We start from the raw sequence: 525288 nt of genomic DNA, 5'->3' as shown, positions 1-525288 counted from the left end.
ATGTGTCGCGTGTGTAGGGAAAGACGACTAAATAAGGGATTTTTTCTTTTTATTTCAAGGTTTTCCACAGTACGTCAGTCGTCGTTTGCAGTGATGCAACTTCCTCTTTCCTAGAATGCCCTTCCTTTCTTGAACAAAATTCAAGGCAACATTTCGTTGGCGGGTTCTTTTTATTCGGTTATTTTTGTTTTGTCAGACGCGATAGACAGAAATTTCAGCCTATTTTCAGGTTTTCTAGGTACTTCCATTTTCTCGTGAGAATGCGCATTTTTATTCGGACGGATTTCCGATCATCCGCTCATTGTTTGAAATAGAGGACAAAATAAGATTTTGTTTTACCCCAGTTTAGCTGTTGATTTCAAACACAAATCAATTTGCAGATGAAACTAAAATTCTTAACGGTTCTTTAAAAATGTGTTGGTATTTTTCTTCTTTCCGTATTTTTAGAAAAAAGTGAAGAACTACCTGTAGCGGAAAAAGAGAAAGAGCTACAAGAAAATGAAAAAGAGGAGGAAGAGGAGGAGGAGGAGGAGGAGTCGATAGTGTCGCAACAACCGGGATGCGGAAGGAGGTACTTGCCTTTCTTTGCTCATCTGCAAAAGGATCTGAAACAATTGCCGGAGGTGTCGGCCGTGGTTGGTGAAGATGAACCGACCACGCCCGGACCGTTGCGCTACGTTTCTGTCATCCAAAGGACGCCGCTCTTCCGGCCGCGTGAACCCGAAGCCGAGAAGAAACGGGAAGTGCCCCAGCCGTCGCCCAAACCGAAAAAGGAGCCACACAATGACGAAAAAACGGAAGAAGAAGATGAAATTGGTGAAGAGGATGATGCGGCGTTGCCAGTTCAAGAGGCGCCCATCGATTACCACGTGCCCAGAGCTAAATCACCTGACGCTATGGACGAGGCAGAAAGAACTCGAGGGGATGTGCGAGAAACGGCAGCATCCGCCAGGCGTCGGGCTCGAGAAGCGGCCGATAACGGAGCCATCGACATGCGATGCGTCCGTCCGCGGCTTTCCGCTTCGCCGAGGCGCCGCGGAGGCAATCACCACGACGGCAAACCGATGGATGGAGATAACGGCTGCGGAGGAGGTGGCAATGGCGGCGGAGGCGGCAACAATGGCGGAGGCGGTGGTGGATACAATAACAACAACGGCGGAGGCAGATCTTACCAAATGGGTGGATCTGGCGGAGGCGGAGGCATGTCGGGATTTGGCGGTGGGAGCGACTCGGGTAACGGCGGTGGCAATGACAACCACCTGCCCTATGGCGATGGATCGCTGCCGCTGGACGGTTGCGGCAATGAGTTTGATTACACCCGGCTGGAACAGCTGGGACCGCTTCCGTCCCTCAACGATGTCCTTCCATCCATGAGATCCTTTCATCCGAGCCTCTACGCTCGGCTGCAAGAGCCGCCCCGCTACGCCAATCCGCCTGATTTAGATCGCCCGCCTGGGGGTGGCGGCGGAGGAGGACCCGGAAGTAACAGCGACCTTGAAGCCACCTTGACGTCGCTGACGTCGCTAACTAATTTGAACCCGTTCAATGGCAATCTCAACCTGTACGGAAACTACTCGCAAAATGCTTACAATTTCACCAATTCCGGACATGGTGGACCCGTCACTGCCGCCCACACGCCCAATTCCGGTGGCGGACCGAGTCCTTGCGGAGGAACTCAAGCGGATTTGTTTGAGTTGGCCAACGATCCCGACATGTGCGCCGATGATCAGAACTCGTTCTGTCCGGATGTCGACCAGATTACCGGATTGCAATTGAGTTTCCCCGTCGAGTCGGGAGTTCACGTCATTCCCGAACACCACCTGGCAACGCCGCAGCAGCAACAACAAGACCGATTGTATCATCACCAACAACAGCAGCAGCAGCAGCAACAACAACAACACGATCAACAACATTCTCGAGTTTACGCAACGTCACCTGGCGGTTATTCATCGGTTTCTCAGAGCCACCGTCGCGGTGGATCGCCCACCGATTCTGACGGCCTCAGCGGCCTGGTCAATTTCAGCCCGTCTGCGCTTTTGACGCCCCTCTCCATCGATCAATCGCCTTTGATGGACGTTCAATTTGGTTCGTCTCAGATGTCACCTTGTTCCATCAATTCCTCCTCTTCGCCGGTACCTCATTGCGAGTCGTCCGCCGGCGGATTACTCAACCGAAGCCTTCACGCTCACACGCCGGCTCCTCAACACCACCAGCAACAACAACAACAGCAGACGAATAACAACAATTCAGTCATGTCCGTCGATCAGTCGGACAACGAGTCCGTCTCTAACTTGCAAGTCCGTGTCTCTGTTCTCCAGCAGCGGGTAAATATTGGACATTTTCTTGCTTAATTTTGTTTGTTTTTTTTTTTTGTTTTTTCAAGATTATTAACGTTTTACTTTTAGGACATTTCCGTACAGCTGGGATTACCTAATGACGCCCCCATTGAATTTGTTAATGGCGGTCATGGAATTAAAAATCCACTGGTGCACGATAATGACGGAAAAGATTCTACCCGCGATGGATTCGAATCCGATTCCTCGTCGAGGACTCAAATTCGCATGAAATCGTCGAAGAGAGGCAGCGGTGGTCGAGACGGTGCTATTTCGGCCTGTTCGTCTTCGACGGCTGCCGACGGAATGAACACCGGAGCCGATCCCGACGACCCCAACAAATTCACCTGCCGACTTTGCTCCAAGAGTTTCACGTTGCAGAGGCTGTTGAATCGACACATGAAATGCCATTCAGATGTCAAGCGCTACCTGTGCACGTTCTGCGGCAAGGGATTCAACGACACCTTCGATTTGAAACGACACACCCGAACGCATACAGGTAAATTAGAATATTCTCATTTGTAGATGGAAAAACGGGACGAAATTCTTAATAAAACTCTCTTGTTCCAATAGGTGTCCGACCTTACAAATGCGCTCTGTGCGAAAAATCCTTTACGCAGAGGTGTTCGCTCGAGTCGCATTGTCTCAAGGTGCACGGTGTCGCCCATCAATACCAATACAAAGAACGAAGAGCGAAGGTAAAAATCATTTGACCTGCAATGCAAACACACACACACAAAAACGCATATTTGATTATCCCTTGAATTTAGGTATACGTTTGTGAAGAGTGTGGTCACACAACGAACGAACCTGAGGTGCACTACGTTCACCTGAAAGAGCTCCATCCTTACAGTCCGGCGTTGCTCAAGTTCTACGACAAGAGGCATTTTAAGTTCACCAACAACAACTTTACCAACATGTTGCTCCAAGTTCGATCCTAACAACAAAACAACAATTTCATAATCGTAATCAACCGTATATAATATCCTCTCCTCCTGTTATGTTTTACACTCTTTTTACACGACAGCAACACACACAACATATAACACGAAATTTATGAGCAAATTGGTATATAGTGATTTTTTATTTGCTCGGTAAAAATTGATGGTTTTCTACTTTTTATTTGAACGGTGGGGGGAAAAGAAGAAAAAAACTTTAAAATTAGAAAGGTACTACATGTTATATTATACACTATATAGCAGACGCACAAACGTTTGTTCCTGTCTTTCCTTGTAGGTTATCATATGGGTGTGTGCGTGTGTGTGTGTTTTGACTGTTTGGAAGAAGGGCGGAGGGCGTACAGAAAACATTGACTCAAACACGCACACATACGACACTGATTTTTACCTTTTGGGTTCTACGTATAGTTTCATTTGCGATTCAAGCACTAAGCAGAAAGATAAAAAAAAAAATCTTTAAAAGGTCCTTCCAATAGTGAAAAAAAAAAATATATATATATATGGGGGAAGCAGGTTAACTTAAACAACGAACACTTGAAACACGCAATTACACATTCACGCATACAAAAACTAAAGTTAATATTTTCCATTTCAAAAAAAATCTCTTATTGGGACCGCATATTTTCGGTGTGTTAAAAGCAAGATGAGAAAAAAAAACCTTTCTAAAGGAATTCAGGGGGCTCATGGCTATTTTTCCGTTTTCTTTTTTTTTTTTTCAGTTTCAGTTTGTGTGTTTGTATTTTTGTTTTACACATATCTCCTGTCTCTTTTTCTCCGTCTCTCTAGTGGCTGTCGAGCGATTTTTTTTCTTTCAATTTGATGACACAGGTATAATGTTATGTATTTGAGGTGCGACTATATCTTTATTTGTGTGGTCTTTCACTACCCCCTACCCCCATCATCACGTTGAAGGAAAGTTAATTGAAATTCGTGTTACAAAAAAGCGTGAAAAAAACGAAAATTCGGATCCTTTTTTTATTTTATTTCGTGGACATTGTTTATTTCGGTTGTGGGGTTTGACTAGGCCGTCGTGGTGTGGCGGTTCGGGGGTGTGCATTCATGTTTTGTACCGTGTATGTGCTGCTGGGGTTTTTATATAGGGTCAGTGGAATTCGATTCTACCATTTTATGCAACCAAATAATTTATATATTTTCCTCGCTCTTCTCCGCCTGGATAAAAATCTTTCTCTGTTTTAGTTGATTTCCTTTCGTATTTCGTTATCTTCGTAGTTACACACACCGACCCTCCAAAATCTTTTATCACCACTGTTCTGAAAAATCTTAGTTCTTCCCATACACTTTATTCTAAATGATCGCTCTGATGATTTATCTTTGCATTTTTTTTTTGGAAAAAAAAAGCTGTCACAATCATGTACGTCTCGTCATATTCTTTCGAATAATAAACACATATATCTAAATATGACCGGCACATGCTGCCGTGCGTAAATCGTAGATTTGAAGGAACATTATGGTACTTAAATTAAAAAAAAAAACAGTAATTGCAATGTCGGCAACGACTTGGTCCACCCAATGCTTTGTAGCATGAACACGAAAGGGACACGGTGTAATCCCACAAAGCTTACACGATGCCTAGGTAAATCTAGGAAATAGGTACAATCACTCGAAATTGAATATTCTTCTGTTCGGAACTAGGCGTGCCAGATACGATACAACTGGTCTTACCTTCTTGCCTGACATTGGCAAAAGTTGAGTCAAAGGAAAACGATATTTAGTTCCATTCAGGACAAACCAAGACGTATTTCTACGTCACATAGAAGAGGATAGAATATAAGATACCTTTAGTATTGCGTTTCTTTTTCCTATTAGTCTAAAACAGATGCCATCACCTTTGATAAAGCAGGGCGAATCATAGACGGTAGTTTATCACAGTGCCGTCTGGCTGCCGGGGGGAAATAGACAATTTTGACGTTTAGCTCCTCCCGGTTGCCGGGGGGAAATAGATTTTACCATATCTCCTAAATAAGACGTTGTCATTTAATTTGCTAGATTGCCTTGTAAATCTCTCTGCACGTCAGCTGTTTCCCATACCATCATTTCCCCCGTCCTTACGAACAGTCTGATCTCAATTGTCAGTTGCCAGAAAGATCTAGATCCTCGAGCACATCCAAGGCAATTGCCAACTCTCCTAAGTTTCACATATCTAAAGCCGGGTGAAACGTGAAAGACGGAAAGTCTCTGCTGCTGAAGTAATTTGCCACAAATTTATAATGGGAGGTAATACGTCGTCCTCGGTCAACGCAGAAAGTAACACAACCGTTGAGAAAGACGAAGATGTTGCTGTTGTTTTAGTGCCAGAAATTGATAAGCTTTTCGACCGAGATCCGTACTTGAAACTGCACGAAGATGAAATACGACGCAGGTATATATTCAGATTTATTTTATTCCTCAGGTCAATTCCAATTCTATTTTATTTTCAGATATGGTGCTTTTGACAACTTGAGAAACGAAATAAATGGTTCAGAAGGAGGTATTGCCACATTCACTTCAGCTTACAAGTCATTTGGTATCCATATTAATCAAGATAATAGTGTATCATGCAAAGAGTGGGCACCTGGAGCTTGTCAGCTATACCTGTATGGAGATTTCAGTATGCTAAATTTAGAAAAAAATCATATCCCTTTTAATCTTTGTAACTGATGTAAATGCTGAATCTCTGCAGATGGTTGGGAAAAGAAAAGAAATCCATATCAGAAACTTGATTTTGGGAAATGGGAATTAAAGATTCCTGCCAACCCAGATGGTACCTGTCCAATTAAGCATGGTTCAAAACTGAAGGTTTGTTTAAAATGAACTAGTGTGTTTCTATTTTTGGTTTAAAATTTAATAATTGAGTATGTTGTAAAACCTTTAGATTGTAGTTGAAAGTGAGGATGGGTCATTGTTGGACAGATTATCTCCATGGGCAACCTATGTTGTTAAGCCACCAGTTGAAGAAGGCTTTACTTACCAACAAGTTGTTTGGCATCCACCACAGGTATGATTAAACCAGCATCCATCTTGTAGTTGTTTAATTCAAAGAACACACTAAGCAATGAAAGTATGAATTTTTCTCAGAAATACGAATTCCAGCATTCACGTCCAAAACGGCCTGGCAGCCTTAGAATCTATGAATGCCATGTGGGAATCGCGACTACAGAAGGAAAAGTTGGTTCGTACGTGGAGTTTAGAGAAAACGTTATTCCACGCATCGTGAAGCTTGGTATAGTATATGTTATTGTTAATAGTTTCATCCTATATTTCACGATTTTGGAAAGAATTGCAACCTTTCTTATATTTCGAAGGGTACAACGCTCTTCAGCTAATGGCCATCATGGAGCATGCGTACTATGGTAGCTTTGGTTACCAAGTTACCAGTTTTTATGCGGTGTCCAGGTATGTACCTTTTTGCTCCTATTTCTTTGATGCCACTCTTTAAACTATGTCAACTCAATTTCTAGCCGATACGGAAACCCAGAAGAACTCAAAGAGCTAATAGATGTGGCACATTCTCATGGTCTCGTCGTTCTCTTGGACGTCGTCCACTCGCATGCTTCAAAAAATGTGTTAGACGGACTTAATCAATTTGATGGTACAGATTCGTGTTTTTTTCACGGAGGTGCACGTGGTGAACATACTCTTTGGGATAGTCGGCTTTTTAACTATTCAAGGTAATTCTCTTTTTGTCTATCAAGAGAAAGATGTGTCTAGATTCTCTTTTGCTACCAGTTGGGAAGTGCTACGCTTTTTACTCTCCAATCTCAGATGGTATATGGAAGAGTACCTATTCGATGGATTTAGGTATGTCCGGTGGTTCGCGTTTCTGTACTAAAATGGTTACACGAATCTCTTTAAGGTTTGACGGCGTCACATCTATGCTGTATCACTCAAGAGGAATCGGTCAGGGTTTTAGTGGCGATTACAATGAATATTTTGGACTCAATACAGACACAGAGGCTTTGTGTTATCTCACCTTGGCTAATCATATGCTCCACGAAATGTATCCGGATGTCATAACTGTGGCTGAGGTATGTGCTTTCCTTACAGTCTAGAATCATCACTAAATAAGGAATTTCAAAAATAATTTGTTTCTACCTTTTCTATTTTTTGAGGATGTGTCTGGCATGCCTGCTCTATGTAGGCCGGTGAGTGAAGGTGGTGGCGGATTCGATTACCGGTTGGGGATGGCTATTCCGGATAAATGGATCCAGCTGTTGAAGGAACTCAAAGATGAAGACTGGAACGTCGGAAACCTTGTCCACACTTTGACCAATAGAAGGTGGATGGAAAAAACCATCGCCTATGCCGAGTCTCATGATCAGGTAAAGAACGAAGTAAAAATGAAATAGTTTTCAACTAGCTAGCTCTTTTACTCTGTCAATACATATAGGCCTTAGTGGGGGATAAAACAGTTGCATTTTGGTTAATGGACAAAGAAATGTATACCCATATGTCGGTGTTGTCGGATTCGTCACCAGTGATAGATCGTGGCATTGCTTTACACAAAATGATTCGACTCATCACACACGCTCTAGGTGGAGAAGGTTATCTTAATTTTATTGGTAAGTTTCCCTTTCTTGTAAAATTTATTTGTATCTTAGAACATCGCTTCAGCATCTTTGAAATAAATCAGGAAATGAATTTGGTCATCCGGAATGGTTGGATTTTCCTCGCGTTGGAAACAACGAATCTTACCACTATGCCCGGAGACAATGGAACCTTGTTGATGATGAATTACTCAAGTATCGTTACCTAAATGATTTTGATGCTGCCATGAACCATTTAGAGGAACAGTATGGATGGCTACAAAAAGATCCAGTAAGTGGTATACTTGATCAACTTAACTTCTTGCACCTTTCAAACGTAACCTTGTTTACGTAGGGGTATGTGAGCACAAAGCATGAGGGAGACAAGGTTATCTCATTCGATCGTGCTGGATTGGTATTTGTGTTCAACTTTAACCCCACGCAAAGTTTCACCGACTACCGCGTTGGCGTACCGGCCGCTGGAAAATATCGCCTTGTGCTGGACTCTGATGACCATAAATTTGGAGGCCACGGGCGGTTAGACCACAACACAAACTATTTTTCTTTTGAAGAACCGTTTGGAGGTCGTCCTTATTCAACAATGGTATTTCACTTTTCGGTTAATTGAGATCATCAAAAAGAAAATTAATCATTTGTAGGTGTACGCTCCATGTCGCACGTCGTTTGTGTTGGCCCCTATGGATTAACATGTGCTCGGGACTTCAGAGTAGGAAGATTCTCACACGGTCAGTGAAGTGTTTTGCATGAGTTTTTATGATTACGTACTCCACTTGGCGTGAGCGGGTTTTGTTGAAAGTTTTGGGTGTTTGGTTTAAATTAACAGTGTTATATCGCATGAAATTGGATGCTAATTTGTACCTGCTTGTTATCCTTGTTTGATAGAAATAATTATCCTAGAGTTTATCGAATTCTACATTTAGTTTAAAATATATTCTTTCGATTCAAAATTGAACGAAAAATCACAAAAATTGAATTTATTTTTACGTCAGGCTTACAGGTTTTTAAATAAATGAAAAAAATGGATAAGTAAATTTTTTGCTTTATAAGCACTTCTCTTCCGTTTATTTAAAAAACGACTAGTATGACCAGAAAACAAATGTTTTTCTTGAAGTCGGCGTTAGTTTTTGATTAATCTGTATGATTTTCATCAAATTCCAAGAGATGTCTTCCCACGCGTCGTGGCGAGCCAGCACTGCGACTCCGTTTTTTACGTTTATTTTGAAAACTATAAGCCTCACGTTAAAAAGAACTTGCGTACCGTGATTGTAGTTTAATTACAAATCGAAATCATGCATTTTTAAGTAAATCTAAAATTTAGCCAAAAATGAAAAAGTGGGAAGGCTATATATACCCTTCTAATTTTCGTCAAAACCTGAAAAAATCGACATCTCTTAGAATTCAATAAAAACACACACGTTGTACTCAAAATTAAACGCCGATTCCGACTAGAAGATTTTTTTTTCCCCATTAATTATGTCGTTTTGGAATAAAATGCAACCGTAGTAGTTATAGCGCAAATGCCATAGTGCTGGCGCGCCAGCAACGCTTTAGTCATTTATTTCAAAAACCAGCTGGTTTGATGAGAAAACTAAAAATTTTCCCGCATGGCGCACAACTTTGTTATGGTTTTTTATGTTTATTTTTGAAACTTTAGGACCTACGACAAAACAAAGTCAATTTTCATGTTCAGCGTTCAATTGCGAATCTAAATCATGTATTTTTCACTAGATCTAGATTTTTGCGAAAAATGAAAAAGTGGGAAGGCTATACAGTGCCGGTCCAGTTATAGAACCGCCTAGCTATGGAACCGGCTCGGTTATCGAACCGATTTTTCTTTGCCGTGTTTCAGCGCCACCGTTGGCCGTATTATGAACTATTTCGATTTTCTATGGCGGAACCCTTCTCATTTTTCTCAAAATCTGCAAAATACGAAATCTCTTGAAATTGGTTGAAAATCGCAAAGTATATTCTTGATTGAATGCTCGTCTTGGGGTAATGATTTGTTTTCTCGTTAAATCAGCCGTTTTTGAAATGTAATATATAATTGTGCCGTATCAAGCTAGCGCTGTAGCGTGCTGGCGCACAACTTGGTTACGGTTTTTTATGTTTATTTTGATAACTTTAGAACCTACGACAAAACAAAGTCAATTTTTGTGATCAGCGTTCAATTGCGAATCTAAATCATGTATTTTTTACTAGATCTAGATTTTTGCGAAAAATGAAAAAGTGGGAAGGCTAAACCCTTCTCATTTTTCTCAAAATCTGCAAAATACGAAATCTCTTGAAATTGGTTGAAAATCGCAAAGTATATTCTTGATTGAATGCTCGTCTTGAGGTAATGTTTTTTACTTTCTCGTTAAATCATCCGTTTTTGAAATGTAATATATAATTGTGCCGTATCAAGCTAGCGCTGTAGCGTGCTGGCGCACAACTTGGTTACGGTTTTTTATGTTTATTTTGATAACTTTAGGACCTACGACAAAACAAAGTCAATTTTCGTGATCAGCGTTCAATTGCGAATCTAAATCATGTATTTTTCACTAGATCTAGATTTTTGCGAAAAATGAAAAAGTGGGAAGGCTATACCCTTCTCATTTTTCTCAAAATCTGCAAAATACGAAATCTCTTGAAATTGGTTGAAAATCGCAAAGTATATTCTTGATTGAATGCTCGTCTTGGGGTAATGATTTGTTTTCTCGTTAAATCAGCCGTTTTTGAAATGTAATATATAATTGTGCCGTATCAAGCTAGCGCTGTAGCGTGCTGGCGCACAACTTGGTTACGGTTTTTTAGGTTTATTTTGATAACTTTAGGACCTACGACAAAACAAAGTCAATTTTCGTGATCAGCGTTCAATTGCGAATCTAAATCATGTATTTTTCACTAGATCTAGTTTTTTGCGAAAAATGAAAAAGTGGGAAGGCTATACCCTTCTCATTTTTCTCAAAATCTGCAAAATACGAAATCTCTTGAAATTGGTTGAAAATCGCAAAGTATATTCTTGATTGAATGATCGTCTTGGGGTAATGATTTGTTTTCTCGTTAAATCAGCCGTTTTTGAAATGTAATATATAATTGTGCCGTATCAAGCTAGCGCTGTAGCGTGCTGGCGCACAACTTGGTTACGGTTTTTTATGTTTATTTTGATAACTTTAGGACCTACGACAAAACAAAGTCAATTTTCGTGATCAGCGTTCAATTGCGAATCTAAATCATGTATTTTTCACTAGATCTAGATTTTTGCGAAAAATGAAAAAGTGGGAAGGCTATACCCTTCTCATTTTTCTCAAAATCTGCAAAATACGAAATCTCTTGAAATTGGTTGAAAATCGCAAAGTATATTCTTGATTGAATGCTCGTCTTGGGGTAATGATTTGTTTTCTCGTTAAATCAGCCGTTTTTGAAATGTAATATATAATTGTGCCGTATCAAGCTAGCGCTGTAGCATGCTGGCGCACAACTTGGTTACGGTTTTTAATGTTTATTTTTGCTAATTTAACAAGGAAACCATTTACTTAATCGAAATTAGTGGTCAGTTTTGAATATACTGTGTGATTTTTTCTCCAACGCTATCGAAAACTTCGAGAACAGCGGGAGCCGTTGAGTGTAATCTTAGCATATACGGTTGCCGCGATTCAAGAGCAACTTCAGCCCAACCCTATCGGAAACTTCACGAACGGAGTGAGGACGCCCTAGTCCGGGAGCGGCAGCACAATAACCCACAAAACGTATAAAACAAATCTGAACTAGCGCTCGGCCCCGCGCCAATCGGGGAACTTTTTAGTCGATTGGGTGCGGGGATGATCTTTATCGGTTCGGTGATTTCGGTGATCGGTGCGGTGATATCGGTGATCGGTGCCTTCCCCGATTATAGTGATCTAAATTGGCAGTTGCCCTGCGGCCAACAAGAACAAAATGTGACCCTAATCACGTGATTCTCGTTGGCCTATCAGAACGCAAGGTCACTGGTAAAACTAACCTCCTATGGCTGAAGCGGTGCTATCGGTGCAGCACCGATTATAGCACAGTTCCGCACCGAGCTTCCCCGATTAGAATGTCATCGGGGCTGAGCCCTAATCTGAACGACTCTCAAACCTGTGTTTTATCCCTATTACAGCAACGCCATCTATTGAGAGAAATATCGTAAAAATCGGTATCGGTGATGTACTGTACACATGAGCCCATCTAGACAGAATCCCTATCGGGAAATTACAAGGCTACATGCAAGGCTGAAACTGGGAAAGTGACGGGATGGACTGAGCATTATGTCACTCTTAAGCGACGGTCGAAGTTGGTCCTTAATAAAGTCTAAATGGGGTTTTATGTACACGTTTCATGTTCAAATGCTTGTTGAACTGCCTGATGTAGTCTCCCTATTAAAATCCAACAGGGTTCCAAATTGAGTGATCGCGTTAGGCGAAATATTACACAGTCCTTATTTTAAAGCTGAATGGTCTTCACTCTAGCCCCACGTAAAGTAAAACTGAACATTTGAACTTCTGATCAATCGGCAAACTGTTAGTAAACAAACATAATTGTTCAACAAATAAATGGATCGATTAATATAACATGGTATGGGGAATAGAATATGCTGTGTTCCTAATTAAAGTTCTGGTTAGCCCTTCAACGACCTCATTTTAGATTTTACCATTCAACGCATTGTTTTGTCATTGAACTCTCTCTTTTTCGGAAGACAAAAATTCGTCTGCAATTACCAGCAGACTTTGAAATATGGCAAACAGCAAGGCGAGAGAACGACTGCTAGAATAAGGTATTGGTTCCATTTTTACCAACCAATACTGTGTTGACTGTTGAGCCTCAAAGAGGAAACATATATATTTTTTTCCAAAAATGGGCTACAACTTGATGAATAGCTTTCGCTTCCCTTGTCTGAACTGTTTGAACGGTCTGGTGCGCACGAGCCCAGCACGTCGTACAAATTTAGTCCCGAAGATGTTTGTCATTTTGTTTTGTTCGTATATGTACAAAATTATACACACATTTCACGAGGGTTACCAGCCACTCCAACCTGCCGACAGTTTCAAAAGGTTCGACCAGGTGTTCGGCTGTTTCTGCAATTGAGGAAAACTTTGTCGATTTCATATTTGTTTTCATCTTGAGCAAGATTCAAGCCAACTCTGCTGATAGTTTTCTTGTTTTATCGAACTCCCTGAAATTTGCATTATTTGGCGTTCAGTCACGGTCTTATTTTCTACGCAACAGAGACGATATCGACAACTAATGGAAGTCCACTGGAACGCTGTTTTAATGTTGGTGAGCTTGGCCATGGCTGAAAGCGAACAAGGTAATGTAACTTTGGAGTCAACACATGTAGACTCAACAATTCTTGTACGATGTTATAACGACATGAAAAATCCCAGTCCTTAATCGTTGCCATTCAACCAAACTAAACTCTACACGGCGACCATTAATGAAATTTCCATTCAGCCAAGACAGAAATGTAGGCTGTTTGTAAATGCATTCCCAGTAAGGTCAAAACTTGAAATAAATTTTTGTTGTTGTTTGTGTTAAAGACGAAGCAATTCAGTGCATCTGTACGACACGAATTTGCCAGGAGATGGCCGAGCCTGTCTGTACCACTTCCGGTTTATGTTATTCTCAGTACCTGGATCGCAGGGATGGAACTAATCCGGTCACCAAAGGCTGCGTCAAGTAATAACCCATCAGTTACAAAGCATTAAATATTTTTCTTTTTTTTTTTTGGCCGTAATAAATCCGCTGAATTTACTACTAGCCTGAAGACACCTCTTCTGTGCGAAAACCGTCCACCAAAGGGCACGTCATCGCTGCGTGTTAGATGGCCCATTTTGCTCTGCTGTCGGACTCAAATGTGCAATAAAGAGGATTTGCGACTACAAGAGCTAACTCAAACTGATCGCACCGGACAACCTGGTAAGCACGAACTTCAAAATCTGATATAAGTGATCATATATAACTGCTGAGAGTAATCGTTTTGGATGCCCATTTTTACTTAAATTTAAATCTAAAGAAGGAGTCAGCGAGAGGGAAACTGGCGATAATATCGGTGAAGGCGCCATTCACGTTCCAACCGATAAAACCAGCCATGGCGTATTGACGTTTAGTAACAACAATAATAACAGCCATAATAATAACTCACTCTCCAATCCAACTGTTATGATCGTTTTCTGCGTTGGTATGGTCGTTTTATTGGTCATCGGTATCACGGGGTGTTGCGTTCTTCAGAGGCAACAGGTCTACTGATGGGCGATCTTCCACTATCAGCCGCTAGATGTCATGTACTCTCTTTCTTTTTCTTTTTTCATCCTTTATGGACAGACAGCGAAATTTCAGTTTTCTTTTAATCTTTTCTCGTCTTCCTTTTTTTTTTTATTGTGTAACAATGTGTACACAACGCATTCCTTTGCCCAAACATGTCGACTAACTAAAACGACGACTCGATTCCCATACCCCCCTTCGGCTGGTTGTATAACGGCGCTTATCAATTTCACAATAGAAAATAAACAATAAAACCAAAACTGTAAGAAAAAATTCACAATTCACGAGTTTTTGTTTTATTGCGTCATTATTAAAATAAACAAGTTGCCCCAGAATCTATTTGAATAAAAAGAGAGCCACGCAATTCAATTAACATTTCAACGAGAAGATAATGATGATTGACCGAACCAATTCAACTAGCCCCTGTCATCATCATCAACGAAGTGATGTTGAGCGTAGACAAGCAAGGATTTAAAATGGGAGGGAAAAAAAATAGATAACGAAAAGGAAAAAAAAAAAAGGAAATTAAAATGAGAACGATGAAAATTCTGTTGAATGTTTGGTTTTCCACCTGTCAGAGAATGTAACACATTGAGCCCTGATGAGGATCAACCTCGTAGGGAAATCAGGCGGAAAGGAAAAGAAGAAGAAGAAGAAGAAGAAGAAGATAAAAAAGAACCCAACGGTGGGAAGAGAGAGAAAAATAAAGAGACAAGAGACCCAAAGAAGGAGGAAACCTGTCGATAAAGATCGCCCAAGAAAAGGGCAAGAATGTCGAGAGCTTCTTCTTTAATGTCCCCCATCCTAGTGTGTCCCTCGTCCTCGAAGACAAAAACCTGTCAGCAAATATCCACAAGAAGAAGAAAAGAAAGCCTTCTCGTGCGACTCCTCCTCCCTGCTCTCTGATCGATAACATCTATCGACAGACTTATTTGACGACGTAGAATGTTAAATTATCATCTCTTTCCTCTACTCCCTCTTTCTGGCTTGTCTCTCCAATGACGGCCATCAGAAGCAGTTTCTGTAGCTCGCATTTAAATCTTGCCCAACTGGAAACAAAAAATACATAAAAATCTCGAAACTGGACGGCAGCCATTATTTGCGTTGCGACACCCAGTGCTCCACATTAAAACACGGCAATAGCGTCCATTAAGAACAGGTACAATTCGACATACCTATGGCGGTAAGAATGCCCAATTCTATTTGTTTTTCTTTCAAATAGTTTTTCTTATCGGACATTTTCCTTTTAGGAAAAAGGATTTACTCGACGAATTAATGCACGATCCAACGTGAAAAAAAAAGTAAAATAAATTCAACGGAGTGGAGAATATCACAAGGTCGCGCGTATTACATTTATAGATAAATGTAGCGAACGAAATAGTTGGGGACACACATACAGACTCCCGAAAAAAAAAAGCAGAAAGAAAAACAAACGGTCAGATGACAAAAGAAAAGGAAGAGAACAAAAAAAAGAAGGGGAAATATTTGGTCTGGAAAAATAAAAAACAATAACATGACTTTGCTTTTAGTGACCGCTGAAAGGGGCCATCCTCTAAAAAAAAACACAAAAAACTAAAACCAAACAAACTCCAACAAATAAAAATGAAAGAAAAACATCCAATCCGGAATAAATACTCTGGACACACACAGCAATAAGAGGCAGACAGAAAAAAGCGATATGATCGATAACCTCCAGGCATCAGGACAGCATTGCCACGAAAAATGTTTTTAATGAGAAGCTATTCTTCGTTCAATCGCAAACGCGAGTGGTGTGCATTTGGAGACTTGAAAAGGGGGCATTCGATATAAGCACCTGTCTAATTACTACAATAATTATGACAGCTGGAAGACAAGCTAATGGCTCACAATTCACGTCTTGCTTAACAGAATTGCCATACAATCAATGCGTCGATAAGATATAAATCCATTATTCGGCTGTGTTATGAGTGAGTGTTTAGTACGATCGCTGAGTTCTACATTATTTGAAAAGTTTACATCTATCATCATTTTTGTTTTTGATTGATCGAAGAGCCATAGGTCAGCTGAGTTGCATAGAGATGCATCATCATTACCATCCGGCGTGTCGGACGATCGGGTTTTGTTTTGTTTTTTCAAAATCAATGAAATAAGCGACGAGGCTCTACACGATAGCGTGGATCATTGAACGATTGACGCGTCAACGAAACAGAAATGACCGACCTTTCACTAGTCACGTTTTATCTTTAAATTCAAACTCAATTTAAGAAGAAAAAATTGTAATAAAATTAAAATTTTTTTTCAAGGTTAAAGAAAGCCATAAAAATGTTTGATAACTAGACAAGACAATTCCATCAGAGGGCAGCGAGAAAATGACTCGAAATTGGTGTGCTGTGGTTCTCTCTACTATGTAATCATGGCCAAAAAGGCGGTGGAGGAAGGGTCTATTCAAAAAAACAAAAAAAACGAACGCATCCGCAAGAAAAGAAAAAAAAAAAAATACTCCCCCCTTGAAGTCATGGAAGGGAAACATTATATGTAGTCTATGTAGTACACACTCTGTGAGCACATATGCCTTTTCTATAGAGATAATACGGAGAACGTTCAACAACATACGCAGTCGGAAAGATCGGATGGAGGGGAGAGAATAAACGCCGGGCCGCCCAACCATCGAAAAGTATAGGTCTGCTTATTTTATTATTATTTTTTTTTTTATTCTTGCTGCTCTTTTCATATGTAGAGACGATGGGACTTTAAATACAGGGTACGCAAACAGCGACGTTTCATTTAGAATTTAAAAAAAAAAGACAGAGGCATTATAATAGCACGGGAAAAAAAATATATACATAAAAAAAAGAAAAAAGAATATGTTGTTGTTGTTGTTCCCACCATTTCCTCTCTTTCTTGCGTAAAGAATTGGGAGAGCTAAGATAAAAGGACTACGAAATGGGGCCTAATAACAGGGCACGCACACACGCACAGACTGTGTATAGAAGCGTTCGAATTTCGTCCGGGCAACGCATACCGTCAAATTAAATTTCAACAAAAATACGAACAACAAAAACAAAATTCAATGTCCATTTTTTTTCTACAGTAAGATCAATTTTTTAAACGAAAATTTTTGATTCGCACCTGACGCAATCTCCCTTTGTTTTCGATTTTAGAATGACTCACGCAATGGACGTCGCATATGCACCGCGGCAGCCGTGATGAATAACGATCGCCTCTTTTTCCGCCTCAAAAAAAAAAAAGGAAAAAAAGAAACGACACAAATTGTAAAGTGAAATGCGCTGCTTTTTTTTTTTCGCTGCCAGACGTGTATATTATATCCTTCCTCTCCTCCTAACTCGATAGGATTGTCGCCACTGCGCTGTCGCCGCCGCGCCGCCACACGCAAGGAGAAGAAAAAAAACCGCCGCCGCTCAACTACCAAACAAAAAGGGAAAAAGAAAAAGAAAAAAAAAAGTAGTTTTGATTACACCGTCGCGACCGTGACAACAACTATCTCTCCTTCCTTCCTCGTATAGTGCTGCTGGGTCCCCCAACAAATACCCGCCCCTCTTTTTCTTTTTTCTTATCTGTCCTCTTTTCTCTAATTTTCTTTTAAGAGGGAACACATAAAAAAAAAAAAGAGCCAGACTGCATAAAGTGGATTTTAATTTACCAAAAAAAAAAAAAAGATACAACAACTTCGGGGTAGAGGGAAGGAATTCAATTCCGGCGACGTTAGCAAACCCATCCGATTGCTGTACAACTTTGTTCCATAGTTTTATTTTCAGGAGGTCTCTCTTCCTACTGGTTTTTGTGTGTGTGTGTGTGTGTCTTTGTCTTTCTTTCCTTCAAAATAAGAAAAAAGCAAAGTCTTAAATCTGTCTATAATAAAACAAGGATATATTAGAATGAGAGGCTCTTCTATCTCTCCATGGGGAGAGAGAGAAAACAGAGACAGACCAGAAATGTTTCTAACCGAGACATAGAGACACACACAAAAAAATAGACTAGACTAGTCTCAGTATAGTGATATTATAGACACACACACACACAAAAAAGATGTGGTGGCGACAGTTGACCTTTTTTTTTTTTACTGGAACATCCCCCCTGTTGATTTCCTTGTTTTCTAGGGAGCCCATAGAGTTGAAGGGTGGTCAATCCCTCTTCTATATATGCATAGTCTAATTTCTATCGGATCTGATCCCCCCCTTTCTTTAGTCTACATGGACAGAGAGAGAACAATATCCGCCTGGGTAGATGATGGGCTTATCAATGTCTAATGGCCGACTATATGGGTGTAGGCGCCATACTGGCAAACGCAATATCTCTTGTATATATTCCCCAGTCACAGGGGTTTTTGTTTTTTCCTTTCTTTAACCGATGACTCGACGCAGTTCCCCCCCTCCTTTGACATTTGATCTGCTTTTCAGTTATAATCCTTTTGCCTATTACTTTGCGTTGTAACCTAACCTGGCTACTATGTAAGCCGCTTAGACACGTATACGTGTGTGTCTATTATTACAAGTCTTACAACAACAAAAAAAACCTTTGTAACCGAAACGAAATGAATCGTTAAAAAAAAAAACACATTTAAAATTGAATGTGCCAGAAAATGCAATTGAAATTAAAGTCGGAGTGCTTGCAAGAGAATAGAAAAAGGGAAGTAAAAATAGAAGGTAATAAAATTTAAAAAAGAAAACGATAGTAGGGCGTGATGAACTTAAAGCACTTGGATATTCAAGTCTCGCGCGCTGCCAGAGTGCAGCAATTAGGAGGAAAAAGGAAGAAGGGAGAGTTAAACAAAAACAAAAGCCGTCTACATCACCTCTTTGTTTTTTTTTCGTTTTCTATTTAACATTAACAGAAAAAAAAATAAAATAAAAAGTTTGGTTCGGTTTTCACGGCAAAGAGATAAGAGACCACACGATTCAGGAAAGAAGAAAAAAGGAGACCCAACCGGTAAAAGCCCCCCCTTTTTTTTAAAAATCCAATTTCTGTTTTGTGTGTCTATAAGTATATATTAGATATATTCATTTTTTAGGGCGAGACAAGAAAAAAAAATATATCTATACTTTGTTGTTGTTGTTGTTGTTGTTTCCTTATTCAAAATGAGTCGCCGCCGCCGTCACACATCAGCCAAATGGTGAAAACATCGAAACACTTTTAACTCGCATCAACCGGCTGGGACCCTCTCAGCGCCTTAGCCACATCAAAGTAGATGGGCCTTTTCTTTTCTCTCTCTCTCTATTTCTGTTGTGTGTGTGTTTAGAGTCGTCGTAGGTTCTTCTATATGAATGTGTGTGTGTATAATAAAGTGAATGATTTCTAACCAAGAAGCGACCCTCTTGTCCCTATCTTTACTTCTTAAGGGTCTTGTATATCTAGAAATAATTTATGAAAAATAGGGGGGAAATTGAAAATCCTGTCCCTCCTTTCAGCCCGTATCAGTTGGACTGATCGCTATACGCACTCGCCGCCATCATCATCGTCCAGCCCAAACTTTGGAATTCCTCATAAAAACAAAAGGGAAAAACAAAAAAACACGGCCATTATTTTATTTATTTAAAGAAAAAATAAGAAAAGAAATAGTCGGATTATTGATTCTTTTTTTTTATTTTTATATGTCCCCCCCCCCCCTCGTCATCCTTGGAGCTTTATACTGGTTTTTATACATGTATAACAAGCGAGTGTGTTGAAGGTTGGTATCGACGGGCGGTTTCGAATTTTGAATATCGAAATTGTTTGGAAGAGATTTTCTTCCTTCTTTCTATTACAAAAAAGGAGTTGCGTGGACAGCAGGAGCCGAACACACAGCAGCTGTCTTATATATGCAAACAAGACCGGCTTTTTCCTTTATTTTTGTGTGTGTTTCCCTTACATTTGATGGAGCGCTCTATATAGTGGTTCTATTAGTCAGCGGGTGGCTTTCAAAAAACTCCAAAAAAAAGGTAAAAAGAAGAAGAAGAAGAACCTGTCGATAATTCTGGATGACCGAAAATGATGGGTTCACGGCTTTACTTTTACTTGGAAAAACAAACATGTAGAGAGAGAGAGGCAACCTTTTATTCTTGTTTGGAATCTATTTAATGTCTGTGTACACGGAGGACAAAGACTAATTCAAACGAGGGTTTCTTTCTTTTCTTTCTTTATTTGTGGATATGCGGTGAGATACAAGTTGTGTATACGTTTCGTATTTGATGAAGCAAGTCGGTTTTTGGGTGGCGTCATTAAAGCGAACCTACAAAGTGCATCAGCATTTGTTGACTGTTTATACTTAATCTCGAATGTTTAAAAAAAAAACCCGGTTTCTTTTCTGGCTAATGTTATTTTCCCTTCCCTTGTTTTTCCCCCATTTGCGCAATTTCCTACATTTTCTTTGATGGTTTTTAAGAGCGCAACTCGCCCGGCGGTCCGTATACGGGACCGTTCGTTTCTTTATACGATTTCACTGTATTTTTTTTTATTATTATTTCTAATATCTCATCGTATCGTTTGTAAGAGTGGGAATGTTACGACAACAAACCATCCGGTTCTAATAAAATAATAATAACAATAAAAAATAAAAAAAGAAGCGCGGATTTTTTGTTGTTTTTTTCATTATCAATCAAAATACAAAAAAAAAAAAAAAAAAAATATACAGCCCAAAACTAGGAAGAGAAAGAATATAAAAAATATAATTTTTTTTTACCCATGGCGACTTCTTTTTTTTTTTAAATAATGGAGATGCCTTTATTTTTTTATTAGCACTTGTTGCGTGTGTGTAAATATAAAGGAACTGTCTACACAACAATAACAAGGCGCAAAGAAAAGAAGAAAGAAAGAAAAAATAGAAAGCTATTTATAAGTATAAATAAAAAGAGTACAACAACAATAAGAAGGAAAAAAGACATCCTTATTATTCCCATTATCATTTCAGATTTCTTTCACGACTTTATACTCGTTCTCTACATTTTTATCGAGTTTCTAAGGAAATACGTTGTTAACGACGCCGTGAGTTCGAGGAAAAGGAACCAAATTGGACGCCAGAGGGCGGATCTATTTGTAATCCTTTGGCAATCAACCGATTCCGCTACAAAATATTAAAAAACCAACTTTAAAGGAAACGAAAAAAATACAAACAAAAAAACGCCTATATGTACATAGCACTTTTCCTTCTTCAAATGTCCCTGTTTGTCTTCGTTTCGCCTATCAAAATCGCATTAAATGAGAAAGCCAAGGGCGAGAAAGGTACACATATTCAATGTCATCTCTCTCCGATGTCCGTGCGAGTAATCAGACGATCACTGTTCACGCAGAAAACGGAAGAAATTCATTAGACGCAGTCGGATGACTCGTTGAAATGCCGCCCTCCCTCAAACATATCTACGCAGTGTTCTATTACGTCTATATGCACCGCTACCGCAAAAGAAGAATGAAAATTGAGAAGGAGAAACGAATACCATTTCCTTCTATGTGTTGGTTTACGTTATTTGATTTTAGTGGAATTGTTTTCTTATCAAAAGAAAAAAAAAAAAAAAAAAAACAAAAAAGGGGGAGACAAAGAAGGAAAAATTCCCGACTGTCAAATTGACGTGCCTCGAGGCACGGGTTGCCCACCGGTCGCACACACGCAAGAAAAATAGATGGACACAACGTACACAAGGCTCATAATATAACCTAACCATCAGTAGCGTGTTTTACCTTCACATTCTGCGGGCCATTGGGATTTTTTTGCCCTCCCCCCCCTAAACTATTCCCCATTTGTTTTTCCTTCTCTGTATACGAACGAAACAGACGTGATAAAAAAAAAAAAGAAAAACTGTGCGTCTATTTACTTCAAAATAGACTCGAGATTTTGTTGTCTTTTTCTGTTTGTAAATTTTGAACAATTTTTCTTTGTTCATGGCAGAAGGGACATACGGTGGATACGGTTGGGATATGTAGGTGAGTTGTTACGTTTTTAAGAAGAGAAACAGAAAATAAACGGGCCGGATCGAATCGGAACGCTTGGGCACGCGCGTTGATTGAAATATTACGAAAAGAAAGAAAATCAGGGTTATCCTGTTGACTTGGATTACCTCATTGTCAATACTGTAACGCAATAGGCGCCTTTCCACGTAAACAACAACAACAAGAAACGAAATATTTTTAAAAATAAGCCAGTGATTGATTCTTATTGATTTCAACGAATTAAGTGCTTGTTTTACTTGCCCTTTTTCCCGAGATTCAATTCTCTCTGTTTTTGTCGAACGAGGGTCTGAAAACGGCAGCTCCAAACGTAACAATAAAAGGGAAAAAGATAACGACATCGTCTGACGATGATTGCGCTTTGTTCACAGTTCCGTCACTGCGGCGACCATATGTGACAGTGACATTTATCAGTCAGCCGAATGTAAAATCAAAATATGAAAAAATAAAATGGCAGGTTTCATTTTGACTTTTATGGGCAGTCAGTTGACGTCAAATTTCAATCAAATAGACCGCGACTTTTCCTTTTCCCGCGTTTGTAATTTGAACTCCCCTTTTCTTTTAGGGATGTGTTACCGCCCGTGAATGCGACGTACATTTTTCACGACTAGAACAGAAACGAGAGCCCGGCGAAACAAAGGCAAACACACACACACAAAATGAGAAGCTTTTTCGGTATATCGTCAGAAAAAAGAAAAAAAAAGGCGGCTGTCAAATTTGGATGACAGCGGACGACATAACACATTGTGTGTACTGAACAACAGGTAGTAGTTGCCTTTTGAAAAAATCGAACTATGCCCTTATAAGAGCACAAGGCCCCATCACATATTTGGGAGGGGTCATTACTTAATATACAAACAAACGAAAAAGGACATATTCAAAATGAGACGGATGTCTTTTCCTCCATGAATTCAATTGAATAAAATTTCTATTAACACAGAGAAAACCAGCCAAAGGACATTTCTAATTCAAAGGTAAACAACAAGAATTGACGTCTAATTGTTCTCCGAATAATAAAAAAAACTAAACAAAACACACACAAAACAAGTTTACCCACAAAGGAAAGAAGGGGCAGAATCAAAATAAAATAAGTGAGTCGCCGACTTTGATGTGCCTTTCATTTGTCTAGTCGTCCGTTGTCTGGCCATCTATTTATTTCGTTTTTACTCGTACATTTATAGCCATTGCATGGACCCAAAAAGTTGGATACATTTCTTCTTCTTGTCTTTGTTTTTCACCCCAAAAAATCTCGCTGCCCACCATTTAAGACGCACAAAATACGGTAGGAAGAAGAAGAAAAAAACAAATACACATTGAAACAAGAGTCCTAAAAAAGAACCCCACCAAAAGAACGAGCCGAAGGCTTCATTTATTATCGTTAAAAGGCGAGCGGGACTTTGGAAAGAGGGGAGTATAGCTCTCTCTCTCTCTCTCTTTTAAAATAAAAAAAAAAGTCTGCGATATCTTTTTATTTATATATTTTTTCGCTGTGGCGCCAGTAAAGAAGCAAAATGCAGCAGCTCCGGAGACAGAAAAGAGTACCAGGTGCAGAGAAAGAAGAGTCTGGAGGGCCCCCAACACGAACGATAGAGCCACAGACGACAGAGGAAAAGAGATAGAGACGGGCAAAAATAAGAAGGGCCAGCCCCCACTAATTACACCGAGAGAGAGAGAGAGAGAGAGACGAGTCCCCCGGACCAAGACAGTCGGCGCCAGTGCTATAAGTTGTATGTTCTGTACTATATAGCATAGGATAGTAGTTGTACTACCCCGGTACTATACACCGCCGCTGAACCACACAGGCAAACTTTTTCTCGAGTTCCTGATTGGTCTGGCGCTCGTAAAAAAAAAGGAAATAAAAAAAAAAAAAAGGCCCCCACAGTTGAGTGGTTGCGTCCGCCCCTCTATCCTTGTGCCCCTTATCGAAGAGACAGAGAAAAGAGCCCCCAAGAAAAAAAAAAAAAATACTGGCGGCTGGCTCCGACCTGCCGCCGCCGCCGCCGCTCTCTCCTTGTATACTGTGTCCGTCTGCCTGTTGCCCGTTTAAAAGCGGCTGCTATATTGGGCCATGTTTAGTGTGTGCCTGTGAGCCCAATGCGTGTGTGTATACATAGTGGATGTGTATATATATACACGTATTCTTCCTTCTCCGGGTGTATACTCTCTATTACCCCCTGCTGTCTGTTGTGGCTCATTCTTCTTCTTCTTGTTAGTTTTTCCCTTCCTCCTCTTAGATCTAAAGCCACCCCGTTCGAACCCCCCTCCGCCTCATCCACCACCACCCACTAGGCTACAATAGAAATACATCGGTGGAACCCGCTCCAGACTTCAGTTGACATCCGTCCTCTGGACTGAACAGACGTGTGTTTAGCAAATCCATTTTCAATTCTCGTCCTTAACAAACAAACACATAATTTTTTTTTTGTTTCTTTCGAGTTCCGTGTGTTTGGTTTGTGTTACGGATCCGCTTATACTGTCTTGGATTAAATCATCGCGCAGCTAACAGAGAGAAAATTCTAAGTGTTGTGTGTTTTTACGTGCCCTGTTTTTTTTTTATTGTTGAAAAGAAACAAAACAAACCAAACAAAAAATGTCGGTCGTGTTGTTGTTGTTGATCGTGGCCGCCGTTTCCGATTCCGCCGTTATCGATAGCGACAGTCCGTCGCCGGCCAGACAACGCCTCGTTTCATCACAAGCCATCGTCGAATCCGATTATTCATCAGAAATGTATTCGCAAAAAAGGCCAATGGAAACGATCGACGATCTGATGAACGCCCTCGCTCAAGTCACCAAATCCAAAGGTAAATACAATTATAAGATAAGACATCACACAGATAATCTGCGTGTTAGCTACCGTTGGCATTTGTTATTATCCCGACGCTCTACTTCCAGCCATATGTTTGAAAATTTTATGTTATCAGTGCGACTAGTTCTATAGTCGTGTGTGCTATTTGCTATCTTTTGCCTGCCCTGACGTGTGCGTCTGTGTGATTGTATATCAAGAAAAGAGAAAAGTAACACACGGCGGGGTGCGGTGGCGACAATGTGTCGCCCAGATGTCTCTTATTCAACAAGTCAACTATGTACATGTCTCTCTCTTTTTTTGTGTGTGTGTGGAGTTTGTGCAATTCGACACTAACGCGCACAGACACACACAGTTGGAATAACAGACATCCTCAAGCTCTCGACACCTCCCTCTTTTGTTTTTGTTTAAGGGGGAAACAGAAATGTTTTAGAACTTCTTTCCTAAACTGGGGAAGAAAGATAACGCATTAAAATGAAATTCTTTAATTTTTTTTTTCTCCCATTCTCGCCTGTTGTCTAGACGAGTTGAGGTGTCACTGCAATCTGCCCGTGTGTGTCACGACCGGCTACATGTGCAAGTCGGCCATGGGAACGTGTTTCTCAGAAATCGTCGACCGTAGCGACCTGTCGAGATCACGACACGGCTGCCTCGAACTTTTGAGCAGGTAAAATAAATTTAAATAAAACCCCCCCAAAAAATGCCATTGAAATATTAAAAAAAACAACCGAAATTCATTTGTTCTTTTTTTTTTGTGTAGCGATCATCAAGTGTGTCACAGCAGTCAATCTCACAACAATGGCCGTCACGCTGCCGGCCATCGTCACCTTCATCCCCAACGACCTCTGGTCCTTTGCTGTCAGGACGATCTGTGCAATTACGGAGCTCAACAGGTCCAATTGCGGCTGGATTCAGCCGTCCAGACCGGCAACCGCAACGATTCTTCCTCATCTTCCTCAACAGGTGAGTTTTAGTTTTTTTTTTTCTTTTTGTGGAATGCAATTAAAAAAAAAAAAAAAAAAAGGGGGGAAACGGAAGAAACTTCGGCAATATTGCGAGTAGGCAAACAACAACAATTTTCAAACCGATCGGTTACGCACTTGTCTCTTTTTAGCCAACGGGCGCGGATGCGGTTACACGGTTTCACGTTTTTTTTTTTTTGTAAGAAAGTTGAACAAACAAACTGAACGTCCACACACAGTAAAAGGCGAACAATAGCGAGAAAAAAAAAGAATAGAGGTTGTTTTGTTGTTGTTGAAGGTAGGAAAAACAACAAAAAAAAAGAGGCCAATTAAAGCCGCCAGGGGGTTTATAGCTCCACGGTTATATGACCAGAATGTTGTGTGTATATAGAAGAACAACGACAACAACAGCTTGTAATTTTTTTTTTTAAGAAAGAAAAGAAATGTGACGTAAAAATGAAGCGAGTAAATACCAAAAAAAAAAAAACAAACAAACATTTCATTTTGCTTTTTTTGCTCGGAGCGCCATCTTTCACAAGAGCGGCGCTTTGTGTTACGTGATTTTTTTCATCTTTCGCCATAAAGCAACGGGCCACATCATCGATGAGTTTGTCTCTTCAAGCAACAACAATAGGAGGGTACGATTCAGTGGGACGGATGATATTCTCCCCCCTTCCTTACAATCTCCGATTTAGCCCTAGGCTCTACCTTTTAGTATAAAATTCAATATGCTCAATATTTTCTTCTTAGGGATTTTCCTTCTTCTTTAGACAATAAAAGAAGAAGAGAGAGGATAAAAGGTATTCCAGAGAGAGGATTTTGTTTTCCAATGGCGTGCTCGCATACCATTTGGTTAAAAAGGAAGGGAGATTCTTCTTTGGCTGATTTTCTTGCTTCCCACTGAATTCAAACAGGTCAATTGATGGTCGAAAAGACAAAAGAGAAAATGGGTTTTTTTTTCTGTGTGTTCTTCTTCTTGTTCGACTGGGGGGGTTCGCATTTTTTAGCCTCGGGTTAAAACAAAAAGGAAAAAAATCTTTGACTAAGAAGGGCCCACAAGATAAAAAGAAAAAAGTCCCACCACTGTTTAAGAGAGCGAGAGGAAATTTACGAGTCACTGTCGAAACTTGAACCCTCTGGTAAAAAAAAAAAAAGAAAGAAACTTGTTAAATACTCAACATGTTAAGGTTCTTTATTTTTAGATTTCTTCCAGTTCTGCTTCCAACGTATTGGAATGTAACATTACTTTACCAATAGGGCGGAATTGCGATTTCATTATTTAAATCGAAAGCCAAAGTCGATTTGGGCTACGACTTTTAATTATTATTTATTTATTTTTTTAATTCGGGAATAATTGGAATGTTGTTTCTTTATTTTATACGAGAAATTGAAATTTTAAAAAACCGCCCGTCGTGCCGTTTTTTTTTTAAGGGTTAAAATGTCGAACACGGTAGGCCGGCGGGATTATTTTCGTTTGTTGATATTCCCCCCCCCCCTTTTTTTTCAATGATGAAGACTACCCCTCTTAACTGAACCGTATAGAATCTAAAAATAAATACAAATAATCAAACACATCGTAGGAGGGGGTAGGGCAGGTGATTTGCAATGGAAATGGCGCTCACGGCCATTCTTCCAAATAAAAAGACGTTAGTTATTCAGGTCGGGTTGCGTGGTCTCTTCCCCCCCTTCTTCACCAATTCTTTTATTATTTTTTTTTCCAATTTTGTTTTCTTCTTTATTTAAAAAAAAATAAAAATAAATAAAAAAACGCCGATGTGACCGATGATAACATAGGTAAAAAGAAAAGAGTGGGAGGTTCTCCTGCGCCTTGTGTACAGGTAGAAAGGCCCTTTTCAGTTTAGCCCGAGGCGCCGGAGCTTCCAATCACACGAGATGGTAGTGTTTCTTTTTTGTTTTCTTTCTTCTCCCTCTTTCCACGATGCAACCAGCTAAGAAAGAGAGGTTTTTTTTTTTATCTTCTCTCCTATAAAAATAATGTACCACAAAAAAAAAAAATTGGGAAAAAAACCTTTTTCGTGTTTTTAATACCTTTACCAGAGTTACACCACACCCACTAGACTATCTAGGCCTACACTTTTCGGTTAGGGAAAACGTCCTTAAAAAAAAAAAAAAACGACTCTGCTCAACATTCCTCCTGACTAGCGACCCTCTATCATTAGAGTGGGCGTTCCAAAAAAAAAAAGAGCAAAAGAAGTTCCTTTTTTTTTCTGTGTGTGTGTGTGTAAAAACCTTGTAGAAGAGAAACAAAAAAACGTTCGCTTATTCTTTTGTTCTTTTATGTTTTCTGTCGGTGTCTAAACCAAAAAAAATATTTAAAAAAAACGGAAAATTAACGTGTGATTATTATTATTTTTTTTTGTTCTAGGCGTTCAAGAACCGAGAACGGTCGCCATGGAAACCCGATTGTTTGGAGACGGACAAGCAGTTGGAAACGGAGGACACGATCTGTGGCTCAAAGCGGCTACTATCGCAGTGCCTATCGCTGGCGGATGCATCCTCGTCTTGCTCGTCTTGTTGGCCATCCGCATGCTGAGGAGAGATCGGGAAAACAACAACGACGTGCTGATGGGAAACAATTACACGGTTCCTACCAACCGGAACGATTTCCAGATCCGCAGCGTCTGGGGTAAGAGCCGGCAGATCCAGCACGAACCAGCCTACCATCACGTTCCGCAACACCAACAGCAACAACAACAACAACAGCGATCCGGTCAGTGGAAGGATTGCCAGCTGTCGATGGCTCAGCAACAGCAACAACAACAATATCGCCAGCATCAACAACACCAGCACCGCCATCATCCGCATCAAGTGGCGCCACTTTTGCACGCTCCGCACAACATCGTTTACATGCCGACCGTGCAGAAAATCATTCCGCCCAAGCGGATCATGTGGAACAAGAGCTGCATGTTGGCTAAAAATCCAGGCCTTCAACATCTTTGAAAAAAATTATAAGTCCACCACTAGATGGCTCTTCTCCAAACAAAAAAGTCAATATTTCAACAACAAAAACAAAACATTATTTACGATGATTGATTGATTGATAAAGCGTTTAAAATTAAAAAAAAGGGAAGCGATCCGGAATATCATAACATCGAAAGAACATCAATCAAAATAATAAATGCCCCATCAAATTATGTTCCTGTAAATAATAATGATTTTGACGGGCACTTTTGGGGGTGCTGGGAAATTTTAAACGAAAATGTTTTGCTACAGAAATCGTGCGCTCTTCAATTCATCATTCATAAATATGTTTCCCTCCCACACATACTGTCACGCTTGTACATATGAAAAACAAAAACAAAAAAAACCTATCGTGATTTTATTGTCTAACCCAAAAGTCTAGACAATACAAGAAATTAATTATTCATAATTGCTTTTCTTTTTCATTAGTTTTATCGTGATTATTTTTTTCACGTCACAACTGGCGGCGGCGACGTTCAAACAAACACGAAATGGAAAAGAAAAGAAAAAACGGATTCCTAATTACTCGTCTAAGTCTAGACGACGACTCGATCTCGTGATTACGAAAAAAACAACAAAACAAAACAAAAAACATTTCTTGTTAAACTGGCACAGCGTCAGAACAACCGGAATGATCCAGCTCTTGTTGCGGCGGCTATTCGAGTCCGTTTGCAGAGCGGAGGTTACACCCTTAAGGTTTCCGATCGTTAAAATAATTCCGTGCCGACACTGCCAATAATAATAAAAAAAAAAAAAAACCAGGATCGCATTGCCGTTGGAGTTAAAAGAATAAAAAAAGAGATTGAATTTCAGATTTGGGCTTTTTGACCGTGACGCATCCGCTGTAGGACAAATACGACGAGATGAGAATGTAGAGCAATAGTTTTTCGCTACACGCCGAACGAATATGTAATTAATGTATATAGTCTTTGAATTATTATTGAAAGGCACTCGGTTGTAAAATTATCAATTTTGAATGAACAGATCAAGAGACATACTGAATCGAAATCATTTTGCAAGGAGGGCGGATAAGTAGAGAGGCGAGCATACTTTGTGACACAACAGAAACGACAGACTTGGTTTTGCTTTCTCCTTGAAAATACATAAACAAAGAAAGGAAGAAAAATAAACACGGTAGTTTAAATAGAAAAAAACAAACAAAAATACAATCGAATTTGACATGACATTGCGTGTGTTACATATGTGTGTAAATGAGTTTCTTCTTTTTTTTTTTGTTTTTGTTTTCCTGTTTCAAAATTTTTTTTGTTCGTTCAAATTTTTAATCTCGTTTTTTTTTAATCCATTTAGTTCTCTCCATTTGTTTGCGGATGACGACGTGGCTAATTTTTATGTCAATATGTGGCAAAAAAATCTCGTACAAGATCGATTGAAACCCTTTCTAGTCCACGCATTCACGTCACACATTGAATAAGCGCAAAAAAAAATAAAGAAATAATAATAAAGAAAAAAAAAACAAAAACGGCAACGTCTCAATTAGGTAGTGCCGTATTTTTGTTTCAAGGAAGACAAAATTCTCTCCTGCCCGTCATCACGCAATAATACAATAATCCAAAACAGGTGAGAGGATTCTTTCTCGACAGGGAGACACGAGAGATATATAGGTAGAGAGCAACAGCGAGTAACATGGCACTGAGCAAAGGCACCCCACAAACACAGCACAAAAAAAAAAATGAAATTATTTCATTTGTATATACGTATAGTTAATTATTATGTAGAGACAGATGAAAGAAAAACGACAGAAAAAGGCAAAAAAAAAAAAAGGCGATTTTTCTCTTGAATTGCATATTTTAAAAAAAGAAAAAGAAAACTAATAATAAATTAATGTTTAAAAAATGGTAGCGAATAACAGAAATAGGAACGTGACGGTAAACGGGCCTTCCCTTAAACAAAAACGAGTAATTTTTTTGGTTTCATTTCACTCGCTAGAGGAAACCGTAATACGATAAGGTTTTTTCGTACGATTAAGTAGACAGCGATGTACGATTATAAGACTTTCAGATGGTATAAAGAGATAGACGTAGAGAGTATTGCACGCTGCATAATAACGTCGGATGTTTTCTTCTTTTTGGCCTCGACTTTCCTTTTTTTTTTCTTCCATTTTTTTTGTTTGTTTTGTTTTGAAATGGGACGAATAATCACACGAAATCAAACAGGGAATGAAACGACCTCACCATTTTTCTTCTTCTCCCTTTTCTTTTTTCTTTTTCTTTTTCATTTTTTTTCTTTCAAACCATAATGGCGTCATCGTCAAGATCGACTTCCAGCGGTTGGTAACTGGACATGACGCTGCCGTCAGTCTGGGGGTCGACGTCGACACGGGCGCCAGACAGTCGACGACCAAGGCTCTTCTTGATAGCAGCGCCACTTTTACCGTTGGCCAGTAATGGATTGCCGCCATTGAACAAATCGTGCCGACGTTGCGGCTGGATCGACTCGACTGTTGGATCGACCACTAGCGCCGGGCTAGAAAGCGTCGACTTGAGCCGTTGAAGTGCTTTCAGAGCCGTGATCCTTTTCGGCTGGCCTTGGTGGGGATCGCTTGCGGCGCTGCCACCGGTCGACGGTAAATCAACTGCCGGGATGGACAGCGTTTGAACGATTTTCGATCGCTGTAAATTGCTTTTGCGAACGGGCGGCAGCCGGCCGTCCACAATCACCAACGCCGGGCTCGGCTGTTCGGGCACGACGGGCACGACCGTGGTCGTTAAATTCATTGAATGCGGCTGCGGCAGTTGCATCAACCTGGCTTGCTCTTCGATGGCCTTCCGGCCGGCCGTCAATCGTTTCTCCCAGTCGGGAGTGAGCGGCTGCTTTGCGATGGGCGGCAGCGGCGGCACGTCTTTGGCCGACCGCTCACCGCCAATCGTGATGACGACTTTGTTGGCGTCGAAACGCCGTCTGGCGGCAATGGACGAAGCGGCGCCGTCCTCGTCATTGGCCGTCGGCGCCGCAGGTGGTGCTGCTGCTAGTGGTGGCGCTGATTCAGTTGGCGCGGCCGTTTTGATGGGACATGAGGAGGATGAGTAGGTGGAGGAGGAGGATGAGGTGGACACGGATAGACAACCGGACACTGGCAAGACTGGACAAACAAACAAGGCTCATCAAACGTTTTTTCCCATTCTCCTTCTTCTTCTTCTTTTTTTTTTATTTTTAAGAATTAAAAAATAAAAATTGCCAAAACCAAAACCCAAAAACGGCGCCTCGTCTATTTAACGAGAGAGAAAAAAGCCTTTCACATTCAAAATAAAAAAAAAAAAAAAGCCAAAGCCTTAAAAGAAGGAAACGAGGGAGAGTGTCGGTCAACAAAAACAAAACGAGTCGGATAGTTAGGAGACAGCGGAAGCAATGTGCCAGAAAGACAAGAGGAGAGACGGACAAGAGAGCTGAATCGGATGGCCTTGGATGGTAGAAGGAGTATGGAAGAGGTGGTGGGCTATCTAGTACAAAAAATGTGCCCCCATCTCAGTCGACTGACAGCTGACGTTGGGCAGCTTTGGAACGCAGCGGTAATGGCGAGACGAAAGGCAGCGACGCGCGTTTCGGGTAGGAGGCGTCGATAAACTCCAAATCGTCCTCCTCCTCCTCATAGTCTGTGATGACCACATCAAGTCCAGGACACAACCAAAATAAAAAAGGGGAAAAATAAAAAACCCCACCCCGAAAGAGAAAAAAAAAAAAAAGGTTTAGAAAGAAAGAAAAAAGAAAGAATAAGCCACAAAGGGAATGATAACAATGGGAAGATATTTAAACCCCGCAAGGCAGAAAAACACGTTGTGAACGTTTTTTTTTTTTGTCGTGAAAAAAAAAAACACGTAATTGTGTTGTTGCAAGGACGGGTAAAAAAAAAGGAAAAGAAAATGTAAGAAAAAAAAAAAAAGGGTGATGAGTCAATATCCGGGAGAGAGCTAAACTAGCTGATCAAACAAGAATCCAAATCAATCCATCGGCAATCAAAGCGAGAAAATAAAAAGAAAGAACCGACAGGTAAAATAAAAACAAACAAAAAGCACACACACCAATAAAGCAAGCAATAACCCGACACCGTGCTGTGGGGCTTTTTAAGCACTTCAAAACATCCGGGGGAGATTAAGTTTTGTTATTAGGTTTCTTGTTGGACGCTGACCAACACCCATTAGTCACGCGCGCAAAACAAAACATACAAAAACATGCGCGCTCGTTCGCTCGGTTAGATACACACCACTTGAAAAAAGCGTAGCAGTTTATCGACTCACTGCGATGCAAAAAAACAACAACAAAACAAACGAAAATGGGGCCTTTCTCACTAGCAAATGATGGTATGGCCATTACCAATGAATGTCGTGTGCGCGTGTGTGTGTACGAGACGAAACCAAATTTGTCTATTACGAGAGACAGACGAGCGAGGGAAGACTTTTGTGAGTCTACAAGTCAGCAGCTTGATTGCGTGAAGTTGAAGCGCGCAGAAGAAGAAAAAAAAAAAAGCAAAAAAAAAGAGAGAAAACAAAAGTGTCAACATAAAACAGCCAGCAAAGAAACAACCGTCAAAGCCATCAGACGAAAAACAAAAGAAATCGTTAGAGAGCTGTTGTTCTCTTTTCGTTCAACCAGCCCCAATAAGGACAATAACGTCCTCTCTTCTTTCTATACGAATGAAGTGAAAACGACTCATTTGAAAGGGTTTGTCCTACCTTTTGGTCGCGAATCAGAGCGTGATTGACTGCTGGCCGGAAGGTCATCGACGCTGCCACCGATGGGACTGTCCTGATCGTCCAAATCGCCGTCTGTGGACAGAAGATCGTCGTCGCTAGGGGTGCGAGCGAGCGACGGCAACGTAGCGGCCAGAGCGGCCTTCTCTTCGCGCAACTCTTCCAAATGCTGCTGGATTAGGCGCTCTTCGGTGACGTGGTCTCGGGCCGAGAGAGACGACAGCGAAGAGGAGGACGAAGAGGCCGGAGCCGAAACGGTCGGGAAGATGCGTTGGTGCTGATTTTTGGCTACGGCAGCCGCACCGTCGGGCGTTGAGGGGTCCGACTGGGGCAACACCCACGTTCCGACGCCAGTGGACGACGGGAACATTTTGGACGAGCGCAACGTGCCGAGACGGGCGACGTAAGCGAGGCAGACGGAATCGAGCGAGTCAATGTCTGCCAGAGTTTCGGTGACGCGGCGCAACTGTTCCGTCAAGATCGTCTCCACCACTGACGTTTGCTTGCTGACATTCGACAGCGAGTCCTGCGCTTGCTGGATCTTGGACGTGCGCAGGATGCACGGCGCGAAGACGATGGATAGCGCGTTGGGGCCCATCCGGTTCGACTTCTCGTTCAGGGCTACCCGAGTCAAATGGAAAACGAGCCGCTCCAGCAAATCGAAATGATGCGGAGGCAGCTCTTGAACGAGTGCCATCAACGAAGAGATGCGTTCTTTAGTGTCAACGATGTCGGCGGCGCGTAGAAAGTCGTCGTAACGCTCGTAGGTCAACAACGGCTGCGGCAATTCGCGCAGAAAGGCTTTGAGGACGGCCGTCAGGACGTGAATGGGTTGCTCTTGCAAATCGACTATGCTGGCCGCCCCTTCTTTGCTGGAAGCGCATTCCTCTTCCAACAGTTTTTTGAGTTGCTGGACCCGGGACGAAACGCCCGATTTGCGGTACAGCCCTTCCGTGTACAAGCCGACCAGTTCAATGGTGGAGATGAGCCTCTCGATGATGGGCGGAAGACGCTGCTGAGAGCCGCTGGCGGCGCCACTAGACGCAACCAATTTGTCCAGAGTGACGCCGAAAAGGCTTCCAGGCGACTCGGTCGATGGGTTGGGCAAGCCCGACATGCTGATGGTTGCCGACATTGATGAAGCTCCACTGGAACCGGCTCCAGCCGAAGGTGTGGCTGCTGACGCCGTACACGCCGTGGTGATTCGGGTGTAACATTTCTTGTGACACGTGAATTTGCAGCTCTGACACACCAGTCCTTTCTCCTTTAGCCACGTGAACGAGGAGCAGACTTCGCAGGCCGTCGGGATGGTAATGACGCTGTTAAGCGTGGTGAATTCATGGCCCATGTATCGAAGCAATCCATCGTCCTGAGCCTTGGCCCGTTTCGTCTCTCTGCCCCGTTGATTCTTGTCGGTCGTCGGTTTCTTCCACCGTTCCTTTCTCCTTTTGCCACCTAACATCGTCAATCAATCATTACGCAATTGAATTTGTGTGCGTGAGGGTTAACTTTTCAATCTCAGATTGGGTCGAGTACCTTTGGCTCTGTTTTCCTTATCGTCAGTCCTCTGTTGAACTACAAATTCATTGAGATAGCCGCGAAACGCATTAACCACCAGCGTTTTGGGGAATTTCGTGTCGTCACGCGACACCGACTCGACAATTTTGCTAAAATTGGCAATGAGGTCGCGGTACGTTAATCGAATAGCCGGATTTTCCTCTTCTCCACCGTGGCAAGAGGCAACTCCATAAGCCGATATAAGCGAACCTAGTCGTCCATGACAGTGTCTATTCATTGGAAATTCAAAGGCGAAAGCCAATCACAGCAAATACCTCTCAGTTCCCGCAATGCCGAGAGGAAGACGCGGTCAGCGTCGCCTCGCGTGTCGTCCACCAGGTTCTGAATTTTGCGGCCGATAAATTCGTCCAGCCTGTGTAACTGTTGGCCGCCGTTAACCACTTCTTGGGTCGAATCGGTAAATTCACTCGTGCCCGTCAAATTCCATTTGCTACTCTCGTTGCCAGCCGAAGGAATGACACCCGCAGAGCTGTCCACCGTTTCACGGCTTCCTTTGCGGCCCTTCTGGACAGGATCCGGATCCGGATGGGTCGGACTTGCCGAAGGACGGGCGCATTCAAGGACTGTGGGTGGCAAGGCCTAGAATAAAAATAAATGAACCCTTTTCCCTGTAGAATGTTCGACTACTGTTGATTTACCTGCGACGATGTCATGCCTTGCTGGACGCATTTAGCGTGAAACACCAAGTGACACGACGTGCATTTGTAGCCGTGGGTGAAGAAGGAGCTCATGGTCTTGGAACAGAGTGAACACGCCTCGTTCTTGGCTAGCTTACTCATCCGTGTCAGCTTGTGGACTTGACTCAAACTGGAACGGACAGTAGCCGTAGACGAGGAGTTGGAAGACGTCACCGACACAGCCACTGATGCTTGGCTAGAGTCCCTATCTTGACGTCTTGCCAGAGGAGATGCTGTCATTCCGGCAGCTGTTCCCACTGCTCTTTCACGCAGACTGTCCCGACTGCCTCTCCAAGAGCCGTCCACACTGACACTTCGGCCGCCATCTTTGCTGCCTCGCCTGTCCAAAAAAGAAAAAAACAAAAACAAATCATGAAAATCCGAATGTTTTTGCACTTTGGTTTCATCGTCAAACGACCTTGCTATTGGTAAATGGCTGGTAACGGCGTGACTGTAGGTCCAGCAATGACTTTGGTGTAGGTGACCATGTGAGTGACCGTAGCCGTAAATGGACGATGAGGCCGCTTCGATATCGCGACTGTAACGTCGACATAGCACCGGATTGGGGCACGTGGGCGAATGGGATTCATCTGAAATGCTGTTGGCCCGGCTTCGGATGGCCAGCCTTTCTGCGATTATCCTGCGCCGCTCTTCACGTCTCGCTTCGCGTTCCCTCGCATACCTCATGTCGTACTCTAGATCAGAGGCGGAGTTGAGTGTCGACGTGGATCGCGACGCTGAGACCAATGTACTTTCAGAGTCGCTGTCGCGATCTTCGCTACCCTGAACGGCCATTTGGCGGAGTGAATCGCTCTTCTCCCGTTTGGCGCCACCGCCCATCAGCGTCTTCAAATGTTTTTTGGCTTTGTGCAGGGCGCTGCTTTTTTCAGTGCGGCCACTTTCGCCAGAGCCACGGAGCAGTTCTTCGATGGAACCGATACGAGGCGAATGGCCGACTGATCCAGCCACTCCGGCCACGTTGGCTGCCGCCGTGACTATGGATGGTTTACCTTTTTTCGATTTGAGATCATCTCGCTTTTCGTCCATCGACTGGAGCGGGAAATTCAGCGCGCAGGACAATATTCCCGACGCAAGCTCAGCATAAATCAGTTCCGACTCGCTATCCTCCTGTATACCGCTACTCCTAGCGAGGAAAACGCGAATTACATCATGACCACATGAAATGAAAACAAAACGTCTTTCTAAATCTTACTCCTCCGAACTGAGTTGTTCGATAAGATCTTTTGTTTCTTTATCCAGCTCTTCCTGCGACGATCCTTTGGATAGAAAAGCTTCGTCGGTGCTCTTGCCGGAATGGGCGTCTCCCTGCTGTTTCATTTGTTCGAATCGCCTTCGAGCCAGATTGCCTCTTGCCCGACATTGGAAACTTACGACTGAACAGCGGAGATTCGTGTACCAATGCCGGACTCGATATCCGCGCCAGACTTTCTGGATGAAAGTGGCGGCCATGTGACGAACGCGCAAGTTCATGACATGACGTTGTGCGTTGATCATACGAACATACGACTAGAGTTAGAAAAAAGGAAAAAAAAAAGGGCGTTTAGTATAAGCCATCAAAAGTGGATGTCCATCTAGTTACCTGGATGCGGACAACGGCCCTGCGAAGGGAAAGGAAATTACGCCGTTCCAGACAAGTGCGGAACCACCGCTGAATGGTGACAATACTGGCCAAAATGGCTTGATGCAATCGGTAATCGAGTTTGGCTTTCTCCGACTCGCGCAAAAAGATCTTTTGATGGCCGATCTGATAGTGTTCCGGATTGAGATTCATCCGACACAAGAAATCGTGCACATCCGATTGCGAACTGCAATAAAAATAATAAAGCATGAATTAATTGGAGAAACCTAGACTAATTTACAGGCAAGGGAGAAAATAATAACCTCAACAATCCCCGAGGTAACAGGATTCGGTAATGGTGAATGAATTCTTCGAAAGTTAAACGAACGTTGAAACCAGCTTGGCGGATGCGAACTGTTTCAAGCATGCCCGTGTAACGAAGTTGACGGAGGACGATTTCCTCGTCGAATTGGTTGGGACCCTGTGAACGACAGAATGTTATGATCCGACATCCGACATCCGAGATGAATGATAATAGCTACAATACCTTGAGTCGGTTGCTCTTGATGCAACGGACAAAGAACGGATTGGCCGTGTTCAGGGCTACCATGAGGCTCTGAAGCGAATGCTGGAACTGTGCACCGACCGTCTGTGCCTTTTTGACGTTTTTGTGAACAACAAGGAGGCTCTCGCCTCGGATCGACTGGTGGCTACTGGCCGAAGAAATTGTGACTGTTGTCGAACCCGACGGCGTAATGGTCAATCTTTCGTGCGAAGAAGAAACGCTGGCGATTACGGACGAATTCAAAGACGAACTACTGTGGCCTAACCGGCCGGCTAACGTTTTAACCGTTTCCAAATTGCGCCAATTTTTCGAAGGCCGGCTTCGTGCTTTGGATACTCTATTTTTGCGTCCACTATCGCCAATTTTCCCCTTGCCCGTCAAGCTATCCGGACCTGAGGCATGTGTTTCTAATTTTAAACAATCGACAAATAAATGAATCGGTTAGTTGAGACGACACGTCATAAATTAACAGAGATTTGAAACTCATAACTCACCGCGATGCCGTTTGCCGGACTCTATGAAGGCAAAGTAAGCCCGAATAAAGGCGCGTAAAATAGCCCAGCGGAAGACAGCTACCGGATCGCCACCGACCAATTCACGAACGAACGCATACTGGCTCGATTTGAGTACGGCAACGATATCGGCCTTCATCAGGTCTAGATTCTTCTCGCGGAATTCATTTGACTGGTACTTGACCTTGCCAGCGTAGTGTCGAACGATGAAGGCAGCCTCGCGCTTCTGAGGCACTTCGTAGTATTCGTTATCCTTGTTGACTGAATTGAACTTTTGCAACAGCGTCTCGTTGGTGGCGCCGGGGAAACTGGCATGGGAGAGAGAAAGCGGATTGGAAATTGAAATACTGGTATCGTAAATCCTCTAACAGAGAGTCAGCGAGGGAGGTAAATCAACAACGAATGGGTTAGCCGTGTCACGAACAGTCACGTACACCACAAAAAATAAACTTGAAAAAAAAAAAAAAAATTATAATAATAATCACATACTTGCACTGATCATCCAGTATGCAAAGAAGTCCGTTGGGCTTGGATTCATAAAGCTGTAGACAGCCCGTGTTGTCAACAAACTGGATATTGACCCAGTGGATGCCTTCGCGTTTGTATTCTTCCTGTTCGTACTTGAAAACGTGCTGGTTAAAGTAGTACTGTAGATGCTCGTTGGCGTAGTTGATGCAAAATTGCTCGAAACTGTAACGGATAAAGACAATAGAAAAAGAATCGGGTCAGTGCGCGTCCGTGGCTTTTTTCCGGGACTATTCGTTGCTTCCAGACTCGGCTTATTGATAAAACTGTCGGCGTGCTAGTTCCTTCTATCTCGATAATCTGTACCTATTCATGTGACCGAAGTCTTCGAAACCGAAAATGTCGAGTACACCAATCGAGTAGGCACGTTGCATTTTGTCTGCATCCTTTTTGGCAAGGAGGGCGTGATTCAATTGCATAACGATCCAATCAAACAGCGAGCCATAAAGGCACTTTGCCATTGCGTCTCGCGCTGCAATCGCCTAGAGTATTTGCGGAAATAAAATAAAACACGACAATGAAAACCAAAAGAAAAAAAAAAACAAAAAAAAAAAAACGACACAAAAATTTCTGAATTCTTTTTTTATACCTCCGGCATGCGGTAGTTGATGACGAGCGTTTCTCCGGAAGCTCTGGCCCGTTTGGAGATGAGCGCTTGGTGCAGTATCTCCTCTTTGACTCTCAAAAGCTGGGCAATTGTAGCCACGACGGCCGTGTTTTTAACCGTCACAGACTCATCGTGATTGTAGGTCGATTTCTTTGGCTGGAACTCGAGATTGCCAATGTGAAGGACGGCCGATAAGACTGCGAAAATTCGCCGTTGGGTTTCGGTACAGAATCCCACAAACTCCATCGATTGCTTGAGTCGTGACAACTCGTAACACTCATCGCCTTCATCCAGATTATGGTAATCGCTCTGTCGGATATTAAGATAAAATTGAGATCGTTTCAAACGACTGGATTCAACATCATTAAAATGGGCAAATGTCAACCGGCCATACCTGATTCAAGTATCTATAAGCTTCGGGGGGTAGTAAATGAAGAGCCTGTTTTTCCTGTGCAGACGACCCGACAAGCAAGTGATAAAAGACGTGGTAATTTCTCTCATTTTTCGCTTGAAAGCAAATTCTTGTCTTTTCCAGCAAATACTTTTGCACGAGCGCCCTGTCAAAGAAGAAGAAGAAGAAGACACAATGAACAAGAAGAAAGGATATTTCCGTCATTACGTTTTGATTAATTACCCGTGAACTTGTCCATTCTCGCGATAGTTGACTTGGATAAACTTGCCGAAGCGGCTCGAGTTGTTGTTGTGCGATGTCTTGGCGTTGCCAAAAGCCTAAAAACAGCAGTAAACGGACGCCGATGAACACACACACACAAAAAAAAAAAAAAAGAAACAAAAATAGACATTAGACAGGGTACTACTATACATAGGAGGAGTATGTAAAAACAAAGAAACGTTCCACAGAGGGTTAACGGAGAAAAGAAAAAAAACAAGAGAGTGAAGATGGCGCCGCTTCAGCGTTTATGGACGGCTGTAAGATAGAAACACAGAAAAGGGAGAGACAAGAAAAAAAAAAAAAAATAAAATAAAAAGAGACAGGGTGAGACTGTAAAAGTCGATCGCGTCGCGCGCGGTCTAATTTGAGCCGAAGTCGGACAGAGTCCATTTGGTCGTGACTGAACGATCGACAGATTCCTTTCGCAACCGTTGGAAGAAGAAAAACCCGCCCCTCGATCACCCAAGCTTGAAGGAACGCAAAAGCGCGCACACACACACTTTGGATCTAATCCAAAATGGATGAAACATCGGAGGCATGAGAAAAAGAATAAATAAATTTGTAAAAATAAACGAAGAAGACGAAATATAAAATATAGGCTCTCGCCACAATGACCGATGTCACAGTTCGGTTGAATAAGAGTCGGAGAATTCTAGTTAAGAATTGTGTCAGGTTCCAGTTTGCGAGGCGTTTGTAGGCCAACACGTGATCGTTGCAATCCAATCACATTCAGTCGCATTTTTTAATTCTTTTAATCAAACAATCTCAACTAACTAAAAGACAATGACAAGTGGAAAGCCATTCACTCTGTCAGTTTTGTTTTGGTTTCTGCATGCCAATTGTTCCAAGTTCTTCCAATGTGCCGGCAGAAACTCGTTTGGTTTCCGAAAAAAACAGGTCATAACGTCAAGACATTCATCTAAAATTCCAAACACGGGGTGTAGATGTGGTGGTGGGGAGTTTGAGAAGAACATTTGTACATGTCGCTCAGTCCGATCGTCCAGACACGAGCAAGGTGTAAGAATTCATGCCAAAGTGCTTCTAGTGCTGCTGGAGCCCCTTGGAGAGAAGAGGCCCGTTTGGCATCTTATTTTTTGTGTGTGTGTCTTGTTGTTGCTTATTTTTCTACGCACTATACTTGAGACTCCAGCCGGCATTTTCTCGAACTGTTCCAGTCAGAAATAGCTAACTAATTGGCGTTGATGATTAAAACGATTTACAAGAAAAAACCTTCGAGTCCCAATTATCCGGACGACATAGTATTTGACTGGCAACCAAAAAAAAAGGAGAAAATGAAAAATGATGGGACTTCTTACTTCAAGGACGGGACCGGCACTCAATATGGTCTGTTCTACGCCACAACCTTGGCTTCCCTTTTGCGATAACGCCGTCAAGTGATGAAGCAGGAAGTTGGTCGACTCCGTTTTGCCCGAACCGGATTCACCTATCGCGTTTTCGTAGCACGACAACGACAACACAACAAAAAATACAACAGTAAAAATCAAGTATTTAACAATATCCTCAAAATGAAAAACAATTGAAACGGATAAGGATCCATTAACATCCTCCTTTGATTTGGTTTTTGAATAATACAGCTACTCGTTTTCTTAACAAATTTCTGTCGAGTCACGAGAAAAGATGGCCAAAACAAAAGAACAACAGCTACGCTTCTACGAATGGTGATTGTCTAATCGAAGAAGTGGATAAGGTCGAGAAATGATTACCGCTGATGACGATGCATTGGGGTTTTCGATCGCGCATCATGGCGTTGTACGCGGCGTCGGCGACGGCAAAGATGTGGGGTGGCAACTCGCCGAGTCGGCGATTTTGATACAATTTGACGTATTTCGGATTGTAAATAGGGTAAAACTTGAAGGGATTGACGGCGATGAGGATCGACCCGACATAGGTGTAGATGTGGCCGGCCTGAAAACGGGCGCGAAGGTTGTCCATCAAAGTCTCTTCGTTCAAGTCGGGCAACTGGCACAGGTCGGGGTATTCACGATCCCGCGGCTGGTACAAGAAGCGATAAAAGTAGTCTCGGATCACTTGAGGGTCCGCGTTGAGCGCTTCCGACCAGAGCGTGTCGTTGAGTTTCTCGCGCAGGTAAAATCGATATTCCGACTGTTGCGATTCATCCGCATCGGCTCTTTCGATTGGACGGGTTTCACTCGTCCTACGATCATTCCCAATTCAGTTTGTTTGAACAAAAAGAAACAATTGTGCAAACACCATCTACCCATTCTGTGTTGATTGATTGTTTACCTGGACACGGAGCGCTGCAGAAGCTTTCGGTGGGCAGCCAAAGCGGCCAGAGCGGAGGCTGTCTCCTGGGCGGGCGACGACACTTTTGGCCAGAGAAGCATAAGGGCGACAGGCAGTTCCTGAGATGCCAGTCTCCTTTCCTTGCATTCCTGGCCGATGGCATTGCCCACCACTTCGGCCAGCTCATAAGACTCGACGGGCAAGGGAAGCTGCAACTTGTCGACGATGCAGCACACCATCTCGTCGGCCGTCGTACCTTTGAGGGCTTCGATGGAAAGCGCCTCGAATTCGGGTGACAAGGCACCCACAAACACCTGCGCCCAAAACAGAACAACGTAAGGAAACACAATAAAACAAAAATTTAAAAAAACCGAACAGTGGTGGTGGTCAATCAACACACATTCACGTTTCCGTTTTGGGTTATACACGCGTGAGTGTGTTCCAGCTGTTGCACGCAAGGGGCCCCATCCGTCACGGCAACGGCCGCCAATGACCGACAACGGAGTTAGGCAAAAAGAAAGAAAAAAAGAGGAACGGGCAAGATGTCAAGAACATGACAACGAGTGAACGTAACATTTCCTCGACACGCATCATCATCCGATGAGACTTATGGTGGGGAGTAAAGAGAAAATTTGTTTGACTTCGTCCGAAACTGTCAATTTTTGTTTTGTTTTTCTGGATAGTTTTCTGCCCAATGAAGAAAGAGAAAACATCAATAAATACCTGTACAATGTATCGCGATTCTGGTTCCATGATGTTGATGATGATGGCGGCGATGGTGACGTAACTTCATCACGCGCCCACAGATTCCAGCCGCATAAATCCAGCTCTCTCAGTTCGGTTTAACCGATTGAAAGACGATCCGGCGACTAGAGTCCGGTTCGTTTCAAACGTAGCGTCACTATCGAAAACCTACAGAATATATTTTTAAAAATTGTTATCATTTCTTTTCTTTATCAATTTAGATTAAATGTTTGAATTCGTGATAACTGAAATGGGCAATCATTCGATAAGCTTCAAGGGCAAAACAATGAACGGCCAATACATGAAATAATCAATACCGTTCCAGAGTTGCATTTCCTTATTTCAAAGAAGAAGAACAACAAAAATGTTTAACGGTTTCTCTTTTTTCTTCTCAACTCCATCCTGTCAAGCGGAACGAGAAATAATTTCGAAACCTTTTAATTCTTTTTCTTCTTTCAGATTTTTATATTATCATTTGAAATTTCCGGTCAGCCATCTGTCACCGTTGGCGGCTGGTCATAACAAGGCGTGAACGCGAGTCAGATAAGATTCAATGGACGTCCTGCCCAGTTGCGTCCAGTTGTATAACTGTTTGTGTTTGTCTGGCGTGTACGTGTTCTCCTTTGTCTTTAACACATGATCGAAAAAAAAAAAAAATGGACGTTTCTATTGGCTTGCTTTTATTTTTCTCTATTGCTTTTCACGAAATCCTTTTTGTTGTAGCTGTTTTTGTTTGTTCTTCCGGCCCCTGACGAATGTTGGCTTGGACCTCTTTCTCGTATCCGTCAGCCAAAAAGATGACAATTTTTCCGACGCAATCCGGAATGCAGTGCGATTCTCTACACACCACGACCGTCACGAAAAGGAGAGCCACCACGTTGGCGAATTACATGTTGGCCAAAATGCAAAAGTGATCCATCAAAGAGTTGGTTGCACAACGTGTCAGCTCTTTTCTACGACATTATCCGGGATTGGTGTGTGTTTCTCTCTGTCTCCATCTATCTATCTATCTATCTTCTTCCCTTTCTAGAGCAACACTCAAGCCCAGAAGACGAAAAACACTTACGTGAAATGAGCAGACGGGATGTTGTTGACCAAGACTTATTTAATGCACGGCATCAGGGTCGACCCCGAATCTGTGACTTTGAGTTTAAACATCCAATTGTCTTTTGATATTCCTCGTCCCTCGTCGCAGGCACAAAGAGGACAAGAGGGGGTCGATACTATTCCGGCAATGTGGATTATTTTTAGCCCGCTTTATCTTTTCTGCCTCTCGAGTCGACGAATAGGAACGTCGTAGTGGTGGTAGTAGTACGTGTTCCTGTTGTTTAGCCCACCACCGACGATACAATACACACCGGAGAAAATGCGTACAAAAAAGAAAATCCACTCAATTCAAAAAATCACTTCTTACGTTAGCCGCACGGAAAGTTTACATCCGTAACGATAGAAACGATTCACAAGATAGCGCATTACACCCCCCTCCCCCAAACACACACACACGCCAGTAGTCTTCATCAGATTCTTTCCCAATCGGCCTGCAACCATCAACTATTACAGTACGCCACACGCACGGGTAAATGGCTGCGTCCGGCCCAGAGGCTCGTCCCGCACTAAGAAATTCTTCGGGATCGGCTGGCAATCGGCCCTATACCGGCCAAAAGGGGAGGAGGAGGAGGGCGAGCGACGAAGACGGACGCCAAGTCCAGTCATGCGCGTCATGGGAGAGAGATCCCTTCCGAACGTAAGCCTCTGTCGAGCGAGAAAAGCAGAACCGCACACGTACACACACAGTCTGACAGTGGCTACACTAGAAAATCAGGCGCTCCAGTAGAGGGGCCGTAATAATAACAACAACAACAAAACAAAAAAGAAGCGACTCGTAACGCACAGTAGCTGCGCACAGCCAATTAACTGCGCTAATGTCTTCGAAGACAACGTCGTGCTGGGGCTGTGCCGGAGGTTGACTGACAAAACATCTCTATCGTAGAACAATACACATAGAGAGTGATGTGCAGTGTGCTAGTCGGGACCACCCGGTACGGGAAAGAACAAAACAGACACAAAACACGTTGTTGTCATCGCTTAAAATCTATCCCTCACCTCCCCCATACGATAAACTGTACGCAAGACGCCCAGCAACGACGTAAGACGACGATCCTATCTCTCTCTCTTTTTCTCATTTCACGCTCGGCCGAGTGTGGCAATTGAATTTAGCCATTCCTTGTTTGTTTCTTTCTTCTCCAAATCCCAGGATTGAATTTGGTAGTCAAACAAGAGCAGGATGCTAACTCTGCCAATATACAATTGGATGAAAAGAGAATGAAGAATGCTTCACTTGAACGAGGAACGTCTTGACGGTTGAGGGCAACCGGCTCCTTGCTTCTCTTTCGCCTCTCCCTCCGCCTCGAAATGCAGTCCCGTTGGCGCGAGACCAGACGCGTGCCAATTAAAACATCCTTCGTCTCTCTCACTGTTCTTGCTCCTGCAACTGTTGTAGGTTATGATAGTCGCAACATGAGCGGGACAGCGTCACATCTCGTCAGCGTCAAATTCAACCGACAGCCACAAAAGCGGGAAAGAAAAAATCTAACCAACCAACCCGTGGAGGTAGAACGAAACACACTGTTCGGTCACGCTCGAACGAGCAAACGGCAAACTAGTCAGGTGTTTCAAATGGCGTTGTTTCTTTTTCCTTTTCTTATCGGTATTCTTTCGCTTTAAAAAAAATAAACTTTTCATTTTTTTAATATCAACACTACAGATGATATTGCAATCATTGAGTAAACGCCGTTCGTAAGAGAAAATGTCGGTATTAATGAAAACATGCAAAAATTCGATTGAAACGAGGCAAATGCTTTGGCCGACGACCAACGAAACAATGCACGCTCTCTTCTTTGGCTTCGGCGTTTGACGTAGTGTATAGCTCGTTTGTTAAGACGCAGAAAGAGGAATGTAGTTTAAAAGAAAAGAAAAAAAAATCGGTGACAGAAGGAAGAAGAAAAAGGAATAGAAGAGAAACGAAAAACCGCGTCCCAACACCAGGTGTTGGCTGACAAAACTTCTTTTTTAGAACCGTCGAGAAAGAGGTGACCATGATTTTCTTCGACAGCGCAACAGTTGGCTAAGAATGAGGGAGAGAGTCTGTCCGGCTGGACCGTTTTCTTCCTTGCGCTTCGTTGCATCTTCCCACATCTCCCTCCCCCTGCGCTTTCCACATAGAGATATGGCGGTATAGAAGCAGCAGTCACAACTATGCACCCAAAACGCACGCTAACGGTTTGAGATCCAAATGAGGACTTCCTCTATTTCATCGCAGAGACAAAAAGGCTATGCTGAAGTGAAGCCGGAAAACCATTCAACACATTACACATCAAGCTGGAACGGAATAAGAGAACCGGCCGGCTGGAACGCCCCCACACACACTTCACTCATCTACATGCCTATGTGATGAAACGTTGCGTTCGTTTCTCTTGCGAAACGCAACAGCTTCTAAGGAGTTTGTTATTATTTACCTGTTTGGAACGGCTGTTTTTTCTCTGCCGCTATTTTACTACAGAGGGTTTCAAGGAGAGAAAAAGAAAAGAGAAGCAGCTTGCAGCCTCTTTAAAGCTCTAAGCTAGTAGCTTATACTCGTACGTACAAGATGTTTTGCCTGGCTCCAGCCAATGCTTACGTCTCAAGGCCAACAACAATAAACTCACCACTTCTCTCTCTCTCTCTCTCCTATCACATCTTTTTTCTTATACTCCTGTCGGCGGGCAAGGCCCAAAAGAATTGTGCGTGCAAGAAGCCTGAGCGATTCAACAGCAGATCAAAAACGTTTGCATATGCAACTACCATTTCTACTTGTGCTTCAAGTTCTCCTCGGACACGCATTTGTGCTCATCCGGGGCGAACGGATCATTACACCTGCCCTAAGACAGCATGCGGCTGCTGCCAGCAAGCCTCAGCATAATATGTGTGTTAGAAAACTTGCATGGGTTTTTGTTAGTATAAAAATGCCTTTATCTCGACGTTAAGGACATGGTAGACTAGAGGAAGGTGAGTTGCAGCCATATGGGTGGACCTATGAGTAAGAGAGAGCCATTGCAATATCAAGACACTTGGGCGCTCAACCATTGCCACCGGTTTCCCAGATCATTGAAAAATGTCAACAAGAGAGGAAAAAACATGCACAAACTAGATGCATGAGGATGGCAGTAGCCTTCCCAGCCATTCACTATTCTTTTGGCTAGACAGTATCAGTATGTGAGCAAATAAAGCCAAACCAGAAGTCAGCACGAGCTGACTAATGTAGTTACGTAAGCTTCTAGGAACCTACTACTAAATAAGCAAGAAGATTCAAGATGTGATTTTTGACAAGAGAATGACATACCAACTTGGAAAGATGATGGGCTGTCATAGCTGGGATATCCTTGCTGTCTGTTGATAGGTTTTGGCCATGAATAAAGTCAGCAAATTCAGTCTCACAGTGAGTCAGGCTTGATGGCTGATGGTATTCGCAGCAGACACAATGGGTTGCTGTGCACAAGGCAACACCAGTTGGTTTATTTCGCGTTCTTTTTTCAATTTTTTTGAAATCCCAACCTGTTGGTGATGATGTGGCCCATGTGCGTTCTAACCCCACACACTTGCAACATCCAGCCGACCAGATGAGACCTCCATTAAAACATCATCGGCCTCGTTGATCCAGTTAAAAAAATAATAAACAAGAAAAATAACGTTTTAAAAACTAAAATAAAGGAGGGGTTGTTCACTGTACACCAGGCACCCGCATATACACTCAGATATATATACATACACACACACACACACACAAACGTCAATGTTAGGAGAGCGTTTGTGACGTGTGTTCCCTCGACTCTGTTCTGTTTCGGGTTTGGTATCTGTTCGGGAGTGACTGTTCCGAGTGTTTCCCTCCCTCTTCTGTAGGCAGGGTTTCCTCTTTTTTTTCTTTTTTCTTTTTTTTACAACGTTGCCATCCTTTTTGAAACACGAATCGACGTGCTCTGACGTCTGACGGTCTGAGATCAGACGAACTGACGGTTGCAGTTGGTCTAAAATAAAGAATTATTATTATCTTTTTTATTGTCAGTTTTGTTCGCGTATTATATACTACAGTCAAATGTTTTTGTACTATGTAACCTTCTAACGACTTGTCAAATTCTTAGCAACATATTTTCGATAGTTTTAGTGTTATTGATCCTTTTTAATAGATGACGTTTGCACTGGTGAGGCGGTGACAACTGATTTATCGGAACCCCAACTGTATAAGTCTTTAGCGTTTATGTTGTGGCCCATTTCATTTCATCGGGTCCTTTCCATCTTTTCAACAGCTCGTTTCTTACTTTTTTTAAAAGTTTTCTTACAACTCGCGAGTTGGGAAGAAAAAAACACAAACAAATACGAAAACCAGGTTTTCGGGCGCCCCGATGCTGATACTGGTTTCATTCATTGAAGTTGAATAAAGGCGGGAAATCTTTGAAAAGAATCAGGTTGGACTGTTGATAACTGTTTTAAATTACGATACCACGTCGTAAAAGAAACTCCCCAGAAAAACCACATGCAAATCACTTCAACAAATCCTGCCATACGTGCGTCAGTGGTAAAACCACATACCGATAGGTACGTACCCGGAGGTCAATAACACGAACGTCATGTCGAGCAAGAAAGCAATCCAGGATCTACTCATAACGCACGGGGAATTTGTCAACAACTTTTAACCAAAATCTACGACAAATATTTCGCAAGCATTTGAAAGGAAAGACGAAATTTTATTAAAATGCGTTGACTCAAACATTCAACTAACAAAGAGCAACAACTTTTTGTTGCATTTCGGTAAGTATAGGTAATATAAAAACTGTTAAAAGTTTTTCCTAAAAACAAAGGAAGCAAAAGGAAAACATGTGTCCTGTCATTTCAGCAGTAAATCTCGTGGCGCGAAGAGGAAGCAGCCTCGAGTGAACACTTAGCTGCTCGTTCCGGGACGCCGGACAGTATGGACGCGAGCCGGAGATTGCCTTAAAGCCATTGATGTTGTTGGTTCCTGGTGCTTTGCTGCTCAATCCAAGAGAAAATAAATAAATAATAATAATTTAAAAAAAAAAAAAAGTAGCTATACTTTTATTTAGCTATTCCTTTTTATTTAATGGTTTTGATCATTATCTTAGAACCGTTGGAACAGCTCAATCAGTTGACTGGAAGATGACGACCGAAACGACTTTGGAGGCTTGACTCTTTGCTGGTTGAAGGCCATCGTCGTCACTGAAAATCGATTGCTTTGACAAGACATTCTTTTTAGATGAATAAGTCGTGACTTCTCGGGAGAGTCTAACGTCAACAACCCGAGTGTTGATTCCTCGACAGAGTGCCCAAAACGGCCACAAAACCCATCGGGGGTGATGTCTTGCAGCGAGCGCGTGCTTAGTCTACTGCGACGCTAGTTCCGATCGTTTTTAGTCGAGAAAAACACAGGACAGTATTTATCAACAGACAAGACTTCCAGGTGCAACTCGTTTTCTAGAAAGAACAAGATGGAAGAGAGAGAACTTCAAAGCTATTCCCGTCCGACGAGTATGGGTGTGTTGCTCCACGTGCGCCCTCTTGCTGCTGGCCCTGCTACAACCGATGCCGATTCGTCACTGGGCACGAGAAACACGCACTCACACACACACACACAGAGAAGACTGGCGTAGTACTTTTGAAAAGCGTAAGAAAAAACTTGACCGGAATTCCGTGCGGAGACGAATGCCAAAAATAGCCAAGCTCCTCACGCAAACAGTTCTCTACCGTAGTGTATAGATGCACTTGGAGGAATTTGAAATATTTATTTTTTTATTTTTTTTTGTAACAATAAAAAAAAAAAGGGGGATCAAAGGAAAATAAGAAAAAAATGGACGGCTAACTGGCCAATAATTCAATTAAAAATCCAGAGCATTCGCAACCGAGTCGAAAATGCTTCAAACTATTTTTATATCGTAATTGAAATGAATTCGAACCCCCAAAAAATGTGAAATGTATTTTGAAGTTGGCAACAAACGACGAGAGCTCCGTACACAAAAGGAAGAAGCATACGTAACAAACACCGGCTGTTTAGTACAAATGTAAGAGGAGAGAGAAATTGGTGGGGAGGCTGATTGGCTGGTTTGGATCGGATCTGGAAAAAAAAAAAAAAAGGGACACGGAACAAACAAATTTGTTAACAAGATGAAAAGAAAATCAAACAAGAGCAAATGGTGAATGTCCGTGTGTGTAAATTTGTAATGTACGATTTTTGTGAAGAGAAATCACGTTCCTGTAGATTTTCTTGAAATTTTCTTAAATGTCGATTTGTGTTTGCTCGTTCCGAATCAAAAAGTTGAAAATATTTTGGCGAATTTTTTTAAAAACACGCAACAAAAAAAAAGAAAAACAGATGCAACAAACACACATGACACGCAATGTCAATCATTATCGGTACGAAAATGGTTCTTTGATGTTGCGATTTCTTTCTGGTTCTGATTACACGTGAAACAAAATGGGGAAAAAAAAAAAAAAAATGGTGGCGGGTGGGAGTTTTCAGTGAAGAGTTAAATCATCCATAACAAGACAGGTGCCGTTGGGTGGTGCCAGTGGTGGGAGTAAGGTTGTCCAAACACAATCGAAAAATGCTTATTTTATTCTTTTGTTTTTTGTTTTTCCAGTCATATTGTTTCGTTTTTCAAAAGCTTCCTTTTCCTTGGCTATTCTCGCGAACACTGGAAAAATAAGAAAAAACAAGAAAGACATTAGACACACTGGACTAGTGGAGTGGGAACAAACGGTGCCAATGGCAGCGGTCGCGATAAGTAACTGGACAACTAATAATAATAAAAAAAAAAAAAAGGGATAAATGGAGTTGGGCGGCCATCGTGAAGAATGCAACTGTCTTGGTAGGTGAACTAGAGATTTTTTGTTACCGGTCTTTATGCCGAACAACAAAATCACTAGTCTTCCATACCACAACAGCCCGTAGGCCAATAGAATACGCAATCACGTTTTATGTCTTGCGCGCTATTTACCGCCATTCCGGTAACACCAAAAATACTACTGCCCTCTCTATAGCAGCAATAACAGTGCGTGTGAGGGTAGTTAAACCACGCCACACATGACAACTACACACACACACACACACACACACAAAAATAAATAAAAGAAAACACGTTAAAGTGGTCACCTCTGTTGCAACAAATATTGCGCCTTCCATATCTGATGCGACGAGCCTGAAATGGTGATAATCCGTTCAGTGGAGCCCGGGCGAGGCTCGTCAATGGTGATGCTGGCGCCAGAGTCGCCGCGAATTTTACGGATCCGCGCTCCGCCTTTGCCGATGATCGCACCAGCCAACTGAAACCGACAATTTTCGTCAGCACAACATTACGTTTTCAATCGTAAAAAGCAAACTCACGTCTTTCGGAATGGAAACTTGGGTAGTTTCGGTATGGCCGCGATCATCTTCACGGAAAATCCTGTCGTCGTGGTACATCCTACAGCAGAGAGATGCAAACGAGTTTCAAAACTGGCGAATGAACTGATCAATTGAAATGGGATTACCCGCCGGGACCGCCGGGTCCGCCACGGACCGGTTGGCCGACGCCCATCAACGACGGCGGTGGCAAGTCACGTTCATAACTGCCAGCTCTGTAACGATGTCTGGGCGGCGATAGAGGCCGAGGCACATCGCGAACTAAAGTCGGAATCTTTAGCTCCCTTTCGGGCCCTCGAGGACCCCCTGGATTGCCGCGCATGCCTCCCCCACCACCAGCCCCCATACCAACGAGGACACCGCCTTCTCCATAACCGCCGTATTCCTGAGCGAACGATTCGTCATAATTGTACGGGTTGTACTGATCGATTGGGCCCTTCACTTGCGACTGATTATCCGCAAGGTAAAACATGAAAAATGAAACAAAACAAAAAATGTTAGAACTGAAAATGTTATAAAAAAAAAACCTGACGTTTCATTACCTCTTTGACGAGCGCGATGATCTGCTTGATGCACTCGCCACAATCACTCGGTTTGCCCAAAATTTGAACAATGCGATCGGTGCTTCTCGGACAGCAAACAGAATAGACCGTGATCCTTGTTCCTGTCGACTATCGGCAACACACACACACACACACACACACACACACAGAGACAAAAAGGAGAACATTAAATGACGATCAGATCGCGGTGAATACTACGAGAGAACTGAATCGCTAGTGCGACTAACGTACGCACCTGGAACGAGACAAACTAAAAGACAGAGATACTTTGTATACAGCTGGCAGCTGCCCTTTCTGCTATCTACCCTCTTTAACCCTCATACTCGTCACTGTGTGTAACATTCGCCTTTGTTTTTTTTCTCCCTTCTTCCGTCCTACAAACCCCCACTCCTCCTCGTTTCAAAGACACGCACCTGGCCAGATCCTCCCCCCCACTTTTCCGGCTTTCCTGGTACAAGAAAAAACATGACCCCCTTAAATATTTCGTCTCTAAATAAAAAAAAAAAACACGTAACCATGAGCACAGTTTAACAGAGGCAACCAACTTCCTCCTATTAAGAAACGAAAAAAAAAAAAAAACTACATTAAAAGCATTTTCAATATCCAAATGATTGAATCCGCAGCAGGGTTGCCGATAATTAAAAAAAAAAACAAATTCAAGTTCGGCTGGATTCGCAGGTAGTCCAAACGCCCTCCACTCTCAACCGCCACAGTTAATTCAATAAGGACCGAGCGTTGCCTCTACCACCTGCCAGACGTCTGGGACACATCTGTCGAGCCCTCATTATTATTTATCGCACTCGTCAACCTAGCGTTCAGTTATTCTAGTCAGACACGTAAGGTCTGCCAAACGTCGTGAACTACTACCCGCTCGCAAGGACACATTAATACTGGGCTTCATCAAAAAAAGAGAAAAGAAACATAAATAAATACTCGTTTAAATACCTCACGGAGTTCTTTCACTTTGGCACCGCCACGTCCGATAATGCAACCAATTTGGCTCTGATGGACCAAAAGACGGGCATCCGAATCGCCAACACGACCGGTCCGTTCTCCTCGAATCTTGGAAACCTTAAGTTGTCAAAATCAATGGCATTCCAAAGAGGGGCAAGAGTGAAGGCAAAACGAAACGTTGAACGATACCTCTTCGAGCGATGGCAAAACATTCTGAAGAACGTTGATGACAGCGTCCAAATTGCCCTGGATAGTCAGTATCCTGTCGTTTGTTTGTTTGTTTGTTTTCCGTGACGGGGACAACGGCAGAGTTGGTGGATTGGAAGATTGGTGGATTGGGGTTGAACAAAGAAAAGACAAATCAGTCATCCAGTCTGGCAAAGATTGTCTACGCTATTCATGTCTTATCGATTTATATCAATTTTTGTCTATTCTATTGAATGTTTCTCTTGACCGATCGATGAAAATAAGCCAAATGAGAAGTTAAATAAAATAAAATAATATAAAATAAAATGGGAGGTGGGGGGGACGGAGTAAGGAAGGAAACAGGAGATGATGATGAACGTAAGGAACAAAAGGCACAAACACAACAACAACTAAAAAAAAAAAACGCACACTTTTTTTTTTTCATTGGGGGGATATGGATTTGTCCGGATGTTGGGGAAGGAGCCAAATCAAAACGAAAGACAAGGACCCATGCAAAACCGGGTTAGTAGCATGTGAAAGGAAGAATTTGTTGTTGTTGTTGTAAACACAGTAGGGGAGGGGGAGGAAGAAATTAAGGACGAGGTGGTGGTTGGAAACCTCCGTCCTTTCTTGTCTTATGAAAATGATGAAAGAGTTTGTCTCAGAGATTCAAGAAGTTTTGAGCTACTCTACAACGAAAACTACCGAAACCCTGGCACCCAGTCCCGAGAGAAACAGATCAGAGAGAAACGTGTGAAAAAGAAATTTCAGCTGACATTTTTAAATACAAATGGATAGGAAAAGTATAACATTAAAAAAAAAAAAATGTTTTTAAATGGGACAACAAAAATTGAAATTTTTTTCTTTTCTTCTAGAAATTAAATGTCACGTTTATAAAAAAAAAAAAGAAAGAGAAAAGGTTGTGATTTGGTCAAATGAAATTGGGTCTCTGAAAAGTTTACTTTTAAGTTGTTGTTTTTTTTGTTTTGTTTTGTCTTTGGCGGAAGTGCCGGACGGTCAGGAAGGAGGAAAAAGGTGAATTGAGATGAGGAGGAAAAGGAGGAGGGGAGAAAAAAAAATGAGGATGAAATAACAAACGGAGGACAAGAGATTTCACATTGAATTACAAGTATTTAGAAAATAAGAACACTTAATCAAGACAATTAACGTTTTCCTTTTCTTTTAAATCTTAAAAGAAATTTAGGCGGAATAACTTTTTTCGTCTTCACAATTTACAATTTGACAAGAACAAAGTTTTTTTTTTTTTTTTTTTGTTTTGATGTGTTTTGCTTTTTGGTGGCGAAAATTTACCTTTCTGGGCCTGGGCAATCGGGAAGTAATATAGTGGCGTGGTTCTGTGGATTGGTGGAATTCATTATGTTTCATGGCAACATAGTTTCGATTTTTGAAAGATTTTTTTTTTTTTTTTTTAGATCGATTTTTTGTTTTTTTTTCGGGAAACCAAGTGAACAAAGAAAACCATCCGGCAATTTTTGTTTCATTCATTTTTTTGTTTTGTTTTTGGCGGAATTGGAGAATGGAAGGCCCCGGAGAATGTAGCCGTACATTTCGTTTAAAAAAAAAAAAAAAAAAAATCACGTTTTTTTTTTTTTTTTCGGTTAGGCATTCCGCGCGCGCATTTCGAATGTTGGGCGGACAAGGACCGGGACGGAATCAGGCGGAATTTGTTGGCGGAGAGAGTGAGCGGAGAAGGGCGAGCGAGCGATCGAGCGAGAGAGAGAGAGAAGAGAAAAAAAAAATCACGCGGATGAGAAACAACGAATTGTGACAAGACATCATTCACCACTCAACAGCAGCAGCAGCAGCAGAATATTAAAAAAAAAATAATAATAATAATAATCCACACACCAAAATTCACCATTGAAAATGCAAACAATCGATTCGTCTACCAACTATTTTTTTATTTTGTTTCCCCTTTACCGAAAATGACTTCATTTTTTTCCCCCTTACTATCGTCTAACCTTTCAGAGTGTAGTATAACAATAACAATTAAGTACTCATGGTTCACATTTCATTACGTCCCCATATCCGGCAGAATAAAGGAAGAAGAAAAAAAAGGAACCCACTGCAGCAAATATTTTATTGACTAAGCTTTTCTTCTTTAAAAAAGAGTTTTCTTCTTGTTTGGCTCTTTCTGCAGTGGCTATAAGCTTTGCTCATTAGAAAGTCAAAAACTTGTGTCCTCTTTTTTTCTCCCCCCTGACTTCTCGCCCCTTACAGCAGAAAAAATAAATCGAATCTCGTCTAAATCGCTGGGTTCGATAAATATGCAACGTAGCAGACACACACACACACACAAACGGAGCCCAAGAAGATAAATACATTTACGAGTAATCCAATCATTCTGAGCCGTAGAAAAAAATAAAACTTGTCCCCTTTTAACTTTTCCAGTAGAAGACGAACTAAAAAAAAAAGTTACCCAAAACAAACTTGACGTATAATAAAATCTCGTCAAAAACGTTTACCCATTTTCTCAAATCAATTCGTTTACAAAGAATTACACGCAATGAAAAAAAAAATTACTAAACTATGGGGGTAAGAACCATCAGCTCGCCTGGTGGTGGATTGACATTACTGACGTCTGTGTGTGTGTAAGAGAGAAAAACTTAATTTAAAAAAATAAATAAATAATAAATAATAACTACTACCCCCACTATTACTACTATTACCACTACACAACACAACGGGGGGCCAAAAAAAAAAAAAAAAAAAAAAAATGAATAGATCGTTTTTTGTGTGTGTGTGTTGTAGAGCAAGGACAGAATCGCGTGATCTCGAGTGGCGGTTACGCCCTGCCACGGTCGATAACTCTCCCCACGTAATGACTATACCCCATTAACCTGATGAACTTATTGCTAGGTACGAAAACGAGATCTTATCCACTCGAAAAAAAGATGAATGTTAGCAATAAAACATAAATAAATAATACTAGCCACATCATAATGCTACACGATATCAGCAAGACCATAAAAAAAATTAAAAAAAAATATTTTAGATTGCAAACCACTAAAACAAAATATATCTGCGCTGCTGAGAGTGAAGAAAGAAAAAAAAAATTTGAATTTTGTTTTTTTTTAATGGGTTGGGTTTTGACTCACCTCGGTGCGCAACTTGGAGATGTTGCTACCACCCTTGCCGATAATGGATCCAGCAACCTACGTTCATTTTTTGTGTTTAATTTTTATTATTAAAAAATTTAGCATTAAACGATTAGAAAATTCCATTTTCAAATCCTTGACGTTTAAGAATGTTGTTCTGTTTTTTTTTTCTTTCTGATTTACCTTGCTGTAAACGAGAAGACGAAGCTCCGTGTCGCCCATGGGGCGGAGGCGTTTGGCCGCCGGCCCTGTCTCGCCGTCAGAATTACGCTTCATACCTTGAGAAAAATATTTAAAAAAAAAAAGAAAAAAAAAGACAGAAATAAATAAATTTTGTTTTCTGTTGAAAAGAAATATAATCGAAAATGTCAAGATGTCAGCCAAGAGCAGAAATTGAGAGAGACGGGGGAAATTTTTTTTTTTTCCTTCAAATTAAACAAACACAAAGCGCTTTACAGTCCATTGCATTATGCATCCTGTGCTGTGTATCACCGCATTTATTTTCACTTCATTTTTAGTTTTTTTTTTTAAGGTAACAAGAGGCGGACCTTCAAGAGAGAGCGGACCGAGGCGTTCTTATTGATTTTTTTGCCACCCCTCTCTCTCTAAACCCCCCTCCTCCTCGCTTCGCTCCTAGAGAGGAAGGGGAAAAGCACAAGAGACGGGATCGGGAGCGCGCGGGCTTTGGCACTACGACGACTGTAAGTCTTCAAACTCTGTGTACGTTTACTTGTCTCTCCGACTGTGCAACGACGAGCAGATTTAGAAAAAGAAGAAGGGGGAGACACGACTCACCAACATCATCAGCGCAGATTGATGAAGGCCCGAGACAGAGAATAGGTTCAATGATTGTAAACAAATCACACTTTAGGAAAAAGAAAAAAGAAAATAAGGAGAGTTTAAACAAATAAAATAAATCAATCTAAGTAGCTACACGCACGCAAATAAAAGGCGAGAAATAGAAACGGAGATGGACTGCGAAGAGAAGAGATGGCGGGCGGGAATAAGGTCAATCACGGCGAGTGAGTGGCGCGATACTACCAGAAGACCCGTCAGAGCCGACGCCGTTACTCTCTAACCCCTCACCTACCCCACCCCGCCCCCCTTCTCCTTCCCTACTCCGCTTCAAAGAGCGTCGTCGCGTAACGTCGACGCGGCTGCGCGCTTCTCCATTTTCTTTCCTTCACTCTTCCACCCTTTTCCTCTTTTTTATTTTCAACCAGTTTCTCTTCGGTTTCATCCAGCTCGTCTCTTTACACGTTCGCTTTCTCCTTTTCTCCACCCTTTCGGTCAATCGATTCAAACAATTTCTTTCTTTTTTTCGCCATCAAATGCCCTCGGACTGTTCACACACACACACAAAAAAAGGACTGGGCGGCTGAAAATGATTCAACATCACGAAGGTAAAGCAAATGCGCAAAAAAAAAGTAAAAAGGAAATAATCTTTTTAACAAAAATAATAATAGAAGAAAGAAAGAAGATCTACAAAGCATAATCAAAGAAATCGTGTTGGGGAATCGCATTTCAAAATCCCGTTTCGTTAATGAGGCACGTATCAATCAGGTGACTGTTACGACTGCTACCGTTGCCACACCATTCTCTAGACGAGAGATGCCGGTCGACGGTATACTTCACGACACACAACAAGTTTAGATTAAAAAAAACACAAAAAAAAAAAAAACAAAAGAAGAACGAACTACTTACAAAGGAACTAAACTTTCCGTTTTAATAACAGCAGAGACACAACAACCTTTTGCTGAGAGAGAAACAAGAATGGCAAACGATGAAGGCGAGTGACGAGAGGTGTACTCCGGGCCAGCGGGTAGAAAAACGATCGATAAACAGATGGGGGGGAAAAAAAAAATAAGCTTTTTTTTTGTGGGTGGGTGGGGGGGGGAGAAGGTAAAAAAAAAAAAATTAAACAAACTTGATGTTTTCTAAGGGTTCTGTCAAGCCTAGGGGGACAAAAAGCCAATCAAAGTGGGCACGGAACTCGGATTGCTCTTGTACAGAGACGAAAAGGTGAAGTAAGGCAATAATATACTAACCAGTGTAGCAAAGATTGGCTCCGGTTGGTTGGTAACGAGAGAGGGATAGGGAAGAAAAAAGAAAAAGAAAAAAAAAAAATAGGGAGCAACACGAAGCTTCCCAAATAAAAATAAACGAGCACACGGATCTCGTGACGGACCTAGACGACCAATGATCTGACGACCATGATCAAACGAACGACTCGGAGCGTGCGACCAGCTCTTGCGGAGCCCATGCGGCTAACCTGCCGGCACGAGCAAGACTGGTCCGGAAATCAGAAGCACCTGGCCTCTTTGAATGAATTTCAGTGGGTGGCGGGCGGCCCGGCAAGCAGATGAAAGTGGGCGGTGAGGACACAAGCATCTCCCAACTTCCCGATACCTCGTCAATAATCCATCAGTTGTGCAACCAGGGCGAGAATAAGGAGAACCCCCTCCAAAACACACGCGACAACGAGGGGACCATGAAATAGTAAAAGGATCCGGCTGTCCAGCCGTCCCGGGAAAGCAAAAAAGCAAAACAAAAAAACCAAAAAAAAAAAAAGCCACACGACATGCCAATGGCCAGCCCCGTTTGTGCTTCCTCCGCTTCTTCCTATAGGCGTTGCCATAGTAACGCACCTAACAAAACAAACGCCAGACAAGACTAACCCAAACAAGAGCCGTTGCCAGGGGTAACCAACACCACAAACACATCCAACCCATAGGGGATGGAAAATTCAACGTCAAATAATCATCAGTATGCCCAGATTTTATTTTTTTCAGACAGCATTTCAGGTGAAGAGGGTTTCCGAATCTCACCCATTTTACCCGTCACGAAACAGAACCCTCAAACAAAACAAAAAACAGACTAACACGCTACTAAGAGCATAATCCCAAGTCAACCGACGGAAATGTCAACGTCGATCAAAATCATGAATACATAAAAGATTCAATCACGGATTCAATCAGGAAAATAACAAAAGAGCAGTTTCCATGGCAATCAGCAGCTCTCTTCGCAGCCTACATCCACAACGTTTTAAAATATTTAAAGCACATTGCCAAAGAGGGCCCCAGTCGAATTGGGCGGATAGAAACTAAAATAATAATAATAATAATAATATAAAAAAAAAAGGGCATTCTATCCAACTGTCGTCTCCGAGGCAACCGGTCAATTGTCACAACAGACAAGAGGAAAAGAGACGGACAAGAACAGTAACAAAGACAAGCGTTTCTTTCTTGTTTTCAAATCACGAAACACGCCCTCTCGTGTATACTTCGACAAAAAAACGAAGCAGCAGCAGCATCGACTCGTCATTCAAATGTAATCGCAATTCAATCAAAACAAAAAATGCGTTGGCATTCGCCAGATGTGAAATGTACATTTCTCCAAATTCAATCGACTAATGTGCAAGTGAAATCGTTAAGGGAAGAAAATTGCCTAAAGCATCTGGACGCAGCCAAGAGAAAAGCCAGGAAAAAAAAGAATTCTACGTTGACGCTAATGACGTCGGTCCCGTTCTAGTCGTGAGTCAGATCATTTGTCAAATGAGAAGGTTCAAAAGTGACATTTCCAACCATCGTGTTTAACGTCACTGCAACAATACGAGTCATCAATCCCGATTCCTCTTCTATTCTTAAGAAAGAAACTCAAAGTTTTCATCTTTTTCCCCCGGAAAATTCCAAACTTTTAGTTAGTTGGATCCTTCGCTACGCGTCCCTACTACACCCCTCTAATAAAGGTATACATCCAATGTATAATACAGTAAAAAAAAAAAGAGAGAGAGAGAATCGAGTCCAGCTCCGTTATTCGATGCACAGCAGGAGAGAAAATATCCCATCCAACAGACGATCAACAACATTACAGAAATAGATTTTTTTCCCCTGAAGCTTTCAGTTACTCGGATGGACTGGTCAGCTTGAATGTTTCCCTTTTGGGAGGAAAAAAATTTCAAACTGGATTTTTTTTTTAAATTTCCCACGAAAAAGAAGGGCAAATAAAGTATCCGAATTGTATACAGTGTCTAGACGGTAAATCATTCCATGTAATGTTGTGGTAAAGATCTGCTTCTCGACCAAAAAAAAAACCAAAACAAAACAAAATAACCCAAACAGTTTGATACAAAAGATTGTTATCTTTGATGGTGGACTAAGGGGGGGTGGGGGGAATGTCTTTAGTCGTGTCAAGGAAAAAGTGTTTGACGAAGATCCCCATGTCCATGTCATCCTTGGCTTCCAACCAAATTTCACTTTCGATGACTTTTCAGAGTCGTTTTTAAAAATAAGTTTCCCCTCCCTGTGACTTGCAGCACCAGGCCAGCAACGAACCTACAGCTCACAGTTCCGTCAAAGTCAATCCAATCAAGAACTGTACGCTATAGCGGTTACTACACCAAGCGGGACCACCCCCGAAAAAAATTAAAAATAAAATTGGGTAAAAGATGACTCAATCACTTGTTACAAGCCGGTACCCAACTGCCGTGAAAAGCCATCAATCAAAGTATTTCAGGTACAACAAATTTATTCCGTCATCTCTTTTCGGATCTGTCGTCAATGCGGCGTGCCGTTGCCATCACGGAATCCTCACACGATCACGGGGATTTACCAGGATTTTTTTTTTTTTTCCTTCGCAAGTGAATAGTGACGCGAGGGAGGAGTAGAAACGTATCTGAAAACTCGTTGGATGTTTGCCGGAGCGAACTAACTAATTGGATGAATAGAAAAAGCAAAAGGGGAAAAAAAAAAAGGGCATCCCACTGAAAACTGATAAGCTTCTTTCCACAAATTCCGCTTCAAAGCGGATTACAGACATAACCGTCGACGACCGATTAATCAATACGCGATAGGCCCTCAGGTGGCGGACATTCCTATCACTTCATCAAAATGTCAACAAAACATTCCTGGTGCATGGAAACCGTCCCAAACCTGGACACAAATGAACAGCTTGGAGAGCGCTCCGCTGTGAAGCAGACGAAGAAGTCGAAGCAGGAGGCTGGGAGATGACTAAAATGTGCAGTTGTTGGGAAGGTGATCCGCTTCCGGAAATCACAGTAGGAACGTCCGGCCTTCGCAACGGAGGCGGCGGCACGTTCAGCGACATCAACGACGGTAACGGATGAATTACCGTCGCCGAAACAGATTCTTCCTGGTTTGTGCCGGATGTCGGCGGAGAATTGCTGGATTCGAGATCCAACATTTGACACTAGAAACTGATTAATGCTCGATTTTTTTTTAGGAGGATTGCGCAACTGAAACCATCGACGTCTCAAGGCGAACTGCTTTCACCCGGCCCTACGACGCCAGACGACTCTTCATTTTTCTTTTTCTTTTTCTTCTTACATTCGACTTCGTTCTCTGAGCTCTTAAAGTCAACGGAATACTACGTCAGCTGACTTGGAAGAGCCCATTAGCACGCGGTGCTAAACTTGGCCTTTTCCCTCAATAGCGGGAGGGAAGCGAGGGGAAACGTTGTGATAACAGAGTAGCAAAAACATAGTGAGACGTACGTGTTGCTTGATGTTTAGAAAAGAAAAAAGTTCTTCGTCTTTCAACTACCGTGTGTGTGTGTGTGTGTGTGTGTGTGTGTGTGTGTGTGTGTATCTGTTGTCTGTTGTATATGTGTTACCTAGACGAAAATGTTGATGAAACCGGGATGATTTACTGAATTTCTCGCGTAAGCCCTATTAAATATATATCTTTTTTTAGCAAGAAACTTTTTGAAAGGAGAACCAATTTCAATGCCTTCAAACCATCCATCAAGAGAATGACAGGAACCTGGAGGCTGGATTTCTGTTAACTGGCATACGGATGCTATAGGGGACTGGGCAAAACTGTTGGTAACAAATGAACTAGATTAAACCAGAAAGCGTAACAGAAATGATGATTTGAAATGATTTCTAGAGTATTCCTAATCAAAATGCAAAGATACCTATGGCCTAACCTGAAGGTAAACACAGGTTTTAAATATTACAGGCCTACCACCTGTTATTCAATGCTGCATCAAACAACAACGGCCATAGAGAAACACTAATAAAAGTGTTAATTCTAAATTAATGCCTTCGAGTAGTCATGAATCTTCTCCAGGATGCTAATTCAGATACTGACTGTCTACCAATAAACCAACAAAAAACCCCATCACCAAACAAACTGGGGTTTGCCTCAGAACTTTGGCTATGTCTGACTATGAACCATCAATAATGCAATCAGACAGCTTCAGATTGTCGTTGAAAAGCATGTTCATAAAAAATGGAGGCAGGATTGCGTATGATTAAACAAAGACTTTATCGATTCGCATGGGAACTGGATAGTTAGGAAGGAAACGTCGGCCAATGGGGATGGGGGTGAGTTTGACCAACTAGAAACACATAAATTTAAAATATAACTTACCAAACGGCTGAATGTGAATCAAAGTTGACATTTGCCCGTGCCCCTACTGAATAGACGGGCGACTATGACTGGTAAATATCTTTGAATAAGCAGAAAAGTTTTTCTCGCTTTTGGCTTGCAGCTCCTAGCTAAAAATACGGGCTTGGCGTCGATATGCCGACGAAGCGGTTAAAGCCTCTTCTAGGTTTTCTTTACAGCGCGCGCACTGCGGCCGCCGGCCGGCCTTGTTCTTGAGATCTTGACTTCTTGAGTTCTTGTTCTTGTTCTCTGTCGTTCGTTTGTTCCGTTCGGTTGGTTTCGGTACTTCGGTTCTTGAGCTTGTGACGGGATTTCTACGGGGGAAAAAAGAAAAAGAAAAACGAAAAACGTTTATTAAAGTAGGCTCCACCCTAGGCTTCTAACTTATCCCTTATTTTTAAAATATATTTTTAGCTGATCGAGTATGTTTGCCTTGGCTTTGAATGTTGTCAAAAAGCAGCCCACACACAATATTTAGATCACTTCTTTTTGGCGAAGATGTTTCGTATATTTTTTAAGGCTGGAAAAACATTCTCCACCTCAACAACTGACTAACCTCTGCAGCTAACAATATGCAGCTATCAAAGCATCGTCTATCATTTATTTCCGTACAAAAAAATAATCACATATTTTCTGAGTATCAATCACATCAAAGTGTGTCTTCTTTCTACATGATATTAAATCATCTCACATTAGATTTGTGTAATCTGATCAATCCTCAAACGGTATGCAATAAATCTACTATAACATAGCACAATAGCCATAAAATATTTCGGCGTCTCAAGACTGTCACGAGTTATTTTTTCACAACAAATACTTAAGTGTAATTTTAGTTATTGTCCCAGTGCATTTTAGCTTGCTTGTTTTAATATTTAAATGCCCTCTTGTCGTGGGCTGAACCATGAATATAAAACGAGTTTCATTGTTTGTTGTGACGGACGGGCAACCAAGAAGAATATCGACCGTTGTCAACGAATTTTTTTGTTGTTGTTCTGCTACTAGCCACTGTCCTTTGAGACACAAGACAGATGTGTTTTCACCTGCAACACACACGCATCGTTTATGAGGTTTCACGGAAATCCGGAAAGAGAAAACCCCTGTCACTCCTACCTCACCCCTCCACATCAGACATGTCACACTTTCATAGGACTAAATTTGTATGTCTTTCCCTAGTTTCGTTGGCATTAATGATAATTGACTGAACTGTGCAAAACAAACACATTATTCTATAAGCAAAATGACAAGAACGCCCTCCGAAGATGCAATAAATAATATTAGTTTCTCATAATCGAATGCCAAACTTTTTGATGGGATTGGCTAATCAGGCTACAGAACTGATAGATTCAAACATCTTTATTCAGATGCAATATCTTTGCACTGCAAATTGCCTTCAAAACACTGGCGCACTCAATTTTTCTTTCAATACGTCCGCCAATTTCGTACGTTCAATTTCCTCTTCGTGACGAGACACGACGTGACGCAGTTTGACCACTCCTTTTTCCAATTCTGACTGACCAATAATGATTGCCCAGGGAATACCTTGCTCCTCACAAGTCTGCAACTGCCCGAGCAATTTTGGATTGGCCTTATAAGACATTTCCGTCTGCAAATATACGAAAAAGTGAATTACATCACACGGAGTTGAATAAAGAAATCTTCTTACCTTTATTCCAATATCCCAAAGTTCAGTGCAAATTTTCATCCTGTCCTCCAACAGATTCTTTTGCGCGGCTGCAACGTAAACTTGGGTCTCGACGGTTCGCATTTTGAGGTTAACCTCACGATTCTCCAGAATAGCAAGGATTCTCTCAATGCCTATGGAAACTCCGACACAAGGGACAGCTTTTGCTTTAGGATCAAACAATGCTACTAAATTGTCGTAACGACCGCCACCCGCAATAGAGCCGACGCCTTCCTCTGGATTTTGGTCTTTTTGTATAAAAAGGAAAAAAAAAAAAATGCTTTAGAAGATCAGTTCATTTATGTTAATTTTTTAAAACAAAATACTTGTTAACACAGCCTCGTAGATAATTCCAGTGTAGTAGTCCAATCCACGGGCCAAACTCATGTCAAATTTGACACGCTTTTTTACGCCGTAAAGCTCAGCATATCGGAAAAACAACTTCAGTGCCTCAAGACCCTCTACTGCTGATTTGGAAGAACACAACTTCGTATCGGCCAAAAGTTGCTCAACTAAATCATCTTGGCCAGAGCGAAGAACATACTGACCAATTTGATCAGCCTTTTCAGGATCTAAGCCTTTTTCGTCCGTCATCTCCCGACGAACGTCTTCCCAAGGAGACTAAATGAGACGAAATTATTTCACCTCTGGAATTTATGAACGTAAAAACAGAAACGCACCTTGTCAAGTTTATCGACTGAGGAACATATAGCCCGAAATTGGGTCTCAGGAACACCGCAAGCTTCAAACAGTCCATCCAAGATTTTACGATGATTGATTTTGACTACATGTTCACTTAGATCAAGCGAATCAAGTATTTCAGTTACAACTCTAACACATTCGACATCGGGAATCATAGGGTCAGTCGGACCAGCAATATCAAAATCCTTGAAGAAGTAAAATTACAATAAGTACATTTTAGAGGAGAAAACGATTTTGTCAAAGTCATCTTACACATTGGAAAAACTCCCTGAATCGTCCTTTGGTCATGGCAGGATTGTCTCTTCTGTACACCTTACCGAGTTGGTACCGTTTGATGGATCCAACTTTATTCATGGCCAAAAAGCGGGCAAACGGCACGGTCAAGTCATACCGAAGAGAAAGAAGCTCCCCTCCTTGGTCTGCTAGGTCATAAATCAGCTTAGAGTCTTCACCATATTTTCCAGTAAGCACTTCCTTCAGTTCAAAAACTGGTGTATCCAAAGTCTCTGCACCGTGGCGTTTGAAGCATGCAATGATTTTGTCAAAAGCTTGCTGTCTGATCACCATCTGCCGTGGGTTGAAGTCACGAGTTCCTTTAGCTGTCTTAAGGACGAACTTGCCACCAGCCTTTTCATCCTTGTCAGTTCCTTGCTGAGCTTTCAGTGCTAGCAGTTTGGAGACTTCCTCTGTGATCTTGGAAGAAAGGCAGCGGAATTGTTTATGATAAGCACCACACATCAAATTGACAAGTCTCATTTTCAATCACACTTTTCAGACTGAAAGAAAATAAAGAAACGAAACTATGCAACTGACGACGTTTAACCAACCACCAAACGAGCGTGGAAGATCCGAAGATGAGAATTTGTCGAAAAAAGAACTCTCTTTAATTTTACAAAGTGATGGATCAGCAAGGGAAATTTATTTATACCTTGTCAATACCGGCTTTTTCCGCCTTGAGTTTTCGAACGATCTCCCCTTGCTCCTTTATTTGGTCGGCAATACTTTTACCGGCATCTGCCATGATTGAATTGTTGATTAACTAATAGCTTAATGATTCGGAGTTATTCTAAAAATGTCTAGATGGGTAAAAATTGAACGGTAATTTCACAAAATCGTGCAACTCACGCGGAGTACTTGCATCAGCTGGCAGAGACTAGGTCCATCTATTAAACAAGTAACCAAACTTTTAAGAATATACTGCCTGCTAGAAGAGCGGGAAAAAATCAAACAATTCTTGCTTTTTAGTGCTTGAACTTTACTAACCTCAGACAGTTGATTCAAGTTTTAAATTTAAATAGAATATCAACTACTAGTTGCAAGACGAGGCGCTAAACATGTGTAGCTAATACTGTCGTTGCTCGTAGGGTCCGCCTGTACTGTTGATAGCAAGAAAAACACGGAATAAAAGCTGCAACACCCTAATGCATGCAAGAAAAGCCATTTGAATTGTTATAATAATACACCTTATTTTGTAAATTGTCTCGAAAATTTTCCGAAAGTAACCAGAAGTAGCCAATATCTCCGGAGATAGTGATCCCATAACAAAAACGTTAAACAAATTTATTTTGAGCTGACACATGGAGTTGACCCCAAATTTGACGAGGTTCACGAAAATGTGAATCTTTTTCTGATAGACCTACAAATAAGGAGTTATTTGGCATTTTAAAACCGGAAGTAAACCCGGAAGTTGAAATTCCGGAAATCTAAAAAATGGGCTTTGTTCTCCTTTAAATGGTTAACAAGATACTGATAGTAGTAAAAGTCAACTATTGTTAATTAAAGTTATGCGGTGTTTTAAAAGTTCTAAAAGTACAATTTCATTTCTGACACCGAAATAGACTTGAATCGGAAAAAATCATACATTTAACACGATTAAACCCGTGACTTACTTTGTAATTTAGTGAAAACCTGCAACCAAAATAAAAATGATAGTACTTGTCAAAACAATGTTTCGGGTTCTACTAATATCTGGGCTGGATGGAGCTAGACGCATCCACTCCACTCTTTCAATTGTTCGTCTGCTGACGAACTGTCGCGCATGCGTAGCAGTACCTATACCAGGTATTCATTTTAAGTGCTCGATTACTGGTACAAACGAATATCTCGCAGTGCAAATGTTGGTATGAGCAAGTCGTGTATTACAGCAATCACGATTAACATAACTTTATTTATATACGTATATATAGTAATATATCATTAGCTACATCAAAATAAATGCAAGGTATGAAGTTCTTTGATCGATTATCTTAGTGATGTAAAAAAAGAGAAACAACCATTTCCCGATTGAGAGAGTTGTATCCTAAAAATAGCAAACTAGATTTAAATGTGACGGAAGCAACTTCATCTACCAAGGACCGAAGAATACGATTAAAGATTAAACTTGATTAGGAGATTACAAACTGGACCAAAGAGAGAAAGCTATTATTCTCAACAAAAGAACGTGACGACTAAATATTGACTCAGCAAATTTTATGAGAGACTAACAACGGCACAAAAACGACCACTGTCCACTCAAAGCCACGCAAAGAAAAAATACTTAACAACCATACACTGACAATTCAACTTTACGTTTAAATTTCTTTCGCTTAAATTCGTTTCAAAAGCGTGAGATAACGGGAAGTGCTTGACGCTAATTCATGAAAAATAAGGCAATCAATTGAATCGTTGGCTACTAGTTCTCTTTAAAATTTACCAATATTTGTAAGGAATTTTTTAAAAAAAGGAACGGTATCCCTGTAGAGACAAATAGTAGATTATGAACAGAGTTGGGCTGAGACACTCAATGCCAAATTTGCGTTTCTCGCTATTGCATTTGGGCAGCTTTCAGATCTTCAAGGATCGATTCCCGATCAAGGGCAGCTTTTTTGCGAATAAAAAAACAATCGGCGCAAAACCACTGGGTATTTGCCAATCCGTAGGAAGTACACCCAGTTGATTTGCACGGTTTACGGATGCTTTCATAATGAGATAGTAGTCGAGACGTAGGCTGTTGTGCCACTTTCTCAACAGCGGGAGAAGCCCGTGGTGCCTCGGCATCCACTAATGAATGTCCCCTACTTTTAATATTTGATGGCTGTGCTCTGGGTGGACGAATCGGCTGCGACTGCCTTTCTTGTTCTTCAGGATGGTTCGGCCCCAAATCCATTATTTCTTTAGTAAGTTTGATTGACCCGTTTCGATCGTTAACTTTTGTAACAGTTTGTAAGCTTTGCGTCATTGTTTGTCCAACTGGTTCTAACACGTTAGGAATCGAATGCTTGAATTTGTCGCAAATACTAGGACTTATCTTCTCGAAAACTATCTTTTCTTCCTTTTTGGGAGAAGGAGATGTGCTACTGGACGAAACAGCATCACCATAGAAGGTGGAATTTGATAGATAGAGCGTCCCATTTTGACCACTCGGTGGTCTCCGTGCCGGAATACTGGAGGCGTCGGCGTAAGACTGACTGTCTGACTGGGCATAGAAAACTGATTTTCCTATACCATAAAGTGCATTTTGATTGCCATTAGTAGATTTGTTGGTAGCTACTTTCAGATTCTTGGCCCGTTCTTCCTCTTGTTCAAGTTGTTTTGCATAACAAGCAGTGCACATGTAGCTCGTAAGGGCAGTTCCAAACATGGAGCAGTTGGGATTAATGCAAGGGCTAGGTCCCTCTTGGATGGCCATTTCGGCCAGAGTGTGTTGCTTCCGGCGCTGCCAGACTAGCGTTTGGCGCTGACGTTCAGCCTGTTGTTGTTCAAACCGTTGGCGAGCCGATTGTAAATAGTTTGTGATCATCTGTTCCAGGCACGGATGGTGTTTCTCGGTGTGTAGACGGGCACAAAGTATGAAATCAGGACATTCCCACTGTACATTATTGAGCCGGGCTGAAGATGGTTGCGGATGCTTAACTGTGAAATTATCAATCAAATTTCTTCTGATTTTGCGACCAACAGAACGTCCAAGACTGCCAAATTGCTTGGCCACACTATGAAGCTGTTTCCCTGGTGCCTTGTAACCAGGCGGGCCGAGTCGACCATTGAACTCCCCATCACTATTCCATCCTTCGGTGTCGTATGCGGGACGACTGAGAGTGCCGTTGGTTTTGGTATCATTTTTGACTTTGGGAGTTTTGGAACTGGTATTTTTAATGACTGCCGGACACAGAATGTCGACTAAATCGAGAAATTGGTTCAGCAACGCAAGACGATCTTCGTGCGTGAAGGCAACCCTTTGAACAACTGCTTCATTGAACTCGTCCCGATTCCAAACGCATCCCTCGCCCGGATCCACCTCAAACTGAATAGGTAATAATTCACGATCGACATCCACCAGAGGAATGACTACGATTTAAAAAAAATTATCTGATAAGCGAAAAGTTTAAAACACTATTGACCAAAGCTGAATGATTAACTAGAATTTACCGGCGGGGGGGTCGAGAGCTTGTTCACACGTTGTTGGCGAAAATTTCTTTTGGGGCGTCATGGCAACCAAAGCTGAAAAATGGGCTGCATCATAGGCCAAAATTAAAGGAGACCGACTGCATTCGCTAGGTTCAATTTCTAGAGGAAGATAGATGCCACCAAAAGGGATAGGCGCTAAAGCTTCTCCATTGACGTCCTAGAAATGAAACAAATTGAAGAGAAAAAAATAAATACAAAAATATGCCAAACCACTAAGCGATGGAGACTCCGGTACATAACAAGAAACAGCTGGTATCTCAGCTGAAAATACGCGTGCATAAAGTAATATTCGAATCTGTTTAACGCCTACCTTTAAAACAGTGTCCGCGATGACAAAAATAGGCCGCTTTAGAACATGGGCTAATGCTAGAACATGTATTTCTTCCAGTGACTCGTAAGTTTTCGAGGTGCTGAAGGATTCACCGCGGCCATCGACTTCTGTTTCACTTGCACTAGGCGTTGATGAACCCGACGTCCGCGGTTGAGAGCTGGCCAATTTCAGAATATTATCCCATTCACGTCGCCATTCATCCTCATTTAGGCGCAAATCCAATCCCGCCTTTCAAATATGCAGCCACAATGTTTTACTGTAATGTCAAAACTAATTTTATATGGGTGAAATTACTTGTAGATTCGATCGAGCATTCTGCCATCTCCATCTTCGCCACAATGCATGGCGACATGTTCCCATAGTCAAAAAGTTATACAAGGCTTTTCTTAGGATAAGGAGACGATCGTGGAATCCCCACATGCCTGTGATCAACAGAGTCAGATTGTTCTGAAACAGAATGAAAATTGTGGAAATACCTAGTGATGCGGCGTGAAGCAGGCAATTGCCATCTCCCGTCGTTGATAGCGGCCAAAGCTTTTCGCAGCCTTCCCCTAAACATGTCCACCAGTTTAAGCGAACAGCCTCCTGCAATGACACAGCCATGGATGTGTCAATCAACTCATTTTCAAGGAAAGCCCGGAATTCATCTATTTAGGGAGAAGTTTAAGTCAAGCATTACATTTACATTTCTAATTTACAACTCACCAGACTGGGTGGAAAGATCTGGGAGAGTAAAGGTGCAGTCATTTGTCTCTAAGGCATTGAATTGGCTGCTTAAAGAACTAGGCTCTTCCACTTCAGAAAGTGAAGCACACAACTCATTGCGGATTTGAGAGATAACACATGCATTTTCTGCTGTACGAGATATTCCACGAGACAGCTTTTTGGCTAAAGTGTTTTTCAAAGATTTAGTCACTGTCAATGAAAACACAAAGAGAACATTACCTTCTTCATCACAAACATCAATTGCTGAGGTTTTGGTTAAGATGGGTTTAATGGTTCCAACATTAGTAGGCACGCTTGTAGAAGAAACTGACAGATTAGTGGTTCCATTTCCAAAGGAAACAGGTATAACCACTGGATTAACAGGCATTACCTAAAATATAAAATATAAATCTACTAATTAAGCACCTATCAATGCATAATAAATGAAAAAAAAATCACATATTTTGAGGTTCCTATGCAAACAAATAAATTAAAATTAGGTTGTGTCACAGTTTCCTTTCTAGGCTGGTTACTATCAATGCATTTCCTGTACGATGTTAGTAATAGTTTCGGGCCACTTGTCACAACCAGATAGGATAATGCGTACGAGTGAACGACACACACCTGAGCTTACGTTGTTTCAGAAATGTATCCTGTTTCTCGTTCCCCAGCGTAGGTAACGGAAATAAAGAAAACTTACACACAAGCAAACACAGTATCGAAATAAGCGTGCATTTCTCACACATAACTGTATCCTGAAAATTAGTTGATTGTCTGCGCTATTTCGGCCCTCAACTATAGATTGAGTGACCCAATTTTCCCTTTCACTAGTCAAACAATCGTAAGTTACATATTCGTAGTGTTGTGTATATGTAACACGGTAAAATCTATTTCCCCCCGGCAGCCGGTGGGCGCTAGTGTCAAAATTGTCTATTTCCCCCCGGCAGCAAAAAGGGCGCTGTGCCCTTTGCGAAGCCTGTGCTGCACAGACAGACCAATTAAATGTGTATTTAAAACCTAATCTGTATTACTTAAAATCCTAATCAAATGTATTTTACTATTAAGAAACACAAATAAATTTGACTCACAGTTGTTATCTTAGTACTGGGTACTGCTTTTTATTGAAATTAAAATATCAGGTGAAATAAAATTAAATAACAAGCAAGCAAGCGACTTGTTACATAATTTTATTTTTTACTGGTCGTTTTCTTTTACTTGAAGCAGCGGTCAGTGTTGACTCTGCTTGAAGTAACAACTACTGTACTGTATTTTCCCGTAGTATCCACCTGATTGTGTTCACTGATTCAGGTGTGCAATAGCTATTTAAACACCAACGCCCCTACTGGCCGGGGGGAAATAGACAGTTTTGTCACTAGCGCCCCCCGGCAGCCGGGGGGAAATAGCACATTTTGACATTAGCGCCCCCCGGCTGCCGGGGGGAAATAGGCGTGACCATGTAACACTACTACTAGACCCATAGACTGTTCTGTTACTACCTATTACTATATTTTGACGGTGCAATGGAAATCCAGAACGAAACCTTTTGTTTTCTCTCGCTAGATGTCTTCATAGAGTAAAATCATTAAATAAGTAACGGATATTTTGTGAAACTTATGAGTGGGTCGACGGACAGATACGATGAGGTGATCGACGGACAAAGACGATGATCCGGTCGAAAGATAGAGCCAGCGAGTGGGTCAACGGGCAGAGTCAGGGAGCGTATTGACGGACAGAAAGAGTGAATGAGTCGACGGGCTGAGACGGCGAGTGGGCAGACGAGCAGAGTCAGAGAGCGCTTCGATAGGCAGAAAGACGAGTGGGAAGATGGGCAAAACAATCGCGTAGGCTGACGGACAGGTACAAATCATGAAGAGACAACCACATTAAATATACGCTAGCGTCATCAACCTGACGACCCTAGACGGGCCCTAAGTTAATAGCCGTTACATGAGTAAAGATTTCCTGAAAATTTTATTCTAAACCCTAAGACTCATAATATTGTATGGGCGTTTTAAATTCAAGTAGTTGGGGAGCTTGGATTCTGAAAGTATGGAAGATACACGATAGAACATTTAATAATCATCACATGAAACTTATTTCTTTCAGTTAGCTTTTGAGCTTTTTTCTCGTTAAAAGCTAGACGAATTCGTCGAATGCAATTGGATGGATTGCACAGTCGACTGACTGCTGTTCGACGTTGAATTTGTTCTTCCCATTACGTTGTAATGACCAGTGTTTGGCGCTAGTCTGGCCCTCAAGTCGCTCCAGTCAAAGTGAAAGTTCTCGGACAGACGCTGATATATCTGTGTAACAAAGCGAAAACAGGTGTAAGACATTAAATTTCAGGGTGCGTATCAGCAGTAGATAACTATAAAAACTTTTACAAACCGGATGATTGACAATTTGTCGATGTAAGTCAGTGCGGACTTGTTTGTTGAGAAAACAAAATGAGATGAAAATAAAAAATCCTTGCAACGAGTTCAAGATTGTAAAGATGTAGGCAAAAACGATGCCTTGGCCTGGTTCTTGGCCGAAGAATAGGAAACCGAACAACCAGGTAATGCCCAGAATAAATGTCAAAGAGACAGTACCCAAGACCCATCGATAGTTGTCTGTATTTCCAGACGCGTTATGCCTTGTTTTGAAGGTAATCATGAGAGCCACCATTAGGAACACGCTGTTTACCTGCAATGGTAACGAATAGAGGACAATTTTTTGCATATTTTCGGAATTGGTCCATTTAGACAAAAAAAAAAAGGCATACCAATATTACTGCTAATACTGGTGCAGCAAAGGCCCATATTGCACCGTTTTCGTAACTCAGCCAGCAACTGGAAAAGGAAAAAAGAAAAATAATGCGTACACAAAAAATGTAATAAGCCGCGGTTGCAGGCAGTTTAGAATTCAATTACTATGAAGAGTTCTTGTAAGCTTCGGTACTAGTTGCTGCCAAGGTGATTGCCACAACCAAGACGGGCGATCCATAACCGATTATGTAGTACTGCCAGAGTTTTAATCCGTTTCCCGGGAAAACCTTCGATGTCGAAAAAATACTTTATCAATATAAGGTTCCATATAAGAGATTTAGTCCTAATTACTTTAACAAGAAGCAAATACATGTAAAGACCCTCAATAAACATCCAACCGAATGCACACAAGAAAAACAGATGCAGGAAGACGCCGATTGATAGACAGAGATCCGGATTATATGTTGCATCAACACCAGCCAGCAAGAGAATTTCGGCAATCAATAAGTTCCAGCATAAATTTCGATGAATGGTAAAACGGAAATCGCGTTGTAGAGTTCGCACCCAGTAAAAAACTACGATAGCCATTGCCAAGCAAACAATTGAAATGCTCTCGCCAACAACGGTAATGTAGTCTAAAGCAAGTATAGTCTGAATAACAGTCAAAATTTCAGATTGGATTAATATCTACAATTTCAACTATGACGATCCTTTGAATCTAATACTGAGTTTTGGAAAATGCCGTTAATATCCATCAGAACAGCAAAATTGGTCAGGTGATCGCACTGGCATCTAGTTGATTCATCTGTTAAAACAATCAAGTTGATTTTCTGCCAAGTGACTGATGATGAGCGAATGATAGCTCACCGTTAGCATAGATCACTTCACATCCATCAAACGACCAATCTTGCAACGAAGCGTTCCAATAGGCACACGTTGCACTCGTCGCATTAACTTCATAAAGATTCCGATTCAACGTGCTGAGCAAAATTTCGACCTTGCCATCAACGAATTGGATAGATCCGTTAGATTCACCAATTGTTGCACCCATCGTCTTCGACACCACTACTTGTCTTATCGGCACAGGAACTGTTTGATTCTCTTCGAACAATAGCCTGCCAGTATAAAAGAGCGGAAAGCAAATGGATGTTTATTACAATGAAAAATGTTGGTCAATTGTTTACTCCACTCACGCCAAAGTGTCGCCATACAGAAGATCCTGGAATGCTGAATAAGTTGCAAACGAGAGACTGGTATTTGTATCGTTGGTTGCATAAAGATACCCGGCCGGAAGGATCAGTTGGTCATTATTTCCTACCATGTAAGTGTAAGTTTCGTTATTGTAGTTTTCTTCTGCTATGTTCTCCACTTGTATGGCTGTAACGATAGAACCGAAACATTAGAAATCTTAATAACGACATGATGTAATTTTGTGTTTACCTAAGTTCTGAGAACTTTCTCCCATGTACAAATAAATGTTGTCGAGAAGATTTTCAGCTAAAAGAACTAAGGTGTCGTCCACGTTCATTTGTATCTGATTGATAACTTCAGTACGAGTATCGATTTCCAAACCCCAAAACGATGAGGTACTGTTCATCATCACATCGTTGAGGTCGATGACAGAGTTCGTGAAATTTTTGCTTGTAGCTTCTCGTGAAACGGGGTCCGGATTTTCAGTAATTAGCTCGCTTTGTCTATTGATGGCTAACACGACTGTCTGCTGTAGCTGAATAACATTGCCTGAAGCTAACTCATTTGTTTTAACTACACTGGTAAGGGAATTCAGTGAACTGCTGGGATTGTCGCCATTGACAATCTCATTGTTGGCTTGGTTGATGGAATCTTCAACAACCGGGTTAGAGCATTTGCTAAACCAAAACGACGAAAAACAAAATAAAATAAAAAACAGAATGTATGGCATTTTTAAAATAATTTACCTGAGGTCAGGACTTGATGACACCCATTGACCATCGGAACCACAAATCCAACTTGCTTCACCTTTGAAATTTGATGGACAATTTTTGATAACTTGGGTATCAGCTATTGTTTCCTCCCAACAAAAATCTGGTGGGTATCCGGCTACGCCACATCTGGCCGGACAGAAAAGTTGTTCGTATTCGAAATTCTCCGATGGAAAGCTCGGCGATAAGACACACAATCCACGGACTTTTTTCGTCTTTGTACCAGTATAGCAGTCAGCCTGTGGATTAATTCCGTCGTCAGGCAACAAAAAGTCGTAAACCGCGCACTGGAACGCGTTGGTATATTCCATAAAGTGCTGCGGCGTTCGCTGTTCTCCGGTCCAAATATACCATTTGAACCAGATGGGGATAGCTGTTGATGCTGTGATATTCGATGGAATAGAGTTGTCCAAACGACGTAAAATGGAAGCAAAGTCGATTTGAATAGTGAAATGAGCCAAATCACCGCCAAGCTGAAGACAATACGATCGAGCGTTTTGCCATCCAAGGTTTGTTGGTGTCAGCTATACTTTGTGTTAACATTATTGAGTTAAAACTTTTAAAGGTAAATTTTTTTTCTTGTTATAAATCTTCTATTTACCCTGTAGCAAGAATCTCCCGCTAACGTGGACAGAGAAGAATTGCCACAACCGAATTGTGCTCCGTTACGTGTGCCTCTCTCCCATTCAAAAACGAAATTCGACGGGAGTGAAGGTGAAGTTGTCGGTGTCCCGGTATGAGAAAGAATCAGCGATGAATCGAATCGACAATCCTTTTGCTTATATTGGCACCTAGTTAAAATGTGGTAAACGGTAAGGTGAAAAATTCTTGTTATACGGAAAAGTCTCGTCCTACCAGAAACGCACTAGAGCCAATACATTTGGAAGCAACTGGGAAATCCCATTGCATTTATATTCGTCTTTGATACTTGCCCTGGATAAACAGAGAAAAAAAAAATGAATTATCGATACCGAAAAAAAAAAACTGTTATGCAATTTTTCGTATTGTTCACCTTCCTGACGAGCACTGGATAATGGTATCGTCTTCGGCAGGGCATCTCCACATTTCGGCGTAAACAATGGTGGACGAGTTGGGCGACGATGAGGCCGGAATAATTACGGAGTTGCTAGTCGAACTAAACGTTGTGCAATTCAACTGAACTGAAGACATAATAAAGTGTAAAAAATTTTGATATTAAAGCATTTTTAAAAAATGACATTTAATCAGTTATCCTAATTCTGAGTGAGAGTTAACAGCGAACCTTGGTAAAACGGTACGTTGGAAAAGGAACACACGAGATTATATTATAACACCCCGAGATAGCATTTTGAATTGCCAGTTAACAATAATAGATAAAATAGTGACAGGTAGACCCCTATCGTGTAATTGATGTGTTTGCATTACCGTACTGCTAGGGGGGGGTTGATTGCCGCTGCTTTTTCTCACCCACTATCATCTCTAGGATAATTTACTTTGACCATGTCCCCCACACCCCAAAAAAAAACACAAAAAAAAAACCAACAAACAAAAACAAAAACAAAAACAAAAATGGTGCTGCGTTAAGGGGCTAATTAAAAGTTGAAATTACCGGAAAATGTGGTATCAAACTGGTATGGTTTACAGCTCCCTGAATTCCCAGATAGACATCTACATTGGAACTGCTGGTTAGCAGCCAATTCCAGCGGATAGGATGAATTGATGGATTTAGTAACAACAAGGCACTCGGCTTCCGCTGTACATAATGTTTCCGGACTTTTGCAGGTGATTGGCTCTGTCCATGTACAAGAACCGTCAGTAGCAACGCAACTAGATGCTCTGACTTGGTAATAACATCCTGGAATTGAAAGAATACTTCCTTAGTAAAAAAACAACGTTACGGTCTAGCCAGAATCATTTGGTTCAAGCCTGGTTAGCAAATTTCGTAACCTTGAAACAAATTAAAAGGAAAGTTACCTATCTTGTGAAAGAACACAAACACTACGAAAATTATAGCTCGGTTCATAACGGCTATTTGTTCGTAAACTCCGATGTCCTTCTTCACCTGAACACTGCTGTTTGCGAACTAGGCATTGTGACAAGGATTCAACGGTCGATAGGCAGAAGAAGGATATCAATCGTGTGTATTTATGGACCGACAATCAACTTAATTTTTATCAATTTTTATGAGTCTGTTATCACGTTTAACGACGCTAGAAAAATTGTCAGTCGAATAAATTACCACGTCAAGAATGGTATGAGATATCTGAATTATCAGTCCCACATGTATCATATGGCTTATTTATTGGCCACGAATAAAAGTACAAGACGGCAATTTAAAGAATAGTTGCAGCAAAATTATTAACCATGGAAAAATAGGAAAGAAATCTGTTTACTATTTAACTGATGCTTAAAACATTTGAAAACCAGCCTTATGAGAAATCTGTGGAAAGCCCCACGTGCCCATGATACGCAAAATGTTTTCTTCTTACTAACTAATATAAGAAGAGGACATGTGTGCTTACCCCGACTTTCTAAAGGTCTCCAGCTTTACATTACTACTCCACAGGAAGGGCTGAATGTCCATTTTGTCTTCATTTAAAATAAATTCCATGAGTTTGCCGATATCTTGGTGCTTTACATTTCCTTGATTCATGACTTCTTGGAAGAGGACTTGAGACTTGAGAACACGCGTGCCACTTGCTAAGATTCCGTCGTCTGCATCTTCATGGCAACAGGTTGGTAAACCTTTTCCTTAACTACTCGAAAATTGTACAAATTTTACTTCTCTATAAATGTTAAGGAAGAAAGCTTTTTTAAAAAAACCTTAGATTTGTTCTCGTAAATGGATTTTTTTTAAATTTTAAATGCAGACATTATTAGCAACGTAACATGCATGGTTAATGATTTGTCTTTAAAAGCATCTATGAATCACTCAAAAGCATATTTCTTAAGTGGAAAAGGAAATCGATCCAACTGAGACCCAAAATCTCAAATTTGCCGAGCAGTAGGCCAAAAATTTACAAAATGGCAACTAGACAAAAGGATCAAGCTTTAAAAATCCAAACTTGATTGTAGCCTACGACCTACTTGTAGTTCTCTAGAAGTAAATAAGATTGCGATGGGATATAGAACACTGGAGACGACTATGAAAAAAATTGAATAAACTGATATCTTGCACACAGAGTCTACTTTCATTTGTATGGGATTTCAGACTAACGGTTGCTTTCGTAATTTGCTTGCAATAATTCATTAACCCATTTTTTCGGCATTTCATAGCAAGGCTGTAATCGTTCTTTGCTTCTATCACGTACGCTCGCTTAATTCTGTTACACATTCAAAATGATTAAAAATTCCTTTGTAATAAAGATACCTGATATCATAGAAACACGAGTTTACCATTTCTCGTCAAAGAAAGCAACTTGTTTTTGTTTTTTTAAATTCCACTTGAAAAATCTGCTTTCATCCAAAACACATCGAGTTTGATCTCTAAAAATACTGAATAAAAAGAAATTTTAATTTTAAAGCAAAAAAAAGGTCTTCGCTTTGGTTCATTTAATTGCAAAAAATGCGGTACAAGCAGAGCGGATTGTGGAAGAGATTTAAAGCATTACAAACAACATAGGAAATTAGGAATACGTAATACACACATATTCTTGGAAATGACATACACATGAAAAGGTAAAAAAAAAATTATGATGAAAATCCTGTGTAAATGGACAATGCGCTTCAGATACTGAATGACTGAGCAGCACATGGGAAAACATAGCAGCATCAATACCGACCTAAGAAAAATAAATTGGCAAATCGGTAAAGGTGTTTTTCCCTTGGCACTTTTTTGTGATTTCCTTTCCAGTACCTTATGACAGTCTGTGCGAAAACGGACTAGATTCAAGGCTGACCGTCGCTGTAACTGTGTTTCTCTGGCGTACGTCGTATGTGCCCGTTTTGTTCTGTGATGGAATGGTGTGCAAGTCGCTTAAGGTAACGTTAAAGTAAAGCGCCACTCGTTGGAGTCTCTGTGCGATAAAATGTTTCCAAAAAGATAAACGAAAATAAGTTCAAATTCACCGACAATCAGGGAAATAAAGGAACTGAAAAAGAAAAACCTGGCTAGTGACGAATTGTCTCTGTAAATCTTTGCGGACTTTTTTGTTGAGGACACAGAACGTGATGAAGATGAACAATCCTTGCAGAGAATTCAAGACGGTGAAGATGTAGGCAAATATCATGCTACTTTGGCCAAAGAACAAAAAGCCAAAGAACCAAGTAATGCCCAGAATAAAAGTCAACGAGATGGTGCCGAAAATCCATCGAAAATTATGCTTCTTCTCTTTCTTTTCGTCAAAGTTACGTCTTGATTTAAAACTGACAGAGAGAGCTATCGTCAAGAAGGCTAGATTCATCTGAAAAGTTTGGCCAAATAGCCAATGAATTAAAAGTTGATAATATCAGCGATAAACAGAACGCATACCAACAAAATAGCAGCCACTGGTCCCGCAAAGGCCCATATCGCTCCGTTTTCATAACTAAGCCAGCAACTGGAGAGAAATTGATATTTCGTAAGAGCTAGATCTAAAATGGGAGTCTATCTCATCATACTAAGTGGAATTGGAGTAAGCCTGGGTATTAGTTGCTGCCAGAGTGATTGCCACTACTAAGACGGGAAATCCATAGCCGATGGCGTAATATTGCCAACGTTTTAAACCGCTTCCGTCAAAAACCTGGGACAACCAAGCCATAAGAATCGTGGAACGGATTGCCTTATTATGTAGAAAACAATTACCTTGGTGATAAGAAAGTACATGTAGAGGCCCTCGATAAACATCCAGCTGAAAGCGCACAAGAAAAATAGATGCAGGAAAACGCCGATGGATAAACAGACATCCCGATTGGATGTAGCGTCAATCCCAGCCAGCAGGAGAATCTCGGCAATCAACAGGTTAATGCACAAGTTCCGATGAATCATGAAACGGAAATCTCGGCGTAGGGTTCGCACCCAGTAGAATATGATCAGAGCCAATGTCAGACAAGCAATGGAAATGCTTTCACCAATAATGGTGATGTAATCTAAGGCAGGTACAGTCTTAAAAAGAAACCAATTCCATTAAGTATTCGATGAATCCATTAGATTTTCTGTACCTTGTTTCGAAAGACGCCGTTGATGTCCATGACCACAGCAAAGTTTGTCAAATGGTTACATCTGCACCGAGTGCTCGATTTGTCTATGGAGAAGTTCGAAACTGGATTAATACATTTTCGCTTGTAAATGAAGATTTTCGATTTTACCATTAGTTTCTACCACTTCGCATCCATCAAAGGACCAATCTTGCGTTGAAACGTTCCAATAGGCACACCTTGCGCTTGTCCGATCGACTTCATAGAGATTGAGATTTAGTGTGCTGAGCAAAATTTCGACTTTGCCGTCGACGAAGTGGATATGTCCGTTCGGTTCGCCCAGTGTAGCACCCATCACCTTCGATACCACGACTTGCTTTATTGGGTCAGAGTTGGTTCGATTCTCCTCAAACAATTGGCTAACATAGGATTGGATACAAATGAATGCCAAGTCATCGTTTGGTGAAGAAGGGTGGCACTTACGCCAATGTGTCGCCATAGAGAAGATTTTGAAATGCGGGATACGTTGTGAAAGAAAGACGAGTTTTTGGATCGTTGGTCGCATAAGGAAATCCTGCCGGAAGGATCAATTGGTCTTTAAATCCTGATACGTAAACATACGTTTCGTTGTTGTAGTCCGATTTCGGTTTGTTTTCCACCTGTACGGCTGTAGCCAATTTAGGATCCAAATTGATTAAAAGGCGCAATTTAAAAATAATGATTTTTAATTTAATATTACCGATATTTTCATAATCATTATTTTTGTATATTTTTTCAAGAAGATTGCTAGCCAAGAGGAATAACGTGTCGTCCATGTTCTTTTGTACTTGATCGATAGCCTCGCTACGGGCATTTGATTCCAAACCCCAGAATGCCAATTCATTTCCCAGCAACACATTATTGACGTCAGTAACGGAACTGGTAAAATTTTTGCTAATGCTATCTTTCGAATTCGGATCTGAATTGGCAGCCAAGAGTTGGGTTTGTTTGTCGATAGCTAAACGGACCGTCTGGTCCAGTTGAATAATGTCGCCCGAAGCTAACTCGTTTTGCTTAAGTACACTAGAGAGGGTACCCAATGCTTGGCTAGGATCTCCACCGTTTTCCATCTCTTTGTTTGCTTGACTGATGGATTCTTCAATCACAGAATTTGTGCAATTGCTAAAAGACAAGTAACATTAATTAGTATTTCTGAACTTGTCTTTGTTTTTGCGTATTTTACCTTAGATCAGGAGTTGGAGTCATCCACTGACCAGCAAGATTACACGTCCAGCTAGCGTTCCCTGTTAACCCGTTGGGACAATCCTGATACACTTTTGTATCGGCATCTCCTTCCCAGCAGACGTTTGATGGATATCCAGAGACACCGCATTTAATCGGGCAGGAAATCGGTTCATAATTGAAATTATCTTCTATCAGCCCTGGAGGTAGAACACACAGTCCACGAACTTTCTTCGTTTTTGTACCGGTTTTGCATCTCGAATGCGGATTAGGCCCAACGCCAGGCTGGACCTCGTACACGGCGCATTGAAATCCGTCCAGGTACTGTCTAAAATGCTGCGGTGTTCGCTGTTCGTTGTCCCAGGTATAAAATTTGAACCAGGTAGGAATAGCTGAGGAGGCTGTGATTTCCGACGGAATAGAATTGTCCAAGCTACGCAAGATGGATGCAAAGTCGATAGAGCTCGTAAAATGAGCCAAATCACCGCCAAGCTGAAGACAATACGACCGCGCCTCTTTCCATTCGAGGTTTACTGGTGTCAGCTATACTTCGTGTTTACCATTACAGAATTAGAAGAATTAATCTCCAGTGAAAACGATAGAAGTAAATTACCCTGTAACAAGAATCGTGTTCGAAAACCGATTGAAAAGAACGGTCACACGCGAAGGCTTCGCTGTCGATCGCTACACTTTCATATTCAAAGACGTAGTGCTTAGGTAGCGCAAGAGTCACGTTTGATTGACCAACGTGGGACATGATGAGAGACGAATCAAATTGGCAATCTGAAGTTTTAAACTGACACCTAATTTCAATCATTTTCATTTTTAAAAGCTTAAAATATCACAAACACTTTGTGGAAATTGTCCTACCAGAATCGTACGAGAGCGAAAACATTTGGGAGCAGCTGAGCGACATTCTGGCATCCATATTCCATGCCAATTTTCGATCTTGGATAAAACAAAAAAAAAGTTCTGAATGCTGGGATTATTGTATAATAGATACTATACCTTCCCGAAGGGCATTGGATGACAGCATTGTCGCCAATGGGGCAGCTCCACATCTCGGCATAAAAAATACTTAACGATTCGGTGCTGTTGCCCAGGAGCGGAATCGTCACAAATGCGTTCACAGGATTGTGCAACTCACAGTTCCAGGAGTCTGAGGGAAAAAAAGTAAAATGTATTAGTTTGTCATTAGTATGATTGAGAAATGATTCAAAGATATACAGGGCCCCTTATTTTTAAAAACTACGTTCTATAATTATTACGAAAGAAGCAGAATGTTGTAAGGTCACCGCTAAACAACATGGATTGTTTTCTTATCAAGTCTTTTCTTTTATGATAACAAAAGTAATGAAACAAATGTCCAGCGAGAAATGTGAAACCATGTGCAATTATGGGCACCGCAGTGCGAAAACCTAGGAGTAAAAGAAACCGAAAGATAATGAATATTTAAATGCTAATATACTTTCATATTCGTAAGGATGGCTGTCGTCCGTCTCGGCCAAGAGACTTCGACACTGGAATTGTCGATTGAAGCTGGCGGATAACTCCAGCCCATATGATGAGTTGATGGATTTAGTCACAACCAAACAGTCATTTCCATCTGGGCAGTAAGATTCCGAATTGTTGCAAGCGCTGGGCGCTGTCCACGCACAATCGGTTACGCAATTGGAGGCTCTGACCTGGCAATTGGTTGCTATCGGATTGAATTACAAAGTTAATTGATAACATTTTGTATTATTCCTGTTTAAATAAACTTGTATTGTCCTACGAAATCAACTTACTCGTCCAGTAGAGAACAACAAGCAGCGTGAGAACTGTATTCATTCTCTGCGTGACACGATAGTCCTTTATCACCCGCGTTCGGCTATGCACTATGTTACACTATCTTCTTAACCGGGGCATTTCCTGCGCGACTAAAGTCTTCTGTCTACGTTAGCTGTAATCAGCAAAGATCAGACGCATTTTATCGTGAGGTACGTAAAGAAAGAGAAAAAGCAATTTAAATGATAATACTTTTGAGGTTATTTGAACTAGACCGACGCCAAATGTCAGGTAGCTTTCCTTGGAATATATCATTCGAGGTTTCTCTCGTGTGGCGCAATCGATCGGCATCCTATGACGAATCGAATTTCATTTGACGTAATCGAAGAACCACAATTTTATTTCGATTTAAAACATACCTCTATAGGATGAACGAGTTTTTCACTGCTGGTTGGCTTTTCCTTGGAATGTAATGGTCAACCCATTTTCTTTACTGTCCAGAAAATTCCATTTAGTTAGGAAAAATATAAAATTACACGAGGAAAGTTATACGTGTACATACCAAAATGATCTTTGATGCTCCTTGCACGTGATTTTTCCCTCAATACGTTCTCTTCAGCAAGTTTCGAATGTCCGAACAAAAGCAATTTGCCGGAGTCACAGTTCTGTCCCTTGATCTTTTCTACATCTAAAAACAGCAGCACTGCTCTCTTTGTGTGTGTAAATTTGACCTACTTCTTGCTGAACTGCTGTTCGTTTTGGACAACATCAATCACTGCGACTTGTACGTGTGCCTACATGTTACCGCACTGGTTAAATAAATTGTTTTATGTGCATAATTGCGTCTTTTGTTTTGCATTCTTTTCTCTAGTGTCTCAGGCACGAGACGACAAGAGATTAACGATGTCATCACGTGGATTTAACCGTCAGCGGATGTCAACAATCCGCACAAGAGAAATGATGACGTTTTTTGTTTTTGTGTTTCTTGGTTACCGGCCGTAATGAGTTTCTACAAACCGTGCCTGGTAACCCTAATAAAAAATATATACTGTAAAAAAATTGTTTTACGTATGAAAATCGCTCGATCACGTGTCTGAAACGCATCTGTAAAAAACGATAAAGTCAATGGCCGACGTGAGTGGTTCGGTAGTCGTTTTTCACTTGTTCGTCATTTTCACTTTTTCTGCGTGAATACTTAAAAATAAAAGTGCTCTTGTAATAGGATTGCGATGTCATATCTTGTCCTTCTCTTTCCTTTATAATCATTTTAAAAGAGGTTGGTAATAAATTGAATCGACCTGATTCTTCCCCTTTTTGTCGTCCATCGATTATTCTTTGCTGCCTACTTTGATGACTCGCTTTCCTCGCAATTTACAAATGGAATTACAAATGATGTACCCCGTCTCTCGTTAAAACAATAAAAAAATGTCATTTGCGTTCCACAAAATGGACTTCGGGCTGCAAGGCAGATTGTAAAAAGTTTTATAGATCAAACCGCTACACTATTAAGGCGATGATTTTATGATGTCACGTAAGATTGCGTGTCTCTTCACAGGCTAATAATATAAGCCAATAAGAATCCTTCGTTCTCACCGTCGAGGTGACGATGCTAGACCTCGAAAAGAGTAATAGAAAGGAATGTTGCCGAGGACAGCAAAAAAAAAGGCAGATACCAGAGACGCAGCTGCCTGGTTGAACGCGAATTATGAATCGCAAAGCGCGACATCGTTGCTCCGTACAATTGAAAAGTAGGTCATTGGGTCGCAGAGTGTGTCACGAAAAGGCAAACGGATCCCTCCCATTTTCGTCTAGACAAAATTAGATTCACCAACCGTACGAATTGTTTTGCACAGTTGACAACGTCAAGACCAATGCTGCTTATTTCTAGTGCCAATCAGTCACGGTACGTTTCGGCTAAAGCCAAGACGAGAAACGAACAACTTGGAGGGCCGTCACAAGAAGTTCTTTGTTCATATCGTGACCTTCTCCGCGTTCGTTTGATCATCAGTCAGGCTAGAACCCATACAAACAGTTGCTAACGTAAGCCATCTATACGGAATAGTCTCAATATACAGGGAGACAGCTGAGATAAATACAGGAGATATTACAGTTTCCGTTTGAAATAGACTCGCACTACACGCCATCGCTAGGCATTTTCGCAAAATTGCAGTGACTATTTTTGGATTCTATTTCCTGCCACACCAACGCGGGGTATCACCATTCACTGAGAAGCTGATAGACTATCATTTCTACCAGTGAAAACACCCACTCGCATAGACGTTTGAACGGAATGTTCTTCCTTGTTACGCGTTCAATTACAAGGCCGTGCCTTTGGTTTGACAATTTAATTTCCTCACTTTTAAATTAAATCGAATTCGAAGATTGCATCAGCCAAAGGTAGACGCTGCGCCCGCTCGCAACGTTCTTTTCGCTAATTCGATGTTGTTCTTAATTCTTTCTTGATTTTCTAATCGGGGAATTATGAACGCTCATTCGCCATAGCTGGATGAAAAAGGGATACACGAGGATATACTTGGAATCCATCTACAATTGATTGATCATAATCAGTGATTTGCAGTAAATCCGAGAAGATTCTGCTATTCTTTGAATTTTGCGGGAGTGAAAGACGTGAGTTCTCTTTGTGTTTCCATGTTACTGTTAGCCTACACGAAGAGCCGTTAAGAATCTGAGAAAACTTTGACCTTTTCGGTTAGAGATAGGCGATACATGAAATAATAACGCGTATTCAGCATCTGCAGCGGCAAGGTACTGACACGTGCCGTGAAATGTTCTTTGTTTTGCGCAGAAGAATCTTCGGCAAACAATAAAGAAATCCCCCCCGTTAGTGGCACACATTTTTTTTGCACGCAACTATCGAAAAGTGGTGTTACATAAAAAGTTTAAACAATATGTCGTGAATTTATACAGGAAATTGCAATCTACAACGTACAAAAGGCAGCTGCCGTTTAATTGAAAAACACCCCACAGTCTTGAAAGCTTCCAATCGAGTTTTGCATTTTACAAGATAGAGATCGATCCTTCTCACGTGCAAACGTGAACGAATCTCACGTGTTTACTTAAGATATCATGCTCTTCCCTCAATCGATCGGCCTAATCCAATATGCACAGCCAATAGCATGCGTGATTGTATACCCCAACTGATCAATTATTATCATTTGCACACACACAAAAAAACGAATCTTCATAAAGACGACTAACGAAAGCTAAATAATTGAATCTGCTACACACAGTGCCACATAGTTTGATTGGCCAACTTCAAGCGAGAAGTTCTCGTAGACGTTCAGGAAAACTTGAAACAAGTGAAATATCAAACAAGTGCCATCTCAGAAAATGAACTTTTACTTTTGCGGTAATGCGGTGTAAAGGACAAGACCAACAAAGGAAGAATCTATAAGTAAACCAGGGCGCCATACTCTCGCGTTTCATCAATGAACTTTGCAAACAACGCACGCCCATCGCTCACGTTTTGCCAATGCATCACGGGAAAACCAAACAAACAACACAAAATAAAAACAAAAAATTAACAAGGGCACGAGCATCGACAGAAAACTGTTAGTGTCTTTTTCCTTCCCATACGGCACAAGTTTCCCCTTCAAGCGGAAATAAACCAAGATCAAACACGCCTAATGCAATGTGGAATAAAAAAGGCAGAAAGGGAGAAATATTTTAATTTAGGAAGAAAAAATAATCAGCCACTACCATGAGACTATGCGTCTTTAATGCAATAACATTGGCAAGCATTTAAAAGTTTCGGTTGTTTCCCGGTAAAAGCGCGAACGTGATTGCACGTATAGTCGAACGAGAGTGATGCCTCACGTGCATGGCTGAATATGTAACTTCGTCTTTTCTTTCGTCTTTTCCATCATTTCTCCGAAAGAAGTCGAGCCCATAAAAATCTAATATACCGATCAAGTGATACCTAAAGATGAGGCCATGCGGAAAAGATAACATAGTTTTCCAAATTTAATATTCTATTGCTTTTGTCTAGCGCAAAACCGCTCGTGCACTTTAAGCGGAATAAAAGAACAAAAAGCAAGTTCAATGTCTAATCAAGAATTCCAGCTGTGGCCATAAAACATAAAACTTAAGTTTTTATTGTTTTATTAGCTAGCCTTTTGTACAGCCCAATAGAGAGCCAACATATATCAGTCTCCCGGACAACATCGAATTGGCAATCAGATATGACAGCGGGCTTAATTAGAGGCTAGCTATAGAAGCGGTTGCTATGCCTATCTATTCCCCGCGTGTATAGACTGACGTGCGGATACCATCGCCAGGCTTGCACGTTCCAAGAGAATGATATGAGCATTGTATAGAATAATATGGGAGTCATATTACCAAAAATTAATTAGTAAAGGTAATATTGATATCATTTACATTCAGCAGATATTCAACCAGCAGCACGTAGTCTGATGCACATAATCGGCGTTGTGTCGCAATCAGCCGAGAAAAAACACGCGAGTATGTCACGAGTTCACTATGCTTCCCTGACTACGGTAAATTTGATTCCAATTATACACAAATCTAGCCGACATACAACAAATATTGTAAGGTCTTTGTCTGGATCTGCACAAAGAAATCGTGACGTCCACACAAACAAAATTGATATCACCGAAGGGCTTTGCACGTTCGAATAGAACACGTACACCAAAAGATCCAACGTCAATGGATTTACAGGTGGCTGATGTAATTGACTTTATCAGATGCGTCTATCAATCTCAGCAACAAGCAATTAGAAGAGCCACGAGGCTCGACGGAGGAACAATTGATGGGAAAGCATGTCCCGGTCACGTGGGCAAGATCACCTGTATACCACGGTCGTCGATCCCGTTTATAAAGTCAACCCACGCAATCTCGCATTGACATATTAACGACTCCCCGATGTATCGTAGAAGACGCTGTTTAGACAGACCCATAGGGCGAGCTGTTTATAGTTCCTAAACCGAAAGCAGTTGGTCGCCCTATCATCTACAAGATCCTTGCCAAATAATAATAATAATTAAAAGAAAAGGATTTCCCCCTTTGGATTCGCTTTTTATTGCACGAGGGACCAACTGACAGCCACGTACTCGGAACCCCCCCACCGATCTTTCTTCTGTTTCGCTAAAAAATAGGAAAAAAAAACAAAACAACAACTGACAAAGTTTATTTAGCGGCAGAGGATGTGTGGCATTGGAAGTTGTTTCTGCTGGTCGTCTAGATAGACGTAGAATGTACTATCCCCGTGTTTTGACTCTGGCTACACGGCCAGACGGAACGGCGAGGGCAGACCAGCAGCGCATCCGCTCCCAATTGGATTTATTTTGGCGACGACTTCTTAGCGTCGTCTTTGCGCTTGCGCACTTGATTTGTTTTTTTTTTATTCCACCATTTGCGAAGGCCGAGACTTGATATACACCAATGTGTCCGCTCGCTTTGACATCAGTTCAGAATTGTGTCTCTAAGAGAAGAATCGCCAGTGTCTTGCAGCGCTGATTAACTAAAACACAAGTTTCAAAGCCCATCCAAAACGGATATTTGATTTCCCTTCTTTTTCTTCGCAACACAAGAATTTCAAAACTGTCAACGTCGTCAGGTAAGAAACTGTTGTTAACCAACCGCATTCAACTTTTACGTACGGTAGAGAAAAACAGATAAATTTGATAAATTTTTGAAGATCGTTTTCTGTCCACCAATTGGCGCCATTTCATTTGCGGCTGTCAAATGAAAGAAATGGCGGAATGAAACGATCAAGGCTAGACATAAATCTAAATAAAAAAAAAAAAAATTCTCTTTTGGTCGACGGATGTGGCGATGTGTATAGTAATAGCGCAGCTGTTAGTCTCCTAATGTTGCTCACACCATACGACAGTCCGGATGCTCCACCGGGTATATATATAGAGAGAGAGAACTAGAAACAGAGGAGCAAAAAAAAAAAAAAGATATCGAGGAATGCCAAATGGTTGTTTTATGTAATTGCAACGAACTCAGAGCATAACGTTCCCATCTCAAATCGATAGTTAAAAAAAAAGCGAGAAAAACGTCTGGAAGAAAAGCGCACGATTTCTTTCTTCGTTAATGCGACTTGTTTTGAAATGGAGAGCCAAAGAAAAGCGCGACAGTGATGAAAGGTGGGTGGCGACGCTGTCCGCTGTAGTTCGGGCGTAGCAAAGAAACAAAAAATCAAACCCATCATCCGCCTACTGGGGCCACAGACTTCAAAAGTCAATAAGAGAAAACGTGAAGAAAGAAACAACACAAACGGTTGTCGTTACACAACTGATGTAGGTCACACCGCAATGGTCAACTCTGAAAAGAAGAGACAACAACACGGATAGAAGCAAAAATAATTTTGTCAAGCGAAAAAGCCGACAATAAAAACAAAAAAGATACAAAAAACGGGGAGGCTGGGCGAAAATCGAAGTCTTCCCGCAATAGACAAGGACGGCCATGGTTTGCTGACGTCAGGCAACTAAATATCCGCAAGCAATCAGGCCAGCTAATTAGCCCCGTTTTTTCGATGCTTATCCTTAGTTGCTATCTTTACACAAAGAGGAAATGAGAAGGACTCTCTCCATATTCTTTTTTGTTTAAAATTATTTAATGCTGATGGGGGGGTAAATAGCACAAAGAAAATTGAATTTCCTTTTATCAGCTTCTATCACTGTTGCTTTAATCCCGTAACGATTTTCAAAATGTTTTTTTTTTTTCTTTTCTGTACGTGTAATTAGGTTCTACAAGAGCCAGGCCATACCGTCATCATGAAAAACGGGATTCAATACCAAGTCAAAGTAACGATCATCGGAGCCCGCCAAGTGGGGAAATCAGGTATGTTGCTTTTTATATCGTTGTTTTTCTTCTTCACGTCAATAACTGCTGTTTCTGCCAATTTCATTTTTAAAAATAAACATTTCTAAATTGTTTTTTTTTTTTTTTAATTATTGATTCGCTTCGCTTGGAAACGTGCCCAGCTCTAACGGTTCGCTACCTAACGCGGCGTTACATCGGTGAATACAAATCGCACACAGGTAAAAATTCAAAACAAGAACATGTTGATTGTATGTGTGCGTAATCCTATTGCATCTCTTTTTTAACCGCGTTTCTAGATTTATCATATCGGCAAGTTTTCTGCATAGACGGATCGAGCGTCGAAGTTGAAATCGTCGACGTCTCTAATCATCCGGTAAGATAACGAAATAGAACACGTCCGCCCCCCCTTTTTTTTTTGTGTTGAAAATAGTTGTGTCATATTAAGAATCCAACGTGATTATCCTTGTACAGATGAAGAATAATTTGCTATGGCAACCGAAAAAAGAAACGACTGTTTTGATGGAAACCATAGCAACAGCAACTATCAATAGAAATGTGCGGTTAAATCCAAAAAGCCAAAGTATTTCAATATAGATCCGGGAAGAGCTTAATAAAATAAACAAATTAATTGTAAACAAAAAAGGAAACAAAAAAAAGGGTATCAAAATGAAAAAAACGGAAATGCCATTGAACTTCACGTAAATATTTACACATCGAGCTGTAGATGGGCTCTCCAGTTTCAATAATCAAACGTTATTGTAATCTTTAGAGGAAGTGAGCGTTCAAACAACGTAATAAAATACAATGCAAAAAAAAAGGAAAGAAAACGAAATAATAAAAAAGGGTCTGTGTCATCAGTCAGCATGAACTGCGTGCGGATCTTGTGCGTTTTTTATTGTTTGCAACTGACCACTCTTTGACTTAGCCCATTTGTTATTCTAAAATCTGTTGTGTTTTTCTTTCTTTTTTAACCTTGGGACCAAACAAATGAAAACACAGGAGGATACGAGCGTGCCGACGACACGAGCCAAAAACAGCGACGCCTGCGTCGTTGTCTACTCGATTTCCGACAGGACAAGCTTTGAAGCAGCACACGAAGCTCTTATCGCCCTGCAGACAAACAACTCGACCAGTTGCCAGCGAAAATCTTTTGAGGACGACAACAAAGAAGAACACGAAATCAATCTATCCCCGCTGTCCGTACCTGTCGTCTTGTTGGCCAATAAAAAAGATCTCGGACATCTAAGACAGGTTAGTTATGCGAACTGGAATGCGAGTCAAATCGGACGAAAAACACAGTGTCAGATGGACACGCGTCTCGAGCAGACTGTTGAGACGGGCAAAAATGCATCAACAGCAGGACTCTGACGGTGTTGACAGAGTCCGTGTTCAAAAATAGAAATGTCGGTTTCGTGAGTGCAATGAACGAAAAAACCGGACGAGTATCGAAAATGACGTATGGATTTTTTCCCCTTCCTCTTCTACAGGTTAATGCGGCAGAGGGAAGGGAGCTGGCCAAACGGTTTTCATGCGTTTTCTGCGAAGTTTCAGCGGCAGATCCGGCCGAAAGCGAACCGGAAGATTTGGCCGACATTTTCAATCAATTGATCAAGGAAGCGCGGAGTTTCAAAATCAGGCAACAGGATGCCAATAACAACGCGAATAACAACAACGGAAGCAGTCATAACAGCCGACAGCGGAAGCGTTCCGTCTACATCATCAATCGAATGCTCGGTTCGCTGATGGGTCGTAATTCGATGCCACCTGAACTACCTTCTTCTCGCAAGGGAGGCACTTCTCAAATGGCATCTTCCATGCCAAACGTGGCAGGTTCGTTCCGATCTGTTTTCAAAAAACGGTCCGTCTAATATCCATCGCTCCCTAGTTGCCATTATATTATAAGAGATTTCACGCAAAAATACTCTCTTTACCTGATGTCTATATCACAAATTTGTACGTGCAAAAACAAAAATGGATTCGACATTTATTTTGAAATTGAATCAAAGTGAAAAATTGTATGGCAATGGCTGTTATTGAATTGGATTCTCGATATCAAGAGATTTCGCTGTTTTTACTTCTACACGCAAAATTTGATAAAATTAATCCAAAATGTGTTTCTTATTTTATGTAAAAAAAAAGTAGAGTGACGGAGAAATTGTGTAAAAATATTTTGATTTCCCAACTTCAAAATTCTTTATTTTGATCAAACAAATGGCTCAGAAAATTTGATATGTTTGAATATGTGATAATATCGGTTGTTATGTTTGTCACAATTATTGGTCGATTGTGTTTGCGCGTGAAAGAATTTAACAGTTTCTTCCCTGTGATGTTGAACGAATGAAAATGAAAGAATCTCACAATGACGACTCAATAGCGCGCAAATCATTTTACAAACATCTCCATCGCCGTGGGCGGACACACAGAGAGCCAACTCGTGTCCCACTTTGAGCGGAATATAAAAACTTCAGAAAAACGAAAACAAATATTCAGTAAAAACAACTGAAAATAAAAAGAAAAGACAACAGTTGGAACCGTCACTTGGCGAAACGCGCGAAAGGATTTATTATGTCCGTTCGGGTGAGTAATGGCCCAGCGCACAGACGATAATAACAAACCACATCTGCGAAAGATTTGCGAATACTTTTCTTTCCATTCGCGCCACTTCTTCAAAATAATAAAAGAGGTAAAATTGGCTAGACACTTGCCCAGAAATACCAAAAGCTTGTCGACAAGGAAAACCCAGAAAATGACGACACAGATAAGCGCCGTTACGGCGAAAATGTTGTAGAGAGGCCCAGCGTGAATTCCGCTGCCATCGCTTGTTTTCCAACTCTCCTTTTATTTCTCTCTCTAAGCGTTTGGTTGATATGCTAATAGAGGTAGACAAGGACGCGCAACCATTTCCTGGGTATAGTACCTTATGGTATTCTCTGAATTTGATTTTTACAAGGGAAAACAGACACGATGCCTAGTCATTCTTTATTGTTGTTTCTCCTGTTCGGAGGTGCGGCCAGTCGCCGTTATAACGAGATGCAACTTGACTTCATCGTCTACTCAGCCAAAGGCACACAAAGAAAAAGAAAGAGCGAGCTGAAATCCCAAGTCAAACGCAGTTGTGCATTACAGTGGGTGGGGATGGACAACAACGCGACGGACAAAAAAAAATCCAGCAGTCAAGAGAATCAAAAGGCAAAAATGCGACTCGACGAGAAGATCAGCAGCGTCGCGTTCGGTCGATTAACTAAAATCGATGCAGACAAAAATGTGCCACGAATAAGAGTGTGTGTCCTAGGATCAGCGGCCGTCGGAAAAACGGGTAAATTCCATTGCCTTGCGAGGGTTAGAATGACATTTATTCCAATTAAAAAAAAAAATGGGGCTTTTATCTTAATCAAAATGTTGTTTAATAATCACGACACCGCATTCGTTCGCAACCTACGCTTGGTTTCTTTGTGTTGCCTAGCAACGCGGATGCGACGCTCATCACCTGCAGACTAACACTCCTTCGCAAAGCTGCTATTATCTCTTATTCATCCGACTGAAAGGTCAATTTTCGCGACACCCACCACTTCTTCGCAAAAAAAAAAATGGGCACGTTCGTGCAACGGCAACACCATTAAAAATCTATATCTATTTTTGCACTGTTTACGTTGCAGCTGTTGTGGTTCGTTATTTGACCAATCGATTCATCGGAGAATACTGCACGGGAAAAGGTATACACAAACCAAATTTCTTTTGACTTTTGCGTTTTATCTTTAAAACCTGTTGACCCCAACGATACGTTCCCCAAAAGAAATGGCAAAATGAGAGAGTTGGAATAAGAAATTAACATCGACGAACGGCGATGCCTACGCGATACGAAAAGAAAAAAGTACGGCGAGTAGAAATGAAAATAATCGATCCGTTCAATGCACATTTCCCGGAAGAGTGTGATGGAAATGGGAGGGTAAAAGGTCTAGTCATTTCTCTCCCTCTTTTTATTCCTCTCGTACAACTCAACTGGAACTAACAAAGCAGACGGCCAACTTTGAACGCTCACGTTGAGCTCCACGTGAGCCACATGTTCCCCTTGTACACGTTAACAATTTAAGAAGATCATCCGTGTGCCTAAACCCACATCGGGTTAAAAGCACGTATCGCATATAGACACAACGTATTGATTTTTAAAACATATTGTTGTCAGATTTGCTCTACAAGAAAACAATCAAAATCGATGGGTTTCCTTCGCAGATTGAAATCGCAGATACTTCAAACGCTTCGGTAAGATGAGTCATCAATTATCGATTTTCTTCTACAAGGGGCGGTTTCCCGGTGTGCAAACTACTATTAACCAACCGAATTGTGGCACTGCTCGCAAAAAGGGACAAAGGATGATGTAACATACTGGCAAACTGCCTTGCTTTTGGGGGCGAAAACTAGGCTAGTTAACCGACATCGATGACAAAGAATACAGAGTAATTGAACGCATTCGCACGACACGACGATCGACAGATTTTTTTATGACTGAATTGCTGGGTGAAACAAAAATAATGCCAAGGGCGAGCATACTTACTACTGCGATAAAATCTGAAAATTCTCTGAAATCAAATCTTGTTGCGAATATGCAATAATAAGCAAGTCACTGTTATCGACCTTGACATAAATATTTACGGATGACTGATCGTCACAAGATAACACAAGTGCGAGTCCTTCAAAAAAAAAAAGAACAATAACGCAGTAATAGTTACTGAGTAGTCGGCGTCCATCCTAAAAAAAAAAAAATTAAATTCCATTAATTCAAAAGCGGTCTATTCTTATTTCCAAGGCGGATTTTTCTTTCCCAACGGTTCATGTTTCATGGGCAGACGCATGTATAGTTGTCTATTCTATCGGAAATAGCTCGAGTTTCGAGGCCGCAGCTACGATGCTTGAAAAAATACAGAGTCTCAAAATGCCTTTTTATCTACCGGTACTTTTGTTGGCGAATCAAAAAGATCTCGAACATCTTCGTCAGGTAATCTAAACTCATAGAAATTTCAACAATTATTTCTAAATAACGCGTTCTACTCGCATGAAGGTTAGAGTCGAGGATGGCCAAGCGTTGGCGGTACAAAACAATTGCCACTTTGCTGAGCTTTCGGCAGCTGAAGACGTCGAGGGAGTGGAACTCACGATGACGGCGTTGTTTCGAGAGGTGCGGACGCTCAAGTCACAACGAACAGCCGTTCGCCAGAAAAAACCTTCCCTAATGCACGTCACAAAGTTATTTAGCTCATTGATTGGCCGTTCCTCTGGCTCTTCCTTCAGTGAAGCGGACGGAGAAAAGCCCAAACTAAAAAGTAGTTCAACTGCATCGTCGCTTCACACGAGCGACGAAAGTGAAAGCAAAGTGAATACGCCAACAGAGAAGGAGGTCAAATCGAATAAAGGAATAAAAAAACGACCTTCTTTCTCTCTATAATTGCTTACGTCTACCTCTGTCACCCACAACCAACCGGCGTCCGACCAGACGGTTAAATTCCACGCATCGGACAAATTACTAATGGCATTCCTTTTCAATCGTCAGTTGCTCTAACGAGATGATCTCTTTTTACCCGATATATATTTTGTTTACACAGTCTCATTGGAAGGCTGCCAGAAGTGTAGCCTCCAACCTCATTGCATGTTTGACGCCAATGACAGTATTGAATATAATTTTAATAAACAGAAACAAAGAATATCCGCTACAGCTTGACCCACTACTAAAGTAATGAAATCTAACCTTATTGGAGGAATTTTGCATGATGGCTGAAATGGTCTTCCAGGTAAGTTGCTATGAAGTAGTAACTATGGTCGTATCCTGCCTGCTTCCGTAGAATTATTGGCATACCGGCTTTAGCACATGATTCGACTAAGTTATCGGGAAGAAGCTGGCCGTCCTTTAGAAACTGATCTTCCTCTCCCTAAGAATTATTTGTAAAATAATTATCCTGACTTTCGCTACACAAAAATAGACAGAAAAATTAGGTTGGATGTACCTGGTCAACAAAAATCTGAAGTGGGGCGCCTTGATAGTTGGCAACCAAACACGTGGCATCCCACTCCTCCCACAGGGTTTTGTCAGCACCCAGATAGCCTGAGAACGCTTTTTCACCCCATGGACATTTGACTGGGTTGCAAATCGGTGCAAACGCCGATACACTTTTGTAGAGCCCCGGGTTCTTCAGAGCACATATCAGAGCACCATGTCCTCCCATGCTGTTCCCATTCAAAAGTTCAATAATTTGTGTTTTTACTAATTATATTGCTTTTTATACCTATGGCCCATGATAGACATTAGGCTCAAATCAGCAGGAAAGTTTGCAGAAATCAGTAGTGGCAACTCTTTGGTGATATATGAAAACATACGATAATTTGTCTTCCATTTTTCTTCTTTGGCATCAACATAGAAGCCAGCACCGGTACCAAAGTCCCAGCTATCCTCTTCACCCTCAATACCACAACCCCCTACAACCAGGTAAAATGTGAATATGAATAAAACATAAAGAACAAACTATGCACCCACTTGGACTGGTATCGGGACAGACAATGATAAACTGATGATTTGCCGCCAGTTTTTGACCTCCAGCCTTTTGCATGAAATTTTGCTCATTGCATGTCAGCCCCGAAAGCCAATAAATAACTGGCAGCTTGACATTGACATCTTCTGCCTTTGGAGGTAAGTACACAGCAAAGTTCATCTTGCACTTGAGTTCCTCACTATGGAAAAACAGTCAAAACATACTACTGTAAAATGTGAAAACACCTTCACAACAAATCTATGATTACCTTTCATGTGAGAAGACTTTTTGAAAACCTCCAAAGCATTTATTTGAAGATACTTGAGTAATTCCGGCCATGCTTTTCAATATAGTGGTTCTGCAACAATGTCCACGTGCCTCCCGCGATAAAGTTATCAATGCCGTGGCCGGTAGAATAAGATTTGACGAAAAAAGACTAAAATTTTCAAGTAATAAATATCTTGCAATTGAAAATAAAAACGCAACGCTGCAGCGTTGTCTTTTTTCAAAATTAGGATTCATATTTTGTTGTTGCGTCTGCTCCAGCTGGTTAACTGCTGACAGTTGTTATTTTCCTATTATTTGTACTTCAGTGTGGTTTTCATGATACATAATTGATGGTGTATCCTATTTTGAAAAATGAATAGACCCACGGTATTACCACCGAGCAGTACTAATGATAATGGAGGAGATGAGTTGGAAAATCAGTTCATACTGAGATTACCAGCAAGCCTACCAGTAAGCACTTGGACACATTAAGAAAAGTACTTGCCAGCTAAATTTCTTTGTATTCCTTCATATTAGGAATGTGCAGAAGGTCTGAGGCAAACCCTGAGGACAGGTGTGATGAATCTGAAAGACCGACTGAGTATAAGGTTGGATAACGACATGAGAAAAGGATTGGTTCAGTTTGATTCATGGGTCATGTCTACCAAGGTATTATTCCAAGAAGATTTTGCACTAGGTGTTTATGACTAAGTATATGTGTGCATTTGCTGTTTATTTCAGGTTTTAGATCTACCTTGTGTCATGGAATCTCAAAAAACTATAGACAACAAAACCTTTTATAAAACTGCAGATGTCAGCCAGGTGAGTTATTACTTATTAAAAGGTTTTTGGAAGGAAAAACCCTTGATGTTACTTTATGTATATTTTTTAATTCTTTAGATTTTAATTTGCAAAGAGGGTGAACAACAGTCAAGTAGTGAAGAAGAAACTCCTGTTAAACCAAAGAAAAAAGATCCCCATAAAGTTGATAAAAAATTCCTAATGCCACATGGCATAGCTCCTCCAATGAAAAATGTTAGAAAAAGGAGATTCAGAAAAACATTAAAAAAGAAATACGTGGAGGCTCCAGAAATTGAGAAAGAAGTTAGGCGCTTGCTACGTGTTGATAACGAGGCAGTTAGCGTACGATGGGAACTAATCACAGAAGAAGATGAATCTAAAGTAAAGGCCGCCAACGAGGCCGGTTTGGGAGACGGTGCTGCTATGACCGTTCCACTTGCGTCGGGTACCTTTGTCAGCACTCAAAATCGCGGCTTGGGTATGATCTGTTTTTAACATCTCACTTTTTATATGGGAAATTTATGCTTTTTTATTTTTAGCTGAGCATGATATTTTCGGTGAAGCGTTGAGTGACTCCGATGAAGAACACGGAAGTAAAATAAATATCATGGAGTCTGACTATGAGAATAGCGATGAATCCCGGGGGTCGGGATCGGAATTCTATGCTGGAAGCAACAGGGTATGGACCAAGCGAAATACAGTAATTCATATTAATGTTTTTCGCCTTCCTTGTTTAGGGGTCTAATTCCATGGTAACCCAGTTTAGTGGAGACATGTTTCGTGACGATAGCAGTTCATCTAATTTATCTCCACAGAAAAAAGTTGTCGACACACAAAAAGGCAAGTAAATTTTTTTGTTTGTTTGTTTGCCGTCTAATCTTTATTTCTCGTTACTGTTAGACGATTTGCAAAAAATGGCTGACAAGCTAAGAGATGAGATCCGTGAAATCAAAAACTTGAGACAAGCTCAAGAAAATGAGCTTGCTACTATCGAGAACGCCGCTTTAAAACAAAGATTCCAAATGGCTCTTTCAAAACTTGTAGCACAAGAACAAGAAAAAAAAGAAGAGGTGATCGTATTGCTGTTTATTAATCAACCAGCGATTTTGACCAGTATATTCATTCTAGTATGACCAAGTCATGTCCATGCTGTGATGAACACCTTTGGAGGAAAATCGTGGTAACCCAAGTTTCAAGTTTAGGCATGTCGATGGATTCATCTGCTTTCAGGATGTCTGCAGGGGGTACTATGATTCCTCTTTTGGCATCTTCCATGACGGACTGTCGAATGTCGTTAAGCTGTGCCGCCAATACACGAGCACTATTTTTTTCTTTGTGTTCGCGTATGTACTGACTTATTTGTTTTCTTAGAGCTTTGTCGATATTGTGAACGACATTATGATTGTTGCATAATTTGCTTTGCTCGGCTACGAGTTTCTTCTCTTCGAGCCTCTTGATTGTTGAGACAGGATTACTGATAGCTTCCTGTATGCGGACCCATATCTTGCTCATCATTGATGGATTATTTAAGTCGGCTGAGTCGATTGTCAGCGAGTTTTCCCATGATTCACACGGTAATTCAAGTCTGGTATCCATCTGAACAATTACACAGTCGGGAACACGATTGCTTTGTGGGCGATTGCTGTTTTGGAATAAGGCGTTAGCGACTTCGCACCTTACGTAGATTTGAAGGTAACCCGTGTTGAACTTAGCAGCTAGCTGATGATATTCATACCGCATGCTTCGATAATAGTTGTTATCGTCCACAATCATCACGTTCTTTTGGGACGAATTAGGTGTTGCCAAAATAGATTCCACGGTTTCTTTCATCTCGCGACGATAATGTTTTGTCAATTCACTAGTTGAAGAAAGAGCAATTTTGGCCTGCTCTTCTAAACTCACAATGTTATCATAAGCTGCACACTTCACAACACAATCATTTTCAGACAAAAAACTACATAATTTGTTTGCTAACCAGCTCTTTCCACTAGCAGGCAAGCCTAATAGGACCACAATGCAAAAATTTTGGTTCATTTTTGTTGTCACTTTTTACCTAATGATGCAATTTTAAGGTTGAGGCTGTGAAGAGGTGTCTTGGGTTTCATCTTTTGAGTCAGATGGTGTAAAGTTATCAGGTTGTGTATAGTTGCTTGTCTCTACAGATTCTGGAACATTTTCAGTAGCTGGGGGATTTAGTTTCTCCATTTCTTCTATTCGTTTTTGCACAATAAGGGGCTGAACTTCCATGTACACAGACATGACCTTATGGTTAACCCGAATGTTTTTATTTGAACATAGTTCAACACAACGATCCTAGAATTTAAAGAGCATGATCAATGAGAATGTCTGTAATAAAGCAAATCCTTACCTCATCCTCCGTCAATTCTCTAGTCTGAAATGTGTTCACGCATCTGGTAAAACAGGTCTCTGACATTGTGTTGAATACTAGGAGAAAGTCTTTGAACTACCGAGAGAAAAATGGTTAGCATTCACCCATTTCTGTTTATGTGAACCCGGTTACAAACTTACATTTCTAAGCGCATCCATTATTTTTTCCACAAAACCTTTTTGGTTTCTAAAATCTTAGACACACGAATGAAGTCGGGCTGGACACGTGAACAGAAAAGAAGCCTCTTCTTGGTTAAAATAAAAGAAATATAAAAATTTTTTTTAAGTTTGAAGTCTTTGAACTTTGAAGATTGAAGTGAACTGGTTTGAAAAATAAAACAAAAATTAAGAAGTCTAAGAAGTCACCGTGATTTAGATAAAATGTACAGCCTAATTTGATTCGCTAAACATAAGTTTTAAAAACGCTAAACAAGGTTTTTGTTTTCCACAAATGTCAATGAAAAATCATGGTTCATGACTTTATGGGGTCAGTATATAATTTGATTAATTTTATTAAAGGAGAGGTACAATGTCTAAACAGCCATATCCATCGGGATCTTTGGATGCGGATCATACCCTTCAAGTACAAAATCTTCGGCTTTAAAATCGTCAATATCAGGCACTTGACGCGTGATTTTAAGAATGGGAAATGGTCGCGGCTCTCGTTCCAACTGCTTTTTGAGTGCACTTATGTGATTACTGTAAACATGAGCATCTCCAAGCGTATGAATGAATTCTCCGGGCTTCAGCAAGAAAACAAACAAAACAATAATAACTTTTAAATTACGACATTACTAACCGAAGAATGAAATTCCTTACATTTAGACCAGTGACGTGAGCTATCATGCATGTCAGCAAAGAATAGCTGGCTATGTTAAAGGGAACACCTAAACCCATATCAGCAGATCTTTGATACATTTGGCAAGACAGTTCACCATTTGCTACATAGAACTGGGCCAAGCAATGGCACGGTGGTAACGCCATTAGTGGTAATGCCGTTGGATTCCAAGCTGTAAGAATCATGCGTCGATCGTCAGGATTTGTACGTATCGTTTCTATCAAATTTTTCAGTTGATCAACCCCTTGACCACTTCAAAAATGCAATATATAATCTAAAACATCAGTTTAAAAACATTAGTTCTTTCCAACAGACCTGTAATCACTGTACATATTGTCATATTTAGCCCCAAAATGCCGCCATTGAAAGCCATAGATTGGACCCAAGTCTCCTGTTGGTAAAAGAGTCCAGTAATTATTCCCAAAACATCAATAATAGGTAAAAATTGCACCTTCTTCTCTATCCTTCAAGCCTAATGAATCAAGAAACTCCCTTGAGCTGTTTCCATCCCATATACGGACATCCTTTTGTTGAAGTTCTTTAGCATTTGTTGAACCCCTGACAAACCAAAGAAGTTCTTCCATCAAGCCTCTCCAGAAGACTCGTTTAGTTGTCAACAAGGGAAATTTTCCTGTTAGAGCACCACATAAACTATCATTGCATGCGATTAAAATGAAGTTTAGACATACCATGTCGCAAACTGAATCGCATTTGTGCTCCAAAAATTGATCTTGTTCCAGTGCCTGTCCGATCTCCTTTGACATTTCCGTTTTGAATAAGGTTTCTAATGAGGTTTAAATACTGGTGTTCCTCGTGCTTCAATAAAAATTTCCAATTTAATTCCATGAAAGGTGTAATAATAATAATCTAATGCAAACCTCGGCCATCGTTTAAACTGTTGTGAATGGAGATAAATAAAAAACCGCCTACTTCAAACAACCGCCTTTTCCAGTTACTGCAAATTGCATACTGGAGTATCCAGTATGGAGGTATGCAGGTACCCTCTTGCGGGGATTACTATACAAAAAAACGGGGGTTTTGGGTCGGGGCGGTCGGGGCGAAAGAGTTTTCCGCCCGGTGGGAGCGCCTCTTGCGGGTGTGTTGTTTCACTTCACTCAGAAAACAAACAAAAACTCATTTGTCAACAGATGGCAGTCCCACCGGGCGGAAAATCACTCATACGCCCCGACCATGCCCCGACCCAAAACCTTCGTTTTTTTGTATAGTAATCCCCGCAAGAGGGTACCCCTTTTCTGAAAGAAAAAATAGCCATAGTGGAGCAACCAGAGGTCTATGACTCTGCCAGAACGCCAAAAATTTGCAATTTCAAATTCCAATCTCAATGAAGTAAAAGAGCTAGTGTATTGCAAACCCCCCCACACAAACTTTTGGCGGAATACTAACATGGGATAGAAGAAAATATATATAGGACAAAGACGGAAAATTTCAGTAGCCAGTACAGTACACAGCACGAATAAAACGAGGACTGAATTCGCGTTTGCTTCACTTTTCTTTCTGTATGTATAAGACAAAAAGGGATGGGAATATTGAAATGGCCGGAGCGCACTGTGTGACTAGACATCTAAATCAAATAAAAACAACCACTAAACCTTTTGAAAATCACCCCAGGAAATTGATCTTGCATACGCGAAAAATAAACAAACGGGAGGGAAGAGAGCTAGTTCTATATATGTACGGCTAAAGTGAAAGCGAAAGTCAGTAGAAGCTACAACCTTCACATGATGGGAGGGAATCGATTGATGTCTCGTCGGAATGTACGAGGGAGTGAAAAAGAGACAAAGAAAGGAAAGATTGGAGGGGGGGGGGCATAGGAGGGCAGACCGTTGGCCGGAAATCTTCTGAGACTGAGACAAAACCTGTCGTCAAAATTCGGAGCGAAATAAACAGAATTTCAGGCGCATCGACTTGGCATCCAAGAAAAACCACGCAAGTGTTATAGCGAGGCACATTTAATGAGCTCAACAACGGAATTCGCAAGCAAATGGCATCTCTTCCACTCCGGTTCCTTCTTCTCAGTAGCGTTGCTGATACTCGTGGTGCCATTTATTGAAATCCACGTTTAGGACCACAATAGACCCTGTTGCCAAGCCTGCCAACAAGTACCTGCAACAAAAATGATGCAAATCATTTCAATTAATGCGGATTCTAATAAACGGATTTCAGGGTAATTTTTTGCATACTTGTTATCATGAGACAACGCCAAAGACCGGACGGGACTATCAAAGGCCGGATAGGCATAAAGTAGAGCTAGTGTAAAGAGTCGCCAGACTTCAACGATACCCCGTTCACCAGCTGTCACCAGATATTCACCATCTCGTGTCAACGCCACGCACTATTTAAAAATAGAAATATATTAAAACCGGTGAGTCACGCGACCGCCAATTCTCTTTGACTCACGTGGATGTTATCCGAATGATTGACGTGCCGCATCGTTTTGCCATTGACCGTGTAGGTTACAATGTTGCCTTTCTGGTAATGGACGGCAGCCAAGGCCTCCCGCGACAGCACAATATTCTGCGGACTGCCGTAAAATTCACGAGGTTCCAGCGACCGCAGTAGGTCTCCAAATGTCGTGTGAACCAAAACCAATCCACCTACATCCACAGCAACAAAATAAATAAATAAATAAAATTTTGGGGTTTCAAAATGTTTTCATTCTTTTCGCAAATGTCACAAGAAAAAAAACTAACCCTGACTACCGCTGACGACAAGGCCCATTTCGGCTGATACAGCTACACTGGTAATGGCAGATTCGTGGCCCGTCAGGGCAGCTCTTGGGGTCGGGCAATCGGCCGATTCCCCCAACGATAGTTTGAGTTCGCGCGTTCCAATGCCACAGTAATACGGTACAATCCTCCGAGCCTTGACGACATAACATTTTGATTAAATTAAAATTTGGCTCATCTAGAAAAAAAATATGCAAACGTATTCGTCGCGTTTACCTGATGCGATGTAGCAATCAGATGTAATGTTGCACTCGGAGCGGCTCAGGCACGTCACAATACCAAAATGACCGTATACGATTTGCGCAATTTTGGCTAGAAAAAAAACGAGGGGAAATGAATGAGGTTCTGAACACTTTTGGAATAAAATGTAAGTACCAGTGTCGGTGGTGAAGACACGGAAGCTGTTGTCCCAGAACCCGCAAGCCATCAAGAATCGACTGTCCACCGTTGTAATGAAACAGTTGGAGCGCATCCGCACTTTTTGGCTGAAATTGTCTCCTAGATGACGACGAGCCAGGAAGCCGCTCTGGCTAGTCACGGTAGCTTTTAATGTAACATTACAAAAATTACGGTTAGGGTACTGGGCAAGATTCAATCGATTTCAATGTGGACATCGCCGATTAACTTACACAGGACGGGGTCCATCGAGAGGGGCAAATTGGCGAGGACGGCTTGGGTATTGTCAACGTAACCCGAACTGTTACCTGAAGCTAGACAATTAATAATTTAAGAAGACTGCAATAGAAAACGCAGTATACTCTTATATAGTAAAACTAATTGGTAAACAACTTTATACCGGCATAGGCAGGATTCCACCTGTTGAGAGCGAACTGCAAATTGGCGTGGACGGAGACGACAGACGGCAGAGGTAACTGGGGATACGTATTGGCAGATAAGTGGACAACAGCTGCGTTGGACAGGAATTTCATCGACATGCACACATCCTCTGTCACCGAGCTGAACATTAGTGGAGACTGGATAGCATTTGTAAAGACAAGCAAAAAGGTTCGTGAAATTCGTGTAGAGAAAACGTTGCCATTTAATGGTATACCAAATGCATGGCTGAACTGCGGGGCGGATGTGGCTCCATCAGCAACTGGGAGGGAGTTTGACCAAAGCTTCGAATTTGGTTCTCAATGGCCTACGAAATACCACAGGAAAGACATTCCAATAATTAGCAAATGCTGGAATACTCATCAGTAGCACAGACAGACCTCTCGTGTCACAGGATCGGACACACTTTCCAGGTCGACGCTGCCTTCGTACGTTAAATAATAGAAGACATTAGTTGCTCGCACTGCTTCAGGACCTAAAAACAGAAAAAAAAAAATTAAAAATACAATAAAAGTTGAAAAACTGGTCACGAGATGGCGCGAGAGCAGCTCTGAAAGGCATTTTTATTTCGAAAGACTAGGAGGACCGGAGAGAGGCCCTCTTTCTAATTGACCACGCGCCAAATATCCGGTCGGAAGCGGAAAAGTAGAGGGGAACGAGTCGACTCAGCGACGGCGGATAAATCTGGCGGGCGTCGCGACGCGGGCTCGTCTCACGGGAGATGTTGAGACTCTTGAGAGTTTCAAGCGGCGACAGCCCCAAAATCGAAACCATATGCGCCTCCCCTCTAAGCCCTTTCACTACTACTACTACTACTACCAAACTAATAACACTAGACACGGTAGCAGTACGTACACGCAAATACAAACAAATAAAGAAAGAAAAACAAGAAAATGGTTACTCATTCCTCGCATACCTTTTTGTTTGTAACCAAAGATAAGATCGATCCATTGATGCAATTGACACGACACAATTTCCGATTCGAGGGCCTAACGGAAACGACAAGAAAAACTCATTATTGTCAACTTGATTAACTCGACTGGTTGAAATGAACTGACACACCATTCGATGGATGCGAATGAATTCCTCTGGACTACTGGCCCAGCGGGGTAGAATCACGTCGGAAACGGTCACGTTATCCTCCGTTTGCCCCATTTGGTATTGGTTGGCATTGACCAATAACTCGGGCAGGTAAAACAGTTCGGGAATCAGCTCCTGCAATTCACCAAACGCGCCCAGCGATCAAACAGGAGTGAAACGATTAATGAACAGTAAAACGAAAACTGACTGTGAACGATATTTTCAATCCAAAAATTGTGTTTTTTTAAATGCGTACCTTGACATCCGAAGTGTCTCGTTGGCAGTTGCGCCAAGCCATGGCCATCGAAGTGAACAACCGGTTGGGATAGTCGAATTTGCCACCTTGCAGGTTCAAAAACAGGGTCGTGTAAGGCTCCTGTTAAAAGAGATAAGACAATTTATTATTCTAAATCAGCACGCCATTTTTCATTGTAATTGCGTGGTTCAACAACAAAAAAAAAAAAGTCAACTCACGAGTCGCAAGAGCCAATTCAAAGCAAAGGCGGATGTAGAGTAATGCGTGCCGTAGTGGAAGGGCGGGATGCTGTCGTGCTCCCAGTTGGCGTGTCGCTCTTCAAAGTATTGCTTCCGGCTCGGATTCAAAGCACCGATGGGCTAATAGAGAAACAAAAACAAGTCAAACCCCCATGCACATATGGTAAGCGTATAGAATTATCAAACGTTGCCATATATATAAATAGAAAGAAAATATTTATGTGCATACCTTTGACAGGTCTCGATAGTTACTGGGTAGGCTCAGATCCAACTCGTTGGAATCGTAGTTGGTCAAAACCCAGGGAAAGACCGGATACTGGCTCAAATCGTTGTAAGTCCGCCCTACATCCATCCGCAGACAGTCGAAAAAGAAACAAAAAAAAAAATAAAAAAACGTTTTTCACATCAAAATCGTTCGCTCGCACAACAAGGGGGCGGAGCAGAAGGGAGGGAATGGACGTGTGTGTACACGTAGGCCCCCCATTCATTTAGGCGGAGTTTTTTTTTTTAGTTTTTAAATGTTGAATGAATAATAATCAAACAAAACGTTTTGGGATGTGTTGACTTGCACCTGGGTGGTGGTGGTTAGCGGAGGAAATGCACCTCCTCCCCCAATTTTTGCCTCTCTCTTCCCCGTGATGGAAGAAACGTTCCCTTTTTCTTTCCCTTTTTCTCAAGAAAAAAGAGAATTTTCTCCGACATGCGCATGACGGATGAGTGCGTCTTGTTCTTCGACATTCATTTCGATGAATGAGCAACAAGTCAAACATATTACATCCCGCATAGCGCGTACAACAGAACACAACCGAGGGCCACACGCAACTTTTCTTCTTGGCCCGTACCGGAGGCTTCTTAAAACTCTCTTTGCTCTTTTTTTTTTATTTTTTGTTAAGAAAGGGAAAATTAAAAACACCTTTTTGTTTCGTCGATGAGAGCAGGGCGAGCGCAATTGCTCAACATGTATAAACATTGGTAAGAGAATGGCTCCATGGCACCGCGCCCCGTACAATGTCTACATACTGCATACAGAATTGACCTTATGGGGTTATAGTTACTACTACTGGATGATGGATGTCTTTTTGGGGGTATTAGACACACGAATAGAAGATTTTTTTAAACCAAGAGAAACACAAGAGGAAAAAGATGGATGGCATTTGCCTCTGTTAACGGGATTGACATGATGGACTGTTGATTTGATCAGAGAGGTACATGGCTGCATGCCGAAGGGCGTCGACATTAACATAAGGAAATTGAATGTTGGATAAACACGCAGTCGGGAGTCTGTTCATGTGTGTGTAAACACGCGTGCTCTTCTCAGACTCGCACGGAATGGCGAATAATGATTATCGTTTCATACGAAAACGATTTGAAAAAACAAAAACTGAATCTTTTAAATATTTTCTTTGCGCAATTTCATTTCTTCTCTTCCGCAATGACGGAGGGAAAATTTTAAAAAAGGCAAATTCTATTTTATCTAATGCAATTTTCCCTTTTTCTTAAAAAAAAAACAAAAAAAAAACGGATGTCGCTTGATTCAATCCAGTTGTCGTGAGGGGGGCAACCGCTGTTGCTCGTGGGTCTTTTGAAAATGAAACACCACGGAAGAGACGGCGCCGTCTGGAGAGAAGGAGATGTGGAAAGTGAAAAAGAAACATTTAAATGTCTTCTTCCGTATCCATGGCTTCTTTTCACACACACAAAAAAAAAAAAAAAAAAAAGGGAAAAAACTGGGCAACTGTTCCGCTGCACGAAACGACCCGCAGCTTCTAAAAACAACCCCCTCGCGCGCACACACACACACACAAAGATGAATGGCCGCTGAGATATTGTGCACGTTTTGTATGTGTGTTTGTGCGTGTTGGGCAACAAACGTCGAAATGACGAAGAACTTTTTTTTTTTTTTTGGTCATCTGGAAAATGTCCCCAACTCATGTCCCAACTTTTGTGCCCTGGACGCTGGACTCTTATTCGTGAGAAAAAAAAAGAAGGAAAACTCTACTCAATGCCTTCCCATTTTGACATCGTTAAGTTTTATGGAGGTTGGATTCTATTCCATTGTTAGAAATGCAAATAAAATAAAGAAAAAGAAAAAAAATTAAAGCTGGTTATTTTCTTTCTTTCCTCTGGCATTCGAAGAGAAAGGCGACTCTTGCGCGTGAATGTTCCGCCTATTCAGAGCTGGATGGATATTGGTGCGGACAGTGGCGGGCCAGTTGTCTGATTGGAGGCGACGTCTCCAAGACACCGTAAAGTTCTCTTCTCTTAAAAACTCGCCTCCCCGTCTTTTTTTTTTTTTCTTTCTTGCGGCTTCTTGTTGCCAACTTAAAAGTCGACGGCTAAAAATATATCGAGATCCACACGCACACACATCCACAACATGTCGCCCCTCTCAGAAAATATTCTCTTAAATGTCGTTCTTGTTTTATTTCATCTCCCGTTTCGGAATGGGAAAAAAAAAATAAATTCCGACCTCGCATTCGGGCGGAATAAAAACCCCCCAAAAGAATTTTTTTTTTTCTTTTTCTTTTCCCGTAAGTTGACGAGGGCAGACGACGTTTATAAAGAAAAAAAAACACAATACTGGATAATAAAAAAAGTAAATTTTCTTTTACCTGCGATGGTGTTGAGAAACATGAGATACTCAAAGTTGGAGATCTCCCTGCGCTGCCATTTCTGTGTCATGTTGGACGAGCGCATCAGCTGGCGAGAGGACATCATCGATGCTCGCCTACCGATTGATTTCCAATTTATTCCAATGTTCAACACTTAACGAAGCCATAAAAATAGAGAATTTAAAAAAAAACAACTTACCTTGATTGCGGGATGCCGTATTTAACACCAACGCCGACGGGTGGCAGTACTTTGATGATCCTTTTAACGGTGGCTTGGTCGGGAAAGGCGAACAGGATCGAAGCTGCGTATGTTAAATAACGAGGAAAAAATACAAAAAAAAAAGAATGGTAATAAAAATAAATTTTTTTTTTTAAAAGAGATTTCGGTTGAGAAGGATGGATGACAGGTCGAGAACTTACTGCGGCTGGCTAAAAAGATCTCGATGGCCACATTCTGTAGTAGATAACGGCGGGTGAAGATGGCTCGTATCTCCGTGAAATACCATTTTCCATGAAGATTATCGCAGTACTTTAATACCTACAACACACACACACACAAAAAGAGAAAAGAAGAAACAGATGACACACAATGTCGTCATTCCCTTTTTTTTTTCTCGAGGTAATCGAAAACCGAAATCTTTTTGAGTTCTTAAAGCAGAAAGAGAAACATCAACTGTTGTTGTTAGCAAAGAAGAAGAAGAATCCTTAAAAAGAGAATCCAAAGAGACAACTTAAGACTTTTCTTTTTCCCTTTTTTTTCAGATGGAGGGGAGAGGCCCAAAGAAAGAAAAAAATAATAATAAAAATAACAAAAAACACACGCCAGATTGTCACCACCCACTTCACTATTACTCTCTTTCTCTCCTCATGTCGAGAGTAAAAGCAAAGCATCCTACAAATCCGCTGAAAAGATAACACAGAAAGAATGCAATACACGCAGTTCTACAAAAGCCAGAGACTCTCTCTCTCTTACACACGAGATCGAATTACCTCTTGCACAGCTCCCTCTCCCTAGTCTCTCTCTTTTTTTTCTTCTTCACCCAAATGGACCTGATTACTTTGGCTTACTTCCCTCTTATTGCATCGCAGGAGGGTTAGAAAAAAAGACAGCCGGCCTTTAAAAAACAAAACACACACGACAGCTACAGTTGCCACTATTTCCATTAAAAAAAAAAAAGAATATATATCACAATTCATTTTTATTTAAACACAATTGTGATTCCCGACTCTCTTTGTCCGCAAATGGGGAGATACCGGAAGATTTCGCGTTTCGAGTATCACAGAACTCGTCTCGTATGGCACTCGATAGTCCATCAGCAGTTCCCTATTTTTTAATGATGATCCAGTAGCGATGACCTAACGGATTATTGGAGCATCTCGGATGTCTAGTCACGTGTTTTCAGCCTTTTCGAAGTGATTACACGCGCCACACGCCGAATATTCAGAGTGTGCTTACGCATCACACAGCAAATGTCTTCCGTAATGATCGGGTTGTCGAGCAGAAAAAGGTAGGCCACGCCTTAATGGAATGGACGAGGGTTGGTGTGTACAAGAGAAAATACTTTTTGTGGGAAAAAAAAAAGAGATGCACACGCGCCAAGTGCATCGAACGATTTTGGCTGTGCGCGGAATCGCTAATGAGACCCTCGAGGTCGACATAATCCATGCGGTGCAATCTTCGTGTGATTAACGGGGAAACTAATCGAGAATTGATGTGTTTCAAAGCAGTAGATCGAGAAGTGAATTCCGAAAGCATTTAACACAACGTTGAGTTTCCATTTCAAATGATTTTTCGTTTTATAGGCCTGTTAAAAGGCTGATAAGAATGCTCATTATCACCTTAGCGTATTCATAAACACGTACGCAAACCAATTGCTGGCGGCTGCTTTCGGAAGATTAAGGATACACTGATGAAACATTACAATGTTTACGTGGGCACAACGATCGAATCGAATGTATAATTCAGTATTCTTTTAGGCCGAAGTAGATATGACACGAATTGCGATCAAAATGGCGGACATTTTGACACTGAAATTGGAACAGTCCAATGAAAAATGTTTCTCAGGACTAAAAGAAAACGGATGACTTCCTTCTTTTAAGAACACAAAAAAATAAAATACGCTGCGCACCTTGTGTTCCGTGCCACGAAAGAAAATGGCGGCGATGAAACAACATGACGGAACAGAACATCGAAATAATCCCACGATATTTTTTTTTTTTCGTATCGTGTTTTACATATTATGATAAGCTAGCGTCTTTATTTTCTTTTTCTTTTTTCCCTTTCTCTCTTTTCCCTGCCCGCCGATTGGATAATGACCGACCGGTGGCGTTGCATGGCAGCGGCGCCGTGACTGCGTGAAACGGTCGATGGTGGATCCCGGCGTGATGCATCAAGTGAGTGATGTCAGAGCCACATCCCCCCAATCCGCGCCGACCCCTAAAGCCTGCCTGCCAACAATATCTATTTCCCTTTTGCTATAGAGTACAGTACTAGACTTTGATGGATTCAATCGAATTTCCCAGAATGAATAAATACAAACTAGAAAACATCAAAATAGGCGAGGAAAGAAATTGAAAAAAATTAAAAAACAAATTCTTATCATCGATCCCACGTCTTAAAAAAAAAAAAATTACCTACACACATTGTAAGTTGTAAACATTCATTGCCTTTCACCCTCCCCACCTTTATTTCCCCCCATTTTTGTAATGATTCCAATGGCTTCATCATCTTTGGTACTACCACCCGCTCACTACTGTAGTATTACTACCCGCTGATGCGTATAGAATTGAGACTAGGGTGGAATAAAAAATCGAGAAAGAAAAAGAGGCAGATGGGCCAGCCCACCGGCAGTGGTTCAGATCAAAGAGAGGAGGGGGGGACAAAGATGTAGCGCTGTAGTAGACAAACATTTTTCACCAAATGTTTGAATAATCAGCGAGAGAGTGTTTTGGTGGGCCATTTGCTATAACAAACATAAAGAGAAGGGGGCGAAAGAGAGGCCGGTCGGTCAAGTGTGTTGCCCTTATATACACTTGTACACATCCCCAGCATTGCAGTAGTGACACTAATGGGAGATGTATGACACGATAAAAAAAAAAAAACCTGCTCCCCTCCACTCATTCTTTTGTTGCCGGCGTAATCAAGTTAAAAACACTCCATGAAGAAGATCAGACGGCAGCAACAAGATGATTGCATTAGAAATTCGATACGAGCAACGCAAATGTCTTTGAATTGAAAATAACACATAAAAAAACCAGTTCAATCGCAATTTTCGTAGAGATTAAAAATAATTTCTTGTTTTTGTTTCACAATTCCGTGAGTCACACGAACTTGCATTAGATGCGCACACCAACGGGAGTGCCACAGGGAGGGAGGGACTAAATTGGATTATGGAAAGAGCTATGGATGGTTGCTATGGTTACGCCGTCGAGACGGTCATACATCTTACCGGTCCCTTTTTTTTTTTTCATCTTCTCCCACGTCAAAGAGGGGGAGGACGACAGAGGCATTACTGATGCATTAAGCTCCATCTAACCAACTTACTTCCGCTCAAGAACTCCGGACTATCGTATACAATTTTACGTGTACGGCCCATTCCGTGCGCAACTCGTTCCACACGCAACGGACTGGCCGAATCAGTCAAAAACGGCTACATATCTGTATACAGTACACTATACTAATCAACCACATTTTCTATGTCTTTATCTATTCTGATTGTTAGGCAATCTTTTTACAGGCCGCGTCCTGCACGGCAGAGACACAATTTAAGAAAAAAAATGATAATTGCAGCTGTTACAGATGCCTTTCCGCTTTTCTTTCGGCGTGGAATAATAATAACCCTCGAATATGAAAAGAAAAATGGGTGACAAACGAGGCAAAATGGGCCAGTTGAAAAATCGTGTGGCTTAAAAACAAAAAACATGGTCGGTATTAAATGCTGGGCGCATAAACGGTATTTAAACACTAAACACAATCACACGGTCATAACTCGCATTTTGAAACCGCGAACGCGTTTTCTAATGGTAACTAACCCAAAAGTTCCAAAAATATAAAAAAATATGTTGTTTGCCTTTGTCATTAGCCACGCCGACTGATAGACAAGACAACACACAAACAAAAACAGGAACGCACATTTGCATACGGAATCAGTCGGCACCGTACGAGAAAACAAACAAAACAAAACGAGTCGTAAAAACAGAAAGAATCCTACCGAAAAGTATAAGGGAATAATTATTTCTAGAGGATCCGGTGCCGACATCAACCGCAAAACTCGGTAAGAAAAAAAGATAAAATACAATCAGCCGAAAAAGCCGCCCAGAAATGAAACCCAACAACCAAAGACAGAAACAAATATTACATACGCTTTACATGTAGATCTTGTAGCAAGACGGTCGTTACGATAAATCAATAGGGGGGTTGTATCCACAGAGTGAAACTTCCCATCATATGTATAAATATCCCATCTCTCCCAACAAAATTTTTCCTCTTTTCGCTACATCCCCGACAAGAAAACATAAAGAACCGCCATCAAAAAACGTAAGAAACTTCTTTTTTTTTTTTTCTTTTTTATAACACACACACGCAGAGTTCTCTCGATGTATGTGGAGGTATATAAAGAACGGTATATGTGTTCTAATATACGACGACGAAGAAGAAGAAGCAGCAGCAGCTCCTGGGTATGTGGAGGAGGGATGCGGATAACATTTTCTCCCGGTCGATAAAACCAACAACCAACGCGATTGGTCCGTTCCCGGCAGCAAAACGAACAGCCCAAGTTCAACCCACACACACACACGCGTCACTTACAAACACAAAGCAAACCAGGTCCGGATGCTCTTTTCCAGCCCGGAGATGGCGGACGTGAAGCCCCGCCCCGACCGCCAAAAGCCTATGCAGCTGGGAACTAATGAGAATCGAGTAGAGGCGGAGCCAAACGATTTTTCTTTTGCCCAGGTCTTTTTTGTTTTGGTTTCCTCTCTCTCTTTTTCTCTCTGTCTTTCGTAAAAGGGGAAGGCATTGAAGAAAAAGAAAAGGGAAGAAACAATGGAGAGATTCTTCGTGAGCGGCCAGTGATGCGCCGAACGTGGTGAGCAGTGGTCCTAACCAAAGTCTCTGCCGGTTTGCATTTCAGCCTGCCCTTGTCATCTTTCCCAGATCGAATTTCTTTGATTTCTATCGCGACCATGATTCATCTAACCGATTGATTAAAACCACCCATTAGTCGGTCAAAGGCGTTTTTTTCCTGGATACACACACGAAAAACCAAACAAGGAGGCCTGTTGTTCCACTCGTTGAATTTTGGTTTTGTTTAGACGTCAAGTGTTTCAAACGAAGATGTTGGTCCCTTCGGATATGATGGCGGCCCAGTCAAAAATGCTGTACCAGTTGAACAAGTATTACGGCGAACGGGTTCAAACGCGCAAAGGTCAGATCGCGAAAACGTTGCGCGAGGTGTGCAAAGTGGTGCAAGACGTGCTCAAAGAAGTGGAGGTCCAGGAGCCGAGATTCATCTCGTCTTTGGCCGAGTGCAACGGCCGATTCGAGGGCCTCGAAGTCGTTTCACCGGGCGAATTCGAAGTCGTCCTCTATCTCAATCAAATGGGCGTCTTCAATTTCGTGGACGACGGCACTCTGCCCGGCTGCGCCGTCCTCAAATTGAGCGACGGAAGGAAGAGATCCATGTCGTTATGGGTGGAATTCATCACCGCTTCCGGATACTTGTCGGCCAGAAAGATCCGGTCGCGGTTCCAGACGCTGGTGGCGCAGGCCTGCGACAAGTCGGCCTACCGCGACATCGTCAAAATGGTGGCCGACACGACCGAAGTCAAACTGCGGATTCGCGAGCGCTTCGTCGTGCAAATCACGCCCGCCTTCAAATGTTCGGGAGTGTGGCCCAGATCGGCGGCTCACTGGCCTATTCCGCACATGCCGTGGCCTCATCCAGGCCTCGTGGCCGACGTCAAAACCGAAGGATTCGACCTGCTGTCCAAAGAGACGCCGGCAATGACTGGCAAACAATCGGCCATGGAAGGCGACGCCTGGGTCCTCAGTTTCATCGAAGCCGAGAATCGACTCTTGGTCGGCGGATGCCGCCGTAAATGTCTCAGCATTCTAAAGACGCTCAGAGACAGGCATCTCGACATCCCAGCCAACCCAGTCACAACTTACATCATGAAGGTAAACGAAAATGAAAGAAAACCCAAAACTCATCCCAATCAATCAAATGTTATCTACCCCGAAAGCCGTCGGAATCGAATCGTTTTAATCACGGCCGATTTAAAAAAGAAATGTTTCTGATTTCCCCCCCCACCTTCTTTTTTTTTTTCTCTATATATCGACAGACGCTGTTGCTTTACGAGTGTGAAAAACATCCAAGAGAAATGGAATGGGACGAATCCTGCCTCGGTGACAGGATCAACGGCATTTTATTGCAATTGATTTCGTGTTTGCAATGCAGACGCTGTCCGCATTACTTCCTGCCATCGCTGGATCTGTTCCGCGGCAAACCGCCCGCTTCGCTCGAAAGTGCGGCCAAACAGGCCTGGCGCCTAACTCGCGAACTCCTCACTAATTCACGTTCATTAGAGAAGCTTTGAAAAACCACCAAACAAAAAGAGGACCCCTCGGTATGGATGACGAACAAAACCAAACAAATGAAGGCGGGGATTGTAATCATATTCTATGTTTAAACAAAAAAATAAAAAATAGATTCTGTTTCTTGTAGATTAGGATTAATTGATCGATTTCAAAAGAAAAAGAGTGTCGCAATTCACGGTGCTAAAAAAAGAAAAATGTTAGAACTAGACGCTCGTCTTGCTCCCAGTTTGTAATGCCCTATAGATTTGATGATTATTAAACAAGACCAAAGTTCACACGAATCGTCTTGCGCAAGAAATGATCGTTGCTTTTCAATTTCAGCTGCTTTGTTTCTTGTTTTTTGGTTTTTTTTTGCTCTTTTGGTTATTGACGTGCCGCACACAACAAAGAGAAATAACGGACGTTTTACCCGGTGTAAAAAAAGAGAGAGATCCCCCCAAAAAAAAACCGCAACAAAAGTTTCCTATTTATTTTGCTATTATTATTTTCCTTGTGTGTCAATCAAAAAAACAGAAAAATTGAATCCTATATTATCACTTTTAGCTTGGCAATATGGGCCCGTTGCTGTAAAAATATTCAATGTGTACAAGAAACTTGTTTCGACTCTGTTTTTTGTTTTTTGTCTCTTCTTTTTTGTTGTTGAAAAACTTGAAATTTCACTAGACCAAATAATTTAAAGAATTCTTTTTGAAATATTTAACACGCTTTACGCCTTTTTTTTTTTTTATGGTTGTCATGTGCACATGAATGTCTTCCGCTTTAAATTCTTCGCAATTCCGACTGTTCGGGAAACATTTTAGTGGCCGGTATTGAAGAAATTAAAATAATCAAACAACAATCACGCACGAAATAAACGCTTTTAAAAATGAATTCCCATTTCATCTCCCCCCCCCACCCCCGTTCTCTCTCACCTTCCAACACCTGAGCAATTTCCCATACGGTTCGCAAACGAAGGCGACTAAAATGGCCGCTACGGGGCCACTCCTCTTTTTCTTTTTTGCTGTTGTTGTTGTTGAAAGATTGGAGTACACGTAGACAACAACAACAATGGCGACCCCCGGCAGTACATTTTTCGGTGAGTATTGATCAGGTAACAAAAGAGGATGATCTCATCAGTCTATAGAGGCCTACATAGCCCTCCATTTCAGATGAAAAGAGCGACCACATGACACAACTACACCCACGTAGACACGAAACTCAACGAGGAGGGTATAGAGCACCACAAAGAGGCCTACGCATTCCACGGGTCCAGGGTATCATCTATAACTATACAGACTACTACATTCAGTCCTAGATATCTTATTATACACACAGTCGGCACGACAAACAGATCATCGTTGACGATCAGGAAAAAAAAAAAGTGAATCATCGTAGCGTATGAGGGCCGCCGCCCTTCTCCTATTGTCGGCCCTGGACAGGACAGACACACACAACGCTCATTTCTCGATTCAGTGAACATTCAAACATATCCCCTCCATTCTCTTTTACTTTATGCGGATGGCCTTTTTTTTTTACGAATTGCGGTGGGTCGGCCACCAGCTGGATCCATCTACAACCCATATATTTCTTTTATTTTTCCTCCCCCTCACTTTTGCTCGTCTGTTAGTGTTCAAAACTCCATCAGGAAAGAAAAAAAAAATGTAGAGTGCGTTTATATACGAACAGTGGAAAGAGGGAGAACGAAAGAGGGAGAAAATAAAAAGGGGTGCGATGGAGTGTGAAATGCGGAAGCGAAATCGGGACTCTTGTTGTCTCTTTCCAAGATTGAATCATCGATATTAAATGTGTCTCTCTCTTCCACGCCGAAAATGCGTTTTCAAATGTTTGCAGCAACACAACGGCAATAAGAAAAGGTTCGCGCCGCCGCAAACGGACGTGGTACCCGACACATTCCGACACGTCAATCACGAAGCTCCCCCCCCCCCTCTTCTTACCACACAGCTATTATTCATCATTGCCTTCCTTTTAAGAGAACTTTGGGAATGAGACCCCCCCTGACATCCATCCTCGGCCCCCCCCCTCTCAAACAAACAAACCACTTAATTCATATTACTTTTCATGAAAGAAAACAATTTTCTGGGGGGTTCCGACATGGTCAAACATTTTGCTCTTTCACAGAGGGTCTTTTTAAAAATAAAAAAAAAAAGGAGAGGAAGGAAACAGCACGGGCTGATTGAGCCGTCGTCATCGTCGTCCTTGTGTACGAGTGGGCGTGTTGTAGGAGGGGCATCAAGCTTTACATGCCTATTACTGTGTTTTTACTTGACGACCCATCCAGCAAATTATATCGTAACATTTATAGGAAAGAAAACAAACAAAAATGTAAGGCCGTGCAAAAAATTTTTTTTTTGGGGGGGGGGGGGGTAAAAATATTCGGCCCTCAACAGCGCAGCGGCTGGCGGGTCACGTGACCGGGCCATTCCGTTTTTCTCACGGTAATTAAACGAATCCTGTGGCTCCCTCGCGGATGAAATGCGTTTGGATCACGCCAAAAAGGAGGTTCAATACGAATCGTCGTGTGAGCGAATCAACAAGACGAAGATCATCATCATGATCACAAAACGTTTCCTCGCTGACGTCATCATAAATCTTTTTGAAGCTTCAAACAACGAGAGAGAAAGAGAAGAGGGGGGCTTCGCTGGAGTTGTTAATGGATACCTGTCGACAAGGGTCCGTCCCCCCTATTCCCTCCCAGCTCTGTGTATACAGAGCCTTTTAAGAGAGAACCTCCTCATCTTTCTCCTGGTTCAACATGATCGTCTTCCCGCCCTCCCGTCGGAAAGGAAAATGTGAATAATACAGAGAGAACTATACACAACAAGGAGAATTCAATATGTGTGGCAAATCACGTCAACAAGACAGCGCAAGGCTGCGACAAGACAAAAACCCCTGTCATCATCAACCAGCTCCTTTGCGTTCCTCTTTTCTTGTTTGAAAATTGAAACAAAACAACAACAACAACAAAAAAAAAAAAATGAAAAAGAAATACGAGGGCAGCGGCTACGTGTCGTACTTACAAATGAGCCACCGCCGCAAAGGGCGCCAAATTCGAAATTCAAATCAAAACAAGAGATTGAGTTAAACGATCAACTGAACTACGATGACCCCAGTTTCTTTTTGTTTCAATCTGCTCAAATAAAACAAAAAATGATTCGCGTACATAGACGGACATTTTATTTTTATTAATTTTTGAAGAAACAAAAATAAAAGATGGTCAAAGAGATGGTGGTACTAGTGTGTCACCTACACAGGGCAGCACACATATGAACACACTTTTGTCTCTCTCTCTCTCTCTCTGTCTTTTTATCGCTGTTAACAATCACGCCGGGCACACTCTGACACACAGTCAAGTCGGGGGCCAAAAAGGCGCAAGGAGACCGAAACACAAACCAAACACATTCCGTTTCTGCCCGTCCATCTTGGCGTGTGAAAGATGTGAGGGGTAGCAATTTTTCTTTTGGCCTTCTCTACTACGTCTCTTGTCATAAGTTGCCCTTCTCATTTGCGTGGCAAAAACAAGAGCTCTGTTTTTTTCTTTTTTAGAAGGCCAGTAAAGCAAAGAAAAAAGGTAACGAGACGGACGATCACAAATCAAAGATAGGGGCGTGGCGCTTGTTTTAATTCATGCACGCTGATTGAATCCGGCATAATAAATATTGATACTGTCTATTGTATATTAGATGGCCTTTTGGGTTGCCAATTAATATTGAATTAATACACACTGAAAAGAAGATGGCAGACACCGAATGCCTGCCAGCTCATAGTTTTCTGTTTTTTTTTTTTTAGACGCGGCCATTATTATTTTCTCTGCCTTTATTTACATCGTAAACAAGAAGCTCTTTCAAAAAAAAAAAAATTTTTTCTTCTTTCTATCTCTCTCTCACGGCCGGTAATAAATTCAAGTCCTGCGTGAGATAGACGAGAAAGAAAAAACAAAAAAGAAGAAGAAGAAGAAGAGTCGAAAAGAATAAGATAATGTCAGCCTGATGGGGGACTCAAGGAGTCGAGTGGAAGAAAGCAGAAGAAAAGCAGGAAGGGAGGGGACACAAGACAAAAGGCGAGTGTCAGGTGAACTGATAGTCGCGCAAAAGGATCTTTCCCCATCACACCGAAAAAAGGAAAGAAACCAACCGAAACACAACGCCGAAAAAAAACAAAAACAAGACGAAACGCGCTCGTATACCAAACGGGAATATCATATGGAAATTTTCGGCTAAAAAACCATGGGGACTTGTGTGACAAGGCCACGAAACTTCTATTTTTCTCCCCTATTTGTGCGTGCGCTATGTGATAGCGTTATGCTATATACACCCCCAACGTGACGATCACAATCGTCATTCACGCACAGCCACCATCTGCAGAACCGGCGCTTCGTGTACACATGTCACAGTTGTGTGACCGACCGCTCCACTCGACCTTCTCCTATAGCGGATGACACTGTGTTCGATTACAAGAGACGCCTCTCCTTCTTTTTCTTATCCTCTTTTGTTTTCTATTTTTTTCTATTTTTCAAATTGAAAATTCAGAAAGAAAAGAAAAAGAAAAAATCCCTTCTTTTTCTTTAAGAAACGAGCGGACCAACGTGTTGTGTCAGAGATGAATCGCCCACGTCTCACAGAAGCAGCCTAGCAAGTTTTGTTTTTTTTCTTTTTTCGTTGTTTGTTTCAGCTTCTAAACAGAGCTCACCTTTCTCTTCACTCTTACTCTTTATTAGTTGACATCAATAACCGTCCAACGCTTTATTTTTTGGCTTTTTATTTTCGTCTCGTGCGCCTCCATGTTTCTCTTCCCTGCTCAGCTCCGAAAGCTCTGACGACGATGAATCGATATATCTTCTTATCTGCCTTTATATACACGTACATATAATACTCTTCTGCTGCTGCGACAGACAGGTAAAATCGTCCCACCTTCCTTTTCCACCACCACCACCACCACCCCCCCTTTTTTTTTTTTTACTAGGCCTCGTGAAGAAGAAAGAATAACCCCCATCTTTTCGCCTCGTGTTCTATAGAACAAGACTGTGCAACACTGACTCGTTCTGACATCACCAAGAGAGCCAGGAGATTATTTCCCGATTGTTTAAGTCAATCAATATTAGGCACTGTCCTTCCGTCTTCCTTCCACGTGCTTGGGTCTCCCATTTTTTTTTCTTTCTTGAATTAACAGCCGAAAATTGGGCATCAGGCATCTTGTGTATTCTAAGAGGTAAAATCTATCGCTCACCTATTCGTCCACCTCATCCGAAAAAAAAAATCCCCTTCAAAACTTGTGAACCATTTATTTAATAAAATAAAGGATTCCCCTCTTCTATTCTCCTGGAATAAAATGCGGATGGTCGGTCGGCGGGTTCAGGTTTTCTCATTAAAAACATCTGATCGACCGACGGATAGAAAAACTATCCGCGTACCAGATGAAAAAAAAAACTTGCCGCTCTTCTTTCTTTCCTCATCTCTTTTTGCCCGTTTCTACCTTTTCTGTTTTTTTTTGTTTTTTTTAACCGTGTGGCCAGCGATAATATTCAATCAAACGGCCAAAATAAAAGCAAATAAAATAGGCCTGTACGCAAATTCAAACATGGAAACAAACGAAACAAAAAAATGGGGAAAACACAAAGATGTTTTTTTTGTGGGGGTGGGGGGACTCTTGTGTAACGTCACATAAGATTGTAATCTAATGCGAGGGGGGGAGACTAATAGAAAGTCGTTTTCTATTGCTGTCTCAGTGTCTCATGTTCGAAATGTTGGTTTTTTTTAACTTTTGGCACAGAGCAACGAGTCGTGTAAGACATAACTCAATCTCAAATGGCTCCTCCTCGTCTCTTCCTTGCAGTCGGGGGAAAACTCATTACGCAGGTAAAAGTGCAACTTCTTGTTTCACCTTCGTCTACTTCTCTCCTCCGCCTGTCTGTCGTTCTCTTCCCGTCTTTTTACCAAAAAAATAAAACAGATTTTCTTCGCCATCAAAATAAATGCTACTCAAGATTGCGCAGCGAAGAGAAGGCCGACTATGGGACACACCGTTCTGTGCGCCCCAACCAGCCAAAGAAGAAGATAATGATCGATTCTATGAGGTCAACCCCCTGCTGGATAGCCAACCAGGGGGTAAAATAAACACGGAACTTTCCTTCCTTTCTTATATATCTCAAAGAGAAGGGGGGGGGGATACTTATAGGCCTATAGGTTATAGTGGAAGAGAAGCAGTACGCTACACACGATGGACCCTTCTTTCATGTCCAACTTTTTCTTTCTGGAAAAAAAAAATAAAAAATAAAACGAATAGCAAGAGGCACGAGAGATAGCGAGGGGGTCATCATCATCCCACTCTTGCAGAAGAAGAATGTTGAGGGCTATCTTTCTTCCTCTTACGACACAGGGCACGGACCCGAAAAGATCGAATTTCCTTTAAGAGAAAAGAAAGAAAAAAAAAAACAATATGTTCGTCAATCGCGCGCGCGATCCGCTGCCGCCGATGGAAAAAAAAAACCCCCCGTGACCCGTAAAGTCCCAGGGAGTCCCTTTGATCGCGGGATTCGATGAAATCTTCACCCAAGAAATAAAAAAAAAAAAAAACGATGCCGCCGCCACAACACGAAAAAAAAAAATCCGCGCCCAAAATAGTCGATTGAAAAAAAAAAAAGTTACGTTGAGTCGAGCCGGTCGTCGGGGTGGTGACGCCGACCTCGGCAGGGGGGGACGCGCCGGGCAGACTCGAGCTCTGCTGGGCACTGGTTTCAACCGCCGCCACTGATCCTACTCTACTCCGCCGCCTCCTTTGGACGAATTTCCCCTTTGTTTTTGTTTTGTTTTTGTTTTTTTAAATACGACGTTAAAAAGAGATTGTATTTTATTGTTTTCTTATCAATCGATTGCATTTTTTTGTTCTTCCCCCTTTTTATCGACCACAACGAGTGTTTTTTGTACGTAGATAAACTGGGTAAACTTGCGTAACAAACGGAGGAATACAAATAAAAAGGGGCGGAAAAAACACAAAAATAAAGAGGGAAATACCTAACTAGTCGTACAGGTAATATTTTAGCTTTTATCTCTAGTTGACTTGGATATTATAGGCCTCTTCGTATTTCGTGTGTTGAATGCGATTCCTCTTCCCACGGACAAACAGTCGAAGACCATAACACTTCGAATGGCCTGATACCTATCTTTTTTTTTTCTTCTAAGTTTCCAGGAAAGGGGAGAGGCTAACTCGAAAAAAAAAATAATAAAATAAAAGGTATGAAAAAAAAAAAAGAGTCAACGACTAAACGCAAAGGTGGTCGCTATTTTTTTTTTTTCTTTTCTCAGAGACAAAAAAAAACTTGAAACTTCTCCAAAAAAAGAAAAAGACAGCAGACGAAGAAGAAGCAAAAAAAAAAAAAAAAAACCAAGCTGTCATCATGTCAACTGGATTGGATCATCTTTACCCACCGTAGGTAAACCAGTTGTTGGTGCTTTTTGGAAGGCAAGCGCCCCCGAGAATCAGTCGTCTGTCTGGTCAACTTTAGTGGCAGACACACACAATAAGACAAAAACAAATGAAGACGTATAGGAGATGGAGTTGGAAAGCAACAAGTCGCTGTCCAATCATCGTGGGGCCACAGTTCCACTATACTCTTTATGTATAATAATAAAGCCCAGTCAGTTTTGGAACATCCTTAACGGATGACCATCTGGCTGCTTCCTGGGTAGTCTCTCTCTCTCTCCAACTCCACAACAAGAAAATGAACGCTGACTGAACTCCCCCCAGCCCCCCCAAAAAAAAAAAAAAACTGTCCGGGATCGAATTAACAAACAAGGCCAGCAGCACCTGAAGGAGAGAAATGCTGGCAAAATGGCAGTTGCAAGCGCTGCGTGAAGCGCGAGCGCGCACAAGTGTCGTGACGACATTCCGCGCTTCCTTTTACAGAGCGACGTTATGTTTGTCTTTTTTCTTTCTATATTTTCCTTATTTATCTATTCCGTGGGACGATCAAAGCCAACACCATATAAAAGATGCCACGTCCAGAGCACACACACACACACACACAAAGAGTGTGCAGCGACAGGTTTTTTTCGTTTGGCATCGCCAACCAAATGGTGTGTGTGTGTGCCTTGACTGTTATATTTCCTATAGGTGCTGCTGCTGCTGCTTATTCACATGTATTTTCGAATTCTGTCGATGTCGCTTTGGCTCCTTCGGTTATCACGTTCGATGCTTTGCTCCTTTCTCACTGTCTTATTTTTTGTTGTTGTTTTTTTTCTAGGACCTTTTTAGCCACCCTGCCCTCCCTCACCATTCCTTGCACTGCTTCTTCCCGCCAAACACCAGCGGTGCCTATCAATATCGCATCCACCTAGACTTTACAAGAGAGACGCGACTCGCATACGTAAACAGATCTAAAAGTCTCTCTCTTCGATTGGGTGAGCCAAGGAAGGCTTTCAGTTTGTTTTAACAGCTCCTCTTTTCACTCCCCACCACATCACCTTTGTTTTGTTTTTGTTTTTACCGATTATAGTCGATCCCTTTTGGCTCGTCTGCACACACACAAAAGACAGGACTTTTTCTTCTTCCCTTTTTTTTTTTCTGTTTGTTCTTTTCTCGATAGTTAAATCTCGAGAAAAGGCAATCAGAAATCAATACACACGAAAAATCAACCTTGTTTTCGGGAATCGATAAATAATTCCCAAACCTCAAAAACAGAAACAAAAGTTGGACGGCATTTGAAAGAATAACAGAAAACGATGGACGTTTAACGACTGTGGGAGATTTAACATCGAACGCTGTTTCTTCCTACTCCGTCATAACGAACGGACTGCATACATTAAAACTGAAATTCTATTTAAATGAACAGGGGCGAGGGGGGAGAGAAAACGAAGGGTAGATCTGTACAAACAAGGACCATGTCACCGCCATCAACATGCAAAACGATCCCATGGTGTTTATTCATAACCCGGCGAGGGACAACGAAGAGTTTGAGGTTTAAAAAATGAGAAGGAAAGCGCGTGGCGGAAGCGGTCCAGCCGTCCGGCAATCGATCATAATAGTCTCATTTAGAAATTCAAAAAAAAAACAAAAAAAAACAACCTGACTCTCTTCCGGCGTAGGTAAAAAAAACACCGGGAGCGTGAAAAATGAGCCGGCAGTAAAATCAAGGAGATACAAAAGCAAAAAAAAAAAAAGGAAAAGGGCCATGAATTTTTTTTGAACGACTTGCCGCACTCTATCGACGCAACAGTGAAGCCTCTTTCTTCGGCTGTTGCCATAAAAAATAAAAAATAAAAGGAAACCCTCTCTCGTAATAATCACAGTAGAGGGTTGTCAAGAGGTCAAGATGCTTCTTTCATTTCTTACTATCTATACACACACAAAAAAGAGACCGGCTATTTTGTTTTATTTTGCTGCCGTTTCACGGTGGAAAACCGAAGCAGGAAGAACCACAACAACATCACACACACACACACAAAAAAGAGGAATTGTTAAAGTGTTTACATTCCCAAGGCGGAGCCCGAAATCTTCCGTGTAAATCATCAACCGACAAGCTTTTGGCAATTTGTGAACGCATAAATCAGCATCTCTTTTTTTTTTTTTTAACCCCTGCTTTACATACATCGACCACGGGATCGCTATGCAGATGAAGCTCCTCTTTTTTCCAGGTTTTTTAAGTTCTTCTTTTCGAGTGGATTTGGGGTTTTGGAGGGTTTTCAATTTTTAGGGTCTGTGGTAGGCTTCCCTCGGGTTGTAATCGCTTATTTCCCTTCCATTTTTATTTACTTTTTGTTTGTTTCTTTCAACAAAAAAGAAAAAGAAACAAAAAAATCTATTTTCTTTTCATTTCTTGGCTGTATGGGGTTACCTTTCCCACACGCTAATCGATCATTAGGCTATTAAATACCGAGCGCCCTGTCCTTCATTAAAAGCTGATCCGTATCACACTCGACTTGTCTCGTGTTATTTTCGTCCCCCCCCCCAAATTTTTTTTTTTCTTTTTAAAGAAATATATTTTCTACGGCCACCCAATCTGACGTTTATCCTCCAGCGACTAATCATCGCAACGCATGGAAGATTCTCATCTATCTCGATGAGTCGTTCAACAAAGAGAGAGAACGCAAAGATGATGATCGTCATTATCATGTACAAATCGCTTGCCACGACCATAACAAATAAAACGTTATCCGCGTCACTACCACCCAAGACTCATCAATCCGCTCGTCTAACAGTTTCAAACAAAAAAGAAATGAGACCCACTCAAGAGTCTCACCCCAGGATGCGATTCATCAACAAGAAAAAAGATTCAAATTATTTCCAAAGACCCTTGACCCAACCCCCCCAACAACGTGCAGAAACGATCAAATAAAGAAAAAAAAAGAAAAGAAAAACAGGTGGTGCGTTTTCCTACCTCTTGGTCGTGTTTCTGGAATTCAGCATCTTCCTCGTCGACTTCAAAGTAGAGCTCAGCTGACGTGATGGACAGCGTACCGGGCGCTACGATACCCGGTGCGATGAGTTTGGCACGACTACTCAAATTGACGGGACCTGAATCACACGCACATGCAAATAGTTAACCATTTATTATTTTTTTTTTCACGATTTGTTAGTTAGTGGCGAGATGATTGATATTCGTCTAGATTCATTACCGGTCAGTTCAGCATCCAGTTCTCGATCTTCAGCCAAAAGCTCAGCATCGTCCAGCAAATCAGACGACTGGAGCGGCGCCAAATTCGGTTTGCTTTTGGCTATTTGGGCGTGGAGAGCTTCTTCAGCCTGACGGGATGGACGAATTATAATTTAGAACCAACAGAATGTTAATCAAAGTTGAACACAAATTCTCACCTGTAATACGGTCGCCTCGGAGGCGCCGTGTTCTAGGGCAGCTTTTAACGTGGCTTCTGGATGACTGGAACCTAGCGGATTGCGAATCATGCGCTTCCGCCGACGCGAGTCATCTTCCCAGGCGTCCAGCCGCCAAAATTCAAGAGGTGTCGAACTAGTGGCATCGTCGTTAGGCGACGATGGCGCCCAGGCACCTTGTTTCGATACGATGATATTCGTAATACGGTCAACCAATCGCAACGCCGACGAAGCGTCGCGGCGACGAGCGGCACTAATGATGTGATCACAGACCCCCTCTTCTTCGCGACGTTCCAGCAAAGTCTGAGCGCATTGTGTCTGTGAACAAATAGGTTAGAAAAACATCCGAATTCTTGCGGAATAAATAGAGCACGCACCTCAAAATCCGCATGCTTGACAACGTCTTCGGCCCGCATTCGGTTTAGAATAAATTCGGCTTCATTAGCGACGCGGACAATGTGATCCTTCATTGCGTGAGAGAGCAGTCTACGAGAAAGCAATGAGATTAAAGATTTTTCCAGGTCCAACAAAGTTCACATTCTTTTCGTCTTGAATGGCCAATTACCGTCCTTCGTTGATTAACTCGATGAAAGCGAGTCCCGCGTTCTTCTGCAATGAGTTTTGCCATTCTTGTGAGCACAACAACATCACCAACTCCACCACCGACTGACTTTGCTTGAACGTTATCAGTCCTGCATTTTAAATACAATTGATACAATAGGTCTTGACAGGTTATTAACGGCTTTGGCTAGCAAAAACAGACCTTTGCCTTCCAGCAGCAGTTCTTGCCCGTGAGATCCCAGCAACGTTTTGGATAAGAAGGGAGCAAAATCGACCATAATTTCACGCAAGAGCGGGCAGACTGATCCCAAAGCTGCTTCTAGTTGTTGCGTTAGCGAAGCTTCTCTCGATACCAACGAACTGCTGTTTAGCGCTGGAACGTTAAACGGCCTCAAAACTGAAAAGAAATGAATTAAAAAATTGATTTACATTTCACCTATTTACACAATTAAAATTACCTGATTCTACAGACGAGCCTCCTGCTTGATGGTTACCTCGAGCCCCTAAAGCCTGAGCACTCATTGGTCCGGTTGCTGCGGTCAAAAGAAGAAAACGATTAAAAATCTTAATAATCTTGCAACAATGATCATGACGATGAAATCAAATATTACTTGATCTCTGTTGATCTTCCCTCTGTTCATCGAGATTTACATCAGTCCAGGACGTTTCGTCTTCGTTTACAACCGATGCGGTCCTCGACGTGTCAGCCGGACCGAGTTTTCCGCTCCGGATGGACACGCCGTCTCCTTCATTCTGTCGATAGAAAGGAATCAGACAATTGAAATTACTGATTAGAAGGTTCCTGTGCACAAGCGAAATGTTCTGCTTGCCTTGGAAGCAGGAGAATTAGTTGTCGTATTGTCTCGATTATTGGATATAAGTGGGTTAGAAGCAGAAGTCGTAGATTTGGTAGAAGGTTTCTAATGGTGAAATGCCGAAGCAGTGTTAGCAAGCAATCAAACAAAATACTTGGCCTGTTAAATTCACTCGAAAACAAACCTCAGATTTAAAACTGGACTCAGACCGGCGTTCGCTAATGACGGAAGAATTCATTTCGTCTATTTCAACAACTTCCTCTTCGCCACTCCTTCCGTCGTCGGCTGCGTGTTCTTCATCCGGCGTCAGGATACCGTTTCCATTATGACCTGCAGAAAACCGAAAAAGACATCCATTCAGAATAACAACATCGATACAAAGTAAAATATTCTAGTTATCCCATCAACACCGTACACGTCAAAAAGAAAAATGGATAAATATCAAATTCATAAAGAAAAATAAAGAAGATTGGCATTCGCTAGGAGGGCATGCGATTCCCTCTTCCTACAGAGCATGCGTTGATTTAAAAGACGCATTGTCGGAAAGAAAAAATACCCATGGCGATGGACTGTTGCCATGGAAGCGGCTCTGGTCCGTACACGTGGTTCTTGACACGTACTGACATCTGCGGGTGCTGATGATTCGGCACAGACTGTTGATGATGATGATGATGAGACGTTCTGCCGTGGGCGTGCATCCATTCACGGCTTGAACCCCGCGCTTGACACGGAGCTGACGATGAGTTATATTCTTGATTATCACATTTATCATTAAAAAGGAATTGCTAACCATTGTTTTTTTCTGTTTGATTCTCAGAAAAACAAAAGGCGAAAAAAATAAAAGTGGATCAAACATGAAAGTCTTACCCGGTTCGTGAAGGGCGCCTGGACTGTTGAATCCGGTAGAAGGCGGTTCGAGAATGTCGCGATATTTGGACACCATCAGAACAGACACGAAATAAACGATGGCCAAAGAAAGAAACTGGGCTTGTTTTGTCTCCTCCACATCGCGGTAGATGACAGCTCTTAATCGATTCACATCCAAATCTTGCAGCAATCGTTCAACGTCGCGGATTGGACCACCGTAGGTAGGAATGTCTTCGCCATCCTAAATAATTACAACAACAATAAAAACTAGTATTGGAAAAAAAAAAAAGTTCAGCCACTGTCCGGCAACAGCCACTCACCGCCGATTGGGCGTGAAGTTTGAAGTGACTGTGAGCTCCCTTAATGAGTGAAACCAAATGGGACGCCCTGGGCGACAAACTCGACTCCTCATTACAGCGGAGCCAGCTCCCCAACCGAGTGCGTTCCTTGCACTCCAAACAATTGCGGACGGCACAAGTGCACACCTTCAACCGTGAATCAGACAAATGATTACTCTCTCTCTCCTTTTAGTGCAAATTAATTTAACATTGTGTTTTGCTGTCGGGATTACCAAACGCAGGCACTGACGGAGTACTCCTCCTGTGGCCATATTCTTTTCAGATTCGAGTTCTGACAAGTTGATGGAAGAGGCAAAGACAAGAAGGTCGGCCATGGCTGAGAGGCGCTGCAGGAAGCTGACGGCGACTTCAACCGGAAGACCTTGCGTCGGTTCGACAATATCCAGCTCGCTCTAAATAGAAATTCAAACCGTTAGAGAAAAATTGAAAAGTTTTGTACTAAGATGAAGCGAGTCATTACGTGAGGAGAAGTAGCTGAAGCCAATAAAGGCAGTAATCCACCGCAAGCGATAATCAAATTATCAGACAATTGCGATATCAAATGGACGGCGTTAACGACGAAGATGGCACTTTCTCCGCTGTTGACGAATTCCAGCACCGATTTGGTACTGTGACTGGAAATTAAGGAAACTCAAGTTAATAACGGCTTCCTCACTCCGAAAAATATCAAAGGATTTTTACTTTCGCCAGGTGTGCAGGTCAGCTTCAATGGATCCGAGCAAATCGGATAGCAATCGCTGATGAACGTACGACCAACGGAATTCCGGAATACGGAATGGAGGACGGGAAGGGCCTGGACTGAACGTCTGCGAAGTTTTACCGCGACCCCCTTCTAGTTGGCGAATAGAAAACAAATGGATAAATCTATAATCGCAAAGAATTACACCACCGTACCTTTTTTATTGGTTTTTTTCGGGGTAGGCTCACGCGATTTCTCTGGTGACAAATGCCTTTCTTTATCATCGTCTTTCGGAAGGCTATCACTTGCAACGGCTCCATCATCCATGGATGCAGCGCCGGATTGGACTTGTGCAGATTCAGACACAGCTGGTTGATCTGGGATACGTGCACTGTTGGATTCGATAGAACTCGGCATACTCTCTCCTTCTGCTTCTTCTTCCAGTTGTAAATCCAGCGCTCCCGATACGGTCTGTAACGGTTTATGTTCCACAGTTTCTGGCTTAATTTTCTGCTCTTCCATCGATTCCGGTTCTGGCTTTTCTTCGTTACCGTCTGCTTCATCAGCCGACTGCGTCGCTGGGGAGTTTATTCTTTCGTGGTCTTGTTTTTCTTCTATTTCGAAGGAAACTGAGGGTTCCAGTTCTTTGCTTTCATCATCCGATTTGTCGTTTTTCAAAGTTTCCAAATCTATTTTTTCATCCGATGGGGAAACGACGGAAGGTCCACGGTCTTTGTCTTCATTTTCAGATCCACCGCTTAACTCTTCAGATTTAATTGGGCTATCACGATTCGCAGACATTTCCACGGCAACGTCGACATCGTCTTCTTCGGTAACTTCATGAACTACGAACTCATCTGCTCCTTCTTCAATATCGTGCTGAATTTCATTGATTTCTTGATCCGCGCCACCGGATCCCACTTTTTCAGTGGAAGACTCTACAAGAGAATCGTGGCTGTGCGCATCGCCTTCGGTGCCTTCCGCTTGAACAGGCATAACAATTTCCTTTTTCTGCTCCGTTGATTCGACGGCGGCGACAACTTGCTCGTCCACAGACACCGGAACTTGTTCAGCAGGAGGTTGATTGGGAAGCTTCCCTTCTTCTGCTTGGAAACCTTTTTCACTTTTCGATGATAAAGTGACGTGCTCGTCATAGTCAATCGTCGGATCGGCTAGGCCAGCGTCGTCAGCCAATTCCACTATAGGCGCTGGCGACATAACATCAGGATCAGAGGTGACCTTGGTTGCTAGAGCTGCAGATTCCCTTTGTCCCGAAATGGTGCTCACAGGCCGCTGTTGACGGAGATTAGGATCCGTTATGTGGTCACTTCGATGACGCTCATAATGGGCGTACATGTCGGCGAATTGCAGCTTGAATTCTTCGAAAGAAACTTTCGAATGGACAATGGCCAAAGTATCGACCCAGACGCGCCAGCCACCGTATTCGTATTTGATGGCGTGATGCAGCAGTGTGCGGAAGAGCGAATAAACCATATCGGACACGAGGTGTTCTTCGGCAGTTCGAGGTACAATGTAGGCCATTGAAATGAGCCATTCCTGCCACACGGACATCTGCAATACTGTCCGACGATTTTCCCGATTATTGTTGCATAAAAACGCCATGTCCGTTAGAAAGATCTTTTTGATTTCCATCAACGACTCGGACGGTTTCGATTGTCGGATCAAAGTGGCCATCACTTTTAAAATCATTGGATTTTCTAATCTTACGTGAGACTCTGGTTCCGAATGGCGTACGCGCAGAATTTGCTGCGTCACCTGCAATAAAGAATGATGCATTAATTTAAGATGAGTTTATACAGAAAAAATTAAAAATGTAGACATTCAACTGACTTGTTCGGTGAGGATTTCATAAAGGACATTGTAGGTAGCAAGCGAGAGGCAATCTTCGTGAATAGAGAGCCTGTCGGCTAACAGCATGTGTAAATTGTGCGGCGTCATGACGTCGTACTTGCGCTTGTGCGTCGAGCGAGCCAAAAAGAAGCCGAGGATTTTCAATGCCATCAGCCTAGTTGACTGGCTAGGAGAACCCACCAGTTTGAAGACGGCCCTTACGCCCTGTTTAGCATCGAAAGCCGGTACCATGGCGGCTGGAAATTCAGCCAACAGGGCCGTTAACAATTGCAATACATCCTGGATGTTCTCATCCTCGTTCATTGTCGTCAAGTAGTTGAGGATACTCTGAAGTTCATCCTCTTTGCTTCCATCTCCCATCATAGTCAGTTGTTTCAAAAAGAGCAGAATCAGCGCCCGGATAGTCAGCACGTCCTTTTGCGATGGCCGGATTCCATCCAAGCCTTTTGGCGTGATGCCAGAGGCTGATCGCGGGTTGACGACCCAATAATAATACTTGAGCGTGTGGACTGTTTGAAGTACCGTCGAGACCCTCCGGACCGTCGTATAAATGTGCGTATCGTGGACGAAGTCGGTGGCCAGATAGGAATAAAGGCGTGTCTGTACCTCGGTGGTAGCGTAAATCCATAACGATGGATTAAAAAGAACGTGATCGAGCAACTGTTTCAGAAGAATATCAGCATTAGGTGATGGTGAGGTGACCAAGAATTTCGTCAAGTTCAAAAAGGCATTGAGGACGTCCAGCGTCAGGTGGTTGCGTGACAAACGCTGCAGCAGGTGGCTGACCACTAGGAATCCGCGGTTCTGCATCATTTGTTGCTGAACAGTTGGCGAACTCTCGATCAGCTCGCAAAGAAACGCCACCAGTTTACTGCAAACTGTGTAATCCCGTTCGTCTTGACTTTCCGTCCCATTCTCTTTGACGTCACCAGCGACGGAGCTCTCAACAGCCAAGTCCAGCTGCGTAAAGAGCGGGAAAAGGAGTTGGACGCCACCGATAGAGTTCAGCGTGTTATGAACCGAATTAGTGATGACGGCCTGGACACCGGAAAGCATGAGAGCGTGAGGGGTGTGGACGAAATAAGATGGATTGCCTTTCGGAGCAGACTGTAAACAAAGCTGCCCGTCAGTAGCAACCGCGTTGTACATAAAGACAATGGCACTGGCCAACTTGCCGTCGTACAAGACGCGGCGGTGGTTATCTGGCAGGTGGACCGGGGTCTCGTTCTCGAAACGAAATTGGCTCTTGTAGCCTGGACCGAGCCGGTGCATAGCGCAGACTTGGTGGGCAGAGAGGGCCTCGCTAAAGAGGTAAACAGCTGCCATTTGGCCACAGAAAAGGCGTTCGTCGTCCAACTCTGGAGTGGCACCAATGTGGCATTTGTCCCAAGCTTCTCCTGTCGAGATGGACCACGTCATTTCAGTGGATGACGCGAGCTGGCCGTTCACAAAACACTTGATCTCGCTCTTGGTCCAACGGTTGTAAATGTAGACCACCGCCAACATGTACCATCGGCGTGGCTGAAATTCGTATTGGACGCAATGCTGAAATCCTTTTCCCTTGACCTTGGTTGATGTTAAAACGAGACAGCTCCCGACAAAATGAGCTGAGTAACCCAATCCTTTACTAGTCCGGAAGCAGTACAGATATGGTTTCTCCCGTTCGATGTTCACGGCATTGACAGGATCTAACCGAAACCAGGTGGTGAATGTGAAGCCGTTTTCCTGCGGCCATTTAGCCATAGGTGGCAACACAAGGGCCGATCCTGTAATGATTCCCAAAAGAAAAACCAATCATAAATCGAACCAACAAGAATTGTCAATTCATTATAGTCAGACCTTTGTTTCCAGGGAATGTTATGAAAACTTCCGGTCCACTTCGCAACGGCATTTGCCTAAGAACGTGAAGTAACTTGACAGAATGACGCGGCCAGCGACCGTTCTCAGCTCGCATGGCCCGAAATAGTAATTTCAATTCGGTTACTCGGATGCTGTAGCTGCTCAACACGCCCAATACCTCGACGAGGAGATCTGCCAACGTCAGACAAGAAAAATACTGAGCTGGTAACGAGCAAATGAAACTTTTGATTTATTGCGTACCAGCGACGATTGGCTCAGCCGTTTTCAGACGTGACAAAACGGGTTGGATGAGACCGACTTCTGTGCAAGCCTGCAAGTTACGGACACTCTTGCGTAGGATTGCGATGAATATGCTCCATATTTCCGCCTGGGATGGACAGAATTCATAAGAAAAAATGAGTCAAGTTATTTTACCGTTCAGTGGAGCATTCAATTTTACCTGCAAGTTGCATGGACAGTTGTCCAGAAAGGCCAGCATGTGGACCACCGATTCCCCGTCATGGATCACAAAGTTGAGTTCCATGTCAAACTCGCCACCAACCAACTACAAAAGATGAATCAGATGGGAATCAGCCAAAAAGAGTTAAACAAACTTTGGCACCACAGCCACATAAGTCATCCATAATTCACATAGCTCAAAACTTTTAAGACAATCTGATTGCCATTTAACACATTTAATGCTAAAGAAGATTCATGTTTCAGAAAATTTTTAAATAGAAAGTTGAAAACTGTTGACTAAAACATGGCACCCAATGATACTTTCATACTGAATATGTATGAAATGTCTAGGTTTAATGACACATGTGTAAGAGGATACAAATGAATGGAGGACAGAGAAACTGATTCGCTGGCCTTGACTTGAATTTGAGCTCTAATAGGCCAGTAACTGTTTCTAAAAGTAACTCTCTAGAAGCTGAACTACATAACATTGGTATTATTATCTGGTTTTGATTTACAGTGTGTATGTTACTATAAATTAGGAAAGATGACTGTTAAATAACAAAACAAGCTAGCAGGGCATGAACAGTATTGATGCTTATGATGGTGTTCATCACAATAACGCTCCATGTAAAAAAACACTATAATACCCTTGACGAACAACTAAAATGGATCTTATCCCTATATGTAGTATCACAACAAAATGAAACTATGATTGCTCACCATCGGAAAGATATTTCTAATTCGATTCTATATACTTATACAGTATATAATTACATAAAAGAAACATAAAATTACCAGATAAAGGACAGCTTCAAGGATTTCTTTTCGAGAAACATGACTTGCTTCTATAAATCTCACTAAGCAAGCAAATTTCAAGCTGGTCTCCGTCGATGCCTGCAGAACAGCCGGAATCCCTCCATCACTCCAGTCGGTTTCTTCGGCATTTGTTCCGTTTGAATTCATTTTCGAAATGGGTTATTTTACTACTTCTTAATCAGTTTTAGGAGAGAACTCTCCCGATGATCCTGTAATAAAAACATAAGCTCCCGCCTCTAACAGTCACAAAAAATGAACCGATTCCGAACTTTAAAAAAAACGAAAGTAGTAGAACAAATTGTACACACACACACATACACACCGAGACACGGCGAATGACATTAGCAGTAGAAGTCACGACAGAGAAGTCAAGACCGGTTCGATCAGGCAGCGTTTCGTTATCTGCAATGACCCCCTGGTGATTATTCATGGAAGCTCACAAAATTGGGAATGAACGGAGCAACTTCCACAGAAATGGAATTTTTCTGTCTCTTGATTTAATAAATGTACATATGTCTCACAGGACGAACTATTACTTATATTACAAGTTTGTTGTTTTCCCATCGATCGAAGTGATTTTCCATCACGAAGTACCATAATTAATCCCTAGAGCGCTACATCACCTTCTCAGATATGGAACACACGCTTCTCTATTTTATTCCACTCCAACTCACAGCTGATTAGCATACAGCGATGCCACGTCGGTTGTGATGACATGTCAAATGTCAATACCTCAATACGACAACTGGTAAAATTCATAAAACAAACATCTGTTGTCGATAGTATAATACCACTTTCATATTATTTCTTTCAAAACATGAAATTTAAGACAGTAACACCTGATCGGACTATAAAGCGTGAGTGTTGCAAACTAATCGATTGGTTCAGCTGACAGGGCGGTTCTTGGTCATTAACTTTTGAAATGTTAATCTTTTCGTAGCTCGCAGCGATCTCTAAATAGTACTTTATTTGGGCGAAAATTTAGTAAACCGAGATTAGGTATGAGTATCACCCATTCCAATCCCGAAACCGGTTCAGACACGGCGAGAGTGAAATCGAGCTAGCGTTACCAGCGAGACGATAACGCACGTTCGGCTGATCTGCAGGGCTTAAACCGCCATTCAAAAACTTTTAATAAAGTCTGCGTCAGGGCATACAAAGCCATACTAATTTTCCAAAGAGAAGACAGAGAATTCACAGTCGAAAAGATTTCATTGGATTCCAAGCGTGACAAATCTTCAAATTTTTTTATTGTCATTATTTTGCTTACCAATTATTAACATGTAAGGACTGTGGTTGGTGGGAGAAGAGTCAGCTAAGTAAAACAGTCACACGTTTAACCGCTAATACCAACAGCACGTTGTCAGCATTGTAATTACGGTTTTATTAAACAATAAGCAAGTTTTTTCGTTTCCTTTTGTCCCATTTACAAACCGGATTTTCTCAGACTTTGTGTGCGCGTGTTTGCCCTGCAAAACCATAATTGATCGGCTTTAGTAGATGGCCGTTAGATGGCAGACGAAAACAGCCTCTTCGACAGTCATTTGAGCGTATTACCTAATGAATAATTCACGTAGCATTACTTGCCTGCACGAACTAGACGAGTGGATCTATCATGCGCAATCATTTTTACCACTCCTTCCTGTGAAGGAATCACCCATGACGGATCGCCCGGATCAATAAATTCTATCTTTTATAAGGTCACAGCCGGCGGCCATGTCTTTTCTATAGCTCGACATTGACTTTGACAAGATAAACACCCATCTATTGGATATTTTATTGCTTCAGCTCTTTTTGAAGGAGACACGAAGCAAACAACCACTTGTTCGATAATGAGCCAATGTGAATGCCTAGTGACGTAGACAGTCGGATCAAATGATTATCTCGGCGCACGAATTGCTATACAGGGGTCTGTTCAATTGTGCATTCTCTCATTTCTGGAATGCGAGCTCGTTTGCTTTTTGGTTTTATTTCTTTTAATTTCTTCCCCCTTTTTTTGGCCTCTTTAAGTTGAACTTGATAAAGTGTTTAGCCTTCAGAGGAATTTTCGTTTGATATCCCGAGCTTAGCAACAGCTGTGTTTACTCCAATGTGTCGCCTTTCTCCTATTTTTCTATTGACAATTCCGAAGCGCAACGCACGATAACCTTCTAAATAAAACACGCAAAAGTACTCGGGAAAAATCCTAGGTGGCGTTACGGGTACCAACTAGCAAAATGTACGGGGGAAAAATGATCGAGTGTCTGTGCAGATATTGAACGGGGAAAATAAAATCTGACGTTCCTTTTTTTAGTTCCTTCATTTTTCACCTGAAGACAGGTAAATTAACAGTTGTGGGGATTGCTCGTTCCTCCTTCCTTAAATAGACGTGTGTTTTTTTTCAAGACGGCATGCCGTCGCAGTAAGACTTTTACGTTAAACGACAAGATGATATCAATCAACACTATCGTCATAGTAAAAAGAAAAAGTAAAATATAAAAAAGAACGTAGCCAGCGCCATAACGATCGTGTTCAACAACATCTCTAGGTCTCGACTACGTCACAAAGTACCCGCCCCTCTCCCACCTCCTTGCCTGTGCACGAAAAATGAACGCGCCACGACCGCCGTGCTGATTGGGTTCTGCGCGTTTAAGTGCCATGACATAGCGTCTGCGCGTCCCTGGTCTCGCTTCGTGATTTTCGCTTCTTCCATTATTTTCTTTCTTTCTCTTTTCATTTTTCATTTTTTTTTTTTTTTTTCTTACTTTGTCTCTTCAGCTGACGGTAAGAACTTCGAGCCGAGGCTGACAGTCTCCCAATGGTGCACCGTCTCTCCCTACGGTCGCCCTCAGCTGGTCGTCCTTTTCAAACAGAGAACTTCGGCTGGGTCCCACCAGTGTGGCTTTGAGCGTGGCCAAGTGCCCAAGTCAAAGAGAGAGTCTCCACGAGTTTGATTTCCCTTTTTTTTTCTTTTTTTCTCGACCGTAAGCTTCGTCTTTTTCCATTTTACGACCTGTTTCCTTTTTTAAAAAACACGGCCAACTAATCCTGCCATCAGTTTCTCGGCCACTTTCGACCAAATCAGTCGCTTTGGATTATCATCTTTCTGTTGGCCTTCGCGCCACAGTTTTATTTTTGGGATCTCAGTGAGACGGGTGTTTTTTTGCGTCCAACAACAAGTTGCTTTTGCTACTAGTGTTGCCTGGCTCCCGCGTGATTAACAGTGGAATATTTGGTGTCAAGGAGACAGTGATCATTTGACTGAAAATGTACGGAAAGAGATAACAGAAGCGCATCACCTCGGCTTGTTTTTGTTTTTCGACACAGCAACTAAAGGTAAGTGAATATTGGCTCGAGGAAAAACAAGTCTGATACGTGCTGTTGTTGGTGATGGAAAAGTTGAACGAATTTATTTATTACGCAGCTGAAAACAAGTGTGCCCAATTCTATCAGACAGCTGCACGCACGGTGAGTTTATAAAGCGGGAAACTCGCAGCCGAAATAGGAGAGAATTCTGAGCTCTCCATTTTCTTTTGAGATTTGTTTACAATCAAAGACGAGCGTTGAGAAGAGAGAAGGTAGTCATCCTTGCGGAACAGGGAGCATACACATACAATGTCTGTCTTCTTTTTCCCATTCCCGACGCGATTTTTTTTTCATTGTATCCTATTCTTTTCGTCTAAAATATCAATGTCCGCACGCGACATTGATCCGATTTAAAAGAAGAAAAAAAAAATGTTTTGTTGTCTCAACGCACCTGTGTGCGCTCCACTCACGAATAACGAAGTGCGATAGAAAAATGAAATAATAAAGGATGGTCATATGCGTGGATTCACACTTTTCCCTTTCATTCAATATGCGCGATAGTCCCGGAGGGCCCGGTAAACTAGTATGTACGTAATATGTGCTAGTTGGATTCCGAATCGGATACCGTCGCGCCATGACGTCAGTGTTGTTACCATCTGCTCGTTTTTTTGTATATATACACAATGTTTCCGTCGCTCGTGGCTTGTGCTCTCTTACGCTCGGACATGGAGAAGTACAAGGGTCACCGAAACATAAGGAGCCTCCTGGTCGTAAGGCTAAATTCGGTTGTGTAAACCGTTGCAGTTTTAGAGAAGACGGGAATTTTCCAAACAAAACAAGAAAGAAATGTAAATAAAGAACCTATTTTCGTGTATTAATGATATGTTTCGACACCTTCTATACTATACTGCATCTGTATGTGTATACGGACGTATAAAGAAAGATATATTTGCTGCTATAGTCTGTGTTGAAACAAGGTTTGTTATCCGACTAAAAAATGCGTATTTGCGTGAAATCTTTTTGGCATATTATCGTGAACTAACGTGTCAACTTGTTTGGTTTCTCTGTCCCTCAGCAACACTTTTTTTTAGAAGACACAACAGTGTCTGAGTTCTTTCATCGTCAACAAGGATTATATACAGAGGGTTGGCTGAATGATGAATCACATTTAACACGAATATAGACTAGACTGAAACAGGTGGAAACAAAATATCACAAAAAGGGTCATCAGTATTAGTCTGAATAGTTTGGCCGACCGTTTTTGCGTTGAAAAAAAAATGCCATGAGGAGGAATGCATCCAAACTTGTCTTTGTTTTTTTATTTTAATTGATGCCTGTAGGCGAAGGAAAGGTACGTAAAGGTTTGTGTTGCCCAAGTCCCGATTTTCTCTTCCAACCTGTCCGTTCGTATGCACACGACCCAACGTCTCCAATAAGAACCAGAAACAGCTTACTGCTTATTGCTACTTTATATAGGCTACGTTTGATACATTTCAGCAAAAAAATAAGCAAATCGTGAACAGAATCTCAAAATATCCCGCAGGAGTCAAAAACGTATAAAAATCCAATAAAAACAGAAATATTTAGAAAATCAAGTCAGAAGCGAACAAACAAAAAATAGACATCTATACATTCTGTATGAAACGAATCAATACGTGTAAGAGTTTCGATTCAAGTACGCGCCAACACGCAGATCCCTTGGGCAAAGTTTGAATTCATCAAAGACTATTCTGTAGTTTGAAAGTCTTCCGTTCAATCCGTAAATACTGGGCTAATAATCTCTTCCTTTGTGACATGGACGGAAATAAAGTAAAAACGATGTCAGTTAATGTCTTTCTCTTCTGCATAGGGAAATCTGAGCTCTTTAGTGTATAGCGTATCGATACAAACTACACACATTTGCGCAGCGCAGCTTTATTGAAAGTGAAATACATTCGTAGGCTAGCAGGAAAAAAGAAGAAATTCAGTGGGCAGCAGACAAACAGGCAAAAGCAAAGTCTATAGGACCCGATCGATATCAAGATGATCGTTTGCCTCTTTCTATTTTTACGTCTTCCCAAGCGTCTTATCTTATCAATCGATATATTCTAATATGCACAATGCAGACCTTTTCTGTGGCTTCCATAAGTTTTGGAAAAGTCACGCGGAATTGTAAAGGTCTCTGTACAACATTAGACGTGAAAAAGAAAAAGACCAGGAAAAAAATGGACGCGTGCAGGATTACACTGTCGTGACAGCACGAATTGATCACGTGCCTTGTCTCCTTCTCTCTCATATATATTTCGTTAAAATTCTTTTTCTTTTCTTCTACCTTTTCTCTTTACGCGACGTGTATATGGATTCGGTAGGGCAAAGTTCCGGTAGTACGTCTTTAGCATAAGACAGCGAGGAATAATCACCACTTGACAACGAAGAGCACTACTATATCCTTTCTCGCCTCATTAGGAATGAGAAATGGACCGGGAAAGAGGAGAAGAACATCACGCGTTTTTCATAATGATATGCCGTGCTGTCGGAATCATTTTTAAGGACTGTGTGTGTGTTTTTCACCGGTGTCTCTTATATGTATATCTATATAGGGCGGAGAAATGAAAAAATTTCTTGCTGCTCTTCAATTATTAAAAGACAGTCAGGCATTCGTCATGTTTGACGATGAATTTCTAAGAAGTAAGAGAAGAAAAAAAAACTAAGTCGATTTGAAAAAATTGTGCAACGTTGGGAAATCATGCTCTGTCGTTGTTTGTTTCAATTTGTTTTTCCAATTCTATTTTTGGAGCCCGGCTCAATAAAGATATGCTTGACTTGAAGAAAGAACGAGAAACAAACTGCGCATAATAAAAATTTAAAAAAAGTGGCGAGATAATTCATCACGTGGTGACCGAAATAGTTTTTGATTGCACAAGTTACTATGAGGATATGAGGTAATTGTCAGATATAGAACAGCTAGGAACAGAAGCAAGTTGCACAGATTAGTTGCGAGGTGCTTGTCGATTTAAAAAAGAAAAAATGACCGTTGAACTTGTTCCTTAATAATCTTGTTTCTAATTTGTACCTTTTCCAGTAGAGTCTCTGACACTGACCGTGTCGGAAGCAACATCATGGATCCATTGAACAGCATCGGCATGAGCGGCATTGATCCGTCCTGCCAGCTACCCGCCTACCCGAATTACAACGTCCCTTCTAACCTACTCCTACACGGTGGAGCTCATTCAGCGGTTAAATTAGAGAATGGCCCTTCAACTGTTCCAGTTCATCCGGTCATGCCCCCAAGTGGAAGAGGCGGCGTGGTCAAGTACTGCGGTGTGTGTGGCGACATTGCCAAGAGTTATCATTTCGGCGGATTATCTTGTGACTCTTGCAAGGCTTTCTTTCGTCGTTCCGTCCAGAACGACAACTACCTGCATTTCCAGTGCTGTCACCGTGGCCAGTGTGTCATCTCTCTATCCAATCGTAAGAGCTGTCAGTATTGCCGGATGAAAAGATGCTTCGCAATCGGGATGGAAAAGAGCTGGGTCATGACCGAAGATGAACGCAAAGCTTTAATGAAAGCTCGAGCTGAAAAGAAACTCAGCAAACAATTAGCGGCTTCAGCAACGTCGACAACGACCGGTGGCAAATCGATCTACAACTATTCGTCGGATGATGGAGGTTCAACGACGAGTAGCAGCGATTACGAGCCGCAAATTGAAAGGATGGTTGATTTCTTGGCCCCCGGTTGAAATCAAAGAAATTGAATCCATCGTCACCAAATATATGCACGCTTATCAACACGTTCCCTATCGTTCAGAATTGCGTTTCTTCGATCACGATCGTCCCGGTGTTCAAGTTATGGAGGTAAGCGATTCTACGACATTTTGGATTCAGATTTTTTTTTTTGTAATATTCACGAAAAATCCTATTAGATGTTTGGGACTCTGATTCGTCGTTTCGCCTTTTACGCTCGGCTGATGGCCGACTTTTCGAGCTTACCATTCCCAGATCAGAGCTGCCTTCTGAAAGGTGGCGTCTTGGAAATGTGCGTGCTGAGAGGAGCGCTAGTCTACGACCCGTTAAAGAATCGCTGGCCAAACGCCAACATGTCCATGTACAAAGACGCGCCAACGCTCAAGTTGGACAACATTGGCCACTTGACGTCGTCACGCATCTTTCAAATGCATATGGAGTTTATCAACACCATCCAGCAGATGGGTGTCGACGAACCGACCATCATGTTGTTGATCTTGATCGTTCTGTTCACGCCCGAGCGAGCAGGTCTCGTCCGAACCAGGTGGATCGAGAAATACCAGGCGTACTATACATCGTTACTCGAGCGTTACATGGGCTGGCGATTTGGCACCCACCGATCGAAATTCATGTTCGGTAAATTGTTGACGAAATTGAGCGATCTGCGAGAATTGAGCGACACTCATAACCGTCACAATCTCCAATTAGGTAAGATATGCGTTTTCATAGTTACCTACTGTACATCATATTTTTAATATATGACTGTTAAACGTGAACGTACTGTAACAATTTCTATCAGGAAATGATGAGATTTCGTCTATTCAACATCAGCTGCAGCATTTAAAAATCAATCCTTATCCGGAATGTAAAGTGATACCGGAAGATGTGGGTGTACCTGTCATGGCTGCTGTCGATCCTTCCAACCCTGTTCATTCTAGTTTCCCAGTAACCGACGCCGCTCAATCCTATTATGCTCCGACGTCCGACGCTGCAATTCCGAGGACGTACACCAGCGACTGTAGGACCGAACAGGATGCTTGCGGGAGCAGTTACTTACCTCTTCATCATTTCCCGCCGGTTCAACATCAGCAACATCACTATGCACCGTCGTATCCTAGTGGCGCTGCCCAGTCGAATGAACCGTACGTCAATCGACAACCAACGAGTTTATCGTCATCATCTTATCCTTCCTCATCGTGTTGCGTAGAAGGTAACACTACTGGCGTACCGACAGGCCAACAAGACCCTTATCGAGCTTATCAACAACAACAACAACAACAACAACCACAACAACAACAACAACCACCTCCTCAAATGGCCAATATGGCCTTACAGTTTATGCAAGCTATTCAACAATCAGTTAATCAGGTAGTGAATGTCCCCGATTTCGGTTTCGATTGGGTCAAACCCGATTACCAATTCGATCCGATGGTTGATGATGAAATATTAGACGTACTCGATGCCAAGACGTCGACGCATCAGAATTATTGCATTTCGTCTGTCGAAGATCTGTCTTCGCCTGATTCGAAATCGAGTAACAGCAGTTGCGGGAGTAGTTACAGCGAATTAAATCAAGCCGCCGTTGTGGCCCTGGTGGACGAACAAGCATCGGCTGATGTGACTTTAACTCAGAGGACTATGGAAGAACTGTACGAAGCGCTCGAAGAATATTCAGAGCTTTACGACGCCCACTGATGCCCACCTTTTATCTACTATTTTTTAATATTTTCTTATGATTTTGTTTGTAACAAAACATTTTAAAAAACGAGAAAAAAAATAAGGAAACAGCAGTTTCTTAAGGTTATATTATGTTGTGTTTTGTTTGATTTGGTTTTGCAATGAAATCTATGTCAGTGTATATTTTATTTTCCCTGCAGTTCAAAACAAGTTTCGGTAAATGTAAACATTTATATTTTAGAAAACCAAAAAAAAAAAAAAAAAAACTAACTGGACCACCTTGTTGTTGCCCAAACATTTATTCCCTCAACCCCCTGCTCCATTTATGCTGTAAATACCACACGTACCTGCTCCCTCCACTTTGATTCTAACTTTCACTAAGATGCAGAACAGATGATGATGTAGCAGCTAAATGTGATGCATTCAATTTTTGAGACTCAAACTGAGACAAAAAAAAAAATTATTCTAAGGGGTCATATTTTTTGTTTTAATTGATTCTATGGTGTGGCGGATTTTATATAGCGATCTTCACCGTAATGCCCTATATCCTTTTGTAAAGAATTCTTGTAACATTTTAAGAAATTGTTTTCACGCAACCGTCGGGAGGAGGGTCGGTGCATGTTTTTTCCAACAATTCTTGAATTGCAAACAACTTCACATAGTTATAAAACTGAACTTTTAAGAAGAAAAGCAAATGTATATGATGTTACCAACCTTTATATACCACTATACTAAGTATACGGTCGTCATTGTTGTTATAAATAAATACAATATTGTCAACACCTCAATTGACGCAGTTTCATAGAACACACACACCCATCACACACACATGAGATGCCTATATTATTTGGACTCTGTTGATGCTGTATATACACATTGTTTCGGGGAGGGGGGAGGTCTATACAGAAAAAGAAAGAAATAAACTATATGAGATGGCTAGAATGTTTACAACTTTTCATTCTGTGATAACTGATTTTGTTCAGCTATCAAAACACAAATCAATACGTTGTATATCAATATTACAGAGGGTGTGTGAGATGTTCGTAATCAAATTAATTTCCATCATGTAGACATGTTTTTAAAGGCCTTTCTTGAACATACAGTACACAGCCGAGCTGCATTTTGATATTGTTTAATCTCGTGTTACATTCTCCTCGGCTTTTCTTATGTTTGATGACAAAACCGCTGGCATTTACAAAAAAGTCTGGATTCAACTGGTAGTGGTGATTTTTTAAAATGTGCAATTGATAAGACGACTAAGAAAAACGACTGACGCTATCGCATTTGTTTCTTTGACCTGAGACCTTTTTAGCGCGCGCGATATTTCGCTTTGTCGATTCGTGTGGTTGCAGTCAAATTGAACGCATATGGTTCCCGCTGTCGTGAAACCCACCTTGAAGGTCAAAAAGAATTTTAAAAACGCAAAGGAATAAAGGAGGAAACAGCACAGACACCTCGTTATTCTAAGTCGATTTTAAAAATGTCATGTCTGATCCGGGATTTTTTTGTTTCATTTCTTGTATGTAGAAGCTTTTGCTGGGGTATCAATCGGAAACTTAATTATCCGTATAGTCTAGTAGCTCACGGATTGGCTGTAAACGAAAAATATGCATAGCCCAGCTATTCATATTCTTTATTGGATATTATACAACAATTAGCTCATCGCCTATGATATAAATTTTAAAGCCTAAGGATCGGGCAAAGGACATACATGTATGTCCTTTCTACATGTATGGCGACATTAGCTTGTATGTTAAATACAGGCCACACAAAAAAGAAAATTTTATAATTATGAATGATGAAACACTTTGCATCTCGACCGCAGTTATAGAGCGTCATCATTTTAGTCGGTTTGATGAGTCGAAGTAGTAAGTCGACCGAAAGGTATCCTAACTTGAAAAATATGCAAACGAAATTAATGATGTTGTACTATTTGAACGACACTGTCATGATTGATAAATAATTAAAAGTCCGAGTTAGGTAACGTGACGTAAGAATATTACGTAGGTAGAACCGCCCGATTAAACACCAATCGACTAGACAGAAAACCTCAAATCGTACACAACCACCTCTCAGTAATTTGAAAACGTATTTCTATAGTCTACCATATGGTATAGGCTACGTAGTTTGTTCAATTTCCGAGCCACTAAACACTTACGTAAGAAAAAATAAACAGATCCTAATTTTTCAAGGTCGCCAACTTTGTTTTTTTGTCTCCGTCCCATAAAGAACAGCATGAGACGGACCGATAATACGGTCTATGTTTTTCACAAAGTTCCTCCTTTTTTTTTTTCTTCTCTCGAAGAGTTAAAACCCAATAAACACAACGGCCTCAAGGTGTTCATGTTTCCCACCTGATATATTTTTCCAAGTACAGTGGCTGACAAAAGTCGGGGAGTACTATACTCGATAACCCCTTTAGTGGTATTCGAGTATAAGTATTAAGTCTGCCTAATCAGTTTCTAAACGCAGGTAGGAAGGAATCAGAAAAATAGAGAGCCGCCAGGTGGTCTTTTTTACAATCAGACTTGGGCCTTGTTTAAAACTCTATACGATGTATCGTAACAGAATGTGATGGCATTGTGTGACTGAAAACTGCTCCTTTGTTTAAAATATTGCAAACATTTTGCTTTCCTCTTGTTAAATTATAGTTTTTCTGTTTGTTTTATATCGATTGACTAATAAGAGAAACGAGGTATGCGTCATAGGAGATGACATCCTTTGTTTCCACCAACACTATCCCATTTTCTTTTATATCACACTGCATTCCCAGATGATTTACATTTTAACGCCTGATTTGAAATGTATATAGAGCCAATAAATTTCGATCAGTTTTCACCTATCCAGACATGGCAGCCAAGGATTTCAACGAAGTAAGTAGGTAGAAAAAAAAAGACCATTCGAATTTTGCCGCTGTTATAATGAAACACAGTGCTGACATCTGATTGAAATATTGATTTGTTTCCGGTCGGATGAAAATATCGCATTCGGGTGGATACGTGACTCATTATACTTCTTTTTTTCTGTTAATTAATTGGAATCGACATTTGTTAGTCGCTAACAAAAATGCCTTAAAATTTCGGTATACAGTCAAATTCAAGAAATCGTTTAGAAATGCGCATGATCTATTATGAATTCTGGTTCAAAGAAAAACAATCTCTAGACAAGGAAGAATTCGTTTATCATTCCCTGCAGAGTATTGTCTGCGCAAACGTTTCTAGTGAATTTTTTTTTTGAAAAGGACGAGCATTAAATAAAGCTCGTTCAAAATAGCTGGTGAACGACTTCATCATTACTACCTGTTAAATTCCTTTCCTCCATTTCATTCTCTTTACCTTATCACGAACGAGAAAACAAAACAAAAAATGGGTAAATTTATTCTTTAGCCAGCGTTGGCACATTGTTTGATTGTGTTACAACAGCAAAAGACTTAACAAAAGTTATAGCCTAGTTCTTTTTTTTTTTAATATTTCTTATCTCGAAATCCAGAATTGAAAAAGATACAATAATGTTTAAAGATAAGGCGGTAGTTCTATTTTTAGAACACAACACCTGCGCTAGACTAAACCTTGTGCCAAGACAAATACGTTCACTCGCTAGAGTGAACATGGCATTTTCAAAAATAACAGACTGTCGAATCATTGTCGCTTATTCCTTTACCCTTTTTCTTTTACAACCTTTTTCTAGACGCTATTCAAAATAGTGCTGAGTAGTTCGGTTTTTTTTAAGCATTCTTATTTTTTTAAATTCGTGAAACCTGCTGATGTTGGAACATGACTATTGGATTGCCTCTTCTCGGGAAAAGAGCCTTTCTGGAACAACAAAAGACATTTATAAGGGTAGCTAAAAACAACCTAGTGCGCAGTTGCCAATATTATTTTCTTAACTCATTTTCAAGAAATATATTTAAACGTGATAAATTACTAGGGTCATTTGTCATTGAAAGATAGAGAAGAAAAAAAGTGCTGTCGTAGCAAATGACGACATCACAAGCAAAACCGATCTTGATTAAAGTAAGAATGGATCAATGAGACGAATCGTCCTTCATTCCCATTTTGCTTCGTTGCGGGAGTCTAGTTCAAAGTAAAAAGAAAAAGTGCATAGCCTACGTCAATGTTTTCTCAGGCGAAAAAAGGGGGCCGAGTGGGAAATCTCATTGCGTATGGGAATTTTGTTTGCAGCCGTCAGGTGCCGCGGCTGGCCGCCCAAGGACGGACTTTGAGAAATAACACGCGTTCGCTCCCGCTCTTCTATATGTACACAGCAGCTCTTGGTTGTATATATGCGTGCACGTAGTATACATATTTATACAATATACGTATACATACACACCTTGGCAGAAAAACCTTTTTTTTTTTTTTTTTTTATATATTCTCCATTTATTTGTATTTTTTCTTTCTTGTTCGTTGCGGTTTTCTTTTAGGGGAGAGCCTTTTCTATTTTTTTTTTTTTTTTTTAAATTGTATAGCTGGACGCACTCCGAGGTTGGAGTATTGTCCGGAGTTTATTTTCCGTAGTCAACAACTAGAATACATGCGAAAGTGACATAAACGAGTGGATACCAGATATATATATATGTACATGGGGGAAACTGGGCCTATCTGCACCACACTGAGAGGGCGGAACGTACACGATCTCTGTTTGGCTTGCTGGAGCCTACTCGGTTTGGTTGGACCTTCGAGGCCGCCAGCCGACGGCCACCGATACAGCCTCCACCAAGACAGAGAGGGTATCGCGCGCAGTTGCAGTGGGGCGATCTGTGGCATGCTGAGTATAGAGATGGAGCTAGGGAGCAAAGGGGGGGGGTAAAATGACTCCCCCTCCCTTGGCCAGCAAAAGAGAGGAGAGATGCAACCCAAGACATAATGAGCTGCACATTTGCTCAGAGGCGGCCTATGAAGCTCAAAGGGCCTAGAACAATTATGGAGGCAGCGAGAAATGAAAACATGCCTAATCGGTAAATTTATGAAAAGGATTATTATTAAATAAACAAACAAAGCCTAGTTAGCCCCGATAGATAGGGTAGCCAATGAGCTATACTATCGCAGACGTTTGGTTGAGCGGATGAAAGCAATGAAAGCTTTCCAGATGTTGGGATGAGCTGGAATAGAGGCGAGAGGTCTAGGCCAGTGGCCATCCTCAGAGGAACAAGACAAAAAAAAAAAAAGGGGGGGGGGGGAAAAGAGGAAAGGGAAAAAAGAAATGAAGAGACTGACTCTGAGCCCCCCCCACAATCACACATTGGAGAAGTGGTAAAATTGAAGCGAAATTGATGTTCTTTGAGGAAAAAGTGGCCTGAGAGAATTTGAGCGATCTGGGGGGGAAAAAGTTGGTTTGGGTGAAGCACAGTTGCTGATTGGATCGTGGGAAAATTTCTCTATTCTCTAATCTTTTTCATTAATGGCTCCTTCTTTCCCGCACTAGCTTACCGATTGAGTAACGGTAAAAAGTTTTGGAGAAAAAAAGTTGTGGGAGGACATTCAGGCCTGAGCTAGGAATGTCGCACTTATTTAAATTTGGTTGCCCTCAGCAGAGGAGGGCTGGCAGACGAAGAGGCGTAAATTATCTCGGTAGGGGGGGGGTGGCGTCGACACAAAGCCGCTCAACTTCAGAGAGGAAATATAGACCGGTGGGGGAAAAAAGAAAAAAAAAAATGTGTTGGGCAAATATTTCAACCTGCCACCCGCTCTCCACAACATGGCTAGCCTGGATCAAAGCGTGAAGGACAGTGAGTTGACTGGCATGGTGTAAAGGGGGGGTTTTTTTTTTTTTTTTTTTTTTTTTTTAATTTTGGGGTTAATGGAAAAGTTGAAAGAGGGGCCGCACCGAGAGGTAGCAACAAAAATTCTAAGAACAGAATCCTTAGTTGGGAGCAATCTGCAAACCTTTTTTTTTTTAAAGGGGGTGTTGGGTGGTAATTATTAATTTTGGGTTTTTTTTATTTTTTTTTTGGGGGGGGAAAAAAGGGGTTTTTTTTTTCGTAAACCATTTTAGGGAAAGGGCAAAAACATCCCGTCACGTTGGAGCTGAAGTGTAATGGGTGATCTCATGTATACGTAAATCAATCGGAAGGATATTTGTTAGAACAAGACATGCCTCTGCGGAGACAGTTTTGGAAAGAGCTGGCCAATGAAAGCGCAATAGCGTGGGGGGTTGGGTTTTTTTTTAACTCTTTTTTTTTTTTTAAAAAAGGGGGCCAAAAGGGGAACGCAAAAAAAAAAATAGGCTCAACCGGAGAGTGAAAAAGAAATTTTAGACGCTATTTGTCATATCCCCAGGTGGATTTCAGACCTGATCTCAGTGTAAAGAATGCACGTTTAGCTGCAGCAATTTTATTGGCTATGTGGGGGGTTTTTTTTTAGGGGGGAGTCAATTGTTAGACCCAGAAAGAGTGTCTCTACAGATGGGGGATAAGCATGCCATTTATAGAGATGCTGAGATGAGACCAGTCAAAAAAATCTTTAATTGCACATAATCATAAACACCGTTTTTGTCGCATTGGGGGAGAGTTTGCTGGTTAGACACCAGTTCGACACCTCGTCACACATGGTCTGTAAATTTCGGGTGGCAATGCTAGGGTCTTTATGATATGTGGCCACGTTCAGATCGTCAGCGTATCCACCAATCCGAATACGGAAAGAAAATTTAAAACCAACAAAAAAGGCGAGGCCCAAGATAACGGAAAGGGGACGACGACCCAACGAGAGGACCTAGTCAAATTACGAACCAGACTATCGCATTTTTTATAGAATTTTACGACAAACAAACTGTTGGTGATGTTTGTTATGAATATAGAGCATATAACAGCGCTATTTTAAAAATCTTTATTCGTTGTAGCTATCTATAGAGTTTTTAAACCATAAAAGATGGAGCGCGTGTGCTATAGATTTTGAGTCAACACAGATGCGTTGACACGTAGTCTATATACTGACATAAATGAAATTAGATTATTTTTTTTTTGTGGCTGCTTTGTAGACTTTTTTCAGTAATATACTTTTGGGTTAGCCGTCCGCGCATCTATTGGCTTTTGATGAGAGGAGTTTTTTTTTTTTTTTATATATTTATATTTTTGCTGTTTTTTTTTTTTCGTTATGTAGTTTAGATCTATAGACGATGGTTTACATTTGGGCTAGTAGATATAGAGTAGCTCCTACTTCTAGAAATCCAATTCTCCATCGAAATGATGTTTTCAAGTAAATATAAAGGCTTCGCGGACGTGAATGGCTTCAGTATGGCGGTGAACATTTTTTTTCAAAGTAAAAAAAAAAAAATCCTCTTTTAACCACTGGTACCTACACTACTACCTCCACTACTGTGTCGTGCATGGTATATACAGACGTATCTATCTTTACGAGTTGCCGATCAAAGCTTCTGGCGTCCCGTTTGCCAATCTCATTATAGACATGGCAAGGGCATCTGTATAGATGGAGTGGCCCATACAGCAGCCATCGAAACATGCCATCATCAATCTTATTAGTTTCCTACCAAAGGTTTCCGTCTATTCGTAAATATTGTTTGTATAGTCAATACTTGTAACAACACCTTCTACCAAATCAGTTTCGCCTTTGATATTTTCACACGCGTTTGATGTGTCGATGAATTCAGGCCGATGGTAGAAGTATTTTATTTGTGTTGGAACCTGTCATTTTTTGCTATTTTTTTAAATATTAATTACAGTAAAAAAATGTTTTTCCCATCTAATATTCACTGCAAAAGTAGATAGCCTAGATCTAGATAGCCATTTTCTTTTATTAGGGAGGCTTTCAATGACCGATAAGACAAGTAAGAATTTAGGGCAGGTGAGAAGATAACATGCGACAAAAAAGCACGCACGTGAACGATCGTTTCAAGAAAGAAAACAAAAAATTTATTTCGATGAAGGGAAATGTTAATCGACATTTATTCAAAAACATTTCGGACACAAAACCAGCTGAACCACTGTTGGTGATTTTTGAAAAGAATTGGTTCTAATTGCTATGTCTCAAATAAAAGCCAGTAGAACTTTTCATGATGGAACAGATATTCAGAAACGGTTGGTGATTTTTTTCATTTGGCTGCAACGCCATCAAGATTTTTAGTCCACAATGGCGGGACAATACATGACGATAGACAATGGTGATTTCTGGCGAAGCGTGACACGCAGAAGGTATCATTACAAAAATAAACGATTGTTTTGGTAGCTGCTCGACGAAATATATAGAAGATTTAAAAAAAGAATGGTTTCCTTATTATCTTTCTATTTTTTAGGGTATTTTTAATTATCTTTTTCTCTCTCTCTTCTTCGTTTCGTTTTTCGTTATAATGGGGGAAAGGTGGAGACCCTGACGGCATGAGTAATCAATCGAGCCGATCGTCGGATTTGTTTCGGTATATACCCCGCACGGTAGCGGTATAGAAAGGTATATATATACGTAGTTGTCCGCAGTTCTCTTTTAAAAGTCTTTTATGACAAACTAACTTTCAACAATACAGTAAATCAAGGAGTAGCAAAATAAAAAAAAAAAAAAAGAATCTTGTTTGCTCTGATTATACCACTACGTCGTGGGTGTGTTCGTATAGATTTCTATTTAGAAAATTTAGTGGTACAGCCCACCCATGGAGTTACGGAACGCTATTGCATCTTTTAGTGTCATTCGATGAAGCTATAAAGATTAATATAAACGAAGAATATATAGATTGTACTTCCCTTTTTTTTGTGTTACGGTCACAAGTTCAAATGATTGGCCTATACAACAATCGTGAATGGCGCTGTGATCGAGTTCACGACGGGGACGGGACAAAGAAAAAACGAAACCGCATCGAGGCGTGTCAGACCGTACAATCATTTGTTTCTACAATTATGACACTAGAAGTTTAGTGGCTTGTAAAATTCTAAATTCACGCCTGACATAGCTTTTCTTGATGGACAGAAAACAATAAATGAGAGAAATTGTGAGGGTAAAACGGCCGGTTAAACGTTGGGGGCCTCGTTATTCCTAATGTTGTGTACGTACCATAATCGATTAAGTAAATTCTAATAGACGGACGCAATTAAAATTTTTCCCATACCAAAGAACCCCACCCCACACCGAGAAGAAAACTGAGATGCAAATGAAAATGTCACGTTGTGCGTGTACTACTACTCTTCCGCATCGTTCTGCGACATCAATTTTCATTAGCGGTTTCATCGTTCCCGTCCTAGTTCAACTTTTTTTGTTTTTGTTTTTTTTTGTTTTTGTCTTTGTGCGTGGAAACCGGGTGGGGGTGGTAAGTAACGGCTGGATGGGTGAGACAACCAAAACCAATAGACGTGAACGAAAATCCATATACCAGTATTGAAAAACTAGTGAACCAGTTCTCTTGGAGTACGAACTTGTCAGAGTATCGAACAATTGGATAATTTAATTAGCCGTATCCTAATTTCTACAAGAGTGTGTGTTTCTCTTCCTGTAACTATCGATATCGTTTAATATTGTCCATATGGTTTGAAAAAAACAAACAACAAACATATGGGAGGTATGTGTAATTATTTGTTGAACTCGTACAGCTTCGGGTACCACCAACACACGGTCGTGCAAACGGTACGCTTAATTCTAATTTCAATAATAATCGCCATCTGTTTGAAAATAGAGCAACTCGTCGTGAAGAAAGAAAATTGATAGTCCCTAAATGAAAGTGGCGTGCGTGATAGACTTGTTGACATGTGGCAAACATGGACCATCGAGTTATTATCTAATCCATTATCTTGGGTCCAGCAACTATCGACCTCCCCTCTCTCGCAGATAGCAATGTATATTTATTTACACGACAAAAGAGAGCAGCAGCTCTGTTTATAAAATGTCTACCATTCGTTGTAATATAATCAGAAAGCTCTTTGGAAAACTTCTTTGCCTTGTTTGATGACAACATTGCTCTCGGCTGCAACGTTACTATTTAAGAATGAATAATAAACGATCATGTAAACCATTTCATTTTCCAGAGGGCCAGCTTTTGAGCTTGTAAAAAAACAAAATCGTAGAAGGTTTCTTCACAAAACGTCGATTTTACCTTTTTTTTTTTATAAGGAAAAAAAAAATGCTTTACGGCGTTCTTCATATATGTTTAAATTTGGTTTCTTTTTTCGTGGTTGAAAAGTTTAAAATCCTTCTTAGAGACGCTGTAGAGACGAGCGATGCAACGAGTCACGATGAAGAGCTCAGCATTATTATAAAGCACCGTCATCTGGGCGTTTGTTGGCAACGGCGAAATTTTGTTCCAATGGGAAAAAGGGACGACAAAAGACGACGAGTTTTGATTAATCGACTATGTGCACGTTCATCATTCTCTTTGCTGAATCGCGTGCTTCTACCAAGTCCTTTTCAAAAGAATTCGAAGACTTTTGTCAAGACTTTGGCAAAGATCAGCATCAGACATAGGGACTTGATCCACCAGGCACGTTTTTTTTCCAATGTCATTGCTGATTATTAAAAAACGCCGAGATGCCTTGTATACTGTGACACGTCCGACGAGTTGAGGTTAAAAACAAGAAAAGATCGTGTTTTTCCCTCTAGGAAGCCAATCTTTCGTTTCATCTGCCCAACTGTTTAAACGCACAATAGATGGCGTTCACGCGTCAGCTGTTTAGGAAAAAAAAAAGTATGGTCGGGTGAGAGAGACTCATGGCGGCAACTCGATCAGTTAAGGCCTTTCTCCTTTTGGCCAGTGCCATTACACCACAGCAAAGTCTCCATTTGTCTGGGCCACACGAATGCTGACTTTGTCTGCCGTCGTCATCAGAGCACACACACATTTCTAGTTCTATTCTCCGTATCTGTAATTCCTTTTGTTTCCATCATTGTGTTTGATGGAAATTCTAATATCTGTTGTATTGTGTAGTTTCGCTAATGCCATTGGAAACGAGATTTCACACGCGTAGTCCGTTCTTGCGCATATGATGCCCTACAATGTCCTGAACGTCGTCTTGTTGGGGTGATCGTGAACGTATCCAGTGAACTCCTATGTGTGTGTGTGTAGGGAGCGTGACTGCTGCGCCGTGCAAGAACTTTGTTGGGCTTTTTTACTACAGTGCCAGATGACGTGGGTGACTGCAGACGCTCATTCGATGCCTGTCCGTTGAATATATCTTATCGAAAATACGCGTATCATTAGCCACTGAGAAAATTAAGGACAAACAAGTGTTTCTTAAATCCTGCTACGTCACGCTGTATTTTGTTTTTTCAACATTCTTGCAATCGTGCAGGAAAGAAAGACATTGCAACTCGTGCGAAACTCGCGCCGATCGATAAGGTACGTTGATCTCATTTTTACTTGTGTGTAATCATAATTTTAATTCTTGTAAAAAAAAAAATGAACGATAAAGACCAGAAACGAATTGAAAGTTCCATACTGTTACTTGGAAAAAAAAATGGGCGCCATTTTTTTTCATCTAGTCGAAATGCCTCAAGGCGAACCCGAACCTTTTCTAGTTTTTCTTGTTTGGGGTTTTAATTTCGTTAAAGGACTCGAAGACCCCAACAAGTCTAGTGTTTCTAATCAGTTTCTTATTTCTTTTCATCCATTTACAATTTGAAGCTTTTCCTAAAGCTATCCAAATACTTGGACGGCTCGTCGGATCGATTGCGAAGCGGCCTCTCCATACGAATTTTCGTCTGGCCTTGACTTTTTTGCCGTTTGTTGCCTGAGCAGACAAGCCTTTAGGAAATTGTTCTTGGCAACTTGACAGCGAATTAGAAACACTGTGGCGGCCGTTTAAAAAAAAAAGTCAGTACACGAAAAGGAGCCATAATGCTTACCGAAATTGTATAGACTGTGACGTTTCCTTACCAAAAAGTAGAAACATTTTGTTTGTTTTTTTTTTACATAAGGGCATTTTGTCTTTCACACGGTAATTGGAATCGAAAGAGTGGTAGCAACTTGAGAATTTTTTCGTACGTAGTAGGAGAGTAGGACAGTCGTAGCCTGGAGGTAGAATTGAAAATTAACGACTCGTGTCTTCGTCCTCAGGCCCCTCCCGCCTCAACACGAAAAAACAACAACAAGTTGTGGCAATGTATTTTGAAGTCTTACAGAGTTTTTTTTTTTTTTTTTCATCTAGCTTCTTTCTACTTGCTGTTGCACGGTGAAATGGAAAAAATTTGATTTGTCAAGAGAAAACAAAAACTCATTAAAAAAAGTGAGGAGAAAACTTGTAAAACAGTCGCAATGGAGAGGCTTTACAGTGACGGAGGTAGCAGTGACTCTTCTTCTTATCCTGAATATCGTTACAACAGTACATCCTCTTCGGTCGTATTGGACAGTGGTGCTACAGCCGCTAATAGCGGTCGAAATGGAGGAGTCAAATATTGTGGTGTCTGTGGCGACATTGCCAAGAGTTATCATTTCGGCGGATTATCTTGCGACTCTTGCAAGGCTTTCTTTCGTCGTTCCGTCCAGAACGACAACTACCTGCATTTCCAGTGCTGTCACCGTGGCCAGTGTGTCATCTCTCTATCCAATCGTAAGAGCTGTCAGTATTGCCGGATGAAAAGATGCTTCGCAATCGGGATGGAAAAGAGCTGGGTCATGACCGAAGATGAACGCAAAGCCCTGATGAAAGCACGTGCCGAAAAGAAAACAAGTAAAAGATCACCGACGACGTCATCATCGAGCTCGAATGTCAGTTCTCAAAATTTGAATTCTTCGTCCAACTCGAGTGGAGGAGAGCAGAGTCCTTCAGTGGCACCATCTAACGAATACGAGCCACAAGTTGAACGCATGATTGATTTCATGGCTCCACTTGAAATCAAAGAAATTGAATCCATCGTCACGAAATACATGCACGCTTATCAGCATGTTCCATACCGTTCAGAATTGCGTTTCTTCGATAACGATCGCCCAGGCGTCCAAGTGATGGAGGTAAAAACATTTTATTATTTGCCTTTGAGGTATTTTTTCAAAGAGAAACTTTTTTTCTTAAAAAAAAAAAAAATAATAATAATAGATGTTTGGCACTCTGATTCGTCGTTTCGCCTTTTACGCTCGCTTGATGGCCGACTTTTCGAGTTTGCCTTTCCATGATCAGAGTATCCTGCTCAAAGGTGGCGTCCTGGAAATGTGTCTACTCCGTGGCGCATTAGTTTTTGACCCTGAGACCAATCGTTGGCCAACTGCCAACATGTCCATGTACAAGGACATGCCCATCCTCAAGTTGGACAATATTGTTCACTTGACATCATCTCGTCTCTTTCAGATGCACCTCGACTTTATTTCTTGCATCCGACAAATGTCTGTCGATGAGCCTACCATCATGTTATTGATTTTGATTGTCCTCTTCACTCCCGAGAGGACCGGTCTCGTTCATACGGACTGGATCGAGAAATTCCAGTCGTACTATACGACGTTGCTGGAACATTACCTCAATTGGCGTTTCGGTACGACCAAAGCTAAATTCATTTTTGGCAAAATGCTGACCAAATTGAGTGATTTGAGAGAGCTAAGCGACACTCATAATCACCATAATCTTCGATTAGGTAAGAATTGTCCCCCTATCTTTTAGCCACGTGTCGCTATAGACTTTGAGTTGCATGTTTTATCTGAAAACGTGATGAAGTTGTTGTTGTTGTTGTAAAAACTTTGGACTCGAAATTCTTTTTCTTATCATATTTACATGTTTACAGGCAATGACGAAGTTTCGTCTATCCAGAATCAGTTAAATACTTTGAAGCTCAATCCATATCCGGAACTTAAAGTGATTCATGACGGCAACGAAGCATCTGCTCCTGTAGAAAATACTTACCATCCACCGTATAGCAACAGTCCGACTTTGAACGCTAAAGAGATTTCCAATTGCTTATCTGATGTCGAATTGGCTGGAACATCTTCGGCGGAATCTTCATCGTATCAACAGGCGCCAGTCTTGCCAGTATCTACACATTCTTCTTACACCGAACGGCAGTTAGAGCAACAGGCCTATCAGCAACAGGGTTGTCAAACTGGCCAAACGCGTGGATATAACGCTCAACAGCTGCAGACGCAATTTTTAGCTCAACAACAAATGGCTCCGCCCCAACAACCTCCAACCAGTCAAGCATACCAACAACCACCAACCAGTCAGGGATACCAACAACAACCAACCAGCCAGGGATACCAACAACCACCGACCAGCCAGGGATACCAACAACCACCGACCAGCCAAAGATACCAACAAGCTCCAATGAATATGGCATTGCAATTTATGCAAGCGATGCAACAATCAGTCAGTCAGGTGGTCAATGCTCCTCATTTTGGCTATGAATGGGTCAAGCCTGATTATCAATTCGATCCTGCTACGGCGTTCGCTGAAATCGGACCGAGCAAAATCGATCCCGTCTTGAAAGCTGCCACTCTGATGAATAGCTCCCAGAGTCCACCGTTGACTGAAAGAGATATTGATGATCTCTATGACGCAATAGATGAGTTAACTGGCAAAGACGTTGTTGAAGAACGGATCCTCCAAACAACCAATAGTCAACATTTGTATCATCAGTAAACATTTGAATTGTCCCCTACTTTTTTTTTTTGCTAGTTGGAATTATCTGGTATGTTGAAAACGTCCCCAATTGGAAGCCCACATCATGTTTTATTAATTCTGATTCCCGTTCTCTTTCGCTTGTAGCTGTATAATTTTTTTAGTTGTTGTAAAATGTGTTATCAGCTGTTTTTGTGGTCAAATGGTAAATAATTATTGTCTTTATGTGTGTGAGTGTGAACTGTTTCAATATAAAACCAATGCATTTATGTTTGCTCGTAGTACGCGAGCTTTTGAATGTGATTTTTACCTGAACCTTTCAAATTGAATTCTGTCCTTACATTTAAAAGAAAATCTGCTCACGATACCTCATCACTTGGAAAAATCGAAGAATATGTAAACGTGATTTTGAATTATGCTGCACTTATGTGTGTTCTTCCTTGTACCTTTTGTTATTGACACATTGTCTGTGTATATACATATATATATGCATGAAGCTAAAAAAACAACACGTAGTACCCATCGATTTATTTTGTTCCATTATACACTGTTAAACTTCATATAATTGTCTATTTAGAGATACACACACACCGGAAAAGAATACATTATAGTAACTATACTGGAATAATGTGAGAATTTTCTTGGATGAGACGTTGATGAACTCCGAGACAAGATGCTGGACCTTATTTGGTTATGAGAGCCGACAAAGACTCAACACCAATTTCTCAATGTCGTTTCCAATCCAAAAATGTTGTGGACATAACAAATTCGACGACATGAGAACTGCTGACAGCTTGGTGTCTTACTAATTATTGCCCATGTAAAAAGAGAAATTTTTTTGAGTTAAATATATTAAATTTCTTTAGTTTTACCGTCGTACAATCAAATGTTTTTGTTAGGACATCGTTTTAGGTCATCTAGTTGGAAAACATTCAAACTGTTGGATTTACAGGTATTAGCAGGAATGATATAAATAGCTACTACTGTTTGGAATTGGAGACCATGTCAAAATAGAAGAGTTTTTTTCTTTCTTAGAATAAAATCGCTAACATGACAAAGGCCTGGAAGAAGCCATTTTTAATTTTTTTACAGGCTGATATTTTGTTGTTTACTAGTTGTACAGTATATAGCTCCAACTGTCGTGATTTAGCAAAATTGGATAGCTTAGACGTGAAAAAACCAACAGAACTACTTTGTTGTCTTATGGGCACCATTGATAAGTAAAAAAAAAAACTAAACAAGTAGCACGATCCCGCGACGACAGCTACTATATCTTCTTTGCCTCGAGGCAATCTTCCTTCGTTGCTGTCATTTTCGCACGTTTGACAAGTCAGAGTTTGTTTGGTTCATATCACACTGCAACCATTTAAAGATGTCGTGATGATGGCCCGATTTCGTGATCTAGACTTTCTTTTGTAGCTCATTCAGTAAGAGCAGGAAGCATTCAAAGAGACAGTCACTATGCGGTTTTAAATTTTTGAAAAAAAAATGCTGTTAGGCGTGAAAACAAAAATACGTAAAAGAACAGGTGTTGGCAAGTCCGTGGTGAAACAGAAACGTTCTCAAAACTGATGCCCGCAGGCTTTACTCTTACGTGTTGTATGGTCTACACAGACGGTAAATTCTTTACGAGCGAGTGGACAGTAGTACAGGTGGGCTAAAAATGGACGACAGATGTTGCATTAGTAGTCCAAATCATCATTATTTAAAATAAATTGCGTTTCACTCTGGCTCCCACAACTGGTTTAAATCTTCTCCGCCATTTTACTTTCCTGTGTCGTCTGCCACAGATGAAATTTCAACCGTCACAAAAACTTTTTACTTCTCAATTCCGTAAAATCTCTGACCAGGACAAAAAAATGTCCTCTTTAAAATTAGTTGGTCATCAAGAACAATTATACAACCCCCCTCCCTCAGAAAAAATTATAAATGTAACAGTTGCACAGAACCATGTTCTGATTAATGATTTTCTTGTGCCGACAACGCCTACAGCATCATTGCCGGATTATTTCCAGGCCAACGACAGTCGACAAACAGTAACCACGAGAGACAGGCAGACAGCGGTCATTTTCTCATGTATACTCAATGCCCCCGTTTATAAGAAAAGCTCTATCTAGACTCAAAGAGATTGTGTAGAGGATATGTCATATTTAGTGTATACAGTACAGTTACTTTTCTTTACAGTTTTCAATATTGGGGTTATTTGGATACACGGACACCAAGCTGTAAAATGTTGCAGTGAGTAGAGGGTTCGTTTCCTTAATGAGCAAAAAAACAAGACTAGTTTTTTACGAGGGTTTTTCGTTCTACCAGATATCCATTTTAAAACAGTATGGCATTCGTCAATTAAATTTTATTTTTTTCCTTGCTTTGTTCTTTTGCAGTTTTATGAGTTAGAATTGTCTGTACTAGGGTATACTACTTGTTGAGTTTCTTTACATTTTAATGCCACCCTTGTGTTTGTCATTGTGTCCAGGACGACACCAGAAAATTCACAGCCACAACATGTGATGTGTATTGGCTGTAAAATGAAATTTGGTTTAAAGAACATGCCTTTTCCCATCAGAAAATGATATAAATCTTATTTCTCTCTCTAATTCTTACTTTTCTATCACATCGGTTAACACAACTGTAGGGCTTGGAGTCTCTGTACTCATCTGATGTTTCAATGTGTACCAGATTATTGATCCGGTAGACATGGCGACCGCACTCACGTTATCCTTATGAATTATTTGAAAGGCTTTATCTTTGATCATGTAGGTTGACAAGAAACAAAAACCTTTTTCGATCAGGTGACGCAACTTTGTATACTTCAGACAAATGTTAGGATGTGATGTAAAATTGGGTAAGATCAGAAATAATTTTCGTGCTTCGTTAGACATCGCTTGGAACGAACATAACGATAATGTTCTCTCAACCATATCTTTAATAATAGCAGGAAAATGAAAGGTATAGCTACAACCAGTTAATAGTTTGCAATGGTATGTACTCGTTTACCTTTTTTCATGGAAAAAAATGTACTGAAGGGCTTTCCCGAGTGGGAACGTGAGAACACGCCTTGTTAGAAAACAACAACAAAACCAAAAAATTTTTGTTATTGATAAAATTGTGATTTTAGAAGTCTTTTTTCCCCAGATTTAAAGCTCAAATAAAATAGTTCATTTTTTTGTGTGGTAAACAACATGTACGCATTTTGCCATTTTCCATAATATTGCCGGAACAATAGTTGCTCGTCAGGTCTCAGACTCACGAGAATAATACACAATCTCAAAAAAGTGTCAAACGTGATGAATTTTGCGTTATACGCAGTTGTGTGATAATAGTATTAACTGTTGTACAGCCATCATCATGACAACAAAAGCTATTGATCTGAAACTTTGTACAGCAACATCCAGTCAAAACCTACACACTCGGCTTTTAACACATAATCATAAAGCTGACTTGCGCACATCACTTGAGATAAGAGCCCAAAGTATTAGTTTCTTGTGTAAAGAAACTAATACTTTTTTAGGCTATAAAGTTGAACGTTATATAACGCCATACAACTGTAGATCGTCTTCTTTCGCATAATAAAATATGCAATCTACCTGTATGGGATAAAGTTTAGACGTCAGTCCATGAAAGGCTTCGCTGCAAGATGCACAAACAAAAAGTTGAAAGCCATGACGTCAATAATGTCTGATTGTCAAGCACCTGAATTTCCCTGTAGGGCTTCATTTACTGAGACAATGTTTCTACTCTCTAGTGAAATGTTTACCTTTTAAAAATTCGACTATATGTTTGCAGAGAAAACCAGATATTTATCTTTGGATGTTAGACAAGCTTATGCCTCTAAGGTCTAATACAGGTGAAAGAATCAGACTGTTGCTAAGCGAATCAAAGTGTATCTACAAGATAAAAACATGGAAAAAAAAATCTGTGAGTAGATGCATAGCTAATGGAAATGTTTGCAAAGCCTAATTGATTGGAAAAGCGCATACAAACAGTGCATGACATGACGATGAAAAGAAACTGACAACAGCGTACGTAGTAGATGATGTGCTATAGAGATCAAAGAACAGAAACATACAATGATCTGGCAATACATTGAAATTTATTTTCAAAAAAAAGATTGACGAAAAAATTCTACGAGTAATTACGCAAGGCGAATAATTACGAAAGTTAAGGTTCAATGAGAAGCAAAAACTTTGGTATGAATAAACTGATTACGTATCTCACAGTTTAAATATGACAGGTTGTTGCTAGGACATTTGTATGACTAAAGTCCATGCTAGGCTATTCAACAAGATCTACTAGTACATTTCTAACCTAATCCCGATCATAAATAAAAAACGTATATCTCGATATCGTTGCCTAACCTCCTAAACTAATGTGCAATTTAATTGTTACTCCATTGGTCCATGAAGACTTGATACATTTAATTTTATTATTCGTTCAAAGCCACGTGTTTCGGCTTGTGATAGGCCTACCCATTGGATTTTGTTCGTCCTTGAACACGTGTCGAAATTTGATATGAACATTTACATATTTTGTTCACAATCTTTTGAAAAACAAAAATGTAGATTTTTTTGCCTTGAACAACCTTGAATTTTGTAGGGGAGGGAGCGATTTACCCTAAAAATCCAAGGCTAAATTTTCTCGCCCATCTCCGGATTCAAATCGTTTTGCAGAAACCTTCCTCATGGGAATTACAAAAGTAATGGCCGCCATTGTGGCCTGATTTGTTTTTGTTTTTGCTACAGAAAGATTAAAGGTAACAACATCTGTGATTGGTTGACTAGAAAATTTTTTGTTCTTGTTTGAAAATATTGTTCCCTTCCCTCCAATTTGGAAAATTTTATAATAATTAGTGATCCAATAGTTGATTGTCAAGTTCAGGCTTAGAAGTTCGGTTCCCGCCACGTCCGCATTTTTTTTTTTTTGCAAACATCTTATTTTTCAAGTGAAGCCTTTCATTTGAATACTTTGAAATGCTGAGACAATGATTAGTGCATGCTTTCTATCTTTTCTATTGGAAAATCTGTCGCCATTGTGATTTTCCCAAAAACCATAAACTGCTGCGAGATATTAAGACGAAAAGAAAGGATTTAAAAGAAGCCATCTTTTTTTCTTCTTTTGATTTCAACACGTAATGGGGATATTGATCGTTGGCTTGCCAGACGTGTCCTTCTAGAACACTTTCACCTACGAGACAAAAGTCTCAATCGAAAAAAGTTGGGTGGTGATGAAAGATGTGAGTGTCGACATTATGTGGGTCTTTTTCAAGTAGGATAAAGTGGATGATATCTTCTTTCAACAATCACGTTCTACACTTTAGCATCGGCATATTTTTTGGTGAGTCAATTACATTCTAAAATAATTCATTCGCACGTACCAGATTTCATTCTTTGGCAAAAATTTATGTGTTGGACACAGTTAGCAAAAGTTTGCCTATATTCGTGATTTATGATATTTGTCTTCGACTAACTATAAAGAACAGCAACTTGCAATTTCAAATGCGCTTTCATCTTTTGCTGGAATTAATTAGTCCCCATCTTGACATGGAACTTTCATTACGTAAATCAGCATATAGAGAAGAAAAATTTCCTGTTTGAAGCAAGTTTCTCTTCTACAAATATGTCTCGTTTCCTTCCTATTCAACTCTTTTGAAGTTTGGAATCTATGCCAATTGGCGAGATCATTATCGCTGGTGATTGGTCTGAGGTGAACGAAGACGATTGCAATGATTAAAATGCATGTAGTTGATAAGAACATGTGAGTTATTCGAGAACAGGCTCACGTATAACGAGCGATGTATAATTCAAAAATCTTATCACAAACATAACTGCTAATCTCAAGAGTGTTGAGCCTGTATTTGTGGACGTTTGCTTAAATGGAAAGGATTCACGTGGGTGTGCCTAGGATTTAGCTTCGGGAGGAATCCATCAGCGTGACCATTATTGTCCACATAATATACATTGCCTTCCAGGGCTGTTGCTTCGTTCGTGTCTAAACGTGAGCCAAGAAAATAAAATAATGGCCGTGTAAGAAAAAGAGGGGACTTATATGGACGGAAGGTAGTGACTATGTACCACGGCCTTTTCTTTTTAGAGGAGAAAGAGTCTCTAAGCATCAGAAATATTGAAATGGATTTTGGCTTCGTTCCAGTCGAATTCCGTTACTTTTACATTCGATTCTATATATAGGATATGGAATTACGTATATCTTGCCGTCAGGCATCGGAAGCCCTTCAGGCCTTGGAATTAAGAAAATGACCGAGGTAACTGGGAACGCATTTTTTGATATTCAGTGTCATAAATAATAATAGAAAAAGAAATCTTGCATTGTTACGTTGTTCCGGTTCGTATCTAATTAGGCGCCTACCTCCTCCTACACAGGAATCTTTCCATTCAGCAAATTAGACGATGAAAAATTCTTTTAAAGTTTCATTCGGATATATATTCCCTGTTGCACAACCAAAAAGTTTGCTGAGAATAAGCATCCGCATGCTGAAAGATGAAAGAGACTTAACGTGAAAGAACATGGAAAATGTTTGATGTTTCTGTCGTACCTCTTTTGCCATTAGCGAATGATGTGACTTGTAGAAAAGCTCATTTCATCATTTACCAAACATTAGAGTCAGCTACACAAAAGACTTTGTTGGCTGTATAGCAACTGGAGATATCGTTCGTGTGGATGCCTCGGGATGAGGGTCTTTGATTAAATGCAGACGAGCATATCATAAAAGAGGCGAAACAAATGGTGAGCGTAAAGATAAAAGACATGCCTACACTGTTTTCCAGCATTTCATTTCTCGTCTTCTGATTTTCTGATCAACGTTAGAAAATCTATACGTTGTTTGAAAAGGAATTTGATCAAAAAATGTCTATTATCGCATTATATTCAATATTTTACGGATTGTAGCAAATGAAAAAGTCATGACAACGCCCCGCAGTGCATATGTAATATTAAAAAAGAAAGGCAAGTTACAAACTTGAGCTTGAGTTATTGATTTTTTCCTGCGTGCCTCCGTGTCAGTGGCGTTCAATCCACTCGTCTTGGCACGCAGTTCAATTCCGCGTAGGCAGCGATTCAAAAGTTTCTCCAATGAAGTGGATATTATGACCAATTTTTGGGGGCACCAATGCCAACGCAGAACTATTCATGTCACATTTCTTGTAATGTGCATTATTATTCAAATCAAATGTCATTTGGTACGCATTTACCATATGAAGAATTTGAAAAAAATTTTTAATTGAATTTCAGATGGTCTGCGCTGATTATGGTATAACGATCTTCGTGACCAACAAGAAACGTGATCTAGAAGGGCGTTGCAGCGACAGCTGGTGATGTCTAACAGAAACGTTTCAATGCGATCTGTCAAACATGAAATACGATTTGTTTAGTGTTTCCACGAATGGCTCCGTAAAGAAGGAAAACATTTCCTGAAAATGTCCATTAGAAAATAGTATATAGGCGCATCAAAGTTTACAATCTATTTTCATTCCCATTTATTTATTAAAAAGAGAGGTTAGACAATCTTCTCATCATCGTCACAGCAGCTGATTTGATTGGTCCGTAGTGTATTATTAACTCTTTTATATACGGACACGGAACAATTCCGCTCAATTGTCGAGTCTTGTACTCGCTATTATTATGTGGTGAAGCTCCATCGTTTGGAGTAGCACTGGCAATGATGAATCCTCTATGATCACGAGAAACAAAAGAGTCGTCAATTTGTTATAAACAAAAACGATGTATACGCCCAGCATCCAATTGGTTCCATCTCGTCATAGATCTCCCCTTTGCTCTTAATGCCACAACTTACTCAACTTCATGACCCTTTTTTCAATTCCATTTTTTTTTTTTTTTAAGGGAACGACGCACTTTGGTGAACCCATTTGGCACACGATGAGCCCAGCGATATAGCCTCACCATTTGCGATATTTCAGGCCAACGTCCAACAGAAATACGATAGGCCCGTTTGCATCAATTTTTCTTCCCTTCGAAATACTAGAAATGTTTATTTTAGGGGGAAAATGTACATCAGGATTGAGATTGAAATGGATCCCCCAGGTGCAGTATCTTTTTAAATGAACGATTATCGTGGTAATGCTTTTTATATCAATAGTTTTTTTCATATTTTATGAAAGAAGAAAATCTTGAGTATATAGTTTAAGCACCAAGACATTGTGGCCTTGATACGAAAAAAAGATTTCTATACAATGTACAGTATCTTTAAATGGATTTCCCTTTTAACATAACAAGTTCCTGCCAGAAAGGTTATGGCATTTCTCAGGTCTTTTTTCTTTTCTTTAGTTTAAAAGGTAAACGAAAATGCCCTTGCTGATGAAATCATAATAAGCTTATAGTTAGAAAGAGCTTCCATATACCTTCCTAACCAATTTTTCACCGTTAAAAATAGAGTTATGGATTATCAAGAATTGTGTCGGACATGGTGAAAGAAGAAGAGCTGGGCGTCTTCTCGTTCGACGCGTCACAAGGAAAAATCAAGAGACGTCGATAAGAAAACACTAGCAGAGCCACACCTTTCCACTTGTTTGTTTTTTTCTCACTCAGTGGGGAACTTTTCTCTCTCTAGAGAAAAAAAAAAGAAGAGCAAACATATTGACACAAACTTTTCGTTTTCGCTACAGGACGTCATTATACGAAATATTCCTTTTTTTTCTCGTTAGTGTCTTCTTCACGTCGCAGTATCTAATCAATTTAGCAATTATGTACACCGCTTGCGTGTATCCGCAGGTTTCTAATATTAAATATCCAATATGTATACACACACATCCACAATGCACAAACAAATTGCTAGCAGCTGTCGGGGCTCGACTTGATAATTGAATTTTCGATGACTGGATACATCAGACGCGATCAAAACTTATAGTTTAGATAAGAGAGAAGCTATGCCCACGTAGTAAAGAACTTAGTTTCCTGGAGGAGTATTAAAAATAAAAATAGAGCTTTTTGTGTATAGAAAGAAAAAAACATTTATTTTTCTATCTTCGTTGATATTTCCACAAGATTGTTTTTTCTCCCCCGTTTAACCGTATGCCGACTCTTTAAAAATTCATGTTTACACAAGATCACGTGACTGGTGAAAAAATAAATAAAATATCTTAGTGGTGAGTCATCGGAAAAAAACTGTGCCATTTTAAAAAGAAGGCAAAACATTGTAAAATTGTGTTAAACAAATTCATGCGTGTCAGTGACGAAGCTCTCGTTCTTTCAAATGTCCACTCGTTTGTGGGATATTGTAGCATGTTTAGGATCTTCTAGTCACACGGGGACACGCCCAAGATAAAAATAGAGAGATAAAAACTTGTTGGAAAAATATACCCTACAAAAAGGACAGGAAAAGTTCTTTGACTTTTGTTGGCTCCGTTCAGTCCCATATTTAAAGAAACAGAAATATTCCTTGCAAAGATTTATTGTCCAACGCGTATTTTGTATTGTTTTAGGCTCATGTAAAATGCGCCATAAAAGGAATGACTTTGTCGGGAAAGCTTGGGAGAAACTGTGCAACCCCAAAAGCTCATTTATTGTTTATCAACTTTTAATGCATGCATTGTTTCGTGGTACTGTTATATATAGGGGAATAGAAAATGACGGGCAATAAAAAATGCCAATTTTAGTCTTTTATGGCTTGTGGTCTGCGTCATTGACTGCGACGTAGCGATTTCCATTGCGGGCATAATATCGAACGCAACAATCGGGAATTTTTCGTGCGACGCGGCACCCCTGCCATCTGTAATCAAGCACAAAATAAAACGCCACCTAGTGGAATGTACATTAGTTATGCTGTTTTGTTTTTAAAGCAGTCAGGTCTGCTGTCTGTCGCAGGAATTCTTTAAGGGATCAATCCTTGAATACCAAGAAAATTAATAAGAAAGTCTTTTGGTAATAAAAAGATTTAGACTTCCCTTTGTCATATATAACACTAGCACCTGCCCTTTTCATGAAATAATATTGCGATGGAAGAGGCAATCGTTTACTTGAAAAAGAATGGTTGGTATGTCAAGCAATGTGTTCGATATGCTGCTGTTGACATGCGAAATTCATTATTTTCTGCTTGTAAAGGCACGTTTCTTTGGAGAAAATCAGAACGCAATTAAGCTATTGCGAATCAGAAAGCAGCGAGGAAAAACGTTTTCTAAGAGACCCAGAGGCATGTATTAATGAAAGATTTATGAGCTTCCCTATCATAAGACAAAACTTTACTTTCAGAAATGGCTACTTGATGTAGACATAAAAAATATAGCAATTCCTAATTTGCCAGATGGAATCAATTCTGGTAAAATAACCCAGGTGATAATTATCTTTTTAATGTAGATTACAGTGTAAAACTAATTTTTGCCAACTTTCTCTCTCCCTTTCAGATTTCAACACCAATTGTTTTGCAAATAAAGAATGTTACAATCATTTCTGCTCCTAAACAAAATGTTGATTCCGAGGCTGCTCCACGAATGTTGAAAGTCACCTTAACTGATGGGAAAACTATTTGTCATGGAATAGAATTTGAACACATCCCTAAAATAAGGTTGTATGATTTTAACTATTTAATTCCTAATAGAAAAATTAAACAGAGTCTTTTTATGGCTGATTTTACAGTTTAGTAACACCTCCTGGGACAAAAATCCGACTAATAAAAGATGTCAGACTCTGGAACGGGTTCATCCTGCTTGATGCCAAAAATTTCCAGTACATGGGAGGAGAAGTGCCTGACTTAATTGAGGAGTGGAAAGTCCAGCAGGTAATTGAAAACACAAATTTTCAGTCTAAGTGAAACTGGACCAACATTAAAACTTTCATTTCTAAATTGGATTGCAGTTGTTACTTGGCCATGTTAGGTCACAAGACCAAGATGGTCCACCTCCTTGGGTTCCTTTTGGTCGCAGAATTCAACCTCTTAACATCCTTGATGGTCAAGACAAAAAGACATTAGAGGAAAAGGAAAAAGTCGTCAAAGATGAAGAGTTTCTCAGCCAGAGGCAGGACGCTATTGCAGCTGCAGCTGACGCCAGTGGCGTGATAAAAGTGATCAAGGGTTCTGGACGCCAAGTAATTCAGTCATTACACGCAGATCATGTTTTGCTGTATTCAATATAATAATTTGTTTCTTTTATTTCTTTTAGCTGGAAATGCAACAAGTAGAGAGAAGAGGTCGTGGCCGAGAGCGTCGTGAAAGAACATCTTACCGAGATGATGAACGCTCTGCGAAAGCCCCAGATTCGATCCGCCTTTTTGAATTTCTGCAACCGCAAATTGGTGAAAAGCCAAAGGAGGAAGATAATGCTGACTATCCTGATCAAGATGATTATGACGGAGAGGAACAAGAAGACCGACCCAGTTGGGAACGTGACAATGTATACCGCCGTCCTGATCACGGGAGATCTGGAGGAGGGCAATCGTATACTCGAGGAAGAGGATCATTTCAAGATCGTGATGATAGCAATGGCAGAGGACGTAGAGGATCTCATCGTATACGAGGGGGTTCATATCACGATGATTCATCGTATCAAGACAGACGAGGAGCATATCGTGGAAGAGGAAGATCCAATCAAGACGACTCGTATAGGGAGAGTAGAGAATCCTATCAAGAACGAGACTGGAGAGGAGTCTCGGCAGGAACAAATTCTCGGGGTCGAGGAAGCTCTCATTTTGATCAAGAACAATCTTACCGTGGCAGAGGACAGTCGTACCGGGATAACAGAGGCTCCTCTCGTAGAGGAAGAGGATCTCATCGAGATATCGAAGATTCTTATTCGAATCACAGAAGCTCCAATAGGGATCACTATCCTTCCAGCAGAAGTCCAGTTGATGTTCTAGTTGAAGACTTTAAAGCCTGGCCTGGATTGGAAACGAAACCTCCTGCTCCCCAACCTCCAGTGCAAGTAGAAATTCGTTCAGCAGCTCCCAAATTACAGGAACAATGGATGGTCGATGATTACTGTCTGGCCAAATGGGAATCTAGCGATAAGGTAAAATCAACATGCAGATTCAGGCCATTAACGACCTCGATTTAAAAATAATGGTTTTCCTTTTCGTAGCATTATCCAGCTGTCATCCAGCAGTTGCATCCTGCCCGCAAATCCGCAACAGTCATATTTATCGAATCAGGTACTGACGACATTTCTTCGTCTACTCGTAATCATTATTCGCAAATTAATTTTGGTTTGTATGTAGGTGCTACACGGATCGTGGAGACTAAATATCTTCGTCGCGACCCACAAGATGTAGGAAATGGGCCATCGGTTCCCAGTCAGCCCAGAGGCGGTCAAACGACACGGATCTATACGCCTCGTAATCGTGGAGCCACATATCGAGGAGGTTGGTAGAAAAAAAAAAAAACGTGTCGCAAAACAGGCGTGTATTTATCTCTACCCTCACCCGTTGTCATTTGAAACAGCGTTTATGTATAATTGGTACCAACGCATTACAAGTGACACGTCAATAAAAAAAAAAAAAAGAAACAAACGAAGAAGAATCATTTTTCAAATGAAAAAATAAATAGTGATAGGCATTCTAGAAAGCCTAGATGGATTGTCGGAAATCAATTCAAATTTTAGAGACTAAAAAAAACAACACAAATTTCAATATGATCGTAATGTCGCTGAACAACAAAATATGTACAATATTAGTATTATAATTTTTTTTTCCCCTTTTCATTCGATGTTTCTATTAAACGCACAAGAGCTTATTCAAGACGACGTCTGCTTGGCTAGCGTCGGAAGAAGGAAGTAGGTCAAAGTCTACAGCAAGTGAAAAGTGATCGGACGGATACTGGAAGGAAGGAACACGATTTGGGCCAATCTGCTCGCCAGTAGGGAAAGGTAAAACCTGTTTCACACCGAGATGTCTCCGGCTAAAGAAGACATAGTCTATCGTCTGGCAACATTCACCTTCCCCTCGCACTTTCCACGTCGTGTAGGGCGGCTCTTGTCCAGCATCTTCGGCGCCTTGGACGATTCCGTCGCATCGATAAGCCGAATCGAGTCCGAAACGCGGGTCAGATCGGATGGTGGAATAGACAGGCTCAGTCGGATCAGCATTAAAATCTCCCGCTATAATGATGGGGCAATCGGCGCCATCGATGTTGTTCTCCAGGAAGTCGAGGATGTCTTTTCCCTGTTCGTTGCGCAGCGTCGATAGTAGGGCACCTTGCCTGGCCTTGAGGTGCGTCGTGGCAACGCAAATCTCCCGGTCAGTGGCTTTATGCCGCAGCATGGTCAAGATAACCACCTTTTTTTTTGTCAAATTTTCATAACAAAATGAAAACGAAAGTGAGTTTCTCCGTAAAAATGTCTGGTTGATATGACTCGACGTTTTTTTTTTTCTTACCTGATTACTTTGAACGCGCCAGACTTCCACGATCCGAGTTTCCACTTTGATCAGTTCATAATCATTGACGCGATAAAAGATAGCGCATCCATCAGGACCATTGTTACCCTTGATGTAAATGCATGGAGAATCTGGTTTAGGAAAGTAGATACCCTCGTATCCCTGAGTGCGCAATGCCCTCGACAGAAACTGGTAATGGTCGACTTCCTACATCAATTCCGATTTTGAAAAAAATAAAAAATGTAACCGGTTAGTTGCCGACTAGGGGATTTAATTCGAACAAAAACAAAAAAAACAGATGAATATGGGAAACCATAGCTACCTGTAGGCAAATAATATCAGCATTAAATTCAACAATTTCTTCGAGAATGCGATAGCGCCGAGTACGCCAATCGAGAGCTTCCAGCGGGCAGCAGACGAAATTATCGTTATGTTCTCCTAGCGCTTTTTTTTTCATTGGAGAGAGAAATTAATGTCATTAAATTGCGGCTGCGGTAATGGTGAAATTGAAAAAAAAAAAAATGCTTACATTGCGACAGAATGTTCCATTGAAGTACGCGAATACTATTGGCCGGTCTTTCAGAAGGGAAATTGCGTTCAATCCTGGGCGGAAGAGCCGCCAATTCTTTGCGGCAGCGTTGCTTCATATCCTCAACGGTGCGGATACCTACGAAATCGACATCGTCATCTTGGACGTCATCGTTGACCATTTTGGGTGCCGATGTAAAACTTCCCATTCTGAAATCAAAGTCAGAAAAAATAAAAGATAGTCACGTAGACTGTCAATGAAGGTCGAAAACAAGCGACAAAATATCCAAGGCTGATTATTTAATGTGCTAGATACATTTCCTATTAAAAAAAAACAAAAACAACAACACAGAAACAGAAAGAAAATCTAGTTTCATGACTTTTGGTGTACAAATCAGTAAAGCAAACAGGAAGCATTTGTCAAAGTTTTTCCTAAAAATCCATATAAAGAGAAGAGCCGTGACGGTAGTTGTCCTTAATTAATAATTCGCAGCCCATATACGATTTGAAGAAAGGAAAATAAAAAATCCAAAATCGCTGTGAATTTTGCAAGAGTTGAATACTTGTGTAATAGCGTTATCTATGCTACTACCGACTGAGAGTGGACGTAGCAAAACGAAGTCCTGCGGAAAGAGAGAGAGAGAGAAAAAAAGAATTTCACTCGAAAATTTCCCTTTGGTTTTTTGTCGGATTTCTCTCGAGAAAAGAAGCCACTGCTATCGTCAGAACTGAATCCGCTTTTCCTTTTTCTCTTGCACGAGATTCGGCAAAGACGCGCTTCCACTTGACATGAATTCAAGGAGAAGGAAAAAAGAAAGAGAACTCGTGAAAATGATGCCTCATTTTGTTTATATTCTTCGTACTGATGATTAGCCAAATTTGGGGTAGCAGAAAGAAAGAAGACTGTGAATTCACCGTACATAAAAGAAAAAGTTCATTCATTTTTTGTTGTTGACATCTTTCTTTCATTCACCCTTAAATCAAGCCACAAACAAAAAGAAACATTTTTAGCTCATATCGCACTAATTTCATTCAGGATATGCAAGAACAAACTTTCCCTTTAATTAAAGCAATAAGGGAATTCACTCTGCACCCATCTGTCGTCACCGGTACTTTTGGCGGGCGTGCGATTATAGTGACGCAACCAACGTGCGTGTCATTGCGAAAATCTTTTATTTTTCGTTTGTTTCGGGCATGGCGGAATCTACGTGATGTATCAAACGGAAGGTGTAGCTCTAACCTGACCAAATAGAGGAGAAGTTGCTTAGGAGGAACGTAGGTGCGATGCGTTTCTTCTCCTTCGTTGTTATTGTTGGCGTCGAGTTGTTGCAATTGATGAGCGCGGCTCTTGTTGCTCGTCATCGATGCCTTGGCCAATTGCTCAGCCAATGCGAGCGATTCTCGCATTTCGCGCATATTGAAAACGGCGGGAGCAGCCGGTGGCGGCATTCCCGGATTGCTTCCGGTCGAACTCATTCCCCCCCAGCAATCAAAAAGAGAATCTTCTTGATCTTCGTCCTCTTTTCGATGAACCTCCCCACGGTAAAAATTACCAATTCAAAACACTTCCAGCGGCGGGAATCACGTAATAAACCGACAAAAGTGGACCAGAGAGAATAAAACACTTTGGTGGGTCGCCAACGCTTTGCGTGTAACGGAGGGTCAATCGATTAGACAACGTGTGTGTTGGTCGATGACGCACAACGATCTGAAGAAGAGGAACGGCAAGTCGTGGCAGACAGTCGAGCGAGAGAGAAAAGAATCAACCGGCTCCAGCTGATGTAAAGGCACTACAGTGAAGAGCTACAGACGTTCGTCCGTCCTTTTTATGGGCTCCGGGTATTCTGGCCCTCTCTACATTATTCCAATGCTACACCACCTTCTCTCTCTCTCTTTCTTTATCGTGTTTTTTTGTTTTTTTACAACTTCTAGCGCGCCGAACAAATTGTTCAAAGACATACAAAAAGAGCAAGGAGGTGGGTGGTTTCCGAAAACGAAAAAAAATCGGAGCTGATTCCAAACCAAAAGGGCCGTCCGTCGTAGCAGTTTTTTTTTTTCGAACACCACCCTCCGTCCTCTTATTGGTATAGCGACGAAGGGGGGAGGATTGTTTTTCTTTCGTTGACGACAATCCCAGTGCGGTGGGTGCGTGAGCACGTGGCCTTCAAGACGGCCGCTGCCTCAGTCAAGGAAATGACCTACGGGGTGTACTCAACCTACTGGTGGTAAACAAAGAACCCCCCTTTTTTTTTTCTTCTTCTTCTGTGGACGGAGGAAGGCAAACAACCCACAAAGAAAAAAGGAAAACGTCTATTGATTCAAGAAAAAAAGAAAATGTAGGTGAATTGAGAGCTTTTGCATCCATGGGATGCGGATGTGTAGGAAGCCACAGACTTTTTTTTTTTGGGATTGAAAATAGACATCGTGATAGACTATTTGATCGTGTGGAACCAACGGTTAGACTCTAGCTATTATATTATATAGCCTTGATCTAGTTGAGCCGACGTCTTTCACTTGTTTTCTGACGCACGTGCTCACGGCGGAATCACGTTACAAAAAAAAAAAACCGAAAAAAAGCGCGGAATCGGCTTTTTAAAAAATTTCGCACACTCGACTGCTTCGGTAATTGATGACTTTTTAATTTTATTTTCTCAGGAAAAACAAAGAAATGACGGGGTCTTTCATCTGGATTTAGAACGAGTCTACAACAATAGATGGAAGGCCGTTCCAGCCGATGAAATCAACCCTGACCCCCCCTCCCCTCGCTCGATGGCTTCAAAGACTTATCCATCAATGGTTAGCGGTGGCAGCTAATTACAAATTTCGACATCTTCCGGTAATTTAAAATTTTTTTTTTTACCTTGAGGAGTAGATGTGGAACACAGCAGGTGTTTTTACTTGTCCTTTGATAACAAAAAACAAAAAACTTGAATATATTTAAATGACGTTTGCCGCATAGAATCCGTACCCTGAAAACCTAGCGTCTACGTGATTCAGCAGTATTTTTTTTTATTGTTAAATTTGGTTTCCATCGTCACTACACCTGAACGTCCTTGAACCCTTTTGTGCAATACTACGTGGCTTTTAGAAAAAAAAAAAGTAAATGCATTCAAGCGTTTAACGGGGATTGACGGGATTTTTAAAAATATTGAAAATTGACACCTTTTCACGACGTACGCGGAAATCTAGCTCGCGCACCTTTGGCTAAGGTGATTCCAGGGTCATCTAAAATTTATTTATTTTTTTTTAAGTGAAAAAAAAAATGGCAGGGGAATCCCTTTAGAGTTCCGTATGACCAGAAATGAGAACACCCAAGAGCCATAGTGAAAGGAAATTTAGGTGGGCCAAAACAAAACATTGCCGATTCGTTTTCGAATTGCTTTTTATGACATCGGCTCTCCGAAATCGAAGTAAACTCAGAATTTTGAAGCCTTTGTTTTTTCCCAACCGGATTCGATGGAAATAATGGAAAACAATTACATGACGTCAGTCCCATTTCCCGATGTCATTAAGTTGCAGAGACTCACCCACAGAGAGTTGAACAATTCACAATTGTATTGTTTGTTTTTAAGGATTCAGTGCGCAGTCCGTGACCCACTTTTATGTTGTTGATTTTTTATTCCTGTTTTTGTGTGTGTGTGATTAAATCAAAGTTTCAGATTGTTATCGGTTTTTCACTTCCGTTTTTCCGAAACCGGTACTACTTTTCATTTCATCCTTTTTCGTAAAACAAACTGATATCGACTGCGGAGAGTTAGTAGCTATCGGTAATGTGATCAACGTTAGAGGAATATATAAGAAAAAAAAAGACGGTGAACGCTACGCTCATGCGCAGTTTACCACCTTCAAGCAAATTTTGCTTTTAGCAGCTGATAGCGTTCAAATGTCACGATCCCAACAATCGATTGAGGCCGTTGCCAGTTGCTCCGTTCCCGCTAGTTAATTCAATCGTCAAATCGTGCTCGGTGGGAACACTACTGACCCGATTTCGCTAATCACCTCGAACGATGAACGACGGAGAGTTTGTGAATAAGCGTAACATCAACCTTGACGCGTAAACAATTCAAAACCGCAATAGCTTTTTATTGTACCCCCTGCTCCTTCTTATTATTTTTATTGTTTGCCGATTACTTGCGGATCAAGTCATTCATCAAGTGACTCACTCGACTGAGCGTGATTCTTCAGCTTATTTGATGTCGCTTTTTGTTTCCTAAACACGATAGGACGACATGGAAAACCCCAATGCGGTCTCCTATTTCTTTCGTTTCAAGCGTGACCCACTACGTACATTTCTACCCCTCGAATTTCACGGGACAAGGACAGAGTTGACGATACCGACAAAATGTTTTTAACCAGAAAAAAAAAAAGTAAAAATTAAACAAAGAAATGAAATCTGGTATTTAGGAAAAAATGTGTCTAGCCTTGGCCAGGTATATACAGTAGCAATGGAATACATAGGGGACCCTCGGATAAACACAGTAGGCAGAGGAGGAGCTATTAGGTACAGTCTGTCTACGCATATTGTTGACCAGTAACCAGCAAACAGCACATTCGTGTGCGCATGGGCCCAACTGTTCCCGCACGACTGGTCACGGACGTTGCTCAGCTGTAAACTTTTTTTTTACGGTTGATTTCTGGTGGCTCTCTCAAAGTAGGCGAATGACTGGCCTCGAACCCCATTTCCATATGAGTCGTAATATTTGAATAATGGGCCTCTTTCAAAAGGCTGAAACATCAAAAGGAGGGAAAGGAGGAAGCGAGGATTTTTGATGAAAAAAAGAGTGGCTATTAAGGATGATAGATTACTTTTTCCCCTTATTTATTAACAAAACAAAGGGATTCTTTTAAAATTCAGGTATAAAAGAATTCTTTTAAAATACAGGGAAAAAATCGGTCAAGGGAATCTGAATGCACGTTCACTCTCGGTAGTTTGTTTTTCTTCTGCTGGAGGGAATTTTTTACGACTCTTGGGGTGAGATTCGACTACCAGAACAAACGGTTCCAAGGCAACCTTCACGAACGGTTTCATAATCCTACGTTACAGGCAGTTAAACGGTAATATCCAGTGCATGGCATCCTCCCTCAAGGTCTTTAATTCATGTGTTCTTATTTAAATGCATCTGGATCACCGTGTTATCGATTGATCAACGCCATATTCGTGACCGTACGCCTAAGAACAAAACGGTGTAGGAGAAAAGAGAAGGTCGCGACTGAATTCGAATAGGGCGCCTATATTGAACCCCCTCCCCTCCAGCAGAGCCTCTGACGGAATTGTTTTGCAAACTGAAAACGAGATCCTATAGCCTCCAAATAACAAACTGAAATTCCATCGATCAAACACAACAATTCGGAAACTGATTGAAAAGGCCCAACCGCCACGACAATGTGGGAGATTCGTGTACGTGAACAAACCATGAGGAAAATAAGGATAATTAAATGGCAGAAATGTACTTGCTTGGCCCCGAAGGCGACGTCCTTCCCCCAGATTTTTTCAGACGACGATTTTCAATGATTGCCGTGAAACCTTCAATACATCAACTAATAGAGTTTTGTTTAAATAATGTGCACACGATGTAATGTTTAATAAGAAGATAAGTTATTAGAACTGGTTTATGCACCAAGCAATTTTCTATTCTATGGATGAAGAGGGAACACCACGTTTTTGTCCTCCCCTATACTGAACAACTGCCTACTGCTGCAGGAGACGTCTTGTGTCGAGAGAGGAACAGCTGATCGACAGAGAAAGCCTGTTGACGATAAGCAGCTCATTCAGTTTGCCCTTTACCATCTGGATCCAACTCTGCAGCTCAGGTATCTTATTTGCGCTGTAGATTAGCAATAGTAGTACACTGTCACAGGGTTAGTTTTTTTTATTCAGTTTTACTTTTAATTTAGTTGTTTTCGGTTGAAATCCACGGCAGTTAAACTCGTTTACACCAGCAGCTGTCACCCGCGGTGTTTAACTTTGGGTTCACTCTTCTCATTTGCTCTCTCAGTTCACTTATTTGCTATTAGCTTAATGAATGTTGTTTGAATGGTAACCATTTACCGTTGAGCTTGTATGGAAAATACTCCTTTAAAGACCAACCGCATGCCTTACTTCAATCGATACCAGGCCATGGGTAGACAAGTGAGTATTTAGCTGTCACCTACAGGCACCATCAACTCATGTATGACATAGACCTACTCTTCCAATATGACATCTTTTTTTTGCAGGATCTTGAAGAGACTCAGAGACTAAGAAGAGAGTCAGAGAGCTCAGATAACCAGGAGCATGACTGCATCAGTCTAGATATTCAAAGACATCCTGAACGAACCAACATGCCTTCTCCTGGTTAGTGCCATACCCCATCATTCAGTATTCATTCTTTTTAGAACCCAATTTTTTATTTACTTTTTTAAAATTCCAAGTAATGGGAGAAAGTGAAGATATTCCTGGACTGGGCCAATATGATGACTTTCAGACCATAGACTGGCAAAGAGATCTGGCCAGGGATCGTATGAGACATCGATACATAGTGAAACATAAGAAAGATTCAGTGTGGGATTTCATAAAAGCCGCTCATGATGCCTGGTCAGGGTGGATGTGTCTGTTTCTTGTTGGTTTGGTTGCTGGTAAAAGTTTTCTGTTTCTACCCTGTTTTATGTGTTCATTCCCTAAATTGTTTTTGCCATGTAGGAACGGTTGCAAGTATAGTTGATATCGGAACAACGTGGATGACCGATTTGAAATATGGAATCTGTCCCGGCGCTTTTTGGCTGGATAGAGAACAATGCTGTTGGTCTTCCAATCAAACGGCTTTTGGCCTTGATAACTGCTCACAGGTTTTGATTTTCCATAGCATGAATGTTCGTGTTTTACGACTAATTTGTATCGATCTGTTTAGTGGTTGACGTGGCCCAGGCTTGTGGGAGTCACTGACGAAAGTGCAGGTGGTTATATCATCGCCTATATTTCGTACGTGCTGTGGGCATTGAGTTTTGCCTCACTTGCCGCCATTCTTGTCCGTATGTTTGCGCCCTATGCCTCAGGTGGTGCCATTCCCGAGGTCGGTAATTCTATTACAATTTAGGTTGATCAAAGCCTTCAAAGTTTCAATTGTGTCCCAACAGATCAAAACGATCTTGAGTGGCTTCATCATCCGCGGCTTTTTAGGGAAATGGACGTTACTTGTCAAGTCTATCGGCATTATGCTGTCAGCTGCAGCCGGTCTTAGTCTCGGGAAAGAAGGACCTATGGTTCACATCACTGTTTGCATTGGTAACAGAAAATAATTCAATCAGCTGAAAAGCTAGTCCTCAATTTGACTTTTCTGATCTAGGCAACATTCTCTCCTACCTCTTCCCAAAATATGGGCGAAACGAAGCAAAGAAGCGAGAAATTTTATCGGCTGCAGCAGCGTCTGGTGTATCAGTCGCTTTCGGTGCACCAATCGGAGGCGTGCTTTTCAGCTTGGAAGAAGTACATAATAAATTCTTTAGATTTATTCCTATTTTTTTCCGCCATGCTTATGAACCTCTTATCACCTTGAATACAAAATTTTTCTTTGCCAATTTAGGTCAGCTACTATTTTCCCATGAAAACTTTGTGGCGCTCGTTTTTTTGCGCTCTGATTGCTGCCTTCGTCGTCCGCTCTATTGATCCTTACGGCAATGAGCATTCGGTCCTTTTCTACGTGGAATACAGCAAACCGTGGATCTTCTTCGAGCTGCTTCCGTTTATCCTTCTCGGAGCAATTGGGGTACGCTGCGTTATTTAATCATTTGAAAACAATCTTGAAAAAAACGAATCTCATTTTGTATCGCCCCAGGGTTTAATTGGAACCGTGTTCATCCGAGCAAACATTTGGTGGTCGAGATATCGTAAACAGTCACGCATCGGACAATACCCGGTTACTGAGGTCTTCGTTGTGACGCTTATCAACGCTGTGGTTTCCTATCCCAACCCGTACACCCGTATGAGTTCCACGAGGCTGATTTACCTTCTTTTCAGTCAATGCGGAGTAGCCAACACTGACTATCTGTGGTAAAGAACATTATCTCCATTTATTTGTTGTCCGTGTGGCACAGCTAAAACCTCAACTATATATTCTGCAAATGATAGTGATTACAATCGAAATTACACCAATGTTAACGGAGCTATCGAGAGCGCAGCTGCCGGTACAGGTGTCTACACTGCCCTGGCTCTTCTCTTCCTGGCGCTAGCCTTCAAGATTGTCATGACCATTTTCACCATAGGCATCAAAGTACCCGCTGGATTGTATATTCCGTCACTCTGCATGGGGGCGATTGTTGGACGGATTGTTGGCATTGCAATGGAGCAGTGGGCATAGTAAGTGAAATTTGATGATTTCTATTGTCGTAGAGACCTAATGATTATTTCGATAATGTCCCCTCTGTTACAGCCATTATCCTCAGTTCTGGGCCTTCAGGGGTGAATGTTCTACCGGAGATGATTGTATCACTCCCGGATTGTATGCGATGGTGGGAGCGGCTGCCGTTCTCGGCGGAGTAACTCGAATGACGGGTACATTTATTTGGTTTTCATCTTTCGTTTCCTCTTTTGTCTTTGAATTCCTGGGTGCGGTCTAAACACACTACACATTTTTTTTTTTTTTTTGTTTGTTTTAGTGGCTCTCGTGGTTATTATGTTTGAACTCACCGGAGGCGTTAGATATATTGTCCCACTGATGGCGGCAGCTATGGCCAGTAAATGGGTGGGTGATGCTTTCGGTAAGGATGGCATTTACGATGCACACATCGCTTTGAATGGATACCCTTTCCTGGATAATAAAGAAGAATTTGATTGCACTACCATCGCAGCCGACGTGATGCAGCCTCGGTATTATATTTCACTACCCTGATGTACTTTGTACGTGTGTGCTGCTTAACGACCGTATTGTTTTTAATATTCTTTAGGGGAAAAGCTCCATTGACGGTCTTAACTCAAGATTCTATGACACTGCGCGAAGTAGTGAGCATTTTGGAAAACACGAAACACAATGCTTTTCCAGTCGTTATTTCCCGCGAGTCCCATTTTTTGGTCGGCTGTGTTTTGCGACGAGATCTTCTTTTAGCCATAGGTAAACTGGCAATGAACTTGTGATCTTTAGCCCTTTTCCCATGACCTACTCACGAAGAGATCAAATAAAATTGGGCCATTGTTTAGGGAGCGTGCGTCGCAAACAAGACGATATCAGTGACGATTCACTGGTGATCTTCAACGGCACTCTTCAAGGCAATGCCTCGGCATCGTCACCAGTGAAATTACGTCGCATTTTAGATCTGGCCCCCATCACTGTCACTGATCATACGCCCATGGAAACTGTCATCGACATGTTCAGGAAATTGGGACTTAGACATGTTCTAGTCACTCATAATGGGTACTACTAGTCACTGATGGTTTAACAACTCAATACCAATAATTTTGGCATTTTATTGATTTAGACGGTTATTGGGCATCATGACCAAGAAGGACGTTATGCTCCACATGTCACATCATCAGAGAACTATACCATCTGTGTTCCATTGAGCGAAACAAACATATAGGTTTATCATCATTTAAGGTTTGAATGTCTGCGAAAAACAATTGTCAATTCCACTCTACATATTAGCTTTGTGCTCTAATCAGCTGATCGTCATGAATGTGCCTGATTTTTTGTTTCTCACCCGCCATTCAGTCAATGTGCAAATTCTACAAAAGGAAAAGGTTTCTAGTCGACCTTATACATCATATATGCTTGAATTCAACGGAAATTATCTATTTTTACAAATGGTAGCTGGATGGCTTGTTCGTTGGGCTTATTCGGCAAAAAAAGAAATGCCGTGTCGTATCTCGTTGAAAAGACGAGGATATTGTTTGAAATAGTGCGTATTATATATTATATTGAAAAATACATACTCGTGTTCTGTAGGATGTTTATCGTTTGTTTTCTTTGCCCAACCCGACCAAAGATTGTATTTGTTTCCAAATAGGGAAATGGAAAGTCCTTTAGCTTGCTAGCTTTGGTCTACCCTTCATGATGACTAAACATTTTGAAATAATTTGGTTTTCAACTTCTCCATTCTAATTGGACATTCAAATTCATGGTTAGAAAAGTTTCCGTTCGCCTCGCTAGATGTCAGATACTGAAATGTCTTTCTCACCATTCATTGGCGTTACGGCCAATTTTTAACTGCACGTAAACCTCTTTTACCAGTTTGCATGATGTGTTACTTTTGCGCCTGACGGGTTTCCATCGTGAAAACTCTTATTTTGAGATCCAATTGTGTGAATGCGACTACGTCATACAGGTAATATAAAAGCACGTTGTGTTGTAGAATAGACGAAGACTGAACTTCATCCACAACGTTGGTTAATCAAGCAATAGAAATTCATTCCTTTTCATATGGAACAAGCCCCCCTCTTTTTTTAAAGTATACTTCCTGTCTAATTATTCATGCTTTTCAACTTTTTTCGATTACACGATGGTGTGTCATAACACGCATAAGTTGTGAAATCAGGAATTTAAAAAAAAAAAGTTAATTGGGAATGAACAGGTAAATGTCTACACATTTGGCTTTCCTTTTTAGTCTTACATGAGTGAGGAAAGCTTATTTTAAGGGGTGAAAATGTCACTGAACTTGAGCTACCGGTTATTGTCAACACGGAATCTGATTGTAACAGTTCATTCCCACTCGAAAAGTTGGACTTATTTGGGTTGTCATAGCAATAGACAAGTTCGTATGCGAAATAAGAGCAAGGTCGAGTCTTGCTGTACGATTTCAATGAAGGTGGCCAGCAACAAAAAATATGAGCAATTCCATACAGCCGAAAATTAACAGCTCCATGGTGAGGACGACAACAACAAGCCAGCAGTCAACCAGCAACATAAAAAATATATAGGTAGTATATAAATATAACTGGGTATACTGTAGGAAATGAAAGGCTCTGGTCTATCTATTGCTTTGGGGGGTTCCACCACAGGTAGATTCTGGCATTCGGTACATTGACTCGAGCCTTTGTACGCAAACCTGTACCGGTGGTACCTGTCCTAGCCTCCTGTCGTACCCTCTCAAAAGTGGGAAGAAAAAAGAGATGGAAGACCCTTACTCAAAGTCTCCTACACTCTGTGACATTCTAATTTCCACCGTCAGTCTTTACATGATGTGTCCAAATTAATTTTATTTCATCGTTGTGATACATGAAATGAAAAGGTGGAAACAATTACATTTTCAACTGGCTATCAGATTAATTAAAATTCTTGTGGATCAGGTAGTGGGAAGAAATTTTTCGAAAACAAACAACTCGTTTGAATTTAGAGTTTCTCGAGTGTACCGTGTACCACAGGTTGGAGCTTCGAACAGTGTGACAGGGCCCTGCGTTGGCCAGTCAGCTCGTAAGCCAGGTGGAGGACTAACACTAAGACTGGCTGGCATTTTTGTTGGCAAAGCCGAAAAGTGCGTCAACGCACAAAACACAAAAGTACATAGAAAAGAGCAACTAACGAATCGCATGACTCGGTGCCGCCACGTAGTCCAGTGGCACTTTAGTTTCTTGGATAGCCATTTTCGTTTTGTTATTTTTCACCAGTTGAGTGGAGTTTGTCGATTCTCTTTTCTTTTTTTTTTTTTTTTTCGTCAAGTGATAATCAGTGCAATACGAAAAAAATAAGGCGAACCAGCACCAACAAGCTGGAGAGTGACATTGTTGCCAGTCAAGCACATCGAGCTTCTTCACTGGATTTCTTCTTCTTCTTTGAAAAAATAAACCCATAGGAATTTTAGTTTTCTCCACAGTGACTGACTAGAGATCAGGTGAGCATATCGACCTCGATATTCTTCATATTTCCTTATTTCCGTTCTGAAATTCATCAATTTTATCGTGCGCATTTATCTCTGATGGATATCGAAAAATGCATACCCGGTCCGTTATACTAATTGCCTTACCTGAGGGGTAACATGTGAAACTATAGCAGATGGAACGCACACATTCATTAGTGATGCCAACTTGTCTACGCAAATGATTTAATATCAAACGGCTGTTTTACATTAATCATTGCGACATTTTTCATTTTAGTTTTAAAGTCAAGCATTTATGCTAGTCAGAAATCGCTTGTTTTACTCGTCTTTGTGAAGAAAGAGTCCATCAAACATTTTCTAGTTCTGCTTCTGTCTACTGGTCCTTCATTTTTTTTTCTCGTCTTCTACCTGTTCCTCTTGGACGGCAGGTAGGGTAAGAAGAAAAAAAACCCTCAAGCAGCCTCTTTTTGCTATTGCTCTAGACGTTCAAGGCCACGTAGCTCTTGGGAAAAAACAATTTTTCAAAAAATTAACAACAAAAAAAAAGATAACAACTACGTCTGGGATAGCAAGAAAAGCCGGGCACATACTCTCATACGAAAGTAGTTTTTACAAATCGCTGCTCTCAGAATTTGCATACACAATCTGCTGAATGAGCAAAATAAAAAGACAGGTTAGTGAAATCGCTTACAAATATATTCAATCGTTGCATTCTCGTAATTGAAATTTTACACGAATCAAAGTCAACCGCAATTTTAAAGAGAAAAAAAAACTTAAAAATTCGGAGACACAGAAACGAAGAAACCAGTCGGATCGGCTCAACGACCGGCTTTTAAATTTCTTTTATTTTTTCTTGTCTGCCTCTTTTTGGTTTTCCATCCGGATTTCTTCACACACAGCGTTCGCTACTCGCTCCGCTCACTAGGCCCACAGCGGAAGCGTCAGCTTGACCACGCTTTCGATTTTTCTACCATATATATTTTTTTGTCTTTCTTCTTTTAAATTTTTGTTTTTAGCTTGTTTACTAGTCGAGGAATTCTCTCACAGGGCGCAATAAAAAGAATTCAAGCGGAAAAGAATCCCCTCCTTGCGAAGAAAGGGAAGGAAAAAGAAGTAATCTGACTCGCTAGGAATTGCGATGATTTTTCTGTTTGCTGCGGATTGTACCAACTATCGAACTATATACTTAGCCAAAAGATTACGTGACGTCACTCACCGTGAATGTATTCAATAAGGGAAATAAGCCGCGACGATCTAGTTTGGATTATCTTATTTTGTATCGTGTGTTTGCTGTGATTAGCATACAGGATTGTCGGGTCATTTCCTTGTTATTCTGGTTTTTCTGTGTTCTTTCAAGTCGTTTCTCTGTTAGCTGGTCACCCCAGCGTATAAGGGAATAGACAGAAGAAGAAAAAAAAAAGCTAAGGGAAAATAACTGGGTGAGATCGGTCGTAACGGAATTGGTCGAGTCTTGAATCTGACGGAAAAAACCATTCCCGTTTTCTTTCCCTGTTTGCTCGAATTTTTTTTCTTGGTATCTTTTAAAAATATATATTTTTTTCTTTGTAAATTCATTTATTTCCACGCAGAGTGGTCGGCGTTGATGGTAACGGATTGCTCGTCAGAAAAGCCGCAGTCACAAGCTTTACCTCAAAATTCCCTGTGTCCACTATTATACGAGAAATTATTCCACGTGGCTGAACTGTTAAAAATAGAGGCTCAGATAATAATTTAAAAATAAAAATAGGCGAGAAGAATAATTGTATTCACATCCAATTAAAAGAATCGATTTCAGGAGATGATTTCACGTGGGCTTAACGATCAGGTGATAATCCCAAGTAGTGACTACCCTACAGCTAACTGGGTTTTCCAACAAACGAAAGGAGACGGGGAATAAGAAGAAGAGTACGTACATTTTAAGTTAAGATGGCTTAAGGAAACAACAAATAATGTGACAAAACATAAGAGGGAAAGAAACCTGACTGTGCAGAAACCCGTACAAATGTTATTGTGTCTACTGTGCATTGAATAAGAAGACCGCGATAACGTCATTCGTTCTAATAAATTCAGATTTTTGCTTGTCAATTGTTTGTCAACCTGATCGCAAGTCCTCATTTCCGTAATCAAAAACGCGTAATTTTCTATGTTACGCATACAAAAAAAAAAGCTTTTTGGCTTCTTGTTTTTCCCGCTTGTGTTGCAGACTGATTTTTAAGCTTTTTGATGGTGTTATTATTGCCATCATTATATCTCTTTTTTCTGTGTGTGGTATACATTTTTTATTTTCATTTCTAACACAGACAGACGGCTGGAAGTAATTGCGTGCTGTGCCGCAGAGGCGGGCGGCAGAGGTGAATATTGGCCCGCGCGGACGACCGAAGACGACAGCGCGGCCTTTTTTGTGGACTTTCGGACCAATTTCAAAATCCCCAAGACATTTTTTTTTTTTTTAAATAGGAAACGAAGAAGAAAGTAAAAAGGAAAAATGGTGATCGTTTCCCGGGTAAGCCATTTTCTCTTTGTTTTTACAATCATCACGTTCCCTGATGCATGAGTTTAAAGGAGAACCTGACAGTTTCAATTGTTATTTCTCTTTTTGAAAGATTTTTTTTTTTTTTTAATGTGGCTTTTGAAATTGACATTTCCCCGCTGTGGGTGTTGCGTACTTACCTCGTGGCGGCTGCTGTTGTTGCTGCGGTTGGTCAGTGACCTTCCAGGGATGACGTTGCGTACTTCTGCAGTTAGGCACGGGAAAGACAAGCCAACGCCCCATTCACACCATCATACATTTGAAAATTAGGCATTCACTGAAATTAAACAGGCAACTAAAAAAAGATGAATAATTTTGAGAGCGCGCCCTTTCATATTACATCTTCCGAAACGGAAGTTTTGTTTCCGGTTTTAGACGGACGTCCGGTTTTTTCAAATGTCGAACTGACATGATTCGTAATAAAGCCAAATAAAAAAGAAAAGGGGGGTTACATATTTTTTGAAGGGAAGCTTTAGTAAAATAAAAACGAAAACTCCCCAAGCGGAAGTTTCACAATTAGGTCGTAATGATTCTTTGGGAGCAAACATCTGTTATGTTTTGCTACGCGACGCGTATCCTTTCGTCACCGCGAAGATGTTGTTACTTTGGTTGTCTTTTATCCAACGGGATGAGATGTAGCACTGTATGCACTCATAGAAGAAAACACCCGCAAATGTCAGTTGTGTCGGAAGAAGGTTCAAAACCTACACCGGCAAAATAATCAAGCGAGAAATCTAACGGGTTCGGCAACAGGCTGGGTTTTGGGCTGGCGACCGCAGCTGCCGTAGGAGGTCGTCATCGTCATTTACCACGCTGAAAAAGAATCGGAAAACAATCTCGCAACTAATGCTGCACACACAATGCGGTACACACACACACACGACATATGTGTCGTCTATACACACCCACACGAACGTTTAACGATTAGGGACAACGTTCTTCTGAAACACTCAACGAAGCGGAACTAAAGTCAAGTATTAAAAAGGGGAAAGAAAAGAGTAATAATAAAATGAGAGGGAATCTGAATCTATTCGGCTCGTAGCTGTAACTTAATGTTTTTCCTCGGACGACGACTCAAGTCAGCGACGTAATTCAAAAGAGTAGCTGCGGAATTTCTCTCTTCGCCTGTGCGTTACTCTCGGGGCCATCCACCTGCTGTTCTTCCTTATTTTCTTTTCTTCTTTCCAAAAGAACATGAGCTATACACAAACAGCTGACTCATCGGGCTAGTAACCGAGCAAATTTTAAAATAAACTAAATGTGCTTTCCTTGTGAGGGGATTCTCTTCTGTCGATTCCTTGCGATGCCACTAAATAAATGGCATCAACTCATCACGTGTAATTTTGTCAGATTTATCTCCTTATCGTTTGGAGAAAGATAACACGGTGCTCAGCCCCCGCATTATCGCTAACCTACGCTCAGTGCCTTCAAATCGGTTTTGACGGTTTCACGCTAGTTGAATCGTCAAGTGATTTTTTTTTTTGATTTGTCTGAAAGTGAAAGTTTAGGGGGAAATTAATTAATTACATCATCTGCTATTGTAGTTTAGACAAGTCACGATCGTCCATGGACTATTTGTCCTGCAATCCGTCAAGCTGTGATTAACTTGTGAAAGATGTCGGATGAGGATACGAATGTTCAAATTTTTACCTACGTGAGGTTTTTCCTTTCTTTTTGTTCCGATTTTGCACCGTTCTCCTGGCCACTTGTCCGACTTTCCCTTCCACTGTGTTTGTTTTTATCGGTTTTTATACCGAGGTCACCACCGCTTTTTCTGCGTGAACACAAGGTGTAACCATATACGGGCCAATGATCATGTCAATGTCTATTCTTATTGGCACAATTCCGCTCTGCTTCGCCAAAAACATCCAATCCCGTTACTACGCGTCGTTGTCTTTGTGTGACAGTCCGTTGGGATCCGTTCCAATTCCGATCGCAATAATTCACAGTTATGATGCGAGAATTGACATGTTCATATTTGCCGTCCTTATGTGTGTGATCATTTTTATTCATTCCCTTTTTAGGGTGATTATGTGTGGATCGAGCCCAGCACCAAACGAGAGTTCGACGTGGCTATCGGTGCTCGGGTCGTTTCGGCCGAGGGCAAACGGATCCAGGTCGTTGATGACGATGGCAAAGTAAGTCTTGTCACCTTTTACCTTTTTTTTTTTTGTTTGTTTGTTTGATTTCCAGATGACAGTCACGAAATAGTGAGTCACCTGTATTTCAGTAATTTTTCAAAATGGTTGACCGCAAACCCCACAGATCCGTTGAGATAAGATCAGATTCTTAACGTGACAACGTCATATTGACCGCCTTTTTCGTGTTTTTTTTTTGTTGTTGATGTTGTTGTGAACTCTGTGTGGTGTCATTCACAAATTTATGTCATTTTCTATTTTCAATTGATGTGTTTTTCTACAGGAACAATGGCTGACACCGGAACGACGCATCAAGGCTATGCATCCGACGTCCATTCAGGGCGTCCAGGATATGATTTCACTGGGCGATTTGCACGAGGCTGGTATCTTGCGCAATTTACACATTCGCTACAATGAAAACACCATTTATGTAAGTCACATGCTTGGCTTGTACGTTTTTTCCTTTGTCATTGGCACATATTTTCTTAATGAGAATATAAACTTAATCGAAAAAAAATCATTGCAATGTTTTTGTGCACAGACCTACACTGGTTCGATTCTTGTGGCTGCCAATCCGTACCAGATTCTGCCAATATACACGGCCGAACAGATTAAGTTGTACAGGGAACGAAAAATTGGTGAATTGCCGCCTCACATTTTTGCTATTGGCGATAATTGCTACACTCAAATGAAACGATTTCGTCAGGATCAGTGCATCGTTATCAGGTACGAATGTCTCACTACGTCACCAGTTAGGAATGCTTAACTGGAGTAGTTGAGATTAGGTTGTCTGCTTTTAGAGCAGACGAATTCTGGCTGGCCTCGTTGTTCAATAATTTTCAATGGCCGTCTTCTTTTTTTTCTGGTGCATACGTGCGTGTGCCTTGCAGCCATAAAAGACCACCTGCGATCACTAATATTTTTTTCTTGCGTTATCAGCGGTGAATCTGGAGCAGGAAAAACTGAAAGTACTAAGCTAATCTTACAATACCTGGCGGCCATTAGCGGGAAACATTCTTGGATCGAGCAGCAAATCCTCGAAGCTAATCCTATCTTGGAAGGTACTTAATCCGATTCTTGCATGTTTGTGAATAGCACGAAAACTAAAAAGTCTGGGCGTATTTCTTGCTTTTTTTCCCTTAAGCTTTTGGAAATGCCAAAACTGTGCGGAATGACAATTCTTCTCGTTTCGGCAAATACATCGACATTAGTTTCAACAAACATGGCACAATCGAAGGCGCCAATATCGAACAATATCTCCTGGAAAAGTCGCGTATCGTGGCACAAAATCCTGGAGAGAGAAATTACCACATCTTTTACTGTATGCTGGCTGGCATGTCAAAAGAGGATAAACAGAAATTTGATTTGCAAGATGCTAGCCAATACAAGTACCTCACTGGGGTAAATTTTGTAATATCATCTTCAGTTGTAGATGATCTACAAATTTGATTTATGTTTTACAGGGAAACAGCACAACTTGCCAGGGTAGAAATGATGCCAATGAATTTGCTGAAATTCGTTCGGCCATGAAAGTTCTGCTCTTCACCGAATCAGAAATTTCCGACATTCTTCGAGTCTTAGCCGCTCTTTTGCATCTGGGAAATGTTTCTTTTAAAGGAGTTGTCCTCAGTAAGAATCCAACCCTTTTTTAATATATAATTTTGAAGTTATTCATTTATAAAAAAAAAAAAATTTACCTTGTTCTACAGATAACATGGATGCTAGTGAAATTCCAGATCCCTCCAACGCGATTCGTGTCTCGAAATTGTTGGGAGTCGATCCTCGAGAGATGGTAGACGCTCTTACCACTAAAACCATTTTTGCCCAAGGAGATTCAGTGGTCAGTCGTGTAGTTTCCCACCCTAATTGGAATCCGGTTTCATGGAATTCTTACTTTTATTTAAACATATAGGTATCGAGATTATCTAAAGTGCAAGCCCTAGATGTTCGAGATGCCTTCGCGAAAGGTATTTACGGCCGATTGTTCATCTGGATTGTCAACAAACTGAACTGTGCCATCCGAAAGTCTGACGAAATGGACACAAGCTCTATTGGAGTATTAGATATTTTTGGTTTTGAAAACTTCAGCGTCAACAGGTATTTTTTTTTTCAAATTGGAGGTCTAGCCTGTGAATGTCAACTAACAAATTATTTCGATTGACACCCACAGTTTTGAACAGTTTTGCATCAACTATGCCAACGAAAATCTGCAACAATTCTTCGTCCGACATATTTTCAAATTAGAACAAGAGGAATACAATCAAGAGAATATCAGTTGGCAGCACATTGAGTTCGTCGATAACCAAGACTCGCTTGATTTAATCGCCATTAAACAAATGAATATTATGGCACTTATTGACGAAGAATCGAAATTCCCAAAGGTGATGACCTATTTATGTCTTTTTAAATAATTTCTTTTAGTCAACCAATGATTTTCTATGTAGGGTACGGATCAAACCATGTTGGCTAAGTTGAACAAAACTCACGGCAGCAACAAAAACTACGTCAAACCTCGCTCCGATTTGCAAGCATCTTTTGGTTTTAATCATTTTGCTGGTGTTGTCTTTTACGACGCCAGAGGTACGTGAGCCTCTTCCATTTGCAGTTACTCTTGCTTACGCTATTTATTGGGCCTTTTCATGTTAGGATTTCTGGATAAGAATCGAGATTCTTTTAGCGCCGATCTGATGCAATTGGTGCATGTGACAACCAACAAATTCTTGAGGACTTTGTTTGCTGAAGACATTTCCATGGGATCGGAGACGCGCAAAAAGGCTCCCACCTTGTCAGCCCAGTTTAAGAGATCGCTTGATTCTCTGATGCGAACACTTAGTGCCTGTCAGCCGTTTTTTGTGCGCTGCATTAAGCCTAACGAACTCAAACAATCGATGGTAAAAAAAAAAAATATATAAAAAATAATAACGTCGTGACGGTCTTAGCATAATTCAATTATTCTTCCGAATTAGGTTTTTGATCGCGAATTGTGTTGTCGGCAATTACGCTATTCAGGAATGATGGAAACGATCCGCATCCGTCGTGCCGGATATCCTATCCGTCATACGTTCCGTGAGTTTGTTGAACGGTATCGATTCCTCATTTCCGGATGCCCTCCTCCACACAGAGTAAATTTATCGAATTTAACTAAACTTGTAGCGGTTCCTGACTGATAACGTTTTATTTACTTAGGTGGACTGCAGGCAAGCGACGGCCAGAATCTGTTCTGCTACTCTGGGAAAGACGGATTATCAACTGGGCCAGACCAAGGTCTTTCTGAAAGACGCTCAGGATCTGTTCCTGGAACAAGAGCGTGATCGAGTGCTAACGAAAAAATTGATTATCATTCAACGTTGCATCCGCGGATGGATTCATCGACGCCGTTACGTCCGTCTACGATGTGCCGCGATAGTCATCCAGCGCCAGTGGAGACGACATGCCCAGCGCAAACGCTACCTGGAAATGCGCAGTGGCTTCCTCCGGCTGCAAGCACTCATCCGTTCTCGAATCTTGTCTCACCGTTTCCAGCATTTGCGCGGTCACATTGTCGGCTTACAGGCCCGTTGTCGTGGTTATTTGATCCGCAGCCAATTCCGCATGAAAACTCAGGCAGTGGTTGTCATACAGAAACACGTCCGGCGGATGATCGCTCAAGAACGCTACAAGAAAATGAAAAAAGAACAGCGACATCGGTTGGAAGCTCTGCGCATGCGTGAACAGGAAGAACGAGATCTCAAAAAGGCCGGAAACAAACGCTACAGAGAAATCGCTGACCAACATTACAGGGTATGAACAATTCTTCTAGTTCGTGTGAAACACCCGGTTTTGCTTTATTAATGACAATCGATAAAACAAACAGGAAAGGCTTATGGAAATGGAACGAAGACAACGGGAAACTGAGAGAGCCAATTGGCAGCAACTGGAATTGAATCGCGAGAAAATGAAAGAAGCAGCAATCAAAGATCAAGAACCATCCAACATCGACAATTACATCGATGATCAATTCAAAGATCTATTCAAATTGTCACCGGATTCCGGCAACGAGAGAGAAAGAGATAGAGACGGAGAACAGCAATCAATTTTCGGGGTACTATCTTGATCTAATTCATTTTCCACATTTAATAAGAAAAACTTAAAATTTTAAATTTAACAACAACCAGAATATCCCAATGGGTAAGAGTGATGCAAACGAGCCAATGCTGGCCGTTCCCAGCGCTGGACTCGGCTCTAATGAAGACGTATCCGAGTATCGTTTCCAAAAATTCGCTGCCACATTTTTCCAAAGTAACGCCACTCACCAGTATTCCAGGAAACCTCTCAAGTCTTCCCTTCTTTCGCTGCAAACACAGGGCGATCAACTGGTAAACAAAACAAAAACAAAAACAAACAATAGATTAAAAGATAATTTCACGCTGTACATAATTTATGTTTTTTGTTGGGCTGTAGGCGGCTTTAGCTTTGTGGGTGACCATTCTTCGCTTTATGGGCGACATGCCCGAGCCGAAGTATCACTCAACCGAGCGAGATAACACATCAGTCATGACTCGCGTTTCTGCCACGCTCGGGCGCAATTTCATCCGCACCAAGGATTTTCAAGACGCACAGATTATGAACGCCGAATCGGTTCGATAATTTTGAATAATAACAATAGGTCGAGGAATTAGCAATCTTATGCCATGTTTTTGTCTTTGTCATGGCAGGAAGCCTATCCTAAGGGGACGTCCAAACAGCGCTCGATTCGCCATAAACTGGTTTCTTTGACGCTGAAAAGGAAAAATAAACTGGGCGATGATGTCCGGCGTAAGTTGCAGGAAGATGATTACACGACGGAATCGTACACGTCGTGGCTGGATTCACGACCTACATCCAACTTGGAGAAACTTCATTTTATTATCGGGCACGGTATCCTCCGCGCTGAATTGAGGTAGATCCTGTTTGTCTTTAAGATAAAGGCGTAAAGTTTTTATTCGATTTTTACAATCGTTTCTTGCTTTGTGAAGGGATGAAATCTATTGTCAGATTTGTAAGCAGTTGACCAACAATCCTTCCAAGTCGAGTCACGCACGGGGCTGGATTCTCTTATCGCTTTGCGTTGGCTGTTTTGCACCGTCCGACAAGTTTATCAAATACCTTCGCGCTTTCATTCGGGAAGGGCCACCAGGTTACGCACCTTATTGCGAAGAACGTCTCGCCCGCACATTCAATAACGGCACTCGCAATCAACCGCCCAGCTGGTTAGAGCTGCAGGTAAATCCCTTTTTCTCCAACTTCCTCATGAAACAGACAAAAAACAATTGACAATCAATTTTCCACGCAGGCAACCAAATCGAAGAAAACGCTAACGTTGCCCATAACGTTTATGGATGGAAATACGAAGACTTTGCTAGCGGATTCAGCGACAACAGCCCGTGAACTGTGCGACCAATTGGCTGAAAAAATTGGCCTCAAGGATCAATTTGGATTTTCTCTTTACATCGCCTTGTTCGATAAAGTGTCGTCGTTGGGTAGCGGCGGTGATCACGTCATGGATGCCATTTCTCAATGCGAGCAATACGCAAAAGAACAAGGAGCGCAGGAACGCAATGCTCCGTGGAGGCTCTTCTTCCGCAAGGAAATTTTCGCCCCGTGGCACGACCCGACCGAAGACACGACAGCCACTAATTTGATTTACCAGCAAGTGGTGCGCGGTGTGAAATTCGGCGAGTACCGTTGCGATAAAGAAGAAGATTTGGCGATGATTGCTGCTCAGCAATATTTCATTGAATACGGAAGCGATATCAACATCGACCGGTTGCTCACCTTATTACCTAATTACATTCCGGATTACTGTCTCTCAACCGGTGATAAGGCCATCGACCGATGGGCCCAGTTGACTGGCACCGCTTTGAAGAAGGTACGTGAGCGGCTGTTTCTTGTCATGAATGGCAATTATTCTAATGATATTTTCTCTCGCCTACAGAGCTACTATATAAAAGAGCGAGTTCCTTCTAGTCGGGTCAAGGAGGACATTGTCAATTATTCGAAGCTGAAATGGCCGCTACTCTTTTCTCGCTTTTACGAAGCTTTCCGCTCTTCAGGTAACCTAAACTAATTTCTTCTGTTTTCTTTTATCGTTTGTTTCAAATTGCATTTATTTTGTTATTTTGTTATTTTTTTACTTTCGGTCATTATCTATAGGTCCTAACCTGCCAAAGAACGATGTGATTATCGCCGTCAATTGGACTGGAGTGTATGTCGTTGACGATCAAGAGCAAGTGCTGCTTGAACTCTCTTTCCCTGAAATCACGTCGATTTCTTCTCAAAAGTATGTCGGTTATCATCATTTTCTTACGACGCATGCGAAAATATTCAACAATGTTTTTTTTTTCTTTTATTCAGAACAAGCAAAGCTTTTAGCCAGACTTTCACTCTGAGCACTGTACGAGCAGAAGAGTTCACTTTCCAGAGCCCCAACGCCGAAGATATTCGCGATTTGGTTCAGTTTTTCTTGGAAGGATTAAAGAAACGTTCCATGTACGCTGTAGCTTTGCAAGACTACAAAGGTAACTAATGTCGTTGACTCGTTTACTGGCTAACAAAAATAAAAATAGGGAAAAAAAACCACACTCATAAACGGCAATTAATGGTTTAAAAAAATATCTATAAAATCAACAGAGGATGGAGCAAATTACTTGCAACTGAGCAAAGGCGATCTTGTGGTACTCGATCCGAGCAGCCGCGGTGAGGCCGTTCTGAGTGGCAGTTGGTGTTCCGGTCGCAGTGAACGGACAGGCGAGCAAGGTGACTTTCCTTCAGAGGTCGTTTGTATCGTTCCGGCCATGAGTAAACCACCCGAAGAGATCATGGTGAGTCCCTAGCTAAAAATATTTTTTAAAGTTTTGTTCACCGTGTTTTCACGCTACCTCCCAATAATTCGCATGTGATATGCGAAAACCTTCTCATTTACACGGCGCACACCATGTATACCGACCGGCTGTCTGTTACGGTATGCTATGATTGCATGTCATTTCAATCGGGGCACAGAGAGTGGCCAAACGCATTGCATTGTTATTTATTTGTATAGAGTTATAAATGAATGTGTGTGGGACGATGGTGTCCTTTCGGCACAACCGGTTCTTCCGGGATGAAAAAAAAAATCATGGAACGAAGACGTCGTCATCGTTACCTTATCTGACTCGGATCTTTTTGGGTGTAGCTAGACATTTTCGAAAAGCTCTTTTTTTTTTTTTTTTTTTTTTAACATTCCCGTTGGCTTGAGTGTGTTGGTATTTGTGATATTATTGGCGGACGAAGCGGAACCCTTCCTGTGATACAAGCAACTGTATTGCGGTTGGCCAGTCGACCATAAGCAATGGTCGTAAAAACACTTTGGGAGCTTCCTTACATGCTCCTTTTAATTCCCCAACTTGTGGACGCTCCAAAAACAAAAAAACCGGAAGGAAAAGAACTTAAAAAAACCAACAAAAAAAGGAAGAGTCGCCCCCACGCTTTTCAAGTGTCGCACTTGACTGCATTCGCAGAGGTCAATTGAATTCTAATAATAGTCATCATGGCCGTCGATTCGTATTTAATTTAATCGAACATTGTTTTAAAATGATAGTGACAAACACTAATTCTTTTCCATGATTGGAAATGACGTTGACTTGAAGTTAAATTTGCGCATGTTGTAGTTACTTAAAATACGGTAAAAGAATTGATGAAATGTGAGTGAATTTTAACACGCGAAGTGCCATCTAGGAAGTCTGTTTATGGAGAGCTGCTACTCTCTCGCCACCTTTCACCTCGCTCTTTTTTTTTTAAATACTGTGCGTAAAATTTTAAAAGAGAAAAAAATCGGTTAAGCACTAGAAAGTCATACGAAAAACAACAACATTAGCTCGTTATGAAGTAGGCACGATATGTCGGTCTTCTCTCTTCTTCGCAATCTTAATATTCCGCTCTTGCTCACGGAAGAAAGTAGTTGACGTAAAGACTTTCAACCACCTCCCATAAAAATAAGAGAAAACGGCGGTGACATATTTTTTTTGCCCGCAAATTTGTAGCCTACAATTTGTCGTCTCACTTTTTCATTTCTCTGGTAGGCGGAGAGAGATGAAAAACAAACAGGCGGGACTTGAGGAACCAAAAGTAAATGAAGGGAGGTTTTATTTGTAATTGAGTCGTGAGTTAGCATATGGTAATCAAGTTTATCTACACTAGAATAACAATCAACGTACTGCTACAGTGTACGTACAATTATACGTACCAAGTTCGGACAACATGGGGCACGACAAACGGCGCCATGTGTTATTTTACAAAAGGGACGTCGGGACCGGTTGGTTTTATCAGTTTGCGGGACGACATCGTCGAACTCGGTCGCATTTTTACCGGAGCTCCTTTTGCGTGTTTTTTTTTTTTTTTTAACGAGAAAATAGAAAAAAATTCCCTCGTATTTATTACATGTGGGGGCTGGGGGTGTTGTGTTTGTGGCGGCTTGTACAGTTAGTTGAAAACAATGACTGACGCATGAACGCGTGATTAGTGGTGCGTCTTCCTGCTTTTCCAAGACAGAACCTTTGAAGAAAAGAGAAAAAGTTTGGATCGCAAGAGCATCTTGAAAAGACAACAAAAACTTAGACAGCCGACAACAACAACTTAGACAGCCGACAACAACTTGCGAAATACACGAGCTATTACATAATTCAAGACAGCAGCAGTGATGGCTTTAGTGTTGATGCCACCGCCGCCGATCATGGAGGTGGCCACCTACCCGTTCTTCTATAATGGGGTTTACTATCCAGCTGGGACGCCCGTATGGCCGGTCAGCATTTTTGTGCAAAAACATACTCAGCGCCATGTCCGACCTCTATATATGCATATATTGTTTTAAAATTTAACAAAAGACACAACTGCAAATCACACGGATTTTTTTTTTTTTTTTTCACCGTTACGTCTGGACTTGTGGGTTTCTAATTACAGCAATTTTCTTCGTTGTTCTTCTAAAATAGGCACTTTTCACGCTGGAGGGTGCGGAGCAAAGCCGCCGGATGGTGACTTCGCAGCAAAGTAGCAACGGGACGGAGCCGCAGGAGAAACCGCACACCCTGGAGGAATATGCAGTCGATCACTTCCGGTGAGCTATGTACCATTTGGTTTTAATGCAGTATGAAATGATGATGATAATGTCTTACCGCTTTGGTTGCCCTTCAATATTTTCTCTGTCCCTTTTCAATTTGAAACCACATTTGTTATTATCGTTTGAACGGGGGTGTTGGAAACATTCAAAACAAATTTCTGACGTTATTACAGCCCGCCGCAAAAGAAGACGGTGCCGAAGGGATTGACAGCAGCCCGTCGCGGGAGTCACGACGAACTGTGGCGCCATTCGCGTGATCCCCTCAAACTGCCATTGCTTCGCAAATTATCATCCAAGGAGGAATTGAGTCACGAAGCCATTTTTGCATTCCAAGCTTGTTTGAAGTACATGGGTGACATTCCTTACCGTCGGGCCCGCTCGGCCAATGAACTGACCGACCAGATCTTTGAGGGTCCCTTGAAACACGTAAGGAATTTAACCTATCACCGTTCGCGTAGTGATGACTAGTTACACTAGTATCGAATTCACATTTTGTTTTTGTCACAGGAGCAACTGCGGGATGAAGTCTACTGCCAAATTATGAAACAGTTGACTGATAATCGTAACCGACTGAGTGAAGAGCGCGGATGGGAGTTGATGTGGTTAGCTACAGGCTTGTTTGCCTGCTCGCAAAATCTATTGAAAGTAAGTCGCCATTTTCACAGCATTTGCCTCTGACCATTGGGTACGATCCTAAATCAAATTGTTGCGTATCTTACCTTTCGAGTATCACATCCTTCAGTCCATCGATATTTACGAATCTTCAAATATATATATTTTTTTTAATGACGGGCTGTTTTTCCACACTACCCATCTGCTGTGGCTGTTGCATTTATTTGTATTTAACCTTGGTGCAACATCTGTTGCGTCTCATCATTACAGTCTTTTTGACGTTGCCTGGAACAGATGTGAGATGTGTGAACGGCATCGTGCCGATGTACTTTCAGCATTTCTTATCATTTCGTTTATGAGTTGTCTGTATACATTTTCCACGATCGTCCAGCGCAGCGTCATAACACACACAAGTTTCGGTAATGTTTCCTCATCACTTGTCTACTTTTCTTTTGCCCAAATAGGAATTGACGCTGTTCTTGCGGACACGTCGTCATCCCATTGCCACCGACTCGCTTCAGCGGCTGCAAAAGACTTTGAGACATGGCCAGAGAAAGTACCCGCCTCATCAAGTGGAAGTTGAAGCCATCCAGCACAAAACGACACAAATCTTTCATAAAGTTTATTTCCCCGACGACACGGACGAGGTAAATAGTTGGAAACATTTAAAATTTTTGTAGTTCTATCCCGCAAGTGTTAACATTATCACTTCAATGTGTTCTATGTATATTTTTTATTTTACGGTTCCACAGGCCTTTGAAGTTGATTCTTCCACTAGGGCCAAGGACTTTTGTCAAAGCATATCGCAACGGCTGGCTCTCAAATCGGATGAAGGTTTCAGTCTCTTCGTCAAGATTGCCGACAAAGTCATTTCGGTGCCTGAAGAAGATTTTTTCTTCGATTTTGTGCGTCACTTGACCGACTGGATCAAAAAGGCAAAACCGACCAAAGACGGTAATGCTTTTTAAATTTTGAGTATATTATAATTTGTTGTATCCCTACATCTCGTTTTTTTTTCTTCCTTTATAATCGCAAATAGGTATCACGCCACAGTTCACCTACCAAGTGTTTTTCATGAAGAAATTGTGGACCAACACTGTGCCGGGCAAAGATCGCAATGCCGATACCATCTTTCATTTCCATCAAGAGTTGCCTAAGCTTCTGAGAGGTTATCATCGCTGTAATAAGGACGAAGCCATCCGTCTTGCCGCTTTCATTTATCGCGTTCGTTTTGGTGAGAGCAAAAACGAGCTGGCCAACGTGCCGCAAATGCTACGCGACCTGGTTCCGGCCGATCTGATTAAACTTTTAGGAAACAATGATTGGAAGAAATGCATTACAGCTGCACACGCACAAGATTCCGGTACCCAACTGAAAGCTTACTTTTCTTTTAAATTTTATTCTTGATAAATTGTTAACGCTGAATTTCAAATTGTATAACATTCAGGAATGAGTGCCGAGGACGCCAAGATTAATTTTTTGAAAATTATTTACCGCTGGCCAACATTCGGTTCAGCCTTTTTCGAAGTCAAACAAACGACTGAGCCCAATTTCCCTGAACAACTTTTGATTGCCATCAACAAGAGTGGTGTTTGTCTGATTCATCCGCAGACTAAGGTAGATATTACACCGTAATTATCCCCCTCAGATCCATCTCTTTCTTCACTAACAATGGGAATTGTTATGTTTCAGGACATTCTGGTGACCCATCCATTTACGCGCATTTCCAACTGGTCTTCGGGCAATACTTACTTCCACATGACTATCGGTAATCTGGTACGAGGCTCCAAGCTGCTGTGCGAGACCTCACTCGGTTACAAGATGGACGACTTGCTCACCTCATACATCTCGTTGATGTTGAACACGATGAACAAGCAAAAATCTATGCGACTATAATAATAATTGTTTGCTTTTCTTAATTGTTTTTTATCCCATTCAAACAAGAACGTACATGTTGGCTGAGAGATGAGCTTCGTTCCTTTGGTCACTTTAGATTGATTTTCCGTTGTGAGAGGTAGCTACTTTGTGAATAGTTTCTAAAATTTTGCGTTATTTTGCCACTACATAGTAGTTTTCTGTGTTTCTTAATTGACACTGGGAATTATCTGCTTTTGACGGGTTCTAATATTGTCAGTGCATGCTTCACTAGCTCTCCTCAAAAGCCAGAAAAATCCTGTTTCCTCTTTGCAATTTCATCGCTCCCACAATCGTCTTTTAACAAATTTATGTATATGTTATTTGAAAATGAAGAATTATAATAAAGCATTTTACACTCGAATAGGAAAGGTAAACGTCTTATGTCAAGCCCAGTTTGTATTCACAATTTTCCCTGTGTAGCAACATCTGGCTTGAGATTTGAATGGTTCATAATTATCATAAATGAGGACGAACTGTGTATCAATGGCCGTCTGGCCGAATCCTCAGTAAATTTGCTCGTTAAATTAGTTTATTTCACTTTGCACTCAAGGTAATAATATTTTTCTTGTGCACTAGTAAAAACCTGGGAACTATTCCTAACTGGAACTTAGTGCGAGAATGAGCACTATACGTAACAAGGATCGTGTGATATACGGAACTCCATTTGACCCAGTTTTTTTTAAGACAACCCCTGCTCTATGGTTTTCCATTGATTGCGCTAATTTTATGTAATTTTCTGGAGATCCTGCTTCGACATCTAGAAACAATCTACCTTCCAGTGAGTAACAACTGAGGACCAAGAATTTTTACTAGGAAATGGTCCGCCAAACAGTATAGCCATCTATTGGTACGATATTCAGTTGTACTACACTGGGCTTCAGTAAGGATTGTTCGGTTTTACAATACGGACTGCAACAACTTTGAATTCAAACAACTCAAATACTGTAAGTTTCATAGGAAAACGAAAACAATTTTTAGGATCCTCGTTAAATTTTTGATCGAAGTGCGTACTTTGCAATTTGAGATTTGAGAAAAAAACCGAAATAGGCCCGACTTTAAGCCCAACTCTTTAAGCCCGAATTTGTTTTAAAAAAGGTTTTAAATTTTGACTCGGAATTCGAAAAAATCTAAGTTGATTTAATAAAATAAAACGCTTTTTACGAATAAAATGTTGGTTTTCCCACCAATTAAGTGGTGTTTTAATAAAACGGAATCAAGTTTGTTTTATCGCAACTACTTTGAATTTGAATAACTCATAAAGTATTAACCCCGAGTAAAAAAGAACTTCATTTTCAACATACTCGTTAATTTTAGAATCTATATAATGTATTTTATAGCAATATATAGTAAAAAAAAAAATAATAAATAGAAAAAGTCGGGCTTATTTTTTCCCGGCTTAATTCCCTATTCTTGGGTTATTGATCGAATTTTGAAATCCCGCTCCCTGTTGCGCCTAGTAAACGCTAGGGAAAATTTCATTACGTTTATTTTTTTGTCGGCAGTTAAACATCCAACATGGCAGCCCTAAGAGCAGTTAAGATCCTACCCCATGTGAAAGAAATTCGGATCCATTTGTGCCAGAAGTCAGATGCCAGCAAAGGAGTCAGGTACGTAAAGATGGTTTCTGAAATTTTTTGTACTCAATTTGATTTGCGTTGGTTTAACATGAGAGGTCGCTGTGATTTCCACTGCGATCGAGAATGTGAATAATCTCATACCATTATGTTAGATGCCCACAGACTGCCTTCATAGTGTTCTTTGTACCTCTTTTAGAGACTTCATTGAGAAACACTACATTGATTTGAAGAAAACCAACCCTGCAACACCAATTCTTATTCGAGAATGCAGTGGTGTTCTGCCTAAAGTCTATGCACGGCATGGTGAGACAACAATTCCTGTTTTTACTATTATAGTTGATTAATGCTTATTGTTTGGTTACAGAGAAAGGTGTGGAAGTGAGTGTCTCAGTCTCGAATTTGGCTGCTGAGAAAATTCACTCAGTTTTGGAAGGTCTTGTTCAAAAAAAGTAAAATACTTTTCATCTGTAGAAGTCTTGTGTAAATAGAAAAGATAGGCTGACAAATTTACACATTTCTTGCAATATTTCACAATTTATTTCTAACCACCATTCAACAAAACAGTTACATTGAATGAGCTGATAAAGTTAATGAAGAGCCTTAGCAAAAAAAAGTTATAATTTAGTTATCCTCATCATTTTGGAACTTTGCTGCCTTGGAAAGTTTGCAGTGGAGACTCATATGCCTTTTAACTTTTGAGTTGCTTGTAAATTTTGCTTCACAATTAAGACAACTGAAGGCTTTCTCACCTGTTGTCAATATTTAGGAAAAATAAAATAATAATAATAAGTGTAACTATTTTCCATTTGGCTCCAACTATCATTAAAATTAAAAGTAAGTTACCTGTGTGAGACATATTGTGAGTTTTAAGTCTGTGTGTTGTCCGGAAGCATCTACCACATGTCTCACACTGGAAAGGTTTAGCTCCTGTATGTTCTTGCTTATGTATCTTTAAATTCATTGGGTGAGTATATGCTGAGGTTTCACAAATCATTAATAACTCCAGTTGAACTGATCAAACATCAAATAAAAATTACCTTTATCGCAAAGGTCACATTTAAATGGTTTTTCCTTTGTATGAGTCAATTCGTGCATTTGCAAATTATTTTTTAATCTAAATGCTTTGCCACAGAACTCGCAAATGAATTGGTAGTCAGCGGAATGCAGTTTCTGATGATTTCTCAAATATGATAAGGTAAAGAATTGCTTGTTGCATTCTTCACAAACATATGGCTTGTTTCCTGTATGCCTATTGAGATGATCCATATACTTTAACAAAGATAAAAAGTTTGCTCCACACTCATTGCAGATGTGTCTATCACAGCCAGTGGGCCCAGAATTATGCAGATCTTCTGTCATTGTATGCATTTTCGTGACACTATGGCAAGATTCTTGAGTTTTCCCAACATTAGTTATTTCCTGGCTTGCTGTTTTACTTGGAACTTCACACACAACCCCAGATTCATCACTTTGTAGGAAACTCTCCATTTCTTTGCTGATTACTTTCGCTACTGTAATATACAGTGTTCTTTTGAAATAAGATTGTACTGTTAGAATGCCTGTAACAGGAAACAAAAAGCTGAAATGAAGAACATACAAATTTGAATCACACATGGATTTTTACTGTTATTACAGAATTACAGGTCATTAATACGTCGGATTTTAAATGGGTACCGAAAGCGAGAAGACGGACCAAACAGACAACTAGCAAAAAAAAAAAAACTGCATACCTTTAACCTTCTGTAACATGTGCAACCCTGCCATTTACATAAATTAAGGTAACTAAATAAATGGTAATAAGCGAACCACTTACTTGCACTTTTTATGAACGTTCAAAAATTTCGACAACAAATAATCTTTGACGTTTCACGTTATTTGTACTTTTTAGTTTTTAGTAAAGCAATCGTGCAGGGCTGCATCCTGCATTCTACAGGCAGAGGACACAGGACAGAAGACAAATTGATACATTTTTAAGCCAAAATTTTCTCAGGTCAAATCTGTTACTTACGCTTACACGTAATTCACAAGGCTTATTCAAACCAGTGGTTTATTTTAACATAATTCGAAATAAGACATCTATTTTCGAGAATGAACACAGATAAAAACTGGCAATTAAAAGAGACATCACGTCATCACGTGTTCAATGTCTCGTCTAGTGAAGGAATTTCCTCAACATCTTCTTGATCAATAGAAAACTGCACTAGCATCTGTCCCACACCTGATGGCTCCACAATGTAGGTATTTACAGGAAGAACTTCTAAGGATTCTGCTTCTATTATGGTAACCTGGATATTTTGTCAATAATTAGAATCAAATGAATTCCACCTCTGCTGGTATTTATACAATAACAGAGTTTGTTTTCAAAGAATTTGAACTGGTTGAATATAACAAAAAAACCACACATACCTCATGATCTGTGTCAAGAAAATGTGATTCATCCATATTATCAATGTAGGTAACGTTCTGTAATGTTTCTAGACTCTCTGTTGCTCTCTCCAAATCAGTTTGCACCTTATTATTGCAACGCTTGGTTTCATGCAACTTAAGCATTCCACTGGTTTTGAAACTTTTTCCACATGTTGAACAATCTAATGATTTGGATGATCTGTTTAAAAAGTAAAAAATTTTGGTTTATATGATAGTGTGAACTTTTCAAAGAGATCCAAAAATACCGATAATGAGTAGCTAAATGGCACGCCAGACGATGGGGTTCTCTAAACAATTTTCCACATAAATCACAGCAACAGGGCTATTAATGATTTAGTTAGATTATGTTTATCCTTTCTTTCAAAAATAATAATACAAGTGATCAACCTTTTCTCCTGTGTGCACTTGCAAATGGATCTTAAGGACATTTTTATGGGCGAATGTTTTTTCGCAATACGGGCAATTATGAGGACGTTCTCCAGTCTAAACACCATAAATTATGCCATTGTTGTTAACATAAGAAATATGTAATAGTTAAGTAATCAATCAAGATCCAATCTTACATGTCGCATCCGGTGCTGTTTCATGTGGCACGAATTGCGGAATTTCTTCCCGCAAAACTCGCACTCGAAAGGTGCTTTGCCACCTTTGAAATTAAATTATTTACGTTATTCTCCCGAAAATAATATTAAGAGGACCAAAAAAACGGAATTTACCATGCATGTCTAGATGATGTCTCATAACGGCCCTCGTCTGAAATGTTGCTTGGCAGACGTTGCAGACATAAGGGCGGGACCCAAAATGCTTGAAAACATGTTCAATGTAAGGGAAATAGGAGGTCATTTCATCGCCACACTGATCACAAGTGAATGGATTTTGCCCAGAAGGAGTTACAAGTTTGGCCAATTCTCGCATATTTTGCAGAAAAGTGGATGTGTCTGGCCCACAACCTATTCGGTCTGGTATGATGCACTTCTCCATCAACTTTACCTAAATAGTTTCATATTCTAGTTAGAGGGGTAATGTAATATACATTAACACCATATATTTGAAACTACTGAAATGGTAGAAACTTGCTACCCAACCTGAAGAAGTTCTGCTGAGGCTTCCAAGGCTGATCGCTCTGCCTCAGTATTGCCAACTGCCCCTTCCAGTGGTGGGGTGATTGAACTTATGCTAGATTTTGTTGAAAACTTTCGGTTTTCAATGACAAACTCAATAGCTTTAGTTGGCTGTGTTACTGTTTTGTTCAGAGAAGGAAAAATGTTTGAGGTCTCTACATTTCTGGATTTTTTTGTTGGATAACTGCTTTGCAATTCATATACTTTCCCATCTACCTCATACTGTAATTGCAATTTCTTGTGAAGTGTTGCTGTATCATTCTTTGATATTTCATAGGTAGCTGCAAGTTTTGCTGCATTTTGGTGTTTTTCCTCTTTATCACAAGCGGTAAAAGTAAGAGTCCATTGATTTTTACTTGGAATAAAAGAAAATATTCCACTTATCGGATGTGAATGTTCGGTTTCTCTCAGTTGCTGTTCATCCGCTTCCGAATCCAATTTGTAGTCACAAAACCCACACGATTCCCACGGTATTTCTATGCTTGGTTTAAGTTGTAACACCATTTGTTTACTTTCGTGTGCAGTCCTCAGAACACCAAGAATTTCTAATCCTTCACAATTACCCATTTTAACAGTTTCGACTGGTATCACTTTGCCCTAGAATGACTCTATCTCAGTTGTTTGTTTTGACACAGACAACGAAGTAAAGCCCGCGATACCTATATTGGGCTCGGTATACATGCTCGGTTTCGCCGGTGGTGGCGCGCAGAACGTTTCAGAAATATTTCTCCAATTTTTTTAGAATGTATTTTTTCCCGTTTCCCTAGGAACTAGGATCCCTAGTCCCTACTGAACAATGCTTCACTGCCTTCACACACCGGCTTTTTCACGTGTATTTCTTATTGTATAAACTTTTTGTATACAAATTATCTTTATCCCTTTTTCAGTTCGTCAGAATTATTTCAATTTTTTGCTCTATTGTAGAGTTCCATAATAAAACGTTTTATACCCCCTAAAAATGTTGTATGCCCCCATAGCGTTCCGCAAATTAGGCTGCATATTCAACTCTTTCCATTTCTCACTTTGGCCGAACTGTTCCGCGGGCAGAACTCGAAGTTTTAGGAGAGCCCCACCCCTGCTTAGGTGTGAACAAAATAAAAAGGAAAAGGTAATTGTCTTTTAACTTTAAGTTCATACCAACACTAAGAAGTGTCTGGAATCTGGGATACTATTGTTTATAGTGACAATGTATGAAGTTCCTCCTCCCAAACCTCCCAAACCAGGTATTTCTCTGGTTGTTATTTATATTGATAAAGAAAGTTTATTTCATTTCACCTGTTTTTCTCTTATCAACGTTTAAAATGTCGCTGATGCAGGGCAAGTCAAAGTTGTTAAGGCTCTGTACACGTACACGGCACAGCATGTAAGTGTGTTTTTTTAGGTATATACAAAATAGACACCTTCATAAGAAAAAATTCCAACAACCATTAAAATTACATGTACTTTTTCTAGCCTGATGAATTGTCATTTGAAGAGGGAGAACTGCTGTATGTAATGGATTCTTCCTCAGACCCCAACTGGTTCAAGGCTAAATGTGGAAACCAGTTTGGACTGGTGCCTTGCAACTATGGTAAAATATTAAGACCAAGGTACCAATTGCCAAACAAAACACTCTATTTTTTTTCTGTAATATTCTATGGCAGTTGAAGAAAATGCTGAACTTATAACAATGCCTCTTCATGATGCTTGCCGACGCGGAAATGTCTCATTTTTAGAAGAGGCAATTCAAAATGGAGTTTCTGTGAATGCAAGTTATCACAGTGTACACACAAATTAAATTTATACTAAGTTTTCTCATTCTTTTATTAAGCAACTGGATACAGCAGGCAATACAGCCTTGTTCTGGGCAGCCCATGGAGGGCACATCCCCTGTATGAATCTGTTGCTTCAATCTCCAAAAATTGATTTAGATGTACAAGTAATCAACAAACTATTTTTGTCTGTGGTACAACACAACACATTTAAAAAAAACTTAAATAAATTTTTTCTAAGAATAAATTAGGGGATACAGCCTTACATGCAGCTGCTTGGAAAGGTAGAGTTGAAGCTGTGTCTTTGTTGCTGTCCAGTGGTGCAAAAACAAATATTCAAAATTGTGAAGGCAAGAATGCATTAGCCCTCTCCAGAGATCCTGAGATTACAAACATCATAGCAAAGCATGAAGATCACTTTTTATCCAGCAATGTCAGTGATTATTTTGGAAGTGTTGATGAGCAGGATTCAGATTGATTTCTGAAGTTTTGATCCTTCAGTTCTTTTTTTTTTGTGTTAGAAATTACCAAGTCAAGAAAGCTGGAGTAATATTTTTGTTTTATGGTCCATGTATCTTTAATTTTATTTCATTTTAATGCTTGACCAATGATCCTAAATTTAAACAAAGCTCTATTTGGTTATTGTTAACACACGAATGAGAATTTGTTTCAAGTTCCTATAATTGTTACGATTTGCCATACACTTTTTCAAATGATCTCTATTAAATTTTATAATAGAACAATATTAGTAGTCATAGAGGGGATGGTTCGTTCACAACGTCGATTTTGCCACCATTTTGGCCGTAAGACTTCGTCGTCAAATGGGGGTGGCACCTAGTGGATTTGTATTGAACTACATGCCAATCCTAAGCTAGCTTGTACCAAGATATTTAAAAAGGAGTGAAAACATGAGATATTCTTTAATTTGTTATTAAAACAACGGTTTTGATTGAGACATTTTCAATCCCAAGCTAAGTTCCAGCTACCCAAACCCTCTTTTTGGCGTTTTCCATTAACTACTGTCCTCTGTTGTATCAGTTAAAAACTGAAAATGAAAATGCTTAAAAAACCCTCGAAAACTGACGACCAAGCCTTATGGCCAAAGTCGACGCAACGAACGAACCATCCCCTCTATGCCTGATATTAGTATTTTAACAAAGCAATTTGGTTTTGGGGTCGGGTCTTTTCGTGGTACGGGTTGTCTAATTTTTTCCCCCGTTCCCATGGGGGTTCAATCCGCATGTGCGCCCCGATTAAAACCATCGATTGTTTGGAAAGTCTAATCGATCTTCTTGCTGGCCCATCAAGAATCATGGCATTTGATAGGCCATTTTTTTATGTGGTCACATTTAGTTCGCCCTCCTTTAGGATGGTTGTTGGGTTGGCGGGGTTACCCCGCCAGTATACCCCACTGAAAAAGTAGTCCCTCCGGTTGTCCCCGATCGTGTACTTTTCGGGGCATGGGGGCCGATTAGGGTGAAACGGGGCCGAGCCCTGAACCGCATGGATAGTAATTTATGTATAGATTTTAAATATAATATAAAGATACTTAAAATTTAAAAAAGAAACAAATATTTAAAACATTTTTAAACTATGATTTACTAATGTTTATTTGCTCCAGAATCCAGAGTTAATGAGTCATATTCATATTGTTCTGGTTGTTGGAAAATTGTCTCATGTAAACGACAACAGTGCTACAGCCTAAGAAAAAAATTAGGCGCGAAAAGCTAAGACCAATCCGGCCATTCGCGAGTGTTACATATTCATTAGGTATTGTACTGTTCTTTTGTTCATTTATCGGGAATTTGACATATTTTACATTTCAGTAATCTTCTGATTGTGTAATTTCAAAACCCTTTAGTGATTTTAGTGATCATTTAACGGTTTTACTAAAAGTACTTTCTAGCCTTTGTCATGGCTGATGCAAATGATCCTGATCACCAAGAAAAGGATATTGGTGATATAATTTTCCATCATTACATTGCCATATTTATGTTTTTACCTTCCTTCTGGTTTCTAGGCCGTGCACGAAGAACTAAGCAAGATCGAGAGGGGAGGTTCGCAGCTCTTCAAAAACTAAAAGATTTGAAAGGAACTAAAAACAAAGTTACAATAACTGAAGTGGATAACGTGTATGAAGAGGTGGATGAAAGAGAGTACTCCAAAAGAGTTCAGAGACGGCAGGAAGATGACTGGATTATTGATGATGGTAAAATAGGATTCATTGATGAAAGCCATCACTTTGACAGTGGTAACATTTTATTACATCAGATGGAAGTGGATACATTGAAGATGGCCGTGAAGTGTTTGATGATGATTTGGGTGATGACAATGCTGTGCAAGCCAAAAGTGTAGGAAGGGGTCACAAGAAAAAAGATTTATTGAAATGTGTTCCTGGAAGGAAAAATAACATAAAAAATATGCTTATTGGTATGCCATCCAAAAACAAAGAGGTTTGTTTACCACTCTATGTTGAAGACTTCTTTTGTATGCACTGCTAAAAAAAAATTCTTTGCCCTTCCTTTCCCCTCTCAGAAAGATGCAAAATCAAAAGATGACGATATTCTGGGGGATATTATGCAAGAACTTAATTCAACTCCTTCGAGTGCACCGCCAAGACAAACTGTTTCTACACTTAAACGGAAAGCCTTAACCCCTGGGTAACGAAAAATATAATTATCAAATAAGATATAATAAATAATAGAAAATTTTAACGATTTTTTTTGTGTGTTTTTTTTTAAAATAAAATTGGTAGTTCAACGATAAATCGTACTCCAACTTCAATACCAAGGGCAGGAAACACTCTAGGGGCATCGAGACTCTTAAAAGCCGAGGTATCGATTTACTTTTACTTTATTTTGGTTTCTTCATAACATGTCTAGCAAAATTGCAGCCAAAACGTCTACCATTTGCTGGAGGGGCATCTAATATAGATGACATAATTGATGACTGCACGTTAATTGAGGAATCAAATTCCCAATGCCAAGATTATTCCTGTAAGATGGATAACGTATGTATTTCACCAAATGCTAATTGTATGGAACAGTGTTTAATATCTTTTCACAATGCAGCAAATGGAGATCGATGAGTTTGATTCACAGCCAGAAATCAAAAACTATGATTCACAGTCAACCGACGCGACTATAGCTAAATTTAATATTCCGTGTGAGGAAAATGTTGAACAACAAGAACTGAAACGCATTTCGTCCATTAGGTTCATTAACTTCACACATATGTGATCCTTTTCATCTCATATTCATGAATTTTTATGAATAGCGAATTTGATCTGACATCTGGATGGGAAACTATAAAAAACAACGTGGACGTCAATCAGAGTGTTGCTTTTTTGGATTTGGGCAGTAACGAGCTTCCTCTGATTGAAGGCGACGATGGAGAACAGGTTTGTTATTTTCTTAGTTTGCTTTGCAATTCGCTCGTTAACCAAACATCTATTTTGGCCAGTATTTACGAATGTACTGGTTTGATGCATATGAAGATCCTTATGTTCAATCCGGCACCGTATACCTTTTTGGAAAAACTTATATCGAGTCGGCAAAAACGTACGTCAGTTGCTGTGTGTCAGTGAAGAACATCGAGAAACATATTTATGTACTGCCACGCGAAACGGTATCTCTTTCGTTTACCCAATAAGTCTTAGATGCTACAATCTAAAACGGCATGGAAACTAAATGTGCATATCAACTTATACGTTAAGGTTATCGACCCGCGGACTGGTCAAGACACTGGAGTTCCGGTAAATTTTATGGATGTATACGAAGAATTCAATACGCGGGTAGCAGATCGCTATAAAATTGCGCAATTCAAATCACGACGAGTCCTGAAGAAGTATGGCTTCGAACCGGCATCAATTCCTCGTGAAAGCGAGTATCTTGAGGTTAAATATTCAGCGGAACACAATTTGCCTACCAATTTGAAAGGAGCAACATTCAGCCACATATTCGGTGCTAACACTTCTGCGTTGGAAAACTTTTTACTGGATAAACGAATTAAAGGACCCTGTTGGCTTAACGTCAAGAACCCTCAAAAGGCAAATCCACCTGTTAGCTGGTGCAAAGTGGAGGTATTTGAGTCACTTGTCTAATGCAGGGAAAAGACGCTAAAAACAGTTATATCTTAGGCTGCTGTTCCTCATATTGATCAAATCGAGCTGGATGTCAAGAGAGATGCACCACCTCCTTTGGCTGTATTGTCGCTCAGTTTGCGCACCGTCGTCAATAGTCGTAGTCAGCAAGTGGAAATAGTTGCCATCAGCTGTCTTGTGCAGAACGAATTTCACATTGATCGTGCTGCTCCTCAACCTGCGTTTCAGCAACATTTTTGCAGTAATTCTTATTTGCTGCAATTATTGAAACGGAACTTAAAGTAAATATTTTCAACAGTTCTGAGCCGCCCAACCGAAGAACCTTGGCCATTAGATCATCGCGACAGCTTGACTGGAGCGACAGTAACAAAAATTGAACGAACAGAGAGCGAAAGAGCTTTGCTAAATTGTTTTTTAGCTAAAATCAACAAAATCGACCCAGATGTTATTGTTGGTCACGACGTAGCTTCATATGACTTAGATATTCTTCTTCATCGTCTCGCCCAGAACAAGGCAGACAAATGGTCTCGTCTTGGTCGATTACGTCGTACAAACATACCTCAGTCCAAGGTAACTGTAGCCAACACGTGTTGTGATCACCTTTAGTTAAGCAGGTTTGTTTCTAAAGGGAGTGAGCCGGAGTCATCTTGCCATGAGTGGGCGTCTTGTCTGTGATGTGAAGATTTCAGCCAAGGAACTGATCCGTGCAAGGAGCTACGATTTGGAGTCGCTATGTCAACAGGTTTGCCTTCAAGGGATTGTACGTTTCATGTATTTTTTTATCGGTTGGTTTCATTAGGTTCTAAATTTAACTGGCATTCGACCGGATCTAAGCTCCGATGCTGTAAAGAAGATGTACTCTTCTTCAGCCAGTCTAATTGGAATGGTAGCCATTACGATGCAAGACGCTGCTAACACACTAAGACTAATGTACGAGTTAAATGTCTTACCTTTAGCTCTACAGATTACTTCGATTGCAGGTAACACAAAGAACACATTCAAGCTAAAGAAAGACAATAATTCGAAATTTATCTAGGAAATTTGTTGTCTCGAACTCTATTGGGAGGTCGTTCGGAACGCAATGAGTATCTTTTGCTTCATGCATTCCATGAAAAAGGTTATATTGTGCCGGATCGACAAGCTTTTAAGAAATCGACGAAAGCAGAAGATTCCGAACCTGAAGATGGTGCCATTGAAAAAACAAGTCGTAGCAAAAAAGGCCGTCGGAAACCCGCCTATGCAGGCGGTTTAGTTTTGGATCCCAAGAGGGGTTTCTACGACAAGTATGTTCTGCTAATGGACTTCAATTCCCTGTATCCCAGCATCATCCAGGAATTCAATATATGCTTTACCACCGTTGACCGGCAAATAACTAAAGCAAGCCAGGGTGAAGAAGAAGTTCTTCCTGATTTACCCGATTCAGCGTTACCCCCCGGCATTCTGCCAACTGAAATTCGAAAGCTGGTGGATAGTCGTCGAGAGGTGAAAAAGCTCATCAACGATAAATTGTCGAAGGATCTATTGCTACAATACGACATTAGACAGAAGGCTTTAAAATTAACAGCCAACAGCATGTACGGTTGTCTGGGGTTTTCTAATTCGCGCTTCTACGCAAAGCCTTTGGCTGCACTTATCACATGTAAATCCTACTACAGCAATTAAGATTATTTTATTTTATTAACCTCAGCATGTGATCTTTTTCTCTATTTTTGTAGCCAAAGGAAGAGAAATTCTTTTGCAGACTAGAGATCTCGTCCGCAAAATGAATTTGGACGTCATTTACGGAGACACTGATTCTTTGATGATAGATTCCAATTCAGTTGATTACGACCAAGTCATGAAAATTGGTATTAAGGTAAGGAAGTAACCAATATTGCTCTTTAAACCATTTTTTAATCAACGGTTTAATTAGATAAAGCAAGAAGTCAATAAATTGTACAAACACCTTGAACTCGATATTGACGGAGTGTTCCAGCGCCTACTTTTACTGAAGAAAAAAAAATATGCCGCGGTTACAGTTACGCAAGTAGTGCGTGATAACAAAAAAGAAATGATCACTCAACAAGAGATCAAAGGCCTCGATATTGTTCGACGAGACTGGTCGCAACTTGCTATTCAGGCTGGAAAGTAAATATTTAATATTATTCGTATTTTGATTTAGATTCAATTTACTTCTTTGATTTGATTTCGTTTGATAAAGGTATGCTCTTGAACAAATCTTGGGTGATTTATCGGCAGATGAACGTATTGCCCGAATTCAACAAAAACTGGAAGACATTCGTGACGGCTTCCGAAATGGAACTATAGATCTCTCTTTGTTACAGATTACAAAACAGCTAACGAAAAACCCCGAAAACTATCCAGATGCAAAAAATCTTTCTCATGTTCAAGTTGCCATTAGGACTAACTCTCGAGGTGGTAAGAAACTTGTCCAAGGCGATACAGTTTCATTCATTATTTGTCAGGTAAGTGTCTAACATGAAAAAAAATATTATAACACTAGTTATTTTGCTTTTATAGGACGGAAGTAATATGGTGGCAACCCAGAGAGCCTATTCCATGGAAGAAATGAAGATGCCAGCAAATGCGCATCTGAAACCCGACATTCAATATTATTTAGCTCAACAAGTGCATCCAGTTGTTGCGCGCTTATGCGACCTTTTGGAAGGAATTGATGCTGTCAGAATAGCTGAATTTCTCGGTGAACTTTGGTCTTTTCATTTTCTTTATAAACTGAAATAAACGATGCTGTACGTTTAGGAATCGATCCATCTGGTTATCGGTCCGCTCAAAACAACAGTAACGAACATGACACTGGGAGCCCTCCCGTGACTGATGAAGAACGATTCCAATCGTGTGAAAAGTAATCTGTTTAGTTTCAACGTTAACAAGAGCTCTTCTAACTTGTTTTTATTATCAGGTTTTATTTCCAATGTTCTGAAAAGACGTGTGGCTTTGAAATGTCAATGGATAATGTTTTTCGAAAAACGGTAAACCCTTTATAATCGCTTTATTATTATGTGTTTGCATTGCTTAACAAATCTTTTTTCTTAGGACGACGGTTACGTCGAGTTTGCGTTATCCCGCTGTGGGAATTCGAATTGCAAAAAAATACCTTTTACTGCAGAAAAGCAATTAGTGAATCGTTTGACCCTAGCGATTAGGAAACATATTCAACTGTATTATGCGGTATTTGTCCATAGAAGTTTTGTGAATGCGTTTTGTATTTACAGCTTTTGATTTAATTAACAACTCAACAGGGATGGATGATATGCGAAGATCAAAGCTGCGCTACAAGAACAAGACGCATAGCTTTAAAGTCCGTAAGGGCACATCCCGTTTGTATAGGATGCGGAACTAGTAATATGGTAGTTGAGGTACCTTTTTTTTTTTTTTTGTTTTTTTTTGTTTTTTTTTGTACTTTGGTATCTTTCGAGCTTCAAAATTTTAAAATTTTATGCTCTAGTACAACGACTTTGATCTGTACACCCAGCTGTGCTACTACCAACACATGTTTGATGCCTCCAAAGCCATTAATCAACTAAAGCCCAACGAAAGAGGTAGATAGATTTGCGTATTGTATTGTATTTTCCTGTCTTACAAACTGTTTTGGTATACCAGATCAAGTAAAATTGGCGCACAACAATTCCATGGATAAAACGTACAAGGCCCTCTTGAATAACATTAACCAAACCCTTCTAGAGAGCGCGTATTCGCAGGTTAATTTAGCCGGGCTTTTTTACAGCTTCAATCGCCCGAAAAGCGAAGCATCTTCTACATATTAACCTTTCATGAAATCTAACTTATACCCAATATTTCAGTTGGATTAAAAGTATCAATGTTTTGATGTAAGGGCAACTTTTTTTTTACAGAAACTCTTCTTACTATTTGCTACGATTCGTTTTTAAGATGATTTGATGTACTGTATTTTCCACTCAACTTACAAATATGAATATTTTAATGAATAAGATTATTGCTCTTAGAGAAGAGTCTGTCCACCACCTGAATATTCAATTCTTTGTTGAGGATCAATAAAAGCCAACCAATCAGATGAATGGGTGGGAAGGAGACCCATAGATTGGCATTTGTAAAGAGCAAGGCCTAATGCAACCAACTGCCCTAAGATGTAGACTAAGATTTGGCCAATTGCTTGGGTACCCTCAAGCATCTTGAAAGCTGCAAATATAAAGCCTTTTGTATTCATCTCATGTTTAAGGATAATAAAAATAAACCTACTTTGGTTCATGCTGAATAATGCTCGTATGGGACGCACAAACATCATACCAACCATCATAATGGGAAATATTGAAATGGAGCTTCCCACCATATACATCATAAAAAGATTCATTGGTACCTGTTTGAAAAAGATGTCTAGATATGTAAATTTACTTCTTTTTGCATATGTGACTGCTTTAAAAATATGACAATGAACATATATATTACAATAATGAAATTTTACGAAGAAATAAGTCTTAAAAAGAAGTAGGTAACCTGTTTAAGGGGTTGCAAAGCAACATCCCAAGATCTTTTTATAAGTAGGCTGGAATCGTTTTCCTTCGCCGACTCAGCCACCGTGGTTGCTATTGAAGGTAGATATCCAGGAGGGGATGCGAGATCACATGTGGATTTATTACTACGAAAATAATACATAAATTTTACTGCCTTTTCTTGTAAAAATCTGTTATTACCGATTTGATAGATCAATGGACCATTTAAATTTCTTGGAAATGTTTCGATTTGACATCGCCATTGTATGTTAACAAGCTTGTAGCTTGGGCAGTTTTCGATTTTCTGACATCTAATTCGGTTTTACGTTTGACCGTCTGCTGTAAAAAGAACAATAACTGCTTAGGTTCCTCGATAGATGGTGTTAATTCTATCCGTATGTCTGTTTGGGTGCCGCAGCACTCCATATAAAAATTCATAATTTTATTCTTTTTTTAACAAAGTAGAATTGTTTACGTTACGGTAGAATGTTAGCAGGTACTTTTATCTGACCTTGTGAAAATAATTTTTTTTTGCAATTTTTTTAATGAGAAAACAGATACATGAGAACAGATTGGCAGTATACAACTTGCTCTCTGAGCATGGTTTTTTTTATAGCTGATGTAAATAAGGTGTGCCATCATGCGACCTTTTAGCCTTATAGCCCTACCTCGAAATGAAAAATGTCCAGGTTGTATATCAAATTTTCTTTTCAGGTAAATAGACTTGCCCAGTTATTGTTTGGATGCAAGAGGACAATTTAGCAATGCAAGAATGGCTGAACGAAAATTTAGTCGTGGCCTCAGAAAACCAGGCATGGCAGCTCAGCTTAGAGAGTCAGTTTCTCAAGTTGTCAGAGAAACAGCAGTACAGGTAACCCAACAAGGTTTTAATATGTGTCCACAATTAATATATCTCTCTTCAGAGCAAGCCCCAAAGGGCTGAACCCATAGACTATGAAGCTGTCCTGGCCAAAAATCGTATAATATTTAACAATGATCCTCACAGAGAGCTTCTTTTATATCCACCAGAGGATGTCTCAGTAAGTGTTTTTTAAGCAATTAGGTAACATAGACAATTAAGCTCTTGATGTTTTGTCTAGCAAAGCAAAATGGCAAGAGAATGCCGCACAACCAAGTCAACAGTACCAGAAGAAATTCTTCTAAATGAAGGCAGCTACTTCACACAGAAATGTGCACAGTTCTACACATGTGATTGGTCCATTGTTTCATATAAGTATTGGACCTACAGTGGTAGCTGCCTTGATTTGCCAAGGTATTTGAGGCCATCATCAATTTTGACTTCAGTTGATACATTATTTTTTTGTTCTGTAGGGTAGAAAAGCTCAGCTTACTTAGTGATCCCAAGCATGAAATAGATATCGAAGGAGATGCAGATGACGAGATCTTTTCCCCTGATTCTCTACCAACTGTAGAGGGATATCTGCTTAAGGGACCTGAAGGAGCCACGGAGAAAATGTTTGCCAACATTGCGACGAAATCATTTAAACGCCGCTTTTGCATACTTCGCCAAGATATTACTGGATCATATTTTTTTGACATTTGCAAGGAAGATAAAAAACGAGATGCTGCGCTTTCTATATGCCTTGATGAATGCGAAGATATTGTGGCGTAAGTTATAACTGAGGCCTGTGCGATGCCAGCTAGGTGCTTGCGTGTTGCGTTTAGTATTACAAACTAAGTTTTGGACTTGTTAATAGGAATAAAAGGAAAAATAAGTTTGGATTCCAGTTACGTCTGACAAATCAACGGTCTTACGTGTTTGCAGCAAGTTCTGAAAGTGAATTAAATAATTGGCTGGAAAAACTTTCTATGGCGGTGCAAACCAGCAAGCAATTTGGGGAAGACAGAAGAAGTTTGCCAGATCCTGGTGAGATGTCATTAAAACTAATGTTACTTCGGTTAATGCTAATATAGCTTTATCGCAAACCGGCTAGACCTTGCATTGCAACCGTCTAAAGATCCACCTTCTTATGGTACTTTACGATCGTTGGAGGCCTCCTTGAATCCACAGCTGACGAAGTACGCACGTGAAACCGAAATGTCTATCAGCCTGGCAAGAAGAGAACACCGCAACCTTATTTTTAATCTAAGTCCGATTCAATCAGTGAGTCTTTATCTTGAAAATAACTTTCCTCATTCTAATTTAATTATATTTGATTCAATTGGATTACTTTCAGTACCTTAGACCTAATGATACTTTAATGCAAGCTGGTTCCAAAGTAAAGCCTTATGAAGAAAACTTTGGTAATCGTTTCTTTGCACGACTCGAGTCCATTAATTTCCGTTTGCAAGCTCCAATCGATGGCGACAAAGGACCGCTTGGCCAAGTATGCTGTTTTTGTTTTGCAAAATTAGTTATTTATTTTATATATATATATATATTTTTTTTATTATTATTATTTTATTTATTTTTTTTTTTAAATAAATTGTTGAATATTTCCATGTGGCTTTAGGTTGAACCGTATTTTATAACATTGGCGCTATACGACTTGAAGCTGAATAAGAAAATTTCAGAAGATTTTCATTCTGACATCAACCACCCGCTTATAAAAGCAGCGATACAGTCAATGCAATCTAATTCCCACGAACTAAATACGGTTTTTGACATTCCAAGCGATTGGCTTGCTTTTCCCAAACAGGTACGTCTGTTAGTTCTTTTAAATTTTATAATTAATAGGCACGTTGTTTCTTTACTGATTTCCTATGCTTAGGCCATTTTTAGTGTAAGGCATTGTCACAACGAAGTGTTCCTAGTTGTCAGGATAGAGACAATCTTGCAAGGATCAGTCGTCTCCTCTGCTGAACCTTATGTAAGACCTAATCCAGATCTGAAAACCGGATTAAAAGTACAAAAGTCGGCTCGTTCCTACTGTAGTAGGTGAGGACACGATTCGCGCCACATTTTTCTTTTCTGTGTTTGGTATATTATTTTACATTCAGTTTTCTTCTCCAGGTTAGGCAGATATAGAATGCCATTTGCTTGGGCTGCCCGACCCTTATTCCGTTCCTCGGGAGAACTTGATACGATAAGCGATATACCAACAATATAACGACAAGAACCACACCGTAATTCTGATGAAGATTTGCTGAAAACCTTGAATGATTTTAGGAGGTACATAAATTTATCAAATCACCTCTTGAATTTTTTATGAATTTCTTTTTATGTACGTTTAGACCCGAAAAATTGAGCCGTCTGACAGTAATTCCGGGGAAAATCCGAATCACAGTTGATCATCTTAAAGAAGCTATACCAAGTAAGAATAATCTTACCCTCCTACGTATGTTCTATAGAATTACTTTCTTTCTTTAGATATGTTAAATACGTCGCTGGTGCCCATCAAACCATTTCCACTGCCTCCTGTTCAGGAGCCTACAATCGAAATAGCTGAATTTCCATCTCCTCGTGTGGAAGATGCATACCCGTATATGAACTACGTAAATCACTTGTACGTTTACCCAAGGAATATCAAGTATGATACACAAAAAACCTTTCATCGTGCTCGTAATATTGCCTGCGTGGTTGAATTACGAGATTCTGATGCTAAAGATGCACAGCCATTAAAGGTAGTTAAAAGAATTTTATTAACAAAACCTATCCGATTTTAGTGCTTAGTCATTATTGATGGAACGATGTAAATTTTAGAACATATATGGCCAAGTGGGACAGTTGCAGATGGTCTCTCAATGGGTTTGTTCGGTCTCTCACCACATCACTTCGCCTTGCTGGATGGACGAAATAAAAATTAACTTGCCAACTCCGCTGAATAACAAACATCATCTGCTCTTTACATTTCTTCACGTTTCCTGTGATTTGAGCAAGCAAAAGAAAGATCGTGAAAATAAAGAACTTCTAGGTCCAGAGGTAGTTGTCGGCTATAGTTGGTTGCCACTCATGCATAAAGGACGATTGCGAGTAGAACAACAATGCCTTTCCGTGGCAGCTCACCTCCCACCTGGTTATTTGTCGTTCGAACCCCTGGGATTAGGCAGAGGAGTAAGAAACATTTAATTCAAATTTTTTTTCAGTTTTTACTGTACGATAATTTTTTCTTGTATCGTGTACAAATAGTATGCGGGGCCCGAGATTAGATGGGTTGATGGCCAAAAACCGATCTTTCAGGTTCATCTAGAACTCGTGTCGACCGTCACTGCCCGTGATCAACACCTGCACAATTTCTTTCTTCACATGGCGAAACTGAATGATACCCGTTCAATTGCATCCCTCTTTCCTACAGCTGCCGAGCTAGATGCCCATAAGCCGCTCGAGGTAATGTAGCGCAAACAAAATTTGAGAAGGAATAGAGGAGTTGGCATCCTACGTAATCTTAGAAACGGATGCAAACACCTGAAGCTTTGCAGGACGGTTCTTTGAGTCAATCACCGATACTTGCAAAACAAATGGTTTGGTTGGACAAAAAATTCTGAGCTATGAATCCCGATTCCCTGTTCGACTTTTTGACCAACCTGCACCTTGTTAAATTAACCAGAAACCTTACCACGATTTCGGATTGACTTGCGTATGCCTTTTTCTATGGCTTGCGTGTAGAATGCCATTTTATCAGTCAGTTAAGATTAAATTAAATTATGTACTTACAAGTTAAAATGGTAAGTGCAAAAATGCTTTCAAATTTTAAGACGATGTCTGATTAATTAGGCACCCAAAAGTCCGGCTGTTCAGGATGGATCCCGCGAGTTGTCAAAACTGGTTAAGGTATGCACACATTTCTTTTAACCGACCTACTCTCAATATATTGCAAGAAATTGCATGTTTTAGCTACCAACAATTTCGCTGCAAGAGATGTGCTTGAGTTTTAGATTAATTATGGTTTTTATTTTACACAAAAAAAAAAAAATGCTTGTGTTGTTTTTATAGTCTTACAATTTAACCTAGACTTATTTATATATAATTCCCCGCACAAATTTTACAACCATACTTCGATTTTAAACTACATTTTGTTCGCAGGCTTCGGACTTCGTGTCCAAGATTGTCAAGGTGGGAGAATTAATATTTTAATCCTCGATGCATGCATTACTCGCGTTCTAATGTAGCTTTTGGATATCAACAATTGGTTATGGCTTTTTTTTTCTATTTTTTATCAACAGTATTTATTTAATTTCGGTATTGCATGCCATAAAAGTATTGGATCTGTTTTCAGAAATTTGAGGGAAATAGTTCGAAAATTGCATTTTTTTTTTCAATTTCTGTGTTGTTATATTTCCAGGCTCTACATGCTGTTGATGTAACCGAAGTAGTCCATCACCTCCCCGTGGTTTTAAACCAATTGATGTGGCTCATGGTCCGGATCAATAGCGAAGAGTTGTCGGTTAACGTTATAAAAGTACTCATCCATATCGTAAATCAACTTCACGAAGTCGACAAAGCGACTATTTTGGATTCCTACTTAGAGTACGTATTTGTTACGCCGACTCAGAGCGATTCAGCAAACAAGGCTACAGTACATGAAGAAATGGTAAATTTGCTAGTCTGTACTTCAAATGAAGCCCATGTTATTATATATATTTTTTCTAGGTTAAAACTTTATGCGTCCTTTTGCGACCTTCAAACACAGATTTCTTAGTCATGCACAAATTCCTTCGTCACGCAAATTTTTTTCTGAAACTTATTACCCGCAGCATGGCACAGCATATTCTAGAAAGTGGAAGGATAAAAGTAAGTTCAATTTTAACTTTATTCTCCAGTGAAACAATTTCATAGGCATTAACATTGGTTGATCATGATTAGATGCAGAGACAAGAGCGATTCCATATGGATTACATGCGTAATGTGGAGAGTCTCATCGAAACCATTTCACCGCACATTCAAGTTAAATATAAAGATTTGCCGGATGAAACTCGTCATGCCAACTTAGCTATAGCTGAGTTTATTAAGGTAGACTAATGTATTAATTTTTTCTTCCTTATAAATATTTAATTTTTCGTTTCCTTGTCGATAGAAATGTCTATCTTTGATGGATCGAGGTTTTGCTTTTCGACTAATCAGTATTTATTTGAACACATTTCGACCGGATGACCCCCGAGCTCTATATGAGCTCAAGTTTCAGTTCTTAGAGTCTATTTGCTACCACGAACATTATATCCCTCTCAATTTCCCTCGCGCCCCTAATTGGGCAGCCATGCAAAAAAACATGAAGGAATTGGACGTAGAGTTCCGGCTTTGTGACTCCTTCTGCCGAAGCCATTACCTAGCTGGATTGATTTTGCAAGAGGTCAGCTCTGCTCTGAACGAAGTGGCAGACATTCGCAGAATCGCGTTAAGGTGTCTGAAAGATTTATTAGCCAAACACGAGTTGGATGATCGCTACCAGAATAAAGTGATTTCTTTTTACTTTTTTCTTAAGTGTAACATTTTGCTTCATGTAAAGTGTTTAAATATTGGATTTCAATCATAGGGTCATCAGAGTCGAATAGCATCACTTTATCTACCTTGGATTTTCATAGTACTTGAAAACTGGAATAGGTTAAAAGTTTTGTCTTTGGAATCCACGGTTCTACCCAGTTCGGCAGCCTCAACAATCGGATTTTCCAGTGTAGCGAGTCCTTCCGTGAAAACAGGAAAGTCACTTTCGCTACCAAGGAATATCAGACCCCCTGTTCAGACACCGATGAGTTCGTGGAAACGGTATAAAACAAAACCCAGTCACTATCGTTGTTGCTCTTTTAAAGTTTTGTTTTATATTAGACATACAAGGACGGGAACCCCTCTGTCTCAGACGTCGTCACCTGTCCGTTCTGAATTCAACTCTAATCGCAATTCTTCATATTTAGCCATCATTGCTGGCCAAGGTTAAACATATTTTTATTGAAATAATGTGTAGCAGGTTTGTTGAATAACGTTTTTCACGCAAGGAGTACCATGTTCCAGTAGTCGAGCAACGTTGACCAATGGTGGCTCAGTAGGTAGCCTCGGTGAATCCGACAGTTCTTCGACGATGTCGATCGAAACTTCCGTTCGGGAGTCACCGGAGAACGAAAAAAATATTACTCTAGTAATCTCACGGGAATCCACCGATGCAGATAAAGCTGATAGAGACAAAATTAAGACACATTCAAGGTACTCCGTCACATGGCACCCGATAAAACATATTTTTTTTTTATATTTGCTTCTTGCGATTTCAGGAGTACAAGTGTTGTAATGTCCAATGCACCAGTTATCCGTTACGACAAGTTACAACCGGATGAAGTAAAGGAAGTGTTACTGTGCCTAATGTATGTCCTCAAACACGCCGACGAAGAAGCCTTAATTGCCTGGTGGCATAATGCCTCGCAACATGACCTTATTTGTTTTTTCCACATTCTGGAACTGAGCTTGCGGCAGTTCAAATATATGGGAAGAAAACGTTTTGGAGTAATTGGTGATGGTAGTTCCTCTAAATCCTCAACTCTTCCACCTCGGGTTCCTCCACCAGTTTTTGGATCCAGACCATCCACTTGCTACGAACCGGACAGCGGTAATAATGTTTTTATCGTTAACTCTCTTTCTCGCGTTTCAAATATGACTTTTAAAAATCAGGATCATGCTCTGATGGAGATAGCACGTACCGGTCTTTATTGGAATCCAATTTAACAATCGAGGTTGGCCTTATAGTCCTTGATGCAGTTGGCCTTTTTTGCCTACACTTTAAGGAGGCACTACTGAGTGACGATGGAGATAATCCCTTAATGAGAAAAGTTTTAGACATATATCTGTCGTTCCTCCAGATCGGCCAATCAGAGAGTCTTGCGAAGCATGTTTTCGCAGCACTACGAGCATTTATCAACAGCTTTCCTCTTGCACTTTATCAAGGTATTTCTATTAGGTTTCACCCACGTCTTCTGCTAAATTAACGTCTTATTGTACAATAGGTAACGCTTGGCTTTGCGGCCGCCTGTGCTGTGAGCTTTTGCGATGCTGTGCTAGTAAACTGTTGATGGTGCGACAAGAGGCCTGTGCTGTCCTTTATTTGTTAATGCGTAGCAACTTCGAATTCAGTGGGCAAAAAGCCTTGACACGGGTTCACCTTCAGGTGATCATTTCCGTATCTCAGTTGCTTGGAGAAATTGGTGGCTTAAATAGTAGCCGCTTTGGAGAGAGTCTCAACGTTATTAACGGATTCGCCAGTAGTGACAAAGCAATGCAATCCACTGGTAAGTTTCAACCAACTAGGTACTGGACCTGTAGCAATCTTCACTAATTGTCCTTCGCAGTGTTTCCCGGTGAAGTTCGTGATTTGACGAAGAGGGCACAGACGGTGCTCAGGGCAACCCTGCAGATGCGCCAACAGGCTCAAGACCCTGAACTTCTTATTGATCTTCAGCATAGTCTAGCGAATTCGTATTCTGCCACTCCTGAATTGAGAAAAACTTGGCTAGAAACGATGGCTCATCACCATGCCCGCCTGGGCAATTGGTCAGAAGTGGCTCAGTGCCGAATTCATGTTGCAGCCCTTATAACTGAATATTTGTACCGCCGAGGTTTCCGACAACAGGGATGCGAAACATTTAGTTCCTTGTCACCCAATATTGTTCAAGATGAGAGCAACCTTCGTTTAGACACAGGTTTTTATCAGATGAAATTTATTATAATTATCTTCGTTTTGTTTTGTTTAGCAGCGGTATAATAGTTTTTCTTAAAGGTATTCACGATACCCAGTACGACGAAGCTATGTTGCTTGAACAGTTGGAAGAATGTAGCCGTGCAGTGGAGAAAGCCGAACGCTACGAAATGCAACTGGAAATCTATCGACTAATTCTACCAACATACGAAAAACAACGAGACTATGTGGCATTGTCGGAGTGTTTTAGTGTTCTTTCACAAGCATGTTCTCGAGCCACAGAAGTCAATCGAACAGGGAAAAGGTTGCTTGGCACCTACTACCGAGTTGCGCTCTATGGAAAGGTATTCCAAAGACACTTGTTATTACGCTGGATTACGGTTTTCATTATGATGTTTTGGTTTTTTAAAGGCCCGATTCGGAGATGAAGCTTGTACAGAATACATCTACAAAGAACCGAAAGTTACCAGTTTGTCCGAAATTGCGGAGCGTCTGAATAAGATGTATTGTTCGAAATTTGGCGCGGAGCGGGTGAAATTAGCTATGGACTCAAATCCAGTTCGTTGTTTTGCTCAATAGTTATAACATAAAAAAAGTGTAAAAGTTCCCCTTTTCACTTTAGATTGAAGATAAGGACATGGATCCGCAGATGGCGTATGTGCAAATTACACATGTCCTGCCTTATTTCGAGGAAAATGACTTGGCAGATCGTGTCACTGAATATGAACGCAACCACAACATAAATCGCTTTATGTATGAAATACCTTTTACTACCGATGGGCGAGTAAGAGGAAGCCCTGAAGACCAATGTAAGAAACGGATTATTTTGACCAGTAAGTACAAATATACGGTATATTAATTGATACTTTAAACATGACAGTCCTTCTCTTCTCTTTTAAAGCCCAGTACTGCTTCCCTTACATAAAGAAACGACTACGAGTTATCCAACGCGAATCTTACGATCTCTCACCGATTGAAGTAGCTTTGGACGAAATGCGTGCACGAGTTAAGGACGTTGCAGAAGCAGTGCGTACAGTGCCCACTGATCTGAAGAAGCTGCAGTTACGCCTACAGGTAAATAGGGTGGCTTGATTTTATTAGTAGCTTTCTCTTATTCAATCACTTTTCCAGGGAAGTATCAGTGTACAGGTTAATGCAGGCCCACTGGCTTACGCATCAGCATTTCTTGTTCGTAACATCCAGAACTATTCGGATGAACAAGTCCAGCAATTACAAGAGCTTTATAGGTTTGGCATACAGCTGATAATTTTTAGCAATCAAAAGACATCTTATTTACTTAATCACATTTATTATAGGGACTTTGTGCATATATGCGGGGCTGCGTTAGAGCTAAATGGGAAGCTAATCTTACCAGATCAGCGGGAATATCATGAAGCTCTACGCGTAAGCTTTCGAGAATTGGTGAGTTCGTTGGGCGATATTCTTGATGACCCATCACTCTACAGAGACTGGGACGGACTGAATAGTTTGAATCCATTCATTAAACGAAATTCAGTGTTGGTTTTCTCTACTGGTGGCAACTCTACGGATGCTTGAATTCTTCAACTTTGAGCAGTCTCTTTTGCTGTTTTCTCCTGAAGCAATTACGGTTGCATTCGACACCAGGCCCTTTTTCTCGAGAACATTACGTTAGTAAGTAAACTCTTCTTCCTGTTCCACTCTGTAATTGTTTGTTGGAGACCTATGGCCACATTGGAATCTCACTTTTAGGACTGCGTTCAGTTCTAGTAGGTGTAAATCCTGATACAGATCTTTGAATTCCGTCGCAATACTCCTTTAGGCAGTCGTTTTCCGAAGGAACATCACACACACCCGAATTGAATAGGTTAATATCTCTTCGACTAATGTATAAATGATTTCACCTGATCCCTAAACTTTTTCTCGACTTCACGGACACCGAGATACAGTTGTATCTGTATAGTACCTTTGTGACGTTGTTGATTTTCTAGAATACATCTGTTGACCCAAAGGTAATCTTTCTTTTAAGGTAAAAAGGTTTTAAATTTTTTACACCGGTCGAGCTTGGATCATCACGTTAAATTTCAACCACGTAGTACAAAAAAAGATGAGGTTATAGTTTTAAGTTGTCGCTTGATTCTGTCGTGTTTCTGTTTAAAATCGATTCATAGGGGAAGAAGAAGCCCTTCGACCAGCAAGCGGAGATGTGTTAAGTGAACCACCGATTCCTGAACTGTTCGTCCCAAAACCACGTATAAAACTCCTGAAGGAACGACTTTGATTGTCAGCTGGCGATGTATCACTACAAGCAAATGCAGATTTAATTAGATACCTTTTGTATAATAGCTTTTGAGAGTTCGAGGAGTAGATGTAAGTGAAATAAGGCTTACTTACGCAGGAATGAGATAAAATTCATCTATCAGATCAAGACCAGGAGGCAAATTATCTGATGAAAGTATGTTATTACTGCCCGACTCACGAGTATCGCAAACATTTGATCTGGCCAACTTCGACTTGAGTTGATCATTTTCAGCTTGCAGGCGAGTAACACGCGCTGCCTCTTCATTGTATGTAGTCAGTTTCGGCTGAGGTAAGCACTAAAATGTATTAACATAATAATGTATATGTATGAAATATTTAAGTAAAGTGTATCTTAGCCCTAGATTACCTGGAAGGAAATAGCTAATAAATTATGCAAAGAAATTAGCATTGTGTCCTGCCATTGTCTAGTAAAATAGACCATGTATGTGGGATTTTCTTCTGGATTTTTAATGAAAGGTAAGGCTATAACCAAACAAGACATTAGTTAAGGCTCAAAACACAGACTTTGTTTATAACCAACCAAACCAGTCTTTCCATTCAAGTTGATGTTGTAATTCACAACCTAGTTTTTCAAAAAACTCTTGGATTTTCTCCTGTTTACCATTGATGCATGCGTTAATTAGATACATTCGCAACAGTGAATTCTCCATTTTCTTAATGGCTTGACAAGAAGAACAATACTATGGTTATTAAGTTTAGAGTAGAAAAGGTTTGGAAACCAAACCTGGCATGAAATTCTGGTCCAGGCGTTCAAACACAGACTGGTCAAAATGATTCCAATAATCTTTAAGCCCATGCAAATCATACAAGGTAATATAGTGAACAAATTGCTCGACTATTTTATCTGGCTAAACAAAACGAGAAACAAGATTAACCTGATAATTAAAATTAATTTAACATAAAACGGTTTTTTCTATCAGCTTACCCGAAAAGCCTTATCTTTTTCAGATTTCACCTCTGCATCTAGAGCACGCACAGTTGATGTGAAACCCCTGAACGAGAGGTATTCTTTTACCAATTCATCCATTTGCTGAATGCACGACATTTTTCATGACTCCATCGAAGGTGTCCTCATCTCCTCAACATTGAAAATAAACATTAGGATTCTGTGACACCTTACGGCAACAATGGTACGGTGCGTGTAAACTGTGGAAATACGGAGAGGAAGGATAAAATGCTGAATTAAAATTTGCAGCGTTTGATGTAATGCGAAGACGGCCTCAGTATTAACCAAGTTCCCAATGACAAAATTGTTTTAAAAATAGAAACTGTATGCCGTGCTCTGAGCGGAGCAAGGGCCGCGAATATGGCAATTATTTTGTGCCATTTTTCTCCCCTCGCTCAGGTTATACAGCCATGTAATCAAGTACCCCCCAACCCTGCGGACTTAGTACACGCACGTTGGAAGTGTACGCGTGTATGCACCTCGATGAGCGTTGCACAATAACAAAGCTCCGTTGGTAAGCGTACTAGGGGCCCTCACTCCATTCAGGAAGTTCCCGATAGGGTACGACCTGGTCGCCAATTCGCCATAATATCTCGGAAACCGTTTGCTCTTCCGGCAACACAGACTCCGTATACATGTCCTATGAGGAGTGCGCTGATCATCAACGCCTTCATCCCGCCTTCCCACTTTTGTCAAAATCGGCCAAAAACGACATCTCATGAAATTCTCCAAAAATCAGACGGCATAATCGAAATTGAACGCAGATTTCGATCTCGTTAAACTGGCCGTTATAAAAATAAACGAAAACAGTGCTGTTGGCGCACCAACTTAATTTATGGTTTTTAACGTTTAAATAAAAAACTAAAAGACCGATAGAAATATAAACCTGATTTCCGTGATTTTCATTCCATTCTGAATCGAAATCATGTATTTTAAGCAAAATTTGAAATTTAGCAAAAATTGAAAAAGTGGGAAGGCCAATAGGAAAAAACCTGATTTTCGTGATTTTCATTCAATTCTGAATCGAAATTATGTATTTTAAGCCAAATTTGAAATTTGGCCAAAAATGAAAAAGTGGGAAGGGTATAGCCTTTCCACTTTTGTCAAAATCGGCCAAAAATGACATCTCTTGAAATTCTCCAAAAATCAGACGGCATAATCGAAATTGAACGCTGATTTCGATTTAGTCATTGGTTTTCTCTTTAGACTAGCCGTTTAAAAAATTAACGAAAACATTTCTGTTAGCGCACCAACTTCATTTATGGTTTTTAACATGTAAATAAAAAACTATAAGACCAATAGAAAAATAAACCTGATTTCCGTGATTTTCATTCAATTCTGAATCTAAACCATGTATTTTAAGCCAAATTTGAAATTTGGCCAAAAATGAAAAAGTGGGAAGGGTATAGCCTTTCCACTTTTGTCAAAATCGGCCAAAAATGACATCTCTTGAAATTCTCCAAAAATCAGATGGCATAATCGAAATTGAACGCTGATTTCGATTTAGTCATTGGTTTTCTCTTTAGACTAGCCGTTTAAAAAATTAACGAAAACAGTTCTGTTAGCACACCAACTTCATTTATGGTTTTTAACATGTAAATGAAAAACTATAAGACCAATAGAAAAATAAACCTGATTTCCGTGATTTTCATTCAATTCTGAATCTAAATCATGTATTTTAAGCCAAATTTGAAATTTGGCCAAAAATGAAAAAGTGGGAAGGGTATAGCCTTTCCACTTTTGTCAAAATCGGCCAAAAATGACATCTCTTGAAATTCTCCAAAAATCAGACGGCATAATCGAAATTGAACGCTGATTTCGATTTAGTCATTGGTTTTCTCTTTAGACTAGCCGTTTAAAAAATTAACGAAAACAGTTCTGTTAGCGCACCAACTTCATTTATGGTTTTTAACATGTAAATGAAAAACTATAAGACCAATAGAAAAATAAACCTGATTTCCGTGATTTTCATTCAATTCTGAATCTATAGCATGTATTTTTAGCCAAATTTGAAATTTGGCCAAAAATGAAAAAGTGGGAAGGGTATAGCCTTTCCACTTTTGTCAAAATCGGCCAAAAATGACATCTCTTGAAATTCTCCAAAAATCAGACGGCATAATCGAAATTGAACGCTGATTTCGATTTAGTCATTGGTTTTCTCTTTAGACTAGCCGTTAAAAAAATTAACGAAAACAGTTCTGTTAGCGCACCAACTTCATTTATGGTTTTTAACATGTAAATGAAAAACTATAAGACCAATAGAAAAATAAACCTGATTTCCGTGATTTTCATTCAATTCTGAATCTAAATCATGTATTTTAAGCCAAATTTGAAATTTGGCCAAAAATGAAAAAGTGGGAAGGGTAAAGCCTTTCCACTTTAGCGGTTTAACTGTTGTTGCACCAACTTCATTTATGGTTTTTAACATGTAAATAAAAAACTATAAGACCAATAGAAAAATAAACCTGATTTCCGTGATTTTCATTCAATTCTGAATCTAAATCATGTATTTTAAGCCAAATTTGAAATTTGGCCAAAAATGAAAAAGTGGGAAGGGTATAGCCTTTCCACTTTTGTCAAAATCGGCCAAAAATGACATCTCTTGAAATTCTCCAAAAATCAGACGGCATAATCGAAATTGAACGCTGATTTCGATTTAGTCATTGGTTTTCTCTTTAGACTAGCCGTTTAAAAAATTAACGAAAACAGTTCTGTTAGCGCACCAACTTCATTTATGGTTTTTAACATGTAAATGAAAAACTAAAAGACCAATAGAAAAATAAACCTGATTTCCGTGATTTTCATTCAATTCTGAATCTAAATCATGTATTTTAAGCCAAATTTGAAATTTGGTCAAAAATGAAAAAGTAGGAAGGGTATAGCCTTTCCACTTTTGTCAAAATCGGCCAAAAATGACATCTCTTGAAATTCTCCAAAAATCAGACGGCATAATCGAAATTGAACGCTTATTGCGATTTAGTCATTGGTTTTCTCTTTAGACTAGCCGTTTAAAAAATTAACGAAAACAGTTCTGTTAGCGCACCAACTTCATTTATGGTTTTTAACATGTAAATGAAAAACTATAAGACCAATAGAAAAATAAACCTGATTTCCGTGATTTTAATTCAATTCTGAATCTTTAGCATGTATTTTAAGCCAAATTTGAAATTTGGCCAAAAATGAAAAAGTGGGAAGGGTATAGCCTTTCCACTTTTGTCAAAATCGGCCAAAAATGACATCTCTTGAAATTCTCCAAAAATCAGACGGCATAATCGAAATTGAACGCTGATTTCGATTTAGTCACTGGTTTTCTCTTTAGACTAGCCGTTTAAAAAATTAACGAAAACAGTTCTGTTAGCGCACCAACTTCATTTATGGTTTTTAACATGTAAATGAAAAACTATAAGACCAATAGAAAAATAAACCTGATTTCCGTGATTTTCATTCAATTCTGAATCTAAATCATGTATTTTAAGCCAAATTTGAAATTTGGCCAAAAATGAAAAAGTGGGAAGGGTATAGCCTTTCCACTTTTGTCAAAATCGGCCAAAAATGACATCTCTTGAAATTCTCCAAAAATCAGACGGCATAATCGAAATTGAACGCTGATTTCGATTTAGTCATTGGTTTTCTCTTTAGACTAGCCGTTTAAAAAATTAACGAAAACAGTTCTGTTAGCGCTCCAACTTCATTTATGGTTTTTAACATGTAAATGAAAAACTATAAGACCAATAGAAAAATAAACCTGATTTCCGTGATTTTCATTCAATTCTGAATCTAAATCATGTATTTTAAGCCAAATTTGAAATTTGGTCAAAAATGAAAAAGTAGGAAGGGTATAGCCTTTCCACTTTTGTCAAAATCGGCCAAAAATGACATCTCTTGAAATTCTTCAAAAATCAGACGGCATAATCGAAATTGAACGCTTATTGCGATTTAGTCATTGGTTTTCTCTTTAGACTAGCCGTTTAAAAAATTAACGAAAACAGTTCTGTTAGCGCACCAACTTCATTTATGGTTTTTAACATGTAAATGAAAAACTATAAGACCAATAGAAAAATAAACCTGATTTCCGTGATTTTAATTCAATTCTGAATCTTTAGCATGTATTTTAAGCCAAATTTGAAATTTGGCCAAAAATGAAAAAGTGGGAAGGGTATAGCCTTTCCACTTTTGTCAAAATCGGCCAAAAATGACATCTCTTGAAATTCTCCAAAAATCAGACGGCATAATCGAAATTGAACGCTGATTTCGATTTAGTCACTGGTTTTCTCTTTAGACTAGCCGTTTAAAAAATTAACGAAAACAGTTCTGTTAGCGCACCAACTTCATTTATGGTTTTTAACATGTAAATGAAAAACTATAAGACCAATAGAAAAATAAACCTGATTTCCGTGATTTTCATTCAATTCTGAATCTAAATCATGTATTTTAAGCCAAATTTGAAATTTGGCCAAAAATGAAAAAGTGGGAAGGGTATAGCCTTTCCACTTTTGTCAAAATCGGCCAAAAATGACATCTCTTGAAATTCTCCAAAAATCAGACGGCATAATCGAAATTGAACGCTGATTTCGATTTAGTCATTGGTTTTCTCTTTAGACTAGCCGTTTAAAAAATTAACGAAAACATTTCTGTTAGCGCACCAACTTCATTTATGGTTTTTAACATGTAAATGAAAAACTATAAGACCAATAGAAAAATAAACCTGATTTCCGTGATATTCATTCAATTCTGAATCTAAATCATGTATTTTAAGCCAAATTTGAAATTTGGCCAAAAATGAAAAAGTGGGAAGGGTTTAGCCTTTCCACTTTTGTCAAAATCGGCCAAAAATGACATCTCTTGAAATTCTCCAAAAATCAGACGGCATAATCGAAATTGAACGCTGATTTCGATTTAGTCATTGGTTTTCTCTTTAGACTAGCCGTTAAAAAAATTAACGAAAACAGTTCTGTTAGCGCACCAACTTCATTTATGGTTTTTAACATGTAAATGAAAAACTATAAGACCAATAGAAAAATAAACCTGATTTCCGTGATTTTCATTCAATTCTGAATCTAAATCATGTATTTTAAGCCAAATTTGAAATTTGGCCAAAAATGAAAAAGTGGGAAGGGTATAGCCTTTCCACTTTTGTCAAAATCGGCCAAAAATGACATCTCTTGAAATTCTCCAAAAATCAGACGGCATAATCGAAATTGAACGCTGATTTCGATTTAGTCATTGGTTTTCTCTTTAGACTAGCCGTTTAAAAAATTAACGAAAACATTTCTGTTAGCGCACCAACTTCATTTATGGTTTTTAACATGTAAACTAGTAACTTTGGGCCCGTCCAGGGCCGGGAGATAGGTGGCGCTAGCGTATTTTTAACGCTTTTTTCGCCATTTAATTTTGCCAAACTGTTAACGGTTAATTTTTGCCCGTCTACTCTTTAAGCTTTCTGTGTTCTTATTTTTTGCCCGCCAACCCATTCACTGTCTCTACCCGCAAAGGTGTCCGCCTAGTTGCCCGTCCTCCTCCTCATAGTCTGCACGTCAACCTATTTTGCTTGCCAAAACGACCGCTGTAGGTGCCCGTCGACCCACTCTTTGCTTCTGCCCGTCGATCCACTTGCTGCCTTTGCCCATCACATCACTCACAGCCTCTGTCCGTCAACACCCTCTCTGGCCGCCAACGCACTCTTTGTCCGCCAAAACGCCCGCTGTAGTTGCCCGTCGACCCTATCGTTGCCTTGCCCGTCCGTCCCCTCATAGTCTGTGCCCGTCAACCCAATCCCTGTACCTGCCCGTCGACTCACTCACAGTCTCTGCCCGTCGACCCAATCACTGCCGGCCAAAATTTCCGCTGTATTTGCCCGTCGAATCACTCAGTCTCTGCCCGTCGTCCCACTCGCTGCCCACAAAAATGCCCAATGAAGTTGCCCGTCAACTTATATATTGCCTCTGGCTATCTAATCCCTAACAGTCTTTGCCCGTCGACCCCCTCTCTGCCCGTCAACCCCCTCTTTGCCCGTCGATCAACAATCGATCAGCAAAAATAACCACTGTAGGAGGCCCGTCGACCATATCGTTGCCTCTTTTTATCATCCTCCTCACAGTATCTGCCCGTCAACCCACTTACTGCCCAACAAGATGTCCGTTTTAGTTGGCCGTCAACCTATTTATTGCCCCTGTCCGTCGGCTCACATGCTGTCTCGTCCACCCGTCCTACTAAATGCCCATGGACTGAAAAATTGTCAATTTCCACGATTTCGTCCACCTTTTACGCATCTAGTCTTCCAAAGTCCTCTCCCACCAATTCCTTCCAACGCCAGCGGCAACTTACAGCCAATCACAGGATGAGCACATCCAAGAGACCCAAAACTCCTCCCACATTTTTCCTTATATTTTTATAGAGTATAGATAAAAAACTATAAGACCAATAGAAAAATAAACCTGATTTCCGTGATTTTCATTCAATTCTGAATCTAAATCATGTATTTTAAGCCAAATTTGAAATTTGGCCAAAAATGAAAAAGTGGGAAGGGTATAGCCTTTCCACTTTTGTCAAAATCGTCCAAAAATGACATCTCTTGAAATTCTCCAAAAATCAGACGGCATAATCGAAATTGAACGCTGATTTCGATTTAGTCATTGGTTTTCTCTTTAGACTAGCCGTTTAAAAAATTAACGAAAACATTTCTGTTAGCGCACCAACTTCATTTATGGTTTTTAACATGTAAATGAAAAACTATAAGACCAATAGAAAAATAAACCTGATTTCCGTGATATTCATTCAATTCTGAATCTAAATCATGTATTTTAAGCCAAATTTGAAATTTGGCCAAAAATGAAAAAGTGGGAAGGGTTTAGCCTTTCCACTTTTGTCAAAATCGGGCAAAAATGACATCTCTTGAAATTCTCCAAAAATCAGACGGCATAATCGAAATTGAACGCTGATTTCGATTTAGTCATTGGTTTTCTCTTTAGACTAGCCGTTAAAAAAATTAACGAAAACAGTTCTGTTAGCGCACCAACTTCATTTATGGTTTTTAACATGTAAATGAAAAACTATAAGACCAATAGAAAAATAAACCTGATTTCCGTGATTTTCATTCAATTCTGAATCTAAATCATGTATTTTAAGCCAAATTTGAAATTTGGCCAAAAATGAAAAAGTGGGAAGGGTATAGCCTTTCCACTTTTGTCAAAATCGGCCAAAAATGACATCTCTTGAAATTCTCCAAAAATCAGACGGCATAATCGAAATTGAACGCTGATTTCGATTTAGTCATTGGTTTTCTCTTTAGACTAGCCGTTTAAAAAATTAACGAAAACATTTCTGTTAGCGCACCAACTTCATTTATGGTTTTTAACATGTAAACTAGTAACTTTGGGCCCGTCCAGGGCCGGGAGATAGGTGGCGCTAGCGTATTTTTAACGCTTTTTTCGCCATTTAATTTTGCCAAACTGTTAACGGTTAATTTTTGCCCGTCTACTCTTTAAGCTTTCTGTGTTCTTATTTTTTGCCCGCCAACCCATTCACTGTCTCTACCCGCAAAGGTGTCCGCCTAGTTGCCCGTCCTCCTCCTCATAGTCTGCACGTCAACCTATTTTGCTTGCCAAAACGACCGCTGTAGGTGCCCGTCGACCCACTCTTTGCTTCTGCCCGTCGATCCACTTGCTGCCTTTGCCCATCACATCACTCACAGCCTCTGTCCGTCAACACCCTCTCTGGCCGCCAACGCACTCTTTGTCCGCCAAAACGCCCGCTGTAGTTGCCCGTCGACCCTATCGTTGCCTTGCCCGTCCGCCCCCCTCATAGTCTGTGCCCGTCAACCCAATCCCTGTACCTGCCCGTCGACTCACTCACAGTCTCTGCCCGTCGACCCAATCACTGCCGGCCAAAATTTCCGCTGTATTTGCCCGTCGAATCACTCAGTCTCTGCCCGTCGTCCCACTCGCTGCCCACAAAAATGCCCAATGAAGTTGCCCGTCAACTTATATATTGCCTCTGGCTATCTAATCCCTAACAGTCTTTGCCCGTCGACCCCCTCTCTGCCCGTCAACCCCCTCTTTGCCCGTCGATCAACAATCGATCAGCAAAAATAACCACTGTAGGAGGCCCGTCGACCATATCGTTGCCTCTTTTTATCATCCTCCTCACAGTATCTGCCCGTCAACCCACTTACTGCCCAACAAAATGTCCGTTTTAGTTGGCCGTCAACCTATTTATTGCCCCTGTCCGTCGGCTCACATGCTGTCTCGTCCACCCGTCCTACTAAATGCCCATGGACTGAAAAATTGTCAATTTCCACGATTTCGTCCACCTTTTACGCATCTAGTCTTCCAAAGTCCTCTCCCACCAATTCCTTCCAACGCCAGCGGCAACTTACAGCCAATCACAGGATGAGCACATCCAAGAGACCCAAAACTCCTCCCACATTTTTCCTTATATTTTTATAGAGTATAGATAAAAAACTATAAGACCAATAGAAAAATAAACCTGATTTCCGTGATTTTCATTCAATTCTGAATCTAAATCATGTATTTTAAGCCAAATTTGAAATTTGGCCAAAAATGAAAAAGTGGGAAGGGTATAGCCTTTCCACTTTTGTCAAAATCGGCCAAAAATGACATCTCTTGAAATTCTCCAAAAATCAGACGGCATAATCGAAATTGAACGCTGATTTCGATTTAGTCATTGGTTTTCTCTTTAGACTAGCCGTTTAAAAAATTAACGAAAACATTTCTGTTAGCGCACCAACTTCATTTATGGTTTTTAACATGTAAATGAAAAACTATAAGACCAATAGAAAAATAAACCTGATTTCCGTGATATTCATTCAATTCTGAATCTAAATCATGTATTTTAAGCCAAATTTGAAATTTGGCCAAAAATGAAAAAGTGGGAAGGGTTTAGCCTTTCCACTTTTGTCAAAATCGGCCAAAAATGACATCTCTTGAAATTCTCCAAAAATCAGACGGCATAATCGAAATTGAACGCTGATTTCGATTTAGTCATTGGTTTTCTCTTTAGACTAGCCGTTAAAAAAATTAACGAAAACAGTTCTGTTAGCGCACCAACTTCATTTATGGTTTTTAACATGTAAATGAAAAACTATAAGACCAATAGAAAAATAAACCTGATTTCCGTGATTTTCATTCAATTCTGAATCTAAATCATGTATTTTAAGCCAAATTTGAAATTTGGCCAAAAATGAAAAAGTGGGAAGGGTTTAGCCTTTCCACTTTTGTCAAAATCGGCCAAAAATGACATCTCTTGAAATTCTCCAAAAATCAGACGGCATAATCGAAATTGAACGCTGATTTCGATTTAGTCATTGGTTTTCTCTTTAGACTAGCCGTTAAAAAAATTAACGAAAACAGTTCTGTTAGCGCACCAACTTCATTTATGGTTTTTAACATGTAAATGAAAAACTATAAGACCAATAGAAAAATAAACCTGATTTCCGTGATTTTCATTCAATTCTGAATCTAAATCATGTATTTTAAGCCAAATTTGAAATTTGGCCAAAAATGAAAAAGTGGGAAGGGTATAGCCTTTCCACTTTTGTCAAAATCGGCCAAAAATGACATCTCTTGAAATTCTCCAAAAATCAGACGGCATAATCGAAATTGAACGCTGATTTCGATTTAGTCATTGGTTTTCTCTTTAGACTAACCGTTTAAAAAATTAACGAAAACATTTCTGTTAGCGCACCAACTTCATTTATGGTTTTTAACATGTAAACTAGTAACTTTGGGCCCGTCCAGGGCCGGGAGATAGGTGGCGCTAGCGTATTTTTAACGCTTTTTTCGCCATTTAATTTTGCCAAACTGTTAACGGTTAATTTTTGCCCGTCTACTCTTTAAGCTTTCTGTGTTCTTATTTTTTGCCCGCCAACCCATTCACTGTCTCTACCCGCAAAGGTGTCCGCCTAGTTGCCCGTCCTCCTCCTCATAGTCTGCACGTCAACCTATTTTGCTTGCCAAAACGACCGCTGTAGGTGCCCGTCGACCCACTCTTTGCTTCTGCCCGTCGATCCACTTGCTGCCTTTGCCCATCACATCACTCACAGCCTCTGTCCGTCAACACCCTCTCTGGCCGCCAACGCACTCTTTGTCCGCCAAAACGCCCGCTGTAGTTGCCCGTCGACCCTATCGTTGCCTTGCCCGTCCGCCCCCTCATAGTCTGTGCCCGTCAACCCAATCCCTGTACCTGCCCGTCGACTCACTCACAGTCTCTGCCCGTCGACCCAATCACTGCCGGCCAAAATTTCCGCTGTATTTGCCCGTCGAATCACTCAGTCTCTGCCCGTCGTCCCACTCGCTGCCCACAAAAATGCCCAATGAAGTTGCCCGTCAACTTATATATTGCCTCTGGCTATCTAATCCCTAACAGTCTTTGCCCGTCGACCCCCTCTCTGCCCGTCAACCCCCTCTTTGCCCGTCGATCAACAATCGATCAGCAAAAATAACCACTGTAGGAGGCCCGTCGACCATATCGTTGCCTCTTTTTATCATCCTCCTCACAGTATCTGCCCGTCAACCCACTTACTGCCCAACAAAATGTCCGTTTTAGTTGGCCGTCAACCTATTTATTGCCCCTGTCCGTCGGCTCACATGCTGTCTCGTCCACCCGTCCTACTAAATGCCCATGGACTGAAAAATTGTCAATTTCCACGATTTCGTCCACCTTTTACGCATCTAGTCTTCCAAAGTCCTCTCCCACCAATTCCTTCCAACGCCAGCGGCAACTTACAGCCAATCACAGGATGAGCACATCCAAGAGACCCAAAACTCCTCCCACATTTTTCCTTATATTTTTATAGAGTATAGATAAAAAACTATAAGACCAATAGAAAAATAAACCTGATTTCCGTGATTTTCATTCAATTCTGAATCTAAATCATGTATTTTAAGCCAAATTTGAAATTTGGCCAAAAATGAAAAAGTGGGAAGGGTATAGCCTTTCCACTTTTGTCAAAATCGGCCAAAAATGACATCTCTTGAAATTCTCCAAAAATCAGACGGCATAATCGAAATTGAACGCTGATTTCGATTTAGTCATTGGTTTTCTCTTTAGACTAGCCGTTTAAAAAATTAACGAAAACATTTCTGTTAGCGCACCAACTTCATTTATGGTTTTTAACATGTAAATGAAAAACTATAAGACCAATAGAAAAATAAACCTGATTTCCGTGATATTCATTCAATTCTGAATCTAAATCATGTATTTTAAGCCAAATTTGAAATTTGGCCAAAAATGAAAAAGTGGGAAGGGTTTAGCCTTTCCACTTTTGTCAAAATCGGCCAAAAATGACATCTCTTGAAATTCTCCAAAAATCAGACGGCATAATCGAAATTGAACGCTGATTTCGATTTAGTCATTGGTTTTCTCTTTAGACTAGCCGTTAAAAAAATTAACGAAAACAGTTCTGTTAGCGCACCAACTTCATTTATGGTTTTTAACATGTAAATGAAAAACTATAAGACCAATAGAAAAATAAACCTGATTTCCGTGATTTTCATTCAATTCTGAATCTAAATCATGTATTTTAAGCCAAATTTGAAATTTGGCCAAAAATGAAAAAGTGGGAAGGGTTTAGCCTTTCCACTTTTGTCAAAATCGGCCAAAAATGACATCTCTTGAAATTCTCCAAAAATCAGACGGCATAATCGAAATTGAACGCTGATTTCGATTTAGTCATTGGTTTTCTCTTTAGACTAGCCGTTAAAAAAATTAACGAAAACAGTTCTGTTAGCGCACCAACTTCATTTATGGTTTTTAACATGTAAATGAAAAACTATAAGACCAATAGAAAAATAAACCTGATTTCCGTGATTTTCATTCAATTCTGAATCTAAATCATGTATTTTAAGCCAAATTTGAAATTTGGCCAAAAATGAAAAAGTGGGAAGGGTATAGCCTTTCCACTTTTGTCAAAATCGGCCAAAAATGACATCTCTTGAAATTCTCCAAAAATCAGACGGCATAATCGAAATTGAACGCTGATTTCGATTTAGTCATTGGTTTTCTCTTTAGACTAACCGTTTAAAAAATTAACGAAAACATTTCTGTTAGCGCACCAACTTCATTTATGGTTTTTAACATGTAAACTAGTAACTTTGGGCCCGTCCAGGGCCGGGAGATAGGTGGCGCTAGCGTATTTTTAACGCTTTTTTCGCCATTTAATTTTGCCAAACTGTTAACGGTTAATTTTTGCCCGTCTACTCTTTAAGCTTTCTGTGTTCTTATTTTTTGCCCGCCAACCCATTCACTGTCTCTACCCGCAAAGGTGTCCGCCTAGTTGCCCGTCCTCCTCCTCATAGTCTGCACGTCAACCTATTTTGCTTGCCAAAACGACCGCTGTAGGTGCCCGTCGACCCACTCTTTGCTTCTGCCCGTCGATCCACTTGCTGCCTTTGCCCATCACATCACTCACAGCCTCTGTCCGTCAACACCCTCTCTGGCCGCCAACGCACTCTTTGTCCGCCAAAACGCCCGCTGTAGTTGCCCGTCGACCCTATCGTTGCCTTGCCCGTCCGCCCCCTCATAGTCTGTGCCCGTCAACCCAATCCCTGTACCTGCCCGTCGACTCACTCACAGTCTCTGCCCGTCGACCCAATCACTGCCGGCCAAAATTTCCGCTGTATTTGCCCGTCGAATCACTCAGTCTCTGCCCGTCGTCCCACTCGCTGCCCACAAAAATGCCCAATGAAGTTGCCCGTCAACTTATATATTGCCTCTGGCTATCTAATCCCTAACAGTCTTTGCCCGTCGACCCCCTCTCTGCCCGTCAACCCCCTCTTTGCCCGTCGATCAACAATCGATCAGCAAAAATAACCACTGTAGGAGGCCCGTCGACCATATCGTTGCCTCTTTTTATCATCCTCCTCACAGTATCTGCCCGTCAACCCACTTACTGCCCAACAAAATGTCCGTTTTAGTTGGCCGTCAACCTATTTATTGCCCCTGTCCGTCGGCTCACATGCTGTCTCGTCCACCCGTCCTACTAAATGCCCATGGACTGAAAAATTGTCAATTTCCACGATTTCGTCCACCTTTTACGCATCTAGTCTTCCAAAGTCCTCTCCCACCAATTCCTTCCAACGCCAGCGGCAACTTACAGCCAATCACAGGATGAGCACATCCAAGAGACCCAAAACTCCTCCCACATTTTTCCTTATATTTTTATAGAGTATAGATAAAAAACTATAAGACCAATAGAAAAATAAACCTGATTTCCGTGATTTTCATTCAATTCTGAATCTAAATCATGTATTTTAAGCCAAATTTGAAATTTGGCCAAAAATGAAAAAGTGGGAAGGGTATAGCCTTTCCACTTTTGTCAAAATCGGCCAAAAATGACATCTCTTGAAATTCTCCAAAAATCAGACGGCATAATCGAAATTGAACGCTGATTTCGATTTAGTCATTGGTTTTCTCTTTAGACTAGCCGTTTAAAAAATTAACGAAAACAGTTCTGTTAGCGCACCAACTTCATTTATGGTTTTTAACATGTAAATGAAAAACTATAAGACCAATAGAAAAATAAACCTGATTTCCGTGATTTTCATTCAATTCTGAATCTAAATCATGTATTTTAAGCCAAATTTGAAATTTGGTCAAAAATGAAAAAGTAGGAAGGGTATAGCCTTTCCACTTTTGTCAAAATCGGCCAAAAATGACATCTCTTGAAATTCTCCAAAAATCAGACGGCATAATCGAAATTGAACGCTGATTTCGATTTAGTCACTGGTTTTCTCTTTAGACTAGCCGTTTAAAAAATTAACGAAAACAGTTCTGTTAGCGCACCAACTTCATTTATGGTTTTTAACATGTAAATGAAAAACTATAAGACCAATAGAAAAATAAACCTGATTTCCGTGATTTTAATTCAATTCTGAATCTTTAGCATGTATTTTAAGCCAAATTTGAAATTTGGCCAAAAATGAAAAAGTGGGAAGGGTATAGCCTTTCCACTTTTGTCAAAATCGGCCAAAAATGACATCTCTTGAAATTCTCCAAAATCAGACGGCATAATCGAAATTGAACGCTGATTTCGATTTAGTCACTGGTTTTCTCTTTAGACTAGCCGTTTAAAAAATTAACGAAAACAGTTCTGTTAGCGCACCAACTTCATTTATGGTTTTTAACATATAAATGAAAAACTATAAGACCAATAGAAAAATAAACCTGATTTCCGTGATTTTCATTCAATTCTGAATCTAAATCATGTATTTTAAGCCAAATTTGTTTTTTGGTCAAAAATGAAAAAGTAGGAAGGGAAGCCTGAATGAAAAAAAGGAAAGCCTTTCCACTTTTGTCAAAATCGGCCAAAAATGACATCTCTTGAAATTCTTCAAAAATCAGACGGCATAATCGAAATTGAACGCTTATTGCGATTTAGTCATTGGTTTTCTCTTTAGACTAGCCGTTTAAAAAATTAACGAAAACAGTTCTGTTAGCGCACCAACTTCATTTATGGTTTTTAACATGTAACTGAAAAACTATAAGACCAATAGAAAAATAAACCTGATTTCCGTGATTTTCATTCAATTCTGAATCTAAATCATGTATTTTAAGCCAAATTTGAAATTTGGTCAAAAATGAAAAAGTAGGAAGGGTATAGCCTTTCCACTTTTGTCAAAATCGGCCAAAAATGACATCTCTTGAAATTCTCCAAAAATCAGACGGCATAATCGAAATTGAACGCTGATTTCGATTTAGTCACTGGTTTTCTCTTTAGACTAGCCGTTTAAAAAATTAACGAAAACAGTTCTGTTAGCGCACCAACTTCATTTATGGTTTTTAACATGTAAATGAAAAACTATAAGACCAATAGAAAAATAAACCTGATTTCCGTGATTTTCATTCAATTCTGAATCTAAATCATGTATTTTAAGCCAAATTTGAAATTTGATCAAAAATGAAAAAGTAGGAAGGGTATAGCCTTTCCACTTTTGTCAAAATCGGCCAAAAATGACATCTCTTGAAATTCTCCAAAAATCAGACGGCATAATCGAAATTGAACGCTGATTTCGATTTAGTCACTGGTTTTCTCTTTAGACTAGCCGTTTAAAAAATTAACGAAAACAGTTCTGTTAGCGCACCAACTTCATTTATGGTTTTTAACATGTAAATGAAAAACTATAAGACCAATAGAAAAATAAACCTGATTTCCGTGATTTTCATTCAATTCTGAATCTAAATCATGTATTTTAAGCCAAATTTGAAATTTGGCCAAAAATGAAAAAGTGGGAAGTCAAAAAATGACATCTCTTGAAATTCTCCAAAAATCAGACGGTATAATAAAAGTTAAACGCTGATTTCGGTTAAGTTATTGGTTTTTTCGTTAATCCAGCGATTTTACCAGAGTTGCCGTGATCGAACTCAATTTTTGATCGAGATCAAACTCAAACTCAAAAATTGATCGATCGCTCAACTCATTTAAGGATGAGTTTGATCGCGATCAAACTCAAAATTTTTGATCGAACTCAAACTCAATTTTGCAATCAATATTTCTTTTTGCACGCCATCTAGTAATAGTAAATATAATTAAGTGCCAAGAATGTTACTATTGAAGTCGTGCACTAGTGAAACTGTCAACGTTTTTTGAAAAGTACTGTCAGATTAGTTTCATAAATTACATTATTGTATTTATATTTTCCAATTAGAGTATTGTAAAGTGAAGCTGTGTAACAATAACTATGTCAGGGCTGTCTGATAGTGAAGATTTTGATTGACATTTGTGTGTCGAATTAATTCTTTTGGCTTGCTCGATATAAGTAAAAATAAGGAAATTAACAAAAGAAAACGGTTTAAGTCTTAAATGAAAGCTCAAAGAACAAATATCTGTATAAATTTTACATTGTGTTTATTTTATTGACCGATAGATGGCGCAAGAAATTAATCGCGACGATAAGTTTGATCGAACTCAAACTCATTGACAGTTGAGTTTGATCGAACTCAAAAAAAATGATCGCATGGCAAGTCTGGATTTTACCTTTCAAATTACCTGGTTCAGCATAATCACCACACCAACGCCACCTGGCATCCACGGGGCAATAGCACTTCTTGACACTAGAGCCCCGTGGATGATTTTACTTTTTACCATCCCAGTAGCCTATCTCGTGTTTACCCCTTATCAACAGAAATTTGCAGTTAGTGTTTCATATTTCATAGAGCCTAGAGGTATTATGATCGAATTGATTTAACAAGCTGTTTTTTTTCCTTATATGTTCAAACGGGGCAATGTACTTTCCTTGCTAGGATATTGATATCTTTATAGGCCAACAGTTATTTTCTTATTAATTAACTTCTAACATTAGCCGATTCACTTTCGTCCTGACTCCTGATTGACAGTATGAGAGATTACAGTCTTGTAATTTTTGGCGCCACTGGATTCACGGGGCAGTATGTTGTTGAAGAAGTAGCTCGGATAGCCGAAGAAGAAAAAATCACTTGGGCCATCGCCGGTCGTAATGCCGAAAAATTGACTACACTTCTACAAAATGTTGAAAAAACAACAGGTATCTTATACTTTTTATATTGACATTCAAATAGATGATAACTTACATTACTCAGGCAACTCTCTAAAGGATGTTGGTATTATCAAGGCAGAAGTTAGTGATTCAAATTCTCTTTGTGAGATGGCCAAGAAAGGGAAAATAGTTCTGAATTGTGTTGGACCGTACCGGTTTGTTGAATGATGTCAAAATTGTTTTCTATGTATTTGTTATTCATGTCTACCTTGTACTCAGATTTTATGGAGAAGCTGTAGTGAAAGCCTGTGTAGAACATGCAACTAGTTATGTTGACATCAGTGGGGAACCTCAGGTACACTTGTTAGTTTTATTTGTGCTTTTGGTTTCAATTCCTATTGTGATTTCTTTTAATGCAGTTTCTTGAGAGGATGCAACTGGAATACAATACTGCTGCCTATGAAAACCAATGTTACATAGTTGGAGCTTGTGGATTTGACAGTATTCCTGCAGATATGGGTACCTGTTTACTAGAAGATAAATTTGGTGGCCAAGTTAACTCTATAGAGACATTTCTGAATATAAGGTCAAAAAAGGTATGTACCCTTCTTACTTTTTCCCAGAGAGATGACTCGTTTCTAAATGCTTTTAGAGAGCTCACGGGCACTTTCCCACTTGGCAAAGCGCCATCTACGGGTTTGCCTACGCAAATGAATTGAAGCCTTTACGGAAGAAGCTTTTCCCTGAGAGACTGCCCGAGCTTAAACCTAAGCTCAAGTCAAGGTATGTTTTATTATTAATGAAATGTTCGATGGGAACTAAATTACAGGATTACGTTTGTTTTGGTAATAAAAAAATACAGGGGAATACTTCATCATAACCCGTTAGTCGGATCGTGGTGTCTACCGTTCCCGGGTTCTGACCGTTCTGTCGTAATGCGTTCCCAGCGATATTTCTACGCCAAGGAAAGTAAACGCCCAGTACAGATGTCAGCGTACGTTCAATGTTCATCATTAACAGGTGCTATACTCATGGTTTTAATGGGTGTCACCTTTGGTCTTCTTGCGAGTTTCAAATTTGGTCGTAGTTTACTGGAAAAGGTAAATGGACATCTTGTTTAGGGTTATCTCGTTAAGCACATATATTTAATAAAACGATACATTTTATTTATAGTATCCAAAGGTATTCTCGTTTGGCACTTTTGATCACGATGGCCCAACCAAAGAGGAGTTGGATGAAACATCTTTCGTTCTAACATTAGCCGGCAAAGGTTGGGATGAGAAACTGGCAGAGCCATCTGATACGTACAGTAAAGATCCAGAAAAAGAGTTGGTAGTTCGAGTGTCTGGGCCGGAGCCAGGTTACGTTGCCACACCAATCTTCATGGTTCAAGCAGCCCTCGTACTTCTCTGCGAAACGGATAAACTGCCTGCCAAGTAACTCAATTACTTTCATCCTTGTTATATTTCAGTTTCTAATTGATTTTTTTTTTTTCATCCTTCTAGAGGCGGGGTATTCCCACCGGGGGCAGCATTCGCCAAGACTTCATTGATAGAGCGTTTGATAAAAAGGGGAATAACTTTCGAAACCGGTTTGAAGACCACTCGCTAGACGAGAGAAGAGAAGATACCTTGTGTGTTGGCGAAATAGTTTCTCTTGGTTTGGAAAAGTACCAGCTTGTGCCATTGTTGAGTGTTCATTCGATGTAGTTTGGCTTGCTTGGGTTGTTGTAACGACGTGTTGTTCGAACATCTTACTTGAATCAACATATTATAAACTATATTTATGAGTACGCATTGTTTCCCCTAAATTGTGTTGACGTTACAATAGGTGTTGTAGGACTTACAAGAACACGGATTTACAAACCCTGTTTCACATCCCATGTAAGGTAATGAAGTGAAGAATTTTAATTCGGATTCGGTGTTTCCAAGAAAAGACAAAAAAGCATACAACATTGTTGGTTTGCAAAGGTTAATACTCGCAAGTGCTGCCTTCCACTGGCATGGCTTTCCGCCTAAGAAGCTATGTGAAAAGTGATTATTTGGCATTAAACATTGGAAACTGATAACTTTCAAAAGCCCTTTTTGGTCACCATTGTTGTAACGCTACTACCAAAAAGGGGAAACTAGCTAAAGGGCACGATCGCGGAACGTATAACATTGGGCGATTCATTTACTCAAGAGGCTTTATGGGTCAACAGAATAACAATGGCCAACTTCGACACGTAAATCCTATTAACATAAAAGCGGGATGAGATGTAGCAAAGGTAAAAGACCACAATAGACAATAAATAAACATACTTGAAGGCTTTACAATAGTTCCAACGCCGAACAATGCCCCAATGTGTAAAATTTCAGCTTACACTTAGATCTTACACAACTTACTCAAATGAAATTCCATCTTTCTCATTTTCGGTAAATATTGGTAGATTTAGTGTGGGAAAATGACAAGTCATCTGCACTCTAGCTGAAAAAAAAAAAGAAACCAATTTTTCAGTAGAATCCAGGAAATGTTTGGATGAGATAAGTCGACCGTCATATACCTGTCAGCAACGCTGTGAACAAGTCAATTAGTTCGGAACACCATGGTGAAAGGGCGCGACATTGAACCAATCAGTTCCATTCTTCTCGAAACTATAGGTAAGCAAACATTTGAACGAGGGAGCCATCGAGCCTCGGATAGTGTTTGCTCCACACCCACTGGGCGCATTGATGGCAACGGCCTGACAGACTGACGAGTTTCCTTTCAACATTGTGAAGCGGTACGAGATGGTTCGAAGTGAAGGACTGCTGTTTTCTTTGGTGTTTTTAATCCCACATCTATCTGGAAGTGAACATCAGACGAATGGCGCAAACCATCAGTTAGCCGACGGGTTTCAATCTTTCTTCAAGACTAGATACAAATCGTGGCTACAAGTGTTAGACGGAACAAATTCAAAAAAACATACTGCTGGGGACAATGAACTGACGGCTTTAGACGCAGTGACAAAACAAAAGAAAACAAACAATTTAGTGTTAACAAGTCCTACCATAGAAGGTTCGATCGTTCCCACCAAAGCTCTCCGGATACCCTATTTTTTACGTTTCGGAAAAATTGCGCAAGAAAACAGACAAGCAAGTAGCTTTACCTGCACATGCAAACCGTCACCAACTTGTTCGACCACTTGCACGTCCCTCGAGGTACGATGTGGACGAACATGTACACACAGCACAATTTTCACCGTTGAATGTGGATGTAACGGAGGACGCCACCAAGGTGCATCTTTGTCCACAAGTTTAAGCGTTCGCAGCGATGGCTGTGCCACATTAAATGCTGGATGTCTCGCAACGGTCGGAGCTGTTGGAGCTGTGGGAGCTGTTGTAGCAGCTGCCGCAGCAGTGGCTGTCGCTGTCGCTGTTGCAGTTCCAGTAGGCCTCCAGTTATCCGAAGTGGATCAGTCTGAAACGGAACAATTCGAACCACAATTTTTAGATATCGGCGTGATTGTCGGCCAGCAAACACCTGCAAACAACCTTGAATTTCCTGTAAATGGGAACGATTTCCCAGATGATGGTTGCGGAGACAATTCAGTGAGATTCAGTGACGGAAACTGCTATCCTGTTTTGAGGAGAGGTCCTTGCGCCGATCCTCACCAATGGGTTACTTTAGATCCTGTGACAATCCAGGTATTACATTAAAAATACATAAGGCATAACGTATAGAAACGTCAATACTTTAAAACGGTTCATTTCAGGCACGTTGCAGTCCACGTCTTTGTGGTCGTCAAAGAGTATTCGTTGGCCAAAATGGACTTTGTCACGATATCAACGATCCATTTGAATGTAACGGTGGCCGACGTCTTTATTATACAGCTTACGGGGACCCACTATGTGACTGCCCCATCGGGCAATATCCTTTTCCGAACGTTCAAGACGATTGCATTTCACTGTTCTCGAAAGGTAGTCACAAAATCCTGCTACTTTCCTTGTAATCTCTAAAAGCTTTGCAGCAAGCATCGATGTATCACAATCAGGTGAAACATACGTTTTCATGCTAGGTTTTGTTTTTTCAAACTTTCAAACAAGGTCCCTGTCCCGATGGGAATGTAGTGGCCGTTACTCCGGAGGGTCGATTGGGCTGTATGCCAAAGGAATGCCAATCAATAGATGGTCAAGATAACTCTTTGCAGTTGGTGTCCACTGGGAATGGAGTTTGTTACCCTCTCGGCTCACGTGGGCCCTGTACAAATACTTCTCAGCTGCTGGGATACGATGTGTTTAAGCGACAGTTGCAGTGCGTCAATATTCTAGACCCTTCTTCGCCTTATTTCTCTTCGCCAGAAGAAGAAGATTTAATAGATAGTGTCTACAACCAGTTTGTACCGGAATACGATGACTATCAGATCTCACTCATCTATCAAAATGTAGTGGAAAGAAAGGACAAAGGCCAACGAAGACAGGGTGGAAATACCGCAGGAGCATTTCAGTTTCCTAGCTCGTCCCCTGATGCTCTCTTACAGCCATGTCGGAATGGAGCTCGAGAAGGAATAAATTTTAAATGCACCAACCCACTAGTGTAAAACAATGACACAATTTAAAAGTGGAAATACCGGCTGTAAATTTTTTTTTCAATTCGCTTCTTTCAGGTCAAATTCAAACGCGAGGCCAGTACAACAGGCAGTTAGTTCCGCATTTAGGTGTCCGGCGAATAGAAATTTACAAGCTACCGGCCAATGCGCGAGCGACAACCGTGGTGCCAGCTGTGGACCTTCGTTTCAGTTCAATTCAAATACTGGACAATGCCGCAGTGTTTTCAGACGTTAGAGATAGGATTAATTCCATTTTTACTTTCTTGCGTATTGGGGTCGAAGTTGAACAACCAGATATAGGATCTTTCCAGAAGTTGGAGGCAAGTGGAACTTCAAACCAGAAATGTCACCAGATAATACAAATACTTATCTACGCCTGAATGAATATGTATGAATTACAAATTTCACATGTTCTTGTATTGGCGCCGTCTGACAAACCTAGACAATCGATGTGATCTAATCCAAACCAGAAGACTTAACCAGTTTACATCACCAAAAAACCTGTTGGGGAATTCCCTGCTGATAATGAAAAATGTTGTCGTATTTCAAGCAGGGCATCTCGTCACGTTAATGGACCCGGTCATTTTACAAGTAGCTCATTTCTAAACGTGTCAAGTTAAAAGCAGTTTAAATCAAGCTGACTTGTGTTACGAAAGATTTACACATATCATCGTAGTTCACGTGTTAGAACATTTAAGACTGATTGGAGTACTGATCTGCCTCATTTCTGTCTTACTTGTTACTCTCGTTGACACCCGAATGCGATAGCCTTATTAGGCAACATGCTTTCCCAAACCTTCAAGACACTTGTACCCCTATTTTTTTTAAAAAGGAAATGCAAAAAAAAAAAAATCGTCAATCAATGTAAATTTCATCATGTGATCCAATGATTTGCTTACACTAAGTTCCATAAAAAGATATATATATGGTGCCCACTAGTAAAAAAAAAAAAAAAATGCAGCGTTTAGATTCTATCAAGAAAAATGTTACATTTTGGCGTACTCTGGACCTGTTAGACAAACATGCTCGCTTAGCGGTGTGCGTCAATTTTCAAGGTGGACCTCCACCTTGAGAACTGCAACTATCCCGTTAACCCAGCTTGTTAACATTTAGACAAAGCAAACGATACGGGTCAACGTAGCAGGTTACGTATAGAATACATCATTTTCCCCAGACGAACAAACCACTATAAAACCATGTCGAGATTGGAACTAGCCTGGTATAAGACAGGTCAAGGGCATCAATTTGTTAATTTTAGGAATTAATGAATGCCTTCATCGAAAGCACAATTTATAAAAGTATTGATCTAACGCAGATCTGCGAGACGCCACAGAGAACTGAAAGCAAGTGAACCGTCCATTGCGAAAGACCAAAAATTGCTACCGACCCATGACTAGAGACCAATTTAACTTGATTACCATTGAAGAGGGAATAAAATACAAGTGCCTACCTTGTTATGAGCTCATCGGTGCTGATGGGTAAGTTTGTACCTACGGGTAGCTTCACAACAGGAGCCTCTCAAATGTTAAACTACCTGGTGAAAATTCAATAAATTATCCAATATACAAGTTTTTGTAACGAAGATCTTTTTTTCATACCTTTTTGCGACATCACTTAACTAGTAAAAAGTTAGTCCTAGGAAGTAAACATTTAAAAATAAAAATATATATAGAAATCTAGTATGTTCTATAACTGGTTTTACCTTGCATTGCTGCTTCAAGCGCAACACACGTTACGCTCCGGACACAAATTCCAATTACGAATTGTACCCCAAGGGAAAGGGGAAATCTGGGATAAGCACCGAATAAAAGGATTTCATCTTAATTTTACAAACTCCTATTTCAACTATGCAAATGATTACTTTGAAAAAGTACAATGACATACAGAAAGAAAAAATAAACTGCGAAGAAAACACATAATGGTTGAGGGTGTATTTTTTATGCAAGGCGACGTAGGAAAAGTTAGCGCGGACTGAAGCCAAAAAGAAGTTCCATTTAATGTCTTGTTCAAGCTTGGAATTCACTCCATGAATTCAGCGTTCTCTACGAACAGCTGATTAAAACGACGTCAGTTTTGTTCAATCCTTTAGCCGTCTAGTTGACCGCATTCGTAAGCGTTCTGGTAGCTCTGCGTGTTCTTGTCTTCCGAGTCGAGCTTAATCATATCATCGATGCGCAAAATGGTAATGGCGGCCTCTGTTGCGAATTTCAGAGACTTGATCTTGGAAACAGCGGGCTCGAAGACACCAGCCTGTCGATTATCTCTAACAGCACCTTCCATCAAGTCCAACCCGATCCTTGAAAAAAGAGAAAGATTTAACAATGATTACTAACAGTGCTTGTAAATTATTTACCATTTCAAATTGACATGTTCAGGCTTTGATTGCGACGAATGATGGTAGGAACGCATTTTAGCCACAAGATCAGTTGCATCCTTGGCAGCGTTGACTGCCAGCGTCTTCGGAATAACCAACAACGAATGAGCAAACTCTGCAATCGCCAATTGTTCCCGTGAGCTCTGCATTTCATAAAGTATTGTAACAATAATTTAACTTGTTTTGCTTTAAAAAGATGTCAACTTACCAATGAAGTAGCGAAGCTTTCCAAATAAATAGAGAGTGCAACCTCCACAGCGCCGCCACCGACGACTAGCGTTTTGGATTCTAGAACGCGTTTGACGACACAAAGGGCATCGTGCACCGAGCGTTCCATCTCATCGCAGTAAAAGTCATTAGGACCACGCAGAATAATGGAAGCAGCTGTGCGGGCTTTGGTTCTACATTGAAGCAAAAGGGAAGACAAGGCAAGTAAATAAAAACAAATTTCTGGAGAGTCATAAACAAGAATTGTTCAAACGTCATAATGCTACGGTAGCTTAGTGAAGCGGCAGGCTTCCACGAATATTAAAATGCGGTCAGCTTATATGGTACTCTGCACATTCCAAAAGGTAAGGGTAACAGACAAAACAAAATTGCCCATCTAGTCGGCAAAAAGAATACCCGTCATTTGCTTAAGTCTGGCACGGAAAAGAAGGTCACCATCCATTTTGAAAATCTTTAGGTTATTTCTACATGTTGAATAGCGTTTTGAAAACGAGCCTCGGGCTTATATCCGACAAAAGTAAGCTCCATACGGTATCTTTCTAACTGGGACTTCCGCACATGAGGACCTCCTTTCTAGAAGATGGCTAAGCAGAAGGTACAGGACACCTTTTGTTTTTCCCCCGATGCATACAGACACTACAATCTAGTCTCACAGTGGCAGCCAGCTCGGTCAAAAGCACAACATAAGATGCAGTGCAACAAGAGACTAGTAGTTTTTCTGTTCTCGGTATCTATTCTTAACTTTGGTCATCAACAAAGTCATGCATTGGATACTAAAGTGAGAAGATCGTGGATACGCGAGCTATTGACACGCGTGAAAGCTAAGAAGGGTATCGACGAAAGTGAAACAACCCCTTTATCAAGAAAAAGCGAACATCAGTACCACACTGCACACCCAATTGTGGAAGCGTCTTTGGTGCCTCTCGAAACAACGTCAGAATTTTCTAAGATTTTTGGCTTCGGGGCTATCAAAACTCTGCACAGGGAAACCACGTATCCTTATCCAACAGCAACATATGTCCCTCGTGTTGCAATAGCACTTGGAGCTATAGCGATCGCAATCGCAGTAGCCGTTGCCACACAGGACAAGGAAGAACAAATAGACGAAAGCGATTTCGTCATCAGGTCACTTGACAATCAAACCCCTATAAATGATTTGCCGATGCCTGTAAACGGAGAAGATTTTCCGCGCGATGGCTGTGGAGATAACTCCGTGCGAGTAGCTAACGGAAACTGCTTCCCCGTTTTGACACGAGGACCTTGTGAAAATATCCGTCACTGGGTAACGATTGATCCCATTACATTGCAGGTAAATCAAGAGCAATCGCTTGAATGAAAAAATTGAATTTTAAATGGAAGAAACGGTCCACTTCAGGGAAGATGCACTCCAAGACTTTGTGGTCCGGGAAGAGTACTGGTGGTACGTGATGGACTTTGTCACGATGTCCAAGATCCAATAGAATGCAACGGGGGCCGGCGACTTTATTACACAGCTTACGGAGATCCGATTTGTGACTGCCCCATCGGGCAATATCCTTTCCCTAACCCTCACGACAACTGCATTCCACTGTTCACCCAAGGTATTCATTCAATGGTTAGACGAAAGTACAAGATACATAACGGAAAATGATAATAAGTCAACTTTCTTCCACTATGATCTGCATAAAGGACCTTGCCAAAATAGATACGTAGTAACAATTGCCGAACAGGGTCGACTTGGCTGTGCTCCAACCCAATGTGAATCAATCGACAATGACAACTTGTCCCGGCAGCTTGTGCCGGCCAACGATGGAGTATGCTACGCTCTTGGGTCACGTGGGTCCTGCGCAACTACATCTCAGTTCTTAGGTTACGATATCTTCAAGCACCGTGTTCAGTGTGTCGATTTTCTAGACCCCTCCTCGCCCTATTTTTCTTGGCCTGCACAAGACGATTTTCTTGGTAGCATCTACAATCAGCTCCATCCGGAGTACGACGAATTTAGAGTATCTTTTGTTTACGAAAGTCTAACGGGGAAAAACGAAACAGAACAACGAAGACAAGGTGCAAACACAGTAGGAGCAGTTCAATTTCCTGGCACGACAATTGAAAGTCTTTTACATCCTTGTCGCACTGGAGCCAGACGAGGAATAAATTTTAAATGCACCAACCCTTTAATGTAAATCAGTAACATTTTATACCTAAAGCAAATCTATGGAGTAGTAAATTCTATCATTTAATTCTTTTTTGCAGACCTACGCTAAGAGAAAGACAGCTATTGCAAGTTGTTCGAACTGGACTAAGAACAAACTGCGAAGGCAACGCTTTTTTCATCGCTGCCACTGGCCAGTGCCGTGCCAGGTTCTAGCCATGAACTAACAACAACGCTCAAAATGTTTCTAACATATAACTTAAAACAAGATGGTTTTTATGTAATTTCTTACCCCTTGATGACGATGAGTTCGTCGTCGCAGATCCGCTCAGTTGAAACTTCGGCTGCCTCGCCCACCGCAGAAGCTTCAAAACTTTCTTCGCCTATTACAAAATAAAATATTAAATACCCTTGTGTTCAAACTGAAAAATTCTTTTACAGTAATATGTATACCTTCTAGATTAGCCATGGACGAGAGTAGAGTGGCTCCGGTAGCTTTGGCTATACGCTTCAAGTCTGATTTCTTGCACCGACGAACCGCCATGGCACCTGCCTCCACGAAATACTATATAAACGGGAATCAGAAATGTAAGTTGAATTTCAGGCTTCCGATTTAAGCTACGTTTTTTTTTTTTTTTTTACCTTGAGACACAAATCGTCAATACCTCCAGTGGCCAAAATAACATTGGCTCCAGCATTGAGAATTTTTTGGATTCTCTCTTTTGTGATGTCAGATTCTCGTTGACGGATAGCATCAAGCTTCTCAGGATCAGTGACGAGTACCTGTACCCCCATTTTCATTTTAGTTTTTTGAAGAGAAAAATCGAGGCACGCAATTTTAGCGTTGGTGATCTTCTTGACCATCGCCTGAGAAGCGACCGAGCAGTTGAGAGCGTAGCCATTGATGAGAAGGCTTTCTCGGGCACTTTTGCCGTGCGCCTTAAGAACGTTGATAGCCTTGATAGGATAGATAGCTTGGCCTTTATTGTCTGTCACACGAACAGCATTGGCCGCATCGACACACATGGCGGCGAAGAAGTTCGCGTCGGCGCTGATGATCTTGCTCGACATAGACGTCTTGGCGGCATTGATCAAACAGTCCTTTCCTAGTTCGTCGACGGTCAAGGTCAAATTATCCTGGATGTACTTTACAGCTTCCCTTTATCCATAAACACATGGTTATTAGATAAAAGCACACAACAGAGAGTTCATTTTAAAATTTTTTGTGATATTACTTGCAAGCAAGGCGGTAACCACTGATGACAGAGGTAGGATGGATCTTTTGTTTCACTAATTCATCAGCATTTTTCAGCAATTCAGCAGCAACAATAACCTGAAAATTGTGGTATAAGATTGAAAAAGCTCAATAAAAGAAAGAATATTTGCAACTAACCACTGAAGTTGTGCCGTCTCCAACTTCTTGGTCTTGAAGTTGAGCAAGCTCAACCAATACTTTAGCAGCAGGATGCTGAACTTCAAGCAAATTGAGGATTGTGGCTCCATCATTAGTAATTGTGACATCCTGTGATGAAATATTTGAAATTTAACTGTTGTCGCATTTTTCAAGAAAATAATTTGTAGTACCCCAACATCATCAACCAACATTTTATCTAGACCAACAGGACCAAGAGAACTTTTGACGATATTGGCGATAGAACTAGCAGCCAAAACTAAATAAATGAATAATGTATTAAGAAAGTCCATGCTAGCCGGTACAGGCGATGTTCGTTTTCATAAATCAAAATTGTAAAGTACAAAAACTTACCATTTTGAGTACGAACAGAACTGCCAGTCGTACGTCTTCCGGGAAGAGAAAGGCTTGAGGAAAACATTTCCTAATTTGCTATGAGTACTTTTTATTATAACTAAATCAATCAACTCTTTTCTATGGTCAGAGTGACGTTGAGCACGCTGCACGAGTACGGGATGACGGACAGAACGTCTAGAACTAGTGACGGCTACTGGCAAAGCAAAAGAAGTTGACCTAATGCTATTTTCTATGCGCCTCCGCAATCACGTGGTTATTTCCAGCTCCAGCATTGGCGATTTGGTGGCATTGGCTTTTGCTCGTCATATTAATTTCGATTCGTTGTTAATAGAATATTATAGGGAAAGAAAAAATTTAATATTTGTAGTTACTTGTTTTTACTAAATCCTATCTCGGTTTTATACTATCAATCATTTAATTTCTATCAAACCCTGTGGACATTTTTAGCTAGAAGGGGGAAGGGTAGGGTGGTAGGCCGTAAGGCCGAGCAAGGGTTGCATAGAGCACGCGGTTCGAGCACAAGACGTCATGAATAAACCAGCATGGTATTTTTTAACGTAACTAAAACTCAGGTGATTCTTTAGGCCTCAGTAGCCTTCATCTTCGTAATTTCATTTTCGGTTTCTTGTGAATCTCGGCATTAAATGTCATGTGTAATCTGATTCCTACACCTTTTTTACCTAGTGAGTCGGCTTCGATCTCGGATACCATTGCCGTCCCACCATGGCTGCCATCGACGCAGGACCTAGAAGACAACGAGGAATACTAGGGCTCCTGTGCGGTACTATAAGTATTAGAAAAAATATATTGGTAAGTAATACAAACTAGAGATGTAGTTCTGTTATATGCTGACGACTTGGACCGATAATAACCAACGGATGTTTGTGGTATACTCATCAGTGCATTGGGGACAACAGTATTGCAGAGAGTGAGACAACGGATCGATGTGGCAGGCCAGATAACCAGCAGCAACCGGATATCGAGATTCCATATCCGTCTGTCTGCGACCCTGCTGCTGTAACGATACCATCACCTGTACTAGTCTCGAAGAAGCTTGCCGAAGAAGCTGTGGCCAAACGTCGCAATGTTCGTTTTAAGAACCATGCTACCGTTATCGAGGAGGAGGAAGAAATTGATTCCGAGCGCTTTCCAACAACCGAAACGAACCAAGAACTTTTACTTGAAAGTACTAACACAACTACGACGGGAAAAAAATATAATAGAAGAACTAGACAAAAAAAGATGGCACCAGCCCCTCCTCTGCCTGGTATCGTTGACAATGCTTCTTACTGAATTTTTTGGCCACTTACCGTTAATAACCTAATATTATTAAGTTTACGTCTTTTACAAAAAGCCGTTATTAGGGACATTTTGATAATCTTCGTTCACATTGTAAAATGCAATCTTGTTATTTCTCATTGAGGAAAATTTCGGCCGTTTACCGAATATCAGCTTAATTAGCTACTATTTTTAGGTTTAATGGCATTTCTCAATACATCGTTTGTTATTCCTTCCCATAACTGGTTTGCCCAAAATTCATGCTGGAGATCAATGAAACACAAACTGGTCGTGATCGTCGATGCAGCAACATTGGCACATGACGCAGTGTGCACAAAATTATTAGTGTTGATGCAAAACGAAAGGGAGATACTTGCCGAAATCTATGAGGTATTTCTGACTTTAGTTCTCAGCCTTCGTAAAAAAACATAACAGAACGAAACTTGTGTTGCTGACGCCCATTCTTCCCACAAAAATGAGCTTAACCATTGAGATACAATGATGTTGCAACAACGTGATGCGCCACTTCCATTCTCATCTTGTACACAATAGCTCACGATTCTCAGTCGATGGTAAGAGAATGGCACACCAGACCATGCGATCTACTTAGCTACATCAGTCGGTGTCAACCACATTCAAATCATTCCTATGCTTGCATGTTGAGCTCAATTTAATTGCCGAACTACACGCAGCTCTAAAAAACGGAAGAAAATCATACATAATTGGTAACATTGCAGGCCAGAAAGAAATATCTTTCATTTGAATAATTCTCTGTAAATGGCCATTGCCTGCCCGCACAGCGAAGATAAATTAGCCTCAATCCAGGTGGTCTTCTTACAGCCTAATGGCACGGTCACGCAAGGTTAAACGGATTGGGAACCAAACTGAAACCAAAACAAGGCGACAACATGTATCGTCTTTTTCTTTTTGTTACCTGATATGGAGGACTTTTATTTTCTTTGATGGAAGTGGTGACTACAATGAAAATACATCTCACACTTTAATATGCTTTACTTAAGAAAGAAGATGGTGTAGGAAATTCCAATTCCAGACACCATGAGATAAGTAGATCATTCTACCTAAAATACGGGATGATTGGAAACTTTAACAACACAGGGAAAAAGAAATCGGTCTGAGCAAAACAACCAAAACGCGTGACGAAAACAAAAAGATGGCAAGGTTCTACACTTTAATGGCTTTCATTTTGGGCATTCGTTTCTTGGCCAGCCGTTTGTTTTCTTTTTCCTCCCATTTTCGTTGCTTTTCTGGATCATCGTCTTGAAGAATTTTTTCCTTCTCCAGGCGACGTTTTTCTTCACGTCGGGCAGCTGCAGCTTCGGCTCGGGCTGCGTGAGTCGATTTCAGGAAGGCTTCTTCCACCTTCTGACGATTTTTCTCCGCCTTCGCTTTAAACTCCTTGCTCAGGCGGAACCGTTTGACACGGTCGATGCAGTGGAAAGTCAACATGATGGCAGGCCGTATAATTTCTACGGCCTCAACGATGCTCTTGCCTGAGGAAAAATAAAAAAATAAAAAACCATGTTATTCGGGCCAACTAGAGTACAATCTGCAACCTTACCATTTTTTAAAGGTAAATTGAAATTGAAGATGAGCATTTTCTTCACCTCAGGCATTTTACTCGGGGCCGTATCTTCCGTCTGCTTGGGCCCAGAATACTGGTCTGAGAAATGAATGGATTCTATGACTTCTGGGATGTTATTGATGAGAGAGCACACGCGAACATCCAGTAAAGTGGAGGAAGCTTCACCGATTTCCGACATGAGGACAAAATTAGCTGGTAAACCGAATTTGTCCACAGCTGACTTTTTCTCGGGACAATAAACACTAATGTCTGCCATCTCTCTGACGAAGCGGTTCGCCGTCTTTTTAGTAGCTAGGCACATAACGAACGTATCCATATCGGAATCGTTCATAAAAACTTTTACATGTACTTGATCTTGTTGTGGCCGGAACAGGTTCATCACCATTGCCACGAGATCCTGACGTTTCAAGAGCCTCAGTTCAAATAAAACAGCTTCGCAACCCGTTCTTCCACTGCACCATAAAAGGTAAACATTTTCTGATTCCTTCATGAGACCAGGTTGGCTGTTTTCCAGTTTGCCATCATCACCCACCAAAGCAAATTTGTCAAGAAGAGGTCCTTTGAAAGCTGAATACCAAGTTTCTGCAATTCGTTGGTTCTTGCTGCGACCCAAAAAAAAGTTAAAAAAGTAGAGAACAAGACCAGCTAGGATCATGAGTTCCAAGTAGTAACTTTCCCAATTTGAGCGCAAATGTGCTGGTAGCTGGGCAAAAGTGATCTTAGGTCCCTCGTTTAACTTGAGATCAGGTTTGGATGTAGAATCTTTCTCATATCCCTCGTATTCATCTTCATCAACATGTTCAAATTCATTATCTTCAGTCTCTACAGTGGCTTCATCTTCATCAGCTATGGCTGCTTCTTGATCTTGTTCTGGAGTTGATGGTTCTTCGTGATCGTGAACAATATTTTTCTGGTCAGAGGCAACCCCACCAACTACATCCTCCACATCAAAATCTTCAAACTCCGCAAATTCATTGTCTTCGATATCTAAATGATTGATTCCTGCGTTTGCTATGTTATACGAGACAAATAGCAGAGTTAAAGCAAATATAGTAAGCCAGTGAGAGCGGTCGACCGGCGACGACATTTTCCTAATTAAAAGAGAAGAACGAAAAATTTAGGAAGAGCAAATGTAAAATTATTTCGATTCCAACAAAAATCATGCATGAAAAACAAAATGGCTTACTAAAGTTCCACTGTTAATGAGCGTATTTAAAAATCAGGGAAAACGATTTGACAGGTGAAATTTTGTTTCTATTCAGCACAGAAGCGCCATGACAGTCCACAAATTAATGCCCGGTTGCCTGTTCTAACGGAATGGAGACAGAGCAGGACCAGTTTACACGTCAGGAAAAAAGGAGAAAATGCATAAATCAAGAAAGAAAAACAAAAAAGCGGGGAGAACGAATGTGTAGTTGTAATGGTATTTAGCGTGACTTTGGCTCCACAACGAGGAAATAATACACGTATTTCGTAGAGAGAAGCTCTCGGTCTAATTCGTTCGCTCGCTGCGTACACCAGTACACAGAGTTTAGAGAGCGAAATTCCGGTGGACGCGGGCAATCTTGTTAGTAAGAAGTGGTACAAAATTTAATCTTGTTTAGAGACAAATCAAAGTCACTTGACTGTTGAAAATCAATAACAACCCCTTCATTACACGAGGTAACGACGGCTGACTGCAAAACCAACACTTTTCCTGTGCATCCAAAAGACCAACAATAATTGTGAAAAACAGCAAAATGCTAGGTTAATAACGCGAGATGCCGTATCGTGGTGTGCTTAATAAAATAGATTGGGTCGTTTACAAATGCTCGAGGCAAATAGTTCGTAGTCAATTGCCATGCAACTAACGTAAAAAACAAAACAAAAGAAGAACATACTAAATTACTCTAGTGGGCGTAATTTTGTCTTTGAATAAATTACTGGGTTTGGTTCTATTTCCTACCGAACAACCTTTTCGTTCAGGTTGGAGCGCCCTCTTCTTCTCCCTTCCTCCCCCGCCATTCTGCTCAGTCGAGGCGTAAGAAGCTCTGCAGGTCGGACGTGTATTTTTCCGCTCTCAGTTGGCGCGGAGCGCGCCACTGTGTTCATCTCCGGTAGTGCTTGATCAACAAGTTATCCTTTTTCTGGTGGGTAAACGAAAAACAATCCCTTGTGTTACCTGAAAGTTAAGACTTTTGTTATTAAAAAATGTTCTGTCGTCAACATTTCTAGTTCTCCATTCAGAGAAAGTACAGCATAGTTTTGGCAAAATAACTAGGTGTGTTTGAGTGTTTGTGTTCTGTGTTCGTATATTTTGTGTGTGTCTGTGTGTGTGAGTGAGTGTCTTGTGTAAGTTTTGACGTAGACCCTAAAGGCTTTTTTTCGGTCGGGGCGGCAATGACCGCTGGCGCACTACCACACAGCCGTACACGTTAGATGAAAGGGAGGGATGCACCCGAAACACACAACAGTTGTTTTTTTTGGGAATGTGAACGCATAGCCTCTCGCAAGACATCGTAACAGCTTCCTAACTGTTTTTTTGTTTTCTTTTTCGTTCAGTATTCTCTACGGTATACGAGTTCAATACTAAAATTCATTACAGTTCATTTCCTGGTATTAATACCGAAATGTAGCGATTTTAATGCTCGTTTGCTTGGCCGCCATCTTTTTGCCATCTCGTGTCGGTCACCTCATGCTGCGATTGCAACTTTTTTTTTTTTTTCCTAAAGTCATTGTCTTCGTAGGTTTTTGGGTGGCAAAAGATGCAGTGTAATACCATGCTGGTATTGAATACGGTTTTGGCACTGCATTTTTTTTTTCTTTTTCTTTTGATCAAGACACCATCTGCCTCATTTTTTGTGGTGGATGTTAGATACTTCATCTTGGACATCGTGAGATCCAAGTTCAAGGTTTTTTGGATGTTATTGTGACTCCTGAACAAAAACTAAGATTGTTCCTTTCGATTTTGACTTTTAAATTGATGTGACATCATCAAGTGCTGAATTTTGACATCTGGTTGATGATAAAATGTTCACGTACCACTCGTGAGTGTAGCGTGACTAATCGAAAAGGAAGAGAAGGAAGAAAAGACACAAACAACGAAAAGGTACTTTTATGTTGGGGTGGGTTTGCATCTCAAGGTGACGGTTGGAATATAATTATTTGTTTCGGTTTGAGCCTCACCAGGTGTGTTAGTGTTGCAATGTGGGTGGGTAGAAAAAAAAATGCAGGTTGTTTGCCACTGACCGGATGGGAAATTGAGGTCGGTTTGACAAGCACCGGAAGAAGTTGGGTAGAGTGAAATATGCGATTCGAATTCTGTAGAATTTTTTTAGAACGAATGGCTAAATTCAGTTAAATAGAGCTTGATTTCTACGATGATACAAGCGAGATGCTCTCATTTCGCGTCCTTTGCTACTATAATCGTCGATAATTCCGGTTTTTAAGAGACGCAGCAGGAGAAAGCTGAGACTTGGAAATGGTTACGGGCTATTAGGTCAGTATAACTGAAACAAGCCCATCTGCGCACATTTTCTTGTTATGGAAGTGAAGACGTTGACAATGCCTTTGGGCAAATTATTTTGCATCTGTAATCTGGATATTCGTCTGTTTTCATTCGGCCGAAAGATCGTGTACTGAAATATAGAGCGCAAGAGCGACCATGCCAGTCGAAACTGTTTGGGAGTCCGAACTTCTTTTTCAACTCTCCGTCTCGTCTGTCATTTCTCAACTTTCATTTCAGCAGGAGAAATCTGCAGTTTACGTGAGGAAACAGGTGATGCTTGGATGAGCCCAGCACAGCAGTTCTTGTATAATAGGTGGATGACTATTTTCTGGCGATGGCAGTGGTTGAACGATCATGTTTTTAATTGGCAAAACTTGAGAATTAGGTTAGTTTTTAAGTTCGTAGAACGAAGACAGCTGCATTTTGGTTGAATGGAGTTTTTTTCCTTTTTTTTTTTTTACTGAATCATACACTGCCATCTACAGGCAGGAATGTCAATAGAATATTGAACGGGATACAAATATTCTTCTATATGTTGCACTAACATGGCTGATGAAAGGTAACTGCATCCACACGCGCGACACGAACAAATGCCAAAGAAAACTTAAGCAATCCGATTAAGCGACCGGTTAGAGCACGCACTAGATAAAGTCTTGCGGTACTTTTGTTTTCGAATGTTCGGTAGTCAGTGAGGCTCTTTGTTTTGATCCGTTATGACGTCCATGCGCTCAGTGGTGCGTATAAAAAAAGAATTTCTGGTATTTTATATTTTTTTTTCATCTTTTTAACTACCCTTTTCCCCTTTCCTTTGATAACTGTAAGTTTAGTTGCGTGCGATAGAAAAACAAAATTATATTCCGACCAGCGTCTGCTACCATTTTACAAGATGCACAGGCACAGACAAGTTCTTCCTACAACTCGATTGTTTTGTATTGTGCGAGTCTTTTTCATCTTTATGCCGTTGGATTTTTCTTTTTTTCTTAAATCAATACCACCCAGAATTGTGCAAATTCGATGAATCGAAACGAGTTATCGTGGAATAGAAAGTCAAGTACTGAGATTGGGTTACATTTCACGTTCTTTTGGACTTGTCTCTCCCCGTTATACAAACGAGTTTTTTTTGGCGGATTTGGATGCCCTAATCTTCTCGCTTCCTCCATTTTTACATTTAGATTAAAAATAAAACAAAAAACGGGAAAGAGAAGAGCAAACATTGTTATTTATTCTGTGCCTTTTTATTAAATATTTGCCTATAGGTTTAAATGGGATAGCCGCAACCCTCTACTCGAGTAGAAATATTGCAGCGACACACCCACTTTAACAACTAGAGCCAACAGAAAAATAAATACGAGATGAAGATGGTACCGGCCCCACCACCGATGACCTCTTCACCCATTATGTCTTCAGCTCACCAGCAGTTCCAGGTGACGGAAGACACACCCGTCGACTTCCTCGAAGGGTGTATGGAGATTCTAGTCGTCTTCCCTAATGAAAAAAGCATTTTGATGTCCATTCAACGAAGGTAAGTCTGTTTGTTTTCTAGAAATAATTTTTAACCCAGTTTTTTTCCCTCGCTTTTAAACTAAATATGTAAAGAGAGTGAAGAAAAAGAAAAGATATCATTGTTAAAAGATTAAAACCGGTTTTTCGTGACATTCCCGATTTGTGTGTGTGTGTGCAACGGTAAAAATTGTTATGCGAAGAGGCGAATGAAACGGGAGAGAAAGCATTGCTAAGTACAGACGGCCCAGCTCACGAGTTGTTATTACTTTTAGGATTGTGACCTGCAATCGTGATTCAAATCGACTATTGTTTTGCTCTAACCTGTACGAAATGCTTCATTTTTTGTCGTTGTTATTATTAAATTTGCTGTGTTGTGAAATTAAAACACCATCGTGATGTTTTCGTTTTTTTTTTTTTTTTTGTGCAGAATGCCAATGCTGGATCTGTTGATTCACGTGACGGCGGCCAACAAGATCTCGCCGGCAGCTCACTTGCTCCAAGTCACGGACGAGGAGGGCCGGCTGCTGCCTCACAAGCCCAGCACACCCATCGGTATGCGAACCCAAACACTCTGCTTACTACGTAGTTGTAGAATAGCCCCACTCTTTTATCCTCCCTCTCCCGCCCTTCACCAGTTGTCCTGGATCAATATTGGCTCTTGCGAGTTTATTGACGAGGAAAGAAATTGAAAGGCAATACTAATGAGGGAAAGTAAGGGGATTGAGTTGGCTTTTTGCCTTCTTTTTTTATTGCTTTACTTTATGTGTTTTTTTGTTTTCATGCCATCTCATTAGTCAATATACTTGTATACGTGCTTTACATGACAGGTTCGCTGAATGCTCACAAGGTCTACATCCTAGCCAAGAATCGATTGATGGCCGATCGATCGGATAGTCGCTCCAGTAACGCGAAATCTTCTTCTTCAGCTTCTCAATTTGAACAATCGTTTCGTGTCCAGGTTAGTAAACGTGTTCCAACAAACATTCGGTGTCGTGACTCACAAATGAGTCCGTGTCTAATCTTCATCAAAGCAAGAAAGAGAAAAAAAGAAAATGAAATAGAATATTTTTAGCTTCCGGCGTGAATTCAAACGGCGAGTGCTTTTTCAACTTTTCTTTCCGCTCAAGGATGATTTCTTTTTGAAAGAAACATAAATTATTTATGATATTCTTTTTTTATTATTATTTTCATTTTTTTCCTTTTTTTGACCGCCAGGTGCGCCTTCCTCGCAATCAGTTGTTCGTGACCCGCGTGACGGGGCGGACGCAACTCGCCGACCTGCTTCACACTGTGTGCAACGAAAAGGCTTTGGATCCACGACATTATGAGCTCAGGCATCCAGGTATATTTGCCATCCCATATACGACATACCCGTGTGTGTGTGAGTGTGTGAGAGTGTGTGTGTGCGTATATATATGTCGGGGGTTTGTGCCGTAATCCGTAGCCTACCTACCCCATCGACCTTATAGAAGAGAAAGGGCGGTGTAGATAAACAAGGCGCGGACTATTACCCTACCTTCGTGGGGATTTTCGTCTGATAACGTGTGAACTGAAAACTTCCATTTTACCCTCCCTCTTTGCCCGTTGTGGTATTATCGCTTGTCATGGAATTGTTTCGTAGTTGCATGTCCCAATAGCGTCTGCAAATATTAATCAGTTCAAGAACGATTGACGCCTTGTTCGCGTCTGCGCATCAAAGGGAAAACTTTTTCTCTCTTATCCCCGGGCTTCTCATCTCGTGAAAAGAAAAAAATTGGCTGCCTCCATACGATTAAGGGCATTCGAGTTGTGGGTGCAGTGTCGTCAGTACAATCATTCTTCTCCTTTAACTTGTGATTTGTTGCGTAGTGGAAGTTGGCCAACAACAACAAACACTACGGAAAAAAACGTTTCTTTTTAAACAAGTGTACGAATGTTGTCAGTGTGTGTGTGTGGGTGTAAGGTTGGGTTCAAGGTATTTTATCTTTTCGTCTTGAAAGCATCGTTCTTCTTTTCTTCCCGTAGGGTTACAGTATCAAAGATCACACTGATCCTTTTGTTCGGCTTGTAATTTGATTGCATTGTTCTGGCGCGTGGCCAGCATGGTCACTACTACCCAAAAAATCAGTCTGTTTTGTTTGCAGACTCTTTCGTGATTACTTTTGTTCTTCTTTTTGATACTTTTGGACAAGTTTGTGCTTTGCGCCGTAGAGTGTTTTTTTTTATGTGACCAAAGGGATTCCTGTATTGCGTGTGCTGGTAAGGGGTGAGGAAGTTGATTTACGAATGCCGAACACGACCTTCAGAGTCGGTAACAGTGTGAACTATCCCGGCTCGACGGTGAACGCCTCTCTTGGATGAGTCGCAGTCGAGAGAGGAATGCCTGAACTTACCCTCCTCCTCATTCTTCTCTCTTTCTTCCCCTCTTGACTTATTCAATGACGTGCCTCGGCAATTTCGTTAGCATGCAATGTCAAAAGACCTCCAGTCAGCTGATTGTGAAACTTATTCCGCCTGTCTCCAGTTAAATCTTTCTCATTCGTCGGTTTTTTTTTATTCATTTTTTTTTTTTCTTAAAAAAAAAAAAAAAAAATGCAAAACAAGAAATGTTGAATATTTTTTTCGGGATGCCTTTGGCTCAGCAGTTTGGGATATCTTTAGAGGTTTCTTCGAAGCCCTTTTTGCCCGTTTCATCGATTATTAGCCGACTCTATAGCGCCGCCGGATCATCGTAGCATAGGAATTTTTCCTTTTTTCTATTTCGCATCCATGGGGGGAAACATCTTAGGCTATCGGGAAAACGGAGAAGCTGTCGCGCTTTATTTTTTCTCGCGTGTATTTTTCCATTTTTTTTTCCCCCCCAACTATTCCAACCCTAAGGCTTGACGTAATATCCAGTGGTGAAGCTTCATCCGTCCTGGTGCTTCTTCCCATTTTTGTAAAGTTGGATGTTGTTCTATGTGTGCCCGTGAGTGGTTAGATATCGAACCATCATTTCTCTGTCTTGATGTTCGAGCACGCGACGCAAAAGAGAAGACAGCTGGGAGATGGCCGTCTGGAAAGAGAAAACCCGGAACGACGTCGTTATCAAAGTATGGAGGTCGTATGTAAAAAAATAAAAAAAAATCCTGTTGCCGAAAAAAAAAAAAAACCGGGTGTGTTCTCAATTCTGCTATTTTTTTCTATTAGCCTGTTTTGCTACTTTTCTTTTTTTTTTCCATACAAGTGAAAAAAGAAAATAATTTTGCCTTTTCACGTCGTAGCTTTATTGATGCAGAGAACACCTTGAGCGTCTTAATGAACTAATCAAAATTCGGGATCATTTCTCAAGGACGTCGATTGAGTTTAGATGACGTCGTCTTTATTTTCAGTTTGCGAAAATGTGGGAATAGCTTGAGATGAAAGGCTTAAATTTTCTGGAAGATTTCTCCGTTTGCTTGTGCAGAGGCACGCTCGCATTTGCCCTGACAAGTTGAGAAAAATTCGCATCTTGAAGACATTCCCAGCTATCGCACGAGCACGCTCACCACTTGAGTCGATTGATTTTCTGTAATCGCAACTGTCACGCCCAAAAAAAGGGCAAAAAAGAAAGATCTTATGTTTATGGATCGGATGTTTTATCACTGACGCTTGCCCTTGTTTACAATTAAAAAGATCTGCAGTGTCATCTCTGGCACTTGGTGGCGTACTAAATTAGATTAATCTCTATTTTTGTTTTTTTCTTGCTGCCGCATTTTGCTGCTGCAGTGAATTTAGACGAACGCCTGCGTTTGAACAGCTGCCTGGACGATTACAAGTTGCAAGAGGTCGTCTTGGTGCCGCTGGGTGGCAAGAACGCAACACTACTTACCCCCGCAGTGTCGGTGAGCGACTTGTCGTCGTCATCCAACAACATGAACAGAAAGTCGGTAAACTTGTCTGCCAGCAACAGCAGCAAAATGTCGGGCAAGTCGACGCTAAAACCCACTACGTCTGAGGCGACACTGGTTGGACATGAAAAGAAAAAACGAGGACTATTTGGTCTTCTTGGATTCGGCAAACATAAAAAAGGATCGGTCAGTTGTTCGTTTTTTTTATCTTAACATTTTCTCTTTTCTTTTTCTTGTACCTGTTTATTTACAATAGCGTGAGGTTAAACCGGAATGTTCACTTTTTTTTTTTTTTTTTTTTTATGTAAAATGGAAATGTGTTGAATGGTGTCGTTTCATCATCGCGATTTTGTCTAGCCAAAGTTGGATAATTGCTAATTGCGCAACAATTTTGGGAACAATTCGTTTTTTACGGTTGCCAGCGGTAGGTTGAATGGTTAAGGCAACGAAATAGAGGATTCAACTAAACTGGCGCACTAAATAAATGGCTGCCGGCTGCTGCTCTAAAAGTGCTGTTTGCCTTTAATTTTATTATCTGAGACTAAGAGAGACTATGGTCGATGACGAAGGCGTACACACTCGCTGGCCACTTGATTTTATGGACTGTAATTGCGTCACCACTAAAAAAATGCCAAGGCTGTGCGTGGAGTGAGACTGTCTTGTTGTTCGTCGCTTTGTAGAGGAGATAAACGAGGTCTTCTCAATGAACACCTTGCTTAAATTATTATTCTTTTTTTTTTCAACCTTCGCTTGAGAATTTGGTTCACACGCAACATGATTCTAGTGTATACACAATTTGTTTGGGGAGGGGCGTGATAAAGCTGCGTTATTACGTGTCTGTTTTTATCTTGACAAATGGAATGTTATTTCAAAATGTTTGTGATATTTGTTATTTGTTGACATGATTTAATTTGTATATATTTTATTAGAGTATGGGTGATAGCAGTATCAGCAGCGACAGTGTGGGTGACCGGAGTATTTCGCCATCTCGGTCGGAAGAGCCGGTTCCTCTGCCTCCTCCTGTTGAACCGGTAGCTCCCAGTCCACCATCACCTGTCCTGTTTTCTAAAAGACTCGCTGAAGAAGCGGTGGCCAAGCGGAATAGTCGTTTGATGTTGAGCCAGATGTCTACAGAGGCGTCGACTACGCCGACTTCAACTAATGGCCCTCCACCTCTCCGTAAAACGATTTCGACTACGTCCAACGGTGCGGTGGCGCCACCAGCAAACAAACCTGTCGCCAAGAAAAAGAGAGCTCCAGCTCCGCCCCAGCCACCACCGTCTACACAATCGAATGGAACCAATGGACCTCCCAAGGTTGAATGAAAGATAATTTGATCTTTTACGGCATGAAATTTAATTGATGAAAATGGGCAAAATATTCTAAAGATTTTTGTTGTTAAGGCGGCGTCGGAAGTATCGTCCTGTTCTACGTCATCGTCGTCTGGTAGCAATTATGTATCGCCAACGACGTCGGTCATCCATCATTCTGAAGAGGAAGTGGTATTGCGTAGTTCTTCGCCTAAGCTGTGAGTATAATCCATTATCTCTATGCCGCTCTTCACGTTATTAAAAATAATTACATGTTTTCTTCGTTTACTTTCAGATCGTATCAACGACAAGATTCTAATTACATGTCACGCCAACGTCAGCCGGATAGCGGATGTAGCAGCCCAGTAAGGTCCCCAAGATCCAACATGATCACAACTCCCGGCAATTCTTCGTCAAATTTAACGCAGGTAAAAGAAAAAAAGACGAACTTATATGAGCATGAACGAAAAGCCGTGATGTATGGTGTAACAAATAATGTTGAGTGATTACTGTTTCGGGTGGGCGTGTTTTTCAGGTGTCCAGCACTTCGAACGCTTCACTGGCTTCGGCCATCAAAAAAAGGAAAGCCCCTGTACCTCCTCCTGCTCTTCACGAACATGTTGAAGCCTCTGAGAAGATACCGTCGCCGCCAACTATCACGGTGGTTGTCGATGGATCACACGACGATTCTGACAGGGTATCTTCCGTCTCTGACCAACTGTCGAGCGTATCCGACTTGTCTTCGACGCGAAAATCAGAGACGCCGGATATAATTGAGCCAGCCATCGTCGTCGAACTGACACCTCAACATCATCATTATGAACAGCAACAACAAACTTCAGGTGAGCAGGCCGAGATCCAAAATTGGAATAATTTTTTTAACGAGCTCGGCCGGATGCTCGATCTCGACAGCCAGCAAAATCAACGGCTACGAGTGTCGAACCTGTGAAAGAACAGAGGGGGACAACAACCAATGGACACATAATCCCTTTTTGGTTGATTTTATTTTTATTTTATTATTTTTTCCCTCGTGAGATCGATGTGGTCTCGTCTCTTTCATCCGGAGAAAAGAAAACCACGCATTCGGCAGCAACACCCACACACGCTTGCTCGCTCGATCGCTCGCCAACTCTTTTTTTATTTTTATTATTATCATTTTTAAAGGATTCGGTTAGTTTTGAAGCTATTAAGTTGAGTAGTTTTATTATTTTTCGTATTGTTGCCGTTGGTTAGTTTCACTCGCTAGTGCACACATTAACTTGTCGGTAGGTAAGTACGCATGTCAAATTGTTTTGATTATGGGGTCGCATGTGGAATCAGTCGAGCTTGGAATGTGTGGCTGGTGCATCGCTTGGTTTAACTGCATTTTTTTTTTTCTTACATTTTTTTTCTTCTAAAAAAAAAATAATAATTCTCTAACGCTTTTGAAACACGCGCAGTAGTGACACCCATACCCGCTGCTCGTAATAGAGTTTCCCGTCCTGTAAAATCTGCTACAACTCCGCCGCCATCACCGTGCGATGAAGGCCAAGTTGTTGACTTGATCGTGAAGGTTCTGCGCGATCACCATGAAACAAATAGCAACCGAAAATTGTCTTCTTCCTACTGCTCTTCGTCATCAGAAGGCGACGATTTGACCTTGGACGACCAAAGTCTCGACATGTTTTCTAGCCGAAATGAGCTCAATCAAACGAGTAAAGCTCAACGGGCGGTTCTGGCGCTCGAAGTGGCTGCGGTAAACAAACGACGAGAGCAGCTGCTGGAACTGCGATCGATTCAGGGTACGGAAGCAGAGCGCTTGAAATTGGCTCAGCAACAGCAAACCAAAAAGCTGGAACAAGAAAATCTTACTCGGCAAAATATACCTATGCTCGTAGAACAGCCGAGCGTATCGCCTGCGGAAGTGGAACGCACCAAGCGGAAAAAATGGGATCGTTCCCCACAAAGTCAAGTCGATCTATTGGCTACGAGAGCCGACTCGTCTGATGATGAAATGACGTTGAAGGTTCCGATATCACTGAATCGACGGCCCAGAGTCCCTAGCGCTGCAGCCATGAGCCAAGCGAGTAGCGTCAGCGAATTTTTCAGCCTCTCTGAAGCCGAAAGCGAGTCCCCAATTCCAGGAAGAATGCATAAAGCAGTCCGTGAGCCGGAAGAAAATGAGGAAAACATGGATGACCCGGATGTGTCGTTTGCTGCCATGTGCGCAGCATTGGCCAGACGGAAACAGCGAGGCGATCCGGAATTACCCAATGATCTGAGTGTTGTATCAATTGAGACGGTGCAATCGCCCAACCAAATGGACAGCAGTTCCAGTGGCAGCAGCCAATTGGGTGGTGATGATTCAATTGGTGGAGGATTTTGGCAACGGCCAAACATCGAACCAGGTTGGATAACCGAAAAAAGCCATTCAGTATCCTCCTCACCACGTTCAGCATCACCTGCACTTCGTAGATCGAGCAGTCTCAATGACGTTCCAGGCGATTCTCTCCTCTTCCCCCTACCTTCTAATTCTTCTTTCTCTGCTGCCTTGTAAGTTTTTCTTTCTCTTTCTTTCTTTCAAACACTTTTTTTATTTCGTTTCTTCCATTCGGGAAAGGGGGAAACTTTTTTTTAGCTTTCAAGGTACTAACACCCAATTTTTTGAGTGGTCGTTTGGTTTTTCAGTGTGAGCACTTTTGTAAAAATATTAGGCACTTTATAGCTTTATTGCTTCGGTTTCCGATGGAAAATTGACTTTTAAATGCCTATTCTCTCCCCCTCCAATTTGATCTCATTTCATTCTCAGATTATTTTATCCTCAAAATAACCGTCTGTTTTTTTACGTTGAATTTTAGTTAAAATTTTTTACCTTTTTATTTATTTTTTTTTTTTGTTTGACTGAAACATAACCCAAACTAAACGACATCCTCCGTTTGCAAACGTTGTGTACTCTATACTAACAGATCGAGTCGTGGCGAGTACGAGGACATACCGCTCTTACTGATCAATAACGAAGCAGACGGACGCCTCTCTTACACAGGTGCATGCAATGGAAATTTCTTCCTCTTTTTTTTTGTTTTTGTTTTGTATAAACCTTCCTTAAACCTTGTAACCACGCATTCTACGTGTTAAGCTCGCGCTTTGGCTTGAGTCGAATTTATGTACGTGTAATTCCCTGATTCTCCACACTTCTAGACTAACTGGCTCGTTTGACATTTCGGAGGTAACGTTGCTCGCATTCAGCATTTATTACCCTACTTTTTTTTTGCGACCTTATTTTTTTTTTATATTAAAATTTTTGTCGAGCTACATGCTTCTCGGTTTGAGAAACCCTGGAAGGTAAAAAAAAAAATTCCTTTTTCGTTTTTTTCTTTGGCAATATCAACGCGGATTTGCCGGGTTTCGTCTGAGTACGTGTGTGGCTTCGTTTAGGCACTGATTAAGTGAAATGATGGTGTGATTAAAACATGGTAGGTCTTTGAAAACTAATAAAACCTTTGTTTGGGGATTTTCATTTTAGACTTGGACAGCCCCCGATCAATTGCAACAGATTCCACAAACGCCATCTCTGAACGTCCAGCCAATTCTATTTCTTCCGAGGATGATTACGAGCAGCTCGACTATCGAAGAAAGAATAGCGAAGAAAAAGAGAAGAACGACACCTATCGCAAAGCCCACGAGGAAGAAGAAATGGTCATATCCGAACCTATTTACACGATGGTGATCAAATCACCCAAGCCCCTTGTAGCTGTGGACGTGGAGCCGGAAAAGAACAACATAATGGAACAGACCAATGAAGACGTGCAAGTAGATGAGCCTGACAGGTGTGACATAAAGGCCATCGTAATGCTGAGAGAGGAGGAGCCTGAGATGGAGAGGGATGCGGGTGATGGACAGACCGAGTCCCCCATTATGTGGGAGTACAAATTGCCAGCTCCGCCCACACCGTTCCAGGATCCGGCACAATCGCCTTTGGATAAACTACAAATTGCTAGCGAATCCGAATTGAGCCGTTCGACGCGCAGTTCCATGTCAACCGACAGCCTGCAGCAAAACAAGAGTACGGATGAAGAGAATTTTGCCAAGGATTCGCCTCGTTCATCCATCGATTGCCAAGAATCCGAAGCTGAAACATCGGCCGAGATCTCCATCAAAGAGGATTGCGACGTTAAAGAGGTGGCCCTTAAATTACATCGCGGACTGGAACTGTTGGGCGAAACCACCACGGAAGAACCTTCGCTAGACGATGCTGCGATTGAAGAGGTTGTAAATGTGGCCGAGGAAAATAAAGTTGTCTTGCAGTCAAGTGATCCGGAGGCTAAGCCGTATGGGATCGAATCGACGACTGACGAGCCGCTGTCACAACCATCTTCTTTGCCGCCAGTGCCAAGCACTTTACCGCCAATCGATAGCGACGATGATTTCCCTCAACCTGATATGCAGTTCTCCATCGCCACGTACACTGTCCGCGTGAGCAAAGATTCCACGTACGAAAGGAAATTGGCACGATCTGGTTTGCCCGAAGAAGTGTCAGAAAACATTATTAAACCTACTGATGGTACCAGTTTAGTGTTATGAATTGTAAATAGAGTAGAGCCTTTAATAAAACTGTTTGTTTTCAGATTCCCGAAAGGAGGTCAACAGTCCGTTACCAATAGTTACCGAAACAAAGGAGCAGGAAATGGTAGCCGATCCAGTTAAGGCCGAAGAGAACTCCGGAAATAGCCCTGCACCTGCAGCCGGCCAATTGCCTCTGCCGATGTTAAATGCTGATTTTATCCAACAATTTCAAAATGCACTGCACTCTATCACAGGTATGTCGCAGATGGCGGTTGACTGACACTACGTTACATCCGCTTCGATTGTGTGTAGATTTCTTTACTGGCGGATGTTGTTGATTGTCTGGTTTGTCTTTTTAAAAACAAATAGATCCAAAGGCACGCGCTCTACAGGAAGAGTTTTTGCGTTTGCAGCAACAGTTCCTCACTCTGCAGATGCAAGCCGTCGTGCAGCAAAACAGTGCAGTAACAGTAGAATCTGCTCCCGTAGAATCCGCTCCCGTCAATATCTCAACACATCATTCCGGTACGACCAAGTTGAAGGAGAAGACTGTTGTGATTGAAGTTCCAACAGCCACAGATTTACAAGCTGAGCCGTTGGTTGAAGCTGATTCTAAACAAAATCAACTAGTGGAATCACCTGTCGAACCTCCGCTCAAAATTACAAACCAAGCTCAAGAGCAGCTACCGTACGACTGACGAATTATAATTTCAATTTGACGTTTCATATCTGACTGTCGTGATCGTTTCTTGTCGTTGCAGGAAGCAAGAAATTGAACTTGAAACTCCAGTCTACCGTTACAGTGGGCCTCCTCAAGTCAAACTCGATACGTGGAAACCTGGTCGGCCGCGCTCTGAAGTGATCGATTTCAGCCGTTCGTCGAGTTTCAACGTACCGTTGGTACCTGTAGAAACGAAAATCGATGTTCCTGTAATCGGTACCGTTGCAGCCACTGTGCTGGCAATGGACACCAATACTAGTAGTCCGACCGTGGCTAACATTCCTGAAGAAGTCGTTCTTCCAGTTCAAATGTCCCGCATTCCAGAGGAAGAGAGTAAAATCAAACCGATCGTCTCGGAAGTTGAAGAAATATTGGCTGTTCGCGAAAAGATTGAGCACATTGAGAGTAGTAGCAACAACAGTAGCAATTGCACTAGCCCCGTTCTTAAACCCATCGTTTTGCGTAAATCATCTTTCATTACCGCTCGTCCATTTGAAGCTCGTCCTGTTTCTATGCCCATAAGGAGGCCAAATTTTACGCCTATGGTTATTCAACCTGTGCCCTTTGTCTTTGGCAAAATTCGAGCTCCTGAAGTGCGTGGCTTTGCCTCATTACCACCTGATAATAGAGTCGAAATGCAGGGCATCAGAATGACCGGTCCGACGGGGGTAATTCCTTTCTCAGCAGTCAACAAAAATCGTTCAGTTGCACCGGTTAGTAAGGAGAATCCCACGATTGTCATTCGTAATAAACTGATCCAGTCAGCCCGTCGGCCATCGGCGGAGATTAATGGCATGCCTCTCAAATCAGAAGATTCTCCTGATCAGGTATTCTGCTGGAACTTTATTTGTCTTTTTAAAAACCTTTTAACTTTTTTTATCTGTCTTTTTGTTAAAATGTGAAAGGTGGAAGATACATTTGCAGAAGAGAAAGAAAGTGCTTCTGTTGTATTGGAAACACGCCGGGCCACATCGTTTACTCGGCCGCTATCGATGCCGATGAGTAGCAGCTTGCTTTTGGCCGCTGGGGCAGGCGGGGCAGTCAATAAACCCCAACCACTTAGCCCTGAGATTTCCAATCAACCTATTGCAGCCCAACAGACTGTCATTTCCGGTGCCGATCCTTCGACAACTGCTGGTAGGCGATCGTTGTCTTCGAAATTTGTTCGCAAAGTCGATCCTAGGGAAGAACTTCTCAACTCGATCCGAAGCTTTGCCAATGGCGGTTCCCTAAAGAAGGTAAATTTTATCCATACTTTCGTTTTTACATTCAATAGAAGTTAGTAATTAATATAAATATTTGTTTTTCTCTTTGTTTCTGCAGACTGGGGCCAGTTTGAATAAGTAGGAACATGTGTAAACAAGTCAGTGCTGTCTGTGTCAAATTCCTTGCTATATAAAGAAAAAATGCCGTTAAATTTTTCTATTCATATTCCAGGTTAATCATTTAAAAAATTGTTGCAGTTTTGGAACATTTGTTTCCACAGTTAGTTTTCTTTCTTTTTTGAGATAATAATTATATCAATAAAAACTGTTATGCATTCCGAAAGTTATGCTTATTCATCGTTTCAATTCGTACTGCGCAAATCGTTGATGAAAAGAAAAATGTTAACGGGAGTTATAAAATTACTTGTGCATAAAAAAATTGGTTGAGTATTTGCATTCGATTTCATGGTAAATGCCCTAAATGTTAATCCTAAAATTCTTGGGCGAATAAATACACTATCACTCGATCGTTTCGAGAATAAATCACATTGTATATTCTTTTTTATTTTATTAGTACAGTGAAGGATTTAACATGAAGACCTTGAGTTTTGACAATGGTCATATTTTAGAGCTTTATATAATCGGAATTTAATATTTCGGAATAGATGCAACCACCACTATGGCCACAAATAACAATAGTATCACCATCCAATAACCTGTATACAAATGCACAAAGATTAGGCCATTCTGATTTCTTATATTGTCACTTCTTGATGTATACCAAAAGTACGATCCTTTCTGTCAACGACAGTGATTTGGGATGTCTGTTGCGCCATCCTATCCCTAGTTCGATCCACATTGTCTGCTATATTTTCTATAAGATCTAATTTGAAATCAAAACTTGTTAGCATTGTATCATTTTTGGTTAAAATATCCAAACTAAAATACCATTTTGTGATTCAACTTCATCACCTATTGTCTGGGCAATTTGCCTCTGCCTACCAATAATTCTTGACAGCTCCTCCAGTCCTCTGTCTTGATCTAATGAAATATTCCACTGTAAAGATGAATAATTATCTACTCTGACATATCAACAAACCTGCCAAGATCTGAATCTGGATTTGCTTCAGTTCTCGATGGGGAATATGTTCATCAGCCATTGTTGGGGTAACTGGATTTGAAGAGACTGCCACCCCAGATGGAATCTTTCCAAGTGAATGGTGGTTATCTAATACACTTTTGGTTGAAAGAGCTACATACTTAAGCTTTTCCATTTCCAAGTATAAAAAACATACCTGCTATTTAGAGAATTCTGAAGTTGTCTATGTTTGCTCAATAGATCTTCAAGAAGAAGGCTTCTTCTTTCTTTTTCTCTGGCAGTCCTGTATACAAAAATAAATAAATAAAATAAGATAAATTAGCTATAATATGGTTAAAATCTATACACACATACAGCTGCTTGTTTTGGGAAAGGCGTTCAAGGTGCGCTTTTAGACTCTGGATTTCTCCATGAAGTTGACTCAAGCTATTTCTCAACTGGAAAGAGAGTCTTGCATATGCTTGTGAATTCTTAGGTAGTTGATCCCTTTCATTTAAAATTCCAAGTAGAGAAAAATGTAGCTTTTCTGCAGTTGAATACTGCTTTTCCCTAGGTTAATGAATATTATGTTAATGATAACAACTATAGGTGAAGCAATCCACTTTATAATTTTTTGGTTATGTGCCAAAACAATATGTCAAATGTTAACGATACATTAGAAATACATATTTGTTTACCAAGTATATGTCGTATCCTCGCCCAAATCGACGAGCGCCATTCTTCAATTACGTCTGCTTCCAAACTTGGGTGAAATGCCATGATGTCGAATCTCAAAAAAATAAACTTAAGTTTTGAAAACAGGAACGAAAAATGTGAAAATTAGGCATGGGCCGCGTAGCTCCGTAATTTATTGTGATAAATTTACTTCTAATCCAATCCTTCACAACATGACTGCCTCTGTTGTTTCATCATTTGACAGCAACATTGACGAACAGACCATCAGTCAGGTCTCACCGAATCTGAGTACAACGAGCACAATTTACCGGAAATAGGGTAAGTGGCTTTGAATCAACCACTAGATTTGATTACGATGATAAGCAGTAAGAATAACACTTGTGGTCGGTATTTGATAGCTATCAGGATCAACATGTTGTGTATTTGATTTTTAAATGCACATACATATTTTTAATATGGCTTTCGATTCGACAGCTAACTGAACTCATAGGCATTCGGCTGAAATGCAATTCATTCTGCTGATTTCAGCGTTTATTATACCAAATGTGGATGTGTTATACGTTACGTAGTAAACCCGCTTTAATTCCTCTAGTTATGCTTTGAAAAATTTTGTCTGTATGTTATTTATATCTGCCAGATCACCCAGCTTCCTATTCTATTTTCGTCTAATGGTCCTCAGCGACGAAAAATCAGGATTCCCGATGCGTCCCTTGACAAATCTTGTAACAGCTTGGGAAAGCAATAAGACGTTCGGGGAGAACTTCTCTATAATGCTTAGGTAACCACCCGATAAATGTCGAAGAAGACTTTTCAACTACAAAATTATATTTTCATAGATGGAAGAGAAGTGTGTACAAATTACTCTGGAAACACATGTTAATCTACTTTCTAGTGTACATATTGCTAAGCATTATTGACCAATTCATCCTCCACGAAAACGGGAAAAGGTATTCGCCTTCTCAGCTTACAAAAACTCTTTGCATGTACTCATTCTAGATTTCTCTGCTTAAAGGAACTTCAGAGCTATGGCCGAACATTGTTCTCGCTATTCGGGGAGCATAAATCTGATGGTCATGTTGGGATTTTTTACGTCAACAGCCATGCAACGCTTATTCTCCATGCAAACCACAGTACCTGGCACTGCCAAATCAATTACCATATTCATCTCGTCATTGAAACCAGACCTTCTTGAGGTGAGAGAATTCGTTTTGGTGATAGATTTTCATGTAGTTAATTTTCTCTGGTGTTTGCAAAGGGGGCGATGATAATCGAGCAATTTGCCCGATGGCAATTACTCGCATGGGTTCTTACTTTTCGTCTCGTCTGTCGGCCGCTACGTAAAATTTACCCCGATCTTAAGTCTTTGGAAGCTACAGGTCACTTTTTTAGTTTGCTACGATTCTGTATTGCTACACCTACCTTTTTTTTTTTTTCTTGATCTAGGATTATTGACGCCGGAGGAAAGGGGAATTATGGAAGACCCCGATCAGACTAAGCAAAGTACACCTTGCGTCCTCGTTGTTTTCGATTGTAAGGAATATTAAGGAAATTGCATAGCTCAATAGCATAATTTTGAACTGAATTTTTAAAATAAAGGGATGCTGTTGCTATTAAAGGAAACCTTCATACAAAAACGTTACTTCAATGAAAGCAATTATCTGAAAAACGTAGACACACTCATGGCATTTAAAAAAAGTTGTGGTAACGTGATTAAATTTGCCACACAGAACATTTCTCCTGCCCTAGTACAGGTGCAGCCTCTAAGCGAAACTTTTATTTTCTTCTCAACGCAATTTCACGTGTAATTTCACTCATTTAGGCTGTCGTTTTGTCTGTTTACTGTTTTGGATGTATTACTGTCATGGCCCGTATGTTTAGTAAGGAAGATGCTCCAATCTCTAGCGCCTTCATTTCCTACGTTCCAGTACTGCCAGCCATGCAGGTAGTAGATACATGAACAAAGTTTGATTTATATCAACAGCTAACCAATATTCATCCCGTCAATGATTGCAGTTCTTTATTTATTTCGCCTGGCTCTGTTTTGGTAAAGCTGCGCTGGATCCTTTTGGAGATGACGAAGACGATATTGATGTCCCGCAAATGGTCAAGCTGCATATCGAGGTAAATAAAGTTGATTGTATATGAGTTTGAAACTTTATACTTCTTTTTCAAATCAAATTGTTGAATGAAATACGACATCTTTTTCTAGAATGCTGAAAGACTGAAAGGCCTTTACGGCATGCATCTCGAGAAAGTTTTTCCTAACTTGGTAAGCCCTTCCAAATGGTTTTCAGTTTTCATCTAAAAATTCGTGCTTATAAAAACGTGTGTTAAAACATTACAGCCACAGAAACACTATAATTCAGCCCCCGTATAAGGTAGTTTACGAACTTCAAATGTGTGCAACAGATTGCCGAATGGATCACAAAAAAATTAGCATTTTTCGTTACTTCAGATAAAGTTCTCTATACTGTGATCGGTAATCGAAAAAAAAAAGCCTACCTTATCTCTGTAGTTCAAATCTGAAAATATTAAGGCTTCCATCGAAGTAAAATGCTTTATTGACTTTCTGTTTTTATGTTTTTTTTTCCTTTACTGGTTGAAAAAAATTCATGAATGAAAAAATTTCTCGTCGCGTATGACCAGTGAAATTAGAAAATTTCACGGAACGAATGCAAGGAAAAAAAAATTCAAGTTCGATCTAAATTTTGATTGATCTTAAATGTTGCGGAATCTTTCTTTTATGTATTGAGATATCGGTAGGAATCCTTGCCAAAATTCTGGATCCCATAAAAATATTACATCTCTTGGAATGCAATGAAAATCCCTCGTTATTGTCAAGACAAAACGGTGATTTTGAAAATATAATTTATTTCAATAGATTTTTCCGATTTATTGAATTCCAAATCACAATTTTAATGCCAACTTTTCCCCCCTAAAAAGTCGGCTTAAAAAACCGCGCTGATTTCTTTTATGGGGAGGGGGTGGGTTTCAAGATCAAGAAAAGGGGCGGTGCCTGAATTTAGTGTAAGACGGACACTAGATGTCAGTTTAGGATTAGTTATTTATTTCTGCTGACTTGTCACTTTGTCTTGTCAGCTGAAACGGGAACGACGGTGTGTAAGAGCTCCACCAAGGCGGAGTTAACAAACGTAGTTTGGTCATAGGTACGATCCCATTCTAGATAGCAAGTTGTCGTAAAACTATATAGTGTGTGCTTTACACCTATATAAAAAAATTTTTTTTTCAGCAGAAGAAGTTTTTGATCTACCATGAAAAGCATGAAATCTACCGAAGCCACTGTGAGTTCTTGTAGTATAAATTATTGGTTTCATTTGTTATTGTATATTTTAATATTTGCTAGAAGATTATCCGGGCAGCAAGGTTTTTAGGTTGTCCATGCATAATTTCATTGCTTGAAATGTGGTGTAAGTTTCATTAGCAAGAAATTTTTTGTACTGATTCAGATTTCTCTTTTTGTTGGGTTACCAGGAAGCAGAATAAGATTGTTATTGGGTTGTAAATGGTTGTTATTGGATTTGTGGTTTTAAATTTTCATTGAAACTCCATCAGCTTCTGTGCAGCATTTCAACGAAGATTTGCATTGCCCTCGTTCTGAATGTAAGAACCTTAATTACTAGAATTACAGGTAAAAGCTAATCCTTTTCTCTAGTAGAAAATCCGGTCAAAACATGTTTTTAAAGAAGCCCGACAAAATGCTTGACCTTTTCCCTTTTTTTTCCAATAACTCGTATATTGCTATAAAATTACACGATTTGGATTCGAAATTCAAGAAAAATGTCGAAAATTTTGATCAATTTAACTTGGAAGAAACAGTTCATGAGTAATTCAAATTCAAAGTGGTTACAATAAAACCACTTTGATTTCGTTCTATTCAAAAGCCGCTGAAAAGTAATATTATATTCGTAAAACGGTGATTAATTTTTTAAACAGAAAATTAAGTTTTCATCGAATTCTAAGTTAAAATTCGAGGCCCAAAATAAAAAAAAAAAATCGAGCTTACTTCGCTTTGATTTCCAGTTTGGTTTCTATGTGGTTGGCGCCTTAACCACAGCCGTATATTTTCAAGACATCTAGGGGAGCAATAATCAACTCCCGAGTCATTTTCATTGCCATGTCAGCTGTTCCGTCAACTGTTCCGTCAGTTATTTCATTTCGCATGGCGTCAGACCTGAGGATGGTGGCTCAAATTAATTTCTCCCTCCTTGAAATTTCACCACCAATTTCGTGTGTTTTGACCTAGATTTTGTGAAGGAAATCCATGCCAAGTTGTGAAAGGTATTATGACAAAAATTCCTGTCAAAAAATAATTGAACCACACTTATTCTAAATTTTGTAAAGGAGAAGCATGACTTGGCTTCACCAGCAGAATTATTTCCATCTCTGTTAGCCAAATAAACCCATTTTGGTACCAAAGGTGCTATGTAAAGATACTTGTTCTTTTATATCTTTTACAAAATCTAAATCTGTTTGATTCTTGCAGTTGCCATTTGGTGATGTTGCAATTTATTGTTAACAGTTTAAGTTTTGTAATTGTACTTACAGGTCTTTGGGATGTTCCTAATATCCTCTGGTGGTTGAAGAATCATAGGATGACAGAAAGGAATGCTGCTGAAGTTCTGTTGTCAGTGTAAATAAAAGATTTCCAGTATCATTCTTGCATCGGTCAATTATTAGCTCACTCAAAAGAAACAAGCAAGTTCAAGATGAATTTGGTCTTGTCATTGTTCCTTACTGATTAATTGAGTTTGTCATGTTGAGAAGGTCACAGAAAAACTTTAATCTACAAAAAATTGTTTGTCAATTGTGGGTTGAAGATTCTTTGATTCATTTTCTTTTTTAAAACAAAAAGTAAACATCTTTGCTGGATTTAAAAAATGGGTGTTTACCTACATTCTTAGTTGATGGGTGGAAATTTAGTGAAACAGGTAGTGTTATAACTTATCAAATCATAAGTCTTTGATTTTAAAAGCATTAAATTGTAAAATGAAATACAAAGCTAGAAAGATTATATGAAAATTATTTTTATTGTCCCACCTCCACCCAACAATTCCACCACTGTTTTACATAACAAATTACATGATACATATCATACAAATTACATACACATAAATACATACACAAATATATTTACACTTAAACTAAGTTAACCCGTTGGCTGCCAGGCCATGCAACCCGTAGGTTGCTTAAACTACAGTTGCTACGCATCACGTCAGAAGGATCGCGAACAAGATGGGGCTTGTCCGAAGACAAGTCCGGGCTGACACGGTGATAGAAACCATTCCGGGAATGCACACCCCAGGAATCTACCACCGCACCGACAAAGAGAGTCCCTACTGGTGCATTGCCTACGCACCTAAAGGCACAAAGCCTTTAGGCGCGGCGACTGTTCCACCCATGGCCATGGGGCAGAACAGCGCCCAGTCCCTACAAGCTACAAAAAAAAAATGGGACGCAAACGGGGTGGCAGCCAACGGGTTAACTTAAACACTACAATGCAAAACAAAACAATACTTGAGCGACGATCCACGGTAATCTCCCTCCATCGACGTGGGCTGTCTGCTGAGATGCACCCTTTTTGGTCACCTTTTCCGTGTTACTAGGCAATGGATTTTTTCTAATAAACAACAAAGAAATAAGCATTTTAAAATTTCACGATGCAATATAGAATAGAACTTACGGATAGATGGACTGAAGACAGCGATGACGCGAATGTGAAAGCGTAGATGAAGACAGCGAGCGATGAGGTAAAGGCGACAGCGTAGATGAAGACAGCGATGAGGCGAAGGTAACAGCTTAGATGGAGACAGCGATGAGGCGAAGGTGACAGCGTAGATAAAGACAGTGATGAGGCGAAGGTGACAGCGTAGATGAAGACAGCGATAGGCGAAGGCGTCAGCGTAGATAAAAGACAGGATCAGGCGAAAACGTCGAAGAAGGCAGCGATGAGGTGAAGGCGTAGGCCAAAACAGCGGAAAGAGGAAGAAAATATAGCTCTAAACAGATGAAATGAGGAAAAAAATAGTAACCGTTCTTAGGTGGAAAATTAAATTTTTATGATACAACAATGAAAAAGGCAGCTTAACTTACGCACGTGATCCACGGTGAACGAAACTGCAAAAATTGTCGAAATAGCAGCGTTTCACAGGAGGAAGATTAACATTTGCAGTCCTATCACAGAATTTTACGTTACAACACAATAATGCTCCACAACATTGTAACTTGAAATACCAAAGGTGGTGATGGTTTCATAGCCTATGCATGTTTATAGCTGGCTAAGTAATGGTGAGAAGGTGGCTTAAGAAAAATTGAGGATTGGTAGATATTTGATGATGTTTGGTCATGGAATGTTGGACTGTTTGATGATGGAAAAGTGAATGTTTCCCAACATATATGAATATGCTGCACTCAACAGATGAAAAATAATGGTAAACAGTAGAGCAACCAAATAGACAGTGAGATTTAGGTGATTGTGTTCTAGTTTACTATATCGTGTTATAGTAACCTACCTACAGTGTCAGCATACCTTGTGCGATTAGGATCATGACCTTGATAGCAATGAAAGTATGATGCCTAATACACAGTGGCAAGCAGAATGTGAATCCTCTCACTGGGCAATAGCATGATAACGAGTGGCAGACATAGCTTGTCCAAAATCATCTGGTTACTCACTTTCTTAGATGGTGACAAGGTAAACTGTCATATGAAGGAAAACAAATCAGTGTGAAATGTTTGCCATCCAATACATACAGAACAATGCATTAAATCAATAGATAATAAGATACCGTAGATTTTTTGTTGAAGTATCCTTTGAAATACAAAATGTAGGGAACGTAACAAACGTGTAAACTAATCACTTCCATAAGGATGAATATATTTCTCAAGTAGTTGGATTTTCAACCACTAGATGTCTCTTGATTATAGAGTACAAATTAGATTTTTAAATAATTTTTTGCATAAAAAGCGGACAAAGAAAAAGAAATTTTCGCTGCAATTGCTTTTTAAAAGAAATCAAACTTCATCTCATAAAGAGTTGTCTCGCAACTACGTATTGCCGTTTGATTTACATTGCAATTCATCCGGGTTCTGCTGCTCATTTTGTTGGAATGTATCGAAGACTTAAAAATTATGAATTACTTTGGGCCTATTGTATATTTATTTTGAACACAAACACTTTTTTTTTAACCACCTGGAAAGTACGTATTAATTACGAAGAGATTTCAAGGCCGAAATAGGAAATAATGGAATCTAATAATATATACGTAGAGCAATACGTTTTCGGAACGTTTTTTGCAATCAAAAGCGAGGTCTGCATGAATTTGTGGCTCTGTCAAACTGATAAGACGGTCCGCAACTGGCCGGACCTCTGTCGCTTCCACACTGCCCATTAGCTTGCAGGAAATCGTTGGGTCGGCAACCGAATCCAGGCCTAGACGGCCGATGGACATCACGTGTTGGCCTGCTCGGGCTGTAAACGAGAATACAAAATCAGATATTTTTGTCGAACAGAAAGAAGGGCAAGAAGCTTACACCAAAGGATTTGTGCACTTGAAATTGTTTCCGTTACGATTGCCCAGTTGACAGGGATTCAGCATAGATGTCGGGAATGTACTACTTTGTTGAACTATTCCAAAACTAGCTTGTCTCCGGTTCCTCGATAGCTGTTGACTTCGGAAAAATGTAACACTCTTTTTTACGGGTTCTTCAGATGTGTGATTGTAAAGCTCGTCTAAAAGAGCATTTTCCACTGGTGAAGAAAAATACGGTGTCGTTGGATCTTCCATGTCGAGACACTGTCCTTCAGCCTGAAAGATATTGTAACCGAAGAGTTCAGAAGGCGAGCAAGGACCACGAGTTCCTAAAGCATAGCAGAAGCCATCATCATCATCGTCAGAGCCTATGATCCTCGATTCTTTAGCAGGCACGAGTTGCAGGAGAAAATCTTGATAGTATCTGTCAAGAGATGGACAAGTGTTGGAACCGCATTCCAGTTTGCCTGACGAACTGACGGTCACCACTTTATCGTGTGGACATGGCCCTTTACAGAAATCGACACGGAGAAATTAAAATCGAAAGTCAACAAATGATTTTTCCATGTTTTTAAACCTTGAGTAAACAAAGGAACGCAATCATCTTTATCCGAAGGGAAAGGATATTGTCCAATCGGACAATCGCAAATTGGATCTCCGTAAGCTGAGTAATACAGACGACGTCCTCCCTGACATTCGTACGTATCGTAGATATCGTGACACAGCCCATCGCGACCAACAAATACTCGTTCTCTGCCACACAAGCGGGGTGTACATTTTCCCTGAAAGTGGAACAGAAAAAGTTGATCGATTACACCTTGTACATTAAGAGTTTACAGTTATCGGAAAAGTACCCACCTCATAGGTATACGGGTCGACCGTCACCCAGTACAGCAAACTTTTGCACGGTCCTTTTTTCAAAACAGGATAACAATATCCATCGTCCTTAAATCGAACAGCGTAATCTCCGCAACCATCATCAGGGAATGATGCATTAGATGGCTTTTCGTTTTGGGGAACGCTTGCAGCATTATAAGTTGGATAACTATTATAAGAAGTTCCAGGTGAGCTGGGGTAGGTTGGACTGTTTGCCAATGCCAGTGAGAATGCAGCTATAAATATCACTGCGACAAACATGCTTCTAATGTAATTAGAACACAAGCAGAAACTAATGTTGGTCTTGAGATTGTCCTAGTTGATTCTCCCGCGAAACAAGTTTGTTTCGGGCTTTCCCTTGAACTTTTTCTAATGATAAATTTGAATCTGTTTTTATGCGTTGCTGTCCACCGATTTCTAAAAATAACAACATTACGTTTAAAGTGTTTACAAATTTGTTCCCGGTTACTTAATCTAAATACCGTATCTTATGGAAGAGAAGTCACACAACACTGGTCGGAATACGAGTAGCTACTGTTAGCCGATGGCGAGTTGATCTATTGAAACCCGTTGCAAAGAATTCTTTTTTTGAATTGGTCAGCCTTCAAGAACGCGCTTGGAACCCGTCCACAGCCAAAGGGGAATTAAGACAGACTAACCAGTTCGGTTTAGCTCCTGCCCCTTTTCGGTTTTTCCGTGAAAAAAGACGTTGATTGTCACACTTCAGCAACAACCCTTAGTGCAGCATAATTGGAAAAGAGAAAGGCGGCGGTAAGCCCTGCAAACCCCGCAAGTGTAAATCATCTACGACGTATTGTTATGAAAGACGTAAAAAACTAAACAGAAAACACTAGTCATGTTCAATTCAATGTACGGGAGAACCTTGATTTGAACATGAATCAGAGAAAGATATCAATCTGGGTTCAGAAAAAGTATCATATCGTGATCGAGAAGGCCGTAAGACGGAAGGTTAATATCTAGAATAGGCCGCCCCTTCCCACTCCCAGGCACGTTTTTGTGGTCCGCACCCAACTTTTGGGCGTATAAACTTCCGATTGGCTGACCTTCTTATCTAAATTCGAAAGACGCGGAAGTCTGGCGTAATAGTGTAAACGTGCCGAACGTGCTGTACACGAGTGGAAAGTTTGCATTCCTTGTACGGTGGCTGTTTGTTGTTTGCGCAATATTTTCTTTTGTATGGGGTTTGCGCCATCTTTAAAACATCATGCTGAGTCAGCTGTTCAAATTGAAAGATTTTAGAAGGTCAAGAAAGTTAAATAATATTTTTTTGCGGCTAACTGATTACCAATAATAGTTGGAATATTAGTCCTTGCCGATAATCTGCGGGTTATTTTGATATCGCAGGAATTACGATCACGCAGTTAGGTCAAGGTTCGACCACCGCTATAGCAAGTTTTTATGCAATGGCCAAAAAAAGCGAAGCGGCCAACGCCCCGTCTGCTTGACATAGTCTCAATATTCTTTGTCCTAAAAAAAAATGATTTCATCATCAAACACTAATGTTCTTTACAGATTCGTCATTCTTTGGAAAACTCAACGAGTGCCCAATAAGCAAAGCGAACACAATGGACTCCACTGTCAAAGTACGTTGCTGCTACCTAAATTTGAGGTGAATCTTTTGCGAAGTCATGATACTATTTGGCCTTCATATAACATGACTGCGGGGTAAAAATAATTATCATGAATTGCGCAAGTTAAAAACCTAAAGATTAAATAAAGGGTGAAAAAAAAAAAAGAAACAACAAAATAGAAAAGAAAAACTAAACTAAACTAAATAAAAACAATTATTTCCCAACTAGGGATAAGATAAACTGTACTATGAATCAACAAATTCATCAATAACAATAACTTTTACAAACTTAATCCACAATATAGTCACCTACAGTAACACTTCGGTGAATGGCTATCCGATCCCCCTTGGCAACAGCCACCAGAAGATCGCTGTCATTTCCACTTTTAATAGACCAAGAGTGAAGTGCATTAGCTGTTGGGTATGGCAGTCTAAAGCGTTCCACATAACCACTAGCTCCTTCATAGTGGTAGACGGTAACCGAGTCGTGTTCAGCCAACAGCAGGTAATCATCCGGTAAATTCCCATGACTGAAAGTTGTGATCGCCCGAACGTCACAAGCTGGAATAATGTGCTCTAATTTCATGGAACCCGTGGACGTGCTAAATAACCGCACACCTGGGCAACCGATAACACTAGCTGATGCATCAGGAGAGAGTATCATAATGAGCGCAATCATAGATTTGGAACCCAAGCGAAAATGATGCATCTTCACATCAGAATTCAAGAGATCATTCAAGCCAGAAAGTTCTGACGATGTCTTAATACGCTCGTATACGTGCAGTCCAGCCATGGACAACACTGCTGGACTAGACGTACTGACATTTCCGCTATCACGCATAGACCGAAGGCCATGAATGTCTTCATTTGTTATATCCGTAACATTTGGCCCAAAGTCTTCCATCATGTCTATTTGGAAAGGATCAGGCGATGCGATATGCCAAAGTTTCGTTGCTGTTGCAGAGAGACTAGCTGCGTAATCTGGTGGTAGTGTAAGCCATTTTGACACATTGCCAGTATCCGGAGGAATACCAACTAAATTGTAGCTCGATTCCGTCGACTTGCGCCGATAGACCATCGATCCCCCGCTGGTCCCCACAAAGAGGATAGACGTGCCATTGAGATACATTTCGGAGAGCGCGGTTACTGGATGAGGCAGGACAATGGTTTGATTGAGATCCAAGTGATCCATTTTGAAATAGGCGTGCCGTAGGGCGTCATGCCATTGTAAGGCTGCTACATAAACGTTTCTTTCTTCTGCCTGCTTTTACAAGGTTAAATTAATCACTGCTTGAAAAAAAAATGACAGAACATTCATCGACGGACCTTGAGTATTCTCGGTTCGTTGAAGCTAATTTCACCAGTTAACTGCCCAACGTTCAAAGGCTGCTCATTAATCTTGGCTTCTATTGGTAGCAAGAAACTTTCCCCAAGAAGGAAAGTTTTATTCATTGACCACACGGCATCGGTTTCAATAGGACTATCCAAGTAAAGGGTTCGTGCAGCCAAATCGGATAAATCGATATCGTTGGTCAGCCTAATATTCACGATGTCACCACTCACCGAGAAATCGCTAAAGTGTGGGGCCCCTAAGAAAAGAAATTGTTTTTGGTTGGTTTGGTTAGAGTAAACCTTGCATTAATACAATTACCATGAATAATTCCATCAGTTGCAAGAGAGATTACTTCCTGACTGAAATCAGGTACCCCGTTCACTTTTTGAGCAACCCTGAGGTTTCCGAGCATTTCAATCTGGCCTTGGAAGACTTTGTTTGATTCGACTATTTCGTCACCATCAACCTGAAAATAAAAACACCTTGAAGAGCTAAATTCCAAGAAAATTCTTGGAAAAAGTCATCTACCATCCAAGTATTGGTGCATTCCACTTTCAAGTCAAAACCATTTACTCGAGCTCCATCTTCCAGCAAGATATCACCCAACATTGTAATTTTATCTACCTCCAAAGTCTCGGATAGCTTTTGATCACCGTCCAGCGAAACAAATCCGGAGGGGAAATGTTGGTTGTTGAGCCTAGAGGTTTGCACGTTCTTGCTGACCGTGACAGTGGCAAATACAATGGTGCCATTCACAGTGTCATTGACGTCAAGCCGGATAGCTTGTCTCGCTGTTCCCATTACATCTGGATAAACTGAATTACTCGAGAGATTGCGCGTAGACAGCCGCGCGGTTTTCAAGTCAATGAAATTCTTTTTGGCAGTAATATTTGCTTCCACATCCAATAAGACCACGTCGTCTAAAAATTTCTTTATGTTGACATTATTCAGTTCTGCGACGTTTAGCGCACCAACAACCTGCAAAAATTTCCAATTAGTTAGCCTCGAGATGACTGTAATCTTAAACAACTATCAGTTACCTCAATGGGATTGCTAAATGTAAGTGTTCCATTGAATTGATTTGTCTCATTGATACGTGCCAGCGAAGAAACTAACTGTTGCCAATTTTCGCCCTGAAGTGATGCAATCTCCAGAGAGTTTACGTCGATAGGCTGCTCAAAGGCGATATCTCCATGATGGATATTATGAGTAAGCGTATGGGAGGAGAATAGCAACATGTTCGGCACGCCGTTGAGAGTGGCCGAATCTCCTACTAACTTAAGATCTCCCGCTGTCACTTGGTCCGTAAATTGGATAGGTGATTCAATCGTCTGGTCTGCGTTGATATGCAAGAAGGAGTCGATTAAACGACGCCCATTAATCAACTCAGTATCAACATCGCCTTTCACTGCGAGTTTTTTAAAGGTCTTGGTTCCTGTTACAAACGGCTTTTGACCGTGACGTACAACTTCGCCTTTAAGCTGTTGAATGTTGTAGTGATTCACGGTTCCACGAACGCGCATTTGCTCCGTTTCCAGGTGATCAAATGAAACGTTGTTGAACACTAAATTTCCACGAATATCCCCCGCTACTTGACTTAAGCTGTAAAGATCGTAGCCATTGACTTCATTCAACGCAGTCGTCATATTGCCTCGTACTTCTAACAAATCCACGTCGAATCCTTTGGCTTCGATTGTTTGAACAATTCTTGAATTGGCGTGAACAAAAGAGGAATTCCACTCATTTACCGTTAGGCCGTTCAGTATTCGGAAGGAAAGCGCATCTGCAGAAAGATTGTTGAGTTTCCAGGTACCTTTAATCCACTGGTCAGTTGAGACCGTGACTCGCCGGCGGTCGAAGAGGTCTAAGTCTAGTCCGTTAACATGGTTTAAGTTGTCTGTCATGTTCAGATTGCCTCGGATTGTTAACGAACTGAACTCTGGTGAGACTAGTCTTTGTGGAGCAGTAAATGTTTGATCGATACCGTCCAACACCATTAACTCTGTGGGAAATCCATTGATTGAACCGTTGATGATAATCTTATCACTTACGCTGACGTGATCAAATCTCAGACGACATGATACAGTTTCTAGATCGTCGTCGAATTGCAATACACTTCCTAACAGCTCGTCTAGATCGTAGTCATTAAGATGGCCTCTAACATCCAGCTGAGAGAAGTCAACGTAGCGTTGAAACTGGTAATGGCCAGTGATAGTTTGGTCCGTGCTAGACGTCAACAACTCGTCCAATATCTTCATACCGTTTATGTAGCCGTCAACTTGCAGACTATTCACTTTCAAGGAAGGAAAGGTTTTCTTACCAGTAATCACGACGTGGTCGTCATTCTACATAAATGTAGAGATGCAACCATAAGTTAGCAGTCGACAACAAATTAATGCATATGAAACTTACGGCATAAATGATGTCGTTTAAAAGGTCTTCGAGGCTTTCACCGTCCACCTTAAAATGTGCGGAAGTAAGCACTCCATCGATTTTGCACGAATTCCGAATAGTGACGTTTTTATTCCATCCAGGCCTCTTTAAAAGAGCAGGATGTACTCCATTTTCACGGATAGCTTTCCATTCAACATCGTTTAGCGTTTCAACCATCAAGTCGCCATCAGTGACGTCAATACCGTTTAACTGCACATCTCCATTGACCGTCTGATTTGTGTCAAGTGTAAGAGCACTGTGCAAATAATGACCATTAACCTTACTCTCTGCTCGAAGCACGTGGGCGGTAACATCCCCAAGGAAAACTTTTTCTCCTGGAACAGGCAAAGTTTAAAAATATACAAGTACGTATGGCAGCTTAATCCCTATTACGATGTAAATTCATACCATTCATAACGATGTCATTCAAGGTACTCTTAACTATCAGATCTTCAAATTTAACTCCGTTGATGGTTTCAACTGTAAGAGAGCTTTGAGCTTGGACACCCTATGTAGATTAAAAGACAATTGAACTTACTGATTAGCTGCCTGTTCTTGTACGGACATACCTGCGTAAAAACAATGCTGCCTTCTACAAGCTGATTGGTGTCTAGGCGAACCGCGCTTGCATTCAAAGCCAAGATATCAACATCGTTGATCATGCCAGAACCAATCTCCAAATTGCCTTCTATTATTAAGTGGTCGAAATGGACTCTGCCCAGCTGAACATCAGGAGTTTGGTCGAAAAAGACGTTAGGTAATAATTGTGTAACATTCACTCCATCTATGTGATGACCGACTGACAAATTTGTGGCAGCCACCACATCCGTGAAAGTGATGGATTCTATTTGCATTTGGGAAAGGATGTTATTGCGTTAACGAAAAAATTATGAAAATGAGATTTACCATAGGTGTCATTTAAAGCCATGAGATCATGACTCAGATCAACTCCATTAACAGTTCCACCGACGATTATATCCCCAGCTACGGTGACGTTACCATTAATTGTGAGGTTACCAGTGATAGTAGGATTTGGATCGCTTTTCAGTAGGACATCTTCAAGCATGATATCATTTACTCGTTTGGCGGTTATGGCATTAGCAGTAATCGTCCCCATCACTTTGAGATTCTCTATCAGTCGATCGGAATCACGTCGGACAATATCGTTTACGAATGGGTTGAAAGCTACGCTATTTAGTTTCTCAACGGATAGTTGGGTCACTTCAAGTTGACGAATTAGCAAGGAACCGTCAACAACAAGACGTCCAAATTCAACAGCTTCTTCCGTACCATTTAGGATTGTCCCTGTCAAGTTGTTAAGACAAATGAATCTAAGTGAGCCAACTGCCACGTTGGAAATTTATATACCTTGTAAACGCCCATCAATATCGTCGAGCAGTCTTTCTAAGTCAGCCATATTCTTTTCTATGCCATTGACTATGGTATCAAGTCCAGGAATCCACATTTTCGGATTGAAATCTACCTTACTTTGGTTAAGATTACCCAGTGGAATTTCAGGTACCTCAACCGTCCCTACCACCCACGAACCCTCTAGCTTGATATCACTATTGTGCAGCACTACTCCCTTGGAGAACTCGAGAAATTCACGCGATTTGACGCTAGCTGATCGAGCTGCAGAAGCAGTTGTTTCCATATGCTCTAGAACACCGTTTAGTTGCCGAGCCACAGGATTTTCTACAGGTTCGAGATGGACATCAACAGTCATCAGCCAGGCTACAGATCCGTCGGATATGACTAGCAACAAATGCTGATCGAGAATGATTGACGTCACCGAGCTGAAATCCAGATTATCCATGGCTGATAGGCAGCCAATGTCTAAGGTAAATCATTTTGTGAGCCAACTCATATAGAATTTTGACTTCGAAATATTTTAGTAGTTACCGGAAGGCTTTAGCCTGTGAGGTAGTCGATTTCCTCCTGTTCGGTTGGAGCAAGTGGCATGCATAGGTATGAATGAAAGAGACGAGGCATCAAGGAGTAGAAGTTCGACAAACTCTTCATCTGACGTTCTGTTAAATCCACTTATTAATAGAAATGTGTCATCGCGGTACGTTGGTGGCGATAAAGTGTTAATGGTTGACACGCCTTCAAGCTCTAGAGTTTGCAAGGCTTCGTAGAACCCATCAACGAACTGGAATATCTTCATAGACTGAAATGTTGCGAAGGCTAAGTAATGACTGGCACCAATTCGAAAACAGCGGAAGCTCTAGGCAAAACACACTAGCATTAGCCACAATGAAACTCGCAACTAATAATAAAACTATGACGTATTTACTTGGACCCCAACTGCTTCAATTATCTGATGATGTTCAAGTTGTAGGGTGTCAAACAGATACGTGTTCAGTTGTTTTTTGTCAACGTCGTAGTGAAACAAATGTCCCTGACCGTCAACGCTGCAAACATGCACAGGAGATTCGCCAGAGAGCGACGATGATGTCACTAGACTGTTTGTAATTAAAAATAAGTAAATTTCATTTTAAGTCATATAGAGATAACTTCGATTAGTTAACGAACTCAAAGTGAAGGCGACCATTTTCGATCGACAATTTGAAGATGCCGGGTCTCGTGCGATCATCGGTTTTCTTGGCCAGCATGCAATAGACGGCCCCGTTTACGCCGAATACCTGTGCGCTTGTATACTCGTGAATAAGTTGTTGGCTTATCGAAAGTTCCAGCCTCTCCTGTTACGGTAGATGCAAGGACTCAATGTTAAAAAATCAGCTATGAAAAATAGTATGATTAAAAATTTCACCTTGTGGACCTTGTAAACTTCTAGACTTTTTGGAGTCAATACCAACACAAAGAGCAGAATTTCACCACTATCTGGATCGAAGATTTTGAGGTGATCAAGAAATGTAGCCGTACCGGATAAAACTAGAAAATTGTGAACAATACTCGTCTTCGTACGATCAATTCAACAACATTTTCGTAGCGAGAAATTTACCTGCATTATCCACAAGTTGGATTACGGAGGAATTAAGCAAGTGCAACCTAAGACGGTTACCACAGGCTGTCGATGTGAAATATCGTTTTTGGTGTTGCATTGAGTCCAGCAATACTTCTTGGCCAGTTTCATTGGAACAACCCAATGGATTGGCAAAGACAATCGTAACTGAATCGACCACCAACCCTGGTGTTGCACGTGGATGTAACAAGAAAATTCCGCCATTTAATAACATGACCACGACATAAAACATTTCTGTACTCACTATCACGATGTTGGTGAAAATCGTGGACTAATCCTGTCCAATTGTCTTGAAGCGACGGAGACGCTCGACGGTGTCGGTCATGGCGATCTAGTGCTTGGATTACGGCATCCTGAAGCTGCAAATCAAATTTCGACCACAAATTTGCTACAGCTGACCCCGTATCCTACCATTACGATATTTTACAATAGACGTCATAATGGAAAATTTTAGAACGAAAGGGGGAAAAAATTGCAATCACCGGTATCTGAAACGCCAAACGAGAAGGGACTGCGAAAAAAGCCAAAATGGCTACATACAGGGTCATTCTTCAGATAGGCACATCCGTCTTCGTCCAGAGCTAACCGCGAACTGACATAGGTTAGGCAACCAACAGGTAAAAATGATGATAAATGACTAATTAGAACACGCAACACAAATTTTCTTACGCCTTATATTTGTCTGAAAAAAAAAATTATAAAAAAAAATGCAGTCCCTAGTGATGCGATATTTAGATATTTATTTAGAATTATGTATATTTCACACTAATTAGACAATGTGTCCACGTTTTTCTGGGTTAAAAAAGTGCTAAGATAGACGATTTACGATTGGCTCTTCGGTTTTTGCCAGTGGCTGAAAATTATACGGATAAGCATTCCTAATTTGTAGCGGCTTGTCGCCCCAGATAACCTTTATGGCTTTATCCTTTAATGAGTTACCGCTTTTGATTTCGTTTCAACTCGTCATCCCGTCCCATTTCTACCTCTCCTACTGTTGGTTTATATAGGATGGGTGGGATGCGTTTAGGTTACATTATCACCTGTCAAAGTGTAATGAGGAGTTAAGCCAGCGTTTTCAGCCACAACAATAGCTGTCAAATTTTTCTTAATCGGTGACGTTCGAGAGGCTGATAGCAATTTTCTGGCTTCCTCGCTGAATTTGAAGTTTGAACTGGCAGTAGCGTCTAGCCTGTCGGATTACATACACATTTTTTGCGACGCTGTTTAAAGGGAAGGTAGAGCATTCTTAATCTGTTTTCATCATGAGTGTTACAAGAGAATACGATTTGATCATTTTTGGTGCTACTGGATTTACCGGGCAATACGTTGTCGAAGAAGTGGCTCGAATAGCCGAAGAAGAAAACATCACTTGGGCGGTTGCTGGTCGTAACATTGAAAAAATTAAGGTTGGATTGGAAAATGTTGAAAAGCAAACAGGTAAACTATTCCTTGACTACCTTGTCCCAGACTATTTTATAAGTGTGTTTTAGGTAAGTCTCTTAAGGATGTTGGAGTCATTAAGGCAGATGTTGGTGATCTAAATTCCCTCAATGAAATGGCCAAAAAAGGGAGGATTGTTCTCAACTGTGTGGGACCCTACAGGTATATAGGAAGCAGACTTGTCCTTGTTTCTTGTTGTATTTCATGTATTCTTTGTAATGTTTTTAGATTTCACGGAGAAGCTGTAGTAAATGCCTGTGTGAAAAATGGAACAAATCATCTTGATATCAGTGGAGAGCCCCAAGTAAGATGATGGATATATGTAGAGATTTTATTTTGAGGGCCTTTTCAAACATGTTTCGAGCATTTCAGTTTCTTGAAAAGATGCAACTGGATTATCACACTGCTGCCAAGGAAAACAATTGTTATGTAGTTGGAGCTTGTGGCTTTGACAGCATCCCATCAGATATGGGAACTGTATTTTTAGAGCAACAGTTTGCTGGGCAAGTCAACACTGTGGAAGCTTATTTGAACATCAAGGCTGAACATGTTAGTTTTACCACAAAATCAAAGTTTTAGAGGTATATGCTGAGTGCATCAGTTACCAATACTTTTCAGGGATTCCATCTTAATTACGGAACTTGGCAAAGTGCTATTTACGGGTTCGCGTGTGCAAACGAATTGAAACCTCTGCGCAAGAAGCTTTTCCCGCAGCGTTTGCCAGTGATGGAACCTAAGCTAAAGTCAAGGTTTGCAACACAAATTGGAAAAACATTTTATTAAACCACCAACTTAAAGCTGTCTTGTTTGTAATACGATCCAGGGGAGTACTTCACCAAAACCCGATAGTTAAATCCTGGTGTTTACCTTTCCCTGGTTCTGATCGCTCTGTCGTAATGCGATCCCAGCGATATTTCTACGAAAAGGAAAAGAAACGACCAATACAGATGGCCGTATATTTTCAATGTTCTTCCATAATAGCTGCTATACTCACGATCCTTTCGGCTGTCGTGTTTGGTCTGTTGGCAAGCTTCAAAGTAGGACGCAGTTTGCTGGAAAAGGTAGCTTTATCATCGAATGCAATACATTCTTAGTACACAAAGCACTTTTCTTTGCAGTACCCGAAGGTGTTGTCATTCGGAGTATTTGACCACAAAGGCCCCACTAAAAAGGAAATAGATGGAACGTCGTTTGTCCTTACTCTAGTCGGCAAAGGATGGAATGAGAAACTGACTGAGCCAACGGATGCATACTCCAACAAGCCAGAAAAGGAATTAGTAGTTCGGGTATCAGGGCCTGAATTGGGTTACGTCACTACGCCAATCTGCATGATTCAAGCCGCCCTTGTACTTCTCCGTGAAGCCGACAAACTACCTTCAGAGTATTGCGAATAGTTTTCTTTCACGTTTGGCCAACATTTATAAGCTTATTATTTTTGCAGAGGTGGTGTATATCCTCCTGGAGCGGCTTTTGCCAAAACTTCGCTGATTAATCGGCTGATCAAGAACGGAATAAATTTCGAAACTGGTCTTAGAAGTTCGCTTTAGAATGCCTAAACAAAGATGTAATAAACACATCTGGTACTTGGAAAAAAAATATTAGTTTTTCGCTAAAATGTTAAGCCATTTTCTATTTTTGTTTGTTTTAAATATATATAAAATAATCAAATTTACTTATTTTGTTACTTTACTCAGTAACTCATTTATTGCGTATACAAGCTTGCTGCAAAAACAATGTCTCGTTTGATGGCTGTAGAAGCTTCTCCCATTTTCTGGTAAAGTATTGGATCTCCAATGATGCGAGCGGCATCGCGGACATCACGCAGTGTTTCGTCTAAGCGCTGAATACACCGTACTATCATGCCTTCTTGAACATCCGTTAGACCCATAATCTCAGCAAAAGGCTTTAGAAAATGAAGTTAGGAAAATGGAAATAATGCGTGTATACACTTATGTAAACTGAAGCAAATTACCATTCCTTTAGCCCACTCGTAAACGACTTCCACCAACTCAAATCTGAATTGGTCCACAAAATCCCCCACGGCCTCTTTGATTCCACAAGCTTGCTGAGTACGCCCAATCTTTTCTGCTATTTCACGAATACGAAGTCGGCCCTGATAAAACAAAAAAGAATTTTTTATGTGATGATCTTAGGAGTTTAAATGAAATGAGAAAAATTTACCTTCTCCAAAACAGGTGTCAAATGTGGTTCACTTGCGTTCTTTTGTTGAAATACCAAACATGAAAGCAAGGCAGCTATTTCAGCGGGCTGGAGTTCCGTAAGAACATTGTGGAAAACCAGCTCCGTGATTATTAACTCGTGGTTTCCCATTTCGCATGCCACTTTCCCCTTCATTTGTACTGAAATTAAATGTAGATTTTAATATTATTAGAAAGAATAGTCTTGAAATTGCCTACAAGTTCCGTTGCCATCAACATAATTAAGTTCCTTGAGAACTTCGAGACGGGAATGATAATCGGCCGAATGCAGTAAGCTATCCTCAGACAAAAGAAACTGTGTCCTTTGCAATTCTTCTTGGATGCTCATAGAGGCACTTGTTTGTTCTAACTAAGAACCCGCATAGCAAACTTGAAAAAGTGAAGAAAATGTAATCAGCAAATTCTATCTCTTACATGTTGCTCGAATTGAGAGCAAGCCGTACAGGTGGCAGATGCCAATCTGTTAAACAAGATCGACAGTTCCTGCATTTTCCCTACAAGATCCATATTCGTCCACTTCCAATCTTGAAGTGGATTGATTACTTCGACTGAAGCGGTTTGCGAAAGGCGAGACAATTCTTGAACAGCTGCCGTGCAGCTAGGTCCGGGCGGGTTGTCCCTACATTGAACGCAACACATTAAATTTTTCATTTAAGAATACATTTTTTTCGAGAGCTACCGGAAACGAGGTATTTGGCGATTATCCCAGTCGGCAACAATCTTATCAGACTCGATTTTGAGCTGAACGCGGGTGACTTCCCAAATTTGCTTGGCTTTGAGGAGCACAACAGCGTGGTTGACTCTTGACGTTGGGTAAAATAGACCTTTTTTTAACTGAGAGATGCCTAGCATCTTTGTCCAGATCATGTCGTCTTTTTTGCTCGTCGGTTCGCCATCGCCACTAATCAACACTAAAACCTTGTACAGTTTTTCTTTGGATCTTGAATCGATAGAAAGGAGAACGGCTAGCTTATTGCATCGTCCTTGATGTTGGACAATCAAAACACGGCCAGGGTTCATTTCACGCATCATGCTAGGATGGGTCAATAAGCTTTCTTGCATCTCTTCCTGCAAAATATGGATACAGCCAAGAATGAAATTCATTTAGAAAATAGGCAGAAAGATAGGCACAGGTACAAAAACCATGAACTCATGAAAAATACCTTTGAATTAAGATACGAAGCAGCATTGTTATAGTAACTTTCAATGTCTATGCAGATATCACAGGCTAACTGGGGCAACTGCTGGACTTGGTCGTAGAGCTAAGATCGTTAAAAAAATGTTAAGTTGCCATTAGCTGATTTCTTTTTTTACAACAATTGCATTACCTTCTGTAACTGATCTTTCACTTTGCCCAGCTTGGACTGTTGATGGTCTTCGCCGAATGACCGCTTCATCATGTCTTCCACACGCAAGTGTTCAACACGCAAAAGATTAAGAATCATGGAATAGGTAACTCGGAACTGCGACGATAGCTTCATGGGCTGACCCAGCATCATTGCATGTAATTCACTTGATTCAGGCACATCGTTTTTGCAGAGGATGATAACCTTGGTAGATGAATACGAATACGAATAAGAAATGGGCAACATGCAATACTATAATTAGATACTAACTGTCCCTGTAGTGTCAAGACCCCGACGTCCAGCTCTTCCAGCCATCTGGATATACTCTGCCGGAAGTAGATTGCGGAATCCCGTTCCGTCATGCTTACGAATACTGTCAAACACAACAGTTCTTGCCGGCATATTAACACCCATTGCAAAAGTTTCAGTTGCGAAGAGAAGCTTTACATTGAAATCGATTAGATAATTGTTTTTCACAATTCATAAATTTAGAAACGAAGATTGCACCTTGACAAGTCCTTCTTGGAAAAGCATTTCTACCACCTCCTTGAGGATGGGTAATATGCCGCTATGATGGACGCCTATACCTCTTTTCAATAAAATCTGCATATTCGTTACCTACAGAGAGAAAACCAAAGTGGAATCATGTTGAGAAAATTTGCAAGAATAGGTATTTAACCTGCGGTAGTTTTTGATCCGATCCCTTTAGACGCGACACACATTTTTGGAAGAATTGATGAATACGTCCCCGTTCTTCAGCTGTTACTAGATCTACCGAGGTGAGCAAGGATGAGTTTTGATCACAACGGTTACGTGAAAAAGTAAAAGCCACAACAGGAAGCTGATCATGTTTCTTGAGATGGTCCAGAAGGGCAATCATTAGGTTCTTTTCCTGTGGAGGTCCCCAACCTAATTGGTTAACATTTTTGCTAAGAAAATTATTTGCATGCTAACCAAACTATATAAATAATGGATTGCACCTTTGTGGCCTCCTCCACCGGGTGCTCTGCTAACTTCTTTGGTTGGAGCACCACGTCCTCTACCAGCACCAGCACTACTCGGCTTAACATCTTTTTCTTTAGATTTCTTGGCTTCCATTGCGGCCATGTATCTGTCACAAAACAACCAATATTGAATTTATGCGAAAAAGGAAAACTTGAACTTGAAATTACAGCAAACAAATAAAAAAATTTAATGAACTATAAAATTGTACCCTTTGGGCACAAAAGCCCCTTCAGCGTTGACAATCAGGAAACGTTCGTCCTTTGTCTTGCCTGTCAAACCCGTATATAAGTAGTGCTCCAGGGGTACAGGTCTCTTCAATGTACTAATAACATACATTTTGCGCCCTTTTGTCCGACCAACCCAAGTCGCAAACTAAGAGAAGAAGCAGAAAAATACATTTTGTCAACTAGTGGACAACATCAGCAACCAGGAATTTTAAGACGTACTTCAGAAGTGTTGGGTACAGTAGCGCTGAGCATTACAATATTAACGTGTGAAGGCAAGAGAATCAGGACCTCCTCCCAAACTACACCACGTTCACTGTCATTAATGTAATGCACCTCATCGAATATGACCCATTCTAAATCACGAATGATGTCAGAACCATTGTAAAGCATTGACCGAAGAATTTCCGTTGTCATGATAAGGCATGTAGCTTTGGCATTGATCTGAACGTCACCGGTTAAAAGGCCCACGTCGGTAAAGGTAGTTTTAAAGTCCCGAAATTTTTGGTTAGACAAGGCTTTTATGGGTGATGTATAGATTGCTCTAAAATAGAAAATTTTCATTTAAAGACCATGCTAATATTGTTATTTTGTAGAGTTAACCTTGTCAAATGTTTCTGCGACAGAGCGATTGCATATTCCGCTACTACAGTTTTACCTGCAGATGTATGAGCAGCTATGAACACGTCTTCTCCTTTTTCAAGGTGAATAATAGCCTACAAAAAAGGTTTTATTACCAACAGAATGATTAGCAGTATTGGTAAAAACTTCTTACATGTTTTTGGAACCTATCCAGTTCAAAAGGCCATGTGAACGCGGGGTTGGGAACGAGGTCGTTGAAATTATCCAAGGAAGTCGATACATCGATTATCTCCGCCCAATCAGTTGACTTTAATTTCTGCTTCTCTGACAGGCTAAGAACTTTAGAAATGTCTACAACCGGAATGTCATCTAAATCGCCGTCTTCATTTTCGGACATCACAATTGATTTCTTTTCAGCTATTCATGAGACACAAAATGACATTATTGACAGTGTCGAAGGGTACAACACTGTCTACATCACCAAGCTTATGGTTTTGGAAAGGAACAGGCTCCTCCTCAATCCATTTAAATATAGATCCCTTTTCTTTAAGCAAATCGGCCAAATCAATTACGGATGAGCTATCGGACTCCGTTTTCAATTTGTCTTCAGTGTCGTGAGGTTTTGCTTTCTGCTTTAGAGATGCTGCAAGATTAAGATTAACATCACTTGTACCAAAGTTCATGCCATTCTTGAATCCTGGTGGAACTGTTTTTAGGTCTAAATCAAGTGTCATAAGTTAAAGAGAAAAATTGTTGAACAAAAATTATTTAGTAAACCTTTCTTAAAACATAACTCTTCCATCAGGTCATCTATTTGCAGCAAGTCTGACATAGTCTCAGATGGATTCCACTCTAACCCACCAGGCCAGAATGGGACATTACTTGCATTTCCCCGAACCCATTCACTTGGAGGACCTTAATATTACAAAATGTGCATATAATAGCAAAGGATCTTTTGTGATTCAAAAATCAAGTTAGTAAACTGTTTACCAGGAATTCTTTGTAGAGACATTGAGGTTTTATTTGTCATCCCTGCATGTGGTGTGACTATCTCAACAACTTCTGCCAAGGCTCCAGTGTTGATGTCTCTTTCAACCAACAAAGTTGTCGGGGTAGCAGCAACTTCGGCCTGACACAGTTGCTTGATATTGGTATCATGTTTCCAGTACTGCTGGACAACTTCAAGATCATGAATTGGAAGAAGCTGGGGATTTTCCAAATAATTTTGGATTTCCGATTTCATATCCAGAAGGATTGGTGGTGCTCCAAAGGGTAGGCCGTCCATATTTCTATATTATTTCCATTCGATTACAATGATTTCGTAAATTGTTTTGAGCTTCTTCACATTTTCCAATGTACTAGTTAAAGAAATTCAAATTACCTGACTGCTCAGAAGAGCTGTTTGTTATCGAATATTCAACAGCTAAGTATGATCCTTCTATTGGTGATATTATTCTGTTCATGTGTTTGGATTCGAGTTTTACGCGAAGTTTATTTCCTTTATATTTTTTTTTTTTCGCCACCGGAGTATTTCAAGTAGTACTTCTAAGACGCCACAGATGACGCAGTTGTTTTTTATCGAAGGAACGAATATTTGATTAAGATTGGTCGATTGGACCACCATATAAACCAGTATCATGACACTATAAATTGGAATTGTATTAAATATACATATTTTTAAACAGATGTCAGAACACGGTACAAGAGAGACGTAAAAGGGTGACTTTAGAAGGAAGTGCAGTGAAAGGATAGTAGGATCTGCCTGAAAGCTTGTGCCCACCCCTCTCTCCAGATATGTTAAAAACTTTTAGAAGAACAAAAACATAAAGAATCAGATGGATAATATTAATAGTGCCCCTTTCTTCGGACACTTCGATTTTTTAGCAGCTCAGTGTTGAACATTTTTTTGCTACCTCGAGGACACCGTCTTCTAACGAGGCGTGCGGGATGAAGGTTAACATCTTTGTCAGCAGTTGTCACGAATGTTTGGCGGCCATAAATTAACACGCAAACAAATTCTGAGGGCCACCACTAGATATACAATCAGTGAATTAGAAAATAGATCTAATCTCTTTGATAGTGCATTTTAGGCCCGGAAATGTTAAAAATATGCCTGTATAAAATTCAAAGCTGCTCCACCGTTTATCGAATTGTTCAACCCTACCTAGATTGACAACAAGATCGTACACAAAAACATGTATACCTTTTTTTCCACGTTACTTTATGTACATATTAAAAGCCCGTCCTGCATTTACTCCACAAAATTGTCTACTGGTTTTGCATAGGGGCAGCACTTTGGAGTGACGGTTCTTGATTATGTTGGTGTTGAGGCTGTAAAATGAAAAACGCGGAGGAAAAATATTAGCAAATGAAAAAAGGGTGGAAAGAAAAGATTAAAGAACAAAAAAATGCAAAAGGAAAAATTTATGAATTGAAAATTTAGCTGAATTATAAAAGCAACTGCAGCTTGACTCACCATTTGGCCAAAGATTTGTTCCAAATCCTGAGAATAGAGACTCGCCAAACGAAAAGAATCCTAAAAGAAATCATAGGTACTTGGAATATTATACTCAATCAAGGATGGCAAGTTAATCAGAAAAAAATATAGATACCTGGACATGAGTTTTAAATAAAAGTGTGACGTCAATGTCGTCATCATCAGTTCCAAACGGATTCACGGCGACTCGACCAAAATTAAGCCAAACGAGGAAGACAAAAAACTAAAAAAAAACCTCTTATAAATTTCTGCAAATAATTTTAAAATAGCGATACAGACCTGCATACTAGGGATTATTGGGATGTAATTAACGATTACTTCCACAAAGACACAGCTACTTGCCTCTTCAACATTACGAGCAATTAACGTTACTAAGCCGTAAGTGTACACCACAATTATTACAGCCTTTATTGCACACGTAAGAATTCAATAGTGGATGTGTGTCATCTTAACCTGAATTGTTCTTTTACCTGAATGAGGGCGTAAGGCATGTTCTTTGTTGCAAACTTTTCTCCCGGTAGATTTGGAATAATATCAAATTCAATTTTTAGTTAGTAAAAAAAGAATTAGAATAGATTAAAGATAAAATCTAACTTTAATTGTGTTGCCGCAGCCTTTCTTAAAGGTCATAAGCACTTCAACAGCTTTAAGGTAATTAGATTTCTCTGCAAATCGGTTGTGTACTGAAGATTCTTTCATTAATAAAAGCATCCAGTCAATGACCATTAAAGCGCGTGGAGTCTTATTACGTTCAGTTTCCACTCTCTCTAAAAGCAATCTTTCTTTCTCTTTGATAATTCCTTCACGTCAGAAAAATTGTTGTGTTAAATTAAATTAAATAGCGAGCAATTTCTTATTCTTTCACCGGCTACTTGGAGTGAAATGATGTCAGGAAACATCGTACGTAATGGTTTGCTCACGACACGAAAAGTTAGTATCCATGCCAGCACCGTCCAACGAGCAAATTGTTCCACGACGATTGGACCCTAGATAGTAGAAGAAAAAAACAAACAATTCATGCAGGTACCAGGTGCTGAGTGTTTAGTAGTAAGATTGCTTTAGGATAAGAATAGGGAATAACCAATTACTTCAGGCAAATTTGGCTTGAGTGACAGGACAAAAAATGTAATAACTTTGGCCGTCCCAGGAATCATTGTCTGCATGGCAAAGAGACGATGCAAGGCCGTTGTCGTAAAGAACGTTAACATGATCATCACGTTAATAGAATTAGAATTTCTCAAGCAATATTTCGCCAATGCCACAAATGCTCTGCAAGTAAAATGAAACCCATTAAGACCTATGTCTTTAGCTATATAATAAGGTTACGCGCTGAATTATTGAATTAGATCAGGGTCGCCGAGTACAAAATTACTAGATATTTTTATTTATACACTTGACCTTGGTCCTCCCTCTAACATGTTTTTTTCTTTTTTTCTTTCCATTTATAAAAAAAAAAAAATGATTATCAACTGACGCCTTCTAGAGAGCAAAGCCTTGGCCCTGAACATTACAGGACAAAAACATGTCCTATTTTACGAAACAAATTTACATTCCACCTTGTTTACATTTCACATTAACGTACCTTTTCCCGTCCTCATCGAGAACATAGTTGTGTATGATTGTAATCAAATAATAGAGTCCGTAGTAGACCAACAAATCTTTCCATATTGTCTTGTAAATGCTGCCCTTCCATCTGCAATTAAACCGAGTGTTACATGACGGTCTATCCCTTTTACATCACAAATCAACACAGCTCCAATACTTAAATTTTCACGCACTGCACTTTATAGCCTTAATCGTTAACAAATTTGTTTACCTTAAAAGTATGCTCATGCATCCGCCGAAACCACCTGCGTCAGGGGCAGTTTGAGAAAATGCCAGCACTGATGGGACTTCACTTACGTTACGTAAAACTTGTGATTTCGTGACATTCATGATGTTCCACAACCATTAGTGGATCACTATCAAAACAGCAGAAAGCAAATCCGGGAAGATAATTCTTTGAACACAGAGACACGGACACAGGGCACACAGGTAACTAACTTCACCTCCAATAGTGTCAGCTCTAACCAAGTGTCACAAATTCTATGTTAAGAATAAAGGAAATCGTGTTTATCCTGGAGCCCAGATCAAAGAGTCAATAGAATAGCCCAGATGGACAAAAATAAATTCATCCACTGGTTTCCATTTGATCTGACTCAAGAAACTAAAAGACTCGTGCTCCTGTCCACCAAAGAATGGCGCATTTTAAACTGGTCACACTTGTTTCGTTCTACAGTTACAATAGGATATTTCCTTTTTTTTTTAAATACAACCTGCTTTTACGTTGTAGCCGTTTGCAGTGAGCATTCAGATAGTTTGTAGCACTATGTGGTGTGAGCTACGTAATTTTTCTTCTCTGCCCTTTTCTTCCTGTCGACCTTGATGAGTAAAAGTGAAGGGACATGATAAGCAAATACACATTGGACAACGCAAGGTAAAAGACTATAGCACCAAAAAGAGGCTACCAAGAAATTTCGCATCGTGATTGACTAATGGAGCAAGTTACCTTTGTTTTCGAATAAGCTTGATCGATCCTGCAAAATTTATGTAGTCCACACGGATGAAATTGGCGCAAATTTAGCTATAATTGCTAAATTGTTACCGATAGAGAACCGCTGTTGGCAATTTGATCACCAAATCACGATCGAAAAACAGAAGGTATTAACAGTCCTCCTTTCGACATTTGCAAGAAATTTTTGCTGTGAATAACCTAAGGATACAATTTCATACCAGCACTTTCCGTTTTACGCCACGAGAATGGTTGGACGCAGTAAATCACCAGTCGGAAGGACACGAACGCCTTTTAGTGATCAGTTCTTCGCCGTTGTATATGTACCCAATCAGTTTCTGGTATGCTGAGGAAAGTTCACTAACATTCTGGAACTTATACACTATTTAATATCGTTTATACAATTGAAATTGACCTATAATTTAAATCACTTCTTTGGGAGAGGAAGAAGAGGCAAGTTGCTTAAAAAAGACATATAAATAAAAGGAGAAATCCATTAAAGTTACTTTGCACGCACAATGCGCTATAGGATGAGATTGTTTCTGCAAATGTTTCAGCGTTTCAGCAGACAAAAGGAGCTAGGAAGAGGGTGCTTCGTTATACTGTTTCTGAGGCTAATTCAAAAAAAAATAATGTGAATTGTAAAGCAAATCTTGTGCAGAAAACAGAACACAATTTACCATAGCACCAAAAACACTTTCCAAATCCTGAGTATACAGATTTGCTAACCGATAAGAATCCTACAGCAAATTGTTTTCCCATACAGTTAAATGGAAAAAAACCCAATTAACGCAATATGTTTGAAAATACCTGAATATGAGTCTCAAGAAGTAGGTTAACATCGATATCATCCTCATCCGTTCCAAAAGGATTCACAGCAATTCGACCAAAATTCAACCAAACAAGAAAAACAAAGAACTAAAGAGAATAGAAAAGAAATTTTACTAAATGGGGAAAACCTTTGATTTACTGAAGTTTTTGTGCAATACGAACCTGCAAGCTGGGAATAATCGGGAAATAATTTACAATGCCCGTCATGAATCCAGCACTGTCCGCATCATCGAAATTACGAGCCATAAGTGTCATCAATCCGTAAGTATAGACGACTATGATGGCAGCCTGATAAAATTAGCAGGGTATTATTAAGTTCTTATTAGGATTACAAACAACACCTACCTGAATAAGGGCGTATGGAATATTCTTTGTTGCAAACTGTTTTGTTTTTTCCCAAAGTGTCAACACAACGTAAATTAAATCAAAATGAACATGTTAAACAAAATGAAACAGTAATACCTTTATCGTGTTTCCGCAGCTCTTCTTAAAGGACATTACAACATCAAGGGATTTTAAATGATTAGATTTCTCTGTAAAACGATTGTGTATCGAGGTTTCTTTCAGTAACAAGATCATCCAGTCAATCACGACTAAAGCGCGAGGTGTCGTATTGTGCTCAGTCTCTACTCTCTCTAGAATCAATCGTTCTTTCTCTCTAATGATTCCTTGGGGTTAAAGATTTTGCGGGTGAATACTTAATAATAGCCTGAGAAACAATAGAGAACTTGTAATCATGCTTGTTACCGGCTACTTGAAGAGAAATCATGTTCGGAAACATGGTCCGTAATGGTTTACACACTACACGGAAAGTGAGAATCCATGCAATTACCGTCCAGCGTGCAAATTGTTCAACAATAATAGGGCCCTTTACACATTAAAAAAAATATGAATGGAGCGCATTAAATTTTAGATTGGAATGACCCATCGTGATAATAAGCTAACTGTACCTCAGGTAGATTTGGTTTGAGCGACATAACGAAAAACGTGATAACTTTAGCTGTCCCCGGAATCATGGTTTGCACGGTAAAAAGGCGTTGCAAAGCGGTCGAAGTGAAAAACGACAACATAATCATTAGATTGATGGAATTTGAGTTTCGTAAGCAGTATTTTGCCAAAACCATGAACGCTCTGCAATCAGACAAAAATAATCGAATGTAGTGTGTATATCTAGGCCGATTTCGTAAAAGCTTATTGAAATAAGATCAGGGCCGCTACACTTGCACAATTACTGGGTAACAAAGTTTGTTCTAGCCGCGCCCTAAAGCTAGCTTTATTAATCTGTTTCCTTTTTTAAAACTTATTCTGGAAACCAAACTTTTGCGGTTTTTTCTTTGCATGAACGAGCAGACGGCTTCGTGCTAGCTTCGACCCTGAACGTTCTTCGTCTTTGGTGAAAATAATCTTTAAACAAATGCAATGTAGGATGAAAATACTTACTTTTTGCCGTCATCGCCGAGAACGAAATTGTGTAAAATAGTGAGCAAGTAATAGAGTGCGTAGTACACCAGCAGGTCTTTCCATATTGCCTTGTAAACGCTCCCCTTCCATCTGAATCAAACAGGACAGACCACACACTATGTAATAAAATAAAATACACTTTCAGCAAAGACTAGGGAATTTATACCGTAAAAGGATACGAATGGATTCTCCAAAACGATTGGCATCTGGAGCAGTCTGAGAAAACGCTAGCACTGACGGCACTTGGCTGACTCGACGCAATACTTGCGGTTTCCCCGAAAACTGCATTGTGGATTTTCGACTTGGAAAAATTGCACACTTTTCTTGTTTGCCTGGTTTTCTATCATAGACGTTAAAATTTAAAGCCAAATGATAACTGCAACGTCAGGAGTATAGTAGCACCAACCACCGATGCCTGGTCCTCTGTTCCTTACAGTTACAACTAGACAACTGTTGCTGTCAGAGGTAGCGTACTTCATCAGTATACAGTGTTAGAAAATCAACCAGATTCGGTACACCGTATATATTATTCAAAAAACAACAATAAATTTGCCTGCTGGCTTCTGGTAGCCTTGCTGGGCATCCGGTATAAGACAGACGCCATAGCCGAAGGAGAGGACAGCAATGTTATAGGCGTTAGTGAACTCACGCCGTTTTCTTTCAAACCAAAACTTTCCGTTTTGCGGTATGATTCTGTGTGATCCAACAATACATAGCGTTGTTTATGCAACGCAGTTACCAAGGAAGCAGATGTCTAATTTCAAGGACAATGAACCCCATGTGGAATCCGTACGTGGCAACACAGTGCTGACCACTTTCAGCGCAGTAACGACGATTTCTTTTAGCATAATCCTCTTAGCTGAAAAATGCGAGGCCAGTATTGTAGGCAATACCTGATAAAATATCAATGTTGATCATGATGTATTGTATGGGTCAAAATGCACCCAAACATGGCTTAACATTGGCTGTGATAAGCTGCTATGTCAATCCAGCCAGGCAAATTTACACAAAAAACTTGGTTTTATTTGCACACATCGTACACTATTTCAAAACAGGAATAGTATTTTGAAGTAAAGAAGCTTCATTGTATGGTTGCTGTGGCTAAATTTATGAACGTAACAAATTTAATTAAATAAAAAACAGTAATTCAATAAGAAGATAGCTTTACTAACCATGATGCCAAAGATTTGATCCAAATCCTGTGTGTAGAGATTCGCCAAGCGAAAAGAGTCCTTATCACACAAGAAAAAATATAATAGTACATAAAAAGAAAAGTATCATCGAAAGTCTCAGTACCTGAATATGAGTTTCAAGCAAGAGTTTGACATTGATGTCTTCCTCGTCGGTTCCAAATGGATTCACTGCAGTGCGGCCAAAATTTAACCAGATGAGAAAAATGAAAAACTGAGCAAACGAAGAAAACAGAATTGATTCGGTTCATAATGTTGAGTAAACACATTTCAATGAATTTGAATAACGAACCTGCATGCTGGGAATAACAGGAAAATAGTTAACGATGCCTTCCAGGAAACCACTGCTGCCAGCTTCTTCAAAATTACGAGCCATCAACGTTACTAAACCATACGCATAGACGACTATAATGGCAGCCTTGATAAAAGGTAAAACATTTCAAACTGACTGTTCTCTACAAGCTGAAAACTCATCATAATTTCTAAATACCTGAATTAACGCGTAAGGAATGTTCTTCGTTGCAAACTTTTCATTTCAAATATTTCGTTAGATGGGAATTCTACTGAGTGTGCAAATATCTTTTTAAAAAAAATCATACCTTTATGGTGTTTCCGCAACTTTTTTTGAAGGTCATTAGAATTTCGATAACCTTAAGGTGATTAGATTTTTCGGCAAAGCGATTGTGTATCGCGGTTTCTTTGAGTAGCAACAGCATCCAGTCGATAACTACCAATGCACGGGGTGTTTTGTTTCCTTCGGTCTCAACTCGCTCTAAGATTACCCTTTCTTTTTCGCGTATGATTCCTAAATATAAGGAATTTGATTTAAAACATACTACGACGGATGTATAAGTTTTAGGCAAAGATCACCTGCCACTTGAAGTGAAATCATGTCGGGAAACATTGTGCGCAATGGTTTGCAAACAACACGGAAAGTCAAAATCCACGCCAAAACTGTCCAACGTGCAAACTGTTCAACGATGATTGGACCCTGAAAATAAATAAAGATAGCAAAAATTCCTATTTAAGCTCTGTGTTGGAAACTTGTGATTAAAGTGAATCGCCAAGTACTTCCAGTAAATTTGGCTTGATTGACATGATGAAACAGGTGATGACTTTCGCCGTTCCTGGGATCGTCGTTTGCATTGAAAACAGACGCTGCATAGCAGTTGTAGTGAAAAATGTCAACATGATCATTAGATTAATAGAATTGGAATTTTTTAAGCAGTATTTCGCCAAAGCCTGAAACGTTCTGTTTTAAAAAAGTACAAGTTAATGTTATGTGTACGTGAAGCACCTGCCGGGCATAGAGTTTAAGCTAAAGCTGATGTGTGAACAAGGCCAAGGTCGTAGCGAGCTTTCACTAACCAATTGGAACATTTGACATTTGTTCCTAGTTCTAAATAGGCGTAAGCATGTGGCTGTAAGATGACTTCGGCTCCGCTCTCTACGGCCTCGAACACTTTACGTTTCTTTTCCAAAACATCAAAAATAATGTAAGATTATCTTACTTTTTTCCATCGTCGTCTAGAACGCTGTGCAGAATGGACAGCAGGTAAAAAAGAAAATAGTATACTAACAAGTCTCTCCAAATGAACTTGTAAATGCTTCCCTTCCATCTAAAATATTAAAAAAAAGTGACATTTTTAAAATGAAAGATGTCTACATGAAAAAGTTACTATACTGTTTAAATATCAGATAAATACTGTACGTTTACCTTAAGAGAATGCGAAAGGATTCACCGAAACGGTTGGCGTCCGGTGCAGTTTGAGCCAATGCTAGGACGGATGGCACTTGACTTACTTTACGAAGTACTTGCGATTTGCTTTTATCGTAATGCATCACTGTTGTCATTTTTTTTCTTTTCAAGTAGCTAGACACAATAAAACATTGTTGTGGTGGACGACGGCCTAATCAACAGCGGCACATGTTTGTCACTGAGGGTGGCAGGAGCAAGCCTTCTCGTGATCAGCCGTTTTCCGTGGATTTCCCTTTGAGACTGTTCAGAAGTGGGGACCTTTACTTTCAACGAAACGCCTGCGGCATGGCCAGTTATCTCTACCGGATTCCAGAAGGCTGTATAAATGAGGATCCAATTTGCCCACAAGCTTCCATGGAATATTGCCCGTACATGGAAGAAACAACAACAAAAACAACAAACAAACAACAAAAAAGGAGCGAGGACCACCCGTAGCTTTGCTAACTAAGTCGAGCTAAAAAGTGGCATAGATTTTAGTCACATAAACATATAACACATGTAGTTGAGTCCTAATGCGTTGGTAAACTAAAATATCTTTTAAATGTGATAGTTTTCCACTCTGTTTATAGTTTGTCTAAATGGTACATCAATCATAATAATGTGAAGTGTGACACCTTTCCTACGGCAATCTGACATCCAACATCAGTATCCTCATCGTATTTATTTTTTTTCCTTGCTTGAATTTTCCTTTTTAGAATTTTCTTCCGTGGTTAGAGATGATGTGACGAAACAATTGCCTGTGTCCTTGCAAACGTTCTACTTTCATCACCAGGCTTAGGGCGCGTTTTCGTGTCAACTTTCTGTTGAACTAGTTTGGTCGACTACCGTTTTCTCGTCAACTGCCACTAGATGGTAGAACTTGATGTCCGTTCAACCTCCATTTCTGCGTCATGCTGAATTGAAGGTTGAACTTGAAAAGTTGAACTTGCTCAACGGTGGTCCAGACCACCGTTGACCTTCTGTTCAACTCGGTTGAGGTTTTACTTCAACTAATACTTCAACGTCTTAGTTTAACTATTTATAGAAATCCATTTTCTCGTGAAATTACAAGTTGAAGTTGAACAAAAAAGCTCAACAAACAGTTGACGCGAAAACGCGCCCTTAGTGCTGTCTGTAGACACATTGTTAACTGACCGAGATCGCTCTGTGGGCGCATTTTGGCGTCAACTTTTAGTTCGACTTTTCAGTGAACTTGTGTTTTTGCGTCAACCGTCCGGTAGTTGGCTGAACTAGGTGACCGTTTTGGCGACAACTTCAATGTGAAGTTCAACTGAAAAAGTTTACGGTGGTCCAGACCACCGTTGGCCTTCAGTTCAACTTCACCCCCTCGTTTCATTTAACATTTTAGTTACCATACCCTCGTTTTCTTTCCATTCTTCTCTTCCTCTACGTTTCAGTCAATTTTCCTACTTTTAATGTTGCACCTTTTTCGCGGGTTGTAAAGAAAGAGAAATAGGAATACCATAAAGGGGTACGGTAGGCACCAAACTATCCCCTCCATCAAAAAGAAATAGAAGGATAATAGGATATAGACCCATTTGCCTGCTAAAGAAACTTCCACGTATGACTGTATTGCTGACCTAACGTCGTACGTTCGAATTATTGAAATAAGTGACTTACGTTGACGTATCTTTTTTTACTTATTACGTAACAGACTTAAATTACGTATGACTTGTACGTATTACAGTACGTCACCAAAATTCCGTTGTTCGCATCACTGGATACTATATGTATATAATATCAAGAGGAATTTATTTGTGTTTTTTTTTTCTTCTTTATAACTGAAAATGAGTGTTGTTTATCTTAATTAAATGTAAGGTAAGAGTTCTAAATTTATTTTTTTTTTATTTTTTTATTTTTTGCATGTCATTTCGTACAATCATCGTTATTATTCAATAAAAATCAAACCAAACTTTTTTATTTTCACTTTTTCAGTCGAACTGCATTAGTTTCCACCTTTTCCTTATCATCATATTGCGAAAGAATCTTAATCATTTCTGATTTAATTTTAGATTTCGCGATAGATGCCTTAACTTCGCTGGTTACGTGCGAAAACAAATCTGTCATTTCCGATTTTCGGGCTAGGTCTTCTGCTGGTGCCTTTTCTTCATCAAGAACTTTCGTGAACATGTCGACCATTTCTGTCTGTTGCCGAAAATCCGCAGCTAGTTGCTCTCCTTTACCAGCTCCTTGGGTGGGTAAATAAACTTTTTCGGGTTTAGATACTGCAGCCTTTTCTTCATCACCAAATCGCGAAACAATGTTTATCATTTCTGATTTCATTCCAGATTCCGCGATAGGTGCCTTAACTTCGCTGGTTACGTGCGAAAACAAATCTGTCATTTCCGATTTTCGGGCTAGGTCTTCTGCTGGTGCCTTTTCTTCATCAAGAACTTTCGTGAACATGTTGACCATTTCTGTCTGTTGCCGAAAATCCGCAGCTAGTTGCTCTCCTTTACCAGCTACTTGGGTGGGTAAATAAACTCTTTCGGGTTTAGATACTGCAGCCTTTTCTTCATCACCAAATCGCGAAACAATGTTTATCATTTCTGATTTCATTCCAGATTCCGCGATAGGTGCCTTAACTTCGCTGGTTACGTGCGACAACAAATCTGTCATTTCTGATTTTCGGGCTTGGTCTTCTGCTGGTGCCTTTTTTTCATCCAGTATATTCGAGAGATTAGAAACCATTTCTGATTGCATGTCTGTCGTTATAAGATTATTCGTAATTATCTTGGTGAGAACTCGGTCCATCGCTGCTTTAATTCTGGGTGATTGTGACTCAGTCAACGATATTAATTCGATGAGGATTGCTGCCACCTTTCTTTTTGTTTCCTCTTGTGCTAAGTTCGAGAGTATGTTTATAAATGTTAACTTGGCGTCGACACTTGTTGACTTTTTTGGGAATACGGTTTCTAATTCGGATTGTTTGTCAACTTCCGACTCTGCAGTATCCGCAGTAGTAGATTCGAAATTTTCACTGGAATGAACTATTATCGAAAGAAGCCGCTCCATGTTTTCCCTGGTCTCCTCTTTTCCAAATCTGTGAATAATGGAAGATAGCGTAGTTGCAGTTTTGAGCTGTGTTTCTGGGCTATTCTCCTCCCTTGCAATTGCTGAAAGAATGGTTAACATTTGGGACTTAAATTTCGTCTCCATATTTTGAGAAGATATCTTCCACAGAGTATACAACATTTTCCATTTCAAAGCCTCGTCAGATTCTTGAGAAATTACGTCTGACACTAATTCCACCATTTTCCATTTAACTACTGGGTCGGCTTCGTGTTGGTTTACTATATTGACTACCACACGTCTCATCATGTCCTTGACTTCAAGATCTATCCCCTGCTCCAAAACAATTGATGACAGTATTTCTGCCAGGCTCCATTTTTTTGTCGGATTGGTCTCCTGGACAATAGATGTCAGAAGCTTAGTCATCTCTGCTTTGAACTCGAGGTTTTTCTTGGTTTTGACGTTCGCCTTATGCGTACGCTTTATGTTGGGGTCGCTAACGCCAGAAACGATCGATGATAATGTATGGATCATTTCTTTTTCTAGGCTTGGTTTTTGCTCATGAGACAAAAGGAGAGACTCCAAATCCTCGTCACTAATATTACCGAACATGTCGTTGAGAGGAAACATTTTTCCCTGTGGTTTTACAACTCTGGGATTGTAAATGTTGGATTCTTTCATCTCACTTTCGAATCTGGGATCTGGATCGTTGCCAGGATGGTTTGGGTTGTTACGAGTAGGAGCTTCCGGTAGTTTCTTTTCCATTGTAGAGCAATCTTTTCTTTCAGAACTTGTAAGATCCGTTTCTGGTGGTTTCGATGTTCCTATTACGATTAAGCTCACTATACATCCAATGGCTATGAGTAATGCGGCCACTATGACGAACCTCACGAAGGTGGTTCTTCTTACAGCTACCATTCTCGTTGAAGTTATTTAGTGCGAAATGACATAATAAGCAAAAAAAATGGTCCCTATTTGTGTTTTCTACGTGCAACCCATGGACTGAAGTAAGTAAAAAGTTTCTCAGACTTGGTAAAATTTCCAAAACTACCAAGTTAGTTCCAAGTTTTTCATTGACATTCGATTAAATGTATATAATCGCATATTATTCAATATAATTTTATTCAAGAAACTGCCATATTTTAATTGGAAAGGACGTTAAACAAAGGAAAAAATTGGGGAGTGCCACACGCCCACACCCACTGTTGCAGATAATAATCGTTAAGTGCAAGCGGCAGCTGGGAAAAAAATTCATACGAACTAACTAGCCTTCTGTCACTAGGTAGCCAAAAAATATAAATATGCATTATAATATTATTAAATAATTATTTTAAAATTTGACTATTGATTGTGGCCTTATGGTGTTTCTCGCTAGGGATTCTGTTTAGATTTTTTCCCCTTTTTTCTTTTTTTTTTCTCCTTTTTTTTTTTTTTCTTTTTTTTTTTTTTTTTTTTTTTTTTTTTTTTTTTTTTTTTTTTTTTTTTTTTTTTTTTTTTTTTTTTTTTTTTTTTTTTTTTTTTTTTTTTTTTTTTTTTTTTTTTTTTTTTTTTTTTTTTTTTTTTTTTTTTTTTTTTTTTTTTTTTTTTTTTTTTTTTTTTTTTTTTTTTTTTTTTTTTTTTTTTTTTTTTTTTTTTTTTTTTTTTTTTTTTTTTTTTTTTTTTTTTTTTTTTTTTTTTTTTTTTTTTTTTTTTTTTTTTTTTTTTTTTTTTTTTTTTTTTTTTTTTTTTTTTTTTTTTTTTTTTTTTTTTTTTTTTTTTTTTTTTTTTTTTTTTTTTTTTTTTTTTTTTTTTTTTTTTTTTTTTTTTTTTTTTTTTTTTTTTTTTTTTTTTTTTTTTTTTTTTTTTTTTTTTTTTTTTTTTTTTTTTTTTTTTTTTTTTTTTTTTTTTTTTTTTTTTTTTTTTTTTTTTTTTTTTTTTTTTTTTTTTTTTTTTTTTTTTTTTTTTTTTTTTTTTTTTTTTTTTTTTTTTTTTTTTTTTTTTTTTTTTTTTTTTTTTTTTTTTTTTTTTTTTTTTTTTTTTTTTTTTTTTTTTTTTTTTTTTTTTTTTTTTTTTTTTTTTTTTTTTTTTTTTTTTTTTTTTTTTTTTTTTTTTTTTTTTTTTTTTTTTTTTTTTTTTTTTTTTTTTTTTTTTTTTTTTTTTTTTTTTTTTTTTTTTTTTTTTTTTTTTTTTTTTTTTTTTTTTTTTTTTTTTTTTTTTTTTTTTTTTTTTTTTTTTTTTTTTTTTTTTTTTTTTTTTTTTTTTTTTTTTTTTTTTTTTTTTTTTTTTTTTTTTTTTTTTTTTTTTTTTTTTTTTTTTTTTTTTTTTTTTTTTTTTTTTTTTTTTTTTTTTTTTTTTTTTTTTTTTTTTTTTTTTTTTTTTTTTTTTTTTTTTTTTTTTTTTTTTTTTTTTTTTTTTTTTTTTTTTTTTTTTTTTTTTTTTTTTTTTTTTTTTTTTTTTTTTTTTTTTTTTTTTTTTTTTTTTTTTTTTTTTTTTTTTTTTTTTTTTTTTTTTTTTTTTTTTTATTTTTTTTTTTTTTTTTTTTTTTTTTTTTTTTTTTTTTTTTTTTTTTTTTTTTTTTTTTTTTTTTTTTTTTTTTTTTTTTTTTTTTTTTTTTTTTTTTTTTTTTTTTTTTTTTTTTTTTTTTTTTTTTTATTTTAAAATTTTTTATTATAAAAAAAAAAAAAAAAAAAATTTAAAAAAAAAAAAAAAAAAAAAAAAAAGGGGGGGGGGGGGAAAAGTTCCCTGGTGTGTCCCCTTCGGTCTCGCAGTTGGAGAGGTAACAGAAAGTTAGTAATGCGATTTTCTTCGGTAGATGGCGGGCACGCCGTTCGCATATTGGGACTGATTCTCAGAACCTGGTGTGGGCCGTTGCGACGGCAGCGTAAGCTATCTTGTACCTTCAATCGTGCTGGGCATGACGTAAATCAAGTTTGGTTTTTTTACTCATGCAAAAGCATAAGATAAACAAAGCGTTAAGCGTTAACTTCGTTACAACTTTTAGGTCAGTAGTATTTAGTAGACCTATAACACGATTATGTTACAACCTGTTTGATGATTAAATATTTGCAGAAATTCGTTATTGATAGCTCCTCCTTGCCAAGCTCTCATACACGTTTATGTATTTCTATTTCCATTTTTCTCGTGTAAATTTATACATGTCAATCAAAGGAATAAAATCTGCTTCACTGGTACGAATGGTTATTATTATGTGTGATACGTCATCCAAGTGTATCACACGAAGCTCATGTAACCTTGAAAACGTTAGATGAAGATGCGTATCGACGTCAGAGATGAACAACATCTGTTTCATTATACTGGTGCTGAGGCTGAAAACGTCCATCGATAAATTGTGTTAAACTTAGGCTACAGTATTTCTCGCAACGGATTTAACGTTACACTTACCATAGTACCGAAAAAGTCTTCAAGATTCTGAGTATAGAGCCTTGTAAGCCGAAGGGAATCCTGCCACAATACAAGAACATGAAATTCGATATGGAAATCATTAAGGTATAAGTGTCTGTAAACCTGAATATGAGTTTTAAGTAGGCGCTTGATGTCAATGTCGGTTTCATCGGTTCCGAACGGATTCACGGCGGCTCGTCCAAATTTCAACCAGGCAAGAAAAATGAAAAACTAAAATTTAAATGCAAAATATTAGAAGTGATTTTTCTGAACTTGTTTTAGTGTCCAATTGTAGGCTATTAAATCTGGAAATCACCTGCATGCTAGGCAAAATAGGAAAGTAAGAAATAATGTTATTCGCCAAATGATTGTCCTCATCACCGTCGTCTTCTAAGTTACGCGCCATCAAAGTAAGCAATCCGAAAGCGTAAACCATTATGATAGCAGCCTGTTCTAGACAAAAGAGACAATGAAATAGATCCAATTAAGATCCGTTCACAACAAAATGACTATTCTATGTGAATAATGGTTTTAATGCACTGCATGCTGGTTCGAAATTCTCAACTTTAAAATCATGCAACAAGTAATTAAACCTGGTGTCTAGAAATTTCAAGCATCGGTCCAAATTATCCTACTAACCATATCATACCTGAATAAGTGCATGTGGGATGTTGTGGGTTCCAAACTGTTGTGCGAACATGTTAAATGAAACAGGAATTACAGAAGGCCAACATAATGATGTAAGGAATATATCAAACTTTGATCGTGTTCCCGCAGCTTTTCTTGAAGGCCAGCACAGCTTCAACAAGTTTCAAATGACTGGATTTTTCGGCAAAACGATTGTGCGTCGATGTCTCCTTGAGCAGCAGCAACATCCCTAATTGTTTTCCAAATACAAAATGTTTTGCTCCAAATTCTGTCTTTGAATTATTGATAAATTACAATCGATGGCTACTAAAGGTCGAGGCGTGGAATTTTCAGCGTCGGCTTCAACTCTTTCCAAAATTAATCGCTCTTTATCTCGAAGGATGCCTTTCGGATTTAATTACAGAGATAAACGAGGGAACCTTTTAAGAGAAGTCAGCACAGCTTGATAAAAATCTATTAATACATACCAGCCGTTTGAAGTGAAAACATGTCGGGATACAGGTCCCGTAATGGTTTGCTTACTAAACGGAATGTTAGAATCCAGGCTATGACAGTCCAACGAGCAAATTGTTCAACTATAAACGGGCCCTTTACGTGATAATGAACAAAAAATGGGCGTACTTTGCTATCAAGATAAGCTATAGGTTTAAAAAAAATTTAAATAAGAATTGATTAATTACTTCAGGCATATTTGGCTTAATTGCTAAAGTGAAACAGCCGATGACTTTAGCCGTGCCAGGCATCATCGTTTGCATCGAGAAGAGACGCTGCATTGCCGTCGACGTAAAGAAGCCCAGCATGATCATGAAATTAAAAGAATTTTCATTTCTCGAGCAATATTTAGCCAGCGCCACAAATGTTCTGTGCACAACAAAAACAACAGTGATTATGCAAGAGCTTCGCTAACAGGTTATTCCTTTTGGCGTACAGCCATGCTCGCGCTGCGTACTTATGAGAGATAAGTACCGATTACTCATACTGTACGTGAACACAAACTACCTCCATATAGACGGTTCTATGATCACTGGACCGGTGCGTAACGATGTGAACATGGCTATATACACAAGTTAAGCATCAAATGGAAAGGTGTATACTTACTTTTGTCCGTCTTCATCAAGGATGAATTTGTGTAGAATAGTGAGCATGTAATAGAGCGCGTAGTACAGCAACAAGTTTCGCCATACCAGTTTGTAAATACTTCCCTTCCACCTGCTTACAGATGAGACACAATGACACTGTATATTCCAAATGTAAATTGGCTTCTAGCAAAAGTAGCTTGTACATTCACATCAGTCGGCCCAGCAGTCACCTTTCTGGCAGTCACAGAGTTACCTGATGTGTTGTGCTGGCGTGATGTGAACTACAGGTAAGCCCTCACAAGGTGTAGACTTTTGTGATTACGTACCGCGTTAGGATGCAAATACATTCTCCGAAACGATTGGCATCGGGAGCAGTTTGTGCCACGGCTAAGGCGGATGGCACTTGAAACACTTGAGATTTGCTTCGTTCGTAGTGCATCATGGTGGTTAGATCAGTCAATCTTTACAGCGGATGTCAGGTTAACTAACTAAGCAGGTGAAAGGGCATCAGTATCAATCGGCAGCCGATCGCCATGAATTCTTTCTTGAAACTGTGGGCAGGGCGAGTTTCGCTAAAAAGTCAAAACAGTTTCACTTGAGGAATCCCGGAAGAGCACGAAAAAACAATCGGCAGAACGACGAGCCCCGCCCTTTGGCTCCCGTTGATCTTGTTCGAATCAGCTGAACGCAAAACTGGGTCTGATGCTGTTTCACAGAAAGGACGACCTAATTACCAATGGGCTTACAGAATGAATTATTTAGTCTACAAACGATTCAGAGCAGTCTACTGGCCTGCGACCTACATCACTTCAGCCTCATTGACAAAATAAGTTGCACTGGCCGCAAGCAAATCGATTTTCTTGACCCTTCCCCAACTTTTTTTTATCGTTTTCCTATGGGTTTAAAGTAGAATCCCAAAAGGCAAAAGGAGTGGGCTGCCAAAAAAAAAAACGTCTTTGGCTATTATGGAACGTGATGTATCAAAAGGCCTACAAAAAAATAGTAGACCTTAATCCTTAAAAAATTGTTCTCTGTAGGCTGCGGGCGTGTGTCTAAACAGTTTTCAAAAGATAATGAAAAAGAAAATCATTGCGGAAGTGATTGGTTTTGATCACCATCAAACGGGAGATAAAAAAAAGGCAGACCCAACTGCGTGATCTCGTGGCCTCGAAAAAAAAGGGAAAATTGCTCTAGATTTCTTGAGGGCTAGCGAGATCTTTCTCTTTTACGTGTACAGAAAAAGGCCGACGCCCTTTTGTGACACCGTTACGGCTTTCTATATTTTCACTCGCAATTTTGCTTTTGTCTCGGACAAAATCCTTGGCTACAAAAGGAATCCGTTTCTATATCCATTCAACTTTCAAAACCATTTTGTTTTCAGGAATTCAGTGATCCTCCAGTACAATGGCAAGAAAAACTAGTTTCGATTTGTCTTTGAATCTGATTTTATATTTATGGTGTCAGTTACGGCCATGGCTAAACGTGAACAGGGGACACTGCCGTTATTTAACAGACACTACGAACGCTCTCACCCAGTCGATGGTTGTCAGTCTTATTCGTATAATGTAACTAAAAATGTCTTGAAATATTGTCATTAATTTTGGAAACAATACGTGTAATCGTTTACACCTTGCTACACCATTAACTGCTGAAATGAAACACTGCATTTGTTAAATAATTACAAACTAATTGAGAATCAACACTATCGACGTCACGGCTAGTTCGTCCCCGTATGATAGCAATTCACCACATCGAGTTATTTCGTTCCTCTGGTCGAATATGATCCGTGTCGTCGATGGTGATGCAAGTAGCATCTCTATTAGGCATGAGGAGGACAGTTTGTTTGCGTTTCCTTTCGTCTTTTGCTGTGGAGCCTAGGACGGAAAACGAACCGATTTCAGGCGACGAAGCCATTTTGTATAAAACTGGAGATTTGGTTTCTGCAATCTCTTCAGTTTTAGGTGCTTGGCCTTCATTATCTTCCGGTGTTTGAGCCACGTCGAAGAATCGCTTTTGTGGCTGAAAAAGATGTAATTCAGTCGTAAATCACTGAACAGGTAACTGGAAGAATAAGGGCCTTACCAAATCAGGAAACAAGTTTTCCAATTTGAGTGAATACAAAGTGCCTAGTCGCCTATAGTCCTGTAAAGCAACATGAGTTTAAAATGCCAATAAGAAAAGCAAAAGTCAAGAATTACATCAATGTGAGATTGGAGAAGATGTTCGATGTCGATGTCGGTTTCGTCCTCGCCGAAAGGATTGACAGCCATTCGGCCGAACGTCAGCCACGCAAAGAAGATGAAAAACTGCACAGCACATGGTTAGAGTTAAAATTAAATGATTTCATTGATGAACGACATCACCTGCATCAGTGGCATTAGAGGGACGTACAAAATGATAGCCTTTACGATTACGTCCTGATCGGGACGACTAGTGTCCTTGTACGTGAGAATTTCGTCGACAGAGTCTTCGTTGAAACTTTCACCTTGTGCGTCAGGTTTTCCGGCTTGTAGGCTTTGATAGGGAATTGGTAACGGTGACGATAAATCACGTGCCATCATGGTGACTAAGCCAAAATAATAGACGGCTAGTATAACAGCCTATAACGAGCATCGGGCATTTTTGAATGTTTAATGTTAAGCTTGATGCACGTTTTCTCCAATTCTTCCTTACCTGGATGACAGCATGAGGCATATTTTTGGTGGCGAATTTGATCATGTTTCCGCAGCTCTTTTTGAAAGCCAACAACATTTCCACATTTTTATGATGGCTGGATTTGTTGTTGTAGCGACCGTAGGTCAAACATTCCTTCAGCAACAACAGCATCCCTGAAAAAAAGGGTTTCAAACTCATTTGAATCGAACTAAGAGTTTGATCTTGTCCTTATACAATCAATGACGATCAAAGGACGTGGAGTGAGTTCTCCATCTGTTTCCGCCCGCTCGAGAATCAGTCGTTCAAACGGTCGAAGAAGTCCTATATGCAGAACATAATTCATTCACATTCAAATGGAAATGCATAAACTGATGTAGCAAAGGAGCTCACCTTTTCTTTGGAGTGAAATCATGTCCGGATACTTTTTGCGGAGGGGTTTGCAAACGCTGCGAAGGGCCAATATCCAGCTGAGCACCGCCCAGCGGGCGTACTGGAACACGATGATGGAACCCTAGCGAGAAAAAAATAATGATAATAAATTCAGCAATGTACTAGTAAATACACGGTCATAAGACAACATACTTCCGGAAGGTCCGTTTTTAACGACATTAGGAAGGTAGAAATAGTTTTCGCAGTACCGGGCACGGCAGTCTGCATTGTGAAAAGACGTTGTAGCGTTGTGGATGTGAAGAATCCCAACATAATCATCAAATTGAGCGTAGAAGCGCTTTTGGAAAAGTATCGAGTTACCGCTTCAAAATGTCTACAGAAAAAGAAAGGGACATGAATTTCAAGGATATAGAAAAGCGATTAAGAATGCGTTCACCTTTTCCCGCTGTTGTTCAAAACAAACTCGTAAATGAGTGACAATGTCACGTAAAGGACGTAATACAACAGAAAGTGCCTCCACACTAATCTGTATATACTTCCTTTCCATCTGTGGATTTGTAAAGCGTCGAATTATTTCAACTATCATGGCAATCAACACGTTTTTCTTTTACCGGAAAAGGGTTTTGATACTGTCAAAATAGCGAGCGTTGGGGGCCGTTCGTTTGACGGCTTGGAGCGATGGAACTATCATCACGTCGGATTTTTTTCTAAACGAGAACTGTTGCGTCAGTGGCATAGATGCCGCGTCCACTGTAGTGAATTGAAACGTCCTCGCTCGGTCTAATGAACGGTGACAACTCATAACGATTGCCCAACGACAAGGCTCTAGATTCCAGGTCAGATGTTCGGTTTATTGCATGGTTGATGCAAATTTTTCGGGAACCATAGGTAAGTTTTAAAACATCACTATTTAAAATCACAGAAACAGTTCCCTTTCTGGCTCTGCGGTCCTGTTAAAGACAACCTACACAATGTTTTGATTGCCGAATCACGCAACACCGAACGGTTTCAACACACTTTTCCATGCATTAAAAACTGCTGGCGATCGCGTCAGACGAGGAAGAATACTGAACAGTTTGGTAGAACGTGTAACTGTGCTTAACTAACAGCCGCGAGGCAGGTAGAAGAAAGTTGAATGTTAAAGCAAGTCTGAGCCTTGCGGCTAAATTTCCAGCTTCAGCATCAACAAAAGCACTATCTGGTGCTGGCAACGTGCCCCATCAAATGATATGCCAGCTTCTATGTGGACAGGTTTTTGGGGGGGGGGTATTAAGTCCCATTTTGATTTGCCCACGCATGCAGGACGTATGAATGTTACTTTTGGGGTTGTTTTTTTATAGCTACTCTTCAGGCTTGGCTCAAGGGCCTGGTACGTATACACCTGAAAGTAGACGAACCGGTTGTGGAAGCGCCAAAAAGCAGGGCCGGATGTTATGATTCAGCCAAGTGATGCAATCAAGTCTGTCACAATAAAGGCAGTGGAATTTTACATTACGTACCTGTATTCACCCCATCAAACGAATCCGGCCAGACGATTTAACAGGAGGTCAATTTTTATGTGCTGATACCTTCCATTTTTACTTTCGTTCGGTTTTCCCCAGACTTTCGAAACTTAACTTCCAATGGTGCTTGTTTGATTTGGGGCTTCATTATATTGGGATTAATCTTTAGAAGGTAATTTTAGCTTTGAACTATATATAGCAGTAACGAAATTCAGAGCTGCTTTTGCGTCAAAGAAAGTAGTCAATTATTTAAATCTAGTTGAAATAAAGGTGAAAGTCTACCGTGTGTATTTGAGCTCTCTTACTTTTTCCGGCTTCATTTTTTTTTTTTTTGTTTCTTTTTTGTTTTGCATAAGGTTTTCTTACCCGCCCTGCTTACTTCTTTATATGCCTAGCAACCAAACGAAAAAGGATGGGTTCGGAAAACAAGGTCGTCTTTAATGTGGGGACAACGGTAAAAATAAGTAAATAGAAAAATAAAATAATGGCAGATTAACACACATCAAAGACGCAACCAAAATTCGTTTATAAAAAAAAAAAAAGAAAAACAACGCAGCAAAAATATACAGGTGCCAGACTTGTCGAATCCACCATAACCTAAAAATGAAAGGTCGGTCGGTATAAAAATGGATCGACAGTTTGTTCGAGAAATATAACTCACGTTGCCTTGCATTTCAACACGCGGTTTCTGAAAATGTAGATCGACGTTCCTCTTCGTTTTCAGTTTTGAATTGCTTTTGTGGCTGCAATAATGCCAATAAAAAAATCAATTGTCCTTAATTAGAATAACACCGATGCGTTTGAGCTTACCAAGTTATAAAATACATCATCTAGTGTTTTAGAGTAGAGTTCAGTGAGCCAAGCCAAATCCTGCGTGCAACAAAATTCGTTAATAGTCGTATTTGTCATCAGCATTCCACTTGCGTACCTGGATGTGCGTCTCACACAGTTTCCTGACGTCAATATCAGTGTCATCGTTTCCGAATGGATTCACGGCTGCTCTGCCGACGCTGAGCCACGCGATGAATACGAAAAACTAAGACAAAAATATGCAGTTGGCAACGATTGTTTTCAAATGAGCGTGAAGGTGAAAGTTAAAAGCTAAAACGAATGGCTAAATGTTTGGACCAAACCTGAAGGTAGGGCATCACGGGGAAGTACGCGATAACGTGTCGGACGATTTCATTTTCGAATCTCGGAAGATTGCGAGCCATGGCTGTGACCATTCCAAAGCAATAAACCACTACAATAACGGCCTTGCAAAATGATGGACCAATTATCACCTCTTCTGCTTCACTTTTCAGTTTTTTTTAAATTATAGACTACCTGGATCACAGCGTATGGAATATTTTGCGATGAAAACTGAAAGTTGACAATTGAATTCTCGTATTATTGACTGGAAGTAAATGACATTCACTTCTAATGCTATCCTACTTTCACAATGTTGCTGCAACCTTTTTTGAACGTCATAACGGCCTCGACGTTCTTATTGTGACTTGACTTGTTGATGTACCTGTCTTCTTTCGCACATTCTTTTAATAAAAGAAGCATCCCTATAAAAGAGAAATATAGATCCAGCTTAATCCACGACTGGCTTAGCAAAAAAAAAGGGAATTACATTCGATGACAATTAAAGGACGTGGCGTAGGATATCCTCCACGTTGAAGCATCCTTTTCTCCTCCTCGAGAAGAATCCCTACACAGAGTAAAGATAATTCTACGTCTGAATCAAGTTATGAGGATTGTGCAGCTAACCTGAGCTTTGAATGGAAGTCAAGTTTGGGAACTTCTCTCGAAGTGGTTTGCATACGATGCGAAATGTGAGGATCCAAGCTAGCACGACCCAGCGAGCGTATTGATCAACAATCACTGGACCCTAATTTTTAACTTGTGACTATACAACTTGATTTTTCTGATTAGACATTTCGTGAACAATGTAATGTACCTCAGGCAAATTCTGTTTGAGAGACATGATGAATACTGTGGTAATCTTGGCCGTACCAGGCGTCGTCATTTGCGTGTTGAACAGTCGATGTAACGCCGTGTTTGTGAAGAAACCCAACATAATCATCCAATTAAAGGAACGTGTGTAGCGGGCGAAATAGGCAGTCAACGCTTCAAAATGTCTGCATGAAATAGTGGCCTAGAATTTTTTCTTTTTCTACTTTAACTGGCATTAAAAACGATAACGTACTCTCTGTTTTTCTTTCCAAGACCAAAGTTGTACAGAGCCGTCAGCGAAAAGTAAACGGTAAGAAATATCAGCGAATGCCTCCAGATCATCTTGTAGAGACTTCGTTTCCATCTTGAAAATGAAAAAAAAAAATTCTATTTAGTACGTATTGGTATTGTGAATGCGTGCGGATGTTATATTTACTGGAAGACGATGTTGATGCTTTCACCGAAACGGCTTGCGTCGGCAGCTGTCAACATGGCGATGGAGGTTTTTTTACAGCTCATCGTGTAATAGGACGCTCTGCAATTTTTACGCATGACATTGTGAAAATATTAAGAGTTTTCTTATATTCTATAGTCTAGCAGTTTGCCACGTATCCTTATTTAAACATCTACGAAAAGAAAATGCAATAAAAAGGTGAATAACTGTGGCTTGGACTGTAGGAAGCGGCTTATATCAACGCTCAAAATGGAGGCTGCGATTAAAATATATTTAGCCACTACGGACAATCAAAAAGGGAATGTTGCGTTACCTGTTTTGTGCTGAATCCGCCGGATTAGTTTCTTCAAAACTAACCATAATGTTCCTAGGCAAACGTATGCAGTACCATCTGCTTTACGCTTCGTACTGCGATTGATCAACGTACTTGTGGAATGTGATGCATGTTTGTTGTAACTTCCACGCTGTCTATAAAAAAATGCCGAGCGTCAACAGGAACGCGGAAATCCACCCGCACCGCAGATATAATTTTCCCTTAGATAAAAACTGCGGTCGAGAAAGTGACTTCTCGTAAGTTGTACTCGGTAGTCCTTTTTGAAAAAATAAATGAAAGAAACGAGACTTAAGATTCGTAGACAAACTTGGCCTCAATTTAATTGATGTTTAACAACTCGATCGTAATAGACCGAGGAGGTACGAACTGTTGCGGGATTTTAGGTAAAATAAATGTTTAGATAGTTAAGTTGATTTGATCTTCAGTTCAACTTTATTATTCAACTTTCGAGGTCTTGCATTCGAGGGACAACACAATAACATCCGCTATTTGCATAAATCGACATAGATAAGGGATGGATTTTTTTCAGATTTTTCGAGCCATTAAAAGTCCAACGCTATGCCCAGGGATATTGGCCAAAGGTAAGTCTCCTTCGTATCTAAAGTCCTCATACGTGACGCTCTTTAGAACTTCGAAGCCCAACTTGAACGCCACTTTGGCCGTGTACGCGCTCAGCGCTTCCGTCCAAACGGCGCCTACACCATGGGCTTTCGCAATGCGCAGTGAGAGATCCACCAATTTCGTGGCCAAGCCTTGACGGCCGTACCGTCCATCCACGGCGAGTGCACCGATTTCCATTTTGGTTTCCGTTTCATAAATGGCGAAGACGTCCACATCACGATTGATGGCTTCCAACACAGACTTATGCAAACGACCAACGCCAATCTGAGCTGGATTGTTGCTTTTAGGAGCGTAGAGCTGATGATTAGTCACATCTGATAAAGTACGTTTTTGAAATTCGTTGATTGCAACTGCCACTATTTGGTTGTGAAGACAAGAATCCCGCACGACCAGCGAATAAGGTGTTTGGACGCAATCAAGCACAATGTCTTCTATCCATTCAGGTCGTTTGGCTTCTTCCGATTCGTCGTACAATGCAAGTTGACGGATAGGTGCTAGTGGAAAGAAATGCTGGAGTAGAAATTCAAATATTTCTTGACCGTCGTCCGGTTGGGCGATGTCTACAGTCAGCGTTTGTTGCCGGTCTACTGCCTGCTCCAATTGGAGTGGAAATGTCAACGTGCTTTGCTCTTCCATGGCTAAATTATTATTATTTTAATTCAATTAAAACAAAGAAGAAATGTAACAAAATTCAGTTGAGTAAAAACAAGGGACAAAAGCAAAAACAATTTTCCAGAACGACGCAGCGATCTAGATTTCCGTGGAGAGTTTAGAAATGAAGTGAGGACACTGAAGCGAGATTGGGAATGTTTCAAACTTAAAGCAGAAAAACCAGTTGTGAGGCGTTGATCGAGATTGGTACAGGATTCTCCCCCAAAGAAGCAAGTTGTATACAGAGCCGGTAGTCCAAAGTCCGATGGAATACGAGTCAATGTCTAGAAAAGCAGATTACAGTTTACGTCTATGGTATGTCTCGAGTAGCACGCATAGCAACAACAAAAAACAATGGCTTTTCTGTAACAACATTATGTCATGGGCTGTTTCAAAGTTGAGCATAATCGTAATCGCTTGTTTTTCTTATCTATACTATTTACCCTTTTTTTTTACAAACGATTGTGTAGAAGGAAGTATAGTTTGGTTCTAAACTCCAGAAAAACGGGAGTTTAATAACATGTAAACAGGAAAATGGACACTTGAAACTCTTTTCCTCCTCCACTATCGATTGCCTTACAGAAATGGAGACTGCGCACGGAAAAAAAGGGGTGTACATCTCCCACGTCCGGTTCGCTTAGAACATCAACATCTCTAGTCCTTTGCCATGCCAATTAAGGGATGTCAGATGCAGGATTACCATTTACATTTTAATATATAGCCGAAGAAATTTGAAATCGTATAGCACAGATGTAAGGAACGTCACTCATTATACTTTCAAGCAAAGTCGCAGGTGCAATAACAGGTATACACAAGTAAATTAACTAGTCCAATTTAACAGTTTGTCTCAAGAAAAAAAGGTAAACAGATCAATGCCAAATCAAATCTAAAGTGGGAAACGGAGCTGAAAAAACTTGCCGGACCTCAATTGTGAGTTGAGCAGGATGCAGACCGCGCAGCACTACAGTCTTCCAGTTTTTCCTTACATCGGTGATACGTCAGCAAAAAAAATAATAATACGTGTCATCACTGATGGCATTCAGGGAGGAAAATCTTTTGTTTTGGCAACCGTCCACCAGCTTCATTGCCATTCACTGGGCAATGTTTCGCATTTGACGCAATTGTTTAACATTTTTCTGGAGACTATCACGGTATTAAATAGAAAAAATGCAGGTAGAAGGACAGTGAAAGCATCGGATGAAATTTATTTTAGATTTAAAAAAAAAAAAAAGAAAATCGGAAAATCGAGACGGAAGCTTAAAATGAAATGATGACGGCAACGTTTTGGATGGATTACGAAGGGAAAGGTGAGACGGCGCGCGGTTTGAATTGCATCTCCGGAAATACAAGTATTTTGTCTGCTGAAAACTGAGAAATAGATACGTTGGTTTCCTTTTTTTTCTTCTGTATGTGGTGTCGGAACATTTTGATTGTCGGGAGGCTGCCGTACACGAACCAAAGCTTCGTTTTGCCAAAATATGTAATCGGATGTTCCTTCATGTCGAGCAAGTTTAGTTTTATTGCAACAACAATTTCAAATGTTACGTCTGTTTATTGGAATATGTATCGCTCCCCAAATGCATAAATTCTGATTTGATTTTTTCATTCGATTTTTACATTCAATAGAGCACTGATCTTGTTCCTATTCTATCTCTTTGTTCCTTTGGATGAATAATGTATTTGGATCAATGATAAGACATAAGAGTCACACTGCTAAACCCCTTCACTTTCCATCCAGCCCAATGTGTTTCTAAATTTCTTTAGACTTGTATTTATAACTGGCATTTCATTTAAGGTTTTTGTTTATTGTTTATGTTGTCAGTTTTTCAGATTTCTCTCATAGCTGCCATCATTCAAATTTTTTGCCGCTCGTCTCACCGTTTTATCAGTATGGTGTCATCGCCTGCGTAATCGAACCACAAGTCCAAAGGATAAATTACGATTCAACTTTGGAATGGATGCCTTTTATTTTAAAAAGCTGTCGGTACACATTCACATGACCTACAACAATAGGCACTAGGTCAAACGACATGCCAAAAACGCTGCCACGGGATGTTCTGCCAGCAAATCGTCGAGGTGCGCTAGAGGTGTCGCACCTTCGAATTCATACGTGGCGTAATCAATAGTGCGCAGCGTTTCCAAACCATGTTTAGCAGCAACTTTCGCGGCGTGCCGACTCACGGCACACACTTTGACAGCACCGGCGCCGTTCGCTTTCCCCAATTCCAGCGACAAACCTACCAATGTGGTTGCCAAACCGAGTTTACAGTAGCTTTCGTCGACAGTCATCTAGAAATGTGTCGTATATAAAGAGCATTAAGTTGATTTGAATTTCTAAAAAGAATTTTGAATTGATATTAACCATGGCTAGACTGAGGATTTTGTTTGTGTTGAAGGTGGTAAACAAATCAATGCCTGCTTCGAGATCTGTTAACAAAGCCGTAATCAACCTGCGCTTTGATTGTGAAGTCAAACTATCGAGATGAACATCCTCGGGTTCTTCTAGTTCGTTTAGTCTGACCGCTACTAGTCGGCCGGCAGAATCCCGTACAGTTAACGAAACAGGATGGCGCAGGCAACTGGACAGGTAGTTGGACATGCCATTGCTATCGCTCGCACCGCTCCAGTCGCTTACCAGATAACAGTTGGGTGATGTTGCGAAGAAGTGAATTCGCAGCAATTCAATGACTTCGTCGAGCTCTTCAGGCCGGCCGATGTCGATCGTAAACACTTGGCCGTCAATGGCAAATGACATCTTAAACGAAGAAAAGACATCGTAAAAACACAATTGAAATGTCTGGCCAATAAAACATTAATTTACGTACCACATGTCGTCCTTCCAGTGTAAAGGAAACTATGAGGTAAATACCTTCACGAAACTTAATAGGAAAATTACCTGACGAGGAAACCACGTTAACCGGAAAACTTATGCTAACGATATACTGAAGAAAATCGCTCCTTTCTGCTTTGGAAAGCAAGCGACGGGCGTACATGTCAGACGGACTCTGAAAGCCCCAGGAATAAACAAAAGCCCATGACAACCAAATAAGTCAAGAATTTTTTTCCATGAATTTTTCCTTGGATCGATTCGTTCAGAATCGGGATTCAGTCACGAAGACGTTCAGATCAGAAGCTTGAAACCAAGAGCGCCAGGTGGCTCCATCCTTCAGAATATTGCTTGTTTTTAAGTGGGAAAGAAAAGGAACCCCATTGCACAATACTTATTGGCAAAATATCTCTCACATTCGCAATTTGTTTATTGTTGTTTGCGCTGTTGCGCGAGCTAATTAACAGCCTTCATTAATGCGTCCTACGCGTCTCACATGTCGTAACGCTCGTAAACCCGACCTTGGATTGAATGATCAGATGAATGAGACGCATGTTAAAAGATACCTGCGCATGAGATGACCTTCCAAAACTAGGCCGATTATTTGGATCGCAGAATCAGACGCAACCACTTAAATGAAGAGAAAAATAACATCAATCAATTTCAGCTGATTAAAATGATAACTGAAGAAATTAGGATAGCAAACAACTTCTCCTATGACGGCATGATTTCCTGCGGTTTTTTTTTTTTTTTTTTTTTTTTTTTTTTTTTTTTTTTTTTTTTTTTTTTTTTTTTTTTTTTTTTTTTTTTTTTTTTTTTTTTTTTTTTTTTTTTTTTTTTTTTTTTTTTTTTTTTTTTTTTTTTTTTTTTTTTTTTTTTTTTTTTTTTTTTTTTTTTTTTTTTTTTTTTTTTTTTTTTTTTTTTTTTTTTTTTTTTTTTTTTTTTTTTTTTTTTTTTTTTTTTTTTTTTTTTTTTTTTTTTTTTTTTTTTTTTTTTTTTTTTTTTTTTTTTTTTTTTTTTTTTTTTTTTTTTTTTTTTTTTTTTTTTTTTTTTTTTTTTTTTTTTTTTTTTTTTTTTTTTTTTTTTTTTTTTTTTTTTTTTTTTTTTTTTTTTTTTTTTTTTTTTTTTTTTTTTTTTTTTTTTTATTTTTTAACACCAATGAATCAATATTTGAATGCGTGCAAACCTATAAACGGATGAGGCACCAATCGATTGCGAACGAGGCCAGCCCAGTTATGAATTTTTGCGCACTCTTAAAAGAGGACTACTGAGTGTCTGTTTCACGTAATCCGATCCGCATAGAATGCCATCAGATGATGGGGAGGCAATCGAGACATTCATCATCCTCAACTGCCCATTTCATTGTCTGCTTTTTCATTTTGAAATGCAACGAACAATGACATTTTTTTGTTGTTGTTTTGTTGTTGACGTAAAAGAAAAAATCGGCCATTTATTGTCGTGTCTTTGACTTGTTTATCCCGTCAGTGTGTCGTCATCATTGTACTCGTTTTTCGTTCGTTGTGGAATGTTCCGGCGCGCGCGGAAGTATCCAGTGGTGTGTGGGTGCGCTTGGCTACTGGGAGACTATGTCCATGTGAGAAAGGCCAGAATACTCTTATTGCTTTGCACAAAAAACTCGCCAATCATCCACGATGGTGGTGTATAGGATCCTTTTACCCTTTCGCGGGGTCCTTAAGTTGTTTGTTGCGATCGCGGACGCTGTAGCAGAGAAGAAAGAGCGTCGATTTACAAGCGAACGTTTAGCATTTCAAGCATCCTTTATTGAGCTTCTTTTGATTGATCATGATTTTGACATGGCTTTTTTCGGATTGATTGGCGCGGGATCGCAAGCGATGCAAGCAAAACACGTATTCCGACGTAAACAAACAAAACAACAAACAGAATTATAGAATAGCATTCAACAGTAAGATTCACGCAAACAAATAAATCAGTATCCCATCTGAAAATTAGATATCATCGTATATCGTTACGAATTTATTATTAAGGCATTGGTAATTATAATCGTATTATCGTTAATTATTGAGGGAAAAATAATCAAAGAGTGATGGAATCATATCGTGTCCGCTAGTCAAGCAGAAGAAAAAATCGGTTTAAAAAAATAAAAATAAAAAAAAAAACATGTCAGAACAATAAATTGGAAGCTCTTTCGTCATATGGCAGCGAACAGTAATCAAATTTAAGGAAAGGTACTCTTGAGTGATTCGTTTTTTTTTCTTCCGGAAAGAAGACAATTTTTTTAAAAAAAGGATTGGACCTTTAGAGGAACTGCAGACTGTTGATGCTGTACTGCGGTGTCCTGTAGGTTGACAATATAGTCAGAGCTTCTTGTTCTAAGGACTCGTTGAGGATGTATTCAGGTGTAGAATCCGATGGAGTCTCTGTGGTCGGTAACAATTCCGACGATTCAGGAATCAATTCCGTCATCAAGGCAGCGCTCAGCTCTTGACTATTCTGCGATTGTACTGTTCTGTAAAATATAAAGGGAGAGGAAACTTACAAAATAACTGAACGATGTGTTGACGCATTGCAATTTGATCACGAACCAAAAAGCCCTGCCCCCGTCTAGAAAAAGAAAAAAAAAGGGCAAGAGGAAGAAAGGAATAAAACGGAGGCCCCCCCATAAGTCGCTGACTACTTTGTTTCCGTACGTGACACCACGTCCTTACGAGACTTGTATTGGATCGTAGCGTCTAGCCGTTAAAGAAAGAAAAAAAAAGGTCGTTCATTTCTAGACCAGTTAAACGTCGGTGATGATGCATCGATCGTGCACCCACTGAAATCTTGTTACTAAAATGGAAGCGAAATGGCCAACCGGAACACCCATGCCCATTTAAACTGTTGCGCTGATTGCGAATGTAATCCAAGCAGTGTACGAATCGCTTACGTTTGATTCCTGATGACTGCGCAATAGCTTTCCAAATCTTCCTGAGTGCAACCGATCAGACAGCATTCGTTCCTCGTGGGAGAACGTCGGTGTTCCGTTCTTTCAACTTCACCCTGCGCGTTCAAATCGCTTCCTACCGATAGAAATAAAATTGAAGAAAAAAAAAGAAAGATACTAAATTAAAATGAATAATTCGTGAACAATCAATCAATCAAGATGGTCGTCTATATACGGAAGTGCAATATTTACCTTCCAAGCGTTCGGTGCTTATAGAAGACGGATTCAGCCATGTACCCTTGTAAAGAGCACAGACCTTTTCGAGGCGATCGCTAAACTCTGAACCGCATAGTTTCTTTGTTTTTTCGTTAGCCCTTTGCTTTGAGATTGGGCTGGAGGATGTCAAAACGACGTGGGTCACGAGCAGCAGGTAAGCCATCCAACACCTGTGCAACACATTCAAATTAGGCGGCATTACCTACACTGCATCTCTTATTGCTTCTCACGCTTAAACGTCTAGTTCACTCAATAAAAACTCGAGCCCAGTTCTTTTATGAGCAATGAAAATCTAATGGAAAAAAATAAAAATGAGTGAGCCAACGATCCACTTACCTCCCGACTGTTGATGAAACGATCATTTTAGTTCCGCTCGTTTCTTTCCTTGCCTTTTATTGTTTTTTTTTCTTTCTCTGCAAATATAGGGTGTCGCCTTACCCTATATATATCCAGGCACGTAAAGCAAATAACTAAGCCGGTAAATCAGCAACGGCTTTGGCTTGACACTGGTTGATGTTTTGCGCGAAACGATATGCCGAAATGCGGGTGCTTTTGGGTCAGGCAGGCGATCGTGCGCGATGAGATGCGAGCGGGCCAGGCGACTGAACCTCCATCGACGAGCGCTTCCTCTTCTTATTTAATATGTAGATCGACTGTCATTGGGTCCTGTGGTGTTGGCGGCAGCACCGCTGCGCTCTCTCCAGCGGCCCACATGGCTCCCGGTCGGCTACCACCGGCAAGTGGAAAGAGCATTAATGGAAAGTAAGCTATAATATAATTTTAATGTCTACATCAGTGACCGATATTGGCCAATCAGGTGGCCCCTTCCGGGTATTGGAATGTGCAAATGCGTTCGCTTGAATTTTTTAGCCGAGCAATTTTTTATTCGAGATGAAGAGACGCGATTAAAGTTCATTGAGAACGATTGACCTTATTGGTAAAAAAAATGGGAATTTTATTTGCTTAGTTATCGCTAGTTGATGGCAGCTTTTATGTATCCCAACATGTTTCAGATGAGCTGAATGAAAGGCACGCCCTTGTTTCTCTTGCCCATTTACGATGTGTCCTCATCTGGTTTTGGCCCGTGCGGGACGTGAACGCGGGCAGGCTATTAGGACTCGGTCACGGATGAATTTAACTTCCCATTAACTCACTTGCTGCATGCGGCCAACAAGAAAAAACGAAAACAAGTATACTATCTTATCTAATTTAATATTCTTTCTCATTAGGTTTCGTCAAAACAGTTCCTTTTTCCCACTCGGACATGAAGTCGTACGACGCTTTTACTCGGGACTTCCAATTTCTTTGACTATTTTCAATTTGATTGCATTCTATTTGAAATGAATCCCGCCAAAAGGGCAAAATACGTTTGACGAACGTCGGATCTGATTTCTTTACACAAAGCCGCGATTTTTCGCGGTGCAACAAAAGAACCAGAACCGCAAACGACAAGCGCAGACTCTTGTGAAATGTTTGTTTGTTTTGTTTTGGTTTTGGTTTTCAGCGGACACCTTTGAGTGCCGAACGCGTGGCATCGGCGGGCGCGCACAACTGAACGGAATAAACGACAATCATTTCGGCGACATTGTGTCCCTATTCGGTAACGAAGACGGTAAGGGGTTCGAAAAAGAAAAGCGACAGTCGACCACACTGATTGATGGCCGACGATTGACCATAATGGCTTTCCCAAGTCCGAATGCTAAATAAGCGATTTTCACTGTCTGTCTCGCGAGTGGCTAGAATTGCCTTTGGCCGGTGTCTCTGTGCGAACTTAGTAATAAGCACCGACGGGGATAGAAAAGATTGCACATTTTCCTAAGCGTCCACCTGGATGCGACGTGAACGCAAAGTTGGAACAACGAAGTCACGGGGCACAACTTTCCCTCAATGGAACAGACATTTGAAAATTGTTTGGTTGGACCCAAACCGAAGAAGCGAGGTCTAAAAATAAATGTTCTTGTTTTACTAGTTTTTATTTTTATTTTTTTAACTATCCAGTGAAATTGATACTGTGTGTGTGTGTGATGTGTGGCAGGATGAGTATAGCCTTAAATTGCCATGACTGTTCATCATTGAACCATTTGGACGACCCTCTGAAACAAGGTTATTTGAATATATCGCCAATTTTCCCTACGGTTTCTTTTTTCTGGGTTATCTTGTTAATGACGCTACGAGATAAACAGCGGCATTTTAACGACTTGACCCCACGCACGAATCACGCTGATATTCAATCGAGTCAACAGTCCCAAAATAGATGCACCGTTTCGTCTGCTGCTCTTGCAATTTCCAAGGAAATTCGAAAAATTGTATCCAATAACGAGAAGGGCTTCTTCGTCGGGACTCGGCTGTCACAGTTGCGGTGAATTCGGCCTCATGTAATGACTCTTCGCTCGGTGAAAATCGAATCTTCAGCAATTCTATTTATACGAAAGTTTTCTTTACATCGTCTGGTTACCGAAGTAATGAGCAAATCGTATACAGTCCAAATAGGTCGGGCTTTAATGACTTGCATTATACACCTCTGGTTTGAATTACAACTTCAGTGACCGCCAAAATGTTAAGTACACATGTCCATCGTTGAATCCATTGTCACGTGCAACAGGTCCGTCCGCTTCGGGAAAAAACACGTGGAAACGTATATCCTTTGAGAGTTCGTGTGAAACTGCGTCGTTGAAACTGATCGATTTGATCTGACATCAGTTCCAAGATATGGCAACGGCTGAGTTGACTAAAAATTACCCTGATCCACAAAACCGTGACAAACAAGGGCGTCGCATCCATTTTCAAATCAAATTTGGCGGCCATTTTCATTTTTACGAATCGCTTTTCGTTTTTCACGATCGACTGTTTGGTTGTTCGCGGGAGCACTAGATGGCGGGGGCATTAGAAAATCCAACGGAAATTCGGGATTCTGTGCCGGTGGTTCTTTGCAAGACCGGGGAGCATTCCGTTCAACGAAGACGTTGCCAGCCGTGCTATGAAAACCTTATACCGCGTATTCGTGAAACAAGCGCATTGCTGACGCGCAATCGATAAAAGGCGATTGAAACCAATCGTTTTAAATGAATCCCGCATAAGAGAACGAGCACGTAAAAACACATCGTGTCAAATTCAAAAACTAATGTCTACGTGAAAGATAATCCGGCTTTCCTATCCAACTTGCGCTGCTCCCGTATGCGCTTTCCATTAATTCTCGATGATTCTTGTGACCCGTCCTTCCAACATGCTACTATATTTGAGCACAATGACGTCAGACTATATGGTTTATTCTCATACACAGTTTCTCTGTTAACATTCAAAAAAAGATCAGCGTGGGTCTTTCTATTTAATTAGAAAGAGAAAATGTTGGGAGAAGTAGTTGAACATCGAGGCTATAGCGTAAACACAATTTGTATTCTATTGTTGCGGTTCAACAAAGCATATTGCAGATGACGAGAGCAAAAAATTGCGAGGACGTTGTTTAGCTCTATCAACCCTGAGACGAGCCTGTGGCTATTTGTTAGCAATCATTTCCGTCCTGCACGCAAACCGGATAAACAAGAGCGAGCCCAAAAAAATGGAAAAGGAAGCGGAACAGAATTTGAAATGAGCGGGGGGATCAAGTCAGCCGTAAAAATAAACATTCGCTTACGACATGAAGAAGAGCCCTTGAATAACGTGACATGATGAGTCACACAGAGAGGGGGGAAGGCGAGGATAACCCGTTGGTATAGATTCAAAAAGTGCTTTAGTCAATCAAGGAATCACCTAGTTATTGCGCGTCCTACACGTCGTTTGAGGACATGGTGAAACCTTCAGACTTTTGAGGGCGGGGCGTTCGAAGAGAAGAGACTGGCTGGCCTGGCTCAAGGAAAAAGCCATATCCACTTGGAACGCTGTCGACGATTCGTGCCCGTCATTGACGTTCGAGTTTATGTTTAGTTTTCCTGTTTTTATTCCATTATTTCTATTGAAATCCTCTAGTTTCAACTTATCCGAGTCCTTGGACTGGTTAGATACGAAACCCTATGATGTGTTTGGACCAGCCACTGCGTCGTCATGTAAATATTGAGCGTACGTGCAACTGCCATGCATTTGAAATTCCCGCCTTTCCATTTTTTTTTATTTATTCAAGTACATCTTCACTTTGATATGCATTAACATGGCAAAGCGGGAGGGAGTCTGGTTTTAGTTGGTTACTGTTGCAAAACTAGCGGAATGGCGTCACTGCCAATCTTTGGAAACTGTCGTGCTGACCAATGCCGTCGTTTCTCTCATACGTTGATTCAAAGTAGAACGAGCTTCAAAATTAATGTTTGTATTGTGAGGGCGGATTCGACCAGTTACGTGACACAATACCCGTTGAAAGTGAATGTATTTCACTCATTAATGCCCCCCGTCGAAAGGAACCAAAGGCCTTGTCCACACGTGTGTGTGTGACTCTCTCGATTACAGAGTGACACGCAACTTGTGGCTCTTCTTTTTTTTTTTAAATCGAGATGCCCCTAGACTGAAGTCAAACATGGGCCCGCAACAGGTGGAATTTCCGGAGCCCGCACATCGTTAGGGAAACCCACTTGTTGGCTGAGACGGGTTTCGTTGAGATCAGAAACGAGTTTTGCCTCATTTTTGAAAAAAAAAAGTCAATGACTTTTACTGTAACACGATAGTATATAGATGATGCCTATCAACAGCCTATATGAAAAGAAAAGATATTCTAAGCTAACTCAGGATTTTGACCCCGAAAAAAAGAAATGGATTTCTTAAAGAATGTAAGAGAATAAGCGAAGGGACGAACGAGGCTGCCGACGAACAGATTACAGACGAAAGCTGTGCGCCTAAATTGCATAGGAAAGTATTCAGGTTTTTAGATTGCCAAAATTGTGGATTCAAACAGGAAATGCTGTGACATTCGATAGGATGGCGGGCGGGCAATTGCGGAAGGAAATCCAAAGGTTGTCGCCCACCAGCAAGATGCTTTACTTCTTATTTATTTTTTTTTTTTAATGGCCAGGTGGGAAAGAGGAATGCCAAACGAGCCGACCTTGGACAGTCGCGTTGAAACGTTCCAGTGAGAAAGCGAGAGACACGAAAGATATTTAGCGATGCTGTGAAGCCGTAGGGCGTGCGGATGAACCTTCATCGCCCATTTCAAGACAATAGCCCGACACACACTCTTTAACCCACAGGCCGTTTAGTTTATATGGCGCGCTTTCAAAAACTCTATTTCTTTTGAGTGTAAATGATTACGTATATATATATATGTTCGTTTGCTTTAGAAGCCCAACATCATCTTAAATAACCAGCCGGTCCTTGAGTAGAGGAACCGAGTCCTTGAACTGCCAATTCTTTTTTTTTTTTAGTTTTTTGTTTGATGGGAGGAGTTTCACGCAGAGAGAGAGAGCCACTATACCCGATGGAATATTCGTGATGCGCCTCTTTTCATATCAAATGGGAAGATAACAGCAATCAACTCGTCAGCGATATGTGCAAGAGCAAAATCATTTTTCTTATTTGGCTATTTGTGTTGCGAGATGATATCCCGTTGACCAACTCAACAACGTCACGCTGGGGAAAATTGAAAAAGAAAAAATATATATTTTTTTTGATTGAATATCTTTTTTAGTTCCGTGTTGACACAGTCAAAATTGAAATAATCTCGTTTCGTTTTGTCCGTTTGTGGAATTTCCAGCTGTCTACATTCCTTTGGTTTTCCTTGTTTGTTTTTTTTTGAATTATTATTACACCTGGTTTGCGATTGAAAATTGACAGACAAAAAGAAAGAAAGAATGCGGAGATGTTTGTTCATCACAAGGTTTTTATTACGACATCAATTGAAATTGTTTACATGAGAAAAAATTCAATCGTCCGCGGGTCGACTGTAACGAAGAAAAATAATTAAAACCGTTCGAGTTGAGAACATCAACTTTGGTCACAATACATACATTAGCATATTTTTTTTTTAGTTTAAGATTTTTGTTTTTTTTGTTTGTTTTTTTTCAGACAGGTAGGAATAAATAGAGAGATTTGAACAAGATTGGGCAACACATACACTAACCAGGAGGGAGCGTGTTTGGCAAAGGATTTTGTTTTGTTTCACGTTTCTCAATTTTCCTTTGAAATTGTTTCTACCTTTTGAGTCGACTCTTCTGACAATTTTTCGTAGCCGTAGTAATGGTAGATCTGTACAACTTCCTTTTTTTTTTTTCTTTTTTTTTTTTTTTTTTTTTTGTTGTGGTAAGAATTTATCTTCACGACGGCTTGTAGTTTTTCTTCCGGACTCACGTTGGCAAAAGAGTAACTTGCGTGTACTGTGTGTGTGTGTGTGTGTGTGTGGTGTGTTTTCTTCTTTGTTGTGTGCGTGTTTTTCTTGGTGTGTTGGCGTTTTTTAATGGAAAATCAACAACGACGCTGCTAGATATACAGTGGACGAAATCTTTCTCCTTCGACCTGTGATGTGGATTTTTCTTTTTTCTTAGCGGCAAAATTTGGATAGAGGCGGGCAGCCTTCGTTGGGACAACACTCTTTGAGAATGCGTCGGATGTAGAGTAACTCGATTTCCTTCTTGACTCTACCACCTGATTGGTGGTCGTGATGGTGGTGGTCGACCACTTCGTCCAGGATGTTAGACGACATCCGTTTGACGGACGGGTGGAGATCGTCGAGTCCCAGCAGTTGCGAATTCTCTGACGAATGGTAAGCGCACGCCCGGCGCATAATGTCGCGGACGATGCGGAAGTTGCAGCCGCCGTGGCGTGCTCGATGCGCTGCCACCGTTCCAGACGCCATGTAGCTGCCGCCAACCAGGAGCATTATCCACCAGATTGTTAGACTTTTGACCTGCATTCAAACAACAAAAGATACGGGTGAAATACAAATTGTTTGTAACTCTGGGGCATTGGGAATTCGTCGCAACCCGGAGGCGCTTCTTTTGAATTTTCTTTTTGCTGTTTCTTTTTTTTTTTGTTTCTTTTTGTCTGTTTTGTTTTTGGTATAATTTTTTTGATTTGGAAGAGACAGATTTAGTACCTGCATCTCGCCTTTGTATAAAGTGATTTTTCCTTTTTTTTGTGTGTGTTTTGGTCTAAAAGAGAAAATACGATAGAGATCTCAAGATGGCGGTGGAGCAGCAACAGCAGCCAACAGACAAGATGGCATGCGTGTAAAAGAAAAAAACGAGCGGAGCGCGTCGTCGGTCGTCGATGTGTCCGACTCTCGATGCGGATGATTTTGACTTGCTCCGACGGCCCGGACGGCGTTTAAATAAAAGGAGGCGACGGTGGCGCTGAAGGGCGGCAGCGTCAATCAACTGAGGCCGCCGTCCGTCCGGGCCAGCCCCTTTCTCTCCTCCCCATCTCTTTTTAGTTCTTCTTTTTTTTTTTTTTTTTCTTTTCTACCCCACACTTTTATTCAGTCAACTCCAAGTGTCTATAATGTTTCTCTGACGTAAGCAAACCCCTGTCCCTTCTCCTCTTTCTTTCCGCCTCTCTTCTACGTTTCTCTTTTATTTACTCAGATAATCAATTTTCGATGCAAATTCCCCACATTATTGAAAGAAAAAACAAAAAAACCCTCCGTGTTGATCGTCCGGGTTCTGCGACCTTATGTAACTCCGCCCAATATTGCATTAAAACAAATAGGTTTGTTCAGGTCTGGAGGTGTGATAGTGCCAAAGGTTGCGGTCATTGAAGCTGATGGAAAACCGGAAAAAAAGGAGTAAAGAAATCAAAATAGTTTATCAAGAAAGTATGAAAGACCAAGAAGAATGGCCTGTGATGGAGGGATGTCCCATCGTTAATGCCATTAGTCTACGACATGATGTTCATGCTTGACCCTTTTGAAGGCTCCGATAACTCGCGCCAACGCAACGCCAACCAGACATGTATGGGATAACCCGATCGAACTGGTTATATACTAAGCGTTAAAGTGCGATCACGCGGTTGGAACTGCTGTCGCTGCTTCTCTTATAGCATCGTTCGTGGGAACGATTATTCTGTGAAGTTTGTGTTGTTTTTCATTTTCATCTTTTCCCGCTAGGGCATGTAGAATAATATAGTCGCAGATCCTTACATCAAATGGGTCAATGTTGTAAATTTCCATTTATAATTTGGCAAGTGGAGTGGAATGAAAAAGAAATAAATAGCCTGTAGTATATTCAGTTCTCTTTGAATCATCCAAATGTGATATCAGACGCGGCCAAGAAGGGGGTCGAGGATGTCGTATATCGGTCGTACAGATCGTTTGACGTGGGCTGTATAGATGGACACGAGGGTAGAAGTCTGAAGGAGGGAGGAGGAGAAGAGAGACTCTTTAGTTGACGAGGAGCCGGATTTCGTCGATGACAAGGAAAGAGATCATCTTTGACCGCCTTCAAGTGCTGTGGGAAAAGAATTAAAAAAAAGAAAAAAGGGGAAGAACGAGTGGGCCTGGGCAATCTCGGTTGCGTTCCACACACTCCTTACCAAGTGTATTAAACTTGTATAAATATGCGACTATTTTCAACAATGACGTGCCGTTATAGAAGCCCTCGTTGGTATAGTGTTGCTGTTGCTTCGATGGACCGACCCAACTGAAGTTGAAGCAGTTTGAACCGGAAACCAGTTGTCCTTCTTCGAACTGACAGACGCAACGCAGCTAGAACGCAGGCACCAACATACACACACACACACATACACACATGGACACACTTGAGAGATCCGTGATAGTACGTGGGCACGAAACAGTGCAACAGCGTAGCAAAACGGGCAAACCAGAGAGACATAAAGAGCGAGAAAGAGAGAGAGTCTACTCTGAAGTCCTCGAACTTTCTGAAAAACAGGATTGAATCGGTTTGAACTACCGAGCTGTGTATAAGAAACCAGATCAGCAGCTCTGGCTAGTGAAAAAACCAGCAACACGTTACATCAGATATCCTATATATACTGTAGTATATCTCTTTGCCCTCTCTCATGCTCCTGAATGTGGCTCTATAGCAAGCTGACGTGCTGCTTGGCGGGCTTGCTGGCTTGCCCTTTTAGCTGGGCTGCAAGCCGGGAGCCGGAGCTGCTCTGCAATATAGATTGTCCACGTTTCAAACTGCACTTTGTGACTTGCATCCTTTGACCAGCGTGCCAAACTTTGCTTCTATATGCTATCCGTTCTATAAACCAGTTGTGTCGTACAGTCTCAATCGATCGATTATTTATATCGCAATCTATAAGTTTTCAATTTACTTTCCTTGATTTATTCATTTTGTTGTTGTTGTTTGAATTCTTTGGTTGGTTGATTTCTTTTATTCCCAGCGGTTTCTACAAGGATGGGCTGATAAAAAGAAGAAAAAAAAACAAAATGGCCCCTCCCAACGGTGGCGTGACGTGCTGTAGCATCATCACTCGAATATAGTCGAATGACGAAGCAGTCTCGATGTCCGTGCTCTGATTATACTGGCCGACACGAAATTGAGGTTACGGAGAAGAAAAGATACGAACACAATCAACACAGCTGGCGTTTTTTGTTTTTTCTCTTTAATTTGTTAAAATTTTACTCATTTTGTTCGGTTTTCATTTCAGCCTACACCCTAAGACAGACGTTAGGGTCAACATGATGTCGTTGATGAGTAAAGTTCTGAAGGTTCTTTTATTTCAACAGAAAAAGCTGATTTCATTTCCTTTGATTTTCTCTTCTACTATAGTTTCATTATTTCCTAACAGTCTTATAGGCTAATCTGTTTTCAGTGTTTCTCTCGATGACTGCTGTTGTTAAGACTTTTTTTGTTTTCATTGTCTTGATTGTCCTTTTCAAGATCAAGAGCAATGATGAACGGCTAGTGTTAAAAGTGAACAGGGTCGACCTTGTCCCGCGGCCGTCTGACTTCCGTGAATATTTCAAGTTGAGAGAAACCGATTCAAGGATTGATCAATCCTTGAGATAACAATTGGAAGAAAAGTCCTAACAAACAAAACAAAACTGTGAAACAAAAAAAAAACTGTACACATAGCAGAATAGGGAGTCATCAAGGAAGTGTCCCTGTTTATATACGTAAACTGGAGCTAAATTCGGCACAAGATTGCGTCTTATTTCTTAAACAACTCTGACCGACTCTATTTGCGGAACTGATCTCTACATAACGGAATGCCGTTTCGTGATATTTTCATGTGCCCCAATGCCTGAGCTACGGGGTTTCTCCTTTTTTTTGTCTTTGTTTAGTTTATTTATTTATTTATTTATTTATTTCTGTTTAACGTAAAAGTTCATCTTTAATCGCCATATTCAACTATGCAACCCAGCAGATCAGGCAAGGTTGTTTTAAAACATTGCTATATGTATTTCCAATTTAGTCTTCAGCAGTTGGTATTTGCATATGGACGCGTCCTTGGTATTTCCCAGTAAAGAAAGGAAACAAAAATGAATGACTAGTATCACATTCGTTGCTCGTGTTGCCAAGGTTCACCTTTATTCCAAAAAACTGGCCCCTAAACCTGTTTTTCTAGAAAGAAAATCTTCTAAATGATTATTTTGGAATTGGGATTCCCAGTACGTGCCTTCCACTTGGTGCGATATTGGAAAGGTAAAATTGAACGTCACTTTTGGACCATGGCTTTTCATCTTAACGAACCTCGAAGTGGAACTGTAGAGAGACTCTGCACCGTCATGCTGTTAACAGAACGTACACGGTTCGACCACCATCCACTGCCGTCATGGCGGCGCAAAGAATCGACAGGTGTCTGCGACTTTCTCTCCTTAGGCTCGCCATCCATCTATTTCATTAGTTTGACACAGATTTCCATATGGGGCTCATCCATTTCTGCGAACGTTTCCAATTCGGAACCTTTCTCCAATACGTGTTCCTGTGTTGATTCTGATAATTGCTGAGACAAGACCTGTGCTTGTAAACATAGCCAAGCGATGTCTAGCCAAGTTAGCCAGCTAATCACGATCAAATTAACATTGGCTATTCTTGTCATGGGGCATACTCTCGTTTTTAAATGGTATAATATGACAGAGTTTTTTAAATGCAGTGCTGAAACCTAAAATTAATATTTTAATTCCAAATACAAATTCTAGTCATGCAAGCAGTATTGCAGTCACGATAGAGACGGGTGTGGCAACTCTGATTGACTCATGCGACAGCCGTTCGTCTGCTCCAGCACGTTTTCAAAAAACACTCGTTAAACCATAATAGTTGAATGATTCATTATAAACATGTCAGGAACTGAGCTTTTATCTGATCAAGGTTTGAGAATTGATGGACGGAAGCCGAATGAATTACGCAGGTTAGATCTTTTAAAAGTGCTCTCTTTTTCGTCTGTCGATTGACATACGCACAATCTTTTTGTTCAGGATTCGCTGCTCGCTTGGTATTTTTGCTCAAGCTGACGGATCAGCTTATTTAGAACAGGGCAATACAAAAGTCCTTGCTGCTGTTTACGGTCCACATGAAGTAGGTTTACAATTTGTCCTATGTATTCATGGGCTCGTGTTGCTAAATGTTTTATTTGCCATAGATTCGGGGATCAAAATCAAAGGCACTGCATGACAAAGCATTTGTCAATTGTCAGTACAGCACAGCAACTTTCAGCATGGGAGAGAGGAAACGCAGGCCTAGAGGTGATCGTAAGAGCACTGAGATGTCAACTCATTTGGAGGAGACATTTGCAGCAGCCATAAGGACGGAATTGTATCCAAGATCCCAAATTGACATATTTGTTGAGGTAATATCTCCCCTCATCTCTTAACTAAGCTCACATGACAAGTGTCATCAAGTTAGGGCATAAAAAATGACCCTATTATCCTCAAAACCAATTTTTCCTAAAGATCATATTTTCAACCAATTTTCCTCATCACATGAGAATGGTGTGTTACATGATGTGTTAATATATAGAATATTGTTCATTCAAAGGTCCTGCAAGCTGACGGCGGAAACTACACTACGTGCGTAAATGCCGCAATGGTTAATACGAATCAAATTTTGCCAATGTAATCAAGCTAACATCAATGATTGAAATGTTTTAGATGGCGCTGGTAGATGCCGGGGTGCCTCTCAAAGACACAGTTGTATCTTGCACTGCCTCCCTAGTCAAGGACGTGCCTCTTGTGGATGTGAATCACGTTGAGCAAAGTGGTGGGAGTCCTGAACTGGTCGTCTCAATTCTACCGCACTCGGGAGAGGTGAGATCATCAACTTGTTTTTTTTTTTTACTTGTTTACGTTAGGTATCACAAACTTTCATTTACAAATTTCAGATAGTCTACATGTCGCTAACACAGCGGTTCCACATCGACCATCTCAGCAAAGTTTTGGATACTGCCATCAAGGGATGTAAGGATATTGGTGTCATTTTGAAAGAAATTATGAAGGGGCATCTAACCAAGTTGGACACTTCATTGCAAGCCTCGTGAGAGCGAAAATAAAATGACTGGAATTTCGAATCATGAAACGAAGCATAAATCAATCAATAGCATTAAACGCTTCAAGGTCATCCTCCACTGTGAACGGTGCATCTATCAACCTATAGATTAAATTAAAAGGCACGTTAAGAATCAGCTCTTGTAAATTGGAAATAATTCTGATTTGCCTGATGACTGATTCGCCACATAGGACACAATCCGCAGCCATGATGTCATCCAGATCCTGCAGCAACTGCTCACGTGTACCGAGTGAAGACGACGCTAGCGACAAGGAATCTGCATCGTTATTAGGCAAGGAGGCCAGCTCTCTTTGGAGTTCAGCTACGCGTTCTCTTCGCATTTGGCTCATGGTCGTTAAGACTCGAGGTAGAAGACAATCACCGTGGAAGCGATGGCCGCAAGGAAACAGGTAAGCCGATCTAGTTAGAAGCGGGGAACGACATAAATGGCAGTGGTCTCCTGTCTGTACGACAATCGATTTGTGTCGGAAAGCTTGAATCTCATGACGCAAAGCGTCGGCTGCTTTGGTGGCCTCTTCCATCTCTTCTTTGAGCGTATCCAAATGATGACTGTACTCTTGAAGCGATTGGCTGATTGCGTCTTTGAACAAATCGATGGTAGTAAAGTCGGGAAAGAAAGGTAGGACGTCTTCTATTTTAAGCAGGTTGCACTGCTGTAACACAGCCATGGCCCGTTGAATGTCGCGTTCTTTTTCCACTACGTGTCTGGCAATACGCAGCCAAAGCTTCTTGCGTAGCTCTTCGTTTTCTTCCGGCATGTCGGCCGTCTGACGCGCCAACGCCGCGTCCACTTTGAGAGCCATTTCCACGGCCGGTTGATAAAGCCCCATTATACGATACAGCAAGACGCAAGCCTGTAATTGTCTGGTGTCAGCAGCCAAGCATAATCGTAACGCCGACTGGGCATCGTAGGGAACCGTCTTGACATCGTCACCTATCCCGTTCACGCGAATCAAATAACGTTAATATAAATTAATTTAAAAGAAAGAAGAAAAAAAAAAGGTTAACCTTGTCCGTTCAGGTAAGGTAAGGTTTTATCCGGATCGTATCGAATGTACAAGGAGAATAGCAGCGTATGTAAAGAGCGATCTTTACAGTTAAGCTGGTAAGCGCAATGCTCAACGAAACGTATTATCTCTTTGGCTAAGCGGGTGTCCCCGTCTGACAACGCGGCAAAGAGAAGCGGCGTAACTCGGGTGAGTTCCAGCTTATGCGCTTTGTAGATCAACATGTCCACTGTTTCTTTGGGCTGCTCTTGTAGCAAAACCGGGCAGGCGTTGTAAAGCAATTCAGAATCGGAAGATTCCAACAGGACGTTTAGGGCCTCTTTGTAGTTGCGATCGAGTAAATGTTGTTCCATAATCCGTTGGCTATCTTTGAGCTTGCCGGCCAAGTGGAGCATTACATCGTGCAGCCCATGGCTTGACAACAAGCTATATACGGCTCCAAGATTTGATTTGATACACTCCTGTAATTATCAATGAAAAATGCATAGGCCTCTTGACATAAAAAGGTATTCGTACCATGATACGCCTTTGCTCAGTAAAACGATTGAGTGTGTCCCAGCTGCTTTGATACTGTGGACTGTCCGTCTTGATTCCAGCATCTTTGAGCGAACCGAGCTTGCGGAGCATCAGCTCCAGCAGCCACAGAACTAGCATAGAAAGTTGCATCCGTTGATCTCCTTTCAATCGTGATGCTTTCTGTTTTTTTAAGAATCATTGAATTTTTAAAATTGTTTGGTAGTTTCCAGACAAGAGCTACCTCTAACAAAAAAGCCTGTAGAGCATCTTCTTGCTTGATTTCCATAAACTTGAGAGCCACCTCTTCGAAGGAAGCTTCTGTCTGTGCATAGAGCTTGGCCGCTTTCTCGTACCTGCCGTACAAAGAAGTTTCAGATGCAATTGTTTTTCTAACTACAAAAATATGTTTTACACGTACTGGTGTTTACTGAGAAGATGATGGGCCTGGTGCAAAAGGACTTGCGACCGCTGACTGGCGTTGTTTCCACAAAATTGCAACGCTAGGTCGAATTGCTTTTGCTCCATGTACATCTATGAACGAATATTTCAAAAAGGTTTTTATTTTCATTTTTATTTTGAGGGGATTTTGAGTTTTCTGCAAATACCTGCCAAATGTGGCGGGATTCGTCGGTGATCGTATAACGAAAAAGAGCGTAGTCGGCGAACGACCACAACACGGGCCCTTGTTGATTTTTTTTATTCCGTCCGTCGCAAGTTAAACCGCGAAGATCTCCAAAACTCTGCGTATTTAACAATCTTATTTAGTATGAAGAAAAAAAAAAAACGTTGATTTTTGCTCAAGAATGCTGTCCCACCTGATCGTAAGTGTCCTCGTAAACCAGCTGCTGATTAACGGTACAGATTATGCGTAGACGATCGTAAAAAACCATGGCTAAATGAAAGGGGGTTAGGGCCACTTCTAATGGGAACTTGTGATGCCCGCGTTTTTTGCTGATTTCCGATGGTTCTGACGACGTGTCGGGCAGTGGGTAAGGAATCATTCGGTGCTGCGGGCTCAGAACGCCGTCCTTGTCTGATACCTGTGAAGTAGAAATTTCGTAAATATGAGAACAACTTTCCTGTAACTTTAAAATGGTTGTTTTGAGACCTGTGCTAAGAGGACCCCATTGCCTGTCATCCATGCAACTTGAGTCGGCTGGTCGTTGGCAAAACAAAGCCGCAAGCGGGACACGGCGAATTCACTCGGAATTTCGAGGAATTTTTCTATTGTTTGTTTTGTCAACTAGCATTAATGGAAAGTCTTGAGCGCTTGCATTATTTTTTGAATTTCACCTTTAGTATTGAGATAGGCGTGAAAAATAGATTGCAATAAGGGTCTATCATCCATCCGATTCATGAGATTGCCTTGAAATTGGTATAGTTTTGTCATGGTAGTTATCAGTACCCCATAGACGGATTGGCCTTCTCCTGCTGAACGCAACCGAAAATATTCCAAGCCAGTAATCATTGTAGGTGTTCCTCGTCCAAGATCAAAGACCTGAAATTGAAGAAAAATTACTAGTTTCATTTATCTGTCTTTCTTCTTGAGAGCAGTTCAATGGAATTAAGTTTCACTTGTTTCCAGTATATTTCATTTCCACTCTGATTGATTTCTGTTTCATAGATGAAGCCCTTAGAAGTTCCCAAAAGAATAGGACCAGTAGTTTGACCAATGTTGGATGTGCACCATCCAACTGCCGTTATGAAATTTCCTTTGGTTTTTGTCACCTATTCATTCAGAAGTGTTACTTTCTTTTCAATTCAGTTTTGAATAGTTTATCTGATTCACTGGGTACCTGCCGTGGTTTTGCTGAGTTAGCATGAACGTAGATTAGCTCTGCATTGTTATCTTCCCGTTCTGGGTCTCTTTCCCTGTCCTTGTGCACAGCACTAACTAGGATGTGGCAGCCAGTAGGATCAACAAACAACCTTTGTATTTTGTAGCCAACCGTCAGGTTTTTGTTGAGATCAAGCTCTGTGATCACGGAAAGGGTGAAATACTTTAATGGCTGATGGGCTTTTGCTTTAACTTACCATCAATGTTGTCAGGTAATTGGGTATCTATTCTCAATAGGGTGTTGTTGACGAGAACTAATGCTATGCGACCCGATTGAGCGCCCATGTGATGAACGGGATATTGGGGCGTATAGGCCACTTTCTGCTTTGCGAACATAGGCCGTTCATTTTCCAAGAGCGTGTTGATAAATACCGTCGTTCCAGCCTGTATGCGTTGACATAACAGAAAAAGTCTATTAAAAACTAACTATCCATCTTCCTTTAAAATTACAACAGCATACCTGCTTGCTAGCTTTTTCATATTGGTCGAGGATGGACGTCATTTTTCGTTCATTCACGGCAAAGGACTGCAGCTTCAGAAATTTTTGTTTTGACAGCTGACTTGTATACACGCTCACTAGAGCCACCTATGTCCTAGCATTTGAGTGACGCGTTCATCGCACAAAATCAACCAACTCCATTGTTAAATAATTATTTTATTATTAATAAGAAAACCAACGTCTCCCTCCCAACAATAAAGTAGAAAATTCTACGCGTTTTCTTTCTTTCTACGATGATCAGTCGGATGATTGATGAAGCCAATTCGGAATATTTAATGGGCTCCATTAGGATTCCTTTCACAAGTTAAGGTTTGGTGTATCGCTACCCCAACTATAGGAGAAGAAAATCCATCATCTCGAATCAAGTGACATCGTTACCGCTTTTCCTATTCATTTTCTTTCCCCGTGAGCGGATGCATTAGTTTCGTTTCTTCACCTTCAATGCTGATGATCGCCAGGCATATGTTGCTCATCAAGGCATAAAGCAATCTTTTTTTTTCTTTTTTTTTACCTTGCGTATTCCAAAAACTTTATTATCATTATTATTATGATTTCCCCCCCCTTTCGTCTCTCTCTCAGAGCTCGTCACTCAGCTGCACACACTGCGAGTTTAAAAGATAAAAAAGCTCTTCAAACCCCAGCAGGTCTTCGTTTTGGCTCTGCTTGAGAGAGAAGATGTACCGTACGTCGAAAAGATCCATCTTGTCTTGCGACCTCGTTTTCTTTATCCCTTTTATTTTTTAACATTTTCCCCCTTTACAATACTCTCCCACTACCCGGCTGTCTTCTTTCTCTACCGTATGTCTGTCTGTACAGCAAGCATGGGTGTTATTTTATTATTTTGTACACTATTTTTACGAGTGAAACCGAGGAACGCTAAAGAATGGATATTGCACAAGTTATTTCCCTCCCGTTGGAGAAAGAGAGAGAGAGAGAAAAAAGATGGTGCACCCTGTGAAACACTCGTGTGTTTTTTTTTTTTCGAGGCACCAAAAATGACACAGACAGAGTGATACTTGGAAAGTATATGAAGTGTTTCCATATTTAATATTACCGGTGCCGTAAAAGCGTTGATGGATTTCTCCTTGCCCCTTTCTTCAAGGATAACAGCACGCTAGGTGATAGAAAGAAATAAGAAGGAGGCATTATTGTGTGCATCTGTATACCGAAATACAGTGATGAGACGTACAGTCAACGCTTGTGAGGTACGAGAAAGAAGAAAGAAAACAAATATCTTAAACGAGTCGCAATTGTTCTGGTCCCAGAACTCGATGGCTATTTGCTCTTTGTTGTCCTTCGGCGAGGGTGTCCCAATATCCGCTCCATCTTTATAGCTCGTAATATTTGCTTGATGGGTAGGCGTTGAGTATTTACTGATGGGGACAAAAAAAAAGAAGGAAACGGACAGATTGACAGGAATGAAGGACAACGTGTTGTTTCTCTTCTTTTTACTTTTGACAAAATTGCGGATTCTATCGTCAGTTGTCTATAGACGGACATCCCAGACAGGAAAGAGAGGCGGTGCATCGGAAGCAATCAGCCGTTGCGTATAGATGTATGGAAGAGACAGACACAGAGAGAGAGAGAGAGAGAGAGAGAGAGAGGAATAAAAGAATCCATCAGTGCCACCTCAAGATCCTGCGATGTCTTTGCGACCCTCTCCATCTCCCGGAATGATGTTAATAGATCTTTCTTCCTTCGGCGTTCGTTTTTTGTTTTTTTTCTCTTTCTCTCTCTTCCCTGTGGGGCTGTTGTTCTTGTTGTTGTTGCCCCATCTATATCAGGGTAAGAAAATAGGCCTATTGGCATATCCAAGGGAAATATACACACACCAACACCTCCCGAACAATCGATCTGATGCTGGGCTCACTTGGCTGCATCTGACTGAAAAAACGGGCGGGGGGGAAAAAGGGCAAGACCTTAATGTCTTCGACGACGTAGCAAAGCTCATCGCAGTCTTTTAAGTTGCGCCCATTCGATCGGTAACAGAAGCGTCCATATCAGCAGCATCGTGCTTACGTTTAATGCCCCAAACATATCAAGTGTTGGAAAGGGAAATGTACAGATTACGTAGTATTAAAAAAAGAAAATAGACTCTACGTTTTTATATGCTCTATATGCTGGACTGGTCATTCGACTAATCAATCGATCCTTTCAACTAGCCCATTCATTTGGTAATATGTCTTCCTACATTTTGAATGCGATCCGGTTGCTGGGCCTATGGCATCTGTAACAGATCGTGAATGGGAGGGGGGGTTGTGGCCGTCCTTTGGATGTTAATGGATTTGTGGAACTTGCCCTTGCGACACCTGACTCGACTGGGGAGAGTTAACAAATAAAATGATCAGCAGGAACTGACATCCGCTTTTTTTTTTGAAAGCATCAGAATTTGATTTTTCTCGTTGCTGGAACCGATTTTCTTTCATCTTCTTTTCCGCTGCGTTCTTATTACTTCCGCTCGGTACAACTTCAGTATTCGGAACTCGCACCACTGTAACAGATCCCTGTGTCACTGCGCTGCATATATCGGATCAGCTTTCACAAAATCGCTGGACTGGAAGTCGACGGAATTTTCAAGAATGATGTCGTTTTTTTTTTTTTTTAAATTTGCAGATAGAAAAAAAAGGGGGGGGGTGGTTCGGAATATTGCGAACTAAAGCTTACCATCCATACATTTTACAGAGTGAGGTGCTCTGATATATAACGTACATTTGCATGCGAACAAACACCGAGATAGAAGAGCTTTTTTCCAGATGAAAAACAAAAAGAAAGTAAGAAAATAGAAACAAATTTCTTGTCAGAAATGCACATCGAAGCAATCCCTTCTTCTTCTGTAAAGTAGCCATGGATAAAAAAAAAAAAAAAAAATGGGAGAATAAGGAATTGATAATATTCTTATGTTGTGCGTGTAAAGTCTCGTGAGAACTCAACCGGCTTGAAAGTCTTTCCTTTTTTCTCTTTCCATTTTTCCTTTTTCCAATAAGAGTCTTTTCCATTCTTATTTCGTATAGATTTTTGTTCACCCCTCTTCTCCGTGTCAGTCTCTCTCCCCCTCCTTCTGATGGATTTTTATGTTACATCGCGAGTCGAGGAGCGTTAAGAGAGAGCGAGAGAGTAAAAGAAAAAAAAAAGAGTTAAGACATTTACTGAGAAAAAAGATAAGAGACGGAGTTAGAAATACTGAAGGAAAAGGCGGAGTCTTGAGCAATTCAACATGATTGCAGACCCCAATCCAAATGTATTATTTTTTGGTTTCTTTTCAGGAGACGGGAGGGGGGGGGAGGGGGGTGTTCCTCCCTTTTTCTCGATCTATCTCTTCGGACTGCTGTCTTAGACGATAGTTACCATCATTGCTAGATAGAGGGGTCCGGAAGAGGTCGGTCGGATAAAGCCCGCAATGGCTATCCGTTGCAATAGCGCACATACAGCGCAAACGACGTCCGGTTTCACGACGAATGTCAGGAAAGAAGAGCTGAAAACAAAAAAAAAAACTGCTATCCCACGTCCCCCTCTAATTTCTTTAAAAATACCCTTTAATACAAAGACAAAGTATTACAAGAATCCGCACAAATTGTAATGACCGTTCTCTAAATCCGTAGAGCTCCCCCACCCCCTCACGATATAATCCCTGGATTAATGTATTACAAGAAAAACAGGGACGATAAGCGTTCAATATATAGGATCTCTATAGTCCATATATAATATATATATATAATCTTAGATGATGATTATTATTATTTTTATGGGATGGACACGGATGGTGGAACTTTGCCCGGCTGCCGGATCCACATCAACGAGCGAACGAACGTCGCCCGGTTGAATTAGCATCACTAGCGTCCACTGTTGCAAAAGAAAGATGAGGGCTAACATCTATAAGGTTTTTTTTCATTTCCATGGTGAAGGAGCCATCCAAGTGAAAAAAAAAAAATGGGGGAAGTTACAAAGAAAGATAAGAGCCTACATCCTATCCCAATAGTCTTTTGTGCCTATTTTTGTTACATCACCAAAGCCCCCCCCCAAAAAAAAAATGGGGTTGGCGTTTCGCAGCTTTTACGTCATTTTCTTGTTTGGCCGTTGACAGTGTCACGGATCAATTGAGAACAATATTTACTTTTTTGCGGGGGCACACAGAATCTATTGTGCTGCGCGATTGCTATTCTTCTTCTTCTTTCTTTTTATTTTTTGAAAAAGCGGAACTGATAAGACGATGCTCAAAAGAAAAAAAGGAAAAAAAATATTGTGGATATACTTGTCTAGAAAGAATTGATGCAAGGATACATGGTGGATTGCGGGGCGGGGGAATGAAAAATAAAAATAAATGATATCATCCAGCATTCCATACGATGCGCGCCAAAAAAGATGGCCCAAGAAGGATCCGATCTTATTGCTAGGGAAAAGGCAGGAGAATAGAGGGACGAAGGATGGCGATCGGGAGACATTGAACGATGATGTCGCCTTTCCCTCCTCCTTTTCTTTTCTTTTCACGACGTGTCGTCGACACGAAGCTATCGTCCTTTTTTTCTTCTCCAGTCTTTTGTTTCTTTTTGGTTGTCAAAGTCTACGCAGCACCGAGGTCGACCTGCACGTGTGGAATTGAATCATTTGCAACGCTGGATCGGCCCGACTGCGCAGCCAATGCCCATTTGATTCGGCTTCTTTCATTTGGTTATTTCATTGGTTTATTTACCTGATAGAGAGCACTGCGATCAGTCAAATCCCCTTTTAACGTCCCCGCCCATTTGAGTGGTAAATATATACATTTATTTTTCATTTTCAATTCGGACTGATTAAACAAAATGCTTTGCTCAATATTGAAAGTCTCTGGCTGAGAGCTGTTGTAATTATTGCGAAACAAGGATCGAATAATGTTGTTGGATAGAGACCACCCGAGGACTAGTCAAGTATGGAATTGCTGATTGGATCAATCAAGGACGATCCCCTCCCACGAAATCAGATGGAGAAAAGAAGCCGGAACGGTTGGGAGAAGAAACAAAAACAGGGAAAAGCTATTTCCGAGGCAGAATGAAAAAAAAGAAACGTGAATAACAAGAAGAAGAAATGGGTTAGATGATGATGGAAGAGGATAACAAGACGCGAATCAAAAAGAGTCAAATACCTTCTTTCCCCCTAAAAAAAAGGAAATGGAAAAAGAGACACAAATGACAACAAAGATCACACATCGTTTGTGTTTGCGTGGGGGGTTATCTTTCCCCCTTTCATTCATTGATTCGTTTATGAATAAAGATGATATCAAACACATCGCCTTCCCTTTTTCCGATGGTCGTTCCGTCCTTTTTGTGTAACCCCAGGCCGCTTTTTCGTCCGCCCGGCCCCGGGTTGCACCGCTGGTGTGTGTTCCCTCTCGCTTGTGGTTTCGCTTCCTGACAGGTTCATTTCTTTTTTTCTTTTTTTTTTTTCTTTCTCTCTTTCACAAACAACTGTAAAAAAATTCTTTTTTTTCTTTCTTTTCTCTTTTTTTTCTTCTTATATATTGCCACCACCGCTGTCGTAGCGAAAAAACATTTATTGCGCGAATCACCGGGTTGCCTCTTTTTTTTTCTCCGTTCTTCTACACAACGAAATTGCCTCGTCATGACGTTAAAATAAAAAAAAAAAAAAGGAAAATCTTTTTATTCTTTCTCTCTCTCTCTCTCTCTTTTTTCTCTTCTATAACAATTTCCCGTCTTTGGCTGGTCCCTTCGCATCGCCTTTGATGTACCTTTTTCGGTCGTTTGTCGTTTCCCCCGTCTCTTTGCTGCCTGTATTTATTTGATTTTGTTTACAAGTGGAATAGTTCACTACACGCAGCACATGTACACGACGTGAAACACGCAACGAACTAAAACTATTTGGAATCTTTAATATGCTCGTGTTATTCCTTAAGGTCTGGCGCCCCGATTCGAATCGACTGTACGCCTCTTTAGTATTTGTGTTCTCGTTGGGCTGTTGTTCGATGAAGAACGAGCAGGACGAACGCGGGATGTCGAGAAAGAATTCGTGAAATTCGTGGGGTGAATTCCTTTCACGTTTTCACGCGCCAACAAAACATTTTTATGACATTTAAATAATGTTCTTTTTTTTTTGTTTGTCTTGTTGGTGTGTGCGTATCTGTTGAAAGTATGTGATCTTTTGACGTGGTTGATGTACACACGTGCGGCATCAGTCGGAGCGATCTTTCTCTATAAATTAGCATCCAGCGGGATGATTATGCTCTCGACGGAACACCCAGCTGATTTCTTTTCTTCATCTGACGTGTTTTTTTTTGTTTTTTTTTCTTTTTCTCTCTTTGCGTCTTTCAGGGTTGCCTTCTTTTTGTGTTTGATGGATTGCCCTCACATTTCTTTTTTCTTGATGCTGTCTACTCGTGCTTGCGGAACCCTCCTCCGGATGTTTAGTATTCCAATCATTAAAAATAAAAAATAAAATTCGAAAAAATAAATAAATAAATGCGGTGAGAGTCGGACGCGTTTTCGTTGCAAACCAGACACACACACACACACACACACACAAAAAAGGGATATAGCACATCCAACAAGACGGACACAAACATTCCGCGACGTCTATCCCAACGTTTTTTCTACTCCCCCCCCCTCAATGGATCAGATGTTCCTTTTTTTCCCACTCCGCCATCTTTTACCGTGTAGAGCAAAGGGGGGAAGAAAAGTTAAGCGAACTAAAGGAATGACGGTGGAAAAAAAAAGAAGAGAGAAGTGAAGAAGAAAAAGTTGTTGGTAGTGCAAGGACATAGACCTGATATTACATTCCGGACATTTTCTGTCCGGCTGTTAAGGACCATGTCGTGTGATGACATTACAGGCCAGACAAATACTAACCAGCAGCTGTGCTAGCAGCTCTAACGTGCTGTTTTTTCATATATATTTTATTTATTTATTTATTTATTTTTTTTTTTTTACTTAATTGATTTAATTTTTTGTTGTTGAAAAATTGGTGGAACCTTGTCCACGCGGAAGTCAATTGATCAGCATCATCTTATCATTTCCGGCCAAATAAATGTGTTGTGTGCGCGAAATTGCTGGCGAGGCTGTTCACGTTGGACGCAGTGTGTATCGATTTGTTTCTCACGATGCTACTTTTCCACTTGTCCGTATGCTAATTTTGGTGACAAGAAGAAAATAAGAGAAAAAGCTTCGGTCGGTACTGAACTTTTGTTGACATTCTACTTTACTTTCAAATATATTCACCAAAGTTTTTTAATCCGCCGTCGCACGTGGCGTTTATGGTGACATTCCACTTAACGTACCCTCCCCCCTCTCGCCGAACAAAAAACAATTTTAGTTTTTCGTTATGGCAGGTTTAATTGAAACTTTATTTCGATTTTCAACTCAAATGTGTGCAATTAATATCGTTTATTTTGCCTCTGGGGCAAAAACAAAAAAAAAGGGCCGACGATGACAATGAAGCCGTAAATCATCATTCCCGCAGAAAATAGGGCTATTAATAAGAATTTGATCCTATATATATGCATATACATATACTTCACATCGGTAATAAACTCGTGTTTTCTCAGTGTGTAGGGGAAGAAAGACGAAAAGAAAAGAAGAAAAAAAGAATTAGAGTCAGCCATTTCCCATTCAATTTTCTAATGTGCATTTAAATTTTAAAAAGAAAAAAAAAAAAAGATGAATGTAAAGCGGACAAGAGAGAGAAAAAAGAAAATGCACTGCTGTGTTGTTATTGTCGTTACAACTGCCCTGTGAAAAGAAAAAAAGGAAAAAATAGAAAAGGAATAGAGAAGAAACGAGAGAAAAAGAAGAGTGTGATACCCTCCCCCGAAAAATTCACCTCCCCCTCCGCCATACTACAAACACACACACACGAAGTTCTTTTCGTGGCTCCTCAGTCAGTTGCATAGTTCAGTCGCCTTCAGGCCGTCTGGCTGGCAACACGCACGCCGGTCCTCGTTTACGACCCAAGTTCAACGTCTGCCGTTTAACATATCCGAATTTTGAAATATTTGTTGTTTATTTTTTATTTTTTTTTCTCCCGCGTAGGCTCTTCTGTTCCACGCATTCTCGTGTGTCTGGTGTTGGCTGGCCAGCACAGTCATTTTCGAGTTTTTATTTCATTTTCCAGAGTTACAAAACATTTTTTTTTTTCCCGGCCATTGACACTGGCGATCAAGGCCGATTACATACAGACAGTGAAAGCGGAACGGCCGGCGTGAAATGTGACGGGCAAAAATTTTTTTTTCTCTGCGTGTTAGTTCGTGAAAATTAAAAGACGTTTAAACAAAAAAAAAAAGGAACTTCCGACGGGAATTTAAAATTATTTTTTTTAAAACTGAGTTTCTATGTGCTGCGTGAAGATTGTGTTTGCATTGTTGCCGCTTGGTTTGTGTTGCCTCCTCCCCGACATGAATAGCCAAGATCGTCCGTTCTCGAGTGTTTTGCCTGTCGCTCCACCGCTGACCCACCGCGTGTCAAATTGATCGTTTTTTTCGTGAAAGAAAACACACACCGACTCTGAATCGTGGCATTTATTTGATGTGGAACCCCAATTGATTTTTATTGCTGTGTTCAATTTTTATACGGACCACAAAAAGAAAAAAGAAAAAATGAAGACGGTGGGCACAACGTCCAATCATGCCGTCACGATGATTGTGATGGCATTTTTCTGGATTTCTCTCAGTCACGTCCGTGCAGGTATGCAAATTCCCGTTTGATTCTCTTTGAAGCCATGCGCCTGAGTCTTATACTTTCAACTGTAAAATGTCTTTGCCTAGTTTTATTTCTAGTTGCATTCTGTATATGGCTATTACTAATTCACGTTAAGTTGATTACGTGAATTTTCAGTGGTTTTCGGCTGGTTTTTTTAGGGGAAAAAAAAAACAAACAAAAACAAAATCTCCCGCTGAGGAGGCTGGGCCGCTCCCGTCGGTCATGCTTCTCTTTTCTTCTCTCTCTCTCTCTCTCTCTCGTTATTATCAAAGCGTGAGTTTCGTGCTTGTTGATGCGCATCAGCTGCGTTCCTCTGTTTGTTGTTTTTCGTTACCAGCCTCTTTTTTTTTCATTTCCTCTCGCCAACACATTTTTTTTTCTCTATTTTTCAAAAAAATTCTCAGATCGATTTCGAATTGAATACAATAAAATTTAAAAAAAAGGGGGGGGAATATCTCTAAGAGAACTTGACCTTATTTTTTTTTTTTTGATTAGTCCCGAGGCCTCACTCATCATCAATTTCATCCCCTACGCACTCTTCTTTTATTATTATTATTTTCTTTTTTTTTTTTCAAGAAAAAAAAGAAATGTCTTCCTTATTCGTCTTCCAACAACAGAAAAGTGGGAAATTGCAGTTAAGGAAATGGATAAAAAAAAATGTTTTTCGTTTCGTTTCGTTCTTCTGTTCTACGAAATGGCAGAAGGTTTGCGTCCGGAAACGGCCAGCATCATAACAATCATTTACAAGTACCACCGTTAAGTCTGTTGCTGTGTAGTGTTTCTATATACATTTGCCTTACGCATATATATATGGTCTATACATGCAACATACGGACGCTAATAACGAATGAAACGTTCTTTCCACTAAGAAATGACAGCGTGTCACGATTGATGTGTTAAAAATATCCTGCAATTCTTGCAACAAAAACACTTGTCCGCTTTCTCGCATCGTCCAGCAGGACATCATTTTTCACTCCCCCCCCCCCTTTTCCTTCTTTTTTTTTCTATTGGATGTTTGAAAAAAAAAAAGGGAAACGAAACTCTTTGTCATCTCGTCGTACATCGTATACACACAACATCTCACGTATATGTACTGCCATTTTTGTTGTTGTTTTGTACTGGCCTTTGAGAAATGTTGCCTTTTCGTGACAGCCATTGCTGACGGTCTACCCTCTCGTTCCGAAAAAAAGGGGGGGGGGAGGGTGTGTTATTCACATATGGCCGTCTGCGCGGATGCTATTGTGTAATAATCCCGCACGACTAGCCACCGGCACTTTGTTTGTCGTTGAGTAGCTCTACTCTATACTCCCACACATGAGCTCGTTGATTAGTATGAATTCACGCTCACGATGAGCTAGTGCCGCCTATACAAGTCTGCCGACAAATGCAAATGAATTACAGCGCACACGGGATAGGGTAAATAATTCATCTTTGATTATCAGTAAATAGCGTTGAACAAAAAAAGGGGGGGGGTCGTTTATTTATTATGGATGTTTGCAGTTCAATGCGATGGTCCCTTTTCTTTTAGAGAGGGGAGGGTATTTTTTTATTTAAAAAAAAAAGGGGGGGGGGCAGTCGGTCCGTTTCCGGCAGTCAAAACACACAGACGGCCATCTCCTCATTTGCAGCTTTTACCCTCTTGTTTCCCCTCTGACAAACACGCAGACGCACAGCACATACACTCGGAAATAAGGTGGTACTACTTGAAGAAAAAAAAAAGAAGGGGGAAAAGAAAAGGAAGAGATGAGAGTTGAAGTCTTTTCCTCTCTGTATTTAAATATACAGAAATAGAAAAGAAAGAGAAATGTGGAGGGTGCAGCAGCCGCTCTCGAAGATGCAACTTAAGCGACGGATTTTTGAGGCCATCAAAAAACTAAAATCTTTTTTTTCCACCCTATTTTTTTTTCAATAGGGTGGGGTGGGGGGAGTGGGGCGCGGTTTCGAGTTACACGAAACTCAAAAAATGTGTCCTCCTCAGCTCCCCCAACTGTTATTTTGAAAAGGGGAAGAATTTTTTCTTGAAATAAGCGTTTTTAGTTTTTGGCGCAAAAATTTTGGGTTTTGTACAGTTGAGGACGTCTTTGCTGATGTAGTGATTTATTTATTTATTTATTTTTAAACTGGAACAATTTTTTGGGGGGAAGATTACGGTTTTTCACTGGTTGACGCAAATAAAGGGATGCAACAATAAATAAAAAAAAAGCGGATAAATATAAATGATTTTGCATGCATGCTCCGTTAAAGCCTATTTACAAAGGTCTATATACTATATACAACAGGGGGGGTGAATAGACAAACATTTCTCCACTCTCTCTCTGTTGTTCTAAACCCTCCGGGAAATCGTTTACATCCATCAAAATCAGACGCAAAATCAAAACAAAAAAAAAAAAAGTCGGGATGCATAAATACACATAACAATGGCAAACATAATACGGTGGGACGGTTATTGACTGACAATTCACCTCAATCAAGAGTAGTCTAAACATCATGTTGTTTTTTTCTTTCTATCTTTGTTGAACACACACACACAAATCTTATTTCTCTTAACTCATTGAGTTGATTTCTATTTCTGAAACGTTCGTTTTGATTTGAAATAGGATTACGTAAGAAAGGTCGCTTCTCTTTGTAAATCCAACCCGTTACCATGGCGACCGTTTTTTATTTATTTATTTATTTTTTTTTTTTTTCAAGTCCCTCTTGCTGTTTCTTCTTTGAAACGAACAAACCAAACTCACTGATAGGAAATGTTTGAGTCTTTCTAAAAATATCTAACGGTGAGGCTATAACCATCTTCGTGTCGGCTAGATTTTTACGACGCTATAGTTTTGTATTGGGCTGTTATTGTCCTCCTCCATTTTTTTTTTTTCTTTTCTATTCCCCTTTTTCAGGCAATGTATTTAAAAAAAAACACATGCGCAAAACTGATAGGAGATGACAAGCTAATTGGTCGATGGATAGTCAGCGTCGTGCGTCGGGAATCGTCATAACCATCAACTGGGGGGCGGACCGAGTCGGATAGGTTCCAATCGGAAAGAGAAAACAAAAAAATCGAACCGACAAAGAGAACGGACATTTTGTTATTTATTTAAATTTTTTTTTTTTTCAACGAGTAAGACAGGCCGGACGAGATTTTCGTGTGTGTGTGTGTATAAGAAACTCAGGTAATTGCGTCTTTAAGAAACAGAGAGACGGGAATAAAGATGGCGAGGTTTTCTTCTTGTGCTGAGCCAGGAATCAATTGGGATGTAATCCGATTAGTTGTACGTTAAAGAGACTCTGATTTTGTTGTTGGTTGTTGCGCAGGAATGAATCGAAGAAGAGGAATTGCTTCGGTCCATTTTGTGCGATGCAGCTTATAGAAGAAAAACGATGGAGGGCGTAAATGAATGGACACAAAATGTCCTTATTTAGTAAACAATAGGAACAACAAAAAGGGGTTCCATTTTTTTATTTGGGTGGTCTAGCTGGAATGGCCCAAACAAGAGCAACAATGGAAGCTGGGCAGACATATATACAGGAGAGAGAGAGAGAGGGCAAGTCTGTGGAGACGCTGGACGGGATACGACATGGAATAAGGCTCGTAAATCTCTGCAACTCTCAGTTGTTTCCCGTCGATTATTATTTGTGCCTCTTATTCTTTTGTTTTTTTCCGTGTTATCGGCCGTGTGCCTCGGGTTTGTGTGTAGACGGAAAAATATCGAACGCGCCGCATTCATTTTGTATTTAGTTTTCTTCCTGCCCCTTTCTTTTTAAAATGGAAACGAAAAGAATTTGTTTGTGTGTCTGTGTGTCGGTGTATCGTTGTACAATCTCTTCGACATCGGTACAGTACATGTGTTGAGAATCACGGTGCTCGATCAAACGGCACCGGCGGGAGACCCTCCCATTTGGTTAGAATGTATAGATTCAATAGATTTTTGTTTTCAATAATGATTGCTCGTGGAAAAGGAAGGACAAACTGGCAATCTTGTCGAATACCTGTTGATTTCTTTTGACGTGATTGTGATTATATCTGACGTTATCCGTCATCTTATGAAGATATCGAAGGAGGAATTTCTTTCTTTTCCTATCGGAAATATGTCGCCTTTCTATCCGAAATGTTTTTCCTTTTTCTTTTCAAAGAGTTAAACAAATGGGAGGAAAGATCTTAAAAAAAAAAAAGAAAAAAAAGAAATGCAATTTTTGCGCCATAGAAATGCTAAACTTGGAGAACTGTGGGTCGCTTCCCTTTTTCTTTTGATCAAATTCAAATTCATGAATTATCGTAGCTCGGCAAGACGAGCGCTGGATGTCTTGACGTTGAACCTGCGTTATTATAAACCATTCATATAAATATTTGCTTTGTTATTTATTTGATGATTTTTAAAACATCTAAAAGGAGAAGGGGAAAACAAGTTTTAATGGCTGTCGGGGACGAAGGGGAAGAAGAGAAAAAACCCCAAAATCGCCGTACAATCTGAAACGGCCAGCCTTTGCTTGAAATCCCAAATAGCCCCCGGGAACAAAATTCTACAGGACTTTGTTTAAAAAAAAAAATAAAAATAAATAAAGAATAATGTGTTTATATAATAATGAAAGAAATGTTAAAAACCGTAAAATACCGACGAACACGACTGTATATAAGCAGTCGAAGAAGGCCACGGTTATGAATCACGATTATGACCGACGCGGTCTCGAAATGCAACGATATGTGGGCAGGCAGAAAGAAAGGGAGGAGCTTAAAGAGATTGGCTCTTTCAACCTGACGATATGCATCGCTTTATGTCTATAATCATTTTTTGTTTTTTTTTTGTTTCAATTCTTTTGCTCGTTGCTGTCGGCAAGTTCCCATTAGCCTCGATCAAAACACGCACGCAAAATGTCTTCATTGAATTTAACATTCACGTTTTGTTTGAAACAGTGACAACGGTGTATACTGTAAAATTCAAATGAGAACAAGAGACGACAATAATTTTTTAAACTCGAAAAGGACGAAACTTAAAAAAGAAACCCCCCCCCCCCCAAAAAAAAAAAGGCTGAAAATAAAAGAAATTGAAAGAATTTAAACAGCAGCAAAAAAAATAAAAAATAAAAGAGTATAAATAACTCCGGCATAAGCGTCTCTGCGCTGCAAAACTAGGGGACCAATAGCGACGTTAACGCTCTCCCCATTTGTTGCCAGCGTGAAATGTTCCTTAGGTCCCCCAAACACACGTGGTGTGTTTCGAACGAGGTTCGAAAGGGATGAAATTTAACACACACACAAACACACACCAAAAAAATTCAAATTACAACAACACCGAAAATAGAAATAAAAAAAAAAGGGGGAGAAAGAAGAATAAGAACATTTGAAAGAAGGACACGTCTAAAACAAACGTCCAAAAGGGAAAGAAATTAAAAAAAAAAAAGGGGGTTGTTGTGGGGAGAAGGGGTCGGAATGTTTAATAGCCGCTACACACACCAACAGCAACGAAGGCGACGTGTTTATTCACGGTAACGATGTGAATCGCCGAGTGCAACACGCTCACACAGATGGGGCGCGGAAGGAAGGAAGAGGGAGAAGAAAAACAACAAATATATACACACACACACACACGTATAAATATATTTTTTGTTGTACTTGTATATAGACGCGGTCAGCCGAACTCCCGAACGCGTTCCAGTCGGCGTGACTTGTTTCCGTCTCACCACACACACACAGCTGATAGCCGTTGTGTGTGTGTGTGTGTGCAACGCGTGAATCGACCAACTCTTAAAAGTCACGCTGTACTTCCCCTTCCCCCCTTTTTTTTGTGCGCCAATAAAAATTAAATCCCCAATGTTTTTTTGTTTTTTTTTGTTATGGAATTTTCTCGTTCCACATTACGACGTGGAAAAAAATAGTTTGGAACTTTTTGAAAGTTTTTTTTATTATTGTTTCTTCTTTGTTTTTTTTTTTTTGTTTCTCTTCGATGTGTTAATGCCTATCTGTACTCGTCACTCAATTACCAGAGTTCTGCCAGTTTAAAATAGTTGTTATGTATATAGTGAATGCAAAACTCTATACATACCGACAGGGTTGGATGTTATGGCTTTAACAGTTGCGTGCGTATGTTTTTATGGTTTCTGGTCGCCTCAAACGTCTTTTGTCGTCGACGATCTATTTTCTTATTTCGTTTCGGGAATTTCTAAAAAAAAAAGGAGCCATTTATTGAGTTTTCTTGTGTATATTCGGCTAAGTTGCTCTCAATTTACATCTCCCCTCCTGAAATTGAAAGTTTCTTTATTTTTGAAATTATTATTTAGTTTGTTTTCGTTTGTTCCTCAGTTTGGAAAAGGGGGAATTGCCATTACCTGGGAAATGCAATTTGAGAAGTTTTGAGCTAAAAAAACAAGAGAAAAGTATTGCGGATGTAGACTTGAAAGAGAGGGAAGTAGAGAAAAAAAAGGAGGAAGTTGAATGGAGTTGCTGAAATGTCAAGTCATTTTTGCGTCAAGAATTTCAGAATGTATGACAATGGCAGAATGGGTTTACTGGGTGATGGTCAACATGGACGCTCGCGTTCAAATTGATTGGCGATGACGTGGCGCTCATTTCCGGAGCTCAAAATCAAATGGCCGTTGCGACATAGCAAAATGCAGGCGGGATATGAAAAGCTCGTCTTGTTTTGCCACCAAAGGAAGTGAGAGGTTGGCTCTATTTCATATAACAGTATCTAGACTTCATTTCCGCAAACCTCATCCAACTGAAATTGATCAAAAACTTTCTTCTTTCCGGTTAACCGATGAACAGAAGCCTTTTTCCCTTTTTTCTTTTACACCACATTTCATCTCCTTTTTCTTTTCTTCGACTTTTAACGACTCTTCATTTTTCCAAACATTATTGCGGTCTCTCGTTATACGCCTTTTATAACGGAGACGGGGTGAAGACGAAGAATAGCGCCATTAAAATCGTATCGATTTTGTCTCATCATATCGCCAGTACGTTAATTGCTTTTTGCACCCGCTGCGAGAGAGTGTAAACGTGCTGGGCGACGGGCGCCCCGTTCCGAATGAACGAAAAATAAAAAAAAAAAGCCAAGCTCTCGCTGATTGAGGAAAAAGCTAACGAAGGAAAGGGCTATATATCGTCATTGAGTCAACCTCATCATCAGTGTGTGTGTGTGTGTGTCTCATTTATATCTGGTGGTGCTGTGGGTTAGTGTCTAAACACGTAGACACGCACAGCTTGTTCATCGAACGCAGTATATTTAGACGAAGAGAGAGGAGCGCGTGTTCACCACTTGGTTGCGTTCACTCCAACGCGCTAATGGCTTTCGCGGCTAATTCAAAAAAACAAAACCCAAGGAGAAGACGGTGGTTGACTTGTGTGTGTTTTGCATTTCCTTTCGGCATCTGTGTGCGTGCAATTTCCGGAGGGCACTTTGAACTTTGAATTTTTTAATTTCGGCTCGTTCATTCGCAAATTAAAACGAGGCCCCGGCCTTCGGCCAAAGACGGTCGTGAAAAACACGGGATCGTTTTGATTGAATTTCCTTATAATTTGAATGGACCCTTTTTTGTTTATTGTTGTTTCTCGATCCGCGTCTAGTTTTATTTGATAATCATCGCGGCCGATTGAGATTTTTCAAATTATTATTATAATTTTTTCTTCAACCGAGCCGAACATGTCCAAATACCAATGACATGAACATTTATATTTTGTTATATTTTAGCTCTTAAAGTGGAAGAATGTCTTGAGATTTTTTCGTTTGTCTAGTGCTGGTGATGGCGTATGTGTTGGTATTTTATTTTATTTTTTTGAGGGAGGGAGGGGGGGGTCCTTGTGTACTAGAAATGATAGAAGAAGTTGAAGGAGTTTGAGAGGATATTGCCGGACTGCGGTGAAAGATGGCTCAACCAGATGGCCATATTTGAGAAGAATATATTTATTTTTAGAGGAAGAGAGAGAGAGAGAGACTGAAAAAAGAGGATTTCGTATCTCGTGTTCTTTTAACTCTCCCCTTTTTGCTTCTTTAACGACAATTTTTCCTTTTCCGTAACATTTTTTTTAATTCAACTCTTTTAGCTGAACGTTGCACAAACCTTTTGATATTTGACTTGTTTTCAATAACAAAAAAAAACAAAAAAAAAAAGGCTTTTTCGTACTTCCGGTCAGTTTCCTTTCACTCGCCTTTAAACGATGGCGAACTCCATATGGGTGTCGATCGAGACCCATTTCGCTTTGAAACAAATGCATCGAACATATCCGGTCTAGCCAATAGTTATTGTGCTACTCGGTCTAAACTAATTGCCATTACGTAATGAATGTCCTCCTGGCAAGCCGTACCCCCCCCCCCATATCGATTAGTAGCCTACGTCCCCGACGATATACACTCAGTACTCCGGACGCGGGAGAATTGCGATCCATCCTGCGCGAATCCTAAACGGAACGAGAGTTCAATAGCGAAACTCTTCCTTGTCTGCGTCTATCCTTTTTTTTACGTCACACCGGGATTGACTTTGACTTCTCGTGTCGTTTGTTGTTGAGCAGTTCGTGTTCGTGTAGGTTAGTGGATATGCAAATGCGTCCGCCCCCATCGTCCCGGCCAAGATAAACCCGTCCGACCAGCAAAACAAAAACAAAAGAAGGCGAGCTGATGCGCTTCTAGGACATTTTCTAGTCGATGAGGAAGTGAAAGAGTGTTGGCAAAACTGAGCGCATCTCTGCCTGTTTAGAGTAAACTAAAAGCAGTTTCAGCTTTCGGGAGATTGTCACGCTCTGCTCCCGCTAAATCTGTCCCGACGCTTAGCGCACAAAGTTGTAGCCGCCGCCGCTCTTTGGTGGTTGAGTAACGAAACAAAAAATTAGGAATTGAGAGACGGATGCAGAAGCGGATGAATCTTGGACGTCAGCTAAAAGATGATTGGTTTGAAAGAAGACCGGTGCGACGCTATTTATTCAAATCAAAAGAAAAAAAAAGGGAAGATCATTTTTCATTTTTTTCAGCCTCTTTTTTTTTTATTTATTTCATTTCTTTTTGTGTGTGTGTGTGTGTATGTGATGACCGACGTCACATGGCACGGACGTGATCATCCTATAACTGCATTGCGAAAAAGGGGGAAGCGGATGCTCTCTGTCTGGTGCTTTGATCTTCAGTTTTATCGGAACGTGTGTCGGCTCCCGTAGTATTTAACGAACGAAAAGAATTGTATTCCATTTTTTTATCTTTTTGATCTTTTGTTGTGAAGGGAAATCGAATTTTTCCATGCGAGAAAACTGGAATGGCGCTGATGCGCATCGTCTGTATTGTGCCGAATGGAGGGAAAAAGGCGCAAGCGTCCATCGCGTGATTTTCCGCTACAGCCAAGTGAACTGCGAACAGTCTCTCTCACGTTCACGTATGTAGAGAAAACAAAAGAAATCCATCGAAGGCGCGTTGACGCGCCAGTGCCCCCCTCCCCTGTTTTGATCTCAAGTCCCGATTTAATATTGGGCCGGATGAGTAGAGAGTCGTGTGGCTATCGTTGCATTGCGCCTGGCTGTGTATCGTCACCTTCGTTATCGAAACTTTGCGGCAATAAATAAAGAAAAAAAAAAATGGCCATTCTTGGCCGGATGTTCTTTTCCAAGTCAGCAATTTCAGTTCCGAGTACAAGATAAAACCGGAGAACAAAGCGGAGTCGCTGAGACGCGGATGGTCGCCTTTTGCAGATCCGTCCAAATATGAAATGATGACATTCAATAAAAGATGAAAGACAATTTTTTTTTTTTTTTTTGTTTTTGGGTAGATGACATATTTTTGGCACAATCCAGCGGGAAGTAATGAACTGCGCAATGATCAGTTGAAAGTGAGAGAATAAAAAGCATTTACAAATTGTGTTGTTTTGTTTGGATGTAGCTTCCTTTTACGGATCGAGTTACATCGCGCTGCCGCTGCAGGAGGCCCGCTCTGCGACGGATCTGAGCTTCCGCTTCCGGACGTCGAGATCGGACGCCCTGCTTTTCTTAGCGGCAGGACGCACCGACTATTGCTTGGTGGTTTTACAAGCGGCTGCTTTGAAGGTGCGCATCAACTTGGGAGCCGGCGAAGCGGAGGTGGCCACTCCGCGCGGATTGCGGCTCGACGACTTGGCCTGGCATGACGTGCGCATCCATCGCAAAGATGCCGACTTCACGCTGACTGTCGACGGTCTCCATTCATCCAAGTAAATAACTGACAGATTTTCTTATTCTTTTGAAATTCCTATTCACCGCACATGATTTCCATAACTTGTCAATGACTTGAGCGCGAAAATCCCATGTCTCTTGATCATTCACCTCTCGCATCCAGCGCTTATCATTTCTACATTTTTCCTGCTTTGGGTCCTCCTTTTCTTTGGCCATCCGTTTCAAACTATTTACCGGCCCACTGTACAAATATTCAATCACGCGACAGCGGCGCTGTTGAGAATCGAGTCGATGACGTCCTATTGAAAATCCGCATCCGACAGCAACACGAAGCGAGGCTCGTTTGATTCAATTATACACATCCTCCACCGAGCTGTTGAATTCGACTTTTTCTTATTCCTTTTCAATGTTCTGCCCCCTCTTCCTTTTTTTTTCCAGACAATGATGATTGCCCTCCCCGTTTTGGATGTATGATTGCTTGTGCATTATGACGAGTTGAATTGAATAATGGCCCGCATTTGATGTGTCGTTGTGATTTTGAAATGTCGTTGAATTTGGTTATTTTTGGTTTCGATCAGATTGAAATTGCCAGGGCGTTTCTACGAGCTCAACATCCATTACGGCCTCTTTGTGGGCGGCTTGGGCGACTTTCGCGAGATTTTCCTCGGATTGTGGGACAACTTCCGAGGATGTCTCAACGACCTGCACTACAACGGCGTCGACGTCCTGGCAAAAGCCAAGGAGCGCGAAAAGAGCGGCAGCGCATCATCCGCATCGACGGCCGTTGTCCAGGTACAGTCCTCAATTTGAGTTCTTCTCATGTGTGTATTGAATTAGAGTATACGTAACGTATGAATAGCTTTTCCATGGACTTTCAAGCTTGAACGGATAACGCAAGGCTACGTGTATATTTAGCGCTAAATGGCAACAACATGGAAACGGCATTAACAATTGGTGGACAGGCTAATCTTGAAAGAAAAAAACAAAACAAACTGAATTATCCTTCAAATTGATTTTTATTTGATATATATATTTCAAGAAAGGAAAGGGGGGCAAGGTTAATTGGTTGCCGAAACGGTTCTCGTTAATGAGAACCAGCTTCCTCCCTCTCTACTTTTGGATTTGTCAAAAAGAGGGAGCAATCAATTTTTCATTTGATACTTTCCAATTGGTTTTTCACTTTCTCCAAACTCTGAAAACGTCAGTTTATGTTTGCGTTTTCACCGACTGGATATAGACAACATTGAGGGGGGAGAAGGGGGGGTTCTAGAAAGAGCCTATCAACCGTCTGGCGGATGTTGTTCAGCTGTGACTCGATTACTCTCTCTCTACTACTCCTAACTGAGGAGACCTTCTTGGCAATGCTTATAAATAGATGCGCGCTAGTCTAAAGGAGACTTCTTCTTTTACTCCTTTAGACTGGAACTTGAACCTACACAGACTATTTTTCGACTCGGCGTCTGTGAGTCTCACCCCGATAATTGAAGTCAACATTCAGTTCAATATACTATATTCAGCCGGCCGGAGAAAGCTGGACAGACCCATCTGGGTTGCCATATTCTCCATAAACTGCATTTTTTTTGTCTTCTTAGACTTTCGAACTCGTCTGCCAAAACGGAAGGAAACGGCAATTGAAAAGAAACACATATTACACGCCGTATGGACGCCTTTTACACAGACGAATCATGGCGGTGGCGGAAAACATTCAATCTATAGTCCGTTCGTACTTGACGATGCGCACAACAACAACAACAGCAAAAAATGCTTTTGTATTTTATTTTTATTTTTTTCGTGTAGATGTATAACATCGTCTACCTCCCCTCGACGTGCATTAGCATACCGATAAATGTCAAGATTTCGAGCCGATTGTTGCTGGCAGACCCATCTGATTTTGCGTTACACAAAAGCGGCAGAAAAGGGAAACATCCCTAATGTTGTCCTAGGAGTTTGTTGCTATTTCGTGATTTTTTTAAACATTTTTTTCTGGGACAAAGTTGTCGTTGGGGAACTCTGAACTTTTGTGTAACTATTTATACACAGTTTTGAATGCGTATTCAACACACGGCAGGAGGGTGGAAACGAAGACAACCATAACAATATGCCCAATTTTCGTTCGTTTCTTTCGTTTTGTGTCGTTCTCTCTTCCATCGCCAACATAAAAATCGATAAAGTTCGTTATAAAGAAAAGTAGCATCTTGTTATAAAGGTGAATTATGTAGTTAAAAAAAAAAAACAACACAAATTGCATAGAAAATTCCGTTCTCAGCCTTCCAAATCAACCCTTTTTTCTTGTTGTGTGTGTGTGTGTGTCCCATTCAAAGACGAGAAAATTATAATAATAGGATACATCTGAAACTCGTCGTCATGCAATTGGGCTTTTTATCTGCTTTAGTCTGTTGCTTTTTTTTTTCCGAAATTCTAGACAGATATACTACAAGACTATGCGTATCAAGCCGCTCTTTACCCCCCACCGTCGTGTTTCGTGCACCATCTTTTACACACAACGTGTGGTGTATAGTTTGTTCTGTACAACAACAAAAAAAAAAACCCAAAAAATATAGCGTCCCGATGTTGAAGTTCCCCGCCGTTTGCTTAACGGCGGTCTTACATATATTTCCCTTTTTTTTCTCTAGAGTTTGCCTGTGTAGATGGTCGTCACCGAGACGGGCGCTCTATAGGAAGCTCACGACATGCTTATCCTAATCATAGAATAGAAACTTTAGCGCAGCAGTTTATTGGGATGGGTTTCAACTTTGATTTGTTTGGTCGTTTTGAATGTTGGCGCGTCTTTTTTCCCATGGATTCTTTCGACCCGATCTCCTTAGTTGTGTGTTTGCAAAAACATAAAAAAGAAAAAGAGAGACGAGGCAATGCGTAGTTAATACGACGAAGAAGGGGGTTTTGTATTTCTTCTTTAACCGCCAACAGTGGCGCACCTTGACAACCTTTGTGTCTTCTTATCTCTTTCCCGGGAGAGAGAGAGGACCGGATGCCGGGCTTTTTTTTTTTCCTAAATAATGGCCTCCTCAAAAGATCAAATTGGACTCTTCTTTTGTGTTTCTTCTTTCTGTGTGTGTGTACGCATGTTGATTTTCTCCTTTTCCCCGAATGTCGACAACATGGTTTCTTCATTACACGGAGCGGAAAGACGAGAATCGCAAACTCACTCGAGATGGAGCTGGATAGGATTGTTGGAGGGGGGGATAAAACAAAAAGAAAAATACAATAAGGAAGCGAAAGTATAAGAAGCCTATAGCAGCCAAAACAGCGACACAAACCCAAATGGATGGGAGGGGGATCCGTATCCAGTTACCTGTTTCTTAATTCGATCGTCGACCTTTCGCTTTGACGTTTCATAAGAGAATACTCGGCGTCTAGGTTACGTGCTATGCGCAATCACCGCTCAATGCCCCTCATGAGAGTAACTTGATTTTAGAACAGACTGATGATTTGTTTCAATATAGAAACGGCAGAGTGGACTATATCAAATTAACTTTGAAAATCATTTTTTTGTTTCTTTTTTGACCAACAACTTAGTTCCGGGGTTTCAAGTTTCCGCTTTTTGCGGAAACAATGCGTGCATGCGGGCATAATTGGAAACTGCCCGACAATCTGAAATTTTTTCTTCTTTTCTAGTTAAAAAAAATAAAAAATCTTTCTTTTGAAAAGAATTTCTAGCTGCTGCTCTTCTAGATGGTAAATGCTAATTAGCGTGAACAAGTTTCCGCCCGCTTTTTCTTTACCCTCCGACTGCCCTTTTACCGCACTTGCTCATAGACTCGACACACGTATGAACAAGAAGCTCAACAGCAGCGAACTTTCTATGTGAAGTGGAATGGGATTAATTACACATTGAATGGAGGGTGGGAGCTGGTGCAATTGCTTGCTACGTTATTACGCAATTTGGATGTGCTTTTCTATCCTTTTTCTTTCCACCCTGTCTGGAAAGTTGAGACGCCTTCAGCGGTCACACACAGTCCAATCCAGGGACGATGATATGCTGACGGCATTCATTCCCATAGCGCCATCTTGGCTATCTTTATGTCTGTCCATAGATACACGCCGTGTCAAATAAGAAAAAGGGTGAAATAACTGTCCATTGCGTCTAGACTGTCTCGAGAGGACTGTGTAAACATGTGACTAACTGTGTAAAGGAAAATATCGATTGCATGTTAAACGTAAAGGCCGGTTGTGTGTTTACACACGTAAGAACATCGTCTCAGAGGATTTGAGAAGGCTGATCCGGACAAAAGGGAACAAGGTTTGCCTCTTTGTAGATCTTAAAAGGCAATTGATTCACGTCATTTCTTAATTGGAATGAAAATAAGCGTCATCTAACGGCTGTTATTTATGTTAGCCTAAAATTGTGTGCAGTCATTTGAATAAATATGGCCGTGCTAAAAATCGTTGGAGAACAAAAAAATAAAATCAAAAGGGGGTTGAGGTTGTTGTGATTGTCCGTGTAAACAACCAGACAGGCTATAACACAAGTGGATATTTCAGTTATACTAGATAGAATTCACCTTTATGGCTATCCATGTTTTAGTGTGCGCGTGATTGATTTATCTCGACAGCTATAAAACTGCAGTAGTCTGAAGCGCCGTTAGCCAATTTACTTTGACTTGTATCTCTCCTCCACTCGACGTACACAACCATTTTTTGGGGGGGGAGGGCAAAATGTCCTTTTTAAAAAATAAGATCTGAGAAAAGACGAACGAGCACTTTTTATTGGGACTTTGGTGTGTATACAGGATTATGTATGCGGCATAAAAGAAACTTAGAAAAAACGTAGTCAAATAGCCGCTAAATAAATGCCTTGTTCAAGATTTTCTGAATGGATGCAGCGACCGATGCATATACTGTATCTATTGCTATATGACAGAATAGCCCATGAAACAGCTGTAACCGCTTAGATCATTAAGTACGGCAACAGCAGACAGGTTTATTGCCGCCTTCTTCTTTCTCTATCTCGCTTTCGAAAACAAGAGAAAAAACCCAAAAACAATTCGTTTGCGTCGAGACATCTAGACTTAGCCGAATTACTCTCGTACCTCTTCCCACAAAATATGGAACGCTGAACGTCGGTTGACTTAAACAGCCGTCAAAACGACTGGCGACGTCAACCTGATATTCAACTGACGTCTACTATATGCAGACTCTTATTTCCTCAGCTCCACGGAGCATATATCACATGTGTCTCTTGACTTTGAAGCTGATTTTCCTCATTTTATATTTGTGAATTCCATTCACGGTGGCCGTGTGTCGCAGGCGGACGGAAGTGCTGCCGTCGCCTTCGCTGTCAGCTGGGATTGCAGCGCCGAGTTTGATGCCACGTCCGACAAGGACATGAGCTTCTTGTCGGCCGATTCTTACGTGTCGTTCGGTGGCACGGGCATCGCTAAGACGGGCTCGACCGTCCGTTTCCAGCTCAAGACACAGAGCAGGGATTGCGTGCTGCTGTACAGTAGCGGACCTCCAGCCAAACCGGATTTCGCGGCCGTCGAACTGGTCGAGGGACATTTGAGAGTCAGTTTGGATGCGGGCGGAGGCAGCGCTGTGGATCTGTTTAGCGATCAAGCCGTCAACGATGGGCTTTGGCATCAAGTCGAGCTCCACCTGGCGGCCGGAACTGTCGAACTGAAGATCGACGGTCGTTCCAGCTCGAGCAGCAGCAGCAGCGGTCGTGATTCGGGATTTCTAACGTCTTCGCCTTCTAATAAATATCTGGAACTGAGCGGACAAATCTATTTGGCGGGAGTCGAACCGGCCCGTCATGGAAGAGCTTTAGCTCAAGGCGTGCGGACGGCCAACAGCAGTCTACGCGGTTGCATCCGGCGTTTGGAATTGGACGGCCGTTTGTTAGGCTTACGCGATGCCCGCGTGACACGACATGTTTCGGCCGATTGTCAATGGCATTATCCTTGCACGTCTATCAACCCATCGCCGTGTGTGGACGGCGCCCAGTGTTCGCAAGACGGTCTGGATCATTTCCGTTGCGAGTGCCCGCAACAGCCGTGCACTAAACCGGAATTCATCAACTACAAGGCGACCGCCACCAGCAGCAGCACATCCGTCATGGCGGGACCGTCTTCCGGCACCAGTTCCGACTCACAACCGCCTGTCCTCAATCTTTCTCCTGTTCAGGTCAGTCCATACATACTGTACTGCATGTACGTGTACATATCTTGAAAGTTTGCCAACGCTGCAGCATTTCAAGTCGTCAACCATTGTCCAGTAGTTTCAATATGCACGTTTCACGCCTTTTCAAAAAGACGCGAGCCTTTGGCCCGTGATTGCCGAAAGGCCGTTTATTATGCACATCGTATTCGGGCTGTTCAATTTCCTGTTGGTGTCGTCCTTCTTAACTGACACGATCGGGCCTGTCTGAACGGCTGCATTCTAACGTGCTGCTGTTTTATTCAACGCAGGTGACGGAAGGAGGTTCGATGACGTTGACGTCGCGTCACTTGCAAGTGCAGCTGGATTATGAAAAATTCGGGGTCCGCGAATCCGGTGTCATGTTCCATGTCGTCAGAGCGCCACAGTACGGCCGTCTGTTCTCGACGCTGTGGCGTCGTGCTGATGAAGCCACTTTCACTTTGCTGGACGTCCATAGCGATCGAGTGCGTTACGTTCACGACGGCTCCGAGACGTTACGCGATTCCGCCCTGCTGGAACTGGAACTTGCCCCCAGACAAGGATTCCTGCTGCCGGCTTATTTGCAGAAAAGGCAGAGATTCGTTCTGCATTTGGCCGTCAGTCCAGTCAACGATCCTCCGGAGCTTTCGCTGTCACCTGGCAAAGCTGTCCTCCGATTGGTTAAACACACACGCAAAGCGCTGACTCAAGAACTCCTATCGGCTTTCGATCCGGATAATCAACCCAAAGATCTTCTCTATTCCGTTCTCAACTCGAAAAGCGATGGCGACATGGAAGGTAAAGCATCCAAGAAAAATCCAAAACATTCATTTTTTAATTAACCTTTAACGAGGTAATTGCGTGAGCAAGGTTGATAGTTTAAGTCGAAATGCGATCATCCAAAATATCATCACGAAATTTGAATACGTCATTAGCCGAGATGGTGAACGATAAAAAGGTAATCTAGAAACAATGGGATCGTGATGGCGTGTAATTACTGTGGGCTATAGCCTAAACCGAATGTAGCGTGATGGTGGCGTGTAAGCGAGTTGTGTAACTCAGTCCGATTTCGCTGCTCTTAATTGTCTACGTTTGATTCCGCACAGACGCGTACACACACACACAGCCCTCCCCCCCCGTCATTACGCCTCATCATCAAAAGCCGTGAGCAAAGCATATCTTTGCTAATAGAGAACAGCTAAAGTTTCAAAGCTCTCCCATCGACTAACTTTGGTGTGTTGCAAGAACTGTGCCAGCTCTACATAGAGGAAACGTGCAAGCATGCTTAAATGGCCATAAATCGCTGACGGGGCGCGGACTATAGCGCAGCTGTTTCTTTCGTACTGAAAGCACGTAATGTTGCCGAGTCCAGGCCATTTGATACTTTTGCAGACAAAAGGCCAAGAAGAGAGATGAGATGCTTGAAAGGAGCAATACAGCGAAAGGGGGGGGGGGGGATCTGACGTTCACATACACGGGGATAAGTTCCAGTCAATTCTTTTTTGGCTCATTTTCTACTAGCGGCTGACGCGCGGGTCGGAGATCATACTTCTTGAGATAGAAATCTAGTTGACTGCAGAGTTTGAAACTATTTCATCCATATGCAAATATTTTTTTTTTTTTTCTACCATTTTCTTTCTTTTTTTTTTATTTTATTTACTATACCGTTGGAGTTAATCAATTTTATATACTGGAACGTGATGCGTGGATGACGGTTTCACGACAGACGTTTCACCCTTGTCGTCACCCAGCCCTTTAGATCCTTTTCCAGTCGTTAAATGAAAAGATGGTATTTCTTTCTTTCTTTTTCTCTTCGTTTAATTCCACTATTCGGTCTTTTTATTTTATCTCTGTGCGCTTCTGCTCTTTTTTTGTTGCTCGAATCCAGCACAAAACTTTGATCGAATTCTATCTGACAAAAGACACGAACTATTACAGTCCGGGGAGAGTGTCTAGCTGAGAAGTATTTCAAAGGAAAGAGGACGACGACAGCTAAAAAACGGAGATGTTTCAAAAATCCTGTAGGTAAAGAAGAAGACAAAAAACAAAAAACTAACAGATATCAACAAATTCCAACACAACAAAAGAAAGAGAAACGAACTATTGAAAGGAATTCAAAAATTAGCTGTTGGCTAGGCGAGTCGTTCCTGTCTTGAGTGTAACAAGTGCGAGATGCATGTCGTCATTCCACGTTGTTTTTCTTTAGCAGTTTCTTAGATTTTCATTATTTTTAATATATGGGGATCGTGATGCTCCATCCCGCGTGATTTGACTTGGCACGTGAATAAAATTTGGCAGCCAACGGATATTTCGTTATATCGAATGAAAAACATTTATTTATTTATTTTACAACTGTTGTGACATTCGCTCATTGATGGGTATAACGGTCACCGATCCCGCTTGATCTATTTTCGTCTCTTTCCCGGAGCCATCTAGTATACGTTTCACGCAGGAGAGCCAATCACGAATAGGTTAAGTCAAATTGTACTCGTTTGTTTTTTTTTCTTTACCTGGTTTCTCGTGAAAAATAGCAAACTGAAGATTCGTCATGCGTACAGCGTTTCAATCCGTTTTAACGAGCTTGAACTTGGAAAACGAAATGCATATTTTTGACCCGTAGTTCGTTCAACTAAAAGTTAAGTTACGCTAGACTGCGATCGTCATGACTACCTTTTATTTTAATTTTTTTAGCTGATAAAGAACATTCATAACTTGCTTGTTGTTGCCAGAGAAAGGGTCTAATCAACAACTTTAAACCCGCTGTTGCTATGACGATTTCCTGAACCCTTTAAACTGATTGCAACTGTTACAGGTTCTATCGAGAACAAAATTCAACCAGGTGTGGCGATTAGCACCTTTACGCAAGAGGATGTCAATCAAGGAAGGATCTGGTACGTTCATCGAGGTTCACCTAATGGCAGATTGGCGTTGCGAGTATCGGACGGAGCGGAGAGCGGGCCGACCGCTGTGCTGCGAATCGCCGCTTTCGACTTGCAACTATTCCTGGCCAACAACACGGGGCTTGTGGTGCCGGTCAACGGCTCAGCCGCACTGACAGCGGCTAATCTAACGTTCAGCACCAACGCTCCTGATCAAGAGCTGGACATTCGTTACGATATTACCAGACCGCCGCAACACGGGCAGATTCAAGCGTGGAGATCTGGCCGTTGGCAATCGATCAACTGGTTCAATTCCGGCCAGTTGCAGCGTAATGAACGCATCCGTTACGTTCATCTCCCGACTGGATTTCAACCACCGGCTAGCCAAGATGATTTCCAATTCTCCGTTTCGGTCGCTCTGGAAGTGGCGGAAGTCTTCCGCTCGCCCATTATGTACCAGTTCCGCTTCCAACTGCTGGATGCTGTCTTGCGGGAGGAAAGTAACCGCGGCTTGAGCATCATCGGCGGATCAACGCAGTCGGTTGCCATCGGCAGCGCTCTGTTGAAGTTCGTAGTCGAACCTCAGTCGAACGCGGAAGAAGAAGTGATTTACACTCTGATGGATGCGCCTCTTTACGGATCGCTGTGGATTCAATCGCAATCGAATCCGCTGGACACGGGATCCAAATGGTCGCAGAGTGTCCTCAATTCGCAGCGGCTTCAGTACCGGCTAGCGCGTCGCACGTTGTCCTCTTTGCGGGATCATTTCAGTTTCCGCGTTACTTCATCCGGACTGGCATCGGACTTGCGACGTTTCGAGATAAACTACAGCCCCGGAAACGATACGCCGACTGTCACGGCCACTATCGGCGAGTTATTGGTTAACGAAGGCGAAACTGCTGTGTTGCAGGTCAGCCTTTTGGGCTTCTCGATCCCGTTGGCCATCAATTATACTGTGCTGGAGAAACCAGCCTACGGCCAACTCAATTTGCTGGACGTCGGTAAACGATCCGCGACGCGTAAAAACATCAGCTGGTTTAGCTCGGACGATCTAACTGATCAGAGGATCGTTTACACGCACGACGACAGCGAATCCATCACCGATAAATTCGTGTTTCTCGCCCGTCCGCGGGTATCGCCAGATGATCCCTCCAAGGATTTCCAATACGTTGGCACGTTTCCCATCCGTGCGCACATGAAGAATGATAATCCGCCGTTGCGTGTGGGCGATCAAGTCCTGCGCGTCGTTACCAATGGGGAACGTCGACTCACTTCAGACATCCTAAGGTAATTTCTCTTGATCTTTTCATGATTTTTTTGGTGTTTTTTCTTTTCCTTTTTATGCCATATCTTTTATTTGCCATCCATTTTTATGTTTTACGTCCAGATACATCGATCCAGATGTGGATACTAGCCCGGCTAGCATTGTTTATTCGCCACGTGGAGCATCGAATGGAGGATTCTATCTAACGGACAGGCCAGACGTTCAAGTAAAAACAATCGCACGTTTTCACTTACTTTTGAGAGCTTCTTAAACAGCGTGATGGGATCTTGCCAGATATTCATGTTCAACTAGCGATCGTAGAAAAATCATGGCCAATCCTTTTTGTTTTGGCCACGAAATTCAAAAACATGTGCATCCGCTTTATAGGTAGCGCTGCGTGCTTGTTCGTTCGCCAGTTTTGATCGGTGATGGTCACGACATTTAAAATTCTAGAGCAACGTATACCTACTCGTCATCTAATAAACGTGATGGGATATTTATGACTTGATGGGCGTTGTGCCAAGTTCTTTTCCCCGCCTTTAAAAAAAAAATTTTATTCTCCTTTTTTAAGGTTTTCCAATTCAGCCAGGAGGATGTTAACGAAGGGAAAATCCTCTTCCGCCACACTGGAAGCCCATACGGCCGCACGACACTGTAAATGATTCATTCGTTAACAAGTGTATTGTTTTATAACGTCTGAACGATATATCCATCAGGTGGATAACGGACAATCAGTACCACGTTACCGGAACGCTGGAAGTTCAGGCGTCTGAGCCTTTTCTTGAACGGGTTAACCAATCAAGATTGATGGTTCGTCGTGGCTATTTTGCCGCTCTGAGCATCGATCAACTCGGCATGGTGTCTAACCTTGATTACGACTCCAACGAATTGGCTTTTTACTTGCTGGATCAGCCACAGCACGGCTCGGTGCAGGTGAACGGCTCTACCATTTTGAAGATGGAATCTTTCACCCAAGAAGAACTTCTTTCGGAGAAAGTCACATATCAAAGCAAGAATCAGACGGAAGGGAAGGATTGGTTTAAATTACGTGCTGTCCTCAGGAGAGTCGAATACGAATGCATCGTTGAAGTTCGAATTTATCCGGAAAGTTACTGGCATCCGCTGAAGGTCCTTCACAATGAACTGGTCACTGTGGAAGAAGGTAAATACACTACATCATTGTTTAATTGAATTTCGGATGAACTCTAGTCTTGTTATTGACAATTCAACACAGGCACAAGTTTCACAATCGACGCGTCTTCGTTGAAAATGAGTCATCCGCAGGGCGTGAATAGACAAGACGTGACTTACATCGTTCACCAGCCACCGTTGCACGGCTATTTGGAAGTGGATCGAGACGAAAACGAGTACGAGGATCTAGTGACTGGCCGCAGTGCCAATCTGCTGCCACCTGAAGTGCACGTCTTCGATCAAAGCGCTATCGATGAGCAGCGCTTGCACTACATCCAATCTGGTGCCAATCAGAGTGCCGATCACTTTGTTTTTGACGTTACCAACGGTGTGGTTACGCTGACCAACCTGACTTTCCAATTGGCTATTATACCCAAATCCATTTACTTGCTGACACGACCCATTGAAGTTCTCGAAGGTGGACATTCAGTTCTGACCGTCTCCGATCTTAAGATTGTCACTCGTTACTACGCCGACAAAGTGGACAGTTTCTTAGTCGTCAAACTGCCCCTCCATGGCAATCTTCAACTCAAGAGCGCTGCAACCGATGATGATCCTTTAACTCAGTTTACCTATACGCAATTGATCGAGAAACAAGTGTTGTACTGGCACGATGGAAGCGAAGAAGCTAATGATACTCTTGACATTGTTGCTTTGGCCGGTACATACGCATGATTTAATATTCATTTAAAACAAGTGATGATCATTTTTATTACTGTGCAGGCAAAAAGGAAAGTTTACCGGCCACGATTCACATCCAGGTACGACCGGTCGACGACGAGAGACCGATCCTCGTTAATAACACGGGCATCTTGGTTTGGCAAGGTTCTACCACTGTGTTGGACAAAGCTCAACTCGGTACTGGAATCTGTTTTCTTTTTCTTGTTTGATCGAGGGGTTATTGTATATCATTCGAATAATTCCAGGTGCTTCTGATGTTGATACTCTGCCGCAATCGATTGAATTTTCATTCGGCCGAGCTGATTGCGGCTACATGACGTCCGGTTCAAATCTGACCGATCCAGTTACGACGTTCACGCAACAACAGATTGACCTACATCAAATAGCATTTGTCCATCAAGGTAAACAGTCAACTAGTTGGCAAAAAGAAAACTTGATTTGATCTTGATCCACATTCAGGAAAGACCAACTGCACGGTGCCCTTTAATCTGACGGACGGTCAGTCGGCATTGCCCAGTCAACACCATTTGAAAATAAGTGCTCGTAAAATGCAAGTGCGTTTGGTACGCAATCAGCGTCTTCATGTTTTCCCGATGATGCAACAATCCATCACGTCGGCCCAATTACTGGCGGTTACCAGCGGTGACGTATTAACTAACCGCCAGCAAAATGTACCTCGTTTCCAGGTGACTCGGCCTCCACGTCTCGGACGACTACTCCTGGAACAGGCGGACGGTTCGACCAAACGAGTCACTAGTTTCACCCAACGAGATCTCAATCAAAGTTTGGTTATCTATGAACATACGGAGCCATTCGCTGACGTCAGCGTCAACGACAGTTTCATCATTGACGTCATGTCTGAGCTTAGCTCACCGCTTCAACAGCAACAGTTTAACATCGAAATTTCTGTTGCCACCATGGCGGAAGGTGGACTCGACCGATATCTTGGTAATCAGAACATGAAAGGCTATTTACATTCAAGATTTAGAGGTCACGATTTCTTTATTTGTTAGGTTTGGTAGCCCTTGAAACTGAGGAAGGTGGAACAGCAATTATTCGAGAAAAGAATTTGAACTTGAGCGGCATCGTCCAGCTGATCAGTAGCTACCAAGGTGTGCTTGCTACCCAACCACCAAGATTACGATTGGTGTTATCACAGGCACCTCAGCACGGATTCGTATCCGTCAGTGGTAGACGGGTGGGCCTTGGTAGCGAGATGACAGCCGGAGAAATCTCAGCTGGCCGAGTGGAATACCAACACGATCATTCTGATACTCTTGATGATTCGATCGGCCTTACCGTATTGCTGCAGAGACCGGAAAAAGGATCGGATCGACCGGATATCCTCCTCTACAACGGAACACTTCGCGTCACTATTTTGCCCGTCAATGATCAAATCTTTCACTTGTTGACCAAGGCTCCAGCCATGACAGTAGTAGAGCGTCAATGGAGAGCCATCACGGCGGAAGTTTTGCTAACGGAAGACGCTGATACTTCCGCCAAGGATTTGATTTACGATGTGATTCAACCCCCACAGTTTGGTAAACTTGCTCTAACGGCCGAGAATGCAACGATCATTGCTGGAGCTACGACTGGACCGCCATTGCTCCGTTTCAGTCAAGACGATGTCAACCGAGGACGGGTAGTCTTCCTGCACGACGGAACGATGGATCCTCGTTCAACGTTTTTCATTTTCCGCGTGTCTGACGGCCATTTTAAAGCGGATAGTGGTGTTTTTAGCATCCACTTTGAGCCTCTGACGCTCCGTTTTGCCAATCACTCCATCATAGGTATTCTGCAAGGTCAGTCCACAGCCTGTCATTGTTAATTCTTCGATGGGTGCAGAATCTAACGGCCAGCGTCGTCACATATTTTTCAACGTGGTAAGTAAAGAAAACAAATCTGTCGAATTCTCTTTCGCTTGTTTTCCGTAAAGTAAATTTTGATTTTGCAGACGAAAGAGCCGGAAAATGGGAAACTTTACATCAATGACTTTCCAGTCACAACGTTTGGCCAATCGAACATTGATAAAGAGGAATTGCTCTACGTCCAGACCAACATGACGGCTTCGTTTGATTGGTTTCAAGTTACTGTTTGGAACATGGCTGTTGTTTTAGAAAGGCAGTTGTTTAATGTGAGCGTTGTACCGCTTTTGGCCAACAATCCGAGTGGACTAAAGCGATCCATTCGAGCCATCGCTGGAGAAAAAACGGCCATCACTTTGGCTATGCTGGACGCTGGACGACTGGCTACGTTGACCAATAGCAACCCGACTTTCACAATAATGCGCAAACCACGTTACGGCAAAATCCGCAAGATTGTTCCCTCTTCCAGCGGCAGTGGAGTCAATCGACTCGTTAAACGCCAATCGGGCAGCGTCAACAAGGAGAAGGACACTTACGTCTTCAGCCACGAAGATGTTCAGAGTCAATTCATCTTTTACGTGGCACGCAAAATGGATAACTTGAACGACACACATTTAATGGACAGCTGTGAATATCGATTGACAGCGCCCAATGTCCAGCCGGCTATCGGAGTCATGGAATTTCTGCTTTTACCTAGCGGATCAGCTGGTTCTACTTTGGTTGCAGCTAGTAAAAACAGCATCGATGCAATCCAGGGCCAAACTCCGAATCACAATTTTGCTAACCCACGACATCCAAATTCCCCCGACATTGTCACAGAAAACACGTTAGCAGGACTCGGTCTAGGCGTCATGACCAATGATATTTTTCTGATTGTTGGCATTGTCTGCGGTATCTTGGGACTTGGTTTAGTCATTCTCATCACTATTAAGTGAGCCATTCCTTTTCAGAAATCTCGTGTCTTTGACTTAAACATGTTTTTGACTCATTTGTTTCCGTTTTAAAGGTGTCGAATGAAGCCGCCAACGCACAAACATCCCAAAAATGAACAAAATAATCCGACAGCTGGAGATATGCAGCTTTATCGCTTGTCTGGAACTATGAAGGTATCCTATACTAATGTTATTTGGTTCCAAGCAAATCTAATCGTGTTGAATTTTGCTTTATTCCTGGAGAATGGACATCAAAAGGGTGGTGCCTCGGATTTTCAAGTGACGGACGCATATCGAATTCCAGCCAACATGCATCACCATCCTCGCGATTTTGCTGATACAGACAGCGATCCTGAACCACCACCGCCACCAAGACTTGATTATCTGGATCCTCCATTGTCACCTCGTCCATCAAGAGCCCTGCGTGGCATTGGTGCGAGTCCCATAAGCGCTTCTAGTACCATCAGTTCCCTGAACGGCCGACCGCGAGGCTCTTGGCATCAGCCCCAACAGCATGATTTGGCGTCTGGGTCAACCATGGGTCCGTCCGTACCTCAATGCAAGATTATTCCTTTGCTTAACCCCCTGCTATCAGAGCGATCAGAGTCTGAGACCTCTGAACTAGTCAATGCCCGTTATCCTTACGGCATAGCTGACGAAAGTATGGAAGAATGGGCTATGCTGGATCCTGACGTTCATTGTGGCAATTCTACCTACTCCTCCCGCACCACCAATCCAATGTTGAGAAAGAATCAGTATTGGGTTTGATTTGACGAGCTTGTGCAGCCTATATTACACGTAACAGCATTAATCTAGTGTTCCCTGAAAAAAGAAGAATCCATTCACAAATATCCTGTATGCCCTTTTTTTCTTTTACCCAACAACCGTATGTTTAATGTCTTTACATTAAAAAGATTGGCTCACCACTTGGCAAAACGGAATGGGCAAAAATTTATGTTTGTTTTTATACTTGTACAGTGTTTTATGTTTATTAGGTTTCTAATTTTCCATTATAATAATAGACCGCGAAGGAAGACGGAGTTGTGTGAACTTCTGGATGATGTCCAGCAGTTAAATGCCGTTCATAAATCACTATATACTGAATCGCAAATTACTCTTTACAATGACTACTTTCGATAGGTACCCAAAATTGCCGCGGATGTGAATCGAACATCCGTAGAATCAACAATGGGTAGTTAGGGATGTCCGTGGCTAGTCACCGGAGCAATGGATGGCGAAATAATCACGGACCCCCAAAGCCAAAAATTCAATGTTCATAAGGACGGCCCGAGCCAATCGGGGCGCTTTTCAAATCGGGTTTCTATTCGGGCCAAGGAGGCGTGGCTCAGGGGGAAAATTCTTCCCCGAATTCAATGGGGTTGCAATCAATGATGCAATCAATCGATTCATCAATGCAAAAACATACGATGACCCGATCTATCCGATAAAACCCCGAAATAGCGTACCCGCGCCCCGATTTTACCGAAACCGAAAGAACGGCATTTTTTATTGCTTCGGGGCAACGGGTTAACCTCAAATCCCCGCACCGCCCCGGTTGAAAAATGGCACCATCAACCCCGAAGCACTTTATCGGTGCGGGGCGTAACTGATAGAACAATGGGCCGATCACTAAGTTTCATTATAATTGTCAAAATTTAGAGGAAAACTAACCGTCAAATTTTCCCTGATCGATTTTATTGAAGTCCAGCATTTAAAAGAAAAATTGAAAAAATAAAGGAGTAATATCATTCCGGATGGTTTATTTAAAATTTATTACAAAAAAAAAAAAAGAGATTGACAAACCGAGGCGACAAAATTCTGAAATAAGGAATCAAAAAATGTTAATTTATTGGCAAATTTGCGCAAATAAGCAAAATGAAAATCAGATTTTTCATTTTGCCGTAACTATTTTTCCGCGTTTTCATTTTTATTTATTTAAGACTAGTTTTTTTTAAATATTTATTTTAATAATAGTCTTATTCAGTTTTCACGTTCTTTTTAATGGTATTTTTTGTTTCAAAATTTTTAATTTAATTACGTTATTTAACTTTTAAATGTTCAGATTCTTACAAAAGTAGACCTGAACAGATTCGCTTCTTTTTTTAATTTTGCACTAAAAAGAGGACATATCATAGTATATGCCTATTTTTCGCTAGGTTAAATTCAGTGCCGATTTAATTGTTTGAAATCCCCTATTTTGATGTAAAATATTTTTCTTCTCCTTTTTCCCTTTCTCCCTTTTGACCAATCCGCCAAGACCGCCTGGGGTAGCAAGGCAAAAAGGAGACAAACAATATTTTACATCAAAAAAATTAAACAATAAATGGCACTATAAAAATTAACCAAAAAAGAGCATATACTATGATATGTCTTCTTTTTTAGTGCAAAATTACAAATAAACTCAGAAGAATGTTCAGGCTACTTTTAAACTCTGAACATTTAAAAGTTAAATAACGTAATTAAATTTAAAAATTTTGAAACAAAAATACCATTAAAAAGAAAAAACTGAAAAGATGTACTTATTCAAAAATCAATGAAAAAAACTAGTCTTAAATAAAAAAAAGAAAAGATTACGGCAAAATGAAAAATCATTTCATTTGCTAACTTTTAATTGCGCAAAAAATCCTTCCAAAAATTTCAAACATATTATGATTCACTCCAAATTTCAACGAAATCTTTGGTCGCGCATCGGATTTGCAAACGATTGACCCAGAAAGTCGTGAGTTTGTTTGCACAAGCTTCCGTTTAGCTTACGGGAACCAAGCCATTGAAAATTAACTCGCAGAAAATAAATATTATTCGGCATCTAATAATATTAAAAGCAAGTATACTTATGATAGGATTATAATTTCAAATAATAAAAACACTTTAAACTAATAAATCATGCTAAGTTTAAAATTCAAAAATATTTAGCATAAATTGTTTAATTTCAATTTATACACCTCTGGTTTAACCTAAGTTCGACATCATCTTGACTTCTAAAATCCTGTATGTGATTTGTTATCGAAAAAGCTCAAGTGTTTTACAACAATTCGATTGTATTGTTCGAAAATGATACATAATATATCTGTAGATTGGCACAGTGGAATAAGATTCGACTGGATGGACCGAGTTCGAATCCTGGTATAGCCTAATGTTTTTCATGAATAGATGTCCAATACATGTCATATTTATAGCCAAATGAAAGCCCGTTCGGATATCCTTAGAATGTCTGACGGCGCTGTTTAGGCGGTCAAAACCAAAAAAATACATCCGTAGGACATCCAAATCGGATATCGGGCTGTCCGGAGGATATCAAAAGATTACTCAACATCCGACCCCGACATCTGTCGGACATCCGACGGACTGCCTTGTGTTATGTGGGATAGCATTCTACTGTAAAAGCCAAATGGAACTATAATACACAGTGAAATTGCCACTCAATAATTTTTTGCTGCACGCGGGATACGAATTCACCCCAAAGAAAATTATAATAACAGGTCTAAGTAAACTTGTACTAGTAATTTTTTTTAGTTATCGCGAACGCTATGTTCACTTGAATATTTACATTGGAGGCGGCACATGAAAATAGAACGTATATTATTATTATTTTAACTATTATTCAATATTAATGCTTCGTAATTGCTCGGAATATCTCACATGTTATTTTTTTAAATTTCAAAATGGTCCTTATTCTAATCCCAACTTCCGAAAGCCCAAAGAATTTTCATTTTCGGATATGGATTCCTGTCTCGATGAGGTCATTAGTACACCGCCGACCCTGATTTTTACGATATTTCTCTCAATAGATGGCATAGCTCTAATAAGGATGTCACACAGGTTTGAAGGTAGTTCAGATATGTTTTATTCGTTTGATGGATTGTCGTGCTGCCGCTCCCGAACTAATGTTTTTTTAAAGCTGACATAACGACGGAGTGGTCAGTCACATTTTTGCGATTCTAGGTATTTAGTTACGAAGGAGAAGCAATGAAATCCAATTTAAGGCTTGTGTTTGTCGCTAGATGACATCGAAAAATTTCTCCCACGCTTAGTAACCATCATGGTAACCATAGTAACCATGGGCATGGACTTCTAAAGGAAAGGACGGTACTCTTTCCCTATTCGGCGTTTTAAAGCTTGGTCACACCTATTGCACCTCACATGTGAGGTACTCCTAGGGCTCGGCCCCGATCACATTCTAATCGGGGACACCGCTAAGCGTCCCCGATTAAAATGAATCGGGGAAGTTCGGTGCGGGGATTTCTTTTTTGGGTGCGGAACGGTGCTATAATCGGTGCTGCACCGATAGCACCGCTTCAGCCATAGGGGGTTAGTCTTACCAGTGACCTTGAGTTCTGATAGGCCAACGAGAATCACGTGACCAGGGTCACATTTTGTTCTTGTTGGCCGCAGGGCAACTGCAAATTTAGATCACGCCATCTCAGAGCCTCAGGGACCTTGTTGGGCGACGCACATTGGAATTTGGAATTGGATGCATGTACGACTTGATGTGGCGTTGCATGTGGAACGCCCCGTCAGTATTGGTAAGCGTAATAAATTAGGGTATGTAAGGCAATTAGTTATGCCATAATATCTCACTTAGTTTGCAGACTGGTCATTTGATGATACATTTTCACAGTGGTAGTGCTTGGGTGCCTCAAGAGGGAATCGCTGAGCATAGCCACCCATAGACCTAAAAGTCATAGAAGATTTTTAAAACTGTTATTTGATTTTGTGTTGTTTCAGCAGTAGTATGTTCTTCAACAATTTGTTATGTCCAACCATGGAATGAGTCGCATGTGACTAAGTCAACCAAACGGGGCAACAACAATTAGACAGCAATGAAATTAGTCAGTGGAAAACAACACATTCATTCCTGAGTATGGTTTTGAGTTTATCTATGCTTATTGTATGTTTAATTTTTATGGTTATTATTTTAACATTAATATCTGAGGTTTTTCTTTAACATGACTGAAATTTGCCATGTTTTCAGGCTAACGGAAGGATTCCTCTTTTTCACAGAAATTTTACCATTTTCATCTTAACTGCTTGCCGGTGGATTGTCACTTGGCATTATTTGAATGGTACAGTATATTTGTACATTATTTCTTTTATTTTTTGCCTTCTATCATCTGTCTCAAAAGTGTTTGCATTTCTTCAAGTTTGGTCCATATCAGCAGTGTTATGATGCACTTCTTAAGTACACCAATCCCTCAGAAAATATTCTAATTGAAATTATGAAACTTTCTGCCCTTCATGCAGAACTGCACAATGATGGGTTCATATAAACAAGCTTGAAATAACAAATCAACAGTATGTTTGGCTTGGCTTACACATACAACTCTATGACATGTTGATGTTAGCTAAATTGTTATTAATCATAGGACTAGGTAGTATGAAATATCTACTCTTGGAAGTTTTTGTCTATGGATTTGTTTGAGATGACCCTTGAGGCAGGAAGCTTTTCCTGCTTCTTACAAAAAGGGACATTGGATGCCTTAATGTCTAATACCAACCAAGTGTCATTGCAAAGATAGGTAAAAGACATATCAACATAGATCATACTTTGAGTGATGGTGACATATGGTAAAGAGAGAGAGCAGTATGAACATTTGCTGCATAATTTACTTCTATTATTTATACCTTTAACGTATCTTTTTAACTTCTATTGGTTTTATTTGTGGAAAGAATATCTTGAATGGGAGAATTGACTAGATGTTTTACTATTTTAAATGAGTTTATCACAAAGAATTTTTTACTTAATTATGTTCTGTTTCTGTATTGTAGGTAGAATAATCGCAATGTCGTGGTAGTAATTCACGAGAGATATGCTAATAGGGTTTCGCTGTTTTCAGTTAGTGTATCAGCAAGAATATTATACTGAAGCATACTTAATTTCTTTAATGTAGATTCGCAATCATAATGGATTCAAAGAGGATATTGATGGAGTTTTGGTATAAAAAAAAATAAGTACATGTTCGTTGGAAGGGTAACCGAAGAGTTCCGGATCCTTATACTATCGTGCATGTTATAGTATTTTTACAAAATCATAGAAGTGCTTATCTGGGCCCCTTGTTTTCTGTGGCCCCGTTCCCCCTTGACTTATATTATTTTCTTTAACCCTTTAGTGCGTGTAAAACTAAAGGCTAAAAGAAGAAGAATGATTCAAAAAATTGTGGGAGAGACTCATCAAAGAATTATACTCGTTTAGGTAATCCAAGGAAATAAGAAAGAGTAGTAACTCGGCGCAGTCTTCGATTTCATCTTTTTAAAAGCTGTTTTTATTGTGGGAATTTTTTGGTCGAGACGTTATGGGTGTCTTAAATGCACTGGAGGTTGCGTTAGATGTCATAATCCCCAGCAAAAAGGGAACGCTGAAAATCCCAGGTGGCGATGGTAATTAGTGGCAATGTTACGTTGTAGGTAACTTCAGAAAATGTGACGCTAGCTGAGGTAAACCGCACCAGCTGTGCTATTACCGAGTCTGTCTCATTTTGCCGTCTAGGTATCTTTTCTAACAAAATTGGTCTTATCAAGTTTTCTTTTTGTTAACTGATTCTCATTTAGCAGGAAAAGGTTGTGAGAGTAGCAGAAGAAGAGGAAATTGCAGTAAACCTGGTTTTGAAAGAAGCCAAACATTCTTATGATATTGGAGCTCAGCCTGTGGAAACAAAAATGGGCTGAAAACACAAAAAAACCCCATGTTTCAAATAGTAAGCTATCTTGACAAACCCTAAGTTTCACACATAGATCTACTTAAACATTCTTTGTTTCTTAAATTGATATCGCCGTCAGGAAAGACTCGTTGAGAAGGTTGTGAAAAGGTTGTGAGAGTAGCAGAAGAAGAAAATTGCAGTAAACCCGGTTTTGAAAGAAGCCAAACATTCCGATGATATGGGAGCTCAGCCCGTGGAAACGAAAACCCTATGTTTCAGATAGTAAGCTATCTCGACATACGACAAACCCAAAGTTTCACACATAGATCTGCTTAAACATTCTTCATTTGTTAAATTTATATCGACATCAGGAAAGACAAAAGAAACACATCGTTCCTCAGCTACATCTGAGGACTACTCTCACCGAAAGAAAATCACCTCGCTTATAGACTCGGAAGGTGAAAGCGAGACCCACAAATTTGCAACAACGAAGCAAGTAAGAAGTATTTTGGCAGATTATCGTGCACGCAAAGCTAAATAGTCAATTAAATAAAATTTTCTTAACACATTTTACATGACCATTCGTTTAAAACGATATGTCCTCCACTGCTAGTTACAGAAGACAATTTGTAAATACGTCACAACATGCCCATAAAAATTCTACGGAGTTAGTTATTTCTCCCCTAGATGTCTTGAAAATATACTGGAAATGTCAGCTGTCCCGTCGGCTGTTCTATTTCGCGTGGCCTCGGACTGAGGATGGTTGCTGAAACGAACGTCTCTATTTTTGAAATTTTACCACCGATTCCGTGTGTTTTCAGTTGCATCATGTGAATTCCATCAATGCAGAGTTGTTCAAGGTATTATGGAAAAAATTAATGTCAAATAAATATCGTACCACATACATTTTTAACTTTTACAGGAGGAACATGGCTTGGCTTTGCCATCACGTTTTTCATCTCCGTTAGTTTGATATACCCATTTTGTTTCAAAGGTGATACGTAAAAAATGTAGTTCTTTATATTATTTTCCTCTATCTAAATCTCTTAGATTCTTAGAGGTGTCATCAGGTGATGTTAGAATTTGTTGTTAATAATTTAAGTTTTTCAAATTGTGCTTTCAGATCTTTGGGATGTACCTGATGTACTGTGGTGGCCGCAAAATCATTCAATGACTTGGTTCAATCCAGGTCTTAGTTTTTTCAATAGTGGTTTACAGTTTTAATTTGCAGAGATCCTGGATGACCTGATGTGTTTCATTGGTGTTGGAGTCACTCGGTGACAGAAGAGAATGCCACTAATGTTATGTTGTCAGTGTAAATAAATCATATCCAGTATCATTCTTGTATTTCTTGAAACTTTACCTCATTCAAAGGAAACAAAGGAGTTAAAGATGGTAATGGTTAATTCCTTTTGTGATGCCACCATGTGAAATTAGTCTGTTTCAGTCATTTTTTCCCTTTTTTTTGTCAAGGGATTGCACTTGAAGTTAAATGGAACAAAGAAAACAATTAATTCACTGATGTTTCACCAACTGTGAAATCTATTGAAAATATTATTATTGAGATGACTGGACTTAGAGTGAAATAGGTTGGGAAAACAAATAATCTAAGTTTATCTTTGATTTGCATAAATTCGAATAAGGTAAAATGAAATAAACACAAAGAATGAATTAAAATTGAAATTTTTTTTTATTGTCCCACCTCCTCCCTACAATTCCACCACTATTTTACATAACAATAAATTACACAAAAATATTTACACAAACATACATACACTTAACTAAGTTAACCCGTTGGCTGCCAGGCCACGCAACCCGTAGGTTGCTTAAATTACAGTAACTAAGCATCGCGTCTTAAGGATCGCGAACAAGGTGGGACTTGTCCGAAGACAAGTCCGGGCTGACACGGTGACGGAATCCATTACAGGGAATGCACACCCTCAGGAATCCGCCACCGCATCGACAAAGAGAAGTCCCTACTGGTGCATTGCCTAAGGCGCCTTGCGGCGAAGGCCATTGCGGCCGGTCCCTACAAGCTACAAAAAAAATGGGACGCAAACGGGGTGGCAGCCAACGGGTTAACTTAAACACAACAATGCAAAATAAAACAATACCAGGACGACGATCCACGGTGAATTCCCTACGTGAAGTGCGAAGGAGAAGCCGGCGACAAAGTGTTGGCGTAGAAAAAGACGGCGATGAAACAAAGGCGAAGACGGCGAAGACGGCGAAGACGGCGAAGACGACGAGACGGAGATGAAGGCGAAGACGGCGAAGACGACGAGACGGAGATGAAGGCGAAGACGGCGAAGACGACGAGACGGAGATGAAGGCGAAGACGGCGAGACGGAGATGAAGGCGAAGACGGTCAAGACGACGAGACGGAGATGAAGGCGAAGACGTCAACGAAGACAGCGATGAGGTGAAGTCGCAGACAACAACGACAGGAAGATGAAGAAAATGTAGTTCTAAATAGAATAAATGAGGTTAAAAAAGAAGTAAATGATTTTTAGCGGAAAATGGCATTTGTCTGATAAAACGATGACAAAGACAAAGAACTTACGCGTGTGGTTCACTGGGGGCGAAACTACAGAAATTGTCAAAACGGCAGTGTTGTACCGAAGGAAGATGAATATTTGCAGTCCTATCACAGAAGTTTTTCTTAGTTAAAGCCCATCCATGTGAGCTGGCTAAGTAATGGTGAAGAGAACAGCAGGATTAACAATGAAGGTTTTCCGTTTATACAACAAAGATTTATTAAAAATTAGAAATCCAGATAATCCACCAAATTAAAATACCATGGAAAGGCAATGATGAGGAACCTTATTCAATGTTGGTATTCAGCAGACTAGGAAGAGAGGAAGAGAAGCCTGTGTAGAGAAAATTTGTACAGATGTGTGTAGTGGAAGATGAATAATGTTCTGAAATACCACACTGAAGAGCTGAAGGGTATGGGTGATGGTTGGCTAATCAGAGAAACTTGGAAATCTGGATACCTGGGATGTTGAGGGCTGATGGTTAGCAACACAAAGTAGATGAAGACTCTGTCGTTGACTGACAAGAGAACATGTCATAAGCTTAAACAAAAGGCTTGAGGCACATTAACAGTACTTGAACTGGATGGTGATCTTCATGTAAGCAATAGTGGCCTTCTTAAAGTGTCAGGATCTCTTGTGGTACATTGATAGCATGAATGCAGGCTACTGGTTCGCAGCTGGCATAGCTGACAAGGCGAAACACCACCATATACAAAAAGCAATCTATTTCAAGGGTTTCCTTTTCAATACATACCCAACGATAGCAATACTGAATAGATAACAACATACCGTAAATTTTTTGACGAAAAATCCTTTGAAACACAAAACAGGATAACGTAACAAACACCCAATTAACTTGTCACTCATAATCTTCATCATATACGTACATCAACGCCATCTAGAGTTTCCGCCTAGAACCAAAAATTAAATTTTACTTTGAATGTTGAAATAAGTACAATACTTGCTTTTAAGTACTTCAATTTTGCTAATCTCTGATAGCTGAATTCCAATTTTAGGCATAACATCCTGGAATATCAACTACTAGTTGCAGCACGAAACGCTAAACATTGGTAGGTAAAACTGTCGTAGCTCGTAGGATCAGCCTGTAGTGTTGAAAGCAAGAAAAACATGGAATAATAGCTACCACATCCTTAAGCATGCGAGAAAAGTATTTGAAATTGTTATAAAAATACAGCTCATTTTTTACTTTTTGCTGATTGTCACGAAAATTTTTCGTTCAATTTTTCGGTGCTGAAATTTTAGAGGGGGTAATTTGGCGTTCCGTATGACTCGGCCGATTAGACGTTTTTGGTACTGGCTGACACCGTATACGCATAGTATAAGACTACTCTTATACCATGGTATACGGCATGTTTCTGCTTTGAAATAAAAAACAAACAGATTTAGGCAACGCCGCAAAGGCGCAATTTTTCAAAATAGGGTGAACATAAAAATTCCAAAATTGCACCGTCATTTTGATTTTGGCCCGAAAAATCGGGAATGAAAAGGAGCCCTAATGGATTTATTTTTCTAGCACACGAACTGATAATAAAAAATTTTAAAAAGAAAAAAAGGTGTTTTGCTCTATCACCCGTGTAGACGCCTGGCCTGCTAGATTAGCGAACCTAGCGGGGAATCCTGGAACCCCTTAGTAAACACCCGCCGGTTTTGGGATAGGCGATAGTGTACTTTCTTATTATATCGCGGCTCACCATTCGCGTCTGCTTGGAAAGTTGGAAATCGCAGATTTTAATTGGACGTACCCGGCTGCGTGATAAATTTGAAAAAAGTTGAAATTGTCACTTGCCCAATTTGTTTACTCCTCTTGTTTTCGTAATGGCTCAACGAGCCTTACCTCAAAGTAAAGAAGCTCTACTAAAATCGTACAACAAAAGGTTGAAAGATGATGTAAAATCATTGCTGGACAATTTCAGTGGTAAAAATTATATTCTTGTTCTATGCATCTCTATTTTTTAATTCTCCTATTGCTTTAAAGAAATAATAAAACTGGCTCGTGTTGAAGAGGAAACACAAGTTTCCAGAATGACACAGTGTGAAGAAGATCATTTTGAAATGTTAGTTCGTGCCTCAAACATAGTAAGCAAAAATTAATAAATAATGTTAGCATCTTCCCATCTACATCTCTTATCAATTCAAGGTTAGAGCTGGGGAATCCTTAATGAAGCTTGTGACAGACTTGAAGCAATACCTGATTCTCAATGACTTTCCATCAGCTAATGAAGCCATTAGCCAGACTGCCCGTTCCATGTTGGCAATGCAGCAAGAATCTGACAGAAAGTTAATGGCACTAAGAGATGATTTAGCAGCAGACTTGTATGATCTTGAAGAAGAATATTATTCATCTCCTTTCAAGTAGCTCATTGTGAATAATGTATTGATTTATTTTTGTAAAATGTAAAATGTTGGAAGGGCTTGGAATTCCTCAGAAAGAGAAACTGTCCTTCATTGTGTCAACTGTATCATTACAAACTTATTTTCAAGGCCTTTTTTCAAGAATAGAATGATAATGTTATTTTTTAAATAAACAATTCTTTTTAGTTTTTTTCTAATAAATAATTACGCAAAATAATGTAGCTTTGCTTGAAAAATCATCGAATGTTCGAGACGGTTCGCCGAATGTGCACCAGGTGGCATAGAAAATGTCAAGAAAATTTTAAAAACAATAGAGTGGGTGTTGTTGCTGTAATTTCTCCTTAGCAATCAAAATAAATGGCGGAAAAAAACGATAAGATAATAGAGGATTTGATCAAAGATTTTGAGACGACGAGTAACAAGGTGGTAACTTCAGAATCAGAACAAGAAGATCAATTAGAATTTGAAGATGCTTTGGGGCCACCTTCTAGAGAAGATTCCCCGAATGTCTCATCAGACGAATCTGATTCTGAAGATGTATCGAATAGTGAAAAACCGGCTCTAAGCAGCGAACAAATTGAGGTAACTGTTAAGGGTTATGTGAAGACAAACATATAAATATATATTTTCCACATTTCTTAGGAAAAAAAACGAGAAGTTTTAGATGTTAAAGAAAAAGGGAATGAACTTTTCAGAAATGGAAATTATGACAAAGCATGCCAACATTACTCAAAAGCCTTGAAATTGTGTTCCTCTTCCTTCAAAATGGAGAGATCAATTTTGTACAATAATCGAGCAGCTGCCAAAGCAAAACAGGTACAGATAACTCAGGTTCCCTTCAAGCCTTCCTATTATCACAACCAATCTAATGGGTTTACTTTCTTTTCTTTTCACTTTAGGGTAAAACCGAGAGTGCCTTAAAGGATTGCACAAAAGCTGTTGACCTAAACCCTGTATATATTAAAGCTCTATTACGTCGAGCAAAACTCTATGAGGAAGTTGATCAACTTGACAAGGCTCTAGCAGATTACAAAGAGTTACATAGATTGGAGCCTGGCAATGTGGAAGTAAATTCTGCTCTGGCATATTTACCTAGACGTATTGAGGAACAGACAGAAAAGCTAAAGCAAGAAATGTTTGGTGAGTGTTGGGTATTCTCCTTGTCAAGAATGATTTCTCTTAACAGCTAGTATTGTAATGCAGGAAAAATGAAAGATTTGGGAAATATGTTTCTAAAACCTTTTGGCTTGTCAACTGATAATTTTCAAATCAACAAAGACCCAACCACAGGCTCTTACTCGGTAAACATGAACAAGTGATTGTCTTTACTTTCCAAATCCAACATTATCTGATTGATAACCTATGTCACATTTAATTGTAAAGTTTCAAATGATTTAAATAAATACCCGTTCTGTGGACATTCAGATTAAGGTATAATTTGTGGACCAGATGCCACGTGCAGTACAGGTATATAGTGATACATAACAGTACACTTTTCGTTCGATTTCAAATGACACGGAACTGCATACCAGAAGAAAAGTCGGTAGTCAAAGGGGATTTTTTATGTTAAGCTGCTGGTCAAGCTGGCATGTGTGTTCAAGCTACCTTCTCTCCACAAATTAAAAAAAAGCATACCAAACCAACGAAACGTTTTTAACAAATCTAGAAAAAAAAGTAAAAAAAAAAAAAAAAAGAGAAATTGACGGAAAAGGTTGGGGACGGGGATAGCCAGATTTAAAAGGTAAAATATAAATAAGGTAGCAAAATAGCTGGAGTATGTGTGCTACATCGGGGACAAAAATTGTCAAATCTGAGAGGATTGGGGAGAAAGTAAGTGTCCCACATCACGGAATGAATTAGTACTACAGTAACAAGGGAATTTTAGAATAGACACAACTGACTCGAAACAAAAGGAGGGAAGCCAATAGTGTTGAAGAAGACAGCAGAAGAAAATTAAAACGAAGTATTAACATCAAATCAATCCACAGGATTTAGGTTTTGAATTGAAAAAAGCACCTCGCACTGCGATTGGGAAATCGACTCATCAAGAAAAACACGCCACGTCACATCCCTTTTGGTTCCATTACATATTCAGTCTCAGTCTTCCTTGTCAAGCAAAAAAATGTTTATGTCGATCTCCCACAGACCCAACCTTCTTTACACAATTGCAGTGCGTGACATCTCCAATTATTGTCTACCGGGTAGCGTAATGGGTCGGGGGAGGTGGTACACAAGAAGCAAGAATTTTTGTTTTTTTAAAATAAAAGTTTTTGCAAAGTGCTTTTCGTCCACAATCCTTGAATCAGATATTCTGGTCTCACAGAGTGTAATGGAGAAGGAGATAAGAGACTAAAACCAAACTTTTTTTTTTTTCTTCTTCTCCAGTCTAAAGCAAGGCGGATTAGTTTTTACGATACTTGACGCAAACCAAAGAGAACTACCGGAGAGTAGCTGAAGTATATAGAAGAGATTATTCATATTTTGAAAATAATAATAAGAAGAAGAATAAAAAAAAAATAATAATAAAAAAAAAAAACGAGAAAAACCCGACGACACTCGAGTGGCAGTGTTGTCCCCAAAGGAGTCCCAAAAGAGTTTGTTTCTCATTTATAGATTATTTCCGACACTGAAAGCCTGTAAAAATTAAAAAAACAAAAATAGTGAGATTCAATAGAAAATGTCGACGTTTGAATAGTTTGAATAGATTACACACAAAAGCGATGTAGTTGTTCAAACTTCTGGTGTGGGCTTCTTCTTCTCCTTGCTCTTCTTCTTGAGGAAGGATGGTGTTCGTAGTCCCTTCTTCTTCTTTTTGTCCTTGGATTTGGAGGGCGAATCTTCCGTAGACATGTCGCGAGCCGACGACTCGTCACGGCTACTCTGCGACACCTGGCTCTGTGGGTTATCAATTTCGTCTCCATTCACTTCAGCGCCTGCGGAAACGTTTTCAACAAAAATGTTAGCTTAATCGTGTTCCTCGGTGACACTATCAATGTCAGTGGAGGGGTTACAGGCACGAGTTGCCATTCAGTTCATTCGCACCATTACAATAATAATTGTTTCCAAGTTCACCTCAGTAGTTAGGAAAACCTCATCAAGATTCTGTTAAATTTGTCCATTATTCCGTAACTCAAACAGAAGATTAATAGTGGTAGTTGATCCATCAGTTACAGGGCATGACTAATTCTGACTATGGCCCATTCCTAACGTGACAGGCATTGGCTAAGGATTTTTTTTAAACGTTAGACATAGTTTAGGGCATGCTTGACTACAGGCACTATTAACTATCTATAACTAAAAATCTAAAGACGTTAGCAAGCCAAACGGAAATCACAAGCGAGGCAAAAGTTAAGAGAGACTGACTATAATAGGGGGACAGCAAACCTTTATTGTGGTGTTTCCTCTTGTCACGGCCCAGCGACCACGAGCGACGCTTGAACATGTCCCAAGCATCACCCGACCCTATTCCACACGACGGACCCAACACACAAAAAAATTGAAATAAAAACAATACAACAAATAAAAAGCGAAAACCACACAAAGAATAATCTAACATTGAAGTTGAGGTCCGACTAGAAATTCACGCTAATTTTTGACATAGAAATAAGTTTTCTTTAAAAAAAAAAAAAAAGCGGTGAATTTCTTGCCAATAACTTTGCATGCCAAGCTTTCTTTAAAAAAATTATGTACGTTACATAGACAGCAGGAAAAAAGCATAATTCAATTGGATATGCCGCACTGCTGGACGGCCATGCTATAATCGAGTAGGGTTATAATGTTAGAAAAGGCTCATCACTCACCGTCACGCGGAAGGCGGGCGGATTTTGAGCGCTCTGCAAAAGGCTCAGGCGACTCGGCCCCTGTAGTATCTACCGGGGCAAATGGATTTAGATAAAACGACAAACGCAAACAGAAAATAAAAATAAAAAAAAGAGAGCTAGTTTTTTGGTTGGATTCATGATTAAATGCAGCGACACATAACGACATGAAGCAGTCATCACCACACCCATTCATTCATCATGTGCATTCCCAATTCTGGTCGTGACATCAGGCAAGGGCATGCATCAGTGCGACTAGATTACTTGCTAACTAATTCCGGATCAACAAATAGAGAGCAGAAACAGAAAGACAACCAGAAACAAAAATAAAAATAAAAAGAAACTAACCGTCTGCCGGGAGAAGTTGACGTTGTGCGTGATCTTCTTGCGGCACGTGTTTCACAGCCACCTCAACTACGCGTGGACTTGCTACTCAACGAATTTTTTCCCCCGAAACCCAACACGTATAAAGACAAACATAAAAATCAAGAGAACAAAAACAGTGAAACTGAATTGGAAATAAAGAGGAAAATACGGCAATGCTAATAAGAAATGATGAAAATTAAGAACGATAATAACAAAATAGAATTGGCCGCCACCGAAGATCCCATACTGGACAATAAGATGATGGATGTAAAACTGACATACCTTCGTCGTCACTTATTGGTCGTGGCGATGTGGGTGATTTCTGTTCTGGGCGGACTGGCTCTTCACTTGAAGGAAGTAAAACAGACTCAGCTACAAGAGGCTCCAACGTTGGAGCTTCCGTAGTTGAGTAGCTGACCTCATGATCTTCTGCAATGGACAACAACATTGTTAGCCTTTCAAATTTCTCTTCCATTTAAAATGAAACAAAACTTACCTGAAATACCCTTCTGAGACATCTCTACTTGTCTTTTGTACTCCTCAATCTCTTGATCTGAGACGGAGTCGAAAGGGTTCTTGGCATACGGAGTTCTAAATTTCGGAATAATACGAACGTGACAAGTTGAAAATGACGACGGAAAATGTGCACTGATCAAATCTCTCGATGTTTTACCTGTAGACCATGGCGTGATGTTGGAAGTCACGTTGAATGATGCCTTTCGATGCAGCACCCACAACAACTACGTGATCGCCCGTGCCACTAGTGTTAGCATCCTGTCCAGCCACCATTCGTTATCAAAGAATTTACTTCCAAGTCTTAGCGAAATTCTCATTTGATATGTACTATATACTTGTAATTTTTGAGCTTCGTCCCAACTGACACCTTCCAAAATGTGCGACTGGGGGCCGGCACTGATGCCACCTTGGCGACGATTTTCTTTGATCTGCTTTTGCTTCTGTTTGAATTCCTTCGACGTCGTGCCCATCGGCACGAATTGGTGAGCAATCTCCAACTTGAACGGAGTGCTGCTGTGTGTCGGAGAGCCATCAGGTACCCACTGCAATTATCGCGAGTCAGACGAAAAAAATAAAAAATAAAGTTAAATCATCGTACCAAATGTTCATGGTCATTTAAGATAACTACAAAGGACATTTTCTATCACGAGGACATCAACACCAAAATGTTTGCTGCCAACCCCCCTTTCTCTATTTAAAATCCAATATCGTTGACATGTTTTTAGTTTAGCTATTTTCGTGTGAAAAACAAAAGTTACGGTTTTGTAAGGATAAGTCGACAGGTCAAAAACAATGTGTTAGTATTGAGCCAGCGTGTATTAAAACCAGCCCATGCAAATGAAGGATAAAAAGTAAAATAAGACTGAAACTCTAGAGTAGAGCCGGCTAAAATTGGATTTCTATCGCTAACATCAGAGCTAGGAATAAGATGAGGAAATGCAAACCAAAAATTGAGACGAGACTAGGAGAGTTGCCTTCTTACAAAAGAGATTCTACGTAACAGACAAAAATTAAGAGGAACGGAGACACGGATGCGTCACAAGTTTCCGATAATGCATTTAAGAAGACGCAATTTGCAATCTAATGAAGCCCAATCAAGACTGCAGAACGTCTTTGCCACTTTGTCGTTTAAAAAAAAATTGGAAAAGGCGAAACATTAAAGGGTTCGGGGACCAAAAGATCGTTAAAGTTTAAAAAAAAAAAAAAGGGGCGTTTTAGTTTCTACTGTCAAGCATTTATGGATTCTATTTGCTGTCTGTCTTTCTGTCTGTCTGTCGTGTATGTATTTTTAAGGGTTGGAGCGTTGTGGGGATCAAACTACCTTGGTGATCTTCTTGGGATCCTGCGTTCCTTGCTCGACAACTTCCACTTTTTGATAAACGTTAGGTGAATTGATCCAGCGATTTTTATCCAGGGTTCGACGACCGTCTAGCAACTTTCTGAGTGGGCTAGAAAAATTGAAACCAGGTCAATCGTCGGGTTTATCGCACAACTCAAAACGCTCGAGCAAAATACCTGTTTTTGTATAGCTCGTCTTCTTCGATCATGTAACCAAAAGATGAGACTGCAGGCGGGACTTCTACGTCGTGCTTTTGTCTGGGCAGCTCCGTCCTCACTGAATGGACGCGATAAGGATATCCGCTTCGGTATCCCTATGAATAGGGAAAAGTGCGATTAAAAATTGTGTTGCAAGTCAGTCGAGCGGAAAGCGTGACATACAGAGTTATCCAACATCCGCATGTAAGCTTCAAACTCCATGTCGCCTTGTCGCCATTTGACCTCACGGGTTCGAGGTTTCTCTTTAACTTCTTCTTGTTCGGGTTGTTCGCCTTCGACTCCAGCCAACTGAATGTTATTGCGTCCGGCTCTTGTGAATTCGTTGGCGCGCTTAGCTACCTTCCTATGATTCATTCAGATTTTAAAAAAGCTTTCTTTTATATTTGTCTTGTGGATTTATTCAAGTGTACCTGTGACCGGCGTTTGGCATCGTCGGAAATTAAGATCAAATTGTCGAGACCTACAGGCATCATTCGGATTTGCGATTCGCAGGCCAGGACGGTATTGCATGCGCGAAAAAACGCCTCTTCAATGGTCTCGCCTAGGATAACTAGGCCATGATTGCGGAGGAACATCACCTACAAGAATAGCAATCCCGTATTTAGAACTGAACCGTGACCTGGAAGTGACGGCGCAAACGACTCCTTGACATACTTTGTTCAAGGGGCCGAGATTCCGTGCGATCGATTCACGCTCTTCGGGATCCACCAAAATGCCGTAGTAGTCGTGGTAGCTGACTTCTCCGATCAACACGCTCTCCTGACTGACGGGAAGGAACCCGCATTTCAAGGCGGAGACCTGACAACAAAGAATGCCGATGAGAAATAGGGAAAACAACGGCCAAGATGGAAATGGAGACAGTCATCGCTCATCCATCATCAAAAATTGAGTCACTCACAGCGACGCATGCTGGATGGTGGATGTGGACGACACATTTAGCGTCCGGACGAGCAGCATGGATGGCCGAATGTAGGACAAAACCGGCGATGTTGACTCCAAAGTTCGTTGTTCCCGGGTCGACCACGTTGCCCTAAAAAAAAAAGGGGGAGGGAGAAAAAAATCACGAAAAAGAAAAAAGTATGGGTTCATGAGCAAGAAGATCGATCAAACATCGCGTCGCATGACGCTACTAATTCGGCATAAGCCCGTTTGCACGGCATTATCTCCTACCTGCATGTCGACCTTAATCAGGGAAGAGGCCGTTACTTCGCTATACAGCAAACCGAACGGGTTCAATAGAAAGTGCTCTTGCTCTTGGCTCACGCGAACCTAGACGAGAAAGAGAAAGGAAACATTCACATTTTTATGTCATGACAGAGACGATTGCAAACACATTTGGGGAAAAAAATATTATTGTTGGCTAGACTGCCCCGCAGTGGCCACGTACCGTAATGTGATTGTAAATAGATTGCGACCAGCCGAAAAGGTCGACAAGTCGGTAAAGGGCAGCCAACTTGCAACGAATAATTTTTTCGCCTTTAACGTAACTTGGAAAATCCACGCCTTTAATATCGTTGATGGGGATAACGCAGCGAGCTCCGCCGCCTCCACCACCGCCCAGTCCTCGATGGGTACCTATTTTCCAAGAGGAGAAAAGAAATCAATACGTCTTTTTATTAGCACTTGTGACGATTTATGAAGAAGGGAGAGAGAGAGAGAGAGAGGTCAGGGGAGAAAAATTACCCATTCCGGTCAAGTCTGAGATGTGCTGCTGAAGAGCAAAGAGGCCGGCGGCTCCTCCTTCTCTCAATTGCTGGTCGACAATCCGTTCCAAGTCATCGCGGAAAGTCCTGCTGCCCATCATGACTTCAACTCTGCGTCGACGCTCCATGTCGCGAACGTCGGCATCGATGTCTGGCGGTCGCAATTTCTTTAAATCGTCTTCATCGACCACAGCGTTGGGGTCAAATTCGCAACCGTTGTGCTGCTCATCCAAGCCGTTTAACTGCTGTTCAGCAGCCATTGTAGCTGCTTCGGCTGCCATTCTGTTGGGAACCTTGTTTCGGCACTCTCTGTGTCCAGCTGTTTTATCGTCCTCTTCTTAGCCCTGGCAAAATAAACGAAGCTCCTGTCGGCGGTCGGTCCACAACAAACGTTAGGTCAAAAATATCAATCGTCGCTACCTGTCGGGAGAGAGGAAAAACAAAAAGGCAAATTGAAATTAAATGTGCATACCAGTTTTGCTGCGTTTTCCCCATAAGTCACTTTCTCATGCTACAGGAAAAATACCAAACATTTCATATTTTAGGCTCTTCCTTTTTATTTTTCGCTTTCGGACCAGTGCAATGGCCCCCTCAAGGGTGCCCCAAGTTGATGTCACGGGTTATTTATATCGCGATACGGTCAACGGCGCAACTGCAACCGCGAGGAGACACAAGGGGAACGTGCCACACGGAAAACACTCCTTGAGACGGAGGAGGTGTAGGCAGCTTTTTCGCACTCTCACGGTGCTGATTCCCACCCACAAGTAAAATGAAAAACTCCTTCTCTTGACGAGAGAAATACACAGCTGGTTTTGAATTTCTTGTTCTCTTTCTTTCCAGAAAAGAGCGAAAAAAAAAACTGCCTAAAGCCAGTCGGGTTTAAAAAATGCGTATCTCTGGTATCATAATGACGTCATGTTAAAAGCTAGCTAGAGCCAGACGTTCTGGAACTGGGCAGTTTGCCCATCTTTCTTCTTCTTTTTCCCCATTTTTTTTTTTGGATATCTTTCTCTTTCGTTTATTTTTAATTTTTTTTATTCCCCCGTTACTCCGCAAGCCGAACACAATGAGCTTTTTCCGGGGCTCTGGCTTCCATTCCTATCTGCATCCTCGAACCGAATTGCCGCTTTCCCCTATTCCATAGGGCGTCCGTACGAATTTTCCAAAGCGAAAACAACTTGGATCACGCAAGGCTTCCTTTCCTAGCGTTGTCTAGACAACTCTGTACACTCCTGCACACACACACACATGCTGTGTGCTCAGTGTCTCACCCACTCCCTTTGCACACCCTATGAGCTTCCCTTATTTTTTTTTTCCCGAACGGGTTCCCTATGTTATTTCAAAAAGAAAAAACGAGAAACAGTAGCAGTTGGATAATATTAGTACTGGGGGTAGGGTAGGCAATAGGAGAGTGAGATATTGACGAAATAATCGTTGCATCGTTTTTCTACGTCGCATTTGTTTATAAGGGCGATACGAAAGGTTTGACGTGGAGACTTTCAAACATTGGGGAATATTTTTGTTTTCTGTTGCTGGGCTGGGCTGGTTCCAGTTTGTACAGATAAGCGCTTATATCATTCTTTCAAACAAACAATAGGCAAAAAAAAGGTTCGATTAGTTTTTCTGGTAATTAGGCTGGTCAATAACAAGCGACGATAACCGGCGTGGTTACACATATTGAAGGGCAAATTGAGTTGCCCGACTCAGTTCGACCTTAATCGAGTAATGATAGTGGATGGGATCTATAGTAAACAATGGTGATCAAGAGACTCATCCGTAATCAAACCAAAATATCAACAGACGACCATGGAATACTCTTGCGGTCGTCTTCTGAGAACAACCAGGAAGAACAATTGTGCAGGAATGAGAAAATAAAATACACAGGCCATTAACCCCTCCCTCATCACTCTCCAGATGCCTTGTGATGAAATCTAAATGAAAAATGGGAAGAAAAGAGTAGCTAGATAATAATCTTCCCTTCTCTCCTCACCAGACAAACTTTAAAAAAATAAAAAAACCGGAAAAAAAAAATTGAAAATTGCAATCGCCCCACGAGAGAGCAAGCCAGATTGGAGGAACGAGTGTAGTGACAACGAAGCGTTGGCATTCTTTTTTAAAAGCGCGATAAGTCTCCGGTTTGACATTGGAGATGGGTGAAAAAGTAATTGAATTCTTTAAAAATATTTTAAGCATTTACACTCGATCTGCAGGCGTGTCATCCACACAGCTTATGGCACGGGTTTTTCTGAAAGTGCTTTTGGCAATCCGTCACTGATAAAAAACCTGAGCTAAACAATCACTCCCCACACAAGGGCACCTTTTTTTCTCTCTTACACACGTAGGCATACACGAACACACACACGTAAATACACAATGTGAAACGATTATCGTCGATTGAATAAAAAAAAACACTGAATAAACCGGAAAGAGAAATTACGACCAAGGAAAAGAGCAATCAGTGAACGAAAGAACAAAAATTCGGGTGTGATGAGGACACACCCAAGTCCCTGTCTGCTGCTCTGTGGTGCATCTCCCCACCCCTCTAAGCTATGGCACATCGGCTACCCGCCGACGCAGTCGACACACACTCACACTGGCCACAGACGCCGCCAGAAAACACAGCTAAATAGCGCCAATTTTTGCAAATGACTAGCACTTGGACCTTAATTGGCAATTGGTAATGATCACTCGAGAACGATAAAGCAGGTGAATGAATAGATAGCTTACCTTTTTGCAGGCACACAATCAACAAAACACAAGTCCAGAAGTCTTCGACTCTCTGCCTCGACTCGCGGCGGCCGGTCGAAGCACTAGCGTAAGGAGTGGAAAAAATGAACGGCGGCGCCGTTGCCAGCTCGCCGTATTTTTTCACATTGCGCGTCCTGTAACATACAGGATGAAGAGGGAGGAAAAAAAAATTCCATTCATGTGTTTCTTTTATTATTTTTTATTAGTCAGCATGCTTTCAACTGGAAATAATTGAAATTTGATACCCTAAGACGTTTTCTTACGGTCGGTAATTGAGAACAAATGAGGAGAGACAGAGAATGAGAGGGAGAAAGAGTGAAAGATCAAAAGTGTCAAAAGGCTGATATGTAATCCAGACTAGTTAGCCACTTTATACTAAATGATGTTTGTTCAATAAAGACAAACGTACGATGCGTTTATTCAAGTGGCAACCGTTCTTCGTCATCGGCTGACTTCGTGGCCCGTGCACTCGACTCTGCCCGAGGTAAAATATGAATGTATCTTGTCTCCTTTGAGCTGTTACCATACGAAAGGAAAGTTTGACGTACCGGTAATAACAAAATGCTTTGTATGAGGATCGAGCTCTCAGCTCTTCGACCTATGCTAAAGCCCTCGGGCGTCTGAGAAAGTCTAGCTTCATAAACATGCGTGACATTTTTCCCGTTAACGGGAAAAGGAAAACAACCAACCGAACAGCTGGAAAAGAACGATTGTTCATTTTTTTGAAGAAGACATTTTGAAAACCAACTATTTTTATATGTGCCTTTCAACAAAAGGCAAAAACACATTTTCGGCTTTCGGATGCGTTAGATGACTTTCACATCGACGGCTGTTCTAGCTAATTAGCATTTGATTATGAACCTCTTTGTCCTCCAAAATCGTTACTGAAAAAAAAAAAAAAAATGCTGCCCTCACGGTTATATCGGACCAACCGATTGACCTTTTCAGCAATTGAGGACATGTGTAATTACGTCGGTAATCAATGATTTTTTTAGATTGTACCATGCAAATCATAGACAAAATAGACGGATGCTTTGCCGCTTTTAAAAGGGCATTTCAACTTGTCTGTATTTTCGTTTTCTTTTTGTGAAACAGTTAAGTGCACATGATACCCGCCGACCTTTCTACCCTCTATGTAATAGCATAGTAGACTTCCTAATCCAGGTCTAAGTTACACGAGACCGAGCAAAGTGTCTAAAGCAACACACAATTGAAAAGAAAAATTTCAAAAATAAAAGAAAAAGTTGTGGCTTGCCATCCTCCGTGACGGCAGACCGCGTGTGTCCCTGCACCGTGAATCGTGAGCAGCAAGAATATTAATTTTCGGTCGGTCTTTTGACGGATGGAAGACGGTATGGGTATCCCGTTCGATAACCCTAAAGCACAAAACCATGTCGATGTTTAAGAGTTAAAATTAATTATTATTTTTTAACATATCCTTATAGGGATGCACTTACGGCACTGTCCATCATCCGCATGTAAGCTTCGAATTCGAGGTCGCCGAGGTTCCACCTGACTTGCATCGCCTTCTTTGTATCTACCTGGCCTTCTTTCTCTTTGAGGGCACCATCTTCGATCATTTCTTGAGCGCGACGAACTACTTCCTGTGTACGAGACACACACGAGCCACAAAAACAAGCGAAATCGGTTTAGTAATAAACTGAAGGAAACAAGAAGTCGTAAAATTTGAAAAAAAATTTAAGTTTGCGGTCGCCCTACCATGGAGCGTTGTTTAGCCTCTTCAGAAACGATGACGAGGTTCTCTAAACCAGCAGACATCATCGTGATTTGGGCTTCACAAGCCAACACTGTGTGGTAGGCCCGCGTAAAAGCTTCCTCCACTGTACGACCAGCGACGACCAAGCCATGATTACGTAAGAACATAATCTAAAAACATATTGTCCAAACGGGATTATCGATAGCGGCCTAAGGCTATAGGCGTGTATACATACGTTATTGTTGCCCAAATTTTTAACGATGATTTCGCGCTCGGCTTTGTCGACCAGAACGCCATAAAAATCATGGTAACTGACATTGCCTACGAGAACAGCCTCCTGGCTTACCGGGAGGAAGCCACATTTCATGGAAGCTACCTATAGAAAAAAGAAAAATTAACGTTTGTGTCTAACACGGTGGTCAAAAGCGTGGGGCATGTTTTGTTTTTTTACAGCGATACAGGCAGCGTGATGAATGTGGATCACGCATTTGGCGTCCGGACGTGCTGAATGAACAGCAGAGTGGAGAACGAATCCAGGAATGTTCACACCAAAGTACGTAGAGCCCCTGTCAATCATGTTGCCCTGATTGGTGGGATAAAAGAAGCTAATCAAGGGAATCAGTGTCATTAATTGGGACATGGCTATGTACCTGAACATCGACCTTAATTAATGATGAAGCAGTGATTTCATGATAGAGCAATCCGAAAGGATTTAAGAGGAAATGCTGGTCTTCTTCGCTCACTTTAACCTTTACTCACAAAAAGTCTATTATTAATTATTAATTGTTTTAATTTTTTTCCATCCCTTACAGTGATGTGATTAAAAATCGCCTGGGACCAGCCGAGATGGTCAACCAGTCTGTAAAGGGATGCTAATTTGCATCTCAACTCTTTCTCTCCCGGGGCATAACCGGACGGTTCAACATTTCCTACGTCATCAATTGGGATGATTGCTCTTGGGATAAAACCGCTGCGATGGCCCTCAACAACTTCTCGGAAAGCTGTCCTGTAATAATTGAATTTCGGTTGGTTTTGTTATTGATGTGCTCGCAGACGGGTTCTTCTTATAAGGTCCGCGTTAATGTTGTAACTGACTTGCGACAAAATCTCTAACCTGATTGATGCATCTCCGTTTTCATTGGAATTTTTGTCCACAGCGTTGGTGGGAGTTGCCATCTTACGGTCGTTTCGATAAAATTCTAAAATTTATGGAAATTTTCAAAATGAATTTTCGACTTTTTTGCAGGTTTTAAAAAGAGCAATAAGTGTTGCATAATTACTTACATAGTAACTGTAAAACAGGTCACCTTTCCAGGATGAAAATCCACCGTCTAATCGCCCAAAGTCGAGTGAAGCAGTCCAAATGGATTTCAGATAAAGGGGACACTGTTTTATTTGTTTACGATACGTGCATTTGCACCGACGGAGAGATACACAATAGATTGTTATCCTTTGACGTACCGATAAACCTTGCCAAGTCTACTTAAAATCGGATTGTTTTTATTCTTTTATAGCGCGTGTCAAAATAGCTTTAAAGAAACATAATCAAAGCTATTACATTCAAATACCCTAAATAGTGAGAATACGAAATGGAGAAACTACTATAAAAAGCTGAGAAAAAGAGACCAACGTAAAATCAGTTGACGCATGAAAACCGAATTGTTTATTTTGTCACTCCTTCTGAAATAATTTTTCGGCAACCAAATCGATTTTTTGTGCCGCATGAATAATCTGATGCATCGTTTAGACATTATTCCTTCGCAGTCGTGACATCGCATAAACTTTTTCCTTGTCCATTTTTGTAATCAACAAACCGTTTTTTTCCTCTAAATATTTGAAAATCTAAAGTCCGAAAATTCCGACAACAGGCACGTGATCCGAGAATATCACGCACGACGCGTTTTATCAAAGGCGAGAATGTCACATTTATTTTCAAGACAAACTAAAGGCCAGTCGTAAATAAAAATTAAAGAACCATATTTGATTGGTAGAAAAGGGTCATTAAACATGTGCTGTCTGAGACGCACATTTTTTTTTTACGAAATTGTTGCAATGAAAGAAAAACCTTATTTAGGCTACAAACTTGAAACTGTTACGTAAGTTTGTCAAGGATTTCATTTTGTTTTGAACGGCATTTTGCGCAGTACGACTTTTAAAAAAATCTTTGTTAAAGAGCCCACATTCGGTGAAAATACTATGAAGTTGTGACATTCGAGATAACGTTCGATTTCATCAACTGGGTAGCAATCGAACGCGGGAACGGGTCACTTGCTAGTTTTACTACATATTGCACGCTCTTCATTTCCGGATCGTTAGGTCATCCGGTTTGAACGTCAAACGAACACATTTTCATTTTCTGCAGTATGTCAGATACATCTCCCTGGAAACCTGTGCTTTAGCCTTGACTGCCATCTAATGAGGTCGCCATCAAATGATAAAATTATCACGGTGTCACTAAATTGGTTTTCGCTTTGTCACGTGATTTTTCGCCAAAAAAAACTAGATCGTATTTCTATAGACCTATAATTATAGGACTTCGCGTACGAACAGGGTTTTCATCATGTTCTTCTTTAAACGTAAAATACGATAAAATATTACGGAATAACTCGGACTTGAACTTGTAAAACAAAAACTTCCTTTTAAGAAAAATTCTTGGAACCATTAATCGACGAATGAAGGATATGTTCTTTTTGCCGGAAGCTATACCCAGTGCATGAACTGAAGAGAATTATCAAATAGGATAAGAAACTTACGTAAACGACTGGATTAAGTTTGATGCCCCACATGGATTGGCCTAAATTATTAAAAAAGAAGATGTTGTTGACGTGACACTTTATAAATGTTTTGAATGGAATACCTTGAAGCTTAGACGTTCATTCCCAGAAGTTGACGCTATTTAGTTTCCTGTTAAAGACTTTAAATGCGATGGCCTGCTTTGGTTTTAAAAAATAAACAGCAAAAGTTCAAGAACTTTCTGATATTCAACACCGGATGAAAACTTTGCCCCGGTCAACCCTAAGTTACATATGCAATCTTGATTGACAAAGTCACGTTTCTCAAGGGGGAAAAAATAATTGAATAATGAGCCAACCAAAATTGCTTTCATTCGAATATTGATATTTGGACACATTTAGTGTATATGTCATATATATCTGTAATTTCAAAGTTAACATCAAGTTACATATTTAAGTTTAGAACGATAATATGAGAAACATAAAAGCTAACGTAAATCAAAGTATTAAATCCGTCTGAATGAGGGGAGGTGGAGTGGGGAACGTGTGAAATAAATAAGTTACGAGAGTTCAGATGAAGAGTCTTGAACAGAAAAAGATGGGAATGTACAGTAAAACGAGGATGTTGTACATGTTTTGCGATGTATCTGCGACAAGAGTGTTTTTACAACTGAAACTGGTAACCGAAAAAAATGTCCGTTAGTCCTACTTGAAGGCGGGCTGCGAGTCGGAAACAAAGGTTGATTTAAATTTCCGATATGGAGAACTTTTAAAACCAAAAAAGGGCCCAAGAAGCACGCGAAGGATTCATTTCTTTCGCCTGCGTCGCGTACTAGATCCCAAACATTCATTTAACTCTCCTGCTGTAAAAACACGAATGAAATATTGGTTAAAATTACTCTTCAAATCAACACGAGAAAGTCCATCATCTTACCACGACTGGGTAAACAAAGGTGGTCGATTGGTCCATGCCAAATTCATTTTCTGCCCGGCATTTGAATAGACCCATATGTTCACTCCAGCGAAGGTGGCGAATTTTCAAATCGCCGCTAGGTAACACCTTTTGAATATAAAATGACGGGTTTAATGAATGCGTAATCAATAATAAAATATAACGATTCATTCATACCTGGTATTGGAGTCCAGTGGTGATGGGTTGGTCTTCGTCTTCCATGTACCACGAGACTTTTGGAGTTGGATTGCCCGCTGCGCGACACAACAAGAGCGCACTCTTGCCTTCCATGTCGATGTAAGTTCCAGACCACATGAAGACGGTAGCAGGTAGCGAATATGTTTCATGCCTGAGCATGCACGTCGTCTCGTTATAAGCGACTTCACCTTCATTTTTGAAAATTTAGAAAAAAAAAATGAGCACCAAATTTGATCTGGATACATTGAATTTAAACGATCCAATTACCTTCTATGTGAACGTAAGTGCTGGACACGATTTTCTCTTTGATGGATTGAGCCACACAAGTGTAAATGGCTTCGGCTTCTCCATCAACACAGTCGATCACTAAACGCGACTTTGTCGAAGCCAAACCTCTTGTTGGCAGCAACGATTCACTTTCAAGGATTTTGTTTGTCGATTCCTCAACTTCTTCTCTGTCGAAAGGAGACTGTTTACACAAAGAAGTCGCTATTAATTTACCTGCAAAACCATTGACAAGTGTTGTATGTACCTCAGGGATGGGCATGCCGTTCTTCAACCAGTAGACAGCCGGAGGTGGTGAGCCGGAAACATCGCAAATCAATTCCAAACGATCGTTCATGGCTACAGTCATCTGGGAAGGTGGTTTAATGTGGAATTGTAACGTTCCAGCAGGTTCCACTGACGAAGAAGAAGTTTTAATTTCATCGTCAGCTGCGAAATCTGTGAAAGAAACCGAAAAAATAAACTGTTACCTCAAACGAGTCAATGAAAAACGAACGCAAAGTTGGTTTTTCCTTACCGAAATTGCTGCGGATCTGTCGACTGGCTATCAACTCCTCGTATTGGCGCCGAGGGGTCTCGTTATCCTGTTATTTTTAAAGAAACATAAGATATAAAAATGACCTCAATGAAATTGGATTCAACAAGCAGATTTGTTTTTCCCTATGGTAAACCCACGCACTAACGATTCATTCATTTTCTCGTGTGCCACGGGGCAAACTGATGATGTACGCAAGATTTGGCGAAAACATGTCATTAGTTAGATCGCCTGTCACTATATACTATTTGAACATCATTCTCTGTGCAAACACGAGGAGCAGAAAACCTTGTTTTTCTTACATACCCCCCCTTGTTGTGGCTTTCCAAAGAATGAGCCATCATTGCACGCCCCAATTTCGTGAACAAACAACCCTATCTATGTTTCCGGTCATTTTACTTTCGGAAGGGATAGAATAACAAAAACAAGAATTTCCGGACGTTGCATTATCTTTCAGCCCCATTAATAAACTGATGGATTGAGAAATGTTACGCGATGTCTCATTTTAATAACTATACACAATACAATTCTCAACCCCCAAATGGTTTGTTACAAATTTCAGGTAAAATAAATAAATAAAATTCTTACCCTGAAGATTGAAGTTCTGCGGAATGGTAGAGAGGCTGCCCCGGCAATTGTCAGGGCACCGAGGACGAGGAACACGTTGGTAAGAATTCCGGCCGGTTTCATGATTTTTTTTTTGTACCTTCTTGATTTTTCTGCAAAATAAAATACAACTGAATTTGTCAAAGAGACAAAGTTGTCGAAGAAGAAAACTCTTGGAATAGGGTAAGTAGAGAGCTGTGGATGATTTCCAACACTTGATCGGAAGAGAAGGCTTGGGCTCCTTTTATATACGTTGATGCGTTGTAGGCGTGGTTAACAGTTGTTCCAAGTGGATCTCTACGCAGCAGTTGCCTTGCGTGAGAGAAGAGTAAAGTTTTCACTCTAGACTCGGACAGCACCATCGAATAGTACACGATAACAGTGTCACCTATAAATGTCAAGTGTGATCGGGGCACCTGCATTGCAAAGCAAGGTCTTGTTTTCTCGCTGATTTTTAATTACGATAGTACATCATTTGCATAAATATTATTTACATATTATTCAAATAGGTCATTGTCGTTCTCGTTCTACGACAATGTTTCACCGTTGATTTCCATCTGTTGCTTATGTTATAACATCGCCAATTGCCGAATTGATTTATATGTAATTGAATAACTAGCATTCTTCATTTAAAGTACGTTTTTGTAAACGGATAACGAAAACATTGTCAATTGTTATGGCTGAGTTGCAATTTAAAATACGCACGGAAATTTGTTTAGTATAAGTTGCATGTCATTTACTACTAATGAACTTGTTTACCTGGCGAGAGACGGAGAGGAAATCTTATCTTTTATCTTCATGATAAACGTCCAAATACATGCAAACACTCTGATCTTTAACTTAATACTGGCGTCTGAACAAAGGCACGGTGAACATAGATCACCCTTTCTCCTCTTTTGACAATTTTCGACAACGGTGAAAAACTGTCCAATAGAAAACGACGGTTAAAAATGATTTGCTTTATCTCATTCTTACTCTACCTTCCCTGGATGTCAGATTTTGCTAACCCTACCCAAGTGATGACGTCAATGTTTGCTTCCTTTCTTATCCTTTTTGTGTGTGTGTGTGAAAATCATTAACTTTTCGAAACGTTTATGTCACGCTCAGTAGCCTTTACTAAAACTGTTAACAAAACATACTGTGAGGTGTTATGCAAAATCTAACGTTACGCATTACGCTTATCGTTTATGTGGTTAAGCGAAGAAACAGCTAGACAACGAAAATGTTGTAAATATGGGGCATGGACAGAGAACCCGGGAGTCTATGTGAACTTAATCCTAAACAACTGATTACATTATTCCTCTTAAACTGATAAAATCGAGGCTAAATACGAAGAATTATTCGCCATAATAAACACTGAAAACTACGAACCCAAAGCCTCGGGTAATTGAATATCAAATAAACGCTTTTGCCTACGTCTGTGACAGAGTGTTTTTGTTATGACTGATGTATACAACACTTACGTATGAAATTACCTCAACATTTAGCACAAGATGACGGCAAGGATTACGAAAGATACTGGAACTAATCATAGGATGTATAAATGGGAGATCACTACGTTAAAACTAAGCAATTAAAATCAGTCTTATATTTCAAAAGGAAAGTAAACTGGGATTTTGTGGATTCGACAAATTAAATCAGATGGAACCGAAAATAGCTACGCAAAGGTTAACATCTGCTAAGTTATAATACTATGTCAATAAATACGATATGATTTCAAAGCGAGTCGTTTTGAAATCGATAATTACGTCATTTCGTACCACAACATTTTAAGAGTGAAAGGACAAACGCACAGGAATATACCCCACATTTCTGGAAGCACAAATTTCAGTTATTCATGAACAGATTCGTTTCCTTAACATTTTGGAGCTTAGACCGATAGTCTGGATACTGTGGCAAAATGGATAAAGAAGATTTTCTTACAAATAAGCCGCTAAAAATGAAAAGTATACAGCCCGAGGGAAAAAAAATCATTCGCCATGATATAAGTTCCGTTTTGTGCGACACAATCTAATGTGATGGCTAGGCATTGGTGGCAACTGGCCGGCATTGGCATCAAGTTACGCTTGGCCATAGTTAAAATCAACAAAACGTCCGTTTCCATGCCGCATTGCATACAACTCAAATATGATTAAGAGAGTCAGCTTCATTTTGTACGTCATTGCTAGGGTCTAAGTTGATTTCGGGGGGAAAATATAACCCAATAAGACACTATGTTTAATGTTTACTTTTTGGCACCGAAAATGTCTTGTAGAGATTAGACTCTAAACGGCAGCCGATGTCAAATAACACTTGACACTGAGTACGTGCGCATTTAGAGGCCAAAGTCATACGCGAATATGGCGCGGGTCTGTCAAAAGATCGGCATTCAATAGCCAACTACGCATTTCAATACAAAACTTTTCATTTAAATATCATTTACGCACACAAACGGCCCAAAACGTAAATATTTGTGTCCGTCCACACCCTATTTAAAACATACTGGTCACGTAGACTTTGAGTTGATGTAGCATCGTTGAGGCACGTGCTGAAAGATGTAGGAGCCACTCTATGAGGCACACAAAGATTTAGAAGAACGGAACGCTGTTAACAGTAAACTTTTCATTCGTTAATCTAAACCTACTGAACCATAAGGATGGCCTTTGAAAGAGAGTTTATAACGTGGGCCATTATAAGGTTTAAAAGGGTCACACTTGTTACAAAAATAAGATGAAATAAAGACTGAGTTATTATTTTTGACAGCAACGACAAACCGAGCGCAGCGAGTTAGATTCTTTTGTAGATGGGAAATAATAACTGAAGAACCGGACACTTTCGATGGCAAAGGACTATTGAAATAAGTCAGTAACGCACACTATGTTCAAATCTAATTAAAAGATAATACGAAATGTAAAACATCGTCTCTTGCACATATTAACATACGAGGAAAATCGATAAATTTTCATAATGATAAGGCACCATGCACGTGCTTGACACATCCAGCCAAAACATTCTTATTAAATAGATACACAATCACGCATTCATTTGGAAAAATAAATAGCACCCAAGCGGAAAGTGTGCACTGAGTTTGTTATTTTAGCGTCACTGACGAAGTCAATAGCCCATACGCACGTCTTAGTTGCAGTAAAAGACACTGTCTGTTCGAAGAAGTTTATCAGTTGAATCTCTTTCTAAGAACCCTACGTCTTTAAGCGACCACGACCATGAGAACGCTCGATGCACATTTTGCTTTTCTGGAAACCAAAGGAATAACAAATTTTAATAAACAAAGGGGAAAAGAGAGAAATGTATACACTTGTCGGTGGCTGTCGACTATTGACAAAGCTATCTCTATTATCTACGTACAAGCAGCTATGGCCCATACATTTCGTAATTGTAACACTTGCTGGAGTTGACCAGACCCAGATGGAGGGGTATACAGATATCTATGGGATCCCAGCAAGGGTTATTTCAACATTCAAAATACGTCATTCGTTCGTGAAACTAAAACATTCGATAGGATAAATGCAGAAGGGCAACTAACCCTACTAAATACGTACGTGAGGACTGAATTTTTGCAAGTCATTCAAGGTTTTTTTGTTTTAACATTGACTTTGATTCGATACGAACGCAAAAGGAAATCATATGGATTATGCCTTTTCCGATGTTTCAAATGCCATATTCAGAGCACCATGCACACGTTTGTTTACTACTGCAAGGAGATCCTATTGGCAGTGATTCAATTAAGGGGATTTCAATCGTAGATAAAACTTGGACCATATCCCAGAATTGCAAGGCCAGTAAAAGAATGCGTGGGTGTAGAGGAAAACGTCCCGTTTCGGGCACAGCTGTAATATGTTGTACAGCAAATCAAATTTTTTTGCACGCGTTCAAGGTTGTCGGCTTCCGGGTCAGAAGTTCATCCGGGGACGTCAAACGGTTGAAAAGAAAATAGGATGGACTTCCTTTCATTTGTATTGATTTCTTTTTTATTTACTTAACTCTTTCAATCGATTTTGCGGCATTAGCACAAATCACGGAGACGCGTTGCATCCGCCGACATTTTGACCAAGCAAATCAGCATCAACGTCAACGTCCCGTTTGACTAATACTCATAACGAGCAACAAATTCCATTGAAGAACTCAATAACATCCAATTTCTTCTAAGAATTCTTTTGCGTTGTTGACTCTACATCGCAAAAAAAAAAAAAATATTTAAATTAAGCGAAAAACCAAAAAAGAAAATCCTGATTCGGCTTGATTACGGTGACGTCTACAATCGCACCATCTTCCTCCCTGTTGTTTCGCCATGTAAATAAAAAATTATCCTCGTGCATAAAATGGAAAACAAAAACAAAGTAGTCTCAGCATGAGTCTGCTTAACGAGATTCTTCCGCTGTAGTGAAGGCAAGCACGAGTTCTCAACACGTCATTGACGAATAAAGAAACAAATCTGAGCGCAGCGTCCGGTGGCCAATGCACCATCTGCCTTACATCTTTTCGTGACTGGAGTCAATGAGCGTACGAATTTTTCCACAGCGTAACGGGTAGCAAAGCGATTTTCGAGGGCAAACAAATGGTGGACGTGACCCAAAGCAGATACTGAAATCGATCAAATCATCAATTCACTTCTGACATATTAGTATTGATGAATTTTCTCAGGCAATTAAAGAAATCAGCAAAACACACACAAATGAAAAACAAAATAATAATAATAAATTGTTGGAAGAAGATATGGAATAATGCACGGACAACCAAAACGAGAGGGGGAAGAGCTACGTATGTGTTGTTGTTGTTCACATGGAAGCGAGACATTTCAGTCCGACGAAAACCAACTGGGCAAAATAAAAAAGTCCTTTGAAGGGGACAACAAACGAAAAACAAAAGGGCGGGGAGGAAGGTTATATTGAAATGTCGCTAGCAGGTGCTACAAAGCGATCATGGTTCTATTTTAGCACTGGTTGTAGATCTGCACGAAAAAAAAAAAGGGAATAATAATAATATGATAAGGCCACTCTTGTTTGTTAATCTTGAAGACCCTGGTGCTTGCTTGATTCGGGAGGAGGTTCGAGAGAAGATGGACGAACGCGTGTGGGATAGAGAGACTGGGGGTACTAGCAATAGTAGTAGTAGTAGGTATAGTAATTTTTAGTAGTAGTAGTAGTAGTAGTAGTAGTGGTAGTAATAATAATAAGAGCAATCAACCATCTTCATGACTTGGTCGAGTTTCCTTTTTAATCTTTTGTTCACGGGAAGTTACGGATGTCCCAGTAGCGGCTGTTGCAGTCCTGGCCGACAGAGACGATCGTGTTATTGTCCAACCAAGCTAGACCGGTGATCTGACTCTGTGGGTGGGCATCTATCAATCGAGAACATGAAACAGGATCGGTAAAAAAGAAAAACAAAAACAAACAGGCAATTTCATTGGTACAGAGTGCATTGGGTTCTCGCACATCGCCCATCACTATCTCGACGCTCCGAGACGTACACAGCGTGACGCAAAACGAATAGGGTTCAAAATAAAAGGCCACTTCCTGATCAACCGTTTACGCGAACAAGCTTCCAATCGACCAATTACTAAAGGCTTTTATATACGACGACCACTTAACTGTCACCGATCGTTTTATTTTAGATGAAAATGGACGCGGGGATCTCTAGAGATCTGACCAGTCGGCTTACAATATTTCGGTTAATTCCAAATATACGCTACCTTTCGATAATTACATAAGAAATAAATACGATGGCGATCAAGGATATGCTACTCTGTTTGGAATTCTGCCGAGAATAATAATAACAAAAAAAAAAAATGACTGGAGAGAATCTTTATCAGCGTGATGTGCGTCAGCAAATAAAAAAGCCAACACAGCAAGGATCACGCGTACGGTTTTTTTTAACCCCAAGGGAACTTGCAAACGGGATCCTGTGTTTCACAATGTCTTGCAATACGAGAGAATCGGCCTTTTGGCCTGAAATGTTAAACGGGACCCATTCGAAACTGAACAAGTCAAAGTGACATTGGCCAATCTAAATCGATAAATAAGTTCAATAAAAAGAAAAACGGAGGGTTTCAGAATCGATTACGATCAGAAACCATCAAGCCATCTCAACAAAACGACGGAGTATGGCTTGGGCCAACATGACAGTCTAGACGAATTTCGTTGAAACGTCCTCCCCAAAACTCCCCACTCCTATCTAAGTTCATCTGAAGTGCTATTCCAACATTAAGCCCCTTCTCTGGAGTTCTTGAGAAAGCACGATAAACTAACCTAAAACGCATTTTCTTTTTATCGGATATTTTGTCTGTCGACAACTCCTGGTGCTGGCATACGACAAAGAAAGGCCAAAAACTTAATATGACTTCCGTTTAGTTTTTAGCCGATGCTCGGCCAAAATCTCTTGGGGCACACCAAAACGCTCAGTTAAGCAGAATGTTTATACAGTTAACGAATGTTTATATATATGAATGGACTCTTCTTACAACTACGTGAATATGTGGAAATTTTTCCCCGTTCGCTGTGTGATTGATAACCTGGCAGGTCAAGAATAAGTAAAAAATAAAATAAAATTTTAAACGATCCCTTTCCGTTTAGATCTATACGCTTCGCATTTTTATCTTAAAAACTAAAACATGTAGAGCTACGCCTTTTTCGTTTTCCTGGACAATCAACTGTCCGAAAGTAATTCTAAACAAGAGTGAAACCCTATTTGTGCTTTTCTCAATTTTCCTTAAATTATCTTACTCTTGATAATGAGGCGTTTAGCAGGCTTCTCGACGCTCCAAACGATAATGGAAGTGTCCAAGCTCCCGGAGGCAAGTAGAGTAGAATCGGGACTCCAAGCTACGCAATTGACTCTAGCGGTGTGGTAACCCCATACTTCTTTGCTAGCCACCTGTAACAAACAAGAAAATCGAGTTAACCAATAGTATCAACGCAAAGAATCCATCCAAGGACAACAAATCTAAACAAATGGAGACAAGGGTCCAACTTTTTCATATCCGACGACCCTTTTTTGTCCCCCAACCAAGTGAGATCACAAGACTTTGTGAAGTAACCCCCCTGACCAATCAATAAAAGTCAATTGGATGGCTTCAAATGGAAGGCGAGATAGATGGATCTGCCAATAACAAGGACTTGACACTTTCATTGTCAATGCAGACGAGCGCAACAGTAAATACAATTGCCTGGTCTGTGAAAGTCTGACAGATGCTCGTCCCTGTTCCCTTTCTTTTTAAAGTGATTACCTCATAGCCAGGCAATCCATAGAGAGTGACGAGGCGGTTGGCGTCAGCAACAGCCAGGTATTGGTTATCGGGAGAGAAGGCGCAATCAGTGACAGGGCCACTGTGATCCAGTTCCATTCGTGGCGTCAGCTTGCCGTCATGCAAGATGTACACATGTACCTAAACATATCCGTGATAAAATTACTGCAAACTTTCATTTCGTGGTAAGTGTGTCACTTTTTTCCAACCTTATGGTCCGTGGTGCCACCAACAGCAACATCCGGATGGTGACCGTTCATGGAAGCACAGGATGGTTCAAAGTTAACACTCACACTTGATACTTGACGACCGTCCTGAATGACTGCAATCTATTTGACAAACACAAAAATAGCTTTGAGTAAACCATAGCGTAGCCTTCGACATTGGTAAATGATTGCTAATTTTAGCTAAAATGCTATCGATATTTTGTTATTGATGAATGAATTAGGAAACATGTTCGCAAATTCAGCACTATCACATTCTAATTTAGACTATGATATTTGATACTAATATAAGCAAAATCTTATCAAAAACCAAAAACCAAAAACTTATCGTAAGCGAATCAAATCAAACGCTAGGTTAATGCCGATTTTGCGATAGGAGATTTCAAAGTTTTGAAACGTGTTTAACCCCATCTCCTGGCAACAGCGAAAATATTTTTCGGTTTAAACATTCGTACCTCTTTTTCACATGGAACGATGAGCGTGGTTCCATCACCGGCTAGACCGCGAGGCTGAGACGCTAACTTGATGTTGGTACTGGTGAACGTTTTGGTCATAATGCTGATTTCCTTGATAGCGTTATCGATACCGCAAGTAAAAATGGATTCGCCTAGAGTGACCATGCCGTTCATTTGATTTCCATGGCCGATTCCTCCTATGCGGTGGCTCTCTCCAGTTGCCACGTCCCAGCTGGTGATTGTACCATCGTGCGATCCGGTAAATACTGTGTCGCGATTTTTATTCACTGCCATGACAGTTATCGGTTTGTTGTGGCCCTACGTCAACAAAACGAGATGACGTCTAATTCTTTGATCGCCGTTAATTTCAAAATTACCATAAACAGCTCACCTTAATAACACGAAGAGGTTTGCTTGGGTTTGCCGGGTCAAGGTAAGAAATGTGTCCAGCCAAAGAAACAGACAACATATGTTTACCCTGCCATAGGCAAGAAACTTGTTGATCCTCAATAGCAGTGCCCATCGGAAATTCAGTAATTAAACTCATTGTGGCCACGTCCCACGTTTTACATGTCTTGTCACCAGACGCGGATAACAAACTCTTGCTATCAGGGCTCCAAGCGACTGCGTAAACTCCTCCGCTGTGTGCCGGACTTCCTGGATTATCAGTTCTTAATGAAAACATGCCAAAATAGAAACACAATTCATTATACCCCACCTAATTCGCCAATCAAATCTGAAGTCTTTCCGTCATAAATGAAGATCTTCCCATCAAAGCCACCGGTGGCGAAATGATCGCCGTTGGGAGAGTAACGAACGGACTGAACGAAACGTTGGTGTTCTGTTTTAGTCATCTTCCATTTGAATGGAGGACCTAATATTGAAGTATGTTGGTAACACTATGAAACGCAACAAATAAAGAAACCCACGATGTAGTACAATACGGTACCTTCGAAAATAGTCACGGAGTTATCTTCACTTCCAGCAATGATTTTGAAAGGCCTGGCCGGGCGGAAGTCGCATGAGTTGATGGGCTTGGAAGGTCCACCAATCGTACCGTTGGAAGTTCCGGTCTCCACGAGGAAGACATGGCCAAAACTATAAGTTAAAATCCTCGTGTACTTGTTTATATAAAAAATTTCATAACGGTTTTACCATTCTCGGCCTTCTCCAACTACCACCATTCGTTGATTATCAGGAGACCAAGCTAAATCCTTGATTGGACCAGCAAATGGCTGTAATTCAATCTTGCATATGTGCTCCTTGTTGACAGTATCCCAAATTCTAACCTTTCCAGATTGATCTGAAAAAAGCCAAATTAATGTGATGACAATTGGATGCTCAAACTAGATAATGTCAACAGTATTTACCAGCAGACGCTATGTAAAATCCACTAGGGGAGTACTTGGCAACATTTACTTGGCAAGAATGTTCAGTGTATGTTTCCGCAATTTCCGGGTTCTGGGAAAAGTTAACAAAGTGAATGATGCAGATGATATGAATAATTAGTTATTAAAACAGGTACCACCCACCTCAATGTTTCGAATAATCACACTATTTCCATGAGTGTACAAGAAGTTTTTCCCTTTGGGATCTCCACCCAGAACAAGTGGCTGCCCTCGCTGGGTTCTGGGCAAGGAAGCAAACAAAGCCTCTGTAAACGGAAACGAAGAAATTATATTTAAATCAAAAGACGACTGAAAAACAGAGGTTGACGATCCACACTATCAATACATTTGGAAAATCGTTTGTCTGTTGCGTCAAGAACCAAACTGTTTGACAGAAACCATTCATTCACGTAACAGTTAACTATAGCGAACCTCAAGCACTATGAATTCAATTTAATGTTAACTTACTATTTGTGAAAGACATTGTTCCTGTGTCAGCAAAGCCGGCAATTTGAGTATGATAAGATTGAGAGAGAGGTAGACGCCAGATCACTCAGATGACTTGGTCTATCTAGTGTCTTCTGCTACAACGGAGGGTGGGGCGTTTAAGCAATGGCTTATCTAACCCACACCTCCCCCTTGTCCACCTCTTATGCGACGTCCCCTACAGGAAAAGAAATAGAAAAATGATATGCCCAAATTAGGGCATGGGACTGCTTTTCAATAAACTGTCCATTCCTGCTTCTTATAACAGTATAATTCTTTTCAGTGAGAAAGATTGTTCAAAATATTTCTGCGAGTTATTGAGATAGCGTTAGGCAGGTATTTTCTATCGAGCTCTCTTATATGCCTGATTAATTCAGAAATGCCTTGCTTTGAAATTGTGGCAACTGGCTACTTACAGTGTTATGTTCCCTGCTTATCGCCTGTTACAAATGTCGTCCTTGATAACAACCATTACTAACCGAATCAACGATAAACAAATAATAATGTAAAATAGCAAGACAGTGTATTGCGTGGAAGCGGAAGAAGGTATGAATGTGTACCAATGAGACGTTGAGTTACAAATGTTGTAACGTCAACGTTACGAACATGTATTGCAACATCGTGTACTCACCAGTCCACCTTTTTTTTTAGATTATCACTTTAAAAATGCTTTATTCTGTGGGGGTTGCGTTATTATTTTCAAGCAATTGACATTCAGCTTTGGGATTGGCAAAAAAAACTCAATGACATCTATGATCACGAGTGTAAACTCCCGCTCATTGTTTTTGAATTAAACCTCTTTTCCTCGAAACTTTTGCGCAAGGTCTTGCAAAACTTCTTGGAACATCCCCTGAGTGATGTTACTGCTAACGAGCATCAGGACAAACCAGTCTCCAATATGACAACGACCGAAGACTGTTTCCACCTGACTGGAATCCAAACTGCGGCCAGCTTTCCTCTTTAACAAAAAGAATCGAACCTTTGGTACAACCAGAGTGACAACTCTAAAGATAAAAGCTATGCCAGTCAAAATGGCCAAGATGATGTACCAAAACCAGAGAAAAATGAAAATCTTTTCGTTCAGAATATTGACTGGCAAGATACACAAAGCGTCATATTGTTGTATAGTGCCGGATGGACCATACATCTTGAACAGGCACTTTGTTAATTTAGGAAATACCTAAAAAAAGAGAAAATTATTTTAATTGCGTTTGTAACACCACAAGAGAACGATTGCGCATTTACGTAGGACATAGGGTCCGAACGGTCTTCAGGATCCATGGCAGATTGAGACACTACATTTGCGCCATACTCGGTGAATTCGCCGCCGAGAAACACGTCTACCATAAATATTTGGACGATAATGTTGATGGTGTTCAGCAATTCACAGACGAAAAAACCGATTGCGTATAGGTGATGCTGGTGCACATTTGCGAACAAGTAGTCGACCAGATTGCGTTTCGCGTTTTTCTGAACGTCTGTTTGAACGACGGAGAAATGCAAATCTTCGACAAGGGCTTTCATCCGTCCGCCTTCCCAAAACTTCCAAGCGAAATGAGGTAGATAGAAAGTGATGGACTGGAAGAGGAGGAAGAATGCAACCCATTGGTAATATTTATGGTATACCAATTCGTCGTCCTCTTTTGGAGTGCCAAGACCAGGAATAGGTCCTTCCGTACCTGGCCCGTTCGGCAACGTATGGGTTGAATGAATCCAGCAGTACTTGTCAAGAACATCGCCAGGAATGGGACTTTTTTCGGCATTGATGATGCAGTCGATTGGGTCTCCAACGTACTGCTTAAGGGAGATCAAAACGGTCGAGGCAGCTAGAATAATTACCGTTAACTTGTAGTGGCAACGAAAGATATTGTTATCCGTCTTGATTGGTGCAATCTTCAGAAGGCCCTTTACTGCACTCAGATCTCCCAACATTTTTTCTTTTGCTTGCAAATGTTTCGATACTTTTAAAAGAATGAAATTGAAAAACGAAGAAGCTAAAATTATTTAGCTAGTTGCCACTCTCATCCAAAGGCAACACTCGTCACTGTTTTTTTGTATGTTACTTACGTATCTCGTGTTGTGTGATAAAGAACAAAACTTTGGGGATCATTCGTCGTCATGTCCCCATCCCCAGGCTGATAAGATAAGGCACACTTTGTGAGTTTTAAATGATAATCGCTGTAAGGAAAAATTACATTTAGCCAAAAGGTCAATTTCCGTGTATGCAGCTCAAATGCACGTCACTGTTGAACAAGAGCGATCATTTGCGTCATTCGTGCTGGATACCGTACATAATTTACAAAAATGATTTGCTATTTCTTAATTCAGTATAGTAATAACGAAAGGATGAAACATTTCATGGATTCACTTCTTTAAATGTCTTTGCCTCTGAATTTTTTAGCAAGCTCATCTATGACTTCTTGGAATATCCACTGGTTGACGTTGCTACTGACAAGCATGAGAACAAACCAGTCGCCAATCTGACATCTGCGAAAGACTGTTTCGGTTTGACTGGAATCGAAATCCCGTCCTGCCCGTCTTTGCAAGAGGAAGAGTCGAAGCTTGGGCAAAACCAGAGTAAAAATGCGATACAACAGGCCTAGACCTGTCACTACGGCAAGAATAATGTACCAAAACCAGAGAAAAATGAAAATCTTTTCGTTCAGAATGTTGACGGGTAGAACGCAATAAGCGTCAAATTGTTGAACAGTGCCGGACGGACCATACATCTTGAACAGACATTTCGTTACTTTCGGGAAAACCTATTAACAAAAAAAACAGAATTCAAATTAGATTTGGGGACGATGCATTTACGTAAATAATAAATGCTTTCATACGTAAGACATTGGATCGGTACGGTCTTCCGGGTTCATGCCCGTTTGCGTGAGAACGTTTCCTCCGTATTCTGTGAATTCGCCCCCGAGAAACTTGTCAACCAAGAATATCTCTCCGACAATGTTGATGGCGTTGAGAACTTCGCAGACAAAAAAACTAACGGCGTAAGCTTGGTGCTGGTTCACGTTAACAAGAAGATAGTCGACCAGATTGTGTTTTGCTTGTTCTTCAACGTCTGACGGCATGATGGAGGAACTCAAATCTTCTACAATGGCTTTCATTCTTCCAGCTTCCCAAAATTTCCAGAAGAATCGCGGTAAATAGAAGGTGATGGCCTGGAAAAGGAGAAAAAATCCAACCCATTGGTAATATTTGTGGTATATCATTTTTTCGCCTTCTTTTGGAGTGCCCAGACCGGGAATAGGCATGGATCCTTCTCCTTTTATTCCGGGTTGATTGGGTAAGGTATGCGTCGAATGTATCCAGCAGTAATTGTCGAGAACCTTGTTGGGAAACGGAGATTTTTCGGCGTTGATGAAACAATCGATGGGATCTCCAACGTACTGGTTCAAAGAGACCAACGTCGCAGACACGGCTAGAAAAATCACAGTCAACTTGTAATGACAACGAAAAATGTTGTTGTCTGTCTTGATTGGATCAATTTTAAAGAGTCCCTTGAGGGATATTAAGTCTGGCAACATTTTGTCGCGTTATTTGTTGCTTTTTCAAGAATTAAATTGAAGCTGGGGAAGTGAAATAACGTACGCCTTCACACAGTCACACAACTGACAACTTGCCGTCTGACTTGCCTTTCCAGATACGAAACACAAACGTTTAGAACTGTAGTCGATCCCCAGGTGATAAGATAAGATTTTAAAACGTTGAGCAACCACTCTGAGCAAATGAAAAAAAAAAAAACGACATCGGCCAGCGTCATTTCCCGTGTACAACTCAAATAGAAGAAAATCGTGTCTATATCGCAAGATAACAAACCTGCATGACTTTTTAAATAATTGCTTATACCGTTTAACTGAAATTATTATTATTTTTTAGTTTAACACAACACTAAGTGTTTACGAATTTCACGATTATTGATTGTTAAACTATCGTGTATTTCCTAGAATATTCAAAGTGGTTCATTTATGCTGATGCGTTCGTTAAAACCAATGGAAATTGAGTCATCAAAATTCGGGATGGCTGAAAATCTTATGACGGATTTGGTCGCATTTGGTTTGGTCACCAATGTCGGTGGTGACGATGTGACAGAGCAAATTCGAGCGACATCGATCGGTACAACCTTCAGCCACAACCTCATCCGCATTCTTGTAGTAGTTTCTTCACAAAAAGAGTTACGGTAGATTAATTTTAAGACGCGCAATTATTTTTAATTTATTCTCTTACTTGAAATAGAGCTGGAAGAGTGCGTTGTCTGTCAACATTCGCTGGAAAAGTGCATCCATCGACTGCGGACTCAAATCGGTAAGGCCATATTCCTGTTTAGCCTGATAAAGTTCAGTCCAAACAGGCTCTACTTCCGCTCCTTTTAGGTTGGCATCAGTCAGATTCATAATGTAAGTATTGAAATCAAGCACGGCCTGAATCGTATACAACTGTCTTGTAAAATACGTCATTAAAATAAAATAATAATTTCATGGAAACCTACCCAAGTCGAACCAGGGCGTTGACCATCGATTGTGTATGTTCGGTAACCCGGATTTAGTTTGGAGTAAGTGGTAAGGCTGGGTGCGATAAATGCCACGTTGATGGGACGTGTAACGTCGACCATGTCGTAGAAAACTTTGTATTCGTCTTTGTGGGTGTGTCCGTAAAACTGAGCCGCTACGGTCGATTCGAATCGGTTAATGATCTTGGCGAATTCCCGACTGAAAACGGTCCAGCAATCGCTATTGCCTGGTGGAATGTGACTGAGAATATGGACCTAAGGTGGGAGAAAGTTAATTATTGCATCTAATATAATTGAGGTTTGAGCTAGTATACTTTTTCTCCGTTCAGTTCAGCTTCTTCCAGAATTTGGTTGAGCCAAAGAAGACTAGAGGCTGGATCTTGTGATTTGAAATATGTCCAATAATTTAAAGTGTAGCAGTAATTCATATTCATCGAGATAATGCGAAGACCCGGTTGAACCAGAGTAGTGTAGTAACCTCCGTACCGGATCGTGGATGAGGCATCAGCCGGAAGCCATCGAGCCCATTGTCGGTCTGCTTCGTCGTAAAGCCAAGCGGTGTTAAGTTCGACGTCAGTAATTTCTGGTGGAGCAAAACTGTCATGTAAGCGAAGCAACGATTAGTCACGCTATTTAACGATTATTGCAAGATAAGAAAAGATTCTGACGAGTTGACTGGATGAGACTCGTGGTTTCCCAAAGTGGGATAGACAGGAACGCTGGGGAAGTATTGCTGTATGAGAGTCATCAAACGATCGATGATCACAAGGTTTTCAGCTTTTTCAGTGGACCACACATCGTGAGGTGTCAAATCTCCCGTCCAGATAATATAACTAACATCCTAGAACACAATAATTGTTGTTTTTATTTCTTTGCTTGATATGGAATTGTTGTTTACCGTATGCAGTGCAGCCATTTGAGCTACAGCATTTTCTACCAAATACCAGGGTAGATCGCAAGTCCGATAATCTCCCCAGTATCCAGCAGCATCTGTGGCATTGACGACTTCTCCAGACGTGGCGCGACAGCAAAGTGGATCTCCACACATCGCATTCGATCCAGCTAGATATTCCGGATCCCAGTGAATGTCCGCCAAGTGCAGCACTTTGACAGTTGGTGAACCTTCCTGCAATATACAATTATTTTACGTGTTACATTTGACGGCGGAAAATAGGTTAGGAGTGTCATATACCGGAGGCGGGCTTAATTGATTCACGGGCGGTTTCGTGTCTACATTGATGTTGATGGTCCATTCCAACTGTTCTGGATTAGACAGTCCACAATTTTGGTCTTGGATAAGCATTCCGCAAACGTTTCCCAAAGTGACCGCATTGCTACTGTCAATGTATTTGAGAGTTGGCTGTTTTTAACGGAAAGATTATCATAACATTCACATGATTGATCGATTTGTTGAGGTACGTCAAAAGAATTTCTTACCAGAAGGATGAGTGCCGTTCCGCCGCATACTTGATCAGGATTAGCAAAAATGTCCAGTCTTATACAGAGATTAACGACGTAATCGATAATCTGCTCGTCGGTGACACTTTCATTCCGTAGGAGCTGGTAGATATCGGTCACAAATTCCTCGCAAAGGGAACACGTTAGAACATTCCTTTCTGTATCGTCGGGTGGCGTCGGTAATACTTTCGTTTTTTCGGGAGCTGGCGCACCTGAAAGGTAAAAGATTTAGACTACGTAATCAATTTTTGTTGTTTTGGCCTTTTAAAATATTTAAGTACCTTCAAGCACTGTAAAGGTGCTTCCAGCCAAAACAATAACGAACAGCGAAAGCCAGCGCATCATTTCGTGTGACTGCTGCCGGCCTGAAGACAAGTAACGAACGATTAAGAACTCACGCACATAAAGGTCCCAGACAGACGTTCTTGATTAGGGGATTTATATTCCCACTTTTATTTTTTTTTTCTCATAGATAATACAAGGCAATAACTTGTTTTTCATCGTCTGTCATGTTGATTTGGTCTAGTAGACCAAGTGAACGATCAGGTGTCACGCGTTTGATAAACAGGTGGAAATAACCTTGCGTCACCCTATAGATTTGACGGGCTTATCACAGTGCCTCAATCACCTTTTCCCAATTGTATCGTTTTATAGGATTTGTATTAGTTGAGTGCATGCCAATTGCCTTGTATTGTTACGTTTAGTTTTCTGTATAGCATATGCTTAGATGGAATTTACAAGCAGGTTGCGATCACAATTAAGAAGACGCGGGACCCAAAATCATTTTATTACAAACAGCATTTTTTAAAATCAGATCTTCTGATACTGTTTGAAAGGCTTCTAACATCCTCTTGGCTAAATTTCCTCGTCTGTCCCGTCGCCATGCTTTGTGGTCTTGATTAACGAAGGATTTGAAAATTGCATTCAGCAGAGGCCCTGCTTTCAGGACGGATCGGCTTAACGATGTATTCCCGGCGGTTCGTTAAGGCATCTTTACCAGTACGACCTAAAAGACAGCGAACACGTTAGTATGAATGCAAATTAAAAGTAAGCAACTGCAAGGGTAGATCAAAATGCGCATTACTTTTACTGTGATTTCCATTGTATGAAACTGATTAAGTATTCTTCGGAATAAAGCAAAGAGACGTCTTACAGAATGTCGACTGATGCAAAAGCCAACAATTCGGCTTGGTTTTTATACCTGTTCTTTATCCGCCATGCTCCAATTCTCTTTTTCGCGTATGCTAAACATAATCAGAGTGAATGAGGAAGGACAGCATCGTAACCAAGGTGCTTCAATTACGAACAGCCATACGGCATGAGGAAAATCAATACGAATCTCATGATAAAACGCACGTATACAAAATTTAGCGAGTCTCTGTAATAGTTTTTGATTGTATCGCACAAAATTAAAAGGAAAAACCACAATGCTTCATTAGCCTTTGGCTAGAAAAATAGCAATAATAATCATAACTGCCGTCTCGGTTCGGCAAGCGAACTGGTGTTTCACCAACTATAGTAATGACAAGCTTATAATTTGAAATCAATTTCATAGTGTAGCAATAATGCCTATCGGTTGTATATAGCTCTGTACAAGGATATTGCAACGAAACCTTGATGTAAAAATAAACTAATTCCCTACTATTGGTAGGTTGGCTACTAAATTGATCTTCGAAGGACGTCGTTTAGACTGCGAATTACCTTTAATTTCACCGAGGATTTTTGCAAAGCAATCGGTATTGCATACCACATCAAGTTGAGAAAGATTTCTGTTAGCGAAGGGTAGCCTAATTGTCCTTGTACACTTGAAATCTAGCTAGCATTTAGAGTAATCATTCAGCATTCACTAGGTAAGTGAATCAGTTGGCTAGTCATTAAGGGCACACACATTTCGACTAGATGTCATATTGCGTAAGATCGATTCGTGACTTTACATCCAAATTGGGCACGGTTTGATTGTATGTTAGCTGCTGGGATTCATTACCTGTTGTCTTGAGGTGTTCTCAACGAAGCTGAGCAGATCCAAGGAAAATTGACGCGGTCGATATTTCACACCTTTCTATAACGTCCGTCATCAGGTGATTTGGCTCGGAAACGTTGAAAACGAACGTCCATGCGATAATTAAAATTGGTTATGATTAGTTGGTGAACAGTTTTGAGTTTGTAAGGGTTGTATATAATTGTAATAGAGTAAATTTTTCGTCATTGTTTAACAGAATGCTGTATAACGATAAATAGTGCGTTCTTTAATCGTACAGATTTTAACTTCAGAAACAGGATCATTTTGAACAGCTTTCTGCACGACCACTCTTATACCGTTAGACCGTGACGACTACCGTGAAGTCCGTGATGCTATTTAGTGACAACAGCATCTTAAAGGAGAAAGCTTTCGAGTTAAATGGAGCAGACCGTGGGATCCACCTTGTTTTATTTCTCTTTGAGGATTTTCGTGCAGATTCGATCGATGAAATTAGTCGTGTTAGTGGAGGTAAATCCTTATCTCTATCATTTCAGCTACGTTGGACTAGTTAGCAATGTGTAAATACATAACTTTCAGACTAAGTTAACGTATGTTTTTATTTGTTTTGCCTGAATGCCAGCTGTTTCTAGTCGTTTAGTGCTCTACAGTTCGTTGATTTTTATATTTGATTCTTAGTCATGCTCCAGTCGCACTGTCGAAACGTTTAGGCCAAACGTAAACAAATCGTGCCAGAAAACGCCCGGCCATGTATGTTGAAGGTCGCATTCCAACACGATACGTATTGTTATTTGTAACAAATTTCTATTTCCCATGAAAACAACGTAGTAAGAAAGGAATGGTTTAAATCCGCCGGATTTAATGGAAGACCAACTTCTCAGAATATCGAACAGTTTCCCAAAAACGGGCACAAGCTATATAGAACGAATGATCACAATTCTTCGTGTGTAAACATTTGTTTTGCAATTTGGGCACAGCGGCTGCGATCACCGATATCCGTTGTCACGATAAAACAAAGTAATCCTATTCGGCAGTCGTCGTCGCAGCCTTGGGCCATTTTTTTATCTGCACCTCTGTAATAGTTCCTGCATCGGAACGGAATTATTCCTTTGCGTAATTTCATGAAAACTAGTAAGAAACAATTTCATACTTGAAATATTTCTGGAAAAGAACGTCGTCAACCAACATCCGCTGGAAAAATTCATGCATGCTATCTGGACTCAGATCAGCGAGATCGTATTCTTTTTTGGCGTGGTAGAGCTCGAACCAAACAGGATCCTCACTTGAGCCGAGCAAATTGGCTGCTGTCAAGTTGATGGCCCAAGTGGTAAAGTCGAGCACGGCCTGTCTTAAACGGCGTTAGCAAATTATGCATGTCTAATGCAGATGACATGAAGAATGCCTAACCCAGGTCGAGCCGGGGCGTCTACCATCGATGGTGTACACTCGATACCCAGGATTGAGGTCCGTAAACGTTGTAAGACTTGGCCCCATGAAAGCCACGTTAGTTGGTCGACTTGCGTTAACGAGATCGTAAAAAATTTTGAATTCATCTTTGTGGGTGTGTCCGTAAAATTGCGCTGCAACCGTCGATTCGAACCGGTTAAATAATTTTGGAAAACTCTCGACTAAAAGTTGACCAGCAGTCATTGTTTCCGGGTGGTATATGACTCACGATATGAACCTACGGACAGGAAACCAAGCGTAACTTGTGTGATTTGAAAACTATTAGAGCAAAGTGCAATAAAATCACCTTTTCACCGGCCTTTTCGGCATTTTGAAGGACATTATTTAACCAAACGAGACTGGAGGCAGGATCTTGGAATTTGGATAATGTCCACAAGTTTCCCGTGTAGCAATAATTTGTGTTTAATGATACAACACGAAGCCCCGGGTAAATGAGGGTAGTGTAGTAACCTCCGTAACGGATGGTCGATGACACTTCATCCGGAAGCCATCGAGCCCACTGTCGAGCTGCAACGTCGTACAACCAAGCAGTGTTGATGGCTTCGTCCGTTATATCAGGTGGCGCAAAACTAGAATTCGTCACAAAGACCAAAGCGACTGAAGCACTAAAATTCCGCCTAAAATTTTGATCACATTTTTTTACGTATCGGTCGGATGAGACTCGTGATTTCCAAGAGTGGCGTACAACGGCGTAGACGGGAAATAGCGCTGGATCAAGTTCATTAAACGCTCCATAATGTAAATGTTGTCTTCTTTGCTAGTTGACCAGACGTTGTGTGGAACCAAGTCACCCGTCCATATAATATAAACAGAATCCTTCAAAGAAAAAAGAACGATGACTATTTCCGCAGAGTTTTGAACGATCTTATCCTTTGTTTACGTATACCGAGTGCTTTTCTGCCATGTGAGCTATTGCCTTTTCTATGGTATACCAAGGTAAATCGCATTTTCGGTAATCGCCCCAATATCCGGCAGCATCTGTAGCGTTGACCACGTCTCCTGAATCAGCTCGACAACACAGAAAATCTGCACATGCCGCGTTCGATCCAGCAAGATATTCTGGATCCCAATGGAGATCAGCTATATGGAGCACTTTCATTGTAGGTGATCCTAGCTAAATCCCAGAATAATATTCAGAGGTAAAAACTTTGTTTGCAATGTAGTTTTGATATGCATGGTGAAGTATGGCCATACCAATGGTGGGATAAATTGAGTTACAACTGGTTTGTCAATAGAACTAGATGCAATCTTCCAGTTTATGTTGTTTGGATCTGACAGAGAACAATTGTCAGCTTGTAGGATAAATCCCACATATATTGCCCTGAATCACCAGTGAATTGGTATACATGTACCTTATGGTTGGCTGTCAATAAAGCATTCGTATTAGACAGTTTAAGTATTTTTCTGGATCTAACATAAAATGGATGTAAAAATGTTACCATCATGATGGAGGCAGTGCCATTGCACACTTTGAAATTTAAAATGTTGAGAGTTTCACACTTCTGTCCAATCAGAAAAGAAACCTCTCTGTCACTCATGCCATTCTTCAGACATTCAGTAACTTCTTCAAGTAGCTGATTGCAAAGAGCACACTTTCTATCAGCTGGCGATTGCCCTGGTACGTCTGCGGAAGCAAATTTCCAAAAAGCAATGCGTCACTTTAAGAATCGTGAACTTACTCTAGTAGTTGTATACTTGAGGGAGCGGAAAAATCCAATAGGCATATAAGATAAAGAAAAAGAAAAGGTAACTGGATATGGCTTACAAATGACATTTTATCTCCTCTCAAAATGGGAGGAATCACTCGGAAGTGAAAAGATCCTCCAGACTATGTTGCACCGTTAGCAACAGTGCGCAGTTGTCCAACTTGTTTACAAACAGTTGCAAACGTTGGAGAAGGCTCTTCCGCCCTCTATCGATGGAACTGTACAGCGGGATACATTCCCCGAAGGAAGGAAGTTTGAAACGAATAAATGCGACTGCCTAGCGATGCAGAATCGTATAGTTGTATTATAGTACTCAGGTGTGTCAGCCAATTAAAATAGTAGGGTGCAACAGAAAGCCGATAGTTCATCATTTAAAATTCAGGATGCTGGTTCAAAAGTTGACTGATATTTTGGCAACGGCTTTGATCCAGCGGATCAGTTGTGACGATAAAACATAGAAGCTTGGTGCGGCAGTCAATGTCACAGCCCTTTTCCAGTCTTTCCTCTGACTTTTTGTAATAATGCCTTAAATAACCAAGCACAAATGAAAAAAGGTTTAAAAATGATACACTATATCCGTTTGGGTCACATCCACTTACTCAAAGTACATTTGGAAGAGAGCGTCGTCAGTCACGAGTTGCTGGTAGAATGCATCCATTGATCGAGGACTCAAATCGGTCAGGGCATAATCACGTTTCGCTTGGTATAATTCAAACCAGACGGGATCGATAGAAGGATCTTGAGCATTAGCAACCGTCAAATTCATGATCCAAGAACTGTGATCCAGCACAGCCTGTATTAGCAAAAGAAATTCTGATAAAATCACTGGCAATGTACATTGATAGTACCTCAACTAACCCAAGTGGATCCAGGTCTTTGCCCATCAACTGTGTAGATGCGGTAACCAGGATTGTCGGAAGAGGTTGTCAAACTTGGGGCCACAAAAGCAATGTTGATTGGCCGATTCAGCTCTTGAAGATCGTAGAAGATCTTGTATTCGTCGTTGTGAGTGTGACCGTAAAACTGGGCCGCCACCGTGGACTCAAATCTGTTAATAATTTTGGCAAATTCCCGGCTAAAGATTGTCCAGCAATCAAGATTTCCTGGAGGAATGTGGCTGAGGATATGTACCTAATTAAAAGAAATTTCAAAAAGAAAACATTCCGCTTTTGCGCTTTGGAGTGTGCAATGTATTTTACCTTTTCACCGGCTAATTCAGCGTCCTCTAGAACTTGATTAAGCCAGGTAAGTATGGAAGCTGGATCTTGCGATTTATAATATGTCCAGTAGTTGAATATGTAGCAATAGTTCATATTCATTGAAACGATGCGAAGACCCGGCTGAGCCAATGCAGTGTAATATCCGCCATAACGGACACTTGATGAGACGTCAGCCGGCAGCCATCGAGCCCATTGTCGGTCTGCTTCATCGTAAAGCCAGGCAGTATTGAACTCCACATCAGTAATTTCTGGTGGAGCAAAACTATAAATACGGATGAAAGAAGTTATTTGTAGCAAAAATTTTGCTTCTACTACGTTTACGTGTTAACTGGATGAGACTCGTGGTTCCCTAAAGTTGGATAGACAGGGATGGTAGGGAAGTATTGCTGGATCAGGGTCATCAAACGATCAATAATCATTAGGTTTTCATCCTTGTCAGTAGACCAGGTATCATGAGGCGTCAAATCTCCCGTCCAAATAATATAAGCTGTATCCTGCAAAATTATTTCATTGTAATCACTTGTGTGTGTGTGTGTGGATACAATTGAGTATAATTGGGTAACGTACCGGGTGCTGTTGAGCCATGTGCGCCACTGCCTTTTCTACCGTCCTCCAGGGTAAATCACAATCTCGACGATCACCCCAATATCCTGCTGCATCCGTAGCGTTAACAACTTCTCCAGAAGATGCTCGACAACACAGCGGGTCGCCACATACGGCATTGGATCCTTCGAGGTACTCCGGATCCCAGTGAATGTCGGACAAATGCAGAACTTTCAGAGTAGGAGATCCGGTCTTCACGACCATACAACCGTGTTATAATTTCAATATTACTTATTTATATTATTAGATGTTTAGTAGCGGGTCGTTTTAAATACCGGGGGCAAAGCTGGTTCTGTGACAGGTGGTTTCGGAACCGAGCTGGGTGCAACTGACCACTCTAGCACTCCTGGGTCAGAAAAGCCGCAATTTTCGGTTTGCAGCAACATGCCGCAAATGTTTCCTTCAATTACTCCCAACGAATAGATGTACCTGATAGTTGGCTATAGATGACACGAAAAAATTGTAATAATAAAGACATTGTGCTCATAAGAGTGGCGTGATAAAGTTTAAAGGGAAAACCATGGCGATAGCAGCGGTTCCATTGCAAACTTTGAAATTGTACAAGTTAAGGGTTTCGCATCTCTGGCCGATTCCTGCAGAAATTTCTTCATCAGTCTGTCCATTCTGAAATCCCAAGAATATATCAGAGATGATGGAATTGCAAAGGGCACAATTAATGAGTCCTTTTCCTGCCGTGGATTCGACGTGCGAATATTCTACAGGCACACCTGAATCATAGCAAACAAAGAAGCAATGGTCGTTGAAAAAACAATTTTAAATAGATACGTACAAATTGTTAAAGTAAACGGATTACCTAGAAATCCTGGCAAACATATTACTAGAATAAAGAGAAAGGAACGCATTCTTATTTTCCAATATCGATTGTCCTAAACTTCTACAGCTTCGTGACCAGTGCAGACTGTCTGAGTTTTATACTTCAGGATTAGGGCTATACATGTATACTCAATTGTTCGGCAGTAAGGATAAGGCAAACTATTATTGTTGACTATTTGTGATCGATAACGGATAAAACAAAAAGTTTGTATCATTATACCAAGTGATTCATATCACTATTCATCGTGCATTAACGTACAGTTAACGGACTATTAAATTATTGACAGCAAAATAAATATTTCAAAATGCCAAAGATTGTTATCCCGTAAGGTTTTTTCATCGATATGTCAAGCGAGTCGTTACCGTATTGCGTAACCTACGTCACGGCCTATGTCCCTTAAGGTTCTAGCCAAAAAATTTGTTGTTAAATTTTGCCCACCCCCCTCCCTCCCAGTAAAGTCGAGAACACTTCAATCACGAATGGATGATTGTCTAAATGGCAGGCAAAGTCTATATACTGTCAATTCAGGAAATGCAGTTTTACAGATACATTTACTTTTCAAACTGAGTATTCGGTTTGTAGACCAAGAAATGTTAACATTTTTGTGGTTGCATAACCCAATAAAAAATCAAAACAAATAATATAAATATATATTTTTTTGCTAGGTAATGTACCTTGCCTACGGCTACGGCTAGGAGCAGAAGACAGTGCCTAAACCTTAAAGCAGCCATTTTCTGTCAAAATATGGAAATCGAAGTTAAATTTAGCTAAAAAGTATATATTTGCTTGAATTTTGTTGTCTCAGACTGCATGAAGATAACAAAGTGCTGTAAAATTTCTTGCAAGGGATTTTTAAAAAATACTATTTCAGAAGCGATGTAAATTCTTGTCTTATTATTAAGGACACACTGTTTCAGTTTTTCTCACCAAACATTAGAATTAAACATTGAGGTAGGCTGCAGCCAACATTTTAGCAATACTTTGAATGTTTTTAAAAACATGTTAATTGCTATGCTAAATTTTTTTCAAACAAGACAGCCATTTTTTTAAGTTGACTAACAACTTCCATTGTTCCTCTTGACAAACCATCCAGAGACTATATTCTTGCATCCTTTTCATTGATGTGAAAGATAACACAATACCATAACATGATCATTTTTATTGTTAAATTGTTGTTGTTGCATTTACAGAAATCAACATGGAACTTTTTAGAACTGCAGATTACTATATCTTCCGGCAAGGGGAACACAGTCTCTGGTGTAGCAGAAAAACTGGAATTTTAGAGCCCAGAACAGGTAACATTTCAATTTATTGGATTTTCCTTTCTTCACCATCTTATATGTACATATTTTAATATTTCTATTACTTTTTGTTGTAGCCTGGGACTTGACAAAAGCCGAAGATCCTCATTGTATGGGTCTTGTCCATGGTATTGTTGGAAAATTGAATCCATTTCCTGGTAAAAAAAAAAAACATGAAATGAATTAATTAAATAATGATAACTTGTATGTACTTTATTTTCAGCATTCGTGAGTAGTAATACACATCCTTTTTATTTCAGACACAGACCCTCAGCTGCTAATTATAGAAAGCTGCAGTCTTGTTGGCTATGTTTGGAGAAATCAGCCAATATTCAAAATCAACAAAATTGGTCTCCTTTCTCTGGGTCAGCAGGAAGCCGAAATTACTACACATCCATGTTCGAAACATAGTAACTCCGTTGCTTTCAATCAAAGACCGGACGATAGTGGAAGTAAACCCTCGCATAGTTCCAGACAACAGGAAGCATTTGCAAAGACCTGGGGTTCAATAAAATCTGCAACCAAATCGCTCAAGAGTACAACTGTGCAAGCTGCTCATAAAATTGGAATTGATGGAAGGGAAGGGGATCGTGGTGCAAGAAGAATTTGGGACGAAATAGAGAAGATGTTCACACATGCAGATTCCTTTTATTTTTCCTCAACAGTCGATCTGACCAATTCCGTCCCAGTTTTGGGTGAGCGCTACAATTCCCCCACGGTTTGTTGGCGATCAGCAAACAGTCGTTTCTTTTGGAACGAGTTCCTACTCAAAGAACTGATCGAACTTGAGGTAAAATGCAATTTTTCAATTACAGCTCTTTGTGGAAGTTTAGTTGGATTTGAATATGGCTGTAAAATAGAGTTTACACGTTGTTACGTTGTTGATTGACACAATGATGTTAAATATAAAAATTTTCCGCTTCCTTGTGTAGGATCCAAAAGCTGACCCTTGGATCGTCCCCGTCCTTCATGGCTACATTCATGTAGATACCGTTCCTGTCGTACTTGATGGCGCAACGAATTTCAATAAGCCTCTGATTTTACTGCTCATCTCACGCCGCTCCCGTAACCGAGCTGGTACCCGATACAAACGTCGTGGAGTTGATGAAAATGGTTATGTCGCCAATTATGTAGAAACAGAGCAGTGTCTCATCTTCGGGGATCATATTTTGTCTTTTGTTCAAGTACGTGGATCTGTTCCAGTATTTTGGTCCCAGCCAGGGTTCAAATATCGTCCACCTCCCCAGATCGACAGAGGTATAAATCATTATTTCTTCTGTCAGTCGTAAATGCCCTATAACATTATCGCTTACTATGATCCGTTCTTCTTTATAGACGTGGAAGAAACTCGACTTGCGTTTAAGCGTCATTTTGAGCGAGAATTGCCTCTCTATGGAAATCTGTGCATAGTCAATCTAGTCGAGCAAAGTGGAAAAGAGAAGATTATTGGGGATGCTTTCATGGAGCAAATAATTCATGCAAATGATGCAAGAATCACCTACGTAACTTTCGACTTTCATGAGCATTGGTGAGAAATAATTTTATCTATGATCTTCTAATTTTCAATTGAAAATTTTTATATATATTCTTCAGTCGTGGGATGCGATTTGAAAATGTTGGACGTCTGTTAAATGGGTTGGAAGACGTACTTCATTGTATGAAATATACGTGGATTGATTCGCATGGTGTCATTTGTCGACAACAATCGACTTTCCGGATTAATTGTATGGACTGCTTGGATCGAACTAATGTTTGCCAGGTATATGGATGCTTAAACTTTTAATAGTTTAAATTATTTGATTAAACTGTCTTCTTTCTTAGACTGCGTTTGGCAAGTTTACCTTAGAATGTCAACTAAGCAAATTAGGTATTCTTCCTCCAGAGGGCACGTTCTGGCCTGCGCTCAAAGCAGCCTTTAACACCATGTGGGCCAATAATGGTGATGTGCTCAGTCGGCAATACGCTGGGACTAACGCCCTCAAGGTTTCATGCAAATAAGAAAATCACCTAAAGATCTATCTGAAATCAAAATTTTTTCATTTAATTGTAGGGCGATTTTACACGCACTGGTGAGATAAGATTTGCGGGAATGATGAAAGACGGAATGAATTCAGCTAATCGGTAAAGTCTTTGACAATTAAACTTGATATAAAGATCTGAAATTTATCCAAACCTCTTTGTGGCCAGTTATTACCTCAATCGCTTCAAGGATACGCTAAAACAGACAGCTATTGATCTTGTGCTTGGAAACATCCAGCCAGAAGATGCTTTAAATATTCTTTGTGGTCAGAATAACGTTATGGAAGATGACGAAGAGATCGTTTTGCAGACGGCTGACAGAGTTCGTCAGGTCATCGAAGATTGTCGTAAGCAGTTTATTAGCCCTGATGAAATAATAGTAGGGTCCTGGGGATTGGTTGATGCGCATCCCGTAACCGGTGACCCGACTCAAGTTGACATGGATGCTATTGTCATTTTGTCCCGAGAACATCTTTACGTGGTTTCGTAAGTGTTTATAGTTATATTACTTGGTTCTTTGAGCTATTAGTTAATCCTCTGGTCATTCGTAGTTACGATGATGACGCCGATCATGTCAGAGCGTGTAAAATATATGCGCTTGCCGAACTGACAAAGCTCGAAGTAGGATCTGAAGGAAAAACGAACATACTATCGAATGCTAGTGTGAATTTCCTTAAGTCGCCTAAGCGTGAGGCAGCCGCACCACCTACCTTCTTCATGCGCATACACATACGAAATTCATCGGACGAAGCAGAAGTTTTGCAATTTCGTTCGACTAGACTAAGATTTTTCAATAACATGGCTGTTCCTATTTGCAAAACCGAGGATATGAACGGTATGAAAAAATCTTTTTGTTTTTGTAGTCGACTTCTTGTACTATGGATTGAAATTGCTCATGTAGAGTCGTTAAAGGCGATTGCTGAAACCATTCACGTTACGATGGACATTACTGGAGTAACAATTCCTTACATAGTTGGCACTTTGGAAAAGATGTCATTAAAAAACAATATGAAAATTGGATACATGGAAGTCCCACGTTGGCATGGTTTCCCGCGAAACGCATCGGAAGGGCAGTTGTCTGCTCTAAAGCAAGCTGGTAATTTGTATGGAAATTATAATTAGACATTATCTGCTACTAACTTTAGCCATTTGTTAAATGCAGGCAATAAAGCATTATCCAGCGTTACTTCACATTTTTCGCGTTTGAAACCTCCAGTAATACCCCGGAATTTAGGCCGTTCAGCCAGCAAGAAGAAAGAAGTCTCCGACCAAACAATAGACCCATCAGTGGTTGGGACCCTCGAAGCAGAATTGCGAATACGTTCTAGCTCCTCTAGTTTGAACGATCTCACGTCGTTTTCATTAATCAAGGACGTCTTGCACTTACCTTCCGTTGGTGTCCTTTTCCTGACTAGCAATGAAATTCGGTTGGAGCTTACCGATCCTGTGCCTGAAGACACGAAGGCGCACGAGAAACCTTCTCAGCCTAAAGTTTTACTCCGTTGTGTTAGTGCCGGACAATTTGAAAGCCGCTGTCTGCCAAAAGGAAGGCGAAATGGAGAGAGCAGCCAGTTAAATGGATTAGGTGAAAATGTTCGGTTGACTGTAACACCAGAAATTCAGATTATTGCAACAGATGGAAAAGAAGGCTGCGAAAATAGCAGTACAGTATCTGTTCAGCGTTCGAGACACTTGTCTCACTCCTCCGATCCCCTTGAATTGGGCGTAACAGGGGAAGAATCGACTTTACTTAGGGCCTCCTCTGAGACTAGCCTAGGCACTAATACGGTCCATGCGGAAATGAAAAGTTCCCAATCAAACTATGAAGGCTTGCTTCCAATCGGGACCACCGTTTTAACATCGTTTAAAATTCCGACTTCACAGTTCAATATTGGTATACTAACATCGCCTACTAGTGTTAAAGGAAATCCGCTAGTAATGCTGGCTAAAGGTGTACAGAATCTAGGGTCTAATTTGGATCCCAGAAAAATGCTTGACTCAAGGAAGGATACGTTGATCTGCAAAGATAACGTAGAAGAAGATATAACGAAGCAGAAATCCTGCACAAATACTAGAATTATTAATCTTTAAACACTTGAACCGCATTCCTACTTGCTGAAAGAGGACGTCAAGAATGCTAACGTACTCCTCACTCAACATTCCATTAGCTCCGCCTTCCATTTAGTTATTGTTGTGATTTTTCACCGTTTCATCGTTGCCTCACTACGCAGTGAATTACTTGTCCTATGAAGACATTTGTGAATCCCATTATGTTGCTCTCACGATAGGAGCTACATGCTTTACTCAGGCCCTTGTTGTTGAGGATATCAGTATTACTGCGAGATCGCAATTCACGATGTCTAGTCAATCCTATGTTCGCTTTGAGTCAAAATCAAATTTCATACAGGACACTCTAGGAGAGATTAATACTCAACTTTAAATTAGGCTATGCTTTACGAACATGGAAGTTTGTGTTAGTGCTGGTCGAATCATCCTTTTTCTTCAGCATTTTTAAATACACATTATTAGCGCGCGTAGTATTTCCTTAAAGCACTCCGTCAAATTTTTACAATAGGCAATCCTTGTTCTATAATGTATTGGTATTGGTATTTTTTAGGTGCACGATTGCGGCCATACATGCCGCAGTCTCTCGTCTTCTAGTTCTATAATGTATGATTTGCTTTCTAATCGCAAAAAATAAAATAAAATAAAATAAAAAAAAAAAAAAAATCGTTCGACATCTTAGCCATCTAGCGATAAGTGATAGAGATGGCATCTGCTAGCGTGCGCCAATGCGTCTGTACGCGGTGCGCGGGATACTCTCATTGTGATTGTTGTTGACAGTTTCTCTGTGGAGGGATTTTGGCGGTTTTTGCAAGACAGTCGCCAACGCAAATTTAACGTTAGAAACCGATGTTTTTTTAATGAAGTGAAAGGTTGTTAAGTTCAACCCCAGTCAGAGAATGTATATCAAGCAAGTTATTATACAAGGTTTTAAAAGTTATCGTGAGCAAACAGTGGTAGAGCCCTTCCACCCAGGACACAATGTTGTCGGTACGAGCATTTATATTTCTTTCCTTAAAAGATAGTACTTAATTATTTCTGAATTTTCAGTTGGTCGAAATGGTTCTGGAAAGAGCAATTTTTTTTATGGTATGAGGTTTTTGGATATTACTTATATTTTTGAATTTGATAACCCCAAACACTTATTTTAGACAATGTCTTTGTATACCCACAGTCAATTATGTTTCAAGTTTATCTAAATTATTTGTATGCATCAATTTATCTGATTATATACAGCCATTCAATTTGTGCTAAGTGATGAATTTAATCACTTGAGACCTGAGCAAAGGCAAGCTCTGCTGCATGAAGGAACAGGACCGAGAGTGATATCTGCATATGTAGAAATCATATTTGATAACACAGACAACAGACTTCCCATAGACAAGAAGGAAGTTAGCTTGAGGCGTGTTATTGGCTCAAAGAAAGACCAGTACTTCCTTAGTAAAAAGATGGTGACCAAGGCAGATGTGGTGAATTTGTTAGAGTCGGCCGGATTTTCCCGCTCCAACCCCTATTACATCGTAAAACAAGGCAAAATCAACCAGATGGCTACTGCTCCTGATTCTCATCGCTTAAAGCTCCTAAGAGAAGTTGCTGGCACGAGGGTATACGATGAAAGAAAAGCCGAATCTGAAACCATCATGAAAGGTATGCTAGGATTTTAGTTGTATTTCTTTAACTAAGCTTACCATTAAATACTATCGAAAATAGAAACGCAAGGAAAACGAGAAAAGATTGAAGAATTTTTACGAACGATCGAAGATAGATTGAAAACTTTAGAAGAAGAAAAGGAAGAGCTTAAAGAATACCAGAAATGGGATAAAATCAGGCGTTCGGTTGAATATACCATTCATGACAGGGAACTGAAAGAGACAAGAAAAAAATTGGACGATATGGAAAACACGCGCAAAGACTCTGGTGACCGTCAAGACAAATTAAGGCAGCAGCTAGAGCGTGCCCAAGAAAATAGCAAATCTGCTTCTAGAGAACTTCGTGATCTGAAACATCGTGCCCAAGCTGCTCGAGAGGAGCGCGATACATTAAATGCAGAGCAACAACAACTTCTGAAAGAGAAATCCAAGTTAGAATTAACCATAAAAGTAGGTTTTTCAATACAGCTCTTAATACACAGAAAGGTCCCTGCACATCTCGATATGATTTTAGGATCTGAGTGACGAGGTGCAAGGGGATAACCAATCGAAAGAGCGAGCAGAACGAGAACTTCAACGTCTTCATGAGACAATTGCTCAAAAAGACGGTGAACTAGAACGCATTAAGCCACAGTACGAGGAAATGAAGAGGCGCGAAGAAGAATGCACTAGAGAGTAAGTTTCAAGTTTTAAAACTCTAAACGAGAGCTAGCAGAAGCCAAACGGTGGATCTAAAATTTCTGGAATCTAGACTAGCACTGAAAGAGCAAAAACGTAAAGAACTCTATGCTAAGCAAGGTCGTGGATCACAATTCACATCCCGAGATCAGCGTGATACATGGATCCAAAACGAATTGAAGTCTCTCTCGAAAGCTATCAAGGAGAAAAATGAGCAGATAGAGCGTCTCCAAGAAGACTTGAAGGTTCGTAAATTTTTGTACTGTATATCTACTCTTTTGTCTAAAATGAGGTTGATTGAAAATCTATTTTTGTAGCGAGACGCCCGTAAACGCGTCGAACTGGAGAAAAAAATTGAAGAAATGACCAGTGAAATGGAAAACCATCGATTAAGTATTGATGATCATAACAAAGTTTTCTATGATATGAAGAAAAGGAAAGATCTTCTCCAAAGCGAACGAAGTGGATTGTGGAGGAACGAAACCTTGATTCAACAGAATTTAGCATCGTCAAAAGAAGAGCTTGCAAAATCGGATCAAGTGCGTCCATTGCATTACTATTAATCCTTTTATTATTTTTTAAAATGGGAAATTACTTGTTCGAGAAAAGGTACTACGCTCGTTGGCTGGCAAGCCAATCCTAAATGGAAGAGACAGTGTACGTCAAGTTTTAGATAACATGCGTGCTAAGGGCGGTCGGATGGCTGAAATTGCGGATTCCTACCACGGTCTTGTCATTGAAAATTTTGACTGCGATAAAAGTATTTTCACGGCTGTAGAGGTCACGGCTGGTAACCGAATGTTTCATCATATTGTAGAATCAGACCGTGTTGGCACGGAAATTCTCAAACAAATGAACCACGAAAAGCTACCCGGAGAGGTGAGAAAAAATTTACCTTAATTTATTTCTAAAACGTCCAGTCTTGTAAAGCCAGTTCCTTTAGGTGACATTCATGCCGCTAAATCGTCTAAATGTACGCGAAACTAACTACCCTCCGACAGAAGATGCCCTGCCCATGGTTACCAAGTTGCAATATTCTGATCGTTTCGATAAAGCCATGCGTTATATTTTTGGGAAGACAATGATTTGCCGTAACTTAGAAGTAGCTAGTGTTCTTGCACGTACAACTGGTTTGGATTGTGTAACTCTTGATGGAGATCAGGTCTCATCAAAAGGTAATTATTCTTTAATTTGTTATAATGTATCCGGCTGAAGTAATGAAAACAATAATTTTGTACAACAGGCTCGCTTACCGGCGGTTACGTCAATACGTCCAGATGCCGTTTGGAAGTCTATAAAACCCGTTCTACTCTGAATGCGCAAGTAGCAGAGAAAGATAAAGAGCTTGCTGACTGTCGGAGTAAATTGCAGCAAGTGGAAAGTGAAGTAAACCAATTGCTCAATGAAATCCAACGCACAGAAACGAAAAATAGCAAATCAAAGGTACTGTTATAGGTGTCATTAAAAGCCTTTATTACTCATCCCCTAACAATTGGTTTGCTTCTGTAGGATGTTTTTGAGAAGGTAAAAGCAGACATACGATTAATGCGGGAAGAGCTAAACAACATCGAACGATCCAAGCAACCCAAAGAGAGATCACTAGCGCAGCTACGTTCATCATTGGAAGCCATGCAGTCGACTAAAGAGGGTCTTGAATCAGAATTACATCAAGAGCTAATGACGCAGCTGTCGGTAACCGACCAATTAGAAGTAGACCGGTTAAATGACGATATTCGTCGTTTGACTCAAGAAAACAAGGACGCCTTTATCCAGCGTATGAGATTGGAGGCCGATAAAAATAAGTTGGAGAACTTGCTGACGAACAATCTGATACGAAGACGAGATGAGTTGCAACAAGCTCTGCAAGAAATTTCGGTCGAGGATCGTAACCGCAAGTTGGATCATTGTCGCTCCGAGTTGGGCACAGTTGAACGCCGACTCGACGACGTCAGTGATGCGCTCAAAGATGTGGAAAAGAAAGTCTCGGACTTGAGTCGAAAGCAGAAGGAAGCACAGAGTGATTTGGAGAAGTTACGTTTTAAGGAAAAGGATATCGACGAGCGTCTTGCCGAAAGTGCAAAAGATTTTGATAAAATGGCGTCGAGGCAAACGGCATTGCAGCAGAAGATTACCGAGTGCACCGAAAAGATTCGCGATTTGGGATCATTACCCAGCGACTCATTTGACAAATACCAGTCTATGGCGACGAAGTTGCTTTTTAAACAACTGGAAAAGGCAAATTCCGAGTTGAAAAAATATAGCCATGTCAACAAGAAAGCTTTGGACCAATTCATTTCCTTTTCCGAAGAAAAATCTAAGCTGTTGGAGCGTAAAGAAGAACTTGATCATGGTTACGACAAGATCAAGGAGTTAATGAGTACGCTGGAGTATCGAAAATACGAAGCGTTGCAATTTACCTTCAAACAGGTGTCAAAATACTTTTCGGAAGTCTTCCAACGACTAGTTCCTAACGGACATGCATACTTAAAGGTTAATAAATTCGAACTTATTCCGTCGGTATTTGAATTTTTGTTTTACAGTACGTAATTTAATTTGCAGATGGATACCGGTGCTGATTCGGCTGGTAACTCGGAAGATGCATCAGCTTCGTTTGGTGACACAGAGGGAACGGATCAGTTTACGGGTGTCGCCATTAAAGGTGATTACCAATAGTACAAAAGAATACGATACATTTTTTTTTTTTTTTTTTTTTTAAAGCAAAAATATTTAAACAATGTGGCTTCCAGTTTCCTTTAGTGGGCAGAACGCAGAAATGAAGGACATGAATCAACTTAGCGGTGGCCAGAAATCTCTAGTAGCACTAGCTTTGATTTTTTCCATTCAGAAATGTGATCCGGCCCCTTTCTACCTCTTTGACGAAATTGACCAGGTAATAAACCGGACTCAAAATTTTTTACATCCAGTCTTCCGTAAAGCGTTATGTATACATAGGCCCTGGATGCTCAGCATCGTAAAGGGGTAGCCGATATGATCCACGAGCATTCGAAAAATGCCCAGTTTATTACCACAACTTTCAGACCGGAACTCTTGGAACATTCAGATAAATACTATGGTGTCAAATTCCGTAACAAAGTCAGTCATGTTGAGTGCGTTACTAGGTGAGAAAATTTTAAATCATAGTATTTTACCAGCCGTGATTAACGAGTAAATTGTATCTGAAGAGAGGAAGCGTACGATTTCGTCGAGGATGATCAAACCCATGGCTAGATTTTTAAAGAAAATTAAAACAAAGATAGAAACACATCGTTTCCAGCCCATTCGCCATCATGCATGTTTTGTTTCGTTTGCAATCGTGTCATCATCTCCAAAATTATGTTTGAATACATTTCAACAAGAAGCTTTTTTCAGGTAACTTCTTCCTAAAATTTTTGAAAAATTATCCGAATGCTTTTTAATGAGTTAAACTGAAAGTTTATCAAAACGAGAATAGTAGAAGACAACTGTGGAAAAAACAAATATTTATTATAAGTTTAATGAATACTTTTTCCTCATATTTCCTATATATTGCAAAACAAAATTAATTTCCTTAACGATAAACATGCCTAAAGCTTAACATGCAAAGACGTCACAAGAATCACGCTTACCGAAAAAATGTAATGATAATAATAGCGAGACCAGCTGACACCTCTAGTCACTCGATGGTAGATTGGTAATTGATCTTACTGCAGCAACGAGTCGGTGGTCTTTCCCACATATTGCGGATTTGAAGCTTGCCACATCAGACAATAAAATTGATGCAGCCGCGGCCCGAAACAGTTCAGCAAGCTCCATTAGAGAAGCAGGCAATACCAGCCCTAAATCTTCGAAAATGTTTCCCAAATAGTCTTTTAAAAAAAAGGAAGAAACAGGAAGTAACGGAATTTTCAGTCTATGGGCATGATAATCATCAACATTACAATATTTACCGATATCAGCGGCCAATTGCTTAGCACCTTTAGGGCCTACACTCTCAATGCGAAGAATGGCATCGCTCAACGCACTGGCACAAGCCGTGGCAACACAACCTAGCAGGAAGTCCGTGGCACTTGACTGATGCTGGCCTGTTTCAGGATGGTCTGGGTCAGGTAGTTGTCCATGAGGAAAGGAATGCTCCGATAGCGCTCGTGTAAGCCCTCTGTTCTCTTGCAAAACAAAGGGCTCGAGATGCTGTGGCAGCATCATTAGATACTGACCAATTTGCGTTATGTATTCCATAGGAGCTAGCCCAAATTCTGGCAAATCTTCGGTCAGACCACTACCGCTGATTATGTCGGCCCATTCCCGGCTGCCCAATTGGTTAATTTGTTGGTGGATAGGACTCATCAACGTGACGTTGATGCTATGTTGAATATTTGAATTAAGCTCCAATGCTACCACTATTGTTGGACTTAAATAACAGAACCTTTTGTCTAAAATAGAAAAAGGTTTTAGTGAGTAATTGTTTTTAAGTATTTCTACACAAAAAATGCCATACTCTGCGTGCACTGTTTTAAGAGGGCTTCGAGTCGCTGGAGCGGTTGGGGTTCAAGATAGAAAGTTTTACAGCAGCTGAGAGGAACCCCTTCTTGATTAAGCTTCTTCCCACAGGTTTTCACAAAATCTGAAAACATAGAATCATTTTCTTCCAGTACCAGCAGAAGTTCGCCTAACGTTTGGAGTAACGAAAGCGCGGTATGTAGAGAATCTTCCCCCGAATGATCCATAAGGTTCTGAAGTTTCTCAAGCAAGCTTTTGTAGTGCTGTAAATGGTGGGCCAAAAACCTATTCCAAGCCTTTTTTTTTTTTTTGTTGAAGAAAATGAAACAATAAGGGAAAATCAATTAGTTACTATTAAGTCTAAGTCATACTCTGATTTATCCGATATCACCTCAATTAACAGCTCCAAACCGTATCCGTGTGTAAGTGTAACACAGTTTTGAAGCGTGGACTCCATAAGACTGTTTATTTTTGAATGGCTTTGTCTTAAACTCTGAATGCTTTCTGTTATCTCCGTACTATCGTTGATAGGTTCCGGGAATTGTTCGAGTAAGTGTTGGAGACATAAAGCTTTGTACTTGTTGGAAATAATAAGTCGAAATGGCTGATAAAGCGAGTCGCTAAACTGGCGGAAGACTTCCTCCTCGATGGGACCAATATCTTTAAAATGAGCTTCTACCCCTTGAAGGAGTCTGTCAGCAGATGACTTGATTTGTTGCAACATGAATAAAGCCTCTGCAGCTGCCGGTTTTTTAATCAACGATTCCAGACTGTTCAGTGGATTAGGATCTAGGGCCGACATGGCTTGCGAGTAAATAGGCAAAATGACGCGACTTATGCCAGTGGGGTATTGGTTGAAGACTCCCCGGTACCATGTGGTCTGCTCTTGCAGATCTGCAAGCAACAGTTCATGAAAGCGACAAATCACTTCAACTACATTCAAATCATCTAGTTCGCACAGTTCTTTCCATTCGTGCAGAATAACACCACGCCGACACTTGGTATAATAATGCAAAAGCTGATCCAGTCTGTCCATATTGCTGAACACCTACAGAAAAATAAAAATGCATTTTCTAAGAGTGTCCTCTATTGGTTTTGTGCAATCATAGCACAATAACACAAATGGATACCTGCACCATGACAGCAGTTTTGACAGCATCTCCTCCAGAGATTGCCGACACCACCAAGGGCGACGCTAACGCTTCGAGACGATTGCGCAGTCCATCAAGTTGCATCATTCTTTCACCATAATCACTTACATGATTAAGAAGATCCAAGCTTTGCATAAGGCTACTAAGGCGTAGTGATAAAGCCATCAAGTCATTAGACTCAAATAACTACATAGAGACAAAAGATCATCAGTTGGGTATTGGGATAATTTTCAAAATCAAACATACCTCTTCAATATCAGCCATAAGTGTAGTCCAGTTATCTGCTTCTTGTAGAGCTTTAGAAGTAGCTTTTAGCTTGCTTTTTACAGCATCAAGTTTTACTATGTACTCAAGTGAGTGGGTAGTTTCATTTTCAACCTTGGAAACTTCATGCTCAACTGTTGCAAGCTTCCTTTGAAAGTGTACTACTTCATTTTGTAGAAGTTCTATGTCCCTAAGAAGTCGAGGAAGATTGGAGAGAACTGCGGTACTCGTATTTTCAAGACTGTTATTAATTTCGAATATAGCAAGTTGCAGTTTCATGACAATTGAGGATGCGAAGCTTTCATGAGACTGAGCTTCCGATTGTCGGAACGTGTTATTTACCCAATCTTTCGCACAAAATTGTTCTTTAGCAAAAGCAGAAAGATCCTAAAAAGAAAAAGTTAAAATCTTGACTTCATATCTGCGCGCTAAACAAGGAAACTTCAGAAATTTACCATTTTTCTAACATTAGCTGTAAAAAATTTGACCAGATTCAAAACAATCCGAATTTTTCGTCGTCGTCTGCGAAGCCTACGTGGCGGTGTGGCAGTTCAATTCCCCGAGAAATTCATTGAAACATTATAAAAATTTGAAATAGATCTTCAGTAAAACAAATTTTCCGATATGTCTTTTTAGTGAATAAATTTGATAATTTTCTTTTAAAACTGAATTTTTCTTTTTATCGCCAAATACTTAGGCTATGGTTAACCTTTTGATCCAGAAGATGGCGTTCATATTCCATTTCCTTTTCAAATGCAAATTTCCAACAGTCTCAGCAGGCAATAGTAGTTTGTGGCGGGCAATATTTTAAGATACTATGAGATTTTGTGTAGCAATCCAAATTTTCTACTGAAAAACTAACATGTCAAATAGTGAAGTTCAAGAACCTAAGATGGATGTCGAAAACAGCCAATTTTGTGTAAATATTTTTTGTGTAATGCCTAGTAATTCGACTGAGGCCACCTGTCCAAAAGACTTATTTCAAGCACACGAATGTTGTAAAGAGAATGGTTTCAACGTGAATTGGATTCAAGAAGAAGCTTGCATGAAGCTTAAACCTTGCAAGGAAGATGTCTTTATTTTGTCTGAATTTGTTGGACCATTGTTTGAGTTTCTCAGACACTTCAGATGTACCATTATCGGCCCACAGTGCCTGCTTGTTTCTGTTAATAAAGGAGAACCTCTTCCAGATGTTCCAACACCAGTTTTCACAGTTGCAATGAAGGGAATCATTGTTACTACAACGGGATGCAGCCCCCAAGAGAAAAAGGATATTCAAGAAAAAGTGCAATTCATGGGTGGACTTTACTCATCAGCGTTTTCTGTAAATGTTACTCATCTCATTGTCAAGAGTGTAGCAGATTTTAGTTTAAAGTTTAAAGTGGCAATAAGCAGAGATGTTCCAGTCATGGTTCCAAATTGGGTTGATGCTGTTTGGAATGCCAGCATAAAAGAAAGTGTCCATGGAACAGATCCCATGTTTGCTAGATATGCTTGCCCCCCCTTCCAGGGATTGGTCATATGTGTGTCTCAAATTCCAATCAAGGATCGGGAAGCCCTTAAGAAGATTATCGAAGCAAATGGCGGGCGATACTCTGGTCAGCTCGAAATGGGTAAGACAAATATTCTCATCACCACATCAGCTGAAGGGGAAAAATACACCTATGCCAGACGCTGGAAGATACGTTGCCTCAAACCAGAGTGGATCCATACTTCATTGAACAAAGGCTACGCCGTCGACCCAGACGCATTCATTGTTGAAAAGAGTGCGTTGCCTCCGAGATGTTCAACTCCAGAAGCAGATCATTCTGTTATGAAGTTTGGTAATTCAAGCATCAACAGTACTATATTGAACGAAAGCAGAGTTCAACAAATCGACGAGACAGTTGGGTCTACGACTTTAATACTGAATCATCAACAATGCGACCTTCGATCTTCAGAAGCTCTTGAATCGCTAGATTTGGCTATTTCGAAAAAAGCAGGGCCTTTTCTGGATGGCTGTAAAGTTTTTCTAAGTGGTTTTGATGGTTCCCCGATGGAAAAACTTCGGTATGCTAAGATTCGAAAATAAAATAAAATAAATTTCTGATATTTAACCCGTTTTTTCTTTTCCCAGGCGTATTCTTAACAACGCCGGCGTGGCTCGCTTTAATAGCATCAGTGAATCGCTATCTCACGTCATTGTCGGTAAAACTGTTGAAGAGGACTGGAAGCAACTTCAACAACTAATGCATAAGCCTCATATCGTAACAGTAGAATGGGTAGTTCAGAGCCTAAGATTGAAAAGGGCTGCCCCAGAAGCCGCTTATCTGCATCCCGATTTCAAAAAAGTAATTGCTCCCAATAAAGAAAACGCGGCGAAGAAACCTATTCGTGAACTGAGTAGTAACTTACAAGAAGATACACATATGGTCCAGCAATACTTGACTACGGATCATACAGAAGAAGAAGCGTCATCATTAATGGATCGGCCTCAAGGCATTTTTTCCGGTCTTACCTTCCAACTTGTAAACCTTGACACGGACTTTGTTTCTACCATGACGGACCTAATCGTAAGCAACGGTGGTCTTGTCGTATTGAAGAATGCCACCTATGTGGTTACAGAACCAGTCAGCCATACCATAGTGCCTTTGGATCAAGTAGCAAAAGGCACGTTGGTCAATACTTTGTGGATCGAAGAATGTGTCGATGAGGGGCGCCTGGTTGATATCGAATTCTATCATCACCACATTAAAGTACGAGACAGACAAATTCTAGCAGGGTACACCGTATCATTCAGTGGCATTCAAGGGCGACTTAGAGAGCTGCTCGATGACTTAATTGGGCAACTTGGCGGAAGGCCACAGGAGACTTTCTCCCGCAAACTGATGGAGCAAAAGAATGTATATCGTTCTACTCATCTTGTCTGTGCAAAAACGGAAGGGAGAAAATACGAAAAGGCTCTTGAATGGGGTGTCCCGGCTGTTAGTGCCGAATGGGTTATTGCCTGCGCTACTTCTAGCAGTCGACCTAACGAGGATGATTTTCCTCCGACAGGTGAAGCACCTAAGTCGCCAGAGCCTGACGTTCCTACACCTCAAACAGCAATTAAACTATCTGTTTGTCCTACGGAGTCCGTAGTTTTAAAAACGACGAAGCAGAAATTGGCAGAAATATCAAGTAATCCCACACGTCATTTACCGACGCATTTTGACATGTCTTCACCGCGAACTCCGGTAAAAAGCCTTTTTGTTCCATAAGATTCCAAATACATAATGAATTTTCCCTCACAGACAGGACCCTCAGTTACTCCTGTTATGCCTCAACCACCGGCTGCGTTTGATTCACCAATGTGTATGCAACCTAGTTCAAGTGGTACCAATACTGTTGGCAGAACACCTCAACCTCGAACGACTCTATTTAACATGCCAACGCCAGATACACCATATGGAAGGCTTTTAAACGTAGCGTCAGTTTCTTTAACTAGAATAATAGCACGCCGGAAATGATTCTATTTTTAAATTTCATTTATTTTATTTATTTTTCCATCATTTTTGTTTGTTTGTTTACAGTCGGACCCGTCACCTGATACCCGGAAAATGTGGAAGCATGCATTGGAAAACCGGGTTCGTCTGACACCTCGTACAAATGAATCATTTACCACAACGCCACAGCAAGAGATTCAACGAGGAGAAATTATTGTTGCTTCTGAAGCTTCGGATTATTTTGAAAATTTACGTAAAAAATTCCGACTTGATAATGGAGAAGATGGACAAACAACATGGGGATCGGCAAGTCCAGCAGCAGTTCCACCCTTAGAACCACCGAAGCAACCTTTCGACGGAATTGTGGTTTTTATACACAAGAAAATCGAAGATCAGCGATCTGAGTTGGTTAGGGCTGTTGAAACGCTGGGCGGCAAAGTTCGTTTTCAGCACTGTGAAGAGGTAACGCATTTTGTTTATCAAGGCAAGTTGGCTGCTTCGAAAGAGGTTAAAAACGCCAAAGAGTGGCACCAGAAATTCGTCTCCCCTCAATGGATACTCGACTGCGAAGATGCCACGTTTCGCCTCGAAGAATCCCAATACCCACCCTCTTTAAATCCGAAAATGGCTTTGTCACTCAATTTTAATTCGCAGCCTCCTCCACCGGCTAGCTGTACGCAGAAACGTCGCCCTATTGCAAACATTGTCGAAACGGGTACACCAAAAATCCCGATCCGTAAACGTTTAACGTCCGATATCGATACTCATGAAAATGATCACCACCTTGAAGTAGACGAGGGACAAAACCTTCCCGTTCCTGAAGTAGACGAAGAAGCATGTAAAGAACTTTTGCAACTCGACCAAGTCCTATCACGTTCAGCTGAGCAGATCCCCGTGGTAAAGCTGGCGAACGTATCGGCGGCTAGAAACGGTCGGGCTCCCGATCGTGTCTTTGTCCCTGCTACTCAACCTTTGGACATGGCCCCGGATTCACAATCAGCCGCAGTAGTGTGGGACCTTCATGAGACTCAGAAGATTACTGGTTCAGAGCCAGCCCCCGTTTACCGAGTCATGTTCTCTGGAATGGCACAAGATGACCGTGACTGCTGTACAGCCATCATTGAAAATTTAGGTGGAACAGTTCTTGAAGCCAATCATTATGATCCAACATGTACCCACCTTGTCGTCGCTAAAGTTGGATCTAATGAAAAACTGTTGACATCCATTGCTGCCGGCAAATGGATCCTTCATCCCGAGTGGTTGAGCGAAAGCGAAAAAGAGCATCGTTTTTTAGAGGAACAGAAGTATGAGTGGGGTAATCCAGAAGCATCGGCGGTGCATCCACAAGTTGAATCTATTTCTGAAGATGAAGCCAAAATCGCAGCAGCCGCTTATTATTGGCGTATTAACCGTACCCGTGGCCATTCCGATGGCCCTTTTCATGGCATTACTGCCGTTCTCCACCTACGTGAAAAAAACGCATCATTCCAGCGTTTGCTTGAAGCTGGTGGCGGAGAGGTGGTTGATCCTATGTAATACGTTTATCATTTATTCAAAAATCATGGACGCAACTAAAGTTTTCTATGTTTTCGTAGCTCGGCTTTGGAGAACAGCAGGACAAATCTGTGTATTTTGGACACTCGGGAGGTAAAAAAAATACAGTTGGCTACATATGCTAGCAAAGGTATCTATTGTGTTCCACTGATCTATTTGAGGAACCTTGTTCTCGCAACGGATAAGAAGTTGAAATGGAGTAAATCTGTTTTGCCCGAATTTCTCCCTTATCTAGAAAATATGCCTTCTTGACTTTCCTTTGATTATTAAAACTCAAGGTGAAATAGTTTTTTTTTTTTTTTTTTTTAAGAAAAATGTTTAATCTTAAAAATTGGTTTGCAAAATACAATTTTCTCTAGTTTCTCCAATACTGTATTTATCTCTAGTACATTGACTTCAAGCTACCATGGGCGCTTGGGCCCCATTGTTGCATCACTCAGTATCCATGTTTTGTCTTCATCTTTTTTCATTGCCATTTGCTTGTGCCTTGGTTTAGTTTTACAAATGATGTATGCTCTTTCATGCCTCACCACTTTGTAACAGTCTTTGCAGCGCTTTTTCAGTTTTCCAACAACTTTGAATCCAGATGTAGGAACCAGAGTAGGAATGGTTGGAGTTAAGAGTTGCCTTGGCATACTTGCACCTTCTTGAATTTTCATTGTAAACACGCTGAATGTCCTTGTCACTGTCACAGGTGAAAACATGAAAAGTTGTTGCATGTTGCTGCACACTGGCACAACAATTTTTCTCAACATATCCATTGTGAAATCAATCAACCTGTAAAAATTCTCCTTTAGCTTGCTAGTCACTTCTTACGATATTTTTATACAACTACAAAAGTTGAGGAAACATCTACAATTTCGAATTTATTTGAGGCATTAACCTACGCGCTGCATCTTAACCCGGAGCCTGTAACTAAAATGATATTGTGAATAAACTGTAGTTCTCAACTTACGTCAGCAACAATTCTTCTGAAGGCTTGACGCGTTTTTTGAAGATTTTTCTCGTATTTTAGACTTGTTCTTGAATTTAATGAAGTTTTTTGGACTAAGTAGCTAGGGACATACGGTGACAAAGCAGACGACAGGAGGAACTGTAGATCTGCAGGACGTAAATTCGCAAAACATTGGTATCTTTCAGCGATACAAAATTATGGTACATAACTTTGCTTTATAGATATAATTTAAAATCTTGACAAAGTGGAGCAAATATTTTTACATTTTTTTAAATTTATGGAACCGAACGGACGAACACAAACTGAATGCAAATGCCAAATATGGAAGATCTTTCCCCTTCTAATTAATTTATAAAATTTCCTGTTGTTGTATTTAAAGACAAGTTTACTATTTTTCATGCATTTCCAGTTTCCCATCAAATGAAAACCAATTGCATTTATATTTTTAAACATTTAGAAATTTAGAGTATTTCTAATTCTAAAACACAGAGGCAGAAGACGTGGCAACCTTACCCACAAGGCAACTCCGCCCTCTCTCCTAAATTACCTTCTTCTCTTCGTGTGCCGGTCGAGTACTGTGGTCTCCATTTTCATTTACCTCAAACGAGAGAACGTGGGGATTTAGCTCAATTGGTACGTTGAAGGACGCTTTGGCGAGGCGTGGAAACGGTGATACCATGGACAATCATCTGTGAAATGCCTGTAAAGTCTCCATCATGGAAGATACACTTCAGGTATGTTTTCTCCGTACTACTATGAGTATTAATGGTCCCTTGTTTCTTGAAATATCCCGAGAAATATCATGATAATTAGTTTAACATTTTGATCGTGTCTCCCGTGTCATTCATTGTTCTGGAATAGCCATATTCCAACTAGATATAGCATATAGTCTGCTGTTTGTATTGTTATATTGTTATCTATTATGTTGACAAGAATTCTGCAGCATTAATCTTGAGACTCGAACGCCACGTGGCGTCCATTTTGCCAGAGTTTAATTTCATGTCATAGAACTGCCTTTAACTTAAAAATACTGTATTTGACAGGAACTAGAATTCCTTGACTTCAGTGACCTACCAGAAAATGAGGTTCAAAATTTGAAAAGCTTTATTATTGGGCCGATTCAACAAGATGAGCAGAAAGATGATCTTTCATCAGCCTCTGAACAGCACCCATTTGAAGGTACGATAACACATTCATAAACTTATTTTGCTATTTCTACAGTTACTTGCTCTTGTCTAGGATGTGTGGGGTCTGGGAATATGGTTTCTTACAACCCTGGTATGGAGTCGGCTGAACATGTTCCAGTAGTTTTTTCAGCGCCAAACCCAGTCCACTCTATGTACCAGCAGAATGTTTGCATCACCTCCATACCCCCTTATCAACCAATAATGAGTTATCCCATGCAAATGTTGCCAGGTCATCTTGTTGGTTCTACCCCAAACTACTATGTTGGTAACATTCACAATCCTCCTGTTCCTCATCCAGCGTCCTTTAGTCCGCCCCATCGGCTTTTGAATCCTCAGCTTCTGACGTACCCGAAAAGGAAAAATGTTCGCGTGAAATATTCACCACGGAAAGATGTTACAAATGGACATGTTGGTGATGTCTATTCTAATATGGTCTACCAACCGCCCGTATCATACATGGGACCGTGTTTCACGGGCGATGTTGTACAGGCTGTTACCGGGGTGCCGATTGTCATGCATCAGTCCGTGCCGTCATACGTACCACCTCACGGCGTCCAAGTCACAGCAGCTAATTCTCCTCAGCCATATGCAGTGGTAAACTTTCCTCCATCGGAAACTACCCTTTCGTTGGATTTCTTCGTTCCGGCTGTTAACGAAGCAAAAGAAGAGGTTCTTGGCGTTAATCCTACCCCAGTTCTTTCACCACCAGCGCCTGTTCCCCAGGTGGAGGCAGTCGAAGAAGTGAAAGTTTTAACGCCACCAGAGATACCTGCATCTCCAGTTGAAGCGATTTCTCTTGCAGAAGATAAACCGCTAAATGCTGATCCTTCCGAAGCTAAATCGTGGGCTAGCTTGTTCAAGAAGGATGCCCCAGTTCCTGTGAGCTCCGGGGAAAAGCCAACTGCACGAGTTGGGCCGTTCACGCCGTCTGGCGTAGTGACGCCGGAAGTGGCTAACGTTGTTTCTCGGCCAACGGTTGATGTAAGAACTCGTCGCACTGCAGAGCATCTAGCCAGCTACGAATTGGTAATGGCACCCGTGGCACTGCTCCCGAGAGGTCTCATCAATAAGAGCAATTGGTGTTACATAAATGCAACCTTGCAAGCCCTTATTGCCTGTGCGCCTTTCGTTCATTTGGTGAAGTCGTTAGAGCGCTTCAGCGGAGGTAAACACGAAGAGTCCACTACACCAATAATGGATAGCGTGTAAGTTATTCTACTTTAAAGTGATTTATTTCCCTGTGATGAATCAGAGTTGTGTATCTGGCTTACGACAATCCCGCAAATGTGGATCACATACGGAGTACTGCATTACTCCTTTAAATCCTCGGGAAGGTCTGAGAAAAAGCCATTCTCTTACATGTAGAGTTCATGTTCTAGCCGGACAACCTTCTTGTGAAGGTATAGAGGAATAGAAAGATATCGGTTGGAGGTTACCTGCCCACGATGCCTCTTTGGCTAGGCGTTTTACTTCCAAATACGATTGGAACCGCCTCTGTGGCTTGCTTTTTGAGTATAATTTGCGGGATGTGGTATGCATTGTTTAGCTACTACAAAACTCAATTCAGACTAATCTGTCGAAAGCCGTACATACTACTCTACCATTCTGAGGGTTTTTCTGCGAATGTACAAAAAAAAATCTTTGTTTGATCTAGTTTAGTAAGAAACATTTTCGCCGATTTTTATTTTCAGGATCGACTTCGTTGATCAGTTTGAAGTTATTCCTGTCCGCACTGGCAAAGAACGGGCATCTTCCAAAAAAGAGGAGCCACGGTTTGGGACAAGCTTTGAGCCTTGTTCTGTATATAAAATGCTATCAAAAATCCGGAGTGAAACGTTTAAAGTGGAAGGTCGCCAGGAAGATGCCGAAGAATTTTTGAGCTGTCTCCTTAATGGCTTGCACGATGAGATGATTGATGTTGTGAAAGCCTCCAGTCTTGCTGGAGGTAAACCTCCTGTTCAGGCTGGAGTGAAACAAGACGCATTGGACGGGGAAGATTGGCAGGTAAAGTTGTCTTTTATTTCATCGTGGCTTGAAGTTTATGCATGTGATGAGTTTATGGATTTCTGACACCTCTTCTGAGATCATCTTTGAAGATTTCCTTTACCTGAACCTTGATATTTAGTTCTGTTCATCGTTTCTTTTATTTTTCCACATTAAGTCGTTCTTTTTTGTTTTGTTTTTTAAATTAGATTATTGGCCCAAAAAACCGAGGATGTGTGACGCACACGACCACATACAGCAAGACACCTATATCGAACTTGTTTCTTGGTCAGATGCGCTCGGCACTTTATTACGCAGGAGCACAGTCCACAGCAACTCTCCAACCATTCTTCAGTTTGCAATTAGACATTCAGGTATTGCATCGCGTTGTAAATGTTCAATAATCGTTCATTGAAAAGTCAGCTGCGTGCTTGCATTCTGTCTTGTAGCGTTACTTCGATGACAAATTAATTGTTCGTTTGGGATGGAGATGTTGATGCCGTTCTGGCGTCAACATCGGCTCATCCCGATGGGCGTTTGAAGGCTTGAGAGTTGAACTAGATTTTCTACTAGTTTCATAGAAAGTACTTCTACATTTTGTTTTAATATCTATAGAATGAAAAAGTTAATTCTGTCCGGGACGCTTTAGCTTGTCTGGTAAGCAAAGAGCCATTGACCGGTTATGTCTGTCCAAAGACTGGGCAGGAGGTTGAAGCTTCACGACAAACAACTCTAGAGGAATTACCCCCCATCTTGATCTTACACTTGAAATGTTTTGTGTATGACAAGTCGGGTGGTTGTCAAAAGTTATTGAAACGTGTAGATTTCTCATCTGATTTGGAGTTAAGCAAAGGTAAACTTAATACTTAATAATTTATTACTAAAATTACCCTATTTCTTTTTTGAATAGATTTTTTGTCACCGAACCAGAAAAGTAAACTCAAGGAACGTCAACGACAGTATAAACTTTTTGCAGGTTAGTGGTAGTCTTTGAATCTTAAAGTAATTCGCTATCGTTCATGTCATGGAATTTCATTTTTCAAATTTGGTTTTCGATGCAATTTCATTTTTTGTAGTTGTGTACCACGATGGGAAAGAAGCGACCAAAGGGCATTATGTTACAGAAGTGCATCACAGTGGAACTGGGAGTTGGCTCCGTTTTGACGATAGCATCGTTCGTGTTGTGGAGACTCAGCCTTTCAAATATAATTTACCGAGAATGCCCTACTTGTTACTCTACCGGAAAGTGAACATGTAATTTTTTTCCAATATAATAAGTTCGTGAATTTATTTCAGAGTATAATTGTTAGTATATGCCCAACTTTTCGCTAGAATTAATGTTTGGCGAATTGTTTCAAGCATATTCCTTGTTTGCCGAGTGTCGATTTATTTTTAACTGTCGAAAGTGCCCTTAGTGGTCTTAAAGTTTAATGCTTTGATTTGACGTTGGTTATTGTGGTATTTTTTGCGCGGAAAGTTGGACTGAGTGTGATATAAAAAGATCGAATGATTGTAGTCAGCAGATTTTTATGTGTTTCAAATGGAATCGGTACGTTTTCGCATTTGCACTGTTTAGAAACCACCATATGTCTGTTTCTTGTACAAAAATATAATAAACATACCTGAAGGTAAATTTTTCTCTTTCTCAAAGGCGTATTTAACGGTGGATCCTTTACGAAAAATATTAACGTCAGGGAACACCTGAAATCAAAATTTATGGACATCATTTCAGTCCTACATTGAAGTAAAGTAGGTATCTAAATCTATCTTGCACCAAGATTGTTTAGCTGAAACGATTACGTACATCAGCATGATATGTTGGTATTGAAATTAGTTACCTACATACTACATGTCACGAATGAGAAGGCAATATAGTTTGTGTAGACGTATGGTTGAAAACTTAGAACGAAAGAACCGTAAAGCGACAAAGCCGTAAGAGTTTGCAGTTCGGCGGCAGTAGCCGCACGCTCGCACCAGTCCCACCACAGACCACACCACCTCCGCTCCGTTGTCCTTGTCCACTCGTCCCCCTCCCCTCCTGGAAGTTTGGATCATTCAAACCGAACTGGCGACGTTGCACAAGGATTGTTATTTTTCGCTGACGTTTCTTCTTTGAGTGCAGACAGTTATAACTTTTTTTATATTGCCAGCAAGGCGTAATCATTAGTAAACTTTCAGAACAAATTTTTTTATTGCCAAAATGGAGAAACCTTGCTCAGTTACTACCTCTGAACTCCTTGAAAAATGGGGCTGTGATTTAGAGACTCTGCATAAGCTTGGTCTCAAATTCCTTAAGGGTAAAAAAAAAATTCAAATGTGTTTACATATATGTCCATCTTCTGTTTTCATGATTATGTTTATTTTCTCCCCATCAGATAAAGAGGGGAAAGCTTTCCACCTTGGCTATGACCAAAAATGCAAGCTTCTAGCATTTGCCCAACAAGTCTCACATGGTCCATTCAACCCAGACCTTCATGGAAATGTTGGTGTACTTGATGTTATAGGGAAAGACAGGAAAATTGCATGGCAGAAACTTGGGGACATGAGTCGAGAGACAGCCATGCTAAGTTTTGTTGAAACTTTAAACTCAGCATGCCCTTTGTTTCATGCATGTGTTGAAGCTCATAAAAAAGAAATTGAAATGAAAGCAGAAAAAGTGAAATCAGACTTAGAATTTCAAATGAGAGAACAGGAAAGGCTGAAAATTGAGGCTGAAGAAGAAGCAAAAAAAGAAGCCCAAATGAAAGAGCAAGAAGAAAAACGAAAACAGATCAAAGAAGCTCTTAACCTACAAACCTATGACCAGTTTAAAACTTATGCTGAACAACAGTATCCAGAAAATCCAGATCAGCAAGCTATTTTGATCAGACAGTTACAAGAACAACATTATATCCAGTATATGCAGCAGATATATCAGCAGCAAATCCTATCACAGAACTTCACCAAGGCTGAAGACAGTGAGTTTTCCCAGGAATTGCCGTTGGATGTTGAAGCTGCTGCTTTAAATGCTTTAGCCAGTATTCAAAACATCCCTTTGGAACCAGACAATTTTTCTGAGGCTAGTGCTAATGATGAAGAAGGTAACAGAGGGTTATATTTGATTGCAAAACAAATGCTTTTTTTAACTTATGTTGCTGTGTAGAATTCGTTGCCGACATCGTGGCAGCTTCTATGTGGACGCGCAAGGATATACGGGAATTCAAAGATTCCGTGTACAAAGAAGGAAAGGATTCTATCATCAAAGTCGGACACGGTGAAACTGTCACGGTAGACGTTACATATTTACATTCGCATGTATATAAATGAACTAATGCAAAGCAAGTAGGTGCGAGTTCCAACACATGAGGACGGCGCTTGTTTGTTTTGGGAGTTCGCAACTGACAATTACGATATCGGCTTTGGACTGTTCTTCGAATGGACAAAATCTCCTACAGAGCAGGTTTCTGTTCATATCTCAGACAGTGAAGATGAAGATGACGAAGACGACGAAAATGGTAAAATATTTATTTGAGGACAAAGACAGTCTTACTCATTCATTAAAAAATGTTTAGTGTTAGAAGACGATGTCGAGCAAGGAGGAAATAACTCAAGCCATTCAGCTCTTATTGAATCAAATAGGCCTCCGATCTCAATCGTCATTCCTGTTTATCGGCGTGATTGTCAAGAAGAAGTATACGCTGGCAGCCACACATATCCTGGTCAAGGAGTTTATCTTTTGAAATTTGATAACTCGTACAGTCTCTGGCGATCGAAAACTTTATATTATAGGGTATACTATACTCGTTGAACGATTTCGATATTTTGACACCATAAGTTTTCCCATGCCATCTTTGTCTGTTTATATACAACTTCAATAGCTACATTGTTCACAATGAACCGATATTGACGTGAAAAATGCGCGACTCCTACGATCGCCATCGTATTTAATGCTGATTTTGGTCTGATTCGGAATTCAGATCACTAGATGTTTTATGCAGTATTACATTAAATCCACTCTTGCTTACCTCCCATAATAGCTTTTTTTCTTCAAATTACCTTAGGAAGTTGATTTAAGTTTTAGTTCACCTCAAAATTTTTCAGATTTCTTTCCCCATATGTCAAACGATCGGCCTACATTGTACAGACTACCCAATATTCGTCCTTGTGGTAATATTTTAAACTAACTAATCTAATTTTGGTTTCACTTCAGCTAAAACACATATTTTAGTCTTCAAAATTCACCTTATTTACATTCTTTGTGAAAAAAGAGATGAGTGTTCTCAGATTAATTAAAGTAAATCGAAAACCAAAATTTTTTAAATTTGAAATCAAATTTTGCATTTTTTTTTTCTTAATTTCTTTGTTGCCTGATTGTTTTATACATGAATCTAAAGCTCGATTTCTGCTCCTAATCTAAGCATAACCTACCCGTCGGCATCCCATTTGACACCCTCTTAACGTAGGTATAGGACTTCAACCAAAATTCGGAGAATGAATAGCAGGCTTACGAGAGTTCAATTTACCTATTTAAACGTCATACAGTGTGATGAGGAAAATTAATCTGAGTTGAAAATTACTAACTGCTCGCTGATTTCCTGCAGACGACGTGCAGGCTCTTTGTTTTTTGGTGTGGCGAGACAAATTATTCCGTGGTGTAACTGAAGTTCACTAACTGCTCACTGATTTCCCACAGACGACGTGCAGACTCTTTGTTTTCGGCTTGCCTTGATGGTCTCACTTCAGCACAATCACTGTGTCCATGGAAAAAAGGGGTAAGTCATTTATGATGAAAACATTGTTTATCTTATTTCACCTGTAATAAAGGCCGGTCTTATTGGAAAGCGATGGTTCTGTAGCGCAGTAAATACTCGTTTGGGCGCCCATTTCAGCCGTTTTAAAAAAGTATCGTCCAAACCAATGAAACAGGTCATCTATCAAACGATTGGTAGTCACCCGCAGATGTCGCCCTAACTCTGTCTAAGAAAAGAATTTTCATTTCACCAAGGCTGAATCTCTAGCTTGACCAGCTCGAGACTTGGGACTGATGTATTTAAGTAATGCATTAAAATGTTGGTCTGACTAGTGTTTTGAGATTTGCCCTACCTGAACAACTCCAGGATGAAGCGAATAGCAAGTAACTCCGGTACCTTACAAATTAAAATTTAATTTTGGTTCGATTTAGAAGAACGACTACGGTTTCGTTGAAGTCTTATACACACCTCTAAGACGATCAGCCAATTCTTTGGTGAAAAGGATGTTGGCTAATTTACTTCGACAATATCTATGTTAAACAAATGTCAGGAATAGGTCAGATGGATTTTTTTTGTCAAAAATAGTTACGCGCGCGTAGGTTCGTAATTTTTCTCCATCATGATGTCATCGAAGTCCATTCGTCCTCCTTAAAATAAATTTCCACTTTGAAAACATGTACATTTAGCTATGTCAGACATGTAAGTTTACTTGTATGAGCAATTGAAGACACATTGATAATTCGAGATGGAGCAGCCTCTTTAACGTTGTCCTAAATGTCGATAACGGATATCCGTTATACGCAATTTACTTATTGGTCATTTTAATCAATTACGAGTAGCATGAGAGTCCATAAGAAATGGCCCAAATGATTTACGCCCAGTTGCATTTCGAAATCGTCCTCCGTCTTCCATTGAGGACACACCATTATTCCTGAAATTATTGCAACATTTTATTGTGTGACAACCGTTTCTTTTAACTGGAAGTTTTTACCCGCATTGTTGATAAGAAGATGGATTTTGGGTTGCTGTATTTTCAAGCTTTGAGCTGCCATCCGAATGGAATTCAGGGATGCCAAGTCTAGCTTCACTGTTGTTACGGCATTTTTTGTTTCCGATGAGATCTCTCTGGCGGCATCTTCGGCCTTCTCAATATCCCTGCAAGCTATGACGACTTGAGCACCTGTAAAATTTTAAGTATTGAAGAAGAAAAGAAAAGCATCCTTCCCAATATTGGCGATAACATAGGAATGAAAATTTTACAGTCCTTTATAAATAAGAACTGGATATTTTCAGTCCTTGATAAAATGAACTGAAAAATTTGCAATCCTATCTCCTCAGTTTTACTATACCAGTTAGTTCGGCGCCCAAAAACCGGTTTTTTCTCACTAAACAAATTCAATTTCAAATTTAAAAGCAAAAATAGGAAAACCAAGAAAACTCTTGCAATGTTCCCATGCCCCACTAAATTTTGTTTCATATTGATTTCACCTTATTGGCTGAAATTAAGTTTTACAATAACTCCCATTTTATAAACCAAAAAAAAAAAACAATATTACAAAAATCGGGTCCCCTGAATAACTCTCACTACGAAAGACGGACAATATCGAGTGAAACGAAGACAAAATAAAATACGCTGAGAGAACTAACTGCTATTTCGCTGTCGGCTGTTTTACGAATGCTTGAACTGGACTTAAATCAAATTTCACATCGTAAAAGAAAAGCTTTATTGAGGCTGACACGTGTAGGCTTAACCTTGGAAGACTAAGGACATCATACGAGAAAGAGGAGGGGCTTATTACAAACAATCCTACACGAACTGTACATTCGTGATTTTACAACTTTTGGACAAGTTATATACTTAAATAACAAATGTTTGCCTCTTTACCTCTTCGACTGAGTTCGCGGGCAGTTTCTTTACCGATTCCAGTATTAGCCCCCGTGATAACTGCTACTTGACCGTCCAATCGGACAAGATTGGTGCAGCGTGGACCCTGAAACCACCGCGGCATCACGACGAATGGACGAACACGACTGAACATACTTTGACCATCAGCAAGGCTTCTTATTCGTTGGCGAAGTACAACTGCGTTTTACTAGTCATTCGATACGCATTGCCGAGGCTTCTCCGTTTGTTAATTGTACGATAGTGCTCGTTCAAACCTACCCTACCATTTCCGGTTTAGCCTTTAACAAAGATGAAGCTTTTGTCCCGGCTTTTGTTTCGTTGTTGTAGCTAACGCGGCCGTATCAAGGAAATAATTCTTCCGAAATTGTCAAAACTGATTTTGTCGTTAAACATCATAATTAAGGTTGTTTCCAATGCTTTAAAATCAAACAATTGCTCAAACTGTATTTTCGCTTGAAGCATCAACGATTCAGGATTAACGCATGGTCAATTGATGGAAACCAATCCATCAGTTAGGAAATTTCAAACTTTCAATGCATCAAGGTTAACATTTTAACGCTCCGTCTCATGAGATGTTGTTCTTACGCTAACGTACCCAAAGACCTTTTGGGATGTTATCTAATCAATGGACTCCGTGACCCACAGCGGCTAAGGAAACTTTGTATTCGACGATTTATTTTTAATGGCAAACATGTTGGCTATGGTAATGTAAAATCTTTGAGAAAACATAGCGTTGTAATAACTCTGCATACACGCCTTACGCAAATATAAGGAAAAACCATTGTTTCAGGTGATATTCAGTATTCAGGAAAAAAAAAAGAGGCCTAGCGTTGTCCGAAAATTTTGTCACAAAGTGTCGTCCACATATGTCGTCATAGTCCAAGAAGAAAGGGGTAGGAGGGTGGTGAAATGTTGTCGAACCTTTGTGACGAAGTGTGATAAGGTGGGAGTGAGGAGGGGGGGGGTCGAATAATGTGGACGTCACAATAACGGTACTACCGCCATCTGCAGGGATTTTACAAATTGCCAGTTTACTTCTTCAGCCTTTAATGGACGTCCACAAGTTGCTATTGTGAAATTTTAATACCTAGTTTAAAAGGGAAATAGTTAGAGATGATAGTTAGAAATGAAAATGAGTGAAGCATTAAATCAGTAGGGAAATGCAAAAATAATGCCTTAAGTTCCGAAAAGCGACGATGCGCCACGAAACGGAATAGGACGCGCATGTCCTATGGGGGGTTAGGCAAGGCCTACTTAATGGTTAAGGCCTGTAAACTTAAATACCTCCCATGACGGTGATGCGTTACCTGGCAACAACCGATCAGAGAAAAAAAAAAGTTACGACACGCCATCTGGCGCTTGCTACTGCTACTGCTTCGAAAACCTAAATACAAGATTAAGCAATAACAGGGTTTCCATGTATTTTTTATTCAGAATATCTTAGAATCCTTAACTATTAGTTAAAGAGAAAGATTTGTGTACACTAAGTAATATTCTCATCATTACATCTCACCATTGCTAAAATTTTCAACGGTATTGATGATGGTTAAAGAACTCGATCTACACATCTATCGATGTGAGGATGAAGGTTCAAGTCTATTTTATGTCATTTTATCAATGTGAGTAGAAGTTTAGAAATTTTGAATTTTATTTCTAAGTGAAAAATTTTATCCTTTTATAGTTTTGCCTAAATGAAGAATTTTACAACTACAAGTAGAAAATTGTTTATCAACGTAATAATAAAACTTATATTTTTAAACTTACTACTTATTTTTCTTTTTAACAACTCAATTGCCATATTACTAGTGGCTCTCACTCCGTTCGGGAAGTTCCCGATAGGGTTGGGCTGTAGTTGCTCTTGAATCGCGGCAACCGTATATGCTCTGATTACACTCAACGGTTCCCGCTGTTCGCGAAGTTTTCGATAGCGTTGGAGAAAAAAGAATCACAGTAAGTAAACAAACAAAACTGACCGCTAATATAAAGTATTGTTACCACACCAACTTTATATTTTCTTGTTTACGTTAAGTTTTAAAAAAGTATAAGGCCAATTGAAAAATAAACTTGATTTCCGTGATTAGCATTCAATTCTGAATTGAAATCATGTATTTTAAGCGAAAGTTGAAATTTGGCCAAAAATGGAAAAGTGGGAAGGGTATAGCCTTCCCACTTTTGTCAAAATCTGCGAAAAACGACATCTCATGGAATTCAACAAAAATCACACGGCATAATCCAAATTGAATGTTGATTACTTGATTTAGATTAAGTTGTTGTTTATCTCGTTAAACCATTTGTTAAAAAAAAACAAAGTGCTGCCCTTTTTAAAACTTAGTTTTATTGAGGGGTTTTATTTATTTAATTTTATTTAGGTTAAGTTAAATTCCAAGCCAATTTTTAATACAATAAGTCGGTCTTAAAATGTCGGGCTTAATTAATCAAGTAAAACTAGATATCTTATCAATAGATGGCTACACTGCTTAGTGCATCGTCTGCAGTAGAAATTCATGGTTCATCAGATGTTAGTTGTTAGCATGGTTGTTAGGATTCGAGACGTGTTCAGCGGGGGGATAATAAATTCAGTGAGTTCCGTTTTAAACCTTCTTTTGGCTACTGGTTAAAACACAAAAATTTGCCATTTTTTCGTACCAACCTGAGGGACAATTTTTTCGCACAACACACGATTGTTTGAAGGTTGATTTTGAACGGTACAGTACAGTATATTTGCTAATTTGCATGTTATTTCTTTCAGTTTTTATTTGCTGTCAGACAATGTTTTCATATCTTTAGGTTTGTATTTGGCTTCCACATGCAAATCTATTACAAATATTTACAATAGCTAAACGGTTATTGAACATAATACTAAATGGTATTAAAAGACTCTTCCCTTAAGGAAAGTTGTAGCTGTGGACTTACTTTAGAGGACTCTTGTATCGTAAATATTTTCTTGCTTCTTGGAACAAAGAACATAGGAAGTCTTGATGCCAACTAAGAGTAATTGGAAAGGTTGTAAAAAGATGTTTAAGGTATTTGACAAATCTGCAATCATGTTAATCAGTAACTTTTTTGGTATTCTTAAATTAGCGGGATAAACCTAAATTTGGAGCACAATAAATTTGTTTCTTGTTACGAGTTCTCTGAAACAAATGGTAAATTGGTAAAATGAAACAACACATGACCTTTTACTTAAGATAAATTTTCCCCATAAGTGGAGATTTATTCCACAATCTTCAGCTTTCCAGGCAGACACCCATCTGCAGAGCCATGTGTGATAGATGATATTCACAGCGGGCATGACTGTGTTGTGAATTGGTATCACTTTTACAAAGCCAAACAGGTATAACAAAAATAGCATTTTTTTTAATATATAGAATTACGTTGCTTTTTTGCTTCATTGGACAGCAGGTTTAGATCACGTGTCTAACTGTGAAAGAGATCATGTGTATGTCAACGAAAATAGCTCTCTCTGTTTGCGACATCAGTCCTCCCCAGTGTGTCATTCTGATGCAGAGCTCTTGAAATGAAGTTGAAAGTTTTGAAGCATCTCAGGCCAAAGCTGAAGTTCTAGCTCTGTCGGTATTTTCTGCCTGTAAACCCATGATTACAACTAATTGAAATGCAATTTATTGTCTTGTTTGCAGAGGTATTAGAAAAGTGGTCGCTTTTCGGTTAGAGTTTCTTCGCCTTCCGGTGCATCAATCGGAATGATGTTCACTTCCTCGACGTCATTGCTCACGTAATTTAATAACTTTGTGCTTCGAAAAAATTTGTACTTATCTTCAATTTTTAAAAGAAAACTTTGATGCATTATTCTTATCTCGAGGTTATATCGACCTCCAAAGGCAAATCGGAAGAGGGTATTCTTTTCCGTGACATAAAGAATGGAAATTTTATGGATTAGCAAGTCATCCACATCCAAACAGATCAAACTCACGAGGTATTCCGCCTCGTCCGGCAACTTACCATCCAGCAACGCATCCATCAACAGAATGTATTAAAGAGGAATGTAATGACCAAATGCCGACTTGATGATTTCCATGCAAGATGAATGTTAAAATCCAAGGAGATCTGGTGAGGAGGATGCAACGGACTATGTCATATTAAACCATACGCTGAATACAAAGAATACTATCAGTTCTCCAGAACAAGAGGTAAGGAAGGATTGCACGAATTTTATTGAATACATATTTATAAGCAATCGTTTATATATTGATTAATGTTTCATTTCTTTTTGGCCAACATAGGTTAATAATCATACTGAATCAAAAGAGGTACATACTTGAACGAGATTTTAAAACGATAACAGCTGGAAGGGCATGTGGAAATTTTAAAGGACGCTGCCTGCACGTTACCTTTGGTCGCTGATTCATCTCGAAGATAAAATATCAAAGTTTTTATAAATTTCAGTGCATATCTGGGCTCCCTTCTTTTCTGTGGCCCCGTTTCCCCTTGACTTGTGATAAGCCCGTAGGGGGTCATGCCCCTACTGTGATCAGCAGTAAAGGTTGTGAGTGCGCTGTCCGGAAAGGGGACGTGGGGGTCCTCAAGTTCTATGATATCATTGGAGGGCGAAGAGGCTACCCACAAATCCGAATTAACGGTTAATCGCTCACGTAAAAACTTGTCCGAAACCTTCCATCCTTTTCCGGCTTCTCTTAGCCACGCCCCGGGTAATCTCCCCGGGGGTTCGGTTCAATTGAGGTAGGGTTTACCCCCTACCTTGGTTAATTTTAAAGTTTGTGTATCAATACAAAATGCTTAAAACAAATTTTTTCAAAAATATTTCTTTTTCCGACATTTTAGTTTTTCATTTTGTAAATTGCATTTGCCCTGCCATGATCTATCTATACATATTTAATATTTCGTGTCTCAGCGGAATTTCGCTGAACCACGTGGATTTACAGGTTCATAGTTCAATTGCCACTTTGTAAGCATCGCATGCTAGATAGTAAACATTTCGTGGACTTAATTTATTTAAACATGCACTGTTTGAAAGTGCCATATTAACTTTGGAAAACTCTTATTAATTCACATTTTATTTCAACTAGACTCTGTAAGGAATCGAACCTTTACGTTGCAGCATGCCTGGCCGATGCTCAACCACTGAGCCATGAGTCACATTATAATCTCACTGTTTTGCTCTGTCATTTAAGGTGTGTGTTCATTTAGGTGTGAATGTAGTACATAGACTATATACACTTAGAATTATATTGTCAAATGGAAATTTCCTAGGTAAATGGATGAAATATGGTTCACTTTGCAGACTGTTTGTGTGGTATGTTAAGAGCTGCCTTTTTTACTTAACTATAGTAAAATGGCATGTATATCAAACCCATGAAAATGGTTTATATCAATCAAAAGCAAGAACAAACGTGGAATCAAGTTTATCGACTGCGACTAAACTACTAATCTAACTATATTCAATTCAAGGAACCCAGGTTTGCTATTTGTTGTTTCATACTGCTTGTATTAATTTTCTTTTCCCAGACTACAAATACAACCAACTGCAGTCAATCACGGTAGTGTCACAATTGGCTGCCACAAGATAGACAACTCTGATATAATTACTGGGGCCTGATGAAGAGTTTTTGCAAGGAAAAGGTTCAAAAAATTTTATGAGTGCAATCTCTTTCAATTCCTTACAAATATCAATCTACATCTGGGAAACATGTAGTAACATTAAAAAATAAACTATAATGAATCACATGAGAACGCAATGTGTTTAGTAGATATGTTTGTGTCTAGTTAAGTATCTTTCCATTTGGGAAAGGGATCTTGGTTTCTCATAAAGCCCCAACAAAGTCTTGCGTCACTACCAACATTGTTAAACATTAGACAATAATAAAAGTAAGGCCTTTAGAATTATGAATCAGAATATCAAAATGGTCAAACACTTAACTTGTCCATTGTTATTCTACCCGAATCGGTAGAAAAAACATTTGATTTTGCTTCTTTACTGCGATTTTTAATTATAAAAACCAAATTTTCTTTTAAAAATTAAAAACTTACGTGCTTACATCAACCCCACTTCTGAAGCAGATTAACTTTTCCGAAGCAGACAAAGTATTTGACTAACTCAATTATGTCCATTGTTTTGAAAAGTACTGTATCGCCATCTAGCGGAAATCATATCAGGAAAATAAGCCCGACTTTTACTTTTTTTTTGCGAGGGTTCCACCGTGGAACTTTCAGAAGAGAATAGTGTGATTTGAACAAAAAGCAAACGCTACGGTGGCTGGTTAATCTTGCGTTCCAGTTCTCTGTAAGAAGACAGATCTTTTGACGATACGGAAGGAACTAATTGACCAGCAGCTGCCTGGAAATCAATTGCGGATAGCATTCTATCTGCTTCGGATATCACACGACCTGGAATATGGTAAAAAAAAAATATTTCCAGTTGGGATGGGAAATTAATTGGAATATATAACAGGCGTAGTCGCCACAGAAAAAAAGGACAGGACTATTCCACCTTCATTTAGGAGTTGGATATTCCTTTCCACGTTTTTCAGCATTGCGTTAGAGCAAAGAGAATACAAATCGGCTCCAGTTAAATACTTCGGGAGCTCAAGAACAAAGTTTTCCAGATCAACCTGCGGATGCAACTGAAATCTTTCAGATAAGGGTTTACGGTTATTCTCTATTAGGCATAAAGTGATCTGTAACAGCGCAATGAGCTTTTGACCTACTTTCTAGTAAGGGCTTTCAAGACTGAAAGCTGATATTCCTTGGAGTCGTTAACGCTTAGAAAGAGAAGTTTGTCAAACCTATCAATATAAGAGCATTTATATTGTATAAAAAAAAACACGATAACAATCATTATTAACAAACCTTCCAGGTCTAAGCAGAGCAGGATCAATCAAATCAGGACGATTAGTCGCACCTATCACAAAAACCACAGCCGATTTGTTTATCCCGTCTAATTCGGCCAATAACTGTGAAACAACCCTGGGAAAGGACAATATACATTAGAAAGTAAAAATGGAACATTCTTAGGTAGGCGAGCAGGTTCACCTATCCATTACTCCTCCAGAATCACCACTTCGTCCACGATTAGGCGCCAGAGAATCCAACTCGTCGAAAAAAATCAAACATGGTGATGCTTGCCTAGCTGTTTGAAAAACATTACGCACATTTTCTTCGCTTTGGCCGACGTACATGTTGAGCAATTCGGGACCTTTGATGCTCAAAAAGTGCAAATTGCACTCGGTAGCTACAGCTGAAATATTTGAAAGTGTAATACAAAAATTTTTAACTAAAATGATCTATGCTATATTAAATATATTTATACCTTTCGCTAACAAAGTTTTCCCCGTTCCAGGAGGTCCATAAAGCAGAATACCTAAAGTAGTTTTAAATATTCATCGTTGCCTTTCATAGATTTTAAACCTTTTTTTTCGTTTTTTTTTAAGAACCTGATCGCTTTAGTCCGTTTTCAATAAGGCTTGGAAATTTTAAAGGAAGTTGAATAGTGTCCAGTAACTCGGTGATTATGTGCTGCAATCCACCGACATCCTCCCACCGGACTTCAGGAATTGTTGGGGCGTTCATGTTTTTGCTTTGCCAAAGGCGGACAAAATCTAGAGTGAAAGCATTTGGCATTTTTATCGATACAAGACTTCAATATGCTATACAGATACAGGAAAAGTACCTATGGCATGGTCAATGGAAGACGATGGAATCAAGGCAACATCGGAGATTGCACCATCCACCCTGAAATCAGCATGCCTGAATTGAATAAAATGTTAAGAAAAATGTTGAAGTAGTTTATTGGAAAACTTATTTACCTTGTAGCAATCGAAATGACGGCTTTCAAATCTCCTAGAATTCCACAATTTTTAAAATAATAATATAATTTTAAAACCAAAGTCTGCTGGTATGAATCTGGCAATTTCGGTAACAAATATAACCTAAGAGGAATCCGTGCATTCTTCGTGCTAGATCTTCCAGAGGTGTATTGACTAGCAGAGATCTTTCTTCAAGAAGCCACCGGAATGTAGTAATCCGTTGATCATCGCTCAGACTGGCAATGTTGATTTTATGAAGTAAGGCACCACACACATCCGGGGAACATTTATTCCTATCTCGACAACTCCCAACGATGAACAGCGGAGACTGTGAATCTGTTATTAAATTCATCTGAAGTTGGTGGATTTCCGAGACGAAGAATCGCAGAATTCGGAAATCCGAAACACTTCCCTCACGACTTTTACCAATAACCTTAAAAAAAAAAAAAAGTGATCAACTTTATTTTAAATATGCTCTGATGGTAATGATGCACTTACCTCAATATCTGTGAAATATAAAATAGCTGGAGAAACTTGACGGGCGTTTTCAAAAGCATTACGAATACGTAATTCGGAGGCTTTACTTGATTCGCCTAGAAGGCTAAGACAGGACACTTCGACGAACTCAAGACCCAAGGCATCCGCAACGCATTTTACAACTAAGCGTTTGCCAGACCCAGAAGGTCCAGTCATTAGGAATGTAGGGAGTGCAAGACAGGCGTTCCGATTCGTAAAATCAGGTGTGCCATGTGCAATAAAAGGGGCTATAAGTTTGTGTACGAAATCGCAATATCCAGACAAGCTGGGAGGGCGGTTTGATATGGTGCAATTTCTTATTTCCTCGAAAGTTGAAAATGACAATTCCGTTGGTATTTTCTTGAGTTTTTGTGTTAGAGAAAATTGTAACGAAGGTATACTGGCAAGCTGGAACAATGACGATTTTTGGTTTTCAACGAAATATCCAATATTCTTTTTTACCGACTTTGACGCATCAACTGAATGTACTTTAAACAGCAGACCTTTATCAACTTGAAACAGATCACCTGGCTGTAAATATTTTTTTGAATTGAAGAATTTTTTTAATTTTTCTACAATGTCACTGCTGGTTTGGCTGGAATTCAACAAGGAAACACGTGCAGTGATAGCTGATGGTATACTAGTTTGTTGTAGTGTTTCCGGAAATATCTGAATGGGTGATTTAGGTTTCATGACAAACAAGTTGTGATAAAGTTGATTACTGGCAAAACATCCATTATGTAATTTCCTGATTGGAAGGCTTATTGCACATACCCAACGGGCAGTGCAATATGGTGTTTGCACAAGTAACCACCTAGGTTGTTTTAAAACTTTGGGGAGAAAATCTGAACCAAAAATCAAAATATTTCCTAAATCCAGATGGGCATTGAAGCAGCCATGCTTCTGCAATACCCTTTTTAATAAAGCGGTCGGGACTTCATAGATTTCGGCATCAGTTTTCATCATAAATTGGCGAACAAGTCGCAAAAAATGACAGCTCGAGAAAAATATGTGCATTTTCTTCGAATCGATGCGTTTATCGCGGAATTTGAATATCAGAATTAGGCTATACGTCACTACCTTTACAACACTTTCAATATCACGCACACTCATTTTAGGACCGTACTTAAAATAATGTTAAGTCGGTTGGATCACTATGTATGACTGATAACTTTGATAAGAACGATTTGTGACTGAAACATGTCTTGGTATCCCAAATTCCCAATTTAAAAATAAATGAGCAGACGATCCCGAAACTAAAGCTCAGGGGACGAACTTAGGGAGCTCCTTTTTCGTCTGCTACTCAATTTTGTGAGTTTTCCATATTTTTCACGCCAATATTTCAGTCAAGATTTCGCCACGTGATTCTAAGACATGAGTATGAGCCTGCAATATCTTTTTCTCATATGCAAAAAAGCTCCTTTGTTCCTGTTTCCAGCCAATAGCACCACATCCCATAGCCATAGCCTGAGTTTTAGTTGTCGTTCCCCGCTTTTTCGGTTGCACAACCCAAAGCAAAAGCACGATATAATAGTAAGGTACGTACACTCACCCTTTTAGGGATCGCCTATCCCTAAAACCAGTGGGTGTTTACTGCGGGGTTCCAAAATTCTCCGCTAGGTTCGCTGGACTAGCAGGCCGATCAGCTACACGGGTGATAGGAAAAAACACGTTTTTCATTTATTAAATTTTATATTGCCAGTCAATGTGCGAGAAACGTAAATGCATTTAAGCTCCTTTTTCATTCCCGATTTTTAGGTACCAGATTCATTGATATAGTGTAATTTGGGGATGTGTTATTTATGTTTCAATTTCATCCTTTTTTGAAAATTGCGCCTTTCGCGATATTGCCTAGTTTTCATTTCATCGTTTTAGTTCAGTTTTAGCATAGTTAAAAATTATCTCGGGGATGAATCTTGACGAATATGATCGTCAATGAATCTTATTTTAGCCGAGAACGTAGAATACTAGACTAGAAGACTGGAACATTAAAGTAAATAAAATATTAAAACTAGACAATGCCCAATAAGTATTATTACTTATTATTATTACTTAAGTAATGTTGTGTTTATTGGTGCACAGCAGAGTAGTATACATCGCACTTTGCGGTGCAATAGCGCACTTTCACACAAGAGAGCCGCAAAGTTTGTGGTGCAATAGCACAATTTGCCACTAGAGGGCTGCAAAGTTTGCGGTGCAATAGATTTTACCAAGCAAAAGTAAACACAATCAACAGCAGACGACGCATCTGCAAAAATGCACGTGTGATAGGGAATTTAGAACGATTGTTTTAGTCTCCGTATCGGATCGATAGTAGATATTAATAGAGCTTTCTTTAATATTTTGTATGATATAACTCAAAACAACGTAGTTCTTTTTTCTGTTCGAGACGTATTATGGATTCTAATGAAGAAAAGTGTGACATTCTACGTTTACCTTCTGAACTGTTGCTCCTTCTTATGGAACTTCTGTCGGGAAAGGACGTTATAAACTTTTCCTTAACTTGTAGTCGATTCTTACATGTCTCGCGCAATTTTCTCAGGTAAAGAAGTTTCTTTTATTTAGAAGAATCATTCCTCTAGCTTCATTGTTTTTAGATTGCTTCGGTTTGAAAATTGTTGGATGACAGGAATCTCAGTTGGAGATTTCAAAGCACATCTGACCCTTAGTGTTGATCCTTTCCAGCTAACAGAATGTAGCTTTAACAATTGTTATTGGCTTCCTGCAATCTTGCTTCAAAACTTCATAAAAAAATGTGAAAATATAGAAGTGCTTAAAATTTCAGAAACAAAACTTAATTGTGGACATTTGGCACATATTTTTGGAAAGTGTAAAAGAATTACTCATCTATCAATGACATTATCCCATGATGACCTCAAGTTAACTCAAAAGAGTGGGAAAAATGTTTCACAACCATCCACTGATGTTATTCTCCAGCAAACTTGTCTGAAGGACTGCTATGACAGTATGCAGAAACTCATTCAATTGGAGTTAGTTCTGTTTCATTCATCTCTCAGAGAGTTGACAATATTTTTAAGGTATTCATAGAAAATCTGAAACTACCCAATATTTTCACTATACTGTACTCATTTTTATTTCAAAGTATAGTTTCTGTGACAACTTAAAGGAGCTTACATTGGTACCAGTAAAAGATCAAGATCCAAGCATCCACATGAACAGCCCATTCAGTGAGGTGAAAGGAAAATTTGTTTTGAATTCTTTGGTGGTGGTTAATATGGAAGAAGACAGTGGAGGGTTGCGAATACCCCAACAATCGTCAAAGCGTAGATATCAGGAGTATCTGGTTTTCAAAACAGATATGAGACATCTGAAAAACCACTGGAATGATGCTTCTCCCTGTCCTGTTATCAATGATAGGTTCTCTTCCTTAACGTTTAAACACCTGAGAATTCCAAGGGGAATGTTTGAAGTTTGGTGGATTGAAAAAAATGTACCTAGTCGCACAGCGAATTCGACCGATCGTGAATTAAAGGCTGATGGATGGTACATGAATGATCCACTAGAAAACATAGACTTGGAAAGCATCAGGAATGTGCGAGAACCTTTCCCGGTGTTTATAAAAAAAGGGTTGAAGGCCCCTAATGCTAGGTTGATTTCCTGCTTCTACTCTGACCAAGTAAATACGAAAAGCCAATGTCAAAAGTGGTTGGATTACTAATATTTAATTATTTTAGGGATTCTCAGATTTTTGTCTTAATCACCCTCATCTCAAGGCACTGAAGTTGAAGGCGCTTCCAGTATATGATGACTGGGGCAACGCCATGTTACAAACGAAGAATCAAGTCGTTGGAGAAGAATGGTATTCAAACTCTTGGGAGAATCTCGCTGGGCTCCAAGCTTTCTCCGTTGAGCCTTCCCTATTGGCTGTTGGTAATACTAAAACATCTACATGATTGTGCGGCTTAAATCAAAATTTGGGATTTAGATCACAAACGAGAGAGGCCAACGCGAAAGCGTAAATTTGGCGAGCCATTTTATAATGCTGCTGAATCGAACCCAATTGTACATTTGCCTGTCCTCGGAGTAGTCTTTAAAAGTTGTTTGCAAATAGAAGAACTAGAAATTGGGGTCTTCACAGACGTAAGTGAAACGTTTCGCATTGATGGGGAAGATTTGGCTCAGATAACGCAATGCAAACTGCTTAGGAAACTGACACTTGCTAGCTTTAATATTGTCGAAGGGGTATTTTTGGAAGAGGTAACAGTATTCTTTTTGAAATCTGTTCAATTTTAAAATCTAGTCTACTTTGAACATCCTTTTTTGCTTTATGGTTTCAAAAGGTATTAAAAGAATGTATTCACCTTGAGAGCCTAAGGTTGAAGAATCTCGGATCGCCCCTCCTGTGTTGCTATACGAAGCATCTATGCGCCGCGCTTCCCAGTGCTCGGAAACTAAATACATTAAGGTACGTAAGAAAGTGTTTAATTTTAAATTAAAAATTGTCTTCATTCCGCTTTCAAAGTAGCATCTTTCAGCGTAACATGGTTCCTCTGGCAAAATTGTTGGATTCTATCGAGCAATGCTCCGCACTTACCCGTTTGGGATTGGTTGCTCCTTCGGATGCAGCACCTTTCAAATGGTCTGCCGGTGTTCTTACTCAACGGGTCATTGAACTTTGCATGAAACTACAAAATCTGGTGGCCTTCTTTTGCGTTATGAATATTCCAAAATCTCACAAAGCTACGGTGATAAAACAGCTTCTACACGTGATGTCTCCAAGAAGGCCTAGTTTTTGTGTTGATATCCAGGCCTCGGATAAAAATAGTCTTGATCACGAGTCGTTTTCATTACCTCTTGTACACCGTGAAGTTCTAGTTCATTGTAATAGCCGAATTGGCGTTGTGCCTTACGACTTTAAGTCTTTCCTATTGTAATCATTCTCCAGCATAATGTTGACGATGTTACTCTTGAAATCTTCCCAAATCAAATCCTGGCCGACGAATTCCATTACTTCGTTTCGAGGGGGTATTCCTTATGGCTGAATATAAGATTACAATGCATTTCAACTGCTCAAACCCAGTATATTGATAGAGGATTAGCACTATGTACTGAACGACTCTACCAGTAGAACGGGGCCCTTTCTCGTAGAAGTCTGACGCCAATCTTTTTCCATTCAGTTGGTCGTATCCACAATTCTTGTGCCGATTCTAAACAAGACATGATTGCTGCCCCTTTCCACGCCACCATCGAAGGATCCATTTCCTTTGGCCCAACTATAATTTCTGTCTGCTCCGGTCGAAACTGAAAGGGAATTTGGAGTAACAACCTATTGTGCAACCACGTCGACAATCCCTCGAACTTCGCTCCACCTCCAACGAGAAGAATGCAAGAATACATTCGGCGTTTCATGTCGTCCGATGCTGGCAGAAAACCGAAAAGTTAATATACAAATTTCTTTTTTGCCAATTAAAATTTGTCAACTCACAACAACGCTCAATAGAATGAAGAATCGCTTGGTCTAGACTGTATAAAAGTTGCTGTTGGGGTAGATCATCAGGGGCTGCATCTGCGGCTAAACTATCAACAACGAGATCTTCTTCGCCTTGACCACCAGCATTGGTTGAATTGTCGATCGGGTCCATGGAAGCTGTCGAAGTGCTTTGGTTTTCCAAGGCCTCTTTGTGAGCCCTCCTCTACAACAAGGTGTTCTATTAATGATTTATCTCTTGGGAATTTGGCGATATAAAATGCGGGAGCATACGCTAGTCTCACGCAAATAGTTTGCATCGTGAGGATCCTCAGGATCCCCCGATGCATTGGCCTGGCCTTGGCCACGCTTGTCCTGTCCAGTTAATGCAAACACTTCGGTGTTAAAAAGCCCCAGAGGGGCTAACAGTAGTTCATCGCCAATCTTCAAAAGAAAAGGAGGCTCATAAAATGATCTAGTTTTTCTTTTATTAAAGATACCTTATTACCTTGATGTGGTAGCGAAGAGTGGCTACTCCTGGCCTTTCAACCACAAAGTTCACGTCCCTGAGACCACAGAAGTCCTAAATAAAACCTTTGAGGTGAATGCTCTTAACGTGATCATAGTAGCACAATTGTTTTTACGAGATTTAAATGGCAATATCCTTCTTTAATCCTTGTCAAAAGGGCGCTGTCTAGTGGGTGTTGTGGTTGGCATTCTTTATACGGGAAACCTGCACGCTGTAGTAAGTAGAAAAATGCTTGTGTGATGTCAGACCCCCCATAATCTAAACGAATCTGAAACGCAACGCATCATATAAAAACAGCGAGAGAAAAACCAGGAAATATAATATCGCCTACTCGGGTTGCTCTTTGCGAAAGCGCATCTTCAACGCAAGAAACTGATGTTTTCTGATCACCCAAATCGACCACGCAAGCTGCTCCAAGTCCTGCACCGAAAGTTGCAGCTACGTGATCTTGTACGAGAAAGCAGCCTCCAAATCCAAGCTGAATAAGTAGCAAACCGACTAACTCTTTAAGGAAAAGTCGATTGTAAATGTCAGGAATGACCAAAACAGCCCTGTAGTGCTTTGTAGATACAATCAAGCTTTGATCAACTAGGAATATATTTATAAAATTTACCTTCAATTCTGTTTTTGGGATTTCTAGCAAGTTTGTAATACAATGGCCCCAAATAGTTTCCAGATCTGCAAGAATGGAGCTCAAAGATCCACCCACACCAGAATGAATGTTCAAATCACCATGCCGAAAAGGAAAGTGAACATTAAATTGGTCATCAGAATGAGCATATAACACCTGGATATTGAACCAATTCAAAATAAACAAAGTAGAAGCAAGAAAAGTAAATATTAGACCTGATCTCCAATAACATAGTCCTCAACATCAGATTTTGTTACAAATTGTAACTTTGACACTGAACCTTGAATGGGAGTGCATTGTTTGTTTGCTAATGCTACTTGTTGGGTAGAAGTAGCAGGCCGAGGAGTGCCATCTGACCTGAGACAAGATTGCAAAGTTCCTCTCATAGACTGGTATGTTTCATCTACTTGCAATTTGTTTTCTTTAGACTAGAGACAAAAAAATAATATGAAGTTGACCATCTTTATTGGAAAAAGTAAATTATACTACCAATACTACTGTTGGAATAAGCACAGGATCCCTATGCAAAGGTCCTTTAGGTCGCCTTGGCCTGGCAATAGCGTGAAGGATGGTATGTGGATTGACGTCCGAAGCCCGACCAATCCGGAGATTTTTAGAGCCGGGATGAATTATAATACAAGTTTGAGCTTGTATTGGCTAGTGCATAATATATATGATGTATAATATATGAAACACACAACAATCTAATATCAAATATACTTCACTCTGGGACTGTTCTTGAGTAGCTGATGTATTCATCTGTATTTTGAATTTGGTAATATAAAGATTATAAACGAACAAAAATCCAAACTGAAACCGCTGAAACTTTTTCTGGAGGGCAAAAATTTTCTTTCCTGTCGACAAATTTTTAAAAAGTTGTAAAACCACGCCATCTGTAAATTTTTATGAAATCAGCTGGAAGGAATTACTTTCACTGCCACCACCAGGTTCCTATCCTCTGCTATGAGTGCTATCCCCTCAGCTCCAATGAATGAATGACAGTTGTTGTTATTGGGCCTTGTATGTACCTAGTCCCGTTCCAAACAATTTGGCGGATTCTACAGTTCGTTCATTGCGAAAGCACAGCGTCACTCGGATGATCTGACATGAGGGTAGATAGAGGAGTGTACACTTTAAGAGGATGGTTAGCTTTTGTGGCCTTTTTAGATTTTGCTCAAGCTCTTCGTTCTTGGCTCGACAAGGACGTATTCTTGGGGTCTTATTACAGCAATCAAAATTTCTCTATCAGCAATGAAGACAATCAAAGATGTATTCTAACTAACAGGTTTGACTATGCATGTGTGAAAGTTAACATCTTTTGATTGTTTTCAGTACCTGTACCATCTTCAACTGCAAGGCTCTTAATAGTGTACTCAGTTCAAAATGGAAGCATTCTTTTACTGAGTGCCTTTTGCATTCACCACTGGTCGTAAGTAAAAATTATGATATTTGCCTCTAAAAGAAACTTCATATTCATTTCTTTACTACTCATTTTTACTATTTTTTGTTTTTTATTTGTTTGTTTGTTCCAGGATGGCAGTAATGGCAATGTTTTCACTCTGTAATTATTTGTACAAAATATTTTTATGCAAAATATTTGTATGCAGCTGTAACTAGATTATTTTTATTACCTAGTGCTGAAAATGACATACCTGATACTTGAAGCACTGAAATTCAAAAGCTCTGCATTCAATTTTCATATAATTTTCCCAGTCATGGTAGATGGTAATGTCTCATTTCTCTGCAGTATTTAGAACAGAAAATAATAAGTTCCTTGCTTCAAATTGTAGGTATCACTCTGGTTGCTCTATCATTTTCTCCAAGATTACTAAAGAAAGAGATGTTGAATTACCAAGAAAATGAAGAGATCTTGAAACTGTGCAATGGTAAACCCATCTACCTACCACCAAAGAAGAAACGTACCTGAATGAGTCCAACTAAAACTAAATAATCTAGTCAACATCATGTGATAACCGTCAGATGATTGTGTAATGGAAGCGTGTTTTAACCGTTGTTGTTTGTTTTTTTCATTGCACGATACTGAAAACCTGTAGCTTCAAACAATGTATTTTTATTTTTTGGTTTTTGGTTTCCCACCGCGCTGACTGAGTACAACAGAAGTGAAGGGTTTCGGCCGAGCGGAGGGGGATGTCAAACAGAAAAAGTCACAGATCATTTTTTTGCGAATGGGAGAGCACCGTTAAGTAAATATGTATAGCTGACACTAAGTCGAAGGAAAATGGGGAGAAAAAAACAAAAAAAAACAAACGATATTCCGAAATCTAATAAGACCACAACACAAATACCAGTTGAAGTACATAAAATGTCTTCTGGGCAATAGGGGATTGACACGCACGCGAACAAAGTTACCAAAACTTATGGAAATGAGAGTCAAATAAAATGCAAAAATAAATAAATCAATAGATGTGTGTTTTTTAACAGCAGCAAAAGTGATGTTATTATCACATGGCAGCTGATGTTTTTCTGGTTGTACCTCTATAAACGCGCGTTTGGCATAAATTAAAGGACAAAGAAAAACAAAACATAATATAAAGTCATGAATTAAACAAGAAATGTATAACAAAAGTCAACATTGCGAGGGTTTTGAGGGGGCTACAACCGGCGAATGGAATAGAGTCGGCCCAATCGAAACAAGCTCAGTGATTTAAAAAAATGCATCGTTAGATAATAAAATCGTCAATATCGATTTCGAATTTGGGGTAGGGCGGGTAAGGGCATTGACTAGCGTGAATGAAAAAGAGACTAGAAACTATAAATAAAACCCAGACATCAGTGCTGTGATCTAGAACTTGTAAGTTGCGTGATGAAAAGCTGCCATTTTTGACGATACGAAAAAAAAAAAAAAAAAGGAAAAGAAAATTCTTAGGAGATGCGGCGTTTAGCGGCGGCTGTACGACGTGCCGTCACGAAACGAGACCGGGCGATAGCGGCGCAGCCTGCAATTGCAAAATAATAAGTAGAAAAATGATGTGTAATATTACAAACGGGTAGATAAATGTCTTACCTTGCGTCGAGCTCGCGAAGAGTGGGCGGATTGCCTGTAGGGGGATGAGGGGTGTAGTGAAACGGAAAGCGACTTGTCGACGGCACGAGCGATGGTGAAGATCGTACGCGACTGATTTCGTAGGTGCTGTTTAAAGCTGCTAAACCGCCAACAGACGGCGCCTGCGGAGATGGCCTTGATCGGGTATCCAAATATGATGGATGCGACGTGTAGGCAGCATCGGGAGCCGTAGCGAGACTGCTCCGATGGCGTAAAGTAGGCGAATGATGAGCCACCATCAACCCAGTCATATCGCTGCTTTGAGGACGATGAGATCGCCTTCGCTCGAATTGCAAATTGAGCTGAGAGTTGTCCGAAACATACTTTTCTACTCCTTGTCTCTTTCGACGGCCGGTCGAGGTCTCATCTTCCCGATCGTAGCGGGATCCTTTGCCGGCCGAGCCTGTCGCATCTCCGCCGCTCGCTTCTTCCTCATCTCCACCCGTTTGAGCTGCAGATGAGGTCATTTGTGACAAATAGCCCGAAACAAGACGTACTGCTTTCGAACGCTCGTCCTGCGAGTAGCGTCGCTGTTGTTCCGGCTGTTGCGATGCCAATTCGGTAGGTGGTGGAGAATGGCGAGGAGTACGCATCCTGCTAGAAGCTTGAAAAGCGGCACTTAAATCGTTTAAGTTGATAACGGAAATTTTACGACTCTCCTCATCCAGCTGCTCGCTCAGGACTTGATAATCTTGACGAATGCATTTATTTCCCTCTTCGTCTTCAGCGTCACCTTCTTCTCCATCATTCTTGTTCTTTTCTTCTTCACATTCCTCTTCATCGTCATTTTCGTCGTCCTCCTCTTCTTCAGTTTCTCCTTCTGCATCTTGGCTACGACGGCGATCCTCTCTGGTTCCATCTCGATAAAGACCGAGATCGCCCAAAGTAGGAGTTTCCAAATGTGGAGGGACAGGTGGCACCACTATGCCGATTCGACGCTGTTGCTGTGGCGATTTTGCGCCTTGAGCTGACGACAGCCGAGAGGTTTTCTCAGGCGAAAGTGATTCGTTATCGTCATCCTGAGTGATCGATTTCACTTCAAGCCGCTCAGTTTCCGGTTCTACCAGTCCCGTCATGGACGTTTTGCATGCACCGGCATTAATCGTTCCACCCAATAAGGCGGTTCGAAAGGTATCTTCATCTCCAGTCGGTTGGGCGTCATAGAAAACGGTCGCTTCTTCGACGATAGGCGCTGCAAGGACTACGGGATGCCCTACCGATTGATGAGTAGATACTGAAGCTGCACTTCTCTCGGCAGACGTTTCGGTGCCAGCCGTTGTAGCTACATAAAGAGCTGGGGTATTAGAGAGCTCCGTCGGCTGGTCTCCGGGAGGACGAGAAGTCGGCTGTTCCACCATGCGGATTTCTAACCGACCGGCGATGGCAGGAGCTTGAGAAGAATCATTTTGCGAATCCGATTTTGACTGTAACAGGGCAGCACTCGTTTGGCATAACATCCGGGCTGGTAAACTAAATTTTCTTTCGATTTCATCAGCAAAAGGATCGATTTCTTTGGTGGTTGACGTTGGTGTTGCAGCACCTTGCTTGACAGCAACATTCCTCATCATATCGACAGCATAGACGCAATCATCAAAAGCCGCCTGTTGCAACCGTGGTGGTTCTAAACCTGGGCGGATGTGTGACGATAATTGAGGATTACTCCAGGTTCGTGGCAGCCCTTCGCTAAAACAAGTCAGAACGTCAATAATAAGACGACGAAGGCAATCGGAAATAGAGTCTTGTTTACCTATTCAAAAGGGCTTGCATCGTGTTAGCTCCTTCAACGTCTAATCCGTCGAGGGTCGAGCCTTTAACTAGTTGGTTATCTTCACTAGTTAGACGTTCCGGTGGTCTTTTCGACCTCCTGGGCAATGTAGCAACGCAAATGGCTGTTTGGCCCGACGTGTTGTTGTTGTTCTGATTACTGTTTTGTGATCGTTCGTTGAAATATTGCGCTGCTGAATCCATGGCCAATGCATGCTCGTCTTGGTGATTCGGGCTGACTGCTCGCAACATGACAGGTGAAGTTGGGGACGAACCGTAGCCAAACATTTGCTGTTGCAGCATGGCCACACCCAGCCGGGCCAATGCAGGCAAATGTTCGGGACTTTGTAAGTGTTCGCCTTGCAGTTCATCGTCGGTTTCTTCCGAGTCGTCAAACTGCGACTTCCACTGGGAAGCTAGAGTCAATCCTGTCGTAAAAAGAGGTTTAATTTAATTTAATGGAGCTTTTTGATTAATATATGCAGTATATATAAATAATAAATTTACCTCCACCGGCTCGCGTCATCTGCTGAAGGGCCGATACGTTGTCATCGTCCATTACGGCACATTGTGTGTAAGACGTATCCCTATCACGTTCCCTATCACGATCCTTGATCTCTTTGCTGATCCGTACTCCTCGACTGCTACCTGGACTGTGATTGTGCGCATGCATGCTGTGGAAGCGGCGAAGATTCGTGCGTCCGCGAACGCCCTTTTCGGCACCTACACCAGAGGGTGATCCAACCATCCCAGGTTGGCCAGGAGCTATACCACCAGCCCTCCGAATAGCCGATGTTACTTGTGCATCCGTAACTTCGACGTCAGCCGGGGTGCTGGGCGACTGTGGGACACTGTGCGATGGAACGAAATTACGTGGCGATCTGGTGGTGACCAGAACGGTCGGCATTGAGGCCGACACGGCCAGCGGAGCAAAACCTGTTTCTGTTTCCACTAACCCAGTGCCCGATTCTTGGCGAGCAGCTGCGTCTGGGCTGTTTTCAGTATCCACCAGCGAGTCCGGAGTGGCTGCTTCCGCCACAAGGGCCCTCCGCGGTTGCCTCTCTTGAGTGAGAGGAGGTGGCACTACAGCATCACCTCCGCCTTCCAGTTTTCGTTTTTTGGGCGATTTGTCCTGGGCATTAACTTGTGCGGATTGTCCATTTACAGTGGCCGGAGATTTCGATCCGTCGCCATTTGTTGCTCCTTCCTTTTCGGGTGAAGCCATCTGTGCGTTTTGCAATGGAGTTCTCCTATCCACGGCGGTTGGCGCAGCAGCCACGGCGGCCACTACCATTTCGCCAGGATGCATATTCTCTTGATTATTCAATCCGATACTGGCTGCCAGTGGGTCTTCTCCCAGATTTTCGGTCGTTATATTTGCCGTGCCTGGATTAGTGATAATGCGCTGCTGCTGCTTGGATGGCACAGGCGCTGAAGAAGATGATGTAGTCACCGATTGCGGTGCCTCCGCAAGCTTCTCCCAATCATACGGGTCGCAATCGCGGACGCCCCGGCGTTTCATGCAACGTTCTAGCACTCCGGCAAGCATCTATAAATAACGAGAGCCGTTATCCATGATATACTCGTAGGCACTAAACTCAAGTCCATCCTACCAAATAATCTGGCTTATCGACATACTGCAGCGACTGAATGTGTTCCAAGAAACTCCTGAAGTCTGACGGCAAGTGTTTCAAGAGCAAACGGTGGTCATAGCGCTCTTTCATCAATCCCACCTGGAAATCCCAAAACACATTTTAGATTCAATAAAGAAACTAATGGATTTTAGGAATCCCTAGCGGTAATACGGTTTATACCTGTTCTTTATCTTTGATTTTCCTCCATGGAAGTTGGCCGTTAACGAATTCAACCAGCATGTAAAAAAGGGACCACAAGTCATCATGTCGGCCCATTTCCTGTTCGACGAATCGTGTCATCATTATGAGCAAAATGAACAAATCTAGTATTTTCTGAGTAATCCAATACTGGCATTACTTTGTTTTTATGGGCGTTGATCGATGCGTAACGAACGGTTCCTCGGAAACCGGCGGCTGAACGGGCTGGTCTTACGTCTCCTGACGCCGTCGTGTACTGGCGAGCCAGACCAAAATCCAGCATAAATACGCGACGACCTGTGTGTTGCACGCGACCCATGGCGAAGTTCGACTAACAAATTGAAGAAATGAGACAAATTATTAACGTTTTAGCGCCGGACTGGATTGAAACGGTCGTAACTTACGGGTTTGATATCGCGATGAAGAAATCCGACTTCATGGATGCTTTCTATGGCTTTGAGTATTTGCAAGCCCAGACGGAGGCTGGTCGATAAAGAAAATGCACCTCTGGGCTGGGCACGCCGTAACTCAGCCAAGTTACGACCTTGTAGCTGCATGACGACGTAATTGAACCGATCGTTGCGACCGCATCCGATGAAGCGACAAACGTGCTCCTTACCTACAGGAACGCACCGCAGGAAAATGTAATTACGAGGAACAACAAAGGGAGGGGGGAACGCGTGACGCATCAAATAGATCTTGTTATACGGACGTGACGAGAAAACGTGTCGTTCAAAATCGTTGTAGTCAAAAATTAAATAAAAACAGCCCGCCCCGACGTGTACATACAATGGACGGAAAGAGAGCCGAGTCGTTTGCACTAATGAAAACACACAATTTGAAAAAACGAAGGTAAAAGACAGAGGAAAACATGCAAATTGCAAATAAGAAGGAGAAAAACAAAGGACAGCAAGTGAGACAGACGACTATGGACAAAAACCTAAATTGATTTCAACCGTTTCTGATACGCACCTTGAAGCCGTTTGAGGACGGCCACTTCCATCTTCAGTACTTGTTTAGGCTGCTTGGCCGATTCCAGCTTGAGGGCTACCAGTTCACGAGTCACGAGGTCCACTCCTTCGTAGATCTCACCAAAACCTCCTCCACCGATCTTGCGCACCTGTGATGAAATTGGCCCGGTTTACGATTAAGCTTGAATTAACTGTGCGTGTCTAATTTTATCGCATAATAGTCCAAAAGTAGATTATTCGGTGTTGAGAATGACACATACTTGAGCTGCTATGTAGACAGATTCAAGACACACTTTCATCCACATTCTGGCACAGCATCTTTTTTCCTATTTTTGCCGTCTTTATGTAGTACTCGCGTCCTCATTAGCGCTAATGAGTGTATGCGATTTTCGCTTTTTCATTACACCGAGAAGGCGAGGACGGGGGAAAACGGGAAAGATCAGGAGGGCAAAAAATCCAGACAAGAACGAGTGATGATAGGATGCCCGGCCAAAACAAACCGGGACGCAGGCGCACGCAGTTTTTGAAGTATCGATCAACCCAAAACTAGTGGGGCAATTTTTGTGTTTCCGAGTTCTAACGCTAGTAATGTACGTACAGTATTTGGAATGACTTGGCTTTGACGATTCCCTTGATGTTAGCCCCCTTTCCGCAATAGAAACAAACAAGTGTCCTTCATATGATAATAATAAGGTCAGCCGATTGCTAGCGGGTAGATTAGGAAGACATCGTAACACTACATGAAGAATAGATCGGATTGAGTCCAGCACCCGAGAGGGGAGTCAATGCCAAGTTTTTGCGCATGGAAGCACAACTAGTGCGGAACAAACACAATCAAAAGAAAACAAAAGAACTCGATGAGTAACCCTTTTTTGTTTTGTTTTTTTCAGTGGTTTACTACTGGCTTTTCTTCCCGACTAGGTGGTGGAAAGAGAAGGGGCTAGCTGAATACAAGCGCAAAACCTGATGCACGATGTAACATGTTGCGCTCATCTTCCAATCAAGCGTCACGCTAATTGCCACGCCGCACGACTGGATTTACCGGTGGCCTTGTGACCTCATTAGAACGGCTACACACACACACACATAAAGGAGCTGAAATTAGGAAAAATGACTCGCAAAACAGTACGCGAGAAGCCAAAACTGATTTGCAAACTGGGTCAAGTTCGACCAAAACATCTCGCCCTTCTCACATGCCATGTCCATTTTTCACGTCGAACAATGGCAAGCTCAAAAGTAGGAGCAAGTTTTCTCTTTGAAAGTGTGAAAAAAAAAAATACTACGTTGACTTGTTTTTGGAGATCTTATGAGATCCAGTTCAAACCAGCCCGTCGATGTAGCCGCAATACTTTAGTACTAAGCACAGACAGTTGTGTAGGAGGGAAGTCGCGTGTGTGTGCCAATTTATTTTAACTGGCTGCGGATAGCCGCAAGACGTTGGTGGCGACGAAAGCCACGTGCTATTGGTAAAGCTGTCCTCCTCTCACTGTCTCGTCTATAAACGAAAATTTTACGGAACGGGACCGGAAGGTCGGCCCAAAATTACCATGCGTAGGTTGACCTACCCACCTTCCGCCCTCATTGTGATTCAAATCCAGACAAGCCTGAACTAATGCAAATTGAGGTGGATGATAAATTGAGGCTCTTTTCTATCTGTCTCTCGAAAGGCTTCCATTACTGTATGTCCAACCCAGCATAGCATTCGGATAATTTGAAAAGTACGTGTTTTTTTGTTTTGTTTTTTTTGTACCTGACGTAAATTGCAAAGTTATAAAACAAAAAATAGGGAGAGAAAGACGTACCACTTTCCAGCGCTCTTTGACAACATGTCCGGGTTGAAGTAGGTCTTCCGTGGCCATGGTGATGTGTCCGTTAGTTTGTTTAGCAGGGCGTGCTACACATGGAAGTTGCAGGAGATTTGGTCTCTTGGGTTTACGCGTTTCTACCAAACTGGCGGCACTTTGACTTTTTTGGCTATTTTGCCCGTCGCTGCTGTGATCGGCGTCGTCGTCGCTGCTACCACTGGACGAGCTGCTAGTACTATGCAAACGTACGGCTGCTGTTGTTATTGCTGCGGCAGCTGGGCGTCGGCCAGCAAGAACGCAACCGCTGCTGCTCGACTGCGAGAAGCCGTTGACTAGGAGGGAGAATGCCGAGATTTTGATGCCGCCCAGCCCTGTGGCGGAAGCTGCGACTGATCTGACGGATGATACTGTCGCCTCGTCAACCGCTAGCGCCGCTACGTCTAAGCAGGGACTGGGTTCCGCCGAACTAGCAACAAGAAAACAAAATAAAAAATATGAAGAGAAACCAATCAAAAGCCGGGCATACCCCCACAAACGGGGGTCACAATTCGGGACTACTAGTGACGTGAGGTGGGGTAAGCGTAACACGAAAGAGACAATGGAGCATTGTCACGCCGGGTGCTGTATGGTAGTATACTGTAGCGGGCAGTGGCCAAACTAACCAGCTGCGACTGATTTATAACTGCGACCACTGCAATAAACAACTGTTTTACACACGATATATGGCCGTTGGACTGCTGAAGGGCAAAAGAATAGAAGAACTGCTTGTTATCGCTTCTAAAAACTGTACATAAAATCATGCAAAATACGTAAACTAATAAAACGGTGGGGAGGGCGACCAAAAACAAGAAGAATGGAACGGAGACGAGGAAGGGGGCGCCCCCGGAGATATTTTCAGATTGCGGTCATCAGCTTCAACAAACAATCACGACAAAAGAGAAAACGAGACGTTCATGTTCGTTGCTGCTCCACACCAACGGGCATATAGCCAACAACACGCACGCATTCTCACGCAAGCAGGCAGGCAGGCAGGCAAGGAAGCAAGCAAACACACAGTTTGAATTAGATAGACTCCTGTTGGTATAAATACATCATTTGAAAGAGGCGAGCGCCAATTCTAGCATCGGCCAGAGACTTCAGTGGCTAACTTTGTCGACTCGACTTCCTACTATATTCAACCTTGAAATACGTACTAGCCCGTTCCTTTCAACAAAACAGACCGGAGGGAGAAATGGCCCAGGATGGGATGTTTGGATCGATCAGAACAGTGGCGAAAGCCGTCTAGTAGAACGGATTCAAGGTGTGCTTGCGAACCATCGCTCTACGTGTGCAATAGAGTTGGGGAAATCCGAAGATGTATAAACACATAAAAAGCCACACGATCGGTCCTATTTTTAGTCGAACAGATCGCACCGACGAGACAGATACTGACTCTGCCACTTTCTGCTCAGTGCTCCACCTTCTTGACTGACTGAGATTCACTAGCTCTTTGAGACTGATTGAATCCTAGGATCACTCTTCACCATTTTGTTTTTCTTACTGAACAAGAAGGAACAAGAACAGCTGCACCATACAGAGGAAAATTGCCTACTGGGGGTTTCGAAAGGGAAAATTATTCATCACCCACTTGACTGCTGCTTATCCAGTTATGAAGACCTAAAAATTCAAATTCTCTGATTGGAAAAGAGAGTAGTACACGATAATGTTCACTTCACAAGTTTCTCTGTCCTGTTCAGAAATCCTGAATAATAACAAGCCTCAAGCCATACACTTTCGATGGCAGACGTCATACCCCCACCGAAAAAAAATCAGTCAATGAGAAAACCCCAGCTTGCCCTCCAACAAAGCACGTATACACGAATCCTGAATCATGACGTTTGCTAAATCGATATCTGACTAACAAAGACAAATTACATGGGAGAATACTAGGCTGCACTTGAGGATAACATTTCTTGATAACCAGATAAAATTTATTTCAGCTTATTCTTACCAGTAGTTAGGCAGAAAAGCATACAACAATGCGCCATATTTGTGGCCCGACCGTCTCTCTCTCTCTCTCTGCGGCTGAGCAGACGAAACAAAATTTCCAAAAGAGAATGGGATCACAAAAATCGATGATACTAAACTATCGATGTTTATATCACTCGCGATTTTTTATCAATTAACGGTCAACGGACCTTTTCTTCCGTGTTTGTTACATGCAAAGCGGATAGGAAGGGAATTACCAATCTCAGGAAAGTGGAAAAATAATTATATTTAGTGTTAAATGTTTAGTGCTTATTTACCACTGCATTATCTCCCAGCGCATGTCGGCTAGGAGACTAGCCGGGCGACTAGGAGACTGAATGTAATTCGCCAGCGCGCACACTCCGTAAGTTTTCTATCTTGTTCACCTTTCGAAATATATATACGATGGTTGGTTGATATTTCCAATCCGATGACAATTTTCACCCCTCCCTCATTGTGTGAACTATAACTGATTTGACGATAATACGCGACCAAGCTTTATCGCTAGGAGTAAAAGACTGAAGGAGGTTTAAAAACGATCACCAGGTCGGCTAGCCAGATCCTTACAGACTGAACGCTCGCTGTGTTTTAGCCGGTCTCTTGAATACGGCCTCGCCTGTTCTTTTTGTTTTTTTCTTGGCTCTCAACACTCACGACAAACTCGAATTGCTTGTTTTGTTTTCTCTAGTTCTTAATTCTCTTACTGTAGCATTTTACGCCACGGTTGCCGTAGTTAGTATTTTTGTGCGGCAGTTTAATTTAGACTCGAGTGTTATTTCGATAATTGTCTAGAAACCGTCCATATGCGGTTCGTCATTCAACATCCGTTCTGTTTAGTTAACCACCTGCCGCCCGATAATTACATGTACCTACGATTTTGTAAAGTCTAGCCTACGATGTTTTCGATCTAAATGTTAAATATACGCGCTGTTATCTCCGTACATTCGCAATCTAATAATAGCATTAGATTGCTTATTTTTTCAAGGATGTTGCGTATTCGCGTGCGTGGATGCCACGTAGGAACAAACTATCTTCTTTCGATTTCAAAATCCTGTCCCCATTTTTATCGTTTGGTTTTTTTTTCTAGTCTAACTGGGCCGATAACTATGATGGAACAGGAGTTGAAGGAAATGCGCAGTGCTATCGCAAAAAGACTAGGGCAAACCAAAAGACTGAGTACCATGATGGTTGTCTCACTATTGTTTACCTTGCTCTACCTTAAAGCTCTACCGTCCAACCCAGTAAAAACTTGGCTAAATCACAATATCTTTTCTTAGAATATAAGATGTAACTAAAAATATACACGGTTTCCGCTCGCTTGCTTTTGCGTAATGTATTCATGAAGTCGATGAGCCAGCACTTAAGCAAATGGCAGAAACGACTTGTTTTGTTTGCCGTCGATTGACATGCTTGACTCGAACTGATATATTTTCAAAGCCGAGGTTTGCAAATGTTTGAAGAACAAACCACGAAACCTGTTTAAAAAGAACAACAATCCAAGGAAAAAATAGAACTTTCTGGCTCCTGAGTTCATTCGATAATCATGCAACGTCGGTTTCAATATTAGGCGGGAAACGTTGTCTCATCGGCTGTCAAATATCGGCCAGTGTGAATTTCAAGTTGAGATCGAGTAACAACAATGGCTTCTTACTCAGGGAATCTAACGCAATTGAGCGACTTTCTCGGAACAGCGGACACCATATCAGAGACGGAAGATGCCGAATTTTTGTCTGCTTCTGAAGCTGTTAAGAAACTCGAAGAGGTCTGGAATGGTTTGACGTGCCAAAAAAGTATTGTTTGACGTTGACATTCTTCATTATTCTCATGTCAAGAGCTGGCTGAATGAAATGCTTGCCCCAGAATTACTATCTCCACAGACTGAACTAGTGGACTGCCTTTTAGAGCAGACCAAGAACATGGAGGAAAATTTAATGGCCATTTCAAAATCAGATTTTCGCTTTGCTCTTCATAGAATGGAAGTATGTAGTATTGGGATACTACCCATACATGCACTTACATGTCATTTCCATTGTCAATTATTTTTCTACTGATATTTCAGGTGGAAAGAATCAGATACATAGTGACATCATACCTTAGAATACGACTGGAGAAAATAGAGAAATTTCTTTGCTACCTACTAAACAATGAAAACAAAAGACAACGAAATGAACCAAGTTTGCTGACTGAAGATGAGCTGAAATTTGCCCAAGAGTACTATTTCTTTTCTTTATACCAACTTTATCTAACTTTTTTTCCCCCTCTTCCACAGATTGAGTTCTAATACAGAATCTCACCTCAAAACTCTTGGACTAAGGCATATGCCAACAAACATGCGAGACATCAACACCCAAAAATTCATGATAGCTCCCAACCGAGATAGCTATGTTTTTGCACGTGTAAAAGATGATGCGCCATCGGTTCTTGTTAGCGATGGAACTAGCGAGTAAGCTTTGTAAACAATCCAGCTTTTATTGCATGTGGATTTATATATGTTTCTTCCTTTTTTTTTTTTAGAGGAGAAATGGAAGTGGAGTTGCTGAAGAACTCTCAGCATTTACTTCCTTACAGATCAATTGCAAGCTTAGTGCAAAATAATGTTGTGAATCTAATGTAAATTATAGCATTACTTAATAGTACCTTTTGAAAAAGAAATTCGTAGACAAATACAAAGAAATGCCGAAATATTTGAAACAAAAGGTGGCGCTGAAAACCGAATTGTTATTGCAAACTCATTGGATCCGTCTGCTAACTTGTCGTAATTTGTCCTGGCTCTTGGGGACTTCAGTTATTAAGCTTCGATCATAAAGCTTACATCCTGTTACGGCAGAACGGTATTGTGGATCTGACAGTCTTTAGTAGAGTTTAGTTGTCCAACACCTTTAATGTACAGTCTGACGTAACTTTGCGCTGCAACTTTGTAACAAGCATGGCTGATAATTTTGGTAATTTTCGTCGATCGTCTTACTTGTGTAATGTTTCTCAAACGTCAATCTCATCTGGGTACATAGTAAATTTCTAGACATGTTGCTAACTTTCTTTTTGTTGATTTTAGAATTTTTGTTTAAATTTCTTGTCATCGGCAGTGCGGGAACGGGAAAATCCTGTTTACTACATCATTTCATTGAGAAAAAATGTAAGACTAGAAACATTCTTAGTATAGTACTAGTTGACAATCATGACAACTCATTGAAGAGTAAAAATTTTTTAAAGTGTGTTCTAAGAACTATTACAGTCAATTTAGTTACACCATAATGTGTTAAGTGAAATATCTTCTGAAATGATTTACAGTTCCATTGTGTTTGAATCACTTACCTAATATCAACCTAAAAATAGCAATTGTTCCAAATTAACTTTGTTTGTGCTTTTATTCCAGTCAAAGAAGATAGCAGTCATACCATTGGTGTTGAGTTTGGTTCAAAAATCGTCACAATAGGAGGGAAACAAGTGAAGCTACAGATATGGGACACTGTAATTACATTAACTTTACCGTAATGGCAAAAACATTAAATCTACTATATGTTTTCTATTTTAGGCAGGACAGGAGCGATTCAAGTATACAATGTCTCTTCATTCACTATTTCCAGTTCAATTTTTTATCATTTTTATGCTACTCAAGGTCTGTTACTAAAAGCTATTATCGAGGAGCGGCTGGAGCTCTTTTGGTCTATGACATCAGTTCCAGAGAGAGTTACAATGCCGTCGGGAACTGGCTCACCGATGCACAAAATTTGGCAAACCCAAACTTAGTCGTTTTATTAGTTGGAAATAAACGAGATTTGGAAGAAGATCGACAAGTCTCGTTTTTAGAAGCTTCTCAATTTGCTCAAGAAAATGGTAGGCATTGACTTTTACCCTATGTCCATATGTAACTGAATTTTTTAAACTGTTTTCTTAGATCTGATGTTCTTAGAAGCCAGCGCCTTAACGGGGGAAAATGTTGAAGAGGCGTTTCTTCAGTGCGCTAAAAGCATTCTCTCTAAAGTTGAAACAGGTAATTAGCTTGGTATCTACTTGGGTTCTTAAAACTCATATTTGTTTCCACTGATATGAAGGTGAGCTAGACCCGAATAGGTTAGGCTCAGGTATTCAACATGGTGAAACTGCAATTAGAAGATTCCAGCGTCAGTCATCGTCGACACCTTCTATGAATACACCCTCATGTTCGGGTTGCAAAATCTAGCATCGTCTTAGATACCGTCCAGACATAGGCAAAGAAGTTTTTCACATTCCAGTGTATCATTCGAAAAACAACCATTTATAAATAAGGACAAAATACGCGGTATTAATATAATGTTCAAATCAATGACGACTAATTGTAATAAAAATTGAAAGTTTAACGTTTCTCCTCTACATCCTCGATTTCTTCATTTTCAAAGCGACTGTATCCTTTATGGCTGTCTGAGAACAATTTCAGGGCAGTTAGCTCTGATACTTTTGATGGTTCTTCAGGTTTAAGGATTAAGATAAGAGGTGAAAACAGTAAATTGAGGACGCCAATGCAAAGCATAAGACGAGGAAATCCCAGGGATTCTACAAGGACACCGCCTAAAATAGGACCTGTTGAAAGAAAGTGGTTACCCAGCAGCTGGTAAGCTTAACATTAAAAAATGATTAGCTTACCCAGGCAATAGGCCAAGCTGACGGCTGTTTGACCTAAAGCGAAAGTTCTGCCGTACGATGGAGCAGTAGGCAAGTCGTCCGTTATGTCTGTACTTGGATGTCTATCGGCCAGTGTAGCCAACAGAGGTACGAGCGACGCATCTACTGCACCTATTCCGATTCCAATGCCAAAATGTGGACCAGTCAGGTAAATAATGGAACTAGCTAAAGGTACCTGGGCAATTAGAAAAAAAAAAATCAGTTGCAAAATAGAATTTGATTTGCATAAGCTCCTTAAAAGTGCAAGTTACCAAAGTGCAAGAGATACCCAAGATTATCACAGACAGCATTGCTACTTTCCACCGGCCAATACGATACGCTAAACCACCCAGGAAATGAGTGGTTAGCAGATAACCGCAACTGTCGGGAATAAACACGGCCCCAAGTTGCCATCGCTGCAGCCACAAGCATTTTTTCGGTATTGAACTGTGCAATTTTTAGATTAAATTTCTTTTTACTTCAGGTTTCATTGTCTTCATGAGCCAAAGAGGCAAGCAAGGTTCCAACAGAGACATGACCGATGTGGTGAGGAATATGGCTCCAATCACGACGCCCAGAATCAAATTGCGTTGATTAGCATATTGGGAAAAGCAAGGCGCAACAGGTTTTTGGCTTCTTGGAAAATTATCAGAGGAAAAGCAAATGTTTTCTTCGATCGACTCTTCTTCTTTCCACTGTTGTTGGCAAAAAGTGAAACGTAGCGCCAACAAAAATGCAACTGCAGTAAATTTTCAAAGGTTAGACAATTATTAACCTCTCAATTAATTTTCACCTTACCTAGCAACATGACGGAAAGAGAAGTAATTAGCAGGAATGGAACAGTTTTTCCAGTTAGGTGGTACAAGAATCCAGCGATTGGATACCCGAGCAGGACTCCGACAGCTCCTCCACCCAAGGCTCGGCCAATTGCTTCACTCCGTTTAGTCTCTTCGTTGTAAGTGGATGCCACCAACCCTAGACCTAAACCATTTATTAAAATTTGAAATATGTCCAAGATACAAAAGAACATTTCAAATGAAAGATTATGCAACCAGCAATGGTAAAGCAAGCGGAAGTGATGCCCTGCAGAGCCCGTGCCGATGACAAGACCTCATAAGATCGACCGAAAGCAAAAAGCAAAGAGCATAAGATCAAATTGATGGTGCCAACAAGAAGAGGTAAAGAAAATCCTTTTCTCTGAATGACGATGGCGACTAATGGATTGGCAACCAGCTGTACTATTGCTTTTAGCGAAAGCAGGAATCCAAGCCGACTGTTATCGCCTACTTCGGGCTGATAGCCCCGGCCAATGTGAAAATGCTGAGCAGACGACTTTAACAGATTATACAAGCTGGATTTAGCCAGTGTTTCGTTGCTGGACTGGATTCTGTTGCCCAGAATGCCGTCAGTTTCCTGTATGGGATCTTGGTGTACAAAATGCGGCAGAATCGGAACTACGATTAAAGAATGGATTGAATTAAGTGTAAAATTCGTTTCGAGAGCTATCAATATGAAACCAACCGACAGCCGTAAGTAAAAGATTGTCCAGCAAAAGAGCAAAATAAACGCTTAACAGAACGCATTTTTCAGTAACGATGCGTTCTCTAGCGAAAAGCTCCTTCATCTTGACTATTACGTTTACGTCTTCCGTCAAAGCTGATCTGTGCAATGGGACTGGGGCTTCCGACTACGTGTTGCTCATGTATTTATAGCAACTGGTGGCATTATCTTGCACAGCTAGCCCCGACTAACTGGCATAGTCCTCCGATGGGCAATAACTTGATGAGGCGTATTAAAGGCTCAATCCGGATTTTCGGGACCTGGTTATCGTGAGCGGAGCTTCTAGCAGTCAACCAACCAAGTACGGCTGGGTAAGTGATACGAGCAGACGAATAGAAACAACTTTATTAGTTAAAGCAGAGTTTTCATACGAGCCTTCCTTGGCAATTAAGGCAACCTTTCAAGCATGAAATGGAAAGACTTATTTTTATATAGGCCTATAGAAATCGTGTTTCAACGTGTTGCTAACCGGTTCAAGTTAACGGGTACTTCAGATGCTGAACAGGCTCTGAAACAGGAGAGACTAACTATAACCTTAGCTCAAAACCAAGTCAAAACGAAAAAGATCCATGTTTTCAATAGGCTCTTGAAATAGGAGAGATTAGCCTTATTAATGTTTCTAAACGAAAACCAAGTCAAAACAAAACAGGTTCATGTTGTTCACGAACGCTGTAATAAGGAACCACACGTGCATTGTGGCCATCTGATTGCTAAAGAGATAATTCGTTGTTGTGTATTTACATTCTAATGTCTGTGAAACGAAAATCATACGTTACGTTATGATGCCGACTGAATTAGACACAAGATGTCTAGATTCATAACTTGTCTAGTCACATTGATATCGTAAAAATTTGGGTTTCGATGTGGGACGGATGCATTCGTGCAAGACTATCATTTTTTTCTGCAAGCTTTTGTCGTTGAAGGATCGTCCAAGGCCTCCGTCGAAAGTAAGCCAATTGTCGTGAATGCTGGTATGAATCGCCTTTCACACCAAAAATAGCAACCCTGATAGTAACCCAACAGCATGATGGTCCAGTTGGCGAACATATCCGTAGTCTAATCAAACCATGCGAAGTAATTAAGTTAGTTGCACATAGTATTAAAATTCATAAAGATTGTATGCAAAAAATGTCCGCGTTGACGTAGTGAAACTCGGCCCACAATCATTAGCTAACACGAAAGAATGAATGGGTCCCTGTAAACCACTAGTTAAAAGCTAAGCGGAAAAAAATGAACTGTGTCAGCTCCACGCACGATACGACGGGATCGTAAACCGTCATAAAAACGTCTTCGGAGGCACTCATCGGTTTATACGAAACATCGTGTAGTAGTAGAGAGCATAGGTATAGGTATTATTGGTGACGACCTCGACGTTTCACAGCCATCCTTTAAGACATAGGTGAAACGCATTCCTGGCATTGACGTAGACATTGCGGAGGCAGCAGTTATTCTGATCCTTGAGCCAAGTCCTTGTTAATATTTTGTAAAAGAATGCTGAATGACGAACTATAGAGAGTGGCGCGTAGGTCGCCAAGAACGACGCTTCTTCGAAAAAAAAGGGAAAGAAAACAACAAAAACATAAATTATGAAAGTTCGCACTAATATCTTTTACAAATTCAATTCGGAAACTAGTCGGTTTGTTATAAGGATTTCAATTGAAATTAATGTAAGTAAGTTATAGTTGTTTCCTTCATGAATAATTGAGATTTTTGTTGTCCCGTTCATAAACGGCTTGACATTCCGCGCTGTGCCAACTCGTTTTGCAATCAGTAAAAATTTTCGTGCAATCCAATTTTTCATCTGACGTCTAGGTAGTCAGCGCAATTGAGAAATGATGCATGGGGCGGTTTCAGGTCAGAGATTCTCCGTCATCAGACATCGCCAGACATCGTCGGGAATTTCCCAACAACATACTGTTATGCAACGTGCCCTCAATTGCTACAATCATTGGCGTAGCGCTCGTTTGATCGTCATCATTTCCTAAAATACGATCAACACCAACACAATCGAATGGTGTATACGAAAATCTAAATTTGAATTTGCTATTTACTTAATATGCGTGTTTTACTGGAACACTTAGCATGTCCCTGAACTACTACTACGAGCAGCGTATAGATTACGCCGTTAAGCTCTTCTGGTTGTTGCACGAGTACTCCCTGCACGATTCAAAAGGAAAATACAAATAGAAAAGCTGGATGTAAAAGTCCAGCTTTAATTATGCAATTTAGGGGGGAGGAGGGGTGGGATCTGAGAGGAAGTCAGTTCAAATTGGAGACGTAGAGACATCACGTTTCAGTTCCTCCAAGTTTGTTGTTGTTTTTCTCGGTTGTTTGTTATTTGTTGGTGTGGATCATATGCTGTTTGCTTTTTGGGCATTTCCAGAAGAAGATGACGCTAGCGAGATTCGATGGGTTCTAACTCGTTATCGGGGGTATAAAGGACCCAGGATTGAGCTACGATTTTCATTCGATCACAGATTCCCTGCTAACCCACAAGTCTGTAGAACACTGAAAGAGTTGTACTTTTTATTAATTACGTAGTGCATTTTACACAATTACGACGGATAGAACAAAAGGAAAGAAAATGTTGTCGGAGAAATTGATACTCCTTCTCCTGCTTGCAGCCACTGTTATGGCCATTCCACGTAAGTTCAATTTCGATTGGTTGTGTGCATGTTAACTTCATTTATCCGAAGATGCTTCCAGTCGTTATTGACTTGTTAACTATCTTATTATAATAGCTTATCGCCATAGTGCGTATCAGATTTCTTTATATGTGAGTTGAACTTTGACGATGGCCCCAGAAACTTGTCCTTCTTTTTAGTTCTACGAAACTGATTTAAAACATTTATCTTTTCTGGGTTTCTTAAAACAAGGACCCGATGACAGCGACGAGTCCAAGGACGACGATGAAGATGATTGCTTTCTGCCGGCCATGATGCCAGAAGCAAACCACTGTCGAGCATTCTTATCGCGCTGGACTTTTAAAAATGGCGCCTGCGAACAAATTACTTACGGAGGCTGCGGAGGAACTAAAAACCTCTTCGAAACAGAACATGCTTGCATCGCTAAATGCAATCGAAAAGGTGAGAGGACATCTAAACATTTCCCGTTCAAACCGGAATTAATATGATTTTAATCGACAGCTTTGCTCCGAGGATCGGATGCTCTAGCCCGGGCTGTACCTTCGCCATGCCAGTTGCCCTTGGCAACTGGACATTGTCGTGCTCATATTCCCAGTTTTTACTTTGATTCCGCGACTGGTTCGTGCCAACCGTTTACCTTCACCGGATGGTAAGCTCTTCATATCCCTGCTGGAAAAGCCGTCTTTTTATATATCAAATGTTATTATAGCAAAGGAAATGCCAACAATTTTATTTCCATGGAAGATTGCCAACGGACATGTAAAGTCAGGTTGTCTACAGCTGTAACTCTTCCGGCACCCGTTAAAGGTATCGTAAATTTGATAAAAACTTTGATTTCTATATGAAAAAAAAACTTGTTATCTGATGAGTAGATACTACAAAAAGCGTGAGCGACATTTGCACGCTACCGCCTGACAATAGCAAGAGCACAAAACGTGCGTGCATGGCGTTTATTCCATCATGGACCTTTAACGCAACATCGGGCAAGTGCGAAAGTTACGTGTATGGCGGTTGCGGTAAAACGGCCAACCTTTTCAGAACGGAAGAAGCTTGTCAAGCCACATGTAGTTCTTCAGCAAGTAAGCTTTTATTTAAAAGAAAAACTACTTCAAAATATTCATTCTCTATATTTTGATTCGCCGTATTCTTAGGGAACATCGTTCAATCGGCAGTTCGCAATCAGGAGTCGTGTCTTCTTCCGATCGCTAAAGGGCCTTGCTTCGGTTTCATGAAACGCTACGCTTTCAATAAGGTATGGTTGCATTAATTTTCACGACAATGTTCACGGGCTAGTGAAGAACAAATTGTTTGGTCCTCTAGGAGAAGAACAGGTGTGAATTGTTCACTTATGGAGGCTGCCAAGGTAACGGCAACAATTTCGCACGTGCAGATCAATGTTTCGAGGCTTGCGGTGGTGCATTGCCCAGTTTGAGTGAGTTGACTCTTAACAAATATTTTTTATGAATTACTAATCATCTTCATTTCTCAATTCAGCTGCTGAATGCGAACAAGTGACGTGCCCCATTTCTAATAAACGCTATTTTGAGAGAGGATGTCGTCCAGAATACAAGGGAAAAGCTTGTTGTCCAACGAGCTTCAGCTGTCGTAAGTTACCTTTGAATTTACCTGCAAGATCTGAATTTTACTTCATTTTCTTATCATTCTGACAGCTGATGATAAATCAGCAAAAGGTGTGTGCCACTACGGTGGGATCACGTACCAATTGGGCCAGAAAGTTGCAGCAGTTAGCGAAGATCAGCCGTGCAAAACCAATTGCTTCTGCGTGAGCAGCGTCGAACAGTAAGCGTATAACATTAATCTGGTTATATTTCAGTCATTTAATTGTGCTGATTTCTAATTTCAGTCAAGATGGAGCAACCATTAAATGCAGTGACGTGGAATGCCCAGTAGTCGATCCCCCCGCTAAAGGGAAAGACGGATGTGAACTCGTCACGAAACCCAATACGTGCTGCCCTTCTTATCAATGTCGTGAGTTGATATTTATGCATTTTCTTTTTTAATATTCCTTTGGCTGATATTAATGAAAATCTTTTAATGGTTGTTAACATTTGAACGATTACAGACGACCATTCGTCAGAAGAAAAAGAAGTCGATATCTGTTTACTGAACGGCCAAGAATACGTAAAGGGACAAGCTATTCCAACCGGAGATCCATGCAAGACTTGCACTTGCGTCGAAGGATTCACAGGTATACTACATCCACAAATGATTTCACAGCATTTATATAGTACATTGGTGATGTCATCAATTGACGCAGGTTTGAATGGCCCCGGTTGTCGGGAAACTCAATGCCTCATCGATAACCGTGTTGGATGTGTTCCAGTGTACACGGATAACGTTTGCTGTCCGACGAGTTACAAATGCGGTACAGAAGATCTGCAATTTTCGTTGTGTGTTTTTGTTTAATGATTTTAATGTTTCGTCATCAGCCAAAGACGCAGCAACTGCAGCTGAGAGCACGACAAGAATTATTCGAGTGGAAGGTGAGCCCGGAAAAGAAGGCGCCGTGACGTTGCCATTCTTGATTCCGGGAGGGAATGTTCGAAAATGGCAAGTGAAAGCCGCTCATTGCCTTTTACCCAAAGCCACTGGATGGTGCAGGGCATCTGTACCGTCATTTTACTACGATGCCGATCAACTCAAGTGCTTGCCTTTCATATACGGCGGTTGCAGAGTGAGTTTTAATTATTCCGGTGGCCATTAAAACTGGTCTGATATCATTCGTTTTGAACAGGGGAATGAGAATCGTTTCGCTTCGGAAGCCGAGTGCTTATCGACATGCCAACATTCTGACGAAGAAACTGTCGTGACTGAAACTCCAGGGGAGGCTAGAAAGACTACTGATGAAACTAGAAAAAGCTCATCGCCCTTCATTTGTAAGAAAACGTTTGAATGACGTTTTTGCTTCATGAGTTCGTACTGAAATTATTCTTTCAGCAAGTGGAGCTGCAATCACATTACCTGCAGTAGTTAGTGATGTTTGGGCAAAGCCAAAAGATGTTTCCGCCGTGTCCCTACGTTGTTCCATGCCGATGCGGATTGGACCTTGTCGCATGTCCATCGAAAAATTCTATTACGACGCTGAGAAGAACGACTGCCTTTTATTCTTCTACGGTGGCTGCAAGGTACACTTGATTGCGTTTATCATTTAATAAAAATGTGTGTGATGTAGGCATTGTTTTCATCGACTTCAGGGTAACTCTAATCAATTCGATACCGCCGAAGAATGCCGACAAACTTGTGGTGTTCAACCTAAAACGTCCACTGCCATCGAACAGCCCAATCAAGATATTGCCAGTAATACCCAATCATCATATCGTAGTGTGATTAAATGAGTACTATATTTCAGTATTTGAATCATAGGAGTGGCCAAGCAGAACGTGTGTGCATTACCGCAAGAGGCTGGCCCGTGCAAAGGTCAAGTGCCTGCCTTCTTTTACAACGCAGAGACTGGCGCTTGTGAAAGCTTCTGGTACGGTGGTTGCAGAGGCAATGGCAATCGTTTTGAAACTGAAACTGAATGCCAAGCACAATGTATTCCGGCTCCATCTGCTTCACCTTCCCTTACTAAGTCCAGTCGTGTCGCTTCCGTAGCTTCTTCCGGTAAGAAAAGCAAAACAAATTACCTGTGGGAAATGTAATTGTATGTTGGCATTTTCAACGTCTTTTCAGAAACGATTCCTGAACACTGCAAGCTACCAGCAGATATCGGTCCGTGCAGGGCTGCCAAACCCCGTTACCATTACAATGCGACGGCCGGTGAGTGTCAGCCTTTCCATTTCGGGGGATGTCGAGGCAATGACAACAATTTCCACACAATCGAACAATGTCAAAGCGAATGTACTGCTAGTGGCTCTGCCGAGCAACCATTGCTTGCGTCGTGGAAAGTGGAAGTACGAGCTCGAAAGGAAATGAGAGAAGGTATTTATAGATTAGAAAATATTTAGTGTTCAACTTTGACGCATATTTTCTGCTAACAGACGAGCACACCAGGTGTAAATTACCAGCAGATGTAGGGTTTTGTCGAGCTTTCAAAGAGCGATTCTATTACGACAGTATCGAAAATCAGTGCAAGACTTTCTCGTGGGGCGGATGTCAAGGAAATGCCAACAATTTTGCTTCTTCGGAAGAATGTTTAGCCACTTGCGATAGGCAGGGCACAGCGAGGGCGGCTGTTAGCGATCCTAAAACACCTGCACGATTCAGAGTCTCTCAGCGATTCAGGGCCAATCCAGTTGAAGAAATCGCCCTACCGGAAGTGGACACTAAGGAGAACGAACACGTAGAAATTGGTATGTTTAAAACTATCAATGTTTTTTTAAAAATGGACATGGAATAAAAATGTCTGTGTTGTCCTGTAGTCCCGAAAAGAGATCAGATGGTTTGCACGTTTGGCAACGAAACGTTGAACTTGGGCGATCGACTTCTACCGGAAGATCCTTGTGAGGAGTGCGTGTGTTCGACTCCACCGGAAATCACGTGTACTCGACAAACTTGCCCTCCTTTTCCTGGAAAGGACGAGGCTTTATGTACCGAAAGCTTTATTCCTGGACAATGTTGCCCGAGCGTTGTGTGCGTTTCCGCCAACCCACCAGTTATTAACGTCTGCCAGGTGAGTTCAATACTGAAAAAAAAAAAAACTAAAAAGATCAAATCACGACATTTATTGTGATTCTTTGATTAGGATGTCGTTTGCAAAGTGGGCGAGCAGTGCAAACCAAAATCCCGAGAAAGTCCTGACGGAAGTTGGATGGCTCCTATCGGTGTGTGTGTGCCAAACAGTAAAATGTAATTTTTCAAAGATTGTTTTTTTTTTCCAACGGCAAGTCATTAGACATTAGTTGATCACTTTGCCAAAATTCATCTCTCCCTAAACTTGCCAATTCTAAAATTTATATTAAAAGATAAGACATTTTATGTGACTCACACGCAGTGTTTAAAATCTACTGAATGTTCGTGTAAAACAAAAATATTCTTCTTTCTTTATTCATTTACTCGTACGTGCAACATGTTTCAACAGCGAAAGGTTCATAATTCACGAAAATAACTACATCAAAACCTTCTACAGAGTTATGCGTTACTTTCAAAGACTTGGCAACTTAGAACTTAAAATAAGGGGAGGAGTGCGAAACGATAGACGAGAACAAAATAAGATATCCTTTACGCACCCTGCCTTACGGAGCACAGGTAGAACAGTTTTGAGTACCAAATCCATTAGTTTCTTTCCACCATGCGTCGAAAAACGACGTGTTCTTTTTTATTTGTTTTTACGTTTCGATCTGTGAAAGTTTGACATGTTGGCCTTCTCGGACTCGGGGTTATCAAAGACATTTTGTTTAATGAACTATGTTTAGGATACGAGTGTCGTCGTCCTAATGGGGTACGTAAAGATTGGAGAGCGCTTTGTAAGATACCTGATTCAACAACGGCTCGTATTGCTCGCAATAGCATTCGGGGATTTGACTTCATCATGGAGTACACGTGCTCCAAGACACCGCAGATCACCTGAAGTCGGCAGCACACCTGCACTCCATCTTCTTACTGAATAAACAATTTAGTTTTCGTATTTATGATTCATTTGTTAGCCTCAGTCTCTCGAATAAAAGAATTGAAAGAGGATTTTGAATACAGGTCTAGTCCATCATATTCAAAAAAGATTAACAGTTAGAATTACCGAAAGATTTCCTTGTGCTTCATTTTGCCTAATGATTTATTCACTACTTTGAGAATTATCATTTGGTGAATCTTGTCATTGTCATTGTGGAATCTTGTTAATTCTTTACACATACGAAGAGAAGGGCCTTCTGTTTTCCCTTCAAAGTCATAGCTCATGTCGTGCCGGATGAGAAATCCGGATGAAAGAATAAGGGGAAAAAGCTGTGGAGTGCGCATGCGCTTTAGTGAAAGGAAGAACGTCAAGCAATGAGGAATGATCGGCATGCCAAGAGAAGTGTCCGGATACATTGAATCTTCAATTGCCTTTCGTTGATACAAGTCGCTTTCAAATTTTATTACGGAAGATTCCTTTGTTGTTGCTGTCAAAGAATAACAAACGAAACGTTCTGACTTGCGACATTTATTTTTGTGTGCTGAATTGATTTCCGAGTTCATGTCAACCTGTACCCGAAACACATCGGCTGCTTTGATGACTTCACATTTTTTCAAATTCAATCCGGCTAACGCAAAACGAAGTAAGTCTTATTTCCACGATGATTAAAACTTGTTATCTACTTTTCTTGCTCTTCATTTCCCCATTTCTTACGTATTTATTTTTCGTCAATTGATTTCTCGAAAAAGAAAATCTTTGTCTTCAACAGGTTACTTAACTATTCCTTCCAAAAAATGTATGCGTGTTTGTAAATTGGTCCGTTGCACGGTCTCGTGTGACATTTTATTCTTTTAGCTTTATTTTATCAGTATTGTTTTGTCCTTTTTACGTATATTTACGACATTAAAAATTTTCAATCGGGATCGTGAGTGGTTCCAATAATAACAGGGTAAGGTACTGGTTCTATATAAATGGTTGTTATTGGATGCTCATAACATAAAGGGTACGATTTTACTAGACCTGATGTGTTTTTTACTGTACCGCAAGCAGTTATTGCTATGGCGTTAGTTTTTAATTTTTTTTCTACTTCCAAAATTGAAATTCGAACGTTGGTGTTTTGATGACGCCGTTTCTTGCAGCAGGCGCCACCGCACAAACCATTTAAATGATACAGATCGCCTCGTTTCTGCTCTAAACATACACACAGCCGGTCGTGTGTTTATATGTATAAACCATTTTTACCAACACAAAAAAAAAATGGATACATTACAAACACACACATACCAGGCGAACGAGCCAGCGGGAGGGGAACGATATAGTGAGGATTATAAAATGACGCATTAAAAAAAAAGTGGCAGGCACTAGAGCGCGTTGACTGCTTTTTTTTTATTGAAAGAAATAAAAAAAAATGTGACCCCCTTTTGGTTCAATTTCAATAGTTTTGTCATAACTCCATTGATGGATAGCTGCAGGGAAGGGGCTTGTAAAAAGTTTGCATACTAAGTATAGACGGCAGGATTGAAATCTATATCGATGCGAGCACGAGTGAAAGAAAGAGAGAACACATCTATTTCTCATCCCTATATGTTTTTAGTGTTGCACCTACTGTATTTACAAGTCCCCCCTATTATCGGTCTACTCCCCCCTTTTCCCATTTTTGTAGTCCGTTGTAGACGACGCAACTGACACTAATAGGCAAACTAAAATGTTGACTCTTTTTTATTCCTTTTTTAAGTTACGCTTTTGAAAGCCTTTGCTTAATGCTTAGCATCTGCCTTTTTCCTTAGTCGTCGTTCATAGAAAAAAAAAAAGGTTTTAAAGTGCTTTCAAATCCGGTAGGATCGAGCCATTTTTTCAACCCCAATCTTAACGGCCACCCCCAAACAAAAAGAAATATTTTACTGCCAAGTTTTCCGTAATCGATCTCTCACGTCTCTTTTTGAAAAGCTGCTGATGCTAAATGAATTTTTCTTGTAAAATAATATATATTACACGCAGCCCAACTGATGTTTGTTTTTTTAACGTTTCAGTTGACATGCGGACGGACACCAATGCGGAATACAGAAAAAGCGCCGTACAGGCAACTCCGCAAGAGTGTGGAGGCTGTGGTAAATTCATCACCGATCGGTAAGTCCAAATTAATATCGCTGAAAATTAAATCTCATTCACTTTCGTAATTACCCATATGCAAATAAAGGTACCTCCTACAAGCACTGGATCTTTACTGGCACGAGGACTGTCTCAAATGCGGATGCTGTGATTGCCGGTTAAGTGAAAATGGATCGACACTCTACACGAGGGCCAATTTGGTTCTCTGCCGACGAGATTATTTAAGGTATCAACGCAAGAAAAATAGCCTTTTCAAAGTAGCACAAAAACTCCGAAGGCATAAAAAGCGACACGTAGGTCCAGAACCGTACATGGCACGTACATTATTATACGCTACTCGTATTCGTTCCCACGCGTTTGCATTGGTTTGTTGTCGCAAGAGATTGGATCGGCTATAGCGTACGCAATAAATAACGGGCAGAGGGAGACCAAGTCACGGGTCCCTCGATGAGCGAAATCTATTATCAGTTGACGACCTATATGAGAGTCATCATTCATCATGTTCTTATCAACGTCTAGTGATGTACACCCCAGAGCGCGGAAAGCCAAACAAGAGCGACAAAGGTTTTCATCGCTTTGGTTGGCTGCATTCCAGCATTTATCCAGATTTTTATTTTTTAGAAGGACGACGACATAGTAGACCTAGCAGATAAGTCCGTTTTTGCTTAACATGAAACCAATGAGCGGCGGTGCTATCCGAAATCCCTGGCGTCCGCTGATGCTTACCAAACTTGAGGGTTTTTCTTTCCGCACATATTTTCCCCCTCCTTGCGGCTGACTTTCTTTATGCGGAGGCGATTGAGCGGAAGAAATGCGAGCGGCGCCAAGGGATCCCGACATGGCTGGATGTTGACGCTCAAGTAATATTTAGTAGCCTACTTGGAAGAGGGACAAGGTTCGATGAATAGTTTCTGATATTTTCTTATCGAGGAAACGCTTCCGCACGACCGACTGTTTTGCTTCATTCAACCTTTTCGGCATCCTTTGGTATATATACAACGGGCTGAAAAGAGTATCTTTTACATACACTGTCGTGCGCTTTATGCGATATTCTTATTCGCATTTGCTGTAAATCCAATGATTTATTTTAGCAAATTTGTAATAATATTTCTATTTTAAAAAGGTTGTTTGGAACGACTGGGTACTGCGCAGCGTGCGGCAAAGTTATTCCGGCATTCGAGATGGTCATGAAAGCAAAAGGCAACGTTTACCATCTCGAATGTTTTGCCTGTCAAAACTGCAACCATCGGTAACGAATGAGAACGACTAGCATTTGTAATTTATAAAGCAAAATAACATTTTGGATGTTAACCGTTTGCACGGCAGGTTCTGCGTCGGTGACAAGTTCTACCTCTGCGACAACAAAATTCTGTGCGAATATGATTACGAAGAACGTTTGCTTATGACCAGCCTCGAGTTTCCTAATAAACGATCGTCTTTACAGCCACAACAGGTACCATGTCCTTTATTTTGCAAGATTGATGTAACCGTTACTAAATCATTTGGTTTCCATGTAGGGCTCCAATCAGTCAGCATTACTATCCCCCGTGTTATCTACGGATTGCTTTTCCAAATGATTTTTTAACGATATAATTTTTCATCCATCCATCATTTTTGAATCCTTTTAAACTGTACAAATAAAATTTTCCCTAGGACTAAAAACAAGACGTAAGTGAAACAATTCAACGCATAAATGGATGAAAAAAACTGGCCACTAATAACGAGTTTTTGTTTATTCGCCAAATCTATAGAGTTTTCATAGAACTAGACATTAAAATTTTGCACAGGACCTGAGATGCACTGTCTAATTCACAGACTGGAATGCAATTCTTGACGAAGAACTAAAGATGAATCGATTTCATCCACCGAACGGCAGCCTGTGTAACGTTGGTTAGTTGCATTAGATCATCCCAATATCTGGTAAATCTTTGACTAGTTACCTGCTAAGGCCATAGCTACATCAACCTCGGTTTTGAGCAGTTGTATAATATTTTTCACGCCCTCTTCTCCACTGTGGGCCAGTCCCCATAAAGCCGGCCGGCCAAAGAATGTCTTGCCGAGAAATAATATATCAGATACGGATTGATGACGTGCTAAAAAGATGGTACCCTATAATAGATATACCATTTTTGCACCAAGGGCTAAAGCTTTAAGAACGTCCGTGCCTTTGGTAACGCCCCCGTCCAGAAAGATCTCGCAACGTCCATTCACCTGTTTAACTATTGCTGGAAGTGCATCGATCTGAAAAAAAAAAGAAAGAAAAGATACACCCGTGTAGTGTAATGTAACAACTGCGTCTAATTTGATGTGGTTTTACAAATACCGTTGCTTGAACGCCGTCCAATTGGCGACCGCCGTGATTGGACACAGCAATTGCTGAAACTCCATGTTGCACTGCAATTTCCGCATCATCAGGACGAAGAACTCCTTTCACCACAATTGGTAATTTGGTGATACTAGGAAGGGGAAATAGGTAACAGAAAGAAAAAATCGAAATTTGAAACAAAATCTTCTTCGCATCTTTTTAGTACCTTTTCAGCCAGGTAATGTCTTTCCATGTTAAACTTGGGTCAAACATCACAGATGCATACGCTGCCAGACGAGAGCCTTCTTTTTTCTGAGTTTGAAAATTCGATTTCTCGTCAACATTGTTAAAATTGCCTAACCTGAAATAAGGAATATTTCAGTTTGCAATTCACTGTTGTGAAAAGTGAGATGGACCTACTTCAGGTGGGCTGGTAGGTCGAATCCGTGTCGTTCATTGATGAGACGTCGGCCTAGAACTGCCGTGTCAACTGTTACAACAAGGACTTTGAAATTAGCTCTCTCTGCACGCCGAATCAAATCGATAGTTGCCTGTCTGAGATCAACATCATAAAGAAAACGATCCGTAAGAATAGGCAATCATTTTAGAAGCTGAATTATTGTTCCATACCGATCTTTATAAATATAAAGTTGAAACCAGTTATTACCGTTCGGTGCGGCCGCAGCAATTTCTTCTATGCTGCTGGTTGCAATCGTGCTCAGAATATATACGATACCGTGGGCTGCGGCAGCTGGGTAATGGAATAAAAAGGAAAGCATGTATAATTGCTAGTAAAAATGTGTTGAAATTGTGAAACGGCACGAACCTTTCGCTGTTGCGCATTCGCCTTCCGGATGAGCCATTCTTTGCATAGCCGTTGGGGCTATTGAAAATGATATCGTGCAGAAAAGAACAACAACCAATGATTATCTACTCGTGTGCATTGAAGAAAGAAAAGATTCAAACTTGCCTATGCCAAAAGGAGCGGAGACGCTGAATCCAAGCACGGTAGTGTTCATTGAACGATTTTGCACGCCTCGTAACATTCGGGGCATTAATCGCCATCTTCAGAAAAATAAGTTTCAACAATAAAAGATGGAAAACAAAGCAAAATATGATGATATTACCGTTTGAAAGAATCACGATTTTCCCGTAGAGTTTGCTCTTCATCAGCCCCTGATCTGTAATATTCCAGAGCATATGACGGCAATACTTTTGCTGCATGCTTCTCGTAATCTTCAACACAGACAAACTTAAGAGCCATTTTATAAAACAAAAAATTGTTGGATACTCGCAGGAAGTGAAATTTTTTAATACCGACACTGGAGGTGTTCTCCCGGTTTCAACCACATAGCAACTGAAGATACCAACGGCCCATAAAACAAACAACCTGTTTTCCTATGGGTTGTCTAACTTCAACTAGAGCGTTGGGCAATGGGCGACCCAGGCTTGAAGTAGAACGGCTATCTATCGATTCCAAGTCGAGCGCCTTTCTTTGTCATGAATCAAGCCTAAGGTTATTCAACTCATGTAGGCTTATCAAATTAGAAAATGGGTCAAACACCATAGTTAAACAAAGTATTCAGGATAAAAATATCTGCTTGTGTAAAAACAAATACAAAAGAAAAGAAAACAAGAATTGTTTTACTATTGAAATTGTAAGGGTTATTTGAGAGAAATATTTATGTCTGCTTTTGTACGCTAAAACATAATATAGATCCAGATCTCTTAAAAGAAAGGAGGTTTCTAAGAATTGATTGACCCGTTTCAGATATTGGCGCCCACTCAAGTCAAATCGATGCTTTGCGTATCGAGCAGTGTGTCTGCGGTTTTCGTCTGCTCTGTAGTTCTAAACACGTGCTTAAATTTTTGTGAATTCGTTTTCTCGGCTTTTTCTGAATATCCAAGTTCTGCGTGTGTTTTCGCTCTTGGAAGTTCTAAAGTTTATGCAGTACTTTCTAATATAACACTTCCAAGATGGAATGGGTTACAAATAAAGATTTCCCGCAAGAAATGACAGCCAATGCCCAGAATCTCGATTCTGCTTTGTCGGAAATGGAGGCTGTTGTCAACCAATTGATTTCCATGCCACTAAGCGAAGCCCATTCATGTGTAAGTTGCAACCATGACCACCCAACCACCTAACAATTTCAGGTTTCTTCAATTATGTGAATTTTTTTTTCCAGATGAAACCCTTGGAGCGAGCCAAATATGACACAGCTTCTGTGTATGCTGTAACTTCTCTTTTCTGGGGTGAGATGTTCAATTTTCCATTTCTCTTATCATTTTATAATTGTATTTATTTTTTGGTAGCCTATATGAAAACACAAGGTGTTGATCCCAAAACAAATGGCTTACCAAAGGAGCTAGAAAGAGTAAAGAATGTTATTGGCCGAACCAAACAGATAGCTGACAAAGCCTTGGCACCAAAACTCGATGTCAGTGCAGCAAAAAGATTCATTCGTGGGGGTCTGTGGGAATCTAAGGATGGAGAAAAAAAAGATGATGCCAACCTGGATAGCCAAGTAAGAGAAGAAGATGTTATTAAGCCACCCCCTAATAAAAGAATAAGATTTGATGAAGATCTTAATTCTACACAGTTGACTAATGCAGAAAGGTAGTGTCACTGGAAAATAAATTCAATATTAATTGTATTCGCACATTCCCGAATTTCGTAATTTTAAAGAGAGAACCTTTTTGTAATTTTATGAAGCCTTGAATAAGGTAACGCTTATGGTACATAAAATGATCGTAAAGGAAATGTATTTGATTGAGGTATTAATTTCGATGTGCATTTGATTCCTTAGCAAACTTTGGGGAAAAAATGTCTGTAGTCTTCCCTCAGTGTTTTCTGCGAAACGCGACGACAGTTACGTTATGTCCTTTCTTTCCTCCAAATTCAAAAGTAGGAGTTGAAAGCACCTCGAGAACATCAAAAACTATCCGCCAGTCGGCATTTCCAACGAAATAGATTAGTTTACATGTCACAGATCAAGTATTTTATTTGCATACCATTTTTGCCGATTGTTTGTTTCATTTCCTCTTCAGTATGACAGCATGTTGCTACCAATAGAATTCCACCGGGTTGAAGAAGTTGGGACGTCCTTTTTACGTAATTATCGCGAAAGTGTTTTGCTTTGGTTTGGGAGCCCTCAGTGCTTGTGCTGGCTAGAACGACCGAATCATACAAGCCCTTGTCCAATACCAATCGATACTTTTTGTTTAACGGGGAATCTGGAGCATCAGAGGGAACTGAGCCAAGCACGTTGCAAACCTTCATGGCAACCAGTAAAGTATTACGTTCTAAAAATTCGAATAAACTACAGTCATTCTTACCTCTAGCCTAACTTTGGCACACTCTTGATGAGAAATTTCTGTGGCCAATTTTATGGCATTTGGAGATTTATCAATTCCGGTAACGTTTGTATATCCCTTGTGGTACTATAGCCGAACCAAAGAATTTATATCTTAAGATCAGTAATTTGTTGAACTAGGCATCCAATGAAATTCTCACAAACCATTTGGAAAATGAAGGCAGCATTCCCGCATCCTATGTCCAGAATAGGATCATCAAATTCGATATTGGTCTTAATCCAGGTCAAAATGGCTTGAACAACCTCTTCACTGCACCTAATTAGCCAAGCATATAGAAAACATACATCACCCTTGGAGAATTTCTCTAGTTTGAAAAACAAAACCAACCAGTCATCCCCTATGTCTCCGTGGTCGCAAAAATTTTTCCAATCTTCTTCGTACTTCTTATCCATACTAAAACATTTTAACGTATTAATTATGACGATTCATAAGGTGAGAAATTAAAATATTATAAAATTTATCTTTACTTGATTTCCATGGTGGAGCCGGTCGAGTAGAAGCAGATACGAACTGAGCAAAATTTAGACTAGAATGATCTACGTTAGTGTGAAATACAACTCAATTTATACGTTGATCAATATACGTAGTGTTAACGTCTCGAAAGTTTTTTCTTCTTAATTCCCTTCGCGGTTTACCGTGGCTTCCGTGGAAGAAATTAAGGGGCCGTATAAGCCATTTGTGGGATATCTTGGAATTTGCATTTGGCCGATGGAAGACTCTACCTCTTATGAGAGCTCCTACGCATATCGGGTGCATGCCTTAGATACATGAGTTAAGATTTAGCAATTTAAAAGATTACTATCATTTACTATCTTTGTATTCCCTAACAGAACATAAAAAAGTTTAGTTGTCAATGAGTACAATGACTCAATGTTTTTAAAATTTTTAAAGTGGCATCAATGAATGCATGAATGAATAATCATGTACAACGGCAACGTTGTTTATTTTGAATTGATCTGTTGAAGTTAGATCGAGTCGAACTTTGACAACTTACGTTCAGGAGGGAAGTCTGAGTTAGAGTCTCCCGGCTTAGATATTGAATTTACGTGAACTTGGAGAAGAATTATAGTTGCATTATTGCAGAATGAATGTACCGGTAGAGTTTCGTTGTATTTTCATGCACTTCATGCAAATCAATAATTTCTTATTAAGGTGGAGGACTGGTTAAATGGACTCTTTACTTCCCAAAAAACACATAACACACCCATAAAAAAGCACAACTTCAATGATGTTCCCAGTTTTGAAAAGAATAAAGTAACCAACGAAATTTTGTGTGATCTACGAGATGCCAACTTGTCAGCTGATTTGCAGGCAAAAGAAGAAATAAAAGTAATGAGAACTCTCATTAAAGAGCATGTGGCCGAAAGTATTACTTATCTGTTTTTACAATGTAATCATTTTTAAGATTAATAATTTTTAAATTCTTATTTATTCAGCCTCTAGACTGACAAATATTTTACACCCCCTGAAGTTAGATGTGATGAACTTGCCTGAAGAACTGAAAAAACTTGTTGAAATTATTTCATTGGCAAATCAGCAAGCATGTGAATTAGGAAGAGACAACAGAAATATCAATTAAGTTAACAGACATTTCTGAAAATCAAACTCGAGCTCTTCAACGCCTTCAGAACCTTGAGAAGTAAAAGCCATAATTTTATATCAGTAATTTATAGTTTTTGTTAAACTAATTATTTCTTAGGGTTCAAGAGAGTTTGCACCAGATGAGCCTAGCTGATAACCATGAGCAACTAACAAGGAAAAAGGAGACAGAATTTTTGTCCAAAAAAATCGGAGAATATGCTGGACATGTTCGTCATCTAGAGGTAAAGTGCTTTCGCACGAGCTTTATTCTATGATTTACGGTTTACGTACGTAAATCCTTGCGTTTTACCAGAGCAACAAAAATATAGGAAAACGCAAGGATGTACACATCAACCAAATTAAAGGGAAAAAGCGTGCCAAATCCATTTCTTAGAATCTTCCTGAGATTAGGAAACTTTCTTTTTTAGAGAAAACTTGAAGCAGTAGACTATACTCCAGATATTGGACATGGGTCTTTACAAAAGCGATCCAAAGAATTAACTTCGGCAATTGAAAAACTATCCCAGCTGAGATCAAAATTGGATATTTATTCTGATCTAACTCCAGATCTGAATCTAGCAAAAATTCAAGTTCAAAACGCTAAAGATGAGCTGATGCAACTTGAAAGTCTCATAACGGACAACATATCAAACATAAATTCTAATTAAATTTACGTATATTTCTGTAATACAAACAAACACAACTAATTCAATCTTTAGATAAAAAAAAAAGTAAAAAAAAAAAATAATAATTACGCACTGCTGCTTGAGCTTGCGCCTTACCACAAGTCTTTGTCCTCACGTTTCAAAAACTTCTGCGGAACAATAGGCATTGACGATCGCAAAATTTCACGCCGGAAGTATTCGACAGCCTTTCGTAATCCTGTGTCCAAGGAAACCTACGTATAAAACGCAGATTAAAGAAACCCGTATTTGAAATTATAATGCCGAGAAATACTTTTGGTTCCCAATTCAGATATTTCTTCGCCCTACTTATGTCAGGCCGTCTCCTTTGTGGATCATCCTCGACCGCAGGAAGGTACTTTATAGAACTATTCACACCGTTGACGATTGATTTTATTATCTGTGCAAATTCTGAATGAATTCAAATTCTTTGATAATTTATGTGATATCCCGCTGTAATTGCTGTGTTTAAAGATTACCATCTATGTTATGTTCGATGGGATTACCCAAGTTTACCGGTAGGCTGTACGACGAATTCATCAAAGCAACAAGGCCATCGACTAAATCCGATACGTATTGGAAAGAACGTGTTTGTTTTCCATGCCCATAAATCTGAATCGAAAAAAAAAAGGCTGAAGTAAATTGTTTAAATTTCTATACTGTACGTTGAAAAATAGGAATAGAGATGAGACCCACGGTTATGCTTTCGTTTTGCAACGCTTGAAGTATGAAGTTTGAAACGACCCTACCGTCGTTCATGTGCATTCGAGGTCCATAGGTATTAAAGATACGAGCTACTCTAACTTGTACTTTCTCCTGTTTGGCATACGCATAGCTTAGAGTCTCTGCTACTCGTTTCCCCTCGTCGTAACAAGCTCTCGGACCTATTGATTTTTATAATTGTTTTAGAATTTATTGCTCCCTAAGAGAAAACTAGTATAAACTATTACCAATAGGATTTACATGCCCCCAATAAGATTCTGATTGAGGATGGATTTCTGGATCACCGTAGACTTCGGAGGTGCTTGCAATAAGTATTTTTGCGTTGACACGCCGAGCTAATCCTGAAACATCGCAAGAAGTAGCACGTAAGTCTATAAATTCATTAATAAATCTAAGTTGTATTTTACCTAACATATTTATGGTGCCAACAGTGTTCGTTTTAATAGTCTTCACAGGATTGAGCATGTAATGTGGAGGACTAGCTGGTGACGCCAAATGGTAAATTTCGTCAACTTCTATGGTTAAAGGATTGACGATATCATGATGAATGAGTTCGAAATTTCCATGACCAATCCAATGTTCAACGTTCCTCTTCCGTCCCGTAAAAAAATTATCTACTACGATAACTTCATGCCCTTCTTTCATCAGATAATCAACTAGATGTGAACCAACAAACCCGGCTCCTCCTGTTACCTACAGAAGTCAGTGCTGGGTTAAAAAAAAGTACCTTACTAAATGTGTAAATAGTTTTACCAGAATTCTTTTCCTATCTTTGTAGTTTAAAAATTTTATATTTGGAAATGTTTTAGGAACTCTGAATTCAGCTTGTTCTAAACTAATTTCTAACTCATTGATCTTCTTCTTCAGTGAAGTAATTTCACTGAGGACTTCTCTTTGGTTTTTCAATAATTTCTCTTCATTCTTCGTTTTTGAATTTATCTCATATTTAAGGAGTGGTTGAAGCAAATGATATCCAGCTACATAGAAGGCAAAATTTGAAAAATGCCAGGTTGATTTATTTGAAGCAAGCTTACCAAGCAGACAGAGAAATAGCAAGCATATGATAGCTGCCCGTTGTTGGCTAGTACCAAAGTTGTAGACAGAATACCTCATTCTGTAATAGGTGCAGATTTAAAGCAAAAACCCTGCCAAAATATGAAATAAAAACATTATTTATGTAATTATTTTAAGGCAAAGCTAACAGTAAGACTAATATTTTGAAAATGATTAAAACCTTATGCTGGTTATCAATTTACCTCAAATCCTGATATGCTGTGAAGTAAGTGGATCTCCTATAACTGCTGAATATGTAGTGTTTCTACTTGAATCAAAAGAAGAGAGGCCATCAAACGAGATTTTGATTACCCGTTACCTATCATACGTGCCCTAAAACCACTTGCCGAAAGGGTTCTGTAGAAAAGAATTAGGGCGAATCGCCAAAAGAAATACATTAAATTGCCATACAACTGGTCGTATCAATAAAAAAAAGTAACTGGGATGTCAAATTGAAGTTTGAAATGTTATGAACCACTTCTAACCAAACGGATCATTCTTTAAATATGTTTGATATAGCAGCTGCAGTCGGTGAAAAGTAGTTAGATAAGGAAAACAATTCCTCATGTTAATGTAAACACCAAACAAACTTCTGATGGAACAGTTATACTGTGTGCTTGAAGCGTGGAAGGGAACGTGGAAATCATAATTAAAATGGGAGGGGTGGAAATTACCGATGGGCAGGGACGCAGGGGTCAGGGTATATGGAAGGAAACTAATGATCGCGTGGAATCAGGAATATTTTACAAAGTAGGTTAATATTATTTTTCGTCCATTTCTAATTCAATTGCTAGAAGAGATTCATTTAATGAAAACTTCGTCAGTTTTTGTTGCAGGATGCAGGGTATTTGTTTAACTTTTGCAATTGATTATTACCAAACATGAACGCTCATGTGATGCATGTGAGTAACAGGTGTATTAACTTAAACTGCAAACACTCTAATAGGGAACAAGCGTGTAATTAAAACTTGTTCAATAAAAACTTTGAGGACGAGGTTCCATGCCTCCATGGACTGAATGTTTCGCGGGTTTACCTTACCTATGGGATTTTCCAATTGATGGTTAATCGTGGAAAAAATGTATTTGGCTCCGCCCATTTTCATAGTTATTTCCACGCCATAGTGTTCCACGTTCCAAGTACACGGTTTACACGGTCCCGTTCTTTTTCGACCTAGAATTGGCTTTTTTTCTATAGCTTTCCGCCAATCAAGTAGTCGGAACCGCCCACCAAAGTAAGAATATTTAAGGGAAAATGACAAACCTACTAGCAGACAAAATATTAAGAAAGATCCAAACCATTGTATTTTGTGTCGTTCTTCGAATGTAACAGGCTAAGTTGTATTCTTAGTAGCATTTGAAATTCTCAATTCTTTTTAATCGTGAACTTAAAAGCTTAGTTCCGATAAAAAGAATGCCAAATATCAGTTTATCAAAATGTGGCATACAAGGGAAACCATTTATTCTAGTGCTACTGATGTTTTTAAGTTATTTGCTTCATCTTGGCTTCTGCCAGGAGTTGATGTCTGGAACTCCAGACAGTGAATATGATGAAAAAGCACTCAATACCCATAGGCTTGACAACCTCAACTTATTACTCTACACATTTTTGCTCATCCTGACTGTAGTTACAATTTGGATGTTCAAACATAGAAGGTTAAGGTTCCTGCATGAAACAGGACTTGCTGTAATTTATGGTAAGCCCAAGAAATATTTACTTATTTTATTAAAGTTAAGATACAAATGTTTTACAAACTTAGGTTTGGTTGTTGGAGCTATCATTCGTTATACGGGACCTACTCCTGAAGTGAGAGTGCTTCCTGTTGTACCATCTTTTGGAACTCATTATAACCATTCAGTTCCACCTGATGTCTTGTGGCTTCAGCTTTCAAAACGGATCATTGAACGGTCATCCAAAACATCAGCCACTTATCTTAATAATCACACATTTGTGTACACTTTCAAAGGGGAAATCGATAATACTTCTCTCAATGAGATAGATCAAAAGGTTTTTTCTTGTCCCTGATAGTGATGACAGGGATCAAAGGTTTTTGTCAATTCATTTGCATACTAATTACATTTTTTTTACAGGCTACATTTGATCCAGAAGTTTTCTTTAATTTACTTCTGCCACCCATTATTTTCCATGCTGCTTACAGTCTTAAAAGGGTAATTTTTTTTAAGTTTGTTTCTTTATTACTAACTATAAAAGAAGCTAACCTGTTTTTATACATGCCTTAAGTCCTTAATAGTTTCTCCTCATAAACTCATGATTATTATATGTATATGATAATAGAATTAATGCAAACTAGATCTGTGACAATAACACAAGATTTTCCACATTGCTGTTTATTTAGAAATATTTTTTCAAAAACCTTGGTGCAATCTTTACGTTTGCTTTCGTCGGCACAACCGTTACCGCTTTTGTTACTGGGTAAATATAATTTTCGATTGGCTTCGATTTTATGCGAAGCTATTCAAGCCATTAAAGAATTTTTTGTATTCTGCCGAATTACAGTTTCTTCTGTTAATTTTAGGTCTCTTATTTGGGGATTCATCCAAATTTTCCCTTATTTGGCCAAAGATTTCTCCTTTTTGGACACGTTATACTTCGGTGCTGTAATCTCGGCCACGGATCCCGTCACCATTCTTGCCATTTTTTCTGAATTGCACGTTGACGTCAACCTTTATGCGCTGGTTTTTGGGGAGAGTGTTTTGAACGATGCGATCGCCATTGTTCTTACTAGGTCGTTCCCCATCTATTTATGTTTAAAATCAGGATTGACCTTTTTTTTTTTTTTATTTTAATTTTCATGATAACTGAACAGAGCTATACAAAGCTATGCCGAAAAGTATAACCCTAATCACGGCGGATTCGAAATGGTTGCTTTTTTTCAAGCTGTTGGTGAGTTTTTACTCATTTTTACGTCGTCACTTGTTCTTGGATCTACGCTTGGAATCGCAACTGCGCTTGTAAGCATATATATTGCGTTTACGAACCCCGTTTATAGGAGTCTTAACCACTTTCTATTTGATTCAGTTGACCAAATTCACGCGCATTCGTGATTTTCCGCTGTTGGAGACTTGTCTTTTCGTTCTGATGTCATATACAACCTTCCTCATAGCAGAAGCAACTGATCTGACTGGTAATGACGTGATGCAGTCTTTTGATGGAATGCATAATAAAATGTTGCTTGACGTAATTTTTATCTCCAGGTATCGTGTCCGTCCTGTTCTGCGGAATGTGTCAAGCGCATTACACATACAACAACTTATCGGATGATTCCCGCGTCCGAACAAAATCATTATTTGAACTACTGAATTTCTTGGCTGAGAATTTCATCTTTTCTTACATCGGTGTCTCCATGTTTACTTTCCCCAAGCATCATTTCGACGTTGCTTTCATCTGCATTTCATTTGTGAGATGATTGTGACTAGTTTCTTATCGAGATTTCCCTTACCTCTTTTCATGGTCATTTCAGATAGCAGTTGCTCTTGGAAGGGCTGCCAACATCTATCCCTTGTCCTTCTTGCTGAATTTTGGGAGGAAGCCTAAAATAAGTCGGAATTTTCAACATGTTCTCTTCTTTTCTGGTCAGTACTACTTCACCGTGAATCTTAAACTGGCTCATACTCAATATGATTGTTGTAAAAGGACTGCGTGGAGCCATGGCTTTCGCTTTGGCTATTCGAAACACGATGTCCAAATCTCGACAGACTTTCCTAACAACCACGAGTTTGATAGTTATCGGATCTGTCATTTTCGTTGGCGGATCAGTAACCCCACTCTTGACTTGTTTTGGAATACCGTATGTATATTAACATAAAAAAAAGTCATTATATTTACAGTCGACTTTGTTTTAGTGTGGGCGTCGATGAAGATCCAGAGCATGCAGCTTTGCCTGGAACTCCGCACAGAGTAAATACCTCTTTTTTTTTTTTTTTTTTTTTAAATAAATAAAAGTACATTGTGTATTTACGGTTAAGATTGGACACAAAATCAGCTCTGGTACTTCACAGGTTGCTTTTCAACAAGGTTTGGTTTGGTTGTTTTGGTTTAATTGTGTTTCTTGTCATTTGGCTTTATTCCTGCTTGCAATCCCTGGCTTCTATCTTTTATTAATTAATTTTGTTTCGTGATTGGCTACTTCCCAACTGCTTGTTGCTCGGCTTTTTCTCTCCCTGTAAAATCCCGCAGACTTATGGTTCCATATTGCAGCAAACTCCGGTAACAACAATCACTACCTCTTCGAAAACTGAAATATCATTCCACGTAACCAACTCCCGTTTTACTTACAAATCATTAACAGGGTGGAAACACGATCGATGGAACAGCAACAGAGCCCCCACGACCCAGCACGCAGTCAGAGAAATCATGGCTGGCGCGCATTTGGGGAGGTTTCGACACAAAGTACATGAAACCTTTGCTTACGCATAGTAAGCCAACCCTCATCGATACGTTGCCTCCTTGCTGCCTTCCAGTAGCACGGATGCTGACCACTTCTGAACAACTGCATCTGGCAAGTCGTTTTTAACTTAGATTCAGTACTGTACTGGGAAATAATTCTTCATCATCTGTTCTCATAGGGAAACGGAGGTCAAGTGCATTCTGATTCAGATATCGAGCTGTGTATCGATGATACCGATAGTGTTCGGAGCGGACCAAGGGCTTTCGCTTCCACGCAGCCAGGATTCCAACGAGTAAGTGTCTTTTAGCTCGGTGACATGTGTAAAATGCAGTATAAAGAAGATTAAAGCGGTTGGCTCTGTGCCAGTCGTGAAAAACCGTATCCTATTTCTTGCACTGCACTTTGATTGGATTTCTTTATTGTAAATCGATGCACGATGGTAACAGATTCACTGTTGTATTTTAAGTTTTAGTTTCTGGTTTCGTGTCATCAGCGATTAACTAAGGTATACTGAGTCATTCTTTTTTGGATTGCTATTGCACATTGTGTTTAGTAGCGGAGGAAAGGATCAGTATATTTACCAAATAGCTTAAGTTTTGTTGTTACAAAGCTGCACCGGTAATCCTGATTTTCTTAGTTTCGTTCCCTCTCTTTTAAAGTGCGTCGTATCTTTAGTCTTTGCCATTTTCGTATTTTGGATTTATTTTTCTTTTCTTTTTATACTTTCTTGTTTCGTTTCTGTTTTCAACATATTTTTCATTGAGTTTCTTTCTTTTTCAGTTTCTTTAGTGGCTCCTTCCCGTGGATTTCATTTCGACCCGCACCTTTTGTTTACTTCTTTTGTAGACAGTATTGAGAGTACTCGTTTGACTCCACATGTTTCAACTTCTATCACTTATGTTTTATTTTATTTTTGTTTATTTACTGTGACACATGAAGGCATTAGCCTGATTTAATTCGTATTGTCTTTTGTATTGGTTGTGGCAGATAAGGTTAGTTTCACTTTTACGTTTGCTCGGGTGTTCTTTCTCCTCTCTTTCCCTAGGTTTATTTCGTCAACGACAGGAAGATGGCAATGGACGAAGAGGAACGTCATTTGTTCTATCCAATTGTTTCGCCAGAGGCACTAACGGTTGATTCACTAGGCAAACAATTGCCTGGTTCAAGTGTATGAAGCAAATTTAAAACAATTTGTGAATGGCTCTGTATTTTTCCTCTCCCTCTTTTCCCACAAGTTCAAAAATTCCTTCACATAAATTACGCGCTCAAGTCGTCGACAACAAGCTGGTGGAGGAGAAGAAAAAGAGATAAGTTGTTTGTCGTTGGCCTTCCGTGAGGACGGGCCAGCGAATATCTAGCGTCTAGTCCCAAGTGATGTTACCCTCTTCTGTTTTAAATGATCTATTTCTGTTCCACATTTACCCTTATTACTTTTGGTTGTTCTACCGCCTGCATATCTATCATGACAAAAAAAAATTACGCATCGATGTATTAATAGGGCAATCTCGTGTTTTTATTTAATATCACCCGGTGTTAACTGAAAAGCAAATAAAGGTGCCATGAGCGGGTATGAAAGTGCAAAAACGTTTTGACATTTTCTGCAGCCATTGAATAGCTTGCATAGTTTTAGCGGTTTTAGCTTGATCGCCCACAACACAGGGCGTGTTAAGTGTATTCCAAAACACGTTTTTTTTGTACTGTTATGAAGAAACTGGCTGGCTGTTAACACAGAGCCCTGAAGGTTTGTGTCTTCTTCCGTAAATAGCAAAGGTTTGTATCCATCTAATCATCTAAGATGTGGCCAAGAGGTATGTATTAAATAAATGTACTGACTGCTCACATCTCCAGTAGGGATGCCAGTTGAGTAAGCCCATTGTCGATAAATTAAGGAATATGAGGTCCAACAATACAAAAGAAAAATCCAGGCACCATGGAATGAAATAGACATAACAGAAAACTAACGGTTTGAATGTTACAGTACTTCCCCTGAAGCCTGAAACTGCCTGATCAATCAACGTCCAACTCCAACCCAAGTGTATCTAGGGCTCGGTCCCGTGTCCAATGGGTAGGTATTAGGGCGAATGGGTAGGTCTTCTCGGCAAAAAAATTGGATCCAGTGGGTAACGGTTCCTAAGACTTTGTGCCCACTACCTACCCGGGTACCATGTGGGTAACACAATTTCGAAAACCGTTTCCATTACCCGGTTATCCCCGATTTCCTACCCGATTACCCGAGTTCTTCCCTGAAATCAAGTGACGCCCTTTGAATTTCCCGCCACAAAAAATTTTTTTTGCTACCCTCCATTTTAATTTAACTTGGGGCTTTACAAGCAGCCATTTTCCAAGATGGTGGTGGGTATACCCGGTTTGCCCATCAGATCCGCCCAGCCTACCCACTTTGGCAAATAGACTACCCGGATCACTCATGGACCACTTTTTTGGCGACGATCCGCGGGTAAACCGGGTTTTCGAGAACCGGGGCCGAGCCCTAATCAATAGGATCGCTTAGGCTACTCACCTCAAAATGGCAACCATGTTTATAAAAAAAAGGGGGACAAAAGCTGGAATGACAGCTGGGCCAAACGGCTCACGCTCCAGCGGCATGGCGCTGTATGACGCATCTATCATGGAATTGACACGGAATTGAGAGACGGCCAGATTGTCCCTAATTTCCTGTACGTGCTCTATGTTCTTCACCATTGATGAAATAGAAAACACCGAGAATCAATATAGTAATAATAATAAAAACAGACAACAGTTTTTGTTTTTGTTCAGCATCCCCAAACTAACCAAATATCAAGGACATTAGACGTTCACATGGAGGCTTAACCAGGAGTCATCTTGTCTATTTAGTGATAAATACACAAGATACTCCACAAGCTTCAACCTCAACACGTAAACGACTTTTGCCGCCATCTATCTGAATTAGTTCAAAGAAAATTTTTATTTTTTGATCTCGTAAAACAAGAAAAAGTCAGAGAATAAATCCAAATGAGTCACCCCAACTACCGTTTGAAGAACAAATCCATACTGAAACTGACCGAATGTCGTGGATGTCATGTCGTTTACGTAAGAGTCCAGCCCAGGAATCACCTCGTAACTCAGTGATGATTTAGGCATTCATGGAATACATAAAGCTGCAACTCCATGAACGCTTCCATCATCACATCGAAACAAGATACTCCCAAAGCCCAGCCCAGGAGTCACCTCGTAACTCAGTGATATGATTTAGGCCTTCATGGAATACATAAAGCTGCAAATCCATGAACGCTTCCATCATCACATCGAAACAAGATACTCCCAAAGCCCAGCCCAGGAGTCACCTCGTAACTCAGTGATGATTTAGGCATTCATGGAATACATAAAGCTGCAAATCCATGAACGCTTCCATTATCACATCGAAACGAGATACTCCCAAAGCTTCAAGCCCAAACGTTAAACGACTTTTCATCCATTCCATACGATCATCTCAGGTAGATTTACACTTCAAACGGGTAGTTAAAAAAAAAATGAACACATTTTTTTTTGTTTTTGAAAGTCATACATTAACTGCATGTGGAGGGTCAAAAATGTGAGATATGCGGGATTTATTTGGGGGATGGCCGCGGATCTCTCCCGTTAACGAGAAGGTCGAAAGCTTTTCGGCAGTCGTTTATTCGGCCTGAGAGTTGTAGTTTCTCATCACGTGACATCGGGCGTCTGACGGAGACGAAGAATTCAGTCTCAGAACTTTGCATTTTTAGATGACGGAGTTGCCTTAAGT

At 40.5% G+C, this 525288-nt stretch overlaps 91 protein-coding genes, 12 long non-coding RNA genes, 1 other non-coding gene and 1 pseudogene across 201 annotated transcripts in view; 49 read left to right on the top strand and 56 right to left on the bottom strand.

The window, feature by feature from the left end:
* Window positions 1–3761, top strand: part of LOC116916612 (transcriptional regulator ovo) — a 7861-nt gene extending 4100 nt beyond the window's left edge. Inside the window, exons 2-5 of the mRNA XM_032921876.2 lie at window positions 448–2324; window positions 2406–2832; window positions 2907–3031; window positions 3104–3761. Coding sequence (XP_032777767.2) covers window positions 448–2324; window positions 2406–2832; window positions 2907–3031; window positions 3104–3274 — 2600 coding nt within the window. The 3' untranslated portion in view covers window positions 3275–3761. The remainder of the gene's footprint in view (window positions 1–447; window positions 2325–2405; window positions 2833–2906; window positions 3032–3103) is intronic.
* Window positions 3762–4101: 340 nt separating this feature from the next.
* Window positions 4102–5243, bottom strand: LOC116916614. Of its 2 annotated transcripts, XR_006643179.1 has the most exons (3): window positions 5140–5243; window positions 4976–5054; window positions 4102–4892 (listed from the first exon to the last, which is right to left on the bottom strand). It is a non-coding gene; the product is annotated as an uncharacterized LOC116916614 (long non-coding RNA). The 2 variants fall into 2 exon arrangements; XR_004390713.2 differs by lacking the exon at window positions 5140–5243 and having other exon boundaries at window positions 4976–5106.
* Window positions 5244–5366: 123 nt separating this feature from the next.
* Window positions 5367–8804, top strand: LOC116916613 (1,4-alpha-glucan-branching enzyme). Its single transcript, XM_032921877.2, has 14 exons — window positions 5367–5672; window positions 5731–5900; window positions 5973–6088; window positions 6165–6287; window positions 6368–6512; window positions 6595–6685; window positions 6751–6960; window positions 7019–7090; window positions 7146–7317; window positions 7402–7611; window positions 7680–7851; window positions 7923–8107; window positions 8171–8419; window positions 8475–8804. Exons 1-14 carry the CDS (start codon window positions 5521–5523, stop codon window positions 8520–8522), a joined length of 2115 nt encoding a protein of 704 aa, XP_032777768.2. The 5' UTR covers window positions 5367–5520; the 3' UTR covers window positions 8523–8804.
* A 930-nt stretch (window positions 8805–9734) lies between these two features.
* LOC116916607 lies at window positions 9735–16186 on the top strand. 2 transcript variants are annotated; one of them, XR_006643176.1, is made up of 5 exons: window positions 9735–13297; window positions 13371–13509; window positions 13592–13749; window positions 13847–15277; window positions 15345–16186. XR_006643176.1 is itself a non-coding variant. In XM_032921871.2 (5 exons), exons 2-5 carry the CDS (start codon window positions 13078–13080, stop codon window positions 14077–14079), a joined length of 594 nt encoding a protein of 197 aa, XP_032777762.1. In that variant the 5' UTR covers window positions 9735–12607; window positions 13060–13077; the 3' UTR covers window positions 14080–14374. The 2 variants fall into 2 exon arrangements, 1 of the variants encoding a protein (XP_032777762.1); XM_032921871.2 differs by lacking the exon at window positions 15345–16186 and having other exon boundaries at window positions 9735–12607; window positions 13060–13141; window positions 13847–14374.
* A 9-nt stretch (window positions 16187–16195) lies between these two features.
* LOC116916611 lies at window positions 16196–17733 on the top strand. The gene is made up of 3 exons (XR_006643178.1): window positions 16196–16753; window positions 17235–17345; window positions 17425–17733. It is a non-coding gene; the product is annotated as an uncharacterized LOC116916611 (long non-coding RNA).
* A 6383-nt stretch (window positions 17734–24116) lies between these two features.
* On the top strand, window positions 24117–29164 carry LOC116916606. The gene is made up of 4 exons (XM_032921869.2): window positions 24117–24809; window positions 25334–25478; window positions 25572–25774; window positions 28160–29164. The coding sequence occupies exons 1-4, from the start codon at window positions 24599–24601 to the stop codon at window positions 28732–28734; spliced, it is 1134 nt and encodes a 377-aa protein (XP_032777760.1). The 5' UTR covers window positions 24117–24598; the 3' UTR covers window positions 28735–29164.
* Window positions 29165–29658: 494 nt separating this feature from the next.
* LOC116916603 (unconventional myosin-IXb) lies at window positions 29659–47702 on the bottom strand. Of its 6 annotated transcripts, none has more exons than XR_004390706.2 (22): window positions 47565–47702; window positions 43166–43354; window positions 42443–42756; window positions 41902–42353; window positions 41494–41621; window positions 40139–40233; window positions 39899–40061; window positions 39487–39813; window positions 39204–39379; window positions 38862–39062; window positions 38355–38680; window positions 37843–38267; window positions 37619–37776; window positions 37317–37542; window positions 36930–37243; window positions 36135–36860; window positions 35678–36056; window positions 35294–35618; window positions 34998–35228; window positions 33444–34916; window positions 33085–33190; window positions 31718–31855 (listed from the first exon to the last, which is right to left on the bottom strand). XR_004390706.2 is itself a non-coding variant. In XM_032921861.2 (21 exons), the coding sequence occupies exons 2-21, from the start codon at window positions 43193–43195 to the stop codon at window positions 31002–31004; spliced, it is 7323 nt and encodes a 2440-aa protein (XP_032777752.2). In that variant the 5' UTR covers window positions 43196–43354; window positions 47565–47702; the 3' UTR covers window positions 29659–31001. The 6 variants fall into 6 exon arrangements, 4 of the variants coding, with proteins under 4 accessions (XP_032777752.2, XP_032777753.2, XP_045025085.1 ...); XR_004390705.2 differs by lacking the exon at window positions 31718–31855 and adding an exon at window positions 32228–32366; XM_032921861.2 differs by lacking the exon at window positions 33085–33190 and having other exon boundaries at window positions 29659–31855.
* A 1186-nt stretch (window positions 47703–48888) lies between these two features.
* On the top strand, window positions 48889–49300 carry LOC116916610. The gene is made up of 2 exons (XR_004390710.2): window positions 48889–49027; window positions 49113–49300. It is a non-coding gene; the product is annotated as an uncharacterized LOC116916610 (long non-coding RNA).
* An 887-nt stretch (window positions 49301–50187) lies between these two features.
* Window positions 50188–63002, bottom strand: LOC116916604 (heterogeneous nuclear ribonucleoprotein K). 6 transcript variants are annotated; one of them, XM_045169155.1, is made up of 12 exons: window positions 57395–57514; window positions 57250–57319; window positions 56638–56732; window positions 56455–56511; window positions 54647–54690; window positions 53339–53411; window positions 53141–53266; window positions 52175–52303; window positions 51761–52080; window positions 51615–51693; window positions 51384–51553; window positions 50188–50925 (listed from the first exon to the last, which is right to left on the bottom strand). In XM_045169155.1, the coding sequence occupies exons 3-12, from the start codon at window positions 56728–56730 to the stop codon at window positions 50889–50891; spliced, it is 1128 nt and encodes a 375-aa protein (XP_045025090.1). In that variant the 5' UTR covers window positions 56731–56732; window positions 57250–57319; window positions 57395–57514; the 3' UTR covers window positions 50188–50888. The 6 variants fall into 6 exon arrangements, with proteins under 6 accessions (XP_045025090.1, XP_045025088.1, XP_045025086.1 ...); XM_045169153.1 differs by lacking the exons at window positions 57250–57319; window positions 57395–57514 and adding an exon at window positions 62847–63002; XM_045169151.1 differs by lacking the exons at window positions 57250–57319; window positions 57395–57514 and adding an exon at window positions 61386–61656.
* Window positions 61695–62513, top strand: LOC116916609. 2 transcript variants are annotated; one of them, XR_006643177.1, is made up of 3 exons: window positions 61695–61962; window positions 62166–62296; window positions 62361–62513. It is a non-coding gene; the product is annotated as an uncharacterized LOC116916609 (long non-coding RNA). The 2 variants fall into 2 exon arrangements; XR_004390709.2 differs by lacking the exon at window positions 61695–61962 and having other exon boundaries at window positions 62041–62296.
* A 1200-nt stretch (window positions 63003–64202) lies between the features above and the next one.
* On the bottom strand, window positions 64203–66403 carry LOC116917153 (histidine--tRNA ligase, cytoplasmic). The gene is made up of 6 exons (XM_032922523.2): window positions 66176–66403; window positions 65500–65940; window positions 65226–65432; window positions 64872–65166; window positions 64528–64793; window positions 64203–64467 (listed from the first exon to the last, which is right to left on the bottom strand). Exons 1-6 carry the CDS (start codon window positions 66266–66268, stop codon window positions 64255–64257), a joined length of 1515 nt encoding a protein of 504 aa, XP_032778414.2. The 5' UTR covers window positions 66269–66403; the 3' UTR covers window positions 64203–64254.
* Window positions 66404–67364: 961 nt separating this feature from the next.
* LOC116917101 (OTU domain-containing protein 7B) lies at window positions 67365–72154 on the bottom strand. 5 transcript variants are annotated; one of them, XM_045169142.1, is made up of 9 exons: window positions 71815–72154; window positions 71351–71707; window positions 70967–71117; window positions 70727–70909; window positions 70498–70668; window positions 70316–70443; window positions 70001–70249; window positions 69652–69847; window positions 67365–69570 (listed from the first exon to the last, which is right to left on the bottom strand). In XM_045169142.1, the coding sequence occupies exons 3-9, from the start codon at window positions 71112–71114 to the stop codon at window positions 68051–68053; spliced, it is 2595 nt and encodes an 864-aa protein (XP_045025077.1). In that variant the 5' UTR covers window positions 71115–71117; window positions 71351–71707; window positions 71815–72154; the 3' UTR covers window positions 67365–68050. The 5 variants fall into 5 exon arrangements, with proteins under 5 accessions (XP_045025077.1, XP_045025080.1, XP_032778361.2 ...); XM_045169145.1 differs by lacking the exon at window positions 71351–71707; XM_032922470.2 differs by lacking the exon at window positions 71815–72154 and having other exon boundaries at window positions 71351–71804.
* Window positions 72155–72678: 524 nt separating this feature from the next.
* Window positions 72679–78775, bottom strand: LOC116917100 (adhesion G protein-coupled receptor L3). The gene is made up of 17 exons (XM_045169141.1): window positions 78501–78775; window positions 77936–78169; window positions 77388–77496; window positions 77023–77268; window positions 76447–76594; window positions 76290–76367; window positions 76036–76225; window positions 75411–75958; window positions 74914–75341; window positions 74667–74850; window positions 74341–74588; window positions 74199–74278; window positions 73825–74124; window positions 73639–73760; window positions 73491–73557; window positions 73115–73411; window positions 72679–73029 (listed from the first exon to the last, which is right to left on the bottom strand). The coding sequence occupies exons 3-17, from the start codon at window positions 77434–77436 to the stop codon at window positions 72856–72858; spliced, it is 3159 nt and encodes a 1052-aa protein (XP_045025076.1). The 5' UTR covers window positions 77437–77496; window positions 77936–78169; window positions 78501–78775; the 3' UTR covers window positions 72679–72855.
* Window positions 78776–78923: 148 nt separating this feature from the next.
* LOC116917099 (adhesion G protein-coupled receptor L3) lies at window positions 78924–83676 on the bottom strand. Its single transcript, XM_032922468.2, has 16 exons — window positions 83537–83676; window positions 83218–83448; window positions 82758–82908; window positions 82620–82697; window positions 82363–82552; window positions 81751–82292; window positions 81268–81689; window positions 81012–81195; window positions 80700–80947; window positions 80553–80635; window positions 80197–80496; window positions 80013–80134; window positions 79885–79951; window positions 79520–79816; window positions 79270–79429; window positions 78924–79195 (listed from the first exon to the last, which is right to left on the bottom strand). The coding sequence occupies exons 1-15, from the start codon at window positions 83577–83579 to the stop codon at window positions 79271–79273; spliced, it is 3117 nt and encodes a 1038-aa protein (XP_032778359.2). The 5' UTR covers window positions 83580–83676; the 3' UTR covers window positions 78924–79195; window position 79270.
* LOC123469812 lies at window positions 83593–84740 on the top strand. The gene is made up of 2 exons (XR_006643175.1): window positions 83593–83728; window positions 83790–84740. It is a non-coding gene; the product is annotated as an uncharacterized LOC123469812 (long non-coding RNA).
* Window positions 84741–88666: 3926 nt separating this feature from the next.
* LOC116917103 (S-formylglutathione hydrolase) lies at window positions 88667–97305 on the bottom strand. 4 transcript variants are annotated; one of them, XM_045169148.1, is made up of 6 exons: window positions 97113–97305; window positions 96850–97043; window positions 96602–96791; window positions 96323–96542; window positions 96067–96247; window positions 88667–89427 (listed from the first exon to the last, which is right to left on the bottom strand). In XM_045169148.1, the coding sequence occupies exons 1-5, from the start codon at window positions 97181–97183 to the stop codon at window positions 96068–96070; spliced, it is 855 nt and encodes a 284-aa protein (XP_045025083.1). In that variant the 5' UTR covers window positions 97184–97305; the 3' UTR covers window positions 88667–89427; window position 96067. The 4 variants fall into 4 exon arrangements, with proteins under 4 accessions (XP_045025083.1, XP_032778363.1, XP_045025082.1 ...); XM_032922472.2 differs by lacking the exon at window positions 88667–89427 and adding an exon at window positions 89462–89732; XM_045169147.1 differs by lacking the exon at window positions 88667–89427 and adding an exon at window positions 89462–89667.
* LOC116917107 (ras-related and estrogen-regulated growth inhibitor-like protein) lies at window positions 88976–92689 on the top strand. Its single transcript, XM_032922480.2, has 6 exons — window positions 88976–89112; window positions 90248–90344; window positions 90488–90544; window positions 90623–90699; window positions 91326–91577; window positions 91814–92689. The coding sequence occupies exons 2-6, from the start codon at window positions 90278–90280 to the stop codon at window positions 92192–92194; spliced, it is 834 nt and encodes a 277-aa protein (XP_032778371.2). The 5' UTR covers window positions 88976–89112; window positions 90248–90277; the 3' UTR covers window positions 92195–92689.
* On the top strand, window positions 93159–96311 carry LOC116917104 (ras-related and estrogen-regulated growth inhibitor-like protein). 5 transcript variants are annotated; one of them, XM_032922477.2, is made up of 5 exons: window positions 93170–93642; window positions 93983–94039; window positions 94510–94586; window positions 95131–95319; window positions 95388–96024. In XM_032922477.2, exons 1-5 carry the CDS (start codon window positions 93291–93293, stop codon window positions 95436–95438), a joined length of 726 nt encoding a protein of 241 aa, XP_032778368.2. In that variant the 5' UTR covers window positions 93170–93290; the 3' UTR covers window positions 95439–96024. The 5 variants fall into 5 exon arrangements, 3 of the variants coding, with proteins under 3 accessions (XP_032778368.2, XP_032778366.2, XP_032778364.2); XM_032922475.2 differs by having other exon boundaries at window positions 93185–93642; window positions 95300–95319; XM_032922473.2 differs by having other exon boundaries at window positions 93201–93642; window positions 95383–96311.
* Window positions 97306–97367: 62 nt separating the features above from the next.
* Window positions 97368–99248, top strand: LOC116917102 (transcription initiation factor TFIID subunit 7). The gene is made up of 8 exons (XM_032922471.2): window positions 97368–97582; window positions 97649–97780; window positions 97853–97933; window positions 98012–98390; window positions 98452–98591; window positions 98650–98752; window positions 98813–98982; window positions 99041–99248. Exons 1-8 carry the CDS (start codon window positions 97484–97486, stop codon window positions 99065–99067), a joined length of 1131 nt encoding a protein of 376 aa, XP_032778362.1. The 5' UTR covers window positions 97368–97483; the 3' UTR covers window positions 99068–99248.
* LOC116917105 (L-seryl-tRNA(Sec) kinase) lies at window positions 98984–99946 on the bottom strand. Its single transcript, XM_032922478.2, has one exon. It carries the CDS (start codon window positions 99944–99946, stop codon window positions 99032–99034), a length of 915 nt encoding a protein of 304 aa, XP_032778369.1. The 3' UTR covers window positions 98984–99031.
* LOC116917108 (mitochondrial import inner membrane translocase subunit Tim10 B) lies at window positions 99800–100548 on the bottom strand. Its single transcript, XM_032922481.2, has 3 exons — window positions 100442–100548; window positions 100281–100376; window positions 99800–100225 (listed from the first exon to the last, which is right to left on the bottom strand). Exons 1-3 carry the CDS (start codon window positions 100457–100459, stop codon window positions 99980–99982), a joined length of 360 nt encoding a protein of 119 aa, XP_032778372.2. The 5' UTR covers window positions 100460–100548; the 3' UTR covers window positions 99800–99979.
* Window positions 100549–100788: 240 nt separating this feature from the next.
* On the bottom strand, window positions 100789–102173 carry LOC116917106 (thymidylate synthase). Its single transcript, XM_032922479.2, has 6 exons — window positions 102017–102173; window positions 101828–101954; window positions 101590–101769; window positions 101454–101529; window positions 101120–101390; window positions 100789–101043 (listed from the first exon to the last, which is right to left on the bottom strand). Exons 1-6 carry the CDS (start codon window positions 102023–102025, stop codon window positions 100834–100836), a joined length of 873 nt encoding a protein of 290 aa, XP_032778370.2. The 5' UTR covers window positions 102026–102173; the 3' UTR covers window positions 100789–100833.
* Window positions 102174–102477: 304 nt separating this feature from the next.
* Window positions 102478–134943, bottom strand: LOC116917558 (neurobeachin). The gene is given in 41 exon segments (XM_032923066.2): window positions 102478–103262; window positions 103340–103491; window positions 103557–103753; window positions 103850–103958; window positions 103960–104021; window positions 104102–104197; window positions 104261–104428; window positions 104515–104595; window positions 104682–104859; window positions 104937–105026; window positions 105100–105194; window positions 105636–105708; window positions 105782–105934; window positions 106056–106175; window positions 106274–106414; window positions 106524–106636; window positions 108907–109022; window positions 109106–109208; window positions 109327–109444; window positions 125874–126010; window positions 126112–126238; window positions 126308–126643; window positions 126703–126811; window positions 126891–127017; window positions 127089–127283; window positions 127345–127419; window positions 127498–127639; window positions 127717–127806; window positions 127886–128031; window positions 128258–128452; window positions 128569–128809; window positions 128889–129053; window positions 129140–129319; window positions 129388–129541; window positions 129609–129759; window positions 129822–131382; window positions 131458–133244; window positions 133318–133509; window positions 133579–133705; window positions 133778–133882; window positions 134575–134943. Coding segments are annotated over 41 exon segments (8766 nt in total). The 5' UTR covers window positions 134743–134943; the 3' UTR covers window positions 102478–103171.
* On the top strand, window positions 113948–116374 carry LOC116917560 (protein mab-21). Its single transcript, XM_045169065.1, has 2 exons — window positions 113948–115084; window positions 115249–116374. Exons 1-2 carry the CDS (start codon window positions 114242–114244, stop codon window positions 115501–115503), a joined length of 1098 nt encoding a protein of 365 aa, XP_045025000.1. The 5' UTR covers window positions 113948–114241; the 3' UTR covers window positions 115504–116374.
* A 2427-nt stretch (window positions 134944–137370) lies between the features above and the next one.
* On the top strand, window positions 137371–144068 carry LOC116917611 (oxysterols receptor LXR-alpha). Its single transcript, XM_045169064.1, is given in 5 exon segments — window positions 137371–137910; window positions 140942–141590; window positions 141592–141714; window positions 141783–142311; window positions 142403–144068. Coding segments are annotated over 4 exon segments (2160 nt in total). The 5' UTR covers window positions 137371–137910; window positions 140942–140978; the 3' UTR covers window positions 143299–144068.
* Window positions 144069–153925: 9857 nt separating this feature from the next.
* LOC116917612 (vitamin D3 receptor) lies at window positions 153926–158369 on the top strand. Of its 2 annotated transcripts, XM_032923154.2 has the most exons (5): window positions 153926–154071; window positions 154135–154545; window positions 155354–156153; window positions 156239–156767; window positions 156915–158369. In XM_032923154.2, exons 3-5 carry the CDS (start codon window positions 155461–155463, stop codon window positions 157763–157765), a joined length of 2073 nt encoding a protein of 690 aa, XP_032779045.1. In that variant the 5' UTR covers window positions 153926–154071; window positions 154135–154545; window positions 155354–155460; the 3' UTR covers window positions 157766–158369. The 2 variants fall into 2 exon arrangements, with proteins under 2 accessions (XP_032779045.1, XP_032779044.1); XM_032923153.2 differs by having other exon boundaries at window positions 153963–154545.
* On the bottom strand, window positions 157756–161290 carry LOC116933566. 2 transcript variants are annotated; one of them, XR_006643127.1, is made up of 3 exons: window positions 160349–161290; window positions 159339–160265; window positions 157756–159203 (listed from the first exon to the last, which is right to left on the bottom strand). It is a non-coding gene; the product is annotated as an uncharacterized LOC116933566 (long non-coding RNA). The 2 variants fall into 2 exon arrangements; XR_006643126.1 differs by having other exon boundaries at window positions 157756–160265.
* Window positions 161291–167514: 6224 nt separating this feature from the next.
* Window positions 167515–170082, top strand: LOC116917636 (tudor domain-containing protein 3). Its single transcript, XM_032923185.2, has 9 exons — window positions 167515–167747; window positions 167816–167903; window positions 167963–168043; window positions 168115–168275; window positions 168347–168488; window positions 168566–168796; window positions 168871–169716; window positions 169786–169855; window positions 169922–170082. The coding sequence occupies exons 1-9, from the start codon at window positions 167710–167712 to the stop codon at window positions 170071–170073; spliced, it is 1809 nt and encodes a 602-aa protein (XP_032779076.1). The 5' UTR covers window positions 167515–167709; the 3' UTR covers window positions 170074–170082.
* An 8-nt stretch (window positions 170083–170090) lies between these two features.
* LOC116917637 (nocturnin) lies at window positions 170091–177195 on the bottom strand. Of its 3 annotated transcripts, none has more exons than XM_032923188.2 (5): window positions 177056–177195; window positions 171606–171814; window positions 171399–171520; window positions 171077–171283; window positions 170091–170977 (listed from the first exon to the last, which is right to left on the bottom strand). In XM_032923188.2, exons 2-5 carry the CDS (start codon window positions 171811–171813, stop codon window positions 170417–170419), a joined length of 1098 nt encoding a protein of 365 aa, XP_032779079.1. In that variant the 5' UTR covers window position 171814; window positions 177056–177195; the 3' UTR covers window positions 170091–170416. The 3 variants fall into 3 exon arrangements, with proteins under 3 accessions (XP_032779079.1, XP_032779080.1, XP_032779078.1); XM_032923189.2 differs by having other exon boundaries at window positions 177060–177194; XM_032923187.2 differs by lacking the exon at window positions 177056–177195 and adding an exon at window positions 172845–174099.
* Window positions 177196–177274: 79 nt separating this feature from the next.
* Window positions 177275–181520, top strand: LOC116917634 (H(+)/Cl(-) exchange transporter 3). Of its 4 annotated transcripts, XM_032923183.2 has the most exons (17): window positions 177275–177415; window positions 177500–177734; window positions 177821–177938; window positions 178016–178219; window positions 178284–178429; window positions 178492–178653; window positions 178718–178865; window positions 178927–179066; window positions 179164–179346; window positions 179416–179630; window positions 179709–179936; window positions 180010–180131; window positions 180236–180446; window positions 180524–180687; window positions 180774–180987; window positions 181052–181170; window positions 181236–181520. In XM_032923183.2, exons 2-16 carry the CDS (start codon window positions 177666–177668, stop codon window positions 181134–181136), a joined length of 2409 nt encoding a protein of 802 aa, XP_032779074.2. In that variant the 5' UTR covers window positions 177275–177415; window positions 177500–177665; the 3' UTR covers window positions 181137–181170; window positions 181236–181520. The 4 variants fall into 4 exon arrangements, with proteins under 4 accessions (XP_032779074.2, XP_032779072.2, XP_032779075.2 ...); XM_032923181.2 differs by having other exon boundaries at window positions 181052–181520; XM_032923182.2 differs by having other exon boundaries at window positions 177287–177415; window positions 177483–177734; window positions 181052–181520.
* Window positions 181521–182976: 1456 nt separating this feature from the next.
* LOC116918016 (myosin-VIIa) lies at window positions 182977–200052 on the top strand. 2 transcript variants are annotated; one of them, XM_045169063.1, is made up of 33 exons: window positions 182977–183400; window positions 185686–185888; window positions 187940–188053; window positions 188337–188483; window positions 188595–188779; window positions 188993–189114; window positions 189198–189454; window positions 189517–189682; window positions 189763–189893; window positions 189966–190150; window positions 190224–190434; window positions 190498–190633; window positions 190700–190944; window positions 191020–191175; window positions 191240–191833; window positions 191907–192134; window positions 192208–192408; window positions 192494–192670; window positions 192748–192971; window positions 193048–193294; window positions 193365–193940; window positions 194007–194124; window positions 194225–194351; window positions 194426–194589; window positions 194702–194892; window positions 197035–197159; window positions 197336–197588; window positions 197670–197807; window positions 198239–198421; window positions 198527–198728; window positions 198814–199137; window positions 199222–199391; window positions 199467–200052. In XM_045169063.1, exons 2-33 carry the CDS (start codon window positions 185871–185873, stop codon window positions 199668–199670), a joined length of 6519 nt encoding a protein of 2172 aa, XP_045024998.1. In that variant the 5' UTR covers window positions 182977–183400; window positions 185686–185870; the 3' UTR covers window positions 199671–200052. The 2 variants fall into 2 exon arrangements, with proteins under 2 accessions (XP_045024998.1, XP_045024997.1); XM_045169062.1 differs by lacking the exons at window positions 182977–183400; window positions 185686–185888 and adding an exon at window positions 187375–187569.
* On the bottom strand, window positions 184931–187257 carry LOC116918026. The gene is made up of 2 exons (XR_004391367.2): window positions 186056–187257; window positions 184931–185953 (listed from the first exon to the last, which is right to left on the bottom strand). It is a non-coding gene; the product is annotated as an uncharacterized LOC116918026 (long non-coding RNA).
* A 1085-nt stretch (window positions 200053–201137) lies between the features above and the next one.
* Window positions 201138–201778, top strand: LOC116918025 (NADH dehydrogenase [ubiquinone] 1 alpha subcomplex subunit 2). Its single transcript, XM_032923675.2, has 3 exons — window positions 201138–201298; window positions 201465–201571; window positions 201633–201778. The coding sequence occupies exons 1-3, from the start codon at window positions 201207–201209 to the stop codon at window positions 201719–201721; spliced, it is 288 nt and encodes a 95-aa protein (XP_032779566.1). The 5' UTR covers window positions 201138–201206; the 3' UTR covers window positions 201722–201778.
* Window positions 201779–201782: 4 nt separating this feature from the next.
* Window positions 201783–203028, bottom strand: LOC116918022 (gastrula zinc finger protein XlCGF71.1). Of its 3 annotated transcripts, none has more exons than XM_032923668.2 (4): window positions 202902–203028; window positions 202306–202827; window positions 202112–202243; window positions 201783–202017 (listed from the first exon to the last, which is right to left on the bottom strand). In XM_032923668.2, the coding sequence occupies exons 2-4, from the start codon at window positions 202754–202756 to the stop codon at window positions 201890–201892; spliced, it is 711 nt and encodes a 236-aa protein (XP_032779559.2). In that variant the 5' UTR covers window positions 202757–202827; window positions 202902–203028; the 3' UTR covers window positions 201783–201889. The 3 variants fall into 3 exon arrangements, with proteins under 3 accessions (XP_032779559.2, XP_032779560.2, XP_032779557.2); XM_032923669.2 differs by having other exon boundaries at window positions 202893–203002; XM_032923666.2 differs by having other exon boundaries at window positions 202306–202982.
* A 270-nt stretch (window positions 203029–203298) lies between these two features.
* LOC116918020 (zinc finger protein 551) lies at window positions 203299–205512 on the bottom strand. The gene is made up of 7 exons (XM_032923663.2): window positions 204781–205512; window positions 204412–204685; window positions 204259–204341; window positions 204083–204178; window positions 203941–204017; window positions 203675–203873; window positions 203299–203553 (listed from the first exon to the last, which is right to left on the bottom strand). The coding sequence occupies exons 1-7, from the start codon at window positions 205381–205383 to the stop codon at window positions 203401–203403; spliced, it is 1485 nt and encodes a 494-aa protein (XP_032779554.2). The 5' UTR covers window positions 205384–205512; the 3' UTR covers window positions 203299–203400.
* A 125-nt stretch (window positions 205513–205637) lies between these two features.
* LOC116918023 (osteoclast-stimulating factor 1) lies at window positions 205638–207283 on the top strand. Of its 2 annotated transcripts, XM_032923670.2 has the most exons (7): window positions 205638–205924; window positions 205998–206039; window positions 206133–206179; window positions 206269–206386; window positions 206460–206563; window positions 206627–206734; window positions 206809–207283. In XM_032923670.2, the coding sequence occupies exons 2-7, from the start codon at window positions 206003–206005 to the stop codon at window positions 207043–207045; spliced, it is 651 nt and encodes a 216-aa protein (XP_032779561.1). In that variant the 5' UTR covers window positions 205638–205924; window positions 205998–206002; the 3' UTR covers window positions 207046–207283. The 2 variants fall into 2 exon arrangements, with proteins under 2 accessions (XP_032779561.1, XP_032779562.1); XM_032923671.2 differs by having other exon boundaries at window positions 205647–206039; window positions 206133–206197.
* An 836-nt stretch (window positions 207284–208119) lies between these two features.
* LOC116918019 (DNA polymerase alpha catalytic subunit) lies at window positions 208120–214676 on the top strand. Of its 2 annotated transcripts, none has more exons than XM_032923661.2 (26): window positions 208120–208337; window positions 208429–208524; window positions 208588–208776; window positions 208839–209020; window positions 209103–209227; window positions 209323–209401; window positions 209461–209577; window positions 209639–209781; window positions 209844–209967; window positions 210030–210194; window positions 210283–210648; window positions 210706–210910; window positions 210968–211239; window positions 211298–211411; window positions 211469–211649; window positions 211706–212308; window positions 212385–212524; window positions 212582–212796; window positions 212870–213134; window positions 213190–213370; window positions 213430–213532; window positions 213590–213659; window positions 213724–213858; window positions 213930–214046; window positions 214136–214229; window positions 214291–214676. In XM_032923661.2, the coding sequence occupies exons 2-26, from the start codon at window positions 208482–208484 to the stop codon at window positions 214452–214454; spliced, it is 4392 nt and encodes a 1463-aa protein (XP_032779552.2). In that variant the 5' UTR covers window positions 208120–208337; window positions 208429–208481; the 3' UTR covers window positions 214455–214676. The 2 variants fall into 2 exon arrangements, with proteins under 2 accessions (XP_032779552.2, XP_032779553.2); XM_032923662.2 differs by having other exon boundaries at window positions 208394–208524.
* LOC116918024 (ER membrane protein complex subunit 4) lies at window positions 214571–215513 on the bottom strand. The gene is made up of 4 exons (XM_045169061.1): window positions 215358–215513; window positions 215161–215302; window positions 214906–215023; window positions 214571–214845 (listed from the first exon to the last, which is right to left on the bottom strand). Exons 1-4 carry the CDS (start codon window positions 215417–215419, stop codon window positions 214649–214651), a joined length of 519 nt encoding a protein of 172 aa, XP_045024996.1. The 5' UTR covers window positions 215420–215513; the 3' UTR covers window positions 214571–214648.
* A 12-nt stretch (window positions 215514–215525) lies between these two features.
* On the top strand, window positions 215526–225719 carry LOC116918017 (dedicator of cytokinesis protein 9). Its single transcript, XM_032923660.2, is given in 32 exon segments — window positions 215526–215652; window positions 215871–216027; window positions 216080–216196; window positions 216257–216429; window positions 216489–216785; window positions 216875–217044; window positions 217112–217281; window positions 217355–217504; window positions 217631–217816; window positions 217889–218055; window positions 218131–218289; window positions 218352–218431; window positions 218488–218741; window positions 218821–219171; window positions 219247–219444; window positions 220400–220648; window positions 220708–220848; window positions 220921–221067; window positions 221132–221509; window positions 221588–221817; window positions 221878–221981; window positions 222045–222249; window positions 222315–222646; window positions 222709–222981; window positions 223041–223322; window positions 223383–223733; window positions 223811–224073; window positions 224141–224287; window positions 224352–224562; window positions 224631–224803; window positions 224861–224976; window positions 225046–225719. Coding segments are annotated over 31 exon segments (6414 nt in total). The 5' UTR covers window positions 215526–215652; window positions 215871–215928; the 3' UTR covers window positions 225287–225719.
* Window positions 225720–225766: 47 nt separating this feature from the next.
* LOC116918021 (WD repeat-containing protein 91) lies at window positions 225767–227165 on the bottom strand. Of its 2 annotated transcripts, none has more exons than XM_032923665.2 (6): window positions 226956–227164; window positions 226755–226878; window positions 226551–226691; window positions 226377–226492; window positions 226103–226305; window positions 225767–226010 (listed from the first exon to the last, which is right to left on the bottom strand). In XM_032923665.2, exons 1-6 carry the CDS (start codon window positions 227073–227075, stop codon window positions 225863–225865), a joined length of 852 nt encoding a protein of 283 aa, XP_032779556.1. In that variant the 5' UTR covers window positions 227076–227164; the 3' UTR covers window positions 225767–225862. The 2 variants fall into 2 exon arrangements, with proteins under 2 accessions (XP_032779556.1, XP_045024995.1); XM_045169060.1 differs by having other exon boundaries at window positions 225773–226010; window positions 226099–226305; window positions 226956–227165.
* A 15764-nt stretch (window positions 227166–242929) lies between these two features.
* LOC116918004 (saccharopine dehydrogenase-like oxidoreductase) lies at window positions 242930–245237 on the top strand. Of its 3 annotated transcripts, none has more exons than XM_032923639.2 (9): window positions 242930–243155; window positions 243327–243493; window positions 243549–243660; window positions 243725–243800; window positions 243865–244041; window positions 244098–244228; window positions 244308–244545; window positions 244619–244881; window positions 244951–245237. In XM_032923639.2, exons 2-9 carry the CDS (start codon window positions 243328–243330, stop codon window positions 245054–245056), a joined length of 1269 nt encoding a protein of 422 aa, XP_032779530.2. In that variant the 5' UTR covers window positions 242930–243155; window position 243327; the 3' UTR covers window positions 245057–245237. The 3 variants fall into 3 exon arrangements, with proteins under 3 accessions (XP_032779530.2, XP_032779529.2, XP_032779528.2); XM_032923638.2 differs by having other exon boundaries at window positions 243293–243493; XM_032923637.2 differs by having other exon boundaries at window positions 242930–243217; window positions 243293–243493.
* Window positions 245238–245308: 71 nt separating this feature from the next.
* On the bottom strand, window positions 245309–247300 carry LOC116918015. The gene is made up of 4 exons (XR_004391364.2): window positions 247159–247300; window positions 246958–247096; window positions 245988–246883; window positions 245309–245911 (listed from the first exon to the last, which is right to left on the bottom strand). It is a non-coding gene; the product is annotated as an uncharacterized LOC116918015 (long non-coding RNA).
* On the top strand, window positions 246214–248871 carry LOC116917998. Its single transcript, XM_032923633.2, has 4 exons — window positions 246214–247110; window positions 247179–247383; window positions 247510–247999; window positions 248070–248871. The coding sequence occupies exons 1-4, from the start codon at window positions 246214–246216 to the stop codon at window positions 248245–248247; spliced, it is 1770 nt and encodes a 589-aa protein (XP_032779524.2). The 3' UTR covers window positions 248248–248871.
* Window positions 248872–249928: 1057 nt separating this feature from the next.
* LOC116918000 (T-complex protein 1 subunit alpha) lies at window positions 249929–254713 on the bottom strand. The gene is made up of 10 exons (XM_032923634.2): window positions 254511–254713; window positions 254330–254415; window positions 254139–254267; window positions 253981–254078; window positions 253388–253904; window positions 253199–253310; window positions 253038–253128; window positions 250595–250787; window positions 250366–250529; window positions 249929–250308 (listed from the first exon to the last, which is right to left on the bottom strand). The coding sequence occupies exons 1-10, from the start codon at window positions 254575–254577 to the stop codon at window positions 250098–250100; spliced, it is 1668 nt and encodes a 555-aa protein (XP_032779525.1). The 5' UTR covers window positions 254578–254713; the 3' UTR covers window positions 249929–250097.
* LOC116918002 lies at window positions 251180–253155 on the top strand. Its single transcript, XM_032923636.2, has 4 exons — window positions 251180–251923; window positions 251990–252194; window positions 252283–252772; window positions 252847–253155. The coding sequence occupies exons 1-4, from the start codon at window positions 251195–251197 to the stop codon at window positions 252959–252961; spliced, it is 1539 nt and encodes a 512-aa protein (XP_032779527.2). The 5' UTR covers window positions 251180–251194; the 3' UTR covers window positions 252962–253155.
* A 220-nt stretch (window positions 254714–254933) lies between the features above and the next one.
* Window positions 254934–256033, top strand: LOC116918013. The gene is made up of 3 exons (XM_032923655.2): window positions 254934–255085; window positions 255198–255323; window positions 255414–256033. Exons 2-3 carry the CDS (start codon window positions 255237–255239, stop codon window positions 255804–255806), a joined length of 480 nt encoding a protein of 159 aa, XP_032779546.2. The 5' UTR covers window positions 254934–255085; window positions 255198–255236; the 3' UTR covers window positions 255807–256033.
* A 676-nt stretch (window positions 256034–256709) lies between these two features.
* On the bottom strand, window positions 256710–258910 carry LOC116918001 (PAT complex subunit CCDC47). The gene is made up of 3 exons (XM_032923635.2): window positions 258581–258910; window positions 257371–258485; window positions 256710–257302 (listed from the first exon to the last, which is right to left on the bottom strand). The coding sequence occupies exons 2-3, from the start codon at window positions 258479–258481 to the stop codon at window positions 256974–256976; spliced, it is 1440 nt and encodes a 479-aa protein (XP_032779526.1). The 5' UTR covers window positions 258482–258485; window positions 258581–258910; the 3' UTR covers window positions 256710–256973.
* Window positions 258911–259372: 462 nt separating this feature from the next.
* LOC116917996 (cordon-bleu protein-like 1) lies at window positions 259373–274556 on the top strand. Of its 5 annotated transcripts, XM_045170007.1 has the most exons (18): window positions 259434–259523; window positions 259609–259654; window positions 262138–262403; window positions 262812–262936; window positions 263212–263342; window positions 263600–263726; window positions 266111–266418; window positions 267162–267548; window positions 267636–267760; window positions 267838–267970; window positions 268078–268384; window positions 268982–269929; window positions 271045–272082; window positions 272147–272338; window positions 272454–272772; window positions 272846–273632; window positions 273711–274043; window positions 274129–274556. In XM_045170007.1, exons 3-18 carry the CDS (start codon window positions 262234–262236, stop codon window positions 274150–274152), a joined length of 5454 nt encoding a protein of 1817 aa, XP_045025942.1. In that variant the 5' UTR covers window positions 259434–259523; window positions 259609–259654; window positions 262138–262233; the 3' UTR covers window positions 274153–274556. The 5 variants fall into 5 exon arrangements, with proteins under 5 accessions (XP_032779518.2, XP_045025945.1, XP_045025942.1 ...); XM_032923627.2 differs by lacking the exon at window positions 259609–259654 and having other exon boundaries at window positions 259373–259523; XM_045170010.1 differs by lacking the exons at window positions 259609–259654; window positions 268982–269929 and having other exon boundaries at window positions 259373–259523.
* On the bottom strand, window positions 274541–275911 carry LOC116918012 (syntaxin-8). Its single transcript, XM_032923653.2, has 7 exons — window positions 275787–275911; window positions 275464–275658; window positions 275306–275392; window positions 275110–275246; window positions 274959–275051; window positions 274792–274893; window positions 274541–274726 (listed from the first exon to the last, which is right to left on the bottom strand). The coding sequence occupies exons 1-7, from the start codon at window positions 275825–275827 to the stop codon at window positions 274659–274661; spliced, it is 723 nt and encodes a 240-aa protein (XP_032779544.2). The 5' UTR covers window positions 275828–275911; the 3' UTR covers window positions 274541–274658.
* Window positions 275912–275947: 36 nt separating this feature from the next.
* Window positions 275948–279572, top strand: LOC116918011 (bestrophin-4). Of its 4 annotated transcripts, none has more exons than XR_006643729.1 (15): window positions 275948–276102; window positions 276422–276562; window positions 276621–276731; window positions 276797–276977; window positions 277040–277160; window positions 277228–277314; window positions 277381–277535; window positions 277604–277726; window positions 277798–277905; window positions 277994–278053; window positions 278129–278951; window positions 279038–279086; window positions 279149–279212; window positions 279277–279405; window positions 279461–279572. XR_006643729.1 is itself a non-coding variant. In XM_032923651.2 (11 exons), exons 2-11 carry the CDS (start codon window positions 276453–276455, stop codon window positions 278159–278161), a joined length of 1089 nt encoding a protein of 362 aa, XP_032779542.1. In that variant the 5' UTR covers window positions 276232–276352; window positions 276422–276452; the 3' UTR covers window positions 278162–278666. The 4 variants fall into 4 exon arrangements, 1 of the variants encoding a protein (XP_032779542.1); XR_006643728.1 differs by having other exon boundaries at window positions 279458–279572; XR_006643727.1 differs by having other exon boundaries at window positions 279277–279572.
* Window positions 279573–284580: 5008 nt separating this feature from the next.
* On the bottom strand, window positions 284581–293196 carry LOC116917994. The gene is made up of 19 exons (XM_032923624.2): window positions 293036–293196; window positions 292798–292960; window positions 292533–292718; window positions 292341–292462; window positions 292103–292269; window positions 291864–292032; window positions 291470–291794; window positions 290936–291403; window positions 290474–290872; window positions 290137–290411; window positions 289976–290075; window positions 289547–289902; window positions 288175–289479; window positions 287663–288112; window positions 287453–287600; window positions 287128–287390; window positions 285517–287062; window positions 284693–285447; window positions 284581–284627 (listed from the first exon to the last, which is right to left on the bottom strand). The coding sequence occupies exons 1-17, from the start codon at window positions 293099–293101 to the stop codon at window positions 286091–286093; spliced, it is 5934 nt and encodes a 1977-aa protein (XP_032779515.2). The 5' UTR covers window positions 293102–293196; the 3' UTR covers window positions 284581–284627; window positions 284693–285447; window positions 285517–286090.
* A 333-nt stretch (window positions 293197–293529) lies between these two features.
* LOC116934196 (saccharopine dehydrogenase-like oxidoreductase) lies at window positions 293530–295665 on the top strand. Its single transcript, XM_045170012.1, has 8 exons — window positions 293530–293990; window positions 294044–294155; window positions 294222–294297; window positions 294366–294542; window positions 294612–294742; window positions 294817–295054; window positions 295112–295374; window positions 295435–295665. Exons 1-8 carry the CDS (start codon window positions 293816–293818, stop codon window positions 295538–295540), a joined length of 1278 nt encoding a protein of 425 aa, XP_045025947.1. The 5' UTR covers window positions 293530–293815; the 3' UTR covers window positions 295541–295665.
* Window positions 295662–300902, bottom strand: LOC116917997 (helicase SKI2W). Its single transcript, XM_032923632.2, has 20 exons — window positions 300751–300902; window positions 300360–300658; window positions 300147–300284; window positions 299851–300087; window positions 299563–299786; window positions 299391–299503; window positions 299010–299331; window positions 298772–298935; window positions 298539–298669; window positions 298238–298467; window positions 298066–298176; window positions 297829–297999; window positions 297541–297762; window positions 297376–297474; window positions 296892–297280; window positions 296627–296831; window positions 296411–296561; window positions 296175–296353; window positions 295966–296106; window positions 295662–295896 (listed from the first exon to the last, which is right to left on the bottom strand). The coding sequence occupies exons 2-20, from the start codon at window positions 300652–300654 to the stop codon at window positions 295696–295698; spliced, it is 3723 nt and encodes a 1240-aa protein (XP_032779523.2). The 5' UTR covers window positions 300655–300658; window positions 300751–300902; the 3' UTR covers window positions 295662–295695.
* A 105-nt stretch (window positions 300903–301007) lies between these two features.
* On the bottom strand, window positions 301008–303825 carry LOC116918005 (bestrophin-2). 2 transcript variants are annotated; one of them, XR_004391361.2, is made up of 11 exons: window positions 303683–303825; window positions 303449–303559; window positions 302955–303135; window positions 302732–302852; window positions 302461–302666; window positions 302337–302372; window positions 302146–302271; window positions 301982–302089; window positions 301846–301905; window positions 301573–301700; window positions 301008–301400 (listed from the first exon to the last, which is right to left on the bottom strand). XR_004391361.2 is itself a non-coding variant. In XM_032923642.2 (10 exons), the coding sequence occupies exons 1-10, from the start codon at window positions 303799–303801 to the stop codon at window positions 301638–301640; spliced, it is 1131 nt and encodes a 376-aa protein (XP_032779533.2). In that variant the 5' UTR covers window positions 303802–303825; the 3' UTR covers window positions 301008–301637. The 2 variants fall into 2 exon arrangements, 1 of the variants encoding a protein (XP_032779533.2); XM_032923642.2 differs by having other exon boundaries at window positions 301008–301700.
* A 349-nt stretch (window positions 303826–304174) lies between these two features.
* Window positions 304175–307481, bottom strand: LOC116918009 (bestrophin-2). Its single transcript, XM_032923649.2, has 12 exons — window positions 307116–307481; window positions 306876–307049; window positions 306689–306799; window positions 306199–306379; window positions 305996–306116; window positions 305711–305916; window positions 305594–305629; window positions 305411–305536; window positions 305228–305335; window positions 305098–305157; window positions 304415–305031; window positions 304175–304286 (listed from the first exon to the last, which is right to left on the bottom strand). The coding sequence occupies exons 2-11, from the start codon at window positions 306995–306997 to the stop codon at window positions 304996–304998; spliced, it is 1107 nt and encodes a 368-aa protein (XP_032779540.2). The 5' UTR covers window positions 306998–307049; window positions 307116–307481; the 3' UTR covers window positions 304175–304286; window positions 304415–304995.
* A 132-nt stretch (window positions 307482–307613) lies between these two features.
* LOC116918008 (bestrophin-4) lies at window positions 307614–310389 on the bottom strand. 2 transcript variants are annotated; one of them, XM_032923645.2, is made up of 10 exons: window positions 309617–310389; window positions 309411–309518; window positions 308971–309151; window positions 308770–308890; window positions 308499–308704; window positions 308390–308425; window positions 308192–308317; window positions 308006–308113; window positions 307882–307941; window positions 307614–307810 (listed from the first exon to the last, which is right to left on the bottom strand). In XM_032923645.2, exons 1-10 carry the CDS (start codon window positions 309751–309753, stop codon window positions 307751–307753), a joined length of 1143 nt encoding a protein of 380 aa, XP_032779536.2. In that variant the 5' UTR covers window positions 309754–310389; the 3' UTR covers window positions 307614–307750. The 2 variants fall into 2 exon arrangements, with proteins under 2 accessions (XP_032779536.2, XP_032779537.2); XM_032923646.2 differs by having other exon boundaries at window positions 308971–309057; window positions 309617–309759.
* Window positions 310390–315751: 5362 nt separating this feature from the next.
* LOC116917993 (bestrophin-4) lies at window positions 315752–318589 on the bottom strand. Of its 2 annotated transcripts, none has more exons than XM_032923622.2 (11): window positions 318105–318589; window positions 317798–317911; window positions 317380–317560; window positions 317167–317287; window positions 316994–317083; window positions 316810–316928; window positions 316701–316736; window positions 316368–316499; window positions 316175–316282; window positions 316052–316111; window positions 315752–315975 (listed from the first exon to the last, which is right to left on the bottom strand). In XM_032923622.2, exons 1-11 carry the CDS (start codon window positions 318218–318220, stop codon window positions 315934–315936), a joined length of 1119 nt encoding a protein of 372 aa, XP_032779513.2. In that variant the 5' UTR covers window positions 318221–318589; the 3' UTR covers window positions 315752–315933. The 2 variants fall into 2 exon arrangements, with proteins under 2 accessions (XP_032779513.2, XP_032779514.2); XM_032923623.2 differs by having other exon boundaries at window positions 317798–317908; window positions 318105–318586.
* A 783-nt stretch (window positions 318590–319372) lies between these two features.
* LOC116917987 (bestrophin-4) lies at window positions 319373–321875 on the bottom strand. Its single transcript, XM_032923615.2, has 10 exons — window positions 321435–321875; window positions 321260–321370; window positions 321016–321196; window positions 320824–320944; window positions 320668–320754; window positions 320452–320606; window positions 320142–320378; window positions 319977–320084; window positions 319861–319920; window positions 319373–319797 (listed from the first exon to the last, which is right to left on the bottom strand). The coding sequence occupies exons 1-10, from the start codon at window positions 321623–321625 to the stop codon at window positions 319522–319524; spliced, it is 1527 nt and encodes a 508-aa protein (XP_032779506.2). The 5' UTR covers window positions 321626–321875; the 3' UTR covers window positions 319373–319521.
* Window positions 321876–322832: 957 nt separating this feature from the next.
* LOC116917988 (bestrophin-2) lies at window positions 322833–325173 on the bottom strand. Its single transcript, XM_032923616.2, has 13 exons — window positions 325034–325173; window positions 324703–324801; window positions 324520–324630; window positions 324271–324451; window positions 324081–324201; window positions 323944–324021; window positions 323760–323878; window positions 323652–323687; window positions 323459–323581; window positions 323254–323361; window positions 323136–323195; window positions 322987–323068; window positions 322833–322922 (listed from the first exon to the last, which is right to left on the bottom strand). Exons 1-12 carry the CDS (start codon window positions 325078–325080, stop codon window positions 323000–323002), a joined length of 1152 nt encoding a protein of 383 aa, XP_032779507.1. The 5' UTR covers window positions 325081–325173; the 3' UTR covers window positions 322833–322922; window positions 322987–322999.
* Window positions 325174–325463: 290 nt separating this feature from the next.
* LOC116917989 (arylalkylamine N-acetyltransferase 1) lies at window positions 325464–326311 on the bottom strand. The gene has a single exon (XM_032923618.2). It carries the CDS (start codon window positions 326309–326311, stop codon window positions 325580–325582), a length of 732 nt encoding a protein of 243 aa, XP_032779509.2. The 3' UTR covers window positions 325464–325579.
* Window positions 326312–328274: 1963 nt separating this feature from the next.
* On the bottom strand, window positions 328275–329319 carry LOC116917990 (arylalkylamine N-acetyltransferase-like 2). The gene is made up of 3 exons (XM_045169221.1): window positions 329263–329319; window positions 328689–329123; window positions 328275–328615 (listed from the first exon to the last, which is right to left on the bottom strand). Exons 1-3 carry the CDS (start codon window positions 329317–329319, stop codon window positions 328343–328345), a joined length of 765 nt encoding a protein of 254 aa, XP_045025156.1. The 3' UTR covers window positions 328275–328342.
* A 2097-nt stretch (window positions 329320–331416) lies between these two features.
* Window positions 331417–336025, bottom strand: LOC116917991. The gene is made up of 4 exons (XM_032923621.2): window positions 332668–336025; window positions 332308–332501; window positions 332059–332191; window positions 331417–331641 (listed from the first exon to the last, which is right to left on the bottom strand). Exons 1-4 carry the CDS (start codon window positions 332691–332693, stop codon window positions 331431–331433), a joined length of 564 nt encoding a protein of 187 aa, XP_032779512.2. The 5' UTR covers window positions 332694–336025; the 3' UTR covers window positions 331417–331430.
* Window positions 336026–338110: 2085 nt separating this feature from the next.
* On the bottom strand, window positions 338111–339640 carry LOC116917166. The gene is made up of 2 exons (XM_032922536.2): window positions 339341–339640; window positions 338111–339151 (listed from the first exon to the last, which is right to left on the bottom strand). The coding sequence occupies exons 1-2, from the start codon at window positions 339344–339346 to the stop codon at window positions 338786–338788; spliced, it is 372 nt and encodes a 123-aa protein (XP_032778427.1). The 5' UTR covers window positions 339347–339640; the 3' UTR covers window positions 338111–338785.
* Window positions 339641–343369: 3729 nt separating this feature from the next.
* Window positions 343370–344718, top strand: LOC116917165 (exosome complex component RRP41). The gene is made up of 6 exons (XM_032922535.2): window positions 343370–343563; window positions 343631–343730; window positions 343795–344001; window positions 344190–344240; window positions 344303–344458; window positions 344533–344718. The coding sequence occupies exons 1-6, from the start codon at window positions 343493–343495 to the stop codon at window positions 344686–344688; spliced, it is 741 nt and encodes a 246-aa protein (XP_032778426.1). The 5' UTR covers window positions 343370–343492; the 3' UTR covers window positions 344689–344718.
* Window positions 344252–348680, bottom strand: LOC116917164 (vacuolar protein sorting-associated protein 18 homolog). Its single transcript, XM_032922534.2, has 14 exons — window positions 348538–348680; window positions 348275–348461; window positions 348037–348215; window positions 347816–347968; window positions 347534–347738; window positions 347349–347464; window positions 347056–347280; window positions 346846–346980; window positions 346659–346771; window positions 346482–346593; window positions 346241–346420; window positions 345726–346185; window positions 344865–345651; window positions 344252–344798 (listed from the first exon to the last, which is right to left on the bottom strand). The coding sequence occupies exons 1-14, from the start codon at window positions 348577–348579 to the stop codon at window positions 344738–344740; spliced, it is 2955 nt and encodes a 984-aa protein (XP_032778425.2). The 5' UTR covers window positions 348580–348680; the 3' UTR covers window positions 344252–344737.
* Window positions 348681–355973: 7293 nt separating this feature from the next.
* On the top strand, window positions 355974–381612 carry LOC116917163 (chondroitin sulfate proteoglycan 4). The gene is made up of 15 exons (XM_032922533.2): window positions 355974–357239; window positions 367094–367400; window positions 367941–368154; window positions 372631–373506; window positions 373791–374298; window positions 376313–377666; window positions 377767–377869; window positions 378215–378297; window positions 378360–378805; window positions 378878–379495; window positions 379558–379692; window positions 379761–379916; window positions 379975–380463; window positions 380529–381398; window positions 381470–381612. Exons 1-14 carry the CDS (start codon window positions 357152–357154, stop codon window positions 381341–381343), a joined length of 6192 nt encoding a protein of 2063 aa, XP_032778424.2. The 5' UTR covers window positions 355974–357151; the 3' UTR covers window positions 381344–381398; window positions 381470–381612.
* A 5087-nt stretch (window positions 381613–386699) lies between these two features.
* On the top strand, window positions 386700–390286 carry LOC116917978. 19 transcript variants are annotated; one of them, XR_006643721.1, is made up of 14 exons: window positions 386700–386835; window positions 386895–387171; window positions 387285–387375; window positions 387436–387604; window positions 387676–387828; window positions 388079–388145; window positions 388201–388324; window positions 388420–388502; window positions 388567–388796; window positions 388859–389004; window positions 389087–389229; window positions 389319–389807; window positions 389870–389941; window positions 390071–390286. It is a non-coding gene; the product is annotated as an uncharacterized LOC116917978 (long non-coding RNA). The 19 variants fall into 19 exon arrangements; XR_006643718.1 differs by having other exon boundaries at window positions 388420–388796; XR_006643716.1 differs by having other exon boundaries at window positions 388201–388502.
* A 649-nt stretch (window positions 390287–390935) lies between these two features.
* Window positions 390936–392839, bottom strand: LOC116917977. 2 transcript variants are annotated; one of them, XR_006643711.1, is made up of 8 exons: window positions 392692–392839; window positions 392460–392587; window positions 392274–392395; window positions 392059–392170; window positions 391878–392001; window positions 391746–391817; window positions 391511–391637; window positions 390936–391415 (listed from the first exon to the last, which is right to left on the bottom strand). It is a non-coding gene; the product is annotated as an uncharacterized LOC116917977 (long non-coding RNA). The 2 variants fall into 2 exon arrangements; XR_006643710.1 differs by having other exon boundaries at window positions 392059–392207; window positions 392692–392838.
* A 320-nt stretch (window positions 392840–393159) lies between these two features.
* Window positions 393160–394042, top strand: LOC116917974 (mediator of RNA polymerase II transcription subunit 22). Its single transcript, XM_032923602.2, has 3 exons — window positions 393160–393420; window positions 393481–393581; window positions 393643–394042. The coding sequence occupies exons 1-3, from the start codon at window positions 393321–393323 to the stop codon at window positions 393859–393861; spliced, it is 420 nt and encodes a 139-aa protein (XP_032779493.1). The 5' UTR covers window positions 393160–393320; the 3' UTR covers window positions 393862–394042.
* An 85-nt stretch (window positions 394043–394127) lies between these two features.
* Window positions 394128–395275, top strand: LOC116917972 (tetratricopeptide repeat protein 1). Its single transcript, XM_032923601.2, has 4 exons — window positions 394128–394439; window positions 394500–394673; window positions 394757–394997; window positions 395061–395275. Exons 1-4 carry the CDS (start codon window positions 394215–394217, stop codon window positions 395174–395176), a joined length of 756 nt encoding a protein of 251 aa, XP_032779492.1. The 5' UTR covers window positions 394128–394214; the 3' UTR covers window positions 395177–395275.
* On the bottom strand, window positions 395274–396464 carry LOC116917973 (annotated as a pseudogene).
* LOC116917964 (protein hu-li tai shao) lies at window positions 395274–404698 on the bottom strand. 7 transcript variants are annotated; one of them, XM_045169997.1, is made up of 19 exons: window positions 404545–404698; window positions 401798–402237; window positions 401502–401689; window positions 401285–401383; window positions 401013–401144; window positions 400769–400912; window positions 400524–400692; window positions 400277–400455; window positions 400073–400209; window positions 399879–400005; window positions 398893–399099; window positions 398715–398815; window positions 398538–398632; window positions 398324–398470; window positions 398024–398104; window positions 397658–397726; window positions 397242–397319; window positions 396567–396790; window positions 395274–396491 (listed from the first exon to the last, which is right to left on the bottom strand). In XM_045169997.1, exons 2-18 carry the CDS (start codon window positions 402096–402098, stop codon window positions 396588–396590), a joined length of 2457 nt encoding a protein of 818 aa, XP_045025932.1. In that variant the 5' UTR covers window positions 402099–402237; window positions 404545–404698; the 3' UTR covers window positions 395274–396491; window positions 396567–396587. The 7 variants fall into 7 exon arrangements, with proteins under 7 accessions (XP_045025932.1, XP_045025931.1, XP_045025933.1 ...); XM_045169996.1 differs by having other exon boundaries at window positions 396571–396790; XM_045169998.1 differs by lacking the exon at window positions 404545–404698 and adding an exon at window positions 404015–404343 and having other exon boundaries at window positions 396571–396790.
* An 895-nt stretch (window positions 404699–405593) lies between these two features.
* LOC116917970 (alpha-adducin) lies at window positions 405594–407726 on the bottom strand. The gene is made up of 9 exons (XM_032923599.2): window positions 407567–407726; window positions 407397–407481; window positions 407093–407288; window positions 406933–407031; window positions 406734–406865; window positions 406518–406658; window positions 406285–406452; window positions 406023–406169; window positions 405594–405941 (listed from the first exon to the last, which is right to left on the bottom strand). The coding sequence occupies exons 2-9, from the start codon at window positions 407456–407458 to the stop codon at window positions 405882–405884; spliced, it is 1005 nt and encodes a 334-aa protein (XP_032779490.2). The 5' UTR covers window positions 407459–407481; window positions 407567–407726; the 3' UTR covers window positions 405594–405881.
* Window positions 407727–409418: 1692 nt separating this feature from the next.
* LOC116917971 (neural/ectodermal development factor IMP-L2) lies at window positions 409419–411701 on the bottom strand. The gene is made up of 7 exons (XM_032923600.2): window positions 411573–411701; window positions 410967–411033; window positions 410697–410887; window positions 410432–410633; window positions 410144–410352; window positions 409949–410074; window positions 409419–409877 (listed from the first exon to the last, which is right to left on the bottom strand). The coding sequence occupies exons 1-7, from the start codon at window positions 411672–411674 to the stop codon at window positions 409866–409868; spliced, it is 909 nt and encodes a 302-aa protein (XP_032779491.1). The 5' UTR covers window positions 411675–411701; the 3' UTR covers window positions 409419–409865.
* A 196-nt stretch (window positions 411702–411897) lies between these two features.
* LOC116917976 lies at window positions 411898–413009 on the top strand. Its single transcript, XR_004391336.2, has 2 exons — window positions 411898–412023; window positions 412100–413009. It is a non-coding gene; the product is annotated as an uncharacterized LOC116917976 (long non-coding RNA).
* A 3184-nt stretch (window positions 413010–416193) lies between these two features.
* LOC116917966 (actin-interacting protein 1) lies at window positions 416194–421521 on the bottom strand. The gene is made up of 12 exons (XM_032923594.2): window positions 421366–421521; window positions 421042–421163; window positions 420880–420970; window positions 420665–420812; window positions 420459–420607; window positions 420228–420383; window positions 419901–420166; window positions 419510–419827; window positions 419040–419159; window positions 418813–418971; window positions 418310–418460; window positions 416194–416928 (listed from the first exon to the last, which is right to left on the bottom strand). The coding sequence occupies exons 1-12, from the start codon at window positions 421379–421381 to the stop codon at window positions 416816–416818; spliced, it is 1809 nt and encodes a 602-aa protein (XP_032779485.2). The 5' UTR covers window positions 421382–421521; the 3' UTR covers window positions 416194–416815.
* Window positions 421522–421889: 368 nt separating this feature from the next.
* Window positions 421890–423463, bottom strand: LOC116917969 (innexin inx2). Its single transcript, XM_032923598.2, has 2 exons — window positions 422629–423463; window positions 421890–422563 (listed from the first exon to the last, which is right to left on the bottom strand). The coding sequence occupies exons 1-2, from the start codon at window positions 423313–423315 to the stop codon at window positions 422174–422176; spliced, it is 1077 nt and encodes a 358-aa protein (XP_032779489.2). The 5' UTR covers window positions 423316–423463; the 3' UTR covers window positions 421890–422173.
* Window positions 423464–423585: 122 nt separating this feature from the next.
* Window positions 423586–425039, bottom strand: LOC116917968 (innexin inx2). Its single transcript, XM_032923597.2, has 2 exons — window positions 424221–425039; window positions 423586–424145 (listed from the first exon to the last, which is right to left on the bottom strand). The coding sequence occupies exons 1-2, from the start codon at window positions 424917–424919 to the stop codon at window positions 423756–423758; spliced, it is 1089 nt and encodes a 362-aa protein (XP_032779488.2). The 5' UTR covers window positions 424920–425039; the 3' UTR covers window positions 423586–423755.
* A 270-nt stretch (window positions 425040–425309) lies between these two features.
* On the bottom strand, window positions 425310–427798 carry LOC116917962 (sphingomyelin phosphodiesterase). Its single transcript, XM_032923584.2, has 9 exons — window positions 427642–427798; window positions 427340–427572; window positions 427095–427262; window positions 426801–427028; window positions 426571–426743; window positions 426217–426499; window positions 425882–426157; window positions 425620–425813; window positions 425310–425553 (listed from the first exon to the last, which is right to left on the bottom strand). Exons 1-9 carry the CDS (start codon window positions 427703–427705, stop codon window positions 425400–425402), a joined length of 1773 nt encoding a protein of 590 aa, XP_032779475.2. The 5' UTR covers window positions 427706–427798; the 3' UTR covers window positions 425310–425399.
* Window positions 427799–428031: 233 nt separating this feature from the next.
* Window positions 428032–432684, bottom strand: LOC116917963 (sphingomyelin phosphodiesterase). Its single transcript, XM_045170004.1, is given in 12 exon segments — window positions 428032–428366; window positions 428445–430423; window positions 430489–430682; window positions 430746–430943; window positions 430945–431022; window positions 431092–431374; window positions 431449–431621; window positions 431692–431919; window positions 432000–432104; window positions 432106–432168; window positions 432245–432429; window positions 432501–432684. Coding segments are annotated over 11 exon segments (1740 nt in total). The 5' UTR covers window positions 432580–432684; the 3' UTR covers window positions 428032–428366; window positions 428445–430269.
* Window positions 432685–432793: 109 nt separating this feature from the next.
* LOC116917961 (sphingomyelin phosphodiesterase) lies at window positions 432794–435312 on the bottom strand. Its single transcript, XM_032923582.2, has 9 exons — window positions 435149–435312; window positions 434854–435062; window positions 434610–434774; window positions 434299–434526; window positions 434053–434225; window positions 433711–433993; window positions 433370–433642; window positions 433111–433304; window positions 432794–433036 (listed from the first exon to the last, which is right to left on the bottom strand). The coding sequence occupies exons 1-9, from the start codon at window positions 435195–435197 to the stop codon at window positions 432883–432885; spliced, it is 1728 nt and encodes a 575-aa protein (XP_032779473.2). The 5' UTR covers window positions 435198–435312; the 3' UTR covers window positions 432794–432882.
* Window positions 435313–435818: 506 nt separating this feature from the next.
* LOC116917960 (phosphatidylinositide phosphatase SAC2) lies at window positions 435819–441026 on the top strand. 2 transcript variants are annotated; one of them, XM_032923581.2, is made up of 13 exons: window positions 435819–435943; window positions 436360–436464; window positions 436548–436628; window positions 436731–437260; window positions 437403–437727; window positions 437806–437998; window positions 438064–438229; window positions 438292–438453; window positions 438521–438591; window positions 438658–438975; window positions 439041–439324; window positions 439391–439585; window positions 439652–441026. In XM_032923581.2, the coding sequence occupies exons 2-13, from the start codon at window positions 436368–436370 to the stop codon at window positions 440578–440580; spliced, it is 3351 nt and encodes a 1116-aa protein (XP_032779472.2). In that variant the 5' UTR covers window positions 435819–435943; window positions 436360–436367; the 3' UTR covers window positions 440581–441026. The 2 variants fall into 2 exon arrangements, with proteins under 2 accessions (XP_032779472.2, XP_032779471.2); XM_032923580.2 differs by having other exon boundaries at window positions 435854–436120.
* Window positions 441027–441291: 265 nt separating this feature from the next.
* On the top strand, window positions 441292–446253 carry LOC116917957 (structural maintenance of chromosomes protein 3). The gene is made up of 15 exons (XM_032923578.2): window positions 441292–441543; window positions 441604–441642; window positions 441790–442200; window positions 442264–442652; window positions 442717–442877; window positions 442954–443125; window positions 443198–443419; window positions 443490–443759; window positions 443824–444055; window positions 444124–444323; window positions 444390–445370; window positions 445440–445539; window positions 445628–445770; window positions 445833–445999; window positions 446063–446253. Exons 1-15 carry the CDS (start codon window positions 441453–441455, stop codon window positions 446106–446108), a joined length of 3624 nt encoding a protein of 1207 aa, XP_032779469.1. The 5' UTR covers window positions 441292–441452; the 3' UTR covers window positions 446109–446253.
* Window positions 446254–446342: 89 nt separating this feature from the next.
* Window positions 446343–449357, bottom strand: LOC116917959 (conserved oligomeric Golgi complex subunit 7). The gene is made up of 7 exons (XM_032923579.2): window positions 449227–449357; window positions 448754–449158; window positions 448487–448693; window positions 447748–448404; window positions 447355–447652; window positions 446807–447289; window positions 446343–446725 (listed from the first exon to the last, which is right to left on the bottom strand). Exons 1-7 carry the CDS (start codon window positions 449227–449229, stop codon window positions 446529–446531), a joined length of 2250 nt encoding a protein of 749 aa, XP_032779470.1. The 5' UTR covers window positions 449230–449357; the 3' UTR covers window positions 446343–446528.
* A 166-nt stretch (window positions 449358–449523) lies between these two features.
* Window positions 449524–454743, top strand: LOC116917952 (DNA topoisomerase 2-binding protein 1). The gene is made up of 5 exons (XM_045169994.1): window positions 449524–450820; window positions 450888–451986; window positions 452044–452214; window positions 452323–453767; window positions 453831–454743. The coding sequence occupies exons 1-5, from the start codon at window positions 449634–449636 to the stop codon at window positions 454039–454041; spliced, it is 4113 nt and encodes a 1370-aa protein (XP_045025929.1). The 5' UTR covers window positions 449524–449633; the 3' UTR covers window positions 454042–454743.
* Window positions 454744–455289: 546 nt separating this feature from the next.
* On the top strand, window positions 455290–459547 carry LOC116917953 (ubiquitin carboxyl-terminal hydrolase 10). Its single transcript, XM_032923575.2, has 8 exons — window positions 455290–455478; window positions 455788–455923; window positions 455984–457136; window positions 457623–457935; window positions 458124–458288; window positions 458530–458767; window positions 458825–458890; window positions 458991–459547. Exons 1-8 carry the CDS (start codon window positions 455461–455463, stop codon window positions 459170–459172), a joined length of 2271 nt encoding a protein of 756 aa, XP_032779466.2. The 5' UTR covers window positions 455290–455460; the 3' UTR covers window positions 459173–459547.
* A 363-nt stretch (window positions 459548–459910) lies between these two features.
* Window positions 459911–461774, top strand: LOC116917954 (Golgi resident protein GCP60). The gene is made up of 5 exons (XM_032923576.2): window positions 459911–460211; window positions 460290–460994; window positions 461057–461181; window positions 461240–461408; window positions 461466–461774. Exons 1-5 carry the CDS (start codon window positions 460115–460117, stop codon window positions 461699–461701), a joined length of 1332 nt encoding a protein of 443 aa, XP_032779467.2. The 5' UTR covers window positions 459911–460114; the 3' UTR covers window positions 461702–461774.
* Window positions 461775–462389: 615 nt separating this feature from the next.
* LOC116917955 (retinol dehydrogenase 12) lies at window positions 462390–464686 on the bottom strand. Of its 2 annotated transcripts, XR_004391334.2 has the most exons (10): window positions 464530–464686; window positions 463636–463824; window positions 463478–463575; window positions 463354–463414; window positions 463234–463291; window positions 463113–463174; window positions 462997–463040; window positions 462707–462870; window positions 462475–462644; window positions 462390–462416 (listed from the first exon to the last, which is right to left on the bottom strand). XR_004391334.2 is itself a non-coding variant. In XM_032923577.2 (9 exons), exons 1-9 carry the CDS (start codon window positions 464681–464683, stop codon window positions 462536–462538), a joined length of 939 nt encoding a protein of 312 aa, XP_032779468.2. In that variant the 5' UTR covers window positions 464684–464686; the 3' UTR covers window positions 462398–462535. The 2 variants fall into 2 exon arrangements, 1 of the variants encoding a protein (XP_032779468.2); XM_032923577.2 differs by having other exon boundaries at window positions 462398–462644.
* A 2227-nt stretch (window positions 464687–466913) lies between these two features.
* Window positions 466914–469070, top strand: LOC116917944. 10 transcript variants are annotated; one of them, XR_004391322.2, is made up of 8 exons: window positions 466917–467255; window positions 467338–467553; window positions 467632–467696; window positions 467757–467884; window positions 467950–468119; window positions 468189–468283; window positions 468341–468698; window positions 468792–469070. It is a non-coding gene; the product is annotated as an uncharacterized LOC116917944 (long non-coding RNA). The 10 variants fall into 10 exon arrangements; XR_004391321.2 differs by having other exon boundaries at window positions 467950–468123; XR_006643706.1 differs by having other exon boundaries at window positions 466914–467241; window positions 467300–467553; window positions 467950–468123; window positions 468189–468698.
* A 1073-nt stretch (window positions 469071–470143) lies between these two features.
* LOC116917912 (peroxisome assembly factor 2) lies at window positions 470144–474353 on the bottom strand. The gene is made up of 11 exons (XM_032923524.2): window positions 472830–474353; window positions 472455–472764; window positions 472332–472365; window positions 472196–472272; window positions 471960–472124; window positions 471836–471886; window positions 471559–471763; window positions 471376–471492; window positions 471234–471311; window positions 471017–471156; window positions 470144–470913 (listed from the first exon to the last, which is right to left on the bottom strand). Exons 1-11 carry the CDS (start codon window positions 473958–473960, stop codon window positions 470774–470776), a joined length of 2448 nt encoding a protein of 815 aa, XP_032779415.1. The 5' UTR covers window positions 473961–474353; the 3' UTR covers window positions 470144–470773.
* A 608-nt stretch (window positions 474354–474961) lies between these two features.
* LOC116917914 lies at window positions 474962–478298 on the top strand. 4 transcript variants are annotated; one of them, XM_045169773.1, is made up of 7 exons: window positions 474962–475389; window positions 475445–475885; window positions 475956–476484; window positions 476543–476738; window positions 476794–476948; window positions 477149–477273; window positions 477334–477883. In XM_045169773.1, the coding sequence occupies exons 1-7, from the start codon at window positions 475244–475246 to the stop codon at window positions 477740–477742; spliced, it is 2001 nt and encodes a 666-aa protein (XP_045025708.1). In that variant the 5' UTR covers window positions 474962–475243; the 3' UTR covers window positions 477743–477883. The 4 variants fall into 4 exon arrangements, with proteins under 4 accessions (XP_045025708.1, XP_045025709.1, XP_032779422.2 ...); XM_045169774.1 differs by lacking the exon at window positions 477334–477883 and adding an exon at window positions 477986–478298 and having other exon boundaries at window positions 474966–475389; window positions 476794–477065; XM_032923531.2 differs by having other exon boundaries at window positions 474970–475389; window positions 476794–477065.
* On the bottom strand, window positions 477869–480489 carry LOC116917921 (actin-related protein 8). Its single transcript, XM_045169775.1, has 11 exons — window positions 480365–480489; window positions 480156–480289; window positions 479925–480092; window positions 479651–479863; window positions 479418–479591; window positions 479136–479363; window positions 478920–479072; window positions 478784–478858; window positions 478570–478719; window positions 478294–478501; window positions 477869–478228 (listed from the first exon to the last, which is right to left on the bottom strand). Exons 2-11 carry the CDS (start codon window positions 480192–480194, stop codon window positions 477927–477929), a joined length of 1710 nt encoding a protein of 569 aa, XP_045025710.1. The 5' UTR covers window positions 480195–480289; window positions 480365–480489; the 3' UTR covers window positions 477869–477926.
* Window positions 480490–480541: 52 nt separating this feature from the next.
* On the top strand, window positions 480542–481448 carry LOC116917941. The gene is made up of 5 exons (XM_032923569.2): window positions 480542–480704; window positions 480768–480864; window positions 480968–480996; window positions 481071–481160; window positions 481226–481448. The coding sequence occupies exons 1-5, from the start codon at window positions 480542–480544 to the stop codon at window positions 481360–481362; spliced, it is 516 nt and encodes a 171-aa protein (XP_032779460.1). The 3' UTR covers window positions 481363–481448.
* A 38-nt stretch (window positions 481449–481486) lies between these two features.
* LOC116917905 (tau-tubulin kinase homolog Asator) lies at window positions 481487–491441 on the bottom strand. Of its 3 annotated transcripts, none has more exons than XM_045169767.1 (11): window positions 491157–491441; window positions 488869–489337; window positions 487068–487215; window positions 486500–486714; window positions 486256–486426; window positions 486078–486176; window positions 485877–485996; window positions 484771–485812; window positions 484247–484691; window positions 482461–484182; window positions 481487–482392 (listed from the first exon to the last, which is right to left on the bottom strand). In XM_045169767.1, exons 1-11 carry the CDS (start codon window positions 491177–491179, stop codon window positions 482335–482337), a joined length of 4512 nt encoding a protein of 1503 aa, XP_045025702.1. In that variant the 5' UTR covers window positions 491180–491441; the 3' UTR covers window positions 481487–482334. The 3 variants fall into 3 exon arrangements, with proteins under 3 accessions (XP_045025702.1, XP_045025704.1, XP_045025703.1); XM_045169769.1 differs by lacking the exon at window positions 491157–491441 and adding an exon at window positions 490862–490988; XM_045169768.1 differs by lacking the exon at window positions 491157–491441 and adding an exon at window positions 489962–489981.
* Window positions 491442–492437: 996 nt separating this feature from the next.
* Window positions 492438–493588, top strand: LOC116917936 (DNA replication complex GINS protein SLD5). Its single transcript, XM_032923562.2, has 5 exons — window positions 492438–492640; window positions 492711–492857; window positions 492938–493089; window positions 493148–493321; window positions 493393–493588. Exons 1-5 carry the CDS (start codon window positions 492518–492520, stop codon window positions 493490–493492), a joined length of 696 nt encoding a protein of 231 aa, XP_032779453.1. The 5' UTR covers window positions 492438–492517; the 3' UTR covers window positions 493493–493588.
* Window positions 493589–493655: 67 nt separating this feature from the next.
* On the top strand, window positions 493656–495219 carry LOC116917935 (ras-related protein Rab-4B). Of its 2 annotated transcripts, XM_045169777.1 has the most exons (7): window positions 493656–493820; window positions 493931–494011; window positions 494252–494346; window positions 494411–494430; window positions 494495–494712; window positions 494774–494869; window positions 494931–495219. In XM_045169777.1, the coding sequence occupies exons 1-7, from the start codon at window positions 493805–493807 to the stop codon at window positions 495056–495058; spliced, it is 654 nt and encodes a 217-aa protein (XP_045025712.1). In that variant the 5' UTR covers window positions 493656–493804; the 3' UTR covers window positions 495059–495219. The 2 variants fall into 2 exon arrangements, with proteins under 2 accessions (XP_045025712.1, XP_045025713.1); XM_045169778.1 differs by lacking the exon at window positions 493931–494011.
* On the bottom strand, window positions 495100–497425 carry LOC116917924 (synaptic vesicular amine transporter). Its single transcript, XM_032923544.2, has 7 exons — window positions 497038–497425; window positions 496569–496970; window positions 496315–496497; window positions 495996–496255; window positions 495789–495932; window positions 495499–495712; window positions 495100–495435 (listed from the first exon to the last, which is right to left on the bottom strand). The coding sequence occupies exons 1-7, from the start codon at window positions 497138–497140 to the stop codon at window positions 495212–495214; spliced, it is 1530 nt and encodes a 509-aa protein (XP_032779435.1). The 5' UTR covers window positions 497141–497425; the 3' UTR covers window positions 495100–495211.
* Window positions 497426–499532: 2107 nt separating this feature from the next.
* LOC116917908 (papilin) lies at window positions 499533–504712 on the top strand. The gene is made up of 21 exons (XM_045169770.1): window positions 499533–499721; window positions 499953–500162; window positions 500223–500370; window positions 500431–500528; window positions 500594–500800; window positions 500873–500973; window positions 501042–501153; window positions 501216–501326; window positions 501392–501521; window positions 501586–501710; window positions 501805–501930; window positions 502000–502107; window positions 502172–502416; window positions 502477–502618; window positions 502680–502867; window positions 502937–503039; window positions 503106–503345; window positions 503415–503663; window positions 503723–504034; window positions 504104–504354; window positions 504427–504712. The coding sequence occupies exons 1-21, from the start codon at window positions 499661–499663 to the stop codon at window positions 504532–504534; spliced, it is 3375 nt and encodes a 1124-aa protein (XP_045025705.1). The 5' UTR covers window positions 499533–499660; the 3' UTR covers window positions 504535–504712.
* A 238-nt stretch (window positions 504713–504950) lies between these two features.
* LOC116917937 (LIM domain only protein 3) lies at window positions 504951–509485 on the top strand. Its single transcript, XM_032923566.2, has 7 exons — window positions 504951–505122; window positions 505191–505933; window positions 507321–507417; window positions 507488–507625; window positions 508523–508648; window positions 508726–508852; window positions 508917–509485. Exons 2-7 carry the CDS (start codon window positions 505852–505854, stop codon window positions 508974–508976), a joined length of 630 nt encoding a protein of 209 aa, XP_032779457.1. The 5' UTR covers window positions 504951–505122; window positions 505191–505851; the 3' UTR covers window positions 508977–509485.
* On the bottom strand, window positions 509115–511132 carry LOC116917930 (hydroxyacid oxidase 1). Its single transcript, XM_032923551.2, has 10 exons — window positions 510832–511132; window positions 510675–510769; window positions 510531–510587; window positions 510335–510455; window positions 510125–510259; window positions 509931–510065; window positions 509723–509855; window positions 509524–509640; window positions 509340–509451; window positions 509115–509276 (listed from the first exon to the last, which is right to left on the bottom strand). Exons 1-10 carry the CDS (start codon window positions 510966–510968, stop codon window positions 509209–509211), a joined length of 1110 nt encoding a protein of 369 aa, XP_032779442.2. The 5' UTR covers window positions 510969–511132; the 3' UTR covers window positions 509115–509208.
* Window positions 511133–511508: 376 nt separating this feature from the next.
* On the top strand, window positions 511509–514264 carry LOC116917942 (nuclear nucleic acid-binding protein C1D). Of its 3 annotated transcripts, XM_032923570.2 has the most exons (6): window positions 511509–511816; window positions 511891–511957; window positions 512018–512428; window positions 512512–513119; window positions 513199–514175; window positions 514232–514264. In XM_032923570.2, exons 1-3 carry the CDS (start codon window positions 511682–511684, stop codon window positions 512323–512325), a joined length of 510 nt encoding a protein of 169 aa, XP_032779461.2. In that variant the 5' UTR covers window positions 511509–511681; the 3' UTR covers window positions 512326–512428; window positions 512512–513119; window positions 513199–514175; window positions 514232–514264. The 3 variants fall into 3 exon arrangements, with proteins under 3 accessions (XP_032779461.2, XP_045025716.1, XP_045025715.1); XM_045169781.1 differs by having other exon boundaries at window positions 512018–513119; window positions 513199–514169; XM_045169780.1 differs by having other exon boundaries at window positions 512018–513119.
* LOC116917934 (EEF1A lysine methyltransferase 2) lies at window positions 512451–513623 on the bottom strand. The gene is made up of 6 exons (XM_032923560.2): window positions 513547–513623; window positions 513407–513472; window positions 513223–513334; window positions 513041–513145; window positions 512717–512978; window positions 512451–512643 (listed from the first exon to the last, which is right to left on the bottom strand). Exons 1-6 carry the CDS (start codon window positions 513555–513557, stop codon window positions 512546–512548), a joined length of 654 nt encoding a protein of 217 aa, XP_032779451.2. The 5' UTR covers window positions 513558–513623; the 3' UTR covers window positions 512451–512545.
* Window positions 514265–515188: 924 nt separating the features above from the next.
* LOC116917928 (UDP-glucuronic acid decarboxylase 1) lies at window positions 515189–517758 on the bottom strand. Of its 2 annotated transcripts, XM_032923548.2 has the most exons (10): window positions 517605–517758; window positions 517323–517476; window positions 517101–517211; window positions 516820–517043; window positions 516474–516759; window positions 516294–516407; window positions 516040–516227; window positions 515823–515955; window positions 515618–515754; window positions 515189–515558 (listed from the first exon to the last, which is right to left on the bottom strand). In XM_032923548.2, the coding sequence occupies exons 3-10, from the start codon at window positions 517177–517179 to the stop codon at window positions 515439–515441; spliced, it is 1281 nt and encodes a 426-aa protein (XP_032779439.1). In that variant the 5' UTR covers window positions 517180–517211; window positions 517323–517476; window positions 517605–517758; the 3' UTR covers window positions 515189–515438. The 2 variants fall into 2 exon arrangements, with proteins under 2 accessions (XP_032779439.1, XP_032779438.1); XM_032923547.2 differs by having other exon boundaries at window positions 517323–517744.
* Window positions 515558–516044, top strand: LOC116917933. The gene is made up of 2 exons (XR_006643589.1): window positions 515558–515698; window positions 515818–516044. It is a non-coding gene; the product is annotated as an uncharacterized LOC116917933 (transcript).
* Window positions 517759–518353: 595 nt separating the features above from the next.
* On the top strand, window positions 518354–523109 carry LOC116917913 (sodium/hydrogen exchanger 7). 4 transcript variants are annotated; one of them, XM_032923527.2, is made up of 15 exons: window positions 518357–518813; window positions 518877–519124; window positions 519208–519285; window positions 519474–519550; window positions 519654–519863; window positions 519945–520089; window positions 520157–520262; window positions 520333–520535; window positions 520599–520710; window positions 520772–520925; window positions 520981–521035; window positions 521315–521344; window positions 521427–521636; window positions 521704–521817; window positions 522571–523109. In XM_032923527.2, exons 1-15 carry the CDS (start codon window positions 518531–518533, stop codon window positions 522697–522699), a joined length of 2154 nt encoding a protein of 717 aa, XP_032779418.2. In that variant the 5' UTR covers window positions 518357–518530; the 3' UTR covers window positions 522700–523109. The 4 variants fall into 4 exon arrangements, with proteins under 4 accessions (XP_045025707.1, XP_032779418.2, XP_032779421.2 ...); XM_032923530.2 differs by having other exon boundaries at window positions 518358–518813; window positions 522306–523109; XM_032923529.2 differs by lacking the exon at window positions 521315–521344 and having other exon boundaries at window positions 518360–518813.
* Window positions 523110–525288: the final 2179 nt, after the last annotated feature.

Source organism: Daphnia magna, linkage group LG2 (genome assembly GCF_020631705.1).
Source record: "Daphnia magna isolate NIES linkage group LG2, ASM2063170v1.1, whole genome shotgun sequence".
NCBI lineage: Eukaryota > Metazoa > Arthropoda > Branchiopoda > Diplostraca > Daphniidae > Daphnia > Daphnia magna.
Note: the sequence above shows the minus strand (reverse complement) of the source record. Positions and strands in the feature narration are given on the sequence as shown.

What these genes read in the sequence shown, in the direction of transcription:
- LOC116917997 (XM_032923632.2), bottom strand. Translation starts at nt 300,654, where the DNA reads ATGGACGGCCTACCCTTTGGAGCACCACCAATCCTTCTGGATATGAAA. An exon ending in TCGCAGAAACATTTGACAAG is followed by an intron (nt 299,332 to 299,390) that starts GTTAACTCTACA and finishes TTTCTATTTTAG; the next exon opens with AGCAATCTATACATCACCCA. An exon ending in CTTCGTATCTTAATTCAAAG is followed by an intron (nt 297,281 to 297,375) that starts GTATTTTTCATG and finishes CATATTTTGCAG; the next exon opens with GAAGAGATGCAAGAAAGCTT.
- LOC116917968 (XM_032923597.2), bottom strand. Translation starts at nt 424,919, where the DNA reads ATGTTGCCAGACTTAATATCCCTCAAGGGACTCTTTAAAATTGATCCA. An exon ending in GTACCGATCCAATGTCTTAC is followed by an intron (nt 424,146 to 424,220) that starts GTATGAAAGCAT and finishes TTTTGTTAATAG; the next exon opens with GTTTTCCCGAAAGTAACGAA.
- LOC116917952 (XM_045169994.1), top strand. Translation starts at nt 449,634, where the DNA reads ATGTCAAATAGTGAAGTTCAAGAACCTAAGATGGATGTCGAAAACAGC. An exon ending in TCCCCGATGGAAAAACTTCG is followed by an intron (nt 450,821 to 450,887) that starts GTATGCTAAGAT and finishes TTCTTTTCCCAG; the next exon opens with GCGTATTCTTAACAACGCCG. An exon ending in CATATGGAAGGCTTTTAAAC is followed by an intron (nt 452,215 to 452,322) that starts GTAGCGTCAGTT and finishes GTTTGTTTACAG; the next exon opens with TCGGACCCGTCACCTGATAC.
- LOC116917165 (XM_032922535.2), top strand. Translation starts at nt 343,493, where the DNA reads ATGTCAGGAACTGAGCTTTTATCTGATCAAGGTTTGAGAATTGATGGA. An exon ending in AAATTGACATATTTGTTGAG is followed by an intron (nt 344,002 to 344,189) that starts GTAATATCTCCC and finishes GTTCATTCAAAG; the next exon opens with GTCCTGCAAGCTGACGGCGG. An exon ending in CGTGCGTAAATGCCGCAATG is followed by an intron (nt 344,241 to 344,302) that starts GTTAATACGAAT and finishes GAAATGTTTTAG; the next exon opens with ATGGCGCTGGTAGATGCCGG.
- LOC116917966 (XM_032923594.2), bottom strand. An exon ending in CTCCGTGACTATTTTCGAAG is followed by an intron (nt 420,384 to 420,458) that starts GTACCGTATTGT and finishes CTTCAATATTAG; the next exon opens with GTCCTCCATTCAAATGGAAG. An exon ending in TCGTTCCATGTGAAAAAGAG is followed by an intron (nt 419,160 to 419,509) that starts GTACGAATGTTT and finishes TTTGTCAAATAG; the next exon opens with ATTGCAGTCATTCAGGACGG.
- LOC116917942 (XM_032923570.2), top strand. Translation starts at nt 511,682, where the DNA reads ATGGAATGGGTTACAAATAAAGATTTCCCGCAAGAAATGACAGCCAAT. An exon ending in TAAGCGAAGCCCATTCATGT is followed by an intron (nt 511,817 to 511,890) that starts GTAAGTTGCAAC and finishes TTTTTTTTCCAG; the next exon opens with ATGAAACCCTTGGAGCGAGC. An exon ending in TGTAACTTCTCTTTTCTGGG is followed by an intron (nt 511,958 to 512,017) that starts GTGAGATGTTCA and finishes ATTTTTTGGTAG; the next exon opens with CCTATATGAAAACACAAGGT.
- LOC116917996 (XM_032923627.2), top strand. Translation starts at nt 262,234, where the DNA reads ATGAAGATGGTACCGGCCCCACCACCGATGACCTCTTCACCCATTATG. An exon ending in ACGGCCAAACATCGAACCAG is followed by an intron (nt 269,930 to 271,044) that starts GTTGGATAACCG and finishes TTTTCATTTTAG; the next exon opens with ACTTGGACAGCCCCCGATCA. An exon ending in ATGGCGGTTCCCTAAAGAAG is followed by an intron (nt 274,044 to 274,128) that starts GTAAATTTTATC and finishes TTGTTTCTGCAG; the next exon opens with ACTGGGGCCAGTTTGAATAA.
- LOC116917153 (XM_032922523.2), bottom strand. Translation starts at nt 66,268, where the DNA reads ATGGCAGATGCCGGTAAAAGTATTGCCGACCAAATAAAGGAGCAAGGG. An exon ending in CAGTCGATAAACTTGACAAG is followed by an intron (nt 65,167 to 65,225) that starts GTGCGTTTCTGT and finishes CGTCTCATTTAG; the next exon opens with TCTCCTTGGGAAGACGTTCG. An exon ending in TTTGGGATATTGGAATAAAG is followed by an intron (nt 64,468 to 64,527) that starts GTAAGAAGATTT and finishes GTATATTTGCAG; the next exon opens with ACGGAAATGTCTTATAAGGC.
- LOC116917101 (XM_045169142.1), bottom strand. Translation starts at nt 71,114, where the DNA reads ATGCCTGTTAATCCAGTGGTTATACCTGTTTCCTTTGGAAATGGAACC. An exon ending in TGATGTTTGTGATGAAGAAG is followed by an intron (nt 70,910 to 70,966) that starts GTAATGTTCTCT and finishes AAAACACTTTAG; the next exon opens with CCAAAAAGCTGTCTCGTGGA. An exon ending in ATGCTCGATCGAATCTACAA is followed by an intron (nt 70,250 to 70,315) that starts GTAATTTCACCC and finishes CATATTTGAAAG; the next exon opens with GCGGGATTGGATTTGCGCCT.
- LOC116917987 (XM_032923615.2), bottom strand. Translation starts at nt 321,625, where the DNA reads ATGAGTTGTCACCGTTCATTAGACCGAGCGAGGACGTTTCAATTCACT. An exon ending in GATTTCACTCCAAAGAAAAG is followed by an intron (nt 320,755 to 320,823) that starts GTGAGCTCCTTT and finishes TTCTGCATATAG; the next exon opens with GACTTCTTCGACCGTTTGAA. An exon ending in TGCCTCATGCTGTCATCCAG is followed by an intron (nt 320,379 to 320,451) that starts GTAAGGAAGAAT and finishes TGCTCGTTATAG; the next exon opens with GCTGTTATACTAGCCGTCTA.
- LOC116918022 (XM_032923666.2), bottom strand. Translation starts at nt 202,882, where the DNA reads ATGTGTGATTCAAATTTGTATGTTCTTCATTTCAGCTTTTTGTTTCCT. An exon ending in ATGTGACCTTTGCGATAAAG is followed by an intron (nt 202,244 to 202,305) that starts GTAATTTTTATT and finishes GTGAAACCTCAG; the next exon opens with CATATACTCACCCAATGAAT. An exon ending in TCACAATATGTCTCACACAG is followed by an intron (nt 202,018 to 202,111) that starts GTAACTTACTTT and finishes TATTGACAACAG; the next exon opens with GTGAGAAAGCCTTCAGTTGT.
- LOC116917634 (XM_032923183.2), top strand. Translation starts at nt 177,666, where the DNA reads ATGGAAAATACTCCTTTAAAGACCAACCGCATGCCTTACTTCAATCGA. An exon ending in GCCGACGTGATGCAGCCTCG is followed by an intron (nt 180,447 to 180,523) that starts GTATTATATTTC and finishes AATATTCTTTAG; the next exon opens with GGGAAAAGCTCCATTGACGG. An exon ending in AGATCTTCTTTTAGCCATAG is followed by an intron (nt 180,688 to 180,773) that starts GTAAACTGGCAA and finishes GCCATTGTTTAG; the next exon opens with GGAGCGTGCGTCGCAAACAA.
- LOC116918012 (XM_032923653.2), bottom strand. Translation starts at nt 275,827, where the DNA reads ATGGCGCTCGTCGATTTGGGCGAGGATACGACATATACTTG. An exon ending in CCAGATTCAGATCTTGGCAG is followed by an intron (nt 275,052 to 275,109) that starts GTTTGTTGATAT and finishes ATATTTCATTAG; the next exon opens with ATCAAGACAGAGGACTGGAG. An exon ending in TGAAGTTGAATCACAAAATG is followed by an intron (nt 274,894 to 274,958) that starts GTATTTTAGTTT and finishes ATTTCAAATTAG; the next exon opens with ATCTTATAGAAAATATAGCA.
- LOC116918025 (XM_032923675.2), top strand. Translation starts at nt 201,207, where the DNA reads ATGGCAGCCCTAAGAGCAGTTAAGATCCTACCCCATGTGAAAGAAATT. An exon ending in GATGCCAGCAAAGGAGTCAG is followed by an intron (nt 201,299 to 201,464) that starts GTACGTAAAGAT and finishes TACCTCTTTTAG; the next exon opens with AGACTTCATTGAGAAACACT. An exon ending in TAAAGTCTATGCACGGCATG is followed by an intron (nt 201,572 to 201,632) that starts GTGAGACAACAA and finishes GTTTGGTTACAG; the next exon opens with AGAAAGGTGTGGAAGTGAGT.
- LOC116917988 (XM_032923616.2), bottom strand. Translation starts at nt 325,080, where the DNA reads ATGGTTAGTTTTGAAGAAACTAATCCGGCGGATTCAGCACAAAACAG. An exon ending in AGCATCAACATCGTCTTCCA is followed by an intron (nt 324,631 to 324,702) that starts GTAAATATAACA and finishes TTCATTTTCAAG; the next exon opens with ATGGAAACGAAGTCTCTACA. An exon ending in CTTGGAAAGAAAAACAGAGA is followed by an intron (nt 324,452 to 324,519) that starts GTACGTTATCGT and finishes TATTTCATGCAG; the next exon opens with ACATTTTGAAGCGTTGACTG.
- LOC116917105 (XM_032922478.2), bottom strand. Translation starts at nt 99,946, where the DNA reads ATGAACCAAAATTTTTGCATTGTGGTCCTATTAGGCTTGCCTGCTAGT.
- LOC116918009 (XM_032923649.2), bottom strand. Translation starts at nt 306,997, where the DNA reads ATGCAGTTTTCGGGGAAACCGCAAGTATTGCGTCGAGTCAGCCAAGTG. An exon ending in TCAAACCAAATCTACCTGAG is followed by an intron (nt 306,117 to 306,198) that starts GTACAGTTAGCT and finishes TAATGTGTAAAG; the next exon opens with GGCCCTATTATTGTTGAACA. An exon ending in GCTGCGGAAACACGATAAAG is followed by an intron (nt 305,630 to 305,710) that starts GTATTACTGTTT and finishes AAAACAAAACAG; the next exon opens with TTTGCAACAAAGAATATTCC.
- LOC116917941 (XM_032923569.2), top strand. Translation starts at nt 480,542, where the DNA reads ATGAGGGTAGATAGAGGAGTGTACACTTTAAGAGGATGGTTAGCTTTT. An exon ending in AATGGCAATGTTTTCACTCT is followed by an intron (nt 480,997 to 481,070) that starts GTAATTATTTGT and finishes TTTATTACCTAG; the next exon opens with TGCTGAAAATGACATACCTG. An exon ending in TTTCCCAGTCATGGTAGATG is followed by an intron (nt 481,161 to 481,225) that starts GTAATGTCTCAT and finishes TTCAAATTGTAG; the next exon opens with GTATCACTCTGGTTGCTCTA.
- LOC116917937 (XM_032923566.2), top strand. Translation starts at nt 505,852, where the DNA reads ATGTCAACCTGTACCCGAAACACATCGGCTGCTTTGATGACTTCACAT. An exon ending in GGTAAATTCATCACCGATCG is followed by an intron (nt 507,418 to 507,487) that starts GTAAGTCCAAAT and finishes ATGCAAATAAAG; the next exon opens with GTACCTCCTACAAGCACTGG. An exon ending in TGTCAAAACTGCAACCATCG is followed by an intron (nt 508,649 to 508,725) that starts GTAACGAATGAG and finishes TTTGCACGGCAG; the next exon opens with GTTCTGCGTCGGTGACAAGT.
- LOC116917913 (XM_032923527.2), top strand. Translation starts at nt 518,531, where the DNA reads ATGCCAAATATCAGTTTATCAAAATGTGGCATACAAGGGAAACCATTT. An exon ending in CTTTCATCTGCATTTCATTT is followed by an intron (nt 520,536 to 520,598) that starts GTGAGATGATTG and finishes TGGTCATTTCAG; the next exon opens with ATAGCAGTTGCTCTTGGAAG. An exon ending in TGCCTGGAACTCCGCACAGA is followed by an intron (nt 521,036 to 521,314) that starts GTAAATACCTCT and finishes AAAATCCCGCAG; the next exon opens with ACTTATGGTTCCATATTGCA.
- LOC116917954 (XM_032923576.2), top strand. Translation starts at nt 460,115, where the DNA reads ATGGAGAAACCTTGCTCAGTTACTACCTCTGAACTCCTTGAAAAATGG. An exon ending in TAGTGCTAATGATGAAGAAG is followed by an intron (nt 460,995 to 461,056) that starts GTAACAGAGGGT and finishes GTTGCTGTGTAG; the next exon opens with AATTCGTTGCCGACATCGTG. An exon ending in TGACGAAGACGACGAAAATG is followed by an intron (nt 461,409 to 461,465) that starts GTAAAATATTTA and finishes AAAAATGTTTAG; the next exon opens with TGTTAGAAGACGATGTCGAG.
- LOC116917924 (XM_032923544.2), bottom strand. Translation starts at nt 497,140, where the DNA reads ATGAAGGAGCTTTTCGCTAGAGAACGCATCGTTACTGAAAAATGCGTT. An exon ending in TCTTTTACTTACGGCTGTCG is followed by an intron (nt 496,971 to 497,037) that starts GTTGGTTTCATA and finishes CTTTAATCGTAG; the next exon opens with TTCCGATTCTGCCGCATTTT. An exon ending in TCTTTCCGTCATGTTGCTAG is followed by an intron (nt 496,256 to 496,314) that starts GTAAGGTGAAAA and finishes AATTTACTGCAG; the next exon opens with TTGCATTTTTGTTGGCGCTA.
- LOC116917104 (XM_032922473.2), top strand. Translation starts at nt 93,291, where the DNA reads ATGCCTAGTCATTCTTTATTGTTGTTTCTCCTGTTCGGAGGTGCGGCC. An exon ending in AGAATACTGCACGGGAAAAG is followed by an intron (nt 94,040 to 94,509) that starts GTATACACAAAC and finishes TATTGTTGTCAG; the next exon opens with ATTTGCTCTACAAGAAAACA. An exon ending in CAGATACTTCAAACGCTTCG is followed by an intron (nt 94,587 to 95,130) that starts GTAAGATGAGTC and finishes CTTATTTCCAAG; the next exon opens with GCGGATTTTTCTTTCCCAAC.
- LOC116917971 (XM_032923600.2), bottom strand. Translation starts at nt 411,674, where the DNA reads ATGAAACCGGCCGGAATTCTTACCAACGTGTTCCTCGTCCTCGGTGCC. An exon ending in GCAGAACTTCAATCTTCAGG is followed by an intron (nt 411,034 to 411,572) that starts GTAAGAATTTTA and finishes TAAAAATAACAG; the next exon opens with GATAACGAGACCCCTCGGCG. An exon ending in CCACTGGACTCCAATACCAG is followed by an intron (nt 410,075 to 410,143) that starts GTATGAATGAAT and finishes TATATTCAAAAG; the next exon opens with GTGTTACCTAGCGGCGATTT.
- LOC116918001 (XM_032923635.2), bottom strand. Translation starts at nt 258,481, where the DNA reads ATGTCGTCGCCGGTCGACCGCTCTCACTGGCTTACTATATTTGCTTTA. An exon ending in CAATTTACCTTTAAAAAATG is followed by an intron (nt 257,303 to 257,370) that starts GTAAGGTTGCAG and finishes ATTTTTCCTCAG; the next exon opens with GCAAGAGCATCGTTGAGGCC.
- LOC116916613 (XM_032921877.2), top strand. Translation starts at nt 5,521, where the DNA reads ATGGGAGGTAATACGTCGTCCTCGGTCAACGCAGAAAGTAACACAACC. An exon ending in TCCACGCATCGTGAAGCTTG is followed by an intron (nt 6,513 to 6,594) that starts GTATAGTATATG and finishes TATATTTCGAAG; the next exon opens with GGTACAACGCTCTTCAGCTA. An exon ending in GTCGTCCTTATTCAACAATG is followed by an intron (nt 8,420 to 8,474) that starts GTATTTCACTTT and finishes AATCATTTGTAG; the next exon opens with GTGTACGCTCCATGTCGCAC.
- LOC116917955 (XM_032923577.2), bottom strand. Translation starts at nt 464,683, where the DNA reads ATGTTCAGTCGTGTTCGTCCATTCGTCGTGATGCCGCGGTGGTTTCAG. An exon ending in CCGCGAACTCAGTCGAAGAG is followed by an intron (nt 463,825 to 464,529) that starts GTAAAGAGGCAA and finishes AAAATTTTACAG; the next exon opens with GTGCTCAAGTCGTCATAGCT. An exon ending in ATTGGCTGATCGTCTTAGAG is followed by an intron (nt 463,041 to 463,112) that starts GTGTGTATAAGA and finishes TTAATTTGTAAG; the next exon opens with GTACCGGAGTTACTTGCTAT.
- LOC116917103 (XM_045169148.1), bottom strand. Translation starts at nt 97,183, where the DNA reads ATGGCCGGAATTACTCAAGTATCTTCAAATAAATGCTTTGGAGGTTTT. An exon ending in ATGTCTATCATGGGCCATAG is followed by an intron (nt 96,543 to 96,601) that starts GTATAAAAAGCA and finishes GAATGGGAACAG; the next exon opens with CATGGGAGGACATGGTGCTC. An exon ending in TTCAGATTTTTGTTGACCAG is followed by an intron (nt 96,248 to 96,322) that starts GTACATCCAACC and finishes AATAATTCTTAG; the next exon opens with GGAGAGGAAGATCAGTTTCT.
- LOC116916603 (XM_032921861.2), bottom strand. Translation starts at nt 43,195, where the DNA reads ATGGAACCAGAATCGCGATACATTGTACAG. An exon ending in ATACTGGATGATCAGTGCAA is followed by an intron (nt 38,681 to 38,861) that starts GTATGTGATTAT and finishes CTCCCATGCCAG; the next exon opens with TTTCCCCGGCGCCACCAACG. An exon ending in AGCCATTTACCAATAGCAAG is followed by an intron (nt 36,057 to 36,134) that starts GTCGTTTGACGA and finishes TTTTTTGGACAG; the next exon opens with GCGAGGCAGCAAAGATGGCG.
- LOC116916604 (XM_045169151.1), bottom strand. Translation starts at nt 61,656, where the DNA reads ATGTTGGATCTCGAATCCAGCAATTCTCCGCCGACATCCGGCACAAAC. An exon ending in TCTCCAAGTTGCGCACCGAG is followed by an intron (nt 54,691 to 56,454) that starts GTGAGTCAAAAC and finishes ACCAATCCACAG; the next exon opens with AACCACGCCACTATATTACT. An exon ending in TTTTGCCATCGCTCGAAGAG is followed by an intron (nt 53,267 to 53,338) that starts GTATCGTTCAAC and finishes TGACAACTTAAG; the next exon opens with GTTTCCAAGATTCGAGGAGA.
- LOC116918011 (XM_032923651.2), top strand. Translation starts at nt 276,453, where the DNA reads ATGGTCCTCAGCGACGAAAAATCAGGATTCCCGATGCGTCCCTTGACA. An exon ending in TAAGTCTTTGGAAGCTACAG is followed by an intron (nt 277,161 to 277,227) that starts GTCACTTTTTTA and finishes TTCTTGATCTAG; the next exon opens with GATTATTGACGCCGGAGGAA. An exon ending in TTTCTCCTGCCCTAGTACAG is followed by an intron (nt 277,536 to 277,603) that starts GTGCAGCCTCTA and finishes TCACTCATTTAG; the next exon opens with GCTGTCGTTTTGTCTGTTTA.
- LOC116917969 (XM_032923598.2), bottom strand. Translation starts at nt 423,315, where the DNA reads ATGTTGGGAGATCTGAGTGCAGTAAAGGGCCTTCTGAAGATTGCACCA. An exon ending in GTTCGGACCCTATGTCCTAC is followed by an intron (nt 422,564 to 422,628) that starts GTAAATGCGCAA and finishes CTCTTTTTTTAG; the next exon opens with GTATTTCCTAAATTAACAAA.
- LOC116918002 (XM_032923636.2), top strand. Translation starts at nt 251,195, where the DNA reads ATGGCTAAGCAGAAGGTACAGGACACCTTTTGTTTTTCCCCCGATGCA. An exon ending in CATTCCACTGTTCACCCAAG is followed by an intron (nt 252,195 to 252,282) that starts GTATTCATTCAA and finishes ATCTGCATAAAG; the next exon opens with GACCTTGCCAAAATAGATAC. An exon ending in AAATGCACCAACCCTTTAAT is followed by an intron (nt 252,773 to 252,846) that starts GTAAATCAGTAA and finishes TCTTTTTTGCAG; the next exon opens with ACCTACGCTAAGAGAAAGAC.
- LOC116917560 (XM_045169065.1), top strand. Translation starts at nt 114,242, where the DNA reads ATGTTGGTCCCTTCGGATATGATGGCGGCCCAGTCAAAAATGCTGTAC. An exon ending in TCACAACTTACATCATGAAG is followed by an intron (nt 115,085 to 115,248) that starts GTAAACGAAAAT and finishes ATATATCGACAG; the next exon opens with ACGCTGTTGCTTTACGAGTG.
- LOC116916607 (XM_032921871.2), top strand. Translation starts at nt 13,078, where the DNA reads ATGGAAGTCCACTGGAACGCTGTTTTAATGTTGGTGAGCTTGGCCATG. An exon ending in GTCACCAAAGGCTGCGTCAA is followed by an intron (nt 13,510 to 13,591) that starts GTAATAACCCAT and finishes ATTTACTACTAG; the next exon opens with CCTGAAGACACCTCTTCTGT. An exon ending in TGATCGCACCGGACAACCTG is followed by an intron (nt 13,750 to 13,846) that starts GTAAGCACGAAC and finishes TTAAATCTAAAG; the next exon opens with AAGGAGTCAGCGAGAGGGAA.
- LOC116917921 (XM_045169775.1), bottom strand. Translation starts at nt 480,194, where the DNA reads ATGAATACATCAGCTACTCAAGAACAGTCCCAGAGTGAA. An exon ending in TCCCAAAAACAGAATTGAAG is followed by an intron (nt 479,364 to 479,417) that starts GTAAATTTTATA and finishes GTATCTACAAAG; the next exon opens with CACTACAGGGCTGTTTTGGT. An exon ending in GATATTGCCATTTAAATCTC is followed by an intron (nt 478,859 to 478,919) that starts GTAAAAACAATT and finishes GGTTTTATTTAG; the next exon opens with GACTTCTGTGGTCTCAGGGA.
- LOC116917953 (XM_032923575.2), top strand. An exon ending in TGAACAGCACCCATTTGAAG is followed by an intron (nt 455,924 to 455,983) that starts GTACGATAACAC and finishes GCTCTTGTCTAG; the next exon opens with GATGTGTGGGGTCTGGGAAT. An exon ending in ACACCAATAATGGATAGCGT is followed by an intron (nt 457,137 to 457,622) that starts GTAAGTTATTCT and finishes TTTTATTTTCAG; the next exon opens with GATCGACTTCGTTGATCAGT.
- LOC116917637 (XM_032923187.2), bottom strand. Translation starts at nt 173,080, where the DNA reads ATGAGTTCGACCGGAAGCAATCCGGGAATGCCGCCACCGGCTGCTCCC. An exon ending in ATGGAACATTCTGTCGCAAT is followed by an intron (nt 171,521 to 171,605) that starts GTAAGCATTTTT and finishes TGAAAAAAAAAG; the next exon opens with CGCTAGGAGAACATAACGAT. An exon ending in CTGATATTATTTGCCTACAG is followed by an intron (nt 171,284 to 171,398) that starts GTAGCTATGGTT and finishes GAATTGATGTAG; the next exon opens with GAAGTCGACCATTACCAGTT.
- LOC116917962 (XM_032923584.2), bottom strand. Translation starts at nt 427,705, where the DNA reads ATGATGCGCTGGCTTTCGCTGTTCGTTATTGTTTTGGCTGGAAGCACC. An exon ending in ATCAATTAAGCCCGCCTCCG is followed by an intron (nt 427,029 to 427,094) that starts GTATATGACACT and finishes TGTATATTGCAG; the next exon opens with GAAGGTTCACCAACTGTCAA. An exon ending in CTCTTCCAGCTCTATTTCAA is followed by an intron (nt 425,554 to 425,619) that starts GTAAGAGAATAA and finishes CTTTTTGTGAAG; the next exon opens with AAACTACTACAAGAATGCGG.
- LOC116918020 (XM_032923663.2), bottom strand. Translation starts at nt 205,383, where the DNA reads ATGGGTAATTGTGAAGGATTAGAAATTCTTGGTGTTCTGAGGACTGCA. An exon ending in AACAGCACCGGATGCGACAT is followed by an intron (nt 204,179 to 204,258) that starts GTAAGATTGGAT and finishes TATGGTGTTTAG; the next exon opens with ACTGGAGAACGTCCTCATAA. An exon ending in CATTTAGCTACTCATTATCG is followed by an intron (nt 203,874 to 203,940) that starts GTATTTTTGGAT and finishes CTTTTTAAACAG; the next exon opens with ATCATCCAAATCATTAGATT.
- LOC116917163 (XM_032922533.2), top strand. Translation starts at nt 357,152, where the DNA reads ATGAAGACGGTGGGCACAACGTCCAATCATGCCGTCACGATGATTGTG. An exon ending in CTCACTTCAGACATCCTAAG is followed by an intron (nt 377,667 to 377,766) that starts GTAATTTCTCTT and finishes TTTTACGTCCAG; the next exon opens with ATACATCGATCCAGATGTGG. An exon ending in TGACATTGTTGCTTTGGCCG is followed by an intron (nt 379,496 to 379,557) that starts GTACATACGCAT and finishes ATTACTGTGCAG; the next exon opens with GCAAAAAGGAAAGTTTACCG.
- LOC116917099 (XM_032922468.2), bottom strand. Translation starts at nt 83,579, where the DNA reads ATGAATACAGTTCTCACGCTGCTTGTTGTTCTCTACTGGACGA. An exon ending in ACTCCAACTCCTGATCTAAG is followed by an intron (nt 81,690 to 81,750) that starts GTAAAATACGCA and finishes CTTGTCTTTTAG; the next exon opens with CAATTGCACAAATTCTGTGA. An exon ending in TGTACTTTCTTATCACCAAG is followed by an intron (nt 80,135 to 80,196) that starts GTAATTGTTTTC and finishes TGGTTGTCCCAG; the next exon opens with GTTTTTGACGGAAGCGGTTT.
- LOC116918004 (XM_032923639.2), top strand. Translation starts at nt 243,328, where the DNA reads ATGAGAGATTACAGTCTTGTAATTTTTGGCGCCACTGGATTCACGGGG. An exon ending in GTCGTAGTTTACTGGAAAAG is followed by an intron (nt 244,546 to 244,618) that starts GTAAATGGACAT and finishes TTTTATTTATAG; the next exon opens with TATCCAAAGGTATTCTCGTT. An exon ending in ACGGATAAACTGCCTGCCAA is followed by an intron (nt 244,882 to 244,950) that starts GTAACTCAATTA and finishes TCATCCTTCTAG; the next exon opens with AGGCGGGGTATTCCCACCGG.
- LOC116917964 (XM_045169997.1), bottom strand. Translation starts at nt 402,098, where the DNA reads ATGGCAGCCGAAGCAGCTACAATGGCTGCTGAACAGCAGTTAAACGGC. An exon ending in ACGAAGCTCAAAAATTACAA is followed by an intron (nt 398,816 to 398,892) that starts GTATATAGTACA and finishes GTGGCTGGACAG; the next exon opens with GATGCTAACACTAGTGGCAC. An exon ending in GAGGAAACACCACAATAAAG is followed by an intron (nt 396,791 to 397,241) that starts GTTTGCTGTCCC and finishes ACGTTTCCGCAG; the next exon opens with GCGCTGAAGTGAATGGAGAC.
- LOC116918008 (XM_032923645.2), bottom strand. Translation starts at nt 309,753, where the DNA reads ATGACAACAGTGATGCATTACGATAAAAGCAAATCGCAAGTACTTCGT. An exon ending in GTTGCGGAAACACCATAAAG is followed by an intron (nt 308,426 to 308,498) that starts GTATGATTTTTT and finishes TGAAATGAAAAG; the next exon opens with TTTGCAACGAAGAACATTCC. An exon ending in ATCAAATCTTTGGCATCATG is followed by an intron (nt 307,811 to 307,881) that starts GTTAGTAAAGCT and finishes TCATAAATTTAG; the next exon opens with CCACAGCAACCATACAATGA.
- LOC116918024 (XM_045169061.1), bottom strand. Translation starts at nt 215,419, where the DNA reads ATGGCGATGTCAAATCGAAACATTTCCAAGAAATTTAAATGGTCCATT. An exon ending in TCCATTGATCTATCAAATCG is followed by an intron (nt 215,303 to 215,357) that starts GTAATAACAGAT and finishes TTATTTTCGTAG; the next exon opens with TAATAAATCCACATGTGATC. An exon ending in ATTATTCAGCATGAACCAAA is followed by an intron (nt 214,846 to 214,905) that starts GTAGGTTTATTT and finishes TTATATTTGCAG; the next exon opens with CTTTCAAGATGCTTGAGGGT.
- LOC116917612 (XM_032923154.2), top strand. Translation starts at nt 155,461, where the DNA reads ATGGAGAGGCTTTACAGTGACGGAGGTAGCAGTGACTCTTCTTCTTAT. An exon ending in CAGGCGTCCAAGTGATGGAG is followed by an intron (nt 156,154 to 156,238) that starts GTAAAAACATTT and finishes TAATAATAATAG; the next exon opens with ATGTTTGGCACTCTGATTCG. An exon ending in TCACCATAATCTTCGATTAG is followed by an intron (nt 156,768 to 156,914) that starts GTAAGAATTGTC and finishes ACATGTTTACAG; the next exon opens with GCAATGACGAAGTTTCGTCT.
- LOC116917164 (XM_032922534.2), bottom strand. Translation starts at nt 348,579, where the DNA reads ATGACGTCCATCCTCGACCAATATGAAAAAGCTAGCAAGCAG. An exon ending in ATGAAAAAGCTAGCAAGCAG is followed by an intron (nt 348,462 to 348,537) that starts GTATGCTGTTGT and finishes CAACGCATACAG; the next exon opens with GCTGGAACGACGGTATTTAT. An exon ending in ATGGGGTCCTCTTAGCACAG is followed by an intron (nt 347,281 to 347,348) that starts GTCTCAAAACAA and finishes TCTACTTCACAG; the next exon opens with GTATCAGACAAGGACGGCGT.
- LOC116917970 (XM_032923599.2), bottom strand. Translation starts at nt 407,458, where the DNA reads ATGGCAACTCCCACCAACGCTGTGGACAAAAATTCCAATGAAAACGGA. An exon ending in TAATTAAGGTCGATGTTCAG is followed by an intron (nt 406,866 to 406,932) that starts GTACATAGCCAT and finishes CCCACCAATCAG; the next exon opens with GGCAACATGATTGACAGGGG. An exon ending in ATCACGCTGCCTGTATCGCT is followed by an intron (nt 406,659 to 406,733) that starts GTAAAAAAACAA and finishes TTTTTTCTATAG; the next exon opens with GTAGCTTCCATGAAATGTGG.
- LOC116917961 (XM_032923582.2), bottom strand. Translation starts at nt 435,197, where the DNA reads ATGCGTTCCTTTCTCTTTATTCTAGTAATATGTTTGCCAGGATTTCTA. An exon ending in GAACCGCTGCTATCGCCATG is followed by an intron (nt 434,775 to 434,853) that starts GTTTTCCCTTTA and finishes TGTCATCTATAG; the next exon opens with CCAACTATCAGGTACATCTA. An exon ending in CTCTTCCAAATGTACTTTGA is followed by an intron (nt 433,037 to 433,110) that starts GTAAGTGGATGT and finishes TGGTTATTTAAG; the next exon opens with GCATTATTACAAAAAGTCAG.
- LOC116917957 (XM_032923578.2), top strand. Translation starts at nt 441,453, where the DNA reads ATGTATATCAAGCAAGTTATTATACAAGGTTTTAAAAGTTATCGTGAG. An exon ending in AAAGAGCAATTTTTTTTATG is followed by an intron (nt 441,643 to 441,789) that starts GTATGAGGTTTT and finishes GATTATATACAG; the next exon opens with CCATTCAATTTGTGCTAAGT. An exon ending in CGAAAAATAGCAAATCAAAG is followed by an intron (nt 444,324 to 444,389) that starts GTACTGTTATAG and finishes TTGCTTCTGTAG; the next exon opens with GATGTTTTTGAGAAGGTAAA.
- LOC116917972 (XM_032923601.2), top strand. Translation starts at nt 394,215, where the DNA reads ATGGCGGAAAAAAACGATAAGATAATAGAGGATTTGATCAAAGATTTT. An exon ending in CAGCTGCCAAAGCAAAACAG is followed by an intron (nt 394,674 to 394,756) that starts GTACAGATAACT and finishes TTTTCACTTTAG; the next exon opens with GGTAAAACCGAGAGTGCCTT. An exon ending in GCTAAAGCAAGAAATGTTTG is followed by an intron (nt 394,998 to 395,060) that starts GTGAGTGTTGGG and finishes ATTGTAATGCAG; the next exon opens with GAAAAATGAAAGATTTGGGA.
- LOC116917106 (XM_032922479.2), bottom strand. An exon ending in AATATGTACAGTGATTACAG is followed by an intron (nt 101,391 to 101,453) that starts GTCTGTTGGAAA and finishes GCATTTTTGAAG; the next exon opens with TGGTCAAGGGGTTGATCAAC. An exon ending in CTCACGTCACTGGTCTAAAT is followed by an intron (nt 101,044 to 101,119) that starts GTAAGGAATTTC and finishes TTCTTGCTGAAG; the next exon opens with CCCGGAGAATTCATTCATAC.
- LOC116918023 (XM_032923670.2), top strand. Translation starts at nt 206,003, where the DNA reads ATGTATGAAGTTCCTCCTCCCAAACCTCCCAAACCAG. An exon ending in ACTGGTGCCTTGCAACTATG is followed by an intron (nt 206,387 to 206,459) that starts GTAAAATATTAA and finishes ATTCTATGGCAG; the next exon opens with TTGAAGAAAATGCTGAACTT. An exon ending in AAAATGGAGTTTCTGTGAAT is followed by an intron (nt 206,564 to 206,626) that starts GCAAGTTATCAC and finishes TCTTTTATTAAG; the next exon opens with CAACTGGATACAGCAGGCAA.
- LOC116917908 (XM_045169770.1), top strand. Translation starts at nt 499,661, where the DNA reads ATGTTGTCGGAGAAATTGATACTCCTTCTCCTGCTTGCAGCCACTGTT. An exon ending in CACATGTAGTTCTTCAGCAA is followed by an intron (nt 500,801 to 500,872) that starts GTAAGCTTTTAT and finishes CCGTATTCTTAG; the next exon opens with GGAACATCGTTCAATCGGCA. An exon ending in CTGCCCTTCTTATCAATGTC is followed by an intron (nt 501,711 to 501,804) that starts GTGAGTTGATAT and finishes GAACGATTACAG; the next exon opens with ACGACCATTCGTCAGAAGAA.
- LOC116917989 (XM_032923618.2), bottom strand. Translation starts at nt 326,311, where the DNA reads ATGGAAGAGCAAAGCACGTTGACATTTCCACTCCAATTGGAGCAGGCA.
- LOC116917960 (XM_032923581.2), top strand. Translation starts at nt 436,368, where the DNA reads ATGGAACTTTTTAGAACTGCAGATTACTATATCTTCCGGCAAGGGGAA. An exon ending in AATTTTAGAGCCCAGAACAG is followed by an intron (nt 436,465 to 436,547) that starts GTAACATTTCAA and finishes TTTTTGTTGTAG; the next exon opens with CCTGGGACTTGACAAAAGCC. An exon ending in GGAATGAATTCAGCTAATCG is followed by an intron (nt 438,592 to 438,657) that starts GTAAAGTCTTTG and finishes CTTTGTGGCCAG; the next exon opens with TTATTACCTCAATCGCTTCA.
- LOC116917636 (XM_032923185.2), top strand. Translation starts at nt 167,710, where the DNA reads ATGGAAGAGGCAATCGTTTACTTGAAAAAGAATGGTTG. An exon ending in TACTTGAAAAAGAATGGTTG is followed by an intron (nt 167,748 to 167,815) that starts GTATGTCAAGCA and finishes CTGCTTGTAAAG; the next exon opens with GCACGTTTCTTTGGAGAAAA. An exon ending in ATTCTGGTAAAATAACCCAG is followed by an intron (nt 168,044 to 168,114) that starts GTGATAATTATC and finishes TCTCCCTTTCAG; the next exon opens with ATTTCAACACCAATTGTTTT.
- LOC116917934 (XM_032923560.2), bottom strand. An exon ending in CTGCCTTCATTTTCCAAATG is followed by an intron (nt 513,146 to 513,222) that starts GTTTGTGAGAAT and finishes GTTCGGCTATAG; the next exon opens with TACCACAAGGGATATACAAA. An exon ending in GTGCCAAAGTTAGGCTAGAG is followed by an intron (nt 512,979 to 513,040) that starts GTAAGAATGACT and finishes GTTGCCATGAAG; the next exon opens with GTTTGCAACGTGCTTGGCTC.
- LOC116917994 (XM_032923624.2), bottom strand. Translation starts at nt 293,101, where the DNA reads ATGACCCTGTATGTAGCCATTTTGGCTTTTTTCGCAGTCCCTTCTCGT. An exon ending in TATTGATGGGCGTTTACAAG is followed by an intron (nt 290,873 to 290,935) that starts GTATATAAATTT and finishes ACAACTTGACAG; the next exon opens with GGACAATCCTAAATGGTACG. An exon ending in AATGCACCAATACTTGGATG is followed by an intron (nt 287,601 to 287,662) that starts GTAGATGACTTT and finishes TTTTATTTTCAG; the next exon opens with GTTGATGGTGACGAAATAGT.
- LOC116917914 (XM_032923531.2), top strand. Translation starts at nt 475,244, where the DNA reads ATGGATTCTAATGAAGAAAAGTGTGACATTCTACGTTTACCTTCTGAA. An exon ending in CCTGCTTCTACTCTGACCAA is followed by an intron (nt 476,485 to 476,542) that starts GTAAATACGAAA and finishes TAATTATTTTAG; the next exon opens with GGATTCTCAGATTTTTGTCT. An exon ending in AAGGGGTATTTTTGGAAGAG is followed by an intron (nt 477,066 to 477,148) that starts GTAACAGTATTC and finishes TGGTTTCAAAAG; the next exon opens with GTATTAAAAGAATGTATTCA.
- LOC116917993 (XM_032923622.2), bottom strand. Translation starts at nt 318,220, where the DNA reads ATGATGCACTACGAACGAAGCAAATCTCAAGTGTTTCAAGTGCCATCC. An exon ending in GCTGCGGGAACACGATCAAA is followed by an intron (nt 316,737 to 316,809) that starts GTTTGATATATT and finishes TTCGCACAACAG; the next exon opens with TTTGGAACCCACAACATCCC. An exon ending in TACTTAAAACTCATATTCAG is followed by an intron (nt 316,112 to 316,174) that starts GTTTACAGACAC and finishes GTATTGTGGCAG; the next exon opens with GATTCCCTTCGGCTTACAAG.
- LOC116917108 (XM_032922481.2), bottom strand. An exon ending in GAGAATTGACGGAGGATGAG is followed by an intron (nt 100,226 to 100,280) that starts GTAAGGATTTGC and finishes TTTAAATTCTAG; the next exon opens with GATCGTTGTGTTGAACTATG.
- LOC116918016 (XM_045169062.1), top strand. Translation starts at nt 187,531, where the DNA reads ATGTCGGATGAGGATACGAATGTTCAAATTTTTACCTAC. An exon ending in AACAGCAATCAATTTTCGGG is followed by an intron (nt 192,135 to 192,207) that starts GTACTATCTTGA and finishes AACAACAACCAG; the next exon opens with AATATCCCAATGGGTAAGAG. An exon ending in GCTCGCAAAATCTATTGAAA is followed by an intron (nt 197,808 to 198,238) that starts GTAAGTCGCCAT and finishes TTGCCCAAATAG; the next exon opens with GAATTGACGCTGTTCTTGCG.
- LOC116917912 (XM_032923524.2), bottom strand. Translation starts at nt 473,960, where the DNA reads ATGAGTGTGCGTGATATTGAAAGTGTTGTAAAGGTAGTGACGTATAGC. An exon ending in AAACGGACTAAAGCGATCAG is followed by an intron (nt 471,887 to 471,959) that starts GTTCTTAAAAAA and finishes AAACTACTTTAG; the next exon opens with GTATTCTGCTTTATGGACCT. An exon ending in GAAAACTTTGTTAGCGAAAG is followed by an intron (nt 471,764 to 471,835) that starts GTATAAATATAT and finishes CAAATATTTCAG; the next exon opens with CTGTAGCTACCGAGTGCAAT.
- LOC116916606 (XM_032921869.2), top strand. Translation starts at nt 24,599, where the DNA reads ATGTCGGTCGTGTTGTTGTTGTTGATCGTGGCCGCCGTTTCCGATTCC. An exon ending in TCAAGTCACCAAATCCAAAG is followed by an intron (nt 24,810 to 25,333) that starts GTAAATACAATT and finishes CCTGTTGTCTAG; the next exon opens with ACGAGTTGAGGTGTCACTGC. An exon ending in TTCCTCATCTTCCTCAACAG is followed by an intron (nt 25,775 to 28,159) that starts GTGAGTTTTAGT and finishes TTTTTGTTCTAG; the next exon opens with GCGTTCAAGAACCGAGAACG.
- LOC116918013 (XM_032923655.2), top strand. Translation starts at nt 255,237, where the DNA reads ATGGCTGCCATCGACGCAGGACCTAGAAGACAACGAGGAATACTAGGG. An exon ending in GTATTAGAAAAAATATATTG is followed by an intron (nt 255,324 to 255,413) that starts GTAAGTAATACA and finishes TATACTCATCAG; the next exon opens with TGCATTGGGGACAACAGTAT.
- LOC116917998 (XM_032923633.2), top strand. Translation starts at nt 246,214, where the DNA reads ATGGTTCGAAGTGAAGGACTGCTGTTTTCTTTGGTGTTTTTAATCCCA. An exon ending in CATTTCACTGTTCTCGAAAG is followed by an intron (nt 247,384 to 247,509) that starts GTAGTCACAAAA and finishes CTTTCAAACAAG; the next exon opens with GTCCCTGTCCCGATGGGAAT. An exon ending in AAATGCACCAACCCACTAGT is followed by an intron (nt 248,000 to 248,069) that starts GTAAAACAATGA and finishes CGCTTCTTTCAG; the next exon opens with GTCAAATTCAAACGCGAGGC.
- LOC116917102 (XM_032922471.2), top strand. Translation starts at nt 97,484, where the DNA reads ATGAATAGACCCACGGTATTACCACCGAGCAGTACTAATGATAATGGA. An exon ending in CATGGGTCATGTCTACCAAG is followed by an intron (nt 97,781 to 97,852) that starts GTATTATTCCAA and finishes TGTTTATTTCAG; the next exon opens with GTTTTAGATCTACCTTGTGT. An exon ending in AGTTGTCGACACACAAAAAG is followed by an intron (nt 98,753 to 98,812) that starts GCAAGTAAATTT and finishes CGTTACTGTTAG; the next exon opens with ACGATTTGCAAAAAATGGCT.
- LOC116917100 (XM_045169141.1), bottom strand. Translation starts at nt 77,436, where the DNA reads ATGAACCGAGCTATAATTTTCGTAGTGTTTGTGTTCTTTCACAAGATA. An exon ending in GTTTGATACCACATTTTCCG is followed by an intron (nt 76,595 to 77,022) that starts GTAATTTCAACT and finishes TTATGTCTTCAG; the next exon opens with TTCAGTTGAATTGCACAACG. An exon ending in TGTATTTGCTTCTTGTTAAA is followed by an intron (nt 73,761 to 73,824) that starts GTAATTAGGACT and finishes TCGACATCGAAG; the next exon opens with GTTTTCCCGGGAAACGGATT.
- LOC116934196 (XM_045170012.1), top strand. Translation starts at nt 293,816, where the DNA reads ATGAGTGTTACAAGAGAATACGATTTGATCATTTTTGGTGCTACTGGA. An exon ending in AACTGTGTGGGACCCTACAG is followed by an intron (nt 294,156 to 294,221) that starts GTATATAGGAAG and finishes TAATGTTTTTAG; the next exon opens with ATTTCACGGAGAAGCTGTAG. An exon ending in GAACCTAAGCTAAAGTCAAG is followed by an intron (nt 294,743 to 294,816) that starts GTTTGCAACACA and finishes AATACGATCCAG; the next exon opens with GGGAGTACTTCACCAAAACC.
- LOC116918005 (XM_032923642.2), bottom strand. Translation starts at nt 303,801, where the DNA reads ATGAATGTCACGAAATCACAAGTTTTACGTAACGTAAGTGAAGTCCCA. An exon ending in CTCGATGAGGACGGGAAAAG is followed by an intron (nt 303,136 to 303,448) that starts GTACGTTAATGT and finishes TTTTACTTGCAG; the next exon opens with AGCATTTGTGGCATTGGCGA. An exon ending in CAATAATCCCTAGTATGCAG is followed by an intron (nt 302,090 to 302,145) that starts GTCTGTATCGCT and finishes GTTTTTTTTTAG; the next exon opens with TTTTTTGTCTTCCTCGTTTG.
- LOC116918000 (XM_032923634.2), bottom strand. Translation starts at nt 254,577, where the DNA reads ATGTTTTCCTCAAGCCTTTCTCTTCCCGGAAGACGTACGACTGGCAGT. An exon ending in TTCTGTTCGTACTCAAAATG is followed by an intron (nt 254,416 to 254,510) that starts GTAAGTTTTTGT and finishes TCATTTATTTAG; the next exon opens with TTTTGGCTGCTAGTTCTATC. An exon ending in GGTTACCGCCTTGCTTGCAA is followed by an intron (nt 253,905 to 253,980) that starts GTAATATCACAA and finishes TTATGGATAAAG; the next exon opens with GGAAGCTGTAAAGTACATCC.
- LOC116918019 (XM_032923661.2), top strand. Translation starts at nt 208,482, where the DNA reads ATGGCTGATGCAAATGATCCTGATCACCAAGAAAAGGATATTG. An exon ending in CGAGACTCTTAAAAGCCGAG is followed by an intron (nt 209,402 to 209,460) that starts GTATCGATTTAC and finishes GCAAAATTGCAG; the next exon opens with CCAAAACGTCTACCATTTGC. An exon ending in ATGTACTGCCACGCGAAACG is followed by an intron (nt 210,195 to 210,282) that starts GTATCTCTTTCG and finishes TTATACGTTAAG; the next exon opens with GTTATCGACCCGCGGACTGG.
- LOC116917936 (XM_032923562.2), top strand. Translation starts at nt 492,518, where the DNA reads ATGGCTTCTTACTCAGGGAATCTAACGCAATTGAGCGACTTTCTCGGA. An exon ending in CTGTTAAGAAACTCGAAGAG is followed by an intron (nt 492,641 to 492,710) that starts GTCTGGAATGGT and finishes TCTCATGTCAAG; the next exon opens with AGCTGGCTGAATGAAATGCT. An exon ending in GAGCTGAAATTTGCCCAAGA is followed by an intron (nt 493,090 to 493,147) that starts GTACTATTTCTT and finishes CCTCTTCCACAG; the next exon opens with ATTGAGTTCTAATACAGAAT.
- LOC116917905 (XM_045169767.1), bottom strand. Translation starts at nt 491,179, where the DNA reads ATGCGCTGGGAGATAATGCAGTG. An exon ending in TTCATCGCGATATCAAACCC is followed by an intron (nt 486,427 to 486,499) that starts GTAAGTTACGAC and finishes TCAATTTGTTAG; the next exon opens with TCGAACTTCGCCATGGGTCG. An exon ending in TCGATAAGCCAGATTATTTG is followed by an intron (nt 485,813 to 485,876) that starts GTAGGATGGACT and finishes CGTTATTTATAG; the next exon opens with ATGCTTGCCGGAGTGCTAGA.
- LOC116918021 (XM_032923665.2), bottom strand. Translation starts at nt 227,075, where the DNA reads ATGTCGTGCATTCAGCAAATGGATGAATTGGTAAAAGAATACCTCTCG. An exon ending in AAAAAGATAAGGCTTTTCGG is followed by an intron (nt 226,879 to 226,955) that starts GTAAGCTGATAG and finishes CGTTTTGTTTAG; the next exon opens with CCAGATAAAATAGTCGAGCA. An exon ending in GAATTTTATCTCATTCCTGC is followed by an intron (nt 226,011 to 226,102) that starts GTAAGTAAGCCT and finishes ATTTGCTTGTAG; the next exon opens with TGATACATCGCCAGCTGACA.
- LOC116917935 (XM_045169777.1), top strand. An exon ending in TCATTTCATTGAGAAAAAAT is followed by an intron (nt 494,012 to 494,251) that starts GTAAGACTAGAA and finishes CTTTTATTCCAG; the next exon opens with TCAAAGAAGATAGCAGTCAT. An exon ending in GCAGGACAGGAGCGATTCAA is followed by an intron (nt 494,431 to 494,494) that starts GTATACAATGTC and finishes ATGCTACTCAAG; the next exon opens with GTCTGTTACTAAAAGCTATT.
- LOC116917107 (XM_032922480.2), top strand. Translation starts at nt 90,278, where the DNA reads ATGAAAAACGGGATTCAATACCAAGTCAAAGTAACGATCATCGGAGCC. An exon ending in TCGACGTCTCTAATCATCCG is followed by an intron (nt 90,700 to 91,325) that starts GTAAGATAACGA and finishes ATGAAAACACAG; the next exon opens with GAGGATACGAGCGTGCCGAC. An exon ending in ATCTCGGACATCTAAGACAG is followed by an intron (nt 91,578 to 91,813) that starts GTTAGTTATGCG and finishes CCTCTTCTACAG; the next exon opens with GTTAATGCGGCAGAGGGAAG.
- LOC116917930 (XM_032923551.2), bottom strand. Translation starts at nt 510,968, where the DNA reads ATGGCTCTTAAGTTTGTCTGTGTTGAAGATTACGAGAAGCATGCAGCA. An exon ending in CTCCGCTCCTTTTGGCATAG is followed by an intron (nt 510,588 to 510,674) that starts GCAAGTTTGAAT and finishes CATTTTCAATAG; the next exon opens with CCCCAACGGCTATGCAAAGA. An exon ending in GACATTACCTGGCTGAAAAG is followed by an intron (nt 509,856 to 509,930) that starts GTACTAAAAAGA and finishes TCCCCTTCCTAG; the next exon opens with TATCACCAAATTACCAATTG.
- LOC116917959 (XM_032923579.2), bottom strand. An exon ending in TTATGGCTGATATTGAAGAG is followed by an intron (nt 448,694 to 448,753) that starts GTATGTTTGATT and finishes GTCTCTATGTAG; the next exon opens with TTATTTGAGTCTAATGACTT. An exon ending in AAACTGCTGTCATGGTGCAG is followed by an intron (nt 448,405 to 448,486) that starts GTATCCATTTGT and finishes ATTTTTCTGTAG; the next exon opens with GTGTTCAGCAATATGGACAG.
- LOC116917974 (XM_032923602.2), top strand. Translation starts at nt 393,321, where the DNA reads ATGGCTCAACGAGCCTTACCTCAAAGTAAAGAAGCTCTACTAAAATCG. An exon ending in ATTGCTGGACAATTTCAGTG is followed by an intron (nt 393,421 to 393,480) that starts GTAAAAATTATA and finishes ATTGCTTTAAAG; the next exon opens with AAATAATAAAACTGGCTCGT. An exon ending in TAGTTCGTGCCTCAAACATA is followed by an intron (nt 393,582 to 393,642) that starts GTAAGCAAAAAT and finishes TATCAATTCAAG; the next exon opens with GTTAGAGCTGGGGAATCCTT.
- LOC116917991 (XM_032923621.2), bottom strand. Translation starts at nt 332,693, where the DNA reads ATGATCGTTTCATCAACAGTCGGGAG. An exon ending in GTTTCATCAACAGTCGGGAG is followed by an intron (nt 332,502 to 332,667) that starts GTAAGTGGATCG and finishes TGTGTTGCACAG; the next exon opens with GTGTTGGATGGCTTACCTGC. An exon ending in GCAGTCATCAGGAATCAAAC is followed by an intron (nt 331,642 to 332,058) that starts GTAAGCGATTCG and finishes TATATTTTACAG; the next exon opens with AACAGTACAATCGCAGAATA.
- LOC116917990 (XM_045169221.1), bottom strand. Translation starts at nt 329,319, where the DNA reads ATGTACGCCCGTCGCTTGCTTTCCAAAGCAGAAAGGAGCGATTTTCTT. An exon ending in GCGATTTTCTTCAGTATATC is followed by an intron (nt 329,124 to 329,262) that starts GTTAGCATAAGT and finishes TTTATTGGCCAG; the next exon opens with ACATTTCAATTGTGTTTTTA. An exon ending in AAATCCTCAGTCTAGCCATG is followed by an intron (nt 328,616 to 328,688) that starts GTTAATATCAAT and finishes ACACATTTCTAG; the next exon opens with ATGACTGTCGACGAAAGCTA.
- LOC116917928 (XM_032923548.2), bottom strand. Translation starts at nt 517,179, where the DNA reads ATGAGGTATTCTGTCTACAACTTTGGTACTAGCCAACAACGGGCAGCT. An exon ending in GCTATTTCTCTGTCTGCTTG is followed by an intron (nt 517,044 to 517,100) that starts GTAAGCTTGCTT and finishes CCTTCTATGTAG; the next exon opens with CTGGATATCATTTGCTTCAA. An exon ending in ATCTGAATTGGGAACCAAAA is followed by an intron (nt 515,559 to 515,617) that starts GTATTTCTCGGC and finishes TTTTATACGTAG; the next exon opens with GTTTCCTTGGACACAGGATT.